The sequence below is a fragment of the Hippopotamus amphibius genome, chromosome 4, assembly GCF_030028045.1.
Source record: "Hippopotamus amphibius kiboko isolate mHipAmp2 chromosome 4, mHipAmp2.hap2, whole genome shotgun sequence".
NCBI lineage: Eukaryota > Metazoa > Chordata > Mammalia > Artiodactyla > Hippopotamidae > Hippopotamus > Hippopotamus amphibius.
In genome coordinates, this window is record NC_080189.1 from 131,854,691 (window position 1) to 132,371,777 (window position 517,087).

The 517,087-nt window shown below is 40.3% G+C and overlaps 3 protein-coding genes and 2 pseudogenes across 9 annotated transcripts; 3 read left to right on the forward strand and 2 right to left on the reverse strand.

The window, feature by feature from the left end:
* Window positions 1-7,297: 7,297 nt before the first annotated feature.
* Window positions 7,298-403,288, forward strand: CACNB2 (calcium voltage-gated channel auxiliary subunit beta 2). Its single transcript, XM_057733785.1, has 14 exons — window positions 7,298-7,417; window positions 17,850-17,942; window positions 262,499-262,618; window positions 350,619-350,741; window positions 353,109-353,245; window positions 355,067-355,143; window positions 360,839-360,972; window positions 364,659-364,739; window positions 365,172-365,230; window positions 373,661-373,770; window positions 398,391-398,542; window positions 399,998-400,093; window positions 401,215-401,400; window positions 402,794-403,288. Exons 1-14 carry the CDS (start codon window positions 7,298-7,300, stop codon window positions 403,286-403,288), a joined length of 1,983 nt encoding a protein of 660 aa, XP_057589768.1.
* LOC130852634 (antizyme inhibitor 1) lies at window positions 273,523-275,776 on the reverse strand. The gene is made up of 2 exons (XM_057733787.1): window positions 274,814-275,776; window positions 273,523-274,661 (listed from the first exon to the last, which is right to left on the reverse strand). The coding sequence occupies exons 1-2, from the start codon at window positions 275,271-275,273 to the stop codon at window positions 273,778-273,780; spliced, it is 1,344 nt and encodes a 447-aa protein (XP_057589770.1). The 5' UTR covers window positions 275,274-275,776; the 3' UTR covers window positions 273,523-273,777.
* Window positions 403,209-482,104, reverse strand: NSUN6 (NOP2/Sun RNA methyltransferase 6). Of its 7 annotated transcripts, XM_057733780.1 has the most exons (14): window positions 481,634-482,104; window positions 479,571-479,726; window positions 474,690-474,769; window positions 464,293-464,402; window positions 463,385-463,538; window positions 451,252-451,333; window positions 447,809-447,928; window positions 442,297-442,441; window positions 424,013-424,161; window positions 410,649-410,774; window positions 407,854-409,003; window positions 407,546-407,609; window positions 406,287-406,599; window positions 403,209-404,493 (listed from the first exon to the last, which is right to left on the reverse strand). In XM_057733780.1, the coding sequence occupies exons 1-11, from the start codon at window positions 481,706-481,708 to the stop codon at window positions 408,791-408,793; spliced, it is 1,410 nt and encodes a 469-aa protein (XP_057589763.1). In that variant the 5' UTR covers window positions 481,709-482,104; the 3' UTR covers window positions 403,209-404,493; window positions 406,287-406,599; window positions 407,546-407,609; window positions 407,854-408,790. The 7 variants fall into 7 exon arrangements, with proteins under 7 accessions (XP_057589763.1, XP_057589765.1, XP_057589760.1 ...); XM_057733782.1 differs by lacking the exon at window positions 406,287-406,599 and having other exon boundaries at window positions 407,854-407,963; XM_057733777.1 differs by lacking the exon at window positions 406,287-406,599.
* LOC130852631 (RAD9, HUS1, RAD1-interacting nuclear orphan protein 1-like) lies at window positions 419,783-420,505 on the forward strand (annotated as a pseudogene).
* Window positions 431,742-432,451, forward strand: LOC130852632 (mortality factor 4-like protein 1; annotated as a pseudogene).
* Window positions 482,105-517,087: the final 34,983 nt, after the last annotated feature.

Genomic DNA, 517,087 nt, shown 5'->3' on the forward strand with positions numbered 1-517,087 from the left:
CTGTGTAACCCATGGGTTAAATAGGAAATCACCCAAGAAGTTAGAAAATATTTTGATTCACATAAAAAGAAAAATACAAGTCAAAATTTGTGGATGCAGATAAACTGGTGCTTAAAAGGAGGTGTATACTACCAAATGATTCAATTAGATCATATCTATCTATCTATCTATCTATCTATCTATATCATATGTAAGAAGAATGATCTAAACATCTACCTTAAGAAATGGGGGGGAGAGGGGAAAGAAGAGAAAAAATAAACCCAAAGCAAGAGAAGGAAGGAAATAATAAATATAAGAGAAGAAATTTTTTAAAAAGTAGAAAACAAAAAATCAATTACACATAAAGCTGGCTTGCTGAAAAGATCAATAAAATTGAAAACCCCCGAGTCAGACTAATCAAAAGAAAAAGAAAGGATGCAGAAGTCATTAATATCAGGAACAAAAAAGAAGTGTCATTATAGAACCCACAAACATTCAAAGGATAATGAGAAAGAGAATATTAATAACATCTTTATGCCAATAAAACTGATAACTAAAGTGAAATGGACAAATTCTTTGAAAAACACCAACTATCAAAGTTTAAGAAGAAATAGAAAACTTGCATAGTCCCATATCAATTAAAGACATTGAATTGATACTTACCCAAGCTTTCCCACAAAGAAAACTCCTCACCCACTAGTGAATTCTTACAAATGTTTATGAAAAAAGTATTAGTAATTCTATAGAAACTCTCCCCAAAAGTAGAACATGAGGAAATAATTCCCAATACCTGCCCTCACTTTATGAAGCCAGCATTCCCCGATCTAAAAATCAAGTTAAAGTGAATTATACCTTAAGAAAGTTAACTTTATTTTTTTAAATTGAAGTATAGTTGATTTATAATGTGTTAGTTTCAGGTGTACTTTGCTGTATATATGTATACATATCTGAATATAGACATATATATCTGAATCACTTCCCTGTGTATATGTATATATGTATATGTATATATGTGTGTATATATATATCCTTTTTCGGATTCTTTTCCCATAGGGGTTATTATAAAATATTAAGTATAGTTCCCTGTACTATACAGTAGGTCCTTGTTGTTTATTTTATCTATAGTAGTGTGTATATGTCAATCCCAAATTCCTAATATATCCCTCCCCACCCCCGCCACCTTTTTACCCTCCCTTTGGTAACCGTGTTTGTTTTTCTATGTCTATGAATCTATTTCTGTTTGTAAATAAGTTCATTTGTATCATTTTTTTTAGATTCCGCATATAAGTGACATGATATTTGTCTTTCTCTTTCTGACTTTACTTCACTTAGTATGATAGTCTCTAGGTCCATCCGTGTTGTTGCAAATGACATTATTTCATTCAAGAAAGTTAATTTAAAAAGAAAAAATTGTTTTGAGTAATGAAATGATTACTAGGTTTGATTAGGTTTTGGTAGGTTTTATCCAAAAAAACCTAAAGTAACAGAAGCTTAAGCAATATAAATGCTTATTTCTGCCTCACTTAAAAGAAGTCTGAAAGTAGGCAATCCAGAGCTGGGGTGCTGGTTTTATGGTACTATCAATGGCCCTGGTGCTGTTTTAATGCTCATCCAACCTCAGCAAGTGGCTTTCGTATGGCCTCCCTGTCTAAAACGTCCACTCATGGTTTAGCCAATACGTCCACAATCCGGTCAACAGGAAAAGGGGGAATCAAAGCACTTCTCTCCTTTTTGGGGGGTACTTCCCAGACGTTCTTCACCCACTTTGCTTACAGTCTACAGAATGCAGCCCCATAGTTGCACGTAGCTGCTAGAGAGACCAGGAAATACTGTATATAGTTTTTTACTCCAGGTGCAAATGTGTCCAGCTAAAAACAGGGATGCCATAAAAAGGCGGCACAGGCAACTAGTAATCTCAGCTGCAAATAAGCTGACTACTGTGAATGTGTAAATTCAGATGCTTTTCTTGATAAAACAGGTCTCATTTTCTGTAGTCCTGTGACACATGAACACACGTGCGTGTGCCTCTTATAAAGAACTGAAGATGGTTTGAAAAGAAAAGGCAGGAGAGGCCAAAGTCTGTGCTTAGAAGTCAGGCATTCTTATCAAAAGAATGGGGCCATAGGAGAGAGTCAAATGGGGCAAAAGAGAGAGTCATTTGGCTATTTTTCATTATCAATTATCTCTGCCTGCTCCCTCACCTCCCAACCCTATCTTCCAGCTGTACTGAATTTCTTCACCTTCCATCTTTGTATTTTCTCTTCTTTTGGCCTGGAACATTTTTCCTTGATCTTTTCAATTTCTTTCCATAGTGTTTTTCACTCGGATTCATCATACTTTATCCGTGTGTTGTCTAGTCTACCGTGTGTTCAATAAGTACTGAAGCTATACCTTGTTCATTGCCAGTATCTCTCTTGCCCTGGATTATAGTGCGCATGCGTGTACACACACACACACACACACACACACACACACACACACACACACACGGGGGGGTGGGGGAGGTGGGGAGAGACATGGATTAGTAACATTTCTGGTATTCACAGCAGGCCTACTTCCAGCAAGTACATGAATGTCCTCATCACAGCATGCAAGCAATAGAAATATGTAAATCTGTTTCTCCAACCAGAAATGCAGTCTTCACCGGGGTGGCAGAGCTCCTTGAAGTCCACCAGAAAGGCAAGTGTATTGCACTGAAAACAGCTCTTGGAGTTGGGGTTTAAGTCCTGCCACTCGTCAGCTGTTCAGGCTTGGGTAAGTCAGTCTTTGCTAGCTCGTCATCAAAATCCACTCTCCTTTTCTTCCTAAGGCACACGACTGGGCTATGGTTCTCAGCTTGGCTGTAGGTTTTTCATGGGATAGAGTTTCAGCAATGAAACATAAGTGGGAGAGATCTATACCACTTCCAAGCTTGGCCAATAAAAATTTTGCAAGCTCCACCGTCTTCCGCCACGTATGTTCCATGGCCACATTTTCAAAACAGTGGATCGTCACTCAAGACTTAGTTCCTAAGTGTCAGCATAAAGCAGAGCTCCTGCTGATGGTGAACCACTACCCAACACCAAAGGAATGCGTTCCTTGTTCCCTAATCCACTAAATACCTAGGGCTTATTGGTTATAGCAATTTGACATATCCTAATACCTACTTCACAGATGAGATGATATATATAAAACCTTAGCACAGAGCCTGGCACCTTGTATGGAAACTAAAGTACCAGTTGTTATAGTTATAACATGATTTGGATGAGAAATAAGTCAAATCATAAATGAATGTGCTTTAGAAACTAAAAAGTGCTATACAGTATTGGGTATTGCAGACCTCTGTCTCCTGGGTAGTTGTAAGAACTCATGAGATCTTATTACTTCTGTGAAGCCTTTACTTTGGAAGTAAAGTTAAGCTTTCCCTGACCACTTTCACATCTCAGTTGTAACCTTTCACTCTCAGCATGTACACACACAACCCGTTTATACGGGTTGTATATGCTTTTAAATAACAATTTGTAATTCAGGACATTCATTGCATAGCATACATTTCCAAAAAGCAAATGTATAACTTAGTGGAATGTATCATACCAAGTTAGGCCAGTGGCTGACACAGGTATATTCTTATGAAAATGCTATTAATAATGGCAGACATCCAGAAATGTAAATGAGGTGAAAAACGATTTACTAAGTAAGATGAGAAATCACACTGGCATATATCTGTCCTAAAGAATTCTTACTCCAAGGTCTTAAACACAATCACAAATCTACAAGCATGAGAGGAGAAGCAAAGTAATTATAATCACTGGTTCTTCTATTTACAGGGGGAAAAAAAACCCAACTCTTTTAAACTTCTGGCTTCCTCGGCTCATGTTTCTCACCAGCCTCTGTTCTCATTTTAGAGCGTTAACAATGCCCCGAATATGCCTGTCCATTACAATGACTAATGAGCGTACCAGAGTCCACTGTACAGCTTGAACGAATTAGTCATCTGCCTTTAAATGCCTCAGCTGATGATTGTACTTCCATTATTACTGGGGTGCATCTGCATACCTTTTAACACTGAAAAGAATTAGGCTTCCACAGCAAATTTTAGCTTTCATCTGTGGCTTTTAAGTACTGCAGGAGCCAAGGTAGGTTACAAACAAAACTGACCATAATAGAAAACATCCACGATCCAGTTTCCGAGCCTTCACTCCTCTGTGTTTATTCTGACATTGTTCCCTTTTTCAGGTAGGGGTGACATTGTGTTCCTTTTTATGTGAAAACTTTTACAAGTCAGACTAGCAGTCTGAATGGGTACATTGTATTGTGTTACTGTTCAATACAGGCTCATTCAATTAGCACAGGTTATAAGGAAAGAACTAATATAATCCTTTCATGGGAGTCGTGATAAGGTACATGTTAAAACTTGCAAGGTTATATGCTATGTTTTAAGGAATGTGAAGACAGGTCAATCATTCATTCACTCATTCGTTTGTGCAGCAAGAGTTTTCAGGCTCCAACGAAGTGCCAGACACCATGCTGGATGTGGGGGATGATAAAATGAGAAAGACCCAATCCGCTGCCCCCAAGGAACTCTGTCTAGCGGCAGAGAGAAAAATAAAAACAAAGCCTTGAGTACCTTAAATTAATGACATGAGTAAAATATACTGTATCACATTTGAATATTTAATTCAAACTTGACTTGCCCTTTGCCTGTAAGTATAAGCATTATGTTAAATGATTTTCAAGGTTGTTTTGCTATTTTGTGGTCTCTTTAAAAACCTGATGAAAGATAAAATTTTACTTCCCAAATGGTCATAATTGAAAGCCAATGCACAGATAATTAAATATACTATAAGAAATCAAACAGATGTCATGGGGGAAACACTGTTTCATCAAACCTGGCATTTTTTAAAAACAGTATTAGAATTCATCCATCGTTCATTCATTTATGAATGTATTAATTGGCTTCTAAGTGCTTACTAACTAGACTTTAAGCTCCAAGATTCCTGGGCTTTGCTGTCTGGAGTCATCCAGTGGCAAGAGGGAACGCTTGATGTACACTTGATTGAATGGATGTTGAAAGAATTTGGGGGGGGGACTGGCCAGATTCTGAGTGTGCCCTGGTGAATAAGCATGGCTCCCACCCACACAGAAATTACACTCTAATCTAGAACTAGATTTAATGTTATCCCTAGTCTTTAATGTTCTTAAGAGAGATTTAAACCCTCTCTTAAGAAAACTGAACAGATTCGTTAAATGAATGGACCTAAAAGAGTGATGCCATCAACAGATCGTGGGACTAAAATAAAATTATAACTCCAAAACTTTAAATACAATGTGTTTTCCACTTTTGTCTGTACATACATGCATATATATACACATACAAAAGCACTGCTGATTGTTATAAATGAAACTTTTTTTTTTTTTAACAAATCTTAGCCAGGGTTTTGGGAAGGCTATTTGCCATGGCTACAAAGCAGAGGGGGACCCCTCCCTCGCTGGCTGGCCACCCACCCACAGCCTAATCAACAGCTTCCTAGCTCCCCTCTCTGTTGCTTTTCAAAATGTGACTTTATTATCATTGCTGTTGTTGTTTACCAATTTTTCACTGCTTCTGTGTAACATTCAATTTTGTCCCTATTTTGGAAATATTGATTTATTTATGTATTTATGTCTTTACTTTTCTTCCAGTTTTATTGAGATTTCATTGAAACACAACACTATAAGTTTAAGGTGTACAGCACGATGATGTGACTTACACACATCATGAAATGATTATCATAATAAGTTTAGTGGACATCCATCATCTCATGTAGATACAAAATTTAAAAAATAGAAAAAAAACATTTTCCTTGTGATGAAAACTCAGGATTTACTCTCAACAGTTTTCATGTGTGACATACAGCAGTGTTAATTACATTCATCATGTCGTACATTGCATCCCTAGCACTTATATATCTTATAACTGGCAGTTTGCATCTTTGACTGCCTTCAGCTACCCTCCCCACCCCCCCATCTCTTATTCTGTGAGTTTGTTTTTGAACACTCAGTAATATTTAAATAAAAATGACAATTTTAACACCTAAGATTAAGGAAATCAATGACATTTTGGATATGCCTAACCAACACCTGTTCTTTAAGCCTGACTCAAACCACTATATGATGAAGGTGGATACGTTTATCTTTGAGAACAAGGACTGTATCCCATAATAATTTAATACACCATGGCAAAACAGAAAAGGCAGCCGAAGCCTATTGTAGTACATTTCCATATGTATATTTCAGTATACAAAACTGTCTACATTCTGTTATTACAAAACCACACTGATGCCGGGGAAAACTTTTCCTACAGCGACTTCCACTGTAGTAAAAGTTGTTGAAATAAGAGCTACCCTATAATACAAAAAATATGTCTTATTAGGAACAGCTGAACGTTATGCTGTAAAGGAAATATTCTTGCTGCGGCCGCTACTCTCTTATCAAGAGTTCAGAATCCTAAGGAAAATGCTTCTTTGTCCAAAACGTGATATCAACACTTCTCAACTCTACAGAAAAGTGAAGAAGCAGTTTGCAAAGATGAAGACAAACCGGAGTCATAAAGGAAGAACTTCTGATTTGGAAGTGGTCGATTTGGACCGCGTAGCCCAGGCCATCCGCAGATTGGGGTGGGACCGCAGTCCTCAGGTCAATCCATCAGCCCCATCTCCTGTCCGGCGCCTCATTACTGCCACCGTCCAGTGCCTCCACCGGCCGATGGGGATGGGAGGTCCTTTGTAGACACTTGCTCCCCGGGGGCCGCCCGAGGCCTTGATAGATTTCAGGCGCGCAGGGGAGGAGCGGAGCCTCCCCGGTCTCCGCAGCGAGCGACCTGTTCCCGCCCGCGGGCTCGTGGGGAGCGGAGGGAGTGGAGCTCGGCAGCCGGAGAAAGGAAGCCCCCGGGCGCGAGGCCTCGCTCTCGCGGCTTTGAAAACTTTCCAGCGCGCGTGCCACGGCGACGCGCGGCGGCTGCGCGGGGGCCCCGGCGGCCCGCGCCTCCCGCGGGGAACTTTTCGGCGTTTCGGTGGCCTGTCACTCTCGCCGGCCGACGCGCCTCCCCCTGGGCTCGCGCGGCCGGAGCGCCCTCCCTCTCGGCGAGGACCTGCCCCGGCGCCGGCGGCTCCCGTGCCCGCTCGGCGCTCGCCCTGCCCGCGCCCCCGCCGCCCGGCTGCCCCGCGCCTCGCTTCCAACCTGGCCCGGCCGCGCCCCGCGCCCTGAGCGCCCCGAGCGGCCCCCGGAGCGGGGGGCGGGGAGCGGAGGAGGGGACCCGCCGCCGGGGGCTGGCTGCTGGCTCCCGGCCGACTTTTCGCCAATGGTCCAGAGCGACATGGCCAAGTCGCCTCCCACAGCGGCGGCGGCGGTGGCGCAGGAGATCCAGATGGAACTGCTGGAGAACGCGGCTCCCGCGGCGGCGCTCGGAGCGGCCGCACAGGTAGCGAGAGCGCCGCGCCTTTCCCTTTCTTTGTGAGCCGCCCCGGCGCCGAGCTCCATCTCTCCCCGGCGCCTCCTCTCCTGGGATCCCTCGCCCGGCCGCTCGCCCCGACCTGGGGCTCCTCCGCCGCCGCCTCCTTCCCTCGCGCTTTGCCACCCACTTCTCCCCTCCGGGCGCCGGCGCCCCTGCCCCTCTCCGCCTTCCCCCGGCTCGTCTCCGGCTTCCATTTTCCTCTGCTTCCCCGAAGCCAGTGGGAAGGGGCGGGGGAGACCTCCGGGTCTTCGGAGGCTGCCCCCCGGGCTGCCGCGGCCAGCCCTCCTCGCCCCTTCCCGGGAGAGGCACATGGAGAGCCATGAACCAGGCGAGCGGACTGGACCTGCTCAAGATCGTGAGTCCGGGGGGGCGGGAGGGGCTCCGCTTCCGCACCTCTGCTCCGACGCCGTAACCCTCTGGACCAGCTCTGAGCCGGGGTGGCAGTAGGGGTGTGTGTGTGATGGGGTGGGGGTGGGCAGGGGGGGCGTGGGAGGGGGCGCTCTGTCCCCGGCTTCTCCGGAGCAGCCGTGATCCCCCCCCCTCCTTGGCACCTGGGCGTTACACCGCCCGGACGGCTCAGATCCCCTCCTGGCACCGGCCAGGGTTTGCCTGGAGCCTTCGCTCCCTGCAGAAGCGAGCGAGTTGGGGACACGAAAGTTGTTATTTTTCCCTTGGCCCTGAAATGTTAGCCATCTCGGGGAGCTCCGGGACCACCTTCCTCTCCAATGAGTATTAGCGGTTTCTGGGGAAATTCCGGTTTGCTGCTCGTCGTGAAATAGGAGATGTCAGTTGTAGGGTTGGGCAGTGATAAGGTAGCTTTTACGTAAGGGTTTGGCAGGTACAGTTTGGATTACAGACACCTCCAGTTCTCAGCGGTAAGGAGTCTCTCAACTTTTATCCTAGCAGGGAAATGACTTAAGACTCCTAACTGTGGGCTGCTTGGCGAGCCGTGGTGAAGAGGTTACGGTTACATGTCAAGCATCACTTTGGAGAAATGTCTCTTCTTTGCTGAGTGACATTGAATTGTTGATTTCAAACCTCCGTCTGCTAGATTGGAAATTGTGGGAAGATTAGTTTTATATTTATGTAAAATGTCTAAATACAAAATTTATGTATTTTATATTTGTATATGCTCAGGAGAGCGTGTCAGTTTTATTTACTGTAGTGATGGGGGCAGGAGTGGGACGCAGTAATAAAATGTTTTGCTGCCTTGTTGTTTTGATAGATGGTGGAAATCGACTGCTTTAGCTATTTTGATACTGTTTATAATGGTGGTTCCAGTGGCATGATCTTGGAGCTTTGTTGAACTTTCTTTTACCACTGGGAATTATAAGTGCAAACTTAAAACACATCACTCATTTTGACTTGAGATGGAGGAAAAATGTAGAAACCAATCATTTTGTATCATCAGAAATCCATGACTTTCATAGAGGAATTCATTTCTTTCCTAGAGGTAAGACTCTAGGTAAGCTAGATTTTAGTCAGCCTTGGGCTGTTTGGCTGCCTGAGCAGGGTCGAGGCATGTAACTAACCACCTACATTTCCATCTAGCCTCTGCCAAGGACCTGAAGTCTAACCAACACCTGTCACGTTCATTCTAGACTCCTGATTTTTATCTAGATAGTCACCAGGTTAGATGAGAGCAAGAAATGGACTCAGGGACCTCTGTTATTCTAGGACGAAGGTCTTGAATACTGATAGAGGAAAGTACTTATAGACCCTCTTTTCTCTTTGATCTTCCTTCAGGCATTTTTTTTTATTCTTATGATAAAAATAGAGTTCCTGAATTCCTGGAGATCAAAGTGAGGGCAGACAGAAAGCATGACTGCATTCAGATAAGAGACAGTAATTTACTTAGTGATTTATGTAGTTCAACGTAAGTTAACAAGTATTTGCAATGCAGCTGCAACATGGAAATGATTCAGGTATGAGAAGACACTTTCTGCCTTCAAAGAACATACATTCCAGAAGCTGCAAGGGTGATGAATGGATGACAGTCGTGTGGCATGGCATAAGAGAAAAACTGAATCTTAGATGGTTGCAAAGGAATCAAGATCGCAAATACTCTATTTGGAATAATCTGTAAGGGCTTCATGGAGGAGGCAGCATTTGAGAACTGATTTGAAGGATGGGTCAGGTTTCAACAGATTTTCAGAGAAATGGTGGGGAGCTCTTCAGGAAGCCAAGTCACAGCAGTTAGAAGTCTGATACACTTGTAATCCCTAGCTTGAAAAGAGCGAGGAGAGGTACAGATTGGACATAATCAAGCAGAAGTCTGGGAAGGCAATTTGAGGCCACATCTTGGAGGCTTTGGAACCTGCAACGTATTGAACAACAAGAACCTTGGAAGGGGTTCAAGGAAAGAGCAGTATAACAGCTCAGCAAGAAGATTCACCTGGGAGCGTTCTGTAAGGGAGTTTGGAGTCTCAGGAATCTAGAGATGGAGCTGCCAGAAGGGAGATTGATGTAACAGTTTGGACAAGAAGTAACAAAGTCTAAACTAAAAAGAGAGAAAAGATAATAGACAGGACAGGACTACAGATGGATACATTCCAGAGACCCAGGCCACAGGAATTGCAAATAATGAAATGAGAGAGGGAGGGAGGAAGGGATGTTAGAAGCAGGTAAGAGGTATCAATATTCAGCTGCATCAGCATTCATCTCCTTGCTCTGTCCACCTTCCAAAAATGAAAGCAGTTTTCCTTGAATCATGTTCATATCACATCCATTATTTGAGGGAAATGCTGCCTTGTTTATTTGAGATCTCGTAAATCATGGCATCACAGGGCGTTGAAAACGGCAAGGCATCTCTCCCTTGCCTCTGGGCAGGCCAGGCCAGTAGTAAAACCACCTGGGAAAAAAGGCTGTCTCTGGACCATCCCTCTGTTTTGTGACGAGTCACAGTAATTCTGAGAAATGGAATTTTCATTTGCAAATGGTATCTCTCAGCAATCATCGGTTTGAAGAATCCTTTCTCTTTCACCTCTGGAGTATATTGCAAGTTCTGTATGAACACAGCAAAAGATGGAGCTTCACAGACTGCCCATTTTTCTTTTTTATGTCAAAAGTCCTGCCTAGGGAGGGGGCACCCTCATGTACTCCAAAACCCCACCCCACGGTCATAAACAAAGTAGATCTATTTCCTGCATAAGAAGTGAGTGACAACCTAACTGCAGATTCTTGAAAGTTCAAATCTAAGCAAATCGCATCCCTTTTTAAGGTAACCTGTTGAACAGTTTCAGTGCAAACTTGGACACAGTCTGCCTCCAAAGTCAAGGTGCTAATTGAGCACTCTCCCTCCAAAGCTCTAAATCTGTACCATCCATCACGGTAGTGACTTCTAAGTGGCTTCTAAGCACTTGAAGTGTGGCTAGTATGAACTGAGATGTGCTATAAATATAAAATACACATTTTAAAATACATAAAAATACAGGTAAAATAAGTACACAGATTACATATCAACTAAAAACGCGGATAAACTAAAAATATAAAATACAGATTTCAGAGACTTCATAGGAAACAAAGAATATTCTGCGTGTCATTAATATTTTTACATCAACTGCATGTCAATGATAATATTTTTGATATACTGTACTAGGTTAAGTCGAATCTATTATTACAATTCATTTGACCTGCTGCCTTTTACCTTTTTAATAGAGCTACTAGAAAATTCCTATTACGTATGTGACTTTATTTCTATTGGACAGCATTACTCTAAAGTACAGCACAGGGAATTCTCCAGGGAGTTGAACAGATATGGATGGAGGCTGGGTGGGTGCAGAATCTGGGTGAAAGGAACTGAGACTAGGATGGCAACAGGAGAGGAAACTGGTGAGAAGGGAGAGCAGTATCTCAGCACTTTAGGCCTCAAAGAGATGGTAAGCACACCTCCAATCACACCTGGAGGTGAACAGACAGTAAGCAAGAGGGCGTGTTTGTTTTGCTCCTGGCAACAGAGCCCGGCTGGCTCCACCCCAGCTGAGTTTGCCAGATGCTTCTCGAGCACGTTGTCGTAATACAGCCTGGTAATGGCAACAGCCTGAATCCTGGAGCAAGGCGCTTTATCTAGAAAGAGCAGCAATGCCCCCAGGTCAGTACCGCTTTCCTGAAACTTTCTTGGTCCGAGGTCTAATTCAGTCTTTGCAGTCCCTCAACAGAATGGACGTGGGTACTGGGCTTTATGTTTTGCTGCAACCTTTGCCCCTGATCCCCATCACTTGCCTCTTCAATGGGATTTTGTCCTAGCATTGCCCAGGAGAAATTTAAAAACCTGCTCATCAGAACTTCTGAGTGTGTTTTAATATGCGAAACATAATATCTGACTGAGTGATTGGAGGTTTAGTTGGTCTTGTAGTTTTGGGGTCTTTTTTAAAAGAATTTTTTGATGTGAGCCATTTTTAAAGGTCTTTATTGAACTTGTTAGCACAGTATCTTTGTTTATGTTTTGGTTTTTTTGGCCGTGAGGCATGTGGGATCTTAGCTCCCCGACCAGGGATTCAACCCCCACCCCCTGCACTGAAAGGTGAAGTCTTAACCACTGGACCACCAGGAAGTCCCTGGTCTTGTAGTTTTATGTTCCTGTTCTTTTTGTGTTTCCTTTTATGTAAAAAATTAGTCTACCTGTTGCTCTGCTTGATTGCATTGAATTATACAATCTGTAGCCTTGGTCCTTTCAAGAGAAGCTGAACAAAATATGTTAACCCTGTGGTGGTGGTGGGGGGGATGGCCCTCTTTGATTTTGTGACCATGAGGACATGTCTCTATCTCACCAAGAGTCTGTGGCACACATGGACTTTCACAATGACAGGGAGTTCAGATTAATTATGATACCTTAAGTGACTGGGTCTGTCTTAGAATTCCTTCCAAAACTGGCTGGAGGTAGACTGTGAAGAAGGCAAGCTTGGCCCTTGGCCGACTGCCACGCTGGCCTTGTCCCTCCTCCCTTCTCCACCTGCTAGACCTTCCCAAAGAGCTCTATTTATGGGGCTTCTTGATTCCTTTCTGCTTTTGTGTAAACTGATCCAGGCAGAGAACGTGCTATATTCCCCCTTTTCTAGGGAGAGAATCTCAGTGACTTCTCTCCTAGGAAAGCAGCTGACAGCCTCCTTCACACTAAACTGTTGGTAGATGAGGACATTTAATGTCTGATTTCTCTCCATTTAGTTTTGACTTCCTTTGCTTCAGACCCTAAAATGAGGAAAGTCTGCAGTTCGAATAGATATATATCAATGAATGCTGATCAAGAGGGATGGAAACTAATTTCAGACATCAGCATTATACTCACAGGGAGCAGTTCGTAGATGGGAGAACTGACCTTATTTCTCAACCACAGAAGCAACATTTTTAGAGCTGCCCCCAGGGGCCGCCATGCCAACTTTGTGTGCGAGGCTGGGTTGAAGTCTCCAGTTAACTGGCAACTTCTGTAATTAACTACTTCCGTCTACTTCGGTCATACAGAAATTAGATTTCAACCACCTGCGGCCGTGTGACCATTTATTTGCTGATTTTAAGATGACAGTCCAATTTTAAATGCTATTTAGTTTCAAGGAAGACAGTCCTTCCCTCGAAGCTGATGTTAACATCATGATGAATGGTGGAGATCTTTTAAGTAAGTCATTGTTGTATTGGGGGCAGTTTCTTAAAAATTGTTTTCTAGTTTCTGAAATCTTACTTAACTTGGCGGATGTTTTAGGAGAAGTGAAGGGATTTAAATGTATGGTTTTCTTTTTTCCTATTTGCTGTGGTGACTTCACTGGCTTTTATGAAGCTGCCTATAACCAGGAGGCAACGAGTGGAAATCAGTGACTTTTCAGACTGTTCCACAAGCACACAGGGGTCCGCAGGTATCATGCAGAGTATTATGGGTTACACTCAGTGCTCTGGACACAGCCCCTGTCTTTTCTTCCTCTTACTTCCTGAAACTCTGGCTCTGATTATTAGTTATTTCATACAGTAGATGTTTATATCCTTAGTGTTGCTAAAAAAATATTAGAAACCCCATTAGTCATAAAAGTAGCTGCATTTGAAGTAGCCAATTAAGAAAACTGTACTTCTTTTCCAAATTCAGGCAACTAAATATTTGAGTACTTTATCTTTCCTGTCTTTTATTATTTGGGTGAGGGTTGGCCTTCACTTTTTTTTTTTAAATAAATAAATAAATAAGTTGCTGCATGCGGGGTTTCTCTAGCTGTGGCAAGTAGGGGCCATGCCTCATTGCGTTGTGCGAGCCCTAGGTGCACGGGCTTCAGTAGTTATGGCAGTTGGGCTCAGTAGTTGTGGTGCACAGGCTCAGTTGGTCCACGGCATGTGGGATCTTCCCAGACCAGGGATCGAACCTATGTCCCCTGCATTGGCAGGTGGATTCTTAACCACTGCGCCACCAGGGAAGTCCCTACTTTAAAAAAAAAAAAAAAAAAAAAAAAAAATTGCTTCATCTGAAACACTCTGGTCCTTATTTTCCAGAATTTTGAATAACTAATACACAAGTCACTTTAGTCAGATGGACTTAATTTTAAATATGCATGGAATTAAAGCAACTTCATTTGGTCACGATGGTATAAATTTTCACTAACCTTTTTGAAAGTACATAAAAATGGACGATTAGCTTTGCAAAAGTTGCTTTAACTTTTCTTCTTCTTGATCCTGGACATTGTTATAAAAAACTAGTCATTGAGGCATCACTCAAGAGTTAAATTTTTTTTTAAAAGGAGATTATAAGAGAGAAATTACTGCTGAAATTAGCAAACAGAATAGAGGTGTAATTAAGCACATCTATTTTGGCCTTTAATAAATATACATAGTGAATAAGAATTTGCTTTAACCCTGTTAAGCAAAAACCCTTTGAATAAATCATCCCTCCTACATTTCAGTGATTGAAGGATAAGATCTTTTGCTCAAAACTATCCCCAGTTGGCATGCAATTCAGGATGCCATCGTTTTTGAAGTGCGTCAACTGTGTCTTAGTACAGTTGAAATCTGTAATAATCCGACTTAGACACATGACATTGGTAGCTAAGTACACCTGAAATAATATTTATGAACAGTGTTCCCAGGGGCCTGGAAAAATTAAAGTGACTTTTTAAATGTGTCTCTTTTTTTTTTTTTTTTGCAGAGAACTGCAGCCTCCCCTGGGACTGGCTGTCTTAAATATTGTGTGGTTCTCACAGTGCCTCCCGGGCAGTGTCAGTAGCCATGAAAAAGGTTACACTGCAAAGCAGCTGAATAGTAAAAACATACGTATTGTTAAAAATTTGAAATAAATGATAATGATGGGATTTCAAAGACGCTTTTTCCGCCCATGTCCAAATGATGCTGGAAGGCCACGGGATATTGGGATGAGAGAATATTCTGTCTTTGTTCTCAAAGATAATTTATGCTCTGAATGAAGATACATAGTGTATTTAACACAGATTTGCCCTTACTTTCCCCCAAGGAAACATGTTAGGCCTTTAAAATGCTTGCAAGGTAATAAGTATTTTTCCATATGGAATAATATAAAACATTTTTTTTTTTTTTAATTTTAAGGAAAATTTCAGACTTTCATGTTGCTAGGCCTTGGAAGACACTTCTGTCCAAACCTTTCCATAAAAATTGGAAAAGGAAGAACATTGTTGAAAGAATGTTATTTTTCAACAGTTTACAGAATAATGTTTACAGAAGTAAGAAGGATATGCTGTTACGTGAAGAGAACCTTGTATTATGAAAGCCCAGCCTAGATTGTCTTTCCTTTTATGAAGCCGAGAGTTAATTAAATGCCATGGAAACACATTTGTATTATATAAATCCCTTCAATACTTGGAAGAGAACAAACATATTTAAGACAAATTTTTGCTTTAAAATTATACCACCCCTCTCACTGATTGCAAATTCATCTAAATTACTCACAACACAAATGTTTGTAAGAGATTTCGGCTTGCCTAAGTGCTACATATATTATGGTTTATAAGATATTTCCATTTTAATGAGAACCATATGAACGTATAAAATATAACAAAAGTAGCATTTTCAAAACCTGGACATGGTGATTTTCAAAAAAAAAAGCAAACTTTGTAAATTCTGATCATCTAATGAAGTTTCTGTGGGCCTAAACCCTCTAAATACATTATACATTTTAGCCCAATTTTTCTCCACCCTTCTCACTCCTATGTGGGTATCACTTTTTAAAATATTATTCTGAGCCCTTACCATGTGCTAGGTCTTATACTAAATGCTATATATACATTCCTTCATTTAATACCTAAAACCACCCTGGGAGGCAAGCCTTAATATCCCCATTTTAAGGATGAGAAGACTGAGGCTTGGAGAAGTTAAGAAATTGCTCAAGGGCTGCTATAGTAGGATTTCCTTTTCCATCTATTTATCTGGAAAGCTTGGTGTTGAGCTGTTTTTTACTTATATTTTAATATGTAATTTTCTCAATAACTTTATCCATGCCTATAATTTACGGTAGATGAATGAATAGTTTAGTCTTAGTGCTCTGAAAGTAAGCTGTAGGTATAGTAGAAAAAGCAAGTTCATTTGTAGATGTTTGTGCTTGGCCCTATCCTATTTTTCTTTTATTTTTATTGGAGTACAGTTGCTTTACAACGCTGTGTTAGTTTCTGCTGTACAGCAAAGTAAATCAGCTATATGTATACATACGTCCCCTCTTTTTTGGATTTCGTTCCCATTTAGGACATCACAGACCACTGAGTAGAGCTGCCTGTGCTATACAGTAGGTTCTCATTAGTTACCTATTTTATACATAGTATCAGTAGTGTATATATGTCAATCCCAATCTCCCAATCTATCCTATTACTGAGACATATTTTCTTACCTTTAATATCCTGTTCTTAAATGCTTTCTTCTTCTTGTTGCCATTACTATTATTTCTATTTCATACAATTTATTTTTCTTGCCTTCTCAGCAAATAAGTGCTTAAAAAGCACGCTTTTTGGATACATGACAAGGTCCTACTGTAGAGCACAGGGAACTGTACTCAGCATCCTCTGATAAACCACAATGGAGAAGAACATGAAAGAATCACTTTGCTGAATCACTTTGCTGTACACCAGAAACCAACACAACATTGTAAATCAACTGTGCTTCAATAAAATTAAAAAAAAACAGACACAAAAAACTGTGCTGAAAACCATGCTTTTGCAGAGCAGTTCCTCAGAGATATTTGAAAGGCTGTCATTCAGCCTATAGTTCTCAGTTTGGCTCAAATAAAACTCTTTTCTGTTCCTATTAATTAAAAAAAAAGCAAGCTTTTCACATCATATTCAAACATGACAACAATGGGCCAGAAAATTGTACAAAATATTTTAATTTTGTATAACCCACTACCACTTCTACTGTTGTTTCATCTCTCAAAGCAATGTCTAGATCCAGACAATAATATAAAGAATTGGCATATTCTTCATCCATATTCCATCTGGGGTGTGTGTGTGTGTGTGTGTGTGTATATACACATATGTGTGTGTGTATATACACGTGTGTGTGTATATACACGTGTGTGTATGTATGTAAAGGTAATCAGAATTAATACTGTAAAATGTTCCTCAACCACCACATGCAAGGACCACCCCAATCTAGGAATACCTATGGGATTACAAATTAAAACACGAAAAGAAGCAAAAAGTGGCAGTTCAGCACCAGTGGAAAACAGTATTTCATTATGCGTGAATCTATCGCATCCATGCTCTCTGAAGGGTTTCCACTCATAGTGGCATTGCCCCAGTCCCTCCTACACATAAATGCTTATTTTTTTAAGGCCTTATCTTTAGTGGCCTTTGCCTCTTGACCACAGATATGCTAACAGAGTGCATAAATTGTTTTAATTCACCAGTTATGAAATGCTTCTTCCAGAAACCTCTCCTCCCTATAAACTCACTGACTGGAAATAAATATTGGTGATTCCACCAATAACTTTGTAAAAATTTTATTTTATTGAAGTATAGTTGACTTACAATGTTGTGTTAATTTCTACTATACAGCAAAGTGATTCAGTTATACTATATATGTACATTCTTTTTCATATTCTGTTCCATTATGGTTTATCTCAGGAGATTGGATGTACTTCCCTGCTCTATACAGGAGGACCTTGTTGTTTATCCATCCTACATATAAGAGTTTGCATCTGCTAATCCCAAACTCCCAATCCATCCCTCCCCCCACCCCCTGCAACCACAAGTCTGTTCTCTGTGAGTTTGTTTGTGTTCTGCAGATAAGTTCCTTGGTGTCATATTTTAGATTCCACATATAAGTGGTATCATCTGGTCACCAATAACTTTTTAATCACGCTCATATGATGACAATTCATTCTTTGTCTTGATCTAGAACTTTTCCAGAACTAGGTCTAGATTCCTGTGTGAGAGCCTAATAATAATCTCATTTGTCTTTGTTTTCTTTTTTGTAGTCATATGGAAAAGGAGCCAGAAGGAAAAACAGATTTAAAGGGTCCGATGGGAGCACTTCTTCTGACACTACCTCAAATAGTTTCGTTCGTCAGGTAAGGGAGCTCTTCAACTCATGGTTTGGAGAAGTCTGTGAAAAGGAATTCAGTTTTGGTTTTTGTAGAGGTGATTTTATAGCATCATCCCTACGATTTATCTAGTATTATTGTACTTACTCTTAGTTGAAGTGAAAGGTGAGCCGTTGAATGTCATAATTAATATATTTAAATTTTAAGTGAGACTGTATATGTCATAATTACACTCTTTCCCGGCAAGTTGGGGGAAAGAGAAATGCAAACTTCATCACAAAGGATTTTTTCACAACAGCATGAGTGAACCCCAGCAGAAATGATTCCAGGTTTGGGGCTTTTGCCGGAGGGCTGGGGGTACGGGTAGGGGAGCAGGCGGTGGGCATCCCTACCGCCAGCCATGAAGTTGAGATACTGGTGTTCCTCTAGCTGCAGTTTTCTTCTTCCCACCTGGGGCTTGGATTGTAAAAGAGAAGATCAGCCCTGCTCCTGAAACGGTCGAGGCCACTGACGTCACATAGAGCACATGGTATCGTGGAGACATAATTGAAACTGCCTTTGGAGACAGAGCCTTTGTCTCCGTTAAGGTGGATTCCTGCCCAGTGGTTTGCAGCTGCCCCCTAAGCGGTGTCAGGATCCCTAACACCGAAACGCTCTTGTCCGTGGTTACAGAAAGGCCTCTCATTCCCAGGGGAAGAGCAGAGGCAGCCAGACCTCTGAGGATGATAGGTCACAGGTGGGGCTAAAGTCTCATCAGGTGTAGGTGCGCAATATCTTCATCTGATGCTTCTCAGTGGAGGGTGATGGGGAAGGAGGGTGCTAGGGAGAACCTGCTTGCCTGGCTGAAGGACCATCCCTTTCTGGCTAGCAGGCTCTTAAATCATCTCTTGTCTGCGAGAGCTCGCTCTTCAAGATGGTGGTTGGCATCAACCATCTTGATGCTCCATTTCTGTTGGAAAGGGAGCCATTTTCCCCACTGCTTTGGGGGTCCTTTCCTCTCGTCTCTCCTCCCCGTTAGTTAGCAGCAGTTCAGCCCAAACGTGTCGACCTGTAGCATCTACAGGGACTTTGTTCTTGGCTAGTGGCTGCCTCCTTCCACTTTGCCGACACTGACAAAGGATGATGCAGCCATCCGTTCCCCCATTGAAACATCAAGGGCACCAACGGTAAGTCTGAGTAACTTACTGGGAAAACTTTGGTTCTGGTCTCTGCTCATTGGGGATCGATTTGGTTGCAGGAAGTTAGAAAAAGTGAGCTTGTTAAGGAGCGGAGTTTTGTTTGGCTAAGAGACATTTAGAAAGAGAAAGGAAGATGAAGCCACGTGAGGGCCCGCCCTGCAACCAGGTTCTGATGGTGACAGAGGAGCTGGGAAGGGTGCGAGGGGATGCCAAAGGTGTGTGTTGGCCTGATGTTGTCCTGGGCGTCAGGGTCCCGGGTCTGAGTGAAGAGCCTTGAAAAATAGTGACTTAGCTTAGGTGAGCCTCTTAAAGGGAAGTCACCCAAAGCCTTTCCCATTTCAAGCCTCCTTATTTGTTCTGGCTCTGGAATTGGGAGATTGACCTGAGGAGTCATTATCTCAGGGCTGAACGCTGGAGGACCTGAAGCAAACAAGAAACAAACAAGCTTTTCAGGACACATAGAGGCTGCAGCGGAGCCACACAAAATGACAGGCAGCTGGTCGAAATTGCACGGCAAGAAAAACTGCCACGTTTCAAGTGCGCAAGATATTGTAATAGAAATAAATTAGGGCTCATTGAGCTCTGTAAAAATGTCTTTTAAAGGCAATTGCCGGGTACCATTTTCCAATTGTCTCGTTGGCTATGGAATTCCCCTGTCGTGGAGTTTTGATAACTTAATCCGGAAGGTTAGGAGGGATTGCTACACTGCGTATGGTAACTGGAATTTGTTTTTCCTTGTGATAATTTCCTTCTGACGTTGTGTTCTTGGTGATATATGAGATTCTGTGCACGAAACACAGTTATAAATGATAAAGAGAGCTACAAAACGGCTTAGTATCAGTTTAGGTATGTATTGCCGAAACATATGTGAGCATGTAAGAACGAAAAAAAATCTATCCTAAAAGTCCATCTCCTTGAAATAAAGGCCCATCTCTTTGAAACAAAGACCCAGCTTCCTTGCATCTCAGTATAGATTAGGGGTTCTGATTACACAAGCCTCAGAACAAGCTGAAGTGCCAGCTTGTTTCTATCACAGAAGGAAAACCAGGGTCTTTGGCAAGAGTGCTGAGTCAAACACTGTATTTTTCCTTTGGTAATTTAATCTCTATTCTGTTAGAACCACATTCATATTTTGCTACCATTTGAAAATAAGCAAAAGCCCCCATGGCATAGCTAAATATTTAGTAGATCATGATTTCATCAGAGGATCTGCGGAAACAGGTAGTAACAATATGTTATAGTAAATCATTTGAAAGCACTCTTTTTGGATGTTTTTTTTTCTTTTTTTTTTTTTATCATCAGTAGTTTTGTTAAACAAGTGGCATGCATCCCTATATATTACTTACTTGTCTGTGGCTAGGGCGTGTGTATAATTAGTATTGGAATGGTGTTTGGTCCATATAACTGGGTTCTATTTAAAAATATAATTAGTTTCAGTCTTGCCCTTGAATTAAAAATACTTTACGTATAATTGTGAAAACCTTAGAGTTACATTTGCACAAACTGTATGTTATTAAGACTTTTTAAACTTGGTACTTTTAGGTGGTCTTAATAATGAGATTTAAGTATTTTAGAGATTGAAAATGTGAACGGTTTGCCTGAATGAATTTATATTTTTTTACTAACCAAGAGGGAGTCAGAGAGTTTGTTATAGACTGAATTGGAAACCCACCCTGAATCCATAGTTTGCAGCCCTAACCCCCAGTGTGACTGTACTTGGAGATGGGGTCTGTCTTTTTTTTTTTTTTTAAGCTTTTTATTGGAATATAATTGCTTTACACTGTTGTGCCAGTTTTTTTCTGTACACCAAAGTGAGTCAGCTGTATTTATACATATATCCCCATATCTCCTCCCTCCCATGACTCCCTCCCACCCTCCCTATCCCCGCCCTCTAAGTCATCACTCATCATCGAGTTGATCTCCCTGTGTTATGCAGCAACTTCACACTAGCTATCTATTTTACATTTGGTAGTGTGTATATGTCAATACTACTCTCTCACTTCGTCCCAGCTTCTCATTCATGCCTGCCCCCCCCCACCCACCCTGTGTCCTCAAGTCCATCTCTATCTTTATTCTTGCCCTGTCACTGGGTTCATCAGAACCATTTTTTTTAGATTCCATATATACGAGTTAGCGTACAGTATTTGTTTTTCTCTTTCTGGCTTACTTCTCTCTGTGTGACAGTCCCTAGGTCCATCCACCTCACTACAAATAACTCCATTTCATTCCTTTTTATGGCTAAGTAATATTCCATTGTATATATGTGCCACATCTTCTTTATCCATTCATCTTCTTTATCCATTCATCTGTTGATGGGCATTTAGGTTGCTTCCACGTCCTTGCTATTGTATATAGTGCTGCAGTGAACATTGTGGTACATATTTCTTTTTGGATTATGGTTTGGAGATGGGGTCCTTTAAGAGGTAGTTAAGGTTACATGAGATCATAAGAGTGGGGCCCTAATCTGATAGAACCAGTGTCCCTATACAGAAGAGACACCAAGAATGTGCGTGCACGAAAAAACAGGCCACTAAGAGGTCGGGGGGAAGAAGATAGCTGTCCCCAAGCCACGGAGAGAGGTCTCATCAGGAACCAACCCTGCCAGCACCGTGGCCTTGGACTTCCAGCCTCCAGACTGTGAGAAAACACATTTCTGTTATTCCATTATGGCAGCCCTAGTAAACTAATACAGATATATACACAGTTGGGCTTGAAAGTAGGCCTGTTTTGATTTTTTTTTTTTTAATTTTTAAAGCAAACATTCTTGGGAATTCCATGGTGGTCCAGTGGTTAGGACGTCACGCTTTCACTGACAAGGGCCAGGGTTCAGTCCCTGGTTGGGAAACGAAGATCCCACAAGCTTTGCGACATGGCATAAAATAAAATAAAATAAAATAAATAAAATAATAAAATAAAATAAATAAAAAAACATTCTTATTGCTATGTAACATATATGCTGAAAAATGCACTAATTATAAAGCCTTCAGTCTGATGAGATTTCACAAAGTAAACACACCTATATAACCAACTGCCAGGTCAAGAAATAGGTATTATCAGCACTCGAGGTGCCCCCCTTGACCCTGGTCAATCATTACTCCCTCCTTCCTCACTGAAGGTAACCAACCACCATCCCTACTTCTGAGACCATAAATTCATTTGGCCTGTTATGCAGATTTTATGCAAATGGAATCACTTGGTGTCTAACTTCTTTCACTCAACCTTTCCATTGTTATGTTCATCTGTGTTGTATGTTTCCATAACTGGTTCACCTTCTTTGTTGACAGCCTTCTATTGTAGGAACATGCCATCACTGATTAATCCCCTCTATTGTTGCTGGACATTGAGTTGTTTCCAGTTGGGGTTACTGAGAGCCGTGCTGCGGTACATATTCTTGTATCTACCTGTGGTCTACATGTGAATGCATTTTTGTTCAGTGAACAGAGTGCAATGCTGTGTCATGTGTTCAAGTCAAGTAAACACTGCAGAACACTTTTCCAAAGTGGGCAACCGGTATGTACTCCCTCAGGCGGTGGAGAACAGTTTTAGTTGTCTCATAGCTTTGCCCCCACTTGGTACTGTCGATGGTTTTACATTTCAGTCGTTCTTATGACAGTATAATCATAGCCCATTGTGGTATTAATATCCATGTCCCTGTGGCTGTATCTAGGGAGCATTGTGTGGTATATATATATAACATATACATTTATAAGTGTATATATAATATATATTACAAAATATATAAATATACATATAAACTTAGAATCTGCACGATCTTATAAGATTATTTTATTACTCTCTATGGTAAATAGCCCATTAGTTATTGTAATTAGGCCTATGGCTAGTTGATGGAAAATTGTATCGTAACTATTGATTGGAATATGTGGAAACATATTGGAATCCATTAGAACATGAGCATGAGTGAAGGCTACAAGTACAAAGGTAAAAGGCATGGTTTTATTTTTTTCCAAACTTTTAGTTGCATATTTCTAGCCATCATGTGTTTGTGTTGCTCTAATTCTTTCAGAAGATTCATCAGCCTTAAGAAAAGATTGCTTATAGATACATTTCTGCTTTAGGTCCTCAAGCAGGGTAACAGCTGCTGTAAAATAACTTTCGTATTCTAGATCAAGGTTCCATTTTGGTAGTTGACCAGTTCACTGTAAGCTAACCAAATAACCCATCTTCTGGTTATATCACATCATCAACCTACTTGAAGTCAGTGATGTTTCAAAGATAGTGGGGAGAGGATCCCTTCCCTGGTGAGCTTGGTTAATTTCCCCCAGGATGTGGTTTCCATGCTGGAGCTCAGGGGAGGGGCTGAGTCCTGATCAGTGAGGGTTGCATCACGGCCATGGTCCTCAGGGATCGTTGGCTGTGTGTGCCAGATATTTGTGGGGCTTCCCACAGGCTGTGGGAAACCAGGTTGCTGTTGGTTCTACTCTATGTAAGGTTGTTGCGAAGTCACAGCCTAGCTCACCTTGTATATCAAATACTTCAAAGACAGAACTTGTTTTTGGAAACTGCAAGGAGGAACATCAGTTAGAAGGAAAGTTAGTTGTGATTTCTCTCTTGCTTTGTAAGTCTCATTCCTTTATGTTGTGCTTAAAACGTTACCTAGGTGCAATATAGGTTCACTATATACCGAATGTAGAATTCCCGTAGTTCTTTTTCATGTAAATTATGATGTTAGGAGATTTATTCCAAAGGTTTTTCTTCAAGAAGCAGGGTAGCGATAAGAACTTGGGCTCTGAAACCAGTCTACCTGAGTCTAGCTTCTGCTCTGCTATTTATTAGTTGGTTCTTGGACCAGCGGCTTGATCTCTCCATACCTCTGTCTTAGCATCATCTGGGAAACAGCGACCACCTCAAATTTGGTCGTAAGGATCACGTGAGTTAAAACTTGTAAATTGCTTAGAATGGTACCTGCTATCTAGTTAATACTATCTAAGAGTTTATTATTCTTACTTATAAATATTATTGCCTATTTAGAACATTAGTTGAAACCTGAATAAGAAGTAGACCATGGCAGAGGAAATAATCATGGTTATTGCCTGTTATGGTTATTTACTGTATCTTCTGTCTGTGGCTCCATTTTACAGATGAGACAAGCCACAGAGCAGTAACTTGTCTGCAGTCACGTGACCAGTAAGGTTGGAGTCAGAATTTGCATCCAGGGGGCTGACTCCAGATCCTTGCTGTCATGAGTTATGCTACATGGGTTAGGCTTGTAACAAATGCCATGAATAAATGAAAATCAGTTTAACATGTTTAGTTCTTTCAGCTAAGGAAGACTTGGAGAGAGATTCCTACCAGTGTTTTTAGGATAAACACATACAAAGTTATTCTTTTAACTTTCTTCCTTGTAGGAAGGTGAGGATATCTCTAGCATTGTCAGTTTTCTCTAGCATAGTGCTTTTAAAAAGAAAACAGTAAGCATCATTTCCTTACTTCTTTCATCAAAAGTTGCTCCGATTCCCAGTTGGTGACACCATGTTAGCAGAGGCTGTCACTCTTATTGGTCCTGAGAAGTAGAGAAGTATAATTGGAGGAGTGTTTATTTTTTCCTTCCTCCCGTGAAAGTCGAAGAAACACACACTTTTGGGAACTGTGAAAGTCCTTTTTTTTTTCTTTTTTCTTTTTTTTAAATATGCTTGGAAGTGAACTTAAGTCTGAATCACCTGCAGCATCACACTGGTTGGTTTTGAGGTTTGACTGAGGCTGATGTTGGCCCATGAGTCACCCTTATTGTGAATCTGGGTAAAGTCAGACACATAGACAGCACCTGGGTTCGACATCGGACCCCTTCAGCAATGGTTTTTTGGTTCGTTAGGGCTTGCGCTTTGTAAATAGGCACTTTATTAAGGGGTGGAAAGTATTAAACATGACTTACAGGCACCATAATTAGAATTAATGAAAATTCTTGTTCAAATTGTTCATGTCCTACAAGGTATTTAATACATCAAGCTGGGGTTATCTTGGATTTATTGTTAAGATAATTAAGATGTCCAGGCTGTAGTATAAATTGTAGTATAAATTGTAGTATAAATTCTTTGTGCTCTTTGTGCTGTGAACAAGTCCATCGATAAAAGAGCTTCATTTCTCATAGTAATAAACCTGGAAAGGCTACAGTTCTTAAAATCCTTTGCATTTCGTGCCCGGCATAAATTTCTAGTTGAAGATAATTAAATTTTCATAGAATTTAGCTCTTTCCTCCCAAGTTCATCCAAAGAAAGGGGGGAAAAGAGTCCCCGGGATCTGTTGTCAGACAGAGAGAGGAAGAGGGAAGAGGCGAACTAGCAATTTATTTTCACACCAATGCCTAAGCAAGTAAATTAATTTACTGGAAGAAAATAGGAGTAGCTAGGAGTAGCAAGGCCTGCCTGGCACTGAAGGGCAGAACATTTGTGCTGTTCTTTTTGGGAGATTGTGCAAGAACTGCTAACTGTATAAATTCTTTGATTCTGCCAAGGTCAGGGGAAACTATGTACATCTGCAAAGAAGTGCTGGTCATGAAAGTTAAAGCAGCTTGTGGGGGGCGGTGAGGTCAGTGTTAGTAACTGCTCATTCAGTCCCATTACTTCTCTCTTCTACCCTCCTCTCTTCTCTCGCTCTTTTTTTTTTATTTCTTCATTTTCTTAAAGACACGTTCTCCTCGGCTATCTTTGTGTACTGGCAGTGTTCCTAAGATGAGCACCAAATGCTAAGCGGATGACTGCCAGTTTGCTTTATTTCAATGATCCCAGAGCCTGGAAGCTTTCATTCAGGGTTCAGGGTACCCCATCATCTGAGCTCTCCTCTGTGCTCTGTCAAGTGTAGCCAGGACTCACCAACTGTTTCCGCTGATAATTTTGATAGGTCACCCGATGGTACCAACTGGAGTCATTTGTGCAGAAAGTTGAGCCTTAGAAATCAAGAGCTCTTCTTGGACTTTGCAAGCATCATTATTTGGGTGGCGGGGAGTGGTGGTGCGGGGTTGGGGGGGGGGGTGTGGGCGAGATTCCAAAGGGAAGAACTTTGCAACTGATCTGGGACTTTGTTCACCAGCCTACGTTGGAGCTGTCAGGAAGTAATCCTGTTGTGTCTAAGGGCTTCCAGCATACAAATCAGGATGACAAAATGGAATGAACCAAATATTTAACAGAAGGTTGCACGACACTTTTCAGAACATGGTATTCTAAACACATTCCATTGCTTTCCAGTACCATGTTCTTGGGGCTGCTTTTTTGGACCTTTTCTTCGTTCAGATTGGCTGTAAATATGAGTGATTAATCACAGAGACACACAGTCTATTTTTTAGTTTTGTTTTGCAAAAGACAGATTAAAGTGCGATAATGATTACAGACTCCAGGCCTGCGTAGACTGATGTTTAAGGTTGGATAAATCTTTCAGCCCTTAAATACTGGCTTGTTGCCGTGTTAGGCTGTATTCATCACAAACACAACTATAAATAATAATGCAGTAGATTTATTGCCACTGTGATTTCCTGTAAATGTCTTTCTATCTTATTAGGCATTCATTTAGACATTGTGAATGGCAGAATCTGTCCTGAGACCTCTTAAGAACTCTTCTTAAATATATCAGTATAAAAATATCAGGCTTTTCAAAAAAGCCCGTTGTTCTTTCCATGGTGTGTGCCTTTATGTTCCTGAGACTGTTTTACTTTTTTGCTTTCAGTTGACATAGGTACTTTAGAAAGTATTTTTTAAAAATTCGATTTTGTACGTCACCGTATCACAAGCTTTAACATGCCTTTTTGAACTCAATTTTTGTAGGAGAACAAGGACATGGTTATTTACCAATCTTCCTCATTTTCAGATTGTTTTCATATATTTGGAACCCCTGCCCTGTAAACTAGGTTCGATTAAGTTTCCTCATTATTAAAATAATTTTGTGGATTGAGGCATTTTTTTTAATCTTTGCATATCTTTTTTTCCACTTGAGAGAAAAATATCACTTTACAATCCAGAATCATTTCTGCAGGTGTTTTTAGCTTTTAGACTCTCAGATATGTTTCAAATTATAATATACTTTCCACTTAGGCCCCACTTTCTTCCATTATTTTTCATCTTCTGCTTGGTCAATCCGTGCAAAATCCTAGCTAAATTAGCCCCACTAAGTTAATTGAAAACTTACGAGTAATTAATATGACTAAGAAAATGCTGTTCCACGAAGCCGTGAATTTCCAATAAGCGTGTGTTTTAGTTGAACCCTACACTTTTTAACGAGTCATGCTGAAGTGAAGGTCAGTTACTTCCCTCCAGGTTAGTGATTCACATGTTCAGGTCTTCACAGGCATCGTACCCAAGAGAGCAGGCTGGGCCAACCAAGGAATAGTTCGCTTTCCTGTTCTGTCTTTCGTAGATGTAAATATCGTCAGCTTCTCTTTGTTCTCTATTAATTTGTTTCTGGAAATCTTCATGTCTGATGATTATCAGATGCTAAAGAAGTCCTTTTTGAGAGTTTGGCTGAGGTCTCAGAAATATTTGCAATAGTTCAATTCAACAAGTAAGTATTCCCATCTCATCATTTTTCCACATTCGTGACCAAGCGTGTGTGTTTATTGAAAAGACCTGAAATGGAGAAAAGGAATTGATTCCCCTATCCCTGCCCCAGATCTTATCATGATGCTTCCTTTCACCCTCTGCTTATTTTATTTTATTTTATTTTAGAGTTTTTGTGAGTTTATTTGTAAAACAGAATAGTGGTTCTCAATTGGGGACAGCTGATGTTCCCCCAAGAGGCTCTGGCAATGACTGGAGAGGTTTTTGGTTGTCACAACTGGAGGAGGGATGCTACTGGCTTTTAGCCAGTGGGCAGAGGCCAGGGATGCTGCTAAATATCCTACAATGTACAGAGTAGCCCTCACAACAAAGGATCATCCAACCTGGAATGTCTGTAGTGATGGGGTTGAGAAACCCTGATTTGAAGCAGTGCCTCGCTCCTGATAAACGTTATATGAGTTAATGTGACTTTGACGTGTTATGTTAAAGAGTCCCTCTCCACTCAGAGTGAAGGTAGACAAGAAAAAAGAGAAAAGGGGGACCAGTATCTCTGTTCTGCATGTACATGAGGGGTATAATGATGAGAACTTTTAGAAGGGTTGCAGGTATTCAAGATGGTGTCTTTGAAACATGTAGCCCAGTGCCTGGCATGTCATAGATGCTTGGCAAAAGAGACTTTAGGACTGTCCCAGCTTTGTTATTGGTCACAGTGTCACTCTCTGCTTATTTTACAGTTTGAGGATAAAGGTGGGAAAAAAAACAGGAAGATGAATGCTGGAGGAGGGGAGATTTTTAAAGAGTCTTGTATTGACTCATTACTGGGAGAAAATATAAAGTTCTTCAGGAAGTCCCTTGCCACCATCTTACCATCTGTGTCATCCCTGTAAAATAGTCCTCGAGTTTTAGAGACTTATCTTGGCTTAGGACTTTATATCTCCCTTCATATTTCCTTATGTCCTTGATACGCTTAGAAAAGTACCAGCTTCCATTCCTTCTTGTACTTGACACCTGGTGGCAGGAGAGCCCAGGGGACAGCTTGACTGTTTGGACTTCCGACAAGGAGACTTGGCCTAGACTCTGCTTTCTCCTCTCCATCCTGAGTGTCTGGGCATTGTGACCTCACCAGTTCTTCTTTCCTGGTAAGTGCTATTTTCTCTGAGCCAGGGGTCCTCTTTTTCATGTAGGTGTAACCTTGAAGTTTACTCTCATTCAGATGTCTCACTGCCATGGAAAGATTTGTTGATTTCTTGTTGGCCCAGGTGCTGTATCTGAAAATTGGAAAATGGCCAACCACTTTTTTAAAGCAACTCCCCTCCTCCTCCATCAACCAAAACAAGCAGGCAAACTTTTCATTTGAAAGAATAATAACATAGATGGTGTATTTGTTTACTAGAGCTGTTGTAACAAAGTACCGCACACTGGGTGGCTTAAACAACAGAAATTTATTGTCTCACAGTTCTGGAGGCTAAAAGTCTGAGATCAAGGTGTTGGCAGGGAAGGGAGGATCTGTTCTAGGCCTCTTTCCTTGGCTGTAGGCAGCTATCTTCATGTTCGCATGGTGTTCTCTCTGTTGTATGTCTGTCTACAATTCCCCTTTTTATAAGGACATCAGTCATTTTGGATTAGGGCCCATCCTAATGACCTCATTTTAATTTAATTACCTCTGTAAAGACCCTATCTCCAAATAAAGTCATATTCTGAGGTACTGGGGGTTAGGACTTCAACAAATGAATTTGGTGGGGACGTAATCCAACCCATAACAGATGGTCACTCTGTTATATTTAGCATCATATATAGTTTGTTACCTTATAGCGTAAGTGTTTAACATGATGATATACTTACACTAAAAAGCACTGACCCCAAAATTGACAGAAAAACATCTTTTGCTAGAGTACTAAAGGAATAAAAAGGTTCATTTCCCTCATATAAATCAAATATCCAAATAGAAATGAAACAACCATATATTTTATAATCAACCTAATAAACTAATATCTAAATTATGAGCCCACTTTAATTTTCTTTATCATATGAACTTTTACTTAGAATATTCAGTTTCTTCATAGTATAAAATCTCTTCCTGAGGCCTTGATCACTTATACCTAGGGACATGTCAGAGATTTGTAAAACGTTTGTAGAAGACTCGAGGCTTTTAAACATTAAACTCATCCGTATAATCCAGAATCTGGTTCTCACTTTAGCATATGGGTAAAATGCTATGAACTGTTGCACATCTACAGTAAATGTTTTCTTTGCACTTAGCTTTATGACAGACACGAGTACGCACACATACAGACATTTATGCATATATATGTGTGTGAGTATGTATTCTGTGGCTTTTAAGTTCTCCTTTTACCCTTTTCCCTTTCTCCTTTTACCCTTTTCCCTTTCATATTTAAAAACAGAGCTATATTTTAAAATGTAATTTTATGCCTAAATCATATTTGTCAAGCTACTATTTTAAAATAATTTTTGTACTTGCATTTCTCACAGTGAATTATTGTCCATTGTGTTCTTGCAGTTATGACTTCAAGCTTATAGATGTTTAATACCAAGAAGAATGAGGAATTAACATCCTCACTTAATCTTTCTTTCTGACAATTACAGGGAGAGCTGTAGCGAGGAGAAAAACCACATGGTGGGTCAGAATGCCCTGCTATGTGTTAGTTACTTGTGGGGGAAAAAAATCAAAGATCATAGGTCGTCTCTTGTGGATTTATTTGAGGATGTTCTTACTGGTTTGCCAAGGTGAGGCTTATACAGAAGAACATTATTCTTTTCAAGGTCTTATTTCGAGTGATGTTCCTTTACGAAGCAGAATGTGTTTAAGGAGTCCAGACTAGAAATCTCTATTAAAGGTCTCACGGTTAAGTGTGTCATTAGGATCAACGGCTTGACGTGTGCATTTTGGAAACAGTTCACAAGGGATTCTAATGCTCACTCATGATTAAGCACTATTACATGAAAGGGATCCAGAGATCAGAATGGATCATAAAGAAAAAAATTAGATAGGTAGTGGCTACTAGGGAAGTAGTAAACCGAGGTGTGACTTAGTGATTTATGAATGACCGACCACTCCTGAACTTGAAGTATGTACTAACAGTAGAAAAACAGAAGAAAGACCTGTGTGAGCCCCAAGGAAGTGACATTTTATTCTGAATAGTAAGGAGAGATAGCATCTGAGCATTTATCCCCCAAATAGTTTTCAATTTAAAATTCCAATTTAAATGTAACAACTTAATTTTATGCAGATGTAGAGAACAGACCTGAGGACACAGGGTTGGGGGGGTGGGCAATGGGGAAGCTGAGACGAAGTGTGAGAGTAGCTTTGACATATATACACCACCAAATGTAAAATAGATAGTTTGTGGGAAGTTCCTGCATATCATAAGGAGACAAACTCAATGATGGGTGATGACTTAGAGGGACAGGCTAGGGAGGGTGGGAGGGAGTCACAGGAGGGTGGGGATATGTGTATAAATACAGCTGATTCACTTTGGTGTACCTCAAAAATTGGCACAGCAGTGTAAAGCAATTATATTCCAATAAAGAGCTTAAATAAAAAATAAATTAATGTAACAACTTAATTTTGAATTGAAAATTGTAATTAATAACTTGAAATTTAAAATGTAAGTGTGCAGTGCGTTTCCGGGATGGTAAGTACCCATGTGTGTGGGACAAGGTGTATGGAGAGTTGGATGGGAGATGAAGTTGGGAACTAAGGAGCGATCTTGGAGGGCCATGGGGTGTGACAACTTGAAGCAAGACCTTGTGTTCTTTGAAGAAAGAATTCAGCAAAGAGAGAGACATGGTGAAGCAGACAGAGCATTTATTAGAAGCAAAGTACACAGGGAAGAACACACGGACGGATTCAGAGTGAGTCGCGCCCAATAGGTGTGGCTTCTACGGGGGCAGTTCCAGGTCCCCTCCGGCCAGTTATCTTGCTTGTGCCCATGTTTGGGCTGACTCTGGGCCCTCCCCGATGTGCACATTCATCTTTCAGCCAAGATGGATTCCAGCATGACAGTTTCTGGGAGGTTGGCGGGACGTATTATGGGCTGGCACCCCCCTCCCTTCTCTGTGCATGTGTGGTCTGGGAGGTCTGTTTGACCACAGGAATGAAAACAATGCGGTCGCCTTATCTTTTACTCAAGCAGGTCTCTGCTCCTGTTGTATCTTTATCTCCAAGTGTCAACAAGAGATAGCCTGGGACCCAGCTGTCTCCTGCCTCAGGAGGGCTCTAGGTCTCAGAGGCCTCTGTGCCATCCTGGGTTACGATGCAATGGCCTGGGGCCGGGAAAGGTTTGCAAGAATGCACTGAGGGGTCCGCTAGTTGGAAAAGCAATCACTGTCAAAGAAACTGCTTGAATAAAGATGATAGTGACCACTCATGTTGATTGAATGCTGACAGTGTGGCAGCCACTCTGATAAGCACTTTATTTCATCATTAGCACCACTCACGGAGGTGGGCGCCATCAGTATCCCCATTTAAGAGATGGTGAGTGGAGGCCTAGATAGATTAATAATTTGCTCAAGTTCGTACACTGAAAAATATTTATTATAATTTTTATTATGTCAGATTGATGTCTGCTTGTGAATGTCTAGATGTTTGTTGGGCAATGAGAAACTTTAAATATTTATTTACTTTTTTTTTTTTTTTTTTTGGCTGCGTGGGGTCTTAGTTGCGGCATGTGGGGTATTTCGTTGTGGCTCTTGGGCTTCTCTCTAGTTGTGTGTGGGCTCAGTAGTTGTGGCACACGGGCTTAGTTGCCCCACGGCATGTAGGGGTCTTAGTTCCCCAACCAGGTATCAAACCCATGTCCCCTGCACTGGAAGGCAGATTCTTTACCACTGGACCACCAGGGAAGTCCCAGCAATGAGAAACTTGAGACAACAGTGACGGTGCTCAAAATCTGGGAGAAAGTGGCCTGGCGGTTCTGGGTCATTGGGCCAAAGGCAGAGACCGTGACTATTGACTAAGGGTGTCAGGCACGGGGTCCAGCCACCCAAGCCAGGACTCTGCCGAGACTGGACATAGTGGTGGGTCCCAAGGGCTGCAGTGGCCTCGGGGTCCAACACCATCAAAGACTCAGGAGGGTCATCTGTTTAGTGTTGAGTATATATGAAGAGAGAGAGGTGTTCACAGTTAGAAAATCTGAGTGGAGGTTATGCAGGTATTATTACTTTTTTTTTTTTTTATTGAAGTATAGTTGATTTACAATGTTGTGTTTAACTTCTGCTGTACAGCAAAGTGATTCAGTTATACATATATGAACATTTTTTATATTCTTTTCCAATATGGTTTATCACAGGATATTGAATATAGTTCCCTGTGCTGTACAGTAGGACCTTGTTGTTTATCCATGCTATTATATAATAGTTTGCATCTGCTAATCCCAAACTCTCAGTCCTTCCCTCTCCCTTACCAACTACAAGTATGTTCTCTATGTCTGTGAGTTTCTGTTTTGTAAATAAATTCATTTGTGTCATATTTTAGATTCCACATATAAGTAATATCACATGGTATCTGTCTTTCTCTGACTTCACTTCGTATGATCATCTCTAGGTCCATGCATGTTGCTGCAGATGGCATTATTTCATTCTTTTTTTTATGGCTGAGTAGTATTCGTTGTATATATGTACCACATCTTCTTTATCCATTCATCTGCTGATGGACATTTAGGTTGTTTCCATGTCTTGGCTATTGTGAATAGTGCTGCTGTGAGCATAGTGGTGCATGTATCTTTCTGAGTTATAGTGTTGTCTGGATATATGCCCAGGAGTGGGATTGCTGGATCATAAGGCACTTCTATTTTTAGTTTTTTGAGGAACTTCCATACTGTTCTCCATAGTGGCTGCACCAATTTACATTCCCACCGACAGCACAGGAGGGTTCCCTTTTCTCCACACCCTCTCCAGCATTTGTTATTTGTAGACTTTTTCATGATGGCCATTCTGACTGATGTAAGATGGTACCTCATTGTTTTGATTTATGCAGGTATCTATACCTGTCTTTTCACTTTTCTATAGGTTTGAGGAATTTGAAAATAGCTCGGGTCAAGAGGAAGACGTAGGATGGCTGGAAGTGGGCAGGTTGTGAGGCAAAATGAAGGGCAGAAGCTCTTGTGAGAAGGAGCAGGACCCCAGGGTCAGGGTCAGGGTCAGAGGGACACAGACACACAGAGAACAAGCAAAGTCACACCCTCAGAGCTACCCTAGCCGTGGCCGGCCTGCCTGCCTGCCTGCCTCTTCGGAGGTTTCTGGGCTGAAAGGCCTGACAGAGCACAGCTGAGAGGCAGAGGCTGATGTTTTCTACTGGCAACCTTATTAGAGTTTTGCATTTTTTAAAAATCTTTTAAGAGTTTTCCAATAGATAAAATGAAACCACATGCCAACACGATATAAATGGGTTTTTCTCATGGTCGTCAATTTAAGACGGTTAGAGGGTTTATAACCCCAAACAGCTGCTTCTCTTAATGTCGTATTGTGGCTTTTTCAGTGAATTTGTGCAAACTCTTTTAAACCAGTGCTGTGACTAACAGCCAGTTCCCCTGGAATAGAAGTAGTTGTCAGTGCGTAAATGTTGAGAATCAGCTATTCTGATGCTGCCTCAGGCCATTTGTTTGTGGGAGGGCAGTCATTTGAGAAAATTAGGTTATTTGGTTACCAGGAGACACTGCCCTTTGCCCTATCTAATTACCCTCTTTTGGAAGAAGAATTGCTTCGTATCTGTTAGACAACTCTGCGTGCTAATGGTCTTTGGTGAGCTGTTTACCATATTCCCATAAAACAGGTCAAAACAGTTTTACTAGCCTTTTCCACAGTTGCTGTCAATTGCAGTTAATGCAGGAAGCACCAGCATCCTGAAGATGTGATATGTCATACGAATATAATAAACCAGATCTTAATGATTTAAAAAAAACATCGCGTGTAGCCTGATTTTTGAACACAATTGTTTCAATACCACACATCAGTGTTTAGTCTTTTTTATTCAAAGCAAATAGCAACCCTGGGTTCAGGATTAGACAGTATCTACACTTCCTTGTGAAATGATGTCTCTGTTCATTTTTTGTTGTTTATGAAAACTACATGGGAAACAGACCAGGTGTATCATACTTCCTGACTCTGCTAGACTTCATTTGTACGAAGTTCTCTTTACAGGTTCATTGACTCAAAGCTGCTTGTTCACTCATTGATTCACTTATTCACCAACATGTGGCATGTCTTTGCCAGGCACTGGGCCAGACAGAATAAAATAACACGGTTCTTTCCAGTTATAAGATAAATAAGTCCTAGGGATGTAATGAAAGCACGGTGACTGTAGTTAACAATACCGTCATGTGTATTTGAAAGTTGCCGAGAGTAAGTCTTCAACATTCTCATCACAAAGAAAACAAAATTGTAACTTTATGTGGTGGTAGATGTTAACCAGGCTTATAGTGGTGATCATTTCACAGTATATGCACACATCAAACCATTATGTTGTACCCCTAAAACAGATCCAGTGTGTCCTGTCTGTTATATCTCAATAAAATAACAAGGTTCCTAGATTAAAATATTAAAGTATGAAATGTATTAGTGCTTTAAAGTCCATTGTTCATGGAAGCAACCTAAATGCCCATCAACAGATGAATGGATAAAGAAGATGTGGCACATGTATACAATGGAATATTACTCAGCCATAAAAAGGAATGAAATGGAGTTATTTGTAGTGAGGTGGATGGACCTAGAGTCTGTCATACAGAGTGAAGTAAGCCAGAAAGAGAAAAACAAATATCATATGCTAACTCATATATATGGAATCTAAAAACATGGTACAGATGAACCCAGTGACAAGGCAAGAATAAAGATGCAGATGTAGAGAATGGACTTGAGAACACGGGGTGGGGGTGGGGGGGGGAGTGAAAGGGGAAGCTGGGAGGAAGTGAGAGAGTAGCACTGACATATATATACTACCAAATGTAAAATAGATAGCTAGTGGGAAGCTGCTGCCTAGCACAGGGAGATCAACTTGATGGGTGATGACTTAGAGGGCTGGGGTAGGGAGGGGATATGGGGATATATGTATAAATACAGTTGATTCACTTTGCTGTACAGCAAAAACTGGCACAACAGTGTAAAGCAATTATATTCCAATAAAGAGCTTAAAAAATAAAGTCCAATGTTAAGAGTTTTGTAATAGAGGTGCTTGCAAAAATGTGTTGGGTACATGGGGAAGGAACTGATGAATTCTGTCATGGGAAATGGAGAAAATGTCACAAAGGACATCTGATTTGAGCTGGATATTGAAAGATGGGGAGAAATATTCTAGGCGGAGAAACTGGGAGGGACACACCGGGCTGAGAAAGCTCTTTCTGTGTCAAGGCAGAAAAAAAGGTAGAAAAATGGTACGTTCCATCTGCAGTGGCTGGCGGGTGGGAGATGCGGCCAAACAAGTCTATTGAGGAACAGCATCCCTGCCCCTGTGCGCCCCCTGGAGTGCACCTGTGGTATCACCTGGCTTTTCCTGCCGGGACCACTTCTGTACCAGAGGGAACGTTTCCGTATCTTTCCAATACCTTATACTCACATCCATTGGTTCTGAATAAACTGTTTCCAACTCAACAAACACCAAATAAGGGTTTTCTCTGATAGCTCTCTTTTTACGTGTGGGGCATTTTAAAGGGCAGGATGGATATTAACAAATGCCATATGCTTTCTTACTTCGCTTCAAACTGATGTTAGGTTGATGGTGGATGTTTACATTTCTGTGGTTTGAAGAGTTGTAGGTTTCTGGGTCAAAAATGTGTTTTGTTTTAGATTTCACATCAGATGTGATCTCTTGAAAAAGTTGTATAACTTAAAAAGCAGGCTCTAAATAGGAGTTGATCTTATATCCATAGTATATGACTATATATGTACATGTATGTGTAAATGTGTACACATATCCTTCGATGTATGACTTTAGGGATAATGTATGTAATGTAACATTATTAAGATCATCAGTACTTCTGTTGTAAGTTAGCAGTGAACACTTAAAAAATCAAGGCAGTTCAAATCTGAATTAATTGATAAGCACATCTCTTTATGAGTTCCTTTATTTTAATCTCCAAACATAACTCTTCCTGGATATGTTTAAGAGATTATATACACTTTCTTACTTCGAGGATAATTATTTGTGCACTGGTTCTTTTGCCTTACAAGGTCTAGTTCCCAGTGGGAAAGAGGAGGGAAAAAGTGTTGAGGGTCCCCAGACCTCTGCAGAGTTGGGGAGAGAAGGAAAGAAATGAATAGAGCTGGGAAATGCTTTGAGTTCTCTCAAACTTCTAGATCCCAGTGGATTCCCATGTTCCTTCCCAATTATTGTGACTAAAACCGGAAAGTTTCTAGAGCCCTGAGGTCAGCTGTCCCCAATCTCCTGTTACCCCACCCCATCCTGTTTTCAAAGGGAAATTGGGAATGGGGGGTGGTGCCGGGGGGGGGGGGGGCATGCCCAGTGTTTTCTTTCTCATCCGCTACTCAACCCTACAGCTCATCTCAGAAACACTTGGGTTGACTGTGGAAAGTGGATTTATTGTCTTTGCGGTTCTGCTACTTTACCTGCGTGACCTGGTAAAGTTACAGGAACTCTCAGGTCCTCTGGGAAGGAGGATACGAATAAAGAACTGGTAGGGGGAGTCATTCAGCTTGGTCACAAACACACCTATACTCTAAGGGAAGACAAAACATTCACTAAGTGATTGCAGCTTTAAGCCAGGTGTCATATCCAAGGACCTGAGTGCAAACTACCTGCTTAACCAAGCAAATGAGGCTTCTCAACAAGTCCCCCACCCCCCACCTCTTCCAAGCAGTGTTTTGCCTCTAAGCCCCTTTGGTGTGGAAATTCTGGGAGAACCACTGGTGATGCTTGCATGTCTAAGAAACAATCATGCAGACATTCCGTATTCTCTGTACCTGGATTTTTTTTTTAATTGCTGTTGCTTGGCTTTTTTACCTCCTTTGCCAAAGACAGCTCAGGAGGCTGGTAATCAGGCAGAAGGCACCACTGCTGAATAACTCAGCTACTAGGAGAATTTTTAATCAACAGATAATGTGATTTTTTTCCCCCTAGAAATTGATTTGGAGCACAGCGTTTTACATCAAAGGGCCTTCATTCAGCAAAAATGTGATTTCTGGATGATATCTTGGTCTAGATTTGAATCCCTCCCTTTTTTTTTTTTCCCCTGAAGCTATATTTAGAATCCGTCAATCACTTTTCCTTGCCATTTTTTTCCTTCTCTGACCTCAGGACTGAAGATCCATTTTGTCCATTCAGTTTTCCACATTTTATGCAAACTTGTAACACAAGCTCCCCGTTCTTTTTATCGACATGCTTTCTTCTTCAGGTGCTGTGTTAGCATGGAAGACTGGCCTGGGTGATTTAGTGGAAAATGAGTTGGAATATAGAAATCCATTTTGGAAAGCAAATGTATTATTTTCCCCAAATGTAAGCACCTGGAGAATGATTTTTAACTGTGCACCTTTACATAGGCCAATGGTGATAATTTGACCAGGGCTGCATTTCCCTGCAAAGACCTTATAAAAACCTGCTTAATCTGAAGCCTTGTTTCTTTCCTACAGTCTATTCACAGCCGAGAGATTTTTAAAAAACAGCTGTTTTCTTCTGTTTAGTTCATTCTGAATCCGCATCTTAAATGTACACAATAAAGGGTGACTGGATACCCAGATTAGCCTAAATAACCTTATTATACCAATAATAACTGCAATAGCATAGAATTTCAAGGAAATTCAGGAGTGATAATAGTGGGTCATTGGTGGTAATTTTTTTTAAAACGGGCTCTTTCTATTCAATAAATGTGACATGTATTAGAAAAAAAAATATGCCCTGATGTACAGGAGGACAGGTACATGTTTACCAGGTGATTTCATTTAAAATGTCTGCTATCATCATTCTTATTTTATGTTTCAAATAAATAATAAAATATGAATGTAAATATAATATTTGTACATTTTTAATACTATAATTATAAATACAATTTATAATTTATATTTATGTATTGTATTAGAAATATAATATAATAAATATAATCTAAATACTTGTAAATTATAGTATTATACTATATATTAAATAAATAATAAAATATAAATATAATAAAGTATTCAGTATTTAAAAAAACCTGATATCTGCTATTATCATTCTTATTTTATGATCAAAGATAGGTAGTTTTTCCTGAATATAAACTTAAGACATGCTCACTTAAAAGTAATTCAGAAAATAAAGATTGCCCGTGATTCCATGACCCAGATCTATTTACATTTTAAAATAACATGTGGAGAATTTGTGGTAAAAGGTATGGTAACAATATTGCCCTCTGAATAAAGTCCTCTGATTGCATTCAATTTGGAGGACTTTGCTCAATTGATTTTGGACTTTTGACCAAATGCTTATGTTTTATAAGGTGGATATTTTATACCAGGTAGTGTAGACTGACTTCTTTATTGGAACATTTTATTTCTTAGGTCATAGTGTTTATTTCCTTACTCCTCATTTTTATTTATGGACCCGTTCTTCACTCTTGTTCACATCTTCCCCACAACTTCCCCATGCTGATCTTCAGAAAGATCCTTCTTTCTGGAAGGGACATAAGTTAGAATCCCCTGTGGCAGGACACCACACACAGGACCCAGACTGGCTTAAGCTAAAAGGAGATTTGGGGGACGAGGGGGCCCATTGAACTTTCAAGCCCAGGCATCAGTGACTAGAGAGGCGCCTGTGTCCTTGGGCATCTGGTCTCTTTCCATCTGTCACCTCTGCTGCTCTCTGCCATGTGTGCCCAGCTCCAGGTGGTGGCAAGATGGTTCCCAATAACATCAGGTGTCTGTCCTTCCAAGTTCATGTTTTGTTGCCCCTCATTGACTCTGATTGAGTGATTTCGCAGCTGTGGACGAAGAGCTCAGGCTGTGGTCTCTGATCCATCAGTGGATCAGACCCAAGCTGTGTGCTCACTGGGGGGTGGAGGGAGGGGAGAGGGGCAGGGGAGGGAGGAAAAAAGTCAGCTCTATATAAATAAGGCACATGGGCTAAGAGGAAGAAAAGTCGTGAGTTCCCAGGGGAAATATCCAAGGGCAGTTACCAGGGTGTAGGATGATGGTGGAAAGAGCTGAGGTCCACTTTAGAGGATGAATGAAGTCTTTAGACCTGTGGGCTCTCAGGTTCCTAGGGGTGTATCAGGAAAACACCATACCCCAGGTGTGGGTGCAAGAAGAAATCATTGGAACCTCTCAAGCCTTCTTCCAACCGTACTATGCTTTTTTCCCATGTAGAAGCAAGTGGATTTCTAGTGGGAATGAATGAATCTAGAAAATATATCTTCCTGGGAATATGTATGTACATTTATCTGTCTAGTAATATGTATTCTTGACCATGTGTGCTGCCCCTAGAGTTTTGAAAGTATCGAATCTTAGTCTTTGTTATAAAACCCCTCCGTGTTGCCATTATAAAATTAGAATGTTTCAGTGTCGTATGCATGTGTTATATATGTGTGTTGAAAAAGCCTTTATGGGAGACCAGAGGACTAGCTAAATATAATGATCATGGTCTTAGTAACATTGGAGTGTTGCTGATGGGCTCGAGGCAGAAGAGACTGGCAGGTTTTAGAAACCAAGAATTTGTGTTCTTATGATTTTTTTTTTAGCTTGAATATAGTATTGTCAGGATTTAGCACAAGACTAGACATCTTAAGGGAATTTAAGAAGATGTTTGAGAATCTTACTAATTGGGGAAATTAACATATTAAAATTGAGACTGTATTTTTTTTTGAGTGATGATAACTTTTGCTTGGAATCTTAATTCAGAGGAAAGGAAGATTTCATTTGCCAGTGTGTGAGGTGTTCAACACTATGTGTGTTACCACTGGCGTTGTCATTAAAAGTACCCACAGCACCCATTTCCAGAGAAAACAGTTGTTCTTGTTTTCAGATGTTTGTAGTACGGATTTTTTGGTTGTGAATGTCAGAATCCCATCTCAAACGCACAAAGCAAAAGGGAAATTGTTGCCACTCGTAACTGCCAAAGGCATGGATATTATTAGAAATAAGATTCTGGTAGGACTGTGTCTCCTGCCTACGTACTGGAGTCTCCCCTACCACAGACCAGATTTCACCGTGTAGGCAGGGACATGGCAGCTGGAAGCTCCGGGCCCCCTTCCTGCCATCTTTGGTAACAGAGAATAAAAGGCTGTTTCTTCCTGTCCACCTTTTCTAATTCCAGTTCAAAGAACCACCCAAAAGGACTGTTAATTAACCTGCTTAGTTCATGCACCACCTTTTGGACCAGTCTCTGTGGACAAGGATGAAGTAATAAGGTGGGCCAATTTGGCTCAAATGTGTGCATCAAGGGTGGGCAGATGGTGTGATTAGAGTGGGGGAAGGGCAGACCAAGGAAGGAGGGTGAGGGGTCTTATCAGAAGAGGTCAAAATAGACTGTGGGGCAAGCCAGTTATCAGTGGAAAGAGTTGGCTTCTGTTACCGATGATGCTCGTGCAGAGGAAAGTAGACATCTCAGAGACGTGGGTCCTTGATCACACCCTCTGTCTTCCCTGTGAAGTAACGGAGCCTCATTTAAGGCACAGATGCAGATGAAGGATCGAGCAAGGTGGAAGGTTCAAAGATCTACTCTCTTGGGGAATTACATAACCAGCATCTTTCAAGGTGTGAAAAGCTAGCCCTTCTGTCCTAGTAGTTGGCTGAAAATGCTTTTCTGTTGTCCTAGATTTTACTCTTTCCCTTAGATTCCATGCACGTTGTGCTATCTAGTTTCCCATGCATGTTTTCATATATCATTTCTTTCCAACTCTCCAGTCTCTTCTGAAGGCATGGAAATAGAATTTCAGAGAAATTCATCCCAAGGTCCCAGAGCTAGGAAAGGGCAAAGACAGGGTTTAACCCCCGTGTCCTGTGCCCGCCGCACCACACCGGGCTGTCTTGGTTGTCAGGGTTCTGTTTTCATCTTATTGTCACGAGCATTCACTGCTAAAAGTCTACACCTGGGCTTCCCTGGTGGCACAGTGGTTAATAATCCGCCTACCACCGCAGGGGACATGGGTTCGATCCCTGGTCCGAGAAGATCCCACATGCCTCAGAGCAGCTAAGTCTGTGCACCACAACTACTGAGCCTGTGCTGTAGAGCCCGCGAGCCACAACTGTTGAGCCCACGTGCCACAACTACTGGAGCCCATGTGCCTAGAGCCAATGCTCCACAAGAAAAGCCACTGCAATGAAGAGTAGCCCCCGCTCTCTGCAACTAGAGAAAGACTGCATGCAGCAATAAAGACCCAACACAGCAAAAATAAATAAATAAATAAATAAATAAATAAATAAATAAATAAATTTATAAAATAAAAGCCTACACCTGTTTTACTTTAACTTCAACAGGTGTCTTAATAGACAAGTGTTAAGACCAGCATATTTGTTAGTCATTTAGTGATAGGATCACCTAACCATGTTGAGCACAGACTCCGGAGTCAGACTGCCTGAATTCAAGTCCAGAGTCTCTAGTTCTCTGACTTTGGGGAAGTTACTTAACCTTTGTGAGTTTCAGTTTTCTTCAAATGGAAAAAATTATATAGACCTATCTTATAAAGCTGTGTCGAGAAATGAAAAAGCTGATGGAGATGAAAGGAAGCTAATTCACCAAATACTCTGGTTTACATCAGCCCCTCCCTGGTACGAGGTAAATGTATAAATACTGGCTCAAAAGGTGCTCAGAAGAGATTCGGGTCAGCGGCTTCCTTTAGGTCAGTGTATGTATCTTTACAGGATACTCACAGGTGAGAGATGTATTTGTGATGGAAAGATTCTGGAACGTGTTAAGAAGGGTTCCTAAGAGCTGTAGGCCATAGAAACTTCAGATTTGACTTTGACTTTGGGGGGTGGCTTTCGGAGTCCTTAAAAAAAATCAAGTTTGTGGTTTAATATTTTCTGCCTTTGAATTTAGAGGCAGATGGTGAATCACTGAGGCTCCTGAGTATGGGGAGAGATGCTTCCAAATGTCGAATATAACATGTTTTCTTAACTTGAAAAGCAAGGACATGGTATGTTTTGTTGATATTCAGATATTTGTATCCCGCAGTTGGGCTGTGTCTTATTACATTCTTGTAGGATTTTAAAATGCTTGGCAATTCACTGAGACTTTCAAATGTTTGGATTTTACATTTCCACAAAGTGCCACAAATATCCTTGCAAATTAGTAAGCTCAGGGTAGTTTTCCAGCAGAAAGTTGAAGCTGCTGGGTCTGAAGTGGCCTCTATTAAATAAGTAAATTTGTACTAAATTTGATGAGTACATATTTAGTAATAAAAACCTATAGAAAGCAAAAAAAAGGCAATTCTATAGTAGCTACTGAATAGAGACCCTGTTCTATATTTGTTGCCTTTTAAATGTTTTGAAAAAGCGCCTTGTCTTTGTTTAATTTGGCCATTATTTGAGAGAATAAAAATTTAGCACCTTTGAAAGGGGGGATTTGAGACACTTTTATTTCTGACTTCAGATTTGTTTTATTGTTTTCCTTGATTCACATACCGCAGTGGAGTATGTGAGCTGTTCTTTCTGACATTCACCCAGATTTAAATCCAATTTAGATTCGTTGAGCACAGGCTTTAGATTTTTTTCCCTTGGACTAATACAAATGTTTAAAAAAACAAATTCATCTTAAAGAACTGAGATTTTTCTCTGGTTTCAAGACTTAAAAAGCAAATTTAGGAAGACGAATCAAAATGGACAGTGCTAGAGCATCAGTGTCATACAATTATTTATAAATAAAATATGAATATATGATGTATAAATAAAATAATCTTTAAACATGTTCTAGTAACCATCTTCATCCAGAGACTGATACATTTGCAGTAAGGTGGATGGACCTAGAGATTATCATACTAGGTGAAGCCAGACAAAAACAAGTATCATATGGTATCACTTATATGTGGCCGCTAAAAAAAAAGATACAAATGAACTTATTTACAAAATAGAAATAGACTCCCTGACATAGAAAACAAACTGTGGTTACCAAAGGGGAAGGGGGGGCAGGGATAAGTTAGGAGACTGGGATTAACATACACGCACTACTATGCATAAAATAGATAACCAACAAGGACCTACTGTAGAGCACAGGGAACTCTACTCAATAGCTTGTAATAACGTATAACGGAGGAGAATGTAAAAAAGAATATATGAATATACATTTATATATATATATGTATGTATAACTGAATCATTTTGCTGTACACCTGAAACTGACGATGTCATTATGCAAGTCAGTGTCAGCCTTCTCCCGGTGCTGCCTGGAACACATATTTAAGAAGTCAGTTGCTGCTGTCAGTATCCACGTTGGTGCCACTTTGGTCGTGAGGGGTCTCCTTCGACTGAAGACCTCAGCAAAGTAGCAGAGACTTGAACAGAAAGATCTACCCCCTGAAACACATCCTTGGTCACCTTACCTCCTACCGGTTGACTTGGTTGCATATTAAATGAATACAGTGGATGCAGGTCAAAGGATTGGGTCAGAGTAAAGCTATTATATATGAAGAAAAAACGAGGATGATTGAAATGTTAAATCCACATTCAGTACCAAATGTTTTTGAAGGAGCGTTCACTTCATTTAAGTTAAGCTTGCTGTTGGCTAAGTCTTTGGAAATCTGTCTCTCCACACACACACACACACACACACACACACATGTCCGTACATATGCAGAGACACTGCCAGTGAACTGGGGGCTCCAGTCTTCTTGTTTTCTTTTCCTTTTTTTTTTTTAAATAAATTTATTTATTTATTGGTTGTATTGGGTCTTTGTTTCTGCGCGCAGGCTTTCTCTAGTTGCGGTGAGCGGGGGCTGCTCTTCATTGCGAGGGCTTCTCATTGCAGTGGCTTCTCTTGTTGTGTCACACAGGCTCAGTAGTTGTGGCGCACAGGCTTAGTTGCTCCACGGCATGTGGGATCATCCCCGACCAGGACTCAAACCTGTGTCCCCTGCATTGGCAGGCAGATTCTTAACCAGTGCGCCACCAGGGAAGCCCCAGCCTTCTTGTTTCATAAATTCAAAACATCTCCCCCCGCACCAGTTCTTGTGTCCAGTAGAAAGCAAGCACACTGTGTGCTTTTCCAGTAGAAACTTAGGGCAGGGAGCGAGTTCTTGCTGGTGTACTTGCAGCAGACACTTTCAGAGCATTGAGACTGGATTGAATTCTGAATTCAGCACATTGGAGATGCGGACACCTTTTATGTCTTCATCAGAGTTATTCCTCGTATGCCAGAGAAAATCACGGACTTCAATTCTTGACCATAAAGTGTTTCCTCGTATTATTATGTGAGTGTCTGCATATTTGGCTTCGTACAAACAGGGTAAGGAAAGGGAAAGCCTCAGTGATTGTGAGGGGGGTTGACAAGGACCTGCCACCCAATACCCAACAGAGGACACTGCTTGGTTGGGTCTCTGATCCCAGGAAGCTTACAGTTTTCCGGAGGAGTTAACATATGCATACCATATGCTTAATAGAAGAGAGTGGAAGTGTCTTAAACAGGGAAATAGAGAAAGTGCTTTAGTGTTGAAAGATTGTGGATTTTTTTTTTTTTTTTTTTGAAGATTGTGTTCTTACTAGGGAATCACAGAGGGAGTGCAGGAGAAATTAGATGTGATCCTCCAACAGTGGGAAGGAAGGGCATTCTAGGAGTAGGAACCAGGGAGACAGATACGGCAGGAGAAGAAGCAGGATTTCTGTAGGAAAACAGTGAGGAGTCTTTTACCTGGCCTTCAGAGAACACTAAGAATTCGTGGCAGGCAGGTGTAGAAAGGTGGGTTGAAGGAAATGGTGCACAGATAGAACTCCAGATGAAGGAATTCAAATTTAGAGGGTGGAAACAGATGGTCTGGAAGTACCTTCTCCATTTGCGGGGGCTGTGGCAGAGGGGGCCCCCTAGGAGAAGCCTTAACTCAGAGGAGGCTGGGCATATTTCAGCTTAACAGGTGAGGGAGGTGGGGAAACCTGTCGATTTCAGCCCAGAGCTTCAGGGGACATGGAGAAAGTGGGGGGGAAATAAGAGAAAATAGGGAGGGGACGAGTGGGGGTTTGGGTTACGAGTAAAGAATTCCAGAACTTGATAGCAATGACAGTGAGAAAGGGGATAGAGGTGGGGGGATGGGGGATGCCCTCCGTTTTAGGCAGTGACTGGGGAAAACCATTGCACTCATACCAGTCTCCCTGTACCTGGGATTTAGTTTGTAAAGAGCGAAGAGAAAAATACAGAAGCAGAAGTACGCTTTAGAGTCCTACAAATCCCCTGTAAGATACAGAATGTATATATAGCATTGAATTCATCTGGTGTACAGAAAGCAGCTGGCTTGTATTTCAGAGGCAGGTTGTGTGTATTTTGAAGCTAAGCTCCCATCTAACAGGGCAAGGTGACCATCCTGGGAGGACAGAAGCTACGAGAGTGACAGCAGGATGTGGTACCTCATCCACCATCTCAGATTCCCAGGGGGGCACCCACGCATTATCATCCTCCCTCTCCTTTGTTTAGTGGTTGCTATTGAGGACGCAGAGTTGAATTTGGATACCGTGGAGAGGATGTGACTTTGCTCTGTTATCTCTTTCAGAAGTAAGTCTGTAGGGACTGAGGGCTTGATCTTTGTCTTAAAGCCAGGGCACACGATCCTTTGTGTGTGTCTGTGATACTTGCTCTCAGTGGTCTTCATAGTGATTTTTAAATCATTTCACGTGGTACTTTAATCATTAAACATACCTTATGAGTCTTTGTTAGAGCTTAAATAGTAATGAAACGTCTCAGGTTCATTCTCCTTCAGGAAACATTCATTCAATATCTTTTTGGTGCTGGCCTGTCGTCATTTACATACACGCCAGACCCTGAAAGTCATAGAGATTCATCAGACAGGGGTCACGTCCTCAAGGATCTGATTGACCAACAGAAGCTCTTCTTTTTCAATTCATGTTATTCTTATTTATTCCATCTGGGTAAGATAAGGTCACAAAAAAAGATAGTGACGGGAGTGGAGGGGTCTTTCCCCCTTTTCTTGTTTCGTTTAGCATGGATGCTAGAAACATCTCTGGCTGAAGGTGAGACTATTGGGGGTGAGGGTGCATGGATCCTTTCGATGGAAGGGCTAGCAGGAATCAAGATGAGAAGTCAGAATCAGCCTTTCTGCTTGTACTGCATTCTGTTACTGAAGTTGGTAAGGACTGGCCTCGGTGTTGCCATGGGGTTGGGGACAAGTCTATTTGAAACTCTGAGAACCTTTGAGCCACAGGGCAGTGGCTCTGGGTGGGGCTGGTAATGGATCTGTGGGGGGCTCCTTGGGTGTTTCAGCTACCAAACCCTGCAGGGAAGGGGCGAGGCAGTAACCAAAATATAGAGCAGCATGGAGCTCTTCACTCTACCTTTTGAAGAGAGAGACAGAGACCTTCTGGCATCCATGTGCTCTAGTAGAGACGTGCACATAAACAAATGATAATTCTCTAGGCTTTACCTTCGAATGGGTTTCTACCAATGGAGTAACTACCAACATTTCCACTGCAGTGTAATTACCAGGAAATAAATGTCAGGGACGTTCATTTTCCCACCTCCTTTTAGCAGAATGTCAGAATACATGATGATCTTATTGTGAGGTCTGGAGTGAGAAAGTTCATAAAGACCCGGGACAGTAGCCCTTGCTCTCTTGTAAATTGTTGAAGATAATGGATATTTACCCGACAACCATTAAGAAGGGTCTTCCACGCCTCTGGTAATCAGATGAGAGCATCCTCAGTGTCACCAGTGTCACCCATCTTTCTGCCCACGGCCCTTTCCCCAGCACCGCACACTCCACCACCACCTCCTTTCCATTTAGTCTCTAACACACCTGTTCGCTCTTATTGAATGAAAGCTTTGATGTTTGGCGTCAGATATGCCTTTGTGCGATCTAGAACGTGCCCCAATCAGCCATGCATATTTATTTCCATTCATTCAATTTTTTGACGTCTTTGAACAAAGCGAAGCTCACATCAGTAGGCTTTTCAAGACAGAACTCAAGAATTTCTTCCGCATACTTGAGTTGAGCCATTTGTGTTTGAATTGGGGGCTTACACGTTTGCCTGATGCCTCCTTGAATACTGGTTATTTTCTTTCACTTATGAGTAAACCTATGCACACATATGTTTCAAAGGTACTTTAACAGGAAAGAAAGACTTTAAAACTCTTTGCATTCAGACGAGTCATCCAAACTGCCTTTCCCCTCCAGGAGTCTCCTTTGGGGATTTTACCTTTCTCTGATTTGCATTAATTTCATAAAAGAAACCCCCTTAACTCATGGTTGGCAGAGGTGATGCTCTCCATGGTACACTCCTTGGGTATAGACAAGGCTCTAAAAAAGACGCGTCCTGAAGATTCCATCCTTATGCTTGTATGTACAAGTTGGCATGACTACGGGGTCCGCTTCCTCTGCTGGCTGGAACCAGAGCTATTTATAGTGTCTTTTCTTGGCTTCTGCGTTAGCGTATCAGCGTGTATTTATGCAAGGGAGAGCTCCGAGGCCATATAAGACTGTAGTTTAGAAACCTAGTAGCCTCATTTGCCTTCTGCGTTCTGGAGGGAGAAGAGTGATGTTATATTTTGCCAACACAGAAATCTAACGGGGATGGAGTGACAAGACATATTACTCCAGCTTTGCTGAAATCACACGTGACGTAAGCAGGGCGTGAGGCAGCGTCTACACAGGGACAGGAGAGTCGTCCCAGATAACAGGGCTGCTCTCAGTGGCACTAGATTAAGTCTTTTGTTCCTTTTGCAGGTGGACAGTACCTCACATTCCCTCTCGTGACCGGAGGCACGGGTGTTTTCATCGCAGCCAGTGATTTCCTATGATGCCAGGGTGCAGGCAGGGTGATGTCATGGAAAGAACACAGGCCAGATAAGACTGGCCTTTCATTTTGGGTCCTGCAGTCACAAATCCGGTGATGTTGTAAAGGTCACCCTCCCTGATCTCCAGTTTTGTCATCTGCAAAATGGGAAAATTACATCCTCCCCTCACAGGGCAGTTACCAGGGGCAGGGGTAATATAAACTGTCGTAAAGTCTGGCACAGAGCAGGTGCTAATCAAATCCTGAAAACTCTGAGAGATGAAAGCAAATGGGGTGTAGGCAGTCTTTTCCTCAAAGAGCCTCATTAAGGATTTTAGCCAAGTTGGAAAAAAAGAGACCAAGTGTACCTTTGGGATCCATTTCCCTTCTGCCTCTGAAACTGGCATCCAAGGGTCATCTTGTCCTTTAAATTCTCCATCTGAATAAGCACCTGGATTGGGATAACCTCACTTCAGGCTCCTCTCATCTCCCATAAAGCCTCCCTCCAGGTAAAAGCAACACTGAGACTTTAAGAGATTCTCACAGTTGGTAAACATAATCTTAATAGCGAGTAGATGTGAGCCCATCGCTTTGGTTCCAACCTCTTTCCCTCTGTGGCACTCGGTAGCTTTGCTGACACTACTAGGCTACGTTTACAGGCTTTAGAGAAAATACCCTATTGGTAGTGCTCTTTGCCATTCTCTTATGCAGCCATGAGTCAGAGTTTCGAAATCTGAGGTTAACTGAAACAGCAGCCAAATGAACCCTGAGAAGACCTCGTGACCGCTGTGGGCACTTTATAGCACGCTGCATGCCTGTGTCGTACAGCCTGATTTTATTTTATTTTTTCCCCCTTTTTTATGGAAGTATAGTTGACTTACAATGTTGTGTTAGTCTCAGGCGTACAGCAAAGTGATTCAAATATCTTCTTTTTCAGATTCCTTTCCATTATAGTTTATTACAAGATATTGAATATAGTTCCCTGTGCTATACATCCTTGTTTAGCTATTTTACATATAGTAATGTGTATCTGTTAATTGCACATTTCCAAATTATCCCTTCCCCTTTGGTAACCATAAGTTAGTTTTCTGTGTCTGTGAGTCTGTTTCTGTTTTGTAGAGAAGTTCATTTGTGTCACAGTTTAGGTTGCATATATAAGTGGTGTTATATATGTATGTGTCTTTCTCTGTCTGACTTGACTTCACTTAGTATGATCATCTCTAGGTCCATCCATGTGGCTGCAAATGGCATTATTTCATTCTTTGTTTATGGCTGAGTAGTATGCCATTGTATACATAAACCACATCTTCTTTATCCATTCATCTGTCGATGAACCCTTCCACATCCTGGCTGTTGTAAATAGTGCTGCTGTGAACATTGGTGGGGGGGGGGGGGGGGGGCGTGTATCTTTTCAAATTAGAGTTTTCACCTTTTCTGGGTATATGCCCAGGAGTGGGATTGCTGGATCATATGGTAGCTCTATTTTTAGTTTTTTAAGGAACCGCCATACTGTTCTCCATAGCGGCTGCACCAATTTACAGGCTGATTTTAGTATCTAAGAGTAGGTTCGTGGGGAGTGGCAGGTGGTAGAAAGCTAGCAGGGGTCCACTGGGTGACTGAGGGTGGGGGGCCACCCCTGGGTAGACCACGGGCTGTCTTCCCTCTGGCTGACGTGTTTGGAGTACTTGTTTACCGTTGTTGAAAGTTAGATAGAAGAGGTAAAAAGATTAAGTCAAGAATCAGCTAAAATTTTATAGAAACATAATGTAAACTTTCCAAGCATTCAGTCACAATTTGCTATATTGCTTTTTTTCTGCACAAATAACAAATCCTCACAACAGAAAATGTGAGAAAAGTCGGAAAAAGTTTCAAGAGAAAAATAAAAATCACTCAGAATTCCCTCCACCTAGAGGTGTAACCATTGCTTATGTCTTGGGATCTTTCTGCTCAGATCCTCTTACCTCTCACTCACATACCTTCACAGATATGTGATTGCTACACGTGTGTAGCAGTTGAGGAAACGGTGTACAGACAGAACTGTAGTATCCTTTTATTTGTTTTTTTCACTAATAAGAGACAGAGAAGCAAGGTGGTTGAGAGTCTGTGCATGTGGACAAACCTGTGTTTGAATCTAGCAAAGTACCATCCGGTGGTGGAAGGACCTCTTGGCTCTCCCCTTTCTCCTCTGTCAATTGTAGATACCAGCATCTCCCCACACACCACGGAGCTGTGAGGGGTTGGTGAGAGGTTCTATTTAGTTGTTACATTGCCTACCTTGTTTTTGATGACTTTGACAGTTCTGAGGAGTACTGCTCGTGTATTTTGGGGAATGTTCCTCAAGTGGGATTTTTAACAATGGAGCTCTCATTCACGTGCCATGAAGAGTCACCCTTTGCAAGTGTACAGACAACTAAGTTTATGATAGTCCTCGGGTAGCTTGATTTTGTGCAGCTTAAACTGTGTTAGCCAAATCAGTTTACTTGAATTGTACACAAAACACTTCCAGGTAGGAAATGTGTTATTTACATTGCATGTATACGGTGAGCTCAGCTGCGTCTGGTGCGCGTTGACTTGTGCAGGGTTATAATGCATTTTGGCAAAAGGGACCCAGAAGGTCATCTTGGGTTTGCGGTTGCCCTGGAAATGTTGAAAGGAATGAATTTGTTCTGGCATCTGGGACTGTTTTGGACACAGTTTCTAGCAGGGTACTTGTTTTTATATACTAACTGAAATAGTACTGATGTCAGAGTAGCTTGCATTTGGAAAACAGAAAGGAAAATGGAAATACATCTTTTACCTTGACGAAAGGCTGGCCACAGATGGGCAGAGGTGATCAGAAAGTAGACATCAGGGTGTGTGAGTGGGACTGCCATTTGTGCATCTTTCCCTGCGTACTCAGCTCATTCATTCTTTCATTCATTCCACAAGTCTTTATTCAGTGACTGCCACATGCCAGACACTGTTCTTGGTGCTTGGGATACAGCAAAGAGCAAAGCAGATAAAACTAGAGTCTCATGGTGCTGAGGTACTGGCGGTGTAGACAGACAGTAAACAGATCAGTGTGTGTCAGGGGTAATAAGTGGTTTGAAAACGCGTAAAATGGGGTCAGGTGATAAAGAATGGTGCGTGAGAGGTGTCCCAGAGAAAGCTCTTTGAGTTGACATCTCAGTGGAGACTCGGATGCCTATTTGACTGCACATGTGTCTACAACATGGAAGTTCTCTTGGGATTAAAGTCCATTCAATCAAAATCAGTTCAAAAAATGAATGGAGTCGTTCCTATACAGCTGTCCCTGTGCTCTGCTCTGGGGACTTAATGGTCAGTAAGATACACCATCCTGGCTTCCAAGGAACTCCCTGCCTTGAGTGGGGACAGGGTGTTAATTAACAATAAGTCCTTTAGCGACAAACTGTGAGAGGGTCTGGGAAGGAAGGGCACAGGTTGCTGTGAGGTGTAAGAAGGGAGGAGAGGAAGCCAGTCTAACTGGGTGGTCAGGGAAGGCTTCCTTGAAGAAGGGGCACAAACTGAGAGGCAACAGAAGAGGTGGAATGGACAGAAGTGAATAGGGCTTAGGAGGAAGGTCAAGGATCCTGGGTACCAGGAACCAGGGAGGATTGTGAGAAAAACCTGCAGTGGCGGCAGCAGCTAGAGCATCAATTACATACGGGTAAAAGGAAGTTCTCCATCACTTGACACCATCATATTCTGGAAAATGGCTATTCTTATGATCATTATAAATACCCAGTAAATGGTAGCACATGAAAGTAAGTTCATCTGAAAAAGGCCATCCAATAGACTTGCTTGGACATTTTTGGAATTTAGAGTGTACATTCAATTTTGCAAAGATAACCAGATATGTCCTATTACATATCAAATTCCTGATTCTTGGTTCAAATAGCCAAAAATTAGAAGAGATAAATCGCATAACAGGATTTTTTTAAATGATCGTGTTAATAAGGAAAAAAAAAAAAAGATTCTTTTTAGGAAGACAATCTATATAACTCAAGGCAGAGAGGGTTCTTTTTTTTTCTCTTTCTTTCCTTTTTTAAAAAAATAGTGTTAAGGAAACTTATAGAGGAGATGTTGGGTTATATTATACAATATGGTTCTTAGAGGCAAAATAGCCCTCAGGGAATGTTTTTAATCTAATCAAATGAATTATCTTTGTTTAAAGCTTTTCCTCTAGTACATTCAGTTACTTAATGCTGTGCATCAACTTTTGAGACTGTTTTGATACAGTTTTCTCAAAGCCCAGTGACTTTGTAAAGACTGAACAGTGCTTTTGCTAAGGATGCAAAAAGGCCTAATCTCTGGCTTTTAAAATGTTTCTGCCTTTTTAGGAAAATCAAGATGTGATTGTGGAGTCCTGTTACATGAAGGGCTCACCCCGGTGGTGGTGGTGGTGAATAATGCCGGCGGGGGGTGGTGTGAGTTTCCAGGACTGTTCAAATCCTGTTTGGATTATGACCCTTTCGTGCAGGTGGACAGCAGAACTTGTCTAGTGACATCGGCAATACTCAGTTTCAGATTTTCATTAGTTAAACCAAGAATCACCCCCCCACACAAAGTTCTAATTGTTATTTAAACTCTTCTTTCCAAAGCTTCAAAATTTTGATCAACTTTGAGACTGAGAACCATTTTCTTCGTATATTTCTAATCATTTTTTTTAAATTAGGAAAGTAATGTGTGCTTATTTTGGAGAATTTGGGGGATACAGGAAAGTAAAAAGAGACTAATAGCAAAAACCATCCCTGATATCTCCCTGTAGCCTATGGAAAGGATGTTTTAAATGAAAATAGTTCTGTTGTTTTTTCTGATTATAAAAATAGTATATAGAAGTTGGGATTAACATATACACACAACTGTATATAAAAATAGATAATCAAAAAGGACCTATGGTGTAGCACAGGGAAAGCTACTCGATATTCTGTGATAACCCATAAGGGCAAAAAATCTGAAAAGGAATCGATATATGGTACGTATAACTGAATCACTTTGCTGTACACCTGAAACTAACACATCATTGTAAATCAACTATACTCCAATGTAAAATAAAAATTAAAAAAATAGCAACATATACTTTAGTACAGAAAAGAAAGGTAATATGTAATGAGATAGTCACTGTTAAAATATGGGGTTATTTCTGCTATGTGTGTGTTTCATATTAAACTTGAACTCAGATCAGTATCAGGATAGACTCTGGGAAGGGTTAAGGAATATACTTTAGAGGATTGTCTAGTCAGGTAAAAAAGACAACTCTTCAAAGTAGCTGCATCTTGAAAAGCTTGGGGGTCTCCCATTTTAATAATCTGACATTTTCAAACTGGCTAATTTCATAGTTGGGGCTTTGAGGGCCTTATTTTGAGAGAGAACTTAATGCTTACAAATAGTCCATTAAAATAGTTACTAAATTATTTAACCAGTAACTCATATTAATTGAAGAGGGATTTGGAAATAAATATAACAAAAAGGAAATAAGCACACATGACACAACTCCTCAGATAATGTATTCTTTTTTTTTAAATTTATTTATTTTATTTATTTATTGGCTTCATTGGGTCTTCATTACTGCACACGGACTTTCTCTAGTTGCTGCGAGCAGGGGTTACCCTTCATTGTGGTGCACGGACTTCTCATTGCGGTGACTTCTCTTGTTGTGGAGCGTGGGCTCTAGGCATGGGCTTCAATAGTTGTGGCACATAGGCTCAATAGTTGTAGCTCATGGGCTCTAGAGCGCAGGCTCAATAGTTGTGGTGCACAGGCTTAGCTGCTCCGCGGCATGTGGGATCTTCCAGGAGCAGGGATCGAACCCACGTCCCCTACATTGGCAGGCGGATTCCTAACCACTGCGCCACCTAGGAAGTCCCTCAGATAACGTACTCTTATATCCTTCCTTACTTTTCAGATGCATATATTTGAGTGTCTATGTGTGCATTTTTACACAAGATTATTTCATGTTTTTTGTGTAATCCTGTTGCTTACTTTCCTCATTAAGTTGATTATTATGTACCTTTTTCCATTTCTCTCAACAAAATTTTCTATTAGGATTTTCAGTGGCTGTAGAGTATTGGATTGTAGAGTAGTACAGTAGTTTAAGCAAGAAAAGTATGTTTGTTGATCTAGTGTCTTGTCCTTGCCTCTTGTAACCCTGTCAACCTGCAAGGAAAGACATCAACTTCTCCCCTTCCACCATACAGATACACCCAAGATCTGGACAATCTTTAGGTCAAAACAATTGAACAGGCTGAAACATTCCCTTTGGTGAAGATGGTATTGGGGCTGGAGAATGGGGTATGATGGTGACCCTTGTGAAAATATTTTTTAATTGATACCATCACCTTTTAAGCATTTCTCTCTTCCTAGGGTTTTTTTTTTCCCCTCCCACTTTGTTCTTCTAAGAATTACATTTTCACGTGTGCGTAATTCTTAGAAGTCGTAGATGACATTTATTTTCCCTATATTTCCCAACACTTCACGTGGCCGTCTCTACCTCTCTGCTTTCCTGTGCCTGGAAAGATGATGATCTTGACCCTGTGCCTGCGAGAGGAGATGGTTGGAGGGGAACGATTCTTCTATGGAAAAGGTTTCAATCTGTGTTCCTTGAATGAAGCTTTCTTTTAATGAAAAATGATTCACATGGGTTTTGAACCTATGACCTTATTCTACTGGATAGCGTTCTTTTTCCAAACAAGCTGACGAGTTGATGAAATGGGACCATAGTCAGTGTCACCGGTTGGGTTTTCTGGGAGGCAGACTCTGAGACAGAAGGTAGTTGCTTTATATTTTTTAGGGCGTGCACTTGGGTTCCACACTGTTGGAAAGGCATGGTGGTGAGAGAGGAAGCAGGCGATGTGGAGATGCAGTTAACATCTGTAATCTTCGGACAAGTTTCCTTGTGTCTTATACAAATGAAGACAGGACAGTTGGCCTTGGGGATGGAGATAATGATTTTTATCTCACTGGTTTAACTCCAGGGATTTGCATTTGTTAAACAGGGGCAGAATACATCCCTACTGTGTATAAACACAAGACAAATAAAAAGAGCTGGAATGGGTTGCAGCTTTAATATTGAGCCCAAGTCTCCATCAACAGGTCTACAAGGGGAGGTGGTTTCTTGTAGGAGTTTATAACACTTTATCCCCTGTTGGTGGGAAGACCGACTCCAGGTCCCTCTTTCCTTCTGACTGTGGGTTGAAAACCTTGAGCACCACACATATCCCTCTTGTGTGGGATTGTAGGTCAGTCGTCACAGATGAAAAAGGTATGTGGAGGGGAGGGATAAATTGGTAGATTGGGATTGACATATACACACTACTATATATAAGATAGATAATCAACAAGGACCTACTGTAGAGCACAGGGAACTCTACTCAATACCCTGTAATGGTCTATATGGGAAAAGAATCTGAAAAAGAGTGGATATATGTATAGGTATAACTGATTCACTTTGCTGTACAGCAGAAACTAACACAACATTGCACATCAACTATACCCCAATAAAATATTTTTTTTTAATTTAAAAAAATAGAACATCCAGCGAGTCTTGTCCACCACATATGGCTGTGCTGGTCATGCCTATTGGCTCCTATACAAGAGGAGGTCCTGCAGGTAGGACTTGAAGTTGACTTGTCCCCCTGGCTGGTCTAAAGGAAGGGGGTTGCTTCTTTCTAATGAGTCTCCCTGGAGGGGATCTACTTTGCTGATTGAAGCAAAGCCACTATACATGTTGGTAATAGACCTGTGCAGAAACCCTTGTTGAAGACCATTTTGTGTGTGTGTGTGTATGTGTAAAGGCTCATATAAAGCTCAGATGAGCAGTGGGGATGTGGTAACTTACAGAGAAGCCCTGGGATGACGTTCTTCCCCCAAGCCCCTTCGTTGTTGGAACAGCGTGAAGCCCCAGCCTGTTTAACTCATGTCTGTATCCTCTGCACTTTTGAGAATAACAGGCTCTCAACAAATACTACTCAGAAAGGGACTCTCACATTGGCTTTGTACCCATGAGCCAGGGGCAAGAAGAGCCATGTAATAATATAGACATATTCACATGGGTTTTCCCAGATGTGGATGGTCCAAGAGTATGATGGTATAGGAGTAGCTTCTAATCCCTCAAGGATATTCCCTCCAGCTACTCTTTAAATAGGAGAAGACACAGGGACTTCCCTGGTGGACCAGTGGTTAAGACTCTGTGCTTCCAATGCAAGGGGCGCGGGTTTGATCCCTGGTTAGGGAACGAAGATCCCACATGCTGTGAGGTGTGAACAAAAATTAAAAAATAAATTTAAAAAAGTAGGAGAAGGCCCAGCCACCCACCTACCATGTTTTCCTCATCCTCTCCTGAGATCTAACCCATCTGAGTGGCTCCTCTGGATTAAGTGGGGGAGGGAGGATATCATGGGACATTTCCTGAAAGAGGCAATGTCTTATTGAAAGCTTATGATAGAATTTAATAGAATGTATCCAGGCAAAGTATTGGAGAAGGTGGCAGTAGTGCGAACGAGGGATATGGGGGTTTGAGGGAGGAGGGGAGATGGGGAAATGCTTTCAGGCAGTGTAATGTGTTCCAGAAACTGAACATTATGTGTGCATGAGAGGCAAGATAAGTTGGGGATGTATCATAAAAGGTTTTAAAGCCAGTTAAGGAGTTTGCCCCAAGGGCAGTGGGAAACTCTTGAAGGGTTGTAAGCAGGTGTGTGGCATCCTTGAATCTGGTTTTGAAAGAACATCTGGTGACAGAGGAGAGAACGCACAGGAAAAATGCACAGTGGAAACAGCAGAGACCTTCCTCAGAAGGTTTAGGTCAACCAGGTGCAGGATGATGATGAGGTCGTGAACAAGGCAGTGAACGTGAAGGTGAAAAAAATAGATGGGTTTGCAAAATACTAAAAGGACGAAGGGACAGGACTGGGTAGCTGGGTATTTGCAAAGTACTTCTATATTCCTCTTCTCATTTGATAGTTGAAATAACTCTGTAGACAAGTAGGATGGGAACTTTTATCTATGTTTCATAAATGAAGAAACAGGTTCAGAGATGTTAAGTGAAGTGTCTGATGACAATGTCAGGGAGCTGGCAAAGGAACTAGAACTTGAGAGCAGCCGCCCTGTCGTATTGCTTCTTTCTCAATCCTGTGCTTCTTGTTTCAGTGACTGAGTGAGAGCTGGGAGAAAATGAAACACCTCCAAATCTGGTTTTCTTAGTCTCCACATGTTAGAAGGATTAATATATTCTCTACAAGATGCACTTGACATAACTAGTCTTGAGGCAGGGATCTAGGAGGTTAAATCCTGAATCCTGCACAACTACCTTCCCCATCCACAGGCTTCTTCCACTGATGCCCGGTGGGCCCAGAGGCAGAGAACAAAGCCAAAGGCCCCCTGCGTTACTCAGCCGGGCTTTGAACCAAAACCCCAGTGGATGTGGTGACTTGAACCTTCAAGGACTTTTTGTCTGTACTGAGTGGCTTCATTTTTAAAATTTTGCCTAGAAAACAACTCATTGAGGTGAAATTCACATAACCTGAACTAACCATTTTGAAGTGAACAATTCAGTGGCATTTAATACATTCACAGTGTTGTGCACGACCATCTCTACCTGGTTCCAGCTTATTTCCATCCCTCCAGAGTAAAACTCCTTCCCTGTTAAGCAGTTTCTGCCCATCCTCCTCTTCCCCCACTCCCCAGCCCCTGGCAACCACCAATCTGCCTTCTGCCTCCATGGATTTATCTATTTTGGATATTTCATATAAAAGCAATCATACAATATATTACCTTTTGTGTCTGGTTTCTATCATTTAGCATAATGTTTTAGAGAGTCATCCACACTGCAGCATGATTGAATACTGTATTCCTTTTTTTTTTGGCACACGGGCTTAGTTGCTCCGTGGCATGTGGGATCTTCCTGGAGCAGGGATCAAACCTGTGTCCCCTGCATTGGCAGGCGGATTCTTAACCACTGCGCCACCTAGGAAGCCCTGTATTCCTTTTTATAGTTGAATAATATTCCATTATGTGAATGTATCACAGTTTTTTTTATCCATTTGTCTGTTGATAGACATTTGGGTTATTTCCACCTTTTGGTCATTGTGACCAGTGCTGCTATGAACATGCCAGTATGTATACTTGTTTAAGTACACATTTTCAATTCTTTTGGATACATACCTAGGAATAAAATTGCAAGATTGTGCAGTAATTCTATGTATAACATTTGAGGAACCACCATACTGTTTTTTATGGTGGACAAACATTGTACAGTGATGTACGAGTGTTCCATTTTCTCCCCATCATGCCAACACTTGTTATTTTCTGGGTTTTTTTTTCAATTATAATAGTCATTATAGTGGGTGGGAATTATAAATGGCTTCTTTGTATTAGGCCATTCCTAGTTTCTACTCAAGGAAAGAGCCCCCTTAAAGCAGCAAGGAAATAAGGCCAACCTTATTTTGCCAGGAGGAAAAGAAATCTTCAAGGGTATTGATTTTAGAGAGCCCCCAAAAGAATTCCTTCTGGAACTCAGACTTCAGTCCCTTGGTCTGGCCTTGTGATCTCCCCACTCTAGCATGGAGGGTAGAGGTTTCACCTGTGAGGGACTCACTCCTGTTCTCTCTCCTTGAAGGTTGGATGAGTTGGCAGACGAGCGAGGAGGGTTTGTAGGAAGGAAGCCAAAGCTTTCTGGAGAAACAGGTCCAGTCTTAGTTTCATTCATTTATGCAGTAAATATTTGTGAATCATCTGTGATGTGCCAGGCATTCTTCTAGTTGCTCGTGATCCATCCGTGACTGAAATAGATACATTCTCTAGCTTTCAGGAGCTTTCATTCTGGGAGGGGAAGATAGACATAGAACAATTAAATGTAATAAGTAAGTTATATAGTTTGTTAGAAGGTGGTGAGTGCTACAGAAAAAAAAGAAAAAGTAGAGCACGGTGAGAAGGTTCTGGAGTGCAGTGGGGGGCAGTTTGAAGTACTAAATAGGATAGCGGGGTAGACACTTTAAAAAGCTGAAAACAGCACAGACTGGAAGAAGCTGGGCATGGAGGGATTCTCTGAATCCAGAGCTTTACCCAGATGGTCCAAGATCCTCCTTGCCACTTTGGTTCCCCTACTAAGTGTCATCGTAGTCCCACTCGTTCAGGTTTTTCATTTTCTTAGTCATCTTTTTTTTTAATTGAAGTATAGTTGATTTATGATATTGTGTTAGTTTCAGGTACACAGCAAAACAATTCAGTTATAGTACATATCTCTCCTTTTCAGATTGTTTCCCATTATAAGTTATTACAAGATATTGAATATAGTTCCCTGGGCTATAGAGTAGGTCCATGTCGTTTATATACATAGTAGTGTTTATCCGTTAATCCCCAATTCCTAATTTACCCCTTCCCTACCTTTCCCCTTTGGTAACCAAAAGTCTGTGTCCTTTGTCTTTGAGTCTGTCTCTGTTTTGTAAATAAGTTTATTTGTATCGTTTTCTTAGATGCCACATATAAGTGATATCATGTGATAATTTGTCTGTCTCTGTCTTACTCCACTTAGTGTGATAATCTCTAGATCCATCCATGTTGCAGATGGCGTTATTTCATTCTTGTTTTTTTGGCTGAGTAATATTCCAGTGTATATAGGTACCGCATCTTCTTTATCCATTCGTCAATGGACTCTGTTATCTTTTCATGCTCATCTGTCTGCCCCACCTTGCTCAGCTCACACATGGGTGTTTCTACTCATGACAGCTAATAAGCGATGACGAAGACTAAGCACCTCAGGGCCTTGAGCAACCCTGGGTCCCTGGGAGGCCGGAAGCCAGGTGTGAGTGAACAAAAGCTACCCAGTTTAATGGAGATGGAGATGCAAAGTTGTAAAGATTTGTAGGCCATCGCTAGATTGGCTAGGGATTTGGGGTTTTGTTTGTTTGTTTGTTTTTTACTCTCTCCTCTGGAAGGAATTTCCAGAAGATTTTGGACATATTTATAGCTCGGAGTTCAGATCTGTGTAATTCTCAGACACCCCCTGCACTTCTGGTGTTGTGCCCTGACGGGCCCCAACAAAGGCTTGAAGATGGTCGGGTTTCTCCTTGCAATTTCCTCCCTACACGGAATTATTCATGTTGAGGCAGGAGACCATAGCGAGGCGTGGGGTATGGCTGAGATGGGTTTGTGATCAAGTTGTCATCAGGAGATTTGCACTTGAAAGAGGACTCTGAGGCTGTATCCAGATTGGACTTCATATTTACAGGCCTTTCGCTGTTCTATACCGAACGTATATTCACAGTGTTCATGTGTCCATTATGCAGTGAACATTCTTATAATTATGCCTTTAGCAGTCCCCATCGCGAGAAGCAGTAAGGCATAGATTTCATGATGTGGCTTCACTTGACAGCGATGGTTGATTTCAAGTCTGTCAGAAGATGGGTCATTTTGGAAATAAAATCTGCTTCCCACTTTAAACTTGTAGCTTGACATTCAGCATTTTGAGAACTGCATTAGTCCGATGATCGGTATGTTTGTAGTCTCTAAATATTATTTTTTTTTGAATTTGAAAATATATGGCTCAGTATAACAAAGACAAGATGTTGCTTTAAATATCATTTCTTTAAATATCCTGCTATTGCAAAGGAAGAGTTCAAGATCTTCTCCGGAATACTTTCCCAAAATGTAATGGGGTTTGCTCTTTTTCACTTCAGTTATTTTAGGCAGTCATTAAACAATTGTTAGCCAGTTTAGTCAGTTTATATAAAAGTGCATATTTGGAGGCTTTAAATGCCACAGGAGAAGTTCCAGTGTAAACAGAGGAGAGCAAAATCGGTGCTTCAAACGGAAGCGCCCAGCACAGTCCCTCATTCCAGGGGAGGAGATGCTTACATGTACAAGGCCACGAACATAAGGGGATCTGGGGTGCTGCATCTCTTCAGGTTTGTGGGAGGAGCCCAGAGGCCAGGTCCTGCTTCTAGGTCCCCGGGAGTCTGCTCGATTCTCTTTGTTCTGCGGTCACAGATGATGTCTCAGACCCTGGTAAATGTCTCATAAAAGCATTCCACTCATCGGGAGAGTGTGGATTATGAGCTGCTGGCTCCCAGCCAGAGGGACGCTCCACAGCCCTCGGGCAGACGTGCCAAGAATGTCCTCTGTTCAAACTGTCCTTGCCTGATGCAGCAGGGCCAGCTCTGGCTGAGAGTGACACCTGCCTTTGGTGGGGACCTTGGGAGCTCCCTCCTGCACATGACCACTGGCTCTGACAATGGTCAGTTTCTCCCAGAGCTGCTGCTGCAAAAGGAACACGGCATAAAAGCTAGTGTTCAGAAAGAGAAAAACAAATATCGTATGTTAATGCATATATGTGGAATCTGGAAAAACGGTACAGATGAACTGGTTTGCAAGGCAGAAATGGAGACACAGATGTAGAGAACAAACGTATGGACACCAAGGAGCGAGAGCAGGGGGAAGCGGAGATGAATTGGGAGATTGGGGTTGACATATATACGCTAATATGTATAAAATAGATAACTAATTAAAAAAAAAACAAGCTGCTATTGCTTCCTGTGTAACATCCGTGAACTTGAAGCGACCACGAGAGTACCCTCCTCTGGGACAAAGCATCCTATTCCTTGCTCGTTAATTAAAGTGCATCGGTGCTCTTTCATATGTGACCTCTGCAATGCCTTTTTCAGATTCCAGGTTTCTAGCTTCTCCTGTTCACAGCACGAAGCGTAGCAAGAGTAACACTAGTAACAGCTGACATTTACTGAGTGCTTCCTACGTTCCAGACTTGATTTTGCAGGTTTTATATATATTAACCCATTTGATCCTCAAAGTAGCCCTGTCCAAAGGACGCTATGATTAGTATGACCATCCTATTTTACCGATGGGGGACACAGAGAGATTATGTTGCTTAAAATCCCACAATTGGGTGTAAAGTTGCACCCACTGTACAAAGCTGTTCAACCACACAGCACAGACGCAGTGACAACAAGAACACATTTTTGAGTGTGTCCTTGGTGTCGACTGCTTGGTAAAGCAAGACTTGCCTTTTTTGATGTCATCTCATCTCAGGGGTGTCTAAAAGAAACACATCTTCCTAACAAAGGGATATCCTATCTCTTCCTTTATGCCACCATGATGAGTGAAATGCCTTCATTTGTGTGGCCCCCTTTGTTCTAAAATTAACCAGGGAGGGTTTGTAACGGTTGTCTTCCAGGCAATAAAGCTTAAATGACCAGTTTCTCTATGTTCCTGATTTTTCCAACATGGAGAGGCTTTCGAGTCTATCCTATTCTGAGTCTTTCTTGCTATTCCTGGATTTAGGATGCTCTACTAGGATTCCCTCCCCTCCCTTCCCCTTTCCTCTCTTTTTTTATTCTGCCTCTTCGCTACCCAGGCATAGGTGTTGCTCTACAATAATGATCATGACATTGGTCAGTACTTTTCAGAGTTCTTTGGTGGCAGGGACTGTGTCTTCATCTTGTTTGTTCATCTAGCACCTAGCATGTGGGCCTGGCACCTAGGGAACGCTCCGTAAATGTTTAGTGAGTGAGCAAATCCCTTCCTTCCCCTTCCTTCTTTTCCTCTGCCAATAACCTATTCCAGACACTCGTTATTATTTCATGCCGAAGGTATATGTTAAAATACTGTTGCCTGCAAGTAACAGCGAATACAACTCCACCTGGCTTAGGCAGTAAGGAATTTTATTGGCTGACAGAACTGGAAGTCCAGAGACAAAGCAGGCCCCGAGATGGACGTCATCCAAATGCTGCAGTGTCTCTTGCTGATTCCCCTGGCCCTGGCCTCCTTCGGCCAGCAGCGCGGTGGTTATAAGAGTTCTGATCCTCAAATCCCACCACAGCGACACCCAACCTACATCTTCAGAGTGCGCTTTTCCTGGAAATGTCTAGGTAATATCACTTTGCATTTCTTTGCTTTGGACTGGGTCACATATCTGTCCACAAACCAGTTCTCGAGGCCAGAGGGTCACCCAGTTCTGATTCATTTACAGCTGGATTTGTGAACCAGATGATGGCACGCAGGAAGGGATTACTTTGCGATAAAAAATACAGCTGGATCAACTTCTCCTGAAGTTGGCCTCTGACGGAGGACAGATAGAAAGCTGAATAAACTTGAAAGTACTGTTGAGAAGGGGGATGGACTTGGGGGGTTGTAGCCATTAATATTCAGTCCACTGGGCTCTGAAAAGCTTCCTAATTGGTGTCCGTGCCCCTAGATCCTCCCTCCTTCTTGTCCTTTCTATATAAAGCCACTAGATTAATCTCTAGGAAACATGACATTTATGATACAACACTGATGAAGACATTAAACAATTCCCCAATGCCTCCTGGAAAATATTCTGATATTTAAGCCTCTGGTTAAGACAGTCCTATTATTTTTGCAGATCCCAGTTCTCTTGCATACTAAAGCTGCTGCTAAGAACTGAATGTTTGTGCCCCCTCAAATTCCTATGTTGAAATCCTAACCCCCAATGTGATGGTATTAGGAGGTGAGGTCCTTGGTAATTAGGTCACGAGGATGGAACCCTCATGAATGGGATTAGTGCCCTTATAGAAGAGGCCCCAGGGAGCTGTCTCATCTCCTTTCTGCTACGTGAGGATGCAATGAGAAAAAGGCCTTCTGCAATTGGAAGAGGGTCCTCACCAGAACTCAACCATGCTGGCATCTAGCCTCAGACTTACAGCCACCAGAACTCTGAGGAATACATTTCTGTTGTTTATAGGTCACCTAGTCTATGGTAATTTGTTATAGCGGCCTAAACTGATAAGACAGCTGGGATTTGGCCAAAGGGGTTTACTAATCATTCTCCGATGATGTTGGTTCATACCATTGCTCTTGAACTTTCATTTTCTCCACTTGGAATAATTGCTTTCCTTCTCTGTGCATATCAAAGTCCTAACCTTGCTTTCAAGATCCACCATAAATTGTTCTCTCTGAAGCATTTTATGACCACTCTACTCGGAATCAATCTTCCTCTAGTCGCAAATCTATAGCATTTATGAAGGTAACATGGCACTCAACATGTATTTCTTTGTAACACTGAGTAATTTTTCATGGGAATATCTTTTTCTAAAAATTACCTTTTTCTGAAGGTAAAATTAAAGGTATATATGCATTCATGATCCTCCTAACATCTAAGTTGCTGTCTTGCAATTGGTCAACGCTTATTGCATACTTTATATGAGGGTGAGTCAAAAATTATCCGCACTCTGGCTGTAGAATTTATTTTCGTTAACTTTTAGAAAAGACAGATACCTCATTTTTCAACATAATCTCCTTGCTTTTCAACACACTTTGTCCTTCTGTCAACAAGCTTTCACAGTCCCTCATTAAAAAATGGTTTAGGCTGAGCTGCGAGGCACGAATGCACTCCTGTCTTCACTTCTTCATCAGAAGTGAATCTTCATCCTTGTAGGGCTGCTTTCAGGGGACCACACAGGTGAAAGTCTGGTGGAGCAAGATCAGGACTATAGGGAGGATGCTTTAACATCTCAAAACGAAGTTTTTGCAGTGTCAACAGTGTGGGCATAAGCGTGCACCAGGTACACCTTCAGACCACAAAAAATGAATCACTGCACGCTGCTCTTCTTTCGTGCAGCTCACAAGCAGGGCATCCATTTTTGCTCGCACTGCAATTACAAATGAACTGATGTAACAGGTTCACACCTGCACTGCAGTGACTGGGGAGACAGTAGCCTTGAATGGCAAGTGCTGATAAGACAGTGCAGCCAACTGAAGTTTTCATATAACCAGAGTGCAGATAATTTTTGACTCACCCTCATATGTGCCCACTGAGAAAAGCGGTAGCAAAGAAGCATGGTGTAGGCATTGGAAATATGAAGTTTCTATCCAGCAACTTGAAAATCAGTAGCACAAATATTAACTGATAACCTACCATGTATCAGGCACTGTTCACGGTTCTGGAACTTACAGCAGTGAATCACCAATGTCCCTTCCTTCAATGAGCTTGCCTTTCTAGTAGAGAGACAAGCCAATTAATATATAGTAAAATGTCAGGCATGCCAACCACATGGAAGAAAAGCAAAGGAGGGTAAGAGAACAGTGGGCTGTTTTGAAGGTGGAGTTAGCAGGGGAGGCTTCTGATCAAAATCCTGAATGGTGCCTCAGGGGATGATGTGAGACAGAGGGAACCCCCAGAGCAGAAGCCTTGAGGAGAAACCTTGCTTGGCATGCTTGAGAGCAAGCCAGAGGCTAGCGTGTTTGGAGTACACTGATGGAGAAGGTGTGATGGGAGGTGGAAATAGCAAGGGAGCTGGACTTTGGATAACGTAGGGCCTTGTAGGCCATACCTGCAGTTCAGTTTTAAGTGACACAGGAGGCCTTTAAAGGACTTTGATCAGGGCAGTGGCCTGGCCTGATTTACCTTTTGAGAGAATCCCTTTGTCTTTTGTATGCAGAAGACACTTTAGGCGAGCCCGATTGGAGGGAAGAAGACCAGAGAGGAGGCTGTTGTAGAAGAACAGGGAAGAATGAGAGCTGCCTGGGGTAGAATGTTGGGGTGAAGTGCAGTTGCGGTGGAGTGGTTGGATTCTGTATGTCCTTGGAGGTAGAAATGACAGGATTTGCTGATGGATTGGATGTGGGGTAGGGGTGTGTGTGTCTGTGATTATAAACAAAGATAAATAAACAAGAGACTCAAAGATGAGTGAGATAATAGTGACTTTTCAAATAGAATACTTTAAAAAAATTTTATTGAGGTATAGTTGATTTACAATGTTGTGTTAATTTCTGCAGTTTTTTCATATTCTTTTCCACTATGGTTTATTACAGGAATTTGAATATAGTTTCCTGTGCTATACAGTAGGACCTTATTGTTTATCCATCCTATATATACTAGTTTGCATCTGCTCATACAAACTCCCAATTCTCACCTCACCCATCCCCCTCCCCCTTGGCAACCACAAATCTGTTCTCTTCAAATAGAATACTTAATTTAGTTTATGTCTTCAAAAAATCGAAAAAACATTTTTAAACAGTGGACATTTTAAGCTATGGTTATGAAAATGTGTCCAAAAGTTCCAAGGTTATTTAAAAATACTAAATGACAAAATGAAATCAAAGCAGACTTAGAGTGATCAATTGCATTTGTGACACTGTTTGCCATTCCTAAACCTCTATAATTTGGACATCTTTTTGTAACATTGCATTAATTATGCTTTAAAAATTTTGCCATGTTGAAAAATCTTCATTGTAGGAGTCATGAATAAATTGAGAGTATTTTGATTTATATAATCCATACATTGTACAGACTTTTAAAATTCATCCTGCTCAGTATAATCTTTGGTACGTTATCAGGCTTGCCTGAAATTTAAGTATGTCTGCTTTCCATTCATAAAAGAAAGTGGAGGGGCTTCCCTGGTGGCACAGTGGTTAAGAATCCGCCTGCCAATGCAGGGGACACAGCTTCCTGGTCCAGGAAGATCCCACATGCTGAGGGGCAACTAAGCCTGTGTGCCACAACTACTGAGCCTGCGCTCTAGAGCCTTGGAGCCACAACTACTGAGCCCACGTGCCACAACTACTGACGCCTGCGTGCCTAGAGCCCGTGCTCTGCAACAAGAGAAGCCACTGCAATGAGAAGCCTGTGCACCACAACAAAACACCCCTCTCTGCAACTAGAGAAAGCCGCGCAGCAATGAAGACCCAACGCAGCCAATGAATAAATAAATAAATAAATAACTTTAAAAAATGAAAGGGGAAATTTGCTTGAATGAGTACACAAGAATGAACATAAATACTTTAAAATATTAAAATCTGAAACCCCTATAAAAATGATCCTTTGTTTTTATAACTTTTAGGTGTGTTTTCTGTAGTATTTGCTTATTCATTTTACCTATTTAAATGCATTGGTTCCTTTTTTTCCCTAAGGTACTGCTTACAAAATGAGACATTTAGTATTCTTATACCAGATTTTTCTAAGAAATGCAGAACTTTATCAAATTCATTAATTTTTACAATAATTTTATAATTTCAAGCGGCAATTGTTTGTTATCCCCGTTTCTTTTTTTTTTTTCCTAAGTCTTTATTAAATTTGTTGCCATATTGCTTCTGTTTAATGTTTTGGGTTTTGGCTGTGAGGCATGTGGGATCTTAGCTCCCCAACCAGGGATCGAACTCACACCCCCTGCACTGAAAGGTGAAGTTCTAACCACTGGACTGCCAGAGAAGTCCCCCTCCCCACCACCATTTCTTAAGTAGGGATGATTTAAGAGCTGGGGAAATGAGTAATTGCTGTTTAGAAATTGTTTCTTCACGCCTCCATGCCTAAAGTAACCTTCATCTAGAACACCTTCCTTCTAGAAACAGCAGATTTTTGCACTGCATATTTTTTGCACTGAGATTCACCTCCGTGACATTCATACAGACTCTATACGATGGGGTAAGAATTTGGTTTTGATGGGATAATCAGGCTGATTTTTCATTGGCCTTGGTTTTATGGCCAAACTCAATCTATTGGATGATAATTTTTTGATGTCCGTTTAAGGGGGTTATTATTTGTTTACTTATTACTTATTAACTTATTTCTTGGAGTGATTTATCTCTTCATTACTATTTTATTCATTCAGTATTGAGCACTGTCTTTTTTCTAGGGACTGTGATTGCCTGTTTATTAGAAATTTCAAAACAGTAGGCCTGTTAGATTTCTCACCTACTGCCTTCCAACAGGCTCAGGTATCATTTTTAAAGTCTTGTATAATCTGAGGACCAGGTGGAACAGAGCAGGTAGAATTTCAAGCCTCTTTGCTCTGTGTCTGTTCATCTGCTCTGACTCTCAATTTTCTTTGACAAGTGTTAAAATCTTTCATTACATCGCGAAATCGAAAATGGTTAAAATACTAATTTGGATTGAAGGACTCTTCCACCAAAATTTCACTGTATCAGTATTCATGGAGGGTTCCCCAGTTTGGTGGTGGTTGGGTTGGAGAAGGGAAAGTACATTCTTCAGTCTCCTGAGATAGAAGGTAAAATTAATTTTGTTGGGTGAAGGAAGTCAATGGAAAAGTTACCCGACAAGACAAAAAAATAAAATAAAATGATAGTGGATGGCTTCACAACATTGCCAGGATGACTTTATTGATTCTTTTATATATATATATATATATATATATATATATATATATTTATTTATTTATTTATTTATTGGCTGTGTTGCATCTTCGTTGCTGTGCGAGGGCTTTCTCTAGTTGCGGTGAGCAGGGGCTACTCTGTTGCAGTGCGAGGGCTTCTCATTGCAGTGACTTCTCTTGTTGTGGAACATGGGCTCTAGGCATGTGGGCTTCAGTAGTTGTGGCTCTTGGGCTCTAGAGCACAGGCTCAGTAGTTGTGGTGCACGGGCTTAGTTGCTCCACAGCATGTGAGATCTTCCCGGACCAGGGCTTGAACCCATGTCCCCTGCATTGGCAAGCAGATTCTGAACCACTGAGCCACCAGGAAGTCCAACTTGATTGATTGTTTTGGGTGGGATGGAACAGGACTATGAAGAAGGTCATCTTGCGTGGTTTGGAAGACAAGTGTTCTCAGGGTGAACAGATATAATTTCTAGTTTCTCCTCTGGTGATGATTGTACTTATAACTGTCTTCCCTGTGCCTCAGTTTCTCCAGCTCTCACATGAGGCATCTGCTATGGTCTGAATGTCTCCCTTCAAAATTCATATGTTGAAACCTTAACTCCCATAGGTAATGTTATTAGTAGGTGGGGCCTTTGGGAGGTGATTAGATCATGAGGGTGCAGCCCTCATGAATGGGATTAGTGCCCTGAAAAAGAGATCCTACAGGGCTCCCTAGCCCCTTCTACCATGTAAGGACACAGTGAAAAGACTGTCTGTGAACCAGGAATAGAGCCTTCACTGGGCCATGCCGGCACCCTGGTTATGGACTTCCCAACCTGCAGAACTGGTAGAAATAAACTACCCAGTCTCTGGTATTTTGTTATAGCAGCCTCTAAATGGACTAAGAGAACACAAAATGATATAAATGGGTTTCTTTTGTTTTTTAAAAAATTATTTATTTATTTATTGGCTATATTGGGTCTTTGTTGCTGCACACAGGCTTTCTCTAGTTGAGGTGAGTGGGGGCTACTCTTCATTGCAGTGTGCAGGCTCCTCATTGCAGTGGCTTCTTTTGTTGCAGAGCATGGGCTCTAAGTGTGCAGGCTTCAGTAGTTGTAGCATGTGAGCTCAATAGTTGTGGCTTGCAGGCTCTAGAGCACAGGCTCAGTAGTTGTGGCACACAGGCTTAGTTGCTCCACAGCATGTGGGATCTTCCCAGAGCAGGGACTGAACCCATGTCTCCTGCATTGGCAGGTGGATTCTTAACCACTGTGCCACCAGGGAAGTCCCTAAAATGATACAAATGTTGAGAGTCTCTTTAGAGTCAGAGAGACCTGGGTCTAAAAATCAGCTCTGCCATTTACTGCAAGTTATTTCTTAAGTCCTGAAAGCCTCCCTTTCCTCCTCTGTAAAGTGAAGATAACTATACATAATCTCCAAGGATTTCCAAAAATAGAAATAATACAGATTATGGATTTAGCATAGTGCCTGGAACAGAATCGCTCCATAAATGGCAGCCAAATAGAATGAACTGAAAGGGTTAGCCCAGAGTCCACAGCTCCAGAATCATGTTCAGGTGCTGTTTGGGGATGCTGATCCATTGTGTGTGATGCCTGGACAGTGATACCTTCATCTGAAATATCGTAGCTCCTAGAAGCAGGAGGTTCTTTGCTGCTGCTGACTTTGTCTCAAGAGGCGTCCACCTTGTAACCCATGATGTTTTCACATTGAAACATTGTCTCAACATATATACTGATGTTGTGATTAGCTCAGTTTCATACTGTCTCTGTTATGAAGTAAGACAAGGTTTCTGTTGATTAGAAAGCTCTGTTAACAGGGTCCCCAACCCTGAACACTGCCTCCATTGATGCTTGAAACTTCCGTCACTCACCCCTTGAAAATATCTGACCTTGCAGCTTGGGAGCAGGCTTTGGCAGTATTCTGCAGTGTCTCATGTGTACACAAGAAGCACCAGGAAGTGTGCACGTGCTCTGGGGCCACAGCATCCAGATCCGATCCTCAGCGAAAACCTGGCTCCTTCTGTATTCTGCTCAACTGCAGGGACGTAGACATAATCAGGCTGACCCTAGGGAGGGAGGAGTTGTGATAGAGTGGGATCACAGAGAAGTCGCCCCGTGGGCAAGCCATGGCCAGAGGCACAGCATCTTTACAAGCCAGCAGATCGGCTTGGATGGTGCTAGACATGAACCTGTGACTGAAAAAGGGGTTTGCACCTTGGCTGGTGATGAGCCTTCTGCTTTTTTATTGAGATGTAAAGTTTAAGGCATACAACAAGCTGATCTGATCCCTGTATTTTGCAATATGATTGCCATTGTGGCCTTATCTGACACCTCTGTCGAGTCCCATAATTATCATTTCTTCTAGTGGTGGAACAATTAAGACTTAGTAGCTTAGCAAGGTTAATGTTTATAATACAGATTTGTTGTCTGTTATCCCTGCACTGTGGATTAGATCTCCAGGATTTATGTAGCTACTGGTTGCACATTTATGCCCTTAAGAAAATGTCTCTCCTATTCCCCCCATTCCACTCCCAGCCCTGGTAGCTACCATTCCACTCTTGTTTTCTCATGCTTGGTTTTTTATTTTTTTATTTATTTTTAAAGTGAAAGTTTATCTAGAGAGAGACACATTCCGTATGCAGAATGACGTTTGTCTTAGAAATCAAAAGCACCAAGTTCAATTTTTTAGATTCCACCTAGAAGAGATATCATGCAGTATGTTTGTCTCTCTCTGTCTGACTTATCTCACTTAGCATAATGTCCTGAAGGTCCATCCATGTGGTTGAACTAGACATTTTTCCTTGTTTGATTGCTTTCTCCTTTCCTTTGGGTAACACACCATGAGTGAGGGCAGGAACGCTTTCATTACAAAGGTAGTGGTTTTATTCGAGATTAAAAGGTTTTGTTATTTTCCATATGACCTCAACTAATTCCTTCCAAAAAAAAAAAAGATGACTTAATGAAGGAGAAAGCATACATCAGTAAATGGAGACTCCCCAACACACACACACACACACACACACACACACACACACACACACATATATGTATATACAAAATCCAGGTATACATGTGTATGTGTATCTAGAGAGAGAGAAATTTAAAAGTAACATGTGAATGATCCTTGATCATTTCAGCAGAGACTAGAAAGTGAGCCGCACAGTTACATATATGGTAATGATTAAGGAACAGTAATTGTGTTGTAATTTCTCTACTCTGCTTTTTTTTTTTTTTTTTTTTTGCGAGTGACAGCTATTATGAAAGCCGGTTGTTGAATTACAAAGCACTAAATAAAGAGCAGTCATTTTATTATAGTATTTTATAGACTCTGTCTTTGGAAATATAAAAAATGTTCACAATTCACTTTTTTCTGCTTCTGCCAATTATCCATTGTGTTTGTGCTTATTCCTTTATGCATGGAAGTTTCAGCAGGAAAATACAGTCATTTTTGAAAAGGTTAGATTTATAAGGCTCAATTAAAAAAAAGCCTCATTCAAACAAAAAAGCAATCAGATTGCAAAACGGCAAATACAGGGGGAGCTTATCCTTATAGGAGAAAAATATTAAATTTTAACCTTATGTTGAAAGAGACAAAGGGACCTACTGTAGATGTTACAAGTGCTCATTTTGCTTCCACTGCTCTGGTTCAGCTTACAGATGGTCCATGCGATAGTTGCTATAGAAACCAAACCTTTTTCATCATCTCTCTCTGTTGCTATGGTGTGTTTGGGGTTGCTGCACGTAAACTTTTGTATTGTGTCATTTATGTTTTTCATGACTGACCTTGTAATGAAGCCTGTCGATTACGCATTAACCAACAGTGTAGCAGGAAATGATGCATGACCATCAAACATCAGTTACTAAGTAGAAAAATAGGTGGGCCTAAAATCATTTGTAGATATCACTGTGCATTTGTTAACCAGGCAATTCCTAGCTTTAATGTGACAAAGAAAACTTGCTTGAATTCATGGAGGTGGAATCTTTTTTTTTCCTTAAAAGTGATAGTTTTTTCTTGTATGATATAAGATCTCCTGAAAGTTAAGTCTGTAATAGGATTCAGAATTCCTGCATTGTAATTTTTGCTCTGACATTTGATGTGTGGCCTTAGGGCAGTCATTAGCCTCTGGATTTAATGAGATAATAAACCTGTGGCATAATATATATATATAGTAATCTCCGTAATAGCAGGTATACGACCTGTTTTGATTATCCTTGTACATTCAGAACCCAGTACAGAGTTTAGAAAAGGAGGCTAGAACATAGTAAATACTCAAAAGTACTTGCTGAGTGAATGAATACACGTCGTGACTTCTGATCACTCGGGCAACTCCTACTTTAGTTTCTATGTTAATTTCAAGAAGCAGTTTCAAGAATAGGCCTTATTTCATTTTAATTCAACAAATATTTGTTGAATTCCTACTAGTGGTAAAATGCTTCCCTTCTGGCTGAAGTCCGTATACCTGACAAAGATTTGGCTTTCATTCTTGGGATTCTGTGATTCTGTATCCCAAATTCTCTAATTTTTACTAATCTGTAGATCTCAAATGATTTTTTTTTTTCATTTTTGGTTTACATGTGAAGGTATGAATATTTGAATATAAGTTTCCTGATCTTTCCTTTCCAGGTACATTATTAAGACAGTTGTCTATCCAAGGATAGAAATGCAGAACTTTGAATCAGACAGACTCAGGTGTAAATATACTACCTCTGCACCATTGAGAAGGCTACTTCCTGTCACTAGCCTCAGTTTTCTCATCTGTATAGTGGGAATAACAATACCTACCTCACATAGTTACTGTGAGAATTACACAAGATTCATAAAGTACTAAGCACAGCGGTGAGCTGAGTGAGAGCTCCCTAGATGGTAGCTGTTATTCTCTACATGTGCAGAAAGGATGTGCTTGCATCTAGTTTGTTGAAAAGTCACAAATCTGTGGATTTTATCATTTCATGTTTCTGTTTAATGTCTCTAAGTGTGTTGTGCCAGCTCTTACTTTTCCACTGATGAGGATCTCTTGATAACCTTTGGCATATTCTATAATGTACCAGTCATTTGGGGCTATTTAAACAAGTCCAGTGCAGTTTAAAATCCCAGATATGCTTCAGTCTGGTCTCCATAATCTCCAGCCCAGACTCCTTAGTCTTGGAATTGAATGGGGCTTGGTCCCTTTCTTCCACTCCAGCTCTTTGGAGTTGGGGGAGGGGTGGTGTTAACTCTTTCCTGTCCCTCATCAAAGCCTGACTCCTGTGGTTTAGATAAGAACTCAAGGCAGCAAAGATGCAATATCATCTTTGAGACATGGGAAGACGTCCTTGGTCTTGCTCTGGTCTGGTCTGGTTCCATCCTTGGAGGCTGGGGACTGTGGGTGGATCCCAGGGAGAGGGTATGCCTGGTTTGCAGCTTCCTGGCCAGATCCCTTCCATTGTTGAGGAGTCTCAAAAAGGGCAGCTTTCTCCTTTTGACTCCTGCAAGCAGTCCTCTCCCCCAGCTTTCTCCCCGAGTGGACCATCCACTTCCTTGGGCTGCTGCTCAGGCATCCTTCCAGCAGTTGCCAACATGCAGCCAGGCAGCTGGGCCCGCCCTGCAGCCCTGCTTCTCCTCTCCCCGGCCCCTCTCCTCTACCATGTTCCCTTTATTCCCTGTTGGCAACACTGCTCCAGCACGCCTTCCTCCTCCTTTAAGACATTTCCAAGGAAATGTAGAAGCAAGACACGGACCGTCTCCATGCACTTGCCCCAGACTCCAGACTCTCCCACGAACCCCCCAACACGCTCTGCCCCTCTCTGAAGGAAATGCATAGGGGGTAGGAGAGAAGGGCGCTTCCTGCTGGCAGTACCACCGGACAGGCAAAGGCTCAGGAGGGAGACGCCATCTCCTTTTCTTATTGGCAGGTCAAGTAAGACATACTTGCATATACATATCAGTAAAATTTTAAAATCCATTCTGCACGGGACTGGCATATTTTAGTTAATAAACATTGTATCCTAGAGCGTTACAATACATAGTTATCCTTTACCAAAAATTAAAGTTTTTAACATATGGAAGCCATATGGCACTTAGAGCTCTAATGCAAGCACCTGCAGTCCTGGAAAGCTCAGAAAATCGTTTGTACACATTACCTCATAGCTCTTCATTCATTGGTCTGTGGTTTCAAATATATTCAACATGTACATTCTAATCCCCACCATGTACTATGTTGCATTTCATACAAAAGGAACTTTAGCTTCCTTTGTTACCAAACAAAAGTTATTGTACCAGCAGGGGATGGGAGCAAATTCTTAATTGCTTTGATGTTAAGTTCAGCATAGCAAGTTGATACATGCATATTTTGTGTGGGCTGCTTTTAAAAAAAAAATCTTAAGTTTCTTTTTAAAGCCCTGAATTTTAAAAAGATACAAATATTAGATGCATTTGGAAGTCCGAAGGACACTAAAGTTAACAGTTGAACACAAATACTAAGACCCAGACATATAAATGTGTAAATAAGCTCTTTTTCTTCACCATTGATGAGGCACTCCAGAAAGGCTATTTTATTAGCAGTTCTTTTTGCTCATCTTCATTTCTTATTTTTTTGATCACCTCGTTTGTGAAATTTTAGCCAGCAAATAGACTGCAGTCTGGCGTCAGGGAGGTCTGAAGGCCTTTTCTACAGCCGTCTTAGCTATTGGAAAGGCAGCTGTCAAGCTTACTATTTTTGAGAGGATCTAAGCTACAGAATGTACCATGTTTAGAGAGAGAAAGCCACTAAACATGGTCAAGTTCTCAGGAAATCTAAGGAATGGGTAAATGGACCTTTGTGTGCTAATCGGGGGTGCTTCTCCTCTACGGGATTCTATGGTATAAGCTACTGTTTTGTTTGATGATGAAATCACTTGATGTCAACTGGAGAATGCCCATATTTAAATAGAAGCTGAACTATGCTATGCAAAACCAACGTTATCTCTTCCAGATCAGCTGCCTTTTCACACGACCTGCACAACTACTTCCTTTGCCTTGTGGCTCATGGGCTTGACTACATGTGAAAAATAATGTGCGTGTTATGCCTTATTCATGTTTCCAGGGAGAGCTGCCTTAACAATGACCTTTCATCACACTCACAAAAATGTGGCTTCATTTTTTTTTTAAAATCATGTGCCTTAGGCAAGAAAGAGTTTAACGGCAAGATCAACTTCATGGAGCCCTAAAAATTTTCTTTAGCGGGTGGATGTTTCTGGAGGGAATTTCTGCTTTAACTGACAAATGGTTATTACATTTTCAAGGAGGGCCTTCTTTTAATGCTCAGGTTTACCTCTTTTTGACTTTCACAGCAGGAAATTGAAGGAAGGATGTGCTTTTCCAGATGTTCCCATCTTTTCATGAACTGAGTGATTTTATAAGCCCATAATTAATTTTGAGCTGTATTACGCTGACAATGAGAGGATCTATGTGCAAATTTGTAAAAACATGGCAATTTTTTCACTTGTTTATGCTGTATCGAGTTGGGGAGAACTGATATTAGCTATTGATTATGTTTATATATGGCATATTCAAACTTGATGTTTTGAACATTAGATTGTTTTAATTAGTACCAACAAATTTGTCTTAAGGGCAGCATGATATAGTTTTTTTTTAACCTTAGAAACTAATATTTCCAAAATCATTAATTTTCTTGAGCAATTTATGTGCTGAAGACATTTTACAGGAAAAATCAAACATGATCTGAAAAAAAAAACTCTTTCAAGGCCATTATTTTTTGTGAAGATAAAAATATTAAATTAGTTTGGATCTGCAAAAGAGAAAACAGTATTTTGTCATTGACACACTATCAAATCTATTTATATATGTCTGGGTATTGAAATGGATAGAGACAAAAAAAAAGGGTGTCTTCTTTTTTAAAACCATCAGGCACTTAAGCTTTGAGAAAGTTAATGAAAAAAATCCCCTCTAGGTTTATAGAAGGAGAGAATGTTCCATCCCTCAGTTTGAAAGTGAACTCTTCTTCCTACTTTGGACGCATTTCTGGTGGCTGAATTTGGGAGCATGGCTCGGGCTTTTAGACTGTATTGAAATATACTCAGGTTTGTGACTGTAGTCGATTTTAAGCCAGTGTAAGCATGTCCTGGGGATGACGCAGCTCTCCATATTTCCATAGAAAGAAATGTAAACACACATATGTATGTATGTGTATGTATACGTGTGTGTGTATATGTGTAACAATTTTATACTAGTTATCAGTAGCATGCTAGATGATTAAGATTAGTTTCTGTACACCACTTTTTTTTCTTAAAGCTCTTTATTGGAATATAATTGCTTTACACTGTTGTGCCAGTTTTTGAGGTACACCAAAGTGAATCAGCTGTATTTATACATATATCCCCATATCCCCTCCCTCCCGCGTCTCCCTCCCACCCTCCCTATCCTGGCCCTCTAAGTCCTCACCCATCATCAAGTTGATCTCCCTGTGTTATGCAGGAACTTCCCACTAGCTGTTTCACATTTGGTAGTGTATCTGTGTCTATGCTACTCTCTCACTTCATCCCAGCTTCCCCTTTGCGCCCCCCCCCCCACCCCGTGTCCTCAAGTCCGTTCTCTACATCTGCATCTTTATTCTTGCCCTGCCACTGGGTTCATCAGTACCATTTTTTTTAGATTCCATATACATGAGTTAGCATACGGTATTTGTTTTTGTCTTTCTGGCTTACTTCGCTCTGTATGACAGACTCTAGGTCCATCCACCTCACTACAAATAACTCAATTTCATTCTTTTTTATGGCTGAGTAATATTCCATTGTGTATGTGCCACATCTTCTTTATCCATTCCTCTGTTGATGGGCATTTAGGTTGCTTCCATGTCCTGGCTATTGTAAATAGCACCACTCTTAATTTAGTCCTCTTTGAACAAAAGTGAAGACTTTTTCTTCCCGTAGATTTTGAGATTTGGTGGAGATCAGGATGGGATGTGAATCTGTCAGAGGCAATAATTAGAGCATCATTGTCATTAAGAACCTGGGCTTTTTCGTTTTACAGAGGACTTGGATTTGAGCATTGGCTCTGCAGCTCATCACCTGTAACTCTGGGTTATACTTACTTACCTTTCCTAAACCTTGGTTTCCTTGTCTAAAAATCAATCATAGGAAAGGACTCTACCTTCAAGATGAGTCTTTGGCATCCCGGGTGCTGTGAATATATTGTCCTTAGGAATCTGAAATTTAAACATCTCTTAAGTTTTCCCCTCAATCTGTCTCATCTTAATTGAATTCAAGGAACTTAAGTGTTTTTTTTTTAAGTCAATAAGAAATATTTAGACTATTTTGCATGCATATTATGGCAAGTGGAAAAACAGAGGTGAGAAGAGTGTGGCTTTAGGACTAAGTATGTGCGTCAAGATCACGTGTCCCCTCTTTCCTATCTGTGTGCCTTTGGACAAGTTTCTTAAGCCTCTAAGTTCCTCCTTCCTCATCTGTCAATGGGCATCATTGTAACCTCTTGTAGAACTGGTGTGAAGAGTAAATGAGATGGGACCCAAAGCACCGAGAATGGGGCATAGCTCATGGGAAGAGCTCCATCAGTATCAGCTATTATAATTGTTGTGGATGTTGTAAAGAGACTGGGAGAAGACGCAGTAAATTGGCTTTCAGGCAAGAGAGGGTAAGAGAAACAGAAGAGTGAAGGAGGAGGAGGATGGAAAAAAGATGGCAGACAGCACAGAAAACAGAAGGCAGGGGACTCAGCTGGTTTTGAAGTGTGACGGTAGATGCCCGTGACTTTCTCCTCAGGCACTGGAATCATCTCAGGAGTGTTAGTCTTTGACATGCATAATTCACCATTCCTTAGGTAAACATTTATTAGGAAATAACTTGACTGATTTCTTTTTAAAAAATGTATCGTGCAATTCTGAAGACATAAAAAAGGCATAAAGAATAACACAGTGAAATATTGTATACCCATCACCATCACCCAGCTTCATAAACTGGATTCATTTTTTGTTGCCAACACAGTTGAGTCTCTTGGTGTAGCCTTCCCTTCCCCCCACTGGCAGAAATCACAATCCTCATTTTCTTAAATCAGTTCCATGAACCTTTCACATTTTTATTATGTTTGCGTCTATCTTTAAGCAGTGTATACTGATGAGTATTCTTATGCGATTTCCTGTAAGATGTATTTGCATGTTTCCGTTTTATATAAATAGTAGAATACTACAGGATGCTTCTAACACTTTTTTTTTTCCTGCTAAACATTCTGGCTGTGATTCATCATAATGTTACACATAGGGTGGTTCACTCATTTCCATGCAGCAGAGTATTCTGTCATGTGAGTTTGGCGTGATTCATTTACTCCTTCTTCTGTAGGTGAGCATTTAGGTAGTTCCCCCACCCCGACTTTTTTTTTTCTTTCGGCTGTGACAGTCAGTGATGCTATGAGTCCTGGTACAGATGTGCAGGAGTTTCTCCAGGGTGATGCTTTTCCAACCTTCTCTGAGTTATGGGATACGTAGAAAATAATAGTTTTGCAGGCTGTTCACAGCTGCAGGAACTGGCCTCCGCTTCCAGGCCTCAGGAGATGGATTGAGAAGGTCTGCTCAAGGTATACCTTGGAGTGGAATGGCTTAGCCGTAGGGTGTGCATATTTTAAACTTTATTAGATGTCATCAAATTGTTCTCCAAAATAGTGGTGCCATTTCTACATCCTGACTAGCAGTATATAAGGGTCCTCATTCCCCTACATCTTTATCAATACTTGGAAATGTTGGACTTTTCACGTTTTTGTCCATCTGATCCACTTTTGCTTGTATACCTCTCCTTTGTATCTTTTGCCACATACGTCATGTTGTTTGCATTTTGTATTGAGTTGTATTGATTTTTTTAAATTGAAGTATAGTTCATTTACAATATTGTGTTAATTTCAGGTGTACAGCATAGTGATTCAGGGTTTTTTTCAGATTACATTCTATTATAGGTTATTTACAAGGTATTGAATATACTTCCCTGTGCTCTACAGTAAGTCCTTGTTGCTTATCTCTCTTATGTACAGTAGTTTGTCTCTGTTAATCCCGTACTCCTAATTTGTCCTTCCCTCCGTCCCTTTCCCCTTTGGTAACCATAAATTTGTTTTCTATGTCTGAGTCTGTTTTGCATAGAGATTCGTATTGAGTTATATATTCCTTATAGTAACCATTTGTCAGTTCTAAGTGTTGCAAATACCTGCTCTCTGTCTATAAGTTGTTTTCTACTTTTTTTGGGATACATATAAATTTTAAATTGTGATGTCAACTGTAACAATTTTTCCTTTACATTTTTTGTTTCTCATCTTATAAGAAATGCTTCCCTAATAATAGAAAGGCACAAAAAATTCTTCCTATGTTTACTTATAATGTTTTTTTCAATTTTTGCTGTGTTTATGAAAGGAGGTAGGAATCTAATTTTATGTTTTCTGTTTGAATAATGAATTGTCCCAGGGCCACTTATCAAATGGTCATCTTCCTTCACCCCCCCACCCCCAGAACAGCAAAGGACAGCTCTGTCAAAATAACAAACACCTGATTCTGGTTTGGAAGTGTGTTCAGCTTTATTGATGTGTTTTCAGTGACACATCAAATTTTGTGAGTTTGTGAGTGATATTGCCGTAGAAAATGGGATGGGAAATTATTCTTTGATTTATAACACCCCCAAAATATCTCTTTTAGGCTACTTTTGAAGAAATATAGTTTAATGGCCAAGAGAACCATTTTGGACTGAGATCAGAGTTTCAGTGGTCACAAACTAGGAGGATGACCCTGTGGAATTAAATTAATTTCTTTAAGCCTTAGTTTATTCTTCTTTCCATGAAATGGAGATAATAAGAGTAATTCATCCACAAGGCTCTGAATTTTTAATAAGATAACACATGTAAAATACTAAGTTGTTTGGTCACATGATAGCTACTTATATTGTTATTGATGTATTTCCATATTCTTGACTTATTTTTTTTATTAAATTAAAAATCATCTAACTCACGCTGAACTCTTTACCCACTGACCATAGACTTTTCCCATTTTATTTGCCAATACTCTGAATTTCTGTAAATAAAGTTAATATTATTGGCTTATAATGCTTACTTGTTCTGGATCAGATTATATCTTTAAAAAGAGATCCCTCTTTTTATTTTTTATAGGTGGTGAAAAATGGACTGGAAAGATCAAAAAGCTTATAAAAATACTTTTATAGTTTTCACCTACTTTTTTTGACAAGCTCTGAAAAAAGTTTGTAAAGAATAAAGGAAATTCATTTTTAAAACTTAAAAGATATAAAGAGAATCCATTTAATAAAAAGTTGATTGTGTAACACTTGTACCATGAAATATGGGCATCATCTTTGTCGATGAATAAGATGTGGTTCCTGGGCTCAAGATCATAAGGAAGTATCACCCTGGTAGGAAAGAGATAATATTCACCTACTTTTGTACATCATATAATCCAAAAATTATTTGGAAGTTCAGATGTCCAAAAGACACATTTTATTTATTTTTTATTTTTTTAAATAAATAAATTTATTTATTTATTTATTTATTTTTTTGGCTGCGTTGGGTCTTTGCTGCTGCATGCGGGCTTTCTCTAGTTGTGGTGCACGGGCTTCTCATTGCGGTGGCTTCTCTTGTTGCAAAGGACAGACTCCAGGCTCTTGGGCTTTAGGAGTTGTAGCACACGGGCTCAGTAGTTTCAGCATGCGTGCTCTAGATTGCAAGCTCAATAGTTGTGGTGCACGGGCTCAGTTGCTCCGCAGCATGTGGGATGTTCCCCGTCTGGGGCTTGAACCCGTGTCTCCTGTATTGGCAAGTGGATTCTTAATCGCTGTGCCACCAGGGAAGTCCCAAGACACATTTTAATATGTGTATGATATAGGAGATTCCATCTTTTACGGATAAAAAAATGTTACAAAATTCTTTATTACTGTTTTTTCCAGCCCTGACTCTTCTTTCCCAGGTCACAGTGTAGACAGGGAAGAATCTTCACAGGCACAGGTAGGGTGAGGGTGCTGGACCAAGTGGGGGTGTCCTTGTGACTGTATAGGAAAAGAAGGTAGTTGTCACTCAATTTATGCAGCCTCAAATAAAACAAAGCAAAAAACTAAGAGTTCAGACCGAAAAAAAAATATGTTACATGAGACTTCTTAATTTTCATTGTACAATAGTGGGATTACTCCTAAGAGGTCAACTCTGCCGCATTTGCTTGTGTCATCTTGGCTGTTAAAATTTCATAGTCTATTCAACATAGTACATTTTTTTACTGTAAACACAGGGAACTTTGTATTAAATTTATCAAGGAAGTGAATATAGGTTTTTTGCCATGAAATTTTCGTTCTATCTTCCATGCAACCATTCTTGTTCTAAGTTCTTTTTTTAACATTACATTTTTATAAGGATTTCTTCCCTAGTAGTATTGACTAAAATACATAAAAGACTGCCTGTGAAATATGTATAAGTAAAAGATGAATTCCTGATAATTTCCTCAGATTATCTGAAATGTTTTTCTCTGAGCAAGAAATTTTCTTTTAAATTTCTATTAATAAAAATCTAATTCCTACAGATGCAGTAGAATGTGCTCATCCATGATTCATTGTCTGATTAGGCGTTAGCCACCTGGAAACACAGAAGCATTAGTTAATGGTGAGGTGGGTTATTTTCCAAACTCCACGTCGAACTTCAAAATATATGTCTTTTCTGAAATAGTCCTAGTACTTTGTATTTTTCCTGTAGTATATTTGTACTTATATTGAAATTCATCCTTTTATCCCCCAAGTATGTAGGGGTAAATTTAAATAAATGGTTCATTTTGTTTTCAGATGAACAAAGTAAAATTGCATGTCTATAAATGTCGTTAAAAATACTTAGCCGCCTAGGTTTCTTCATTTAAAGAACTTTAAATTGGCAAACCAGAGAAATGAATTACTTATAGGACTAAACCAAGATTGAGAGGTTATTCATCTCTCTGCCACTTCTACGCACAAACACACAGGAGATCACCTAAATGGATTTCCAGAATTTTTGCTTCCATTGCTTGTACCTGGTAAGGTTACCATTGCTCTCATTTATACTGGTATTTATACACTTAAACTTTTATTTCACCTATATCTTTTGATTGAATATATCCGAGGAAGCACTCAACCTTCTCCAGAAAGGTACCCACATTTCACTTTCCATGACTTTATCTCAAATTCATTTTTTTAAAAACAAAATTGCAGAGGATCCTGGAATTCACTTGGAAATGAGTGTTTCTTCCTGAATTGGATTAAAAACAGAGAAAGTGAACTTTTGCAGCCATTTTTACCTTGTGCAGAGATATGCTGAAAAATAAAGGGAGGTCGCCCACCACAGCCTTGCAGAGACAGCGGATAACTCAGTTGTTGGATCCAGGGGAACCTGGGGGGCAGTTGATGTGACAGGAGACTGGGGGAGCGGGGGTCTTAGGGTGGTAACTCTTCATGAACCAGTAAGGAACCGTTTCAGCATCGCAGCAGCTGGTCTGGCAGAGCCTGTGGCTCTGGTTCGGTGGCTCTGGTTCAGTGGCCCTGGTTTGGTGGCTCTGGTTCAGTGGCCCTGGTTCGGTGGCTCTGGTTCAGTGGCCCTGGTTCGGTGGCCCCGTGTCACACGCACTTCTGGCTAGTTTGTGCAGATTGTGATGGGGGGAAGGTGGTAATGAATACTGATGATCACAGTGAAAGAAATCCTTATTACCTACATGGCCTGAGTTTTTAAGGAAAATGAATTGGTGACAAATCCTTGGGCCTTCCTGGCTGTGCATTGATAACCCCACAGCACCGAAATCATGACAGTGGGAGTAAAAGGTCTGTTGGAACCTCTCACGTTACCTTCAGGCTCCTGGCATTCCACGGGAGCAATGACATCTAGTGTCTCCTCCCAAAGCAGCAGTGACTCTGAACTAAGGGTGTTTATTTCAGAAGTAGCCTAGATGCAGCTAGAGATGATCATAGTAAGTGAAGAAAGTCTGAAAAGAAAGACAAATACCATGTGATATGTGGAATCTAAAATATGACACAAATGAACCTATATCTACGAAACAGAAACAGAATCACGGACATAGAGAACAGGCTGGTGGTTGCCAAGGATGAGGGGGTGGGGGAGGGATGGAGTGGGAGGTTGGGGTTAGCAGATGTAAACTTTCATGTATATGATGGATAAACAACAAGGTCCTACTGTACAGCACAGGGAACTATATCCAATATCCTGTGATCAGCCATAATGGAAAAGAATATATATATATAATACACAATATATATATAACTGAGTCACTTTGTTGTACAGCAGAAATTAATACAACATTGTAAATCAACTGTACCTCAGTAAAAAAAAAAAGAACCTAGGAGATACTTTATGAGGCAGCTATATGAATAAAAAGTTTATAACTCTGAAAAAAAAGAAATCAGATAGACCTGGATTGAATCATGTTTCTAACACTGAAACTAGAACTTCTCTACTATTCAATTTCCTTATTATGAAATCAAGACATTATTGCGTAACTCACCAGGTGGTTACCAAGATTAAATCAGACAATATATGTCAGCTGTTTAAAGTGGTTTGTTTATAATAGTCTCAATTTAAAAAAAAAAGTGGCCCTGAAAAAAGAAAAAAAAGAAAAAAAAAGAAGTAGCCTACACACTTGCTGACTTCATCCTGGGCCTGAGTTTCACCATTTTTGGAACCCATCCTATTAATCTAAGCCAGGGGCCTGCTCTGTTCCAGATTTTCATGACCGCTGGGGCAGGTTGGCCTGGGAGGCCAGACATTTTCTTGCATTCTGGCCCCGTGCCACACAGTACTCAGCTCAGAGGCTCCCTGGGAATAAAGCACTTTGGGGACCAATCTGAGGATTTGCAAAGCATTTCAACTACTTTTAATAAAAAGGGGGTAGAGGCTTAAGCCCAGCCTTTTCTCCTAATGCATTTTGACAAAGATGGTCGTTTTGAATTAGATGGGATTGGAAAGCTCTTAAGGAACAAAAATGAAAACTCACCAAAATCTTTTATGCTTTTATGTGTTCTGAAGTTTGCTGTTCATTATCAGATTTTTTTTTATGCCTAGGACTTCAGTGAGTTTGAGAGAGAGGAATCTTTTTAAAAATGGTGTTTGCTACAAATCCTGCCCCACTCCTCACTCCTGAACCCCTCCCTGCCCCCAGTCACCCACCTCTGAGGCCATGTTGATGTTTAAGAGTAGCCTGTAAACCTCTGTTTCTGTTTCTGGTTTTAGTCTAACGTTGGTGGCGAAGAGATGTTTTTATTCTTTCTTATTCTGAGCAACTCTTCCTGGGCTGTGTGCAGTTGAGCTTGTGCCAATGTGGACCTTTGAAATTCCCAGGTGCTCTCATTCTGGAATTCTCTTTTTATTGTCATTTAAAATAAGTCTTGGGGGTGGCACTCTCTCTTGCAGAGTCTGTCGGAAGAGCTTTTTCATAGGTCTCTTCAGTCCCTTCAGTTTTAAGCAGGAGTGAAAAATACAGTTATTTCATCCCTAGTGGGCGTGTCTTAGGATTACAACGCTTTGAGCCATTATGAGCACCTGACTTGGTTAGCGATGTCAAAAAGTGAGTGCTAGAATGCCTCTATCTCAGTGGTTTTAAAACATTCAATTGTTGTAGACACATACACACGTGTGTGTGTGTGTGTATATATATTTTTTGAAAGCTTGTACAGAAGAGCATTAGAGCTCATCTTCCGTCAGTTGGGGTTGGGAGAAGCAGGCTGAAGCGCCATCTGCTGGTTCCTTCCCTTTCCTTGCCAAAACCCTTCTTGTGGTTTAAAAAAAAATCCATTATTGAAAATTCAGCCATTTCTCTCCGAATTCCAAAACAAAGGTCTCATGAAAAGCTTCCTAAAAGCTAGCATAAATCCATAAATTGGTTTTCAGGTTTCTGCCTGGGTTTTTGGGCCCGTGACAACATAATCAGGTCAGGATGGAGGTGGATTTCTTTTGCCAGTCCATTTATTTGGACCAAGTTCACCAATTCCTAAAGAAAACCCAGAGACCCTTCCTGGGCTGTAAATAGAGCCTTTATCTTCATTCACTTCTTCATATATTTATTGAACAAATATTTACTTAGCGTGTGCTCTGAGCCAGGCACGTGGGATGCATCAGTGGACAAACATCTCTTGTTACCCTGTATCCACCCCAGGAAATTCCTTGCCCACGCGGGTTTACATTTTAATGGAAAATACAGCAATAAACCATAAACCTAATAAGTCTATTGTTTAGTGTGGCGGGAGCTTAGAAATACTGTAGAAATAAAAAGGAGAGCAGGATAAGGGAGAGGGATTAGTGTGCATTTAAGTCTTTTTCTTTTTAAATATTTCGTAACACAGTTTTACTTTATTTTGCAATTTTTTGGCTGCATCACCACAGCATGTGGGATCTTAGCCCCCCAGTCAGGGATCGAACCTGCAGCCCTTGCATTGGAAGCCAGAATCTTAACCACTGGACCACCAAGGAAGTCCCATATTTCAGTCTTAAGTAGGGAGATCAGGATAGTCCTGGTTAAGAGAGTGTTGTTTGAGCAAAGGCAGAAGTGAGAAAAAAGTCACATACATATCCAGGCAGAGGGAACAGCCACTGCAAAAGCCTGGGGAGCAAGTTTGCCTGGGGGGAGGTCCAAAAACACCTAGAAGACCGTGAGCCTGGGACAGAGAAAGAGTGAGGGAGACAGTGGGTAGGAGTTGAGGTGAGCAAGGGACCAGGCCAGTACATTTGCTAGAACATTTCTCGTTACCCTGTCTCTACCCCAGAAAACGCCTGCCCCTAAATCTCCTTTAATGGACTCTTCTTGCTTGAGATGGTGAGCATGTTTGCGTTTTCAGTAGGAATCTCACATTATTATGAAGAGCATTACAGTATTATTGTATCTTTAGTATCATCCTGTGTCATAGTTGATGTGCCTTTTATCCCCTGGGTTACATTTTCTGGGACCTTCTAAATGTATGGAGGAGGGCTGAATTGTAAGGGACTGTCCCCTCTGGGGCTGGGATGGCAAAAGCCTGGTATTAGCTGTTTGATAGAAATATGTCTTGTTTGACCAACCTGTAACAAATGTAAATTCTTTGTTAGAGCTTCTCTGACTAAACCCCAAAGCTGTTTTCGCCATTAATGGGATGGTAATCTATCATTTTGGCTAATCAATTCAACTAAATTATCTATCAAGTCAAATAGACGGTGCGATTTGTTTTTCCTGCTGTATTGATCCTTATTAAATCTCATTGAGTTCAATTAATTTGAACTCATAAAAGTATAGATTCCAAGGGACATGAAATATTCTTCGTTGCAACTTTTTTATTCCATAGCTCAGAGAGTTTTTTTCTGACGTACAGCACAACCATTCAATCAGCTATGTGTGTGTACGTGTGAAACTGATGTCTTATTGTAAATTCCGCCTCCAGAATTCAGAATGGTATTTTTCCACTCGTGTTCTTACAAGAAGACAAGTGAATTTCAGAGATTTGTTGTGTATAACTTGTTCCTTTCTGCCTCAAATATAAAATGACTCAGCCGTCACTGCTCTTTGGGGGCGGGAATAAGTGATTTGAGCTGGTGATGAAAAACAGAATCAGATGACATGATCATTCAGTTTCCAGGTGCAGTTGACAAAGACATTTGACCTCCTCAGAAAGGTCAGGCTCTAAGGACTGGATATTGTCAACTTTTAAATATAGTTACTGGAAAATGCACTTCCTGATCCTTCGGCCATGTTCCTCTTGATGTAACTAGCCCTGAAACAAACTGTCAGAGACAGAAGTGAACTAGCACAGAGGACATATCAAAGTTCTGTGTGGCTCTGTGTATCACATCTAGATTAAATAGCCAGTTGGGGCATCGTTTGGAATATAAAACCTTGGGATAAATTCAGTATTATATCCTAATCGTTTTTCACATTTGCATTTCCCTGAAGTTCAGTAGCCTCTACTATTCACCTTATCTCTGAGCAATTTTACTTTCCATCTTAGCTTGTCTTAACTGTCTCCTTATTGGATCTCATTTTGTATGTTTATTTCTGTAGTCTAGAGGATCCTAAAGGATGAAGTTTGAATTTTTCCCTTTTATAGGAAAATACAGTCTCGCTTGTGATACAGAGAAATTAACCTGGATGGGGCACAGGGCATCCCTGCCTGGCTGGCTGCTTTGCTCTAGTTAGGAAGGAAGGACTGAATCCCAGGCAACTTGCTGGTCCCTTGCAGAGGCTCCCAGGGTCTTCATCCTTTTTCCTTAAGTCTTTAGAATTTTCAGAACCTGATATCTGTCTCTATTCCAGTGCAAGTATAAAACTCATTCCGAGGACAAGTAACAATAATATTGACTGTGTCATGCAGCAATATGGAAATGAATTTGCTTGTACTCATGGCCTACTGCCACCTGCTAATTCCTGTAACTATTGTTTCCTTCTGTTACAGTTCATTAGATATTTCACAAGTTTCAATGAAGGACACTTTTTGCTTGCAAACATTTGAAAGCACTTTAAAAGCCCTTTGTAAATCCATTAAAAAGAAGTAAAAAGCTTGAAAAGGTTTTCTCTTTTCCCCCAATACAGCTTTCCTTTTCTTCATTGAAGCCAATCCAGAATCTTGGACTGCATCTTGTATCCTGTCTTCATCCAAAACTGCAATGTTTCCTTTCTAAAAGTAGCATGGACCAAATTGCCATTGAGACAGAGTTGCTCTTTAAAGAAGTATTCCAGTTAATAAATGAAGATGGGATCAAAGAATTTGAATCTCATTGTTCTTCAGTCCTGATGATTGATGATTGGGTATAGGCGGGGACACCAATAGTTGTTACCTTTACAAAGAAAGGGAGGACATGGCATGCTCTTCCTTCTGGTGGGAACGCCAAGTATGAAGAGTCCTCACCAAAGTCAAATAGGAATCGGACCAAGACTCTAGATCTCCCTAGCCGTCTACACTGGAACACGTAAAGTGAAAAAGCGGGGATGCCGAATCCAGAATGTGTGAAAGTCTCCAGGACAAATGGCCAGGTTTCTTTATTATCAAATTGTAAGAGAAATGGTGAAGAGAGATAGTGGTGAACCTGCAGGTGAAAGACATGTCAGAGCTAGCAGCCTCTTCCACTGTCTTGACCTCATTTAGATCCTGATGTAAACAAATGGTTAAAAACCAAATGCTATGAGACGTAGGGGAAATGTGAACACAGACTCGATATTTGCTTATGTTAAAGAATCACTGTCAACTTTTATTTTTTTATAAATTTATTTGTTGGCTGTGTTGGGTCTTCATTGCTACGCACAGGCTTTCTCTGGTTGTGGCGGGGGGGGCTACTCTTCGTTGCAGTGCTGGGGCTTCTCAGTGCAGTGGCTTCTCTTGTTGTGGAGCACGGGGGTCTAGGCACTCGGGCTTCAGCAGTTGCAGCATACAGGCTCAGTAGTTGTGGCTTGCAGGCCCTCGAGTGCAGGCTCAGTAGTTGTGGCGCACGGGCTTAGTTGCTCCTCGGCATGTGGGATCTTCCGGGACCAGGGCTCGAACCCGTGTCCCCTGCATTGGGAGACGGATTCTTAACCACTGCGCCACCAGGGAAGTCCACTGTTAGCTTTTCAGTGCATGATAATGGTGCTGTTATTAGGTTCTTTTGAAGTAGTTTCAGTCTTTTAGAGATCCATGCTGAAAGATTCATGAATGAGCTGAAAACGTCGTATTGAAGTCAAAAAGGACATGGAATACAAATTATGGGAAACATCTCAAAATTATGCTTTCCACTATTAATTTGTTCCCTTTGAGTGTCCTGCATGTTACTTATATGATTCTTAAATCCCAGCTGACCCAACTTAAGAATGCTTGATTTTTTTTAATTTTGATGAAGTATAGTTGATTTACAATGTTGTGTTAATTCCTGCTGTACAGCAAAGTGACTCAGTTATACATATATGTATACTTCATATTCTTTTCCATTATGGTTTATCACAGGATATTGAATATAGTTCCCTGTGCTATACAATAGGACCTTGTTGTTTATCCATCCTATATATAATAGTTCGCATCCACTCATCCCAAACTCCCAGTCCTTCCCTCCCCTTTGGCAACCACAGGTCTGGAGAATGCTTGACGTTTTGCTGCCAATCAGATGCATCTGTTACAGGCATCACACACAGACAGATGAAACTATTTAAGTAGGATTCTGAGAATCACTAATTTTGCTTCACAAAGAATTCTTTTATTTTGCTACATTTTCCTGAATCTTCACATACCTGGTCTTCAGCTGTGGATGGTAGTTTGAGCATATACTCAACACTTCTACTTATGTAGTACTGAATAATAATTTATGTAAATTATCACAACTCCACACACCTCTGTAGATCTCATACCCTTAAAAAGACTAGCCAGCAATATGCATACAGCCAGTATTTTTTAACTGAAGAAATGAAATTTCCTTTAGAACTATTTTAAACTTGTTGTGAAAGCCAGAGAATATTCTCCTCTTAAAACAATCCTCTTGTTCAGTAATAACTGATTAGTGTATTTTACAAGATTTTAGAGTCATCATTATAATTGAAAAGTCCTTTTTTTAAAATTTATTTATTTATTTATTATTTTTTTGGGGGGGTACACCAAGTTCAATCATCTGTTTTTATACACATATCCCCGTATTCCCTCCCTCCCTCAACTCATCCCCCTTGAAAAGTACTTTTTAATACTTCTACAGAAAAAGCAGCTAAAACAGAATGTTCCATATTCCTTTTTTTTAACCTTAAGAAACTTTTTCTTTAATAATCATTTTTCTTTAATAAAAGTATTACATAATCACTTGTGAAAAAATCAAAAGTACTGAAGAAGTCTTTATTCTATCACCAGACACAACCACTATTAACATTTTAATTTCTTTTAGCCTTTGTACAAAAAAAAAAAGTTACACTCACATAAGAAACATACCTGTCTTCAATTTTAGAGACAGAATCCCATCGTATGAATGTTTCTTTTTGAAATTTCCTCTTGGTATTGTTTTTTCTTTGATAAAACAGGAACTTTGAAGCTTTTTAGAAAATGGGAATGCCTCTATCCAGTGAAATTTGTACAAAAAACAGACCGTAAGCACAGTCACCACTTTCTGGAAGCATATGACTACAGCCTTGAAAGAAGAGGGCTATTTTTAAATTTTTTAAATTTATTTGTATTTATTTTTTGCCCTGAGAACAGTGGGCCTGTTTTAATTTCTAGTAATAGGTTTAGCTTGTGAAGTCATCCTTTTAGATGGACCTAGAGCTTAGTAATAGGGACAAAATATAACAAGATTTAAAACAGAGTAATAAAATCCTACTCCTTTGTAATGCTTTCCTTCCCTAAACCATGCTCTATTAAAGCTACTGTTGAATTTTGTCCTCTTTGCATTGAGTAGCTACCAAAATCTGGAGCAAGCCATCATATGTCTTTTACTTGAAACACAGCAGAACTTTTGATCTGAGTTCTGTTGGGCGTAACCACTGTGAAGACCCCCCTTCTTTGAGCCTTCCCTCTCTTTCTTCTTTCTTCCAATTTCTTCTTTCTAAGGAAATTTCTAATTGTGTTCTAGTCTCAGAGCTCAACAGGTGAAGAGGAAAAAGGCTCACACAACTAGAGAAGTGAATTTCAAGCAGTGAGTTTTGTACAAAATTAAAGGCATTCCATTCCATGTGATGAGACAGCTTGACTCCTTTGGTCCCTCATTTTGTGGCTGCTTTATACCTTCCAAAGGATTTCTTTGTCTTACACATGAGGGGTTGGAACAGATGTTAGTCTTCTCATTTAGTGAGACTTAGGCAGCGATGCAGTTTGGTTCAGGTTGAAGAGCTTGACCTTGACAGGGCTGGATGAGAATGGGGCCCCGTGACCCCCAGTCACCACATCATGGAGTCGGAGGTTGTGCTTGGGGACAGGAGGCCTGTGTCCCGCAACCATGACCAAGCCAGTGTTTCTTGGAGTTCAGTCTTCCAAGGTAATAACTTTATTAAGGCGCCCATGGTCTGCAGAGCCAAACTGAAGTCAAGCCAAGTCTTGGGGCCACACGGGCAGGATTAGGCTCAGTGGCCCGACCCTCCCACTCCGCCCTGTCCCATCTGCACCCTGACCCACATGTCCATCCACACTGCAGCCCATCACCTTGCACTTCGTCCAGATGAGCTGTGGGAGCACCAAAAATATCTCACTCCTCTACTCTAAAATCTTTGTTCTTTTCTGCAGTTGGCCAAGCTTCTCTGCTGAAGGCCATGGGTAGACAGTCACTTAGCATGGACATTTCATCTCCTTCATTGTACACGCCCTCAGGCTTTGTAGAATAGACTTTTATTTTGTAAGTAATCCGTTGTATGCCTCCGTGTTGGGAGGAGCCAATGGGACCTTTCTAAAAATAATTTTATTATTTTTTTATACAACTTTTAAAGTTTACTTTCCATTTACACCTATTACAAAATATTGGCTATAGTTCTCGTGTTGTGCAATACATCCTTGTAGCGTATTTTATACCTAATAGTTTGTACCTCTTAGTCCCCTACCCCCAGATTGCTCCTCCCTCTCCCTCTCCCCCCCACACTGGTAACCACTAGTTTGTCCTCTGTATGTATAACTGTGAGTCTGCTTTTTCTTTGTTGTATTCACTAGTGTGTTGTAGTTTTTAGACTCCGCATATAAGTGAGATCATACAGAATTTGTCTTTCTCCATGTGATTTATTTCGCTTAGTGTAATACCCTCCAAGTCCAGCCATGTTGCTACAAATGGCAAAATTTCGTTCCTTTTTATGGCTGAATAATATTCCACTGCATATATGTACCGCATCTTCTTTATCAGTTCCTCTTGTTAATGGATATTTAGTTTGTTTCCCTATCTTGGCAATTGTAAATACTGTTGCTATGAACATTGGAGTGCATGTATCTTTTCAAATTAGTATTTGGGGTTTTTTTGGATATATATATACCTGGGAGTGGGGTTGCTGATCATATGGTAGTTCTGTTTTTAGCTTTTAAGAAACCTCCATACTGTTTTCCACAGTGGCTGCATCAATTTACACCGACAGTGTGGGAGGGATCCCTTTTCTCCACATCCTTGGCACCATTTGTTATTTGTCTTTTTGATGATGGCCATTCTGACAGGTGTAAGGTGATACCTCATTGTGGTTTTGATTTGCATTCCAACGAGACCTTTTTAATACTGGATATTACACAATCCTTGGCAGGGTAAGATGAGGGTAGGAGGGTAAAGAAAGTAGAAATACGGCTAAGTAGCTTAAAAACCACCTCCGTTTTATTAAACCCCTACTCAGTACAAGTGTTTTCTATGTCATCTCAACATCTTACAGTAGTCTTTTGTGATAAATATTCTATCCCTCATTTTATAGAACAGGAAACTAGGGTTCTGGGAAGTGTGACCTGAGTAGGAACGGACTCAGGATTTGTGACACCACAGGCAGACTTTCCACTGATCCTCCTCCAAATAAGATTCAAATATTTAACACATTTTCATAGTGGGGAGCAGGCTGGCAATGATGAGGGATGCTCTTCTATCTCCATTCACTGGCACTGGCCATGTCAGCAGGAGTTGGACTCATTTTGTCAGCTTCCTAAGAGTTACCGAGAGATCTGAGATCTTTCCCCAAATTATTTTAGCCCTGTTTTAGCACCCCTTATAGACCAGTCCTCTGCTTCCTGCACCGCAGCTTGCTCTGACCCTTTCTAGCTGGGTAGTGGCAGAGGTGGGGTGTAAAACGCGATCTTCCTGCGTTCTTTGCTTGTATCATCTGCCAGCGTTTCTTAAGATTCAGAAGCGTGTGGTCGGTCAGATGACCACTAGTAAATTAACTCCATAAGCATTGATGGAGTGGCTACTCTGTCTTGTATTTGCATATTGTTCTATGGTTTACGAAGAGTTTTCACAGCTAGAATCTCATTTAAAACTGACCCAGAAACACAGGGATGTCCCAAGCAACCCTCCTTCACATGCAGAACAGACTCCCCAGTAGGGTCAGGACACTCACGTCTTCTGACTCCAAGTTTTATGATACCGTAAAAAGCTCCTGTGTTCCTGGGTTTCTTTCAAATGATGCTACTGTCCAGCCTGGGAATAAGAGGAAAAAAAGAGAGGGAGGGAGAATTACTTAGTTACTTAGTAGCTGCGATTTTGAAACCAGGAGAATGTTTTCAGTGAAACCATTTCTTTACCCAAAGCTCTGAGGATGGCATTAACAGCCACATTAAACACAACATTGTAATTCAACTATGCTTTAATAAAAAATAAATTTTAAAAAGTGGCCACGTTAGAGGCAGAAGAGGAAACCTTCCTCTTGAAAAGACTATGGTGATAACACATGTTTTGAAGGTTTAGTAGGGGTTTTATGTTTCATGATATAATAGGGTCAGTGAGTCTTCACGGAGGTGATGCTGTTGGAACTGGGTCTTAGTGAGAGTCAGGATTTATCCAAGACTCTCCTTCCTGGGAGGGGAATAGGAGACACACTTGGAGGGGTGGTGGAGAAGGAAGGGTTCAGGTGTGCAGGGCAGGAGGAAAAGTGTAGGTGGGGGAGTGGCTGAAGCCCCTGGAAGCTTCTGTGCCAGAGGTTACATGACCAAATGGATGGATGAGAACCAGGATCCAGTTGGGGGGCGGGGGGTCGACTGACAGAGAAGGAAAGCCCAGAAATGGAATGCTAACGTTCTCTCAATTTCGTACTTAATTCTGTCATGATAAACTTGTTTATCAAGAGTGAGAGGAAGTGAGTGGTATCTTCAGGTGCCTTCTACAAAGACGAAATGTCAGCCGTCAATATTTTTACGTTCTTTCAAAAGAGAAGACAACCTTCCCACTGAGTATTGTGGTGTAGACACACACATATCTTACAATCCAAAGTTGGATTATTTGATGACATTTTTAGGCTCAGATGGAAAGCATCCTGTTCACCCTTCAAGACAGCATAGAGTAATAGTGAAGGACATGACCCTGGGAGACAAAATTCCTATATTGGAATCCCAGCTCCGCTGTGTTTTCACAGTGTGACCTTGGGTACATTACACGATGTGGTCACAACACTCAGAAGTGTGCTTGGGGACAAGGGTTAGTCTGTGACTTATAGTTCAGTCCCCTGCCCGTTGTGCTTTAAGTGAAGTGCCTAATTTTCACCCTTTCATGTTTCCTGTCTTCATTTAATGGATTTCTTTGTGGTTTTTTATTATTTATTTATTTAGTGGTTGTGTTGGGTCTTCGTTGCTACGCTCTGACTTTCTCTAGTTGCGGCGAATGGGGGCTACTCTTCAGTGTGGTGCACGGGCTTCTCATTGCGGTGGCTTCTCGTTGCGGAGCACGAGCTCTAGGTGTGCAGGCTTTAGTAGTTGTGGCATGTGGGCTCAATAGTTGTGGCTCACGGGCTCCAGTGCGCAGGCTCAGTAGTTGTGGTGCACAGGCTTAGTTGCTCCGTGGGTTTGCAGTTTTAAGCAGCATTTTTACAGTGGGAAAAATATATATATGTAAGATAAAATGTCCCAGTTGTGTTTCTTATATACTCATGTGAATAATGTTGGTATAATTAGTATGAGACATTAGTTTTATTCATTAGTGTGGGTGATACTGGTATGTCAATGAAGAAAAGAAGACCAAAATGTTGCCAATCTGAAGACTAAATCCACAATTTCAGTTACATGATTTTATTTATTTATTCTTAGAAAACAAGAATGACTATTCCCATATTCAGGGGTTGAGGCAGAAGTTCAAAACTTTAGTTGTATTTCTGCTTGGGAAAATAGCAGAGATCTAAAATTAGTCTTATAAGACCACAGATATGTACCCAGCCAAATTTAATGTGGGATTTTAAAGTTCATGGAGTTAAATAGTTTAAGGCAGCACTGTACAAAGCAAATAGAAAGTGCACTTTTAAACAGTTTTTTAGGGGGTGGTTATTTGATAAGGTATTAAAATCATTTGAGGAATGTGTTTACATTTTTATGATAATGATACTTAAAATATTTGGCATTGTAAAAAATGTATTGAATATGAAAATAACAAAATGAGAGGTTTTTTTTGAAGGAATTTCTTTAGTGGATATGATATTGGCTACATCAAAAGAAAACACTCCTCTTTGTAGTAAAAGTTCCTAATTTTTAGTTATGAATTTCTTCATCTATAATTTAGTTGGTAGTCATGTGTGGCTATGACTAGTGTTAAAGCTGTGATGTTATATCTACGGAACAGAAACAGACGCACAGACACAGAGAACAGACTTGTGGTTGCCAAGGGGTAGGCGGGGAAGGGGAGGAAAGGAGTGGGAGTTTGGGATGAGCAGATGCAAACCAGCATATATAGGGTGGATAAACAACAAGGACCTGCTGTAGAGCACAGGGAACTGTATTCAATATCTTATGTAAACCATAAGGGAAAATAATATGAAAAAAGAATATATATATATGTATAATTGAGTCGCTTTGCTGTACAGCAGAAATTAACACAAGATTGTAAATCACTATACTTCACTAAATTTTTTTTTGAAAAGCTGTGATATTAGAACACTTTTTTTTTAGCTCTTTATTGGGATATAATTGCTTTACATTGTTGTGCCAGTTTTTGAGGTACACCAAAGTGAATCAGCTGTATTTATACATATATCCCCCTATCCCCTCCCTCCCACCCTCCCTCTCCTGGCCCTCTAAGGCATCACCCATCATCAAGTTGATCTCCCTTTGTTATACAGCAACTTCCCACTAGCTATCTATTTTACACTTGGTAGTGTATCTATGTCTATGCTACTCTCTCACTTCGTCCCAGCTTCCCCTTTGCCGCCCCCCCCCACCCCCCGCCCCCAGCCCTGTGTTCTCAAGTCCGTTCTCTACACCTGCATCTTTATTCTTGCCCTGTCACGGGGTTCATCAGTACCATTTTTTTAGATTCCATATACAAGAGTTAGCATACGGTATTTGTTTTTCTCTTTCTAGTTTACTTTGCTTTGTATGACAGTCTCTAGGTCTATCCACCTCATTACAAATAGCTCCATTTCATTCGTTTTTATGGCTGAGTAATATTCCATTGTATATATGTGCCACATCTTCTTTATCCATTTATCTGTTGATGGGCGTTTAGGTTGCTTCCATGTCCTGGCTATTGTAAATAGTGCTGCAATAAACATTATGGTACATGTTTCTTTTTGGATTATGGTTGTCTCTGGGTATATGCCCAGTAGTGGGATTACTGGGTCATATGGTAGTTCCATTTTTAGTTTTTTAAGGAACCTCCAAACTGTTTTCCATAGTGGCTGTACTAACTTACATTCCCACCAACAGTGCAGGCGGGTTCTCTTTTCTCCACACCCTCCCCAACATTTATTGTTTCTAGATTTTTTGATGATGACTATTCTGACTGGTGTGAGGTGATACCTCATTGTGGCTTTGACTTGCATTTCTCTAATGATTAGTGATGTTGAGCATCTTTTCATATGTTTTTTTAGCCATGTGCATATCTTCTTTGGAGAAATGTCTATTTAGGTGTTCCACCCATTTGTGGATTGGGTTATTTGCTTTTTTAGAACACTTTTTGAAGGGATGTTTACAATCAAGCTATTTCTTTTTCTGTCATTAAATAAGTTTGAGTTAAGATTTAATAAAATAAGATGAGGTATAGCTTTAGTCCTACCATTTGGGAGAACTGGATTATGGCATGTGGCTCCTTCAGTATTGAAACTAGGCACCTACTTTCAAAGTAAAAAAAAAAAAAAGGCAAAAGCAAAGGAGAATCTTATGATTTAGTCTCTGTAAGTCAGCCTCCAGTCTTCCTAGGGTGTGTGACTTCAGGTGACAGCAGTTATTTCAACCTGAATCCCTCAAGGACCAATTCTCTGTTCATTGGTCATGTTCCAAGACTAGCCACTCTCAATTCCTAACAGAGGAAATTGCTGGCATCACATTTCATGTGGTAGGTTCAAAAGGGCTAACATTATTGGAGGGAAGATGGGAGAAGGTCACAGCATCCCGAACTCCCTCATTCCCCAACATAAGCAATGCTGTCCCAAATGGAATAGGTAGGGGAAACGTGGTAGAACTTTCAGAAACATCTGAAATCAACAGCATCCATTTCTTCAATAACATACAATCTCCTTGAAATTAGAAAATAAAAACAAAAAAGAATGAGCTCCATCTTGTGGAGAGACCATCCTCTCTCACACTCATCTGTTACCCCAGTCTTTTTTATATAATTCTCAAACACATGAATATAATATGGGGAAAGGTGTATCAACTATGGCATGATTGGAACGACATTCAATGGTATTAGTGTATGCAGTGGTTTCTTGAGATTTAAGAATATGGTATTAGTGTATGCGGTGGTTTCTTGAGATTTAAGAATATTTTCAAGAGATATGGTATTAAATAGTAATAAGGGACAGAGAATAAAATCAGGAGAAAGAGCTAGTTTTCTCTTGGAAAAAAATCTATAAATGATGATTGAAGCAGAATGTGATACTCAAAGAATCATTGACATTTATATCTGGAAGGACTCTTGGACATCATTAAGTCAAACCCCATAATCATACTATGTGAGGAAATATTCTTTATTTCCTTAATTCAAATGATAAATTATGAAGTCCCATGTGAACTGGAACTAAACCAAGGGAAAGAGGTCCAGTGTTGGGGCAATTTCTGCTGTTTTTTTGAAGCTTCTAGTCAACAGATTTGTACATGAAGGGATTAAAATGAGCTGAAAGTTCCTCAAGGAAGAAAGTTAGTTTGGCTGGAGTGAAAGCATACTTCTGAGAACCTCCGTTTTGTTTTTGCTTTGTTTTGTTTTTTATATTCTAACATCAAGTATGGAAATAGGTCTGTCCAGCAATAGTCTAAATGCAACTGAAAAATACTGTCCCTTATCCTAGGTATTTGGTAACGCATGGCTCATGGTGTTGCGGTCAGCTGTTTTGTCTTGTATGTATTTGAATCCTGTCCTCAACTAGACTGTCATCTCTTCTAGGGCCTATGCTGTATATTACAGTCTGTTTCCTATCCATTGCACCTTACCTGGCACCTCAAGTGGCACTTCTTTATTTTTTTATTTTTTATTTTATGTTGGAGTATAGTTGATTAACAGTGTTGTGTTAGTTGCAGTTGTGCAACAAGGTAATTCAGTTATACATATACACGTATCTATTCTTTTTTAAATTCTATTCCCATTTAGATTCTTACAGAATATTGAGCAGAGTTCCCTGTACTATACTAGGTCCTTATTGGTTATCTCTTTTAAATATAGTAGTGTGACTTTTAAAAACTTGATGATTTATTAGTTGTTGATTGATAACTGCACCTTTAAAATGGAAAATTTACGATCCTTAGCCATGTGATTCAAAGGTAAAGAAAACATGGTGAAGACATACATTTCTCTTTTATTTATTTGTTTGTTTGTTTATTTTATTTTTGGCTGTTAGTTTTTTGTTGCTGCTCGCGGGCTTTCTCTAGTTGCGGCGAGCGAGGGCTACTCTTCATTGTGGTGTGCTGGTTTCTCATTGTGATGGCTTCTCTTTTTGCAGAGCAGAGGCTGTAGGCACACAGGCTTCAGTAGTTGCGGCACATGGGCTCAGTAGTTGTGGCACACGGGCTTAGTTGCTCCAAGACATATGGGATCTTCCCAGCCCAGGGATCGAACCCCATGTCCCCTGTATTAACAGGCGGATTCTTAACCACTGCGCCACCAGGGAAATCCAGGACATACCTTTCTAAATAAGATTCTCTCACTGACTCTCTCTGGGAGTTTTGATTCCTTTCTGTGTCTTTTATTCAAGACTTAAACTAGGAGTTACAGCCCTCAGCACTTGCCTAGCATAAAGCTCTTTGTAAGCAAGAAGAAACATTTCTTTTGTAAATGTCTCAGCCACAATAGTGATACTATCTGCAAAAATACATACTTGGAATGGACCAAACCCCCATGTAAAACATACTAATGCCTTATTTTGGAAGTTTTCCTCTACTGGTTTTATTTTATTTTCCTTCCCCAAGCACATAAAAACGACCACAAAGGTATTTCTACAAAACATTTCAAGCTCTCTTTTGAAGATAACGATGGTACGTATTTTATGATTTTGTTTCCTTTGGGGGTTAATAATTGAAGGAATTTTTTTAAAGCTTAGTAAGAAGAATTAACCTGGAGGGAAGACGAGGGACTGATATCAGTAATACCGCCCAGGGCACATTATATGTAGTTACTCACCTAATTCTCACGACCTCCCTACTCAGAAGGTTACTATTGTCGTTCTCCTTTTACAAGAAAAGGAATTTAGAAACAGAAAGAGTCAAGTAACTCATCCACAGTTACTCAGCCAAGATCTGGAGTTCAGGTCTGGCTCCACAGGCCATGTCCTTAACCAGTGTACATACAGCCCTTGAATGTACAAACAGTGTAGGAAAAGAATCGTTGCAATCTCAAATTCATGGTTTGCAGTGTTTGCTTTTGTGAGGATAAAAAGTTTATTGAATTATCTGTGAACCTTTAAAAATACGCTTTTTTGGGGGGGGGAGGTGAGGGGGACAGGGGTGGCCAGTATCACACTAGTCTCGTACTGGAATTGTTGGCTGTTGGCCTCAGAGTAAGTTTGTGTCACCCGGTGGCATAGCTGAGTTCTGTAATGTCATCTTTGCCTATTGCAATCTTTGGAACGTTGACAAAAATAATAATTCTTTAGTGTGTTCATTAAAAAGCTAAGGCCGAGTTTCCCAGTGTCTTTTAAATAGTTTGTAGAGCTTGGGAAAACACAAAGATACGTTCCCCACACGTGTTTTTGACATGAAATTGGCCAGAGTCTCCCACGGTGGCCACGCCCACGCGTCATCCTAGCGCGGACTCCCCTGTTCCGGGGATGGCTGTCATTCCAGAGGACACTGCAGCCACACAGGGCAGCTGCCTGTGCCGTTTACACTGGAGGACGGAGCCTCTCTCAGTTCATTAGCGATGCTGCCACTTTGATGTGTTCAGTGGCCTTCAGTTGTAATTTTTGTGTGTTGCTTTAAAAACTTGTAAGCACTTGAGACTTGGGAGCTAGTCTCTAGTGGAAACATCTGTTTGCTTCTATTACTGTGTCTAGCTAGGTTTCTTTCTGTTAGGTTAAAAAAAGGGATAATGTCCTAAAAAAAGAAAAAGGGATCGGGAGGGGCCCCTGCACTGGGAGTTGAGGATTGGGGTTTGATTTCAGCCTCTGACAACACTGTGAGCCTAAGGAGGAAAGTCAGGTCAGCTCTTTGAGGGTCACTGTTAAAAGAGCCAGGCGAGGGCTTCTGTGGTGGTGCAGTGGTTGAGAATCTGCCTGCCAATGCAGGGGACACGGGTTCAATCCCTTGTCTGGGAAGATCCCACATGCCACGGAGCAACGAAGCCTGTGTGCCACACCTGATAAGCCCACATGCCTAGAGCCTGTGCTCCAAAAGAAGAGAAGTCACCGCAGTGAGAAGCCCTAGCACCGCGATGAAGAGTAGCCCCTGCTCGCCACAGCTAGAGAAAGCCTGCACGCAGCAACGGAGACCCAGTGCAGCCAATAAATTAATTAATTAATTAATTAATTTAAAATAAAATAAAATAGCCGGGTGATTACTGAGCGTAAACTGGCAAGCATTGTGCTATTGATACATTCTTTTTTGTTGTTGTTATTGGAATATAGTTGATTTACAATGTTGTGTTAGTTTCAGGTGTACAGCAAAGTGAATCAGTTATACATATATCCACTCTTTTTTTTTGGTTCTTTTCCCATATAGACCATCACAGAGTATTGAGTGGAGTTCCCTGTGCTATACTGTAGGTCCTTATTTAGTTATCTATTTTATATATAGTAGTGGGTATATGTCAGTCCCAATATCCCAATTTATCCGTCCCCCCGCTTATCCCCTGGTAACCATAAGTTTGTTTTCTACATCTGTGCCTCTGCTTCTGTTTTGTAAATAAGTTCATTTGTACCTTTTTTTTTTTTAGATTCCGCATATAAGTGATATCATATGATATTCATCTTCCTGTGTCTGACTTACTTCACTCAGTATGACAATCTCTAGGTCCATCCATGTTGCTGCAAATGGCATTATTTTGTTCTTTTTTATGGCTGAGAAGTATTTCATTGTATATATGTACCACATCTTCTTTATCCATTCCTCTGTCAGTGGACACTTAGGTTGCTTCCATGTCTTGGCTATTGTAAATACTGCTGCAATGAACATTGGCGTGCATGTATCTTTTCGAATTATGGTTTTCTCCAGATATATGCCTTTTATCAGCGGGCATCTTTTGAGCTTTGAGTATGTGTGAAAAAGTACTACCCTAGATTCTGTGGGGTTCAAAAGAGTATAAAGAGAAGATTCCTTCTCCCAGAGCTTACCCATCAACACATCGGCCACCTATATTACAACAAATCTTATTTGAAAATTCATTTCAGTAGGAACTTGGATATACAATTGTTTTCATGTCCCTTCTTGTGTTTCCACACCTGTAATGAACATGGCCAGCACGTGCCCTGCTGGTGGCGGAGCTCAGGAGAATCAGCCCGTGTCCATGTCCCGGGTAGAGAGGCCTGCTGTCACTGGGTGCCCATTAGACCAGCCCAAATCCCCCAAACCTCCAGTGCGTTCCTGCTCAGATCTTCGGAGTCCCCTGCTACTTGAGCATAGGACTGCAGACCTAAAGGGGAGGAGAGGCATCCCTGTTTGCTGGCACTAAAGACACATCAGAGACCTGAGGCAGGCGGGGCTTGGCTGTGGATCGCAGGCTGTGAAATTAGATCCTGGCCTTAGAGGTTATCTCATCGAATATCTATAACTTATCCAGGTTATCCAGGAGAGACACATGTTCTCCTACCTTGGCCTAAGGTTGTTGGGGAATGTGCTTGGGGTCTTGTTTTCTGATGTGCGTCGTACCCAATGAAGGTGTGTGGATCACTTTTTATCTTCACTGTATCTTACATGGGAAAAAAGAATGAAGCCTTGGTGGGGATGTAAATGGTGCAGCCACTGTGGAAAACAGTATGGTGGTTCCTCAAAAAATTAAATGTAGGATAACCATATGATCCAACAATTCCACCTCTGGGTGTACACACAAAAGAATGAAAGTGGGGGGACTTCCCTAGTGGCCCAGTGGGTAAGACTTCACGCTCCCAATGCAGGGGCCCCAGGTTCAATCCGTGGTTGGTGAACTAGATCCTACATGCATGCTGCAACTAAGAAGCCCAATTGTCACAACTAAGAAGTCGTCGTGCCACAACTGAAAAGATCCCTCGTGCTACAACTAAGACCCAGCACAGCCTGCCTAAATTAATTAATAAATTAATTAATTGGATAAATAAAGAAATAGAATGAAAGTAGGGACTCAAAGAGATCTTGGAATACCCATGTTCATAGCAGCATGATTCTCAATAGCCAAAACCTGAAAAGCATCCCAAGTGTCCATTGATGGATGAGCGAATAAACAAAATGTGGTCCATCCATACAATGGAATATTATTCAGTGTTAAAAAGGAAGGGAACTCTGACATGTGCTACAACATGCATGAATCTGGAAGCCATGACACTCAGTGCAATAAGCCAGTCGCAAAAGGACAAATTCTGTATGACTGTGTTCATATGAGGTACCTACAGCAGTCAGAGTCATAGAGAAAGAACAGAACAGTGGACGTCAGAAAAGAATGCAGCCTCCTTTTCCAGGAGAATGGAGGGGTCTATTTGATTCAGCTGAGAGGACATCACACAAAATGGTTGAGATTGGAGGTTGGTTCAGGCTGGGGGGATGCTGCAGCTCTGTACCTGTCCAGAGCCGAAGGCAAGTCAGCTGGATCACGCTGGCCTTGTGCGATCCTGCCCTGAGCTGCCCCAGACCTCAGGTTGTCTTGCTGTGATTGACTCAGTCAGGAAGAAGGGTGATGTGATGCTGGTTGGTTAGTAATATGCCGGCCAGGGCTTCTGATCCTCTAGCTGCACCCTGATCCGGACTCTAACCCTGGTCTATACCACTGCATCATTCAGTCTGCTTACAAGCCTGGTTGCTACAGCACCACCTAGATCCCTAAAATAGAGGGGATGAGTGTGAGCACAAGGTATAGACATTTCTGCGTGGGTGAGACGTGATGAATCCATGAGGAACGGAAGAGGTGCAGAAAAAGAGAAGAGGGCTCTGCAGGTGCCTTAGAGCCTATCATTTCCCCCCCCAGACCATCCTTCATCTTACCCTTATGTTCAGAACCATCCCAGTAGGTCCCCCCGAGATCAAGGGGCCACCTTCTGCAGAAGGCCAGTGTCCGTATTAAAGTGCATAAAGAGAATGAAATCTACTAGTTTAGGATCAAGCTTTTGCAGAAAAGACATATTCATTTAGGAGACATGTATTTATGTCACACACACACACAAAAACCAGTACCAAATCAACTATACTCCAATATAAAATTTTAAAAAGCCAGTACCCCCAAAATGGTAGACTCTGGTTAGCAGCCTACTCACCCTCCAGCATCCCCTGCTGCTCCCTGAGGCCATCAGCATCCTTGGACATGTTGTCTTCAGTGATCCAGACACCTGTCTCCCCACCCCCACCCTTTCTCACCCAGAACTTTGCAGTCTGAGTCCTGTCCTTCAGGTAAGGTCTCCTTGTGGGGAGGATTTCATTCTGACATTGCAGCTCATCAAATAGGGAACGTGCCAAGGAACTGGACATATTCCAGAGCCCAACTGCAGAGACTTCTGCTCATTCGTGGGCCCAGAATACTACGCATCAGGCACAGCGCCAAGCAAGGCAGACACAAAGATGGAAAACGGGAAAGAGAGAGGCCCTGCTGACCTGGGGATGTCACAGGCTAAAGGGTGCAGGCACCTCCAATATGGTTACAGATGCTGCAGGGATATGAAGAGAGGCCCAGAGCAAAAAAGTAGCAACTAACTATTGAGGAGAGAGATGGGGAAAGACACGATGTGAATTGTGTCCCCCAAAAAGATGTGTCCAAGTCCCAATCTGCAGAATCCAGGCATGTGACCTTATTTGGAAATAGTCTCTGCAGCTGTAATCAAATTAAGATGAGGTCATACTCCATTCCGGTGGCCCCTCATCCAACGTGATCGACATCCTTACAAGCAAAGAGATGGCAGCAGAAATCCACAAGCCAAGGAAAGTCAAGGACCACGGGCAACTCCAGAAGCTAAGAGAAAAGCAAGGAATAGATTCTCCCCTAGGGCCTCCGGAGAGAGTAGTTCTGCAGGCAGAGAAGCAACGACAGGAAAAGCTGGGGCAGAGGAAAAATAAGAGCTGCTCAGAAAGGGGTGCCCCACTGGGGTACTGGAGTCCACTGGTGTACCCTTGGGTACCGAGGGCAGAGTGGAGCCATGGCGGGGAGTGATGGTAGAAGGACAGGCAGGAATTAGCCCAGACAGGATGTGTATGCCACGCAAAGAAGTCTGGACTTGATTCACTGAGGGTTTCGTGGCTGAACGATTGTGAAAAGACACTTGCAGCCTCTCACGCTCCACACGCCGCTCGTTCTGTAGCTTAGAGCATATCCTAGTTTGGACCTGATGTTGCCTTGCCCTCTGGAGTCCTTCCAGATGGAAGGCTGAGCCAGATGTAGGCTGACTTTCGGACTGGAAATAAGGCGACTGTTTTCTGAAACATGCCTGTTCCTCGCATTTGGCATCTGGTTTGATACAGTGACTCCTGCCCACCCCAGACACAACCTTATGATTGGCATAGAGTGTGCTGAGATCCAAACCGTGATTAAAATCTGTTTTGTTGCTCAGATTCTTGGCACTGATTTCATGAATTGCTTCCAATTCTGGTCTGGTCCTCACTTAACAAAACCAAAACGTCTGATAGCTAGTCTTCCAAGATTGCCTTCCCACATGTGTGCTATTCGGCACGGTTGAGAGCCAGGGTTTTGAGGTCTACCTTGGTTTAGTTTTCCAATTCTTTGTTTCTTATCAAAAACCCACTTCCATCTTTTCATTTTCCTCATTATTTGATTAATGATATTTCCAAATCTTTTCGCATATATTTTCCACCTAACATGAACCTGAAAAATATCTGGATTTCATCTAAGGAACTATTTGCTAACAATCTCTGAAAGGACCATTTCTAAGTTGTTTTATTTATTTATTTATTTTTTTAAACAGCTTTTAAAAAAATAATTTTATTTTTGGCTGTGTTGGGTGTTTGTTGCTGCACGCGGGATTTCTCTAGTGGCGAGCAGGAGCTACTCTTCGTTGTGGTGCACAGGCTTCTCATTGGGGTAGCTTCTCTTGTTGTGGAGCATGGGCTCTAGGCACTGGGCTTCAGTACTTGCAGCACGTGGGGCTCAGTAGTTATGGCTCGCAGGCTTAGTTGCTCCGTGGCATGTGGGATCTTCCCAGGCCAGGGCTGGAACCCGTGTCCCCTGCATTGGCAGGCAGATTCTTAACCACTGTGCCACCAGGGAAGTCCCTCTATGTTATAGAGGGAGTAGAGTAGGATGAATGAGTTGACTGCCAGGAGGTAGGGCAGTAGAGTGATTGGAAATTCCTTGGTGATCTCCCCTAAGAATGACGTAATATTTGCCCAGAATAGCTTCATTCAGATAATAGTAACTGTTACGGTGCTATCATTTTTAAAACAGTGTGGAAAAAAGTACTAAAGGGAGATGGCAGAGGCCTGAGTCTGAGTCCCATCGCTGCCTTCAGCTAACGCAACAGCAAACCGTTCAACTATTTTGGCCTCAGTTTTCCAGAAAATGAAAGAGGGTCTGATTAGCTTATTTCTGAAGTCTACAGCTGTGCACTCGAGAGTTTCTTTTTAATTACAAAAGCAATGTGAACTCGGAGGACATATTTTAACATTTGATGGCAGTCATAACCCAAATGCTTTTATGAAGGTTTGAACCTTGTTAAAAAAAAAAAAAAAAACAAAAACAAAAAACCTTTCAATGGTGGCCATATTCTTTGGTAAAGTCTGCCACCTAGTGGCCACGAAGACCAAAACAGTCTTTATACGGTAGAACCCCTTGTTAAGCCTAACTGACCATCAAGTACAATTATTACACTCAGTTTTAAAACCTTGAGTTTATTTTAAAGTAGGAAACTGTTCTAAATGCCAATGAAACTGGATCTTTCCTTTTTCCAGATTCTATTTTGAGTTTCTAGACAACCCCCTCTCCACCCTTCACCGCACCCCCCAAATCTCATAAAGCACTAAATGCTTTTGACTTAGAGAAGGACTTGTGGGGTCTAGGGCCTGAGTCACACGTCAGGGCATGTGTACATCATCTTCGTTTTGTGGATCCCTTTAGAGTCAGACGTAGACAGCTGTGTCATCTCTGCAGCAACCTTACGTGACCCTTGAGTAGCCTCATATTCTAAAAAGTATTTGAAAATCTCAAGCGTGAGGGGTCAAGTATTATCTTCACAAAAGTATTGAATAACTGGAATCACAAGACTAGATCATGCTCTGAATACTCATCACAGAAAGTATGAGTATTCTATTGACATTAGACAGATGCCTAAAATCATGTTCTATTTGACATTTTGCTTGATTCCAGTTGGACTCTCTCTTGGACATTTTGGACATTAGTCCACAGTCCAGAAAAACATGTTGCAAAAGATTTGCAGTGACTCAAGTCGCTAAACATCTTTTCTTGCATTTATAAAACTTAACCAAAAAGATGAGTGAAGTCTTCGCAGAGAGTTGTTTCTTACTGGAAAGGATCGCTGCCCTGCTCTGCATTTTTGTGATTGGCCTGCAGTGAGAGGATGAGAAAGTGGAGGGCCTAACCATGTAGCTCATTGTTCACCTTTTTTTACCCTGGGGACAAACCCAGTGGCTTTCTGGACATCTCCTCTTGATCTTTCTCAAAAATGCCTCAGACTCGGTCATGTTCAAAACTGAACTTGTGATCTTGGCTCATTTCCTGTCTTTCTCCCTTAGAAAATGGAAGTTCTCGCTAACCCGTTATGCAATTACACAAATCAGGAACCTAAGAGTCGTTCTTGATAACCTTGGTTTCTCTTGAAAGCATTTATGTGTTTGTTATCAAAAAGCAAAAAGAAAAAGTGAGCTAAACTGTCATAACAAGCATATAAGGTAAGTGTTATCTCAGCCCCCATTTGGGGGATGACACTGCTGAGGAACAGAGTGGTAAAGAGACTTGTCCAAGGTCACAGAGCTTGTAACTGGTAGACCTAGGATGTGAACCTGGTCGCTGGGATGTAGAATCTATACTCTCACACAAGAAGCACTCTCTTTTTAAAAAAAAAATTAAATTTATTTATTTATTTATAGGCTGCATTGGGTCTTCATTGCTACACATGGGCTTTCTCTTGTTGCTGAGCAGAGGCTCTAGGCGCGTGGGCTTCAGTAGTTGCAGCACGCAGGCTCAGTAGTTGTGGCTTGCGGGCTCTAGAGCACAGGATCAGTGGTTGTGGCACACGGGCTTAGTTGCTGCACTGCACATGGGATCTTCTCAGCCCAGGGCTGGAACCCGTGTCTCCTGCATTGGCAGGCGGATTCTTAACCACTGCACCACCAGGGAAGTCCAGTCCCATGTCTCATCTAATTCACCTTTTCTTTGAACTCCAAATGATCTGGACTCTTCACGTTGTAGCAGGTCTTCATGATGGGTCACTGGCCCGGCTCTGGCCTCCTGGCCCACCACCACCACCTTTCTGTGCGGCTGCCACCACCCGGGTCTCAGCACCACTTGGCAAGAGGCACTCTCTTTGAATCTAGGAAAAACTTAAAGCTACCCCCAAATCATCATTATTTTTAATGCCGATTTTGAAGTTTAGGACAATGCAACAAGACATGAATTACAAATAAAAATGAATATCGGAAAGACACAGATGGTCCTACCATATATAAAACTAAAAAAAAATAACATACGTCAAGTAAAAGGCATTTTAGAATAAAAAATGTTTCAACAGAGATAGATATAAGAAAAAATACATGAGATACTACTATAATGGCGTTTTTAAAATTTATCAAAGACTACATTTAGAATAACAACAGAAAATGTTTACTTTTCTATGTGCGCTCTACTTTGTTCCATTAAGTATACAGGTGATCTATAAAAAGTATTTGGAAGACAGAAATTAAAAATTAATTAACAATAGGCATTAAAATGAGGCAAAGGAAATAGATCTAAAAACTAAGCTGTATTTGAAGTTATCAAGGATAAACTTAAAGAGAGGTGTGTGTGATGTAGTTACACTGGAAGCATCTTCAATGAAGGCCTCCTCTCTAGGGTAGATGAATGTAAGACTTGGAGGGGGATGGGAACATTGGCTGAATGGACCTCATTGGATAATGAAGAGTCAGCTGTCACAGGTGGCTTGCCCTAGAATACACAAAGCTATCTTTTCAGCTACTGTGTGTGTAAAGAAAATGAGTAGATTCCATTGGAGACTAAAATGGCGGATTAAAACTGCATCACAGAGGATCCTTTTCCCAATACCTAGAGAAATAAGCAAAAGTTCATTAAAAAGAAAAAAAAATTATCAACAGCAACCAAATAAGGAAAAGGGCATAACCTAAAGCAGTTATCTTCAAAAATTGGCATCTAAGGACCCAGAAGATTCTAGAGCAGAAGCATGTCATACATCCCAATTCTAATGAGGTAGCAACCCTGAGAATTCCCACACATACCCTCATGTTTTCCATAAAAGTAAGGAGTCGTCGAAAATACTGAGAAATGGGTGAAACAAAGTAAACAGTAGCATTGACACTTTCTGCAGAAATGAAACCTTCAAACCTACACAGTGAATTGAAGATTTCCAAAGAAAGGGGAAGGGGTCAATCCATTGTTTGATAAGTAGCAAAATCTCAGAAGAGAGAACAAAGCCCAGATGTTGATAACAGAGACTTCCTGCTACTTAGCTGACCTATATCCCAACCACACACAAACCCTCACATGCTATCATTTCATAAATAATTGATAGAATATGGTATGCCTACCCCTTGAACCATAACTCAGAGGTAAAAACAAACTGATCTGAAGTATCATAGAGAAAGAGTCAATTTGCTCACCCTATAACAAATAAAATGATTGGGCAGAGCTGCTGCCTAAGCTTGAACCAAAAAAAAAAAAAAGAAGAACCAACCAAATAACATGTCCAAAACCATGTAAAGAAAAACACGGACATACAATGCAAAAGAAAATGAACCCACAACCAAAGAAACATCAAGGTGCAGAAAGAACTTTCTCACAGTTGCCTTGTACGTGGTGTGATTGAGAAGAACATGTATTTAATAAAATAGCCACTTATGGAAAACCTGAAAAAAACAATAGAATTTTTAAAAGGGAAATGGCAGATCTAAGGAAATAATGGATTGAAACACTATCATTTCCAAACTAATGTATCAATCAGATCAGCAAAGAAAAGATGATACACCCTTGAAAACTGAATTACTGACACAGAGGAAAGGCTTGGAATAATCATAGTGACAGCAGATGAAAAAGACTAATATTAAAAGCAATTAGAGAAAAATTAATAGACACAGGAGGCAGACAAAGATGAGCCAACACAAGGATAATTGATGTTGGAGAGGGGACTCAATGAATAGGACACAAGATGTATCATCTGGAATGAAGAAAAATATGGAGATTGCAAGAGTCCATTGTATTCCATAAAAATATTATACAGAATACCTATTGAACTTGAATGGTTAAAAAAATATATAATGCCTCTTAATGCCAGAAAACAATGGAACATTCTCTACAAAGTTCTAAGGGAAAAAGCATGTGATCAAAGTATATTGTTCCCAGTTGATATGTCCATCCAGTATAATGGCAAACGTGAGAAGCCTTGGAGAATATATTATCCATGAGCCTTTTTTGAGAAATCTGTTAGTGAAATCCAGCCATTTCATACTTGCATCAAGAGAGAACTCAAGGGGGAAAAAAGACACTATGGGAAAGGGTCTATAATAAGCACTGAATTCATTTAAATGTAGAACTGATACCAAACAGAAGTATGTTACATAACAACAGAAAGTATGTTATTAAGCATTAGGATATAAAAATAATAGTATAAAGAAATAAGAAGTGAGGAATGGGAAAATAAAAGGAAGTATAAGAGTGCTAATAGCCTCAGGTTATGTGAAAAGATGATGATTTCTGCTCTCCAGAATCAAACACTGTAGTTACAAAAAATGAATGTCTTATTTTTCCCCCTACTTTCCTTCTCAACTGTAGAAGGATCATTTAGGAAATACTATCTATTGTGTGAAGCAATCATTATTTGAAGTTCAACAGTTCATTTATTTTTACTTGTTTCTTTTCTTACTGAAATGAGTGAAATTTAATTTAAAACTTTGTATTAAAAATAGCATTTAAGTTACTTTCTATTTTTGGAAGCTTTTGTTTCTATCCATCTAATTGCAAGGAAAGTTGTCTGAAATGATTACACTAGTCCTTCATGGGTACTGGTGTTTAGAGTGATTTTTTTAAAGCTCTCATCTTTGTACTTTTCTACATTTTAAAATTAGTTTTAATGCATCAATATTGCTTTTATAAAAACTAGAGGGAGAAATCTACTTTCTAAAAAAGTCTGGAAGTAGATATTCCAAGATGTTATCGGATGGTTAACTGGGATGTAGAATTATAGATAATTATTATTTTATTCTTTTTACTTTTAAATTATAAAGATAAAATATTGAAATACAGGTAGACTGGGATAGAGAACTATTACAAGAACCTAGATGAGAATACCAAACAGAAAGATCATATTGTGTGCAAGTAGATTCGTAGATTTAGTTCACCCCTATCAAAATCACAAAGGTAGTGTTCATAAAGCAAAAAAAAAAAAAAAATCTAAAAAGTATTTTAACAATGTGAAAATGTAAAGGTCATGGAACAGGAAGTTACTTGATTATGCCATTTAATTTGTTTAATCAGTGGGCAAAGTTTTCCTTGCTCTGCACTCTAGGTTTATAATCACTGTGATGCATGCAGTGCAGCTTCCTGTGGTGGGTCGGGCAGCAAGAATTTTATAACTTTACACAGCAGGTAAATTGCAGGAATGTTATAAGTATTTGGCAACACAGTATTTGTGTTTCTTTAGCTGAAGTACAAAGGGAAATGTATCCCACTTACTACCTGGTATACTTCTGTGATTCACCAGCTAGATTTTACCATCAACCTGAGCAATTTGCAAGATATTTTAATTTTATTTATATCTACCTTTACTGAGTTTTTAATGTTATAGGTATATTTTACCAAAAAGCCAGAGAAATGACTTTTTAAATGCTTATGCAATAGTAACTGTCAGCTAAAATGAGCTTCTGTATCACGTAATATTTTGAAAGCAAAGAGTGGTAGCAAGCAGATTCACCTTTTTGGTTATTATAATAAATTCAAGCAACAATACACAAAAGAGAGGGCTGCATTCAACAAATAATACACCAACAGGACACTCAAGAAAACGCCCAACTGGCCTTCAATTTATGTAATGTATTAAAAGATATCAATACAGAGTAAAACAAAAGAGTAAGAATATTTAACAAATAATATAAAAACTGTTGGAATAAGAAGTTAGCTATTTTAAAAATTAGATCTACACCTTATGTCAAAAACCAATTTAAGAGTTGAATAGAACAGTCCTTGGGTAAGGAGTTTAATATAAAATGCATAATGATTAGAATAAGAGTGTTGATTTATCAGGACAATGGAAAGATTTAAAAAGCCTTTCTCATTTTGATGTGTTAGAAAAAAATTCACAAAGAATATCACACTGTTATTTTAAAATATTAAGCTACACGAAAAGAAAACAAATAAAATGAAAAGATAGCTCAGAAAAGTGAATCAGAACATTGCATCAGTAGTTTCTATAAACTGGTAAGGCTACAGCAACAGGGAAAGTGAATTCAAAGGCATCTGTGTTATAAATGTAATTAAGTACAAAGAGCTAAATTTTTTTTAAAAATATGGAAAAAGTCTCCGACTCCATATATTGAGATACAGAGTAATTTTCTTTACTTTATACATTATCAGTATTTCATATTTTCCATAAAATTGAAGCAAATTTATCAAACACCCTGGCAGATAGGGAAAGAAATTATTGTAGAACTTGCAGGACTACTAAGATATAAATTCCCTCAACTTCAAGAGCAATCCGGAGTCACTGTCATATTAAAAATGACAAAGAATAAACACAAAGTTCCTAAGACATTTATTTAAGTTAAAAAAAAAGTGGTGATTCCTAAGACTCCTGGATAGCTAGTGAGGTAGGAAATTTTGTGTTTAGTCATAAGGCCAGCCTGTCTCCTTACTGGGACCACACCAGAGATTGTGGCAACAGGAAGATGAATGAGGCCACAACCCAAGACAACCTGGTAGAGCTTAAAGAGTGAGGGTTCTGGTGTCCAAGGGCTTTGAGCTGGAATCCTAGCTCTGGCACTCACCAGCAGTGTGTCCTTGGACTTGTCACTTGGCCCTGGGAATCCTGTTTCCTCAGTTGTGAAACTGACTTAGTACTACCAGCTGTGCTGCGTTGCAGGGGAGAAAAATGATGCGCAGTGGAAGATGCAGGCTTGTGTCGCTGACTGCTGTAACGTCAATGATGAGGAAGAGCCGACTGGCTTCTCCGCAGTACCATGTCCTTGCCGTCTGCTGTGATGGCCTTGGCTGCACGTCTATTACATCATCAAAAGGGATTTTAAGACTTTTAAAAACCCCATCACCAAGGAGTTCATTTAGAACCACAGATATCTGGTGTCTTTGCTGAGATCTGTATAAAATAAGATCGTGGAATTCAGCAATGAATTTCAAACGTCAGAATTTTACTTTTGAACAAAAATCATTTAAAGATTTAGGTTGAAATCATGAAACCATTTCCCAACTTCCCTATGTCGGTGGCAGTGGGGGGTCCTTGCAGGATGTGACTTTTCTTAATGTGTAACATAATCTCTCTTTTTAAAAGTTCCCTCTATATCTGCAGGTGAAACATGATACTGATTCATGCCCAGAGCAGAGACCTCCGTTAAGTGCACCTCAGCAGTTTTATCTGGGCGTTTTGATTTCATTAGTTAAGGTCACATTTCTGAACAGCCTTCCTGATCTTTTTGTCAGCCTCATCTAGGAGGACTTGAGTGTGGTTAGGGTTTGTTAGAGAAGCATCCTTAGAGAAAAAAAGGACTCCCTACCCAGCACACACAAGACCAGTGGCTGACAAAATGTCCCCCCAAAGAGGGCCACATCCAAAGCCCTCAACCGTGAGTATGTTACCTTACGTGGCCAAAGGAACTTTGCAGTTGTGATCTTGTTAAGGATCTCAAGCTGGGAAGATTATCCCGGATTATCCCAGCAGGTCTAATGTAATCACAAGGGTGACAGGAGACTCAGAATCAGAGAAGGAGAAGGAGACAATAGAAGCAGAGGTCAGAGGGATGCGATGGCTGGCTTTGAAGTTGGAAAGGGACCAGGAGCCAAAGAATGCAGCAGCCTCTAAAAGCTGGAGAAGGCAAGGAAACAGATTCTCCCCTCGAGTCTCCAGAAGGGACGCAGCCCTGCCTACACCTTGATTTTTTTCCCAGTGAGACTCATTTTAGACTTCTGACCTCCAGAATGGTTAGAGAATAAATCTGCATGGTTTTAAGCTAATACGTTTGTAGTCATTTGTTACAGCAGCCACAGAAAACTAATACAGGCACACGGTATATAAAACTGCCCACCGTGTGTGTGTGTGTGTGTGTGTGTGTGTGTGTGTGTGTGTGTGTGTGTGTGTGTGTGTGTTTCTAGGTGAACCAGGCTGGAACTGCCAGAAGTAAATTTGCAGTGTTGTTACCTGTGTCCCTTTTTATTTTTGCCAAAACAATGCAGGATGTGTTTAGTCTTTGGAGTTAGCCACGTGATTACCTCTCCTCCACCTAGAAGTGAGAAGGTTGGCTGCTACTAGACATTATCCTCTTCAGCAAGGAATCTTTTAGGGCAGAGCCTAGAGTTTTAATTTAAAAGAGGTTCAGGGACTTCCCTGGTGGTGCAGTGGTTAAGAATCCACCTGCTAATGCAGGGGACACAGGTTCGAGCCCTGGTCCAGGAAGACCCCACATGCCATGGAACAACTAAGCCTGTGCGCCACAACTACAGAGCCTGTGCTCTAGAGCCCGCGAGCCACAGCTACTGAGCCCATGTGCCACAACTACTGAATCCTGTACACCTAGAGCCCATGCTCCGCAACAGGAGAAGCCACCACAACGACAAGTCCACGAACTGCAACGAAGAGTAGCCCCCACTCGCCACAACAAGGGAAAGCCCGCACATAGCCACGAAGACCCAACACAGACAAAAAATTAATTAATTTTTAAAAAGAGGTTCGGGATCCTAGGGAGTTAAAGGTATGGGGTTGGAAGTGTTCCTACATTCCTTAATACAACAAGAACCCGCATTTATTTTTATTTTGACCTTGCTTTCAAATATGCATTGTTCTTATATTAGGACTTGAGAAGCGGCCTGTGGGCATCCCTGGGGAAGTGCTGGTAGAGAAGTGTGGAAAGGAAGAATTCACCGTGACCCTACGAACAAATGTTCAGAAAGGATTCTCTGTTGGCTCTTCCACTCCAAGAGTCCAGAGACCGGCTCTAAGTCAAAACTGCAGTGTCCCTTGAGTCCCAAAGGGAAAACATCTTAGATGAATGGCTGGATGTTTAGTGGTTAAACATCAGCTCTCCATTCAGACTTCGTAGCCCTGAAGCTCTGCTCCACTTGCCCTCGCTGTGTGAGCTTAAGCCAGTTAGGTGACCTCTCTGTGTTCAGTTTTCCTGTGTGGTAAATGGGTACCAAAATATTAGCTTAAACGATTGGTGTGAAAATTACGAGAGAAAAAGGGAAGGTGCTTAGCACATAGTAAGCACTCCACGAATGTTAAACCATTTCTATAATTAGTGACAGCCTTAGGAAACATCAGAATTTTGACAAAGATTAGTATCTACCCATAGAAGAAAAGATAGATAAATGTATTTTTGATCTCAAGATGAACAAGACTTGCCAGGCATGAAAATTGTGGATTTTGAATAAAGTCTTCTTGATCACCAAAAAAAAAAAAAAAGGCAAGAAAAAAAACTGAAAGAGGGAACCAGTAAGCTCCTAGTTTTTTGTTTCTTTAAAAAAAATTTTTTACAGTATTTTCCCTACCTCCTCCGTCACAGAAATGAGCCAAAGGTGACCCCCGTCTATTGACCCCTACCTTGTTTATTTCCTCACTGAGGGCTGAAATCTGTTAGCTCAAAAGCAGGCTGGTGTCAAATGCGGATTTTTATATATCCAATTGTTTTCAACAGAGCCCACACGTGCACATTTTTAGCCTTTTCGAGCCTGCCTGGTTTGCATAATCATGAAATCTCACCCCACATTTGCTGGCCACAGATAAGACAGAGCCTTGCGGTTACAAGGCTCCAGTTGGCTACAGCCCTTCGAGGTCTCTGACCCAGAGACTCCTCGCCACACCTCTGAGAGACATCACCCAGACACTCTGAGCCCCCTTCCCCCTGGCAGTTCCCTTGTCCTCCTCCCCTTCTGAGTGTCAGCCCCCATGTGCCATAAGCTCTGGGCCAGCACCTGCTGGGAGGGACATCTCCCAAATGCAAACCTGTCAGAGTCACCTAAGAAAGCTTGTGTGACCTCGGGGTCATATCTTTTTCTTTGATCAGCCCCCAAATCCCTCATAACCCCTACATCCTCTTCTCCGGCTAATACCAACTCCCAGCCAAAGGACACGCACGTGTATTTTTTGCTTCTCCCTCTCATCATAAGCCAAATAGAACCAGAGGACAGAGAAGTAAGTGCCCAATTTGGGGTATGAAGTGCTGGATAGAGGAAGATTGTCAGGGGTGCCAAACAGCTCAAACGATTACGTTCTTTCCAGCCCACCTTTCCAAAACATCGTACACTAAGTTTGTAGGCATATCTGTTGGTACTTTCCAAAAGAAATCTACCAAATGAGAAAAATGAAATTCAACTATTATAAACTTAAGCTTAGAAAGTCAGTAGACGGGGGGCTTCCCTGGTTGCGTAGTAGTTAAGAATCCACCTTCCCATGTAGAGGATACAGGTTTGATTCCTGGGCTGGGAAGATCCCACATGCTGCAGAGCAACTAAGCCCGTGTGCCACAACTACTGAACCCACGTGCTGCAAATGCTGAAGCCCACGCACCTAGAGCCTGTGCTCCACAACAAGAGAAGCCACCCCAATGAGAAACCCGCATACTGCAACAAAGAGTAGCCCCTGATGGCCGCAGCTAGAGAAAGCCCGTGCACAGCAACAAAGACCCAAGAGCCAAAAATAAAGAAATAAATAATAAAATAAATCTTTAAAAAAGTAAAATAACAGATGAATTGCTTTAAAAAAAAAAAGTCAGTAGACAGGGAATGCTGCTCAATATTCTGTAATAACCTAAATGGGAAAAGATTTTAAAAAAGGATACATGTTTATATATAACTGAATCACTCTGCTGTACACCTGAAACACACAACATTGTCATACAACTATGCCCCAATATAAAATAAAAATTGTTTTTAAAAAGACAGTAGAAAGCTTCACTTCTCCAGAGCCAATTAAATTGATGTTAGGACCCAAATGAACTATTCCTTATGAAAGAGGAAAAATGTTTATATCAGACATAATGAGCTGGTTCTTTCAAAAAAGGAAAATTCATAGTTCAATTATTTCAACTCTGGAAATGTCTGGTTCATAAATGAGAAGAATAAAATACTTCTCTAGTCTGATAGTAAAAAAATATAATTGGGCAAATACATGATTTTTTTTTTTTTTGGAAGTACTTTATCCCTAACCAGATGACTCTCCCCAAGTTCCACTCTTTCTGATCTTAAAATTGAAAGGTCGTTTTTCTGTTCCATCTAGCATTCTTGCAGGGTTCTCAGCTAATTGACTCAGACAGGGAAAGGGAACAAATGAGCTTGTCGCATCCGGTTCTTTGCTCCATGTTGTTCCATTGTTAAGACGGTATTATAAAAAGATGAACTTCTTTTGAAGGCATCTTAGAAAAGAATGTCCGTGATCTCATTTGATATGTCTGAAATTCTTCCTGTTATTTTGTTCTCTCTGCCCCCCCGTGTATATATATATATATATAATATAATATATAAAATATCTATATAATATATAAAAATTATGTATATATATATAATTTTTTTGTCTGTGCCGTGGCTTGTGGGATCTTAGTTCTCCAACCAGGGATGGCAGTGAAAGCTCGGAGTCCTAACCACTGGATTGCCAGGGAATTCCCAGTTCTATAATTTTATATCTTTATAACCAACATCCTTTCATAGTCCATCACCCCGCTCCCCTACTGGCTTCACTTTTATCCTGATTGTGTAGGTGCCATGATCCATGCAAACATTCTCATCTCTCTCTCTCTCTCCTTCTCCCTCCCTCCTTCCCCCCTCCTCTCCTTTGTCTAGTATTCCTGGGAAATCCCAAGCCAGGCTAAATCTGATTCTCATGAACTCTGCCCTTGAACTTGAGCAGATGAACATGGTGGAGGGGAGAACCGCACTATAGGGACTGTTTTCTCTAAGTTCATGGCCACAAATGTCAACCTGGCCTCAGTACTACCCATCGGTCCTGTTTCCCTGGTCCTTCCACTTGACCACTCCTGAGATGCCTCTTTCACATCTTCTCCCTTGTCCTCAATCTCCAACACTTTCTCCCATCTTTTCACTCTGCTGATGACCGTTCTTCTAATTTCATTGAGAAAATAAGAACTCTCCCAAAAGTCCTTCCTACCACTCCTTCCATTAAATCTAGTGGTACCCAAACCCTCTGCCCTCCTTCTTGTTACAGCAGGTGAACTGACCAGGAGGGCATCCTAGCCAACTACATCACTTGTGCACGGGGTCCCATCCCCTCTGGCCCATCAAAGGACTCTGCTTCTACCATAGTCTCTCTTGAAGCATCCATCCCCCCTTCTCTTTCCTGTAATACCTCCCATTCAAGGGAAAAAAATGCCTCATTGCCACACTTTATTGTAGCTGTGTTTTCATTTTTCTCAGCTAAAGAAAATCTCCTTGCAAAAGTTCTCTCTACTCACTGCATCAGGTTTTTTCCCTTGCGCAATTGAGCTTATTTCGATCAGACTTTCGACGGAACCTCTCTATTGGATCCAGTCTCTCATGATCGTCAAGAGCCTCCGCCTGAGCAGACCTGGTGGTCATTTCTCAGTCTGGTCGACATCTAACTTGACCTTGGTTGGTATGAACAAAGCCAATCGCTCCCCTCCTTATGGAACACCACTCTCTCCAGTTTTCTCCCTCCCTCACTGCTCACTCCTTTACTGAGCTGTCCTTTTCTTCTGACCTCTCAGCGGTGCAACACCCCAGGAATCAGTTTCCAGGCTCCTCTGTCCATATTTCTGTAGGGAATTCCACTAAAGGTCATGGTCTTGAAAACCGTCTGTGTGCTGACTTCCAAGTTTATAACTCAACCCAAACCTCTTTCATGAATACTAGATTGCCTCCCTGACATCTCCATATCGGTATCCTATAGATCTCTCAAAATTCATTTCCCCACAAAACTATTTTTTATTTTCTCCTCCAAGCCTGCTCCTCCTTGAATATTCCTCTTCCCAGTAAATAGAGCTACTGCTCACATAGTTGTCAAGCCCTTGTCTTCCCCGCTTCCCAAATTAGGCTTATTCCCGGCTCCTATTTTTTTTTTTTTCCTCTCCAACATGACATTCTGGGTCCATTCTGTCACCTTATCTTTATTTTACTTTTTAACTTTTATTTTATATTGGAGTATAGTTTATTAACAATGTTGTGTTAGTGTCAGGTGTACAGCAGAGTGAGTCAGTTATACATATACAAGTTATCTCTTCTTTTTCAAATTCTTTTCCCATTTAGGTTATTACAGAATATTGAGCAGTTCCCTGGGCTATACAGTAGTCTTGCTGGTTATCTATTTTAAATATAGCCGTGTGTACATGTCAATTCCAAACTCCCAATTTATCCCTCCCCCCCACCTTCCCCTCTTTGGTAACCATAAGTTTATTTTCGAAGTTTGTGAGTCTGTTTCTCTTTTATAAATAAGGTCATTTATATTGTTCTTTAAGAGTCCACATGTAAATGATATCATGTGATATTTGTCTTTCTCTGTCTACTTACTTCACTTAGTGTGATCATCTCCAAGTCCATCCATGTTGCTGCAAGTGGCATTATTTCATCAATTTTTATGGCTGAGGAATATTTCATTGTATATATGTACCACATCCTCTTTATCTGTTCATTTGTCGATGGATGTTTAGGTTGTTTCCATGTCTTGGCTATTGTCACTAGTGCTGCAATGAACATTGGGGTGACTGTATCTTTTTGAACCTATACTGTTGCTGGGAATGTAAACTGGTAGAGTCACTATGGAGTACAGTAAGGAGGTTCCTTAATAAACTAAAAATAGAGCTACCATATGATCTGGCAATCCCACCTCTGGACATATATACGGAGAAAAACATGGTTGTCACCCTACCTTTAAAATATATCCAGAATCTTTGCCATATATACATTACTAACAAGAAAAAAAATATCAAATTGTACACTTTAAGTATATGCAGTTTATTGTATGTTAATTGTATCTCAATAAAAGATCTTAAAGCAAAAAATAAAATGTATCCAGAATCCTAATACTTCTCAATATTTTTCCCCGGTAACACTTTATCGAGCAGACAGAATGCCACTTGTAAGATGTAAATCAAATCATGAGTTCATTTCAAAGCCCTCCAATAGCATCCCTTCACAGTTGGAATCAAATCCAGTCCTTAGATTGACCTGAAGATTCTAAATGATCAAGCCCCCAGCCACTCACTGGCCTCCAATTCCAGGCGGCTTCTCGCTCTTCCTCCCGTGGGCCCAGGACATTCGCTCTCACGGTGTTTGCCCGGATTTTTTTCTCCCGGATGATCACAAGTCTCACTCCATCCCTTTATTCTGCTCAGAGCTCATCTTTCTAAAAGGCTTTCCCTGACCAACTTATATAAAATAGAAACTCACCCCCCACCCCGTTCTTCTTTATCACCCTTCATGCCATGCAGAAAAAAATGCATGTTGACGCTTTTTGATATTTGTTTGCATTTCCATTACCTGCCTGGCTCCATTTTGAGTTGTTCACCAGTGTATCTCCACTGTCTGGAATGGGGCTTCTTGCACAGAAGGTACTTAAGAGATATTTGTTGAGTGAATGGAAAAATCGAACAAATTCTTACTATTTGCTCAGCAAATAATTGGAGGCAGCTTAGGCTGGTAAGCCCAATTAATTTTGTCTCTCCCCAAGGCCTTGTTCTTCAACTTCAGCTTAGCATTTCTTCCCTAATCTCTTCCCAGGTTTTAAATATTTTTCACTTAAGTTAGGAAACTCAGCATTAGACCAATACTAACCAGTTGTCTTAATGGATTTAATTTTCCTGTATTTTTTAAGGACATGTCCAATTTTCTATTTTTAAAAATTTCCCATTATCAGTTCATTTCTGCCTATTCTGTATATTTTAATAAAAACACTTTTTCCTTTCTTTCTTTTCTTTACATTTTTTTTTTCATTTATTTTCTCTAAAGGGATTTTTTCTCTCTAAATTTGTTTTATATATTATTCTTGGTGCCTGGACATTGGCCTGGTGCTTTCAATGTCAAGGAACAATTCAGGGTATTTATTCATTTATTTAACCAAAAAACCAATTATTGAAACCCTATTGTGTATTCACAGCATAATTTGAAAAGGACCCAACAATAGTAAAAATACCCATTTATTTTCAGACCTGAGCTTAGTAGAAAACAGAAAGTTTGGCAATCTGGGAGAATATTTCCATGAAATTCTCAGCAAACTCTTAACAGAGTCTACACAAAATTTGGCTCTAAATGTTATTTTCTTACTTTGTTTCTAAATGGAAAAATTTGGATTTTGTGGAACTTTCTGAAGTCTTCCTTAAGTGAATGTGTGGAAAGTCTTGGCTACCCACTTTGGCCAATTATCACCTCTTCTTGGCTCATGTACACAAGAGGTACACAGGAATCTTGAACTGAATGAGGTCTACCAGAGCAATCCTTCCATCTTCTAAAGTCATTAAATTAATCTGGAAGCACTTAGTTTCAAATTAGGATAGAAAAGAATAATACTATATGCTTTCCTTTGAGGAGAAGATAAACTAAAAAAGCACATTAAAACTGTAAAAAAAAAAATGAATCCAAGGTGATATTAATGCCTAACATAGTAGTCTATTTTTTAGAGCATTTGCTAAGTGATTTCAAGCATTTATTCTAACGTAGACTATTTAGTAATTTTTGATGTAATTCATTTCTCCTAAAATGCATACAGACATACAGACATTTTGCTGTCCCTTTTTTAGCTTCTGCTCCTGTCTAATCCTCCATAAACAGTCTCAAAGAAATGTGAAAATCGGCCAATTTAACATGCCACAAGGCAGTTACTGTTTGACCGTCTTAACACATCTTTTTTAACTAGTCCTTTGGGCCAGTCTGCCCTCGGTTTGATCTCATCGTTTTTGAAGTTGTCCGTTCTAAATGTGGAGAGCCTTAAGCAAGTGATGGCTGCAGTAGAAAGTTTCCTGCTTTTGGACAAACGAAAGATTAAAAATATCCAGATGGCTGTGAGCACCGTACAACTAGACACCGTAGCTGAGTGTACAATGAAAAACAAGGCGAATTGCTTTCGAACTAGACACCATTAATCGTGGGCTTCCTCTGTTTGCATCTGCCCGTCTCTACTCTCTGAGGCCCTCATCCAGAGACCCAACGTCATATTTGGATATCGGGTTCAATGATGGTGTTGGCTTAAGCTCCAGCTCCTCCCAGGTCTGCTTTTATTCCCCAAGTGTCTGTTCCCTGAAGCCACCTGCTCCTCCTCTTCCATTCTATGAAATGTTTCCATGATAATTAGGTGGTTGGAAGAAAAGCTATTTGCTTCAACTACAACTGCAAACCGAGGTGGGGTGGACTTTTCTTAAGCGTTCTCATCTTTCGTTGTACTTCCAGCTTGATTATTGGATCTGTGTTGAACAAGCCACTTAAAATCAGCCTTAAGGTCATCGTTTAATTTTTATCAGAAGCTCGTCAATGAGAAACAGTATTCAGTGGAATTGTTTGAAGGAGACAGAGTCCATCACTGTCTAAATCTCTGGAGGCCAGTGTTCAGGAGCAAGAGCTTTGAAGTTCAATAGATCTGGGTTCAAAGTTTGACTGCTTGCGAGTTGTAGGGCCTAAACTCTTAAGTCTGTTTCCTCCTTTGTAACCCAGGGATAAATAATAACAGTGCCTTCTTCAGAGCGGGTATGAGGGTTAAAGGAATAGCTCTTCCTCGAGTCTGCATCAGTAGATGTTAACCCTTTTGGTTATTGCTGCTGTTAATACTCACAGATCAAGCCACACCTGTACGGGTTTAGGTATCTTGTTGAGTCCAGTCCCCCCCGATTCCCCCGGATTATTTTTTTGAATGTCGCTGTGGTGTGAGACTTAGTTCACTGTGAAGGTCAGTCTGAGAAGCAGCTCTTTACCACCCATGGTGGCATTTCCCCGAAAGGATGCCATCAGGAGTGCTGTTTAACACTTTCTACAACATTCCTTTTTATGGGGACCTCAAGGAGAATTCAGGGTCTGGTGTCAGTGCCAAGCAGAGATGTTCTTCTGAGTACTTGGTTTATTTTAAGCTCATGGACAGTAAATTATGTAACTGACCGAGTTTCCCTTTTTGAGTTGGCTGCTAGAAAGCTTAGAGCCAAATGTATGGCTTGTTTATAGGCAGTGTATCAATTATTATGGAATGCATTTTGTATCCCTGTGTTTATTATTCTGTTTTTTCTTTTAATCCCTCTTCGCTGTCATGCAACTTAAATGTTATTTTAAAATTTATTCCTGTAACTTGCCTAAAATTATTTCTGAAGCAAGATGAGGAATACATAGGTCAAAAAATAGATATAGCTATATAAAGTAAGGCTTTCAATAATTTAACCTATATAAATGGCTTGCAGCTTGTATATCTAAACGACGTTTAATTTTTGTAAGAAGATACTTGCTGTAGAAAATGGTTGTTCCAATGGGTAAAATTTCAGATTTTGCATGAAAGAGAAAGGAATTGGTTCAAGGATAGGAATGTTCTGCTGGAAGATAAGTTTGATTTGGGAAACCAGTAGCGGAACCCCTGAGCTCTTGGTGGAGAAGTGTCTTGTGTGATTGGGTTAGTCAATTAGCTTAATCATCACATACAACCCCAGGGTCAGTTTATAAAAGAATTTTTTAGCCTTTCATAGAGAACCCAGGAAGACCATGGGCTCAGGAGCCAAACTCCTGGATAGAAATCCTAGTTCTGCCCTTTCCTTGTGCCATTTACTTAACTTCATTGTTCCTCTCTTTCTTTGTTTATAAAGTAGAGCTCAGAGCAGAACTTACTTCATAGGGTTCTCAGGGGAATCAAAGGATAATGTATTACGTATCAAGTGTTTAGCATAGTAACTGGCACTTGGTAGGAGTCAAAGCATATTAACGATTCCTCTTTATCTTTTCCACTGGGGGCCATGGATTTTCAAAAAGATGCCACTTGTTGGTTTTGTGAACCTATTGCATAATAGGCTGGTCAGAGGCTGGTGATGGCAATAAAATACGTATGTGGTTTATGTGTATGTCGCAGAATTTCCAAATCTATCATGAGTGGTTCGTGGCAACTTCAGAGAAAACATGTGTTTTTCTTTCTTGATCTTTCCAAACAAACAGGAAAGCAAAATAGCATCTGAGAAATATTTTATCATGTTAACATTGTAGATTTGTTCATGAAATGTGACACCATGAATGGTGTGTCTTGCCTTTTTCCAGCCAAGGGTCAGAGTTTCCTTTCTTTTATAGTGTTTTATTTCCTTAGAGCTATAATGAGTGAAAGGAACCGATCAAATGTATTCTCTGAAAAAAGTGTCGTCTGGAAAAATTTCACACACAAACGTTCTTGCCCATTTTCCTTCCTCAACTCCTCTGCCTCCCAAAATAAAGAGAATGTGTCTGGCCTATTCAGTGTTGAAAGAAAGCAAAAAGCTACAGAAATTAAGCACATCTACCAAATATAAGGCTGGGGCATGTAAGTTGAGGGAGAGAGGATCAGGTAACTCAGGACCTGGGAAGGGAGTTTTTTGATGTTTCTGTTTGTGTCGGAAATTGAAGGCAGGTTCACCAGTGGCTTTAGGGTAGAAGGGCATAGGGGAGGTAGGAAAGGGATTTTTGAGAAATGTTGCTGAGGGTTATAGGATTCTCTCTTATGTTCTCTGAGCCATGCAATGAAAGATTGGCTTTTGATGTTCAATTACTTTTTGTTGTTGGATTGTACTTCTTTCAATATGACTGAGCTATGAGAGACCTGGGATTTATTAGGGTTACATAGTTTTCTCACAGTCTTGAATTGCAGCATGTGTTTTCTAACTCTGTACCACAAAATATGGTTTAAACTTGTCGTTTAAGTTCAGTACGTTTCATGATTATTATTTCAAAAGTATGACTTCATCTCCCCCAATCACACTGCATGTGGTTATCTTATTTACTTTTGCTCCTCTCTGTATGATATGCAGAATAAAGGATGATAGTGTCTTTACTGAGAAGAAATGTGTCATGGTTGGTATGAAAAACAACAACAACAAAAACAAACAGTACCTAAAAAAAGAACCCAGACACCTTGGTGAGAAATAAAGAGAGACAAGATTTTCCATCTGTAGAAACTGGAGTAAAATACAATGGTTCATTTTGGGGGCTAAAGGAGTCGAGTTCAGTGGAAATGCAAAGGACCAGATAGAGATTCTACTCAGGATGCTGAGGAGAGAAATGAGGATTGGCCAAGAAGAGAAGCAAACTGGAACTGATATGAAAATAAAGATGTAGCATGAACTGCGCTGCAGGAAACTGAACTTCACAATGGATGGTACTATCCAGAGTGGAAAGAATTTGGGAACATGTGTATTTTTCCATTGGGTTTCTTTTTCTGTTTTCCATGTGTATCTGTTTTTATTGCCTAAATATCTCATAGATTCTCCACTTGCCTTACCTTCCATCTCCACCACCTTGTATAAGGTCCCATCATCTTTCACTTGCATAATTATAGCAGCTTCCTAGCTGGTCTCCTTGTTTCTTCTCTGGCCATCTTCCCATCTAGTTTTAACTCTGTTACCAGGGTGTGTTTTAACTGATGCAAACTTGACCATGCCTGTAGACTATATCAATGGAGTCCCACTGCTCTTAATGTAAAGATAAAAATCCTCAGCACGGTCCTGCTGATCAGGCAGACATCAGACTTTCTAGCTTCATTTTGTCCCATTCTCCCTCTTACTTTGTCCTCCAGCTGTTTAAATGCAGCAGTCTTCCTTCTGACACAAAGACCTTTGTAAATGATGTTCCTTCCATGGGCAGGGCTGCCCTGTTCCCTCTCCCTGCCTCAGCCCCTCCTCCACTTAGTTAACTCCTTCCCAGCCTTCAGATGTCAGCTCAGTAGCTCTTCTTCAGGGAAGCTTTTCCTGCTGCCTCTGATTCTAGAAGATGCCTGGTTGCTCTACATTTTCATAGTACTCTGTACTTTCAAAGAACTTACCGGTGTGTAACTATATGTTTATGTGATTGTGGATTCAGCCTGTCTTTTCTACCCCCCCCACCCCCATACTCAAGAAGCATGGTTACTTCATTGGTCCTTTTATCACTAAGACCTAGCAGACACATGCACATTGTGAATAGCACTCAAATGAAATTGTTGACCCAGTGGATGAATACAGATGCTTGGTCCTGTTTCTTGTTTTTGTTTTTACTGAAATTAGTGGATAACCTATATAGGAAAAGAATCTGAAAAAGAATATATATACATACATACATATATATACACATATGTATACATATATATACACATACATATATTTGTATATATACACATATAAATATATATCTGAATCACTTTGCTGTACACCTAAAACTAACACAACATTGTAAATCAACTATACTTTAGTAAAAATAAATTTAAAAAAATTTTAACTAAAACTAAACATTTTTAAAGAGGAAAAAAAAGAAATTAGCAGAGAAGTTTTGGTGCACTTAAGAACACTAGGCTCTGAATGGTTGTGCTTGTAACAACATACTCAGAAGGAAGACTTCAGGGAGTACATATGTGGGCTGCAGGGTCTTGAGAGGAGGGCCACTCGTTTCCCGAAACCTGAGCCGCGGGCACTCAGGCAGCATCAGCCAACAAGAAGCCTTCAGATGCTCTAATGAAGGCTTCATTCTTTGTCACCAAAGAGTTTTCTTCTCCAAAAAAGCACTTCATCCTGTTCAACACCCTCTGTGTACTGTATCCCTCGTAACTACTAGTAATGGAGAAAGTGAAGAGTTAATAAACTTGAATCCTCATCCTTTATAAAGACTGCCCTGAAATAAATCTCTTGAGACTTGTAAAATTCCAGACACTGACATCGTAGGCATTTCTCTACAATTACACTGAATGTGTTGCTTGTGTTATTCTACCTCTCATTGTCACTTTTTAATATTTTACTTTTAATATATCTCACGTGTTAACAACCTAGCAAATTTAACAGTTCATTAGGTTTCTGATTTGGCTACATGAACCAAACAGCTAGTTTTATTGACTTGATTTGATTTGATTATTGAGTCGGCAGACCTTTCTTGCAGACAACTACAGAAGTTCAATACCTTCAAATTTCTCCCTAGTAGAGAACGCTTGACTAGTTTTTACAACCAAACAGTATGGAGATTTTTTCTTCCTATTTCTTAAAAAGAAACACACACACACACACGGAAATTTTCACATTTAAAGGCTTCAGTGGTTGTGTGTGTTCGACAAGATAAAGTCTAAACTCTTTGCTGTGATGTTCAAGGCACTTCACGGTCTGGTCGCAGCCTGCACTCCACCCGCTTCTTGTCACTTTTTCCCACTCCCACTCCCCCATCTCCTCCACAAGCTTAGAGTCCATGAATTAAGTATTCATTCCAGAAACTCTTTGAGGTACTTTTAAAGAACAGGTTTAGCTTCTATAACTGGGGCCAAAATCAAAGTGATTTAAACAAAACAGGCAGACCTCATTTTAGTGCGCTTCACAGATACGGATTTTTTACAAATTGAAGTTTTATGGCAACCCTACAAGTCTATTGGTGCCTTTTCTCCAACAGCATTAGCTTTGTGTCTAGGTGTCACATTTTGGTAATTCTCACATTATTTCAGGCTTTTTCATTATTATTCTATCTGTTATGGTGATCTGTGATGAACAGTCTTTGATGTTGCGATGACTCGCTGAAGGCTCAGACGATGGTTAGCATTTTTTAACAATAAAGTATTTTTCATTAAGGTACGTGCATTGCTTTTTAGACATAATGCTATTGCAACCTAATAGACTACAGTATGGTGTAAATATAACTTTTATATGCACTGGGAAACCAACAAACTCCTGGGACACACTTTGCTGCCGTATTCGTTTTGTTGCAGTGATCTGGAAGCGAACCCGCAGTCTCTCTGAGGTCTGCCTGCATAGGAGTTTGTTTCTCTTTTATGTACTATATAGCACAGGGAACTCTACTCAATAGAGTAATAATTATGTAATAACCTATATGGGAAAAGAATCTGAAAAAGAATAGATATATGTATAACTGAGTCACTTTACTATACACCTGAAACTAACACAACATTGTAAATCAACTGTGCTCCAATATAAAATAAAAATATGTACCAAATGAACTATCTGTGAAGCAGAAACAGAATCGCGGATAGAGAACAGACTTGTAGCTGCCAAGGGGAAGGGGCATGAGGGAGGAGTGGAATGAGAAGTTGTGGTTAGCAGATGTAAGCTTTTATATACAAAATGGATAAACAACAAGGTCCTGCTGTATAGCACAGGGAACTATATTCAATACCCTGTGATAAACCATAATGGAAAAGAATATTTAAAAAAAAAAGAATGTATATATATATATATATATATATGCGTGTGTATAACTGAAACACTTCGCTGTACATTAGAAAGTAACAGAACATTGTAAATCAACTATACTTCAATTTAAAATTTTGATAAATAATAAAACAAAAAAACACGAAGGAAGGAAGGAAAAGAAAATAGAGTCCAAATGTAAGGGATACAGAGCTGGTCGGCAAGGGCACTGTCCTAGGGACACAGGCTCTTGCCGTCTTGTTGCTCTTTTCTCCTGAACGTGCAGCATCCTTCAATGTAGACGCCATTCCAGCTGCCAGCAGTCCATCTCCACACAAGCCAGCAAGAAGGGAAAATGAGAAAGGGGAAGGCACATGCCTAAGGTGTTGGCTCGCGTCATTTCTGCTCCTGTCCTGTTGAACACAAGCCGGTCACGTGACTGTACCAAGTTGCAAGTGAGGCTGGAGTATTTCTGTAACTTAGCTCAGCAGCCCCAGGTCCGTTTCTGTTATTCCAGATGAACTAGACAATGGAGGGTGAGTGGACTCCAAATCTTTGTCATTCCTACTATGCCTGTATTAGTGTGCTAAGTGCTGGGGATAGAGAGATGAATAAGGACTGGCTTTGAGGGAGAAACCAGTATAGTTGGAGAGATCTGAGATAAATCCCTGTTGTCTGAATGTATCATAGATATTGAATCTAATACATTATTCTTTACGTTCTATATAAACAGAATTTATTCTGTGAATATTCTGTATGTAATCTTCTGTGCTTTTGCATTTTCTGCCCCCTTGCCTGGATTCTTTCTGCCCCCATTTTCCACTGGATGCAGTTCTACCCCCCTCTGCAAAGAGGAGCCCAAGAGTTCCCACCCTTTGCTAAGCCTTCAGTGATCCTTCCAGGGACAGGGAGGAGTTGTGTCATTGATGTTCCCATAGCCCTCAGATGCTGTGTTCTCTTTCCTCTGTTTTGCTATCAATGCCCGGAGGCAGGTATGAACTGTGTTTTATTCATTTCCTATTTCCAGCACCTAGGACAGTGCCAAGCAAATAGAAGATGCTGGATAAATGTTTGCCAAATCAAATTAGTGCTTGGCCTCCTCTTGTGGATTCTGGAAAGGCAAAATGAGTGGCATCTCTAATGAACTAGGGGATTTCTCTCATATTGTGTATAATAATATAGTTGATAAGAAGTTAAGTGAATTCCAAATCAAATTCATAGATCATGTTTCCAGTGCTTTCATCTTGTTCTAACTTGGAGTTTGTTTTTATTTTTTATTTTCATTCAGTTATTCTAGTAAATGTGTCCTGGTTGAGGGTGGTGAAGGGGGCCTTAAGAAAAAGCTTGACTTTGAATGACACGTTCTCTTATATTACTTCCTCTCTTTCTCCCTAAAGTTGATTTCAGAAACCAAAGTGATACCCTTCCTACTAGAAATCTCTCTTGTATGGTCCAGAAAATGTTGAGTTATTTTCCAGGACTTACTTCAGCGGATAATTTGCCATGTGATTCAAAAATTTTACTTTACTTTCGGTTCCTCATATAATCCCCAAAAGAACCTTCTTATCTATCTATAGCCTACCCATCATTCCCTTTTGGACCTTCAGCTATATGGAGGATTCATCAGTATAGGATCAAACCAAAGAATTTTCACAGACTAGTTCAACTACATACATTACTAGATATTAGTAATACGACTGCTTATGTTACTTATGAACAAAACACTTGACTGTTTGGAGCCTCTGTTCTTTTATTAGTCATATAAGAACATTGAACTAAGGCAGGTTTTTTTCAGCTCAGCCTCTTAGACTACGAATAATAATAACATAGAGTTGTTACTTTAAATTATAGGTTTTCAGGATGGAAGGGTAAAGTGTTGGGACTTAATAGGCTTGCACTTTCCATGGACCTACGGAGCATACTGGTGGGTGATCTCACTCTGTGACATGAAATAGTTAAAACACCTTCTCAAGTGGCAATAGTATGTGGAAGGACGTGGGCATGTGGATCAATAGCTGTGGCTATATAAATCGTTACCTGTTAGAATAGTCGATACCGTATAAATTAATAGTTTTATCCCCAAATGCCTTAATCATTCATCTTTTCAGATGTGACAGGTACAAGCCTTTTAGAAGGAATGCGGCAATCAGCTCCCTCTCTGCAAACGGTCTTTAGAAAAAGGATGTAAATTACAGCTTACAAGGAGTATTCATTTGTGAGATCTCGGGCTTGGAAGGCAGGCTTATTGAGTTTCTTGTGTCTAAATCATAGGTGATATATTAGCTAATTAATTAATGAGGTCTGACTCAGATCAGATTTGCTTGCCAGAGTTATGTTTATTTAATGTGCTTTCACATAGAAAATGAGTATTTGGCAGTGAGCAAAACACACACACACACAAACCTGTGTAGCTGTAGTGGCTGAATGAGTTGGGTCCTGAGTCCAATCCTTCCTACAATTCATGTGAAACACGTACTGCAAGATGAAGCGTCTGACAATTTGGAGGGTGCTTCTGTAGTCCTAGGAATCCGGAGTGAATTAAAGTCTAGACTCTGTAATTTTTCAGAGGAAAGGGAGGAGGGAGAAGTCGCAGATCAGATATGCCCAAAGTGATACGGAGGCACCGCGGAAGCAAGGATGCTGCTGGCAGTCTGTGCGTGGGGAGGAAAGCAGTAGTGGCAGAGCAGCCGCGAGAGCAGCCGCGTTCTCAGAGGCAGTCACATAAACAGCACCAGGAGTAGGCCTCCTCTTGTAAAATGCAGGAGACTGCCGGCTTGTGAAATGCAAAGATTCTCTGCTGTTTGACAAATCTCCCCAGTTGAGAATGGCTACTGTGAAAACGTGGCCAAGAAACTCTCATGATCCGGACAGTCACAGCTGTATATTAGCAATAGTCATTTCAGGAAAATAAATGATACTTTGGGTCGATTTCTGGTCAGTTTCTTCCCTGAAGAAGAAGAGATCGGATTCCCCGAAAAAGAAAGAGGGGGGAAACAAAGTTTGGGCATGCCTGCAGGAACGGTGGTGTCTTTAGAAACTACCTAGGAGGCAGAAGCTAAGTGTTGATTTGCCCATGCCTCTTACCTGGGAGTGGAAGGTGGGAAGACATGGACAGTGGCTGTGATGAGAAGAAGAGGCTCAGTGCAGCTCGGTGAAGCCACACGCTGACTGCGTTCTGCACGGCTCTTCATGCAGTGCTGTGGGCTGGTGCATCGGAGGCGAGCACGGGTGTCCTATGTAAGTTTCTATTGCTGTAAATTGCAGCTAGGGGCTGAAAATACTATTCGTGTCTGTCTGGTGCATGTTGCCTCTTTCCGATGTTTTTAATCCCTGTGCTGGGGATCAGTCAGAGAATCAATCATTTGTACAACGAGTTTTCGAGCCACCTGAGGTATATGTGATTCTGAGTTGTTGGTTTTTTTCTGGAGATTTTTTTTAATGTATCTTTTGTGCCGTGTTACTTTGATAAGGTCGGAAATAACTTGCACTGGGATCGCTTGGGAAGTGCATTGTCTCAGAGGTCTGTTATCAGTTCAAACCAGTTGATATTCTCTTTTACGTAGAGTAGTCCCGTTTTCATCTTTGAATTATGGCATGAGAAAAAAAATCTTTTTTTTTAGGGAGAAATACCATGGAGTTCGTCAAATTAAAGATAGCCACGGAGGCTCCCATTAAATCCTATTTCGAACAGCTTTAGGGAAATAGTAGATGATAATCAGTTGATGGATGACACAGCTGTTGCAGTTACGACAGCATTTACAGCAGCTTTATCATCCTGTGACTCTTTCACTGAAATAGCCCTTATTTCATGGACCTGCTGTGTTTTGCAAAATGGCTGTCTGAGTATTAAATTCTACAAAGCAGGCTTACACAAACACTGAAGTATCACTACTTAAGAAGATTGGATGCTAACTGAAAGATGCAGTGCATTATGCTAGCCGACAAGCTCGGAGGAAACGCTTGTTTTGTTTTCATCCTCCTTTTGCGTGTGGCTACTTGATTTTCAGGGAGTGATGTGAAAGGGAACAAGAGGTTTATACAGGCTGGACAAACTGCAGTGCTGAATTGCTTCACACTGATCTGAGATTCCTGGCTGCAAAACAAATAGAAAATCTACAAAGAGAGCTAATCAATACTTAAGGGTGTACGTGTAGGGAGAACTGTGACCTTGGAAACTTGGCCACTACAAGAGATATATGTGACACTTCCAGGACAAACAAGGTCAAAATCTGATACGATCTACCTAATAAAGTTGGAGACCAGGGTGGGTGGGAAGATGGGAAAGATAATTATATTCCTATCAAATCATAAAGAGGACATTGAATTTTATTAAATAAGTAAGAGCATAAAAAGCCCCTTTAACTTAAAGATTTTTGTAATGGTTATCTGTTAAGGGTTATTTGTCTTGTGAATGCAACAGTTGACACGTGAGGAATAAATGTAATAGTGAGGTAGCCAGCAAAGATTTTTAAAGACGACATCGCAGAAATAGGTATTTTTTTAACAGAAAAATTGCTTTTTAATAGGGTTTGGGAATAAGTATTAGAAAGTTTTTAAAGTCTAAAATTACCCACATAAAGAAAAATCTTAGATTAAAAATAGAAACCACTTGAAATTTAAAATCCATATTTTTATAGATTCATGAAGACTGACAATTTCATAGTTTCGTATATTTCTGTTTCTTCTTGTATAATGAATTGGAAGAAATCTGTGGTTATGTAGCCTACTGGCTAGAGGAATTCTGAAAGAAACAAAGCAGTCATTTTTTTTTTACCCAACTTATTTTTGTCCTTTTCCTGACATTGAACACGTAAATAAATAGAAGAGACAGCATACACTGTATTTTCTGGAGTCTTGACTGAAAGGTTAGAAGATTTGGTTCATCTGCTAATTCTCAAACTTTTTTATCCCATGGTTTGGTGAAGGAACCACAAAACATATAGCACAAATATACCTTCAAAGAAATTCACACACCTTGGTCACTGGAAACAAATGTTCCTTTATTTTAGAACATCTGTCTCTCGGGAACTCTAACCTGTAACCCACCTGCTGCTACTTTAGCCTCTTTTCTCTGACAGTTTAGTATATGGGTTGCAGTTTTCTTTATAGATAGTCGACCCAATACTGTAGCATGTTAAATCTGAAACATATTTCACTTCCTTGGAGGAAAAGAACCTCTAAGTATATATCTGGCAGTAAGAGCTCTCATTTGCCTGCAAAGCAGACAACACATGGAGTCTTGAAGCTTCTCTTTGAATAAACAGGTAGACAACAGGGCAAAGGGCGCCCAAACCCATATGTAGCACAAGGGATGGGGGCCTTGTCCATTAAGTGGACTGTCCTGGTGTCCTTTTTCCAATTTATTATCAGTTTGATGGGAAGATGACTAAGATCAGGCCAGTAGTAAGTTCCAACTAAAGCTTTGGAGTTAAATGTTAAATTTATATATATTTATACCTATAAATATATATATTAGGTATAATATGTAATTCAGTTGGTATGGTGTGTGTGGTATTGTATGTGTATCTCCATCCTTCACTACTTTTTATATCTTTTTTTAGTATGACAGTTTTCTCAAGAATTCCTCTTAGTCTCACATCATCTCTTAGAAAGAATTTGAAAGTTCTGTGGGTTTTGAATAAAGTTATGTACATACGCCATAGTCCTTTGGTTCCTAGGTTCTTACCTTCCGCAGCTGTCACCTTTATTAGGTGCCCTCCCCTAACTTGCGTCATGTTGCCTTCATATTCAGATACTGTCCTGTGAGCGCTCAGGCTGTAGCCCCTCCCATCCTCTGTAAGACGCAATTCATAAGCCTCTCTTTTGGGCATCACTGAGTATTTGAACTCAAGATCTAGTCTTCATTATTTTATTTATACAGAGCAATCATTCTTTTAGAACCCAGCTTCGTGTCTCAGACATAATTCCTACTTTTATCTCAGCTGTCCTGCTATTTTTGTTTTATTAAATGACATGAAAATCTGTCAGCTGAATAAATACTCTTAAACTTAAAAAGTATAGAAGCCTGGTAAGTTCTGTGTGCATCTCTGTGCGTCACTTCTAAAATACGGAGATGTGCATGCTTTGGAGGAGAAGAGATTGATACTAACTCTTTTGGGGTAAACTCTATTGAAGATAGCATGCACGCAGAAAAGTGCAGAAATCTTAAGTGCTGAGTCTGATAAAAGTTCCCAAAGTGAACAAGTGTGTGTAAGCAGCACCAGAATCAAGAAACCAAGCGATGTCAGAACTTGTATCCTACCTTCCACTCACCGATCAGCTCCCCCTCCTCCACCGTCCACCCTAATCTGGCTTCCAGCATCGTGGATTTGTTTTTCCTTTTTCCGAATTTCATACAAATGGTCTCATCCCATATATATTCTTTTTTGTTCAGCTGATGTTGTTCATCATTGTATTTATGAGATTAACCCATGTGGTTTCACAGTTATAGCTGTAGTCTGCTGATTTTCATGGCTGTATAGTATTCCACTGTGTGCCTAAACCATAATTCAGTCCTCCATTCTGCAGCTGGGAGGCATTCAGGTATAGTCCAGTTCGGGGCTATTGTAAATGCTGCTGTTATAAATGTTTGTGATGTGTTATTTTATCGATGCTTATGTCTGCATTTTTTAAATTGGGGTTAGTTTCTGCTGTACAGAGAAGTGAATCAGCTCCATGTATACATATATCCCCTTTTGTTTGGATTTCCTTCCCATTTAGGTCACCACAGAGCATTGAGTAGAGTTCCCTGTGCTCTGTGGAGGTTAATCTAGGAATGAAATTGCCAAGTCATGGGGCATAAACATATATTCAGCTGAAGTCTGTGCTGGGAAAGAGCTTTCCAAACTTACACTCTCTCCAGCAGTGCCTCACCAAAACTTGATGTTGTCTTTTACATTTTAGCCAGTCTGGTAAATGTGTACAACAAGTACCCCATGTATTTCTCTGATGACTATTGAAATCAAGTACCTTCTCATTTATTTGTTGGCCACTTGGATAATCTCTTTTGGGAAGTACCTGTTTGAGTTGCTTGATTCATTTTCTGTTAGGTTCTCTGTCTTTTGAGGCTTCTTTGTTCAAAAAAGAACTGACAAGGAAAAAAAGGAATTGATGCCTAGCATAATAAAATGATTAGACACAAAATGGTATATTCAGACATAATTAGAATGTGGAATCAGGCCGACCTGGGTTTGACTCTTGATGTTATCGTTTATTTACTGTGTGATCATGGGGAGTTTTTTTGTTGCTGTTCTTTCTGAGCCTCAGCTTTCTTATCTCTATAATCTGGAAAATAGGACAAGCTTGACGGTATTTTGGGGGAGTTAACATGAAACAGACAAAAAACAAACAAAACAAAGCAAAACAAAAATAAATAAATACAGGGTTGTAGCACAACACTGTAAATCAACTATGCTTCAATGCAAAACTCTTTTTTAAAAATGTAATGTTTTTTTGTCAGCCCCTAACGTCTTGCCTGCTCCACAATTGTTTTTCAAACTCTGGGAGCCACAGTGAAATGAGATCATGAGATGGAGAAACTGTAGGAAGAGAGCAGGAGGGGATGGTCGGGAGGAACATGGTAGCTAATTGCTCTTTTTAACATTGAAGTATAGTTGATTTACAGTATTATGTTAGTTTCAGGCGTACAACGTAGAGATTCAGTATTTTTACAGATTACATTTCGCGTAAAGTTATTATAAAATATGGTCTGTATTCCCTGTGCTGTAGTATAAATCCTTGCAGCTTTTTTATTTCATGCATAGTAGTTTGTACCCCTTAATCCCCTGCTCTTTCATTTCACCTCCCCTCTTTCCTCTCCCCACTGGTTACCACTTGTTTGTTCTGTTAGTCTCTTTCTGCTTGGTTATAGTCACTTGTTTCTTTCATTTCTTAGATTCTACGTATAAGAGAAGCACGCAGTATTTGCCTTTCTCAGTCTGACTTATTTCACTAAACATAAAACACCCTCCAGGTTCATCCACATTGATGCAAATGGCAAAATTTCATGTCTGAGTAATATTCCATTATATGTAATATATTATATTACATATATCCATTATATATAATATTCCGTTATATAGATATTCCATTATATATATATATATATATATATATATTCCTTTATATATTTGTATATATAGTTAATTTCTCACAGCTTCTTTATCCACTACAAAATACTTCTAGGCCCATCATGTCATTTGACATTAAAACAACCTTTAAGAGTATAAAAAACAAGACAAGTGATGATAACACCATTTTATAGATGAGAAAACTTCAAATGAGAGAAGTAACTGTATCACCACAGGCCACAGAATCTGATAGGGGCCAAGCTGCGATTCAAACTGAGATTTATTTTTATTCCATGTATCATGTTTTGTGCATCTTATTTGGAATGTAGTCCTAAGTTAAAGTAACGGGATTATAATTAAATTTAACGCCAAATTTTTATGGTACTTTTGAGTATAAAACTCAATTATCATTGAGCTTGAGAAGTATTGTACTGAAGGGCCAGTAATACAGATTTCTGCTTAGCAGAATTGTAGGTAATATATTTTATGAATTATAGTTTTTTCTCACAATTCATACGTTTTCCAAATTATCATAATTGTCTGATTAGGGAAAATAAGTTTAAGCTATACACTTATTACATATGTTCTGGAAAATGTGTTTTTACGGCAAAAGCCTTCTTCAAGAGTTTTGAGAGGAATCAATTTTGTTTTCCAACAAATGAAGGAATAAGATTCATATGCATAGTGGTTTTAATATAGGTGTGTATATCTATATACATACATATATATTATATGCATATTTATATATTATATACCTTATATAATGTGGTGCTTTTCCCACTATGTCTTAAGATGTCCTTGAAGGGTATCATTTGGCTTTTAAAACCTGTGTCTTGAAAAGTCAAATTTATACATATTTTGCCTAGCCTACTCTTAAAGTTATTTTCTCAAGATTTGAGACTGCGTGTGTTTTTAATAGTTTTTAATTTTGGCTCTATTAAAATCTTTACTGTGATCCTTCAAATTTGTCATGCCATTAATTCTAAAAAAAGAAAAAAATTTAACTTGTGTGCATCTTTCTAGGATGTGAAAATATCCTTAAAACGGTAGATGCTGACATCAGAGCAGTAGACCTCAGGTTCAGAAATGAGGGCCATGAGTAAAATATTTCACAATAAAAATGCTACTTGACGACTTCATTTTTTTCAGAGCTTTAAATTTTGCTTTAATTATAAGCTTCAGTACATGAGGACATTTTATTAACAGAAAATGAGAAGGATGAGCAGGCCTAGAAGTGTTAAGGAGCACAGAGGGGGAGGATGAAATTAAGTTAGCAGTTTGCAACCTCCGGGCGCGTATTGAAAATAAGCTGGTTGATGACTTTTCAGAGACGTGGGATCCTCTCGTCGCTTTCGAGTCTTCTCAACCCCTCCTGTTATCACTCACTGCTTTTCTTCCCACTGGAGACGCAGGTTTGTTTGTGTCCTTATTTTTAGGAAGATAACATTTAAATTTTTTTCAGTTTTTTTGAGGTAAAAATGACAAAATTATGAGCTATTTAAAGTGTACCTCATGATGATTTGATAAATGTATACATCGTGAAAGGGTTCCTTCCATCTCTGTAATTAACACATCATCCATCACATATTTATCTTTTTTTCTTTTCTTTTTCTTTTTTATTTTTTTTGATGAGAACATTGAAGTTCCATTCTTTTTGGCAAATTTCAATTCTACAATACAGTGGTATCAACTCAAGTCACCATGTAATTCATTAGATCCACAGACCTTATTCATCTTAGAGCTGAAAGCTTGTGCCATTTTACCAACCTCTCCCCATTTCCCCCAGCTCCCAGCCCCTGGCAACCACTTTACTGTTCTCTGTTCCTATGAGTTTGACTTTTTTTTTTTTTTCAACTCCGCATGTAAGTGATACCATGTGGTATTTGTCTTTCGCTTTCTGACTTATTTCACTTAGCATAATGCCCTCAAGTTCCAGCTATGTTGTCACAAATGGCAGGACTTCTTCTTTATGGCTGAATAATATTGTATTGTGTGTATATAGGTACCACATCTTAACTATCCAGTGGGGGGGGGGAGGTGTACATATATATCCCACATTTTTATCCATTCATCCATTGATGGACACATAGGCTGTTTCCTATCTTGCCTATTGTGATTAATGCCTCAATAAACATGGGAGTGGGGAGATGTGGTTTAATATGTGTATGACGTACTGGAGCCAGGGCACAGGGTCTGTACATTGTAGACCTTTGGGCAAGTCACTCCATCACTCTGTGCCTCAAGTTCCCTTTCTGTTAAATGAGAAAAAGCCATAGAATCATTTTTTTTCAATATGTTTTTATTGAAGTATAGTTGATTTACAATGTGTGTTAGTTTCAGGTGTACAGCAAAGTGATATATATACATATATATACACATATATATATCTATATACTTTTTCAGAATATATATATTCTTTTTCAGATTCTTTTCCGATATAGGTTATTACAAAATATTGAGTGTAGTTCCCTGTGCTATACAGTAGTTCCCTACTGTTTTATTATATACATAGTAGTATGTATATGTTACTCCCGAATTCCTAATTAATCCCTCCCCCCCACCTTTCCCCTTTGGTAACCATAAGTTTGTTTTCTTTGTGAGTCCATTTCCGTTTCATAAATAAGTTCATTTGTGTCATAATTTAGATTCCACATATAAGTGGTATCATATGATTTGTCTGACTTCACTTAGTATGATAATCTCTAGGTCCATCCATGTTGCTACAAATGGCATTATTTTCTTTTTAATGGCTGAGTAATACTCCATTGTATGTATGTACCACATCTTCTTTATCCATTCATCTGTCGATGGACACTTAGGTGGCCTCCATGTCTTGGCTATTGTAAATAGTGCTGCAATGAACATTGGGGTGTCTGTATCTTTCCGAATTATGGTTTTTTCTGAATATATGCCCATGAGTAGGATTGCAGGGTCATGTGGTAGCTCTATTTTTGGTTTTTTTAAGGAACCTGCATACAGTTTCCACAGTGGCTGCACCAGTTTACATTCCCACCAACAGTGTAAGAGAGTCCCCTTTTCCCACGCTCTCTCTGGCATTTATTATTTATAGACTTTTTGGTGACAGCCAGTCTGACTGGTGTGAGGTGGTACCTCATTGTAGTTTTGATTTGCATTTCTCTAATAATTAGTGATGTTGAACATCTTTTCATGTGCTGGTTTAACCATAGACCCTTACTCATAGGTTGGCCGTAAACATTACGTGGGTTAAACAAGGAAAACACTTGGCTCCTAGGAAGTACTCGATTATGTGTGAACTGTTTTAATTATTCTTATTCCCGCGCCCTTCTGCATCTGAGCACTACTTCTGAGGTAAGAAAGTTGCTGAGAAAGAGCCATCACTTTCGGAAGGATGAGTTCATTGTTGTAAAGAAAGCTTCTGTAAAGTTTATTTAATTACAAAGAGCTGCGAGAGTCATCATCCTCCCATTCATTCGTGAAGCAGTTAGCGCCTGCTCTTTGCCCAGGGCTATCCCCAAAGTCCAAAATATAGAGAGGACTGCACCCCTAACCCCTACCTTCAGGAAGTCCTAGCCTGATGCTGGAGATGTACGAGCTTAGGGGAACATTACAATGTTTGACCTAAGGAGAATATCCAACAGTAGGAAAAAAACAGATGACACACCACCTGTACCAGAGAATAATACCATACCAGCGTTAAAGAGAAAGGAGGTCGAGACCAACAGAGAAGGAGGTCTACATTCTAAGCATATGTTACATACAAAGTAAGTTGAAGAGCATTGTGTATAGTATAATCGCGTTCTCTCTACGTGTGTGTATGTCTGCGTGGGTATTTGTTTGTGTCTATGTGGTATTTAAGAAGAGGCCTAGAAGGCTATAGCAATGTGTGGGCAGCTCACAGAAGTGGGCTTATCAAGGACCAGGTGGGATTTTACTGTTTATGTCACTTGATTTTTCAGAATAAGTACGTTTTATTTTTGTAATACCTGTTGAATGTGGTAAATGCCTTTAAAGAAATTTATCCCTCACCTTCTTTGAGAAAGGCTTATAAAATATGTTAATGTATATAATGCCTATCCAAGCTCATTAGACAACGCTCAATTTGAAATACATGGATTGAGAATAATCCAGAAATTGGCGAATCTGTTAGTTGAGAACGTTTCCTGTGTACTCCAGGTACTTGGAAACAAGGAGGGTAGATTTTGGCTGGTTTTCTGGGCTGGTTCTTCGGGGGTGTGACGGGTGGATGTGCTCAAATATAGGAGAGGGTTCGAATGCTTTGCTTTGCAGCCTAAGAACTGTTTCACGAAGGATGGTCAAATCCACTTGCACTCCGGCAGGCCTTTATTATTAGCATATTTCCTAAGTAAATGGAGGTCTGAGCAGAGGAGCATAAATCATCTTAGGAGATATTCCCATTAATTTATGCTGGCCTAGTGAGTCCTTTCCCTCCAGCCAAAGTGGACAAGAGGGTCAGATCCACTGGTCACAGCCCCATCCGACTGTCTTGAACCATCTTTTTCTTCGCCTCTGTGACGCCGCCTTTGCCTCTTTCCATATATCTCTTCCGATTCCTTCTCCTATACATACCGTATCTTCGTTTTCTTATTTATATTGATATTCCTTCCATTGGTGGTCAAACCTCTGTACTCAGAGAAGCTCATGAATACTGACATACACCTGAGGAAAGGTTAAAAGAAGGGCAGGCTAAAGAAAAGGAGCCTTAGAAGAAATGGCCAAAATGATTGAAGGAAAAACTGTTCTATGCCTGGGCTGATGGCCCCTGCATCATATGTCCAGCTCAGATCCTTCTTCCAAGTTTCAGACCCATGTAACCAACCCACAGCCTCTCCACGCCTTTATCTGAAAACACCACGGGCACTGCAGGCACAGCCAGTGCAAGGCTGAATTCCGCTGTCTCCGTCCTGGTCCTCCTCATCTCTGCTTCTTCCTTCCACTCGGACACCAAAACCCGCATCCACGTCCACCGTATGGGTCAGATGGGAAGGCATCGTCATCCTCCCGGGTGTCCAAGCCGGAAACGAGGGATTGCTCTTTCTCTTGACTCTCAGATCCAATCAGTCATCGCTTTCAGTCACTTCTCCCTCAAGAGCTCTGGAACCTATTCTCTTCTCTACTCCACCTAGCTTGGCCCTACTCTAGGCTCTAGTTCTTTTCCTCCTAAAGTGCTGCAGCAGCCTCTGGACTGCTCTCCCTGTCCTAGTCTACATTCGTCCACAATCCTTTCTCCACATTGCAGCCGCCACTGTGGTTTTTCTCAAAGGCAATCACGTTATTCCCTCCCTTAAAATCCTCAGTGGATTCCCATTCTCTGAGAGTATCAGGACAGTCCCATCAACGTGTTACACGGCCCTTCTTGATCAAGCCTTTGTTTGCCTCCTGGGCCTTAGCCCTTAGCACTGTCACACTCTGAAGACCCAGTGGCATTGGCTGTCATTCACTTCCCCACAGCTTTTGCCTCTGCTCCTCGTAGAGTCTGTTCCCGAGCCCAGGTGAGGCATCCTTGCTCTTTTCCGACAGCAGCACTTGCTGTACCTGCTCATAATTACTCCTTTACGCGTCTGCCCCCTGCCTTTGAACTCTGTGTTCCCTTAGTTCCCTTTGCATTGTTGTGTCCCTGTTGTTGAGCAAGAATAGCTGACCTTTGGCCAATGTTCAAGACATTTTTGTTGAATAAATGAATAAATCGTGCTGAAGAAATACATCAAGTTGTTACTTTTCCGTGACCACCCTTCTCTTCCCACTAATGATTATAATATGCAATTTTGATTTTATATTTACATAAAGTTCATTATATACATGTGTATATATCTGTGTAAACACACATATACACGCACACACACACACACAGCTTTGTGATGACATAAAGTTAGGTTCCTTGATCTCCTTCATATTTACAAAGCAGAAGCTGAATTTTGTTGCAAGACTTTGAAACTATGTCATCCTTTACTCTCTAGGCTTCTTTTCATTGTTTAGATTAGATTCTGGTTATTTCTTTTAAGGATTTAAAGCAAGAACCAGTTCATTTACCCATGGCAAGGACCTGCTCCAGTACAGGAAAGATCTGAGCTTGATTTCAATGATGAAATTAACCCAAACCAACAAACTAGCTTCATTTAAAACCCCTGGTTACCAGGAATTTCCTGGCGGTCCAGGACTTTGTGCCTCCACCACAGTGGGCACGGGTTCGATCCCAGGTCAGGGAACTAAGATCCCGCAAGCTGTGTGGCCAAAAAAAAAAAAAAAAAAAAAAAAGGAAAAACAAACAAACAAAAAAAACCCCGCTTGTTACAAAATAGGTAAATATGTTTTTAAAATTTTTTTAAATATTTGAAAATCTCTTTAAGCACAGCCATTGAAAAATAAAAACACTGCCCTATTATTTTTTGAAGCCTGAAATTAAAGCCTTCAACAGCTCTAAGTATTAAAAGCTGCCCTAACATCTTTCCCATATATAGCTCTGGGGCACCTATTTTAGGAGATGTCTCATTCCTCCTACTTTCCCCTTTGCAGCTCAGGCAGGTAGCCTTGCTCTGATGCAGCCTTTTGTGTTGTTGGTTTAGAGACCTTCTATTGCCAGGTGACCTTTCTGCTGAATAGATCTGCTCCCCATTGAGCCAGACTCTTCTGTTTGTTCTCTTTCTTGATATTACATTGAGATAACAGCCAATTCTTTTCTGTTTGAATCCTCAGAAGTAGCTTCATTTTTTGTTTACTGGGGTTTTTTTTCCTCTTGCACTTTTGTGATGAGCCGATCACCATTCTCTCTCCATCACCAAAGGAATAAATAATTTATATAATCCACTCTGATTTCCAAACAGCAATGCAGAATAAAGGACTAAGAGGCAAAGCCATTTCCAAGGCTGTGGGTATGTTGAAGTTTCTGTCTGTCTGTCTGTCTGTCTCTCTCTCTTTTTTGTGTGTGTGTGTGTGATGGTCTCAGTGATTCTTTGAAGCTTCCCCAAATGAGTCACTGAGTCCTCTTCGGTAATTTCATTATCGGGAAAATCAGGTTGTTCTTTTGGGTGGATATCAGACTATGAAACAAAGTGATGGTCATTCAAAGGGGGTGGATTGCAACCTTTTTTCCTACAAAGGTTAATAGGACACACTCTCATCAGGAACAGAAGCTTCTTCACGATTTTTCAAGTGTTCTGGTTGAAGGGGGCAGGGCAGGATAGCCGGGAAGGGGGAGTTTTAAAAAGGAATCCACTAGAAAGATCTGGAATCTCTCTTTTCTCCCAAAGTAACACACCTCTATATTAATCATCACTTTCGAAAGCTTTATAAAGAGTGGTTAAGATCATTTGGTGATACACAATAAAAAATCACCTCTTTTTAATTTACACATAGAATTCATTGGCAATTTACACCAGTTTCTTGCTGTGTTCTTTGAGTCACTGGCATGAGAATTCTTGGGGATGTTTGTCCAAAAAATGCAGGTCCGTGGAACCATCCCAGATCCATAGAACCTGCATCTCAGGGATCGATCATGTTCATTTGGTTTTTGGTCACCTCTTAGTGTGATTTCTTTTTTTTTTTTTAATTTATTTATTTATTGGCTGCATTGGATCTTCGTTGCTGGGTGCAGGCTTTCTCTAGTTGCAGAGAGTGGGGGCTACTCTTTCTTGTGGTGCATGGGCTTCTCATTCTGGTGGCTTCTCTTGTTGCGGAGCACGGGCTCTAGGCACGCGGGCTTCGGTAGTTGTGGCACGCAGGCTCAGTAGTTGTGGCTCACGGGCTTAGTTGCTCCACAGCATGTGGGTTCTTCCCAGACCAGGGCTCGAACCCGTGTCCCCTGCATTGGCAGGTGGATTCTTAACCACTGTGCTACCAGAGAAGTCCCTCTCAGTGTGATTTCTGTGCACAGAATTGTTTAAGGAGAGCTCAGAGAATCAAAGAGCATTTGAAAGTGAGGACTGGAGTGTCAGGAATCATGCCTGGGCTCTTCAGAGTCCTTCCTCTGAGATGAGTGTAACTCACCTCAAGTTGACTTGTGTCAAGTCACTCAAGGTTCCCTTCCTGGGAGAGAGGACCCTGGGGGGATCTTCTCAGGCCAGAAGAGGGGAAGACAACTTGACAGACTCTCATCAAGCCAGCATGCAGTGGAGGAAGAGAATTTCCGAAGAAAAATCCACATCTTGTTTCTAGAAAAGAGAATAGATCCTGGATGGCAAAAACCACAGATGGTGTTTACATATACAAAGTACACGATCAGACGATTTTTTAAATGAACCACGCTCTCCTGTGATTAAAGCTTAGAAAGTAAAGCATGACCACCTTCAAGCTTAGCAGTGTTGATGTTTCTCAGTTACATAAACGGGGATTGTGGATGAGGTAGCTCATGGCAATGTGAGTTTGGAGGAAAAATCCAGAATTGCCTTCCCAGAATTAGTGCCTGATAACAGCTTGTCGAGAGTAAAGATGTAATATTTGAATCAATCTGAGTAACTAATAATGACAGTAAAGATTTTATCTAGACATTTTGTAAATTTTGGCAATGTATTGAATTATAATATTCCATTAAATTGAAGTTTATAGAATCAGTTAAGCAACACTGTGAAGAGTCTATCAATAAAAGAACTAACAGAAAATAACATTATCTCCTTCTAAGGTACAACTTTTATTGCTTGATCTGGTACATGCCATTAATTTCTCCTTGTGCAGCACCAACCTTACTGGAACCATGGGTCTGAGCAGGCATAGTTCTGGTAAATGTCTACCAAGACATAATGTGGATTTCGTGTTTCTAGAAAGTTCTCTTTGGGAGTCTTACTAACCTCTAATTGTGAAATCACTATAGATGTCACAGGAAGAAACAGGATAACTATTTTTTATGTGATTGGCTACACTGGGAAAACCTGTGGGCAGCTTTCCTTACAGCAAGGAAATTGCTGAAGTAAATTGACCTGTCCACCTATTTTGATGAAAATAAATATCATTTCTAGAAAAACAGAGAAGGGAGAGAAGGCATCTGAACTGGGAAGGGATAAGAAAGAGAGTTCACAAAATTGCTTCAAGTTATGAGTAACAATTAGTATCTCAGCATCTTTTTTTTTCTGTAAGAGCACTGAAAATGCCTTAGAGTGATTTAATTACATGCAGAAGTTTCCTGAACCAACTCCTAAATGTCTACTCCCCAAATTTGAATAAGACAGCTGTACAGACAGACCCTAGAAGTGGTAATCTTGTATTTGAGGGCTCTCAGCAAAGTCTGCCTGTCAATTTTTGTCTAATTGAAGGTGGGTGTAGATGTCAAATCTTCCTCTTCCTTTGGGGTCACAAACATTCTAAAAGAGAAATCTGTGTATTTTTTTTTAATCTTCTAGGTCAGACCTCCACTTCAGTTAAATTCATCTGGTTTTAAAAAATGTATTCTTTTAAAGAACTCTTGGTCAACCCCTCTTGATGCAACCAATTTCATAAAATTTTCATTTCTCAACCATAATTACAATGTGTTCATCACCATTTAAAAATAATAGAATTCTTATTTCTACTGCCCAAGAAGCACTTAAAATTTTGAAATATTTCTCCACTTCAAAGGGAAAAGTCATCACTCCTGAGGGTATTTCTCTGATTTTTCTTGTCTGATCCCTTATTGCACTATTTTTTCCATTGAACTTGACTCTTGAGCCCTGATTGGCAGTATAATCAGATTAAAGAATGCCCTTAAAAGACACTGATTTGGGTTCTGTTCACCTTGTAGCTTCATGAAAAATGAGATGACAGTCTGGCTTTCTTCTGAGTTGATTGGATATTCCATATTTATTTTACCTTTTTAAGTCCTTGATGAGACTGGCACTTCTCCATGGCACTTTATATACTCATTAAGTCTTGGAGGATTTCTTTGTGACAGCTCTGCTCCATTACCCTCTGGAGAAAATGGCATTCACTTGGAATTGGTACAGTTTCATCTGTGGTTAGATTTCAGGCTGCAGATCTTAGTTAACTGCTGAAGCTTTGAAGGGTCAGATGTAAGTACTGATGTGCTATCTAAATACTAGCTTTCAGAGTTCATTTCCCAGTGTCATCCTGTAGATGCTAGTACTTCTTTTTTTTTTTTTTTTTTAATTTTTTATTTTTTTGGGGGTACACCAGGTTCAATCATCTGTTTCCATACACACATCCCCGTACTCCCTCCCTTCCCCGACCCCCCGCCTCGAGTCCCCCCCACCCTCCCTGCCCCAGTCCTCCAAGGCATCTTCCATCCTCGAGCTGGACTCCCTTTGTTATACAACAACTTCCCACTGACTATTTTACAGTTGGTAGTATATATATGTCTGTGCTACTCTCTCGCTTCATCTCAGTTTCCCCTTCACCCCCCGCCCCCTCCCGATGCTAGTACTTCTTCATGAAGGGGAAAGGTTGGCCTCATGATCAGGGAATAGATACAGGAGATTGCAGACACGTGTTTTTGAAGATCAGCTTCTAGGAGCTGATGGAAGGATATGCACAGAGAAGTATTCTCATGGTAAATGAATTACTGCAGGAAGAAAATAAAGTCTGTTCATTGCCCCCCATGCAAGAGTGGTTGTTCAATTTTATTGATTTTAAATAATGGTTCTGCTTTTCATAAAACCTAGACTAACACAATAACTGTTTTTTATTAATGGCGTCTAAATTACCATGCAGTCCAACTAAGCTCAAGATTTTAAATTGCAGAGTAAAGCTTCCCCATCAGCTTTTATTAGTAGTGATATGAACTGATTTCTCTGGTTTCAAAGTATGTGACTTAATTGTATCCAGAGTATGAGACTTTATTCAGATTAAATCAAGAACTTATGATTCAACTCTTCTTCACCCCTGGCCAATCCTTCATAAATGTCAATAAGTCAAAGCATTAAAATAGATTTTATAGTCATTCCAAGTAATAACTAATCAATAAATACAGGCCTTCAGTGTTCCATGCATTGTTTTCAGGTTCACATCATACAAACGATCAGAAAAGTTGCGCACTTAGGGCAAAAAAACAATGAACTCAGACAAGTTCATAATAACTTAATCTCAGAAGCAAAGAGTGAAACCAATATAAGCTATGTAATGAAGTGAATAGTTGTGTCAACTTATTAGAAATGTCAATCACGGAGCCTTCGACAACGTGAAATTGCTGAACCCATTGTCCCTGCCTAAGGCCAGCCCTCTGTGACCCGCGTGGACTGCACTCTCTCCCCACCCCGCCAGGCAGCCAAAATGTGTTGGATTCAGATAAGAGCTTTGCCTTAGAAATTTGAGCGGGGAACCTACAGCGTCCGTCAGTGTCCAGAGCAAGAGCTGCGAAATTGTCATGGATGAGAGTCACCGTCGTCAGGACTTGTGGCCAAGCCCAGGTTTTGAGTAAACGTGGCGTAAGGAGGCAGGAGCTCTGTGGGAAAGAGTATATACGGGAAAAGGAGAGATTTGTCCTAGTGGCCCAAGGTACGGAAGACAGAGCTTTCTGGAAGTGTGAGATTGAAGATCTGAAACAGTTCCTGGTCTTCCTGAAGTCTGATGGTTCAGCTTTTCTGAGTTCCTTCCAGTGTGCATCCTTTAATTAAGGCCCTGCCACTTGTGGGGCAGGGTAGAGGTTTTAATGATCTCTGTGCTTTTCAGCCAAATAAAACAAGAAAAAAACCTGATTAACTGAGGAGACAAGAGTGAAAGCCAAATGTTAGCATAAACTTAAATGATATGACATGTGAGGCGGGGATGAAACATATATGCAGAGGTTCATAAAACAAGGATGGCAATTAAAGTGTGATATTTCATGCACTGCAAAGTGAAACATTTAATTTTTAGCTTAATGATATTTAGGTTTATTCATTTACCTGGTGCCTGGCACATCTCAGATACTCTGTTATTTGGGCGGGGATATGAAAATGAATTAGTCCCTTTCCTCCAGGAATTTATAGCGTATAACATGGAATAAAACAACATCTCTTTCATTTAAAAAAAAAAAAGGCTTACTGTTTTTGCATCCCCAAACTAAAGCAGATCATCTATGGGAATTTGTCTGGGAACCAGTTTCCTCTAACCAGTTCTGATATAATGTGGCTTTTTATGCATAAGTTTTGGCTCATCTACTGGATTTAAGTGCGTAGCCTGAGTCCTATCCAGAAATAGATATTTTCTGGCTCTTGTAAAGATCTGTGTACCCATATATCTAATTAGAAGGAAATGATTGTTCTTAATATTACTGTCAGTACACAGATTAATTTCAAGCCTAATCATAGAACTGCTACACATACATCACAACCACAGAGATGCAGGATCTGGATTAAGACTTGATGTGAGAAGAAATAAAAAGCTGCCTCATTTGTGATCATAAATCCACACCGATGTGAACAGAGGCATTGAAGGAAGACTCTTCTGGCAGCTCAGACAGGTGGGCAAAGTCAGGAGGACCACACTCTCACATGTTCTCGAGATGATGGGATGAAAAGATAAGAGTCTCAGCGATGGGAGCTGTTGACGGAAGGGAAAAGAATGAAACAAATACAGTGATTCTAATTTTTCTTATTTTTACTCATAAAACATGGTTTATTTAGATACAATTGTATCTGTAATAAAGAAAATGGAAATAGAAAATGGCTAAGGTAGCCAAAGATAGTCAGTCTGCTTTTCACAACATATTTCGGGTTAATTGCCTCTGAAAATAGGTTTGGTTTTTTTTTTTTATTATTTCTAGTAAGTTTGAGTTGAAACACAGGATGCTTGCAAAGCTCATGAATTGTCACTATAGCCATTCCTTCACCTTTTTCTTATCAAGGACGTTTTAATTGAGGTGGTTGGCCAAATTTATAAAATCTGAATGGCTTTGGCTGTCTTTTTGAAAGCTATCCCAGAACTGGTACAAACAAATGGTTCCGTTCTTCCTGGAAGAAGTTCAGACAGCCCCTCCCTCCCTGACCCTCCCCCATTTCCCTCTCTCCCCTCCTCTCCCAATGTTCGGTCAGAGAAAGCCAGAAAATGGCTTTGCGACCATTGTTGAATGACAAGTCATTATTGATGCATCCCTCCAAGGGGACAGGATGCTGTGGTTAGACCCTTGCTTAAGGAATCATGGTTTTATGACATTTGCCATGTCCTTGACCTCTCTGGGTGATGTGACTGCAGTTCCACTGGGATGTGTCTTTGAAGTTCACTTGGCAGACAGTTGGATTATCATTTCAGCCAACTTTTTTGTATATGATATGTCATAGTAGTATATATTAAAATGATGGATCTGGTTCTTGCCCTTGAAGAATGTGTCATCCTCAAAGGGTCAGCATTTACTTGATAAGTCATCACAGGATGACAAATTCTTGTAAGAAGTCTCATGACCCATTGACAGAATTTTAGGCCACTGATTAGTAATATTCAGATTGGAACGGCGTAGCCCATGGCACAAACATGCTTACTACCTGCTGGCTGAACAATAAGTGGGAGAATTTACCATAATTCTGGGTGGATTTTATTTCCTTTCCAAATGACTGTTTTCCAGATATCCAACATATGAATGCAACTGAGATTCTTGTGCAATAGTTGGGTATCTATTTGTAAGTGACAAAACCCCAATTTAAATAAAAAAGTAAACATTGGAAAAAAATACTCAGATTGATCTAAACTAAATACAGAGCTCTTCAAAGTCATTGGTACTAATAGCCTTGACTTGAGCTAAACAAAACAATTCCCTGTCCAAGAGAAAAAAAAAACTCTGACAGCTGTTTCAAATCTCCAGAGCCAAGTTTTTATAACGCGTATGTTTCAGTAGTCCATCAATTTATTCATTACACTACTCATCAATAATTAAGAAAAACAAATGTACACATTGCTAACTGGCCTCAATCAAAAATCATGTGTACACATAGATTGGTTTTGAATAGACGTAAATTTTATGTTGAAAGATTAATTCAAAGTAATTAATTTTGAAGGCCCTTTGTGCAGTGCACAGAATGTACAGCTGTGCATGGCAGCCTCACCCCCATTTCCTCCACTACCCATCATTACTTTTGCAAATCTCAAGTAACTTTCACATGTGTGATTTTGATGTTGGCTACAGCCATATTAGGCAAACATGAAAGTTAATTACCCTTCCCTTACAAAAGAGAAATCTAAGACTCAAACAGGTTTATATGTTGATTACACAGTAAGTACATCATGAAAAGCAAGCAAGAACACATGAGCAGGTAGATCCCAGGTACTGAGCCACAGTTTGCTTTACTATCCAACATGCTTTACATGTGATTTCATAAAAGGCTCATGAAAGCTCTGTGGGGTAGGTATCACTGGAGTCTTTATGTGGATAAGGACACAGGTCCAATAAAGTTAATTACCTTGCCCTAGTTTCCATATTTTGTAAATGGAGGAGTCAGAATTCATCCCTGGTCTGTCTGACTCCAAATCTATGCTCTTTGTGCCATGCTGACTTCATCTCTATTGAGTCTATCTGATTGTTAGACGTGTCCTTACAAAATAACACTCATTAGTGTTGGGTAGCTGGAGTTTAGGAAAAAGCACTGTTTAGTCAGAGAAAATTGCCTATGGAGGGTACGCTGGGGAAGATACTGCTTACATTTCTAATAGATTAGGATGTAAAGAGGTAATACTTTCAAAAGGGAGAACCACTTAGTCAGCCTGTACTAATTGAGCACCTGTTAAATGCCAGGCAGCCATTTGGGTGCAACGTGAGAAATGACTCTGAAAGTCAAAGCACTTATCCTCAAGGGGATCACCATCTAATTAGAGAGATAACTAAAGGGCCTGGATGTGAAAATTACAGCTACTCGGTAATCTGCAAGGACCTCTTTCAGTAGAGGCTCACTTAGTGAATTCACGGAACTCACAGGTTTGGAACATCTACTCCATTCTGTCCACTGAATAGAATGGATGCATCTAATAATAGCAGACCTTGTTTCCCCAAAGCAGAGCCTGAGACAAGGATTCAGTGGAGGCAGTTTATTGGGCTGGTGGTCTCTGGGAGAGAGGGGAGGAGGAAAAAACCAATGTAAAAGATCATTATCAAGGTTGTAGGCAAAGAGGGTTAGATTCCTCCAGGCTCCCTGAGAACTGTACCAAAACCTCCCAGAATTGTCCAATCTCAGGATGATGGCAGTCAGGAGCACATGTTCAGCATCTCCTGTCCCCTGTTCATTGAGAGTTTCCTCTAGGGGCAGTGAGTCCCCCCCACTGCTGGGCTTGCTGGTGCACTGAGTGAATGTTTGCAGGATCTAAGACTGGAGCAGAGAGCGGGAAGTTGCATGGTGGCAGCTGTGGCTGAAATCAGAGGTGAGTTGAAAGAATGGGTTGCAACAGACCTGTCTCAGGTCCCACAGTGGGTGGCAGCACTGGTCAGCTGTTCTTGTTATAATTGAAAGACACACCAACCAAGCGAGCAGACATTGGCATCAGACTGCACAGGTGTTGCCAGTGGTCACTTGCAACTTCCTGTAAAACGAAAAGAGTAACAGTCCCTGTCACATAGGTTATTAAGAAGACTCATTAACTCAACGAGATAATATTTTATAGAATTCTTAGTAAGTTCTGAATCTTTGGGGAAATACAGACCCTGAAAGACCCGTACTGACCAGACCAGGAGTTTATTTTTAAGCATTTTTTTCCCTTTACAACTGAATTTGTTGTTAATTCACTTAATCTGTCTGTTTCTACTTTTTAAAATTCTACTAAAAGGTCAATTAAGAGATTAATCTGCTGAAGTATCCTTCATCAATGGAATATACCTGGTTGGACACAATAAAATGAAAATCCTTTATTGCAAATACATGCCCTGAAAGGAAAATGCTAAACCACTTCAAGGAATAAAAATTCCTCCCATTCTCTCCACAGAAACTAGACCCAGGAAAGTTGGCATGTGAGTTCATATGGGTGGTGAATTCATACTGATAACTTCTGTTTTACACCTCCAATCCACTTCCAGAGCCAAAAGAGCTTTGCACAGCCTAATTTTATGATGATGAAAATTGCTTGATTATTTTGAAGGGACTTCTGGGTACTAGGTAGTATGCTTGGTCTTTGAAATAGAAAGAGTATGAAAGCCAAAAAAAAAAAACCCAATAATGAATCTCTTGTCTACAAGAAAGATCTCTCTTATTGAAGGAATTAAATGAGAATGGTTGAACTTTTAGCGATAATGGAGAACTAGGGAGTACTAAATCACGTATTTGGCCCCATTTTCACCATCCAAGGCCAAAATAAGAAATTCGGTGGGAAAGGAATTCATTTGGCGCTCTTTGAGAAATAATTAGCTAAGCATCAATTAGCTAAGTTGGAGACACAGGTGAGCCTGACTAGCAGAAGTCCCATGCTAATCAGATACAGAATTATGCTCAGTTCTTCACCCAGCTGTGTATGGTGGTTTCTGGATGTGCTATAGCTGGTGTCCACAGATGCCCCTCTGCCCTCACCATGAGCCACACGACCAGTACTCATGCCCTTGTATAGTCCCCTCCCTCTGTATCTGGGCTGGTCCTGTGACTCAGTTTTGATGAGTAAACGATGGTGGAAGTAATGCTGTGTGATTTTCAAGGTTGGGAAAGAATCTTCGCAGCTCCCCCCAGGGTTTTCTGGAATGCTTGCTCTTGGGATACTGTCTCTTGGGACCTAGACGGCATGCTGTGAGACGCTCCAGCCACATGGAGAGGTCATGTTTTGCTGTGGTCACCAGCCGCAGCTGAGGTCCCAGCTGATGGCCAGCGTCAACTGCTAGGCATGTGAGTGAAGCATCTGGGATGTCCCCCCCCCCCCGCCCCGTCAACCCTTCAGATGACTCAGCCCCAGCAACCATCTGACCATAACCACATCCAAGTCCCCAAATGGAAATGGCCCAGCTGAGCCCAGTGACCCCACAGAATCATGACAGATAATAAGTTGTTGTTTAAGCCATTAAGTTTTGGGATATTTGTGACATGTCAGTACTTAACTGGCACAGAATATAAATCAGTTATTTCTTAGATATGAGCAAGATTTTAACTTTGCACATGGTTGTTACAGGACAATTTAAAGAGTCAATTTTCTAAGTCTGTGAGTCTGTTTCTGTTTTGTGAATAAGTTCATTTGTATCATTTTCTCTGTCTGACTTACTTCACTTAGTATTATCATGTCTAGTCCATCCATGTTGCTGCAAATGGCATTGTTTCATTCTTTTTAATGGCTGAATAATAGTCCACTGTATATATGTACCATATCTTCTTTATTCATCTGTTGATGGACATTTAGGTTGCTTCCATGTCTTGACTATGGAGTGCATGTATCCTTTCAAATTATGGTTTTCTCTGGATATATGCCCAGAAGTGGGATTGCTAGATCATATCATAGCTCTATTTGTAGTTTTGATTTACATTTCTCTAATCATTAGTGATGAGGAGCATCTTTTCACGTACCTATTGGCCATACAGATGAAATCCTTAAATTTAGTGTGCCTTGGACCCTTTTGTAGTCTGGTAAATCCCAAGGGAGTATTCCTTGAACCAATATTTTTAAGTGCGTAGTATGAAATTTGTAGAATTACAAAGGAAACTAATCATGATGATATGGCTTTCAAAATATATTGAAAGCCAGATCTTTGATATGGTAATACGTACTTATTGTATTAAATGATAATACTCATGATCTTACAGAGAATACTCTCTAGATTCTCCCATTAACGTTTAATATACTTGTTTTATCACATATGCCTCTAACGAGCCAGCCAGTCAGCCTTTCATCATCAAACCATCCTAATGTTTTTATGCATGTCAATGTAAAGTGCAAAGCAAATTTCAGGTTTCCCCTAAATAATTCAGCATGCATATCAAAAACTAGAAGATGCACATATTTCAAGATATCTGAAACCATTATAACCTAATATGAAAATATCTGTGATTTCTATTGCTGTCCTCATAGGTACTACCAACACTATTATGGTTTTATGCTGACACTCATAATTGAAAGAAGTGCCAAATTTTTGTCTGAAGTTTATTACCGAAAAAAAGATGTCATTTTTTTCCATTCAAGGTCATGAACTTCCTAAATTCTACCCATAGACTCCTTGTGATCTAAGGGCCCTAGGTTAAGGAGATGTACTGTGTGAAATGTGCAGATAGTCTATGAATTAAGTGAAAATTGAAGTCAACTATGTAAAATAATATAGGTATACTTTAAAACTCGAGTTTTAAAAATAAATTCTGCCATTTTCACCTTTAGGACTTTGTAAAGAAATTATTGAAAGAAGCTTGGAATACTCTAAAGGGTCATTGAAAAGAAAAAGAAAGGAAGAATTATTGAATTGACGTCCATATGAGTTTACTAAGCCTTCTATAAGTACCCAAAACTGGATGGTTTAAAACAATAAGAAATATATGGTCTCATAGTTCTAGAAGCTAGAAGTCTGAAATTGACATATATTTGCAGGGCCATGCTCTCTCTGATGACTCTGGAGAAGACTCATATGCCTCATCCAGTTTCTGGTGTTTGCTAGTAGAATTTGGCATTTTTTGGCTTGGAGGTGCATTGCTCTAGCCTCTTGACTGTCTTCTCTCTGTGTATCTACCATCATCTTCCCTCCATGCATGTCTACCTCTATGTTCAAATTTCCCCATTTTGTAAGGACGGCAGTCATTTTGGATTAGGGCCCACCCTAATGACCTCATTTTAACTTGATTACCTCTGTAAAGACCTTATTTCCAAATAAGGTCATATTGTGAAGTTCTGGGGGTTAGAACTTAACCATATCTTTTTATAGGAACATAATGCAGCCCATAACAACATCAGACCATTGATTCAGAAGAACAAAAGTTTAGTTGTAGTTTGAAACCAAATAGTTCTTAGATGGATCTGAAATTAAATACTTCTGGAGTTACATGGTCTGGTCTTACTTTTCTACAACTCCCTTCTCCAACACTCCACTTGTGCTGAATATCCCTTCATGAGTTTTAGGAATTGTTAAATATAAAAACACATATCTAAATAAGGAATCCCCGTCATTCATGTTTTAGTCAAAACATCAGGTTTCAGATTGCTTTATCTGTTTCTCAATAGTGTTATATTGCAAAAAAATTTTAACAGAAAATTATATTCAAAGAATCATTTTAAAATTCATAATGCAACAGCAACTAATTAGTTAACAACAGCTATTGAGCAACCATGAATACTATTTCCCTGAAGAGAAAAAATATAATAGACATGGACCATGTCCTTAAGGAGTTCTAGCATCATAAGGCAGATGAGATTTACACACACACAGACACACACAGGGTACTCACAATAAAGGAAATCTTTCATTTAAAAAATCCTTTTTATGTCCACTTCTGTGTCTATTTTAATTTTTCTTCTGATTTTGAATGGGTGGAACTTTTATTTCATATCTGTAATTTTAATTGTAATATCAGGGTTTTAAAAAATTCAATATTGATACTAACTCTACCAAAATCATCCAAAATTCCCCTCATGAGGTGGTTGTTGTTTTGAGTAAGATAAAAAATTTAAAAGAAAAGGTAACATACTTATCACATTTTCAATAAATGTCAGCAATTAGTATTGACATACCTGTTGAAGGTCTAGCACAAAATCATCAATCAGGCCCTTTGCTTGCAGCGCTGATATTTATATGGTTAACTGTGTAGCCCCACTTGAGCTATTTTATAGTTTACAAAAATTTGATCCAAAATATTTCGTGTGAGGAGCCCTACAACATTATTATTTTCAAAATAAGTAGGAACCATAATTTGAGAGAATTCTTAGACACCTGAGGGCAACATGTGGTCCTGAAAACACACACATGCACACACACACACACAATTTATTTTTGCTTTTGTTTCCATTGAGTTCTCACAAGGAAAAACTTTTTTTTTCTATTTGTTTAATTTCATATCTATGTGAGATGATAGTTGTTCGCTAATGTCATCATGGTAATCATTTCATAGTGTGTGTAAGTCAAATCATTGTGCTATACGCCTTAACCTTACACAGTGCTGTATGCCAATTCCATCTCAATAAAACTGGAAGGAAAAAGAAAATGTTTTAAATTCTAAAATATATATAATAGTAGATTGGAAAAGATGCAAAGAAAAAAAATCCAGATGCCGTTTGATTTCATTGAGAGAGGGATCTAAACAGCATTGCTCTGGCTCAACACATCGTTGCTGAGAGGGATTTAACAAGTCTAAATCTTAATTTCTTCCTCTTTAAAGCGATGTACCTACTTCCAGGATTGTTTGGCCTGAGAATATAAAAATTCCCTCATGCCATTCCTGGCATACAATAGCTGCTCAAAAAAAGTAACTTCCAGTGAAACCCCTTCCATGGTCTCCCGTGACCTCCATCTCTTGGTCAAAGTAGTCACCCTGCCAGGGAAAAAAAATTTGATGAAATGGAAGAATGCTATGCATTTTTTGTTTGTTTCTGTAGTAATTTAACCGTCCATCTGAGAGAACATTAGAATTTGGAAGAAAACCAAAGTACAAAGTGAAATAGCTGGTTTCATCCCTCTCTGTATCCGAGCAGCTTCAGGTGGCCCGGTTTTCTCTTGGGAGCCTATTACCCCCGCAGAACCTTCCAGAATGCTTCAGTCCGGTGACGAGAAGGACAACAGGCTTTCCAGTCGCGTGGTGTGGCTTGCCCGGGGAGAAGGCAGAGGCCCGCCTGTATAATCCGATTTCATCAACTCAAACTAATCACTACTGATAGTAGCAAAATTTAGCCTGGATCTGCGTAGTTAATCTAGATTGACAGGAGGTAGAAGAAACGGGACGCAAGGACACAGAAGCAAGGGGAGGAGACCCGCGCTGATTTCCAGCCTTGCTCTTCCATCTGGGGCTTCTGTTTTTCTTCCCTTGTAAACAAATGTTCCTGGTTGTTAGGAGACCAGCCTTTCGCCGAGCAGCCTCACCAACAACAGGTGCACCGGGAGGCTCAGGGCTGCACAGAGCGATCCCTCCGGCTGAGGCTGCGCAGAAGGTCCCACCAGGTACATGCTGTACCTGAAACTATGTATTATTTATTGAAACTGAGCTCTGCATTCTCTTTATCCTCTGGGCAGCCCTGGAGTCAGGCGCCTCTTAAAATGGATGCCACCAGCAGCTAACCTACAAAGTCTCCCAAATGCTACTTGCTTCCCCTTTTTCTTGCTAAGTAATTGTCAAACATCACTACCAAGCTTTTTATTCACTCTTCGGGAGTCCTTGGGAATTGCAGCTCAGCCGCGGGAGGAAGAATTCCTGTGTGGTTTGGGACGTTTCCACCTGGAATCAAGTTGTGTCTTTTTCAAGAAAGACCCCACTCTGGGTTTTGCGGAGGTAGGGAAGATATCCATGTGGCAGCGTCTGCCTCCCGTAGACTGAGTGATTACCAGCGGCGATCTGTGATGTGTGTGTTTACATGCTTAGTCCTGCGAAGAAACATGGGTTCTCTGAAGGTGATCTTTATTTTTACCTATGATATTTGTGTCTGGCAGACCAGGGAACTTTTTGCGTTTGGGTAACAGAGACCTTTGGAATCTACTTCACTGGATTGTCCATGTTGGTGAAATTGCTCCTGGCCACCTCAGCACTGCATGTTGCCATGCTAAAGATACCGAAGGGTAAAAATGTCTCCTGGGTAAGTAGAGGATGGTTTCCTCTCTCTTCAAAATATATTTTAAGCAGAAACACAGAATTTGAGAACTTAAAGGCATCTAGGGGTTTCATGCTTGGGAGAACTTCAGAAAGTATTTGCCTTAGAAAAAAAAAGCATGTGAAGATCTTTATACGTGTTAGAAATCCTTTGGCAAAACATAATGGTGTGTTTGCTAAAATATAAACTATAGGACATAAACCCTTCACTTGTTTGGCATTTTTAAGTTACTTCATAGCCACATCTACAGACAGAACTTAAAATGTATGAATCCAGAGTCAAGGTTATGATTTTAAGATGTTTTTAACTCCAGAATTCTTTAGGTTCAATAAAGATAGTGTCGATTTCTTTTGGGGGCATTGAGTCAAATTTTAAGGGTAGGATGTGCAGAGTTTACATTATTTGGGGACATCATGGTTACGTTCCTTTTGTCTTAGAAATAAAATAACAATAGATAGTTCTGTTTCACATCTAATTAATTTCTATCAATCCATGATAGACATGTAGAGTGAAAGTTTAACATTCCAGGGATAACAATATGTTAATCCTAATCAAGTCTGACTCTTTAATGTTGCTTCAAGTTCGTTTCCTGCACATTTACTGAGCTTGATACATTAAAATTAACAGACAGTGGATTCCCTTTTACTCTCCAAATAAACTGTGTCTCTTCCACCCATGTTTTGGTTGGCCCTGGCACATACCACCCAACCATACTTGTCACAGAAGATGACATGTATGATTATAATTACAGTTTTCTTAAGATAATTCAGAAAAAGAAATGATTCTTTTTATTTACTTATTTATTTTGGTTTTGCTAGGTCTGAGTTGTGGCACGCGGGATCTTTGTCATGGAATGTGGGATCTTTTTTAGTTGCGGCATGCAGGCTTCTTAGTTGCGACATGTGGGCTTCTTAGTTGTGTCATGCATGCGGGATCTAGTTCCCCGACCAGGGATCGAACCCGAGCCCCCTGCGTTGGGAACGCGAGTCTTCACTGCTGCACCACTAGGGAAGTCCCTAAATAATTCCATCTTTTGGGGTAAAGAAATCATTTTGGCTACCTTAACTTGAAATTCACTATTTAGATTGTTCTTACTTTGTACGATATAGCACAATTTGTCTGAAAACAGTGATTGTGATTTTTTTTTCTGTTGTGGGTAGATATTCGTTAGAGTACTTAACGAAAAGACAGGTGTCTAAGTTTAAAACACAGCTCCCCAAATTATTTCCTGAAACTGGCAAACTTTTCCACGTTATTCATTATTAAAAATTAGTATTTCTTGTCTTAATATTATTGCTCTTGTTGCTTTTTTATCCTCCCCCCCCCCCCAGTATAAACAAGAGGTGGGATGCAGGGACCCTCGGACCAGCCAGTGAGTTTTTATCCCCTCCCTTTACTGTGGCTCCAGCAGCTAATTCTGATGCCCATGGGGTGTCTGCCACTTTCTCCTGGTACCTACATACCAAAGAAAAGAGTAGTTTGAAAAGTATATTCCCTCCTTCATCTGTTTAATCCTCCTAAAAAATTAATTCTCCCAAAGCAGTGCCTGCTTAGTGGAGTATTTCTGCCATGAGGGCAGAACTTGAAACATTTTATAAACTTAGACCACCATCGGGTTTGTTTCCCTCAGACTCAGTTATGCTAATATTTTTTGAAAAGTTCAAGTTGTTGGCTAAAAGCTTAGAAGCTGTTCTTTTAATAGAGTCAGGATACTTGTGTTTTTCTTAGGTTAGAATGTTCCTGATATATTCCATTTGATCACCATGTCTCTGTACCAGAGTTTGTCAGAAGCAAAGTTTATGGATTTAGCGACTGTTGCGTTACAGGGAACACTGTGATCTGGGTGGTGTGCGTTGATTGTGCAGTGAATGAATAGTCAGTGTTCATGAATATTATAAAATGCCCTACTGTGAATATAGAGAGACACTTTCAAATGTTGGCCATCACTTCAGTTTCAATCAGTTGTGGTTGTTTCAGGCATTGACTGACATTTCTGTAAGCTCTTCGACTGTGTGGAATGAAATGTACCCGGTATTCCTGCCTTTATCATTGGCCAGTTTCCATTCGAACATTCATTTAGACTTGGGTTCCAGCGGAGAATTAAGTGATTCACCTGGTCTCACACTACATCATGAACCTCGGGGTGGTGAGAGTAGGTCATATCTCTCTATGCCTGGCTCCTCTAGACTATTCCTTAGATATACTTTGCCTGCAGTGATAAACACAGTTACAGCCGTCACAAACTCGGGGTAAAACACAACTTTTCTTTTCCGGTTGCACACTCTCTGGCAGCGTGGTATCTAATCTGGGCATCTGCTTAAACATGCCTGAGAGGTTTCCTGGCTGTAAGATGAACAAGAGGGCAGTTAACTACCTATTTCTCTGAGATGCAGAGGATTAGCAAGTCATCTCGCTATACGAGTTCAACAATCATTCAACAGACGTTTAGCGATTGCCTCTTTTATGATATTCTTAGCACTGAGCAAACAGCAGTGAGTAAGATACTCGAAAATCCCTGTCCTCAAAGAGCTGACCTTCTAATGAAGGGAGACAGGAATACATGAGTGTGCATAAGATACAATGAAGTCAAGCAGGAGACACGAACTTATCTACAAAACGGACTCATAGACACAGAGAACAGACTTGTGGTTGCCGAGGGGGAGGGGGCGTGGGGCAGGGATGGAGCCGGAGTGTGGGATGAGCAGATGCAAACTAGTATATATAGGAGGCATAAACAACAAGGTCCTATTGTATAGCACAGTATATTCAATATCCTGGGATAAACCATAATGGAAAAGAATATAAAATATTCTAAAATATAGAATATATATATACATGTATAACTGAATCACTTTGCTGTACAGCAGAAATTAACACAACATGGTAAGTCAGCTATACTTCAGTTTAAAAAAAAAAAAAGTCGGGGACTTCCTTGGTGGCTCAGTGGGTAAGAATCTGCCCGCCAGTGCGGGAGACACGGGTTCAATCCCTGGTCTGGGAAGATCCCACGTGCCGTGGAGCAACTAAGCCCGTGCGCCACAACTGCTGAGCCCACGAGCCCCTGTTCCGCAACAAGGGAAGCCACCGCAGTGAGAAGCCCATGCACTGCAACAAAGAGTAGTCCCCACTCACCACACCTAGAGAAAGCCCATGCGCAGCAAGAAAAACCCAAAGCAGCCAAAAATAAATAAAATATAAATAAGAAGTAAATAAATTGCTTAAAAAAAAAGACAGGTTAGAAAGTGCTGGGAATCGGGAGGGGGTGTTGCACATTGGTTGGTCCAGCTATTTAAGCAAACACTGGGAAAAGGTAGCAGAGTCGGCCAAAGGGGAAACGTCGCAATTGAGCATTTCCAGCAAGGATGATTTCAAGGTGCGAGGTTCCGAGGCTGGAGCATGTGAGGAGGAGGAGGAAGGCCAGTGTGGCTGGGCCGTGGTTATGTTCCTGGAATTTTCCTTGAGTCTCTTGTCCCCACTTGCCTATCACTATAATTGTGTCCATGGGGATTCCAAGGCACATGGACATCCCTCCCTTCCAATCCCCAGAGAGTAGGTGTGTAGAGGCCTCACGGGACACCACACCCAGGCACCTGTACAACCAGCAGAGTGACAGACAGCAGGAAGGACAGAGAGAGGATGAATCATCATGACATACTCATGCTTCACATGTGGCCCTTAAGAGCCGAGAAGTTGTTTGTTCATTATTTTTTAATGTTGTTGGGACCATTTCGTGGATAAGCGTGATATTGCTTTGGAATAACAGAAATTAGAATAAATTTTAAAGTAATGTTACGGATAGGATTGAGGAAGAGGATCTGGAGTAAGGATCCAGATTTAGGGAACACAGCTTTTCCAAGAGCAGTGTTTACTTTCTGTGAGGACAAGTACACAATATGAAACTTTATCGTGGAATCTCCGTGTGTTCCTGGACCATAAAAAAAACTCTTCCAAAAGTCGGTTTCGGGGGACACGGTCTTGTGGATGTTTGTTCATGGAAGCTGTAGGGACCCCTTAAGGCTGTAGATCTGACTTTATGCCGGACTGACCTAGTTTGTTGAAAAGTCATTTCACCCTGGAAATACAAAAATAACAGACCCCACTTTGCATCCTATAGCTGTGCAGACTCCTTTGCTGTCCTTTTCGTCCTCAAGATCTGAAATCAATCATACTGGACTTTCTAGTATTCCAAATCTGTGGTCCTATGTATACTAATTACTATCCGTGTATAGTATATGTTATTAGCTGCTTTTCCGTTTTTGGTTATGCACCATAAGAAACTAATAAAATTCATTTAAGGAAACAAAGGGCGGCTCTATAGAACATAAAGGAATTCCAGGCCTATAACCAAGTGCTTGAGGTTAAATAAGAACTGAGAACTCTGGGGTCTGCTTTCTACAGATGCTTCTAGCAAGTGCATTGTCATGTGCGTATTGTTCTCTTATAAAGTAGATGTGACTAGAAAGTGGCTAAAAGACTAATGTGAAAATTCAACACACTCCATGTAGGAAGGGACACTGACTCATTTCTGAAGTGGAAAAGTGTCCTCCAGGGAAGGAATCCATCACCTTTCATGGGTCGTTGACCCCAATGTAGATACTTCATCGTATTTCCATGTAGATGTCTCTTTCAAATTGTCAAGGATCACTGTTTCTCTCATTTTTTAACCTCTCTGATCACTGTAGATAGGTGTCTGTCCTGAATCTAAAGCTGAATGGCATTAAATTATGACTTTGTCAGACATTTACCTCTCGTTGGTTGTGCCTCATTTGATATGTACGTTTCACTGCAGCATCTAGATTCCTGGTTTCAGACAATAACAGTTTCTGAAAATATCCAGCTTTACCTTTTCCTTTTTCTGCTCCGAACAGACACCAGTGTCACCAGAAATGCTCTTTCCCTCTTATTTTCTCTCCTCTCTTTCCTTGTTGGGAGATATTAGAGCAGCAGTCCTCAACCTTTTAGCACCAGGGACAAGTTTTGTGGAAGACAGTTTTTCCACGGATGGGGGGAGGGGATGGTTCAGGCGGTGATGCGAGTGATGGGGAGCAATGGGGGGCGATGGGGAGCGATGGGGAGTGATGGGGAGTGACGGGGAGCGATGGGGAGTGATGGGGAGTGACGGGGAGCGATGGGGAGTGATGGGGAGCCATGGGAAGTGATGGGGGCAATGGGGAGTGATGGGGAGCGATGGGGAGCGATGGGGAGCCATGGGGAGTGTTGGGGCAATGGGGAGCGATGGGGAGTGATGGGGAGTGACGGGGAGCGATGGGGAGCCATGGGGAGTGATGGAGTGCCATGGGGAGCGATGGGGAGCCATGGGGAGTGATGGGGAGTGATGGGGAGCGATGGGGTGTGATGGGGAGTGATGGGGAGCGATGGGGAGTGACGGGGAGCGATGGGGAGCGACGGGGAGTGATAGGGAGCCATGGGGAGCGTTGGGGAGTGATGGGGAGTGATGGGGAGTGATGGGGAGCCATGGGGAGTGATGGGGAGTGATGGGGTGCCATGGGGAGTGATGGGGAGTGACGGGAAGCCGTGGGGAGCGATAGGGAGCCATGGGGAGTGATGGGGAGCCATGGGGAGTGATGGGGAGCCATGGGGAGTGATGGGGAGCCATGGGGAGCGATGGGGAGCGATGGGGAGTGATGGGGAGCCATGGGGAGTGACTCCCTCACCTGCCGCTTACCTCCTGCTGTGCAGCCCAGTTCCTAACAGGCCACGGACGTGTTGGGGGGTTGGGGACCCCTGCATTAGAGGGTTTACTAAACTTATTTCTAATACCTGTGCAAGTTTTAATTTTTTTCACCTTCACTCACAATTGACAGGAAATCAAGTTGTCTAGTGATACAGATAAATTATTTACATTTGCTCACAGCTGCTGAGGTTCTCCAGAAATTCACACACGAGGACAGTTTTCTCTTCTTCCAATGAATATTTTTTCACTCAATAAATGGGCTCTGTATCTTGGCTTGGAAACCTGAGAGATTCCACCAGGTGGTTCTAGTAAACACAGTTGTGTGGTGTTTATATAGTGAGCCATGAAGCATTAAAAAGGGTGTACTTGTTTGAAGCCTGCTATTGTTAACTAGGCTTTGTAATATTAAAATGTGTACCCTTTAAAAATAATCATAGTTCTACCTTAGCGGGTTCTCATCCATTTAAATGGGAGGAAATCATTTGCTGTGTCCAAACTGATCCTTTTCCCCTGCTTTCCTGTTTCGTATTTCTTTCTTTTTTTTTGATTTTATTGAAGTGTAATTGATTTATAATATGTGTTAATTTGTACTGTATAGCAAAATGACTCAGTTATACATATATATATATATTCTTTTCATATTGTTTTCCATTATGGCTTATCACAGGATATTGAATATAGTTCCCTGTGCTTATGCAGTTGGACCTTGTTTATCCATCCTATATACAAGGGTGAGTCAAAAATTTTTCACACTCTGGTTATATTAAAACTTCTGTAAATTCTACAGCCAGAGTGTGGATAATTTTTGACTCACCCTCATATTACAGTTTGCATCTGCTAATCCCAAACTCCCAATCTATCCCTCCCTCTCCCTCTCCCTCCCTCCCTTGGCAACCAAGTCTGTTCTCTATGTCTGTGAGTCTGGTTTTGTTTTGTAGATATGTTCATTTGTGACCTATTTTAGATTCCACCTGTAACTGATATCATATGGTATTTGTCTTTCTCTTTCTGACTTACTTCACTTAGTATGATAATCTCTAGGTCCATGTTGCTGCAAATGGTGTGATTTCATTCTTTTCCATGGCTGAGTAATAGTCTGTTAAATTCTGGTTCTTCCCCTAGCTGTGAGATCTTGAACAAGCTACCACCGAGGGTTAGTTTATTCATCTATAAAATGGGGATAATAAAACTTTTCCCATAGGAGTATTTTAAAAATAATGTGTGTAAAGTGCTAAACATAGTGCCAGTGCTTACAAGTGATGTGTTCAGTTCCAGTTTGTTCCTTTCCTCTGTCCTTTCCTTTCCAACCCCACTGCTATAGCACTAATTCAGGGATTTCTTATCTTATCTCTACTAGACCCTTACCTATAGCAGCCTCCGTATTGAGTGCTAACTTCCAAACTTTCCTCTCTCCAATCCATTCCAAACACTTCTAGTCAATAAGCTCCCTTAAACCTAGATTTTCATCAGTTCTCTAGCAGATCAAGTCCTTTACAGATTCCTCACCATCCATAGATAAAGTTAAACCTTTCTGAGGTCGACTGATTCCTTTCACAAAGAAGACAACAGAGAGGTCTGGAGTCAGGGGCAGGATGGAGCCAAAGGCCCCTCTGCTCGCTCCCCTGGCACCTTTCCAGTGGGTTTGAGCCTTGGGCTTGGATGAGTGGTGTTTCCAGCTGTTGGAATTTCCTTCTCTTCCCGTTTGCTGGGAGCACATCCCCGGTCCTTATGGAGCTAATGTCTGAGAGTGAGGGAGAGGTTCAGCTCCGTTTGGCGTGTACCATCATTGCATGCCGAGGTTCACCCCGGGCTGCAAACATGTTTCCCCCTGGGGCCAGCATCTCTGCCCGGGTGTTCCTGAGTCTAAACATCATGACTGAAGGCCTACAGAATGTGGATCAGGAAGGGTGAGGAAAATTAAATAATTATCCGCAAGTCACTAAGTATTTTTGCTGACATCGTCCCCTTTTTCTACTTGGGTGAAAGTTTAAAAAAACAAAATAGCGTGCTCAAGCAGGTGCATGAAAGATATGATGGGAAATCCAAACTTGAGAGCACTGTATCCAGACTAAACGAGAAGTGTGACATTTCAGGGAGAAGGTGTCGATCTATATCATCGCTCATCATCGTCACCCCCCTCGTGCCTCTGCCCCCACTGTGTAGGCTCCCACACCCCTGAAATTTAATTGCTGCTGCTTCTGAGCCAAGTTCCAAACTAAGTCTTGTTGGCAAAGGCCCCTCACCCCTGTATAAAGTATGTTTGCATTTATATCATTCATACCGGTAGAACATACGATACTAAATTTCAAAATTCTAGCTGTTTATTATGTCATTGATAATGAACATGTTTGAAATGCAGTCAGAACCCGTTCATTTTTATCATCTGCAATGATGCAGTGACTTCTGGGGAAAAAAAGTTAACAGGTTATTCAGAGTACTCTGGGGGAGGAAAGAAAAACGGGATTTCTCCAAGGACGAAGGCTACTCCAAGAAAATGAGACGATAAGTGAGGAAAGAGCACTGTTTCCATTTGCATTCTACCAAAAACATGAAGGTGAGGTGGAGACTCTCAGTGCAGAAGAAGCCCCCACGCCTTTCATGAGAGGAGACTCACGAATTCAAGAGCTCAAATACATCGGTATTCAGCGCACCGTGGAGGTTGAGTATTTTTATCTTGGCATGGCTTGCTCTTTTTTAGCTCTTATGTTTGTGATCCTTATTAACTTTCCAAGTCAAATCAGGAGGATGAAGGGAGCTGACTTAGCTCTGCTCGCGTGAAGGAAAGCGCCCATAGGTGGGTAGCAGGGTTCTTCCATCTATTCCTCCAGTGAAACAAGCTCCACATGGTGGATTTGCTGAGCCTTGGCCTAGTGCCTAGGAAGGATGTGAACATCTCACCTTTCCTGGGGCCCAAGGAAAGAACCCAAGTTATGCCTTCTATTTAAATTAGCGTAGCCTCTGCAAGCAGTGACAGTTTTACTTCTTTTCCAATTTGGAATTCCTTTTATTTCTTTTTCTTCTCTGATCGTCCTGGCCAGGACTTCCAAAACTATGTTGAATAAAAGTGCCGAGAGTGGGCATCCTTGTCTTGTTCCTGATCTTAGAGGGAATGCTTTCAGCTTTTCACCACTGAGTATGATGTTAGCTGCAGGTTTGTTGTATGTGGCCTTTATTATGTTGAGGTAGGTTCCCTCTATGCCCACTTTCTGGAGAGTTTTTATTATGCAGCTATTAAAAAAGAATGAAATAATGCCATTTGCAGCAACATGGGTGAACCTAGAGATTGTCATACTGAGTGAAGTAAGTCAGACAGAGAAAGTGAAATATCGTATGATATCACTTATGTGCAGAATCTAAAAAAAAATAGAAAGTGATACAAATGAACTTATTTACCAAACAGAAACAGACGCACAGACTTAGAGAATGAACTTGTGGTTACCAGCAGGGAAGTGTGGGGAGAAGGGATAGTTAGGAAGTTTGGACTTGACATGTACACACTGCTGTATTTAAAATGGATAACCAACAAGGACCTACTGTGTAGCACAGGGAACTCTGCTCAATATTATGTAACAACCTAAATGGGAAAAGAATTTGAAGAAGAATAGATACATCTATATGTATAACTGAATCACTTTGCTGTACACCTGAAACTAACACAATATTGTAAATCCAATATAAAATAAAAAGTTAAAAATAAATTAGCATAGCCTCAAGAAAGGCTGAAAGTAAAAATGCTCCCAACCTATCAAAGCAGAAGGAAGAAATCATATTGTCATATATTTCTCAAAATCACCAGCATCAGGCATCCCAGCTTGACACAAGAGAAATCAGAATGGAATTAGCACTCTGAGATATTATCTCAGAGATCCCGGGAACCTATGTAACTGTGGTCTCCATAGTTTGCTAGGGCTCTTGTTACCACAGTGGTCTTCTTAGCTGCTTGCAGATGTGACCAGCAGTAACAGCAGCAACGGAAGCACATACTTTTAAAACTTTTTTTAAATTGAAGTATAGTTGATTTACAATGTTGTGTTTAATATATATATATCTTTTTATATTCTTTTCCATTATGGTTTATCTCAGTATATTGAATATAGTTCCCTGTGCTACCCAGTAGGACCTTGTTGTTTATCCATCCTGTATATAATAGTTTGCATCTGTTAATCCCAAACTCCCACTCCTTCCCACTCCTATCCCCTCCCCCTTGGCACCATGAGTCTGTTCTTTATGTCTGTGAGTCTGTTTCTATTTCATAGGTAAGTTCATTTGTGTCACGTTTTAGATTCCACCTTTAAGTGATATCATATGATATTTGATTTTCTGGCTTACTTCACTTAATATGATCATCTCTAGTTCCATCCATGTTGCCGCAAATGTTATTATTTTGTTCTTTTTTATGACTGAGTAATATTCCATTGTGTACATACACCATGTCTTCTTTATCCATTCATGTTTTGATGGACACCTAGATTGTTTCTATGCCATGGCTGTTGTGAATAGTGCTGCTGTGAACATAGGAGTGCATGTATCTTTTTGAATTACAGTTTTGTTTCAGATATATGCCCAGGAGAGAGATTGCTGGATCATCTGGTAATTCTATTTCTTGTGTTTTGAGGAACCTCCATACTGTTTTCCATAGTGGCTGCAGGATGCACTTATTTTTAAATGTGAGTTACAGTCAGGTGTGTGGCATATTTTTCTAGACTGGCAGGTGGATTGCAGCCTCGTGCAGTCTGGGCTCAACAGATGCAGCCTGCTCTCTTCATAAGCTGTCTTACAGGTCCATACCCGTAAACAGGTGTCCTTCAAGCTCTGAAACTTCATGGGGTGTCTCTGACATCCTTGTTCCCATGGCAGACTCACAATGAAGGCAGTCGCATTATCACCTTGTTGGCCACTGCTGTCACCTCTGGAGATACAGGAGTAGAGAGGGGTTATTTTTGTTTTTGTTTTTCCCTAAAGGCTGTGCAGGAGGACAGACAGAAAAAGCAGGGGAATGAGAAATGTTTGAGAGAAGGAGGGAAAAAAATAAAGAAACACATCTCAATGCCACCTGTCTCAGATGACACACTTGCTTCTCTCCGTAAGAGCCAATCCTGAAGCTTCAGAAGCTGTTGACAGTTCACATGAGTGTCTTCATTTTCTGCCACTTTCTCAATAATCTTATAAAAATACTGTGGAAAGCTTGGTCAGAGGACTTGCCTCTTGAGACAGACTAAACATTTGGGTAGACATCCCAGCTCTGCCCTTGACCTTTTGGGGCACTCGTTACTTGTCTTCATGAAGACAGTTTTCTATTCTCATCCACAGCGGGGGGGGTGATCTCTATCCTATTGGCCCCAAACGGTGCCAAATGATTTCTGTGAGTGAGTCTTGACACTATAAAACATTATAAATGTGGTCTTATTTTACAAAAATGAGACTGTAATTCATTCACTTTCGAGAAAAACCACCAGTGTCTTTAAATACAAATTGAAAGTCATGGTGGCAATGACAAGGGTATTTCTTTTTTTGTTGTTTTGTTTTTGGCCCCGCGGCACGTGGGATGCTAGTTCCTCGACCAGGGATCGAACTCGTGCCCCCTGCAGTGGAAGCACAGAGCCTTAGGCACTGGACCCAAGGAAGCCCCCAAGGGTATTTCCTAATAAACAATGGGCAAGTGTATTCCCTCCAATGAGGAGATGAACTCCCCTGGCCATCTCAGAGAATGGAGTGTAACAAAAGATAATAAATGCATTTGTTTCAAGTATTGCGTTGAAAAGATTGCTTGTCTCCCCAAATTTCCAGGTGAAGGATAAGTCTGTGCTCATTTTCACTCCATGTTTTTCAGTGTAACCTAAACCTGTTAATATCTATATTCAGCAAAGCTGCCATGGTTGCCTGGCAACCAGGCTTAGTAGGCTAGCAAGGCACCAAAGGAAGAAATCAAACGCGGCTAACAAAACCCTGATTTATGCTCCCATTGGACAGAAAATTCATTCTCCATGTGTTCTGCATGGATTTATTTTCAAAACATAAGTAAATCTTTCAAGATGTAAGCTCAGTGCTATTAGGAGTTTTAAAATCATGGCATATTAGGTAACATTTTGATGTAGTTGAATAAGTACAAAGGAGAAATCTCTCTCTGCTCTTCCTTAATTAAAACAGGGGTAGTTCTTTGCCTTGAGGTCATGTTGTACTTTTCACTCTCACTTTTTATTTCCTCTGCAGAGAAATATATATGTTATTCTTGGAATAAGATGTAATGGAAATTGAAGTGTCAACATCAGGAAGTAGAGGTTTAGGATTAATTACTGCCAAAGGTTTATTTTTTAATCTGATACAAGGGAGTAAAAAGGAAAATGAATTAAAATGACTTTTCTTATGCAGATTTTTCTACCTTTCCACCTTTATTGACTTTCTTTTCTTCTTTTCTTCCCCATGGAAACTTTATCGCCTCTAAAATTAAGAAGAAGGAAAACCTTTGGTTTACATATCATCTGCTTCATGAACTAAATACACTGTATGACTGGAAAAGAATTTGGAGTTTAAAACTTACACTATCTATCTCACTTGTTTCATAGTTCAGATTTTATTAGGTAAATTCAATATTCTGAGGAAAAGTAAAGGGCTTGGAATCAAATCCTTCTTGAAATAAAATTGGAGAATAAGGTAAAGCAAATAACCACGACGATTGAAGTGAAGATGTAAAAAGTCTGACAAAGATGGGAATAGAACACTGATAGAATGAACTTACAGTTATCAGTGGGACTGAGCTAAACCTCCAGCATCTGCGGTGAGCATACCTTTTGGTTCCCATGTGACGGAGGGAGCAAATTTTTTACTATTACTTAACTGTCAAACAGTCATTTATATCTATTTGACATTAGCGTATATATGTCAATCCCCATCTCCCAGTTCATCCCACCCCCACCTTCTTCCTTTTATCCTTATTTCGTGGTTGGTGTGAATTGTGGTTTGTCAAGACAAGCTGGAACTGCAGATTTCGTGTGAAATCTCCTCATTTGTAATGTTGACATCAGTAAAAACTAACAACCCCAACACATGAAGGCAGCATACGCTCACGTTTGCTATTCATGACCCCGATGTAGGGGGAGAAGAGAAGAGGGTTGGTGGGGGAAACGTAAGGGATTCGCACATGTTAAGAGGCTGCGAATAAAACTGAGGGAGGTAGGACAAGAAACAGGATCCTCTTTGACACCATAGTAACTAAGGATGGAGAGTTTTCAGGAGGAAGAGGACGGGTATCCACTGGGACTAAAGTGGCTTTAGTGAAAGGACGTTGGTGATCACCAGTGACCTTAAGAGGGGCGTTTCAAGGCATTGGTGACAGTCCAGCACAAAAGCAATGAATGGCAAAGCGTGTGTGGGTGATGAAGACTAGAAACAAGCAAAATAGAGCCCATATTTTCCAGAAGGAGGAAGTAGGCCACACTCCCTGGAGGGGAAGTAAGCTGAGGGAAGATGAGGGCGTCTTTGTAGACTGAGAACACATTTCTGGAGCAAATAGAAGATGAGACCCAATAGGGTTGCCCTTTGAAAGAATTAAGACTTTAAGGACGCAGAACACATTGGTGAATGTGTGAAGTTTGTGTGTGTGGTTAACGCCATGAACTTTGACTTGCCATTTGTGTTGACGTTTCACTTGGGGTACAGTAAGTCCCCTACATAACGAATTTTCAAGTTGCGAACTTTCAAAGATGCAAACGTATGTTCGCATGTTCAGTCACGTAAGTTAGTTCACGTGTCTGGCATACATTGGCACGTGAGTGCATCCTCTACAAGTGGTTGTGCTTTTGTGTACTTTACTGTACGATACTGTATAGAGTACAGTATCTTTATTTAAAGTCCAGGATGGCCAGAAGCAAGCGTAAAAACAGTAGTGAGGTAGCTGGTACGACTGTGCTTTTCAAGGTACTGTACTGTAAGATTAAAAATGTTTTCTCTATTTTTTGTGTTTGTTTCTGTATTATGTGTGTGAAAAGTATTATAAACCTATTACAGTACAGTACCATATAGCTGATTGTGTTAGTTGGGTACCTAGGCTAACTTTGTTGGACTTATGAGCAAATTGAACTTATGAATGCACTTTTGGAATGGAACTTGTTCGTATGTAGCGGACTTACTGTAGAAGTGAGATCCTTGGAAAATGAGGAGGAGGGCAAGGTAGGAGGAAGAATAGGAAACAAACATCTGTTATGAAGTCATTGTGGGCATCATAGAGTCATGGGGAAATTGGGTGAGATGATACGTATTGAAAATCTCCAGCAATTTGCAATAACCCTAGAGAAAATGACTGAAATTTTCTTTAGAGTTAATAGGTAGAGGCTGAAGATAGTTAAGGAGTTAGGGCTCCTTGGGGAGCTAAAGATTGTAATTGCTGAAATGTTGGACCTTGGGTAGTCAGGGGGAGAAGTAAGCCGTTCCAAGAAGAGGTTAGGAGACCAAGGATACTGCAGCGATATGAAAGGACTCCGTCGTGGGAAGGGTAAGGGTAAGTTTATAGTAAGAGGAGGAGCAGACAAGGTGAAAGTAAAACAGGTTATGATCAGAAGAAGTTTCAGGGTTTGAGGTCCCTTCATGAAAACAATGTGGGGTAAAATCAAGAAAAGGTATTTGAGGACTTCCTAGGTGGTGCAGTGGTTAAGAATCTGCCTGCCAATGCAGAGGACACGGGTTTGAGCCCTATGCCAGGAAGATACCACATGCCTCAGAGCAGCTAAGCCCGTGCACCACAGCTACTGAGCCTGTGCTCTAGAGCCTGTGAGCCACAACTATTGAACCCATGTGCCACAACCACTGACGCCCGCACACCTAGAGCCCATGCTCTGCAACAAGAGAAGTCACCACAGTGAGGAGCCCACACACCACAATGAAGAGTAGCCCCTGCTCGACTCAGGTAGAGAAAGCCCGTGTGCAGCAATGAAGACCCAACACAGCCAATAGAAAAATAAATCCAGTAAATAAATTAATTTAAAAAAAAGAAGAGGTATTTGCTCAGCCATAAAAAAGAATGAAATTCTACCCTTTGCAGCTACGTGGATGGACCTAGAGACTAAATATTATGCTTAGTGAAATAAGTCAGACAGAGAAAGACGAGCACTGTATGATACCACTTATATGTGGGATCTAAAAAATAAATCAAACTAATGTATATAGCACAATAGAAACAGATCCACAGATATAGAAAACTAGTGGGGAGAGGAGAAGGAAGGGGCAAGATAGGAGATGCAAACTACTGTGTATAAAGTAGATAAGCAACAAGGATGTAGTATATATAGCACAGGGAAATATAGCCATTGTCTTGTGCTAACTTTTAATGGAGTATCATCTGTAAAAATACTGAATCACTATGCTATACACCCAAAACTAATGTAATATTATAAATCAACTGTACTTCAATTTAAAAAAAGAAAAGGAAGAGGTAAGAGTTACACAAAGTGGATTTTGGGTGAGGATGTGGAAGTCTTTTTAGCAGAGTAAAGTCAGGACCCAAGGACAGAATTTTCCAGGTGACCTCCTGGATGATGACAGAGAAAGTAGTGGAGAGGAAAACCGAGCCAGGTAAAACAGTGTTTGAAAAACCCTGGGAAATGCCTCCAAAATTGGTAAATGGACACCACACTTTCACTTCATGACACTTGTCGTAATTTGCAGTCATGTACAAATTGTTTGTTTTTGATATCCCGCTTCTCTAGTAAATAGGAGACAAAGATTATATTTTATCTATTTTGTTCACCACTGAATATAATACTTAGTTCTCAGCACAGCAGTGGCTCCTAGCAAGCATGGCCAACAAGTATATACGTTACACGAATTAAAAGGCAGCCAACAGGGAAAGCAAAAGGAAAGGGAGTCACGTAATTGGATGTTATGGATTTAAAAAGATATGTGGTCACTGACTCTAAGGAGTGGGAAGTGTTATGGAAGTGGCAGGAAAGGACTTGTCTCTTGATAAAAACATAAAAGTTAAAAAGGTCCAAATCAGTTACAGGAAAAGAAATATGAGTAATGTATATACATTTGCTACCCTGCATGTATTTGCCATACACTAACATTTTAGATTTTTACGTTCCTTGGAAGATCATTATAAAATGGGAAATACATTTTAAAACTGTTACTCTGTAGAAGCAGTCACAGGGATTTCTTGGGTGCTTGTTGAGTTTTGCCCCAAGGTCACTTTCAACGGTTCACGGGATCTGGTGGTTGGGGCATGATGACTGTGAGTGGGATGTGTAACAGCCTGCCAAAACCAACCCTAAGTATGCCAAGTATAGGAGCCAGCAAAGTTACGGAAAGCAGACAGTATGCTGGACACCTTTGGCTCTTGGCAAAATGAGTCAAGGGTATGACTTGACAACTTGGTTGGGTGGACAAGTTGTCCCTGCTGTATGAAGTGGCATCAGTTCACGGACATGTATTTGCTGAAGTCAGCCAGAAAATGAAGCACTTTGCAAAATGTCATTTTAATACAAGAGTGATATTTGAACATGAACTTACTCTGATTCTCATTTGCTTTGGAAGCATAGCAGAATTGCCTTTATTTTTTTTTTTTATTAAGTTTAATGCCTTGTGAGTGATAGGATTGTGGTTTTCCCCTCATTGTCAACCACTTTCGCTAAAACTAGCATTTTCAGGATTAAACTGAAACTTTTATTTTTGTTTCTTTTTTAAAAATATATACATATTTATTCAGTGTTTTTAGCATGTGTTTGATAGATACATTTGGTTTAAATCAATAGATTATAGCTGTGGATGATTCTTTACTTCATGTATTTGTGAACATAATTATCTCCTACTTTTTAGTGGTACTAAAATTTTCTTCAGTATAATAGATTTTCTATTCTCAGGTTTTGTTCGTTTTTTTTAATTTTTATTTTTTTAAGCTCTTTATTGGAATATAATTGCTTTACACTCTTGTACCAGCTTTTGAGGTACACCAAAGTGAATCAGCTGTATTTATACATATATCCCCATATCCCCTCCCTCCCATGACCCCCTCCCACCCTCCCTGTCCTGGCCCTCTAAAGCATCACCCATCACCGAGTTGATCTCCCTTTGTTATACAGCAACTTCCTACTAGCTATCTATTTTACAGTTTGTAGTGTATATATGTCTATGCTACTCTCTCACTTCGTCCCAGCTTCCCCTTCGCCCCCCACCCCCCAACCCCGTGTCCTCCAGTCCATTCTCTGCATCTGCATCCTTATTCTTGGCCTGTCACTGGGTTCATCAGTACCTTTTTTTTTTTTTTTTTTTAGATTCTGTATATATGAGTTAGCGTACAGTATTTGTTTTTGTCTTTCTGGCTTACTTCACTCTGCATGACAGACTCTAGGTCTATCCACCTCATTACATATAGCTCCATTTCATTCCTTTTTATGGCTGAGTACTGTTCCATTGTATATATATGCCTCATCTTCTTTATCCATTCATCTGTTGATGGGCATTTAGGTTGCTTCCATGTCCTGGCTACTGTAAATAGTGCTGCAATGAACATTATGGTTCATGTTTCTTTTTGGATTATGGTTTTCTCTGGGTATATGCCCAGTAGTGGGATTACTGGGTCATACGGTAGTTCTATTTTTAGTTTTTTAAGGAACCTCCACACTGTTTTCCATAGTGGCTGTACCAACTTACATTCCCACCAACAGTGCCGGAGGGTTCCCTTCTCTCCACACCCTCTCCAACATTTATTGTTTCTAGATTTTGATGATGGCCATTCTGACCAGAGTGAGGTGCTACTTCATTGTGGCTTTGACTTGCATTTCTCTAATGATTAGTGATGTTGAGCATCTTTTCATGTGTTTGTTAGCCATCTGTATGTCTTCTTTGGAGACATGTCTATTTAGGTCTTCTGCCCATTTGTGGATTGGGTTATTTGCTTTTTTGGTATTAAGCTGCATGAGCTGCTTGTATATTTTGGAGATTAATCCTTTGTCCGTTGCTTCATTGGCAAGTTTTTTCTCCCATTTTGAGGATTGCCTTCTTGTCTTGTTTATAGTTTCTTACGCCATGCAAAAGCTTTTAAGTTTCATGAGGTCCCATTTGTTTATTCTTGATTTTGTTTTCATGATTCTAGGAGGTGGGTCAAAAAGGATCTTGCTTTGATGTATGTCACAGGAAACTTTTATTATTATTATTATTAATTTTTATTGGAGTATGGTTGCTTTACAATGATGTATTAGTTTCTGCTGCACAGCAAAGTGAATCAGCTCTATGTATACCTAACCCCTCTTTTTTGGATTTCCTTCCCATTTAGGTTACCACAGAGCATTGAGTAGAGTTCTCTGTGCTATATAGTAGGTTCTCATTAGTTACCTATTTTATACATGGTATCAATAGTGTATATATATTAATCCCAACCTCCCAATTCATCCCCCTCTCCCTCCTACCCCCTGGTATCCGTACTTCCATTGTCTACATCTGTGTCTCTGTTTCTGCTTTGCAAATTAGTTTATCTATATCATTTTTCTTGATTCCACGTATAAGTGATATTTTTCTCTTTCTGATTTACTTCACTCTGTATGACAGTCCCTAAGTCCATTCACATCTCTGCAAATTGCACAATTTTGTTCCTTTTTATGGCTGAGTACTATTCCATTGTATATATGTACCACATCTTCTTTATCCATTCTTCTGTTCAGTGGACATTTAGGTTGCTACCATGTCCTGGCTATTGTAAATAGTGCTGCAGTGAACGTTGGGGTGCATATATCATTTTGAATTATGGTTTTCTCTGGGTATATGCCCAGGAATGGGATTGCTGGGTCACATGGTAGTTCTATTTTTAGTTTTTTAAGTAACCTCCATACTGTTCTCCATAGTGGCTGTGTCAATTTACATTCCCACCAACAGTGCCAAGAGGGTTCCCTTTTCTCCACACCCTCTTCAGCATTTGTTGTTTGTATATTTTTTGATGATGGCCATTCTGGCCAGGGAGGTGATACCTCATTGTAGTACTGATTTGCATTTCTCTAATAATTTGTGATATTGAGCATCTTTTCATATGTTTGTTGGCCATCTGTATAAAACTGTTGTCTGACACTGTCCCCAAATTTTACAATGTTACAATGGTAACTTTCTAGACTGAATCTTTTATGCTTTATATGCGTATAAGGGAGAAATGAGAGTCCCAGATTTTCTAAAAAGAGGGAAAAGAGAAATATTCAGAAACAGAGAGGAAGCATCCCCAGCTGTTACATTAATAACAGCTGCCAAGAATTTTTACGTTGAGGATAGAACTTGACTAAGATGTCGAGTTTTCCCCCAGAATGGGAAGACAAGAACTTCTGGGTCAGAGCCACATGGGGCTCTCATCCCCCATCCAAGGCCTTGAACATGGTAGACCCTTAAGAAGCCATTGACTGTATTTGATCCAGGAATTTCTGTTTGTTTCAGAATGGATGTCCTGACAGAGTCCACTGAGCATGAGGCAGTCATCTGTTCTGAATTATGCATGTAACAAATGGGTTATTGATTAGACAATTAGGATGGAGCTAGAAAAGTAATCTGAAATTAACATGCGATTTGCAGTTTGAAATAAATAAAACAGAAAGATATCTCTGAGAGCAGTTGTTATATGAAGAAATATTATAAGAATATTTATTTTATCCATCTACCTAATAACCATTGAGTACCTGCTATGGGTCCTGGAGAATCAATGCCAATGTCTTCTGCAGGCCGGGGAAGGCACAAGAGAAACACACAAATATATATGTAGTATGGCAGGTATTAAAGACAGAGCATGCAGGGTAAAGAGATTTAAAATGATGACAAGTGGGGGCTTGGGATGCATTTCTCTAAACGGTATTTTCAGAGGAGGCCTCTCTTGCTAAGGTACCGTTTGACAACACACACGAACGCTTGCTCCAGGAAGCTGGAGTTTGCTTCATGTTTCTGAGAATATTCCAAAAGGATGGCAGTGTGACTCATTCCAAGCCTGTTTGTAGAATGATAAGTTTCTATTATCTGCTTTATTTTCAAACAGTTTATTCTGAACTTTGAGTAGTACAGCTTTTTCTTTTCTTCTGTTGTATTTTCAGAAATGTGTGTTAAAGCTCAGTCTTGGAAATTCCAGAACTAGCCAATTACGGTTGGATTTTATAGTTCTTAAACAACATTTTTTTATTCTCTCTAAAATTAAGCCGACTTGCATGGTAGTGATTAGGCTTACTCTGATTGTAAGCCAAGAAAAACATGCCACAGAAAAAAAGGTTGTTTTTTTTTTTAATTTTTGAGTTAGATATGTAAAATATATGTTATTTATCCAGTAACCCTTTCCTGAAAATTTTTCTCTCTCAACTTTTTCTGTTCTTGCACTATATATTTGCCTATTTTTTAAAATTCTGGCCACAATGCATGCAATGGAAGGAAAATGTCCAAATAGAACAAAAGGATTTGAAATGGAAAGTAAATGTCTCCCTTCACCCTACAATCCCCCCCCTCAATTGTACTCCTCAGGGAAAACCACTGTTAACAGCGCTTATAAATTTTAATTCATATAGTAATTACTAGTATAGATGTAAATATTATCATTTATCCCCCATTTAGTAAGTTACTAACTTCAGACACTTTGAAAGATGAGGAATTTGAAACATACTATCTGCTATTTCTCATAACTTCCAGTTTTTGGTAGTTATTTTTTTCATATCAGTTATACTCTGTTTTGAAACTGGAAGCAGGCCTTTAGCTTCGTTCTGTAGTATGATTTTTTTAATTGCAAACTAATAGACAGCATTTACAAGATCATGATTTTAAGAATATCATTTACATATGGGATCCTTATAGAAAGAAATGTAATCTAATGTCATTAAAAGCTGCTGTCTTCCAGCCAGATTTTCTTTCATTTTCTTTCAAGCTTCCTTTACTTCTTCTTAGTCCCATTCAGCTGATAATGTGGTTGATATCCCACTAGGTCTTTTTTTTTTTTTTTTTTTAAAGATGTCTTTGATGTGGACCACACCAAATTTGTTACAATATTGCTTCTGTGTTATGTTTTGGTTTTTTAGAGATGAGGCATGTGGAATCGTAGCTCCCTGACCAGGAATCGAACCCACACCCCCTACATTAGAAGGCAAAGTCTTAACCACTGGACCACCAGGGAAGTCTGTCCCATTAGGTCTTTATTCTTGGCTTATTTTTTGGTTTGCTGGAAAACCTTTAATAATTTAAAAAAAATTTATATTTGTACATAAATATATGTATCTATACCACACATATTAATTAAATATATATACAGTGTGTATACTTTCAAAATTTTCTTCCTTTTGATCTTATATGTGGTTAATAATTAATCTTGGTATGAAATTCTAATTTCAAAATATATTTTGCCCTCAGAACTTTTTTTCATCTTTCTCCACTGAGGCAGGGTTGCTGATAAGAAACCTGCATCAACCCAATTCTTTTGTTTGTTTCTTTATTTTTTCCTCTCTAGGAGCTTTTCATATTTTACCTTTATTCTTGAATTTCACCTTCTCATCAGGACAAGTCTAGGCATAAGTCTTTTTCTGTCATCCTGTTTAGCACTGAGTAGAGATTTCAAACTAAATACATCTATGTTTCTTACATTTTCTTCATTCACTTAGAAGATAAATGTTGAAACACCAGGAGCTATCCATATTTCTTAACCTCTTTCATATTTTGTATCATTTTTTGTTACGATTTTACATACCTCCACTTTGGTCTTCAAACACATCCATTTTATTAATTATCCTGACCATTGAATTTTTGTGCTGGCAAATCTATTTTAATTTCCAAAGACAGTGTAATTGCCTCACTGACCTTTTTAATAGCTTCTTGTTTTTATAAATGCAATCCTCTCTTGACTCTGAAGATGCTAATGTGGAGTTTTTGTTTTGTTTAAATCTGCTTATGTTCTTTGCTTTATTTTTCCACAAAGGTCGGTTTTCCTATTTATTTTGCATCTTCTCTTTTAGCCTGTTCTTTTTGTTTATATTTCACATGTCTGGTTTTCCTTATTCATTCATTCATTCATATTTGTGAGTGATTCCCTCCACCGGTTCATATAGGCAGGTGGCATGGGTCTTCTGTACAGACCCACTTTTATTGCATTTCACTTTTTTGCGCTTCGCAGATACTGCCTTTTTTACAGGTTGAAGGTTTGTGGCAACCCTGCATCCACCAACTCTATCAGTGCCGTTTTTCCAACACCATTTGTTCGCCTCCTGTCTCTGTGTCACATTTTGGCAGTTTTTGCAGTACTTCCAACTTTTTATTATTATTGTACTTGTCGTGGTGATCTGTGATCAGTGATCTTTGATGTTACTATGGTAACTGATTTTTTGTTCAGTATTTTTTAATTTCGTACATTGATTTTCTTTTTTTAGAGATAATGCTATTGCGCAGTTGATAGACTACAGTAGAGTGTAAACATAACTTTCATATGCACAGGGAAACCAAAAATTTCGTGTGACTTGCTTTATTGCAATATTCGTTTCATTGCAGTGGTCTAAAACCAAACCTGCAGTATCTCCAAGGTCTGCCTGTGAAATGTTTTAGTTTTGTTTCCCCAATAGGCCCATCATCTCTGAATGGAAGGACCAGCTGGGGTTCTGCAAAGATTGGCTAGGACTCTGTGGCAGTTAAGCTTCCCTGTAGGATATGTGATCAGGGAACCACCAGGGAGGAGCCCCACAATTGCCCAAGTTAGGAAGGCTTTAGTTCTTGGGGATGGAGCACTTAGTGTAGTTCACTCCTGGGAAGACTTACTTTTCCTTCCCCAACAATTGAGCCTTTCTTCACTTTTGAGGATGTCAGTATTTACCTTAAACTGCTTCAGTCCAGAACACCTTTTAAAAACACATTTGTATGTAAAATAGATAGCTAGTGGGAGGCTGCTGCATAACACAGGGAGATCAACTCCATGCTGGGTGATGACCTAGAGGGCTGGGATAGGGAAGGTGGGAGGGACTCTCAAGAGGGAGGGGATATGGGGATATATGTGTAAATACAGCTGATTCACTTTGTTATACAGCAGAAACTGGCACAACAGTGTAAAGCAATTATACTCCAATAAAGATCTGAAAAAAAACTAAAAATAAAATGCATTTATATATTTAATACCCCTTGTCTTTTTTAAGTGTGTACATTGTCTGCCACAAACTTTGCAAGAAAATCTTGTGAAATACATTAAAATTATAAATATGGTGAAATTTAAGGTCTCCTAAATATTCAGTATAGTCCATAAACTTAATAAATTTTCAACTCAAAAATCCCAAATCTAAACCAGTTACTCGGTTGTATATTTTAAATTGGAATGAAAAGGCTCATCTGTTTGTACTGAGCCAAATTCTCTTAAACTTTAAAAATATGTACAACATGAAATAGGCCCAGCCATCTTTGCAACAAAATATTAATTATATTTGTTTAGTCAGTGAAGAGATTCTGATTTTAATTCTAAATTTTTCTAGGCTCACCCACCAAGAAAATGATTTGTATCATCCCATCTTGACCAGATAAGATGATATAACAACCAGAAATATTGGCCCAGACTCTAAATGAGTCCTTGTCAACAATTCCAATGAGACATGCTTAGCTTTCTCAAGGTCATTTTATCAATGTCCTTTAAATGTATGTGTTTGCGGGGATGAGGGTGTCGGATAGGACAGGGAAGTGTTTTTACTTTTCTAAATTTTTATTAGAGTATAATTGGTTTGCAAAGTAGTGTTAGTTTCTGCTGTACAGCTAAGTGAATCAGTTATGTGTGTACATATATCCACTCTTTCAGATTCTTTCCCCATATAGGTCATTGCAGAACACTGAGTAGCGTTCCCCATGCTATACAGTAGGTCCTTGTTGTTTGTCAGTTTTACGTATAGTAGTGTGTATATGTCAACGCAAATCTTCCAATTTATCCCCTGCCCGCCTTCCCCGCCCCCCTACCCCCATAACCATACAATTGTTTTCTACATCTGTGACTGTATTTCTGTTTTGTAAAAATGTTCATTTGTACCTTTTTTTTTTTTTTTAGATTCCACATATAAGCGATATCGTATGGTATTTGTCTGTCTCTGTCTGACTCAGGGGACGGACGTGTTCTTAGAACCCACATTATCCAGATCCTTCATCTGCTCCTTGGTGTACCTCCTGTGTGCATGGGGTTGGATTTTTACCTTCCTGTAGCATTTAAGATTTGTGTATGCCTTTCCATCTAACTCTAAATACCTTTGCTAAAACCTTCCTCCTTTTCACGTACTTTTTATTTATTTATTTATTTATTTATTTGTTATTTTCAGACTTTTTAAATTTTTTTAAGCTCTTCATTGGAATATAATTGCTTTACACTCTTGTACAAGCTTTTGAGGTACACCAAAGTGAATCAGCTGTATTTATACATATATCCCCATAAGAATGCTTAAGACCACACGTTTCTTGGAGGGTATTCAAATGCTATCCAGCTGATTTCTAGAGAGCTCTCATAACACTGACTTTTCTGTCACAATGTCCAAGGTCACATGACTGACGATTACTGATAGAAACAGAACAAGTGACTGCTGACCTCTAGGGGATACTTAATGCAATAAATGATATTTTTTTTCTGTCCTGACATCATATGGCTTTAACGAATTTGAGTCAGGATAATGCAAGTCCAGTGCGTAGCATGGTATGTATTCCGTACCGAGGGCTACCAAGTGATAATGACTCATTGTTTGTTTTGGCTGCGTTCGCTAAAATGCTGTCAATAAAAATTATTCATATTTAGATGAGAGAGAAACTTTTAAGTGTCTATTTTTTAAAATATTTATTTATTTATTTTATTTTTGGCTGTGTCAGGTCTTCGTTGCAGCATGCAGGAGCTACATTGTGGCATCCAAGATCTTTCGTTGCAGTGCATGGGCTTCTCTCTAGTTGTGACGCTCTGGTTTTCTCCTCCCTAGTTGTGCACAGGCTACAGGGTGCGTGGGCTCTGTAGGTGTGGCACATGGGCTTAGATACCCCACGGCATATGGGATCTTAGTTCCCCGACCAGGGATTGAACCCTCGTCCCCTGCATTGCAGGATGGATTCTTTACCACTGGACCACCAGGGAAGTCCCTTAAGTGTCTGTTCAGGTGGTTGGTGTTTTATATCTCCCATATCATCTCCTTTGTTTTGAGTAATATTTTCTTTTTTTTTTAATTCTTTATTGGAATATATTTGCTTTACACTCTTGTACCCATCTCTGAGGTACACCAAAGTGAATCAGCTGTATTTGTACACATATCCCCATATCCCCTCCCTCCCGCGACTCCCCCCCACCCTCCCCATCCTGGCCCACCAAGGCATCTCCCATGAAGTTGATCTCCTTTTGTTATAGAGCAACTTCCCACTAGCTATCTATTTTACAGCTGGTAGTGTAAATATGTCTATGCTGGTCTCTCACCTCATCCCAACTTCCCCTTTGCCCCTCACCTCAGCCCCGTATCCTCAAGTCCATTCACTACTTCTGTATCTCCACTCTTGCCTGTCACTGGTTTCATCAGTACCATTTCTTCAGATTCCATATATATGTGTTAGCATACAGTATTTGTTTTTCTGGCTTACTTCACTGTGAATGACAGACTCTAGGTCTATCCACCTCATGACATATAGTTCAATTTCATTCCTTTTTATGGCTGAGTAATATTCCATTGTATATGTGTGCCACATCTTCTTTATCCATTCATCTGTTGATGGGCATCTAGGTTGTTTCCATGTCCTGGCTATTGTAAATAGTGCTGCAATGAACATTATGCTACTTGTTTCTTGTTTTGAGTAATATTTTCTTAACTTAGTATGATTACAATAATAATTTAGCTTTCTAGCAGAGTTTCTCTGCCTTAGCAGTGTTGGCATTGGGGGCTGGATAGTTCTTCGTTGTGGAGGGCTGTCCCTTACCCTGTAGAACGTTCAGCAGCATCCCTGGTCCCTACCCACTGGACATCAGTAACAACCCCTCTCCAGGTGTGACAGGCCAGAATGTCTCCAGACCTTGACACATGTCTTCTGGGAGGGCAAAACCATCCCTGGTTGGGAACCACTGTTTTACAGTGATGCTAATTTGTGTAGTTTGTTTTTTTTTTTTAAGTATTTTCCTTTATGCTTCTCTGAACTTGGTTTCTATTTTTGGAGCGTTCCATCTTTTGCCCTAAAAGCAGCATGGAATATGTCATCACTTCCTTTTTCTCCCAAGCTCAGGGTCTGAAGATGAGAGTGTAATTGAGATTAAGTTCAAAGCTTTATTTAAATTAATAGCCCATCAGGGGACACATCTTCTTATAAGTGTGACTTTGCTTCTTAAGTTTGTTGCTGGTTAAGAGAATTGCGGAGGTATTCCATTGAGGGAAGTCCTAAGTCCCCACACTAATTCAAAACGTTGGATTTTTCCAGTTAATCATTTTCAAAGAGCTATTTCTTGGTTACTACAGAAATAATGGCTTGCAGGTCATCTATTTATGATAAAGTTAATTCCTTCTCATTGAAATATTGCAGGCTTTTGATGAAAGGAATCAATTAACTAGAGGCTTCCGGACAACCAATAAATATTTTAATTTGAAGTGTAAAACATCCTATGATTACACGGTAACCTTAAAGTGCTATTAGCTTTTTTTTTTTTTTTTTTTTTTTGGCACACGGGCTTAGTTGCTCCGCGGCATGTGGGAGCTCCGCGGCATGTGGGATCTTCCTGGAGCTGGAATCGAACCTGTGACCTCTGCATTGGCAGGCGGATCCTTAACCACTGCGCCACCTAGGAAGCCCCTATTAGCTTTTTATAATCAGTAAATATTGAATATGGAGTGAATGGATGAACGAACATAAGTATATGTTGGATTTTATCACATGAAAACTCTGTTATTATCATAAAACAATCCCAATAGTGTAGTTAATTGCATTCTAGAAAAGGGAGTTGTTATAAAAGCATTGTGTACTGCTGTTAAAAGTTGTGATGTGGGAAAAGAAAGAACGACTTAATTGATCAATGTAATTGATTGATTTAATTGATCAATCCATCATAAAATTATCCCAAGGAATATTTCTCTTGCTAGTGAATTTGAATGTTAGCTGAATTGTTCATCATGCTTAAGAAGACTTCAGAGATGTCCTTCAGGAAATTGTTATATCAGTGAAAATCAAGTTTGTGGGTTTTTTTCCTGTTTTTCCTCCTTGTTCAAGTCTGAAAAATTGCTTGCCGAGAGGTGAAAACGTATTTAGACAAATGAAACTCCACAGTTCATATTCCCACACTCATGGGGAAAAAAAAAAAAGTGAGCCACTAAGCATTCGTCCAAAATTACCAAACCAGTCAATTACCTTTGCTCTCAGTTACCTCCAAGTGTAGTCAAATAATTACGAAATTATGTTTTGAGTATTTATTATCTTTGTTTTTATTTATTTTACTTAGTTGTAAGTTTTATCATTGAAAGTTCAGTAATGGCTATATTTGAAATGGGCTTCTTAGAATTGCTGAACCAGCTGGACCAGCTCCGGAAACAGTGCTAAGATTTTTTCAATTATATGTAAGTTTTCTAAAAGGTTAAGAGGTACATGAAACATCTATTTCCCAAGTGTTTTAAAGTAATTTCCTTGCAGTCTTAGTGTATATCTGTTCACTTCCAAAGGTCTAGTGCATAAAACAGGAGCTGGCATGTACTAAGTTCTCAATAAATGTTGGGTAACTGACTGATCTTAAAAATGTGAACAATAGGCCCGGTAAACCAGAAAGTTCAGTTTGCCCCTGCTGAGATGACCTCAAATTATCTCTGAATTAAAAATTCCTGTCAATGTCACTTTGCTGTACACCTGAAACTCACACAACATTGAAAATCAACTATACTTCAATAAAAATTTTTTAAAAAATGTTTTAATCCATGTCAGTGAATAGAGAAGGTCTTAACCTGCGTACGGATCCCATGAGAATCTGTCAGACGTTCCTCCCTAGATTGTCTGCATGTTTCCCTCCCAGCAACCCTCCCAACTTCATTCTCAGGTATTACTTTTGATAATTACCTCCACCAAGGGAGGCCACATGTCTTAGGAGAAATGCTCCTTTCTACTTCTGCCACCTCCTCAACCTAGTAAGAGTTGAAGGAAACATCTTTCCCTCCTCAGTGCTCTTGAACCCACAGCAATGTGCTTTTTGTTCCCAGTCTCTCTCAAAACCCACTTTACCAACACTGTCCTCACAAAGGTCTCCAAGCCCCTTCTCCTTGCTGCATCGAATGACCTCTTTTGGGCTACATCCTACCAGATTTCCTCTTAGCATTTGACCCTAACAAACACCCACTCTTTCTTGACAATTTCCTACTTTGTTTTTAAACTGTATCATTTTATTTTTTAAATTATTTTATTTTGGGCTGTGCTGTGCAGCATGTGGGTTATTAGTTCCCCAACCAGGGACTGAAGCCACATCCCTTGAAGTAGAAGCACAGAGTCTCAACTACCAGACGGCCAGAGAAGTCCAGACAATTTCCTACTTTTCATTGTTCGCTCATTCACCAAATACTTACTGCATTCTCCTCAGAGCCAGACATCGCTCAAGATGTTGGGAAATCAGCCACGAATAAGACACACAAGACTTTGTCTCTTAAAGTTTCTATTTTAACTGAGAAAGCAAATAAATGCAGCAAACAAATCAATAAGTTGTGTAATAAAGTAAAGGCTTCTCTAAGGAGGTCACCTTTGAACTAAGACCTGAAAGACAAGGAAAGGTCACTCACTGATCTAAGGGGGAGAGTGTTTCAGGTAGAGGCGAGTGCAAAGGCTCTGCAGAGGGTTGAGCCTGGTTTAATTCAGGAACAGAAAGGCCAGCATAGCTAGAGTGGAAGGCCAGTGATGGGGATGGTAGAACATGAGGTCAGACAGACATACAGACAGCAGTTGGATTTTTGGTTCTGCTCCTATAGCTCTGCTCTTTAGTCACCTCCAAGGGCTTCTTCCACTAAATGCCATTCCCTTCCGTCAGCCCCTGGTCCTTCTCTTCATGCTTTCCCCCCAAGACTCTGTCAGTTTCTCCATAGAATGTTTACTCATCAGTTAGAATCGGTTTCCTCCTCTTTGGTTCTTACGTAAAACTCTGTTGACCCTTTTATACCCAGACCTTATGTACTCTTCAGTTTTTCAATCATCCTGGAATCTTCTTGAGTACAGGAGTTCATCTTATTCTTCAGCAAGGGCAACAGCTTTCTTGTTGTTCTTCTTTGGGTTTTGGTTCTTTGATATACAAGTACAAAATAAATGTTTTTTCTTTGTCTAATTGAATAAGTGTATTTAATTAAAGAATGTTGTCCTAGCAAAATATGAAAAAAAACTAGTGTTTCAAACATAACTTATAAAATTAAGTCCTTGCACACACACAGACAAAAGGCCATGTTGATGAGAAACAGTAGAATATAATGTTGGAGAGCAAAAGTCTGGACCTAGGCTTCTGTAATAAAATCCCAGCCCTGCTACTTACTGACTGCAACCTTGGGGAAGTTCTTAACCTCCTGCGCCTTTGTTTTCTCATCTGTAAAATGGGAATAGTTGTATGCATCCCATAGGGTTATTTTTTTAGGTTGAATGATTAAATGGATATGAAATACTAGAAAAGAACATAGCTATTGGCTCTTCTTTATTGATAGGCTGAAAAACTTTGCAGGGCACGTTGGTAGTTTATAAATGGAGTGAACTTGATTTTCACTTATGTGTCAAGCGATCTTTGTTTGATTTTTAGCAAGTTTTGGAGTGCCCTCAAAATCATTTCTTTACAAGTAGACTCACCATAGCCAAGAAACTAAGGGTTTGACTAAAAGAATCATCGCCTTACTCCATTTACTTGATTTGTGATTAGAACTACTGTTGACAGTGCTGAAGGGCAACAGAAAGCTGACATTTTTCCTTCTAAGGAGACTGTTAGTAAACTCTTCACTCCGCATACCACACACTGCAGGAATTCCTAGAGAGAAAGCCAGGAGGGAAATGTGTCTTAGAAACAGAGGGAACTGGGAAGGCAAGAATGGTCCTTGTTTTCAAGCTGCAGAACTTGGATGCATCCCTGCAGGTGTTGAGACGTTTTCTCAGATGAGCGAGAAGGTGATCTTGAGCCTCACAGGCTTTCAACCACCACCCCTCCCCCACCATGAACACAACCAATCACATTTGTTATTAGATCAACATGTGATTTAAATGCAGTGATGTAACCAGACTTTGGGAGACTGTCTTAACATGTTTTTTTAGGCTCTTTGCATGCATTCAGAAATGCCATGGCACCTTGAGAATTTAGTTAATTTCTTCCACTAGCTGCCAAGAATGTGCCAAATTAGCGACTGAGAAGGCAATTGTTTTTCCATGTTTCTGTCACTGTAATAGTCCAGATAGGGGCCAGCCACAGGCGCCATGACCTCTTACGAGCTTTAGCTGATTAACAAAGCACCTTTTGCTCTCTGCCTTTCTTTTTAAATTTTTTGTGGAGTTGGGGATTGTCAGTAGTGAGAGACCTTTCTACAACACTAAAGTCCCTTGAGAGTATTAAGCTCTGATTTCCAAGAGAGCAAAGCTAATGGCAGGAATCATTAAAAGCCACTGAATAACACCCAGAAAAAATGTGAGTCATCTTTCGTGGATGAAACCTCATGATTTATAATGAGCGGACAGTGGGCAGATATCTTGTGGTTTGTATTTGTTGATTATTAAGATTCTTTGCTGTTGTTCAGTGACTCAGCCAGTGTTTTGTTTATTTGTAACAATTCCTCTGTCCTGTGAAATATCTTACATTTCTCTAATTTTACCAAATGACCTTGGATGAGATGGAGTAAGCAGATTTGAAACAGTGATTTGAGGGCTATGAACTATCTCTAAGTACCGCATGATTTTATTTCTTCTAAGGAAAATGGAATGGTATTTTATGTTAGTTATATTAACCTCTGATTTCGACAGTGAATCAACGTGAAAGAAATAATGACTATATTTGTGAGCCTACAGCCTAAGTAGATGGCACATTGTCAAAACACGACATTAAAGGAATAAATTCTTTAAATGTCTTATTTTTGCATTAGAGACCACAGCTGGCTAAGTGAATGTTTTTATATGTGCAGCAGTCATAAATTTATTAATTATAACTCCCATGTAACTTCCCCTTTAAAAAGCCTCAAACATAGAACATTTCCCAACAGCCCTCGGAAGCAACCCTCCACCTCCTTATCTTTCCGAATCACTACGAGGTCCCCACTGCCTATAGGTCATCACGATCCTGGCTTTGATGGTGGTAAACGCTTCACTTTTTGTCATATTACCACTTCTGCACACAGCCATCGGCACTATAGAGCTGTTTTGCCCCTTTTTTGTACTTTTTATATAAATGAAATCATACTCTGGGCATATATGCTTTGAAGACTTGCTCCTTTTTTTTTTTTCCCTAAATATTACATTTCCAAGATTGGCCTATGGTGTTTGTTTACAAGATATTCCATTGTAGAATCTACATCACAAAATTTATATATACACTTCTGCTGATGAACATCTGAGCTGTTTCTAGTTGCTGAGCACTAATACAATCGTAATGCAATAATTAATGTCTGTAATTATGAACCTGAGTCATCAAGAAAAGGTTTCCGTATATTTGATGTAAGAATATATGGCTTTGAAGATTATTTATATTACAACGCATCTACACATGATATTTTTGAGCACATAAGGGAATGACTCAATACCATAAAATTCACTTACTTAGAATGTCCTAATGAAAAGGTGTAATTACATTCAGTAACTACACTGTACTGAGGAGCAGAAGGCTAGGAAGCTGCATGTTGCTAATAGATATTCCTGTCCTTTTATTTTTCTACCTGGAAAATCATAGTATTGAGTTTCTGTCAGGTGTGTTTTTAAGGAGTTCCAATACGATTACAGTTCTATGAACACATCCAAGTGAGACAGCATCAATCCAGTCACCTCAATCTTAGAAGCATCTGTAGAAAACGACACATTGCATGCCATCAGTGGCCTGCTGATAGAAAACAGAACATTTTGCACAATGGTACAATGTAGGGAAATATACAAGATGCCATATACAAGGGTAAGAAGAAATACTATTTTAAACATCTGACTGAGCATATGAGTGAAGGTAATGGCAAGGGAGGTGAATGAATCTTGGATAATACTCTAGCTTACAAAGAATTAATAGGCACTTCATTCAATCATTCATCGTGTATTTATTAGGCACCAGCTATGCGTAAGACCACAGCAATACTAATATGTGTAGACAGAGTTTCTCTGCATAATATGCTACTGACTTACAGAGATAACTGTCTGCCTATACAGAGTGATGGGTGCTATGACAGAGGACTGTGCAATAGACAGTGAAGGGACATTCTCTCTCTGAAAAGATCAGAGATCTTCTGAAAGGAAGAGAAGCTTGAATTGAGTCTTAAGATATGGGTTGGCCTCAGTCCAGGGAGCCCGAGGGGAGGTCTGTCCCACAGTATAGCAAAGTTGCCATCACAGATACTGAATGAATGAATGTGATAAAGGAATATTCAAGGAGAAGTAAGTAGGCCTATTGGAGAGAATACAGAGCCACAGAAATCAGGTGTTGTAAATAGTTAATGTTCATTGGGAACTTATGGGTGCCAAACACCATGTTTAGCACTTTACCTATGTTACTGATATATTCCTCAAACCAGCCCCATGAAAGATAGATGGTTAGTGCCTCCAGGTGTGTGACCTGTGCTTATTTAGAAAGCTCCTGGGCTTCCCTGGTAGCACAGTGGTTAAGAATCTGCCTGCCAAGGCAGGGGACATGAGTTTGATCCCTGCTCCAGGAAGATCCCACATGCCATGGAGCAACTGAACCTGTGCGTCACAACGAATGAGCCTGTGCTTTAGAGCCCAGGAGCCACAGCTAATGAGCCCATGCTCTGCAACTACTGAAGCCCGTGTGCATAGAGTCCATGCTGCGCAACCAAAGAAGCCACCATGACGAAAAGCCTGCGCACCTCAATGAAGAGTAGCCCTTGCTCTCCGCTACTAGAGAAAGCCTGTTTGAAATAACGAAGATCCGATGCAGCCAATAAATAAAAATTAATTAATTAATTAAAAAAACGCTCCTACCTTAGGGTTGATACTCCGTTAGCGCCTTTTGGAAATTCTTAATAATTTTGAACAAAGGGCCCCACATTTTCATTTTGCACTGCACCCCACAAATTATGTGGCCACCCCAGAGTGCCTCCACTGTTTAGCTGCAGAAACTGGGTCCTGTCGGGGAAGGTCACACAGCTGTTCTGCAAAAAAGTCAAGACTCCAACCTGGTTCTCTGTGATGCTGATCCCTGCTGTCTACACTCCTGTGTTGGTCTTTTTTGCTTTCAATTTCCAAGATAAATTAACAGTAGAAGATGGAGGACGTTATCATGAATCTGAGCTAGGATGTTGAAATGGAAAGGGGAAAAAAAATCAGTCGAGGAAAAGAAAAAATGAACTGAACGGTCAGTTTAGGAATGACTGAAACATGATTCTCATCAATGCTACCTTGAATTAAATGTGGAAATCCAAAATGCATCGTTAATGTAAAGTTGTTCTTCGAAGTAAAGAGGCTTGAAATCAAAATCACGTTCTAGCATGTCTTTGCTCAGTCTGGGTTATCCAAAGTGCAGTTTGATGTTGACCCAGCTGTGCTCTTTTTTGGTTCTTTATGCAAGAAAAGCCAAGAGCAGAAGATCCATGGTGTTACCGTCCAGGGAAAGGAGTAGATGGGACTCTGTCAGGACTGTTGCACCCTCATTGCATTAGGTTACAGACTGCAAGTAAATCAGATTCCATGTGATGTTTGGTAAGCACAACTCCCTTGAAGGAAGTTCTCCCTTAAGCTATCACCACCTTTCTTTGGAATATGGCAGTTTACAACTATAACCATAGGATACACTTCAATTTTCTCTTTATACATCTTCTTGTTAATTCAGTGAGTAGAAAGTAATGATTTTTAAAAGCAATTTCCTCAGCCACCCTTCCTTGAAGGTGAATGAGTTAAATTTCCATGATGTTGAAAACTGATATTCTAGAACATTCCTGATTTGTTCATTCCATTGGGGATCAGGCCTGGAAATGTGTTCTTATGTTAGTCCAAAGCACCTGTGGATTTCAGAGTCCAAGTCAACTGACCACAAAAGAGCATGCCTGTTATATAAAGAACCTGTTTTTTGTAAGTGTATCCATTACATATTCATAATGAAAACAATATAATTCTCTTTTGATTCATTTCTGCAGTCTCTAGATTGTCAGATGTACTTCAGTGCTATCTTGTGGGAATATGCACATCTGGAAATACTGAATTGCCAGTGTTTTTTAATGACCGCATTTATGCCTATATGCTGCTGAGGGCAGAAGTTTAAGAGAGTATCTGTGGACTTCCCTGGTGGCTCAGTGGTTGAGAATCCACCTGCCAGTGCAGGGGTCACGGGTTCTATCCCTGGGCAGGGAGGATCCCACATGCCGTGGAGCAACTAAGCCTGTGGCCACAGCTACTGAGCCCACGCACCACAACTACTGAAGCCCACATGCCTAGAGCCCATGCTCCACGACAAGAGAAGCCACCACAATGAGAAGTACACGCACTGCAACAAAGAGTAGCCGCCACTCTCCGAAACTAGAGAAAGCCTGCGTGCAGCAATGAAGACCCAAAACAGCCAATAAATAAATAAATAAATAAACAACTTTATTAAGAGAGTATCTAACCAACTTCCTCCTGTGAATCAATGGGGTTCAGCAGGTGGGGGCCTCTGGAACTAGGACAGAGTGGGGACCAGCAGGGTTGGTTTGAGACTTTGGGGCACAGGGAACTTGTATCAAAGCCACGAGGGGAAGTAGAATGGGAGTTGAGGATAGCTAGGGAGTGCCATAGTCTGGAAACAGTTAGTTAGGACTAGGTATGAAAAAGAAGAGCTTCCTGTGGTGGGCTGGTGAGATTCTGTAGCCAGTTCTGAAAGAGACCCTGAAAAGATCCAAGACCCCTGGAGATAGGGTATGTCATGGCGACCACACAACCATCTAAGGATATCAAAAGGCATCAGATGCTACGTTTCATGGTACAAACTCAAGAGTGACAAGAATTCAAGGTTAAGAGACTGAACAATGGGTGATGAGAGCAGCAGAGGAAACAGGAGAATTTACCTGGCCAGTAATTCCTAACTTAACTGCACATTAGAATCACCTGGGGAGCTTTGAGACCACCCCCACCCCACCCACCCCACCCCACCCCCGCCCCCACCTGCCTGAGATGCATCCCAGACCAATTAAGTCAGAATCTCAGGGGCTGGGATGCAGGCACCAGTGATTCCACTTGGTAACCAGGCTGAGAACCACTGGTTTCAGGCAAGTGGGAGTGTTTACCTGGGTCCTTTTGGACATCCACCTATATGTCATATGCATCATAATTCACAGGCTGACACTTACATAGTTGGTCTATGCATACACTTAAGGAGTTCTGCTAACTAAGTCTCAACACACATCATCAAAGACTGGGACTTCTGTGAGAAACAGCTCATCTAACACCCTAATTTAAAAGGAGTATATAGTCTGGAAAAAAAAAAAAACCCTCTAATTTGAAAAGATACATGTACTCCAGTGTTCATTGCAGCCCTATTTATATTAGCCAAGACATGGAAACAACCCAAGTGCCCATAACAAATACATGGCTTAAGAAGAAGTGGCATACACACACACACACAGACATGAATATATGTATACATACATATAAGGGAATATTACTCAGCCATAAAAAGAATGAAATATTGCCATTTGCAGCGACATGGATGACGCTAGAGAATATCTATATACTTAGTGAAGTAAGTCAGACAGAGAAAGACAAACAGTATATGATATCACTTATATGTGGAATCGAAAAAACAATCCAAATGAATCTATATAGGAAACAGAAACAGACTCACAAACAGAAAACAAACTTACAGTTACCAAAGGGAAGGTGGGAAGGGACAAATTAGGAGTATGGGATTAACAGATATAAATTACTATATATAAAATAGATAAGCAACAAGGATTTACTGTATAACACAGGGAATTATATTCAATACCTTGTCATAACCTATAATGGAATATAATCAGAAAAAAATAACTGAATCACTATACTGTATTCCTGAAAATAATATTGACACGCTATTGTAATTTACACAATACTGTAAATCAGCTACACTTCAATACCAAAAAAAATAAAAATAAAAAAGAGGCCAGTGTGGAATACTAAAACATTTATTCTGAAGAGACTCCTCACATTAAAGTAGACCTAGATCTGGGGTTCAATGAAAGGAATCACTGTTTTCTGGGGTTAGGCAAGCTGCAGGGCTCCTGACCTGTTTATTTGTATGGACCAAACCCAGTGTTGGAGATTTGTAGTATATGAGCTCATTTGATATTTAGAATAAGGAAAGAGAACATCCTTCACATCTCCCAAATACTTGTTTTTGCAGTATCTCCAGTTTTTCATGTGATACTCAGAGAATAGTTTTGACTACACAGACCTTCTGAGGTGGTCTCAGGGTCCTCAGACCCCACTTTAAGAACCACTGACCTAGGGAGAATCAAGATGGAGGAGTAGGAGGACGTGTGCTCACTCTCTCTTGCAAGAGCACCGGAATTACAACTAGCTGCTGAACAACCATCAACAGAAAGACACTGGAACTCACCAAAAAAAACCACCGCACATCCAGAGACAAAGGAGAAGCTGCAGTGAGATGGTAGGAGGGGCACAATCGCGTTAAAATCAAATCCCATAAATGCTGGGTTGGTGACTCACAAGCTGGAGAACAGTTATACTGCAGAAGTCCTGAGGGTTCTGAGCCCCATGTCAGGCTTCCTAACCTGGGGGTCCAGCAACGGGATGAGGAATCTCCAGAGAATCAGACCTTGAAAGCCATTGGGATTTGATTGCAGGACCTCCACAGGACTGGGAAAAGTGGAGACTCCACTCCTGGAGGGCACACAAAAAAGTGTGCTCACCAGGACCCAGGGGGAAGGAGCAGTGACCCCATAGGAGACTGAACCTGACCTACCTGCTGGTGTTGGAGGGTTGCCTGCAGAGGTGGGGGGCAGCTGTGGCTCACCGAGGAGACAGGGGCACTGGCAGCAGGGGTTCTGAGAAGTGTTCATTGGCGTGAGCCCTTCCAGAGTCCACCATTAGCTCCACCAAGGAAACTGTAAGCTCCAGTGCTGGGTCGCCTCAGGCCAAATGACCAGCAAGGTGGGAACACAGCCCCACCCACTGGCAGACAAGCAGATTAAAGTGTCACTGAGCTCCACCCACCCAGCCCAACCCACCATCAGTCCCTCCCATCAGGAAGCACCCAGGAGCCTCCTAGACAGCTTCCTCCACAAGAGGGCAGACAGCAGAATCAAGCAGTATCAGCAGTATTTCATCCTGTGGAACTGAAAATCACAGCCACAGAAAGACAGAGAAAATGAAAAGGCAAAAGACTTTGTACCAGATGAAGGGACAAGATAAAACACCAGAAAAACAACTAAATGAAGAGGAGATAGGCACTCTTCCAGAAAAAGAATTCAGAATAATGATGGTGAAGATGATCCAGGACCTCGGAAAAAAGACTGGATGCAAAGATCAAAAAGATGCAAGAAAAGTTTACCAAAGACCTAGAAGAATTAAAGAAGAAACAAACAGAGATATACAACACAATAACTAAAATGAAAAATACACTAGAAGGAACGAATAGCAGATTAACTGAGGCAGAAGGACGAATAAGTGACCTGGAAGACAGAATGGTGAGAATCACTGATGTGGAAAAGATTAAGAAAAAAGAATGAAAAGAACTGAAGACAGCCTAAGAGACCTCTGGGACAATGTTAAATGCACCAACATTCACATTATAGGGGTCCCAGTAGGAGAAGAGAGAGAGAAAGGACCTGAGAAAATACTGGAAGAGATTATATTTGAAAACTTTCCTAACATGGGAAAGGAAATAGCTACCCAAGTCCAGGAAGCGCAGAGTCCCAGGCAGGATAACCTCAAGGAGAAACACACCAAGACATATAGTAATCAAATTGACAAAAATTAAAGACAGAGAAAAGTTATTAAAAGCAACAAGGGAAAAACAACAAATAACATGCAAGGGAACTCCCATAAGGTGAACAGCTGATTTCTCAGCAGAAACTCTACAAGCCAGAAGGGAGTGGCATGATATATTTAAAGTGATGAAAGGGAAGAACCTACAACCAAGAATACTCTACCCCGCAAGGATCTCATTCAGATTCGATGGAGAAATCAAAAGCTTTACAGACAAGCAACAGCTAAGAGAATTCAGCACCACCAAACCAGCCTTACAACAAATGCTAAAGGAACTTCTCTAAGCGGGAAACACAAGAGAAGAAAAGGACCTACAGAAACAAAAACAAAAAAATTAAGAAAATGGTAATAGGAACATACATACTGATAATTACCTTGAATGTAAATGGACTAAATGGACCAACCAAAAGACACAGACTGGCTGAATGGATACAAAAACAAGACCCATATATATGCTGTCTCCAAGAGACCCACTTCAAACCTAGGTACACATACGGACTGAAAGTGAGGGGATGGAAAAAGATATTCCATGCAAATGGAACTCAAAAGAAAGCTGGAGTAGTGATACTCATATCAGATAAAATAGACTTTAAAATAAAAAATGTTACAAGAGACAAGAAAGGACACTACATAAAGATCGAGGGATCCATCCAAGAAGAGGAGATAACAATTATAAATATATATGCACCCAATATAGGAGCACCTCAATACATAAGGCAAATGCTAACAACTATGAAAGAGGAAATCGACAGGAACACAATCATAGTTGGGGACTTTAACACCCCACTTACACCAATGGACAGATCATCCAGACAGAAAATTAATAAGGAAACCCAAATTTTAAATGACACAATAAATCAGCTGGATTTAATAGATATCTATAGGACATTACATCCAAAAACAGAAGATGACACATTCTTCTCAAGTGCACATGGGACATTCTCCAGGAGAGATCACATTTTGGGTCATAAATCAGGCCTTGGTAAATTCAAGAAAACTGAAATCATATCAAGCATCTTTTCTGACCACAATGCTATGAGATTAGAAATCAATTAAAGGAAAAAAACTGTAAAAAACACAAACACATGGAGGCTAAACAATATGCTACTAAATAAGCAAGAGATCACTGAAGAAATCAAAGAGGAAATCCAAAAATACCTAGAGACAAATGACAATGAAAACACAATGATCCAAAACCTATGGGATGCAGCAAAAGCAGTTCTAAGAGGGAAGTTTATAGCATACAATCCTACCTCAAGAAACAAGAAAAATCCCAAATAAACAATCTAACGTTACACCTAAAGAAACTAGAGAAAGAAGAGCAAACAAAACCCAAAGTGAGTAGATGGAGAGAAATCATAAAGATCAGAGCAGAAATAGATGAAATAGAGACAAAGAAAACAATATCAAAAATCAATAAAACTAAAAGGTGGTTCTTTGAGATGAACAAAATTGATAAACCTCTAGAAAGACTCATTAAGAAAAAGAGGGAGAGAACTCAAATCAATAAAATTAGAAATGAAACAGGAGAAGTTACAACGGACACCACAGAAATAAAAAGCACCATAAGAGATTACTACAAGCAACTATATGCCAATAAAATGGACAACCTGGATGAAATGGACAGATTCTTAGAAAGGTATAACCTTCCAAGATTGAATCAGGAAGACATAGAAAATATGAACAGACCAATCACAAGGAATGAAATTGAAACTGTGATTAAAAATCTCCCAACAAACAAAAGTCCAGGACCAGATGGATTCACAGGTGAATTTTATCAAACATTTAGAGAATAGCTAACACCCATCCTTCTCAAACTCTTCCAAAACATTGCAGAGGAAGGAACACTCCCAGACTCATTTTATGAAGCCACCATCACCCTGATACCAAAACCAGACAAAGATACTACAAAAAAAGAAAACTACAGACCAATATCACTGATGGATTTAGATGCAAAAATCCTCAACAAAATACTGGTCAGCAGAATCCAACAACACATTAAAAGGATCATACACCATGATCAAGTGGAGTTTATCCCTGGAATGCAAAGATTCTTCAATATACACAAATCAATCAATGTGATACACCATATTAACAAACTGAAGGATAAAAACCACATGATCATCTCAATAGATGCAGAAAAAGCTTTTGACAAAATTCAACACCCACTTACGATAAAAATTCTCCAGAAGTTGGGCACAGAGGGAACCTACCTCAATATAATAAAGGCCATATATGACAAACCCACAGCAAACATCATTCTCAATGGTGAAAAACTGGAAGCATTCCCTCTAAGATCAGGAACAAGACAAGGCTGTCCACTCTTGCCACTACTATTCAACATAGTTTTGGAAGTCCTTGCCACAGCAATCAGAAAAGAAAAAGAAATCAAAGGAATCCAAATCGGAAAAGAAGAAGTAAAACTGTCACTGTTTGCAGATGACATGATGCTATACATAGAAGATCCTAAAGATGCCACCAGAAAACTATTTGAGCTAATCAATGAATTCAGTAAAGTTGCAGGATACAAAATTAACACACAGAAATCTCTTACATTTCTATACACCAACAATGAAAGATCAGAAAGATAAATTAAGGAAACAATCCCATTCACCACTGCAACAAAAAGAATAAAATACGTAGGAATAAACCTAACCAAGGAGGTAAAAGACCTGTACTCAGAAAGCTATAAGACACTAATGAAAGAAATCAAAGATGATACAAACAGATGGAGGGACGTACCTTGTTCTTGGATTGGAAGAATCAACATTGTGAAAATGACTATACTATCCAAAGCAATTTATAGATTCAATGCAATCCCCATCAAATTACCAATGGCATTTTTCACAGAACTAGAACAAGAAATTTTACGATTTGTATGGAAACGCAAAAGACCCCGAATAGCCAAAGCAATCTTGAGAGGGAAACACAGAGTTGGTGGAATCAGGCTTCCCAACTTCAGGCTATACTACAAGGCTACAGTGATCAAGACAGTATGGTACTGGCACAAAAACAGAAATATAGATCAATGGAACAGGATAGAAAGCCCAGAGATAAACTACGGTCAATGAATCTATGACAAAGGAGGCAAGGATATACAATGGAGAAAAGGCAGCCACTTCAATAAGTGGTGCTGGGAAAACTGGACAGCTACATGTCAAAGAATGAAATTAGAACACTTCCTAACACCATACACAAAAATAAACTCCAAATGGATTAAAGACCTAAATGTAAGGCCAGACACTATAAAACTGCTAGAGAAAAATATAGGAAGAACACTCTTCGATGTAAATAACAGCAAGATCTTTTTTGATCCACCCCCTAAAGTAATGGAAATAAAAACAAAAATAAATAAGTGGGACCTAATGAAACTTCAAAGCTTCTGCACAGCAAAGGAAACGATAAGCAAGACGAATAGACAACCCTCAGAATGGGAGAAAATATTTGCAAATGAATCAACAGACAAAGGATTAATCTCCAAAATATATAAACAGTTTATCCAGCTCAATATCAAGAAAACAAACAACCCAATCAAAAAATGGGCAGAAGACCTAAATAGGCATTTCTCCCAAGAAGACATACAGATGGCCAAGAGGCACATGAAAAGCTGCTCAACATCACTAATTATTAGAGAAATGCAAATCAAAATGACAGTGAGGTTATCACCTCACACCAGTCAGAATGGGCATCATCAGAAAATCTACAAACAGTAAATGCTGGAGAGGGTGTGGGAAAAAAGGAATACTCTTGCATTGCTGGTGGGAATGTAAATTGATACAGCCACTACGGAAAACAGTATGGAGGTCCCTTGCAAAACTAAAAATAGGACTACCATATGACCCACCAATCCCACTGCTGGGCATATACCCAGAGAATACCATCATTCAAAAAGACACATGCACTCCAGTGTTCATTGCAGCACTATTTACAATAGCCAGGACATGGAATCAACCTAAATGTCCATCGATGATGAATGGATAAAGAAGATGTGGTACATACATACAGTGGAATATTACTTAGCTGTAAAAAGCAATGAAACTGGGACATTTTTAGAGACATGGATGGACTTGGAGACATATCATACAGAGTGAAGTGAGTCAGAAAGAGAAAAACAAATATTGTATATTAACACATATGTGTGGACTATAGAAAAATGGTACAAATCAACTGGTTTGCAAGGCAGAAATAGAGACACAGATGTAGCGAACAAACATATGGACACCAGGTGGGGAAAGCGGGGAGGGTTGCGGGGGGGGATGAATTGGAAGCTTGGGATACCAAATTGTACACTCTAAATATATGCAGTTTATTGTAAAAAATAAAAAAATAAAAAGTTAAAAAAAAATTTCAATCCAAAAAAAAAAAAAAAACCCACTGACCTGGGGAACATGCATCTTGAAAGAACTCAGGACCCCAAATCCACACATAGAAACATTTTCCAGTTTTCACTTGTGGTAGAATTATGTGCTCTGTCATTCCCTTGTGAGGATTTTATTTTGATTTTTAATTGCCTCACTAATCCTTTCTTCACTCAGCTGGGGTCCAGGATACATTCAGATAGAATGTAGGTATTCTGGGCCATCTAGAAATAAATGTTATTGATGTGGATACACATCTGTGTTACAAAAAAAGAATGATAAACACTCAGAAAAAAAAATTTGCCCAACTAAAGTCCTAAGCAATTGTTCATCACGTTTTAAAACATGAAGGGTTCTGCTCGTAATACATCCCAAAGTTCCACAAACAAAATAAATAGTCTCAAGTTTTTCTTCTCAAAAAAGCAAATGTTGAATCATGCCTATAGTGTTTTTAAAATGTGGTTGGAATATTTTTTTTTCTTGGAGTTGATACTTGTAAATCATCTCTTACTATAAAAATAGTGGAGTGGGGGAGATATAAACTAAAAATTTATGTGTTTGTAGCTAAAATCTGAGAGTAAACAATTACATTTTTGTGATTTACAAAAATTTACATCTAGAAAGTAGGAGTAGTTTCATTACTTCACTGGAGAGTTAATAAAATGAAATCACACAGTAAGAACTGTTACATTTTAGCTCATGTTTTTATTTTCAGCAGTCCTATATATTCTTTTTTGTAGTACCTTTATCCCAAATTCATTGTTTCCCCCCAGATCTATTTTCTTTGTCTTTTATTTTATTCAATTATATTGAATTCATAAATTCATGCTTTTAAAACTTAGAGGTTCATCAGCGAGTACAATGGTGGCTGCCAGGGGCTGAGGGATGGTGGAAATGGGCAGAGGTTGGTAAAAGGGTGCAAGCTTTCAGCTCTGAGATGAATAAGGTCTAGGGTCTAATGTAAAATGTAGTGACTATAGTTGGTAATGCTGTATTGTATAATTGAAATTTCTTAAATGTCCTCACCCCACCCCCCAAAAAAGTGGTAAATATGAGAGATAAGAAATATATTAAGTAACTTGGTGGAGAGTATGTGTATATCTTGGCTATTGTAAATAGTGCTGCAGTGAACATTGGTGTGTAACCTATGTGTCCATCGATAGGTGACTAGATCAAGAAGATACGGTGTACCCACTACTATATATAAAATAGATAACTAATAAGGGCCTGCTGTGGAGCACAGGGAACTCTACTCAATGCTCTGTAATGACCTATATGGGAAAAGAATCTAAAAAAGAGTGGATCTATGTATATGGAGGACTGATTCTCTTTGCTATAGAGCAGAAACAATACAGCACTGTAAAGCAACTATACCCCAATAAAAATTTTTTTAAATGATGTGGTGTGTATATACACCAGATTGTTACTCAGCCATAAAAAAAATGAAATCTTGCCATATGCAACATGATGGATGGACCTAGAAGGTATTATGCTAAGTGAAATAAGTAGGGCAGAAAAAGACAAATACTGTATGATCGCATTGATATGTGGAATCTAAAAAACAAAACACAACAAAATAAAAACACTCAGATACAGAGAACAAACCGGTGATTGACAGAGGGGTGAGAGTGGGGGCTGAAAGGAAGCAGATGAAGGGAATTAAGAGGGAAACTTCCATTTATAAAATAAAAAAGCCACTAGGATGTAAGATACAGCATAAGGAATATGGCCAATAATATTGTAATACCTTTGTATGGGGACAGATGGTTACTAGACTTATTGTGGTGACCATTGCATAATGTATAAATGTTAAATCCCTATGTAATACACCCAAAACTAACATAACATTGAAGGTTGACTGCATTTCAGTAAAAAAGGGTGTGCATATCAAATCACCAAGATGTACAATTTAAATATCTTACAATTTTCAATTATACATCAGTAAAGCTGGAGTTTTAGAAAAAGTCGAGGTTCTTTTTAATGATAACACAAATAAATTCATGAAAATAACATTCATTATTTAATACTTACAATGTTTGGCAGGCTCTATATGGGTATATATTATATAATCAGATGCATATGAAGCTAGATGTCAGGTATACTCCTTCCAGGACTCACTATGTAAACAGCTTCCGTTTAAATAAGAATTAGGTGAAACTTCAGTTAACCAAGCAAGTACTAGTTATTCTGACCAATTTTTTTTTTTACCTAAATTAATTGTGAATCTCCTAGAGATTATCACTGGCAGTATTGCCTAAAATTTTTTTCATCCAGCTTGTTTAATAGCATAATAGTTTTAGAATTGTTAACGGTGGGACCAAGTGATTAACCTCTAATTTGAGTGACTAGTTGAACGACCTCCCTTTACATTGGAAGATTCTGAGACTTGGGCATATCAAGCCCCTTAACCAGTGAGTCCGTGGCAGCAGAGTGAGAACTAACTCAGTTCTCCTGACTCGGAGTGTAGCGTACTCTCCACTTTCCTGAACGTACTTCCAGGTTTTACTGGACGGTGGACCATATCGTGACTCTAACAGCAACAGGAGAGCGAGTTCATGGTCAGGCCGTTAAAACTGAAGCTAGCATGGTTGACAAGCCGTAAATTCTACCCTCATCCTGAAGTGAAGGCAAACATAGTATATAAATGTCAGTGTATAAGGTGCCCTCAACTATTGCTGTTGCTCTGAAGAAAATCAAATAGGGTAAAGTGATGGAGAGCAGGTCCGCTTCGGTCCTGGAGCTCAGGGCTTCTTTGAGGAAATGAGTTTTGAAGTGAGACCTGAGTGTGTGAAAAGGAGGCAGCCAGGCTCGTGTCAACAGGGAAAGCTTTCCGAGCAGATGAAGAGCAAGTGCAGAGCCCTGACACAGGCACGTGCTCGGTGTGGTCTGTGGACAGAAGGAAGGCGGGTGTGGCCGGCACGGGGCAGAGCTGAGGGAAGATGAGGACAGGGATGTGGCCAGGAGCCAGTTCTCACCAGGCCCTGCACATGATGGTTTTATCAGTTGCAGTGAGAAGCTATTAGGAGATTTTTTTTTTCTTTTGGCTGTGCAGCACAGCATGTGGGATCTTAGTTCCTGGACCAGGGATCAAACCTGTGCCCCCTGCAGTGGAAGCACAGAGTCTTAACCACTGGACCACCAGGGAAGGCCCGTATTAGGAGATTTTAAGCAGCAGTGAGAGAAGTGAATCCATGCTTTAACAAAAAGACCGCTGGCTGCTCTTTGGGGATCAGACAGCAACCCTGCAATAAGTTAGGGGCTCTCACTAAGGAGATCATGAGAGAGGTGACAAAGGTTGGCCGCTAGAGTGGACGGGACTTGCTAATGAGTTTTTGGTCTGAATCACAGGAGGGGGTCAGAGTTTTGTTCACTCTAGCGCGCAGGGCTACCATGTAGGGGGAAGCATCGGTACATTTTTTAATTACATTTTTTATTGGAGTATAATTGATTTAGTGTTGTGTTAGTTTCTGCTGTACAGCAAAGTGAATCAGCCATACACACACACACACACACACACACACACACACACACACACGAGGGTGAGTCAAAAATTATCCACACTCCAGTTATATTAAAACTTCTATAAATTCCACAGCCAGAGTGCAGATAATTTTTGACTCACCCTCATATATATGTACTCTCTTCGAGACTCCATTCTCACATAGGTCATTACAGATCAGCAGTTCTTTTGGAAGCACGTAAGGTTTGAGAAGTCTGCTGGGAAGCCATGGGGAGGGATCTAGTTGGCATCACATCCTTGAGCTTGGAACTCAGAGGCTACAATATTTTGGACCACACCTCACAGAAACCGAGAGAGAGGGATCCAGGAGTAGGAGATAATTATTCCTTCAACACAGCTGAGAAGTGGAAATTTCAGAAGGAAAACCCATAAGATAGCAAGATAAAGAAGGGCTGAGGGAAGAAGATTGGGAAACGGGACCAGAGGGGATAGATATCTCCAAATAGTGGGAGAAAAACCAACGTGTAATGTAACCTTCGTAATCCTCCCCAGCCCACACCTCACCGTGAATAACTCAGTGACAGTGACTAAGCGGAAATATTGAAACATTAAGCATAAAACACTGACTTACATAGATCTGTTCAACTACGATGGAACATAATTAGCTGTTTTTCTTTTTATTTCCTGAATTTTTAAAAATTTTTATACAATTTTTAAAGGTTACTTTCCATTTACAGTTATTACAAAATATAGGCTCTCTCCTTGTGTTCCACAGCACATCCCTGAGCCTGTCTTACACCCAGTAGTTTGTATCTCCCCGTCCCTCACCCCTATACTGCCCCTCCCCCACTCCCCACTGGTAACCACTAGTTTGTTTTCTATATCTCTGTCTGCTTCTTTTTTTTGTTAATGTTCACTAGTTTGTTGTATTTTTTCGATTCCATATGTAAGGAATATCATACACTATGTGTCTTTCACTGTCTCACTTATTTCACTTAGCATCCTGCCCTCCAAGTCCATCCATGTTGCTGCAAATGGCAATATTTCATTCTTTTGTATGGCTGAGTAGTATTCCATTGTATGTATGTACCACATCTTCTTTATCCATTCATCTGTTGATGGACACTTGGGTTGCTTCCATCTCTTGGCTATTGTAAATAGTGCTAGCAGTTTTTCTTTTATCATTAACCATTTAATGGTATGGAGAGAAAGTTTTACTAGGTTCAGTGCAGATTGTAAGTACCAAAAAATTACAGCCTATACTCTGCAGCGTCAAATTTACAATGGAACAGATCCATGGAGGGATAAAGAGGTCAAAGGGCCCCCCCAAACACCTTCTCCTCCTTCCATTATTCCTAGAATTGTTCAAAGTGGCAGCTTTGACTTAAAGTCACGGTAGCACCTCATTAATAACAATACTCAAGTATATTTCAAGTGTAACTTAAATAGTCACAGGGAAGACCGGGAGGGGGGCACTTCAGGGAAGAGTCCCTTTCCATTCTTGTAGTCAGTTGGCTGTAATATGTTTGAAATTAACATGTCTCAAAAAGGAAGTTTTTTAGCCACTGTGAATTCTTAACTAGTGATAAAGCCCATGATATGGAAAACAAACAGCTATTTTATCTAGGCGAAAAGAGGGGCAAAAAGCCAGCTGAGTTCTTCTCATTGCTAAATTTTTTTTTTACCTTTTGGCTGCTTCGGGTCTTTGTTGCTGCGCGCAGGCTTTCTCTAGTTGTGATGAGCGGGGGCTACTCCTCATTGGGGTGCTCAGGCTTCTCAGTGCGGTGGCTTCTCTTGTTGTGGAGCACTGGGCTCTAGGCACGCGGGCTTCAGTAGTTGCAGCACGCAGGCTCAGTAGTTGTGACCCACGGGCTTAGTTGCTCCGTGGCACGTGGGATCTTCCTGGATCGAGGATCAAACCCATGTCCCCTGAGTTGGCAGGTGGATTCTTAACCACTGTGGCACCAGGGACGTCCATCACTGCTAAATTATTTATGAAACATGAAGAGAGGGATTTTATCTGAGTGGCTCTGGTTTAAATGAAGATTTTCCCCTCATCTGCACTTAGGTGAACTGGGAGCAAGGTTGATAATGAGCTACTTAGGAGAATAAAATCTGAAGAAGGAAATTCAATCGTACAACTATTTGGGTTATATAGTGTAGCTTTGGGACAAAATTACTTTTCTCTTGCTTAAATTCTTCTCAATCAATAGCCAATAGCTCAGTTGGAATTGTCCCGTGAAGTAAAAAAAAAAAATTAAATTTATTAGTAACTCAACTATACTCCAATAAAAAATTTTTTTTAAATTATTAATAACAACTTTTTAGGTGGAAAGAATACTCAGTTGTGGATGTGACAATTTTCGTTTTGTTTTGTTTTTCGGTTTGGGGTTTTTTGTTTTGTTTACTATGACATTTGGAATTGTTTCCTATTTTTACTTCTTGAGAAAACCATGTGCTTGGCTGTTATTTACAAAAAACATGTGAGGATTGGAGTATCCACACACATCAGGCTTGGAGTATCCACACATGCTAGAGATTTGTTTTTCTGTTATGATTCACTGTCTGGTTAATGCATGCCATAATTACCCATTTTTGTACGCATATCATGGCCTTTTGTAATCAAAGACGATGCTATTGAAGGCATAAGCTCTAAACTGGGGTGTGATCAAGGGAATTTTCTTTTCACAATCCTTGCCGGTTAGGTAAACAGTCTGGACTTTGAAGTCTGGAGTGGCCATTTGAAATATGTGACCTCCAAAAACTGCATTTTTTTTTTTGGACTCCTGGCAACAAAACATATTTATCCTCATCCAGAAAGGTCTGCTGCTGTTTGAGAGTTTAAAACAACACATGGGAAAGTTGTCTCCAAATGAGGATTTGGTACAACCAAAGCTGTCCTCCCTGCCTTTTCTGTTTACTTAGACAGACAATAACAGTTTGGAATACAAATACAGTAATAAAAAGAACCCTTCTCTTGGAGGATTAGCGAGCATGCCTCTTTAGTTATAAAAATAGCACTTGGGGAGTTCTCTGGTTGTAATGTCATTTTCATTAAGCTTTTTCCACAATTTAGCAAAGACTTGGAGGTCAAGTTAGGGGGTGCGGTGGAAGGGGATTGGAAACAAGCTTAAAGCAAAGTATTAGGGGTGTGGGTTCAGTAGGGACTGTAGAAACCTCCAGTCCTTCCATCAGAAATCTAAGCCGAGCGACTCCAGTGATCTCTGGGGGCTCCTCCCGTGTAGAGAATCATAGGATAACCAGGCACTAGGCTGAGCTTCCAGGGGCTGCTTCTGAGACGTTGCAAGGTCTCAGTGGTCTGCTTCTCCTGTCCCTCCCCTTTGCTTCTTCAGCCCCTTCCCCCACATTCAGGCAACCTGAGATGGGTCTCAATGTGATTGGACTCTCACATCATGTCATCTTGGGTTATAATTTAAAGCCCTTCACATCCATGGTGTAGACGCAAAGGGCACCTTCAAGTTACTCGAACGCCTCACTGTTGCCGTATTAAGCTGGATAATTCTTTGTTGTGGGGGGGTGAGCTGGGCATTGTAGCATCCTTGGCTTCTACCCACTAGATGCCAGTAAGCTTCCCGCCCCTCCCCGTGTGGCAATCAAAAAATGTCCCTAGTCATTACTCAATGTCCCCAGGGAATGAAAGCACTCCCAGTTGAGAACCATTGAGTTATAGCAAGGAAAACTAATATTAATTTGGCATCTCTGATGTGCCAGATGTAGACTAGATGTTTTATGTAATCCTGATCGTGATCTTATTTGGAGTCTTTATCTCCTTTTTACAGATTGGAAACCTGAGGGATGGCAAGGAGAGTGGTGGTGGTGTTTTTTGGTTTTGTTTTATTTTGGGGGTCCGTCTTCATTTTCCAGTACCCAAAGATGAAAACATATTATAACCAGAGAAATTACTCTCAATGACTCCTGTTAATTCATACCTCAATTATCCCCATGCCTGTTTTTCTGTCTCAATTGTCTGTTTGTCATTAATGTCTACACTACTTCCTTCATCTCTCTTTTTCAGCTTTTCTCTTAATCCTCTTTCCAGAGATCACAAGAAAGTATCCCTCAATCCCATTTTGAAAGCAAGAAAAAAATCCTAGTTAATGTGTGAAAAGAATGCTATACCTGTAACAAGACAACACTGTTGTTTTGTATTAGAAAGTTTACAGGTGCTTGGAAAGGCATTGAAATCCCTGTATGGTCCGTTCAGAATTTCCGTCCTCATCCTCCTCTTGTTCAAACCCCAGGTGTTTTTTGCTTGCCTGACATCAATGTTGGTTAGATATTTTCCCATCGTAGTGGCATTTTAGTGGCATTATATACTAATGTGGGGCTCGACTGGGAGAGCTAGCCATCATATATGCCATTGTCAGAAAAGAAACTTGCAAATTGAAACCTGGTGTCCAAGTATAATTTTCCCAAAATTTTAGACCATTCCTCTCAAACAGAGAATGAATATGAGCTAAAGTTTTGTTGTTGTTGTTGTTGTTGTTGTTTTAGTTCATTTAGGGAACCAGCAGGATGGTAAAGCCCATTTAAAAGACTATGGGAGAGACATAAGTACTTAGCTATTGTAGGAATACTGGGCCAAGATTATTAAATTAAATACAAAACTGGTTAATGCTCTGCAGGGCAATAAAATACTAATTTGGGGTGTTTATCTTTTATACAGAAATCATTAGCGTTAGATGAATTCACATCTGCTGGACAAATTCATTTGCATTTCTATCAGTTTTTTACAAGTGAATATCTACCTTCACAGAGATATAAAATATCCTCATCCGTAGTAATTACTGAGCTAAACAAAGGTTTCTGATTTCCCTCAGAAGTTAGATAATCCTTGGTTGCCTGTTAAATACTTCAGAAAACTTTTTTTGCAGTTGGGAAAGTAACATAAGCCTATTGTAGAAAGTTTTAAAATTACTAAGTTTTTTAAAAGGAGAGAAAATAACCATGCTCAAAACCACTACCCAGATGCAACCACTCTAAATTGAATTCATATGTTTCCTTACAACTTTTTTCCTAAATATTTTTAACAGTGGAGTGATTATTGTGAAAAAAAAAATTGGCAGGCAGGCTAAAAATCATATCCTATCATATCTATGATTTTAATGTCTCTATAATGATTTGGCACTTTTTGTATCATGATTCTTTTCATTCTTTTTCTGCATTCGTTTCTTAATTATGAACTTTTTCAAAATACAGAGTAGCGCAGACAGCAGTATGACCCACAGTGTAGATACAACCTAGTTTAAGAAATAACATATCACGCATACTGTTGCCCCCTGCCCCAATTAAATACCTTTCAAATGTACCCCTATCCAAATGGAACCACTCGTCTGGATTTGGCACTTGTTTTCGTGTTTATCTTTATATTTGTAGCACCTACATCAAAGATATGGTATTTTTGCATATTTTCAAACTTTGTACAAATCATAACACAGGTTCTTAAGCTATTAAGGTTCCACAGCTTGCTTTTTTCTATCAACATTATGTTTGTAGAGAGTTATCCCTGTAGTTACTTAGAATTCATTCACTTTTAGTGCTGTATACTGTCTGCAACTGTGTTTATCCATTTTCCTGTTGATACACATTGAGGCTGGTTTCCATTTTTCACTATAACCCCCGTGTTGCTAGGGACATTCCGTACCTACATCTCTGTGTGTGTGATGTGTGAGGGTTTCTCCAGATACGTATTGAGGAATGGGATGCCCATCAATGAGGACTCACATCTACCCGTCTCTACGACATTCTGCCAATTCTCTTACCTGACTGTACCAGTTTATACTCCCACAAGCAATGCATGAAAGTCTCATTGCTCTGAGTCAGGAGTTGGCAAACCTTCTCTGTGAAGGACCGAATAGGAAATCTTTAAGCCTTGTGAGCTACATACATGGTTTTTGTCACAACTACTCAGCTCTGCTGTTTTAACACAAAATCAGCCATGGACAATTACCAAGTGAATGAGCCTGACGATGTTCTAATAAACCTTTATTTAAGGACACGGAAATTTGAACTTCATATCATTTTCATGTGTCCCAAAATACACTTCTTCTTTTGATTTTTTTTCAGTCAGTTAAAAATATGAAACAGTCTTAGCTTGTGGGTTATGCAAAACAGATGGCTAGATAGATTTGTCACCCGGTCATAATTTGCTTGACATCCTCTCCAAGATCTGGAATTTTCAGCAATCTTAAATGTTTCCACTCTACTGGGTATGAAATGGTAAACTGTAAATTTAATTTGTACTCCTGATTAGTAGTGAAGTCAAGCATTTTATTGTGTTTATTGGCCACTAGGATTTTCTCTTCAATGATTTATCTTTTTATGGTTGTTTTTCCCCCATATATTTTTTTTTAGATTGTGGGTCTTTTATTTATTGACTATATATATATATACAGATGTATACACACACACACATATATATTTAAGGTTGCTTTATTTAGCTGCGTTGGGTCTTCATTGCTTAGCGCGGGCTTTCTCTAGTTGTGGTGAGTGGGAGCTACTCTTCTTTGTGGTTCACAGGCTTCTCAGTGCGGTAGCTTCTCTTCTTGCAGAGCACGGGCTCTAGGCGCGTGGGCTTCAGTAGTTGTGGCACATGAGCTCAGTAATTGTGGCTCGCAGGCTCTAGGGAGCAGACTCAGTAGTGTGGTGCACAAGTTTAGTTGCTACGGGGCATGTGGGATCTTCCCGGACCAGGGCTCAAACCCATGTCCCCTGCATTGGCAGGCAGATTCTTAACCACTGCGCCACCAGGGAAGTCCCAGGACTTTTAATGGATTGACTTATAGGAGTTCTTTCTATTTTCTGGCTAGGAATCTTTGTTGTATGGTTTGCAAGTGTTGTATTGTGGTTACCATTTCACTTTTGAAAAGTATCTTTTGATGAAAAGTTTTCAAATTGAAACTAAATGTACCCAAGTGATACTTGACTGTGAAAAAACAATTATCTTTTTCATACACCTTGGGAACATGAAAGGTAACCACGAAAGGAAGATAGCACTTTCTTGGGTGGGAAAGAGGAAATATTTCTTCATTGGACAGAAGTAGAATGTGCCTCACTTTTATTCCAGACTCTTTTTCAGTTCCACTCATTTCCTTGAAGCCTCACAGTTTTGCAGCCTGGAGTTCTGAGGTGCAGGTAGTGTCTTAAGTGCTGTCTGGAACAGGGCTGCCCAAAGGCGTGCATCTGATATTCATGAAACATTACTTGCCTTTCACAAGTTAGCAGGCATCTCAATTCCACGCCAGCTGACGTCATTCAGAGTAGAGAAAGCCCCTCCCACTCGCCTTCGTTAGTTGACTTTGATGGGCTCCTCTGCCTGCCTGAGTGGTTCTGCAACAGAGAGCACTGCTGTAATCCGAAGAACTTTCAAAAGTCACCCTGGCCAAGACTGCACCCTCCCCAAGCCAGCGAGGAGAAAGGAAAGCAGTTGAAATGCTGGTCAGCAAAACAAGACTTGGCTGCCTGGGGCTTTGTTACTAAGTTCTTGTTCCCGTGAAGGCTCCTGGAGAGCTGGGCCCACTTGGAACTGGGCTGCTATGTTTGACAGACGCCTCATGTCTCCTCAAACTAAGTGCCTTCTTCCTGGGGTAAGCTTGTGGGCAGGGAGGCAGGCCAGATGCACGGTGCGGTGGAAGGAAAACAGGGATGTACTGCCTTGTGAAGGAACTCCGGCAAAAACCACGTCGGTGGCTTCACGTTTTCAGAGCTTTTCTTATCTTGCCAGAAATGTCATTTGCAGTGTGAATACGTAAATGCCCCGCAAGCAGAAGCAAGTGGAACTGGAGCTTTGGTTTTAAAGTGTATCTTACTGAGGTCGATTTAGTAGCTGGGGCGAGAGAGGGGGAGGCAGGGAAACTTGGTGGAAATTGAAAATGCTTTTTCCAGCTGTAGGCAGTCACTTGGCGCTTCGCGGACAGCCCAGCCACTGAGCTGTTCGGTTTCGGAGGCTTTTCTGTGTAAATCAGAATGATGTGACTTCCTGTGTTGCTGCAAATTAGGATATGATTGCTGTTTGTCACATTAAAAGCTTTTTTTTTTTTTTAATGAAATACAGACATGAGAGTCTGCTGTTTAGACTACTTAAGCAGAGAGCTTTACCTCACAATGATTGGGTGTTTGGGTCTTTGGTTTAGAACTTTTAAGGAAAAGATCCTATCATTATTGGTACCCTTCCAGGGAAGGCTTTGAAAAAAAAAAGAATTCTAGAGCCCAAAGGTAAATCATAGTCTATAAAACTCAAGGTTACAGATAACTGTGCATAGAGGACATGAAAATATCATTGTAGAATCAATAAAGTACAGCTTGTCTAAAAATTCTTTCCAGGTTGCCACTTTTGTTTCCAGTTATGCCAACCTGCACTACGTTTAGTTTAACAGAGAAAAAAATTGCTTGCGAAAAAATATCTGTAGTTTGCTAATCAATTGTTTGGGATTGGATCATATGAAAATATGGCACTGTCAGTAAGTGGTGAGATGCTTTGCTTAATCTATTGGACTTCGATGATCTTTTATTATATGTCATTTTATTTTTTTTTAATTTATTTTGTTGAAGTATAGCTGATTTACAATGTGTTAATTTCCACTGTACAACAGAGTGAGTCAGTTATACATATATATACATTCTTTTTCATATTTTTTGCATTAAGGTTTATCACAGGATATTGAATATAGTTATCTGTGCTGTATAGAAGGACATTGTTTATCCATTCTGTGTGTGTGTGTGTGTGTGTGTGTGTGTGTCAGTCAGTGTGTATTTCATTTGAAATTTTCCAGAGACAGTTTTCCTTGCTTGTGTTGGCCACCATTAGACCTTGTACACCTCAGTTATGTTTCTTTAGGCTCTGACATATCTGGCAGTGTACACACTGATTATAAAAGATTTCTGGGTGTTAGATGGTTCATGTGTTTCTGAGCTTTTCAAGTGCCACTCACATTTAATTCAGAAATTGTTCAATACCTGTTTGCTTTGAAGGACATCTGGATTCATCATAGTCCATAAACTTGCCCGCTTTCTAAGAATATTATCAGACACTAAGTAGCTGCTATAGTAGTTTCTGCCGAGGAATTCTATTACAAATACGAAAAATGTTTAGTCCATAACCCAAACGGCCAAGTATCCAAACTGCCAAGTATATTCCACCGATCATTTTGAATATTTTCAGCCATGAAATTGGGCACAAAAATGCTCACTGTTTTACAAATTGGAATATCCACCTATGTGATGCTAGAATAATTACTTGAATAATTTATCCTTTACTTAATTTCAGTTTCATCTTGAAGTATTGCGGAGAATCTGCCTAAGAATGTTTACCCTTTTAGGCTACCTCCTCTTTCCCAAGCCTAGGTTTTCATTCCCTAAGGCCTAGTCACTCCTCATTTTAACTAACACTTGTGTTTGAAGAGAGCTGATAAATACCTGGATTTTTGTCTTAATGGTTAAGGTTTAAAATAAATCTTTATGAAAACTTTATTCTAGGGGATTAAGAGGTATTAACTACCAGTTGTAAAATAAGTCACAGGAATGTATTATGCAGCACAGGGAATATGGTCAATATTTTATAACAACACTGTGTGGTATATAATCTATAAAAGTACCTAATCACTATGTGATACACCTGAAGCTAACATGGTGTGTTAAGTCACCTCTGCTGGAATACAGAGACTTTCTTCTGTTCCCTTTTAACACTTTCATCTAGTCATTTGCCAAGTTCCCCAGTGACAGAGACTTTTCTTTCAATTCAGACAATAATATAAATGGGAGGGAATTTTTTTAAAATACATATATGTGTATTTACGTGTGTCCGTATAGGTATTACAGAATAATTTTGGGGATGCTGAATAAACTCTGTGGTCTTTATTTTTGTTCTTATCAAGTATGATTTCCGTTTTTCTATCACTTGTACTTTCTGAAGTCACTGCAAACCCGAAATGCATAAAAAGCACATTTGGAAATTATACATTTAATTCTCATCTTGCATTAAAATAAAATGAATAAACCAATGTGGTTTGGTAGAGGTAATTACTTTTTTGTTGCCGGGGCAAAAAAACAAACAAACAAAAAACCACTGTGAGTAGTGTTAAGTATACTTGTTATCTTTTTATGAATTCTGGTATTATTGCATTGTAAGTTTCTTCAACTTAATATCCTTTATGACTGCAATGTGTGCCATTATTCTTAGACCAAGATGGCCACCCCCTCTCTCTTCTTCCCTTCGGCCAAATAAAAAGGATCTCTCAGATTTGTGCAGGTTTTTCCATTTGGTTAGTACTGTTACCCGTGATTTCAGCTTTTTCTGACTGTGATTAAGAGCAAGTGTTTGAAACTCTGCTCATTACTCTATAATAACCTAAATGGAAGCAGGATTTGAAAAAAGAATAGATACATGTATATGTATAACCTTGCTGTACATCTAAAACTAACACATTGTTAATCAACTCTACTCCAATATAAAATAAAAATTAAAAAATATATAAATAAAGAGTATTTAAAAAAAAAACACTAGCAAGTGTTTGGATACAGTGAGACCTGACTTTGAATACTACACCATCCCCTTAACAACTCTCTGATTTGGAAAGTTTTATCTTCTCTGAGCCTCAGTTTCATTATCTGTAAAATTAGGAATAATAATATCTATGTTTCTAAATCTTTGTGAGAACTTTTAAAAAAATCCCCTTGCATAGAGTCTGCTTGGCATAGTACCTGCAGTTATTCAGGGAATGCACGTACCCACCTACATTTTCTGCAGTGGCTAGTAATAAAAGAACTTAGCTCTGAGATCCCAAACAGTGGTATCTAGGAGAGGCAGCAAGGGGGAGTTGTGAGTTGTTTCTTATTTGCATACTGGAAGAAAGGTAGAAGGATTAAAGCAAATAACAACCCTGTGAAGTGGGACTCCTAATTGAGTATCCGTGGATACAGGATCAGAGGGCTGGGAGAGGAGAAGGCAAGTATAAACCCTCCTAAACTATATGCACCTATTTCAGTCTGTGTGTATATCAACATCTTCTAGCATCAGGAGATTCTCAAAGTGGCCCTCAACTCCCAAATGGTCAAGAACCAGAGCTCCTGAATGGGAATAAGCCCAAGAGAACAAAAAGTAGGATGGAGGTTAAATATTCTAAGTCTAGTAATTTTCAAACTCTTTCTTTCTCTTTACCTTTATCAGTTTAGAGGGAAAAAAGGAAGTTGACATAAACCTGTGTATCCCCATATATTATAAAACAAATAGTGGTCTAAGGCTACAGATTTCTGCCCCATTTTTCAGGTATCTTTGTATTTAAGTGGATGTATAATGTTAGAAAGGCTTGGGGGCTAGTATATAATAAGATTCTTTAAAGGATGAACACAGGAATATGTGGTTTGTCTCCTGGAGATGCCAGAATGTCTGATTTCATCTTGCCCCTGTGACACCATCAACTTGTGGAAATAAAAATTTTCTGCAATCCCAAAGAGGTTTGCCAAGTTATTTTTATTGTTAAAATTGAAAAAACTTAAAAGAGAGCTTTCCATGTCAAAGTAATTAGAAGTTATTAGTATTAAAAATAGAAGAAATATTAAAGGAAATGTGCATAGGAACACTCCAGAATCGCACTGCTTTGGGTCAGATATTTTTCTTTTGGCAATTCACATCCCATGCGTTTTTCCCAAGCATACATACTTTCAGGAATTGTAACTACAGTGCACAGACTGTTAATCACAGAACGACACAACATTGTGTGGATTTACCAAGGCTCTTCCAAAGAGAGTGGTCATTTATTGTTCGACAGTTACTTGATTCCATAAATTTGTTTTTATAGGTAGATAAATCTGTCATAACAATTTTGAGCCTATGGTTTTTAACAAATAACTTCTTTGAGATAAATTCTCAGATGTGGAATTATTTGCGCAGTGAGTGAGTTTGAATGTTCTTATGTCTCTGGCTAAGTCTTTCCATCATTCTTTTCAAAATGATGATATCAGTCGACAGTGCCAACATAATATTATTAATATGCTAATTTGGTCACAGTATACCCCCCATTAGGTGTTAATGATTGCCTTCAAATGTAAATAACTACATAGCATCACTTTAATTTCTATTTAGTAGTGATGCTACCAAAGTAACTAGCAAAGATGTATATGTATCAGAAATTTGTATATTCTTTGTATCGCTGTATGAATTTTATTAGGTTTCCTGTGTTTGGATTACAGTATTAATTTTATTTGTTAGATAGTAAGAGCAGCTCTTTAAAGAACAAACTGTGAGACAGTTTTCCCCTATCCAGTCTCACCCACCTATTTCCTTTCATAAAAACTAACCAGCTGTTTATATTGTGACACCCTGCTCATATCACTAGGCGGTACATTAGCGCGAGATAGTAGAGTATTAGTTTGATTAGAAGTTGACGCTAGACCAGTCAAAGGATTAAGCCTTCAATTGGGAAAGTAGAACACAAAGCTTTGGACTTGATTCATAATCCATGTGTCTAACTTATTTTATGCAGAGAGCTAATAACTATTATATAAATAAGAAAAAGACCACATCTGACTCAGGCTGTAGTTCATATGAGAAGTGTATCCTCTCTCATCTTGAGTGTGATAGATTTTGCATTAAGAACAGCAGGATCCAATAGATTATCAAGTTGTTGATTCTGTTGACTTAAAGAAAAATGCACAACACAAAGAATTGTGAGTTGAAATTTCATTCCCGGGACCTTACTGAGGACTGGAGCCTGGGAGCAGCCTCTCAGCAGTTTTCTTTGGAAACTGCTCCAAAGAGGTAGGGGAGAAGCCAGTTTCTATATGATTTTTGGTTCAGGGATACATGTAGTTAAGCATATATACATCTTGGTAAAAGATTACTGCTAGTCACAAAGAACAGATATCTCCAGTTAATGACTTCAGTGCTTTACTATATATGGGCAGATGCAAAAATCTGGGTTTATTACTATACATCTAACTATCTAAGGGGCCCCGTTTTTCCAAAGCACATGGTGTCTCGTCCTGTTTTTCGTCCTGAATTCTTCTCGGGGTGCATGGTCAGTCGGCAACTGCAGTAGCTAGCAACTTAATCCTCCGAGAACTGGGTGGTGGGCAGTGCTCTTTGTTTTCTTTGTTTACAGATCAGGGCTGTCACAGCTCAGAAGGGATCCTGCACCCTTATAACTTCCTGTGGGGCTCCCCTTTCCAGTGGTCATTCAGGGCCTCTCTCCCCCCGACAGGGTTGGAGAACTGGAATTTTCTATACGCTTTCTTGGTAAGGGAACTGTCATTTTGACCTTAATATAATCTGATGTCCTTTGTGAACCTTACCAACAGTACTTACATGCCTTTATTTTTTTAATTTAGTTTTTAATTGAAGTACAGTTGATTTACAATGTTGTGTTAATTTCTGCCTTACAGCAAAGTGACTCAGTTATACATGTATATACATTCTTTTTTTAATGTTCTTTTCCATTATGATTTATCATAAGATATTGAATATAGTTCCCTGTGCTATACAGTAGAACTGTTACCGAAAGTTCGACCTCTCTGTGCACTGGTGCCAAATCGAATCCCAGAGACAGAGTTTTGGGTGAAGTAGCAAAGGATAGGGGACTTCCCTGATGGCACAGTAGTTAAGAATCTGCCTGCCAGTGCAGGGGACACAGGTTTGATCCCTGGGCTGGGAAGATCCGACATGCTGTGGAGCAGCAAAGCCTTGGAGCCACAACTATTGAGCCCACGTGCCATAGCTACTGAAGCCCACACATGCCTAGAGCCTGTGCTCCACAACAAGAGAAGCCACCACAATGAGAAGCCTACACACCGCAAGGAAGAGTAGCCTCCAATAGCTTCAATTAGAGAAAGCCCACGTGCAGCAATGAAGACCCAGCACAGCCAATTAATTAATTAATTAAATACAAAAGGATAGCTTTATTGCTTTGCCAGGCTAAGGGAGACACAGCAGGCTTCAGCCTCGAGAAGCTGTGTCTCACCCCCAGAGGATGTGAGGAGGGGTTTTATAACAGTGGTTCAAAGGTGGGGTCTCTGACAAGATTAGGGTGTAAGCTGGGCTTGCACTCCCTCAGTCTCATCTCAGGTGGTCTCCTAATCTCATGAGCTTCTCTGGTCCCTCTAATCTTGCCTCAGTGGTTTCTTGGCTGCTCCTCCCTTGATTGGCACCTGTTCAAATGCCCTTTGGAACTCAGGGAAGGTCATGGAGGCTGGAGTCTTGCCTCTAAGAAATGGTGGACAAAAGGAAGCCTCCATGCGCAGGCCTCACTTGGTTTCAGCACCTGGGAGCCCACAGGGCCCCACTCTGTTTCAGGACCTTGTTGTTTATCCATTCTATATGTAAAAGCTTACATCTACTAACCCCAACCTCCCACTCCATTCCTCCTCCCCACCCTTGGCAAGCACAAGTCTGTTCTCTATGAGTCTGTTTCTGTTTTGTAGATAAGTTCATTTGTGTCATATTTTAGATTCCACATATAAGTGATTTCATATGGTATTTGTCTTTCTGATTTACTTCACTTAGTGTGATAATCTCTAGGTGCAGCCATGTTGTGGCAAATGGCATTATTTCATTCTTTTTTATGGCTGAGTAATATTCCATTGTGTGTATGTACCACATCTTATTTATCCATTCATCTGTCAGTGCACATTTAGGTTGCTTCCATGTCTTGGCTATTGTGAGTAGTGCTGCTATGAACATAGGGGTGCATGTATCTTTTTGAATTATAGTTTTGTTCTAGATATATATATGCCCAGGAATGGGATTGCTGGATCATATGGTAGCTCTATTTTTAGGTTTCTCTAACCTGCATATTGTTTTCTGTCGTGGCTGCACCAACTTACATTCCCATCAACAGGGTAGGAGGTTTCCCTCCTCTTCACACCCTCCCCAGCATTTGTTATTTACTTACGTGCCTTATCTTGGTCCAATTATATAGCAGTTTTGTTACCGGTCAGTGGCATTTCAGACATCAGAAAAGAGAAAAATCTCATCCCCGTAATCATATCTAAGATCCTTATCCTGCAACCAGCACAACAGATCTGCCACAGTCCAGAGGGTTCCCCACCCTCTGATGCCAGTGCCCCCTTCACAAAAGTCTGATGCTGTAGCATCCTGGGTCTCCTAATCTTCTTAGTTACTCAAGGACAGAAAATGGCTTTGATTTGATTTTGATGGGAGGGACAGAGCTCACTGCACTGAAGGAGGAACAAGATTGTATTCTTGATTGTAGCTCTGGTTTCTTGGTTTGGGAGCAGTTGATTAACACCTCCAGGCTTCCTTTATCACCTGTAAAATGAAAATAATCATTCTTCTCTCTCATCCGCTCTTTATGGGAGCCTCTGAAGGCCAGTCAGAGGTGATGCAAAATTCTCAAAGCATCTCAGAACAGCTGTTTAGAGTTTTGTCTTTCCTTTGAAGCCCTAGCCATTGCTTGAAGAATGTACTTTCAATATCAGCATGTATTCAGTCAAGTATTTTAACCTCAGGTCTTTTTTTTTTTTTTTCTCCTTTGCATCTTTTTGTTTTTTTTTCCTTTTGGGCCCCTCCTGTCTTGGTACCAACACAGGTGTTTCTGCAGCTTGAAACCTGATGAGCCCAAGATCCTTCCTAATTGGGTCCAGGTTTATGACTATTTTTATGACTTAGTTTAATAAGGTTTAATACTCATGAAAGACACATACACGCTTGAAACTTTTCAAGGCCAAGTTCCACGTGAGTGGGTTCTATACCTGCTTGCAGCTTTGCTTCCAAGGCTTTTACAATGGGTCTCACAGCAGGCTGTGAGTAATTAATGCTAACTTGATGTTTGGGGATTTTTAAAAAGAAGTTCGCACATGTACTCAAATATAGCAGTATGAAAAAGAAGTAATTTCGTGATATTGGCAAAAATATTAATTACCTACACATCATATGTGAGAAATGGAATATTTCCTGCCATATCAGTAAACAAAGGATGTCACAGTCATCAGCACTTGCCACCCCCCAATTAAACGTTGGGGAAATTATTATTGATTCGGATAACATACGATAAAAAATATGTATGCCACTATGCAAATATTGAGGAATAAAGAAACATAAATCTCTAGATTATGGGCAGCACACATGTCTAGAGAATTCTCAGGGTAAAGGATTGGTTGAAAGTTCAGAAGTTATGGAATTCAGTTCAGTTTAACAGCCGTGAAAGAAGAGGTTTGTCAACTGTCTCTTTACTATGATTTAAACTATGTAGAGCTGGAATATGGGGGTCCAAGATGATTACGTGCCTGAATTTGAGCTCAGTAGAGTTTCTATTTTAAAGAGATCTCCAACCTGCTCCCTCTGCTTTGTGTTTCATAGGACGGGCAGGAATTCACAGGCCTCCGTAGAAAGTGTGATAGGATTCATAGTTCCCCTGAGAGCCGTCTCTTGACTGCTTCGGCATAACTTTGGAGAGCTGTGATATCATAGCTGGAACGGCTCATTGGTGGAAACGCTGCAGGGTGTTTGTTTAAAGAGGCCCATAAAGAACAGTTGTCACTGAGCTCCACGTTACTAAGAGATCATAAGAGATCATTTGTGTAAATGATAAAGGTTCCCCATTCCTGATGCAGTGTCTGCTCTTGGGTTGAGAAAAGATGTATTTGTTTAATTTCTACAGCTGCCTGAGAGTACCTACCTTCTCTGGGATGGTTTTGCTTTCTAGCATCCATTTAGCGCTCATAACGCCATTCAAGTCGAAGACATTATGCTACGGAAAATCAGCCGGTCACAAAAGGGCAGATACTGTGATGATTTCATTTATACGAGGAAGCTGGAATAGGCAGACTCAGAGAGACAGTATAAACGGCGGTTGCGGGGAGCTTCGGGGAGTGGGAAATGGGGGGTGTTTAGTGGGGGCAGAGTCTCCGTTTGGAATGATGAAAAACATGCTGCAAACAGATGGTGGCGACGGTTGTGTAACCAGGTGAATGGACTTAATGCCAGTGAACTGTACACTGAGAACTAGCTTAAATGGCAAATTATATGTTGTGTCTATTGTACTACAGTGTTTCAAAATCAATTTAAAGAATTCTTTAGTGCAGGTGTATGTTGCGTGAGGCCAGATGCTTTCTATGTATTATCTTATTTAATCCTCATAGCAACCCATTGAAGGAGACACATTATTATCTCTATCTTATAGTTGAAGAGTCTGGTCTGAGCACAGCCAGGAACATCACAAGTCAAGGTCCACTCAGGGCACCGTGGCGCAGGCTGGCATCGCAGCCCAGCGGTCAGCCTGCCACTCGCACACACACCTGTGTGTGCACGGCTTCCCTTTTTTTCCCCCTGATAGCTGTGCTCTAAGTGTTCGGGCTGATACCCCTGTTGCTGCCTTCCTTCAGGAATAGAGACCAGGGTTGACGGGGCGCCTCCTTGATGTTTGAGCTCTGAGTGCTCTGTAGCAGGTGAGGCAGCACCCCCCCCACCACGTCCCACCCCCACGCCCCGACGGCAACCCTCCAGGAGTCAGCCAAACCTGACAGCAACAAAACCCTGGCTTCGTAGGCAGAATCCATGAAAATCACCCAACAGGCTTGCGCCCCAAGATCGTCTCAAAATTAACTTATGCTTTCAAAATCACTTAACCCTCTCTAAACAGGCCACTTCTAATAAAATGGGTTGTTTTCATCTTCTAGAATGATCCATTAGAAATTTAAAAACGAGCTGTTTTTTCCTTATCATTATGTCCCAGCTACTTTTCAGAAAAGACAAGAGCACAGATTCATTCCCATAAGAGAATATATATATAAAAGCCAAGTAAGGATATTTTCGTAAAGAATGCGTATATACCATTTCTTTCCCTTTTCTTTTTTTCAATTGTTGAAATCTGTGTTTCTAACCAGACTTCACCTAAGGGGTTTTGGGGGGTTCATTTCTGTTTTGATTTTGTTTTGATTTGCTTGTTTTGCAATTACTGGCTTTGGACCAGGTATGCCCTATATCCATCATCCTGTTGGATTACAGGCTAGAAGACAATTCAGTGATACAATGAGTTTTATAAAACAAGGAATAGAGTGCTTAGGGCAATTGGACTGAGTCAGATTTTGCTGATTCTGCTACCTGCAGATTGTTGCCAACTTACATTTTTCTACTTTTTTTTTTTTTGGCTGCACTGCGCGGCATGCGGGACCTCAGTTCCCCAACCAGGAATCAAACCTGTGCCCCCTGCAGTGGAAGCGTGGATTCTTAACCACTGAACTGCCAGGGAAGTCCCATCTACCTATAATTTTTAATTGGAGAAGATGATGAACTTGAAGTCGACATCCAAAAATTCCAGCATCTTTCAAAATCTTGCTGGGAACACATGCTAACTCATTGTTCCCATTGTCTACGTTTATCATCCTACCATGGAAAACCAGATGGTCCCTACCAGCTGAGAGAAATCGTTGCCGACCCAGCATATTTGCATAATTTCCTCTCTGCCCTTAATCTGGAACAAAGGAAACAAAATAATAGGCCAAGATAATGTGTTAAATCAGGTTCTTAATTACAGAATTAGGAACTTTTTACATCATTTCAGATTCCATGCTCATGTTCATTTCAAAGCCGTGGAGCCCCTGGTAAAATGTGATTTCTCGTCCAAGCTTTTTCCTGATGAGTTCATCAGTTCAGCCAGTCAGAATGCTGACAGTTTCCACAAACCTGAGAAAAATAATTATGACATCTGAAATACAAAAATACACGCGTAGAATTTCCAGTCCTCTACCCTCCTGATGCTTTCTCAGGGCCAGTTCAGGTTCTCCTAATAAGGTGTTTGACCTGCTTGCCGGGCTGTGACATGATATTTTTACAGGTCTGTTCTTTCAGCGTATTCAGTGCAAGGCCTGAGCTGAACAGGCTAGATGAGCCTTATTCACCGAAGGAGAATTCAGCCTAAGAGGACATTTTAGCACCCAAGTCAACCTCGTTATACTTCATCCTTACCCTTAGGAAAGATAATGCCTCTTTACTCGGTATGCATGTGTTCTTTCCGACGGCGTGAATTGAGGTGACTTTTATTCATCGTGTCCCGTTACAGGGGTCCTCTGTGAAGCAGGGAAAACAGGGCATCTGGGACTGTTAATTCTTAGCAACACCGGGAGGATGTAATTGCTTTATCACAAGGGACAGTGAAGATAGCACGTCACCACCGTATGAATGCTCTTAGGTTATGGAATTCGTTCAGTGACTAATGTTATCGTGGACGTGTACTGAAATAGCCAACAGTCGGATTGATAAATTGTGAAAGAGAAGCCAGGAACAGTCAGCAAATGATAAGCAAGTCCACGGCTTAAAAGCATTCCTGGAGTTTCATTTATCAGAACTCTTATTTACTTTGTTTTGCTCCCTGTGTGTGGCTTTGGAAGAGTTTCTCTTAATTATACGCGTCGTTTTTGTAAAGCGTGTACTTCATTGTTATATGAAGGGCAAAGGAAAACACGGGCTTAGTCGCAGACCTGTGTTTCAGGTCACACAGAAAGGAACCGTTTCTACATAGCATTTCATAGCTGTGTTTAAGGGAGAGTGTTTACATGTAAGATTTGACACCATTTGAAATGATCAGCTAGTGTTTTGGATTTTCTCATCTTCTGAGCAGACGAAGGAACATGTCCATTTGTATCGATAAAATCAGTGAATGGAATATGGGGGCATATTTTGAATCTATCGAGCATATGACAGCATCTCTAGTAAAGTTGTAAATTATGGTAATATTTTAATAAGGTTATTTTTCTTATTCATGAAATGTTATAAGATGTTCGGTAGCAGGAAACTGTGATCCGGTCAGTAAAAAAAAATTATGAAAGAGAAAAATCTTCTTTTTTTTTAGAGAAATATGATTCGTGAACAATAATATGGCTTACACTTTAATTCTACATGATCCTGTGTTTTAAAACTAGCATTGCACTTTAAAAATTTTGTGATTCTATAGGAAACATCTGCTTTTATGTGCCTAGAAAAGTCTTTGTTAAAGGGCATCGCTCTTCTCAACTGTTTTTTCACTGAGTAATTTTATGATGTGAACTGTGTAAGCCTTCCTTTTCTTGACAGTTGACTGATCTGTGTTGATTCAGTATAAGGTCCACATCAAAGTAAAATGAACCACAGAGAAGTCTAAACCTAATTGAAGGGAAAGGGAAGTAAATGCTTGGTGAGAGAGAATGTAATACTCCAGGGATTATGAACTGCTGGCATTTCTTATTCATAGGAATCTAGATTGAGAGTATGACTTCAGATTTCCAGCCTTGTTCTTAAAAAAAAAAAAATTCCCTTATAGCGTTCTGTGGGAGGTGAGGGCGTTGCATCAGTCGTATTTAGCTTAGAATATCTATGTAGTCTATTAACTCTGACACCCGCCATTATCTTTTTCTTTGACCAAAGGCATGATCGTGAAATATTCCAAGCAAAATTTTATTCCTAAGATAAACAATAGAGCTTTCTAGGCACGGGTCAAACTCTAAGTATTCTGTGAATATTTTGAAAGCTCTTGGTATTTACTCGTACCAGCAGGTGGCTGGTAAGCAGGTGAGTACTTGGTGAAGAATACAATGGAATTTGTGTTTCTTTAAAAAGAAAAAAAAAGGATAGGCCTCAATTAGATGAGTGACGCTGGCCGCATTCCCCAGGATCTGTGACAGTCGGTTGCCTTATCTTTGCAATTGAAGGCATAATGATAGGAGCCTTCTTGACCTCAAGGATCAAATATAATACATGTGAAAATCTCGAAAGTAGTAAAGCGCAAACTTCCTGCCTGGAGATCTGACCTCTCTTGGGAACAGTTCCCTCGATAAAGTCCCATGAGAACTTCCATCGTGCCTGGTCCCAACCCCCAATTCACCCTCCACCCCTTCTGTTCCTCTACCAGTTCTCCCTGCCCTTGAAAAGGCCCAAAAGCTGTTGAAAGAGTCCTAAGGAGAGAAAGATGGCGGCCAGGCCAAGACAGTTGTCATGGGGCCAAAAGGGGGGCTGAATAGGATAACACAGTAGTCGATTGTGTTGGGTGCAACCAAGCCACAGAGGATTAAGGCTGAAAAGAAAGCCAGAGTTGTGTTTATTTGTATTTTGCTGACACTGTTAATGTTTATTCGTTTATTTTGCAATTAGGGCCCCGGGGAAGAGGGGACTGTCTTTAGAACTGTCCCAAGACACGAGAATTAAGGTAGACGCAGAGTAGGAGCTAGCTTCTTTGAATCTGAACATAGGTTGATTATGTGTATATGCTACACATGGATTGGCAGCGTTCAGAGAATGAAAATATAACACAACCATTAGAACCACACGTGCTTGCTTTCTTCAGAAGTCACTTCTGAAAGGAAGGTGTTACAGTGTTTCATGGTGCTTAACCTAATACTTCTAACGCCTCATGGTATTTGAGCTTTCCCGATTTTTGGATTCTCAATAAAGAGCTTACCTTTTGTAAATCTTACTTGTAGCTATTCGTTTCTAGGTATGAATCTACTTTTGAAAAGTGATTATGATAAAAAAAAAAAGTTTTTAAAAACTGGGGTTTTCATATGTCACTCACCATTTGGTGTTAATTTTACATATGATTTGTTCTTGGGATGATAAGTGATATCACACGAATGAGTAGAACACTTAAATAAATGTAGCCTTGATTTTATTTCTTTTTATATTACGTCAGAGCCTCCGCTCAAGCCAAGAGCTCTAGTTACAATCAAAGAAGTATCTGGTGCGAACCCAGCTGCTGAGGCTCCCTGAGTCTGATCTGATTTTTTCTTTCTCTTCTGTGGTATCTGAATTAACTAACTCACAGGTAAATGACAAAAAAGCAAAACAAAACAACCGGCTTTCTAGAAGGTTTTCACAAGGATTCTTCGGGTGCACCAGGACCACAGCGCCCCCTCTAGATCCCAGAAGACTGGGTTCTGCAGGCTGTTCGTGCCTGTGGTGTTGCTTGCATGTCACCCTGACTTTATGGATTGGAGCTCCAGGAACCTATGGGTGCCATCATAGTCTGACCTCTACCCAGCTTGTTTCTGCCACACTGCTGCCTGATTCATCCAAATATCCTCAGCCAATCCGAAATCACCCCTTTGGGTCTTGCTCATTCTGGGTACCACCTGGAGGCCATCACCCGCAGCATCAAGCCCCCTCTGACTAGCTGTATTTTATCATCATTGACTTTTTTCCCAATTCCTCCAACAAGCCAAATTCTAACCAGCCTCCTGGGCTTTTCATGTATCATTCTTTTTCCTGGGATGTTATTCCTGTTCCTTCCTCTGGTCCTTAGGGTCTCAATTAAACTACAATCCTCAGAAAAGTTTTCCCCACCTACCCTCTGTAAAGTGGTTCCTCCATTAGTCTCTATCACAGATTCTGGTTTATTTGCTTCTTGCAAATCTACCTATTTGGATTCTGTATGGTCTAGACTAGTGGCTCATACTTTGTTCGAGCTGACGCCATTTCCATTACAAGTACTTCAGCATGCCTCCTTCCTGATCCTCAGATGAAATTCCTAGTTAATGCAAACAATGGACACAAAATTTGTAAAACCCTCCAAAAGTAATTATTTTTTTTTATTCTGAATAGTATTTTTTTTTCAGTTTGACATTGTGTAGGCATGACCACTCTGGAAGACATGATGAGGTAGTCACCTGCCTGCCGCTATAGGTAGGCAGCGTGGATGGGGCAGTTGTGAATGCACATTAACAGAGGTGTGTGGCATGGGTGTGTGGCTGTGGGAGTCCACAGTTAACAATTCTTGGTAAAGTTTGAAACAAAAGCCAGCCTTCCATTGATTTACACAGTACTTTCATCTGGAGAAAATGCAATATATTTGACAACTGTAGAAAACTTTGTGCCTATATGCAAAATAGTTAGATTCTACTTTTGGGTTGTTTTTTTGAACAGATTTCTCACCTACATGAATTCCAGCGGATGGTCAAAGAGCGTGAAGAGGTGTATATCCATTTTACTATTACATGGGACTGTTGTGTCCAGTGCAGGACATTTATATCCCTGGTCAATGCCCATAAATAGCCTGTAACGTCCCTCAATTTTTGAGACAACCAAAAATGCCACAACAGATTTCTGGGACATTCTTTCTGGAATGACCTGTCTAGTCTATAAGCTCCACTGAGTGCAGGTACCATGTTTGCCTTCTACTACAGAAGCCTTGACATCTAGCAGATTTTGTATATGAGAGCAGTGCATGACAAATATTTCAGGAATGAGTGAAAGAATGGATGGATGGGTGAATGAATGAAAGGGAAACCATGGAAACAGGGAAACGCATTCATCCATTCAACTAATAAATGTTTACTGAGCAACTCTTATATGAGCCAGGTGTTGTTCTAGGACCTAGGGACACAGCAGTTAATGAGACGAGTTCTCTGCTCTAATGAGCTTGCTCTCTCTCCATATATGGAACTGCTTTGTGACTGCAAAACACCTAGGTTTCCTATACGACTGTAATTTTGGTACATCTAGTTTTCTTTAATTCAGAATGCTTACCATGTATAGTTAAGTCAATTGATTATGAGTGAAGAAGGATGGATAGGGGATAAAAAACAGTGAAAAGAAGTCGGTTGGTGACAGAATTGTGAATGATGCTTGAGAAATGAACAATTGAATAAAATGGGAGCCTGAAAATAACTTAGTTATTTATAGTTTCCTTAGGTCTGGATCAAGGACCAAAACATTTAAATCCAAATCGTTTTGTTGATGCTCTTTTATATGTGCAATAATAGAAATGCTTTCAGGGGCCCTTTTCCCCCTTCATGATACCATTTACATAGTCGGTATGTTAGATGCAATGGATGTGCCTCCTTGAAATTAGGGTAAATTGTAAACCTGAGTGTTAAGAGGTCTCCATTTGAGCTTTATTTATTTATTTATTTATTTATTTATTTATTTATTTATTTATTTATTGGCTGTGTTAGGCTTTCTTTAGTTGTGGTGAGTGGAGGCTACTCTTCATTGCGGAGCATGGGCCCTAGATGCTCAGACTTCAGTAGTTGCAGCACATGGGCTCAGTAGTTGTGGTGCACAGGCTTAATTGCTCCGCAGCGTGTGGGGATCTTTCTGGACCAGGGCTGGAACCCATGTCCCCTGTATTGACAGGTGGATTCTTAACCACTGCGCCACCAGCGAAGTCCCATTTGAGCATTTTTTTTTTCACATTTATGTAGTATTTGCTTTGACTCACCCCTATTCTCAGTTGAAGCAGTCAGTTAGCAAGGTAGGGGAAGTTGGCAACAGCTGAATGTGACTGTTAGAAGTCGAATGTTCTTGCTTGCAATTCTGGAAGCTTCAGTGGGAGATGTTAGGTCAGCTTTAATATATGCGCTAAAGGAACTGAAAAAAAATATCATTACAACTGAAAAGAAACATTTTGTGATCTTAATAACCTGTTAAAACTCTGGCTTCCTGTTGACTGAAATTGCCAGAGCCCTTTAAGAAGCCTGCCTCCCCTGTTGAAAAGTAGATGTCAGTTTCAAATGATGTTTGGAATTGACAAGTCATGTTACTCTTAGACTGGTGTGTTTCTTGACCAAGACTCCTGAATGTTAAATGTTATTCTCTGAATTCTTCTGATGCTGAGATTGACTTTTACGCTTTCTGCCACTGTGAGAGGCACTGAAGAGCCCAGGGTTGTAAATCTGAGCCTCCAGCACAAACGGCAAACTAAAGTCTTCTATATTCAAAGTGAGCCATCAGTTCTGGAACAGGATCTCATGCTGGGGCGGGTAACAACATCACAGGAGCGGGAAGTGGTGCAATGTATTGCAGGACAGGCACTCAGGAAAGATTTATTACTCTAATAAATGGATGATGAGTCAAGGTTGGAAGGATAAGGGAATGAAAATTGAAATGTCTTTGACATCAGTTCTCCAAACAACCTCAGAAACAGGTGGTATTTTTTTTTTCCTCATATCAAGAAAGAAACTGAGGCTCAAAGAGTTTGGTTTTTTAAACAAACATTTACTGTGCCCTTATAATTATTCATTTATCCCTTATGAGAGTCATGGGAAATGGCTATTTCCCTTTTACAGATAAGGAAGCTGAGGTGCAGAACTTTAAGTGCCAGCTTTGGTACAGAGCTAAGATATGAAGGGGCAGGGCATGACTCGAGGAAGCAGACTTCAGAGCTTGTGCCCTTGAACTGCTAGACAACAGTGCATCTCAGGTGTCAGGTCAGGGACCTGCTAGATACACAGCTGGCAAGTAACAAGAGCAAAGTTGTCAGATTTCAAAATCCGCGGTGTGTCCACCATCCTCTGCTGCAAACCCAATGAATTCTCTACTGATTGTAGTGAGGAGACGTGAATGTCTTCTAACCATCAAAGCCAAGGCTGTTGTCCCCAGTCCTCACGCCTCTCCGTCTTTCTTTTCAGCCCGCAGCTTAACCTCTTGCATCAGGTTCTGTTTTTACTTGCCTCCCCTCTGAGAATTTCTCCCTCGCTGCTGGCTTCTCCCCCCCGTCCACTAACCTGGAGCGTTCTCCAGCGTTTCATCGTAAACTCTCGCTCTTCTTTTACCTGCTATGGGAACCTGTCTCGTGGAGTTTTCATCTATACCCTGGATTCAACCATCACCTTTACGTAGCCAGCCTTTAATAGAACTTACAAAGAAAAATCCAGTCATATAAGCACAATGGATTGTGACACGTCTCTCTGTCGTTGCTTCCCCCACTGTTAGCATGTTTGAGGTAAACTTCTTAATTGTTCTTTCCCAATAAGCTCCTCTGAGTGCAGGAAGCATGCACTCAGGAATCACCCCAAACTGACTCCGTTTCTAATGTCCGTAGTATTATTACTGCATATTTACCCAAGTCTAGGCCAGTTTCATTAACAGTTCATGATTGACCTGATGATTTAAGCCTGTTTTTAAAGTGTTGTTTCTGTGTTCATCCAGGTATCCTCTTATTTGGGGCCATCTTTTAGATTTGGAAGAACTTAAATATGTGTTAAAAAAAAAAAAAACCCAAAAAACAAGAAACATTTCAACTTAATTTGTGTTTCAGAAAAGTAATGACCAACCGATTTGCAAGGCAGAAATAGACACAGATGTAGAGAACGGACATATGGACACGAAGAGGGGAAAGCAGGGAGCGGGGTTGGGAGGGGTTGAATTGGGAGATTGGGATTGCCATATATATATTAATATGTATAAAATAGATGACTAATAAGAAAAAAAATCAAGCTGTACACTTTAAATATATGCAGTTTATTGTATGTCCGAAAAAAAAAAAGTAATGACCCAATTAGCACTGTGGGTATTTTTGTTTTGAATATCTACCTGAAAGACATTTGTCTGAAGACCTTCTCTTCCAAATGTTTTGTTCGTAGCAATAGATACTTGTAAATTCATAGAACTTTGACTGGTTTTATCTAATTATTCATTTACATTGTGGGATGACTATTTCCTCCTTGTTATTTTTTTTTCCCCCTAAGTAATTACATGAAGGCTTCATTGTAGTCATTTTAGAGACTTAATACAGAAGTAGCCTTAAGGGAACTGATTTAAAATTCTTTTCTTAAATTGAGCTATATTTGACTTACAACCTTACATTAGTTTCAGGTGTACAACATAACGATCCCATATGTGTATATTGTGAAATGACTACCAGGATAAGTCTAGTTAACATCCACCACCACACATAGTAACAATTTTTTTTCCTTGTGATGAGAACTTTTAAGATCTACTCTCTCAATAAATGGGTGAAGGGGGTCAAAAGGTACAAACTTCCAGTTATAAAGTGTCTAAGTTCTGGGGAGGTAATGTACACCATGGTAACAAGAGTTAATAATGCTGTATTGTGTATTTGAAAATTGCCAAGAGAATAGATTTTTAAATTCTTGAAATAAAAAGATAGCAGACATAAAAACCTATGAAGGAATAGATTTTAAAGTCCATAAAAAATAAAGTCTCTAAAAATATTACTATAGCATGGGATTGCTGAATGTTGCTAAAATACAGCTAACGAGATTAGAATCTTCAGCAAACTCTTCATTAAGTGAGTTCATAAAGTAGATGCTGATTGGTTTTGCCAGTGAGGAAACGGCTGCTGGTCTGAGTCGACTGTCCATCCCCTTTCTTGTTCACATTCACGCATTGCTCCTCTCCCCCATCTGGTTTCTGGCACATCTCAGAGTCTCCTCCCTGGCCTTTCTGCTTCATAGGCCATTGTTCCTGGAAACAGCAGCATAGATTTCCTAAGTAAAGATTTTAACATCTCAACCCCCTGCTTTAAAATCGTGGATGGCTCCTTATTTATAGGATAAATTTCAAACCTAGGATGGCACTCCAGGCTCTCACCAGGATGGGTGGCTCAGGCTTTTCAGATGTAATCCCTGTGATTCCTATGCAAACGGTGATTAATTAATTAATTGATTGATTGAATGATTGGCTACTACCCAGCAAGTCTGTTCACTTAAGAACATCTTGTACCAATGATCCTAGCTTTCTTCCTAGGCCTGGCTCAATTTCTCTTCCTTCTCTGGATCTTCTCTGTTCCCCATGGAAGCCCATCCTCAGATGCTAAGTTCTGTTTGTTGTTTGTCTTGCTAGTCATGTGCTAATCTGTTTCCATCTCAGGTTGTCAGAGTGTATATTCTCTGAAGGCTACCTATGAGCCCAAGTACTACTAGTACTAGTCATATTGTGTTTAAGAGCATCCTTTTTTAAAAGATATAACTAGACAGGCAGCATGATTTGGTAGCTCACATATTCGACCTAGAAAGTCTGAATTCACATTCTTGCTGTATGTACTCCTAGTACCTATGCAGCTTTGGCTCTGATACCTAAAACCTCTGAATATCATTTTATTTTATTTTATTTTATTTTATTTTATTTTTGTAGAATAATAAGGATAATAATATCAATGGAATACGTTTGCTTTAAGAACAAGGAACCAGTTTGGGGGAAGTGCATTCTACATCATAAATTGCTATAAAATATTACTACTGGTAGTGTTTTTGTTAATGCTGTTTGAAATAAAGTGACCTTCGGTGGTGTTTATTCTTCTAGTCTCTCTTCTCTTTCTTTCAACATCCTTAGCCTAATCTTTCCTCTTCTGCCTGCTCTACATGCTGTTGCCTGTGACCTGCACCTTTTTTCCCATGTGTATCTGCCTACTTTCCTGTCCCTGCTTTCTCTCTCTTTCTTCTTTCCCAATTTTCCTCCCATTTCCCATGTAGTATTTCTTTCTTCTTCTTTAGCTTCCTTTCTTGTTGTATAACAGGGTTTAAAACTGACAGGAGGTTAAAGAATTCCCATAAAATCCGGAAGTCTATACAATTGGTATTGTTTTTTTATGGTAGCATTTTAGTGCTGTTTTATTGATATGCACAGAATTTTGGAAGGTTAGAGGTAGCAGGTTGGGGGTAAATTCAGATGCAATGTACTTGGTTTAAGGATGAAAGCAAATATCCAGAGAGTTTAGTGACTTGCCCTGGATCTCAAAGTTAATTACTGATTGTGCTGGTAGTTAAGGCTGTTTCGGAGTTCAGCTCAGTCTTGTTTCTTTTCAGTTTTGCTAGCCATTGTATCGTGTTTCTCTTCTTAGAGTTTAGTTAAGGACACTATCTAGGGGGTAGTTTGTTCCCAGCAAGCAATCTAACTGATTGGCTTTGGGGAAGTTATTTAACCTCTCTGGCCTTGAGAGCCTCATTAGAAAATGAGAGGACCAAATACTCTTCAAGGCAACTTTATAATTCTCAAACTTCCTTAATCGTATTTAACAACTTTCTGATGGCCAGTTATTTACTAGTACAAGGTGAGTTGGATTCTTGCATGTGATTTGCCTTCGTGTTTCTTTCCCAATGCCACCCAAGGATGACCTTCTTTTGTGACATCAGTGTATTTCCATCTGGACAACCAATTAAGCTTGTCCACTATTTGGTTACATTATTTCTAATTAAAAGATGACAGCTTCCTTGACGGAAATCCTGTCCTTGTACTACAAGGATGCTTGGCAAGGCTTTTGTTAGCGTTTTTCAGAAGGCTGTAGGAAAATGAAATATTTTGTTGAAATATTTTCTTTGGATCATAATGTTGAAACAGAACAATATGACGTTCGTATTATCCCAGAAGTGGACAAAGGAGTCACGTTCTTCTTCATTTAAGGACCAGTGAAGTATTAATCATTCATGGATTTTGTGTATACCTTCCCTCACAAAATATTCACAATTTGAAGCAAATGCGAATGAAGAAAGAAATATATAGAAGTAAATTTGTGGAGATAAGAACCATAAGAACATGTTAGATAATTTGGCTTGTGCAGGTTGTAAAATCCAGTAAGTTACTAAGTCCTTTAATTTTTCCCAAACTAACACTCAAATTTCCTTTAAATTCCTAGAAAAATCTTTCTACTTCTTTAAATAAATGGGAAGTTAATCTTGCGCAGTCCACTCTTACTATAATGTTTTATAATGATTGTAATGCTGGCTAGCCCTTCCATTGAATACTGGCTCATGTGATCAAGCCACTTAACAGAAATATGAATGAATATCTCCTGGCCAGCACTTTTTGTTGCTCTGTTTGCCTTTAGAAATCAATGAACATATTACATCAAAAACTGATTTTGCTGGCGTGTGGAATTTTCACTCAATGTGACCATCATTTCCTAAAGTGGTTGCAGATCGTCATTTTTTTGTCTTTTGGTGCCTGCGAGCCTGTTTTAAGAGCATCGCCAAGCGTGGGAAACTAATAGCACTGTATTCCAGCTGTGGAAACAGTATCACTGTGATTGTACATCCGAGCTTCCTATAAAAGGGCTTCTTTGTGGCCGCGGTGTGTATGAAACATGTATCGAGCTGGCAGTGAGCATTATGAAGTGGTAAGAAACTCTTTTCCAGCTCATTGACGTCTGGGATTTTTCATCAGTTGTTTTAATCGTTTCAGAGTTTGTTTTTAGAGTTGCCTCCCCAGTGTTTGGCGTCACTAACAGTAATATAAAATAAATAGCCTCGTTCTGAGGGAGGAGCACAAATGTTGAAACAGTTCAGAACAAAGACTGAAAGTAACGAACATACTTTGTAATTTTATCATCTGTTGTATTTGAGACTGTTTTTGTACTTGAACTTGGATTTGAAATACTTATCAGTATCTTATCATGTCTTTTAAAAAGTTTTTTTTAAAAAAAGTCCTTATAAGGCAATTTAGATTCTTTTTAAAAAAAAAATTGATTCCCTGGTGAAATTGTATCTGTTAAACATAATTGAAAGTAATTGAATTGAGAATTTGTGTATGTGGTAAGACTTTCTTTGGATCTTTTTTTTTAATTTTTATTTTATGGTGGAATATAGTTCACTTACAATGCTGTTTCAGGTGTACAGCAAAGTGGGTCAGAGATAAATACAGATTTATTTTTTACAGATTCTTTTCCATTCAAGGTTATTATAGGTATTGAGTAGAGTTCCCTGTGCTATACAGTAGGTCCTTGTTGTTATGTTTTATATATTGTAGTGTGTATATGTTAATCCCAAACTCCTAATTTATCCCTCTCCCCTCCCAGCTTTCCCCTTTGGGAACTCTGAGTTTGTTTTCTATGTCTGTGAGTCTGTTTCTGTTTTAAATAAGTTCGCTTATGTCATTTTTTTAGATTTCTCCGGATCATTTATAAAGGGTAAGCTGTTAGTAAAATCTCACTCTAAGAACTGCTTTTCTTAAACACTAAAAATATATACTCAATTTAAGAATATATATGCCCATATATACGTGAAAGCTCACATTAATCCATACATAGCGACCAGAAGGAACAGTAAATGTTTCTTATATGCAAATAAAAGCTGAAGCTAAATTTTGAGTTATAGACACATTTTTGAAATGGTATTTTAAACCATATATTTTATATTTTATAATAATAATTATAAAATTATTTTTAAAAGGTATTTTAAACCATATATTTCTTTGAAATATTTTTTCATTTGATTCAAATCCAGTAATTACATTTCTGATTCCTTAATACGTTGATGAATTGAGCTGATAATTTGATCTAATTTTAGAAAGATGTATAAGCTCAAAGTTAAGAATGCCACAGTTTTACTGTCAAGAAATAACCCTGTATGAAAGAATCAGTTTTGGCTTTCTGGTCATTGTCCACTGAAAACCGAATTCCCTTTTAGGAGTGTGTAGGAGCACAATAGAGGGAGGGGGTTTCACTTCTTGTCAAATAGCGAGGAAGAAAGAAATTTCCCAAAATGCAACTGAACTCTAAACATAGCAAGTTGAAATCATGCACTTTCCTATTTCGTGTGATTTCCTCATTTCATCCCTCAGAATAGGATTCTTATGATAGATACCATCTCAGAATGAGAGTTGAAGGGTTTTGCTAGAAATTTCAAAATGGTCTTCTCTGATATGGCCATTATTTTTAATAATAAAAATTATGTATAATACATTATAAATTACAATAAAAAAACGATAAATAATAAAAATTATTTTTGTCTCTTGTTCTTTGCTCTCAAGTCACTGTCATAATAAGCATACTTTTTTTTCAAAGACTGGGATATGACTCCATTCAGATGTTCCCGGGTATTTAAAGTGGTCATGAAGTTAAAAGTTTTCAGAATGACGCGTAAAACTCCTACTAAATAAATAATGCAGAACTGCGTCCAGTGTTGAAGTCTTACTTTCTATTGTTATGGTCTCCACTGCATGTGGCTCAGGCAGAATTTTCAAACTATCTAAGAGTTACACACGCAAGCATATGCTGTCAAACAGGAAGAAATATCTTGAGGAATGATGGTAATATTTTAAAGAGCACATTCCTGAAAAGGAGTTCCAGGTTTTCATTATGTGTTTAATAAAGGGTATAAATGAATGCAGAAGTTATTTCCTAGAATACACTCCAAAGAGTATTTTAGGAATATAAATATTCATGAATTACCCCCCATATGTTTAAAATACACACCTGTTGTACGTGATTATGCGCGGAAGCCAGTTTTTTCACGAATAATTTGCATCATTTTTTACATAATTTAAGAAACCATATGCTCTGTAATGAAGAAAAAATATTTAAAGTATGCAATCATGTTAAACAGTTACAGCATGAGTCACTATGTGTTTTTTTAAATGCTGCTCTAAATGTGACAACAGAGACTTAAAGGATGTGATGCTCATTTGAAATAGGCTATTAATTTAAAGTCACTGTAAATTCATTAATTTAGGCCATTTTGGTTATTGAGACCACATTTGGAACATTTCTTGTGTTAAGCATTGAGATGGTTTTAAAAACCTGAAACCTAGATCAGAATATTCTTTGACTACTTAGACTTGAGTGTGTGTGTTCTGTAAGATGGGATCTACATACTTTGTTTCAGAAATTAACCCTGGTAATTTTTCTAGGTTTTATAATTTGCCAGAACTGGTTAATTTTACCGAAGTCATAAAGAACAGATATATGCATTTTTAAAACTAAATTATTTTCCATTTATTTTAGTTCCAAAGTCCTTCTGCTTTTCTCCCTGTGAGTCAAATATTCTGTCTGTGCCACTAATATTTTTTTTTGCAGATGAGTCATTATTATTGAAAGTGTTCTGCACTTTGCTACTGTATGGGTAACACTAGTCTAAATTTGATATTTTTAACGCATCTGTATCAGAATTTTTATTTTTGTGAGAAAGGGATATTGCCATTTTCCTTTAAGATTATTGATTTTTTTCTTAATTTTTGTTTTATATTGGAGTACAGTTGATTTACAATGTTGTGTTTCAGGTGTACAACAAAGTGATTCATTATACATATACATAAATCTATTCTTTGTCAGATTCTTTTCCCATATAGGTTATTACAGAATATTGAGTAGAGTTCCCTGTGCTATACAGTAGGTCCTTGTTGATTATCTATTTTAGGTATAATAGCGTGTATATGTCAATCCCAAACTTGCAAATGTGGTTTTATTTTTAATAAGAACCATACGTTAATAAGAAGTATATTTCAAATGCTACATTTGAGACGACTGCCTCATTTAAGAAGGTGTATTTCCTTGTTGTGTCTTGGTAGAGGTTGGAACTGGGGTCAGTAATGGAAGTTGGAGGAAGGGAGAAGGTTATGTTGCTTTTCCGTTTAGAAAATACTATGTGAACCCACTAAGAAATGTGCCACCAACTTCCCATTTCTAGGAAGTATTATATTCTGCTTTTGTCATGCTCTAGCCAGTGCTGTTCGATAGAATTGTTCCTGATGATGGAAATTCTCTGTATTGATGCTATCCAGTATAGCAGCCACTAGCCATGCACGGCTGTTGAGCACTTGAAATATGGCAACTGAAGAACTGAAATTGTAAGTGAATCTAAATGGCTTCTACTAGACTCCTTTCTACTCAAAATGTGCTCTGTGGACCAACAATTCCAGCATCACCTCAGAGCTTGTTAGACATGCAGAGTCTCAGGCTCTACCCCAGCCCTACTGAAACAGAATCCACATTTTAACAAGATTCCCCAGGCGATTCGTAAGCTCATTCCCACTTAGCAGAGCTGGTCTCAAAGGCATTCTTACACAGACGAGACGGTTAGATGACATGAGCATTCCAGCTCCTTCGAGTCTATAATTCTTTCACTTCAGAGAAGTTAATTGTTGACCTTCAGAGAGAGGTTAAGAGCATAGACTTTGAGGTTAGACAAGAAGTGGAAACCTAGTTATGCCATTTGGTGGCTTTACGTGACTCTGCGTAAATCAACCTGTTGAAGGCTCAGCTCCCCTTCTGGAAGATAGGGATGCTCATGAAATGGTACCTGCTTGGCTGCAGGGAGAGTGAACTGACATAATGTTGGTACAGTGTTTACACACAGAGTAAACCCTCAATGAAGGATGGTTTTAACTCATCTGGTTGTTAATGCATCTTACATAACGTTGTGCCTTTCAAACTAAGACAGGCAGACTAAACTTAGCAGGCTTAGATGACTGGGTGTATCTTTCTTCCAAATCTAAACTGGCTTTGCAAAGTCTCAAATGGTGGTTACCTGTCTTAAAGAAAAGAGCGTCCTCTGGTGTGATGATTTTTTTTTTTTTTTGCATATTATATATTTAGGATTAAAGTGAGAAATAATGACCCAGCCTCTTTGAACCATCAGAGGGTCCTTAAATGAGATCAGAAAGCATATCAGCCGCTTCTTGGTTCCTTTAAAATTCCTCTTTGCCTCCCTGCTTAGGGTGTATGGAGTCTGCCCAAAAAACCGTAAAATGTCGTAAAAATCCTGCCCCCCTCTATCTCATGGTTGGGGCCACAGCAAAGGGAAGTTCTGCCCCCCTGGTTGCAAGATGTGGAGGGATGTGTCTGGCAGGCCTTCTTTGGAATACAGCCAGAATTTCCTTTTCAGCAAATTCTGTTTTAAAAAGAATGAACCCAGGGTGAGCTCAAGCTATTAGTCACCAGTTTTCATCTTTATTAAATGGAGCTTCATCAGGAAGCTAGTCCGAGTGGGGGTGGGAGCAGTCTGCTAGTTAAAAATAAAAGCTCATACCTATTTAAAATTGCCATCATTCTTTTGGCACTAAAAAAGTCATCCATGCTTATAGAATATAATTTTCTGAGTACTATCTCTAATTTTACCATACTCTCGTTGTTGGGCATTTAGATTGCTTTGCACACACACACGTGTATATATATATACACACAGATGTGCGTGTGTGTGTCTGCGTGTGTGTGTATCATCCCATGGTGAACATTCTCATACATAAATATTTTTTCTGCATCTTTATTTCCTTCACTTATTCTGAAAAACAGAATTACCGAATATGTACTCTTAGAAGAGGAATATCTTTCCAAATTGCTTTTCAGAAACGTTGCACTGGTTTAGATGCCCAGCAACAGTGTTTGAGTTCATTTCACTGTAATATTGACTATCATTTTTATTGTTTTTTAAATTATTATTGGAGTGCAGTTGATTTACAATGTTGTGAGTTTCTGCTGTATAGCAAAGTGAATCAGTTGTACATATACATATATCCACTCTTTTTTAGATTCTTTGCTTATATAGGTCATTACAGAGTATCGAGTAGAGTTCCCTGTGCTCTACAGTAGGTCCTTATTAGTTATCTATTTTACATATAGTAGTGTGTGTATGTCAGTCCCAATCTCCCAATTTATCTCTCTCCCCCATTTCCCCCCAGTAACCGTGTTTGTTTTTTTACATCTGTGGCTCTATTTCTGTTTTGTAAATAAGTTCATTTGTACCATTTTTTTAGATTCCACATATAAGCGGTATTATATGATATTTGTCTTTCTCTGTCTGACTTACTTCACTCAGTATGACAATCTCTAGGTCAATCCATGTTGCTGCAAATGGCATTATTTCATTCTCTTTTATGGCTGAGTAATATCCCATTGTATATATGTACCACATCATCTTTATCTGACTATCAGTTTTAAAAAGGTTAATTTGATGCAGTGCAATGTTATTCATACATAAAAAAGGAGGAAATCCTGCCATTGATGGCAACATTGGATGGGCCTTGAGGGCGTTACGCTAAGTGAAATAAGTCAGACAAAGAAAGGCAAATACTGTATGATCTCACTTACATGGGGAGTCTTAAAAAACAAACACACAAACAAAAAAAAAACAGAAGCTGAACTCACAGACGGAGAGAACAGATCAGTAGTTGCCGGAGGCAGGGGTGGGGGATAGGGTGTAAGATGGGGGAAGGTGGTACAAATTTCCAGTTGTAAAATAAGTAATTCCTGCAGATACAGTGTAGAGCATGGAGACTCTAGTTAACAATATTTTATTGTCTATTTGAAATTTGCTAAGAGAGTCGACCTGAGAAGTTCTCATCAGAAGAAAAAAATTATAACAGTGTGTGGTGAGGGATGTTAATTAAACTCACAATAGATACGTATATCAAATCATTATGTTGTACGTTTACAACGAATACAATGTTATATGCCGGTAACTATCAATCTAAAACACAGATCGATATAGACATGGGCGTTGGAGTAGACTCTCGAGCAGGCTGGCCTGAGTTCAGACCCTGGCTCTGTCACTTACTAGCTGTGTGACGCTTCAAGCACACTCACTTGACCTGTAAAACAGGGACAGTAGTAGTACCTCCCTCACGGGTCTTTGTGAGGATCTATATGTAAATCACCTAGGACAGTAATTTTGCACACGGCAAATGGTACATCCTGGCTACTAGGATCATAATTCCCATCATCAGGGGCATGTGTGGTCAAAAGGCCCACCTGACATTTGAGTGTTGCCTTTTTTTTTTTTTTTTTTAATTTACTTATTTTTGGCTGCATTGGGTCTTCGCTGTTGCACACGGGCTTTCTCTAGTTGCAGTGAGCAGGTCTGCTGTTTGTTGTGGTGCACGGGCTTCTCACTGCGGTGTCTTCTCTTGTTGCAGAGCACAGGCTCTAGGTGCACGGGCTTCAATAGTTGCAGCACGCAGGCTCAGTAGTTGTGGTGCGCAGGCTCAGTAGTTGCTCTGAGATCTTCCCGGATTAGGGCTCAAACACGTGTCCCCTGCATTGGCAGGTGGATTTGTAACCACTGAGCCACGAGGGAAGTCCTGCCTTATTTTTTTTTTTTTAATTTTTACTTGATATTGGACTAAAGTTGATTTACAATGGTGTGTCAGGTGTACAGCAAAGTGATTCAGTTACGCATATACACCTATCTATTCTTTTTCAGGTTCTTTTCCCATGTAGGTTATTATAGCGTGTATATTGAGCAGGGTTCCCTGTGCTATACAACAGGTCCTTGTTGGTTATCTATTGTAAATATAGTCGTGTGTATACGTCGATGCCAGTCTCCCAACTTATTCCTTCCCCCCTGAAGTGTTCTCTCTTTTTTTAAATTTTTTATTGAGGTATAGTTGAATTACAATGTTATATTAATTACCACTGTACAGCAAAGTGACTCAGTTATACATATATATATATTCTTTTTCATATTCTTTTCCATGATGGTTTATCACAGGATATTGAATACAGTTCTCTGTGCTGTACAGTAGGACCTTGTTGTTTATCCATCCTGTATACACCAGTTTGCATCTGCTCATCCCAGACTCCCAGGTGCGTTGCCTTTTTGATGCCTGCACACCACCTGGGGTGGGGGGTGGGCGGTCTCCTAATGGACTGAGAACTTTTGCTTTTACCCACCCTATGAGCCCTGAACCAAAAAGGAACTTCGTTAAATGAAAATTTTCCCAGTTCTGATTTGGTGCTGTGCAACTGACTTCAGAAATTCCGAGTCCCGTAGCGCTCCCCCAGACACCATACTTTGTTGTTATAATTCCCAAGGGAAGGAACTCACCAGGGAGACCACCAGCATCCTCTGCTGCAGCCATCTCTTTCTTGGGAGCCACTATGCACCCTCTCAACAGGGCCCCCATCAGTCTAAACTGTGTGCAGCTCTCCCCAGAAGTTTTCCCTGTGGATGGTGCAGGAACCCTTGGAGCCACTGGTTTTGGGGGAAAAAAACCAAAAGAGAACAAAACTTTGTGATAAAGTGCAAAATTGTTGGCAAAAGGAAGATCACGTTTTCCTACAGACCAGGCAACTTCGGCTCCACCTGCACTGTGCGGAGACCACAAAGGACCTTCTTTCCTTCTTGGCGGAGTTTCTCATGATCTGTGATGGAGGTAGAGCAAGCCCTCCACTTTCAGTCACTGCTTCATTCAGCATTTATTGAACCCTTACTGTGAGCCGGCCCTTGGCTTTCTCCTGCCCTGGACTCAAGTTGATTTGTATCTCAAGCCTACTTTTATATTTTGATTCCTATTTCTGTTTCTCCCAAACCAAGCTGGATGGCCTTCCTTAAGTTAGGTCCACAACCTGCTGTGCAAAGCTGAGGAGAGAGCAAGTGGGGGAGGGGAGGAGGTAGAGGAGGAGAATGAAGACAGCAGCTGTTATTTACGGAATATTTATGTGTAAGGCACTAATTTAAGTGATTTACGTATAGTAATTATTCAAACCTTTTTTTTTTTTTTTTTTTACCATCCACAATTTACAGATGAGGAAACTGAGTTTGGAGAGTTTTAAAAAGGTGCCCGAGATCACATAGCTAGTAAGAGGTAGAACCGGAATTCAAGCTTGAGTCAACCCCATGGCAAAATCCATGCCCTACATTGTTCTGTGCTGCTCCTTTCTTGGTTTTTCCAATTGCTTTCTTAAGCCTTAGGGGTTAGCCTATATGTTCCTTCAGGTTTTTCCTTAGAGTTTTTTGTTTTGTTTTTATGTAATGGTAAAGGCATTAGAATTGTTAAGCTAATCAGTCTGTGATTTGCTTTGGGGGAAGTGTTTATCCCATAGATCCCTACAAAGTCCATGTGTCATTGATACACACTCATATTGGTCTTCTCTCTGAGATGATACTGATGTTAAACCCTGAGAGGAGTAGAAGTGACTGTAAAAAATAAATAGCCTCCCTCCTTCCCTACCCTCTGCATCTTAATGCCTGCATTGATTTAGAGAAAAAGTAAATAATTACAGGTACATCAGGGTGAGTTAGTGACTCAGGATAGAGAGAATGACAGAGGAAATGGCAACTATAAAGATACAAAACATAAAGTCACGTGGTGATGGACGTTGAAGGGGCTGCTTAGAGCACCCAGAAAGCCGTACTAAACAGGATGGTTGATGAATGAGAAAAACTTGAGCAGGAGATGTTATCTTGGGTTTTCAGAAGGTGGAGAGGACTTAGAGGAAGGTCAGTGGCTAAGAGGTGCCAGGTAGAACTGGGGGGCAGGGGACAGTTAGCATCACAAGATCACCTTGAGGGGTTAATCCTGAATTAATAAGGAAGGGAGGCGTCTCCTTGATTTGGAGTAAAGGAGAACAGGGTGGCTTGAGAGATAAAGCTGAGGCCATATCAAATTAGTCAAAGCTCATGAATTGCAGAGTCATTTTCAAAGGACATCCCTTGTCACCCAGGTAGGTTTTCTTTATTCTGTGAAGTGCTTAGCGCTCTCAGTGACTTACTTAACCTTTCGTGTTCTGTACAACAAGGACAGAGCAGCCCCACATGGCACTTGTTTCCCGAGCACCTCTGCACCCGCATTGCCCTTTTCAAGTATTATTTAGCATCACAGCAACTCTTTGCCTGGGGTGCTGTCTCCTACCCACTTTCCAGATGAAGACCCTCAGCGTTAAAGATGTTCTATAGCTTGTCCAATGCCACCTAACAAAGAAGTGTCAGATTTAATATTTGCTACACTGTCCTCTAAAGTTCCTTTAAGATGAATAGGTAAAGAAATGGTACATATATACAATGGAATATTACCCAGGCATTAAAAAGAGTGAAATAATGCCATTTGCAACAATGTGGATGGACCTAGAGAATATCATACTAAGTGAAGTAAGTCAGAAAAAAAAAAGGTAACTGTTATACGATATCACTTATAAGTGGAATCTAAAATATGACACAAATAAACTTATCTGCAAAACAGAAACAGACTCACAGACGTAGAGAACAAACTTGTCATTGTCAAGGGGGAGGGGGAGTCAGGGGGGAGGGATGGGGTGGGAGGTTGGGGTCAGCAGATGCAAACTATTATATATAGGATGGATAAAGAACAAAGTCCTCCTGTGTAGCACAGGGAACTATATTCAGTATCCTGTGATAAACCATAATGGAAAAGAGTACGAAAAAGAATATATGTATATATATTCTTTTTATACATATATATGTATGTATGTATAACTGAGTCACTTTGCTGTACAGCAGAAATTAACACAATCTTGTAAATCAACTATGCTTCAATTAAAAAAAAAAAAAGTCCTTTAGTAAAAACAGAAAGGCTGTGTCTCAGAGGTAGCCCTAGGAGCAGTTCCTACTTTCTGTGATATTAGAGATTGAAGATGATAGAGAGGTGAGTGTTTTGATGTGTCCTATTCTCTTTTATTTTGTCCTGTGATTTCACACACAGACACAAACACACACACTGTGTTTCAATGTGTATCAATGTGGGAAAGGAGAAAGGTATGTGTATCTTTATTAAAGTAAAGGTAATCTCAATGTGCTGATGGGGATGAAGTCCATCATTAAATTAATCATTTTCTAAATCCTCTGAGAGATATTATTTACTCTTTGGATTCAGCTTGCAGAGCTGTGCATTGGGAAAATGTCAGGCAATTGAAATTAGAAAAAGCAGCTTTTAATTGATGAAAACCTCAAACAAAAACTTTTTTCCTCAGTGATCTAGTTCCTTGAAACTGGGAAACAGAAGGTAGTATTTGTCTCAAAATACTGCTAGTGAGCAAGTGAAAATTCAGTTTTCCTTGACCCTTATTGGGGATGCGCTGGGGCCCATGCTCTGAGCAATGACCTTGATGTTCAGAGGCCTGGACATAATTATCAGTAGATGTGATTATCAATAGATACAGACAGTGAACGACTGAATGAATGGTGTTTCCTGTGTCTCTGCTTGAAGGATGCTTTAATTTTCCTGGTTTAATTTTCAGTGGTAGTTTCCTGAAAACTACCATAAAGCTGCTTGCACATGCCTTGGACATGGATTTGGAGAAGAAAACTCTTTTCTCATCCATTGAAGTAGTTACTGGTTTGCAAACCAACTGTACTAAGATACTCGTTTAGGTATAGATAATTTCGATTAGGGAATATCTATAAAAGGGAGGAAATTTCTTATGCCACAGAGATGTTCTCCAAAAACAAACCCTGCAGTTGCTCTTATAAAAAGAGAGAATTGGGGTATGGAATAATTTGGTTAATTAAGTATCAGTGCTGTGCAAGCTATATAATTTTAAGCTTGGCATATCACATAATACAGAAGTTGACAAAGTTTCTGTAAAGGCCAGATAGGAAATGTTAATATTTTTGACTTTCAGGCCATACATTCTCTGTCTTAACCACTCAGCTTTGCTTTTGTAGCACAAAAGCAGCCACAGGAAATGTGGAATCAACTACGTGTGATTATGGGCCAGTAAAGTTTTATTTATGGACACGGAAATTGGAATTTCATGTAATTTTCATGTCATGAGATATTGTCCTTTTGATTGTTTTTAACTACTTAAAAACATGAACATTATTCTTATCAGGAGGCATACAAAAAGAAGCCAAGCGGGCTGGCTGCTAGAATCTGTGTGGTTAGAGCCCTGAAGATATTTTTATACCAGGAAACGTGTAATGCTTTCTCCTTGAGCCTGGGATAAAATTTGGGAATGTACTATAGATGTCCCTCTGTAGATAGCTATTTTTTTGAGGTTTCTGAAGATTATATTTGCAAACTCAAACAACCTTTGCTCCTAATTCCAATGTTATATTTAAATTTCTACCCAGATCCAGGAATTGAATGAAAATGATGATTATGAAATTCACAGGGCCCTTGAACTCTTTATTTGGGCTGTTTGAGTGGGTCTTTGTCTTTATGTTAATTAGGATCCAGGGACATGATGCTTCCGCTGCTTGTGGAAGGTGTTTTGGTTAGAGAAATGGTCTAGTCAAGAGCACGTGTGTGTGTGTGTGTGTGTGTGTGTGTGTGTGTGTGTGTGTGTTGCAGAGAAGCAGGGTGGGTGTACATGAGCAGAAACCTGGGAGGAAATTACAGAGACCAGTGCAAAGAAAACCCAGCCAATAGTTATAGTAACCTTCTTTCTAGGCCTGAACACAAATCCTGAAATGTGTCAGTTTTTATATCTGAATTTTTCTCCTCCACTCATGAGAGCATACTTGGTGATATGTCAACATTTTAATTCTGAATGAGTGTTAATTGGGTATATTAGTGCTGAAATTATTTGTTACCTAAAACACTGACACAACCTGAAGGTCTCTGATTTTTATAATTATATAGCACATGCAGAATTTCTTTCTCTAGATGTGATTGCTTTCTACAGAATGTATTTGAGGCACACGCTTTAGATCAATTAATAATTCAGAACTGTAATTATTAGACTCCATGGTGACTTGGTAGTAAGAATCTTCCTGAATCAGCATAGGAACAGTTTGAGGCTGGTTGGAATTTCAAACTTCAACTTAGAAAACAAAAAAATATCTCCCCTTCCTCCATTTTTCTCTGAACCCCCTGGAACAAAAAAGCAGAGATTAGGCCTTGCTTTCCTGGAGCTGACTTCGTTGTTGTTTTTTTTTATTGGAGTATAGTTGCTTGACAATGTTGTGTTAGTTTCTACTCTACAGCAAAGTGAATCAGCTATACACATACACATATCCTCGCTTTTTTTGGATTTCTTTCCCATTTAGGTCATCACAGAGCATTGAGTAGAGTTCCCTGTGCTATACAGTAGGTTCTCATTCGTTATCTATTTTATACATAGTATCAATAGTGTATATATGTCAATCCCAGGAGCTGACTTTGTTATATTTAGCTTTGTTAGCTTAATAGAATTTCTCACTCTCTCTTATTTTTTCTATTTATGTGGTTGGAAGCTTATGTGGGTTTCTCTATCAGAAACCATGTTGGGGATTTTTTTTCAATTTTTTTAATGTGATAAAATATATGTAACAAAATTTTACGTATATACCATTTTAACCATTTTTAACTGTGCAAGTCTGTGGCATCAAGTGCATTCATTACACCCGAATTCCCCCCCTCTTCTTGCCCCCAGCCTTTGATACCCACCATTCTACTTTCTGTCCCTGTGGATGTGACTACTGCTGGTACCTCATGGAAGTAGAACTATACAGTATTTGTCCTTTTGTGATTGGCTTCTTTCACTCAGCATAATATCTTCAAGATTTATTAAAAAACAAACCCCCAAAAACATTTTTAAATTAAAAATTTTAGTTTTAACTCAGTCAGGTTCAAGTTTTTATCTCAAGAACAACAGTATTTCTAATTCCTTTAAAATGTATATATATTTTAATGTTGACTGAATCACCAAGCTACATTTTGGCTTTGCTTTAGCCAAGCAATGAAAGGATTTATTGGTTGAAAACCCTTGAGTATTACTACTAACTATGAAAATCAAAATTCACTCTTTGCCGGGGGTCAAGAACTATTTTGAGGATGTTCCTGCTTTAAATTAGTTTTCAAAGTAAGTGAGGAATGATTCATTAGAAAAACTAATTTTTGCAGGTTATTTTTAGAGGAAGATGCATCAGGCTCTTCTGAATGTCTTAGATCACTAAAGAAAAGATGAATAGGAAAGCAAAGAAATAATACTCCAAGTAGGAGAATCCCACTTTTAAAAAATGTGTAGACTCTTCTCCATGGAATCCAAATTTTACATTAATTAGCACATTTCCCTCTCACGGTGGGCACCTTGCTGGTAAGCACCCCCAGGAGCCAACATGAAGAATGAGAACAGCGGGTTCTCTGAAAGTAGAAAGGAGTGAGATCAACAGAGTTGTTAATCCTCCCTGCTAAGACCACGTCTTCAGACGCAGCGCCCGCTGGGGAAATTACACTGCTGGCTGCTGTCCTTCGGTTGTGTTGTCAGGAATAACAGGTAGGAGCCCCCACCCCTTCTCTCTACTAGAAGGTTGGTTTTCCTGGGATTTAATTGCCTACAGCGGTTGGAACATGGAGGGCTAGAATCATGCTTGTGAGCCTGGCATTCACGAAATGTACATCGTTTCCATGAACAACCACCGTTTGCGTTCCTGGTGTGGCTCCCCCAGCGCTCTGAAATCCTGCCGGCCCTCAGGCACAGAGGACCTGCCCATTCCAGGCATCTCTCTGGACACTGTGTGGAAACGTTCTTAGTGTTTCATGGACATCACGAAAGGATAACTTGTAAAGAATTGAACTTCCTTTGTGGGGTGAGACTTTCATGTATTTTTAGCATATCATCCTCAAAAAAATTATGTACAAGTATAAATAATATACAGTGGGGCTCTGATATTAATTTATGTTTTTCATCTTATTAAAGAAGGCTAAAACTCTTAGGGGGAAGGAGGGAGGGAGGAAGGAAAGGAGGAAGGGAGGGAGGAAAGGAGGAGAGAAAAAAAAGAACAGAAGGGAAAAGGGGAGAAAAGGAAAGGGAAAAGACCATACCAAGCCTCCGTCTGGATCTCCTGTCTTCTAGCATCATCCAGATTCTGCCAGATTTTTCAGGATAATTGTCTCCTCTGATGGACTTTGCACATGCGTATCACCCCAGGAACTGTTTTCCTCTCTGCTTACTGCAATTTTCTCTTTCTCTGTACTGAAGATTCCTTGTTGAGTTTGCTTGGTGTCTTTCCTCTGTGTTTTCTCAGACCATGGGATGGTACAGGTTCTGTTTTACGCATAATTGGATGCCCCATTGGCTAAACAATCCATGGAACACTTACCAGGGTTGCAGAAGTTACGTTTGTACCTGTTTAATACCTAATATCACCCAAAGCTTGATATGATAGACATACACTGTATTCATCTACCCAGAATAACTTATTGAGCACCTGGTATGCACCAGGGTGGATGCCAGGTCATCAGCCAGGAGCAGAAAATCCAAATATTAACAAAGTCCCTGACATTGTGGTAGACCCACCTCTGCTGGGTCTGGGGCAAGAGGACCATTGCAGGACCCGTGGAGTGCATTCCTTTATAATGATTGAGAAGGCCAACCTGAGTTTAGAATTGTCCTTGAAGTTCTCCATGGGAATGTGGCAGTGGGGAGAGAGCTGACACGCAGCCCCCATGTCCCATTGGGCTCTATCAAGGTGCACTGTGTGAGTGGACAGCCAAGCCTATACATTCAAGCATCTGTCCATCACTCCCCGCTCACCAGACAGCTGCCCTTGGCCACCCCTGGGTTTTGGGGTGCACACACACAGGTGGGGAAGTGATCCTGAGGAGGATGAATGTGAGAAGAGGCCCAGGCAGTCCTGAGAAACAGGCTTATGGCCATCTGGCCAGAGAATCCTAGGTTGTCTGGTACCCAGACCATGTAGAGCTACCTTGTATGATATGGTGGTCATAAAATAATTTTTATGTTATCTACCTCTGTCACATCCGTCTCCCTCACTAGAACGTAAAGGCCCCCAATCTTGTTTTCTTCCCAGATGTATATGTTACCGAGCAGGGTTCTTGGCCTCCTTAATCCATAGCAATTGATAAGAGGCCAGACAAGAAATGCAGGCGAGGCTTCACTGGGGCTCCTGCTGCGGAGGGGCGCGTGAGAACAGGTAGCTGGTGCCCTTGCCCCCTTCGCCTTCGGGTTGCGGTGGGGCGGGGGTGGCTAGCGGGTTCCTCACGTGGGGTGAAGGTAGGGGCGGGTCCAGGGGGTGGGCTGGAGGTTTGCCTCAGGTGGTTTGCTCACCCCTTTGGTGGTGCTGAGTGCAGGAGGCACGCGCCCTGCTTTCGCTCCTGACCCCCTGCTTTCGCTCCCAGCTCTTCAGAAATGGCAGTTGGCTTTGTGGTCTTTTTGTATCTTGTTGTCCATAATTTGCCCTACCGGCCCATGCACTCAATTATTTTTAATCCTTTGTAGTTTCTTTGTATTTCGTGGCTCGAGGAGACCTCTGTCCAGGTTCAAGCACGGCAGCAAAGGGTCCCACATCCCAGCCTGTCTCATACACACGGTGCTGAGGATACAGAGGTAAAAAAAAAAAAATCCCTGCCCTCCTCAAGGACATTACATTCTAATGTATGTGTGTGTTGGGGGAGGGGAGATCGTAATATTTAATTGTCCACAGGAGTAAATGACTGTCATTTAAATGAAGTGGGACACATAGTCGGAATAGCTTTGGTTTGGAGGGCCCTAGTTTGGTGTCTGTTTCTACAGCCAGTAGAAGCCTCTGGCTGTAGCATCTAAGAAACAGTGTCACCAGGCCAAAGGGCAGAGGTCAGAGGTGTGGCCAGCAGTCACCAGGTCTAAACTTTACCAAACTGTCTTCCTACCAAACTGTCAAGCCATGTTTTGCCCTGCCTGATGGAAGTTTTTTCATCCCTGAAGTTCATTATACTTTTAAACTTAAAGCAAAGCGTATATTTCCACATGTCCGTTTGGGCTGCTGTCACAAGGTGCCACAGACTGAGGGGCTTATAAACAACAGGAATTTCTCACAGTTCTGGAGGTTGGAAGTCTGAGTCGAGGCACCAGCAGAGTCTAGTTCCTGGTTCGTAGATGGCCATCTTTTTGTCGTGTCCTCACTTGGTAGAGGGGCAGGGGAGCTCTCGGGGGTCTCTTTTACAAGGCTGCTAATCTGACTCATGAGGGCTCCCCCATCATGATCTGTTTACCTCCCCAAAGCCCTACCTCCTAATGCCATCACCTTGGGGATCCAGTTTCAACATATGAACTTGGGGGGGCGGGGGGGGGACACAGGCATTCAGCCAATGGTACCAGGTATTGAATATTTGCAATTAAAGAAGTGCTTTCTTGGGGGTTCCCTGGCGGCCTCATGGTTAGGGTTCCAGGCTTTCCCTGCCGTGGCCCAGGTTCAATCCCTGGTCAGCGAACTGAGATGCCGCAAGCTGCGTGGTGTGGCCAAAAAAAAAAATAGCTTTCTTATTTGTGAGACAGGAAATAGTATATGAATTGCTTTTTCCCTACTGTATATGTCCAGTGTTTTGTGAAATATTCTTAATAGAGTCTGGGTTTTCTAACATTAGTAATATATGAATATAACCAATGGCACGTCTCCAGCTAATCAATCTGAAATTTGCAGCGTATTTCTAAACATAGATTTGTGTGAACCTAATTGTCTCTAGTTCTTAAATCACCTCCTGAAGGTAGATTAGCTGCTTAGAGGATGCGTTAACTATTTTAGGTCAGTAGGGTACTTTGAGGTGCTTTATCACTAAGTGCTCTGTACCACCGTCCCTTTTCCAGCCAACTCCCTGATCGTGTAGCCTATTTTTAATATTAAATTTCTCTGAACCAAAGTCATATCTTTCTGGAAGGTTAGACTTTTAGAGCAGTATATTAATAATGTATAACCAAATGACTGAGTCATTCGGCCTGCCTAAGTATCTAACCTAGTACCAAAAAATCATTTAAGCAGTCAGATGAGAAAAGCCCAGTATTTCATTGGAAATTTCAAATAATCATTTTAATGCATTGTCTACAGAGAAATGTAATACTTTAAAATTTAACATTTCATGCCAAAGTATTTTTCTTCTAATTCTTGTTTCTTACCTGATATAATTCCTGCATCAATATTTACTATTTACTCGATTTTTTTTTCCTGATATGCATTGAGTTTTTCAGAAGATCCTGAGTATGCTTCCCTTCCCAACAGGCAAAAAAACTATCAAGGTTAAATCAACAAATTATGGAAAATATGTTTCTGCAAACCCCCTCTTTGCAACACCAAAAATATTTTCAGAGTGTTTTGTTAGACATTTCAATTGCAACAAGCATGTGCTTTTTACTTCTAGTCACAAAAATGGTAACATTACAGGAAAAAAGTTAAAATGAGCCCCCTGAATTTAAAAAAAAATAATGAATATAGTCCTCTATCTTCTGTTATTTCTGTGTACTCCCAGTATTTTTACATACATGAATGTATATATTTATAAAAATGATTCAGGTTTTCTTTTTATTTCTTTATTATTTTTTTTTTACCAAATACGATCATCATAAACATTTGCCTATAATGCTCTTCAGTCTCTGTAACTATTACTAAGATTGTATAATAATCTAAGTGTATGAGCCATAATTTAAGAATTTTTTTAAAGATAGGTCCCAGAAGTGAAATCGTGAGTCTAGATACATATCTAGATACAAACAAAAAGAACTTGGTTTTCCCAAAGGGTTGTGCTAAAGTAAAACCATCAACAAGATGTTAAAGCATTGGTTGTAATGTATCCTCATAACATTGCAGACTGGTACTTTGCGAAGAGTACTCATTTAAGGAGGAAATGGTATTGTGTCTGATTTAGTGAGGCTGAACACTTTGTCCAGATGCTTGTGGGGAGCTGACTTTTTGGTGAATCTTGTATCCATAACCTTTCTTTATGTCTCTTGTTCTTTTACTGTGTTTTGTATCAGTGAGAATAACTTCTGCACATGCACAGAAAATTTCAGAGGGTAAAATCTTTAAGGACTGAAGGCATATCCCTTTGCACTGCTCTGGGGTTCCCTGGAAGAAACGTGTGCTGACTGTCCTTTAATGTCTGTGGATTTGTTGCAGGAAGGGGGACCCCTTCCAGGGCCCAAGAGTGGGCTCTTGTCTTACACTCAGAAATGAATTGTCCGAGGAGACACATGTGCTGACAAAGCAAGAGACGTTATTGGGAAGGGGCGCCTGGGTGGAGAGCAGGAGGGTGAGGGAGCCTAGGAGGACCACTCTGCCATGTGGCTTGCAGTCTTGGGCTTTATGATGATGGGATCACTTTCCAGGTTGTCTCTGGTCGGTCATTCTGATGCAGGGTTCTTTCCCGTGACGTGTGCATCATCTCTCAGCCAAGATGGATTCTGGAGAGGAGCCTTCTGGGAGGTGGGTAGGACATGTGGACTAGTGGTTCCTCTCTCCTTTTGACCTTTCCTGTATTCTTCCGGTTGGTGGTGGCTTGTTAGTTCCGTGTTCCTTACCAGGCTCTCCTGTTGTAAAATAACTCATGCAAATTGTTACTGTCTTTGCCTGGCCAGGGTGGATGGTTTCAGGCTGTGTTTCCCCTAACAGATTGATGGTTCATTGCCACCTGGGAGAATTCTCCCTGGAGGGCAATATCCAAGATTCATTGAGCCTCAAGAAAAGGTTCGCAGCTGGACATGTCATCTTTTGATGTGACCTTTATTTAGTAGTAGAGAGCCCATTAAGATGTTCTAGAGTTGTCCGGTTAATAGTTGCGTTCCTTTTAAATGTATAATACAAAATTGCTTGAAAAATATCTTCTTCCTATGCTGGCTTGATTTTTTTAAACATTTGGTCTTACTAGAAGTTATATGTATAGTCATGTTTTTTTAGTGCTGTGAATTTAAACCCTGTTCTTATAGGACCGGCCGGGGTAGCGTATGAGAAGTAACAGTCTGTAAACAGTCATAACATATGTCATATTTATAATGTATTTTCAACCATCTGCAAGAAAATTCTCAAGAATTTTCTCTCTAGTGGGTTTAATTTACTGTACTCTTTTTGCAGAGGGGGAAATTAGCCTGAGGAATATTTTCATGACTTGCCTATGGCTGCACAATGAGTTGTTAGTAGTGTTAGGATTGGAAATTTAAGGCCCTGGAATGAAGAAGTGCAGTTAATGGGAAAAGAAGCTTCACAGAAAATAAGCTTTAATCACATTTTCAAAATGTAAAAATCTCTCTTACATTTCTTGGAAGAAGGATGCTATATAAATTTTAAGTATAATGACTTTTTAGTAGCTTGCTTGTTGTGGAACATGTTTATTTAGTTAACTGACAGTTGACATTTACACTAAGTTAATGAACTTGGTATTTATTGAGGTTTATGGTAAAATACCAAGTGTATCTTCAGGCTGACGTTTTTGTTTTATTCTTCTACTCATCATAGCAAATATTTATTGCCATAAACTATGGATAAGATTGCTGTTGGTGTTTTGTTTTTTGTTTGTTTGTTTGTTTTAATGAGGAAGAGACATGAGTATATTTAGGGATGTTTAAAAATATTTAGAAATGTTCAGGAATGCTAAGGAGGACCCTGTACAGCAGAAGAGCTTCAAGATCTAGAATGTGAGGAAGAAAAGGCTCACTCTCTCTGGTAACCCCTGTTTATTCATTCAACACATGTTTATAGAGCATGTATTCTGTGCCAGGCACTATTCTAGGCACTTGGGATAAATGAGTAAATGAAACAGAAAAAAAATCTCTGCCTTCATGGATGTTATGTTCTAGTGGAGGGAGATAGACACTAAACAATAAACATAAGTAAATTATATTGTATGTTAGAAGGTAAACAATATTTTAACTTATTTTTAATACATTTTTATTGGAGTAAAATTGCTTTACCCTAGGGGGTGTGATGGGGAGGGTGGGAGGGAGGCTCAAGAGGGAGGGGATATGGGGATATATGTATACATATAGCTGATTCACTTTGTTATACAACAGAAACGAACACAACATTGTAAAGCAGCCAGTGGGTAAGAGAAAGAACAGGAGAGAGTGGTTTGAGAAAGCAACTTTGAGAAAGTGAATAAAAGGTTGGGGAGTGATATTAAATAACCAGGCTAAATGCTACCCGATAGGTAAAGATGAGCACTGAGAATTAAACATTGGATTTAATTTATCACTGATGACCTTGAGCAGTTTTGGGGGGAGTGGTGGGAGAGAGTAGGCTGACAAGAGACCTCTAGAGAAGAATTGAAGTGAGCATGGGCAACTGCTTTTAGGCTTTCTTTCCCCCTGCAAAGGTGCACAAAGCAATGGGGTGAAAGCTGGCAGAGAAAATGAAGTCCAGGGAGGTTTTCTTAGGCAGAGGGAAATAATAGTATCATGTCATCTGAATATAATGACAGTTTTACCCCTTCCCTTCCAATCTGGATACGTCTTATTTTTTTTTTCTTGTCTGATTGCTGTGGCTAGGATTTCCAATACTATGCTGAGTAGAAGTGGTGAGTAGGCATCCTTGTCTTGTTCCAGATTTTAGTGGGAAGGCTCTCAGTTTTTCATCATTGAGTATTAAATTGGCTATGGGTTTGTCATAAATAGCTTTTATTATGTTGAGATATGTTCCCTCTATATCCACTTTGGTAAGAGTTTTTTTTATCATGAATGGATGTTGAATTTTTATCAAATGCTTTTACTGCATCTGTTGAGATGATCATGTGGTTTTTGTCTTGTCTTTTATTGATGCAGTGTGTCACACTGATTGATTAGGCAGAGGGAAATAATAACATGTGTGTATGCTAAGTGGGATGATTCAGTAGAAAGACTAAAGGTAGTGATATCCACTCAGAATTTCTGGCAGTATCCATACACGTCATGAATTTCTATACCCAAAATTTCCTATGTGTGATTGTCACTCCTTTAATTTTTTTTAAATAAGTTTATTTATTTATTGGCTATGTTGGGTCTGTTGCTGCACACGGGCTTTCTCTAGTTGCAGACAGCAGAGGCTACTCTTCATTGTGGTGCATGGGCTCCTCACTGCAGTGGCTTCTCTTGTTGCAGAGCACAGGCTCTAGGTGCATGAGCTTTTGTAGTTGTAGCACATGGGCTCAGTAGTTGTGGCTCACAGGCTCTAGAGCGTAGGCTCAATAGTTGTGGTGCATGGGCTTAGTTGCTCCGAGGCATGTGGGATCTTTCCGGAGCAGGGATCGAACCCATGTCCCCTGCACTGACAGGTAGATTCTTAACCACTGCGCCAGGAAGTCCCACTCCTTTAATTTTTTTCAGCAATATTTTGAAAAAGTCCAACTCTCCCAAGCCACTAATTTTCTTCTCCTTGCCTATTCATTTCCATTCTCATTCATTTCCACTCTCAAAAATAATTTTTTTAAGAAATTGTGTTAGCATGTTGTCATCCATCACCATCAGTAACTATATATTATAGGCCTAAAAATATTCCCCCAACACACGCAAACACTGTTGCAGTTATGAAGGGAAATTATTTATCCTATGCTTGAAATCCAAACCTCAAAATAATATTAAATTTCCCATCTAATATTAGCTTCTTCAAAACGGTTCTTTTTGATAGTGCCACATTTTGCAAATATTGGACAGAGGCTCGTCTACAAAACATAAATAGCCATCATACCTTTGGCTCAAGGAATAACCTGGGGATGACAGTGTTTTAATATATTACGCTTAAAAATATGTAAGTTAGTCACATCTCTGAGTCTTGGACCTACCATTTCCACCTTTGAATAACTTTAGTTTCAGTCTTGAAAACTAGCAACTGTTCCTATTGAACTGAAAGATTACTCAGAAGATGCTTGAATTCCAGCCAGCTTCAGGCAAGAGTAGCTGCCAAGGAGGCTACTGAAGGCCAGCTCTCCAAAGCTATGTTCCTTTGCAAGGATGAGGGGAAAACTTTTAGCTGCTTTCTTGACTCCCATTGTTTTCGTATTCTGCTTATCTACTTTCCATTGTAGACAAGTAATGAAGAGAATGCTTTACAACTGAGATATTCTGAAGTGAGGAAAATTTCAGGATAGCAGGCCACTTTTCACAAAACTGTTTTACCTTGATGAATGAGAAATTATCTGTTTCATTGCACCTTCATTGTGCCTTTGGGGAAGATAAAACTTGAGAATCTGTAAGGATGTATATGTGTGGGGTGTGTGGAGGGGTGAGAGAGGGAGGGAGAAGGGAGGGGGAGGGAGAGAGGGAGTGGGGGAGGGTGCCAAGTTCAGCAAAGATAAAGCTAAGAATGTGGAAGTCATCATGACATGTTATGACCTTTAGAAAAGTTTATATATGTGCCTGGCAGACAGAAACAGATGTTTTCTATAGCACAGGGAACTGTATTCAATATCTTGTAATACCCTATATTGGAAAAGAATCTGAAAAAGAATATATATATATATATATAGTTGTGTGTGTGTGTATGTGTGTGTATATATATATAACTGAATCACTTTGCTGTACATCTGAAACTAACGCAACATAGTAAACCAACTATACTTCAATTTTTTTTAATTTTTTTAAAGAAAGAAAAATGTTTTTGATTTATAGAACATAAGTTGAATGTAAGGATTTGTTCTGGCTTTTAGTTTTCTGAACTGGAACTTAAATTCAGATTGCTAAAGGTTGACTCTTAGCTCCATCGACTTTTATCTTTGTAACCTCACTCAGGTAACTTCTCTGTGTCTCAGTTTTTTCATCAGTGGAAAATGGAGAAAATTAATGATTAAATTATGTAACATTGGTAAGTCAGCATGGTGCCTAGTACAGTGTAAGCATTCATTAAAAATTAGCAATTATTATCACTTGTCTGCATAGTCTAACCTTAGTAAATTGCTTGCTCAAATTAACATAGAACAATCTCAAAAATATACTGATGTTAGCCTTTATGAGATAGCCCTGGGTTGATTGATTGATTGATTGATTGGCTACATTGGGTCTTTGTTGCTGTGCCTGGGCTTTCTCTAGTTGCAGAAAGCAAGAGCAAGAGCAGGGCTACTCTTCATTGCGGTGCATGGGCTTCTCATTGCGGTGTCTTCTCCTGTTGTAGAACGCGGGCTCTAGGTGCACAGGCTTCAATAGTTGTGGCACTCAGGCTCAGTAGTTGTGGTGCACGGGCTTAGTTGCTCCACGGCATGTGGGATCTTCTTGCACCAGGGCTCGAACCCATGTCTCCTACATTGGCAGGCAGATTCTTAACCACTGAGCCACCAGGGAAGTCCCAGCCCTGGATTTATAAGGAAGAAAATCAGAGAACTCTGTTTAAACCTCAGAAGACACGATTTTCCCAATAATGTGGAATTTACAGACAACTTAAATACCACTTCTAAATAAGAAAGTCAAACACATGTAAGGAGTTTTTCTGTGAGGTGATGCCACATAAATGAAAAGGATTCCCAGAATATGTATTCCAGGTGTGTTACCTGCAGAGAGAAAAAGAGGGGAAAAGGCTTAAATAAAAATACACCTGCAAAATAGCACATTCGCCTCAATTCCTCAAACTGCTGAGCATTCCTTGTCCTCAGGGCCTTAGCATATACTATTCCCCCTTCCTGCATTGCTTTTCTCAGTATATCCGAAGGCTAACTTGTTTTTTCTTTATCTTTTGGGATATCTCAGCTTAACTATCGTCTCAGATGATCATCTCGTCTTCCCATCTAAAGTAGCATCTTCCCACTATCATTCATTCTCTCATCTCAGCCCGTTCACTGTTTTCTCACTGTAATTATTTCTCTGATAATTTTAATTGGTCTTCTTCACTAGAATGTCAAAGTCCATGATGGAAACAAGTCATATTCCCAGCATTTAACTTACAGTTACAGCACCTACGGTTCCCAAATAGTAAGTGCTGAATAGACGCATGTGGTGGGGGTTTGGTTTGGTTTGCTTTGGTTTAGTTTTGGGGCAAATTTTAATCTCTGCACCAGTACTTATGAAACTTACACTGTTTATAAATTTTCCTATGCTCTTGAGAAAACTGAAGCTGATATTTTAGCTTTTGCTTAATCATAGCAGAGATGGACTTGTGTAGATTTATTACCATCAACTCTGTTGATATTTTCAGTTTTAGCCAAATGGCAGTCCAGTCACATCTGAGATTTTCATGATTGAATAGATTTGAATAGTAATTTTGTGACATTGGCAAACCAAGGTATACAGTATTAATGAACACGGGCTTCATCTCAATAGCCTGTGTCATTTTTGAACTTTTTCAGTGAATTCTCATTATCAGTAGACAGTTTATGGTCTTGTTTCTAAAGAAACCAACAAAGCAGAGGCCAGCAATTCATTTTCTTAGAGATATCCAGATGTCTTCACAAGAAAAAAGTTAGTTTTTCTAAACTATGAAAAGATATGACAGTATGAGAAATGAAAGAATGATCTCCCCCAGCCAAGACAAGCAGACTATATACGGCAGAACCCTTTCCTCTTGGTCCTTGGCCTTGGAAGTCTATCCCATTTTGCTATTTTTCCTAAAAGTGTGGGCCTGACCACTATGGCAATGGAGTGTCTGTCTATCCCATGGAAGATCAGGAGGAAACACTTGAAGTCCAGTGTGTCATTGGCTTAGCAAAGTCCTATAGATGAGGAGTCCTATACATGAGACCTATACATTTGAAGTCTTGAGTATTTTGGATGGGTACAGCTTTGCCTAGAATCGAGGCAGCCTTGGGATACTATGAGAAGTTGATTTTGTCCAAGAGCATTGCTTTAGGCTTCATATGAAAATTTCCTGCAGAAATGGATGACCCACTTGGGATCCAAAATGGTAGTCCTTGTTGACTTTAAAAAAAATGCACAATGTGAGAGTTGCGAGTTAAGTTTTATTGGAGGCAAAATGAGGACTGCAGCCTGGGAGACAGCATCCCAGATCGCTCTGAGAAACTGTTCCAGAGAGGCAGAGGGGAAGATCAGTACATATGTGGTTTTTGTGGAAGGGAAAACATGCAATCAAGCACATGTTGTTTACAGAAGGTTTCTGCTAGTCTCGTGCAAGTTGCTGCTGGTCACGAGGAGCAGTCGTCACCATTGAAGGATTTTAGTGTTTTTCTAGATGTGAGGAGATAAAAGAATTGGGCTTATAAAGTTGGTTCCTGAAAATATCTAACTATCGGAAGACCTGTTCTGCCAGTTTTTCACAGAGCACAGAGCACCTCATTTCAGCTCTCCACCCTGAACTCCTTTCAGGGGGACCTTGGCAGTCAGCAGCTGCAGCAGCACATGACTTAATCTTTGCAGAGTTAGATGGCAAATGTGAATGGCGAGTGCCAGTTGTAGTTGACATCCTCAATAGGCTGATGACCGTTCCCCTTTTGACTTTAAAAGAGGAAGTACAAGAACACTCAAGAAAAACGATCCTGGAAATAGACATGATTGAAACAGTAGAATACAGCATGAAAAAAGCAAACTTTATATGTGTTAAAGGAAAAGAGCGATGCTTTGCAGGTAAATATTGGACATAAATTGGAAAACACCAGAAACTGAAGAATAAATAGAAGCATCAGTTAATCCCATTAACTACAGTTTCATATAAGCAAAGTAAACAATTTGGAGTGAGAGTCCCGAGAATAAAAGTAAATGATCCCAGGTGAGCTATTGGTAGACATTAGATGCAAATTGCATTTTGGAACTGTATGAGGAGTGAGAATATTAAGATGTAGAAAAAGAAATCAGTGATGTACTTGCCAGGACAAATACTACAAAAGTTCAGCTAATCGCATTTAAGGAACCTGAGAGATCAGGGGTACATCTTGTGATGAACCTCTTCTGGATTTATGGAAATGACTGTCAGCTCTTCCTGACTGAAGACTACTTGAGGCAGAAAGACCCAGAAAGTCCATATGGCACCAAAGGCAAAAGCTTAATTAGATACATCACTTCTAACTGCATAAATCCACACTCCCGGAAGGAAGCAGATTAATTGTAAGGCACACATTTGGAGGGTGACTTTCAAAAATGCAAGAACTCTGGAAGCTAAACCATGCTACTATTTAATAGTGAGGCTCTTTGAGTGGGAGAATTAAAGGTAAAGGTTATTTGTGTCTCTCATTCTACAATGGATACATGTAACTTCTATAATGAAAAGCATTTTGAAAGTGTGTACTTCACAGATCCAAGGAATGAGAGTCATGTGGACATCCGTTCAAGTCACAGCTCATACTGTAAAGTAGTCAAAGGTTAATACATTGTTGCAGATAATCAAAAGATCATTGCCAAAACTCAGTGGAGTTTTGGAGAGGGTCTTTTAAACTGCTTAATTATTTCAACCTGGAAGCAGGTCTCAAAATGATGGTGTAATTAAAAGCTACGTCTGATTGAGCAAAGGATTTTTAAAATCTTATTTTGCTCAAAAGGGAACGAGATCACATACGCGTGTGTGTGTGTGTGTGTGTGTGTGACCGTCTTCCTCTCATTATGGACTTCTTAATGACAGAAATTGTATCTTTGCTGAGGCGTGACCTGACCCTGTGGCAGGGTGATTGGGTTTAAAATGCCAGCACTTGTGACTTTGGGGCCTGATGTCCTTTATGGGATATACTTGTGCTTCCTGGTTATTTTCTACTGTGCTGTTCCTGCTATCAGAAACCCTCTGGGAAAATTAAGAATCCCCTAGCCTCTGTGTTGGTGTAGAAAAACTCCTATCTCCCTTGGGAATTTTACTGTAATGAAAAAATTGCATTGCACTTTCTATTCCCCATGCGTTTTATGTTCAGTTGATAACATAAGTAATTATTTACTAATTTATGTTATATCACAATGAGAGTGCATTTGATCTACAACGTTTATTCTAAAGCCTCTTTTCTACTGTATTTTCTGGCATTTAAGTCATGAAGAGTGGTCTTAGCCTAGAAATGAAAGGAATGGGGGTGGAGAGGGTTAGGAAGAAAGAGAGAGAGGAAGGGAGGCAGGCAGGGAGGGAGGAAAAGGAAGATTTTCTTAAGAATGCCTTTCTTTTGCATGAGGCTTTACAAAATAATCCCCTATACCACCACACTTAAACAAAAATGTAATTTGGGATGCAGTGATAGAATTTTACGTTTGCTTTAAGAAACCTGAGAGTGTGTGTTTCTTCATAAACTTTCGAAAATGTAATTCCATTAGTACTGGAAATGAGTATCTTTCTTTCCCAAGCCCCAATCACTGTATTTATAAGAGTTTGGACCAGATTGTTCTGTGGAATCTTAACTCGACCTAATAAATCGACCAAGTTTTGAAATTTCTTCGTAATTACGTGATAATTCACACTTATTTATTCCAGTGACTTTATTTGGAAGGGTAGTTTCTCTGCTGCAGAAGCAGTTCAAAGTCATTTTGAGCTGGGTGAAACTCATTGCTTAGCTCTGTGATTTCTTTCAAGTCCTAATTCAATGGGCAGATCTCTCGCTTGCATTTTGTTTAGGAAATAAAGAGCCAGTAAGAGCGGCTTGATATTAGAATGAATGAGCATGATTTGACTTCGGTTGCCCAACAATGTATATCAGATTTATTATCTGAATTGTTCAATGGCACAAGATATACTTTCTGCAGCACATTAATGGAAAGAGATCCTTAAGTGAAAAAAAAAAAGAGGGAGAGATCACACTTTTCATCGTTGAGAGAATGATCTGAAATAGAAACATGCCAAACATCCCAGGTGCCTGTTCCTATAGAACCAAAAAACCCTTTCCAGCTGTTTACACTTAGGATGCAAAATGGCAATTTGACAGAGACTAACCCTGTGATGTGAGCGTCTGCGTAAAAAGGCTACCTACGGAGCATGCCCAGTGCGGTGAGCGCGTCCCCCCGCCCTCCCCCTCCAGATCTCTGAAGATAAGGCTTGAACTTTGCACTTGCAAATGTTACTGCATACGTTTTGCACTAGGTTGGTTTTTTTGTGGGTTTTTTTTTTTTTTTTTTTTGAAGGCTCTCTTACAACTAATGTCTTTTAACAATCCAAGAGCAGGGAATAGAATAGGGTATTACGATTCATGAAGTTTAGGATGAGTTGATGCCTGTCTTTGGACGCACTTGATCTGTTATCTTTAAAGCAATCAAAAGCATTCGAGTGTTTGTTTCCCCTCCGCATTCGAATGGGAAAATAAGAATCTCCTTGGATTGGAGTCCTCCGGGGTAGGAAGTGAAAGCCCCGGAGGCAGAAAGGGACGGAGAAGAGGGGTTTGCCCAGAGCATGGATGGGAACAGAGAAGGGGTTCTGCGGGGCTCAGCGCGCACTGAGGATCGGTGCCCGGGGCTGCAGCTGAGAACGAGAAAGGCGCTGTCTGGCTGATGAAGGCCACCTGGATCAGGCTTCTGAAACGCGCCAAAGGAGGAAGGCTGAAGAATTCGGATATCTGTGTAAGCTCCAGGGCTTTCGTTGAGGGGAGACGTTATTTTGCTTCTGCTGTGAGGGCTGTCTGGGGCTTCTGTGATTAGTAATATGCTGATTGCAAGAGAGGGAGCGGGAGAGAGTCCTCTAATCCTCTGAGCTCCTTTTCCTATGGTGTGATTTATTGCCCTAGGAGCTCTCCCCGGCAGGTGTTTTCCGTAGACAGCTTTGATGAAATATCTATTTAAAGGGATTGAAAAAAATGTGTAGCTTAAAGATTGAGGGAAGCTGGCGGCTGTTGCATTACAGTTTTGTCAGAGGAGGTATCAGGTGAATACACAGGTTACAGAAGGATGCTTAAGATGAAAGTGGGCGACATCTACAGTCGTGACATTTCAGAGAGTTCAAGTTGATAATTCGTTCGACTTTCCTGTATGTTTTATTAGCCTGTTTTCTTTCCAATTGTAAATTCTTGCTGTAGCTGTAGACTGTTCTTGAAGCTCTCCTTGAAACCTGTCTGCACCCTTCACTGCACTGCACCACGGAGCTGGTTTAATGATGAAAGAACTTGTTCTAGCTTCCAGAAAGGCTACTAATTGGCCCATAAGATTTGGGGAGGAATGGTAACTTGGAAGGCGCAACTGTCCCAGTGAGTGGTCTGCAAACCAGAGCGTGATGTGTGTAGCTGGTTTGCCACCAAATGGGTTATTTTCTCCCATTTTCAGGAATTGATAGCACAATCTAGGAAGCTTAACTGCCATGTCAGTGAGACCTGTCCATTGCAAACATCGTAGATGGAATCTCTTTTAAAATGTCCGCTTTCCTCTCCAGGGTTCGGCAGACTCCTACACCAGCCGTCCATCCGATTCAGATGTTTCTTTGGAGGAAGATCGGGAGGCAGTGCGCAGAGAAGCAGAGCGACAGGCCCAGGCCCAGCTGGAAAAAGCAAAGGTAAAACCTCTCCTTCTCTCTGCCAAGCTCTTTGTTGGTTGTGCTGGGTCCGTGATGGGCCACCTGCAGAAGTTCCTCCTGAAATATACATTTGGTCTCTTCACATATTTTGTTGTCTGGCTGAAAAGAGGTATAAGAAATGGAATGTATTTTTTTCCCTCAGTAGAAAAAAGGCAGTGTGATATATGAGTGGTCTTGCCTTTTATGTTGTTTTTTAATCTAAGCAACTTGTTTCCACGGGTGGATGGTATATTTAGACACCCAAAAAGGATTTCTGAATATACAAAGAGGAAAAACTCCTTCTCATATCAAAAGGATTTTACTTCAGGTTTTTTTTTTTTTTTTTCCAGGAAACCATTTCTCTGCTTAGGAAAACAAACTTTCTTCAAGCTAATGTTTATTCTCTTAAACAATCTTGCTTCCAAATTTTACCCCCTAGGTGTTTTATAATGGTATTTTTCTTATATGGATTAAAAAATGGATTGCATTATGCTCTTCAAAAATAAAGCAAGAAAGCATTTTGTTAATTAAAAACGTTCCTTCCTTTGGAGCCCTTTCTTCTCTGGCCCATAACAATACAGTGCATCTGTATGGAAGGAGGGCTGGAAATCAGATGTGGAACAGAGAAGTACAGAATTTAGCTGAGACTGTTTAATTTCACTAATTGTCATGACTTTTTCCCATGCATTCATTCAAATAGCAGCTATTTCTAAAGCATAGACTGTTGTTCAAGTTCAAAGTGCCTTGGTGTGTGTGATACTCAGTAACTTTTACATGAACGTATATTAACACAGTCGTCCGTTTTCTTTTGAAAAAATGACTGCTTTGAAAAAAGAATAAGTTCTGTGTTGATCTTGCTAAAAAAAAAATCAAGGGTAGCATTAGAATACTTCTGCTGGCTGCTTCATCTCTCAGATGAGTAAAATCTCCGGGTGTTGCCATGGAAACCGTGGCTTGGAGATGCTGGTTTGAATGCACAGACTGCCCTTATGTAATATTCATGACCTCTAGCCCAGCTGCCATAGTAGTTTGCAGAGGAGCTGCCAGGAGACCTTGACTTATTTTAAAAAAGCAGTACTTCCGGACATCAAAACAATGTTCTCACCTCAGCAGGCAGGAAAGTCATCTCCAGGTGTGATACCACCTTGACTGCAAGAGGACAGATAAAGGGCAGAAACAGAAAACTGATAGAGCAAGGTGTGGCCCAGTTAATACCAACTAATCAGCTCTGCCCAGGTGAACCATTTAAAACATCATGATGTGACAATATGGATAAAAGTGGAAGACATATGCTAAGTGAAATAAGCCGGTCACAGAGGGACAGACACTGTGATTCCACTGATATGAGGTATCTAAAGTAGTCAGATACCTAAAAGCAAAGAGCAGAATGGTGGTTGCCAGGGGCTGGAGGAAGAGGAGATGGGGAGATGCTATTCCACAGATAGAAAGTTTCAGTTATGTAAGACGAAGACGTCCAAGAGATCTCTTGTACAACATAGTGCCTGGAGTTCACAGTCCTCTATGCTACACTTAAAAATTGTTAGAAGGGCAAATTTCTTGTTAAATGTTCTTAATACAGTAGAAAAATTATGAAGTTGAAATTAAATAATGAATGTATGACCAGAGACGTTAATTGCCCCAAATTTGCAGTGCAGCTAATATATGTTGTAATTTAGGATCTGAATTCTACACTCTATATTTTGCAGAAGGGTGCAAAGAAAAGTCAAGAAAAATAAATAACAGTTTGTATTCCAGAAATAAGAGTGTTCTATTTGCATTCATTTGTTTATTCATGTGATTTTTCACATACCAAAATTAAACAGTTTCTCAGGCTCACATCACATCATCATGCAATCCAATGTCTTGTAGGTTTGCTTTTCGTAAACCCCAAAGTCTTTAGTTATCTGATTGGTGCATCTTCGTTTCTCACTGCTGGAAGTCCTGAGTTCAGTGACACAGCTGCATAGAAGTTTTAAATATCTTTCAACCCAGCGTGTATGGTAATGTTTTTCCTAAATCAAACCAGATTTGTGTTGTCACACAGACTAAAAAGTTTATACTTACAAGTGAAGTATAAGGTGAAAGAAAAGGTAATTTAAAACAAAGGCAAAATAATTGAAGTGCTATGTCCTATATTTCATGAAAATAGTTTTTTGACATCCACTTTTCTTCTTTAAAATTAAGCCAATATCTTAAACTCTGATTATTTTTAAATGAGTTATGCTGAGGTGAGTGAGAATTTGAATATGTTCTGAAAGAAGATACAAAGATTGGGATTTAGGTTTACTTTAGGTTAAAATCATGGTTTGCTAGTTCTGATTTCTTAATTCTGATATCTCTGAAGAAGGTATACAAAAGAAGGGTTGTACGTGAGTCATTCATTAGGCTATTTTAAATCTATTTTTCTCTACCAGTATATCATTGTGCCTTTATGGGACCTATTTCAAAATGAAACTTTAAAGTTCAAGATGTATATGAAATCATTGTTTGCTTTTAAGATAGTTTCAAACACTTCTTCCATCCATTTTGGAAGACTCAAACATTTTCTGCATTTATTTTGTAACTATTATAGCATCCCTCAAACAGAAAGCCCTCCTAAGTGGGTGCTTTCACTCACCATCCCTGCAGATCTTGTGCCGGAAGTGTGTGCAAATGCCTGGAATAAACCTCAGCAGTGCTTTCAGATCCTGGCACTCTGTAAATATGAAATATATTATCCATTAATCGCCTTCAGAATATGCCCATGAAATAAGGTGACTGGCAAGGAGTGAAACTAGACAAAATATCTTTTAAAATTAAGTGACCTACATGAGGTTATATAACCAGGCCCTCTGTGATTCCCATAAAACCCAATACTTTTCACTACCGCTTTGCTGTGACTTCTCTTAAACTAGTAGATTCTACAGTGAACAGGTTAAATATTTATTCTGAGGCAAGAAACTGACATGACCTTGTTTTTTAACTTGGTGTTTTCTGATCCCAGATGCACATTTTGATCTCGTTCAAGTTTGCCGTACTTTACAAAGCCTGCCCTATTTAAGCTGGTGCTCTTTGATGTTGCCTTAAATACAAATAATACAGCAATTTAATTTATTCCCACATTGATCTTTTTATTAGAACAGCTTTATTGAGATACAATGCACTTATTTAAAGTGTACAATTCAGTGGTTTTTAGAGTAGTGTGGTGCAACCATCACTATAATCAACTTTAGAACATTTTCATTGTCTCCCCAAAAAATCGCATGTTCTAAATTAGCGGTCATGTCCCGTTCTCCCCATCCACCTCAGCCCTAGGCAACCACTACTCAGCTTTCCGTCTCTATAGATTTGTCTGTTCTGATTATTGCATATAAATGAAATCATGCAATAGATGAAATCATGCAATAGAAGGGCTGTTGTGATTGGCTACTTTCACCTATGTAACATTTTCAGTGTTCATCCCTGGTACAGCATGTATTAGTACTCCATTCTTTTTCCTTGTCAAGTAATATTCCACTGTGTGTATATATCACATTTGATTTATCCATCTTTCGGTTGGTGAGCATTTGGGTTGTTTCCATCTTCTAGCTGTTGTGAATACTGTTGTTATAAATATTCATGTACAGATTTTTGCATGGGTGTTGCTGGGTTCTAAGGTCGTCTTTTTTGTAATTGAAAGAATTTTTTTTTCTTTTCTCCTTCACTCCCCCCAAAATGATCCTTTGGCACTACATGCAGAGACTCTGCATTGGGAAATCTAGATGTGGAAGGCATTGGAGCAGAGATGAGATCGGTTCAATGGGTATTCTTAGAAGAATGGATTAACATTAAATTTTAAGTCAATTGCTCTCTTATGAGTAAATGTCTACTCTATTGAAGGAAGTGTATCAGTCACAGTTGGTGAGTAGGGGAGGCATTGCAAGGCCAGAACCACAAGAAAAAACAGGCAGGTATTTTGCTGCAGAAAGCTTCTAGTATTTGTTAAGGGAGAAAAGTCGTGGCCTTAAATCACACTAATCAGAAGCAGATGAGGAGGGGAGTAGAGAGGTCTCTGAGTCTCCAGAGGAACAGACTGGCCCCTACTGGCAGGAACACAAAATCCTTCTTGGAGGTGGTGATGGCCTCAAACTCTACCTTCCAGGATGGATGGATGGGTGGAGTGTAGCTTGTAAAGTAGAAAATGGGGAGCAGAGAGGAGGAAAGGCCTGGTAAATGGAGTGAGTAGTGACCAACATTAGGAAAGATCTTGCCAACTCGAAGATGTGTTTCTTCTAGACTCACATCTAATTACTAGTGTGGCTGGGTATAGTATTCATGTATGGAAAGCATTTTTTTCAGAATTTTAAAGGCATTATTTTGTTTTCTGGTGGTGTCCAGCACTGCTGTTGTGATTGCCTGTGTCCTTCTATCTTGGAGTACGATTTCTGTGTAATGTTCTCTAATATTCTGAGAACTGTTCTTCCGTTGGTATTTTGAAATTTCGCCTTGGTGTGAGGCTTACTATTTCTTGCGCCTGGCTTTTCATATGAATGTTCAGTGTGAAGGGCCAGTGTTATTTGTTTACGTGTCAGTTGATTTGTTTTTGATAATTTCTTCCCCTGTTCTTTCCTCGGTTTCTGGTTCTCTAGTTTTTCAGGTGTCCGATTAGAGTTTTATTCTCTACGTATCTTTTTCCTATGATCCCTCTGTCTTTTTGTTCTACTATCTTTTTCTCCACTTTTAGCCTACCTATTGAAATTTTTATTTTTGAAAATTTCTAAGCGCTTTCCTCTCATCTCCCCTTTTATAGCTTCTTGGCCTTATTCCATAGCTATAATACTTTCTCTTATATTTCTTAAGATATGTGTTAAAGATTTTTATGTACTGTCCGTGTTTTTTAAACTTTTTGATTGGCTTCTTATTCTTACAGCTGCAGACTTTCTTGGGTTATCCATTCATAATTAAGAGCACAACATAAAGCTGACCAGAAGCACATTAACTGCTGGTCTTTTATAGGATAGTGGGGAGGGGGGCTCCTATCAGTGTCCCCAAAGGAGTCCCCAGGCTCTTGATACTTTAGTTCTCACTCTTTCTACTCTGTGAATTGCTGCTGCCTATTGTTTTCTGTATTCTATGCCTTTTGTCTACTCCCATCTCAATTTTTGTTCTTTACATCTATGGATGTTTTGTGTCTCAAAACAAAACAAAACAAAAAAACTTTCAGGAGGAAGCATTTGTTCAGTTGACCATGTTTTTATTCTCCGTATACTGTAACAGAAGAAAAAAAAGGTTTCTCATGTTACCTTAGTTTATAAATGCCTTAGATGCTGGGAGAATCCTACCCCGTTGGAAATATTCCCCTACTTGGCCTTTTCAGAAGAAAGAAGAAACAGGAACATGTTTATTCACCTCAACCCAAAGATGAATTTTTTATTTCAGAAAACGCTGGATATGTTTTAAAAATGTACCTTGTTGAGAAAATCGTGTGGGAGGTAGAAGAGAAGTATGTGTATATGCCTACATCACATACTTTCTTAAACCCACAAGGCAGACTATTGGATAAAATCCAAAAAACATGTGGCAGGTATTAAATTAGATGACCACACATAGAAAAGAAAAAAACATTTAACTGGTAAAAAATGAAATCCAGCAGAGAGGTCTCATCACCGAAAGCATAAAGTATGGGAGACATTCTTTGGAAAATATTTTAGGCTCAAATTATTTTCCCATTGTTGATTTTTAATGCTGTCTCTTAATTTTCGCCTTGAAAAAATGTTAGCTCTTTTGCTTATCACAATTACCTTCCAAATAGAGCTAGAAAATTGGCAAAATAGGTCTAATTTCTGACATCGTGAGTTAGTTTATTGTTCAAATACATACTAGCTTAGGTTGCATTTTTTTCTACCTGTAAGAAAGAAGAAGTATGTGAAAGCCCTGTGGACCAGTGTTAGGCTTCTGTGTAACTCATAAATATGACTGAGTAGGTACAGTCATACACGCTGGTGCTGTAATTCCATCCATCTCCAATGTTAACTGACAATAATAGTAATAACACAATAATGACAACACTTATTAAGTGGTTAGTGTTCATTGTAGACAATTTGAAAGATGGAAAAAGCAAAGCTCTGTGTCTCCAGAGCATTTTGAAATCCTCTAGAGCAGTTATGATCATGCAGTACATAGAGCATCAATTCCTGTACTGTCTTGTACATCAGAACGCACTGCTCTCCGTGTGGTGGCTTAGGTCACAATGTTCTTCCACACATCACTGGCTGCCTGGCAGGTGAGCTGGTGACCAGCTGATCTGGGATGGCCTCTTGCCTGTGTCTGTAGGTTGGCAGCTGTCAGCTTGGGCAGCTCCTTCTCCTCTGGGTGGTCTGTCATCCCCTAGCAGGTTGGCTGGCCTCTACTCACGTTGGTCTCAGGGTTACAGGCACATCAAGAGAGAACAGTTCCCCAAGGGCGATATTCAAGTCTCGTGTCCTATGTGCTAATGCCCTTTGGCCAAAGCAAGCCACGTGGCTCAGTCCAGAGTCAGTGTGGGAGGGAATGACCATGGGTGTGGATTCCAGCAGGGTGTTATAGCCATTTTCTGCAAACAATCTGCCACACCCATCGTTTTTCTCCCTTCCCTCTTTGGAAGAAGAAATCTCTCTCTACCTCTGAAATCCACAACCCTGTCTTCCTCCCATCCCGTCTCTCCCTTCCTATTAGTGCCAGCCTGAGTTACACCAACCTTAGCCCCCGCTTCCTTTTCTGTCATTTCTTCCCCATTTCCTTGAAACCGGTTTGCATCTCTGTCTCTTTATTGATGGTCTCTAGTGACATTCTGAGTTCACTGACCTCTTAAGTGTTCCCTGGACTGCTGTGTAAACCTGGCCTTGTCTTTCTTCTCTAGTAAGTCAGTTTTGTCTGGCAGGTCCTGGCTACAACACAAGCCTACTTCTACTACCTGTCTGGTTGTTCCTTTTCAATCTCTTCCACTGTTTCCCTCCACCAAAATGTGGAAGTTCATCCAACCAAATACACCAACCTTGACCTTTTGGTTTTTATCATTTGGAGGCATGCCTTTGGTTTTCAAACTGCTGGATTCTTTGGGAGCTGCTGCAGCTTGTGTTCTGGTGCATTCTTCCTGGATTCAGCTCTCTCCTTTTTTTTTTCTTTTTTTTTTTTAACATATTGAGAACATAAGTTCTCCTTTGAATATAGAGCTTCACATCCATAATGAGTTTTAAACCACTGCCATCTTTCCCTTTACCATCTCATCTTTCTCACTGCTTCATCATCACTTTAAGTCTGCACCTCTGCCTGTGGCTTCTCTCCCTAGTGTTAGTATCTCACATCTTCCTTTTTTGGCATATCTTTCAGTTCTGCCATTTACAAGGGAGCTCCCCATTTTTTCCCTTCAAGCCCCTTCTTCTCTGCATTGTCTTATTTCTGTCAATGTTAATTTCATCCTCCCAAGCTCAAAGCCTTGATCCAGGGGTCAGCAGGTTTTATTCTGTAAAGGGTCAGATAGGAGATATTTAAGGTGCTGCTGGTCATATGGTCTCTGTCACAACTATTCAACTCAGGGATTTGGATTCCATCTCTGCCATAGTCTGGCTGCTCGACTTTTTGATAAGTTGCATGTGACATTCTTGGTTCCCGTGATAATTGCATGAGCTGGTACATGTCCAGTCCAGGGTTCCCAGTCAGGGGACTGGGAGGGGCACAGGCGGCTGGAACATACTGCTCCTGCCTTCAAGTTCAGTGTCTAATGGGGAATCTGTATTAGAAGCAGTAAAACCACTATTTTCATTCCCTTTTTAGTTGTGCAAGGTCACCATACACTGTTATATACAGTTATTACCAAACTCAGGTTTGACTGCTCATTCATTGCTCAAGAATCCAATACTGAGAGACAAGTGTTGGGTAAAAGCAAAGATAGCTTTATTGAGGAGGCTGGCAATGCTGGAGAGAAGGTGGACTCACGTCCCAAAGAACCAACGCCCCATTGCTGATCAGGGGCAGGAGCTTTTCAAGGGGAGTTTCAGGGGTGTGTAGGTCGAGGGAGGGGGCTATGTACAGGATGACATAGTCAGTTCCAACAGTCATCTTGCAGTTGGTCACGGGGTGGTCTGATTATCATCATCTTGATTGTTTTAAGTACAGTTAGTCTTCAGTTCCAGGATTATTTTGTTCCCATTTCTTTGAAATTGCAGCAGCTAATGTCATGGCTATAGTCTGGTCATCATGTAGTTAACTTGTTCCACCTGGTGGAGTTTTCAGTATCTGCAAATCAGCTCAAAGGTTATGGCTCAGAGTATTATCCATAGCTCTCGAAGAGGAATTAAAAGTCCTTGACTTTGTTTAATGACTGAAGTATTCTTATTTTGTTTTGCTTGACTGTTTTCCTTTGTATCTGCATTTTCTCACTTCTCTGATGAAACATATTCTTTTGCTCAAGGTTTTCTATAGACAAGAGACAGCTGGAGGACATAGGGTGGGGGGGGGTCTGTCCTGGGAAGGCCCCATAGGGCCCTGCTCTATTGCGTGGTCACTACTGTATCAGAGTTGTTTCTGACTTGGTGGTGAGTGCTAGGTGGCACAGCTGTACTGTCCAGTGGCTGCTGCCCTGAGTGGCATTTGCACCTTCATGTGATCTTGACAGCAGCTCATCAACCAAGTCCAATCACATCCCCGGGACTGTCGCGGTGTCCTGTCCCCTTGAGAATAAAGGCATGCTCTGTGCTTCTTAATCTTGCAGCTGCAGGTTCCTGCCTCCTTTATCAAGAGCAAGTTAACATGATGCTCTCTTGCTCTTCTCACGGGTTCTTTTCTGGGTAACACTTAAGTATTTTAGGAATAAAATTACATATCGTTCCCTGTTTCTTTATATTTATCTTGGCAGTCTACCCAGGAGTGAGTTTTAAGTTTCATATGGATAAGAGTTACATGTTTTAAGGGGAACTTGAGACTCTAATTCAACACTCTCTTACAGTGGATTTATGGTTTTTATTAATGGAAGTTATAGGGGGCTGAGGTTTGCCCACATTTAAACTGCTCTCTTGTGTAAGAACCCTTATAAGGACTATTAACATAATACAGATTTCTGGCTGTTTCAAAACCATAAATGGATTGGGGAAAGACTCTTATAAACTTTGCTGCTCGAGCCTTCTTTTTTCGTTGAGAGCTGTAACTGAACATCTTTGTGGTATCTTTATAAACACAGCTATAAATACATGATTCTTCCCTCTTTTTCTCTCTACCAGATATGAACGGGAAACCACACAAAGACCTTTAAGCACTTAAAACAGTCAGCCTCTCTCTGCTCTTCAGTTTTTGCCCCACCAGCAACTAAAGGAAAGATGTTGAAAACTATAAGAGAGTAGAATTTGTTCAATTAGCAAACATTTGATGGGTGGCATTGTGCTATTGAGCTAGAAGAAGGGATATCAAATATCTGTTAGATGTGGTTTCTCCCTTAAGAAGCTCATGGTCTAATTAATGATGATGCCAGACTTGTGTGTCCTGACTGAGTGTAAGATGATAAGTGATAGATTAACAACAGTAAGCCAGACACTGTAGGGATAGGGAGCAGGTGGATGGAGATACTGCTGGGGTGGGGAGGGCTGGAAGACCAGGAGCAGGGCAGTGGGGACTATAGATGCCCCCGCTGAGAAGTGGATGTCTTTTTGAAGACAGAGCCGTTCCTAACCAGTGATATGCTTTTTCTAAGGCTATCAAGATGGATTGCTAACTGAGGGGTCCAACAAAAGTGTTATATGGGTTTAATTCTGTCTAAATCTCATTTAATTCCAATTTACCTTAAACTAACCACACTGAAGTGGATTTTTAAAATCCTCTTAACCATTTTGAAGTGTACAGTTCAGTCGTGTTGACTAGGTACACGTTGTTGTGTATCATCTAGAACTGTCTCATCTTGCAAACCTGAAACTCTCTACCTATTGGCCAATATCTCTTTGTTTTCCCCTCCCTGCAGCCTCTGGTAACCACCATTCTAGTTTCTGTTTCCATGATTATGACTACCCAAGGTACCTCATGTAAATAAAATCATATGGTATTGGTCCTTTCGTGACTGGTTTCTTTTACTTAGCATCATGGCCTAAAGGCTCGTCCATGTTGTAGCATGTGACAGAATTTCCTTCTTTTTTAGGGCCAAATAATATTCCATTATGTAATAGACACATTTTCTTTATTCCTTCATCTCTTGAGGGACATTTGGGCTGCTTCCACCTCTTGGCTCCTGTGACTAATGCTGTAAAGAATTTTTTTGTGTATCCTGGACTTTTTTTAATGATGCTGTTAAGCTGTACCATCAGCCAGTAGTAGCTTATGTTTATGTAGTGTCTCAGTGTTGAAATCCCCAGTATTACAAAGTATTACTTTGCTTGGTCCTTGCTTGGAAAGGAGGGCAGGTATGGTTACCCCATTTTATGAATGAGGAAATTGATGGTGGATATTGAAGAGTCTTGTTCAAGCTCATTGAGCTGTTAAGTGGCAGAATTAGGACAAGGACCCAGGCTTCTGTTTGGTAGAATTCTGTTCTTTCTCCTAATCAGTGAGCCCCTCTTAGAAAGATATAAACTGACAGTGCACTAATGCTCCCTCTTTGTTTCATGCTCTGGAGGGATTAAAGGAATAAAACTTTTTTCTTCTTAAATAACAAAAGAAAAAAAACAGCATGGCAACTATTAAAACAAGTTTAAAAATAAAAACACCACCTCTGCTCCTTTTTTGTTGTTGCTGTTGTTATTGCATCTAGATAGTACAGAGTTTACAAGCAAAATACTCACCTTTTATTCTCCCACATTTTAAGTTTAGTTTATGGTACTTACACCACTGATTTGAAATGAGTGCATCTTTACATTTTAATATCCTTTAAACAAAAATTTTGAACTCACACTTCTTGCATCTAATACGTTATTTTTTTTTTTCCATTTTGTTGCATATTTTATTTTAAACGCTTAAGGGGTAGGGCAAACTGATAAATTTAAATCTGGATACATTATCTTAATCTCCCAATTACCCCCAGTGAATTATAGATGAGAGCTGATTTCGTCTGGTCCCAAATAGCTATTACTAGTAGTTTCCAAGAGAATTAATAGAATAGGATTGTTCAAATTTTTTCCACACTGGAATGTAGACCAGACAAGCTTAACCTGCAACTTCAGATCTAAAAAAGCGTTAATGCCTGCTTAAGCTTCAGTGGAAAAGTTGTCTTCTTGGCTCAACTGAATGCAAGAAGGCACAAAGAAGAAGTTCTTCATCATTGTGTCTGAAGTAATTCCAGCATCTTGCATCTCATACCAATCACTGTATGACATCATGTAATAAATAGCTGGCCTCTGAAAATCATTAAAAGCAGATGGTTCATGGAAAGAATCTGCTCCCATGTTATCAAAGATAAGCCAATCTCCCACATTCAGCTCAGGAAGAAGACAGTTTTCTACAATTTGATCAAGCTCATCACAGGATGGACCCCAAAGGCTGCTTGTAAACAGAGGCTCATCTTCCTTGTATTTCTTGTGAACCTCTGGAATGGTATTTAAGTCCTCACACAGTTTACTTGCGAAAGAACCATAAACACCATCGTTCATGTAATACATGAAGGTTGGTTCATCACTTCCGGTTTTTCCTACTCCAGAGGAAAACTTATTTTCAACAACTTTCTTTGCAATGATATTAACTGCAAGTGTAAATGCAGAAGACACATAGTAGCTTCCAGGTTCAGAAATTATCTTAATGCCAGATCCTTCAGGAAAGTAGACATCCAACAAAGGGCTGATCACATGATTAACCTCTTCCAATTGAAATTCAGTTCCTGTGAAGCCTCCACCAATGTCTAGTATGTTCATTGTGAATCCAAATTCTCCAGCCATGTCAAATACACATCGAGCATCAGATAGAGCATGTACATATACTTGAGATTCTTTGCAAGCACTTGAAACATGAAATTTAACCCCAATAATTTGGACATCAAGTTCCTTAGCACATTCCAAAAGATGCCTACAGTTCTTCAGGGTAGTGCCAAACTTCATGTTACCCTCTTCACCTCCAATATTATCTTCTGTTGCAATATGTAGTAAGACCCTAAGAGAAGGGGAAGATGATTGGGGCAGAGTTGGTTAACATCATCATCAGCACATGTGAAGCCTGAAGGTTGTAGGAAGTATGTTGATTATGTTGTCAGCACTCCAAAATCCAGCGTCGGATGAATCAAGTGAACCTAATGAAAAACAATCTTGGCATTTGGGTGATTACGTGCGATTTTCTTCAATTCAACTTCATTGTCACATGTCATGATATTCACTCCGACTTTTGCTGCATACTTTATCTGAGACACTTGCTTGCAAGGACTTATGTAAATGATGTTTTCTGGAGATACACCCAATTCTTGCACTAAAGCCATTTCAGTTTTATTGGAACAAGCAAATCCAGTTCCAAGAGCTGCCAAAATCTCAAGTACAGCTGGAGTGGAGTTGCACTTTACGGTGTAGAATGGCTTTATCTGAGCCACTATGTTCTGCCACTGACTGTGTTTCTTCACAATCTTTCCAAGATCTCCCACAAAAAATGCATTTTTCCCTGTCAGGGTATGTTCATAAACATAGTTATCAATAACATTTCCAAGGTTTGTTCCTTCATCCAACAGGCCAACGGAGTAGTTTGCATCGTCAATAAATCCTTTCATCTCAGCCGTATTCCACAAAGCCGAAAGTCATAAACCAGGAAAAACAAGAGTCGGGCCACCAAGCCTTACGTCTGGGTCCTTAGAATATGCAACAAACTGCTACAAAGGCTTCTACAGTTGATTGTACTTCAGAAGAAACTGATACATCTCTCAAATAATCACAAGATAATTCTGGCAGCAACAGCCCACTTGACACCAAGCTGGATGAATATGAGTCTTGGATTTCTGAAGTGAAGACCTCCATGGACAAGTTAGGAGATGGAACCCCCCTATCATCAGCTAGGTTCCCAAGGTGGCTCAGCGTTGAAGTCAAACTGCTCTCTATACAGCACTTCTCCTAGGCCCTCTGGGTAGTTGTATACTTGGTCAGAAAGTTCGCCGTGAGATAACGGCCCAAAGAGTCGGGTAAAGCCTTCTCTTTTTCGGCGGAATTTTTAAAGAGGGATGTGGTTACCTTGAGCAGAAATACCCAAGGCGGCCTGGGCCATAGGCTGCGGGGACGACGTGGGGGGAGAAGCGCGGCACCGACACCAGCTGTGTAGCAGCGGCAGCGGCGGCCGAAGGAGAGAAATACAACAACGGCGCGGGCAGGAGAAGAAAGGCGAGGGCTGGGTGCGGAGAGGATTCAGCCTCGTCACACTGCAGAGCACAAGAGCGAGAAAGGATGAGAAGAGGCAGAGAAGGCGGAAAGAACGAAACACCGCAGCCTAGCGAAGAGCCAGAGAGTGATCTAATATGTTATTAAAGAAGGAGCTTTCAGGGGACTTCCCTGGCGGTCCAGTGGTTGCCTCCGTGCTTCTACTGCAGGGGGCTTGGGTTCGATCCCTAGTCGGGGAACTAAGATCCCACGTGCCATGCAGTGAGGCCAAAAAAAAAAAAAGAAAAGAAGGAGCTTTTAGGATATATTGTGTACTGTATTCTTGGTTACACAAAAATACAAATGGAATGTGCCTAAAAATGTTTGAATAAGGTCTTCCTGTAGAGAAATGGAAAAATAATCAAATATCTAGGAAACAGATTGGATGAAAAATGCTAAAGAAAGCTAGTTTCAGTGTAAGTAGGGCAAGGGAAAGAGGATTGAAATTACAATGAAACTATTTGAAAAGAGATTTCGTAAGTGTTGTCTTCTCCTAAAGAAAAAAAAAATGGTGAAAGGAATGGTCTAAAAATTATAGCAGCCAAAAATGAAAAGTTAGATGTTATAATTGACTCAAGAGAGATGAGAACGTGTGGTAAAGAAAAACTAGGAAACTACCTTGGTGATGGTTTTAAAGAAACTTCTGTGGCTTGAGAAAGTGTTGGTTTATTTTAACTAAATCCTGTCTTGAGGAAGGAAGATGGATGACCCCATCAGCTGTGAAGGTTATTTTGTGTGTAGTGATTCCCTACTGATAGTTCTTTCTACTGGTGTTTGCAGAATTAACACTCATTGCTTTAAAGGGGGAAAAAAGAGGCAGTTCTTGAAGATTGAGGTTAATGCCATGCTCACCCTACCCTCCTGAGATGGGGCCAGGAAGTTGTTTGGCAGGGAGGAAGGAAAAATGTTGGCAGTCATTCACCAATCAAGTTGTGCAGTCTTTCTGCTTTCTAGATCCACTCCCTGGATTTTAAACACCTTCACTCTTCCTTTTGGCTTCTTAGAGAAACTATGATCATCCTTGAATGAAATATTTAGTGGACCCATTGTAACCTTACGTTTGAGTCAACCTACATTCCCTGCAGATGCAAGTCAAGTTACACGTTGGTTTACAAGGCAACTCGGTATTACACACATTCACCCAGAATTAAAGCAGATCATTGGCAGGAGCTTCCCTGGTGGCACAGTGGCTAAGAATCTGCCTGCCAATGCAGGGAACATGGGTTTGATCCCTGGGCCAGAAAGATCCCGCATGCTGTGGAGCAACTAAGCCCGTGCACCACAACTACTGAGCCTGTGCTCTAGAGCCCACAAGGCACAAGTACTGAAGCCCGTGCACCTAGAGCCCGTGCTCTGCAACAAGAGAAGCCACTGCAATGAGAAGCCTGCACACCGCAGTGAAGCCCCTGCTGGCTGCAACTAGAGAAAGCCTGCATGCAGCAACGAAGACCCAACGGAGCGAATCAATCGATCAATCAATAAAATTTAAAAATAAAAAAATAAAATAAAAGGTAATTTATCGTTTAATAAAAAAGATCATTGGCATATGCTACTAGCTTCATTCTGTGAGTTTTAGTCCGAAACATGTAATAGTCCTATAAGGGATGTACACAATGAAGTATAAAAATCCTTTGAATAGACAAAAATCTCTACATGCTAAATGAATGTATTATCCATTCAACACACATGTATTCGGTCCCCTCCCTTGTGGTATGGGTGATACTAGAGGATATAAAATGATTAACCCTTGGTGCCTAATTATCCAGAGTTCAGTCTAGGAGGACATGTAACTAGTAAGCCCGTGGGAACACACAATACTGTTTGTTCACCTGCTCACTCGAAAATGAAAGAGAAGTTGATCACCCTGGAGCATGGGTCTCGCAGCTGCTCTAGGCTGTGCACTGGGGTTTATGAACTGCCTCGTGTTTTGTGTCCATTTTACCACATGATCTGCCTCTGAGTCGGCATTTCAGAGGTGGCAGTACCTCAGCATCCTCTTACCCAAGCGATCAAAACTCAGCTAAAGGGATGTATCCCAACCTTCAAATTTTGTTTAAGCTTAACACATTAAGAATGTACACTTCACTAATATTTTCCTATAAAACTGAGGCCTGTTCTATGAGCATGTCAGCTACTTGAAGTCTCACCTGTTCCCAGACAACCATCTTCAGTGCTGAATTTAGTTTGATATTGGAGTTGGACCCTAGCCAAAGGAATTTGGAACTGAAAAATGATTTTTAATTTTAAAACATAGTCATGTTTATACCACAAAATGACAAGTTAAAATTCTCCTGAATACCTTAGTTTTACAAAACATGAACCATTTGTTTCCATTCTTATACTTTTGCTAAATGTTTTGGTAAAATGAAAAAGCAGGCATTTGGTAAAATGTAATATCTCTATAAAAAAGGAGTTTAATTTTTTTCCCTAAAAATTTATATGTACCTAAAATGTTTTGATATTAATAAAGGTCAGTTATTAACTGACTCTTGTTAACTCTGGTCCAAGAAAAACTATCCATTTGAGTTAGACAAATAGCTCTTGAAGTAATTTTTTATATTTCCCTGAAATATATACAGTATTTCTTTGGCTGAAAAAAAAATGTTTATTGTAACATCATCAATATGGAACCTTTTTTTAAGGATTTTTAAAAACTATTTCTTCATCTTTTCTGGATCATGAATGCCTTTAAATATATGATGAAATCTTGGAGCATTTTTCCAGAGAAATGAATAGCTTACGTACCATCAGCAAGTGGTAGCTCATGTTTATACAGCGTCTCAGTGTTGAAATCCCCAGTGTATTACTTTGCTTGGTTCCTTGTAACTACTCCATGGGGAAAAGGAGGACAGATATGTTTACCCCATTTTATAAATGAGGAAATTGATGGTGGACTTCATAGACCTCTGAAACAAATCCACGTACCCTAAGGATTTACAAAGTACAGGAACCTTTGCGAAGAATCCCAGTCTTCCTCCAGTTAGAACGACTGATTTCTTAAAAACTGTGGGATGTTGCCCTAAGTCTGGGAAGTGTTTTCCTTTACTCTCAGATACTTGAGGCAATGACCACATACATTCTTCTTGGAATTCTCATTTCGGCTATAGTGTTTAGTCTAGTGTGGAAGCGGAGGTTGGGCAGATATACGATACTCTAAATACTTTCATGTGCTGTATAGCTGTAAAGGATGTTCTCGTTTAAACAGTCGTCAATAATGAGTGATTTCAGTGTCGTGTTTTGTTTTCAGATTCTCCAATGGCCTGTATGAAGGGGCACAGAACGGAAAGATCCTTTCAAGTGTAGCAGATAGTGGGAACGAATCTTTCTATGGTTGATTTATTGGTCTGTGAGTTTCTGATGTGCTTTATCATGTGTGAACTCCCAGAAGACATCATCTACATATTTAATCCTGTTTATTCTTGCTTAGATTATCTGTTGGATTGGGATAACCAGGACACTGACTAGCTGGGTAGTGGACCCTACCTGCAGATTACAGAACATTAAGGCTGTTTGTTGCCTGACAGTTATTTTGCCCTTGATTAGACAGAAATCTCCCGCCATCTTTCTGGCTTTTTGGAAAAATAAATGACATTTTAAATGTTCCCAGGAGCAGAATGTTTTCCTGCCCAAAGATTCAGGATTCCGTTGAGAGGCTCCCTTTTATTCAGAGGCCATGTGCTCCGGTCTGACGTGGTCCCTTGCTCTTGTCCCTCCCTGTGTGCTCACCTGTCACCTCCCACCCCCAAACAACTTCTCCTTCCTTCTTGCAGCACTTATCAGACCATGTTGGGTTATGTGTTTCTCTTCTCCAGCATGTAAACTGGAAGCAGCTTGGACTGAGACTTATCCTGTTGACACTTAGCAAATTGACTCCTTGGTGGAGGTGGAATACGTATTTGTGGACTGAATGAATCAGGTGATCTGCTGAGTGATAGCAAACGTGTGAACGGAACCCTAAGCCTTTGCATGGAATCACATTTTGCCACCTGTGTCGTATAACTTAACTATTCTATGAGGTTGTGTCTTGTCTCTCCGTGTGACCTCAGAGAGGGGAATCAGGATGTATAGTTCATTTCTGTTTCCCTTCATGTAGTATAGTGAGTGATGTGAATAATGACTTTGGGTTACTTTAGGGCATTTTTTATTTAAAAAAAATCACTGAATAGCTTTCGCTAAAGATAACATGAAGAAGGCTTTGCAGAAATTTTTCTGTTTGGTAGAGTTCCCCTCCACCCCCAGTGCTGCTGCACAGGGCATGGGGTGAAAGCAGAAACCACATCTGAGCAGAGGTGGTCTTTGCGGGAAAGAGGGGTCCCTTTCCAAAGCCAGATTCCCAGCTAGCAGTTGCCCAGGCTTTCTGTTCCGTGTCTTGGGAAGGGTCTGTTCCAGCTCCATTTCTGAGGAGCTGTTCTGTTCATCTTGTTCTATAAAGATGAGACTATCGATTGGGGTATCTTTCCTATAAATTGAGGTCTGTGTATAAAATCCACTGTGTGTCTTCCACAAACAGAAGTCTAGAATTCTTGGTCCCTTTGAAGTCTAGTTATTGCCCTTTTGGTTGATGAAAAGTAAAGACAATAATATAAAGGGCTCAAACATAAGACATAAAAATGGCTAAGGACTCCCATGCACAGCCTATTGGATCATTCATTTTGCTTCTGTACCATGGGAATACAGCTGATGAAAAAATTACAAGTAGGTGACTTCGTGGTCACTGGAAAAGTTTGTCCCTTATGTACTGAAAAATATGCTCGAATTGAAGAGTTATATATAACAGTGACATTTTTCTGCAGGTGTTAACTATAAGTATATGATCATAAAATAAACTGCTTAAAACTAGGATGTCAGATTCTCAATTATATTTTTCAATAAATTAAATAATAGTACGTATAGAAGAGTATGTATAACAGTAAGGTAAAAACTTATGTACTTATGGTGTTTCTCATTCTCTTTCTTTTCACTGTATTTTGTCATCACTTATGTTTATATTCCATACAACATACTGCTTCATTTTTATGTTTTTGAACCATTATTTAAATAGCATCATATTAAGGTGATTTTTTTTGGTGACTTGCTTTTTCTTGCTCAAGGTTACCTGCATAAAATTCCTTCTGATTTTTGTCACAGTAATTTTCTTAAAATTTTATTGCAGTATAGTTGATTTACAATGTTATGTTAATTTCTGCTGTACAGCAAAGTGATTCCATTATACATATATATACATTCTTTTCATCTTTTTCCATTGTGGTTTATCACAGGGTATTGAATATAGGTCCTTGTGCTAGAGGACCTTGTTGTTTCGTCACAGTAATTTATTCACTTTTACCAATATGTGGTATCCCAGTATGGGAATTGTCTCAGTTGATCTGTTCTCCTGTCAATGGACGTTTAAGTGACTCAAAATAGTCCTGCTGTGGAAATTTTTGTACTTGTCTCTTGGTCTATGTGTGCAAGAGTTTCTCTAGGATGTGTATAACTAGCAGTGAAACTGTTGGGTTATAAGGTGTGTGTGTTTTTACCTTTCCTGGATAACAGCAGTTCATATTTAAAGAGGTTGTCTTAATTTACATGCCTACCATTGTGGTAGGAGAGTTCCTTTAGTTCCACATTCTCTACAACATTTAATATCATCAGATTTATATATATGTATTTATTTTTTGCCAGTCTAGCAGGTGAAAAATTAAAAGTCTCTGGGTGGTGTTATTTGTATTTACATGATTACTTAGAAGACGGAATACTTTAAATATATGTATTAACCTCTGTTTTCTAATTCTGTGAAATGGCTATGCATAGCTTTGGATTTCCAATCACGTCTTTTTCTGTTAATTTACAGGAGTATTTTATGTGTTTGGTATCTGATTATTTTATTGGCTATTATTTATGGTGCTGAAAGGTTTTGGTTTACAGCTGCTCTTCTCACATTTTTATCGCATTTTTAACTAAAACTGAGTAAGATTTATCCTTCCTTTCTGTCATTGTTTCTGCTTTGGGGATCTTGTTTAAGAAATTCTTCCCTACACTGAGCTCCTAAAGAATTCTTCTAACTTTATTTCTAACAGTTTTAAAATTTTATCTTTTCATATTTAATTCCTTAATCTCTTCTGGAATTAGTTTTTTGTATATGGTACGAGATAGGGATCTGATTTCATTTAAGACATCTATTTGTTCCAGAGCTATTTATTGAATAGCGTATTCTCTCCTTGCTGGTCTAAAATGCCTGCTTGGTCACAAATCAGTTTGCATTATATGAGTAGGTCTGTCTCTGGGCTCTTTTTCCTGTGTCCATGCCATACTACTTAATTACTGTAGCTTTAAAATAAATATTGGGCATGTCAACCCACTAATATTCTTCAGGACAGAGTTGGCTATTCTTGGACCTTTCTCTTCTATGTAAATTTTAGATAACATGTATGAAATTCAACTGGAAAAAAAAAGAAAAAAATACAAGCATACCCAACTGAGATTTGAGATTGCATTTAAGTCTATAGATTAATTTGGGGTAAAATGCCTTTGTTATAATACTGAGTCATCTTATCCATGCATATGAAATATCTCTCCATTAATTCAGTTCTTGAATGTTTGATTATTTTGTCCATAAAGGTCATGCTTATACTTTTTATATTTGTTCCTAGGTTGTTGGTTTTTTTTTTATTACAGTCCCTTTGTTTCACATTTTCCCTTTCTTTCTCTCTCTCTCTCTTAAGCTATAGTTTCTGTTTGCTAATGTGTGGAACTGTAGTTGATTTTGTATGAAAAATCTTTACATTCATCAGCTTTTCTACACACTTAATAAACGCTAAAAAATTTTCTGTAGATTCTTGGGTTTTCTATCACACGTAGTTAGGGCAGTCTTATCATATGAATAATGAAAATTCTGTTTCTTCCTCCCCAATTCTTTTAACTTTTCAATTTGTTCTCATCTTACTACACTGACTAAACCCCCCACTGCAGTGTTGGCTGTACATAGTAATAGTAGGCATCTGGTGTTTGTGAGTTTTTAAAGAGAATGCTTTTATTTTACTATTAGGTAAAACATTTGTTGTGAGTTTTCTATAGATAGACTTTAACAGGAAGTTTTCTTCTGGTCTAGTTTGCTGGGTTAAAAAAAATCACGAATTGATATTGAATTTTATCAAATACCCTTTTTTGCATCTTTTAAGATAATCATATGATTTTTTTCTTTAAATTTCTCATTGTAGTTAATTATATTAATGGATTTTCTATTAAAATGATTTTGCATACTGGGACAAACAGAATTTTCACAATGTTCTACCTGTTTTAATATTTTGCTGGATTTAACTTTCCAAGATATGTGTGTGTGTGTGTGTGTGTGTGTGGTTGCAAGGGAAACACCCGTTTTCCCCAATTTTGTACTGTTACCATGTGGTTTGAGATTGGAGTTTGTTACTCTTGTGAAAATTGTTTGTTTATTGGTTTGTTTCTTAGTTTTTTTTTAAATTTCTCTTCCCTGGAAGCATTTATGTTATGTTCTAATATTTCTTCCTTGAATATTTTCTAGAACTTACTGGGAAAATTCCTGTATATGCTGTGGTTTTTGTTTTTTGATGGGAAGATTTTTTTAACTACTGACTTAAACTCTTTATTATAGAATCTTTCTAATTAAAATACTCTATATTTTGTTAAAAAAGAAAAACTTTTTAATTCTTTTTCCACTTCATCTATGTTTTCAGATTTTTTTAGCCATAAAATTATTTGTAATATTCTCATCTTATTTAATCTCTTTAGCATCCATAGTTACATTTCTTTTTCCCTTTCAATTTTTTACTTGATTAATTTCACTAATATTTATCTATTTGAGTAATATTTTCAAGAATAAAATTTAGTTTCTAATTCTGTTTTCTATTTCATTAATTTCTCCCTATTAAAAATTTTCCTTCTAATTTCTTTTTTCTTTTTCATTCAGGTCAGTCACTTAGCTCATTATTTCTCATCCTCTTCCTCTGTTAGTCATGTATGCTTTTTACATTTCTATTGAGGAACCATATTTTCTGTACTCCACAAATTTTGATATGTAGGATTTCTATTTTTCAGTATTCACTGTTTTCATTTGGATTCCTTATTTGAGCTGTGAGTTATTCAGAAATGTGCAAATTCCCAAATGTGAGCAGGTTTTCTTACTGTTGTCCTTTCTCTGTCCTTTGATTTTAGGTCTTTTTCAAATGTGACATGGCTCAATTTTATTTATTTGGTTCCACATGACAGTTTTGTCTTTTTACAATACAACAGTTCATCTTCTTATTTTGATTGAGATCATACATATTTGTCCTTATTTTGCACCACAGTCTTACTTTGTGCTCTTAGTATGTTTCAGTTTTCTAGTTTATCTCAATATTTTTTTTGTCTCTTTTGAGAGGATTGAATTTCTTTTTTTAAATCTGTTTTTACTCTTCACTGGTTTGAAAGTTATACATTATAGTTCTGATTTTTTAGTGGCTACCTTGGAAAGTTCAGCATGAATGCTTAAGATAATCTAAAGTTAATCAGTAATGTAACCCTCATTTTGAACGATATGACTTCAGAACCTTTAAGCCTGATAACTCCTTCCTGACGTATTTCTGCTAATAATTTTGTTTTATCTGCTTTTTAATCCTACATAATACATAGTTTTATTATTGTTGCTATTTATATTTTAAAAACAATTATATTTGTGTTGATTTATCCATTTCACTACTCTTGCCTTTGTTCATCATGTCCTTCAGGTATTAAGGATTCTTTCTGATACCATTGTTATTCTTGAAGTTGATCATTTGTTAAGTTTCTTCCATGAGAACATTCTTGATTGGGAAGTCTCTTTTCATTTTTTTATTTTTTTCAGAAAAATAAACTCATGAAGATAGTTTTGCTTGGAAACAATTTTAAGTTGATATTTTTTCCTAGCACTTGGATGGTGATATTTTATCATTTTTTGGCTTCTGGCTGTTGAGAAGCCGGTTCTCAGCATGACTGTCAATTCTTTGTATGCACTTTCTTTTTCTCCTAGCTGCTCTGAGGTCCTCTCTCTGTCTTTAGTGTTCTGCAGTGTCACTCCGTTCTGTCAAGATGCAGATTTCCTTTTTTTTTTTTTTTTCCTAATTCTGTTTGAGATTCATTGTGTGTCTTAAATCAGAGGGTATGAGCATTTCACTAATTGAAAATTCTCAACAGTTATCTCTGAAAAATTCAAAAAAATAATAATTATAATTCTAGCATAGTTAGCTATTCTTTGGTGGAATGGTTGCCCAAATGTCAAGTTTGTCTCATTGCCAGATTTGGGAGAAATGCTACATTTGTTGCATTTGAATTTTGGTAAAATCCTCTTTTTTATTTTATAATTACTCGTATTTATCTGCCTAAAGAGAAAATCAAGAATATGTTTAAAAAAGGGTCATAATACCCAAAATAATGGGGAAAAGGAAACTGTTTCTTAAGTAGGCCAGGGCTAACGTGAGCAGAGATCAAACCTGCTATAAAATAAGACGAAGTCAGACTAATCCTTCAACCTGCCTTAGAACTTCGAGTCACACAGAACATTTATATGTAAGGGTTATTTTTTTAGTCGTTGCTGGTCACCTTCTAAAAGTATTTTGTTAGAGTTCTGTGTCTCAACTGGGACTTGGCAGTACGATGTGCTATGACCTGTGATTTGAGTTGCTGAGACATTTTTACACTGAAAAGAAATGACCGAGAAGAGTAGATGGGATTCTGATCTATAAATGAGCTGGGGGAGGTGTGCTGAGTACATATGTATTTGATCCCTGTTTATCCCCTTGAAAAGCGTTTATAAATTTGTATTTCACATGTTAACCAAATGGAGAATTTAAGTAGATAATCTGTCTCTTTTTTGGGGGGCGGTGGAGGGGGCGCTGTGTTGGATCTCCTTTGCTGCACGCAAGCTCTTCTCTAGTTATGGTGAGCAGGGGCTACTCTTCGTTGTGGTGCGTGGGCTTCTCATTGTGGTGACTTTTGTTGTGGAACACATGCTCTAAGGGCGCACGGGCTTCAGTAGTTGCAGCATATGGGCTCAGTAGTTGTGGCTTGCAGGCTCTAGGGCACGCGGGCTTCAGTAGTTGTGGTGCACGGGCTTAGTTGCTCCGTGGCACGTGGGATCTTCCCAGACCAGGGATCAAACCCATGTCCCCTGCATTGGCAGGCAGATTCTCAATCACTGTGCCGCCAGGAAAAGTCCTGATAATCTCTTAATCATTTATATGTGGGTTTGGTCAGGTGCTTGTGTTTTTTAGATGTAGATGTGTCCTTTTCTGAGATTTCATATACTTTTAACAACATGCAGTCAATGTCTTACTTGCCTTCCCCATCCATTTTCATTTGTCTGTTGGCATAGAATGAATCTGCTTCTCTCCTGATACCTGCAGTCGGCCCTGAGCTCTTTTTTTAATCAATTTCCCAACACTGCCTGAAAAACCTATTTGGCCTTTTCCTATGGTTATTGCTTCTATGAGCAAATATATTCTATTTAAACCAGGAATGTACTTCCGTGGAGTTAGTGAAAATGTCAACTTAAACAGGCTTTCCTTCTCATAATCCATGATATGAGAAATAAGGAGCTAACCATGTTTTTTCCCTTGGCTGAAGAGCTTGACATATAAATAGCAATATTTTGCTCCTTGAAAAAGCCAAAAAATCAAGAAAATTAACCGAGACAAAACTACTGTCCATGCATCCGAGAAAAGTCAAGAAACCAAATGGAGAAGCCACAGGGATATTTTTGTTAACCTTGTAACGTCTCCTTTCTATAGACATGTATCTGTCACAAGGCCACTATTTATCTTTTTAAGGAAGAATAGATTCATTTTAGAAACAGCAGTGTGATTCTAAGCCTTGTGGGGAAAAAAAATGAAAACTCTTTTTAATCATCCGAAATGTCAAGCTACTCACTAAGACTTTCCCTTGACTCTGAAACTAGCCACAGATTGACAAAAATACCACATATATTCTATTTGAAGTCAGATTTAAAACTTTAAATATAAAAAGGATCCCATTTGTCACTCACTCCCAAAAGTTTCCTCTTGCTCCTTTTTTATCCTTCCTTCTTGATCCTCCTAATACCTTATGTTTGTTATGTTGATTGCAGTAGTTACATATATTAGTTACAAAAGTTACAGCTTAGCAAATTGTAGTCTGTGTGTGCAATTGTATGCCACTTAGGCCTCAGTACAACTGTTAAAAATATAAAAATACATTTTCAAAAACAACAATTTCAGAAGTCTCTAGGAAGAAGAAATTCATTGGTATTGTTTCAAAAACAACAGGGAATGCAACCAAAATAAGTGTTTTAACACCACTGAGATAAAAGATGAACTGTCAGCCTCTTCTTAATACTACTGTCCAAGCATCTCTTCCCTTTGGGCTACATGATGCTGTTCTTGTTATTTTTTACCTCATTAGAGTGTAACTGTTTAGGTAATATTATTTATTTATTTAAAAATATATATGTATACAAACATACACATATATGTGTATGTGTACGTTTATTTGAGAGTCTATTTGTTACTAGGCAGTGTGCAGTGCTGCAGATAAATACAAAGATGATCAAGATAGTGTATTTCAAGCAAGGGGACCAGCATGCTCCCAAGAGCAGAAGAGAGGAAGACTGGTTTTAGGAACAGCAGTTGTATATAACTGGATGAGAGACCCCCAAGAACCAGTTTCTATTTTGTAAAGTTACCCAACATTTCTTATAACTCAGTTTAAGTGGAAACCATGTGATGAATGAAGCATCAGTGTCTGTGTTGTGTAGATTCCTCTTGGTAGCATTGTTGTGGTGATTAAGACCAAGCACATAAAAAAAAATTGTTTTCACAAGTTTGTTTTTACAAAGCTATTGTTTTTTACAACTCAGCAGCTTTGATTTGGGTTGGTTTACCAGAAAATGGGTCAAGAGTGGTAACAATGTCTAAAACTCTGTATGTGCTGAGGCTGGCTGGTATTGATAAGCCAAGAAAAGCCCTTTCTTGTGCGAATAACAGATGTAATCAGATGATGGGTTGTGAGTGATATTTGTGGTTAAACTTTTAGGCATATATAAATACCCACTGGGAAGAATAAATTTGTTATGGCATATTTGACACTTTCTAGCCTCAGTTTTTTTCCCACAATCAAAACTATTGTTTTTAATCAGATGTTTGTTTTCTTAGTAGCATGAAACAACTTGGAATGTACTATTGTGTTAGAACAAAGCGTGTTACAGTATTCGCATCCATTTCAACAAGAACTCTGGTAGAGTTGCCTGCCTGTAAAGCTTTTCAGTTAATTTTGAGGTTTCTCTGAAAGGCACATATCATGTTTAATATAGAATAACCATTTTAAAATGGAGAACAATGAGAGGTTTGGCCATCAACTTGAAAAGGAAATATTTTGAGGAGAGGTTTCTCTAATTCGTAGTAGGGGTAGAGGTGGAGGTGAGGAAGAGAGTTCCCACATGGTATGATTTTAAAGATTTATTAAAAATAAATTCATAGTATCTTTTATTGAGCATCAATTCAATCCCATCATGGTTTCGTCAAGAAAACAAAAACCACTTTAAATATTTCCTGGAGGGAAGAATTTAATACAGGGAATGAGAAATTTACAAAATGTAAAGGAACTAAAGAAATGAAGGCAGAGAAAGTCCTGAGGTTTGCCTGTAGCTTTGGGGGAATTAAGAAGTTGCTGAAATAGCAGAAAATCACCACTGATAATTGCGGCTGCCTGAGGCAGCTGAAGTGGGTGATTCTCAGGACAAAGCGTAGAATGACATTTCGTAAACTTTTTTGGTCTTACCCTTTTATATTCTTAAAAATTGAACACCTTGAAGAACATTTATGTGTATAGGTTACATCTATTGATATTGATTGCATTAGAAATGAAAAGAAAAATGTAGAAAGGAAGAAAACACAAGTATACATTCCATTCCCGTAGCCATCAGAGGCGAGATGTCATCACAGGTCATGTAGCCTCTGGAAAATTCTGCTACAGACCAGAATTCTTGGCCTTCCGTAATCAATGGAAATTGATCAGAGGCCAGACAGGAAGTTCAGGCAAGGCTTTACTGGGGCTCCTGCTGCAGCAGCAGGGAGGGAGAACAAACAACAGGTTCTCTCACTCCCTGAGTGGGGGTGAGCTGGTTCCTTATATGGGGTGAGGATAGGGGTGTGTCTAGGGGTCAGGCCACAGGGGTGGCTTAGGTGATTTGCCCACCCCCTTGGTGGTGTTGAATGCAGGGGGCACGCACAGTACCCTGCTTTTGCTCCCACCTCTTCAGAAGTGACAGTTGGGTTATTGGTCTTTTTTATCTTGTTGGTAATTTGCCCCAACTGCACATGTACGCAGTTATTTTTAGTCCCTTATAGTTTCTTTGTATTTTGTTGCTGGAGGAGGTACAAGCACTGCAGCAAAGGGTCCCAGGTTCCAGCCTATCTCAATCCCACTGCACAGTCAGAAGTGGATGAAAGTGTAAAAAGGCAAATAATGTCTTAGTGTGGTTATGAAGATACTTTTGACCTGTGGACCCCCTAAGAGGGTCTCAGGCACTTCTAGGGGTCACTGAACTGCGTGTTGAGAATTTTACTGATTCTCTAAAATCAGTAGGCTAAAATAGGCTGCTGGCCTATTTTACTGGAAAACCTCTCAATGGCTGGTGGTAGAGCCATTGTGGCTTCTCTCCTGCTTTCTGTGTCTCACACAAATGCCTTTCAAGGGAGAAATCCAATCAGGATCCTTGCTGGCAGAAATTCTATAAACAAAATTCCCAGGCATCCATGCCCTTTGATATGTGGGAGAGTCTGGGGAAGGGCATAAAGCTGAATTGGCAACAGATAATCCAACACAACATTTCATTTTAAAGCCATGAAAATGCACCTGATTTGACACTCTCTCATCTATGTAAAGGGTCATTTCTAGGAGGGTAGGGTCTTTGCTATTTCATACATTTCCCAAAGCCCTTCCCAGTTATCACCCTTTGCCTCAGTCTTTGATAGAAATAAAGCTATGAAAAAAACGACCTAATAAATCTTTGGCTATTTTCACCAAAATTTTTCAATAGATTTATTTCTCCTGAAATTTTGTTCTGTGTGTGTACATGTGTATGTACTACAGACACACTTCAAGATCCTCGAGATCTACTCAGAGCCCAACAAACTCTGGTCCTATTTGGAAAAGCCATAGAATCAGTAAGCCCAGAACATTAGCCCTTGTCCTGTAGATTAGGCCTTGAGTGTGGAATAACTCTTTAAGCATCATAAAAATCTAAAGTGTTCTTAGATCATTTTTAGAGACTCAGTAAGGTTAATAAAAAGAGTATTTCAGAATGAAAAGGAATATGTCGAAGGTTGAGAGTTCAATCTTACCTTGAAAAATTGTAAGCCAGTTTCAATAAGTGTAAGACACAAATAGTGAATTAATTTACATTTTGTGTTCATTGATGATTCGTCTACTAATAAAAAGAGTTTTCCCCTCTTTGGTAGAGAAATTGAGATAGAAGTATCTGTCTAATTTCTAATTTGAACAAAGTCTTAGAAACCATGTCAAGCATACTTTGCTAAGCCAGCAATTTTGGCAGGAAAGTATCAGTGTGAACCTTCTGGAATAATTTATTCTGGTGAACAAAGCAGAGACTAACTAATAAATAAAAACTAATTACCCAACCGAAATAATGCTGTTTCCTCTCCGTTAATTATTGCCGGTCCTATACCAGTAAAGAAAAATTAGAACAGGATTTGTGGGTAACAATTTGTCCTTGAAGGGGCTACTTAGACTATAAACATGTGTGAATTAATTCTCTCTGACATATTTGGCTTTATAATCAGAAATACTGTTGTTACAAAGCAAATTTGGTATTTTTTAAATACAAAGGTGCCTGACAAAATAATCAGAGATCATTATACATAGAAAATGTTACTAGGTTCCCACTCTATGTAGATGCCAAGACCAAATGAACTTATACAACTGAACGAAAATAAATCATGTTTATTTTTTCCATGTGCACTTAGAGAATTTGCAAAAATGAATGTTCGGAAATATTAATTTGCCAAAGATTACCCCATATGCCCTGGATGTAAGATGTAACTTTTTCCCAGAAAATTGTTTCTCATAAAAGAGAGAGTCCCCTTATATTTGACCCTGCACGAACCCTCCTGGTGCAGGGAGCACATTCTCAATTACTTTCTTTTGAATAACAATGCATGTTTGCTGAAGGTACATTGTCCTGAATCAGCCTTATTTGGGGGTGTTTATGTAAGTCATCTGATCAAGTGGACTTAAAACTTTAAAATAGAAATTTAACATTTATTTCTGGGGATATGACCTCACAATGATAAATATGGGTTACGGTGAACTTAAGCATTCCAAAAAGTATTGTTTCCAACAACTTGGATGGAAGTTTCCTCTGGAAAGGGCTTAGAGGAGTCTGTGTCTCTGCTGATATCCGTGAGACAGGTGTAAAGTTTACAGAAGGTTATTTTGTGAAATCTGAATAAGAGCTTGGAAAGAGGAATATTTCTATATTAGTATATTTATATATAATGTGATATTTAAATAATGTGTAACTAAATTTTAAGTAGACATGTCTATGGGAACAAGTAATGCTATCTGCTCTAACAATTCCTAGGTATCTCATCTAACCCAGTAAAAATTAATTTCTCAAGTATGTCACGATCCAACATCCACTGAGTGGCTCTCCTTCAAGCACTGGTGTGGGGGTGCAGACTATGTTTTGCAATACTGCCATCTTTTTTATTTTGTATTGAAATATAGTTGTTTTACAATGTTGTGTTAATTTCTGCTGTACAGCAAAGTGATTCAGTTATACATATATGTACATTCTTTTTGTATATATTCTTTTCCATTATGGTTTATCATAGGATATTGAATATAGTTCCCTGTACTATACAGTAGAACCTTGTTGTTTATCAATTCTATATATAATAGTCTGCATCTGCTAACCCCAGACTCCCAGTCCATCCCTCCCCCTTGGCAACCACAAGTCTGTTCTCTATGTCTGTGAGTCTGTTTCTGTTTCATAGATAGGTTCATTTGTGTCATAGTTTAGAGTCCACATATAAATGATATCATATGGTATTTGTCTTTCTCTTTCTGATTTACTTCACTTAGTATGATAATCTCTAGTTGCATCCATGTTGCAGCAAATGGCATTTCCTTCCTTTTTTATGGCTGAGTAGTATTCCATTGTATATATGTACCACATCTTCTTTATCCATTCATCTGTTGATGGACATTTACGTTGTTTCCATGTCTTGGCTGTTGTGAGTAGTGCTGCTGTGAACATTAGGGGTGCATGTATCTTTTTGGCTTAGAGTTTAGAATATGCCCAGGAGTGGGAATGCTGGATCATATGCTAATTCTATTTTTGGTTTTCTAAGGAACCTCCATACTGTTCTCCATAGTGGCTACGCCTACTTACATTCCCACCAACAGCGTAGAAGGGTTTCTTTTTCTCCACACCTTCTCCAGCATTTATTATTGTAGACTTTTTAATGATGGCCCTTCTGACCAGTGTGAGGTGGTGTACTTCACTGTAGTTTTGATTTGCATTTCTCTAATAAGTAGCAATGTTGAGCAACTTTTCATGTGCCTATTGGCCATCTGTATTTCTTCTTTGGAGTAATGTCTACTTAAGTCTTCTGCCCATTTTTCATTCGGGTTGTTTGTTTTGTTTTTAAGGTGTATCAGCTGTTTGTATGGTTTGGAAACTAAGCCCTTGTCTGTCACATTGTTGGCAAATATTTTCTCCCATTCTGTAGATTGTCTTTTTGTTTTATTTATGGTTTCCTTTGCTATGCAAAAGCCTGTAGGTCCAATTTGTTTATTTTTGTTTTTATTTCCATTGCCTTAGGAGACTGAGCTAAGAAAACATTGGTAGAATTTAATGTCAGAGAATGTTTTGCCTATGCTTTCTAGAGTTTTATGGTGTCATATCTTGTATTTAAGCTATTTCGAGTTTCTTTTCTGTATATGGTGTGAGGGTGTGTTCTAATAACTTCATGGATTTACATGCAGCTGTCCAACTTTCCCAGCACCACTTGCTGAAGAGACTTTTTCCCATTGTATATTCTTGCCTCCTTTGTCAAATATTAATTGACCTTAGGTATGTGGGTTTATTTCTGGGCTTTCTGTTCTGTTCTATGGATCCATATGACTGGGTTTTTTTTTGTGCCATTATCAGGCTGTTTTGATTCCTGTAGCTCTGTAGTATTGTCTGAAGTCTGGGAGGGTTATACTTCCTGCTTTGTTCTTTCTCTTCAGGATTGCTTTGGCAATACTGGGTCTTTTATGCTTACATATAAATTTCAGGATTATTCTAGTTCTGTGAAAAATGTCATGAGTAATTTGGTAGGGATCACATTAAATCTGTAGATTGCTTTGGGTAGTACAGCCATTTTAACAATATTAATTCTTCCAATTGAAGAACATGGGATATCTTTCCAACAATATTGCTATCTTTAACACATAGCCTCCAGACCTGCCCTAAAAAAAGAGAAACAACTTGTAAGACCCCCTTGAGTCATTTTACTGCCAGGCTGGAAAATGGCAGACATCAATTCCACTCATGCTCCACTGTCTACAACTCAATCACCTGGGCTCCACCTAACTACAAGGAAGGCTAGAAATGGAACTGTTCATGCTCTGAGGATGAAAGTGGGGGTCAGGGAACATCTAGAATCTCTGCTGCAGCATTTGACTATCTTCTGTGATGCTAAGAGTTGGCCAAAAAGAGGTTTAAATTTGTCATTTGTAAAATGTGAGATCACATTTGGAATCTCAGTCTCTGGGCATTCCAGTGTGGATGTGTGTGTGTGTGTGTGTGTGTGTGTGTGTGTGTGTGTGTGTGTGTGTGTTTTCAGCACCATCAAGCAGTTAAATCAGTTCTAGCACTATTTGCGTGGAGATGTCATCAGATCCCACAAATTCAGAGCTCAGTCCTACAAAACTACCCAAGCCCCTTCACATTAGATGCTGGTTGACCAAGTCCAGGTTGTCACCTGTGCTTCTGACCGACAGGCAGTGGAGCAGAAGATTCCATGCTCAGGTCTGATTAGTCTGAAATAGTTTACTTACTAGATGACCAGTTCATTATAAAAACATGTAACTCAGGACCAGCCAGATGGAAGAGATGCATAAAGCAAAGGATGGGGGAGGGACAGGCAGCGTCCATGCTCTCCAGAAGTGCCACCCAGAACCTCCATGTGTTCACCAACCCCAAAACTCTCTGAACCCCAGTATTTGGGGGGTTTATGGAGGCTTTATTACAGAGACATGATCAATTAAATCATTGGCCATTGGTGATCGAATTTGATCTCTAGCCCCTCTCCTCTACCTGGTGGTTAGGAGGGATGGGACTGACTGGTTACCCTTGGCAACCAGTCTCCATCCTTAGATTACCTGGGTCTTTCCAGAAGTCACCTCATTAATCTAACAAAAGCATAGTTACTGCTCTTCACTTAAAAAATTCTAAGGGTTTTAGGAGCACCATGCCAGGAACTGGGATGAAGACCAAATACATATTTCTTATTATAAATCACACACACACACACACACAAAAGCCCCAAATCACAGAAAATCATTTATGACTAGATTTTTAAAAGGGTTTGCGTAATCAAGAGAAATTGACAGAAATAACACGAAATATGTATTATAACTGACTTTTCAATAGAGTTGCTTTAAACTATAATGAGTGAATGTCTAATTATTTTAACTTCTCTTTTCAAAATATGATTATTGAAGTTCCATGTTCTTTCAAACTGTTATTTGGTGAATGACATTTAAGAACAGAATTTCAGAAGTCAGAGGGACCTAGATCAACTTCAGTGGTTTGTAAACTCTTCTTGTTAGTAGAATACTTTCCCCCTCTTCCAAATGAAATCTATCAAACCTCCGATGGTAAACCAGGTAACGTGGCTGTACTGGTAGACTCAGGCGAGGGGACCTGGAGCCTTGTCCAGTTGGATTCCTCTCTCCATCCCCCACTAAAGCATCCTTGAGCCATTGCTTCTGAACCTTGGGCACTGAGGAACTGGGTTTGCCATGATGAAATCAACCTTGCATTGGTGATGAGGGACCTGATGCTCAGACTGGTGGCAGTAGTGGGTGTTAGCTGAGACCCTGCCTTCCCAGACCACCTGCACACTGCTTGTATTTACACTGCCCACCTTCAGTAGTGATCCAGCCAGTTCTCCGTCTGCTGTCCTGCCCCACATCTCTCCAAAAGGTCATCTTTTCTCCTCTTGGCCAGGAGCCGGCATCGTCTGCCAACAGCTCTGTTAGGAAGTTCTGGTTTATGTACAGTGAAGTCTGACTTGCTTTAACATTAACTCTTTGATGCCAGTTCTCTCCCCTGTGGGCCTGTGGAGTATATGATCACCTCCTTCTTTAGACCTTTTCTTTCCCAGCTAAAGATCCCCAAGTCCTCCTGTGACATGGTTTTTTGCCCTTCTGCTGATTCCTCCTATCTGAATGTGCTATAAATATAGCTCTCACAAACTAGAGCGCACATCGAATTAAATGCTTTCCTTGTGATCTGGCCAAGCACTGAATTAAATGGACTAGGAAAGCAGGTGGATTGGTGGTGAAGTGAAGGTTGTTGGGGAGGAAAATCTTTTCCTCTACCCTCTTAGGGTTATATTCTGGGGACCTGCAAATTAAACTAGCAAATGACAAACTAATAGGAGAAAAGGCATCCAGTTTCATTAATTTCACGTGCATGAGAGTTCACAGAAAAGAAGTGAAACTCAAAGAAATGGTCAGACTCAAGAGCTTACACGCCGTTTTCAACAATGGAAAGGGGGTTAGGACTCCCAATAAAATAGGGGGAAGTGACTAGGAAATATATAGGGGGCCCTAATAGAAGATAAAGGCTATTTTAGCCAGGTTTGTTTGCGTAGACTCATCTTGAGGCCACGTCTCCGCATCTGGGGATGAGTTTCTCTCCTTTTCCTGGTTTGGGACAGGGAGACACCTTCACCAGGAAAATTTACTCACTGGGTTTGGACAGATAAGGGGAGAGTGGAGAACTAATTCTTCCCACATCTGCTGATGCTGAATTGCCTTCATCTCAGAATAATCCTTATGCCAACGCAGCATATTTTGGAGCAGCGTATTCTGATCCCCTTCAAGGTATAATCTGATACCCGCTTCCCCCAGCCCCCCAATCCAGTTATCCTGTCCTGCTTTCCTCTGGGGGGGGGGGGGGGGGCATAAGTCCCCGGCCTGTCACTGCCACCTTCAAAATCATGCTCTAAATCTCTCTTCAGATTGTCACATCATGAAATAGGGTCCTCGAGGTTCCCTTGTGTTTACAGTTATAAATGGGCTTGATGATTCAGTGATTCAGCTTCTGTCAGCTTCCCCACAAGAGTAAGAGGTTTCATCTGACACTTGACAGAAATGCAGACTCCTTCGTTCTTCATCAGTTCACTCATTCATTCAGCTTGACGTGAGCCAAGCCCTGTCCCAGTCACCAGGAGTAGCCGGAACTGAAACCAAGTCCCTGCCCTCAGGGGCATTATGGTTTCACTGGGGCAAGCTGGCCACACCCAAACGTATACATATATATCGTGATGTAGTAGGAAGTGCTGAAAACCAAATTAAGAAAAGCAGGAGGATGAGGAGTTTGGGGAATGATCAAAAACAACTTCTCTGAGATGGTGGTATTTGAGCAGAAACCTGGACGGGGTAAGGGTGTCTGGAGGGGCTAGTCTTCCAGGCAGAGGGGACCACAGAGGCAGCGGCTCGGAAGCACATTCTGGGATCCGTGGGAGGCCGGCGCATCTGAGCTTAGGGAGAGGCAGGCGGGTCACAGGCCACACAGGGGCTCGCAGGCCTTGGGGAAGCCGTCGGGCTTTCCTGTGAGTGTTGGAATGTCCAGTGGAAGGTGCTGAGGAAGAAAGGGACATTAGTTGATTTAATTAGTAAATTTGGAGGAAGGGAGGAAGAAAGAAAGCAGGGAGGGAGGAAGAAAGAGAGAGAAACAGAAAGAGAAAGAAAAGAAAGAGGGAGGGAGAGAGAGAGAAAAAAAAAGAAAAAGAGAGGGATGAAGGAAGGAAAAGATAAAAGAAAGGAGGAGAAAAGAGCAAAGCAAAGTACTGGCTGTTCTGTGGGAAAGCCTGTGGGATTAGGAGCAAGTGTGGAAACAGGAAACAGTCAAGCTATGAACTCGTTGTCCAGACAACTATGTTTACCTTGTTCCTTGACCTACCAATTGAGTAACCATTCAAAAACAGAATGACTTGCTTAATGACGCTTGTTGGTCACCAACATTTGCTGACACCTAGCAACTTTGATTTTATTTCCTAAGGATCTTCAAGCTAGTCTCCTCCTAATTCCTTCTAGAACATTTCACAATTGGAAAACTAGTCCTCTGAATGAGGGGGGCAGACGCAGCCAATGTAAGGGAGCAAAGAGAGCCTGCCCTCGGTGGCCCACACTCCTGGTTGAAGGTGGCTCTTCCTTTTAGCTCAGATAGGTAACCTGAGACTCCGTTTTCTTGTGCATACAGTGAAGGTGACAGTATTTCTCTGAGAAATAAATGCAATGAAGAAAATTAAAAAGCTTAAGTGTATTCAGTTCCTGCAACGTTGGGGCTCAACAAATCTGAATTCTTTTTCTACCCATTTTTCTTTTACTGGAGCCTGCCTTTCACGTGGCTGCGAGGCCTCAAAGGGTATGCAGGCAGTTTGTGGGTGTTTGTGTCCCCAGCGGAGTGACTGAGTCGTAACAGGCTAAAAATCGGCGAATCTGTGCAGCCAGTGGCAAGGTCGCCAGCATCCCAATGGAGCAGAAGGAAGAAGGCATTTCTGGGTGAGAGGCACAGCGATGGAGGGCAGAGTAGACCCAGAGTCCCCCGGGCTCTTTGTCAGGTGGACTAGGTGACCCCTGAGGCCTCTGAGATTCGGGGGGTTGACGTGTGGGGCCAGCAGGAGTCTTCCTAGCACGTTGTGTCTCTGCTGGGCTTCTGCTGTTGCCTGTTTGTTGTTTTGTTGTGTTTCCTGAACAGCTGAAGGGGAAGTAGTAGACCCAACGCCCCAGGTAACCTTGAAGGGCATCCACTCATTTGAGTAAATATCGTCCTGGTGAGAACGAACATGCTCTTTATCCTTCCAAGAAAATTCAGTATAGCATCTGAAGGGACTGTTGAACAGAACAGCTGCAGGGAGCGGACGAGGTGATTCTGCTTGTATACGTACTTCATTAGCCCAGACCCTGGGAAGGGTCCCCCTTCATCACTCTGAGGCTCCTTGATGATCCCAGCCCCCTGCCCCGTGGCTCCTCAGACCCGTCGGATGTGCGGACCTGAACAGAGGAGCCGTGGAAACTGGACAAACAGAGGGAGGGGGCCCCCCAAAGAGTTCATTTCTTGTGAAATATTTCATTTTAAAACCCCATGTAAAAAATGATACAAGTGAACTTACAAAACAGACCCACAGACAGAAAAATTTATAGTTACCAAAGGGGAAGGGGTGGGGGGTTAAATGAGGAATTGGGGATTAACAGATACACACTACTGTATATAAAATAGATAAACGACAAGGACCTACAGTATAGCACAGGGGACTATACTCAGTATCTTGTAATAAACTATAAGGGAGACGAATCTGAAAAAGAATAGATATAGATAGATACATAACAATCACTTTGCTGTACCCTTGAAACTAACACAACATTATAAATCAACTATACTTCAATTAAAAAGTAAAATTTAAATGCCATTTGCAGCAACATGGATACAACTAGAGATGATCATACTAAGTGAGGTAAGTCAGAAATAGAAAGACAAATACCATATGATATCACTAACATGTGGAATCTAAAATATAACACCAATGAACTTATCTACGGAACAGAAACAGACTCACAGACATAGAGAACAGACTTGTGGTTGCCAAAGGAGGGGGTTGGGGGTTTGACTGGGAGTTTCGGATGAGCAGATGCAAACTATTGTGTATAGGATGGAAAAACAACAAGGTCCTACTGTATAACACAGGGAACTATATATTCAACATCCTATGATAAACTATAATGGAAAAGAATACAAAAAATGTATATGTAAGGCTGTCACTTTGCTGTACAGTAGAAATTGACACAGCATTGTAAATCAACTGTACTTCAATTTAGAGTTAATTAATTTAAAATGTTAATTAATAAAAATAAATAAATAAATAAATAAAACCCTATGTAAATTTTACCTTTACTCCAAAATGTGATTTAAGAGGAAAATATTTCAGATGCTTAGCAGTTAAGTTACTTAACATTTTGCTCACAAATCTTTCAGTAAAATGAACAGAGATGGGGAAGGACTAGATGTTTCTCTCTTAGAGTCTTCGTGTACCCACAGCCTATGTGATGGACTGAGTGGTATCCCCCTTACCCCGAAATTCCTATGTAGATGCCCTGACCTCAAAATGTATTTCCGAATGTGACCGTGTTTGGAGATGGGACCTTTGAAGAAATTGTGAAGTTAAAAGTAGGCCCTTAGGGTGGGTCCTAAGCCAATATGACTGGTGTCCCTATAAGAAGAAGAGATTAGGACACTGAGGGGCGACCATGTGAGGGGAGGACACAGCGAGAAGGCGGCCGTCTGTGAGCCGAGAAGAGAGGCCTTGGGAGAGAGCTGACCGCTGCCACCTTGATCTTGGACTTCCAGCCTCCAGAAATGTGAGCAAATACATTTCTATTGTTGAAGCCACCCAGTCTATGGTATTTTGTTATGGCAGCGTGAGCAAACTATTACAGTCTGTGACCACAAACTTTGTTGAGAAGCTCAGCCTATTACAGTCACCTCTGAGGACAGGCTCAGAGGTTCTGGGTGTTTCTTGGGCGACCAAACCAAAGGCAGAAACTGGGGGCTCCTGCTGAGGGCTGGAAGGGAGGTTCTGTTCCAGGCCTCTCTCTTTGTCTTGTTGATAGATGACTGTCTTCTCTCTGTTTCTCTTCACCTCATCTTCTCTCTTTGTGGGTCCTGTGTGTTTAAATTTCCCCCTTTCTATAAGGACACCACTCGCATTGAATCAGGGCCCGCACTAATGACCTCATTTTAACTCGACTGTCTCTGTAAAGACTCTGTCTCCAAATTAGGTCACGTTCTGAGGTGCCGTGGGTTTGGGCTGCAACGTGAATTTTGAGAGACAGAATTCAGCTGCTAACGGACAGCTTCTCAGAGGATGGTGACTAGAATCTCATGTGATTTTCCCTCAATTATTTTATAAGCAGCATTTTCCATAGAGGACAACGGAATGAAAAGAGTCAAAAACACCTGGGTTAAAAATCCAGGTTTTCCCACTCACTCAGCTGTGTGTTCTCAACCAAGTAGTGGCAACAATTATATTTTCTATTTAACAAATATTTATATAAAGAACTTAACAATTGCCAAACATCGTTCTAACTACTTCAGAGATATTACCTCATTTAATCCTGGTTGTAACTCCAAGAGATTGGTACCATTAGTATTCTGGTTTTTAAGAGGGGAGTTGTTAAGTGACTTGCTGCAAATCACACAGCTGGTGACTAAGTAAGCGGGATTTCCACACGTCTGCTCCCGGAGTTGGTGCACTTAGCCCCCCTGCTGTGATGGTGTGGATTTCCGGACCCTGCAAAATAATACCTGCTGGACAATAGTCGTGAGAATTCAGAAAATGTTAGTTTCCTTTTCTCCTTATATTTCATCAATTTGTATATAGATAGATATAAATATAGATACATGTATAATATATATGATATGTGCGTATTATATGTGTAAATACATCTATTTATAAATACACATATATTTAGAGAATGCATGTAATATGTAAATATGTAAGTAAATACAGACTTAGAGGATAAAGTGACAGATATTCTGGCTGACGTATTGGTGAAGGATCACAGCATTTGGAAACATAAATGGAGGGAGCAATGCTTAAACAGTAATATCAGGAGAAGCAGACCAAAAAGAGCAGACTTTCTTGGACTTTTGTCTAACCGTTTGACTAAGTTTCCCTGGTTTGACCCTTTGTGTTTTGGAAGGATTCAAAACTCTTGTTGAACTAGTAATTCCAGGTCTGGGGGTTTGTTTTCACTCCAGTATCTGTGGCTCGTGTGTTATATAACATTGACTTCATCCCAGTGACTCCGTATCAGAAGTGTCTCAAAGTGTAGGAATCACTTGTATGCTTTGCCTCTGCCCGTGGTGGTTTTGGTGATAACGAATCTGTTACCATGATTCTGTTCTTTTTCAGTTCAGTATCAAGTTTTATTGGGAAGTTGACCGCATCTGATCCCTCTCGGAGACAGGAGAGGACATTGTCTAGCAGCTGGCGCTCCGAGAACTGGTGCAAATTGCTGTGTCTGATAGCTTATCTTGAACTATGGTGTTTACAGCTAGCAACAGAGCCTCAATTTAACAAAATTGCAGCACTTAGTATTTAAAAGAGGCTTGCACTTGCAGGGAGGACATGGAGAATTTTCTTTTCCATCACACATGTTCTGGTCACGTTTTGGTAAAAGAGTTTCCAGTGTCATTGGTTCAGAATTTAAGAGCATCCCTTTCCTTTTCTATGGACAGATCAGTGTCATCTGATCCTTATTCGGGTTATTTCCAGAGCTCTCTGAGCAAGGCATTACATTAGGTACAGCTGGGGAGATAAATATGTATGAGAGAGAGTTTATGTCCTTACCACATGCCTTATTCTGAAGACAGTAGACCAGGTACAGCAAGTGTGGTGAGCACAGTGCTATGGGATTTCAGAAGAAACAGTGACAATTGATGGCTGGGGCGTCAGGAAACTTCCTAGAAGTGGTGGCGGTGTAACTGAGCTGGGGAAAAGAGGTCATATTTGAGAAACTGTGATGTTTCTGGAGAGCTTCTCACAATACAGCAGGAGAATAGCGTGAACAAGAGCGTGGGTATGCGGAAAGGTGAAGGTTAGGGTCCCTATGAGATGAAACGCAGGGAACCCAAGGATGGAGGGAGAGAAAGGGATGACAAACAGGGGTTATCCTGGGTTAGGAAGGACCTTGAACGTTGCTTTCTGTATGATGACAGTTATTCTTTAGTCTAGAGAAGATGTTGAACCAGGGAGTGAAATGACCTAAGCTGTTCTTGAAGCAAAGTAAGCTGACCTCAAAAGTTAGGCTGCATTAAAAGTTCAAGAGGATGAAAGTGAGATGATGTGTTGCGTTGCTTGGGTGAGAAGTAGCAGGGGCCTGACGTGGGGAGGTGACCACAGGACTGGGAATGAGATCTCTGCAAAGAAAGATCAACCCGCCTGGGCAAATAATCGAATGTACAAGCCAGAGATGAGACAGGAGGTAAAGGTAGCACTCCTGAATGTGTATTGGTAGGTGTTCTCTGTAACATTACTTAGCATCACCAAAGAAATTACGACATTGCCCAAATCAGGTTGCAATTGCCTGTATGTTTTCTTCTCTGGAGCTTCTCTCAGAGCCTCTAATATGCTAACATGCACTGTGAATCTCCTAGAAGAAGATAGTCTTGTCCCATTCCCTAAATTTATTTGTCCATAGAAACATCTTTTTTTTAAATGAATTTCTAAAACATCTTGCATTTTCGGAAACATTATTTGGGGATGTGCTCTACTGCATTTGAAGAATGATGATGTGATTAATAAAAACTGGAAAACTGGAGTGAGAATTTGGTTGGACTAGCGTGATAACTAACATTGACATTGGGAGGTGTTAAATTTGAGGTGCCAGAGACCAGAGAAGTTGGAGGCATCTAGAAGCTTGCATGTTTCCTGGAACTTCAGCTAAGAGGAGAGGTTTGGGGAGGAAGATGAATTTGGAGTTATTGTCTGGAGATGATCATTGAATCCACAAAAGTGAGATGAGTATGGAAGAGAGAACGTTAGAAAGTATCTGTGGGATAGGAGAAGAGAGAGAAGTGGCAACAGAGGCTGAGAAAGGATGGTCAGAAGGAGAAATGGGATCTGGTGCTTTTAGGAAATGAGAATGGGACTTTCAAGACTCAGGCTGTGTTCAACAGTGTCAAATATTGCAGAGAGTTGAGGAAGAAGGAGAGCTTTAAGGCTTGAAAAATAAGTTACTGGCCTTGGAAAGAACAGTTTTAAGAGAACGTGATAGAGATGAAAGCCCTGTTTAAGGAGTCTTGGAGTGACATAAAGAGAAAGCATGAACAGAAAGTACATCATATTCCTTGTGTAGAGAACGTTATCACTGAACTAAATATTGAATGGAAGTTTTAGGAGGAGTAGGACTCAGAGTTTTCTTTAAAGATATAGGAGACCTGAACATGATTAAGTAGAAGAAAAGAAGGAGCGATGGGGAATGGGGAAATACTTGCGTTGCCACTAAATTCGTGGGATCAGTAGTTCTTAAACGTTGGCCTGCATCAGAATCTCTAGACGTCTTGTTAAAAGCACAGAGTGCTCCACCCCCAAACCTCAGAGTTTGGGGTTCAGTAGATCTGGGAGCCCAAGAATTAGCATTTCCAGCAAGTTCCCATATGCTCCTGATGCTGTTGATCTGGGGACCTTTGCTCTAGAGAAGGAAGAAGGGAGAACCCAGGTTGAGGTGGAAGGTGAGCCTTGGGAGAGAGAAGAGGTACGTCTTTGTCAGAAAATGACCAGAAGTGAAGGAAGAAACAGTGGACAAAGACACATAAAAATTTGAAGTAGGGATAGACCAGTGATGGCAGCTTCTGGAATTGAAGAATGTGTAGTAGAATCCAGGAAGTTGTCCCTGTGGATGTTGGCGTTATGACGGTGAAGATGGAAAGGATAGAAGAAAACGCTCTGAGCCTAGTGCTAAAACCGTCAAGGAAGGTGGTGTAGGGAGGGAAATTCCCTTTCCTTCTGCTCTCCTAGGTTCTCCCACTGCGGCCTTGTAAAATTAGGTTGACAAAACACAGATTTACAAGAGAAGAACAGTTTAGTGACATGGGCAGCGCACATCACACAGGAGAAAACTCAATGAAGAGTAACTCCAAGGGATGGTTAGAACTTGGGCTTAAAGAGCATCTTAACAAAAGACCAATGGATTTTCAGAGAAATGACAAGAGAGAGGAAAAGGGTTTGAGTTTCTAGGATGACAAATTGTAGAAAGGTAAATGCGCATGGGAGAGGCTAACAGAGTAAGGTTTGTTTGTGCAGGTCCATTTGGGCACCAACTTTCCATCATTTTCATGGCCACAGAGCTTCCCTGGAAGAGGGGATTTATGGCAGGCCATATTTTTCCAAAGTTTCTACCTTTAGTCACTTAAGGGAAGCTCCAAGAAGGCATCTTTCTGCCTCTGTTGGTTCTCATTTGCCTCCATCTCTAAGGAATCCTTTTGCCAGCGTGGCATATTTGGGGTGGCATATTCTGGTCCCCTACAGTGGACGTGAGTGGCAGGAGTGGGTCTTATATGAGACAGGCCATGATTGTGGGGTCCTGTGGACTAGGAATGGTATCGGGGCAGCAAAGAGCATCTGAGCTTTAGCTAAAAAGAAGAAGAGCGCACACAGCCTTCGTTACAGAAAGTCATGAGGAAATTGATGTGATCAGGCTGAATTACTGTTTCAGCTAAGGCAGAGTCCCAGGCGGGTCTGAGGAGGGTAGCAAGCCCTTCCCCAGCACTTCGCATGCACTAACCCCTTTCATCCTCACAGGGACCCTGTGAGGTTGGTACAGGTAAAGAAATGAGGTCATGAGAAATGAAGTAGTTTGCCAAGTTCACACAATGAGTAAGTTCTGAAGTCAGGAATGGAATCCAAACGTAGGCTCTGGGGAGCCTTACAGACTCTCACCGAGCTGATTTGGCACTTGAGTTTCCATCATCCTTTTGCCAAGTCCCTTCACCAGGAGTCAGGGCCTGGGGAGAACGTCCACCCCATGGGCTGGCTTTGGGGTGCATCCCAGGGGCTCCATCTTACTGGATTGTTCTAGAGCTGCAATTACCTGGACACAACTAGAGGACGTGGGCTGTCAGAGTAGAGAAGGGGCCCCTCGCAGTGTCACACTCCAGTACCAGCGTTTGGGACAGGAGGCAGAAGGGGGCAGAATGACTCACTGTACAGACCCAGAGCCCTCAGAAGAGCCCCTTCTCACCAGAATGGAAGGGCTGGGCAGGCTGCATTAGGCACAAAAGCATTTCATCCACTCCGTGACACCAGGTCTCTTCAGTGTAAAAATGTGTTGTTTTCACTGTTTCCTGGGTGTACATACTTCTCAAGTTAAGAAGTCTGTAAACTCCACAACTGGACTGTTAACACGCCACTCCAACAATCCTAAAGAAAGGTTGGTTTATAACATACCCATGTGCTACATTTCTCTGTATATCTGTCCTTTTAAAAATACAGGGTCTGAACGGAGGAAACACTTCTTCCTACCCCGGGCCAGCAACATGTTCAGTGAGGCTGAGAGCATCCCTTTCACAACCTCCATTCTCTAATTTTCTTGCTGGATTTTTTGATGCATTTTACCTCCTCACCTAAAAAACCAGTGCTTTTAGGAATTTTCCTGCGATGAGGTAGCTTGCCCAGGGTTGCAGCTGAAGGTAGAATGTGAGTGGCGAGGGACTCCCAAGATTTGGGTTCTCCTTCTCACTTCCTGTTATGAAAGCATTTCAGTGTAAGGAGGGAGCAAAATAGTGCAAAGGTGACCCTCATGTGCTCCTGTTTTCTCTTTTTAAATTTTATTTATTTATGTTAAGATTTATTTTATTATTTTTTATTTATTTTTGGCTGTGTTGGGTCTTTGTTGCTGCACACAGGCTTTCTCTAGTTGCAGTGAGCAGGGGCTACCCTTCATTGTGGTGCACGGGTTTCTCATTGCAGTGGCTTCTTTTGTTGTGGAGCTCGGGCTCTAGGCATGCAGGCTTCCATAGTTGTGGCACATGGGCTCAGTAGTTGTGGCTCATGGGCTCTAGAGCACAGGCATGGTTGTGCTGCATGGGCTTAGTTGTTCCTTGGCATGTGGAATCTTCCCGGACCAGGGCTCGAACCCGTGTCTCCTGCATCAGCGGGCGAATTCTTAACCACTGCGCCACCAGGGGAGTTCCTAATTTTCATTTTTATTGAAGTATAGTGATTTACAATGTTGTGTTCATTTCTGTCATACAGCAAAGTGATTCAGTTATACACACACACAGATTCTTTTTCATATTCTTCTCCATTGTGGTTATTCCAGGATATTGAATATAGTTCCCTGTGCTCTACAGTCAGACCTTGTTGTTTATCCATTCTAAATATAATAGTTTGCATCTGCTAACCCCAAACTCCCAATCCATCCCTTTTATGAAAGGCAAAAGAATCACTTTGGTTTTTTTATGAAAGGCAGAAGAATCACTCCCGATACTTCAACCTACTACACGGAATATATTTCAGCAGCTATTGTAGCACATACTCAGGGAATCAATGGCAAATTTTGTCATCTTACTCATGAACGTGATAAAAATCTGTTCAAGTGAAGAGATCGTTTGTGTCCTGGATTAGATTTTGCAGGGGAAGGGGCAGATTCATCATGTAGGGCAGGGATTTGAGGGATGCGTAGGACTTGGGAACATTTGAGCATTTCCTCCATTTTCTTGAAATTCTCCTTGCCTCTCAGCCCACCTGATGTGAGAAAAGCAACCTGCTTAATGGAGGCCTCAAAAATGAAGAAGCAGCCATCTGGGTGGTTTAATATACATATACATTTCCAGTTGCAATTATAAGAAAAGGTTTTCAATCATTCTATCAGGTCTAGTATTACTGAACCAATTAGACTCAAAATTTCCCACCTGTCCCTGGCTTTGTTTCAAGTTTTGTTTGTAGACAGTGTGGCACGGGTAGAATGTTTCTGTCATCAAGATACATCCAGTCTGTCGTGTCGATTTAGCACCGTTTTAAACTGGATTGAGTAGAATTTGTTCCATGTAAAGTTTTCTGGATACGGTATTTATTAAGAAACCAAATGGCTTTCGAACTGTGTTCTTCCGCTGAAACACTGTTTCCCCCTACAGAAAATGTCTCACCATATTCTTCATTACTTTTCTCCCATAGAAGAGGGAAGCTTTGCACAAGTAAGAGCTCTCCATCCCAAAGTCCCCTCCACCCACATGGTCTCCTCTGTCATAGCTCTGTCTGCCAGGGAAACATTTTTTGTTGCTCACAACCACAGATGGCCACCTAGACCATTATTGGCATGACAAATACAGACAGGCTAGTGAAACCTGCATTTTCTTTGCATTTAATTTTGAAGGCGTGTATATATCAAATAGAATGCCAGGTCGTAATGTCACAGTCAGCATCTAGATGGGGCTCAATTTCTTAGACCATTCTGTGTTCTTCATAATCTATTGTGGTTTTTGTTTCAACTTTTTAGCAGCTGTATAAATTTATGTCACCAAGGGTAAAAGGGGGGGTCCAACCTCACATTTGGCTTTAGTGCCCCCCTTCTCCCCAGCACATGAAAACATCTTTTTTCACCAATGCTCCCATTCCAACCCCTGTATCTTAGTCTGTTTGGGCTCCCGTAACAGAATACCATAGACTGGGTAGCTTATAAACAACAGATATTTATTTCTCCCCATTCTAGACACTGGGAGGCTGAGATCTCGGTGCCGGCATGATTGGGTTCTGGTGACCATCCTCTTCTGGGTTGCACGTGGCCATTTTCTTATTGTATGCTCACATGGTAGAGAGAGAGAGAGAGAGAGTGTGTGTGAGGCAGCTCTCCAGGGATTTTTTGTAGACTCTAGTCCCATTCATGAGGGCTTTGTCCTCATGACCTAATCATCCCCAAAGACCCTACCTCCAGATACTGTGACATAGAGGTTTAGGATTTCAACATGTAAAATTGAGGGGGACACAAACATTCAGTCTGTAACACCCTGTAAAAATTTTGATCCTATTGGATTTTCCTATCTCGGTAAATTAAGTTCATCTGGAACAAGCCAGGGTATATATAAGTAAAAATACACAGAATAGTAGCAGCACCTTTAAAAGAAGAAGAACCTAGTCAATGATTACATTGAAAAACTATCTTCCGTTGATCTTTGTAATGATGGAGATTATCAAGATTGGTCTTATGAGTGGAGGTACTTCCTGCCTAGCAAGATTTCTGTATTTCTGTTCACAAAAAGCATTCCCTGTCCCCACTAGCAGCATCCTGGCTGCTTTTCTGGGGTGTAGTCATTCCTCAATGAGTATACGTGATGGAGATGTACCAGTGTATCAACTACCAGTGCCAGTGAATGTTGCCACATCCCTCCCTGACATCAGGCTTGGTGAGGGGACCAAGACAACATGGTCAGAGACTGCCAGATTTATTTTCTCCTCACCTTGGATTACATTCAGGCACTCATATTTGGGGAAAAGTCCATCAGATCCTGTATTGTGAACCAAAGGTAACCTCAAGGAAAATAAGAAACATCCTTTTCTTCTCCATCCCTTTATCATAGACTACTTAAAAAAAAATTTTTTTTTGAAAATTGGAAATTGTGTTTTGCATGTGCACATGAGCCTTTTGGTCAAACAACTCAATAATACCGAATTTTACTTTCCTGGCAATGTTCCCTTTTAGGTCAATTCAAAACAGTGGTTCAGCTGATGTTTATCCTCAACCTAACATTTTCCCCAGTACGGTCGTCCTTAAAGTGTGGCCCCCAGGCCAGTGGCCTCAGCATCACTTGGGAACTTGTTACAAATGTCAGTTCTTGGGCCTGAACCCACGTCTACTGAATCTGGAACTCTGGGGGTGAGGCCCAGCCCTCTGTGTTTTAACAGACCCTCCAGGGGATTTTAATCTACACTAGATTTTAATCTAGTAAAGTGTCTGCCCTGTGTGTCTTCTGTTCCCAGTCACCTTTATTGTGTGCCTTCTTCTCTTCATAAAATTCAATCTTAACTTCACTACCTCAACTAATCGAATTTTCGCATTTCAGAATATTTTTTTTATCACTTGCTTGCCTTTGAGATAGACTCCTGCAAGTTTTGCAAATGATTTATTTCCCTAATTAGTTGGTAAGGAATTTTTATTAGTAGTTGGGGGAGGGGGAAGTTGAGAGTTTTCTGCCAAATATTTAATTACTGCATTTCAGATAACCCCAGCCACTTAATACATACATTTCTACTGATATCATTTAAAAATGCCATGGTTTGTTTTTTTTTTTTTTTTGGTGGGGGGCGGAAGATGAATTGAAAGCTTGGGATTAACATACACACGTTACTATAAATGGAATAGATAACCAACAATGACCTACTGTATAGCACAGGGACCTCTACTCAATATTCTGTAATAACCTATATGGGTAAGAATCTCAGAAAAGAATAGATACATGTATATGTATAACTGAATCACTTTGCTGTACACCTGAAACTAACATAACATTGTAAATCAACTATACTGCAATAAACTTTAAAAAAAAAATGCCATGTTTAACAAAATTTCCTTGTTAGAAAGTCCCTAGTATAAGGACACGGAAGTTTCCCTAGGATAAGAATAACTGTGTAGATGGTCAGGTCGCTATAAGAATAATACTTAGAAGAATCATGGTACCAATCAGGAAAGTTACCATTTACATTTAGAAATCTACTTTCAGATAATTAGAAAATCAAACAGTTTTATCTGTTCTCTTTTAGAATTAAGAATTAGGAAAAGGTAACCTCAGCAGCATACTGACTAAAAAATATAACTTAAGGCATGGTGAGAAATTAAGAATTCATCTAATAAACTCTTTCACTTATGATGGAAGAAAATTTCATCACATTCCATCAGCTTGTATTGATGGTCCAAATATACCTAAGTCCCTGCTTTGGAGGACCTCAGAGTCTGATAGAGAAGCCCAGAACACTTGGGGAGGTGCCCAGACCTACACAGTCTTTGTCTGACTCAGCTCTACCATAAATAAGTCAATTCATTGGTTGGCTTTTAGGAGGAGGGAAGAAAGATCTGCCGTGGCCAGGATGTGGGTTATAGAGTCCTGGGTTGAAATTCTGGCTGTGGCCCTGATTAGCTAGTTGTATGATTTGAGACATATTACTTATTTATAGATTCTCAATTTCCTCATTTTTAAGACAGGAAAAATAATAACTACCCCTAGAATTTGTGACATAATGCTTCATCTGTCAAGAAATTTGTGTTGGATGCTAGCTGCATGTCAGGCAATGTGCTTGGGATGAAACCAAGATAAAAACTCAATATGCTGTAATAATCTAAATGTAAAAAGAATTTGAAAAAGAATAGATACATGTATGGGTATAACTGAATCACTTTGCTGTACACCTGGAACTAACACAACATGGTTAATCAACTATTCTCCATTATAAAATAAAAATGTTTAAAAATTTTTTTTAAAAAACTCATCTCGACAAATGTCAGGACCACCAGCCTGTTGCTCAAGCCCAAAGCATCCTCCGTTCCTCTCTGTCCCTCTCCTCCGGTCAGGCTGGTGGTGTCTATCCACTTTTATGCATGTCCCTGCTGCCACCTGGACCAGAATATTAGACTAGCCTTCCACCCAGCCTCTTTCTTTCACTGGTCCTTCCCCCCGTCTTCTCTCCTCACACCAGCCTGAATGATTTTTCTTAACCCTTCAGTTGGACCTTGTCTCTGTCCTGTCTAAAGCGTACCGTGGCTTTCCACTGCTCCAAGGTAAGTCAGGACTCCTCACCATGGTTTCCAAGGCTTTCACTGGTGTGAAAGTCCAGTGTCCGTTCCCCACATCACCCTCCCCACCAGTGGTCTCCCTTCACGGCCTCCACAGTTTGCTCCCCCAACTCTGTCCCCCAGGCTTGGGGTCTCTTCTCTCCATCACACAGCTGACCCCCTCTCATCTTCCACATCCCAGCTAGTTGTTACCTCCCCAGAGATTTCTTCTCGACTACTGTGTTTCCTCCCACTCTGTTTATTTCCTCCACAGAACTTTAACACAGTAGCTTATCAATCGTGTCCCGTGTGTGTTTCCCTTTCTTGCCTATCTTGGTCCCAAGTAGGATGTGAGTGCCAGGAGGCCAGTGTTCTAATGTGACTCGTTCGTCACTGTTCTTCCAGGGCTGAGTCTGGTCCTTTTCTCACAGTAGACTGTCTTCTTAGTCTCCCTTCTCTTAAAGTAAACAGTGGGTTGAAGGGATAAAGTCCAATGGGTGGTGGTGATATAGCGTGATGGTGGTATGATGGGAGAAGGATTCAGCTTCCTAGGAGATCCTGGAGAAGTAGTACCAAGTACTTAGGAGTAAGGGAGCTTCCGAGAGGAAATGTTGTCTAGAGATTTCAAGGATCCTGAATAAATAACTATATTGGAGGTTACAGTATTACCATTTCATTTCTCATACTATTTACATCAAAGCAGTAGTTTTCAATCTTTTTTCATTATTACCCGCTTAAGGAGGAGGCTTTTCTAGATGATTTTTTCCTCTTCCCATCTCCTCTTCCCAATGAAATTTTATACCACAAATGTACTGTATATCTGTTTATGTATTCTGTGTAGATCTATGCTTTATACATGGAAAGAGTAATTTTTTTCACCAAAAGCAAATTTTTACCCTCTTGGAGGTGAAATTCCTCCCACTGAAAATGCATATATTAAACTATTCAATATAAATTATAGGACCAAATTTTGAAGAAAGTGCAGTTGATACATCTTTGTAGTACTTGCTCTTTACATGTCAAATAAACTGGGAACTGTTTTTCAGAAAAAAAAAAAAGTTTTTTTTTCCCATCACAGGAAAAAGAGATAAAATTGTTTTTTAAAAATGCAATATATGTGCTCAATGAAGTGAAAAGTCACCATTAAAAGCATAATGAGAGTGCACATAATAATATCCACCCAATACATAATGGGGTACCAGCCTCCATCAAGAGCATTAAAGGATGTATCAGACGAACTTGTATTTTTAGGAAAAAATGTGACAGACAAGTGCACAGTAATCATTACACAGTTTGGAAAGGAACATGTGGGGGCTGGTTGATTCTGAGAGTCCTTGGTGATATATTGGGAAGATGACTGAGTAAGACGGTGTTGCCTAAGAGATGATTTAGAAATGGTAATTAAATTATTAGATAAATGAGTTCTGCTCAAGTTACCAGAAAGAATTAGGGGTTGGAGAGCTCAGTGTGGAAGGCTCAGGGAAATAAGTAAACATTTCAGAGAAAGAGCGAGTAATCTGGCTTACACCCTACGATCACTATAGCTGGAGGTGAACTCGGTTTGGAACAATTCTGTTCATGACAACAGGTCAATACCAAGTGGCTGTTCCTGGGAGGGCAAAGAGCGTATAGAATCGGATCGGCAAATGGTGGGGGAGGAGTTTTTAATCGTGGAAGTTAGCCCAAGGGCAAATTATATCTCAGCACTTACCATTAGCTTATCTTTCAGGAATTTCGAGAAGGTTGAAGTATTAAGGTTGGTGAAATGACTTAACTCTGTAGGTTTCATTTGTATTCCGGCTGTTATTTTGGCACTGCCAATAGATTCTGCTTCAATATCATAATAAGAAAGACATAACGCCGGAGAAGTGGTGGGCTTCTAATTCAGTCCTTTTAGCAGAATTTCTTTTCATTAGCCATGTGGAATGGAGCTTTACTGATGTGCAGTGCAATGAGGCATGAGTTAGCCTGATGGTCCATGAAGGATGCTCAGCAAGGGTGACATTTAGTTCCTTTAAAGCTGATGTTCCTGTTTATACCAAGGATAGTTTTTGCAGTCCTGCAAGAGACAGGATATCTCCTGGTTTTACAGACATATACATCCTTTGCTTTTTTTAAATTTATTTTTAATTGAAGTATAGTTGTGTTATTTTTTTATTGAAGTAATGTCTTAATTTCTGCTGTATAGCAAGGTGATTCAGTTATACATATATATACATTCCTTTTTTAAAATTCTTTTCCATTTATAGTTTATCCCAGGATATTGAATATAGTTCCCCATGCTATACAGTAGGACCTTCTTCTTTATCCATTCTATAGCTTGTATCTGCTAATCCCAACCTTCCAGTCCATCCCACTCCACCCCTACCTTGGCAACCGCAAGTCTGTTCCCTATGTCTGTGAGTCTGTTTCTGTCTCATAGATAAGTTCATTTGTGCCATATTTTGGATTCCACGTATAAGTGATATCATACAGTATTCATCTTTCTCTTTCTGACTTACTTCACTTAGTATGATAATCTCTAGTTGCATCCAAGTTGCTGCAAATGGCATTATTTCACTCTTTTTTATGGCTGAGTAGTATTCCATTGTATATCTGTACCACATCTTCTTTATCCATTCATCTGTCGGTGGACACTTAGGTTGTTTCCATGTCTTGGCTACTGTGACTAGTGCTGCTATGAACGTAAAGTTACATGTATCTTTTTGAATTATAGTCTTGTCCAGATATGTGCCCTGGAGCAGGATTGCTGGGTCATACGGTAATTCTATTTTTTGTTTTCTAAGGAACCTCCATACTGTTTTCCACAGTGGCTGCACCAGCTTTCATTCCCACCAACAGTGCAGGAGGGTTCCTACATCCTTTACTTTTATTCCATTTCCCGCTTCATCAGCTTCCTCGTTGCCAGTTCTTCTTCCTCATCCATGTAGTATCATCTTCACTTTCTCGACAGAGTCATGTAAATCATCACTTTGATGATGCATCACCCTTAAGAAACTTCCTGCTAATCCTTATTGCCTGCAGGTTGCTAATCTCATTAAGTGGCTGACCCATGGTACTCTCTAATGAAGGTTTTCTTTCTCATTATTCTTTCCAAACACAAACTCTAAGGTCTGATCTATTTCTTTTCTTTAATGCCTGTTCCCATTATCTGTCCCCCCAAAATCACATGCTTACAGCCTTCCTACTGTTCTTTCTTCTAGTGCCCTGACCTCTGCCTTTTATTACTGGGCATATCCTATATACAGAGCTAGGCTTAAATATATAATGAATCCTTTCATAATACCTTCAAAACAAAGTGAACCCCCTTTACTCTCAGTCCTAGCAGGGCTTGAATATGTGGTTGTCACCCTATTTTAGTCTTCCTTTGATACTGTATTATAAATTAACCTCCTTAGTTCATTTAAGACTTGGCGTGTTTTTACACAACCAGTGTTCCAACCCTTGAGATGGCTTGCTGCTGTGTACATTGACACACTAGGTACGTCATGTTGGCTGTGCTGAATAAATGGATGTTACATGAATCTCATTTGTCATTTGAGCACTTGACTAACAGATGAGAAACAATATTGGATGACAATTGTTTGGATGAACATATAGACACAGAGAGGTTTGTCCCTTAGGAAAAGTTTCCCCTTGATTACCGGTTCACAGATTATTAACATGATGACTCACCTCTAGGAAGTTTTTTGTTTTTCAGTTTTTTTTGGGGGGGGGCTGTGTGGGGAGGATGCAGGATGGGAGGTATTCCTTGGCGGTCCAGTGGTTACGGCTCTGTGCTTCCACTGCAGGGGACATGGGTTCCATCCCTGATTGGGGACTAAGATCCCGCAAGCTGCGTGGCGTGGTTGGGGAAAAAAACTTTTTTTGTTTTTTCATTTTTCTCTAATGTTGAGGGGGTGTAGTTTTTTATTGTGGTAAAATATACGTAACAAAATTTATGTTTTTAACCATTTTGAAGTATACTGTTCGGTGCCATTAACTATATTCTCTTGGTTGCGCAACCATCACCACCATCCCTCTCCAAAACTTGTTCATCTTCTGCAACTAAAACCCTGCACCCATTAAACACTGACGGTCCTTTCCCCTACCACATCCCCCACCCGCCGCATCCTGTCAACCACCGTTCTTTTTTCCGCTTCTATAAATTTGACTGTTCTAGGTGCCTCATGTAAGTGGAATCATACAGTAGTTATTCTTTTGTGACTGGTTTGTTGCACTTAGCATAATGTCCTCCAGGTTCATCCAGGTCATAGGTGTGTCAGAATTCCCTTCCTTTTTTTTTTTTTTTCTTCTTCATTTTTTTAAGCTCTTTATTGGCATATAATTGCTTTACACTGTTGTGCCAGTTTTTGCTGTACAACAAAGTGAATCAGCTGTATTTATACATACATCCCCATATCCCCTCCCTCCCACGACTCCTTCCCACCTTCCCTATCCCAGCCCTCTAAGTCATCACCCGTCACAGAGTTGATCTCCCTGTGTTATGCAGCAGCTTCCCACTAGCTATCTATTTTACATTTGGTAGTGTATGTATGTCAGTGCTACTCTCTCACTTCGTCCCAGCTTCCCCTTTGACCCCCACCCCGTGTCCTCAAGTCTGTTCTCTACATCTGCATCTTTATTCCCTTCTTTTTTAAAGCTGAATAACCTCCCATTGTATGCACACACCACATTTTATTCATCCAGGCATCTGTCAGTGGACACTTGGGTTATTTCTACATTTTGGCTATTGTAAATAATGCTACTGTGAACATGAGTATACAAATATACCTCCATGAGGTATATTTATTATTTTTAAGATTTATTTATTAAGATTTATTATTTAAGATTTTAAGATTTATTTATTATTTATTTATTAAATTTATTATTTATTTTTGGCTGCATTGGGTCCTAGTTGCGGCACATGGGATCCACATTGAGGCACGCGGGATCTTTCATTGCAGTGCACAGGTTTCTCTCTAGTTGTGGCATGTGGGTTTTCTCTTCTCTAGTTGAGGCACGTGAGCTCAGTAGTTGTGGCGAGCGGGCTTAGTTGCACTGTGGCATGTGGAATCTTAGTTCCCTGACCAGGGATCGAACTCACGTCCCCTGCACTGGAAGGTGGATTCCTTACCACTGGACCACCAGGCAAGTCCCTCCAGGTAGTTTTAAAGGAAACTCTAATTATATTCAGAAAACTGAGGCTATTACCTTCAACTATGTGGCATAAATTTAGTTCTCCTACACAATGTAATGCTTCATTTTAAAATGCTGGAAGGTAATAGTATTGAATACTTTTAAATATATACCAGCTTCCCTTGGCAAAATAATGATCTTTTTCAGCAACTTTTTTGTAGAGTGAAAGAAAATTAGGGGAAAATGTTTGGAGAACTAAATATAAAAAGCAACTTATTTTCAGTTGATTATATTGTTCTCAACATGGCCAGTTGTTTTAGTTAATCACCAATCTTGAACTACAAATACATTTCACTAAGTCAGCAAACTAATTTTGAAATATTTTAATGATGCCAAAGGGAACCATTTTACTGATTCTGGAACTTTATTGCTTTTATGGAACATTCCCTTTACGTGTATAAAAGCATTTTAAGCTGTGCAAACATTTAAGTTTAAAAATTTAGAAAGTTCATTAAGATGTTCAGTTGTAGATGAATTTGTATCCTCCCTAGACAGTAGCAATTCAAGATAAAATATTGAGCTCCTATTGGAAAATTTTTGGCAAAACGAGTGTTGTGTAAGTCTAGAAAACATGTGAAAACTTTATCCTAATTCACTTTCATGTTCTGCTATTGATTTGCACGTAGTGAATTTCTACTTGTCAATACAAGTAGATTCTAAGTGGTTGTGTAAACTCCACAAAGAAGGGGATTTTGTCTCTTTTGTTTCTTGCACACAGTAGGTACTAATTAGGTACTAGATACAAACAAAAGAATTATCCTAACAGTGTCATTTGGAAACTCTTCAGTAGACTTCCTTTATTCCTTAAAGTGAAATTAATAAACAGAATTTTAAGAAATGTCCTATATAGGACCAAAAAATTATAAAGGACATGAGTAATAATACTCATAAAATGGAGATTTTTTTCCCCCACTTTTTATTATCACCCTAACTTTGATCACCAGCTAATTCAAGGCCTACTCAAACTAGTATGAAAAAGTTAAGAGGGTGAACTTTTACTAAGCTCTTTAAAAAAATTTTTGCTCTCAATGGTAACTCAGCATTGAAGATCAATTCTCTGTATGAATTTTTATGTAACATTTTTTAAAATTCAGTAGTTTTGGCTTTTGTGAAAAGAGGGCTAATATCTGCCTCAAATTCACACCTGTAGTGGTGGATACTAAAAGCGTCCATATTGATGGCACTAGGAACTTTAGACAAATTGTCATTTGCCTCTCTCGGCCAACTTTGCTAACCCTAACCCCTAACCCTAACCCTAAGCCTAACTGATGGGCTGTTTCTTCTGCAGAAATGTCACTGTCCTCTGGAACAGTTCTAGAGGGAGGAGGTCGCCCAGATCATCCACCTGGACACGTATTTTTCTGGCCTCTGACCATTTTATTTGGTGGGGAAGGGCAGCCCCAGCTGGCAGATCCCCTCTGTGCTGTGGAGTACCAAATCCTCCAGGTTTTGGAGGGCCATGCAGTGATGCTACCAGTTGAGAGACAAAAATTCTTTACCTGGGCGGCGTACCATGGCCTGACCAATGTGAGAACAAAATTCACCAAATGTAGCAAATATTCTTTTCTCCCTTTTGTTATCCATTTATTCCTAATTTAAAATATGCATAATATTCTATACACTGTGCAGGATAAATTGGGCAGTTCTTACTTCCCAGTATTTTGTAAAAGTAGCGTACGAAGATATTCAGGGTTCTTTTAAGAAAATATTTTATTGTGTATGTGTATATGTACAATAAAATATATGTGTACACACATATATACGTACAAACATACATATACACACACACATATATATATACATACACATGTACATATATATGTGTGTGTATATATATGTCTTCACTGTTAGGAGTTTTGTGTTAATTCACTTTTTACTTCCCTGTTTGTGGCTCTCAAAATGTTAACATAAAGCAGGTTAGAAAGAGTTGGAGATGGTCTTCTAGCCTGAGAGGCTGGATTCCGCTTCCACATCTATAGTCTTCATTTCAGTGATGAGTTCTCAGAGGCTGGGTAGAGATTAGTTCTGAGGGCAGGCTTTCCCAGCTTCATTACTGTGCAGGATTTATGCAGTCACAGCTCTGATGTTTAAGTAGGACTGATTTTTTTTTTTAAATATCTGTAGGAATATTTCAAATTATTCTTTTTTTTCTCCTGTGGGAGTTCTGATATATACACGTGTGAGGGTTCAGTTCAGCTGTTGTTCCAGGTAGAATTCTCTTCTCAACAGATGACAATGTGTTTGAAGCCCTCTCCTGAGATTGGACCCCCGTGGTGGTTCTACTTCTCAACCCTGGTGTCCCTTCTCCCAGGACCCTCATTTCTACAGACCACACCCCTCAGGGTGCTGTGGCCGGTCCAGCCGTATCTTCTGACCTTTGTCCAGACGATGTTGTGGCTGTGGACATATTCCTCTCTGGATTGACCTCCTTTGAAAATTTTACTTGCTAAACAAACAAAAAACAAAAAGAAAATTTTACTTGCTTATTTGAGAGCATTCCCCCTATCTGGTTCCCTTAGAATCCAGTGTCCATGTTTTTCCCTTTGATTCTATTTAGATATGTTTAGATCTTCAGACTGTATGTCCTTGGTTTTCAGCATATTGATAAAAATCTCTGTTTGGGGGCCATGATACTTCTACCCACATTTGGAACTCCTCAGACAGAATGGGTGGGAAAAGCCAATGGCCCCAATCTAGCCCATGTCACCCCAGCAGGGAGTTCAGGCGTAGCTGTCTCAGAGTGCTGAAATCTTCCTGGAGCTCTTGACAGAGGGCTCTGGTTTCATTTTTTTTTCCTTCTGGGATATTTACTTATTCCAGAAAGAGATAATTCTCCACCCTCACAGTCAAGAACTCACCCAGTTCTGGGGAATTCATACTCCATCTTGGCCGTTTTCTCTGTACAGAAACCAGCAGCGTGAGATTCCCAAGCAGCCTTGGTAGCACAGGCTTTTTGTAGAACCCTACACAATGTCCAAGGCTCCTGGGACAGAAGGTTCACAATAGAAAACTATGAGAATGTATAAAAATAGAAATAGTTCTACACTGCCCGTAAGACAGCAGATAAGAGCTCTTTATTAATCTAAGCAAGATAATTCACTTTCATATAATTTGAGATGATTTTCCCTTCTCCTCTGTCCTCAAACTTCTTACACTTCTTCAGTTTTAGTTGTTTTTTGGATACTTTTTGCTTATTTAGTTCATCACCCCTCACTGTTCACACTACTGAGAAAACACAAGTTTGCAGATGGTGACACTGTCATCTCACCACCACCACTTCTGCGTCCATGTTTTCCTCCTTCCTTCTTGTGAGAACAGAAAAGGAATCTCTCCTGCTGTCAGAATCCTCTTGTTCTGTTTCTCATCTTCCAAGAACTTCCTGCCTGCAGTGTCTTCTCTTTCGTGCAGCATCCAGTCTTTCCTCTGTACTGGACCATTCCATCCGTATGACATAGTGTGGAGGCGCTCATCCTAAAAGTCAAAAACCTTGCATCCCAGGTCCGCCAGCTACAGCTTCATATCTCCATCCCCCTTCACAGCCAGACTTTCTCAAATCAGCGGTCTGCACGTAACCTCTCCCTGCCTCACCCCTCACCAGTCCAGACTTTGCCCCCACAACTGCAACAACCCCAACAAATTGCTCCAAGTGAGGTCAACAGTCTCTGTGCTGTCAAATAAGTCATAAGCTTTGTCTTCTTTCTCAGGCTGTCAGCAGCATTCAGCATGGTTGATCGCTCTCTAACTTGAAGTATCTACTCTTGGCTTCTGTGACACCATGATTTTTGGGCATCTCTTGCCAGTTTTCTTTTTATTGGGGGGGGGGCAGCCTCCTCCCTCTCTTCTCAGCCTCTCAAAATGGAAATTCTTCAGCAGTCAGAACTTGGCTCTTTCTTTTCTCTCCACTCTGAGTTCCAGTTGATATTTCCAACTTCCTCTATAGCTTCTCCACGTACTTGTTCACACAGACGTCATACTCAGCTTGTCCACATCAGAGCACTTGAGTGCCCACCTCTGCAACCCAACGTGTTGCTCTCTCAAGGTCTCCATCTCAGGAATGGCCTCAGCCACCAACATGTCCTCTTGTTTCTTATTTTTTTTTCATTGGCTGCGTTGGATCCTTGTTGCTGCGCACAGGCTTTCTCTAGTTGCAGGAGCAGGGGCTACTCTTCGTTGCAGTGCATAGGCTTCTCATTGTGGTGGCTTCTCTTGTTGTGGAGCACAGGCTCTAGGCATGTGGGCTTCAGTAGTTGCAGCACACAGGCTCAATAGTTGTGGCGCACGGATTTAGTTGCTCCGGGGCATGTGGGATCTTCCTGGCCCAGGGATTGAACCTGTGTCCCCTGCATTGGTAGGCAGATTCTTAACCACTGCGCCACCAAGGAAGTCCCATCCTCTTATTTCCTTCTCCAAAATGTACCCAGCTTTACCACTGCTGCACGAATCCAAGCCACCAACTGGGTTCTGCTCCTACTCTTGTTCCTTTCCACCTTGTTAAAGAAATAAAATCAGGGAAAATTGGCGGGATCTGTATTTAAGCAGGGACAGTAGGCATGAGGATACACTAAATATATATATATATTTAGCAAGTAGGACAGACAGACATACTGTAGTAAACCAGTGGGATGTGGGAAAGAACTAAGAGAAAGGAGTCCAGGTTAAGGTGCTGTTAAGGAAAATGGGGAAATTATGAAAGTTTTGACCAGATGACTTGACCCTTGGACACATTGAGCTGTGGATCAGCTGATGGATATTCTTGGAGGCAATTGGATATAGACAACTAAAACCAAGCTTTCAGGGCTGAATATACAGACGTAGGAATCATCCGTTGTAGGTTATACCTGAAGCCATGGAAGCGGGTGAATCCCCTGGGGAAAGTGCGTAGATGAGAAAATCACAGTGTCAATCTTGCTTCTGAGCCTCTGGTTGAGTCCCTGTGTCTCCCCTGTTTCTTCTTTCAGACCCAAATCCCCGTGTCTCCTCCCTTCCCATCTGCACACCCCCCTCTGTTTACCCCTGGCTGTGTCCTCCCCAGGATGCATGCGGAATGAAACACGGTGTCCTGTGCACCTTTTCAGCCTGTTATTTACAAAGATAAGCACGTATGTCCCCTTTCTTTTTAAGGGTTCTGTGGCTGATTATTTTGGCACTCAATAATCTTCAATTATCTAGACCTGGCAGGAGAGTGACAACACTTGACAAGCAAATACAGTTACACCTCCCTCCCCTGGGGATGACTTATCTGACATTCTGGTTGTGGTGCACGAAGCCAAGAATCTCGAAGCGGCAAACAAAACCTTTCAGCCGTCAAAGTAATTCTAACATCCAGGCACTAAAACTGGGGTCTCCTTTCATCTCTTTTCCCTATGCTCCCAATGAGGTTCATTTTATGAGTATAACTGCTCATTTTTGAATTGTATGAAAGTCTCATGCGGAAGGTTCTATCCTGGAGTTCTGGCAGAAGGAAGAAAGTCAGATTCCTTTGGAGCCACTTAATTTGATTATCCATCATGGCTATTAGCAATTGTTGAAGGAGTAAGAGACACTCGCTTTAATAGGACTTCACAGTCTTCATCTAAAAAGTCTAGCTGGGCTTCCCTGGTGGCGCAGTGGTTAAGAATCCGCCTGCCAATGCAGGGCACACGGGTTCGATCCCTGGTCCAGGAAGATCCCACATGCCGCAGAACAACTAAGCCTGTGCGCCACAACTATTGAGCCTGTGCTCTAGAGCCTGTGAGCCACAACTGTTGAGCCCATGTGCCACAACTACTGAAGCCTGCACGCCTATACCCCATGCTCTGCAACAAGAAGCGGGAACACCACAACGAAGGGTAGCCCCTGCTCACCACAACTAGAAAAAGTCCACATGCAGCAGAGAAGACCCAACACAGCCAATAAATAAATAAATAAATTACATTTCAAAAAGTTGAATAAATAAATAAATAAGAATATCTTATTTAGTTGACATCTTTGGGAATGAGGTGTTCCACACTGGTTTTATAGGTAACTGGTCCTAGCTGCTGTGAACAAGCCTATAAATATTTTAAATTTTGATGGAAGAGTATGTAAAATGCCCTCCTTGCTTTTTTTTTTAAATAAATTTATTTATTTATTGGCTGTGTTGAGTCTTCATTGCTGTTCACGGGCTTTCTCAGTTGCAGTGAGTGGGGACTACTCGTCGTTGTGATGCACGGGCTTCTTATTGCAGTGGCTTCTCTTATTGCGGAGTACTGGCTCTGGGCATACGGTCTTCAGTAGTTGTGGCACATGGGCTTAGTAGCTGTGGCTCACAGGCTGTAGAGTGTAGGCTCAGTAGCTGTGGCGCACAGGCTCAGTTGCTCTGCGGCACGTGGGATCTTCCCAGACCAGAGCTCGAACCCGTGTTCCCTGCATTGGCAGGTGAGTTCTTAAACCACTGCAGTACCAGGGAAGTTCCCTCCTTCCTTCATAAGTGAAAATTGCCATGCATGGTTTGGTCTTGCTCTTGGGAGTTCAGGGTCAGCACCATGGACATTACCATTGGACGTCTGGTTTCTCTCATTCCTTGCTTCATGTCAATTTATCAGTTAACCTATCTCCTGACATAACTGTTATGTCACTAATATCTCTGCCTCTCTTGCGCCCTCTTACATATTGCTTTTTAAAATTGAGGTATAATCGACATATTATATTAGTTTCAGGTATACAATATAATGATTGGATATTGGTGTATATTGCAAATTATCACCACGACAAATCTAATTACCCTCCATCACCATACAGCATATTGCTTTTAATATGCTCTTGGCTAGGACAACAGATAACCCAACTTGTTAGCAACTATATTTTGGGGGTTTTGTTATGTTTGTTTTGTTTTTTACAGCATTTATTGTTTTAATGCCTTTTAAGTTTTTTTGGTGTATGGTGTGAGGAAATGTTCTTAGCAACTACATATTGAATGAAAATCAAAGTCTTGGATTTGAGGGGCTCTATTAAAGCTGTTTTATGCCCAAGGCTCTTTTGCTTACTTCTGGCCAACTTCCGAAACATACCCAAACCTAGAAATCTGACCCTAAGTTGTAGAGTTCCTTTAGAAGAGATTACACATAGTTTGGTTCTAACCCCTTTATTTTGCATTTAAGCAAACTGAGGCTTAGAGAGGTTTAATGACTTTCCTAAATTACATTGCTGTTAATAAAACAAATTCAATAGACTTCTCATGGTTGGAACCAGCAGTTGCTATAAAATCTTAACTGCATCCACAGAAGGAATATCTGGTGACTTGTAAGAGTCACTTTAATGGTTGGTGCAGTTTCTCTGAATTCCCCTTGTGCTTTATTAAACCTCTTCATCACATGTGCACTTATTTGTGGACGTTTTTCTTTCCACCCTGACAAGTCACAGGTGTCTTGAGGTGGAGAGTCTGGGTTCTGTTGATTGTTGTGTGAGCCCAACAGCTTCAACATAGAATATGCTTAATGTGCTTTGCCTTGTCCTACTATACATCCATTTTGCAGTCACGAATGTATGTGAATTAATAAATGAACATTTAAAGTGTTCAGTTTAGAAACTGCCACCTGGATATAAATGTATGGAATGCATTTTCTTTATTTGAGGAAGCCAGAGGCTTATACCAGGCAAAAGAGCCCAGGCTTTTTCTTTTTTAAGGGTATGCAGGAGAAAAACTTCTGCTAAATTATATATGACTGGCCTTAACATAGATACAAAGTGTAGCATAAAATTGTCCGTGAAAGATAGCATCTTTGGGGGGTAACCTGCCAGTAGTCTATCTCAGAAGCTAAGTAATAGTGTGAATATTTCTCTTATGATTTGTTGTTTGTTTGTTTTTTTCTTGGCCACGCCACGCTGCTTGCAGGATCTTAGTTCCCTGACCAGCGATCAAACCCAGGCCCTTGGCAGTGAAAGTGAGGAGTCCTAACCCCTGGACCGTCAGGGAATTCCCTGTTGGGTTTTTTTAAATGAATGTTCAGTACTTTGTTGCGTGTGTTTAAAACTGCTGTCTCCATTCCTGCACAATTGGTGTCTGTTATTTATCTATGTGTACCTGTGTATGTCTTTCCATCCATTAAGTATAAACTTCTCAAACGTGGCAAAGGCTGGATACAATAGTATAGTTCAGGGTTTTTTCCTCTGGCCTTTTCTTTTTTTTTTTTTTCCCTCCTCTAACCTTTCCTTCTTCTCTGAGCCTCATTCTGTTTGTTCACACCAAAATTATGTGCTTCAGCAGATTCTGTGCCCCTGTGGCTATTCATTTCTTGGACTGATTTTCACAAGCACTTAGCTTGTCTTCAGGGTCTGGCTCACGAGAGTCAGTGTTTGTTGAAATCTTTGCTGAATGCTGGGTGCGGAGGGAGTGGTGGCAGAATGAAAAGATAAAGGAAATGCCACCGGCCCCTAAAGGCACTCAGTCTGGTTGAGGAGGCAGACATGCTAGTTTCCACTTTCTTGGCTCCAGCTAGGAGCTTTCATGGTAGGACAGACACCGCTTCAAGCCCTGCCCATGTCACGTGGCCAACAGTAAGATGTTAGGTGTAAGGATTTTTATTTATTCATTTATTTATTTTAGGCCTCATTGGGTCTTCGTTGCTGCATGCAGGCATTCCTCTAGTTGCAGCGAGCAGGGGCTACTATTCATTGTGGTGCACAGGCTCCTCACTGCGGTGGCTTCTCTTGTTGCAGAGCATGGGCTCTAGGCACACAGGCTTCAGTAGTTGCGGCACATGGGCTCAGTAGTTGTGGCGCACGGGCTTAGTTGCTCTGTGGCATGTGGGATCTTCCCGGCCCAGGGATCGAACCTGTGTCCCCTGCACTGGCAGGCAGATTCTTAACCACTGAGCCACCAGGGAAGCCCAGGTGTAAGGACTGGAAAGTTGATCAAATGAGTATTTCCAGAAGACCTTAAAATTAAGGAATTCTTAGCACATGATAAAAAAAGAACTACCTTTTCCCTTTACAAAATGTTATTAGAATATTTCTCATGATGTCTTAACCATTCACTCTTGTTAGTATCTGCTGCAGGATAGGAAGCCTTTATCTTGCTGCCACTGGTCTTTATTAAACGGCCCTTAGTTTAAGCCTCTGGGTTTTCCACTTCCTCTGGAGCACTAGTTAGCAGAAATTATGGTACAGTGCAGTTGGAATGATGGGTTAGAATCTGATCTCTGCCACATAGAGCCATGCAATTTGAGGCCTGCCCTCTGATTTTCCTCATATGCAAAGTGGAAGTAATGATACGTTTGCCCACTGAAAGCTCTTGACCTTCTGACTCAGAAGGGATCTTGAAATTTGCAATTCACAATCGAGGTACAGAAGAAATGGCTGGGTAGAGAGACGTGTGTAGTAAAGGATGAAATTGTAAAGATGTCTTAGGAGTTGCAATTCCTCTGCAGACATCATGCCCCAGCCATCCAACATCGTAACACACGACACATCTGTTTTCTGCTTCCCTGACTTTGGAGTACTTATACAACTACTATCTATAAAGTAGAAATATGTTCCAGCCCAGGTATGTTAAACCCCAATATCTCACTGTTTAGCTACAGTCTTGTCTCTGTATAGCTCCTTCACACCCATCAGCTGCTACGTCAGCTCTTTTTTTTTTTTGTCCTTTGACCTCATCTTGCCGCAGGCAGAATCTTAGCTCCCAGACCAGGGATCGAACCCTTACCCCCTGCAGTGGAAGCTTGGAGTCCTAACAACCAGGGAAGTCCCTACATCAACTCTTTGATCTCAGATGTACTTTTTTTTTTTTACCTTTTTTTGTAGTTTTTAATTTTTATTTTATATTGTAGTAGAGTTGATTTCCAATGTCGTGTTAGTTTCAGGTGTACAGCAAAGTGATTCAGTTATACATATACATGTATCTGTTCATTTTCAGATGCACTTTAGAAGTATAGGCTTTTCCATTTTCTTTGGTGGAAAAGACCTTCCTGGCTTCACTTCCTTTTCTACTTTCTTAAACCCTGTGATTGACCAGCTGAGCCACTTTTGAATAAGGAGTTTCAGTTTCTTTGACCCTCAAGCCATCCTTCCACTCCACCTGCCGTCCCTGGTTCCATGACGTCAGCCACCTCCCTAACCTCGTGTTAACAGAGAGTGAAGGTGTGAGGAGTTGACAGAAGAGCTTTAGTGACCTTGGTTTCAATTAGGTCTGGTTTCAAATCGTGTCTGACACAGTTACGTCTCCTTAATAACCTTCTTGGTTTACCATCTTCAGTTCAATTTTTAGAAACCATGTGGCTTTTTAGGAAATCTTCCAGAAAGTTTTAGTCCTTCAACCCTGTATGCTTGTGAGCATTCTGTATAGCTTTGTTAAAAATGCAATTTTTTAGGTTTGAGTCAGACTTGCCATTTGTATTTTTACCAAACCCCACCCCCGGCAACTGAATCTGATGCAAAACAAAATTTGAGCATCACTGCCATAGAATATATTCTCTCACGTGGAGAACATGGGGAGATGGTAACATGGTAAAGGAAAATTTGCATTATGTTCTAGGGATCACATATCGAAGATGTGTGAGAGTCAACCATGGTGCTTTGTCATAAAGAGGAAAAGTATCCATAGTTTGGCTCCACCTGCTGGCAATTCTGTGCAGTGCATTTTTCAGGTGGGGCCCAGCACCTTTAGTTTTTAAAAGTATCAGTATCACAGGTGGTTCTCTTTGGCATACTCTGGTATGATACACCTGCAGTGGAAATAAATGCATGCTTGGGGTAGCAGTATTCCAATTTGACTTAAGTTAATATGTTAGTAAATATAAGGGCAATGCTGGAGTTGTAATTTAAAAAATGTATAGATGTAATATCTGATGAAAATCTATAGATTTACTACCAGTTCTGTTTTTTTTAATATTGCTACCACCTAGCCCTGAAAATAGTATTTTATGCTTGTTTCTTCCTTCAATGAAATCACATTTAAATTCAGAATCAGCAGTGCTAGTTTACATTCAGTTCAAGACAGCAAGCCCTAAAATAGCCTTTAATGGCGCATGCAACGCATTTTCCTAGGAACAGACCCTGGGCTTATTAGTGTCTGAAGCCATCAGTCAATACTCATCTGGTGCACTGGTGTGTGAGGAAGTGATGCCAGAAATGTGTGCCGCCTCCTGTCAGTTACACAGCCGCACGGAGAATTAACACAACTTGCTTTAAATAGCCAGGGTGGGGAAGCAGATTGACTTTTCAGTTGTTCTTGCTTCTTCAAAATACTCATCGTTTTCTGACTGTAAAATAGCAGTGGAAGACGACCATGTGAAGGTAAAAATCACCTCCTGAGGTTTCTCCTGTGTTTTCCATGTGTCACAACCAGAGCCAGGGTGTCACTGGACGAGGGGCTCGGAGCCCCAGGTGCAGCTTCCTGCCACATGAGAACCCGTGAGCTTGAGCGAGACCCCAAATTGCCGTGCTTCATCTTTGCATTTTGAAAATGAGAGGCTTGGATTTGCTCACTAAAGGCTCTTTTAGCATTAAATGTCAAGATGATAAAATGTTATGTTTCTAGATATTTCACTGAAATTTCTCACATAGAAAAGGGGCCTTTGAATGAGATTTTGGAGATAAGAAGGAGCTCTCACGGTGGGGGAGGGGAACCTGGAGACCTGGCCGCAGCTCTTGCAGGATCTGCTTGTGTTAGAACTCAGGGGCACCCGCAGACCTGTTACCCCACATTCAAGGACGCAAGGGACAGAAAGGCAGGGTGACTCCAGGTCTGGAGACTCTGCTCTGTCCTTGGTTCCTGGTACCAGGCCAGGTGCTAACTAAGGTGCCATGAGCTAACCAGTGTGAACTGTCAGGCTTACAAAGGTGAGGATGCCAGCTCACCCCGTTTTCCTCCTTCATGCCATCTTACTCGGGGACAGCTCCCTGTCCTGGGACAGAAGACCTGGGGGAATGAGCTTGTAGCTGGGAAGCAGAGGGAAATATGCAACGTGCCCTTTGAAAGATCAAACTCAATGTTGGCTTTGTTAGCCTAGTGGTGCCTAGTAAATGTTGGCGTGTGTGTTTATCCAGGGACCACATTCTATTTTTTTTTTTTTTGGCGGCTCTGCATGGCTTATAGGATTTTAGTTCCCCAACCATCAAACCTGGGCCCTTGGCAGTGAGAGCACGGACTCCTAACCACTGGACCACTGGGGAATTCCCTGGGCCACATTTTAGGAGTAGGCTTGTAATTTTTTTTTTTAATTTTTAAAAATTTTATGTTGTCGTATAGTTAACTTACAGTGTTGTGTTAGTTGCAGGTGTACAGCAAAGTGAGTCAGTTATATATATACAGATATCCTTTTTCAGATTCTTTATAGGTTATTATAGAGTATTGAGTCGAGTTCTGTGTGCTATACAGCAGGTCCTTGTTGATTAATTAGGGCTGTAATTATTGATCTTTGGCTCAAGAAGCACTTGATTGGTATTTCCCCTGCCCCGCCCCCCAACTCCCAAATAAGCCAATCTTACTCTTTAGCTCCTAGCACCAAGCTGGCAGAACCCAACCTGGGTGAGGAAGGGTCCGCTGACATTTCATACTTTGATGATTCCCATTTTTTTTAGTGTGTCCGGTGCCAGGCACGTGCTAAGAGTTCTGCATGTCCCAGCCTGATTCAGATTCCCAAACCCTCTTTAACACGTGGGAACTGAGGTTAGAAATGTTGACTGGCACTGGGTCCCCCAGCCCGTTCACAGCCAAGGTTGGGCAGCCCAGGTCTTCTCTGTAAGATAATGACTATGTGCTGTTTCCCACAGAACCACTGGGCAGCCCTGACTTCTATTGAACCACAGCTCAGTATTCTTGGGAATTTTGTGATTTCAGGGTTCCTTGTAGGTTGGTTTCCAATTGTGATATTCTCTAGAACTTGCTGAAGATATTTTTTTGTTTGTCTTTTGTTTTTTAAGTTTAATTTTTATTTTATATTGCAGTATCATTGATTTACAATGTTGTTAGTTTCAAGTGTACAGCAAAGTGATTCAGTTATACATATACATGTATCCATTCTTTTTCAGATTCTTTTCCTATATAGATTATTACAAAATATTGACTAGAGTTCCCTGTGCTATACGGTAGGTCCTTGTTGGTTACCTATTTTATACATAGTGGTGTGTATATGTTAATCCCAAACTCCTAATTTATTCCTTCTCCCCCACCTTTCCCCCTTGGTAACTATAAGTTTGTTTTCGAAGTCTGTGAGTCTGTTTCTGTTTTATAAATAAGTTTATTTATATCATTTTTTTTAGATCCCACATATAAGTGATATCATATGATGTGTCTCCATCTGGCTTACTTCACTCAGTATGATCATCTCTAGGTCCATCCATGTTGCTGCAAATGGCATTATTTCATTCTTTTTTATGGCTGAGTAGTATTCCATTACATGTATGTACCACATCTTCTTTATCCATTCATCTGTGGATGAACATTTCGGTTGCTTCCATGTCTTGGCTGTTGTGAATAGTGCTGCTATGAATATTGGGGTGCTTGTATCTTTTCACATTATGGTTTTCTTTGGATATATGCCCAGGAGTGAGATTGCTGGATGTTTTAAGGTAACCGTTAAGATATTTTAAATGTTTACAGTGAAAAATATGTGGCATGTTGGCATAGCCACTTGATTTAGAGCATGAAAGGCGTGAGCAGTAAACCTTCTTTACGCTCTTAGAAGAGGAGGCTGTTAGTCAGGAGCCCAGCAGTGGTGGCCTGCGTGTTTTAATCCACGTGTGACCCAGTTGGGAAGCTCCTCGTGCCACAAGACGGGCAGAGTATACATATAATGCTGTCTATTTTTAAGCTTGAGGCAGACCATGGAATATGGGAAGAACGCAGAACAGGAGAAGAGATAAGGACCACACAGTAGAAAAGAAAGACATTCTCTGGTTTCTGAGTAATTGAATCAGGTTTTGTTTTTGTTTCTTAAGAGAGAACCCTAGAAGGAAACACCTGTTTTGCATAAATTTGCAAAAGCGTATATTTATAGCGGACTTAGGACAATTGCAGACAAGCTGCTATTGTATTGAGGGGCCTTGTAGACAGAGAAACGCTGTCATCCTGGGCAGAGGTGTGTTCGCTGAGCCTAGGCTTGTGAGTAAAGAGGCATTATATTGCATCAGGATAGAAGATTTCTGAGCCACCCACCCGTAGAAGGAATAAGTGGCAATTAATGTAAAACCCTGAAATACACCATTTGTAATTTACTTACATATAATCATGCTTATATTGCAACAAAATATGTTGGACTTATTTTTCATTTATTCATAATGGAAGATTCATTTTTCTTAATTCTTTTGTTGTCTCTAGAAAGATCCAGATTGAAAGTTCCCTCCAGGACTATCAGTAGCTATTCTGGAGCTCATAGTGGCCCCACCCACCCATTAAGAAGTGCCATTTGGGGGGTGAGGGGTGGGGGAAAAGAGGAAGAGGTTGGTAAAGGGTACAAAGCTTCAGTTGTAAGATGCATACCGTCTGAGGGTCTCATGTATAGCGTGTTTTTTTTTTTTTTTTTTGGGGGGGGGTACAATGTATAGCGTGTTGACTCTAGCTGACAACACTGTGTTGTAGAAGTGAAACTTGCTAAGAGGGAAGAACTTAAATGTTCTCAAAAAATAAAGTGGAAATATGAGAGGGGATGGATGTGTTAATTAACTCGATGCGAGAGTCCTTTCACAACATGTATGTATATCAAATCATCATGTTGTACACTTTATATATCTTACACGTTTATTTGTCAGTTATACCTCAGTAAAGGTATGTGGAATTTTTCTTTTTAAGTAATGCTGGGTTTTATTTTATTCGATTGTTTATTTATTTGTTTGTTTGTTTATTTTTGGCTGCGTTGGGTCTTTGTTGCTGCGCACGGGCTTCCCCTAGTTGCAGTGAGCGGGGGCTCTTTGTTGTGGTGCTCGGGCTTCTAATTGCGGTGGCTTCTCTTGCTGTGGAGCACAGGCTCTAGGTGCAGGCGTGCGTGTGCACAGGCTTCAGTAGTTGTGGCATATGGGCTCAATGGTTGTGGCTCATGGGCTCTAGGGTGCAGGCTCAGCAGTCGTGGCACACGGGCTTAGTTGTTCCATGGCATGTGGGATCTTCCTGGACCAGGGAATCGAACCCATGTCCCCTGCATTGGCAGGCGGATTCTTAACCGCTGTGCCACCAGGGTAATCCCCTGGAATGTTTTTTAAAAAAGAGATGCTTAGAAAACTCTCTTCAAGGCTGTTTCTTCCATGGGTGCGCTACAAATTACTTATTAGCCTAAACAGTTATGGGAAACCTAGCACACCTGAATTTAAATAAAATGATCAAGATACAGGAAAGGAAAGATGTACATTGTAATTGGTTTCTTCATTACTACTTCTCCCAAATTCTTCTATTACACATGGCAGGGGGGAAAAGTCCTATAAATCTATGACTATTTGGATACTTAAGATTGTGGCTAATATTTAGCATTTCTTTGTAAGAGTAGAAAGATTTAATTTTGTTGGCTGGATAGATAAAGGTATAGATATAGATGTAGACCTCTCTAATATATATATTTCTGAAACCCTGTCCCTGAATTTTTTTTTTTTTTTTTTTTTTTTGGCTAGGGGTAAACACAAATAACCACAGAGTCTATGATCCCCTGTGCTGAGAAATCTCTGCAGGCATACCTGGGATTCTTAATAAAAATTCCAAGAAGACAGCTTATGAGAACCATAAAAAATTGAGAAAACTTCAGGGACCCATGGTAGGGACTGACTTTCTCTCAAAAGGTGTTGACAAATTATAAGGACCGTCCTCTGAGGCAATGCTTGAAGTACACAAGGAAGACAGCTCATTTCTTTTAGAGTCAAGCAGTGTTTTTAATTTAAAAAGTTTATCTCCCAGTTTGACCATGACCTATTAAACTTGGCTTTGAATGGCTCTGGGCTATTCCAGATGAACTAACTTGTCCTCAAAGGAAAATGAGTTATCGGTATTTAGGGCACTCAAAATAGTATACGTTTGATTTTGTCGACACTTTCAAAAATCGAATTTTAAATAATTTCAAACAGTGAAAGGAACCCTGGAATAAATGTACATTTTTTCCCAAGAATACCTTCTTGAAGGCATCACCACTAACTTGGATAAGTTTATATATGCTTGATTAGAAAAAAAATTACTCAGATTATTTGAGGATCACAGTTCATTTTTAATTTGTATTTTAAATATTAGAGCTGTAGGATGATTTTTTTTTTCTCTTTTGGTTACCAATCCGGTTGCTAAAAGGCTGATTCTCCTTGACCCTCTAGAATAAGGTAGATTCTTCTGTTTAAGCCTAACTACGGTACGTACCATCACATGTAATGCAACTCCTTTCTAAAACTTACCACAAGTGTAGTGAATAATGTTATTACTTCATTGTTTCTTTCCTGCTAGGGTATCAGCCTCACAGAGCAAAAACCTTCTCTCTTTTGAGCTTCCCCTAAAGAGGGCCTATTGCACATAGAAGAACTCAGTAAATACATGATCATTTGATTAAATGATCAAAGTTAAAGAGGAAATCATTTGAATAATGAACTAATTCTACCAAGTGTAAGTAGCTCAGGTGCAGATAACAGAATTCAGAATTTTTTATCTCTAGCCTATCATCTTCATTCCTAGAGCTTAGGATCTATATTCAGGGCTAAGAGGAAATAATCCTATTCTCTGTTTATGGGCAAGAGAATTAGCACATTTTTCTGGAGGGAAATTTGGTAAGATGTATCAGATCTTTTTAGATATAAACACCCTTTGATTAAAATTTTATGTAAGGAAATAATTAAGGATGGATGGTTTTAGGTGTGAGCAACGGACTGAATGTTATTGTCCCCCTACCCCGCCAAACTTTATATGTTGAAACCCTAGCCCTGTAGTGTGACATTATTAAGAGGTGTGGCCTTATCATCAAAAAATCTACAAACAATAAATGCTGGAGAGGGTGTGGAGAAAAGGAGCCCTCTTGCACTGTTGGTGGAAATGTAAATTGATACAGCCACTGTGGAGAACAGTATGGAGGTTACTTTAAAAACTAAAAATAGAACTACCGTATGACCCAGCAATCCCACTCCTGGGGATATACCCTGAGAGAACCATAATTCACAAGGACACATGCACCCCAATGTTCACGGCAGCACTATTTACAATAGCCAGGACATGGAAACAACCTAAATGTCCAATGACAGATGAGTGGATAAAGAAGATGTGGTACATATATACAATGGAATACTACTCAGCCTTAAAAAGGAACAAAATTGGGTCATTTGTAGAGATGTGGATGGACCTAGAGTCTGTGATACAGAGTGAATTAAGCCAGAAAGAGAAGAACAAATATCGTATATTAACATATATATGTGGAATCTAGAAAAATGGTACAGATGAACCTATTTGCAGGGCAGAAATAGAGACATAGATGTAGAGAACAGACATGTGGACACAGGGCAGGAAGGGGAGGGTGGGACGAATTGGGAGATTAGGATTGACATATATACGCTATCATGCGTAAAATACATGGCTAGTGGGAACCTGCTGTAAAGCGCAGGAAGCTCAGCTCGGTTCTCTGTGATGACCTAGATGGATGGGATGGGGGGGGGGGGAGGGATGTCCCAGAGGGATGGGACATATGTATACATATAGCTCATTCACACTTGTACAATAGAAACTAACACAACATTGCAAAAGCAATTATACTCCAATTAAAAAATAAGTAGATTGGGCATTTGGGAGGTGATTAGGTCCTAAGGGTGGAGCCCTCATGAATGGGATTAGGGCCTTTGTCAAAGGGACCACAGAGGGCTCTCTCCCCTCTTCTGTGCCACATGAGGAAACAGGATGGCGGTCTGCCGCCGGAAGAGGGCTCTCACGGGAAACCACCCATGCTGGCATCCTAATCTCAGGCTTCACGCTTCCAGTAGAGTGGGAAATAAATTTCTGTTATTGATAAGCCACCCAGTTTATGATGTTTTGTTACAGCAGCAGTCTGAACTAAGATCATATTTTTTTTAAAAAGCAAAAAAAAGAAAAAGTCTCCTAATAGTGTAGGTGCCTCTGCTGCACCCCTGAAGACGCTCCCAGCCTCACCTGCCTCTTGTTCCGTCCATCTCTGTGGCAGTCTCTCTGCATGGGCTCTTCCTGGTGTTCACTTCTGTCCCACTCCAGATTGTCCCCTTGGATGACAGCAAGGTGTCCTAGGGTAGAGCCATCGTCCTCATCATGTCAGGTCCACGAAACCACAAGGGATCACACCCAAGTGGCACACCTTTGACCAGCAGGTGATTGGAACAGTTAAATAGCCCCCCTCCTGCTGACAGACTGTCCCAAGATATGGTAAACGCTGCTTCTTGGAGGATGGTCCAGAAGGATTAAGTGATCTGTCATACCTAGTGGCGGCCAAGTCAATAATGGGTCCTCTTGTTTCGTTCTCTCCTTTGCTTTACTCTCATCCCTCATCTCTGTTCCCTGGAATTGCTCTCCTTTATAAACACTTAACCTCAGATTTCCCTGGTGGCACAGTGGCTAAGAATCTGCCTGCCAATGCAGGGGACACGGGTTCAATCCCTGGTCCAGGAAGATTCCACATGCCGCGGAGCAGCTAAGCCCATGAGCCACAACTACTGAGCCTGTGCTCTCCAGCCCATGAGCCACAACTATTGAGCCCATGTGCGACAACTACCGAAGCTCATGTACCTAGAGCTCCACAACGAGAGAAGCCACTGCGATGAGAAACCTGTGCACCGCAACAAATAGTAGCCCTGGCTCTCTGCAACTAGAAAAAGCCTGCACGCAGCAATGAAGAACCAACGCAGCCAATATAAACAAACAAATAAATAAATAATGTACATTTTAAAAATAAATAAAATGCATTAAATAAAAAATAAATAAATAAAAATAAATAAGCAGCCTCAGCTCTTCCTTTGTGGGGAACTGAGAAGTTATCTAGTGGTTAAATAAGACCTATTATTTATTCAGTGGATTTTTATGGCCATTAAAAACGATGTGGAAAGACATCAACTTTTTAAGTGAAAAAAACTAGTTTACAAAATTGTACGTTTAATATGATAGTGTTTTTGTTTTTTTTAAAAAGCTTGTGTATCATCTCTTAAATGTCAGCTGTGCGATTGAATTATAGATGACATTTACTTTCTTTGTTTTACTGTTTTGCAGTTAAGTTTTTTAAGGGGAAAAATTCAGTTGCATATTTTTTTGGTAAGAATTTCAACTGGGAAATAGAAACAAAGGTAAAAGTTGTAATGAAGGAACACTGAATTGAAATTATTTGAAGAGTTATCACAAATACAAATTAGTAAAACTTTATGAGAAGTTACGAAATAAGTAAACTTTACAGTATTTCTATGGGATACTATGACATATAATAGGAATTCAGGGAAAATTTAAGAATGAGTAGAAATAAATGAAAATGAAGGTGTTACAGAAGAGGCTGTGGTCTGTCTTGGTGACAGTACAGTGACTATAAGAACATGTGCTTTAGGGGACTTCCCTGGTGGCACAGTGGTTAAGAATCCACCTGCCAACGCAGGGGACACGGGTTCGAGCCCTGGTCTGGAAGGATCCCACATGCCATGGAGTAGCTAAGCCCATGCACCACAATTACTGAGCCTGTGCTCTAGAGCCTGTGAGCCACAACTATTGAGCCCATGTGCCGCAACTACTGAAGCCCACATGCCTAGAGCCTGTGCTCCACAACAAGAGAAGCCACCGCAGTGAGAAGCCAGTGCACCGCAGCAAAGAGTAGCCCGCTCTCCGCAACTAGAGAAAGCCCACACACAGCAACGAAGAGCCAACTCAGCCAATAAATAAATGAATAAATTTATTTTTTTAAAAAAGAACATGTGCTTTTGTAGCAAAACGAATACCAAGATTTGAATCCTGGAGCTTCACTTACTAGATGTGTGACTATAGGATTTTCATGGAGACTAAAAAAGAGATCTTTAAGCCCAGTTGTGCCTATGTAGTAAGTACTCAGTGAACTGAGACAGTTATTAATTATTATGGTCTAATAATATTTGAGAAAATAAGTCTGTTTACCGTGCTAAGCCTTATCTTTCTACTGCCACAGATACACTCAAGTAAGTCAAAGCTGATGCTTCTTCATTCTCACCCAATAGCCAGCTGCTTTCTCTGAAACCTTGACTCACAGAAAGCCACAGGGAAGTTGGATATATCCCCCGACTTGATTGAAAATGTCTTGATGGGACTTCCCTGGAGGTCCAGTGGTGAGAACTCCGTGCTCTCCTTAATGCAGGGGGCCCAGGTTCGATCCCTGGTCAGGGAACTAGACCGCACTTGCATGCCGCAACTAAGAGTTCACGTGCCATAACTAAGGAGCCCAGAAACTGTAATGAAAGAGACTGCCAGCCACAACTAAGGAGCACATGTGCCACAGCTAAGGAGCATGCCTGCTGCAACTAAGACCTGGCGCAACCAAATAAATAAAATTTTTTAAAAAAGAAAGAAAATGTCTTGAGCAGATATTTGAGATGCCTTTAGTAAAGACCTTTAGAGTAATTACAAGTGTTAAAGTAATTAAACCAGGAGGCCATTAGACGGGAGTGTCTCTAATACCTTGGTAATCTACGTAAGCACACCAAAATCTAAGCCAGAGCCTAACACCTCTAAGCGCAGGCTCCCCCAGAAAATAAAATTTAAGAACAATCAATCACAACAGCCAACTAGGTTTTGCCAAACAAGGCAACCACTAAAGCTGTAGCCAATCATGTGATTTCCTTGCTTTCCTTCTAAGTCTTCTCTATAAAAGCCTTTCCCCTGGATTCTATTGGTGGAGTGCCCTTAACCCCTTTTGGTGTGGTGCTACCTGATTTCGTTTGATCTTTGCTCAAATAAAACCTTGAAAATTTTGATGTGCTTCAGTTTATCTTGTAACACAGGTTACTGTCAGTGCTTAAATGGTAGGTGTTCAAATGATAACTTTGCATCTAGAAATACAACCCAGTGTTTATCATGATTAGGTTAGAAAAGTTTTCATCCATTAAGCTGATTTCTGCCTTCCTTCAATGTGGACCCCTGAGGACCCTGTTCTGCCCTCTCCAGCATAGTGCTGGAGTCTGTCACAAAGCTTCACTTTGGAGAGTCTTACAGCAGTGAAGTACAAGTAGCAGCAAACATGTTAAATTTCTAGAGAGTGATCAGACAGGGTCTTATATTCAGAGCTTGCCACCCACAGAGCTCTGCACTGATTTACTCCCTGCCAAAACATTTGGTTTTGGTCCTGGAAACACTCTGCTCTGTTTTTTGTTGTTGTTTTTTGTTTGTTTGTTTTGTTTTTCTTTTGAAGAAAAGCAAAACACTCAGTGTGGAATAAACAATAACAAAATCAACACACAGCAGACTTGCGTAACTTTTGATCCCTAGAACTGTGTGGCCTTAGCTAAAAATCACAGCTGTTGGAGTAAAGAAGAAAGTGAAGATTACAGAATTAAAACAAAATATAGCATGTCTCTCCAAGTTTGTCAGCCTGTACTTTGTAAAGGCTTTCCTTGCATTTGTTTAGAATGCTTCTTTGGAAATTCTTTGCAGTGTATAATTTTCTAAATCAGTACAGAATAGACATTTTTATAACAGTTTAAATGCAAAGCAGTAGTTTGGAAGGGAAACCACTATTGGTTCCTCTGAATTCTTTCATTCCTATCCTGGTCGTAAAATATAAGTACTGAGCAGAACCATGATGGTGACACGTAAAACCACTTGGACTCAGAGGTTCTAGATGTTTCTGAGCTGTTGTGGACTGAGGCGCTTCATAGAATGTTGTGTCTGGTCGTTGTTGAGATTGTCCTGCATCACCACGCTTTTTATTTTGCCTTTCAAATTTTTTCCCTTTCAGAAAAATAGTATAAATTAGGGAGAAAACAGCTAAAAAATGGGTGAAACGTGGTGAAATCTAACAGATGAACAAAGAGAAAGAATGGAAATCTGAGGTTGTTATTCAGGGCTTGGAAACAGCAGCTGCGCAAAAGGTGTAGCCAAACAATAGCCAAAAAGAGTAAACAGATATGTTTGAACCCAGCCACTCATTAACTGCCTTAGCTGAAGTTGTTTGGTCTGGTGTAGACACAAGTTTCCTCACTAGCATCTCAATGGAGGAAGGAAACCCTGTATCCTGTAGCATCCTGTCTTTTGAAGTGTGCAGTGGTGGATATTAAACAAAATAGATGCTAAGTAAATGTGTTAGAAAAAAAGGAGTGAATTTTCATTGACTTGACATTTTCCTAATTTTCTCTGAAACATTCATAGGAATTTTGGATAAAGAAATAACTGGTTGCGAATGACTGATATCAAAATAATATAGATTAAACCTGGGTTTTTCATTAGCAATATAGACCTGTCATATTGATTTGGTTAAGGCAACTATTTTAGTCTACTTCAAATGCCATAACAAAATGCCATATTCTGCATGGCTTTAACAGCAGACATCGATATTGTCACATTTCTGATCCCAGTCTGTTTCTGGTGAGGGTCCGTTTCTGGTGAGGCCTCTCTCCTTGACTTATAGGTGGCCGCCTTCTCCCTGTGTCTTCACACGGACTTTCCTCTGTGTGCGCCCAGAGAGAGAGGTCTCTGGTGCCTCCTCTTCCTCTTCTGAGGATACCAATCCCATCGGATTAGGGCCGCACCCTTATGACCTTCTCTAATCAAACATGGAGTACATAACAACGACTGAAGAAAAAAATCTGGGCTTTGGGTTTTTGGGGTTTTTTTTTGGGGGGGGGGAGGGTGTTGCTTGTTTGTTTGGGTTTTTTTTGTTTGGTTTTGGTTTTTGTTTTAAGCAACAGGCCTAGAGTAAAAATTGCCTGCTCCTCAGTGATACCATAAGCTCCTAAATAACTTGAGAACTACTGTTATCCTGTGTGGTAAGACTAATCAGCAGTAAAATTAAATGTAAACAGTTCTGTTCTTCTTAAGAGGCTGACCATTTAAAATGACTTCACCTTTCTTCTAAGGCAAGGAGACAGATATTTCATAACCCAGAATAAATAAAGTCAAGCACTTTCTTGCCATATTGGTTTCTTCCCCAGCAGTGCAGAGGAGTTGCAATGCCTTTTGAAGACTCTCCTCTTGGGAGACACAGCTCCACTGGGGACGTGAAGCCAGTACACTTTATTGAAAGAGAATGCTTTGTTAACACTAAATGATAGCAGACTGCACCAAAATTACAGATATTGTCTCTCCTCTTTGTATAGGATTTCCCCTTTGATAAATTTATCCATGGATACTTGGTTTTCCTGGTGACTGGTAATTAATCCTTTATATACCTTAATTGAAGACCTCAGATCCAAAGTGATGAATTCTCTGATAAACAAATCGAAAGGATGCTATATTTTTCTCTACGTAAATAGAGCTATATGTCATTATTCTGATTGTCACCTTGCATGTTGATTCTGTAACTTTGAGTACTACCTTGATTTCAAGCCTTCATATTGTATTTCAATTCAGCTTTTTAAGGTGAGTATAATATTTTAACAATTACCATTATTCACTCCCCAAAACACTTTTGCAAGAGCTTATCTACTTTTCAATCATCTACTAAAAAAGAAAAAAAAAAACAGATATTCCTTATATTTTTGCTTCATACATAAATTTAACTTATTTGGAGACTGTAAGTCATTTCGGGGGCCTTTAGGGTGATAATATTTCAAATTTGGTTTTAAACATTTGCTTCTTTGCTTGATTCTTAATATAGCTATTTTCAATTAATAAGTATATGCACACTTGCACTTACATATATGCATATTAATCATATAAAATTAAATCCTGATGAGAATAAATTTATTTCCATAATGATTCAACCATTCAATTTTTGTGGGCCCTGGAGCCATAGTAACAGAACTTTGCCTGGAGTAGATGCTGAGAAGCTCCTGATAATTGATTCCTCTAACAGAGAGGAATCGATCCCTTAATTGAGTCCTTTAACAGTTATTAATGTGTACCTAACTGCATGGCAAAGGCTTGGAGGCTGGCATAAAAAATAAATAGGACTATAAGTCATTTACCTGAAAAGGGTTATAACCTAGTTGAGAGATCAATTCAGGAAAGTAGGTTAAAATGCTCCCAAATATAAAGACTCTATTTGTTTAGATAGTGTAATAGACACTACTATGAATTGTTTTAGAAAATTCGAAGCAAGATGGAAAAAGGTAGTTTTAAGGCCATGATCTTTTAAAGCTGAGCGATGCTGGTTTTAACTCTGTTACCTCTGTGATGATGCTCATGGCATGGCTAGCTCCCTGTAAATCCGTGGCCTTGACTCTCAAGCAGGCCTTTAATGCTGCCGGGCAGTCCCACCGAACTTCCCTTGTCCATTTCATCTTCCTCACTCGTGGATGACTGTATCGAGTTCTTTCCTCCCTTCTCAAACCTCTCATACAGTCTTCCTTGTCCTTACTTGTTCCACCAGAAAGTGAAACAATTAGAGGAGGACGTTCCGTCACCTCTGTAACCAGTGTCTGCCTTTGTTCATGCTGCTTCCTTGCCTCTGTTTAGGGCCACGTCCTCTGCTTACACACTGGATTGCTCTGCTTCCCCTGCCTGAGCAGGAACATGGCTCTAGCAGTGCAGTCCACTGGTTCGTAGATTATCGCGTTTTTTGCCTCTCTACTCATTCCCATCAGGTTCGATTTTTGTTATTTCTCCTACTTTTTTTTAAATTTTTTTTTTCTTATTTTCTTTTTGTTTTTGGCTGTGTTGGGTCTTTGCTGCTGTGCGCAGGCTTTCTCTAGTTGCAGCGAGCGGGGGCTACTCTTCATTGTGGTACGTGGGCTTCTCGTTGCAGTGGCTTCTCTTGTTGCAGAGCATGGGCTCTAGACACGTGGGCTTCAGTAGTTGTGGCACATGGGCTCAATAGTTGTGGCTCAAGGTCTCAAGCGCAGGCTCAGTAGCTGTGATGCACGGGCTTAGTTGCTCCACAGCATGTGGGATCTTCCTGGAGCAGGGCTCAAACCCATGTCCCCTGCATTGGCAGACAGATTCTTAACCACTGCACCACCAGGGAAGTCCCTCTCCTACTTTAAATGAAAAAAATCTTGACTCACTTCTCCTACCACCAGTCACCCCACTTCTTTCTTCCATTTGTCGCAAAATTCCTTAAAAGGATGGTCTGTACTTACTGTGTCCAATTCCTCTCCTTTTAATCTCTTTTGACTCCAGTATGGCTTTCATCCCCAGCGAGCAGCTGAATGGGCTCTTGTCTACATCGACCTCTAGGTTGTGAAATCCACGTGTAGGTGTGAGCCCTCATCGTAGTTGACCCATCAGCAGTATCAGACACAGTAGACCACTTCCTGCCCCTTGAGACACTTACTTCCTGGAAATCACAGTCTTAGCAGTCTCTCTCCGCTCTGTTGTAGCTGAGGCTCTTTTGTAGTTGGAATGCCCCCATGTATGTTGATTTCCTTGGCAATATTATCCAGACTCATGCCTTTAAACATCATCAATGTGCCTAAGACTTACTTTATGTGTGTGTGTGTGTATATATATATACATATATATATTTTTTTTCGTTTTTTAATTCTTTGGCCATGCTGAGCAGCATGTGGGATCTTAGTTCCTCGACCTGGGATCGAACCCGCACCCCCTGCAGTGGAAGCATGGAGTCCTAACTGCTGGACCACCAGGGAATTCCCTGCCACCTTATATCTATAGCCTAGATCTTTCCGTCAGACTTTCAGACCTTGAGCCCTGTTCCAAATTCTACTTGGATGTTTCATACGATCTCAAACTTTACATGCTCAAAACATGTAAAATTTTTGTGTAATCTATAAAAATATTGAACCACTGTGTTGTATGCTTGAAACTAGTATATCTTAAGTCGGTCATACTTCACTTTAAAAGAAACATAAAATTTTTTATTTTTGCCTCCTGAGCACTGTAGCCCTCCCCCTTTTTCCCGTATCACTTGATGGGTACATCATCCTTCCAATCACTCAGACTCAGAACATTGGACATCATCATTCGCTCTCTTTCACACCCTTATCAAATCTATCAGCAAATTTGGTTGACTGTACTTTGAAAATGTATCCAGAACTGGACCATTGTTTTTTCCACCTCCATTGCCGCCCTGATTTAACCACCGTCATCTTTCCACGTGGGTGTCTGTGAGCATTTCCAGCTGACTCCCCTGTTTCCACTTCAAAGTCCCCAAAGCCTCTTGTCAGTTCAACAGCCATCATCGCCCTTTTAACATTTCAGACTACATCACTCCTCTGCTGGAAACTCTCCAGTGACTTCTCATCTCACTTAGAATAAAAGCCACAAGTCTTGACTCTGACATGCAAAGCCAGGCATCACCTGAGAGCTCTGACCTCATCTTTTGTTCTTTTCCCTGGTCCCCTCCACTCAGCCATTCTGACCTCCTAGTCCTCTCCCAGCCCGTCTGGCCTGTTCCCACGTTAGGGCCTCTACACTGGCTCTTCCCTCTGCTTAGAGTTCAGGTACCTGCATTTCCTCACCTCTTCATGCTTTGGTCCAAATGTCACCTCCTCAATGCAGACTACCTCCACTCCCATTTAAAAGTGTCCCATGGGACTTCCTAGGTGGCGCAGTGGTTAAGAATCCACGTGCCAATGCAGGGGACACGGGTTTGATCCCTGCTCCAGGAAGATCCCACATGCCGCAGAACAACTGAGCCCGCGCGCCACAACTGTTGAGCCCATGTGCCACAACTACTGAAGCCCACTTGCCTAGAGCCCATGCTCCACAACATGAGGAGCCCATGCACCGCAACGAAGAGTAGCCCCTGCTCGCCACAACTAGAGGAAAGCCCGTGTGCAGCAATGAAGACCCAACTCAACCAATAAATAAATAAAGAAAGAATAAAAGTGTCCCTGCCCTGTTACCTAGCACCCTGGCTTTCCTTACCTTGTTTTTATTTTTCTTTTTCCACAGAATTTGTCACCTTCTAACGTTACATACTTTGTTTATTATGTCTATTATTTATGATCAGTCTCTCCCCTCTAGAATGTAAGCTCTTAGAGGGCAGGAAATCTTAGTTTCTGTTGGTCGTTGTTGTAGCCCAACTGTCCAAAACAGTGCCTGACACATGAATAATGACTAGGTGGGTGGGTGGATGGATGGATGGATGGATGAAGAGGTCATTGAGAAGTCAAAAAAGGGTTTCCCTAAATAACCCCATTTCTCATTGCCACTTCGTCCTCCACTCGTGGTTCCTCTCTGTTCACAAAATTTTGTTTTACTTTATTCATTATTTGAAATTATCAATTATCTTACGTATGATATCTCCTCTACTAGAATATAAATTAAGCTATGTGAGGGTAAGAACTTGAGATAGTAAGCATGTACTTAGTAAATATTCATTAAGTGAATCCATTCTAGACAAAAAATTTGAATTTCTCAAATCAGTTAACTGCATGTGTAAATTCTGCTTTATGACAAATCTGTGATTATTTGCTTATTCAGTCTGATTCAATGTTCAGTTAGCAGGATACTTACTTGGCTGTTATATTCTTTTTCTCACTGTGCTTTGCTCTGGTTTGCTATTAAAGAATTCTTGGACTACCCTCAATACTTTATAATAAATAGAGCAAAGATTTTCAAAAAGGTCAATGACTGGCAAGTATTAGTATGTAATAAATAAAGCGGATAGCTCTGATCTTATTCCTGAAAGTACCTCACCATCTCATTGTCTGAATATTTCCACTGTAAGAATCAATGGCTATAGTCCCACTTGAGTCATTTAAAATCATAGAAAAGTGTAGCAAGTTTTATAGGAAATTATTATGTATAAGAAAATGGATCAAAAACTCATTAGATTTTTAAACGTTCTTTTCTGTAGTCTCTTAAAATAGGAATCTGGATCATTTAAACTCTTTACATTTTTCTTTCAATTTCTTTAAAAAAAATACTGCAAATGGGAGTTGTTAATACTTAAGACAAATCCATTGTAGACATTAAAACAAGCTATGGATTTTCCTTGTGTGTTATTAGCTATTAATGGCCTCTGAATGAAAATGGAAAAAATATACTTTGCTATTTAGCATAATAAAATACATCTGTATTAAGAAATGAAGAAGTCGATGTGTGAAAATTCACGTAACTGTTGATCACAATCAGACTTCTATTTTTATTCTTGAGTGAACTTCATTTTGCTTTTTAGCAGTAGGTGTTCCATCATTAGCACATTTTTAATAAACCAAAGGTACACTTGTCGTATCCATTAAAATGATTGGCTTCACTCTTTAACTCATCAAGTCATTGTTTAGGAAGAAAACTCAAAAGAGTGCCATGAATTTGTGATAATTTTTTTTTTATCCTACTTCATGACCAGAAATTTGGGGGTTTGGTTTAGTTTTGATTTTTGAGATTCCACATATAAGTGAGATCAGACAGTGTTTGTCTTTCTTTTATTTCACTTAGCATAATACTCTCAGAGTCCATCCATGTTGTCACAATGGCAGGATTTCCTTCTTTCTCGTGGCTAAATAATACTGCTCTGTGTGTGTGTGTGTGTGTGTGTGTGTGTATCACATCTTCTTTATGCAGTCATCTGTTGGTAGACATTTACGGTGTTTCCCTGTCTTGACTATTGTAAATGATGCTGCTGTGAACATAGGGGTCTAGATATCTCTTTAACATAGTGGTTTTTGTTTCCTTTGGATACATGCCCAGAAATGGAATTGCTAGATCGAAAGAGATTTTTTAAGTTAATTATCTCCTCCGTATGGTTACTGTTTTCTGACAGTCTTAGTTTAAGTCTAGTGATTCTAGAATATTGTGAGAAAATAAAAATCATTCCTGCTATAAACGTCAACATTATCTCTGACAGGAGTCTATGAGCATCCCTGGGCCAGGCCTCCATGGTGCTGATGGAGCTTCTTTGGATTGTGAGGAAAAGCACGTTGTGTGGCCCCAGAGCTGTCCACAAGCATCCCCCCGAACTTTCCAGATGGGCTCCTATACGTGTCTGTTAATGACTGGCCCAGATGTCCATCTCTAGGCAGAGGAGAGCATATAGCAGCGTGGGGAGGGATAGATGGGGTGGGGGGTGGGGGGTCAGAGGGCATGAGTCAGAGCAGAAACATCTAGAAGGAAAGTTTGGGAGGGTTCAGTGGGCATTGCTGAGCCATCCTCCCGGGCCTTTAGGCCAGACTGGGGTGGTTCTGGAGTCAGAGGGAGGAGGCAGTGGGGAAAGCAGGTGGCTTCCTTGGCAGCCTTCTGTTGTGCCTGTAACTAAGTGCAGTCACCATTCAAACGAAGTCCATCCTGCGAACCATAAACCAAGTAAACGTCCCCAAGCAACCACAATCGAAGCCAGACTCTTTAGTGATGCTGCAAAGAGCTGAGGTAGCAGCAGCAACTCCAGGAGAGGGGCATAGAAAAGGAATCGTCATAAACTGACAAAGCCAACTTGGAACATTCCCGAAATAACTATAAGTCTACTTAAAATCCTTAAAGTTAGCCCATGAAGCATTTCACTGTCAGGAACTTTGAGTGATGTTTTCTTACCCTTAGGACTGTAGTAGCTGGGAGCTTTAATTCTCCCAATGCCACATCCTTGGTGGCACTTTTAGAAACTATGAAACCACGTGTATTTTAATATCTCAGTCCTCTTTGGATGAAAGAGAGCTTTATGTATTGTGAAAAAGAGATGTGCAAAAAGAAGAGTCATATCTAAATGAACAAAAATTATGATTTGACATTGTTAATGATTTATTGGATACCAGATTGATTTAAGGCCAAAGATACAGCAATACATGACCTTTATAATAAACGCCTGGAGCTCTAACATGTGAAACTGCTCATTTAGTGTTTTATAGTTTTTAAAAATGAACTAGGGACTTCCCTGGTGGCACAGTTGTTAAGAATCCACTTGTCAATGCAGGGGACACGGGTTCGATCCCCGGTCCGGGAAGATCCCACATGCCACGAGGCAGCTAAGCCCGTGTGCCACAACTACTGAGCCTGCATGCCACAACTATTGAGCCCACGTGCCACAACTACTGAGCCTGCATGCCTAGAGCCCGTGCTCTGCAACAAGAGAAATCCAGCAATAAGAAGCCTGTGCACCACAACGAAGAGTAGCCCCCGCTTGCCGCAACTAGAGAAAGCCCACGCATAGCAACAGAGACCCCACGCAGCCAATAAATAAATAAATAAATTTTAAAATAAAATAAAAATGGACTAAATTAGGGTACAAGGCAGACTGAAGCCTACATTTTTACCTTTTTTCAGAAACAATTTGTAGCATCTTGTACTTTCCAGTATTCACAGATTTCACACAGACATCTAAATGCTCAAAGATTGCCATCTATTTACTCCTTTGAATGAAAGGCAGGTAAGGACTGCAGAAAGACCTCAGACTTTTGGGTGAGATAGTTGAATATTACCTCGATTGCTTGTGGCCTTGGAGAAGTTTTCCTGAGCTTCAGTTTTCTCATCTGGAGGAATGGTTGTGGCTGGGATGAAATTAAATGCAAAAGTCTGTGCACACCACACCACATGGCACTTCGTGGACATCCAAAGTAGTTGCTTTTTTCATTTTATCGTAAGTTGTACCACGTCCAAGACGAAGAAGGACCTGGAAGAGGAGAGTAAGTGTGTCTTTACACCTGTGTCGCTCACTGATTGCCTTCTTCTGAAATGTTATTTGAAAACAGACTGCAGATCCCAGGGTGAAATGACAGCCTTAGAATTCTTAAAGCACTTTTGCCTTACCCTCCGGATAACGAGATGCTCCTCTTCTACAGGTTGAGGCTTATTGGCCCTTTAGTTTACAAGCTAGAAGGCAGCAAACGTTTCATTCTGTGTCAAAAAGTCGACTACCCAGTTCAGGTGGGTGGTTTACCAACCACCGTGAGGCTGCATAGCATATGCTCGATGGGAAGTACCAGCAACGGCAGAGAACCAATCAGTTCCCTTTTTCGTTGGCCCAGGAGAGGGAGAAGCAAAGGCTGATAGAATTGTGTGCTCCTCTATCACGTGTCTGGCCTCCGTGGCCACTAGACAAGTTAGCCAGGAATCCGTGTAGAAGGAGAGAGCACAATAGACTCAGGCTAGGGCACTGGCCTGAGAATAATGTCCTTAGGATATGAAAGGGGTTGATTTAAAAGAAAGACAATGGAATTAATGGTCATATTGTTTCCTCATACCCTAATGATTCTGTAGAGTCAGATGAATCTAAATCTGAATCTGAATTTGGAGTTAAGTACTATTCACAATAGTCAGTCCTGATGGAACCCTACCTAGGGCTCGGGCCATGTTTATATTTACGTTTTCTGCCTTTTTTCCCCTGCAGCCACGTCCAAGGCTTTCAGACAAACCTGGGAGGCCCTGGAGTTTTAGAGGGTCAACAAAGGACCACTTGAAGGGGGGCCTGTGACCTGGGGCAGAACCCGCTGCTCGGAGCTCACCATTACTTTCGGTCCTGGGGTCTGGACCAGCTTTGCTTCCCTCAGTGCCCAGAACAGCTTCTGAGTCCCAGCATCTCTTAGAGCTCTGATCAGTCATCATGATCCACTCTGCCCTGGTGTTCCTGTGAGGCATCTCTGAGGACCTAGGTTTCCAGGCTTTTATTTGTTCGTGCTTCTCAGGACTTTGCTTTACCTTAAGAAAGGAGCAAAAAAAGAGAATAAATGGCCACTGGCATCAAAAAATAAATGCCCCCAAGCATCAATGAGGGTCACAAATTGCTATGATGGACCACATAAGAGGGAAGTAGTCCCAGGGCCCTGATTAGAGAAATGATGCTGGAAAAACAAAACAGAACAGCACGCTTCCAGACCAAAAGTGAGGGGCAATCGGGGGAGAGCCCTGAATCATGGCAGGAAAATGTCCTGTGAAGACCTGGAGCATCCTGAGTCAGCCAAAACCCAGATGTCAACTCAAGGCAGGATACTTTTGATGAAATGCAGTTTTGTGGGATTAAGAATTCGAAGAATCTGTAAGGGGTGTTCCCTGGAGACTTCAAGTTGGTTTCAAAAAAAAAAGAAGCCTCTGTATCTGAGACCTAGCAGAGAAAATCAGAACGGATGGGTAGGACACTGCAAGTAGAGAGGATCCTATAAGCAAAATGAAAATGGGAAACCTTACCATTTCTCATACCTGAGAGAATGTGGAAGAGTCCACGCTGGAGAGAATTCTTGGCTATACCTTGAATATAACAGGGGTTTAGCATGTGTCCCATGACAGGTATTAACCTGTTTGGTGTGAAGTGATTTATAGAGAAGAGCACAGAGGAAACTGTTGGTGCTGGGCCTTAATAGATGAGTGACTACGGGAGAACATTTGGTATGGTCGTTCTTTTATTCTAGAGCAAATGCTGATGTATGGAGCTTACCCTGTGTACCGAGCACTAGTCCAGCCTTGGAAACATGCCCTGTGAGAATAAGGAATTTGCTCAGGGCACCCTCCCAGTAAATGAATCAACGTTCACATCCGGGTCCATCTAGAAACCTCTGTTCTTGAACCCACGTAAATGGAATTGATGTAGATAATGTCTTCCACATCATGGTTGTGCTGCTTAAGGTAGATTGAGCTGAAGTGAGTTCGGGGAATCAAAAATGATGCTGTCGATGGATCCCCTTTGGGTAGCATCCTGCCTCTTTCTCTCAAGCTGATAAGCCCTCTTGTCTTCCCTCCACTTGACCTACTCTCCATTCTAAGTTTAGAAATCCAGTTCCTGGAGTAAAGATATTGAGGGACCGGGCTCTGCCTTCTTTCCTACCTGTATGCTCTGGAAAGCTAGCGGATTCCTGTATGAAGCTCTCTATCTAAGGGGTGAGGAGGTGGTTACAGGAAGTAAGCCAAGGAGGGAGTCACTCTCTGAACGGAAGTCTTAACCTAAGAACATGAAATCATTACCTGTGGCCCTGGCTATCACAGGCTAACCTTCACCACCCCTTTATTTTTCTTTTCTCAGTGTTTCCTCTTCCTACTACTCCAGTGTCTGAAAAGTTGGTGTTTGGATAATAGACAAGAGATTTTCATGGGATCCTCTGTAGAGTTGTACATTTAAAATTTATGTCTTCCAGTGGTTCAAAAATATATATATATACAGATACATATATATGTGTATGCTACACTTAAACTCTGTATCTTTTAAAAAATTTTTAAAAAGTCCCTGAGAGGCACAAGAGAGATATCATAGAAAAAAATCTTGGATTTATATTTTTGGGATCAGAAACTCTCTTGAATAATGGATTGATACACTCAAGGAAATCCTATTTCTAGTAGTAAAACTGAGTCTGATTAAGACTACATCTTACGGAAAAGGGCACCAGCATACCCTGCTCATTGCAGTTTAAAATGGCGCAGCCCATTTGGACAATAGTTTGGAATAGAATTTTAAAAGGTCTTGATAACGCACGGCTTACTCATGCTACCTCTGGGAATCTGTCCCAGGGAAAGAATTCTAAATAGAATTTCTTTAGAAAGAAATTCTAAATCTTTTTTGCACAAAGATTTTTCAAAGCAGAATATTTATCACAGTGGAAAAAAATTTTAAACCTAAATGTCAAAAAAAAGGGTTGAATGGTTGAGGTAATTGTTTAAATGGTAGATTTTTTAAAAGTATCACCTATTAAAACCAGATACGTGATAGGTGGTAACCTGGTGCTGCCCTCTCTTTGGAATATGCCTTCAGTTATTTTTGTTTAAAATAAAAAATGATGTCCTAAGAAAGTAAATAAATAAAAACTTAAGAATTAAAAAAATAAAAATGAAAATTGTGTATCACATGAAAAACTACTATGTTACTTTAAGAACTGGGTAAAATTAAATATATTATGATTATAGTGATGGGAATCAAATTTGTATTTTTTTTTAATTTCAGGAAAAATGGAAATACTATCACACTATCAAGAATTGCGTTTCAGTGGTAGAACTACCGGCAACTTTTATTTGTTTTTTTAAGTTTGTATTTCCGTATGAGGAGAAGCCCCTCTTATATTATTAAAAATCGTAAGAGATGCCAAGAATTGGATTTCACGTATTTCAATCCACTTCCTGTCTACTGTGCCCATATCTAGCACCTGGTCCTGTTTTCCCACTCTGCATATTGTGGATGGATCTGAGTAACTGCATGGCTCTCATGAGCTCAGTCCTCAACCCAGGCAGTAGTCAGCTAGAACGGATTAACTATGGAAAATTCGGAAGTGAAGATGGGGTCTTTCTTCCAATTCCCCCTTGTCCCTCATGACCAGTCCTGATGAGGAGCTCTTTGAATAGGGAGAAACTGCTCAGAAGAAGTCCACTTGCCCACGATGTGAAAGAAACACAATGCCAGTTAGAGCAATACCACTTTTCACCGTTTCTGAGTTTACCTGTTTTTTCACCTTGTAATTAAACAGGTATTGCCTAGTAGAGGACAAATGTGTATCTGTAAATTTTCAAAGCATCAAATAATGAAGGATAGCTTGATGAATGTTACCACTTTTAGTGGCTGAGGAAACTCAAGGAGGAAAAATAATAGAATAAAAGGTCATTGCTTTCATGGTACCTAGCAGCCATGAATCTAGTTTCTGTAGTCACAAGATATATTCCCTGGTACTTTCTTCATCTAAAACATTGTACCTTTTAGAATTGTGTCATTTATTATTCATTAAAGTAGATGTCTGGGGTGGAGATGGTGATGACTAAGTCTTTTCCATTGAAACACAAGAACTGGGCGTTTCAATCCTGTGTATGTTTCCTGATCTCCACTTGCTACAAGGTATTATGTTGTAACCACATATTTCAGTACTTCATCTTCAGGGTGGTTACTTGTGGTGCTTCCATAGAGCACAATGGCCTTTTTCTAATTCAGAAATGGGTGTATGTAAGCTGAGCGCACGAAGGCTTCTCACGTTGTAAATACTAAAAAGCTGTTTTGTGATAAAGAACCAAAGTGGAAAAAACAACAGCAATGACAACAGTTATTCAGTGTATGTTTGTACTTTGAAGGAAAAAGAGAGGGAACTCGTTTCTTTTTTTTTTAATTTTTTTTTCTCCCTTCCTTTTCCCATCTTAGACAAAGCCCGTTGCCTTTGCGGTTCGGACAAATGTCAGCTACAGTGCAGCCCATGAAGACGATGTCCCGGTGCCAGGCATGGCCATCTCATTCGAAGCAAAAGATTTTCTGCATGTTAAGGAAGTAAGGAGAGTAATTGGAATTTCTAGCTGCATGATTTTTTTACCTTGAGAAATCATTTCTTACTTCTCATTGCTGTGAAATAGCATAGCATGCAGCCATGGTTGGGTAACATACACATGAAATCAGTGCCTCTCAAGCTTTTCTAATATAAGTATAACTTTTTAAAGAAGGAAAAAGTCACAGAGCTCTTGGAATAACCTCAAGGCTCCCCTGGGCTCTGTGACCCAGAAATTGAGAACCACTGGAGTAGAAGATCCTTTTTATACTTAACCTGTACTTTTTCTTTTAACGTTTAACCTTGACCGTGTGTCATTTTCCCCTCATGTCCCAAGTGTAACCGTCTGGGGAGGGTTAAATAATAGGATCTAGAATTCGTGATCTCTCCTCTCTGCTAACAAGGTCTGAACTCAGGCCGCTTTTGCCCTTTCTCCTTCTTTGGTGGTAAATTTCTGCAGGGGAAGAGGAAATGGATGGACTTACAGCCTCCGAGGCAAGAAACAGTATCGGGAACGTCCCTTTTCCACCATGCCAAAAGCCTCCACTTTTTGTAACAGTGACTCAATCTGTGAATTGGAAAATTCACTCTTAATTAAGGTTGATTTTGAGTCAACATTTATCAGATATCTGCTCTGCAGAACACTGTATGAAATGGCCAGAAACTCCCCCTACAGGATGTTCTCCATAACCTTTCAGTGTATGAGGTTTTCTTGAACCTGTAGGAATTTACAGTTGGAATGCTTCCACCTGGGGGACAGTGTGTCCTAGGGAGCATTTGTAAATGTTTTTTTTACAGTTGTTCCAAGGATTTTTTTTTAATTTTTTAATTTAAAATCTTAATTTTAATTTTTTTATTGAAGTAGAGTTGATTTACAATGTTGTGTCAATTTCTTCTGTACAGCAAAGTGATTCAGTTATACACGTATGTAAATTCTTTGTCATATTCTTGGAGGGGAAGTAGGGGAGGGGAGGAATGGGAATTTGGGATTAGCAGAGGCAAACTGTTATATATAGGATGGAAAATGATGTATATCATTTTAACTGCTCAGGCACTAAAGGCTGTGAGCAAGAGATGATGACTGCCGGTGAAAAGAGGCAAGAGAATGTAGAGCCTGCCATTTCTTTAACTTTTCAAAAGAGCCGTTGTTTCTATTTGGCTAGGAAGGCAGATAGAAAAGTTTTCCGAAGTATGGCCTCCTAGAATCTCACTTTACAGCGGGAAGTTAGATGAATCCAGGGTCTCTTCCCCAAGGGCTGGTGCTTAGAGAAGAAGGAAAAGAAACACAGAATGGGTGTTCTTCTTTGAAATGTTCGAGAACAGGCTTGAAAAACACTATTCAGCTGAGGGACATCAAACCAGATCCTAAAGATTTAGGATAAATATTCCAGGCACAAGAGAGAAACTGCCAACATCCACGTAAGTGGAGAAGTCTTTTGTGAACACCAGTTGTGGTGATTATAAACCTGTTTGCACAAAGGTAAATTTTGCTCTGACATCAAATATTTCAGGTTGATGTCAGTATTTATCGCTCACTCTTAATACTTCTAATTAATCTGGTTATGTAAGAGGAAGACCTCTGTAACAATCCCTAGTTCCTACTGGTCTCTTGTTAGAAAGAGCTGTTAATCTTTGAACAAGAAGAGTTTATCCTACTCATGGTACCAGCAGCTGTAATGGAATTCAGGGAAGTTTCAAGGCCAGGAAAGTGAAGACAGAGTCAAGCTGCAGATGGATTGTTGAGCATCTCAATCAAAAGTACTTTGCTTTTAATAGACTCAACAGATGAACCTAAGGTTTCTTGACTTGTGATATTTGAGTTCACTGTAATTGCCATAATATTTCTCTCCACTGAAAATGGTTGACAGGGAAGAAAAAGGATGTGAAGATTTATTTAACTTCTATGCACTGATTTTTCCTTTACGTCTTTATTGGATTATAATTGCTTTACAATGTTGTGTTAGTTTCTGCTGTACAACAAAGTGAATCAGCTGTATGTATACATATATCCCCTCCCTCTTGAGCCTCCCTCCCATCTTCCCCATCCCATCCCTCTAGGTTGTCACAAAGCACCAAGCTTATCTTCCTGTGCTATGCAGCAGCTTCCCACTAGCTACGTGTTTTACATTTGGTACTGTATATATGTCAGTGCTACTCTCTCACTGCATCCCAGCCTCCCCTTCCCCCACTGTGTCCACAAGTCTGTTCTCTACATCTCTGTTTCTCTACCTGCCATGCCACTAGGTTCATCAGGACTATTTTTTCTAGATTCCATATATATGTGTTAATATACGGTATTTATTTTTCTCTTTCTGACTTACTTCACTCTGTATACTATGCACTAATTTTAACAATTTTGATTTTCTGTTTAGAAATTTAACAATGACTGGTGGATAGGACGATTGGTTAAAGAAGGCTGTGAAATCGGATTCATTCCAAGCCCAGTCAAGCTAGAAAACATGAGGCTACAGCATGAACAGAGAGCCAAGCAAGGGAAATTCTACTCCAGGTAGGAGAAAAATATCAAGTGTTTGTGTCAGAGTTCAGACTGTACTCTCATTCATGTACTGTCGGTTGCTGTATTTTCTTTATGATGTATTAAAAAGCAGACTGGTGAAAGCCTTGCAAATCTTGCATTTAAAAAACTTCATCCAGCCTCTCATTTTCATCTTCTTCGGGAGAGTGTCAAATTCAGTATTATGAATGAAAAGAGGTAAAGTCGTAGAGTATTAAATTCAGGCTTCTGTGCAGAGGAAATTCTGAAATCTTAATCTTTTACTGAAAATACTCTGGCATCAAACAATCCTGGTGACTAATCCCAGGGTCCATAGCTGCCTGGCATGGCAGGAAGACATTTTAGAAATGACCATCTCAGATTTCAGCAAAGAGCAGCCCTTGTGGTCTTTTCATTTTCACTTAAGAAACTCAATTTTCACTGCTCAACACTGAAAGGGAAACTCAGTAAGTAAGAAAGCAGTTAAAATTGTCCTTGCAGGTAGCAATTAGATGAGTTATGTAATAGGCTGGGGCCAAATGATGTTTTCCTAGGAGTCTAGAGGCTGTTCACCCCTCACTAGAATCATAAGAAGGGCTCCGCAAATACGGAGTAAATTTTAAATTGAGCTCTCTGCAGACAAGTCCAAGAATATGGTTTGCTTCTCCCTGTGAAAAGATGTGTTATGGGCAAGTCTTTTCTTTAACGTGAATAGCTAGGCTTCTGTTTTCTGAAGCTTACATTTTATTTGTTTCTATAATGATGCAAAATCCTTTGTCAGTGACCGCATATCAGTGTCAGCAAGAATTTTTTTCAAGTGCCCACAATGAAGTCAAATCGAAGATGCTTTGTGGTTTGGACCATCCATCTTCATTCACTAGTATTTTATAACTCGAGCTCCTTTAGTTCATGTGGATTCTTCCCTTTTTCAAGACCTCTAGCCCACATTTGACTTTTATTAATCCCTGGGCTTTTGGGACCCCTCAGATTATGAGTGCATTTAGTCATAGAAAAGTAGATGCATGTAGATAAACAAAGCTTGGGCATTTTTCTTGTCGGATGCTGACAGTCTGATACCATTCATTCCATTTCTAATGTTGTATTGGTTTTATTGTATCTTTTTCTATTCTCTGTGTTGATAATGGTATCTTAATACTAGTTAATAAAATCTTTTCTCTGCTTCTTCATATACAAACTGAGAAAGGAAAACTACTTCTCAAGGAGCAGGAAGGGAGACATTTTTGCCACAGTTGTTAAGGCAGGGGACTTCCCTGGCAGTCCAGTGGTTAAGACTACCAGCTTCCACTGCAGGGGCCACAGGTTCGATTCCTGGTCAGGGAGCTAAGATCCCACATGCCACCCGGTGCAGCCATAAACAAATAAATAAATATTTTTAAAATAAATAAATACCCCCCCCCCAAAAAAAGACAAAGGAGCAGGTACCCAACAAGAACGAAACAAGAAGTTTGGGTGTTAGCCTGCAGGTTCTATGCATTGCTTCCAAGAGTCTTGAAAATAAGAAGCAAAGGAAATCTTTGCTCTTATCTGTCTGTGATCCTGGCAGAGAATTTGAGGGCTGCAGCAGGTACCCTAGTTTTCTTCCATTCTCTCAGGGCCTTTGCAAATTAAACCTTGAATTTGCGACAGAGACCTTGACATGGCTGGGTCGAGCACTCCAGGAATCTCCGCTGGGAAATTACCCTTTGCCTCCTTGGAGGCAAGACACATTTAAAGTTCAATAAAAACATAATGAGTAATCACAGTTATTGAGCGATACAAATGTTTTAATCTCTGAAATAAGTGTCAGTTGTAATATAAATTTTTGCTTTACTCCAGTAAATCAGGAGGAAACTCATCATCCAGTTTGGGTGACATAGTACCTAGTTCCAGAAAATCTACACCTCCATCATCTGGTAAGTAGGTAGTAAGTGCTGAAGAGTACATACTGCATTTCACGCTTTCCACCGTCTTAACTATTTGTGTCAGTTTCCCTAGCCGGGATCACTAGGTTCACCCTCAGGATGTTCAAAGAGATCAGAAATAAGAATGGCCAACCTGGAGTTAGGAGCAATATGGGCAAATTTTTTTCTGGCTTTGAAAAAAGGAAACAGTGTCAGTGTGTTCACTGCTTAGATGATCAAAGTGATGGATGGATTTCCCTTTCTGGTCCTGTCCTCCACTGTGGTCCCCAGCCCAGAGCGTGCACCATCAACCACAGTGTGTTGGCCTCAACGTTAAATTAAAAGAGAAGGATAGGGACTTCCCTGGTGGCGCAGTGGTTTAGAACCCGCCTGTCAGTGCAGGGAACACAGGTTTGATCCCTGGTCTGGGAGGATCCCACATGCCGCGAAGCAACTAATAAGCCCATGTGCCACAGCTATTGAGCCTCTGTGCCGCGACTACTGAAGCCCGCACACCTAGAGCCCATGCTCCACAACAAGAGAAGCCACCACAATGAGGAGCCCATGCACCACCATGAAGAGTAGGCCCTGCTCTCCACAACTAGAGAAAGCCCGTGTGCAGCAACGAAGACCCAACACCACTAATTAATTAATTACTTTTTTAAAAAATAGATGGATAAAAAGTTTAGAAAGGTGAAGAAAGGAGGATGAAGTGATGGTGGATTGATTGGTCTGACATGATCTCTACCCAAGAGACTCCATGGAACATGTAGAAGATGTGCAGAAGTACTGAACAAAAGATGGAAATGCTTATAGGAAGAGTAGCTAGTGTTTTCTTTCCAAAGCACTGAAGAAGGACACCAACGTATATGTGAATTTCAGATGAACAATGAATAATGTTTTTTAGTATAAGTCAATATGGTACGAGACATACTTGAAAAGCTATTCGTTGTCTATCGGAAATTCTTTAACTGAATTTGTATTTGCTCAACCCGGTAACTACCATTCTGTGTCAAACTTAAAGTTTTATACACACAGGAGATGAATTGGTCAAATTGGATGAAAACCCATGATAAGAGCCTTAGTCTGCTAATAGGTGCAGTTGAGAGTCCTAGTAAAGTGATGAGGATTGGCCCGTGGAGCATTTGTGTATTTCCAGGAAGCTGGACGTGGGAAGAGGTCAAAGACAGAGAAGGACCATCTGTGGAGAAATCAAGGAACAGTGTAGTTGCCCAATGACTGCTAAGTCTTAAGAGCAGTATCCCCCTTGTTACTGACAATCATGCCTTGTTTGCAAATGTTGGCAGCTTTTAGGGACCAATCCCAGGCTTCTTAGTAAAAACTAGAGGACTTGTTAAGTGAGCAAAATCTGAACACAATAAGAAATAGTTTTAGAACACACATTGATTTCCAAAACCATGGACTTACAACTAACAATAATTTCTAAGTTGCCCAAAATTAAGTGAAATAGTATGTTTAAAATGAAACATCGAAGCCCTTTAGGTATGATGTGAGGTTAATATCGTCTCTTGATGGTTAGTGACTAGATATTCCCTTAATGCCCAGGTGAAAGGAGGCTTATCTCTCTCTCCTTCTCAAATGGGTGGAGTTGCAGGGATTATGATACAAACCTTATACTCTTCCTCTGTGTCTTTAAGACTGTCTCAGGGACTCCTAAGGACTGTCACCAGGCTTCAGAAATGAGAAAATGCCAGTTCACGTTGTGATAAAGCAGCAGTGCCCCCCCCCCCATTTGTCAACCCCACTTCTGTCACCCAGGAAGAGTTTTCCATTCCCTTTAACTGAAATGTGGCCTTCTCATCATTTCGGCAATAAAACAAGAGCTGGTATGTGCATCTTGAAGAAAAAGTTAATTGTGTTTGGAAAATAACATTTCATTTTTGTAGCCAGATGTTAGTCATGCCTAAACATCGTGTCCAAATAAGAGTTTATACAACATAGATGATTTTTTATTTAATATCCTGAGATCAATCATAATGGAAAGAATATAAAAAAGAATAAAAATGTATGATGGAATCATTCTGCTGTACAGCAGAAATGAATGCAGCGTGGTAAATCAACTATACTTTAATTAATAAAAAAAAAAGAAAACAGCTTCAAAGTATATTCTTTAAAACATGGATAATTTCTGTTTTTGGAAAACAATCCCTCCATTATCTTTGCCTTATAATGTGGAAGTGTTGACATTTTTATTTGATTAAAAAAAAAAAAAACGCACAATTGAAAGAGAAAAAAAAAAGACTTTAAACTTCACCCCCGAGTTTTAAACGGAGACAGGACTTTGGAATCACTTTTCTGAATACCAAGAGTAGAAACACACGGTGACTAAATGAACTGGAAATATTAGCCAACTGCAAAATGTATAATAGGTACATCAGGCTCCTGCGATGATTTTCATAGCAATACTACAGCTTGCTTAACTGAAGACGTCAGAAAATTCTACAGAGGGGTTCCAGCACCCTGTCTGCGGGGAAGCCTGCTTAATCTATCAAATGGGGATTGGCCTGCAATTACAGTTGTCATCTTTGCTTCTCGAGGCCCTATCGACAAGTCACCTCACCTATTGCGAGACCAAAGCATAGAAGCATTTGCCCGAAGTATATATAATCGGAGCTTCTCCAGGATTTGGAAAAGGAAGACTTTCCACCTCAGCCCTGGGCCACGAGGTAGTAGCTGGTTGCACAGGACATACCCCATACCTACACGTGTGTGTCCACACACGCTGCCCCAGCCCACCACTCAACGCAACCCAGCTGTCTGAGATTGTATTTAAATTTAGAGTTCAAAAAATGTTCCTAAGGCTCGCTGCCAAAAAAATAAGTCAATAAGTGATTTTTAAAACTAAAGCATGCTAGTGAAGAAAAGAAACTCTTTTTTAAAGGAAGCAGTTTTTCCCAAGTAAATACTAACGTTTGCCAGGGTGCGCCAATGCAGGTATGATGTTGAAAGGGGGAACAGCTCACATCTCTCAGTATAAGAAGACCATCTGAGCCTGATAAAGTATATAGAAGTATGAAAAGAGTTGAACGTGCTTCGTAACGCTTAGTAAATTTCTTTAGCGTGTTTTGAAAGTCACCAAATGTCTTAGAATTCTGTGTCTCAGGACAAACGCAGATGCTTTTAGGTTTCAGTTAACCAAAGTCAGGACTAGTAAACTGCAGAGTCCTCAGTTTGGGATTTTGAGCCCTTGTGTCCAAATATAGGTAAATTTCAAATGTGACTCAGGCCATGTGGGTAGCCAAACATCTGGGCAGTGGCACAGCTCAGCTTTTTATGCAGTTTCCACTCTTCCTTTAAATGAAAAACCCAGTGGACAGAGCATAAAATTCGATGCATGAACTTTGCCATCCCAGGGTCCTGTCAATGCTGACAAGCCATTAGGTATCCTCAATTTCAGAGAGGCTCTCAAGGCCTTTATAAGCCCAATAAAAGACTAGAAAGGTAGAAGCATATGGGAATTGACCACCAAAAGGGAAAGTTATTTGATTTGGGTTAAGACATACTATAGGAATAATGAAAAACTAACCCAGATCATCTCCATCCTATCCAGGAAGACACAAATAACATGGTCCCTAAACTGGAATTCAAGGAAGAGCATCATCGGGTGGTATACAAGTCAGCATCTATTCAGACCTCTAGGCGCATTTCATAATGTTTCCATTGGACAACATGTGCTGAACCTCTTAGCTTATCCAAAGGCATAGATGGGGCAAAGAGAAAGACATCTTTCCTAGATATGTCTAACTACACTACCTGGAATTAACTCAGCCCGTTATGACTTTCACTGGAGAAAGAACATCCTTACCTCATCTTCATGCAAGCAAGAACTGACATTTGCAAAACTGTGCTAACAATGCCAGGTGTTCACTCCATCCCAGCATTTTAACCTAATCAAATGAAGAGGAACGATTTGACAAAAGAGCCTAGTTTTCGAAAGACTAAGTGAATCACCTAATATCCGTAATAACTTCAGCACTGAAAAATAACGTGACGCCTGTCAAATGGTCTCCAGGCATTTGGAAAGGTTCGAGGCTGTTGTCGTGAGCACCAGGGCAGCTTATGTTTCACAGGGAATGGAAGCTAAGGTTTTGCAATACCGAGCGGTCTGTCCTTTCACAATAGTAATGTGGTCCCTAAATCTGAATGTACTATGGTTTTTGTTAAGAGGACTACATGTGTAATATGATGCTTTCCTGGGGCAAGTAGATTTCTTCTTCTCTTCTTCTACTTGACCCCATGTAAAGGACAAAACAATTTTCTAGTGAGCTCAGCTCTGTAATGTCTTCCTGAATCCTGACACTGAGGACACGACCCCACGTGGGAAGCCTAGGTAACTGGATGAGGACACCGGGATTGTGGCAGGACCTCGGCCCGAGAGGCAGCCTGATGGAGGCTTGGGATACAGCATCACGGAGGCTCAAGAGCTAGCTTCTGAGTTTTTACCAAAATCAAGTCCCTTCAACTCGGAGAACTTATCTTTTCAGTCTTGAAAAGTAAGAGAGTTGCAGCTGGTTTTTCAGATGCTTTCCAGCTCTGATTCTACTGTGGGTCAAATTCGCTAGTGATCGCATGTGGTGGCTGCATTGTGTAAACTTCACAATGAGATGATGGATCTTTTTCCATCGAAGACTTAATTTTTCAGGGCTCTGTTTCCAGGGCCAAAGAGTTTAAACGCCGAAAGCATGCTGAACCACAAACCTAAACCCCTCATTCTGCAAATGAGTAGAACGGTGGCATATCCTCTCGGGTCTGCCTGCCCCTCCGCGCTGCCTCTCATGTAAATCCAGTGAGTTTATATACAGTCATCGGGAGGCTCCTTAGGTCGCTGTGTAAGATTCATGTCATCGAGAGGTCATCAGATCCAGTGGTTTCTAATTAGTCTTCAATCAGGCCTGCCTCTGGGGTGCCCACATCATCATGAAATCATTTTAATCCGGTCCATCCTGGTCCCTCCAGAATCATTTGCCTCGTGTATAACTTCTTTGCGTTGCTGGATTTAGGATTTTCTATTCTCTGTGTCCCTTACGTTGTAATTTCAGTGAACCTTTTCACATTGCCCTTATTTTCACACAAAACCAAGCACAATAAGAAATTGGAGGCATAACGTGATAAAGGTTTTCCATGCTGATTATCTGAAAGCTGGTTTAAGCTTGGGAAGAAGTGAAGGTGTTCTATCCTGTTACTCATAATAGTTGATTTGGAGAATATCAGTATTATGCCCTTATTTTCACACAAAACCAAGCACAGTAAGAAATCAGAGGCACAATGTGATAAAGATTTCCCATGCAGTCACTTGATTATCTGAAAGCTAGTTTAAGCCAGGAAGAAATGAAGCCAGGTGTTCTGTCCTGTTCCTCTTAGACAGTTGTTTTGGAAAATATCAGTATGATATTTGAAACTAAACTACAAATTAAAAATTTGTTTCTCTAAAAAATCTTATTCGAGAGATGGAGCGTGAAACTGATGTGTCCAAGCACACAAGCTCACATGAGAGGATCTTCCTGTTCGATTTGATTACATTCTTCACATGCTTTACCTTGAAATTTTACTTTGTTTACTGTGCTGAGCACTCGTGATAGATCTTTGACTGTGGTTAGTTTTGTTTGCCTTCTGTTTTATCTTTTTGATAACCGATTTTTCCTCTCCTGTCTACCTGATGATTTTTGAATTGTTTGTCTGTATATAGCTATAGACATAGATGCTACTGGCTTAGATGCAGAAGACAATGATATTCCAGCAAACCACCGCTCCCCTAAACCCAGTGCAAACAGTGTAACGTCACCCCACTCCAAAGAGAAAAGAATGCCCTTCTTTAAGAAGGTAACATGAACTTCCAAGCTTGCGTCTGTCCAACGCGCTCACCCGCACTGCGTCACATTTCTAGTCCTGTGGACTGTCTGCGTCCTTGATAAAGCCAATAACATGCATGCTTTGTTATTCTTTGTTTCTTTTCCATGCTGCTGTAGCTAAGCAGAAGCAGAAATCGGTAAGTTCACATTGACATGAGCTGTGTTTATCCTGCCCCTGGCATCATTAGCATTCAGTCCCACAGTTTTATTCAATACAATCATTTCTGTCCTAAGAAAAGAACCTATCAAGCCACTGACTGAGTCCAAGCGTTTCGAACCAACTAAATTCAGTGAGTGGCCCGTGAAAACACCATTACAGTACTTAGCCTTTTTGATGGAATAACATATGCCACCAAGGGCATCCGTTCCAACATTTAAGGAACGTCGAACACTGACAACTCCATGTAATGCACCTCTCTTGTGCATGCTTCTATCTGTCTCTGTCTCTTTCTCTTCTCCGGAAGTTTAGCTGATAATCAAGCCTATTAAAACCATTCTTAGATTCTGATTGATGATATCCAGATATGTAGCTTGTGCTAAAACATTTTTTTTTTCAATTCTTCAATTTTTAATTTAGTCAGTATTTAAACTTCTAATCCACTAGGTGCAAAATCTGCAGATGAACAAGACCAGTGGAAAACTGCAGGCTTGTTTTGGCGGTTTACTGTGAGTTTTTCCTATTGTCATATATAAATCCTCTCCCGATGTTCTTGCCTCCTCTCCATCACTCAGATCTCAGCATCCCACCTGTCGGATGACAGCGTGGTGGCTGTGCGTAGAGCCTTTGCCACTGGCCGACCAAGATGCTACCCAGTGATGTTCTTTGTCCCCTGACTGGAAACTAGGGTATTGCTGAGCTTTCTTGATTCTAAAGTCTGTTTCCTCCCAGCACATTTTGTTAGCTCCAAAGTATTACTTTTTAAGGATACCACCCCTATAATCCCCATCGCTTCCCTTCTTTTACACACCACTGTCTACCGCCTGCTGTGCTGTGCTGTCTTTTAGAGCCGTTCTTTCTAATATCAGCAAGTCCAGCACAACCTCTCATGACATGTAGGTGTGGAGTCAAATCTACTCCGCCTCCAGCTCTCCACACCCTGCGCTCTTCTCCTCCGTGCACAAGGATTCTGCCCTGTGGAGGAGCTCTGAGTCATTGATGAGGTGTCAGATGCTGAGCTGTGTTTTAGGTTTTTTGTTTTTTTTGTTTTTTAAATAAATTATGGTTGCTTTCATCATGGAAGAAACCTAGCCACTCCAGACAAAAATGGAAACACCTGGATTTTTGTATGACCCCTGAAAGCCCCAGATCGATGTCCATGCACGGCAGTGGGGTCTTCTCTGGTCCTGTCTTCTTGTCACAGCTAAAACTCGCAGCCAGGTGACTAATGGCATTCAGAGCAGCAGAAGCCTAGAAATTCAGCATTGCTCAGCTGCTCTGGGCTTTACAGAACAGGAAAACAGCAGTGAAAACCATATTCATCGATAGGTTTTTGGTGTTTTCTGACTCTTAAATTCCAAAATTTGAAAAATGTTTATCATAATTCTTCCACTAAAGAATTCGAAAAAATGACACTTATCAGGAAATGATCGATAAAAAGGATGGTGTCGTGAGCCACAGGGCACAAAGTACCAATATTCCATCAAATAAGGTCTTTTCTATAGCTCCTACCGATGAAGAGGCTGATTGACTTACCAGCATGGGTAACCCTTTGCTAGTTGGCAGTCACAAATCGAAGGAGCCCAAGACCTGTCCAATACTGGGCCACTGAATATTTAAAGACTTGAAATAAAAGTTCTTGGGAGCTGTTCCTAAAATGCATGCAACTTATATTCCTAATTATAACAATGGAAAAGGTATTCTGAGCCTGCATAGTTCTAAGCACTTGGCTTCTAAACACTTTCAACATGATCCCAGGTGGTATAAATGCCATAATTTCATGAATGAATTTCATGAATTAATGTCATTTCATGAATATGCTTATGATGCCTTCGGCACTGGTATTCATTTTCCTTCTGTTATTGATGATGTGGTCAGCTTCAATGTAGAGTTCAAAAACCAAAAAAAAAAAAAAAAAAAAAAACCAACCTGAGATGCAATGATAAGATTGTTTTCCATGTTTTAGGTTGCTTTTAGAATGGTGCTCGTGTGGCATTTGTGCTGTCACTGTATTGTTTGTCTCGGTTTTTTTCTTTTTCTGTTTAAAAAATGTATTCCACCTTGATTGTGTCTATTAAAATTCATTTTGAACACTAAAGTTTTCAGCAGTAAAATCTGGCAGCACTGTCACAGTAATATTTTCTCTGCTCGGATTAGGTTGTCTATGACTATTGGCAAAAGCTCAGATGGAAGCTTTTGAAATTGAATGCTTTTTCATCGCAAGCGAGTTAAATTCCATCAAAGTCAGAAAGTTGGTAAAGGACCATTTTAAGCAACAGTGACATGTTGTTGAGTGACAGCCTGATGCAGTGACATTCACATTTGCAATAAGTTTACCAACTTCTTCAAATAGTTTGGAGAAGATTTTTCTTTTGGTCTGTGTGATTCTTAAAATATATATTTTTTTCAGACACTCCTCAATGCAGGAAGATTCCTGTCACCATGATTTGTTTATCCTAGTGTCTCAGACCATTGCTCTCTCTTCTACATTTAAAAAAAAAAATGTCATTTTTGGGGGGTCACTTTAACATTTTCTGCTGTTAAAATAGCCAATTTTAAGGTCATCAAACAAGTGAGTTATCTATTTTTTGAAAAATCTTTATTTTCATTATTTTATTGGAAGCAGGAGAGCTGAAAATTGTTGCAAGTTTTAGAAGTGGCTACAAAACTAGGTCCTCCCCCTGCTCTTCTAAAAAAGAAATAAATTATTGTGGGAGGGTATGAATTAGTTATGTAACAGAAACACCTCCTAAACAGTTCTTGAGAAGCATATGAGATATGCAAGATGGCAGGGAACCTTTTGAGGCCATGGAGGCCTGCTTGGCTATATTATTATACACACATGAACCACCTTCCCTCCAAGACACATAAACCTTACACTGTAAGTGTTTAAGTTCCAAGGGATAGAAACCAAAAATCTAAAAATATGAATCCCTCAGTGTGAATAGAGATTGTGATTCCGTTTCCTGGAACAAGCATGCAGGCTCATCTCAACTGTCACAGCAAAATAGAAACTGTCAATCAAGTATTTGGTAATGTTTTCAAATTAGGTTTTATCCAGGTAAGACCAACATCTAAGATCCAGAGGTCACAAGACCTTTCTTTTCTTTGTAATTAACCACGTGAGGTCTGATCACTCAACTCTTGAGAAAACTTAAATGCATCTGAAAAGCAATATTAACCTCCAGTCAAGCCTGAAAGCACTTTTCCTGCATGAGGCATGTTTCTGTCTGTTCTACCAACTAGCTTCTGTTCAAAAGCAGCCCCTCCTGCTTTAGGAGCTTTTCTTAAGGAGAGCCAGAAAACTGTAGACAGCTCAGTCACTTCGAATGCAGTCTTGGATTGGGTTTATTTAGAAAAAGAGGCAAGTGGAAAAAAAAATGGAAATGTCTGGAAAGTTAGTGCCTCGTATTGCACCGTTGAGACAGAACAGTTTGTACATAAAAGATTTGAATTCCCTCTGCCTTTTAACCATCTGAAGGCATCTCCTCTCTCTGCAGACAGAGCACACCCCTCCTTATGACGTGGTCCCTTCTATGCGACCCGTGGTCCTGGTGGGCCCCTCTCTGAAGGGGTACGAGGTAGGTAGCTGCCCCCTGGAGCACCCTTGACTTTACATGCTGAACTGCTTTGCAACTCCACCTTCCTCTCCTGACTCTTGAACTTAGCAAAGAGCTAGGACAGCAAAGCATGTTGTTTTCAAGCCACAGTATACATTGCTACCTGTTCTGTTTTGTTTTCTTGGCTCTTGCCTTGGGGATGTCTGCGAGCTGCAGTTGACTCAGTCTGGGGCAAGAGTATCAAGTGGAGAGTGACTAAAACCCCTTGCAGTGTCATTAATTGTTACTCTGAGAGTGAGTTTGGGAACTTTGTCTTTTTCATTGTTACTGTATCAGAGCTCAGTGACAGAAAAAGGGGGTGACCTTAGGTTTTCACACATTCTTAAGAAGAGTAAAACTGTTTTATCATGATTAGTAATATTTTATCATCTCTTATTGCTTACTCAATTGCAGGTAACAGATATGATGCAGAAAGCGCTGTTCGATTTTTTAAAACACAGATTCGAAGGGCGGTGAGTATTTCAGGATTCTGGGTTTTGTGGATTTTTGTCTGGAAGATGATGAAACCCGGGTGGGAGAGGCATGTGATCCCAAGAGGAGACTTACTTCTGAAGTCTCTGTGGTGACAGGAAGAGAGTTCCGCTCAGTTCGACCTGATTCAGTAAATATTTGCCGTACTTGCTCAGCACATCCGCAGCTCTCTGTTCTTACACCTGCATCCGTGAGCTGAACTCAGCCAAACCTCTGCTGACGAGTCTCACCTTAAATTCATGATCAGCTGGCCCTCAGTGCTGCCCAGAAATCATACTCTATTTGCCTCTTCCATCCAGTTTTCTACTCTTCTAAAAGGCTTTCACACCATTTCCTCTCTCATCAAACCCTTCTCCTCTTGAGCCCCCCCAGGAACTTGCTTCCTGTTTCATTGAGAAAACAGAGGCAAACGTCCTAGTGATCCCACCACCTCATCCATCCCCACTTGCCTACTTGCCTGAGTCCTCTGCCTTTTCTCCTGTTCCTGTGAGCAATGGCCAACCCCCTACCAGGGCACTGGATCCCATTCCCCATCCCCACCCCAGCACAGCTATCACAGCCCTTCCCTCTCTCCTAATGGAAACACCATCAGTATATAAAAATGGAGTTATTTCCCCGTTTGGCAAAACTTGACATCATATTCCCCTCTAGCTGTCCCGTTTTTCTTCTTTTCTTTACAGCAGCTCTCCTTGAACAAGCTGTGTGTACTTGCTCTCTCCTGAGCCTCTTGAACCTACGCCGATTACCTCCCCATCACTTAACCTAAACTAGTCACATCAGATCGCCAGTGACCTTCACACTGATAAGTCCAGGAGGGGCTCCTCAGCCCTGCTCTTCACTGACATGGCGGAGACATGGTGGACTACTCCATCCTCTTTTAAATACTTCATTTGCTTGGTTTCTAGAACCACACTCTTCTGGTTTTCTTCTGTCTGACTAGCAGCTCCGTTGTCTCCTTGACTGGTTCTTCATCATCAGCTTGAGATCTTGGAGAACCCAGTCCTTTGTCATCTCTCTTCTATCCACACTCCATCCTTTGGTGATTCCATTTGATGTCGGACTCCTACTTTATTTTATTTATTTATTTATTTATTTATTTATTTATTTAATTTATGGCTGTGTCAGGTCTCAGTTACAGCATGCGGGCTTCTCTCTAGTTGGGGCGTGTGGGTTTTCTCTTCTCTAGTTGTGGCATGCAGGTTCCAGAGCACATGGGCTCTGTAGTTTGCAGCACACAGGCTCCCTAGTTGAGGCATGGAGACTTAGTTGCCCCGCAGCATGTGAGATCATAGTTCCCCACCCAGGGATCGAACCCTCATCCCCTGCATTGGAAGGCGGATTCTTTACCCCTGGACCACCAGGGAAGTCACATTGATGTTGGACTTTTAAATAGCATTTCTTTGCTGGTCTCTCCTCTGAATTCCAGACCCTACTGTCTATGCAGCATCATCACTAAGGTGTCTCATGGACTTCTCAAATTTGACCTGCCAACCTCCCCACCCCCTACCCCAGACCTGCTCTTCTCCGTCTTCCATATCTCTATCCATAGCTCTTCATCTTTCAGTCCCAAGACCCTTCAGTCCTGGAACATTGACTCATCCTTGACTTTTCTTCTTCCTTTACATTCCACACCCAAATGCTGTTGTCTGTCTCTGCAAAATATATCAAGGATCTCCCCACTTCTCATGCATCCTCTGCTATCTGTTTGGTCTGAGACACCATCATCTCCTCCCTGGATTAATGCAATAAATAGCCTCCTAACTCGTATCCTTGCTTTTAGCCTCGCTCCCTTCAAGTCTGTGCTCAGTTCACGACCCTGTTAAACTGTGAGCTGGATCTCATCACTCCTTTGTTCAGATCCATCCGATGGCTTCTCTTTCCCTCAGAGTGAAAATCAAAGTCCTGCTAATGGCCTACAAGCCCCTGTGTGGTCTGACCATCCACATCCCCATCCCTCCTTATCTTTGTTTCTCTTTGTATCTGTACCTCTCTTTTTTTTGACATTTTATTTTATATTGGAGTATAGTTGATTAACAATGTTGTGTTAGTTTCAGGTGTACAGCAAAGTGATTCAGCTATACACATGCGTGTATCTATTCGTTTTCAAATTCTTTTCCCATTTAGGTTGTTACATAATATTGAATAGAGTTCCCTGTGCTATACAGTAGGTCCTTGTTAATTATCCATTTTAAATACAGCAGCGTGTACACGTCCATGGCAAACTCACTCACTAGCCTATACTTGTTGTATATTTGTATCTCTTACTCCACTTCCCTTTGCTCATTCTGTCCCTCCTCTTACTTCCTTGTTGATCTGTGAGTGTTCCAGACAGCAGATGCATACCCACCTCGAGGACTGGCGTCTACAATGGGAACTTCCAAATATCAGCTAAGAATAGATTATCAGGGACCTGAGAGCACACAGAGCTTGGGTATATTTCTGTATTTTTAGCAAGTTGAATTGGGTGCCTCTTTTCTCCACGTTCCTTTCCTTCTCCAACCTGACAATACAAGTATGGTAGACGGAATCTGTAGGTTTCACTGTTCTTTTAGGTTTCTCAGTTGACTACTTTCTTCCTTGACCACACCAGCTTCTACAACTGTTCTGATTTATACTGATCTCTGGTCATGAGGTAGGAGATAGATGGGCCTCAGGCTGAGCTGCTGCAGCTGGTTTCCTGCTGCCTTGTGACAGACCAGAGATGGGCACAAGTGAGACGACTGGCCAGAGAGAGCCTGGAAAACTGCCCCCATGTAAGCAACCTAAGCCACCCCTGTTGCACGCAGCTCACTCTGAGTTCCCCTGTGTGCTCTTCCGCGTGTGCTTTGCTTCTAATAAACGGCGTCTCTTTGTTGAATTCTTTCTTCGAAGAAGGCAAGGACCAAGGTCCTTCTTCCAGCCATTCCACAGCTGGAGTCAGTAGGGGAGACAGGGCAAGGAGGGAAACTTTTATTGCAGGATAAATATTGTTGGTTAGTCCTCAAGCAAAGGACTAAAAGAGACAGAAAATGAAAAATAGAATCTATGTTTCAAAAAAGATTTTAGAATCAAAGTCTACCTAACCACATGCACCTAATTAGATATTTTTGTTTTTCATAACTTTATGAAATAGATTTTATTTCGTGCCAGGAAACACAGCTTGGTCCAGGGTTATCAAGCTCTGGTCATGAATAAAAGGTGTACCTCTAATCGGGCCCATGTAGCTTTCACGTCTTTCTTTTTTACTTTGTCATTCATCACAATTTGGAATTGTCTACACAAGTGTGCTTACCCAGAAAATTCTACTAGACTAGGCACTTTGTCTTCCGTGACTGCGTTAACCCCACTGCCCTTTTCTAAATGCCAAAGATGGGGGAATGAGATGGGGTTTCCTGACTCACCACTTCTATTTCAACCTAAGTTTTGAACTTGGAAGATAGATTCCAGCCATATGGTGTATCTTGGACCCATGTTTTAAAGTACCAGCCATCCAGATTGACTTAAGAAACAAAGAGGGACTTCCCTGGTGGCACAGTGGTTAAGAATCCACTTGCCAATGCAAGGGACGTGGGTTTGATCCTCAGTCCAGGAAGATCCCACATGTCACAGAGCAACTAAGCCTGTGCGCCACAACTCCTGAGCCCACATGCCACAACCACTGAAGCCCTTGCTCCACAACAAGAGAAGCCACTGCAATGAGAAGCCTGTGCACTGCAATGAAGAGTAGCCCTCGCTTTTTGCAGCTAGAGAAAGCCCGTGCACAGCAATGAAGACCCAACACAGCCAAAAAAAAGAAAAGAAAAAAGCAAAGACAATATCTCAATGTTGTATCAGTCTTTTTCTTCTGGCCGGAAGTAATTTCCATATGGCTTTATGAATGGACCTGCCCTGGTTCATCTGAACTCATAAAACTGGAGTTCAGCACTCAAGGCCTGTGATCACCAATTAACGATCCTCACAGGAAGTAATGGCGTCCATAAGCCAGAATTTCGAAAAGCTGTGCAAAAATTTAACTTTTTTACTCAAGGCACGACATCCAGAGTGACTGAATCATTCAGTGTCTGCGTTTCATCAGCCAGACAGCAATAGAGGGTGGAAATTCATCACAAATATCAGGTGTGTCTAATTCTAAATAGACACGTAATTCTAAAAGGGAAAAATGAATGACTCCTGAATTATCTAATAAACAAAATGTATTCTTAAAAGAATGTAAAGCCCAAGAGGGAGAAAATAGGAAAGGGTTGGGGATGAAAAGATTCTTGATAGAAATTCTTTTCTGTTCCGAAACCCGGTTAGGTTCATTTGCGGAAGCCCTGGGGAGTTGTCAGAACCACGATGCTCGTTGTTAAAATAACATTAAGTGTGTCAGGTCAGAGAAGAGATGATGAATCATTACCCTGCCTGTTATGTGCAACAGAGGAGCCCATTCCAATCGGATCCACCCTAAACCACTGTGTCACCCCGTGAACAAAGCAATCTTCCTGTTCACCTAGTAGCACGATGACAGGTAAATTAACAAGGAAATTGGGGACAAGAAGGAAAGCCACCATCAGTGATGAATTCAGTTGTCCTTTCCAGTGGTTTTGAAAATGTCAGCTCTTGGCACAGAAGCGTTCAGAATGCGTACTGAATGCTGTAGTGGTGGGTCCATGTTGAACCTTGTGTGATGGCATCTTCCTTGAGATCAGTCATCCTGGGAAACATTATGTCACTTGTCGTGTGGGAAAGGTACTTAGATGTGAGACAGCTTCTTCTAAACCAGTGGTTAGCTCCCCTAGCTGCACAGTAGAATCACCAGCAGAGGTTTAAGAAAACAACAAAAAAACCACCAAGGACTTACATCCCACCTGTGACTCAGTGAAACCCAGTCTCTAGGATGGACTTCACGTAACTGTAAAATCTTCTCTGGCAATTTGGATATACTGTGAAGATTGAGGACAGCTCCTCTACACTGAATTGTCCCCCCAGAATTTTGCCCTTAGGATTTTCATGGTCTGTTTTTTCACGAAACCTCTAGTAATGACATAAGGAGTTGCAATAGGACCGTGGCTCTCCTTCCACAGCCTACAGAGTGAACCACGCAAGCAGTCTGGCTTCACTTGTTGAATGCCTTGGGAAGTCGTCATGAAACAAACTATGTTTAAGCTGGTGGGTTTAGTATCTCTTTTCCGGGTATCACTTTTTCCATGTTAAGTAAAACTCATCAAAGTACAAAAAGCTTCATCAAATAGACTTAGTTTTTGTAAATAGGAGTCCCACTCCATGATAAGAAGGAGTCAGCCAGTGATACACGCAACATTGTGGATGAATCTCAGATCCATTATGCAAAGTGAAAGAAGCTCAGCTCAAGAGGCTACAGTGATGCCCTGGAAGAGGCCAGACCACAGAGATGGAAAACAGCTCTGTGGTTGACACAGGTGGGGTGGAGGAGGCAGTGGAACTGTCCTGAGTCATGAATGCTATAGTGGTTACAGGACTTTCTGAATTGGTCCAAATTCAGGGAACTGTACACAGTAAAGGATAGATTTTACAGTATGTATGTGTATATCTATATATATGGATCAATAGACTTTTTTTTTTTTTGCAAAAGCCAGTAATTCCCTTTCCACACTTTACTGAATGTCCTGCTCTCGGAGGGCAGCTAGTTTTAACTCTTTTAGCTGTATATTTGATGTTTACTCTTTGCCTCTAAATCATGTGCTTCATTGGCTGCTTGAGTCTTCAGTGCTAGTATTCTCTCTGGGCTTCCTACTGTGAAGACTGTTTAGGTCTCTCATGCATATTCCTCCTCACTCTCACATACACACAACCTGCATCCATCTCATCCTCCAGTCATCCAACAGGTAAATCGTAATTTTGTCTGGTTCCATATATGGGCTGCATTATGACGATGTAAATAAGATTTCAGTGAGCCATGTCATATACTCACATTACTTTTTCTTATGTGTTTTTCTTTGTGGTTTCTATGAGATTAGTCACTTTTCTTTTTACACATGCTTAACTTTCTGTGCAGTTGGTGCACTGCGGCCTCACATTCTCCCCTGGTTGACTCAAGTTCCTCACAATATATTCACATACTTCCTGTAGTCCCTCAGCTGTGCCCCCTTGAACCTCTCTCCAGGAATGTTCTGTGCCGCTTGGGTCTGGGTGGTGTGTCTCTGTGCTGAGTGCACATTTGTCTCTCTGAGACATCCCTCCTCATTATCCTGGGATGCCTTTCTACTGTCTTTTGGGGTGGGAACCCCTTTTTCCTAGATCACTTGGTCTCTTTCAAGGTTTACTCCCATCATTTCTGTCAACAGCATCCTCCAATAGTTTCCTTAGAAAGAGGACATTAAAACTTTTTGAGACTTTGAAGTCTTAAAATACCTTTAATCAACCCTCCCATCTAATTGGTAGTTAAATTGGTTATGGAATTCTGATTGAAAAAATTTCCCCTCAGAATTTTCAAGGATTTTTGCTTCATTGCCTTCTGTCTTCCATTGTTGCTGTGTTTTTTGTTTGTCTGTTTGTTTTCAGTTTTAATATTTGTTTTCATTGTTGTTGACTTACAGTGTTGTGTTAATTATTCTTGCCATTGAGAAGTACAAGCATGTCCATTCCTGATCCTTTGTATGGGACCTGCCTTTTCCTCTGGAAGCTTTTAGGTTTTTCTTTGTCCCCAGTGTCATGAAATTTATAAGAATATGTCTTGATGTGGAAGTTTCAACCTTTCTGCTGGACCCCCGCCCCCCACTTTCCATTCAGAAAATCAGACTCAATTCTAGAATTTTTTTTTTTTTTTTTTTTTTTTTTTTACTTTCCTTGTGTGTTCCTTATTCTCTTTCTTCTGGAGCTCATTATTTGGAAGTTGAACCTCCTGGGTAATTCTCTTGTTTTTCTGCCTTTTTTCTCCTATTTTCCATCTCTTTGTCTTTTCTGTTTTACTCTTTAGAAGATTTTCTTAACTTGGTCTCCTAGCCCCTCTTTTGAATTTTCATTTCTACCGTTATATTTTTAGTTTTCTAAAAACTCTTTCTCAGTCTGAGTCTTTAAATAGAAGTTTGTTCTAGTTTTGTAGGTATAATCAACTCTTAGCTTTCAACTTTGGGTGTTAGTCATGGTTGATTTTTTTTTCTGTTTGCTTTGGTCTCTCATGTTAGAACTTTCCCTAAGATGCTCAGGGAACACTTCTGTGCCCAAATTTAAGAACAGGGCATCAAAGAATCAACTGGAAATTCTGTGCTCATAAGTACAGCTTGTCCCCTTTGGGTTTCCCTGTAAGAGAGCCTCACTGGACAGTCTTCATAGGAAACCACGAAAGTCCTTATCTTTGAGTCTTTTCTATTTGGTGGTCAGATTCCCCAGAGAAGCATCTTCCATTCTCGACAGCTGGAGTACATAACCTTGGCTACTGAAATTCTAGGATGAAGAAGAGGACTGGGGGCTCATCATTCAGAATCCTTTCTTCTCTCTGTCCCCACTCTGCATAGCATCTGCTGGTCAGCTGCCTTCTGTTTTACTGCCTGGAGAGACTAAACCAGTGGTCTCACACCACACAGGAAAAGGATGGCCACCTCGTGGCTTAATGTAGTAAAGGCAAGGTGGAAGGATCTAACTATGAAACAGACTTTTAACCAAATCTCTTGTTTTCAGTTCCCCCTTCACCCTCTTCCTTAGAGGTTTTGTGAGTCTTCTCTTTTGCTCCACACTTTCCCTACTGCTGGCTTATTTACTCAGCCAAGTCTCCAGTCTAAGTCATTTATTTTTTCCAGCTTCCAAATTTTGCTGTTCTCATTTCTAGCCTATCTAAAATGACCCCCCCCCCACCAACTTATGACTGTCTGTCACAACACCCTCTGTGTCATCTTCAGAACAGTCATCTTAATCTGTAATCACTTTATTAATTTCTTATTGAGGACCCATCTCTGCTGCTAGACTCTCGGGGCTCTGAGGGAAGACCTTGCTGGTCTGGTCCTTATTTATTCCTCGTGGCTATCACAGCACCATACTGTGGGAGGGATTATAGCACAGGGACTAAGAATATGGGCTCTCAGGAGTTCTGGGTTCAAATCCCAGCTTCACCACTTTTAGTAAATGGATAGCCTTGGATAAACCATCTACCCATGACTCATTGTTTTTCATCAGCAAAAGTGGGAGACTATCCTCTCCCCTAAAGTTTTTGAAATGATTTAATGAGATAATCTGGGTAAGGAAATAATGCTGAGTGCATGACTGGCACTTGATAAGCAACCAATAAATGGTAAGTTGGGGTAGGAGCAGGATTTAAAAAATGAGTAAGTGCCCCAACGTTTTTTTGGGTTGAAAATATTGTGTGTGTGTGTGTGTATATATATGTATATATCATATTTGGATGAGTGTGGGGCATGCATTTCTATCCCCTTTTATTCAGTAAATAACCTCAGGGTCCTCTGTTGCTTTTTCACCAACAGGATTTCCATCACAAGGGTCACCGCTGACATCTCGCTGGCTAAACGCTCTGTTTTGAACAATCCCAGTAAGCACGCAATAATAGAAAGATCGAACACGAGGTCAAGTTTAGGTAAGTGTGTGCATCACCGATGAGCTGAAGCCATTCAAACCCTTGTCTCCTAAGGCTGCCGGTGAGCAGATCTAACTAGATGATAATTCCATGTGTCATAGCGTGGAGACAAAACAGACACGTGTAGCCAGTAGCCACTGCTACTGTCTTAGTGATTTCATGGTATGGAAGGATTTGTTTTGAAGGTTTTGAGTTAAAAATTCCACAGACTGTCAGCATGAATGTTTTGGTTGTGGTTTGTTTTTACAAACGTCAGCTCTGGTATCTACAGACACTAAAAACTCCGGGCTTTGCATAAGTGTTACCACAAGCAAGGTTATCAACCTCTTTAAGGCCCAGTTTCTGTTACTGAACCGAAATTGGGTCCACTCACCCATGTGCAGTAAAGCCAATCTACTGACACCAGGTTGTGGTGAAGGAAGGTACAGTGTTTATTTCAGAGCACCAAACAAGGAGAACGGGCAGCTCATGCTTAAAAGACTGGAACTCCCTGGTGGCTTTTGGGGAAGGGGTTTTAAGGGCAGTGTAAGGGAGGGGGCTGCAGGGTGTGTGATCAGCTCATGCACAGTTCTTGGATTGGTTGGCAGCAAGGTGAAGTTTCAAGTAGTCTAGGGTCTGTGTTCTCACAGTCAGCAGTTTTCATCTGGTGGGGTCTGCTTCCTGTAAAAACAACTTAGGAAAAAAAAAAACAACTTAGGAGTGTGTATCAGGCCATTATATCTTTCAGGGAACTGAGAGTAGGGTGATTGTGCTATGTGGTGATATATAGTCTAAATTGTTACCAGTTTCCCAGCCCTACAGCTATTCTTTGTTTCTACATCTTCACATTCCTAATGATTAACTCTTGAGTCAGCCTTTAGAGACTCAAGGGAAACCTGAGAGACTAAAGCAAAAGACTTTTGCATCCAAGGACAGGGACACATGGGCTCGTATACAGTTTCATTAAACAAACAAAAAAAAATTAAGAGAGAGAGAATAGTAACTACCTTGTAGTAACTACCTTAGTGGAAGGATTAAACATACTATGACTTCCATAAATGATGGCTATGATCACATATCCCTTAATACTTGAATTATATCAAGAATTATATCAACATCAATATTTTTGTTTCATTTATAAAAACAGTTTGAAGATTTTAGTGAGCATGTCTACAGGGTTATGTTTGAACCCTGTTTATTGTCATGTACTAATCTGATCAAGTGAAAGAGCTTTGGCAACTATTTCATCTGTTTGGCACCTGCTTAAAGTTTTAGGTTAATTGCTATTACACATGTAACTTCCTCAGTATTAGGTTTGTGTTCATATAAATTTTTTCATGGTTGTGTGAGATCTATAATCTTTGAGAGATTTTTTTTTTTTAATTTATTTATTTATTGGGTGCGTTGGGTCTTCGTTGCTGCACATAGGCTTTCCCTAGTTGAGGCGAGTGGGGTCTACTCTTTGTTGTGGTGCATGAGCTTCTCATTGTGGTGTCTTCTCTTGTTGTGAAGCACAGGCTGTAGGCTCGTGGGCTTCAGTAGTTGCTACACGTGGGCTCAGTAGTTGTGGTGCACAGGCTTAGTTGCTCCATGGCATGTGGGATCTTCCTGGAGCAGGGATCAAACCTGTGTCCCCTGCATTGGCAGGTGGATTCTTAACCACTGTGCCACCAGGGAAGTCCAAGAGATTGGCTTTTAAGATTGAACTTTTTAGTTAACTCAAGTATATTCTATAAATAATAGAGGAACTATTGAAAACAATAAAATTTATCTATGCTGAGTGCTTTATAGAACCCAGTTTTGTTCCCCAGCAACCTCTCAGTGACTCAACTTCAGTCATAGAGCTTTAGAAATGTATTGGGGGGGGATCATACATTTTGTTTATAGTGATTTCATATCCTTATTGTCTGTGACCCTTAAAACTCTTTCTGTACATCTTATTTATTTATTTATTTATTGGCTGCAATGGTTCTTCGACACTACACATTGGCTTTCTGTACATTTTTTATGCTCTCAGTAATTGTTACAGAATCCTCATTGCATTGTTTCAACTGATGAACGAAGTCAAGTAATTTGTTTAGACTCATCAGTTGAATCAATGACATCACAGATTTGTGTAGATTTCCAAGGCTTTGGGGGAACTACTAATTACGTATTATTGTTCAATGACTGTTATACTCCATAGTAGTGAGCATACACTAGACACTGAATATCATGCTGAAGTCTGGGAACAAAAAGATGAAGGAGCTTAGTGTAGCAATAAGGCAGTAAGTTATCAGCTCATTGAAATGGAGGGTGATGGGAAAGGTGTTCGTGCATTAAACTGGTTGCCGAAGACCTAATGCTGCAGGAGGGTGTGGCCACCAGGAACAGCTTCCCCAAGGAGCGAAGCCAGAGCTGAGATCTAAAACATGATAGGGTTTAGCCAAGGAAAAGGGGGGAAAGAGTGAAGGGTGTGATAGGGATTTCAAGAGCCACAGAGGCTTCTGGAAAACATAGGTGCTTTACTTTGACTGAGAGTATGGTTGAAAAACAAGAGAGGTGGGAGATGACACCAGAGAGATAAGTGGGGAGGTGGGGGGAGATATTAAGGAATTTGGGGCTTATCCTTAAGGCGTGACAGCACCATGTCTAGATTTTAGGCACTTATTCATCCACTGACAAACACCCAAGAAGCAGCCACATGCTAGGCAACATTGTAAGTGCTGGGAACACAGCCGTAAAAGACCGCACGTCCTTATGCTCACACGGCTCTCGTTTCACAGGGAAGGTACGGACAGAGCTGATAGATGTGGCTATGGTAGACAGATACAGTTAGAGATGGTCGGTCAGTGGTTGGTGAGTCCCAGTAGAAGAAGCAGATAGACAGTAAGCTGAGGAGGAGGGTGTGGTTTTATATGGGGAAGTCAGGGGAGACCTCTCTAAGTAGGTGACATTTTAGCAGAATCACTTGTGTTGTGAATTCTTTAGCCTTTAGCCTGAGAAAAGAGAGAAGTTCTGGGCAGAGGGGGTGGTAGGTGCAAAGGCCCTGAGGTAGGAGTGTGTCTGATGGGTGTGACTGGAGTGGAATGATGGAGGTGGGGGGCGCGTGGTGGTGAGGTCAGAGAGATGGTGGAGGGCCTGATAAGGTAGCACTTTTACGCCTTTTATTATGGTTGTAATAGGAAGATGCAGGGAAGCAGAGAGGTGACACGAAGTGACTTACATTCTAGAAGGATCACTGACAGCACTGTGGAGAAGGGAAGAGAGCAGGGCCGGAGTGAGGTGAGGGGAAATTAGGATTCTGTTGAAGCAGCTTCAGAGAGAAATAATGCACTCTGCAGACACATAGGTGCATAATAAAACTGGAACCTTTACAGGCTCACAGATAAAGAGGACAAACCATGGTTACCAGTGGGGAGAGGGAATCGGGCAGGGGATTAAGAGGTACAAACTATGAGGTATAAAATAAGCTAAAAGGATGTATTGTACAATATGGGGAATAGAGCCAATATTTTATAATAACTATGAATGGGGTATAACCGTTCAAAATTGTGACTCAACCTATTGTACACCTGTAACTTATATACTATTGTACAGCAACTATGCTTCAATTTTTTAAAGTGATGCCTTCAGAAGAATCCCTACAGCAAGGTGTGGGTGGGGCAACGACCTGGACAGGGAGGTCACCTAGGAGACTTGTCATTTAAGTTAGAGAATAAGAGGGGCCGTAAATAAGACAGTGGCAGAGGGAAGGAGGAGGGTAGGGGTCTGGGCAGGGGGATAAGGAAGATGACGGCTCCACTTGTACACAGGTTTGATTTGCAATATCATGGACCATCCAGGTAGCCAGCATTGTACACACAGAGCTGGAACTCCACGGAGGGGACAGGGCTTAACACGCAGCGGGTTCTGGGTATTCGTGGGGGTTATGGTCTATGAAGTCGCCGCAAACACTGAATTCATGAATCCTGAGCCACTGCTTCCAGAGGAAATTCAGAGTTAGGTTCCTGCCAGCCTCTGGTCCCCACATTTTCATCCACTGACCCATACATCACCTAGTTGGATGCATGTTTCTGTTTAAAGATGCCTTAATTGATAGATATTGTTGATCCCTTAACATGGAACTCACAGCTACCAGCTCTATAAATCAGGCCTGAATAAAGCCCAGCAAAGCATTTTCTCTGTAAGGCATGTTTTAGCCTTCTTGCCTTCAGGGACACTAGACGGTACTTCAGCCCTACATGCGGAGGCTGTTTTAAAGCAGTGAAATTTTAAAAAGGCACAGAAATGAGAAGAACATGGCACTACATAGACCACAAGAAGAACACGTGTTTACAGCACGAGAGCTGAAACCCAAGGGCACAGCGTCAGCTTGTCTGACCTCAGCTGAGAATGTGTGCACTGGGGGACCCCGGGGTTCTGCTGCCGTGTACATGCGTGTCCTGAATGACTGCAGAAGTCTTGAGAACAAGAAGAGCTGCCAGAGCAGGACAGGGAAACCCACGGAAGAGATGGATCACACTGAGGAGAGAGAAGGCTTAGTGTTCCAGATGCTACAGAAAGATCAGAGAAGACAACGACTGGCCAAATGCATTGACTTTGCTGATGGGGAATTTCCATCCTTGACTTAGAGCCCTGCTCAAACAAAGCAGGGGGTTCAGAGGGCAGAGTCCTTAGACCATGTGGAAGGTGGCCTGGGGCCAGAGCCCAGAGGATGGATCAGGGATCCACCCAGCACACGTCATCTGGTCTCCTAGGAAACACAGTGTGCACATGCACTTTCTAGTAGTTTCTAAAGAAGGGGAATGTGTTGTGTGTGTTATATAGTAACTAATTCTTTGTAAGTATCAGGATTTTTAGTTTTTCCTAGCCTAGTGCAAGGAATAGATGACTTTGCGAAGAGAAAATATAGCAGTGGGAGAATGGTCAGAGGATTCCCCTCTCCTTTGCCAGTAAAGCATGTTAAATAACATGTTATGGGTGTTATGTGGACCATATAGGAAACATGTTCTAACTTTGTACAAAACTGATACTTTAGTACTCCAGGTATGTAAGTATATGTGCCTATGCTCTTTGTTCAGATTGTGCATAGTTCTAAACACTACCATTTTCCTGTTTTCTGTTTTGTAAATTTTGCTATCTTTATTTTATTCTTCTTGCTTTTCTTAGATATTTTCCTGTTCTTCTTATTGACTTTAAACTAGCAATTATTTAGTCTTTGAGTCCATTTCCCATCTCTAAAATGGTGATACTATCAAGATACCTCTTAGGATTATTGTGAGAAGCACATGATATAGTTTGTGGTATATAGTAGTAGATTAGTTAAAGGCGGCTGCTATTATTAGTAGTTTTAGTTCTGATTTTTCAAACACAGTGCATAGTTTATATAATTTTTATTTTTATAATAATAGTTTTTATAATAATAGTTTATATAATCTTATTTTTATTCATTAAGATATATAAGATATTAATTTAGATCTGACAGAAAGAAGAAACATATCTTAGAACTTAAAATTTTAATAACTAGTAAGTAAATAAATAAATTAAAAAACAAACCTCAGTAGAAGAATGGAGATGACAGAGGAAAGAGTCAGTGAACTTTGAAAACAGATCAATTGAAATTATCCAGTCTGAACAACAGAGAGAAAAAGATTGAAAAACAATAACAAACAGAGCCTCAGGAACTTGTGGGACAATTCCAAAAAAAAATTTAGCATCCATGTCATTGAAGTACCAGAAGGAGAGGAGAAGGAGTGTGGGGCTAAAAAATACACTTGAAGAAATAATGGCTACAGACTTCACAAGCTTGGCAGAAGATCATCAAAATACTTGAAAGAAACGTTAATGGAACTGAGGGGATAAATCCACAATCATAGGTGGAGATTTCAACATTCCTTTCTCAGTAATCTATAGCACTAGTAGACTGAAAAATGAGCAAGGATATAGAAGAATTGAGCAGCATCATTGACCAACTGTATTTAACTGATATTTTTAGAGCATTCAACAAAAGTAAAATGCATATTCTTTTTAGGTTCACATGGAACATTCGCTAAGATAGACCATATCCTGGGACATGAAACAAACCTTAACAAATTTAAAGAATTAAAATCTTGTAAAGTATGTTCTCTGACCATAATAGAATTAAACTAGAAAGCAATAACAGAAAGATAATAGGAAAATCTAGAAATGCTTAGGAATCAAGCAGTATACTTCTAAATAACCCACAAATCAAAGAAGATATTCCAAGAGAATTTATAAAATATGTCGAGGTAAACAAAAATGAAAATAACAATACAGTAAAACCTTGGTTTGCGAGCATAATTGGTTCTGGAAACATGCTTGTAATCCAAAGCACTTGTATATCAAAGCGAATTTTCCCATAAGAAATGATGGAAACTCAGATGATTTGTTCCACAACCCAAAAATATTCATATAAAAATGATTACAATGCAGTAATATAATACAAAATAATAAAGAAAATACAAAATATAAAGAAAAATATACAAATTAACATGCACTTACCTTTTTAAACCTTCGTGGCTGGTGTGAGGGAGACGAGAGAGGAGGGTTATTGTGTAGGGTGACATTCACTATCACTAACGGAATCACTGCTATCTGTTGGCTCAGTGGAATCTTTTTCTTTTCATGCAGCTTTGATAGGGAACGTATCCAATGACACTTGCTTTTGCCTCCTTTTGAGGATTTCACAGAAATGTGACATTGCATTGTTGTTAAAACAGATTCATCTCTCACACTGCTACAGCCTCATTTGGGTGGTGCTTTTCTACAAAATTTTGCACAGTTTCCCACATTTTACACATTTCCCTAATCTCATTTGAAGGGAGGGATTCCTCCGCCTTTCCGCCTTTTTCTCCTCCTCCTCTGCAGATGAGATCTCCTCCATAACCTCTTTTTTTTAATAAATTTATTTATTTATTGTTTTATTGTCTGTGTTGGGTCTTTTTTTTTGCTGTGCGCGGGCTTTCTTTTTAGTTGCGGTGAGTGTGGGCTACTCTTCATTGCGGTGCACGGGCTCCTCGTTGCCGTGGCTTCTCTTGTTGCAGAGCTCGGGCTCTAGGCACATGGGCTTCAGTAGTTGCAGCACATGGGCTCAATAGTTGTGGCTTACGGACCCTAAAGCGCAGGCTCAATAGTTGTGGCGCACGGGCTTAGTTGCTCCGCAGCATGTGGAATCTTCCTGGAGCAGGGATCGAGCCCATGTCCCCTGCATTGGCAGGCGGATTCTCAACCACTGCACCACCTAGGAAGCCCCTCCTCCATAACCTTTTGCTGTTGCTCACCATGCAGATCCATCAGTTCGTCAGTGGTCAGCTCCATTGGCTCAGTTGTGATCATGTGACATTAGGCATCATGTACTACTTGTATTGCAAGACACCACTCATTTATCAAATTAAAATTTATTAGAAATGGTTGCTTGTCTCATAGAACACTCACAGAACAAGTTACAATCCAAGGTTTTACTGTATATCATTTTGTGTGAGACAGCTAAAGCAGTATCTAGAGGGATGTTTATAGCATTAAATGTTTATATTAGAAAAGAAGAAAGATTCTATGTCAATAATAAAATCTCAAGAAACTAAAAGAGCACAATAAACCTAAACCACAAAGAATTAAATAATTTGTTGCTGTTGTTGCAGCATGTGGGCTCTTCTTTTGTTGTAGCACATGTGGGCTTCTCTCTAGTTATGGCAGGTGGCTCTTCTCTTCTCTAGTTGTGGCGTGGGGGCTCCAGAGCATGTGGGCTCTGTAGCTTGTGGCACTCAGGCTCTCTAGTTGAAGCTCCTGGGCTCAGTAGTTGTGGCACATGAGCTTAGCTTCCTCATGGCATGTGGGATCTTAGTTCCCTGAGCAGGGATCAAATCCATGTCCCCTGCGTTGGAAGGTGGATTCTTTACCACTGAACCACCAGGGAAGTCCCTGAAATATTTTTTAAATGAACAGAAATCAGTGAAACTGAAAACAAAAAAATGAATGAAACTAAATGCAGGTTTCTCTGAAAAGATAAATAAAATTGATGAACCTCTAGCTAGACTGAAAAAGAAAAAAGAGAAAAGACACAAATTATCACATCATGAATGAGAAAACAACACTATATGCTTCCCCACAGCAATGAAAAGTATACAACTCTGCTAACATAAAATTGACAATGTAGATGAGATGGACCATTCCTCGAAAGCTGCAAATGACCAATCCTCACTCTAGATGGAACAGATAACCTGAATAGTGCTGTAACTATTTTTTAAAGTGTTTGCAGCTAAGAATTTTCTAGAAAAAGAAATTTCCAGGCCCAGATGGTTTCACTATGAATTCTACCAAACATTTAAAAAAGAAATAATTCCATTTCTACCCAACATCTTTCAGAAAAGGGGAGAAAAACACTTCCCAACTAATTTTATGAGGCCACTATTACCGTGATACCAAAATTGAACAAAGATGGTATGAAAAAAAAAAGAAAATATACTTTGTGATAGTGAGGATGAGGGTACAGAGCATCTGGAACTCTCACACATTGTTGTTGGGAAGGCAAAATAGTACAGTCACTCTGGAAAGTCTGTCAGCATCTTAAAATTTTTTTTGTTTATTGGTTGCATTGGGTCTTCATTGCTGTACACGGGCTTTCTATAGTTGTGATCAGGGACTATTCTTCATTGTGGTATACAGGCTCCTCATTTTGGTGGCTTCTCCTGTTGCAGAGCATGGGCTCTAGGTGCGAGGGCTTCAGTAGTTGTGGCACACAGGCTCAGTAGCTGTGCACAGGCTTAGTTGCTCTGTGGCATGTGGGATCTTCCCAGACCAGGGATCTAACCTGAGTCCCCTGCCTTGGCAGGCTGATTCTTAACCACTGTGCCACCTAGGACATCCCTAAAATGTTAAACATACACCCACCTTATGATCCACTCACCCCACTAATAAGTATTTACCCAAGAGAAAAAAAACAAAGCGTATTGGACATCAAGATGTGAGCACAAATGCTCATGGCAGTTTTATTGGTAGTAATCAAAAACTGGAAACGACCCAAAAGTCCACCAACAGGTGGATGGATAAACAAATCGTGGTATATCCAGAGAATGGAAAACCACTGTACTATTGATATACACATCGATGAATCTCATAATAACCATGAGTGGAAGAAGTCAACTAAAAAGAGTACGTACTGTGTGATCCCATGTATGTAAAACTCTAAGAAAAGCAAACTAATCTATAGCCACAGAAAGCTGATCTGTGGATGCCTGGACTTGGGGAGGTGCACCAGAAAAGGGTAGGAAGGAGAGATTACCAAGGAGTGTAGGGAAATTTGGGAGAGTGAGAGATATTTCACTATCTTCATTGTGTCGATGGTTTTGTGGGTATATACAGATGTCAAAATTTACATGATTGTACATTTCAAATATGTGCACTTTCATGTTTCATAAAGCTGGGGGGGTTTTTTAAGCTCTTTTTTGGAGTATAATCGCTTTACGCTGTTGTGCCAGTTTCTCCTGTACGACAGAGTAAATCAGCTGTATGTGTACATATATCCCCATATCCCCTTCCTCCCGTGACTGCTTCCCACCCTCTCTGTCTCACCCCTCTAAGTCATTACCAGTCATCGAGTTGATCTCCCAGTGCTATGCAGCAGCTTCCCACTAGCTATCCATTTTACATTTGGTGGTGTATATATGTCAGTGCTGCTCTCTCACTTCGTCCCAGCTTCCTTTTCGCCCCACCCCCACCCCTGCCCTGTGCCCTCAGGTCCCTTCTCTACATCCGTGTCTTTATTCTTCCCCTGTCACTGGGTTCATCAGTACCACTTTTTTAGATTCCATATATATGCGTTAGCATACGGTATTTGTCTTTCTCTTTCTGGCTTACTTCATTCTGTATGACAGACTCTAGGTCCATCCACCTCACTACAAATAATTTCATTGTTTTTAAAAGTATACCTTCCATGCAATCCAGAAATCATAGTCCTAGGTGTTTACCCCCAGAGAAATCACATAAATTCTTGCACGCAAATGATTATAGAAGCTCTATTCATAGTAGCTAAAGCCTGGAAACAACCCACATGGCTTTCAGTGGGTGAATGTATGAACTGTGGTATATCTATACAATAAAATACTATTCAGTACTACCCAGCAATAACACAGAACACCTGTTGACTCAATCAACAGCTTGGATGAATTTCAGGGGTCTTATGCTGAGTTAAAGACACCAGTCTGGAAAGGTCAAATACTGTATGATTCCACTTATATCATGTTCTTGAAAAGCCAAAACTCTAGTGACAAACATCTGTGATTACCTGCAGGCGGGGGGAGCCCAAAGGGATAGCAGTTCGGGGAGCAGTGGAACCATTCTGTATCCGCACTGTGGTGGTGGTTACACAAGTGTGTACTTGTGCAAAAACCCTTAGAGCTGGACACCCCCTCAAAAAGTCAGTTTCACTGCACATTAATCTCTCTCAGTCGTGCCACGTGACTTGGGGGATCTTAGTTCCCCTTCAGTGGCCTCAACCTCTCTCTCTCTCTCCCCCCCCCACCCCCCACCACAGCCAAAATTTTTTAAGTTTTTTATAGTTAGTGTCCCCATTTCACTCACTTTTATTCACTCCAGCTGGCTCCAAACTTGTTTCTAAAGAAGTTATCAGTAACCTCCCAGTCACTAAGTCCAGTGGACGTATTTCTGTTTTACTTGACGTTGCAGTGACATTGGAGGACATTGTCCCCTCTCTCCTTGAAGCACCCCCTTCCCTTGGATTCCTCAACAGCACTGATTCTGACCTTCCTGCCTTTCCTTTTTTGTAGGTTTATGCTATGTGGCTTTTGAATGTTTTTTTTTTTTTAATTTTATTGAAGTATAGTTGATTTACAATGTTGGGTTAATTTCCGCTGTACAGCAAAGTGATTCAGTTATACATATATGAACATTTTTTATATTCTTTTCCAATATGGTTTGTCTCAGGATACTGAGTATAGTTCCCTGTGCTCTACAGTAGGACCTTGTTGTTTATCCATCCTGTATATGATAGTTGGCATCTGCTAACCCCAAACTCCCAATCCTTCCCTCTCCCTTGGCAACCACAAGTCTGTTTTCTATGTCTTTGAGTCTGTTTCTGTTTCATAGATAAGTTCATTTGTGTCATACTTTAGATTCTTGGTATAAGCGATATCATATGATATTTGTCTTTCTTACTTCACTTAGTGTGATAATCTCTAGGTCCATCCATGTTGCTGCAAATGACATTATTTCATTCTTTTTAATGGCTAGTATTCCATTGTGTATATGTGTATACACACCCCCCACACACACACACACCCCTCCCCACACACACACCCCCCACATCTTCTTTAGACTGTGAGGAGTTCTTAACTGTTCATCTTGGGTCCTCTCTCTGGTCCCTCTCCCAGCATAACTATTCATACCTGTAGCTTTAATTACCTCCTATATTCAGAGAGCTCACAATTTGTATCCCAGGCTAGACAGCTCCTTTCAGCTCCAGTTACACATCCTACTTGACGGTGTTGCCTTGTATATTGTTGAAACTTAGCCCGTGCTACCGAGAATTTATCATCTTTCCTGTATTCTGATAATTTCCCAGTGTTTCTTATCTGAGTAATACAAGTCAGGATGCTCACCTCTGTTTTGAGAACCAGGAGACTCTGGAGCCCCCTTGATTCTTGAGCTCCTGCACTTGCTTCCCTGACGTCTCCAGGTCTCGTCAGTTTTGCCTCCTGAATCTCTGTCCCATCTGTCTCATCACATACAGTGTTTAAACCACCACTCCGGTCCAGGAGTCCCTAAGCCCTCTAAGTGCCTCACACCTATTTTGACCTGCACCCCTTAGTTCTTCATGCTGCAGCCAAAGAAATCTTTTCAAAGAGCAGATCTGTTCCTGACACATCCCTGCTTCAAATTGTAAATGTCTCTGCGTTCATTCTTGGAGTAGAACAGAACTCCTGACCTGGACCTGGACCTGGACCTCGTGTGTCCACACCTCTTAGCCTCACATCACACTGCTCCTCCTCTCTCCTTCCACTTCACCCACGCCGCCTGCATTTGCCTTCCACAACTGCCACAACAAAATCATACAGACCAGGAGGTGGAAACAAATGTATTTCTCACATTTCTGGAGGCTGCAAGTTCAAGATCAAGGTCTCTTTGTCTTGAGGCCTGTCTCCTTGGCTTGCAGACGGCCTCCTTCTCGCTGTGTCCTCACATGACCTCTTCTGTGTCTGCACCTCCCTGGTGTCTCTCTCTCTCTCTCTCATCTTATGAGGACACCAGTCATACTGATTTAGCCCCCACACCCCATTGGCCTCATTTTAGCTTAATCACCTCCTTGAAGGCCCTGTCTCCAAATCCAGTCTTGTGGATGGGAGCCCACCCACAGGACCACATTTAATTTTACCTCTTGAAAGGCTCTATCTCCAAAGAGCATTCCATTCTGAGATACTGGGGGCTGGGACTTAAACATATGATTTTTTTTTTTTGCGGGGGGGTGGGAACAGTTCAGTCTATAACATTGCCTTTCACTCAGTCCCTTGTCTGCCATGGAGACTTTGCAGCTGCTGTTCCCTCCACCTTGCCTTCCGTGTGACTCCCATTTGAATCACCAGAGGGCTGTCATGGTACCTTCACTGCATGAGTGCATTATTGATGTCTGTCTCCCCCACTGGGTGGTAAGCCCTGTGAGCTCAGAGATGGGATCTCTTTTGGCTCATTATTGATTCCCTGGTACATCCCACAGTGATTGGCACAAAGTAGGTGCTTAGTTAAAAAAAAATATATATATATATATATATGGGATAAATGGGTAGTCACACCTTGACACTGCCTCTCCCCCCTGCCACGCCTTGATTTTGTGTCCTCTGTGTTTATGCAGACTTGGAAAATGGCTTTGCATAAAGTGTTGTACATCACAAATCTGTATTTTCTCCAGGTCAAACAAGTTATTTTCTACTGCAGCATTCTTTTAAGCTGTAGTGGGGGGGTGGGGGTTGGTTTTTGGTTTTGTATTTTCTGTTTTGTTTTTGTCTTGTGTTTTTTTGTTTTTGTTTTTTCGGCTGCGTTGGGTCTTCGTTGCTGCACATGGGCTTTCTCTCGTTGTGGAGAGCAGGGGCTACTCTTCATTGTGATGCACAGGCTTCTCAGTGTGGTGGCTTCTCTTTTTGTGGGGCATGGGCTCTAGGCTCACAGGCTTCAGTAGTTGCGGCACGTGAGCTCAGTAGTTGTGGCTTGAGGGCTCTAGAGTGCAGGCTCAGTAGTTGTGGCACACAGGCTTAGTTGCTCCACGGCATGTGGAATCTTCCTGGACCAGGGCTCGAACCCGTGTGCCCTGCATTGGCAGGCAGATTCTTAACCACTGCACCACCAGGGAAGTCCTTAAGCTGTAGTTTTGCTGACATGAAGGATATGTTAAAGTTTGGGGGAAGAGAATTATTGCTGCTGTATTGACCCATAAGAGGATAAAAATGTCTTTATTAAAGTATCAACACTATAATCTTTGCTTTTATTGAAGTCAGTTTTTCTTACCCTTTAAACCAATTTCTATGTAGCATATTTTTCTCAGTCTGCACAATAGGTTCTCTGTAATGTTGCTTTATTTTTAAAGAGTATTAACATTTCAAAGATCTAAATCAAATTAAATCAGTGCTTATGATCCAGTATTTGTGAACAGCTGGAGAGCGTATGTTGCAGGAAAGGTAAACCAGAGACTGAGTTTGAGGACAGAGACAACTGCTGACAACTTCTTTCGAGCATTATTTATTATCCTGGAAGTTCTTTGAACTCAAGGGCAGGTAGGGGTGAATTGAGGGCGTTTCCTTTCAAAGCATTGTTTCCTTGAACACATTCCTTGAACACATTTAATAAAAAGTTGAATTTGAGAAAACTGACCTCAAATTTAATAGATGAGATCAATTGCAACAATTACTTCTTTTATGAAAGGATGAAAGATCCAGTACACTGAAGATATAATTTGATAGGTAAAAATTTGCTTTATACAAGAGGTTTTTAGAAAACTTTCATTGCATAAACAAAAATATACTACATTGCATTTGGAGCTTATTATGCTAATGTACTACTGTATAATATGAAGGAAAAAACTGAAAAATTTGTAGCGTTAATTATATCCTTACATTTTTTGGGTGGTACAGGACTTCTTTGCATGTATGGATGGCTTTATATGGGCTCATAAAAGTTCTCACCTTTTTTCTCAGTTGTAATATTGGTCAAGCATCATAATTTAAAAGTGACATTGGCTATGCACATAAATAACATTATACTCTTAGAAGTAAAAATATTATTTGAATTAAAAGAGTAAAGGGTCTGGTAATACAGTTATTTGCCAATTCCAAATCCAAACATTTAAAACTAATAAACTTAGATAATTAATTATTGCTGTATAAAATAATTCACCTTAGAGTTTCTTTAACCTGCCTAACTTTATACAAGGGTGAGTCAAAAATTATCCACACTCCATTATATTAAAACTTCTGTTGGCTGCACTGCCTTATCAGCACTTCCTGTTCAAGGCTACCGTCTCCCCAGTCACTGATGTGTGGGTGTGAGTGTGTTACATCAGTTCATCTGTAACTTCGGTGTGAGCAAAAACGGATGCCCCACTTGTGATTTGCACGAAAGAAAAGCAGCATGCAATGATTCGTTTTTTGTGGTCTGAGGGTGTGCACATCTGCACACTTCTGCCCACACTGTCGACACTCTGCAAAAACTTCATTTTGAGGTGTTAAAGTATCCTCCCTATAGTCCTGATCTTGCTCTATCAGACTTTCACCTGTTTGGTCCCCTGAAAGCAGCCCTACGAGGATGAAGATTCACTTCTGATGAAGACGTGAAGACAGCAGTGCATTTGTGGCTCAGCTCAGCCTTAAACATTTTTTAATGAGAGAATATGAAAGCTTGTTGACAGATGGACAAAATGTTTTGAAGAGCAAGGAGATTATGTTGGAAAATGATGTATTTGTCTTTTCTAAGAGTTAATTAATTCTACAGCCAGAGTGTAGAAAATTTTTGCCTCACCCTCGTGCTATCTGCAAATTATCATTTGGTTTTATTCCAAGCAGTTTTCCAGGGACAAATGAATTTAGGAAACTATGCTACATTTTTGCACACATTTGTATACAACCGTGCAGTTGTGGGATCTATTTGTGTCACAGGATAGCAAAAACTATGTACTGAAAGTAGGAAAATATGGAGCAAATAAAAGAGTAAAGGAAGTGAAGCTAGATTTAGCAGTGCACATGGCAACAGTTGTAACTGACAGAAAACACAGGGAGAGGAGGAAGGCATGTACTTTGTTTCTTAGTAACTAGGTGGTCAAATAATAATGCTTACAATTTGGTAACTATTTTAACACAGTTGAAGAGCCAGCTTAGATAACTTGTTAAAAGTTTGTCTCTTTCTCCTTGTCCTGATAGTACCCTTCTGTCTCTGGACTGTGGTGATGGATACAGGCACCTACACATATGATAAAACTGCATAGAGCTCAGTACACACACACACACACACACACACACACAGATGAGTACATAAAACTGGGGAAAACTGAATAAGATGGATGGATTGTGTTGACATTTATCCTGGTTGCGATACCACACTATAGTTTGCAAGATGTTCCCACATTGAGTAAAACTGGGGAGAGGGCACAGGGATCTCTGTTATTTCTTACAACTGCTTGTGAACCTGCAGTTCAATAGAAGTGTCAATTAAAGAAAAGTTCATCATTTATGTTGGTAGCACCAGGGACTGTGGAACTGGGATGACACACCTGAGAGAGCATCTCATTCCTTGGTTCTCAGGTGTGCTCTCCAAATCAACAGCACCAGCATCACGGGAGCATTAGTTAGGAGTGAACATTCTCAGGCTCCACCTGGACCTATAAAATCAGAAACTCTGGCCCTACAATCTCTGGTTTAACAAGCCTGGCCTGGTGATTCTACCATATGCCAGAGTTTGAGAACTACCGATCTTGTTCAAGCCCATCACTGTTCAGTGAAGGATCTAAGAACATAGGATCTGTGTGGTGTGGTTATGTAAGGCACCTACGAAGGAATCAAAGCTGAGGCTAGACCCTGGGTGTCCTGACTACCAGTCCAGGATATTGCCCATTGAGCAGTGCCATGATGCTGATTACATTTACTGGAGCATCTGTCTTCTCTTAGGGAGAAAAAATAATAATTTATGGAGAATGAAGGGCTGATGAGAGGCTCTAAAACTAGCCTTGTGAATCAATGTGGAATTTACGGGACTACTGATCTTTTTAATCTCATTTCTTCCCTCCCTTTGACCTACCCATTACTGGTGTAGCTTTGTCTGTCTTAAGAAATGAGCACACTTATGGGAGTTCCCTGGAAGTCCAGTAGTTAGGATTCCATGCTTCCACTGCAGGGGTCACAGGTTTGATCCCTCATCGGGAACTAAGATCCCATATGCCACGAGGCACCGTCAAAACCGAAAAAAGAAAAGAGAAATTAGCACACATTTTATTCCACAACATTGCTCTTTTGGCCCAGCTATAGCAATATCTCTACCCAAAGGAGTACTTCATCTAGATATACTGTGGCAGTCAAATTCATTATTCATCTTTTTGAAGATTTATTTACTGAATTTTTTCTACAACAGCAGCTTCTGCCTTATAGTCAATTAAAAAGGCAAAATATGTTGCATTATATATGTAATGATTATATTTTTTTCTTTGCCCTTTTAACCAACTCATTCTTTCAACACGATTTTTGAGTGCCAAGTACGTACCAAGCACTGTACTGAGGGAAGGAATGGAGGTAATTATGTATTGTCGCCAGTTTCCTATCTGTTGCCAGTTTCCTACTAGTTCACAGCCTGTTGGAAAAGTTTTCATTCATATTATCAAAATGCAGTGCGATCGGTGTTAACAGAGGTAGGCACAAAGCTTGACATTTATTAAGTATTTACTGTGAGTCAGGCATCGCAGTAAATGCTCTGCATGTTGATTCACTTAGTCCTCATTTCCGTTTTCCAGAAAAGCACACTTAGGGTCCCCGAGAAATGAAGCCTGTTGCCCAAGGATCACACACCTCTATCAAGTGAGGAAGCCACTTTGGTGCCTGGGAGCGGGCGCCCAGGGGCAGACCTCCCCAAGCCTGGGGAAAGGAAAAGGGGCTCAGTGAGGGCTTTACAGATTTCCTTTTTAAAGGATAAGTAAGGAACTTGTCAAAACTGGAATTCTGTGCTTAGTGATTATGAAATGGCACTGGAATTACCGTCACATCACTGATACCAGAGCCATCGCAAGTCTTTTTAATTCTCAGCTGACCACTTAGATATCATCTAACGCTAGCTGCAAAGTGTAACAGCTGCCTCTGTTTGCATGGTATTGTTCAATTACAGAATCTTCTTTCCAAACGAATGAACTTCTCTTCTTTCTGGTCTTGCAGAAAACACGATGATTGTTCCTAAGCACTGCTGTTGGATATCAGAGTTATAATGCAGGGACAGAAACAGTATTCATTTTATCAGCACCAGGTTTTTTTTAATTGAAATAGTTGATTTACAGTGTTGTATTAATTTCTGCTCTACAGCAAAGTGATTCAGTTATACACATACATAGTTTTTTATATTCTTTTCCATTATGGTTTATCACAGGATATTGAATATAGTTCCCTGTGCTCTACAGTAGGACCTTGTTGTTTATCCATCCTATGATAGTTTGCATCTGCTAATTCCAAACTCCCAGTCCTTCCCTCCCCCAACTCCTCCCCACTTGGAGACCACAAGTCTGTTCTCTATGTCTGAGTCCACTTCTGTTATGTAGATAAGTTCATTTGTGTTATATTTTAGATTCCACATATAAGTAATATCATATGGTATTTGTCTCTTTCTGACTTACTTCACTTACTATGACCATCTCTAGTTGCATCCATGTTGCTGCAAATGGCATTATTTCATTCTTTTTTATGGCTGAGTAGTATTCGTTGTATATATGTACCACATCTTCTTTGTCCATTCATCTGTCAATGGATATTTAGGTTGCCTCCATGTCTTGGCTATTGTGAATAGTGCTGCTATGAACATAGGGGTGCATGTATCTTTTTAAAATTAGTTTTGGCTGGATATGTGCCCAGGTGTGGGAGTGCTGGGTCATATGGTAGCTCTATTTTCAGCTTTTTGAGGAGCCCCCATATTGTTTTCCATAGTGTCAGCACCAGTTTTAATTCAGTGGATATAAGAGATTGGGATTCAAACAGATGATGAAGGCTTTTCAGTTTCAGAAATGAACATCAGCAGTCTTCAACATTTCTTTTTTGAAACAGATTCTAAGCATGATGTACTCTGTGGAAGAAAAACCACTAGTATGGATACATTTCTTCTTGAAGCATCACTTTTACTTGAAAGTTAAAGTATTTTCTTCAGAATTTATTGGTCATCTTTTTTTAAGGTTTATTTACTAATATGATGCATTGGGATTCTGAAAATCTCCTTTAAATTTTTAAAAGAATATCTCATTTTCTCCCTTAATTTAAAAAATATATGTCTGTATGTAAAAATACCAGAAGATATAAATATTATGTGTAAAGATATACATATATACATGATATATATATTAAGATATTGACATATGTCAAGAGAAGTATTTTGGATACGTAGTAAGATCATGAATCATTTTGTTTATCTGTTACTCAGATTTTATACAATGAACAAGTATTACATTTGTAATCATTTTTTTAATAGTGCTCAAACCTCTAAAAAACACAAAGTTATTTTTAAGGTGTGGGACTCTGACTGTGTGAATAGCTATTATTAACTGAGTACACAGATGAAAATCTTTGTGATCAAATTTCTTCTTATTGAGACATAACTGACATATACCATTAGATTACTTTCAGGTATACAACACGATTAGACACACATATATATTGTGTAATGACACAATAAGCCTAGTTACAGGTTTACATACAGTACGAATTTTTTTCTTGCGAGATCTTTTAAGATCTACTCTCTTAGAAACTTACAAATATACAGTATTATTAACTACAGTCACCATGCTGTGCATCACATCTGAGGGACTTACTTGTACTTTTGACCACCTTCACTCACCCACTTCCCACCTCTGGCTACCACCAGTCTGTTCTCTGCATCTATGAATTTGTTGTCTTTTTTGTTTTTTTTCAATTCCACATTTCAGTGAGATTATATGGTATTTGTCTTTCTTTTATTTCACATAGCATAAAGCCAGTAAGGTCCATTAGTCTTTTTGCAAATGGCAGGATTTTCTTCTTTGTGTGTGTGTGTATGTGTGTCACCTTTTTTTAAATCCATTCATCCACTGGTGGACACTTGGGTTGTTTCTGTGTCTTGGCTGTTGTAAATAGTGCTGTAATGAACATGGAAGTGCAGGTATTTTTTTGAGTTAGTGTTTTAATTTCCTTCAGATAAACCCAGGAGTGGGATTGCTGGATCACATGGTAGTTCTATTTTTAATTTTTGGAGGAACCTCCATATCATTTTCCCTAGTGGCTGCACCAATTTGCATTCCCACCAACAGTGCATGAGGCTTTCCTTTTCTCCACATCCACAACACCTGTTACTGTCTTTTTTATAATAGCCATTCCAACAGGTGTGAGGTGGTATCTCGTGGTTCTGAGTGCATTTCCCTGATGGTTAGTGACGTTGAGCACCTTTTCATGTACCTACTAGCAATCTTTTTTTTTTTTTTTTGGCTATGCCAGTGGCACAAAGGCTCTTCATTGTGGCATGTGGACTCTTACTTGCAGCATGTGGGCTTCTTAGCTGCAGCACGTAAACTCTTAATTGTGGCATGCATGTGGGACCTAATTCCCCAACCAGAGATAGAACCAAGGCCCCCTGCATTGGGAGCACAGTCTTACCCACTGGACCACTGTTAGCCATCTTTATGTCTTCTTTGGGAAAATGTCTATTCAGATCCTCTTCCCATTTGTTAATTGGACTATTTGGGTTTTTTGCTATTGAGTTGTCAGAAATCTTTATATATTTTGGAAATTTGCCGGGATCAACTCGGCGACTCGAGGTGAGTGACGGGTGCCGCAAGCTTGAAGAAGACACAGACACAGACTGAAGAGAAAGATGGGACCGGGGGACTCAAGACCTCTAGGATCAAGAGCCTCGCTGATTGATCCCACGTTGCTTTTATTGAGTTCTCGGCATAGCCTAAGGGTCTAACACTCCCAGGTTAATCCCATAAACAATCAAAGGCCTCACATGACTGGGGGCAATGATCTTTGTTTGCCTCCTGGGTCCTGATTTGAGCTGGGCGTGGAGAGCAAAGCAGCCCTGGGGGTAGGAGACCTCTCTCAAAAGGATTAAGGGTCTGTGCCCCACCCGTGTTGGCCCCTCTGCGACTGTGCCTGTCTTAGGTTGTTCCTCCCTTGAGGAATCTTACCCGTCTCTGGCTAACCAGTCATCCTCCAGGGCCAAACACGGTGATATAAGGAAGGCTCTATGCACCACCCCTGTTGGCCCCTCTGCGGCTGTGCCTGTCTTAGGTTGTTCCTCCTCTGAGGAATCTTACCCGTCTTTGGCTAACCAGCCATTCCTCAGGACCAGACAGGGTGATATTAGTCTCCACGCCCCGCACCCTCAGCTCCTCCACTGCTCAAGCAGGACATTCTGAATCCCATCGCTCCGCCCACATACTTCAACATTTTCAATGTTTCAAAAAGGTTCCAGGATGTCTTCCCACAGAAATTAACTCCGTATTGTATACAGTCACAGCTGGTTTTATTGCACTTCACTTTATTGCACTTTGCAGATGTGTTTTTCACAGATTGAAGGTTTGTGGCAACCCTGCGTTGAGCAAGTCTATTGGCATCGTTTTTCCAACAGCATTTGCCCATATCCTGTCTTTGCGTTCGTTACATCTTGGTTATTCTCGCGATGTTTCAGAATTTTTCATTATATTCGTCACAGTGATCTGTGATCAGTGAGCTCTGTTACTACTGTGACTCTCTGAAGGGTCAGATGACGGTCAGCATTTTTTAGCAATCAAGTATTTTTTAATTGAGGTATGTGCATTGATTTTTTAAAGACATACTGGTATTGAACACTTAAAAGACTACAATTTAGTGTAAACGTAACTTTTGTATGCACTAGGAAACCAAAAAATTCACGTGACTTGCTTTCTTGTGTTATTTGCTCTATTGTGGTGGTCTAGCACCAAACCCACAAGATCTCTGGAGTCTGCCTGTATGTGATTTGCAAATATTTTCTCCCATTTGGTAGGTTGCCTTTTCATTTTGTTGATGGTTTCCGCTGCTGTGCAGAAGCTTTTCAGTTTGACGTAGTCTCGCTTGTTTACTTTGGGTTTTCTTGTGTTTGCTTTTGGTGTCAAATCCAAAAAAGCATCACCAAGACAAATGTCAAGGAGCTTACCACCTATGTTTTTTTCTAGGAGTTTTATGGTCTCAGGCTATACATTTAAGCCTTTAATCCATTTTGAGCTGATCTTTGTGTATGGTGTAAGATAGTGGTCCAATTTCACTCTTTTGCACATGGCTGTCATTTTTACTCAGCATGATTTATTGAAGAGGCTACCCTTTTCCTCAGGCTCCTTTGTCATAAATTAATCAACCATATAACACATGGGTTTATTTCTGGGCTCCTCTAGTCTGCTCCACTGATCTATGTATCTTTTTATGCCTGTACCATACTATTTTATTATAGTTTGGTGATGTAGTTTAAAGTCAGGAAGCCTAATTTCTCCAGCTTTGTTCTTCTTTCTCAAGATTGCTTTGGCTATTTGGGGTCTTGTGATTCCATACAAATTTTAGGATTGTTTGTTCTATGTCAGTTAAAAGTGCCATTAGATTTTTGATAGGGATTGCATTAAATCTGTAGATCACTTGGAGTATGGACACTTTAATAATATTAATTCTTCCAATCCATGAGCATGGACTCTCTTGCCATTTATTTGTGTCTTCTTCAATTTCTTTCATCAATGTCTTATAGTTTTCAGTGTACAGGTCTTTCACCTCCTTGGTTTTATTTATTCATGGGTATTCTTTTTGATGCAACTGTAAATGGGATTGCTATCTTTCTGATAGTTCCTTATTAATGTATAGAAGTACAACAGATTTTTGTGTATTTTCTCCATTGTATAGTCTTGCCTCCTTTGTCATAAGTTAGTTGACCATAGGTGTGTGGGTTTATCTCTGGGCTTTCTATCCTGTTGCACTGATCTGTATTGTATACGAATGATCTGTATTGTATACGAATTTTGTATCCTGCAGCTTAACTGAATTTGTTTATTAGTTCTAACCATCTTCTGGTGGAGTCTTTAGAGTTTTATATATATATACACACACTATCGTGTCATCTACAAACAGTGAGAGTTTTACTCCCTTTCCAATTTGTACACATTATATTTGTTTCTTGCCCAATTGCTCTAGCTAGGACTTTCAATACTATGTTGAAAGAAGAGGCGAGAGTGGGCATCCTTGTGTTGATCCTTAGAGGAAAAGCTTTTAGCATTTCCACTGAGTATGGTGTTAGCTGTGGACTAATCAAATTTCGTAATGCTCACAACAGCTATTAACTTAGATTGGAACTTGATTGTTGGGGATCAGTGGCCATGAAAACCACTGACAGGGTGCAAAGAAGCAGGGTTATAATTGGAATAAAGATTTAAAGAGCAAGAGAAAAGAGCCAATAACAGTGTTAGTAATGTTTTAGAAGATTATTGTGAAAGAAATGATCAAAAAAACACTTTTATTTCTAAAACTGTTATCTAAGGAAATTCAAATATATATGAAGTTAAAGAATGTTATAAGAAACCTCAGGTACTCATCACCTAGTTTCAACTATCATCTATTCATGGCCAATCTTGTTTCATTTTCGGTCTCCCCCCACTCCTTCCTCTCCTGTCTCTGAATTATTCTGAAGCTAATCCCAGCTATTTTTCATATACTATCTGTAAATATTTCAATTCTAAACATGGAAGACTCTTTTTATTTAAACCGTAACGCCATTTTCATACCTTAACAATACATCCCTGATATCATCAGGTTGCCACTCAGCCGTGTGTCATTTCCCAGCTGTCATGTATTATACATATACACACACATTTTATATATATATATATAAGCATTATATATATAAAGATTTTATTCACTTATGCATTATAAATATATAAATTACTATTTGTTTGAATCAGGATCCAAATAAAGTCCATACATTGTGATTGGGTCCTAGGTCCTTAAATCTCTTCATCTAGTTTTCTATATTTTTTTTTCTTATAATTTGTTGCAGAAACTGGGTCACTTATATCCCACAGGGTTTTCAGAGACTGAGTTTTGCTAACTGAATTACACTGGTGTAGTTTATATAATTATCTGTTCCCTGTATTTCTTATAAACTGGTAGATCCAGAAGCTTAATAGGTTTTCTTTTTTTTTTTCTTTTAGCAAAATTGTGTCATGGGTGGTAATGTGACCAAATATGGCTTTAAAGCTTGTGTCTCAAGTGGTTTGATTTTAAAGACATCCAGGTAAATGAAAGGACTCTAGTCCTAACATTTTGTGACACAGATGATAGTGACTTGCCTTTTCTGGAAGAAAATACTAGTTTAAATTACCTCAAAGAATCTTCTGTATGGATGTAAATGCATAAGAGGAATTAAATGGTATTCTGTAGGTCCAGGAATCTCACAGAATTAGCCCTTCATGACTGCAGCGGGTACTGCAAGCTCCATATTATGCTGTATAGACCTGTGATGTCTGGGAGAGTAGCTTCTGGCTATTCAAATTAAACTTCAAAAATTTAGTTATTCATTCACATGCACTACATTTCAGGTGCTGCATAGCCATATGTGGGTAGCGGCTATCGTACTGGACAGCAGTGATACAGAATATTTCCATCCTCATAGAAAATTCTCTTGGATCGTCCTTTTCTAGACTCTAGAGAGGTCATGGAGGAGGAGATGAACTGCATGAAATTTTTTTTGGCATTCAAGTAGACTTTTGGATGTTTCAGTTTTGTATAAATCTCATAGTCTGTATTTCTGTAGTGCTGCCTCTAATATATAACTGCCCTCTGAAAGCATGAATGTTACAGGACTATTCTTTTGTTGGTGGAAAATATGAGAAGTGTGTTTTTAGATAAGTGTGTGGCAGACACTCTCAAAATCTCTCCTGTTTTCTGTTGTAGTTCAGCTTGCTAATAAGCATCTCCAGACTCTGTCATCTCCAGAAAGCATACCAACAGGTGGCATGTAAACACAGATAAGCCCGTGCAGTGACGGGAAGGCTGGTGATGGTTGCTAGGCTAGAGTGGACAGGAACAAACACAGGGAAGATCTCCAAGTTTCTACTTTACAACATTTTAATGAAATGACTTCATGGGGTGAGATTTTATAGCACCAAAAACAAGTCAGCACAGAGAGCCAAAAATTTTGACTCTCAAAGACTTTGTATTAGACTAGAAATAAACATTATAGCTGCTTGAGAGAGGAATTCCCTAAATTCTATAGGTGTTGTGAAGGAATGGCTCTTTCCAAAGGATACCCGTTACCAGCTCTCTTACCTGTAGACATCAACCTAACAGCTCACCTACCTGAGTACCATTTTACTTTATCTCAATCTGGTCTAAAAATGCTGTAGTGTAAGTAATCAAACTCTGCTTAACCTTTTATAGCGGAAGTTCAGAGTGAAATCGAAAGGATTTTTGAACTTGCAAGAACACTGCAACTGGTGGTCCTTGATGCAGATACAATTAATCATCCAGCCCAACTTAGTAAAACCTCTCTGGCCCCTATTATAGTGTATGTCAAGATTTCTTCTCCTAAGGTAAGTAGGGTTGTTACTGTTAGCTCTGTAATGGAACTTTACTAACATGTGTTTATAGTCTGCTTTCCACTTGTAAACTGGCTGTGTCTTTGTCCATCACAAGGGGTTTGAAGAGAGACGTGGCAGCCCAAGAATTGTTAGGATTCACATAAGCAGAACACGATGATTAGTTTCCTGGCTTAGAACATAAGTGATGCCCAAACTATGGTCCATGGATTCCAGGCAGGGTGGTCTGAGACACTCTGAGAGGGTCCATGAGGTCAAAAACCATTTCCATGATTATTATCTAACTATTGCCTAATACTCAGACATTCTCCTCCTTTTTCACTGGTCTGACCTTTGCACTGATGGTGCAGAAGCAGTGGTGGGTAATGTCTAAGCAGGAACCAAGACCACCACAGCACTAGCAGCTGTTGCGTTCTTCCTCAGCATGCACTCAGAAACAAAAACACAACTCAGTGTCACTTAAGAATGCCCTGAAGTAGTAAAAATGATTCCTTTTATTAAATTTTGACTCTTCAGTACAAGCCTTTTTAATATTCTATGTAATGAAATTGGAAGTACACTTCAAGTTCTTCAGCTGCATACTCAAAGTCAGTTATCCCTTAAGGACAAGTACTGGTGTGATTATTCGAGTCATAAACTGAACTAGCCACCTTCATCCTCGAACATCATTTTTATCAGAAAAAACAACTGACTTGCCATTCAAATTTCAGGACAGATCGATGGAATTTAATGTAACAGAGTAAGAGAAGTTCATTGATAGGGTTTCAGGTTTCACAGGGCAGCTAATCTTTAAAAAGCTACCACTTGTTTACTGTAGTATCAAAGAAGAATATCCACAGTTATCTGAAAAGGCTCCTAAAATATTCCTCCTTTTCTGAATTACATATCTGTAGGAGGCTGGATTTTCTTCACGTTTCAAACAAAACAATATGCTGTGGCAGATTAAATGTAGAAGCAGGAAACTTCAGCTGTCTTCTGTGAAGCTAGGCATTAGAGAAATTTGCAAATAGCTATTTTTATCAAAATAGGTGAGATATATTTTAATATGTAAGAGGTTTAATGGTCATTCTTAAGTGAATTAATATTTTTTAATTTCTCAGTTTTGATTTCTAACATGTAAATATTAGATATTGTTCACATAAACAAAAAGCTCTTTGGAGCTCTCAACAGTTTTTTAAAACATAGGTCATGAGACAGAAAGTTTGAGATCTGCTAGCCTTGAAAGAATAAAAGATTCAGAATAACTTCATGCTGGTGATCTTTTTTGAAGCTTGTGGCTGAGATTTATGTTATAATTTCACTGAGCATCTTAAGTATTAGACATTCTAGCTCAATCTATTGTAAACCATGCATGCTGTATGCAAAAGGCCCCAGAGACAGGCATGAATAATGAACTCTGTTGTTTACCTGAGTGCAGATACTCCTATTTAAAAATCTCATCTTTCACAGGTTTTACAAAGGTTAATAAAATCTAGAGGGAAATCTCAAGCTAAACACCTCAATGTCCAGATGGTAGCAGCAGATAAGCTGGCCCAGTGTCCTCCGGTAAGTCTCTCTATTCAGTATAATCCACTTGATGGCTTCAGATCTGCATTCTATTAACAAAAAAAAAAAACCAAAAGACCACACAGAGAGGTAAACACCTGACAGGGAGAGAACCCTCTCCATTAGCAGTGGGCTTCCTCCCAAAGAAGGGAAGCATCTACCTCTTGCTGTGAGCACTTGTGTAGGTCATGGTCGTGGCTTATGAACGGCTCTGGTGCGTTCCGTGGTGACCTCGCTTTATTAACATCTAACACCTCAATAGTATCTTAAATGAAATACGGTCGCCGTTTCAAAACTTTGGTTTGAAAGATGGATCTATTGGGGGTTGGTTTATTATTCACTTCTAATCAGGGAGCAAGTTGCTGGCTCTTCATCACCGTCTAAGAAACTGATCTGAGACAATTTCTAAACCGAGCAGTAACCAAATTCTGACACCTGAGCACTTTCCTACCTCAAATCCCTGCTCTGTACACCACCCTTTGGGACTCTGTGCTTCTGGGTTTTGTTTCGGCTTTTTTTTTTAAAAAAGAAGGTATATCAGAAGCTTTAAGAACTATGATTAGATCCATTTATAATTACTGGCAGTGTGTTAAAATTTAAAGAACTCTGAACTATTTTGAAGTCTGGACCACGTCAAATCATTAGTGGTTTCGGCTTCCTCATGTCCTCACCTTGCCTCACTCATTTCCAAGATTCAGCTTTTCATAATCTCTATGTCAAAAATAGGCTTCTGCCTGTACTGTTACGCTTGTATTCTCATTTTCTTTTTTACAACATCTCTCTTCTAATGTAGGCTCAATCCCTTTTTTCACTATTGGCAACTTTTCTATTACGCCCTTAACAACTAGTATTACACCTGTTCACTTCCTGGTGAAGCATCTATTCTCAACAATGATCTGCGGCCAGACGCTTACAATCTGACTGTAGCGACCAGGCAACCAGTTTGAGGAGGAGGAAAGAGGAGCAAGACAGCAAGGGCAGAGCCCAAGTGTGCAGCGCCCAAGTGTGCAGCTCTCGGCTCCTTCCTTCCTCCTCTCACGTGGGGGGAGATGTGGGGGAGCGAGTGGGTGAAACTCCTGGTCTGGACCGGGCTGGTGTAAATGTGCCGTCTGCCCCCACAGGAGTTGTTTGATGTGATCCTGGATGAGAACCAGCTCGAGGACGCCTGTGAGCACCTTGCCGACTACCTGGAGGCCTACTGGAAGGCCACCCACCCTCCCAGCAGCAGTCTCCCCAACCCTCTCCTCAGCCGCACCTTAGCCACCTCCACCCTGCCCGTCAGCCCCACCCTCGCCTCCAACTCCCAGGTGAGGGGCTCTCTCTCCTACACTCGCATTGCTGGGACCCAGAGGGCCAGGGCAGTGCTTGTTCCAATCAGGCAGCTCTGTCCAGAATGAGACGAACACCAACTCCCTTAAATAGCTCCAGAGCGAGTTCTGTGTGCCTATAAGAAAAGGAGTGTAAACAGCATCTGTGAATGTACAGTAAATCCCCTACATACGAACGAGTTTCGTTCCAAGAGCACGTTCGCAAGTCTGATTTGTAAGTCCAACGAAGTTAGCCTAGGCACCCAACTAACACAATTGGCTATATAGTACTGTACTGTAATAGGTTTATAATACTTTTCACACAAATAATATATAAAAAACAAACACAAAAAACAAACACTTTTAATCTTACAGTATAGTACCTTGAAAAGTACAGTGGTACCAACTACGTCACTGCTGCTTTTACACTTGCTTCCAGACATCCTGGGCTTGAAATAAAGATATTGCACTACTGTACTCTATACAGTGCTGTAAAGTACACAGAAGCACAACCACTTGTAGAGGATGTACACACGTGACAACGTACGCCAGACACATGAACTAATGTATGTGACTGGACATGCGAACACACATTTGCATCTTTGAAAGTTCACAACTTGAAGGTTCTTATGTAGGGGACCTACTGTGTATAAACCGTAAAATCCCCTCTCCCCATAAGCTCTTAAGGCTGGGATGGAGGAACTTTCTGCGTGGCCAGCAGCACGGACTGTGGACTCGGACAGCCTGGTTCAGTTCCCCCTCCACCCCTTCCAGGCGTCTAACCTTGGGTAAATTCCTTACCTGCCGTGCGCCTCAAAACACTAACGACCCTACCTCGTGGGGCTGTTGTAACTAACGGCCCCATCTCATGACTCTTCTTATCAGACTGGCTTACAGGGTTGTTGTATTAATGAGTTAGCGTATGTGACTGTCTTACAACAGTGCTGGGCTCATATATGAGCCAGTTAAGCATTTGACATGTTAGCATTCTTTTCCTTTGAAGCCAACATCCTAAGAATTTGTCATCTTCCCCCCTGTATTCGAGCAGAGGTGGTTAGGTGTACACCATGTGTAGACAGATCTCAGGGACCTGTACCTGTATTTGAACCACAAGAGAACATATAAGAGAATGCCCTCCCTCCTTCATTTCATTCGTTTAAAAAAATAAAGAAGTTACTCTGTGCACTGTTCTAGGCACTTACAAATTAACATAAAGTCCAATATAATATAAATGCGACTGGACGTTAGGAAACGAATTAAACAACCGAGCTAGGTTAGATTTCATTTCAGCGTTTTAGACACTTCAAAAAAGGGGCTAGACTTGGATGAACTTGCCTTTAGGATAGTTTCCCCCGACCGTGGTTGAGGCCTGTGTTTGCTCCTTGGCCTCCAGGGCTCTCAAGGGGATCAGAGGACGGATCGCACGGCTCCTGCCCGCTCTGCTTCCCAAGCTGAAGGAGAGCCCTGCCTGGAACCTGCCAAGAAACCCCAGCACCGTTCCTCCTCCGCCGCGCAGTACCACAACCATCGCAGCGGGACCAGCCGAGGCCTCTCCAGGCAGGAGACCTTGGACTCGGAAACGCAGGAGAGTCGCGATTCCGCGTACGTGGAGCCCAAGGAAGATTATACCCACGAACACGCGGACCACTACGCCCCCCACCGTGACCACAACCACAGAGAGGAGCCCCACGGGGGCGGAGAGCACAGACACAGGGAGTCTCGGCACCGCTCCAGGGACCCGGATCGAGAGCAGGACCACAACGAGTGCAACAGACAGCGGAGCCGCCACAAATCCAAGGATCGCTACTGTGACAAGGAGGGGGAAGGGGTGTCCAGGAGACGGAATGAGGCTGGGGACTGGAACAGGGATGTTTACATCCGCCAATGACTTATGCCCTTTTGTGTCGTTGGTTTTTTTATTTCTAGGTCTTGTATACCACCACCTTCCAACTCAGTCTTGGGGGGGGGGGGTCTACATTGCAATCACATGTGATCTGTCTTGTATATTTCGTACGGCTGTTGCTTGACTAGCAATAGCATGAAATAGAGTATTAATATACTTTTTTTTTTTCCTTTTGTAAGTGCTACATAAATTCGCCTGGAAAGGCTGCAGTCCTCTGGTTGTCTCCTGGACTTTGAAAACTGTCTGGGATATCTGCCACTGGAACAAGATCGGTTGCCACCCACGTGGCGTTAGTCTTTTCAGAGGCATAGATGATGTTTTCAAAAATGTGGTTGTTGTATCCAGCCGGCCAGAATCGGCCCCGATAAAAAGTGGAATTTCTTGATTCTCCCGATTTTTAATATGTAGGCACCTGATTTGCATATTCATCCATGGACCACTTTCCTGCTTGTACCTCTGGCTGACTAAATTTGGGGACAGATTCAGTCTTGCCTTACACAAAGGGGATCATAAAGTCAGAATCTATTTTCTATGTACTAGTATTGTGTACTGTATAGACAGTTTGTAAATGTTATTTCTGCCAACACCTTCTTATAATTATATAATATATATATATATCAGTTTGATCACACTATTTTAGAGTCTTAATGCCAAGTCAGCAGATTTGCTTTATGAATTACAGGGACTAGAAATGCCCACCTTCAGGAAATTTGTAATTACATCGTCTAGACACCTACCCCCATTCTAGTAGAAAGTCTGTACATACTGTAAATACGTGTGGCTGCTTGACTTGAAAAGGTTTGATTTCTGAATGTTTCACCATCCCTGTAAGTTTATCATGTTGACCATAAATTATGGGATATATAACCAAACTCCAAGGGTTGTTCTACTCCATGCAGTTCACACTTGTGATGACCACGTTCTGCGTAGCTAGTGTCTTAGGTCACAGCACTGGAGTCTAGGAGCTGGAACCCCTGTGTGTGTGTGGGTCTGGGGTGAGCGTGTGTGCGAGCGAGTGGCGTGAATGCTGAAGACGCGCGAAGCGGCCAGCCTGGGCCCGCGGCGTCCACCCACGTGGCTCTGCGCTGCGCTGCCCGGGTCCGCCGAGCCCTCAGGGCCCGGGGGGAAGCTCGCTCCCGAAGGGGACTCACTAGGAGAGCTTCCAACCTGCTGACTCCTCGGCTCTGCTCCTGGAGAGGAACAATACGGGCCACTTTTAACTGTGAGTGTTTCACTGGAAACGTACGATCTCTTGTGTGTTCGAGTATGTTTTAGGGAGAAACGTTTACACAGCTTGTAGAACTATTTCGGGGGGAAACAGATGTTCCCGACTCCTCCCACTTCCTCTTCCGACCTCTCCTGCTGCTCCCGCTGTGTCTCCCCCACACCGACCCCCACCATCTGCCTCCCGTTCCATCCCCCCCGCCACCCGCTCCGACACTTTCACTGTCCGTCAAAACCTAGAAGTGCTTCTTATAACCAAAGTTTCTGCTCTTCAGAAGAAATCAGGGCAAAATGAGGTGACTTGAACAAAATGTTGAGGATGTTTTCCTGCCTTGGACACCTGCTCTGGAGGGGAAGCCAGAAGATGCTATGGCCCTGCGTCAGGAACACCGCCGTCCGCCGCCCACGGGGTGGCTGTAACGCTGAGGCTGAAACCTTCTCTGTCTCTCTCTGAAGTGTCCGTCTGTCCAGTTATGACTGGACAGGTAAGACAGTATTAGCTGTGCAAGCACCTGGCACTTGAAGTCTGTCCCTGGAAAACGCCTATTTTGATTGCCTACCTTCAGACCTGGACATTAAAAATTATTTTGTTAAATAAGCTATTTTTTGTTTCACTTCTTTGATTATTTCAGGTTCTTGCCAAATATTCTTGGACCTTTAAAAGTAAAACTTTCACATTTAACTCCTTATTCCTCTCCCCCAAAGAAAACTCAGAGTTGTAAAAATGAGTTAGTTACGTGTATAGTGTTTTATCAGCTAATATAGGAACCATTTCCTCAATCTTTTTAAGTAGCTCTGTGCTGCTGCCACACCTTTATTTATTGACTATAAAAACAATCATAATATATAAATTTTTTTATGTAAAATATTCACATCATTGGGAAACCGTATTCCAATTAAAGTTACTTTTATAAAATACTTCCAATCAACTTTCCATCGCAGTAACAGATCAATGATCGTAGCCCCAACCTTTCCTATACAAAGTTTCATCCCAGTTAATGACTCTGGAATATTGAAATTCTTGAGGTATAACTGGTATCTTTTTTGCTGCTACCATTAATCCCTTTCAAATAATCATGCTAACAGATTCCACTTTTTAAATTTTGTACCTGGACTCATCGTTTCTCACTTTACTGTGAAACACATTAGTCCAAAGCAGAGTATTCCTCAAAAAACTCTACTGCAGGATTTGACATAAGAGCATCTAATCCATATGGAAAACTGTACAGTGGGCATATGCGTAAACGGTGTGTACGCAACATGGAAATGAAGAAATGATCCCAAGGACAATGGGATATTTACTGACTTGTGGAATGTAAAATTCTAGTCTTTTCACACAGCAAAGGTTTAATCTTAACCGACTCAGTGGTAGAATCATGATTTTTGTAGTTAACCTAGAAAATGCTGGAAATGTTCTGAATAATTCTATGTTTTGGGGTTTTTTTTTTTTGTTAAACCCATTTTGGTTTTTCCTCTGCTCTTTCTCTACTGCTCATTTAAGTTACTGTTACAAAAAGGTGCTGCTACATGTAGGATGTCTTAGTTATTCTGTACTTTGGGATAATGCCACATTTTAACATGGTCTGCTCTGCATTCATGTTAAACCTTCACTGTCAGCTACACTGAACTGTTCAGCAAGCCTGGTTTAGTCATTCATATCAAACAAATAAAGAGCTGGCTTCTGCACTGTTTACTATTAGTGATATTAATTGCCATTTTAGGAATGATTCTTACAGTTGAAAGTATGTTAAATATTCACCTGCACTTCGACTTCGGGGGGGGGGGGGGCGGGCATGCTGCCCATCCCTGACGGGCTGCAGTCATCTCCCCACGATGGCTGATAAGTGACAGCTTCGGGCAGGTCAAAGGCCTCTGAAAGTCTGAGCACAGCAAAGTCCACGTCCCCCCACCCTCATCCTACATGTTTGGCGATTCTTGCCTCTGATTTTGAATTGTGTTTTTCGTTTTTAAAGTGAAGATCTATTCTGATGACAAATTTAATTCCTTGCCCTTTGCTCAGTGACGCAATGCTGCTAGTCCCGGATAATCTTATTAATACATCAAGAGTCGTGCTGTTGGAGAAAACAGGTAATTAGATGGCTCTGGGTCAGTTGCTGAATTGTGTTATATTTTTAACTATTTGTACTTTACTATTTAAAATGTGACACACGGTTTTTGAAGTAAAATATACTCACTGTTGAATTAAACTGCTTCTGTTTAATGGACATAACTATGGTAATGTTAAATATGTTAAAAAAATAATATATTCATTGTACTCCGCATCTTCTTGATTTTTGTTCTTTTATCATAGTTTTTCTTAAATGTCTATGTTCCTGAAGATTGAATGTGTTTTATTTTCCAATTTGTTTTTTTTTTAAAGAAAGCTACTGAAAAGTGTGTGTTAAAGGAACAAATTTTAACAATATTTTTTATTTGTCCTGAGTGTTTTCAATATGCAAATATTTTTCCTCTGTCTTGCCGGCACTGCTTGTATTCTGATATCTGCTGGTATTAATCAAAACTTCACACACTTGCTGCCAGCCTCCTTCCCTACCGTTTCCATCCCAGCCTAGCATCTAAGGCTCTGCAGAGAGCATGAAAAGGGATGGAGTTTGTGTTTTTCAAAAATATATTGAAAGTTGGGGGACCTATGCCGAGCCCTAGAAACAGCAGTTTCTCTTTAGACAAATGACATCTACTGGACATCGGGCAGAACGAGGGATGGAAAGCAGTCAGTCACGTGTTTGAACCTTAGGGCGCCTGACGTGTCTTTTCCCTTATTCAATACGGTATAACGGTGATCTGCTCTGAACCTGTATGGAAAGCGCAGGGTTCCTGCCTCCCGGATGTTCCCAAGCCTGGGGGCAGCAGCCAGGGGCCAGCCCCGCACACTAGAGGGATGTCAAGTGCCGTGCCAGGAGGAGACAGAGGTACGAGGGGTGTAGAGAGAGACATGCCTGACCCAGCCTCAGCGAAAGGTGTGCAAGAAAGGAGAGCAGAGGCTTCTGAAGATCTCACCTGATCCGGAGAGACCTTGCGTGCTGCATGGATACAAGAGTTTCGAGAAATTCCTAACGGACACCTATGAGGAAGAAAAAAAAAAAAAAACTATTAGGCAATTGTTTGCAGTTATCCACTTTATATGCCCAAGGCTCAGGAATTTTGGGGTGATCTGAATTAACAAAACAGACGTATTTAACACGACATGAGACCGCTTTTAAACCATGGCTGGGTATTGAGTATGTTGATATATCTTATCTTAAAGCAGGTGGGATGAAGCAGGCCTGCAGTACAATTCATTTTAAAAAGGCAGTCAGTCCACTTACATTGGCTGCTACGGGTGATGTTTGGTCACTTCTGCGGTTTGGGTGATTTCAGGTTTGATGGTGAAGTGGTCTTGTTTTGTCTAGATCTATCCTAGTCACAGTTGCTTGGTCTGGAAAGGGTGTTGTGTGTTGTTGTTTCAGTTCAGTGGGAGAACAGCAAGGAGAGCTGGCCACTTCCCAACTCTCACAAGATGCCTTTCTCACCAATCACATCTCTAAGAACTTATATGTATTCCATTAGAGAACAAAAGGTACCCAAACTGTGCAATAATCTCAATTTTAATCTACAGAGTTTTAAAAAATTCATTTTAGTTTTTAGTTTAAAATATAAAGAAGAAAAAAAAAGTCGACATAGTGAAGGGAGGCTGTCATTTGGGAGCAGTCCAGAATTCACTTGAAAGAGGGTTGATTTACCAAATAGTAAACAGAAAAAGTCAGGTAAAATCCCCACCTCACTTCCCGGCACGTGATAAATTAAGTTACAGTTCCCACACCCTGAATTCTGAAGGAACTCGTACTTAGGAACTAATAATGGAAAAATGTGTTTTATAACCAAATTAAATACTGCTAATTTTATTCCTTTGTTAAATCCACTGATTTTAACACTAAAAATGACTTGCATTATTTACAAATTAAAACAAAGACCCCAAATTAAAATATATTCCAGGCATCTCCTTTTCTTTATACTCTAAATCCATAAAGGAAAAAGTATTTTATAAACACAAGATATAATCTCAAACTGCTCCCCTCCCCACCCCCCAGCTACTTCCTCTGTGAAGTAGAGTCTCTTGATTCCTGGTGGAACAGCCTTTTCTGTTTCCTCTGCAACCACAGCTTCAATCACGTGGTCTAACAACAGTTTTGGGTTTAAAAACAACAAACCAAAAAAAACACACATTGCAAACTTTTGGAATTTTCACTTCTAAGGATCCTTCTCCTACGTGCTTCTGCATTTTATAAATTTTGCAATGAAAAAGCCTATACAATCCTTATTCGCAAGCCAAATCATGTCTTCTGTCCTGCAGTCTCTGAGAGAACCAATGTCTCTGTCCTGTGACTGCACCACAGAGGGATCAAATCGCTGCAGCTGTTTCAGCTGTTCAGGTGACAGGCCAGCTCCCAGCATCCCTTCTCCTCCAACCTGTGGGTCCTGGTCGGGGAGATGAATAAACACAGACGAGCATCCTCGTGTCAGTAAGTGTACTTATGTACCATTCATGTTAAAAGACCTACCACCAATTCCAGAATCAGAGGAATGAGTAAATACCTCTTATTTTTGTAACATGGACATGCTACTTTTCCAGGTAGTAAAGTGGGAGGGTGGCAACATGCAGTCACTTGATGACTGAGTCCCTAGGCTGGCCCTTATGCTTATCTAGGCCCGCGACAGGCCTGGGCTCCGCAGTTACAAACACGTGGATTCACATCGCAGCTCTGCCACATCTTAGCTGTGGGACTTTAGGAAAAGCAACTTACCTTACCTGCTTCGTCATCTACAAAACAGATAAAATGCTCAGTTCTGAGGCTTAAGTAAATAAGGGGCTATTGTGCCTGGCATAGAGTGGGCACTCAGTAAATGGAATATTATTATCAGTAACACAGGAGATGAAAATTCAGCTTTACTTGTCAGACTCCTCAGAACTGACAGGCGTTCCTTGGGCATCTGAAGATGCCTCTCTCTGGCCCATACCAACTGGATGATAAAAGTTCTCTTTTTTGTTGTTTTTAAATGTACTAAAATATTAAAAGAGACAAGAAAACTAAGGCTACATCCATTAGTTGAGAGGAACACAGAATCATAAGGAATGGAGTGACCTGTGCAGACCACTACTACACAAGATGCGCAAGCCTAACAAGTCACCATCTCACGGACAAACGTTTGTGTTACTGAAGATATATTTTCTTAGGTTTATGTCTGAAAATCTGTTGTTTATTAACCCATGGTGGGGGGGGGGGGTTTCCATCTCTTTTAGGTATATATTGAGTGTATATGTACATACACACACATAAAATTCAAGAGAATGCTCAAGTCTTCTTTTCATCTACAATGTACTTAATTTCTGAGTCTAGAAACCATCTCCGGATTGCTTTCTATTTATCTATTCCAATTACTTACTAGAATTTTGTACTGGAAAAACTGAAGTTAGATGTTCAGGTGTATCTGAATGAATGTGAGCATTACTACAGATTTAAACCTAAAACATCATGGGCTAAAAAAACCTAGTCATAGCTATAGTCTTATTAAAAACCAGAAGAGAAAGACTGTGCTAGGTAAAAGACAGTACAAGGAAGCTCTTAAATGCCCCATATCTTATATAAGAATCCAGAAGGAAGCAATAACCCTGAACCATCCCCCCTGCCTTGGCCAGTCTTTTGACATCCCAGTTCCTAAAGCCTCTTTGGGCTTTGATGTGACATGAGAAAAAAATACCCAACATTTCCCCCATCAGAAAAATATAGGATTCGGGGGTTGTGGGGAGGATTTTAGAAACAAAACTATGAGCAACATGAACAAGAGCCACTGGTCAAATAAACATGTAACAAAAACCCATCTGAGCACTGTGGCATTTTAACACAACTGTAAACAGTGAAAGCCTGGAAAAACTGGGTCAGGATGTGAAAATCCTCTAGAGGCCATCTGGGATGGCTCTCATGAGAGAAACCTCCTTGTGTACTGCAAGATTTGCTTCAGAAGTTTTACCTGACATATCTCTTCATATAACTCTCTGTGTTTATCACCATGCTTAAGTTTCCATGACATTGGATTACCCAGAGACAAGTGCAGTGATCCTTACCTGGTGCTGAAGCCGAAGGCAAGGGAATGTCTTGAGGGCCCAGGCAACCTGTTCTTCATTTTCTGCCAGGGTGACAGTGCAGGTGCTATAAACCAGCACGCCCCCTGGCTTCAGCAGCTCAACTGCCTAAAGACAAGTGTGATCAGGTGATGAGTATCACAAGAGCAAATGAACACTTCAACATAACATGTAAATAAATATATATATGAAATTTATCTGTAAGTGGAACAATTTGCACAAAACATCTATTAAATGCTGGCAGGAGACCTCAGACTTTTGAGAAGGCAAGAAAACCTCCATGTAACTGGGAAGGACAAGAAAAAAGAAAAAAAGAGACAGAAAGGAATCAGGACTGGACCTGTGTCCCAGGAAGGAGCTGTGAAGATGGAAAGGGTCCTGCACGCTGGGAGGTCCCCTCACCAACAGGAAGGTCAGCCTGGATGGAGGGGGAGCTTTGGAGCCCTGGAGGAGGACACAGCAACTCGTCTATGGAAGGCAAAACGGACAGTGACCTGCACAGATGGTTGGTACTGCTGCCCTGTGTTCCCCAGCTTGAGACACTCCACTGCCGGTACAGGTAGGGGCTGGGTGCTGAAACTCAAGCTTCAGAGGCAGTCCCAGGGAGAAGACCAGGCTTGGCTGCATGGAGACAGCCTGAAAAGGTGGGAGAGTGACAAGCCTGGGCCCGTGAGAGAGGCAAGGCACCACTGCTGGCACACAAGCAGAGGGGCGGGAAAACCAAAGGAAATTCTTTCCCTACGAGCACTCCCAGGCAACGGGACACGACTTACACAAGCTCTGGGGGTGGGCGTGAGCCACCACCACCCCTGTGGCTCCAGAGGCAGGCACAGGCCATGACCACCACTAAGAGACCTGCGAGAGGGCTCTGGTCGTGGCCCCCGCTGTCCCAGGAGCTCACACGGGCTGCAAGCAGGGTGCCAATCGCTGCCCCCACTGTCCCCGGGGTGCGAGGGCCACTGTCACCACTGGCAGACCCACGGGTGGGTGCCAATCACTGCCCCTGCTGTACTGGGAGCACTCACTGGCCACCACACCTGCACACCCCATATCAAGGGGCTAATGGCCAGCACACACTGAGGAAAGAGGCAGCAACATCCAAACGAAAAGCAGCCCCTTGATTCTGGACAAGATGGTGGAGTAGAGGGACTTGACCTCACCTCCTCTCACAAAAACACCAAAATCACAATTCAGTGCTAAACAATCATCAACAAAAAGACCTGAACCTACCAAAACAGATATTTTATTGCAATATATCCAAAGATGAAGAAGCCACGAGACAGTAGGAGAGGCACTTTTGTGATACAATCAAATCCCATACCCACTAGGTGGGCAACCCACAAACTGGAAAATAATTACATTGCAGAGGTTCTCCCACAGGAGTTAAAGTTCTGTGCCCCACGTCAGGTTCCCCAGTCTGAGGGTCTTGCATTGGGAGGAGGAACCCCCAGAGAATTTGCCTTTGAAGACCAGCCGGGCTTGAGTGCAGGATGAAGGGTAACAGAGACTCAAGTTTTGGAAGGTGCACACAAGGTTTCACGTGCACTGGGCCCAGCACAAAGCTGTGACTCCACAGGAGCCTGGGCTGGACCTACCTGTGGGTTTTGGAGGGTCTCCTGGGGCGGTGGGGTTTGGCTGTGGCTCACTGTGGCAGCAAGGTCACTGGTGGCAGAGGCCCCAGGGAATATCAACTGGCTTGAGCTCTCCAGGAGGTCACCATCTCAGCACCAAGACCTGGCCGTACCCAACAGCCTACAGGCTCCAGTGCTGGAGCACCTCACCAGAAAGACAGGAACACAGCCCCACCCATCAGCAGACAGGCTGCCTAAAGCCATACTGAGCCCACAGTCACCTCTAAACACACCACTTGACACGAACCTGAGGGGCAACCCAGCTCCACCCAGAGGGACGACCAGCTCCACCCAGCAGTGAGCAGGCACCTCCCACCAGGAAGCCTGCACAAGCCCCAGGACCAACCTCACCCACCAGGGGGCAGGCACCATAAACCAGAAGAGCTACAATCCTGCAGCCTGAAAAATGGAGACCACAAACACATAAAACTAGACAAAATGAGACAGCAGAGAAATATGATCCAGAAGAAGGAACAAGATAAAAACCAAAAACAACTAAGTAAAGTGGAGATAGGCAATCTACCTGAAAAATAATTTTGAGTAGTGATAGTAGAGATGATCCAAGATCTTGGGAAAAGAATGGAGAGCAAACAGAGACTGAGAAGACAAGAAATGTTTCACAAAGAGCTAGAAAATTTAAAGAACAGAGATGAACAATACAATAACTGAAATGAAAAATACACTAGAAGGAGTCAATAACAGAATAAATAAGGTAGAAGAACAAGTCAGCTGGAAGACAGTGGTGGAAATCACTGCCACAGAACAAAGAATGAAAAGAAATGAGCACAATTTCAGAGACCTCTGGGACAACATTAAATGAACCAACATTCTCATTATAGGGGTCCAAGAAGGAGAAGAGAGAGAAAAAAGGTATGAGAAAATATTGGAAGAGATTATAACCAAAAACTTTCCTAACATGAGAAACACTCATTCAAGTCCAGGAAGCACAGAGTCCCATACAAGATAAACCCAAGGAGGAACATGTCAAGACACACATTAATCAAACTGACAAAAATTAAAGACAAAGAAAAAATATTAAAAGAAACAACATAAAAGGGAATCCTCATAAGGTTATGAGTGGATTTTTCAGCAGAAACTCTGCAAGCCAAAAGGGTGTGGCATGATATATTTAAAGTGATGAAAGAGAAAAACCTACTATAAGAATACTCTACCCAACAACACCCTCGTTCAGATTTGACATTCCGATTTGATGGAGAAATCAAAAGCTTTACAAACAAGCAAAAGCGAAGAGAATTCAGCACCACCAGACTAGCTTTACAACAAATGCTAAAGGATTTTCTTTAGACAGAAAAGAAAAAGCCACAAGTAGAAACAAGAAAATTACAAATGGAAATTGGTAAAGGCAAACATAAAGGTAGGAAATCATCCATACATAAATATGATATCAAAAGCAGCAATCATGAGAAGAGGAGAATACAAATGAAGGACACTGGAAATATAATGGAAATTAAGAGACCAGCAACTTTAAACAATCTTGTATATACAAAGACTGCTATATCAGAACCTCATGGGAACTGCAAACCAAAAAGCTACAATAGACACACACAAAAAAGAAAAAGGAATCCAAACACAAAACTAAAGATAGCCATCAAATGACAAAAGAGAAAGGGAAGAAAAAAGAAACTCAAAACATATCCAAAACAATTAACAAAATGGCAATAAGAACACACGTCGATAATTACCTTAAATGTGAATGGATTAAATGCTCCAACCAAAAGACACAGACTGGATGAATGGATACAAAAACAAGACCCATATATATGCTGTCTACAAGAGACCCACCTCAGACCTAGGGACACATACAGACTGAAAGTGAGGGTGATGGGCAAAGGTATTCCATGCAAATGGAAATCAAAAGAAAGCTGCAGTAGCAATACTCATATCAGACAAAATAGACTTTAAAATAAAGACTGTTACAAGAGACCAAGAAGGACACTAGTGATCAAGTGATCAATCCAAGAAGGTGATATAACAACTGTAAATATATATGCACCCAACATAGGATCACCTCAATACACAAGGCAAATGCTAACAGCCATGAAAGGAGAAATCAACAGTAAGGCAATAATAAGTGGGGGACTTTAACACCCCACATTGATCAACAGACAGATCATCCAGAAAGAAAATCAAGAAGGAAACACAGGCCTTAAATGACACATTAGACCAGATGAACTTAACTAATATATATATATAGAAATTCCATCTAAAAGCAACAGAACACACATTCTTCTCAAGTGCACATGGAACATTCTCCAAGACAGATCACATCCTGGGCCACAAATCAAGCCCATTGGTGAATTTAAGAAAACTGAAATCATATCAAGCATCTTTTCCAACCACAATGGTATGAGATTAGAAATCAATTACAGGGCTTCCTAGGTGGCGCAGTGGTCAAGAATCTGCCTGCCAATGCAGGGGACACGGGTTCAATCCCTCCTCCAGGGAGATCCCACATGCCACGGAGCAACTAAGCCTGTGCACCACAACTATTGAGCCTACGCTCTAGAGCCCATGAGCCACAGCTATTGTGCCCATGTGCTGCAACTACTGAAGCCCATGCTCCTGGAGCCCGTGCTCCACAACAAGAGAAGCCACAGCAATGAGGAGCCTGCACACCACAACGAAGAGTAGCCCCCACTCACCACAACTAAAAGAAAGCCCGCGCACAGCAAAAAAGACCCGACACAGCCAATAAAATTAATTAATTAATTAATTAAAAAAAAAGAAATCAACTACAGGAAAAAAAAACTGTAAGAAACAACCACATGGAGGCTAAACAATATGTTATTAAACAATCAATGGGTAACAGAAGAAATCAAAGAGGACATCAAAAGCTACCTAGAGACAAATGACAATGAAAACAACAATCCAAAACCAATGGGACACAGCAAAAGCAGTTTTAAGAAGGAATTTTACAGTAATACAATCTTACCTCAGGAAACAAAAACGTCAAATAACCTAACTTTATACCTAAAGCAACTAGAGAAAGAAAAACAAAATCCAAAGTTAGCAGAAGAAAAGAAACCATAAAGATCAGAGCAGAAATAAGGGAAACAGAGACAAAGAAAACAACAGAAAAGATCAATGAAACTAAAAGCTGGTTCTTTGAAAAGATAAACAAAATTAATAAATCTTTAGCCAGACTCATCAAGAAAAAGAGGAAGAGGGCTCAAATTGATAAAATGAAAAATGAAAAAGAAGCTACAACTGACACCACAGAAATACAAAGAATCCTAAGAGACTAATATAAACATCTATATGCCAACAAAATGGACAACCTAGAAGAAATGGACGAATTCTTAGAAAGGTACAATCTCCCAAGACTGAACCAGGAAGAAACAGAAAATATGAAACAGACCAATCACAAGGACTGAAATTAAAACTGTGATTAAAATACTTTCAACAAAAGTCCAGGACCAGATGGCTTCACTGGAGAATCTTACAAACATTTAGAGGAGAGTTAACATCTATCCTTCTGAAACTCTTCCAAAAACCTGCAGAGGAAGAAAAACTCCCAAACTCATTCTATGAGGCTACCACCATGCTGATACCAAAAATTTGTATGGAGACACAAATGACCCTGACTAGCCAAAGCAATCTTGAGAAAGAAAAACGGAGCTGGAGGAATCAGACACCCAGACTTCAGAATATACTACAAAGCCACAGTCATCAAAACAGTATGGTACTGGCACAAAAACAGACTCATAGTTCAGTGGTAGAGGACAGAAAGCCCAGAAATAAACTCACACATCTATGGAAAATTATGAGAAAGGAGGCAAGAATATACAATGGAGAAAAGACAGTCTCTTCAATAAGTGGTGCTGGGAAAACAGAACAGCTACATGTAAAAGAACGAAATTAGAACATTCTCTAACACCATACAAGAAAAAAAAAATCACAATGTATCAAAAACCTAAATGTAAGGCCAGACACTATAAAACTCTTAGAGGAAAATATAGGCAGAACACTCTTTGATACAAATCACAGCAATATCTTTGTTGACCCACCTCCTACAGTAATGAAAATAAAAACAAAAATAAACAAATGGGACCTAATTAAACTTGAAAGCTTTTGCACAGCAAAGGAAACCATCAACAAATCTCAAAGACAACCCACAGAGTGGGAGCAAATATGTGCAAACAAAGTGACCAACAAGGGATTAATCTCCAAAATATATAAACAGTTCATGCAGTTCTATGTCAAAAAAATAAAAACCCAATTTAAAAAATGGGCAAATCTAAATAGACATTTCTCCAAAGAAGACATACAGATGGCCAAAAAGAACATGAAAAGATGCTCAACATCAGTACAAAGAAATACAAATGAAAACTACAATGAGGTATCACCTCACACCAGGCAGAATGGCCATCATCATAAATGCTGGAGAGGATGTGGAGAAAAGGGAATCCTCCTACAACTGTTGGTGGGAATGTAAATTGGTACAACTACTAATGGTGGACAGTATAGTTTCCTTAAAAAACTAAAAATAGAATTGCCATATGATCCAGCAATCCCACTCCTGGGCATATATCTGGAGAAAATTCTAATTTGAAAAGATACATGCACCCCAGTGTTCATAACAGCACTACTCACAATAGCTAAGACATGCATGGAAGCAACCTAAATGTCTATCAACAGATTAATCGATAAAGAAGATGTGGTGTGTGTACACACACACAAATATACATACACTGGAATACTACGAAGCCATAAAAAAGAATGAAATAATGTCATCTGCAGCAACATGGACAGCCCTAGAGACTGTCATACTAAGTGAAATAAGCCAAAGACAAATATATGCTATCATTTCTATGTGGAATCTAAAAAATGATACAAACGAACTTATTTACAAAACAGAAACAGACTCACTGACATAGAAAACAAACTTATGGTTACCAAAGGGGAAAGGTGGCAGGGAGGGATAAACCAGGAGCTTGGAAATAACATATACACACTACTACATATATAAATAGATAATCAACAAGGGCCTACTGTATAGCACAGAGAACTCTACTCAATATTCTGTAATAACCTACATGGGAAAAGAATCTGAAAAAGAACATATATATGCATATGCATAATTGGATCACTTTGCTATATACCTGAAACTAACACAACATTGTAAATCAACTACACTCCAATAAAATTTATTAAATAAAAAAAAAGATTCATTGGTAGTAAAAGGAGAAAAGGACTATGATTTCTTTATATTATTAATGGCTTATGTTTTAAATTGGAAGAGTAAGTCAGGCTTGTTGTAACACATAACATTTATAAACATGTACAAAATAAAGATGTATAGAGAAAAACATATACATATATGATACCTTTTTCAAGTGTCTGGGATAAATAAGTGATGGTCTGTATGAGCAGGACTCTAATTAGACTGTTCCAGATCAGACGCATTTCATTCTCTTGGGGGTGTTTTAGTTCATATGGACCAAGACCTCCCCAAATATGATCAGTTTCAAGGCTTAAGATACCATTTTTATGCTGAAAACTCACCAATTTACATTTTTAGATGAGACTCCTTTTTGAATTCTGTAACCATATATTCAACTGCCTTCTCAATACTTTTACTCTCAGATGTGACACATCCCAAACTGAACTCCCACCTTCCTCTGAAACCCCCTGGACCAGGAATCCCATCCTTCCGGGGATGCAGGCCCCAACCTTTATGCCTCTTGCTCTCACGTTCCCCATCCATCAAGGAAATCCCAGTGGCTCTACCTTCAAAATACATCCAGGAGTTAGCTACTTCTCACCAACTTCCACTGCTATCAGTCTGCTCCAAGCTTCTTGATCTTTCACCTGAATTATTCCAACAGTTTCCTACCTGCTTCATTCTCTGCCCTCCCACCATCTATTCTCAACACAGCAGCAGATCGGTGCTTTTAAAACTGTCTCTTCTCAGCTCAAAACCCTTCCATGGGGAGTTCCCTGGTGGCCTAATGGGTAGGATTCCAGGCTTTCACTGCCGTAGTCCAGGTTCAATCCCTGGTCAGGAAACTGAGATCCCACAAGCTGCACGATGTGGCCGAAAACAAAACAAAATGAAACAAATAACCTTCCAATGTTCTCCGTCATCACTTGGAGTCAAAACCCAGGTCCTCGGAGTGGCCCTCGAGGCCCTGCACACAGCCAGCCCCTCACGGCCTTCCCTCCTCATGTGCCTGGCCTGCCCCGCTTGAGCACCACCAGCCTCTGCTGCTATGGAACGTGGGTGGCACATGCCCACCTCAGGGCCTCGGCGCCAGCCCGGAAAGCTCTGCCCCTGCCCTGCAGTGCTCACTCCCTGCCCCCCCATCCTCTTTGCTTCTCTTTTGGCTTCTCCTCCATGCCCTCCCTGACCACCCCGTGGACAAGTTCAACTGTTCCCAGCAGGTGCGCCCATCCCCCTTCCTCTCTTCAGTTTGCTTGGTAGGGTCACTGCCTTGGAAAACACCAAACTGCTTAGTCATCTATTTGTTTATTTTCCTCTCCGGTTAGAACAGACACCCCATGCAAAAGGGCAGGGGTTGACTACCATGTCGTCAGCACCTAGAGTTGTGTATTACATACAGGAGGTGCCCAATGAGTATTCGTCCAGGAAATAGGGTGTAATAGGAAAATGAACTTGTCCCAAATAAAGTTTCTCCTTTCAAATCCCCAGATTTTTGAAAAATGTTAATGAAAAATCTTAAAAAAAAAAAAAAAAAAAGCATATACTATGCTTTCTTAACCATAGTACATTGATGGAAATTTAAACTTTGTTACTGGGTGCCAGCTGCACACTACAGGGCTTTTCTCAACAGATCTTATAATCGCCATGAGGAACGGTTACCGCCTCCAGTGAGGCAGCCCCATCAGGTGGAGTTCTCCTCCCATTTCTCAGACATGGAAACCCAGGTACCTACAGTAACTTATGCGGAGGCACTGTGTCCACCATCTCCACTCCTACCCTCGCCCGATGGCACACCCGCTAGATTCCACACTCTCTCTTGCACACGGTCAGCTGCTCCTTGTCACTGAGACCAACCCATCTCCTCCCAAGTAGCCTCTTAAAATGTCTTTTTGCTGTGAGCTAAAAAGAACCAAAAGCCAAGCCTCTCAAAACAGGGTCTTAATTTTACCCTCACGTCAAAGTAGGCTGCAGCTATAAGCAAACCTTCTTTTTTGCTGCTTTCAATTTTAACTGCCAGAATATGTTCTCTGAAGACCATATACAAGAAAAAGTTTAAACAATCCACTCCCAGTGCCACTTCTGTGTAGGAAAGGACACACCAGGAGCGCTGAAAAGAAATGGAATCAAAGACAACTTCAGGGCGGGCGCGGCGGCAGGCCGGGCGGGCTGGCCCCCCCTGGCGGCTGAGGCGGGCCGAGCGGCGGCGGAAAGGGCAGGCGTGGGTTGGAAGTGGAGTCTCTCCCCGGGCCTGAGGATAACCAGCATCATGCAGTTACTAACTGCTCTTCACTCACCTATTGATGCCTCCCAGGAAAAAATGCCGCCAAATGTCCCAGAAACCCCAGCTGCTTTTCTACCAGCAACCACTGGAGGGCCCCAAACACCACTGTGGATCTCCCCAGCCTCCTATCACCCACACTAGACAGGTGCCCAGCAAGCCCAATGACCACAACACCATCACTTCCTGGGTATCACCTCAGTTTGATACAACAGCAGAAAGCTGGCTCCCAGCCAACTGGAAACGTCATCACCGAGACCAGGCAAGGCGATCAAGTCGAAAATCTACCAGCTCCAAGTTTCCACATCTAATGTTTGAGAGTCCACGGTCTTCTGCCAGTTCAGCCACACCTGGGATCCCCCTAATCAGGGACTTCCCCAGTCAACCAGAAGAGGACATTTCCGGAAGGGCCTTGGTTCCCATGCTCAGCCCCCAAAGCTGCGGGGAGCTGTCAGCACATGCACTTCAAAACTTCCCTTATGTGTTCATTCCACCGGATATCTAGACCCCAGAGTCGTCTGGACAAGGAGGGCCCATTCCCTCAGAGCTGAGGGAAAATAGCCTTCCCAACTGCTACCTTCACACGAGCATGCCCAAGAGCCCTGAGCCAGGGCCTGTTCTAGTTAAAAACACCCCCAAGGAGAAGTATGGGATAAAGGTCACATGGCGGAGGCGAGGACACCTGCTCGCTTATCTCAGGGAGAGGGGGAAGCTGAGCAGAAGCCATTTCCATGTGAAAAACTGACTGGGTTTCTCGGACATCCCTGGTCCCAAGAAACTGATTGCTGGAGTCGTAAGGGAATTAAATTCCCAGATTTGATTTTTAAAATATCTTGTGTCATAAACAGTTTTTAGTGTCATAAACAGTTCACTTCATATTTTTTCTTGTATTAACTGTTGAAAATTTTTAAATATGTTACAAATTGGAAAAGAAGTAAAATTGTCACTCTTTGCAGATGACATGATATTATACATAGAAAACCCTAAAGACTCTACCAGAAAACTGCTAGCACTAATTGATGAGTTTAGTAAAGTAGCAGGATACAAAATTAATGCACAGAAATCTCTTGCATTCCTATACACTAACAACGGAAGAGCAGAAAGAGAAATTAAGGAAACTCTCCCATTCACCATTGCAACAAAAAGAATCAAATACCTAGGAATAAACCTGCCTAAGGAGGCAAAAGATCTGTATGCAGAAAACTTTAAGACAGTCATGAAAGAAATCAAAGATGACACAAACAGATGGAGGGACATACCATGTTCCTGGACTGGAAGAATCAACATCATGAAAATGACTGTACTACCCAAAGCAATTTACAGATTCAATGCAATCCCGATCAAATTACCAATGGCATTTTTCACAGAACTAGAGCAAGAAATCTTACGATTTGTATGGAAATGCAAAAGACCCTGAATAGCCAAAGCAATCTTGAGAAGGAAAAATGGAGTTGGTGGAATCAGGTTTCCTGACTTCAAACTATACTACAAGGCCATAGTGATCAAGACAGTATGGTACTGGCACAAAAATAGAAAGGAAGATCAATGGAATAGAACAGAGAACTCAGAGGTAAGCCCAAACACATATGGGCACCTTATCTTTGACAAAGGAGGCACGAGTATACAATGGAAAAAAGATAGCCTCTTCAATAAGTGATGCTGGGAAAATTGGACAGCAACATGGAAAAGAATGACATTAGAACACTTCCTAACACCATACACAAAAATAAACTCCAAGTGGATTAAAGACCTACATGTAAGGCCAGACACTAGAAAACTCCTAGAGGAAAACACAGGCAGAACACTCTATGACATACATCAAAGCAACATCCTTTTTGACCCACCTCCTAGAATAATGGAAAGAAAATCAAGAATCAACAAATGGGACCTCATGAAACTGAAAAGCTTTTGCACAGCAAAAGAAACCATAAACAAGACTAGAAGGCAACCCTCAGAATGGGAAAAAATAGTTGCCTATGAAACAACGGACAAAGGATTAACCTCCAAAATATACAAGCAGCTCATGAAGCTTCATACCAAAAAAGCAAATAACCCAATCCACAAATGGGCGGAAGACCTAAATAGACATTTCTCCAAAGAAGACATACAGATGGCCAACAAACACATGAAAAGATGCTCAACATCACTCATCATCAAAGAAATGCAAGTCAAAGCCACAATGAGGTATCACCTCACACCAATCAGAAAGGCCATCATCACAGAATCTGGAAACAACAAATGTTGGAGAGGGTGTGGAGAAAAGGGAACTCTCCTGCACTGTTGGTGGGAATGTAAGTTGGTACAGCCACTATGGAAAACAATTTGGAGGTTCCTTAAAAAACTACAAATAGAACTACCATATGATCCAGTAATCCCACTACTGGGCATATACCCAAAGAAAACTGTAATCCCAAAAGAAACATGTACCATAATGTTTATTGCAGCACTATTTACAATAGCCAGGACATGGAAGCAACCGAAATGCCCATCAACATAAGAATGGATAAAGAAGATGTGGCATATATATACAATGGAATATTACTCAGCTATAAAAAGGGATGAGATGGAGCTATATGTAATGAGGTAGATAGAACTACAGTCTGTCATACAGAGTGAAGTAAGTCAAAAAGAGACAAATATTGTATGCTAACTCATATATGGAATCTAAAAATGGTACTGATGAACTCAGTGACAAGAACAAGGACGCAGATGCAGAGAATGGACTGGAGAACTCAAGGTTGGGGAGGGGGCGGGGGGTGAAGGGGAAGCTGAGACAAAGCAAGAGAGTAGCACAGACATATATATACTACCAACTGTAAAACAGCCAGTGGGAAGTTGTTGTATAACAAAGAGAGTTCAACTCGAGGATGGAAGATGCCTTAGAGGACTGGGACGGGGAGGGAGGGGGGGACTCGAGGGAGGGTGGGGGGGAGTCGAGGGAGGGAGGGAATACGGGGATATGTATATAAAAACAGATGATTGAACTTGGTGTACCCCCCAAAAAATAATAAATAAATAAATTAAATTTTTAAAAAAATCCTCAAATCTCAAAAACAAAAAAAACAAAAAAAAACAAAGACAACTTCAGAGATGGACTCATGAGAAGCATATCTACTGCTCCTGTAGCCTGTGTATTTATAATTAGAGAGCTGAGAGGAAATGGTGGGATCATCTTTGATCAAACTCTGTCTACATCCTGTGAAACCCAGGAAATCATGTTTGCAAGACTGAGAGACATTCTCACATGTCCTATCTGGGCTTCTTCTGAAACATACTGTAGACCAGTTAGATTTGCTCAGTTTTTATGGTCCTTCTACATCCGACACTGGATGCTGTCACTTTCCAATTTTATCGATGTGTTTGCCTCTACTGGATTTCCCACTTTTAATTCACTAAGATGATCCAAGAACCCTATAAAAAAGTAATTTATTTTACACCTAAATGTTTTATGTCAATTAGTAACTTTATTTTTTTTTTGGCTGCGTGGCGTGGCATACGGGATCTTAGTTCCCCAACCCTGGATCAAACCTGAGCCCCCTGCAGCGGAAGCTCAGAGTCTTAAGCACTGGACCAGCAGGGAAGCCCCAACAACCTTCTATTTTTAAGATAGAGCAGAATGTTTGGAATTCATTGAATGTCTCAAAGAAGAAATTCTACTATTGCCTGTGATGAAAGAGTGAGTCAACATAAAGGAAAGCTAGGTCTCCAGTGTTCTGTGTGTGTGGTAGAGTATATATAAAATTTACCACTTTAACCATTTTTAAGTGTACAATTCAAAGGCATTAAATACATTCACACTGTTGTACAACCATCACCATTATCCATCTCCCGAACTTTTTCATCATGCCAAACTGAAACTCTGGACCCATGAAACAGTAACTCCCCATTCGTTCTCCTGTCCCTCCAGCTTCTGGTAATCTCTATTCTACCTTCTGTCTCTATAATTTGCCTATTCTAGATACTCATATAAATGGAATCACACGCCATTTGGTTCTTTTGTGTCTGGCTTATATAACAGCATAATGTGTCCAAAATTCATCCATGTTGCAGCATGTATCAGAATTTCATTCCTTTTCAAGGCTGAGTAATATTCCATTGCATGTACATACCACATTTTACTTATCCATCCATCAATGGATACCTGGTTTTTTTCCACATTTTCTGGGTTACTGCTATGAACTATGCTCTCAGTCTTTAAAATATCAAACTAGTAAAGGTCACCTTTCTTCCAGAGCAAAGTATCATCACATACCACAGCGAAGAGTTTTCGCTGTAATGGTTGATATGATGTCACTTCTTTCAAAGTCCAAATACAAGCCATGTTTGGTCTCTGTCCCATTCCACTGCAGGGTGCATCCAGAAGAATTCGGTCAAAAGATGCTGGTGAGAATGGAGGTTCTCCTATAAAGAGAATTATAAACATATTTGCCCTCTGCACTATCAGGACAGAAAACTCCTGAAATAGACACAATTATCAGGAATTTAACATCATAATCTAGAATAGAAAGTAATGAATAACAATGCCTCCATTCCATCAAGTAGCTGGTTAAGCTGACTTACATGTAAAAGAAGTTAAAGATGGGTCATTATTATAGGGTTAACTGATACAGTGCAAGCCAAGGCCTAATCAAACAAGACCTGGTACCCACAACGTCAAAAGCCACACTTCATCAGAGCTAGGACCTGAAATTAACTCTAGTCATTCTAAGAGCTGATATTTTTCTTAGGAAATCCTACTGCAGACAGCCTCAGAAAAAGAGACCACCTTTTAGGTTCTAGACAAACATACCAGTTCTATGGTTCCTTGGCCTCTTGTTTCTGTGGACATCAGCAAGACTGTGCTCTAGAATGAGTCTATGTTCTCCCCCCGCCCCCCTGAATCCAATCTTCCACAGCTTTTCCTTTGCTTTCGCTTGCATATCTTTCTCCACTCCAACTTCTCATCTATTTAGTGTTACTGGAGAAAATTATGAAGCCAAGTGGCTCTGCTCATATATTTATGGTACCTAACTGTAGGCAAGGTATTACTGCAGACTGCTTTCATACAAAGCTAGCTGATTTCCCACAGCGTCCACAGCAATGCTCTGAGTCTCACCCCAAGATGACATGCTTTTCTAACTGCAAAACTGTTAGACATGAGCTCTTATCCACTTACCTCATCTCCATCCACGACCATCCTTGCTTTCTTATCGACTGCCTCCAAAGAAATATCTTTTCAAAGTAAGCAATTACTTTTAAGGTTTTGACTGCATACTGATAAAATCCTCTATAAAGACTATGCAATTTACACTTCCAGTGCCATGAGTGTATTTTCCCCAAAATCCTCACCAAAGTTGATAATTTTGTTATTGACCATTTGTACTTTTTTTCTTCATATGGTCCCATTGTCTTTGCTGGTTTTCTACTGAGATTTGTCTTTTTCTCATTGATTAGAAGAGCTCTTTGTACATCAAGGATATTAATTTCGCCTTTCTTAAATATTTTATAAATATTTCCCACAATTTGCCATCTGCCAGGGTTTTTTTTACATATATAAATGTTGAGTATTAAATTTACGTTTTTCCTTGGTGAGTTGCTTTCATGCTTTAAAAATCTTCCCAATTATGAAGTCAAATAAATGTTATATACCTGCTTCTAGTTATTTTCCACTTAATTCCAGACAGTAAACTTTAATCCAATCTTAAACTTACTTTTGTGTATAAACCTTTCCCCCTACCCTCCAAAAAAAAAATCATCTTAGCGCTATTTATTGACTAATTTACTTTTCCCTTTACATCTGAAATGCTAATTTTATCATATACTAAATTCTTGTATACATTTGAACCTATTTCAAGGGCTATCTGTCCTGCTCCAAATATACTAGTTATTAAGCTATATTCTTCTGAGCTCCAAGTTTACCCATCTCTGCTCTGCTGTGTGATGCTGCTGGGGGAACTCTGTGAACTATAATTCTCCTTCGCCTTTTGGCTTCAAGATTCACGAACAGGAGGCAGAGAAGCGATGTGGGTGGGAAAAGGATGAAAGACAAGGCGGTAGAGAACAGGACTTGATCCTTCCTGATGGCTTGTTCTTTCTATCAAAACAATCCCTTTGCCATGGCAGCTACAGTTTCCAGCTTTTTCCCTTAAGGATCAGTATGAAGTGGACAAAGCCCCCTCTCTCAAGCTGTAAGTCCCAGCTCACTGAGGTCACATGCTCTGAATCCTGAGTACCATAGCAGCTAAGGAACACCCCCTGCCTCAGAGTCTTGAATTCCAGCTCCAGGGAGCCTCCCCTCTAAACTTCTGGAGAGTCTAGAAATAAATCTGCACACTTATAGTCAATTAATCTATGACAAAGGAAGCAAAACTATACAATGGGGGAAAAGCCAGTCTTCAAGTGATTTGGGGAAAAGTGGACAACTATATGCAAAAGAAGTTAGAACATTTTCCCACACCGTATATAAAAATAAACTCAAGATGGACAAAAGTCCTAAATATAAGCTCAGAAACCATACAACTCCTAGAAGAAAACATAGGCACTACACTCTTTAACAGAAGTCTCAGCAATTGTGCTTCACCTGAGGCAAGGAAAACAGAAGCCAAAATAAACAAATGGGACCTAATCTAACCTAAAAGCTTTTGCACCATGAAAGAAATCACCAACAAAACAAAAAAATCTCTAGAATGGGAGCAAATGATCTGTCTGATAAAGGTTAATATCCAAAGTATATAATGAACTCAAAAAACTCAGTATCAAAACAACAAAACCGGGACTTCCCTGGTGGCACGATGGTTAAGAATCCGCCTGCCAATGCAGGGAACATGGGTTCAAACCCTGGTCCAGGAAGATCCCACATGCCTCAGAACAACTAAGCCTGTGCACCACAACTACTGAGCCTGCACTCTAGAGCTCACGATCCACAACTACTGAGCTTGTATGCCACAACTACTGAAGCCCATTCCTAGAACCTGCGCTCCGCAACAAGAGAAGCCACCACAATGAGAAGTCCTCTCACCGCAATGAAGAGCAGCCCCCTCTCGCCACAAGTAGAGAAAGCCTACACGCAGCAACAAAGACCCAATGCAGCCAAAAGTAAATAAATAAAATTAATTTAAGAAACAAAAAACAAAACACCTGATTAAAAACTGGGCAGAGAACCCAAACAGGCATTCTTCTAAAGGAGACATACAGATGGCCAACAGGCACACGAAAAGCTGCTGAACATCACCAATCACCACGGAAATGCAAATCAAAACCACGAGACCACCTCACCCCCGTTAGAATGGCTATTGCCAAAAAGTCAACAAATGACAAGCGTTGGAGAGGATGTGGACAAAAGGGAACCCTCGTGCACTGTTGGTGGGAATATAAACTGGTGCAACCACTATGGAAAACAGCATGGAAGGTCCTCAAAAAATTAAAAGCAGAACTACTACTAATGAAAAGAACAAAGAGACAGAAGACTAACAAAGAAACAGAACACTTCAACATTATACACCAACCAGACCTAACAGATATCTAATAGAAAATTCTATGTAACAGCAGAATGCATATTCCTCTCCAGTGCACATGGATCATTTCCTAGGACAAATCACATGCAAGGCCATAAGACAAAGCTGAGTAAATTTTTAAAAGGTCAAACTCCCACCAAAATGGAGTGAAAACAGAAGTTAGTAATAGAAGGAAATCTGGGAAATTCCAAGTATGTGGAAATTTTAAAACATGCTCCTAAATAACCGTGGGTCAAAGAAATCACAGGTAAATCATAAAATGCTGTGACATGAATGAAAACAAAACACAATGTACTAAATCTTATGGGAAGTAGTGAAATAGTGCTTAGAGGGACATTTATAGCTGTAGGTACCTACATTAAAAAGAAAAGTCTCAGAGTAACAACCTAGCCTCCCATTCTTCAGACACTGAAAAAAGATAAGCAAACTAAAAATGAAGCATAAAGAAGAAAACAATAAAAATGAGAGCAGAGAGGTGCCCCTGACCCCAGGGCTGCAGTTGCTTCAGCTGGGCCTGTGACTCTCAGCGTAAAAGGGGCTCCAGAGGTGCATCTCCAAATCCCAGTGCTGCTCACCCCACACTGTTGGGGGGAAGAGTGAAGAAGGGTGCATTTTCCATCTCACCTCAGACCTCGGCTAGGGAAACCATGTGGCCCTGACCAGTGGGCTCAAGGCTCTACTGGAAACTGGTTCCCAGCTTGAGAGATGAGGAAACGAGAACCAGTAACAAGCACATTTTTTTCAACTTTTGAGGGGTGTTGAGACAAGATGGTGGGGTAGATGTTTAGCCATACTCATCAAGAAAAAAGAGAGGGCTCAGACCAATATAATTAGAAATGAAAAATAAGTTAAAACAAACACCACAGAAATACAAAGAATCATAAGAGACTACTACAAGCAATTATATGCCAATAAGACAGACAACCCAGAAGAAATGGACAAATTCTTAGAAAGACACAATCTCCCAAGACTGAACCATGAAGAAATAGAAAGTATGAACAGACCAATCAAAAGTACTGAAATTGAAACTCTGAAACCTCCCAACAAACAAAAGTCCAGGGGCAGATGGCTTCACAGGCAAGTTCTATCAAACATTTAGAGAAGAGTTAACACCTATCCTTCTGAAACTATTGCAAAAAACTTTAGAGGAAGGAACACTCCCAAGCTCACTCTATGAGGCCACCATCACCCTGATACCAAAACCAGACAAAGATACCAAAAGAAAAAAAAAATATTACAGACCAATATCACTGATGAACATAGATACAAAAGTCCCCAACAAAATACTAGCAAACCAAATCCAACAACACATTAAAAGGATCATGCACCATGATAAAGTGGGATTTATTTCAGGGATGCAGGGATTCCTCAATAATCTAAGTCAATCAGTGTGCTATATCACATTAACAAATTGAAGAGGGATTTCCTAGGTGGCACAGTGGTTAAGAATCCACCTGCCAACGCAGGGGTCATGGGTTCAATCCCTGCTCCAGGAAGATCCCACATGCTGTGGAGCAACTAAGCCCATGTGCCACAACTACTGAGCCTGTGCTCTGGAGCCTGCAAGCCACAACTATTGAGCTCATGTGCCGCAACTACTAAAGCCCGCACGCCTAGAGCTGGTGCTCTGCAACAAGAGAAGCCACTGCAATGAGGAGCCCATGCACCACAATGAAGAGTAGCCCCCACTCACCGCAACTGGAGAAAACCCACGCACAGCAAAAAAAGACCCAACACAGCCAATAAATTTTAAAAAAAAAATTGAAGAATAAAAACCATATGATCATCTCAACAGATGTAGAAAAAGCTTATGATAAAATTCAACACCCATTTATGATGAAAACCACCCATAAAGTAGGCATAAAGGGAAGTTACTTCAAACATAATAAAGGCCATATGTGACAAACCCACAGCAAACATCACACTCAATGGTGAAAAGCTGAAAGCATTTCCTCTAAGATCAGGAACAACACAAGGATGTTCACTCTTGCCACTTTTATTCAACATAGTTTTGGAAGTCCTAGCCACAGTAATCAGAGAATAAAAAGAAATAAAAGGAATCCAAATAGGAAAAGAAGAAATAAAACTGTCACTGTTTGCAGATGACATGATACTATACATAGAAAATCCTAAAGATGCCACCAGAAAACTACTAGAGCTCATTAATGAATTTGGTAAAGTTGCAGGATACAAAACTAATACACAGAATCTGTTGCATTTCTATGTACTAACAATGAAAGAACAGAAAAAGAAATTAAAGAAACAATCTCATTTGCCATTGCATCAAAAAGAATAAAATACCTACAGATAAACCTACCGAAGGAGGCAAAGACCTGTACTCTGAAAACTATGAAAAACTGATGAACGAAATCAAAGATGACACAAGCAGATGGAAAGGTACACCATACTCTTGAGTTGGAAGAATCAATACTGTCAAAATGACTACACAACCCAAGGCAATCTACAAATTCAATGCAATCCCTATCAAATTACCAATAGCATTTTTCTTACAAGTAAAACAAAAAAATTTTTTATTTGTATAGAAACACAAAAAACTCTGAATAGCCAAAGCAATCTTGAGAAAGAAAAATGAAGCTGGAAGTATCAGGCTCCCTGACTTCAGATTATGCTACAAAGTTACAGTAATCAAGACAGTATAGGATGGGCACAAAAACAGAAATATAGATCAATGGAACAGGATAGAACGTCCAGAAATAAATCCATGCACCTATGGTCAGTTAATCTATGACAAAGGAGGCAAGACTATACAATAGAGGAAAGACAGTCTATTCAATAAATGGTGCTGGGAAAACTAGATAGCTACACATAAAAGAGGAAATTAGAACATTTTCTAACACCATGCATAAAAAGGAACTCAATATGAGTTAAAAACCTAAATGTAAGAGCAGATACTATAAAACTCTAGGAGGAACACAAAGGCAGAAAATTCTTTGACATAAATTGAAGCAGTATCTTTCTCAATCTGTCTCCTAGACTAATGGAAATAAAAACAAAAATAAACAAATGGGACCTAATAAAACTCAAAAGCTTTTGCACAGCAAAGGAAACCATCAACAAAACAAAGACAACCCACAGAATGGGAGAAAATATTTGCAAATGATGAGACCAACAGGGATTAATCTCCAAAATATATAAACAGCTCATACAGTTCAATATAAAAGAAAACAAACAACCCAATCAAAAAGTGAGCAGATGACCTAAACAGACATTTCTCCAAAGACATATAGATGGCCAAAAAGCACATGAAAAGATGTTCAACATCACTAATTATTAGAGAAATGCAAATCAAAACTACAATGAGGTATCACCTCACACAGGTCAGAATGGCCATCAACAAAAAAAATCTATCATCAAACAATAAATGCTGGAGAGGGTGTGGAGAAATGGAAACCCTCCTACACTTTTGGTGGGAATGTAAACTGGTGCAGCCACTATGGAGAACAGTATAGAGGTTTCTTACAAAACTAAAAACAGAACTACAGTATGATCCAGCACTCCCACTCCTGGGCACGCAGCCAGAGGAAAACATGGTTCAAAAGGATACATGCACCCCAATGTTCACTGCAGTGCTGTTTATAGTAGCCAAGACATGGAAGCAACCTAAGTGTTCAATGACAGAAGAATGGATAAAGAAGGTATGGTAGGGCCCAGGATGTAGAGCTGGCAGTGCCTGATGGCGCATCTCACACAGAGTTGGGTGGGGTAGAGAGTAGGGGGCAGCAGTCGGGGGTGGCAGGAGGAGGAGGAGCAGGCAGCAGCAAATCACTTATAAATGGTGCCGTGAATCACTTATAAATGGTGCCGAAGCAGAACCCAAAGCCTAAATTCCAGGAGGGTAAGAGAGTGCTGTGCTTTCATGGGCCTCTTCTTTACGAAACAAAGTGTGTAAAGGTTGCCATAAAAGATAAACAAGTAAAATACTTTATACATTGGAATAAAAATTGGAATAAATTTTGGTTGGAAAAGAAATTGAGATGAATGGGTTCCAGAAAGCAGAGTACTCAAATACAAGGACACCAATCTACAGAAACAAGGAGAACTTCAAAAACCCAATCAGGGACTTCCCTGGTGGCACAGTGGTTAAGAATCCACCTGCCAATACAGGGGACACAGGTTCAAGCCCTGGTCCAGGAAGATCCCACACGCTGTGGAGCAACTAAGCCCATGCCACAACTACTGAGTCTGCACTCTAGAGCCCGAGAGCCATAACTACTGAGACCATGTGCCACAACTACTGAATACTGCACACCTAGGGCCCATGCTCTGCAACAAGGTAAGCCACTGCAACGAGAAGCCTGCACACCGCAACAAAGGATAGCCCCCACTTACCACAGCTAGAGAAACCCCACTTGCAGCAACAAAGACCCAATGCAGCCAAAAGTAAATAAATAAATTTTTAAAAATAAAATAAAATTACATATTATAAAAAAAATTTTTTTAATTAAAAAAGAAAAGCCAATCAGGAGCAGTAATGCAGAGGGGTAGATGAGAAGGGCTGCCCCTGGAAAGAAGACTTTCAGTGTGCAACAGAAAAATCCTAAAGTGAAAACAAAAAGAACAAACAGGAAACATCTAGAAATGGAGATGGTGGCAGTACTGGTGAGACACCTCAGCTTCCCTGAAAGAAAAGGGCCCGAGCAGATCCTACTGTTGAAAATGAGGCAACATTCATGAACAGAGTTGAAGTTAAAGTAAAGATTCCTGAAGAACTAAAACCATGGCTTGCTGATGGCTGGGACTTAATTACCCAGCAAAAACAGCTCTTTTATCTTCCTGCCAAGGAGAATGTGGATTCCATTCTAGACGATTATGCAAATTACAAGGAACATGGAGGAAACGGAGATAATAAGGAGTATGCTGTTAATGAAGTTGTTGCAGGGATAAAGGAATACATCAATGTGATGCTGGGCACTCAGCTGCTCTACAACCTTGAGAGACCACAGCATGCTAAAACCCTCGGAGATCCCCCTGATGGCGCCCACGTCCCAGGCGCATGGAGCGCCGCATCTACCTAGATTATTTGTACAAATTGGCCTATACGCCTCTGGATGAGACGAGCCTTGCTTTATTACTGAATTATCTTCAGGATTTCCTTTTAGGAAAAGAACTCTGCAACTCTGTTTAGTGCCAGTGACTAATGAGTGGCTCCTCCTGAGTACCAATGGAAAGCTGTGTGAGGTGCTTGTACACACTTACGTTTGGATCTCTGTAAACACATTTTCGTTTCTTTGTCCTTCTCTTGTACAAATGATGTACTTTGGAAATGTTAGTGTATAACAGAATTGATGTTTGTTTTCTCTTTAACTTTAAATAGAGAAAATAAAAGGCGTTAACAGCTCCTTTTATTTTTTTTTATTTTTTTCTCCTTTCGAAGTTGCTACTAGTGTATTCAGTGATGGACAACAGAAAGACATACTGTACAGTGTCTTATTGCTTAGCTGACAAAGCTGCTTTTGAATGCTGTTGGTTCTATTCCTTTGCCACTATGCACTTTTAAAATGTGTTAATGCTATATGACAAAATGCTCTGATTCCTAGTGCCAAAGGTTCAATTCAGTGTATGTAACTGAACACACTCATCCATTTGTGCTCCCCTTTTTACAGGGCTTAAAGAGCCCATCCTTTGCAAGTCATCCATATTGTTCCTTAGGCATTTTATTTTTGCTCAGATTGTTTAACAATGGTGGCTTGTTTCATGGTTTTTGTATTTGTGTCTAATGCACATTTTAACATGATATAGATACAATGCATTGTGTAGCTACAGTTTTCTGGAAAAGTCATTCTTTTAGAAATTGTTTTTCAGATCTTCGATAAATTTAAAAAAAAGATGTGGTACATATACACAATGGAATATTACTCAGCAATTAAAAAGAATGAAATAATGCCATCTGCAGCAACATGGATGAACCTGAATATTATTATAATACTAAGTGAAGTACATCAGAAAGAAAAAGACAAATATATGATATCCCTTACATGCGGAATCTAAAAAAATAATGATACAAATGAAATTGTTTACAAAACAAAAACAGACTCAAAGACTTCGAAAAAAAACTTATGATTACCAAAAGGGAAAGGTGGGAGGACAGATAAATTGGGAGTTTGGGACTGACATATACACACTACTGTATTTAAAATAGATAACCAACAAGGTTCTACTGTATAGCACTGGGAACGCTGCTCAATATTTTGTAATAATCTAAAATGAGAATAGAACTTGAAAAAAATAGATACATGTCTATGCATAACTGAATCACTTTGCTGTACATCTGCTAATAACATGACACTATAAATCAACTATAGTGCAATAGGAAATAAAAAATTTTAAATAAAAATAAAACAAAAAAATTAGAGCAGAAATTAATGAAACACAGTAAAGAAAAACAAGAGAGAATCAACGAAACTGAAAATTGGTTCTTTGAAAAAAAATCAACAATATTGACAAAACTTTAGCTAGACTGACCGAGAAGACTCAAAACGCTAGAATCAGTAATTAAAGGGGAATATTGCTACTGATCTTACAGAAATAAAAGTGATTATAAAGGAATACTATAAATTGTATAGATAAATGAAATAGACAAATTACTAGAAAGATACAAACTATCAAAATTGATACAAGAAAGAAAAATCTGAACAAACCTATACTAAGTAAAGAGGCTGAATTAGTAATTTTTTTTAATCCCACTAAGAAAAACCCAGGCCCAGCTGACTTCACTGATGAATCCACCAAACTTAAATAGTACTAAGTCTTTACAAATTCTTCCAAAAACATAAGAGAAAAGAATAACTTCCAACTCATTCTACGAGACCAGTCTTACTTTGAAACCAAAATCTGACAAGGCTCTCACAAGAATGAAAACCACAGTCCAGTATCTGTTACAAATATGGAACAAATATTCTCAATACAAGCAAAACTAATCCAACAATATATGAAAAAGATTATACACTGTGACCAAGTGGGATTTATCTCAGGAATGCAAGGTTGATTAAAAACCTGAAAATTAAATGAATAAAGGTCAAAAGCCACATGATCATCTGAATAAGACAGATAAAGCATTTGACAAAATCCAACACCATTTCACGATTTAAAATACCTAACAAACTAGAAATAGTAACTTCTCAACCTGATAAAGGCTATCTATGAGAAACCTACAGCCACTTGAAAAAAGACTGATCAGGAACATCACACATTGATGTTCTCTGTTAACACTTCTATTCAACACTGTACGAAGGTTCTAGCAAGGGCAATCAGGCACCAAATGAAACAAAAGGCATTCAGATCAGCAAAGAAGAAACTGACCTATCTCTATTTGCAGATGAAAATTTACTACAAAGCTATAGTAATTATGACAGTGTTATCAGCTTAAGGACAGAAATATCAATCAATGCAAGAGAACAGAGAGTCCAGAAATGAACCCTTACATTTACGGTCAACTGATTTTCAACAAGTGTACCAAGACAATTCAATAGAGAAAAACAGTCTTTTTCTACAAATCATGCTGGGGCAACTGGATACCTACATGAGAAAGAATAAAGTCAGATTCTTTTCTCACACCACATAAAAAATTAATTCAAAACAAATTCTAGGGACTTCCCTGGGTACAGTGGTTAAGAATCCGCCTGCCAATGCAGGAGTCATGGGTTTGATCCCTGTTCCAGGGAAGTCCCACATACCACAGAGCAACTAAGCCCGTGCACCACAACTACTGAGCCTGCACTCTAGAGCACACAAGACACAACTACTGAGCCCACACGCTGCAACTACTGAAGCCCATGCACCTAGAGCCCATACTCCACAACAAGAGAAGCCACCACAATGAGAAGCCCATGCACTGCAATGAAAAATAGCCCCTGCTCGCCACAACTAAAGTCCGTGTGCAGCAATGAAGACCCAATGCAGCCAATAAATAAATAAATTTAAAACTTAAAAAAAACAAAAATTCTACATCTATATGTAAGAGCTCACACTACAAAATTTTTAGAATCGAACACCAAAAGTACAAGCAATAAAAGATAAAATAGATAAAATGAACATCCTTGAAAACTTTTGTGCTTCAAGTGACATCCTCAAGAAAGTAAATGGACAACTGACAAAATGGTAGAAAATATCTGTAAATTACATATCTAATAAGGGACTTATAGGTAGAATATATAAAGAACTCTTACAACCTGATAATAAAAACACAACCCAAGTAAAATGTGGGCAAAGGATCTCAATGGACAAGTAGATATAATGTGTTCAATAAATAAATGAAAAGATGCTTAACATAATTAGCCATCAGGGAAATCTGCTTCTAGGAAATAAAAATGAAAACCATAATGAGATCCCACTTCACACCTACCAAAACGGCAATAATCAAAAAGACAGATAGTAAGTGCTAGTGAGGATGTGGAGAAATCTGAACCCTCAGACATTGTTGGTGGGAATGCAAAGTGCTGCAAACTGCTCTGTAAAATGGTCTGGCAATTCTGTTAAAGGTTAAACATAGGGTTACCATATGATCCAGCAATCCCAATTCTAGGTATCTATTCAGAGAGATGAAACACACAAAAACTTATACACAAATGTTCGTAGCAATGTTATTCTTAAAGACAAAAAAGGGAAAGAACCCAAATGTCCAACAACTGATAAATGAATAAATAAAATGCATTATCCATACACTAGAAGATTACTCATCCTTGAATATGAAGAAAAAGTTATTTTTTCTCCCATTTAACAAATGATATAGGATGACATTAATTTAAAGTTACAAAAGGAGTAATTTTTCAAAAATTTTAAATATGACATATGCTTATTTCAGTATGAAAATTAAAAACTGCTTTCAAGGACTGATGTTTGGGAGATTGGTTCAAGCTGGCAGAGTAGGAGGACGTGCGCTCACTCCCTCCTGTGAGAGCACTGTAATCATAACTAACTGCTGAACAATCATCAAAAGGAAGACACTGGAACTCCACATCCAAAGACAAAGACACCTCGCATCCAAAGACAAAGGAGAAGCAACAGTGAGATGGCAGGAGTGGTGCAACAGCAATAAAATAAAATCCCATAACTGCTGAGTGGGCTACTCACAAACTGGAGAACAGTTACACCACAGAAGTCCACCCACTCGAGTGAGGGTTCTGAGCCCCACGTCAGGCTTCCCAACCTGGGGGTCTGGCAACAGGAGAAGGAATCCCCAGAGAATCAGACTTTGAAGGCCAGCAGGATTTGACTGCAGGACCTCCACAGGACTCGGGGAGACAGAGACTCTACTCTTGGAAGGAACACGAAAAGCAGTGTGCACACCAGGACCCAGGGGAAGGAGCCCTGACCCCATGGGAAACTGAACCAGACCTACCTGCTAGTGTTGGAGGGTCTCCTGCAGAGGCAGGGGGCTGCTGTAGTTCACTGCGGGACAAGGACACTGGCAGCACAAGTTCTGGGAAGTACTCACTGGCGTACCTGCCTGGATTCTGCCATTAGCCCCGCCAAAGAACCTGTAAGCTTCAGTGCTGGGTTGCCTCAGGCCAAACAATCAACAGGGAGGGAACTCAGCCCCACCCATCAGCAAACAAGTGGATAAAAATTTTACTGAGCTCTGCCCACCAGAGAAACATCCAGCTCTACCCACCACCAGTCCCTCCCATTAGGAAGCATGCACAAGCCTCTTCCACCAGGGGGCAGAGAGCAGTAGCAAGAAGGACTATAATCCTGCAGCCTGCAGAGTGAAAACAACAATCACAGAAAGACAGGTAAAATGAAAAGGCAGAGGGTTTTATACCAGATGAAGGAACAAGATAAAACCCCAGAAAAACAACTAAATGAAGTAGAGATAGGAAACCTTCCAGAAAAAGAATTCAGAATAATAATGGTGAAGATGATCCAGGACCTCGGAAAAAAGACTGGATGCAAAGATCAAAAAGATGCAAGAAATGTTTAACAGAGACCTAGAAGAATTAAAGAACAAACAAGCAGAGATGAACAATACAATAACTGAAATGAAAAATACACTAAAAGGAATCAATAGCAGGACAGCCGAGGCAGAAGAACAGATATGTGACCTGGAAGACAGAATGGTGGAAATCATTGCCATGGGACAGAATAAAGAAAAAAGAATGAAAAGAAATGAAGACAGCCTAAGAGACCTCTGGGACAACACTAAACACACCAACATTCACATTATAGGGGTCCCAGAAGAAAAAGAGAGAGAGAAAGGACCCAAGAAAATATCTGAAGAGACTATAGTCAAAAACTTCCCTACCATGGGAAAGGAAATAGCTAACCACATCCAGGACGCACAGTGTCCCAGGCAGGATAAACCCAAGGAGAAACATGCCAAGACATAGTAATCAAGTTGACAAAAAAGACAAAGAAAAGTTATTAAAAGCAACAAGGGGAAAATGACAAATAACATACCAGGGAACTCCCATAAGGTGAACAGCTGATTTCTCGGCAGAAACTCTGCAAGCCAGAAGGGAGTGGCACGATATATTTAAAGTGATGAAAGGGAAGAACCTACGACCAAGAATACTCTACCCAGCAAGGATCTCATTCAGATTGGACAGAGAAATCAAAAATTTTACAGACAAGCAAAAGCTAAGAGAATTCAGCACCACCAAACTAGTCCTACAACAAATGCTAAAGGAACTTCTCTAAGTGGGAAACACAAGAGAAGAAAAGGACCTACAGAAACAAACCCACAACAATTAAGAAAATGGTAATAGGAACATACATATCGATAATTACCTTGAATGTAAATGGACTAAATGCTCCAACCAAAAGACACATACTGGCTGAATGGATACAGAAACAAGACCCATATATATGCTGTCTACAAGAGACCCACTTCAGACCAAGGAACACATACAGACTGAAAATGAGGGGATGGAAAAAGACATTCCATGCAAATGGAAATCAAAAGAAAGCTGGAGTAGAATACTCATAGCAGATAAAATAGACTTTAAAATAAAGAATGTTACAAGAGACAAGGAAGGACACTACATAATGATCAAGGGATCAACCCAAGAAGAAGATATAAAAATTATAAATATATATGCACCGAATATAGAAGCACCTCAATACAAAGGGCAAATGCTAACTATAAAAGAGGAAATCGACAGTAACACAAAAATAGTGGGGGACTTTAACACCCCACTTACACCAATGGACAGATCATCCACACAGAAAATTAATAAGAAAACACAAGCTTTAAATGACACAACAGACCAGATAGATTTAATTGATATTTATAGGACTTTACATCCAAAAACAGCAAATTACACTTTCTTCTCAAGTGCACACAGAACATTCTCCCGGATAGACCACATTTTGGGTCATAAATCAAGCCTTGGTAAATTTAAGAAAATTGAAATCATATCAAGCATCTTTTCCAACCACAATGTTGTGAGATTAGAAATAAATTACAGGGGAAAAAAACGTAAAAAACATAAAGACATGAGGTTAAACAATACACTACTAAATAACCAAGAGATCACTGAGGAAATCAAAGAGGAAATCAAAAAATACCTAGAAACAAATGACAATGAAAACACAACAATCCAAAACCTATGGGACACAGCAAAAGCAGTTCTAAGAGGGAAGTTTACAGCAACACAATCCTACCTCAGGAAACAAGAAAAATCCCAAATAAACAATCCAACCTCACACCTAAAGAAACTAGAGAAAGAAGAGCAAATAAAACCCAAAGATGGCAGAAGGAAAGAAATCATAAAGATCACAGCAGAAATAAATGAAATAGAAACAAAGAAAACTATAGCAAAAATCAATAAAACTAAAAGCTGGTTCTTTGAGAAGATTAAAATTGATAAACCTTTAGCCAGACTCATCAAGGAAGAGAGGGAGAGGACGCAAATCAATAAAGTTAGAAATGAAACAGGAGAAGTTACAACGGACACCACAGAAACAAAAAGCATCCTAAGAGACTACTATAAGCAACTATATGCCAACAAAATGGCTAACCTGGAAGAAATGAACAAATTCTTAGAAAGGTATAACCTTCCAAGACTGAATCAGGAAGACATAGAAAATATGAACAGTCCAATCATAAGTAAGGAAATTCAAACTGTGATTAAACATGTTCCAAAAAACAAAAGTCCAGGACCAGATGGCATCACAGGTGAATTCTATCAAATATTTAGAAAAGAGCTAATACCCATTCCTCTTGAACTCTTCCAAAAAACTACAGAGGAGGGAACAATCCCAAACTCATTCTAAAAGGCCACCATCACCCTGACACCAAAACCAGACAAAGATAGTACAAAAAACAAAATTACAGACCAATATCACTGATGAATATAGATGCAAAAATCCTCAACAAAATACTAGCAAACAGAAGCCAACAACACATTAGAAGGATCATACACCATGATCAAGTGGGATTTATCCCAGGCATGCAAGGATTCTTCAATATATGCAAAATCAATGTGATACACCATATTAACAAACTGAAGAATAAAAACCATATGATCATCTCAATAGATGCAGGAAAAGCTTTTGACAAAACTCACACCAATTTATGATAAAAACTCTCCAGAAAGTGGGCATAGAGGGAACCTACCTCAATGTAATAAAGGCCATATACAACAAACCCACAACAAATATCATTTTCAATGGGGAAAAACTGAAAGGATTCCCACTATGATCAAGGATGTCCACTCTCGCCATTACAATTCAACAGTTTTGGAAGTCCTTGCCACAGCAATCAGAGAAGAAAAAGAAATAAAAGGAAACCAAATTGGAAATGAAGAAGTAAAACTGTCACTGTCTGCAGATGACATGATACTATACATAGAAACTCCTAAAGATGCCACCAGAAAACTACTAGAGATAATCAATGAATTTGGTAAAGCTGCAGGATACAAAATTAATACACAGAATTCTTTTGCATTCCTATACACTAACAATGAAAGATCAGAAAGACAAATTAAGGAAACAATCCCATTCATCACTGCAACAAAAAGAATAAAATACCTAGGAATAAACCTACCTAAGGAGGTAAAAGACCTGTACTCAGAAAACTATAAGACACTTTTGAAATAGGTCAAAGATGACACAGAGAGATATACCATGTTCTTGAATTGGAGGAATCAATATTGTGAAAATGACTATACTACCCAAAGCAATCTACAGATTCAATGCAATCCCTATCAAATTATCAATGGCATTTTTTACAGAACTAGAACAAAAAATCCTAAAATTTGTATGGAGACACAAAAGACCCCAAATAACCAAAGCACTCTTGAGGAAAAAAAAAATGGAGCTGGAGGAATCAGACTCCCTGACTTCAGACTATACTACAAAGCTACAGTAATCAAGACAATATGGTACTGGCACAAAAACAGAAATATAGATCAATGGAAAAGGATAGAGAGCCCAGAGATAAACCCACGCACTTATAGTCAACTAATCTATGACAAAGGAGGCAAGAATATACAATGGAGAAAAGAAAGTCTCTTCAATAAGTGGTGCTGGGAAAACTAGACAGCTACACGTAAAAGAATGAAATTAGAACACTCCCTAACACCATACACAAAAATAAACTCAAAACAGATTCAAAGGCCTAAATGTAAAGCCAGACATTATAAAACTCTTAGAGGAAAACATAGAACACTCCTTGACATAAATCACAGCAAGATCTTTTTTGACCCACCCCCTAGAGTAATGGAAATAAAAAAATAAACAAGTGGGACCTAAAGAAACTTAAAAGCTTCTGCATAGCAAAGGTACCTATAAGCAAGATGAAAAGACAATCCTCAGAATGGGAGAAAATATTTGCAAATGAATCAACATAGGATTAATCTCCAAAATATATAAACAGTTCATCCATCTCAATATCAAAAAAACAAACAACCCAATCAAAAAATGGGCAGAACACCTATATAGGTGTTTCTCCAAAGAAGACATACGGGTGGCCAAGAGGCACATGAAAAGCTGCTCAACATCACTAATTATTAGAGACATGCAAATCAAAACTACAATGAGGTATCACCTCACATCAGTTGGAATGGGCATCATCAGAAAATCTACAAAGAGTAAATGCTGGAGAGGGTGTGGAGAAAAGGGAACCCTCTTGCACTGTTGGTGGGAATGTAAATTGATACAGCCACTATGGAGAACAGTATGGAGGTTCCTTGAAAAACTGAAAATAGAACTACCATATGACCCAGCAATCCCACTACGGGGCATATACCCAGAGAACACCATATTTCAAAAAGACACATGCACTCCAATGTTCACTGCAGCATTATTTACAATAGCCAGGACATGGAAGCAACCTAAATGTCCATCAACAGATGAATGGATAAAGAAGATGTGGTACATATATACAATGGAATATTATTCAGCCATAAAAAAGAATGAAAAATAATGCCATTTGCAGCAATGTGGATGGACCTAGAGATTATCATACTAAGTAAGCCAGAAAGAGAAAGACAAATACCATATGCTATCACTTATATGTGGAATCTAAAATATGACACAAATGAACCTATCTAGGAAACAGACTCACAGACATAGAGAAGAGACTTGTGGTTGCCAGGGGGAGGGGGCTGGGGGAGGGATGGAGTGGGAGATTGGGGTTAGCAGATGTAAGCTCTTATATGTAGAATGGATAAACAATAAGGTCCTACTGTATTGCACAGAGAACTATATTCAGTATCCTGTGATAAACCATAATGGAAAAGAATATCAAAAAAATTATATATACATATGTATAACTGAATCACTTTGCTGTCCAGCATAAATTAACACATTGTAAATCAACTATACTTCAATAATAAAATAAAATAAAACAAATAGGTTAAGCACAAACAGTTTGACCAAGTCTTGACGGTTTGATTCTGCACTAAAAACTTGATATTCAAAGATGAGATGACAAGCAAAAAGACATCTATTATGGCAAAATATCTTAGATCCATACCAAGGCCCTATGGATATTTAGGGGTTAGAACCTATGTAGCAAAATCTGACAATTTGTTGGTAAATGCCAATTATAAAAGCCTTTAAAAGATAAAATTTAACTCACCATCTGTGTCCTTAACCATATCAAGTTTGAGGGCCTTTGTTCCATCAAAGCAAAATGCCCTGATGGAATTCAGCCCCAACAATAATGCATTCTGCTTTATTTTTTCTACTTTCTTGGATATTTTATCCAGTGCTATCACTTCTCCCTAAAAAAACAAAATGAACACATAAAAAAGTGTAAATCCAAAGAAATCGTGAAAGTTATTAATAATGAGAAAAAATGATGAACAATCATCGTCTTCCCCACTTTCCTCCTACCCCCCAGTTTTAAAGTTGAGTTCATCATCCTAATATCAAATTTACATCCAATATTTATTAAGTCTTACCTTTTAAAGAACAAAATCTTGCCAGATAATTTTCTTATAATGCCCATCTAGTTTTAATTCACAAAACTCAAAGGCAAAAGTCGTGTTTTCAGTCTTCTAAAGAAACTTTAAAATACCCATCTGAGATAAATATTTAAAAATCGCCCATTTGCGGTGCCTTGCTCACCACTGGGAAGAGCGTGAACTAACGTTCTGAGACGTTTGCCTTCTAGTCCTCTGAGATACAGATGAAAATTGCTTGTAAAATCAAGCCTCGTCCCAATACCTCCTGAGATATATACACATAACAAAATTCACGTGAATTCTGACAGCTAAAGACAGAAAAATAGAAGCCTGTGTAACACAGCAAAATTTTCTGGACTGGTATAAAGAGTAGCTCAAAAATAACTTTACACGGGAACACTTCAATTAAGTCAAAGTCAATAAAGACAAGAAAGAGGCTACAGTTTTCTGAGTTGTGATATTCATATTAAAACACACTGTGAAATGGTACTGCAGAGATGGTGACATAAACGCTTCAGTGTATTTTGCTTTGCTTCTGTTCCTCCTTGTGTGACATACGCATTGACTGCATAGAATGAGATACTGCAGATCTGCAGATTATGTTCCTGAATGTGACACCAGGTTTAGCGGTCAGAGTAGTTCCAGTTAATACCTTGATGGACCGCAAAACCATTTCAAGTGAGTTGAACTGGGAAAATAGGCAAAAACCACTAGAATAAGGTTCCAATGTAACTGCAGTGAAGGAGAAACTGCACTGGCTGAAGGCTGCTTTTACAAAAGTACAAGACTGGAGGCTACAAGCATCTATACAAAAGCTGCTTAACCACTAAAAAAAAATTCAACAACGACAAATCTAAAGTAACAAAATTTGGGATCCAATTCTGGCTCAAGTATTTCTGTTCAGGTTCCTGGGTTGTTGCCCCGCTGGGAGACTGCCTAAATGGCCCCAATTCTTCAAGTCTCCCTGTATCCCCACCGTCTGCCACTGACCTTGCAGCCCCATTGGCCGGGTGGTTTGCATCGGCCAATGGGATGACAGCAAGTGTGATGCAAGCAGAGATGCAAAAATGGCCTTGGTCTGCCTTTGTTTTGTCTTCCGCTACTGCCGACCCTCAGCTACTGCCCTCTGCTGGCCTAGTGCCCTGGCCCCAAAGGAGAGTAAGAGACGCAGGGATGCAAGACACTCCAGTGGCCTCAGCTGAGTCAACACCAGCCTAACCCAAGTGAGTGAGGCCACCCAAGGTCCTCAGAACCTCTGGCCAACCCACAGCTGACCATGTACTGAGCCAGGCTGGCGGGGGGCCAACAGAACCCCACAGACTCCAGAGCTGAGCTGACTCAACGGTCAACCGTGTGCCACCAAGGCTGTGTGGTTGCTTTTACACACCGTGATGAAACCAACAGAAGATGCACAAACCTCTAATATCCACACTCTCTCTGGAAAGACTTCTTACTAGAGAGAATAAAATACCGCTGAATGAATATACTTTTAAGCAAACACAATAAATATCATATCATAAGTTAGGAGGAAAATTATCACTTCCTCAAAGCATATAATCTTTTTTTTGTTTTGTTTTGTTTTATTTTTTTGGGGGTACACCAGATTCAATCATCTGTTTTTATACACATATCCCCGTATTCCCTCCCTTCCTTGACTCCCCCACCTCGAGTCCCCCCCACCCTCCCCGCCCCAGTCCTCTAAGGCATCTTCCATCCTCGAGTTGGACTCCCTTTGTTATACAACAACTTCCCACTGACGCATATAATCTTTACATTTGAGCTTTCAGGAAAACTGAAAAATGATTCTCATTAAACATTGCAACTCCGTAAGATGAGTCCTTCTGTTTTGTGTTCTTCATTTTACACGCTGGTGGTATTTAACGTATTTTTTCCCTAAAGAGTTTTTACTGTTAACACCTTAAATTCTTTTTCAACAAATAAGAGTAGTGAAAACAAAACAAACAAAAAAACAAAAATAAAAAAGAAGAGTAGTGTAGGTAAACAGGCAAGTTTATTTCTCTAATGAACCACAGGTATCAATTCCACAATATTTAAACAACAAATGTTTTCTATTGGAGATCTTTCTTAGATTTAAGGTGTTCATTGAGGTTATACTAGTGCTACTGCAAGTGTATGTGTGTGTAAGTGTCTGTGTCTATGTGAAGAGCATACAGACAGTGTGTGGATTTTATACATGTATATATACACACACACATTTATAGTGCAGAGATGACAGGTTCAGGCCTTCGGTGTATTTACTGAAAATATAAAGTTTTATATTTATATATTGTTATCCCCATTTTGTGACATTGTGAATGTTTCAGAAATTCTAATAGTGTTAAATACTAATGTGTAAGTAATAACAATTTTCATCAGAAGTCTTTGGACAATTAAAGTGATCTGAACTAATGAAAGAGAAAAGTTACAATTTCATCCTTGACACAGCACAAGTTTCAGCTCTTTTCTGTGCAAGACTGCTCGTAAATCCCTTGACAGTCCTAAGCGTCATCAAATATAGATCAAAAATGTATCACCTGATAAAGTCCAACATCTGGCACTTGTGAGAGTGGGAAATAGTATATCTTTTATCAGATAAATTAGCTGGAGCACAAGGGCTTTTGCTAAATCAGCCTCAGGGAGGTGTATTTCCATGCCAGAAAGTCTTAGCTCAAGTAGGTAATTTTTTCCTGTTTATAAATTAGTACCAGGGACAAAGCCACTGAGCTCCCTCAGCACATAAGCATTTTTACTGCTGTATAAATCTGAGCTAAGTTAGAAAAGTGACGGTGGGTCCACAGCCCTCACTCTTCTCGTGTCCTTGCTCGGCTCTTCACCTGGCACTTTACATACACTCCCTAATATAGAGCATCACCTCACGTACATCTGTTTCTTGCACATCCATGTGACAAAAGCATAGCTGTGATTAAACCTAGGTCTTCATGATTAAACTTCCTGTCTATCCCCAAGCAGCCAAAAAGCACATCACTAACCCAACTCATCTCACTCTAAATCCATGACTGCTGTATTCATGGGCCCTTTGGTGCAAAATTGAATTCTTACAACACGTCCATAGGCCATTCTCACTTCTTATTCTATATCGATACTTCCTACCTTCTCAAACACCTGACCCCTGCCTCCCCCATCCCCATTTCCCTCTGAAGACATGCTCCTCCCATAGTCCTCCCAATCCAGCAGCTCTATCTTTCCAGGTCCTCTGGCCAAAAACCTAAGCAGTCACCCTGGGTTAGTCTCTCATTGTCACAATCCACGTCCAATCTACCAACAACTCCAGCTTAAAGACATATCCAGAATCTGACCAACTTCTTACCTCCTCCACGATGTTCCCCTGAATTACTGTCCCCTAAGCCATCTCTCTGCTCCCGCCCCTGCCCTCTTACAGCTTGTCTGCAATGCCATGGCCAACGTAAGGAGTAAGTAGGCTTATGTCACTCTTCTGTCCCAAACCTCTAGTGACGTCCCATCGCTGGAGCAGACGCAAAGTCCCATCAGACCCTGCCAAACTGCTCTGCCCAAGGGCCCTGGCCCCACCTCTCTCGTTTCTTTCCCTCCCACCTCCTCCTCAGTCTACGAGGCAAAACTACAGCAGTTTCCCCAATGAGTCAGGGAGCCTCCAGCCTCAGAGCATTCACACTCAGTTTCCTCTCACTGGAATATTCTTCCCACCTGGGAGTCTTTCCTAAATACCAGTTTCCCAGTGGGGATCTCCCTCACCACTCTCTTAAAACTGCAAACTCACTCTCCCTTCCCACAGTATTCCCAATCCCCATATCCTCCCTTCTTTTCACCACAGCCCTTACCACAACGATACATGCCTTTTCTTTTATTCATTTATTTGTTTCTTATCTCTGTCCTTTTACTGGAATGTAAGCTCCGTGGAGAAGGAAACTGGTCACTGTGGTTTATTGCTGTACTGCAGTACTTGACACACAGTAAGAATAAATATTTTTTAAATCAGTTCATCAATTAAAATCTGACACAGATCAAGAAAGCTATTGTAGGTAATGCTACTAGCATGTGCAAGTATTTTAGGAACCATTTGGTTTTATAGAATCTGAAACAAACTGGAAAGATAGCATCAAGTGGCTGTATCCTTCTCAAGCTGAAGAATCTCAGTTGACGCACAAGGCCACACAGCTTTGAACACAGATAAAACGAGCCCATGATGCAAGAAAACACATCAGCAAATATGCATACATAGGAAAAAGCAGTAAAATTTGAGCTAAAGTTATCCAACAACAGACTTTTCTTTTGTGACAATGAAGCAGGCTTTATTAATTAAGCCAAATCATAAGGTTTTATGAACCCCAAGGCAAGAAGAACACAGACACATATATATGTTCGACATGTGTGTAACGTATTGGGTTGGCCAAAAGCATCTTACGGAAAAACCCAAATGAACGTTTTGGCCAACCTAATACATTATCATTTTTATATCTGCATATATATCAACAATATATATTTGGACACTTTAGTAATGTACTGTCAAATTAATTTTCAGTGGTAGAATTTATTTGAATAGTTTAAAAAGTGTCAAGCCCTATAATTAAGAACATGAAAAGATCTCTTAAATGTTTCATTTAGACTTAATTATCTGACGGAAAAATTCTATTCCATAAATGTATTACCAAATCTGGGATTCAAGAAGGTCTTAAGGACTTCCCTGGTGGCGCAGTGGTTGAGAATCCGCCTGCCAATGTAGGGGACACAGGTTCGAGCCCTGATCCAGGAACATCCCACATGCCATGGAGCAACTAAGCCCGTGCGCCACAACTACTGAGCCCACGTGCCGCAACTACTGAAGCCCACGCACCTAGAGCCCGTGCTCCACAAGAGAAGCCACCACAATAAGAAGCCTGCGCACTGCAATGAACAGTAGCCCCCGCTCTCCACAACTACAGAAAGCCTGCGCGCAGCAATGAAGACCCAACGCAACCAATAAATAAATTAATTTTAAAAAAAAAAAGGTATTGAGATAGTCTTCACAAATGACAATGATTTACTTAACTTAATATGTGATGAATGCTGTCACTGAATGGCCTTCACTTTGGCTGAATGTGAAATCAACGAATGTGTGCATAATGGGCCGTAAGTCACACATACTTGCACCTCCGTCACTGAGACATGTAATACATCGAGAGTAGTTCTGCGTGAAGACGGCCTCACCTGATCATGCATTAGTGCTGCAATGTGTGTTGTTTTGCCTCCGGGTGCTGCACACAAATCTAGAATCTTCTCTCCAGGCTGGGGATCCAGAACATGACTTACTACCGCAGATGGCAAATTCTATAAGGAAAAAAAATAATTCGTTATCAGTGACTCTAGATTGTTTAAAATTTCAGAATCAGAGGATGTAAAGAAATCTTTGGAGGTAACCCAGTACAGCACCCTCGGCCAAGGGTATGTTTTCTGTAAATATACCAGTGTCAGGAAATTCGCAGTCTCCCAGGGTATCCTGTGATCTCACAGGACAGCCACACACACAGCCACACACATGCATGATGCATCTCCCCAGTCAAGCCACCAAACAATGCATATTGTCCTTTCTCAATTCAGTGGTTCTCAACATTTTGGAGGGCAGAGACCTCTCAGAAGTATGAGAAAGCTTTGGATCTCTCCCAGAAAATGTATAAAATTTTGCATTATCAAGTGCTTCACCATCTAACTCCCACCTAAGAATCCTAGTTTATGCTCCTTATGCCTCTAAACGCATCTCTGGGTCCCTATCTCCCCACCAGGACCACACTTCAGTAGCAGAAAGTGAAAAAAATTTAGCTACTTCTGGTTGGCACCCAGAATACATTATGAGATTACACAAGCCAAATATACCTCCATCTATAGCAGTAAGTTTTTATTAAATCATTAATTCATTATTAATATTCATTATATAAAGACTGCAGGATGACAGCCTTCAATAAGATAGAATAACATTACAAAGTAATTTATTTTTAAAAATTGCTTGGCAAGAAAAAAATAGAGGCTAACAAGCATAGGGCTATTTATTTTTTAAGTTCAAAGGTTTCGATTCAATCTCACACTCAAACATTTACATCCATTCGTATGTTCTCAAGAACTGTGAGAAGGTTACAACGCTGTCAAGTGAATCCACGACCACCTCTTCAGATCACCCCTTCAGAACAGAAAGCCAACAGTGAGGAAGGAGACAAACGCACAAGCTCCCCCCTTTCTGTGCACAGATGTACATACACGGAGCATGAAACCAACGCAAATGACTCAGGCACCTGAAGGGCAGTTCCTCCAACTATACACGCAAAACAGCTTAACCTGTTACAGACACTTTCTCTCAACGGTCTAATCTAATCCCAAAATACTTAAAAACTGAACTCATATAAAAACACTAAAACACGTATGTGGCCGCTGGAGATTCAGTGATTCTCTATCTGGAGTCCATAGTGATGTTTCACTCCTAACACAGATAACATTAATGTAATGGCCAAAGATGACAGAAACTTCCTATCCAACGTGATAAGCTAAGAACCTTCCGGGTATGCAGTAAACTGAAAGCATGAAATGTCCCAGTGAAGATATTCAAATATTTAAATGACGACAAAGTTTTCTTAAAACAATTTCATCTACTACCTTTCTCTACAGCAGTTCTCAATTCTGGCCACACAACAGAATCACCTGGTGAGTTTTGGTTTTTTTTGTTGTTTTTTCAATGTGCAGTCATCTAGAATAGTTAAATCAGAATTTCTGGCAATAGGGGCAGGCATCTGTGTTTTTCAGATCTCCCCAGGTGCTTCTAATGTGCAGCTTACCTGTGCACCATGGCTACACAACAGCCATTCCCACCCTCAGCTGCAGACCAGAACCATCCAGGAGAGCTCGTCACCATCCTGACCCAGGCCCCACCCCAGCCAGACCAAATAAAGCCCACTCGGCAATAGAGGCCAGGCAGCAGTACGTATTTAAAGCTCTCAGGTTATCCAACCTCATCCGGCTTTTGAATCAATTACTTCCAAGAAACCAGGCAATGAAAAGATTACGTTTCAAGCACGATTTTGGATTCCAGATAACCCAGGATATATCTGAAAGCAGCTGTTCTAAATATTAAAGTGTTAAACCTTTAACTGTCAATCATTTCAATCGTGAAAGACATCAAAGACTATTTTCATAATTCTGTGGACTGTGTTTATTAGGCAATTCAAGAGCTTCTTTTTTAATTTTGGAAAACCAAATAATACTGCATATTCGTAATTTTAATGACTGTATGCAACACTCCCATTAACTTTACAAAGTACATCCTTGTGTAACTTCAAGTGCTAACATGAGAAGTAATCAATTATCACTAGTCCTTTACAACCTCCTCTCCTCACAAAGAATTCACAATGTGAAGCTTTTGCGTTAGCTGTTCGAAACAGCTACAGATTTGGGGTTGGAAACACTACAAATACAAATACAGTTTCCAACTGCAAATACAGATTTGTAGCTGGAAACACTACTGATTTGGGGATAATGGTTTCCAGAGAGGAAAGGCAAGAGGCATCAAAAAAACAAACAAACAAACAAACACTCATACCCACAAATTTCACCAGGGATTTTCCCAACAAAAGGTATATAATTCTACCTATCTGTAAAGTACCTTCAATAATCACACAGAATGGACAAAGACTACTAGTTGCCTAACCCTGAGACTTACAAGGTAGTCGCCCTCTGAACTACCTCATCTTCACAAGTTAACCAGTTACTGAACATCATTCAGGAAATGGTCCCAGTGTTCTTCAGTTATAGCTGGTGCAGGCTTGTGGTAATATATTCAAAAAGCCCAGCACTGCACGAGATTTAAAAAAAAGGCTGGCGAAGACTACTGAAGAAGATTCTAGACAATCATGTATGATTTTATATTAGGTTATATATCCTAATGGTTTACATCATCACTAATGTGGAATTGGATGAAAACATAAATCTGCTTTTCTATTTCTTCACCACAGAGTTAACCTCTGGGTTTATAAAATTACTTTTGGTTACATACTAAGCAGAGTAGAAAGCAAATGTCATCTACGCTTAGGTTAGAGTTCAGATGCTACTAGCTACCAAATGTACAACCTTATTCAAGAATCCGACCAGACCTGGTCTTCAGTATCTTCATCTTACATTGGTAATAATAATACCACCGCCTAACCAGCAGACTATAACAAATCACAAGTTAATGTACATGAAAGTACATCATGAACTGGACAAGGCCAAACAAGTTACCTGTTATATCGCAACAAATGAGAACCATTTGACCAAAATCTGTTAGCAGTAAACCGTTTGCATCTCACTCAGAGTCACACGTGGAACACTTACATGTGTAGCAAATGCATGCATTACTTAGGGATTAATATGCTGAGACAGAAAGCAATCAGTACAATACACTATTAAAGCACCACTGGACAAAGGAAGGGAGAAAAAGCAGTTAACCATTTGAGAGAAAGAAAAAGTGCTTATAAAGCTTTTTCTTATTACTTAACCAAAGGTGGATCAGAAAATATATACACTACAAAAAAAAAAGTTAATAGAAGTGAAAAAACAAACCCTTAGATTTCAAATAACTCAACGAAGTATGTTTTGATGTCAATAAATATTTTGCTTTTACAAATACTTACCTGTAGAAACAAGTAGCTGGGCAGTACATTGTCAAAGGAGGGGCTAAGATATACTGGTTCCATCATTCTTACTCCTAAACCTCTGAAAAACAGGAAATCTAACATTAGTCAGTATAAATTATACAATCTATACAAACTCCATTACTAGGAATATACTCAAGTAGCATGTCACATATAAGCTGTTCCACCTTTTTAAAACCTTTTTTACTCAATACCAAAATACTTATGAGTATTCCTGTGAATTGTTTCTGAATTTTTAGGCACTGTAGCATAGGCCACTGGGAGCACTGAAAAGGATAAAGTTACATAAAATTTTCATTTAGGCACCACTGCATTTCTTTAGAGATCTGCACAGACTAAAAAGCGAGGACCCTCTGAGTCTTTACTCACTGATGCATCCTCACCTTTCTGGTAACAGGTTTATGGCCAGCGTGATTAGCCTTTCAATTCAACACACATTTTTGTGACATCTTCAGTTTGCTGGCCCTATGCCTGGTACTCGTATGAAAAATAAAAATATATGTAAGAATCACGCTGGGGATAAGTCATGGCAAACGTGCCACACTGCTTCCCTCTCATCTCTCCAGAGTAACTGCCCGGTACCAACACAACCCACGGGATGACCTCTGCTACCTCTGTCCCCTATTGTGAGTGGCAGTGGACCTGCTTGGAGCAGAATGGGCCAGGGCCCAGGATGGCCTGGTGGACAGTGGTCCACTAAGACAAGGGGAGAGAAGGTACACAAGCCCTGTTATAAAAAGCCAAGCATGGCCAGTTGCACAGGCCACACCAGAGAAAGCAAAAAAAAAGGGGAAATCAGTGCTGTTCTGGGGACTGGAGAGGCACAGAAAGAAGTGTGGTCTGGTCATAAAGGCAAAGGAAAGAATCAGGATGTAAATGAGTTACAAGGGTGCAAGCAAAGAACAGAGTCCAGGCAGGGAGAACAAGAAGGGAGCCCGCAGACCCGGCACATAGATAAGCTCAGAGCTTATGAACTGACCTTGGCAGAGAAGCACCTGCATACACGGTCTGTACCCCATGTGATGCAGGTGGGCTAATTTTACTCACAACACTTCCGACACCAAATGTGTGGGGTTCTCTCTTACACCCACCAACTCTCCGCCTCTCTGGACACCAAGCAGGTGTCCTGCAATTCAATTAACTTCTGACACTGCTGGGGTCATCGTCCCAATCCACAGGTTCACTCCAATGAGACTGGCCCGTCCCGGGAGCCAGCTGCACCTCCCAGGCTGCCACCTGGCCTTAGGAACTTGGAGGCTCCCACGACTCCCTCCTAAGCTGCTACAGTTCACTAGCATGACTCACAGAACTCGGGAAAACACTTCACTTATGGTCACCAGTTTATTCTGAAGGATACAACTGGGGAAGAGCCAAGCAGAAGAGATGCATATGGCAAGGCATGGGAGGGGGCTGGGATGCACCACCCTCCCCGCACCTAGGTGTGTTCGCCAACCTGGAAGCCATCCAAGCCCCTTGGTTAGTGGTTTTTAGGGTGGTTTCATGACACAGGCACGACTGACGACATCATGGGCCACTGGCGATCAGCTCAATCTCCAGTCCCTCTCTCTTCCCTGGGGGTGGGACTGCAAGCGCCAACCTTCTAATCCCGTGCTTGGCTGCTCTGGCCAACAGCTCCCATCCTGAAGCTGTCTGGGGGATACGAAAGCACTCTTATCATTCCTGAGGTTCCAAGGGCTTTAGGAGCCGTATGCCAGCAACCTGTGACGAAGATCAATTTATGTATTTCTTATGACGCCACAGCAGACTAAGTTTACGCTGACCTTCAAGAGTGAAATAATTTCTGCAGATATTTGTGGACTGTCACTACAGTGGGTCTGACTACACATGTTAACTCCTCCTCTTCTTCCCATGCCTTGTACTCTCACTGATTTAACACATGGTATCTCCAAATCTGCACCTTTAATCAGTGTTAAGACTCTCACCCTTGCTCCAGTCAGGATCAAATCAAACCACTTCCTAGTTAAACAGTTCCTTCCCTTGAGCAGAAAATACACAAAAGAAACTTTTGAAATGTCACTGCCTCACATTCAAGAGTCAGTCCTTTGTTGAGACAACTGGGGCACTTACCTTGATCAACACCTTGTCCCCACCCCCAGTACTGAATGCTCTGAATGATCACTCCTCCATAATTTAAGTGACGCTGACCTGCAGAACTCCAGTCCTCTGCAAAATACTGAAACTAAACACTTACAAACCTGTCATCCTAATCCAGTTCCCACCAGTGCTTCAAGTTCTGGTTCCCCTTGGACTATCTCCCTCCGCACTAGAATGTCCATCTGTACCGTATTTAATTTAAAATAACATGACGAGGGACTTCCCTGGTGGCACAGTGGTTAAGAATCCGCCTGCCAATGCAGGGGACACAGGTTTGATCCCTGGTCCAGGAAAATGCCACATGCCACAGAGCAGCTAAGCCCATGAGCCACAACTACTTGAGCCTGCACTCTACAGCCCATGAGCCACAACTACTAAAGCCCTCGTGCCACAATTACTGAAGCCTGCATGCCTAAAGCCCATGCTCCGCAACAAGAGAAGCCACCACAATGAGATACCCGGTCACTGCAACTAAGAGTAGCCCCTGCTAGCAGCAACTAGAGGAAGCAACAAAGACCCAACACAGCCAAAAATAAGTAAATTTAAAAAAATAAAATAAATAAAATAACATGACAAAGAATAATTTAAGCCAGTTATTGTCCAGGTATGGGCTTACGTGTTTCCTTGAAAACTATTTCTGTAGCATGTATCTCCATGGAATAATGCTAAATATAAAACCTCAAGAGGGACTCCCCTTGGTGGCGCAGTGGTAAAGAATCTGCCTGCCAATGCAGGGGACACAGGTTCGAGCCCTGCCCTGGGAGGATTCCACATGCCACAGAGCAACTAAGCCCATGCGCCACAACTATTGAGCCTGTGCTCTAGAGCCCGTGAGCCACAACTACTGAGCCCATGTGCCACAACTATTGAAGCCCACATGCCTAGGGCCTGTGTTCCACAAGAGAAGCCACTACAATGAGGAGCCTGCGCACCACAACAAAGAGTAACCCCCGCTCGCAGTAACTAGAGAAAGCCCATGTGCAGCAATGAAGACCCAACACAGCCAATAAATAAATAAATAAATTTATTTAAAAAACCTCACGGGATAAACCATCTGTTGGTAAACTCATCTATCTCTGAGTCTGCTAATGATTCAACTCAGCTGGCACTCAAGAAACCAAAGGGCACAAATTCACTAACTGCAACAAACATACTGCTAGTAGAGTTGGTCCTAAAGTTTTAAAAGAATATAAATAATAAGTAGTATATAAATGTAGCATTTCTTCATTGTGCAAGCATGCTTTTTCTCACACAGGCAGAGAAAGAAATCATAACGGCCTACCTGAATGCTGAGTTTAAATAACAACAGTTTCTTAGTTTCCTGACAAGACGGTGAAGTAGAAGGACCTGAGCTCACCTCCTCTCATGAAAACACCAAAATCAAAACCAACTGCTGAACAACCATTGACAAAAAAGGACCAGAACCTACCAATAAAGATATTTTGTTTCCAAAGACAAATAAGAAGCCACAACAACACAGCAGATGGGGCACATTCATGATACAATCAAATCCCATATCCGCCCCCTGGGTGGGGAACCCAGAAACTGGAAACTAATTAAACCACAGAAGTTCCACGAGAGTGAGAGTTCTGACCCCTCATCAGACTCCCTAGTCTGGGGGGGTCTAGCATCAAGAGGAGGAGACAACAGAGCATTTGGCTTTAAAGGCCAGTGGGGCTTGAGCACAGGAACTCCACAGGACTGAGGGAAACACAAATGCCACTCTTGGAGGGCACACACAAGGTCTCATGCACACCAGGACACAGGGGAAAAGCCTTGACTTCATAGGACCCTGGGCCAGACCTACCTGCTGGTCTTAGAGGGTCTCCTGGGGAGACAGAGGCACCTGTGGCTCACTGTGGGGACAAGGACACTGGTGACAGAGGTACTGGGGAGTACTCATGGGCATGAGCTCTCCTGGAGTCTGCCATTTTGATGCCAAGACCTGACCCCACCCAACAGCCCTTAGGACACAGTGCTGGGATGCCTCAGGCCAAAACACCAAGAGGGCAAGAATACAGCCCCACCCATCAGCAGAGAGACTACTAAAGGCTTCCTGAGTCCATAGCCACCTCTAAACACAACACCTGACATGTCCTACCTACCAGAGGAATAAGACCGAGCTCCACCCACCAGTGGGCAGGCACTAGTCCCTCCTACCAGGAAGCCTGCACAAGCCTCTCAGACCAGCTGCACCAACCAGGGGGCAGACACCAGAAACAAGAGGAGCTACAACCCTGCAGCCTGTGGGATTGCAAACAGAGACAGTCAGACAAAGTGAGACAATAGACGAAAACGCTCCAAACGAAGGAAAGAGATAAAACACCAGAATAACAACTAAGTGAAGCAGAGATAGAAAAAGAATTCATAGTAATGACAGTGAAGATGATACAAGATTTCGGAAAAAGAATGGAGGCACAGACCAAGGAGATACAAGAAACGTTTAAGAAAGAGCAAATAAATTTAAACAACAGAGTTGAACAATACAATTGAAATGAAAAATACACTAGAAGGAATCAACAGAAGAATAAATGAGGAAGGAAAATGGATAGGTGAGCTGGAAGACAGAACGGTATAAAGCACTGCCATGGAACAGAATAAAGAAGAAAGAATGAAAAGAAATGAGAACAGTTTAAGAGACCTCTGGGACATTAAAAACACCAACATTCACATTCTAGGGGTTGCAGAAGAAGAGAGAAAGAAAGGACCTGAAAAAAAATTTGAAGAGATGACAGCTGAAAATTTCCCTAACATGAGAAAGGAAACAGTCACCCAAGTCTAGGAAGTGCAGAGTCTCAGACAGAATAAACCCAAGAAGGAGCACTCCAAGAAACATATTAATCAAATTGCCAAAAATTAAAGACAAAGAGAAAATATTAAAAGCAGCAAGGGAAAAACAACAAACAAAATACAAGGGAATCCCCATAAGGTTATCAGCTGATTTTTTAGCAGAAACTCTGCAGGCCAGAGAGAGTGGCATGATATATTTAAAGCAATGAAAGAGAAAAACCTAAAATGAAGAATACTCTACTCAGCAAGACTCTTGTTCAGATTTCATGGAGAAATCAAAATCTAAAAGAATTCAGCACCACCAAAAGAGCTTTACAAACAATGTGAAAGGAACTTCTCTAGATGGAAAAGAAAAGGCCACAACTAGAAACAAGAAAATTACAAATAGAAAAGCTCACCAGTAAAGGCAAACATAAAGTAAAGGTAGGAAATCATCCACACACAAATATGATATCAAAACTAGAAACTGTGAGAAGAGGAGAGTACAAATGAAGGAGATAGGAAATGCACTGAAAATTAAGAGACCAGCAACTTAAAACAATCTTGTATATATATAGACTGCTGTATCAGAACCTCATGGGAACCACAAACCAAAAATCTACAATAGACACACACACAAAAGAAAAAGCAATCCAAACACTACATTAAAGATGGTCATCAAATCACAAGAGAAAAGCACAAAAGAAGAAGGGAAGAAAAAAGACCTACAGAAACAAATCCAAAACAGGTAACAAAACGGCAATAAGAACATACAGATAACTACTACCTTAAATGTAAATGGATTAAATGCTCCAACCAAAAGACAAAGACTGGCTGAATGGACACAGAAACAAGATTCATATATGTGCTGTCTGTAAGAGACCCATGCAGATCTAGGGGCACACACAGACTGAAAGTGAGGGGATGGAAAAAGACATTCCATGCAAATGTAAATCAAAAGAAAGCTGGAGTAGAATACTCACACCAGACAAAATTGACTTTAAAATAAAGACAAACAGATTTGTGGTTGCCAAGGGGAAGAAAGGGTGGGGGAGGGATGGACTGTGAGTTTGGGAATTAGCAGATGAAAACTATTATACAGAGAATGAATAAACAACAAGATCCTACTGTATAGTACAGGAACTATATTCAATATCCTGTGATAAACCATAATGGAAAAGAACATGGAAAAGAATATATATACATACACACACATATATATACACATATACACACACACATATATATACATCCCAATCACTGTTATACAGTAAAAATTAACACAACATTGTAAATCAACTATACTTAAATTTAAAACATAAAATAAATAATAAAATAAAGACTGTTACAAGAGATAAAGGACACTACATAATGATCAAGGGATCAATCCAAGAAGATATAACAATCGTAAATATATATGCCAACACTGGAGCACCACAATATATAAGGTAAATGCTAACAGCCATAAAAGGAGAAATTGACAATAACACAATAATACTGGGGGACTTTAACACCCCACTTTCATCAACAGACAGAAAATCAATAAGGAAAAACAGGCCTTAAATGACACATTAAACCAGATGGACTTGATTGATATTTATAAAGCATTCCACCCAAAAGCAGCAGAATACACATTCTGTTCAAGTGCACATGGAACACTCTGCAGGACAGATCACATGCTGGGCCATAAAGCAAGCCTCAGGAAATTTAAGAAAACTGAAACCAAATCAAGCATCTTTTCCAACCACAGCACTATGAGATTAGAAGTCAATTACAAGAAAAAAACTGTAAAAACACAAATATGTGGAGACTAAACAATATGTTACTAAACAACCAATGGATCACTGTAGAAATCAAAGGAAATCAAAAAATATCTAGAGACAAATGAAAACAAAAGCACGAAGATCTATGGGACACATAAAAAGCAGTTCTAAGAGGGAAGTTTATAGCAATACAATCTCACCTCAGGAAACAAGAAAAATCTCAAATAAACAACCTAACCTTACACCTAAAGCAACTAGAGAAATAAGAACAAAACGCAAAGTTAAAAGAAGGAAAGAAATCATAAAGATCAGAGCAGAAATAAATGAAACAGAGACGAAGAAAACAATAGAAAAGATCAATGAAACTAAAAGCTGGTTCCTTGAAAAGATAAACAAAACTGATAAACCTTTGCCAAACTCATCAAGAAAAAGAGGGAGAGTGGTCAGATCAATAAAATTAGAAATGAAAAAGGAGAAGCTACAATGGATACCACAGAAATGCAAAGGATCATAAGAGACTACTACAAGCAATTACATGCCAATAAAATAGAAAACCTAGAAGAAATGGACAAATTCCTATAAAGGTACAATCTCTCAGGGCTGAACCAGGAAGAAACAGAAAATATGAACACATCAGTCACAAGTACTGAAATTGAAAGTGTGATTAAATAACTCCCAACAAACAAAAGTCCAGGAGCAGATGGCATCACAGGTAAATTCTACCAAACATTTAGTTAACACCTAACCTTCTGAAACTCTTCCAAAAAACTGCAGAGGAAAGAACACTCCCAGGCTCACTCTACAAGGCCACCATCACCCTGATACTAAAACCAGACAGAAATACCACCAAAAAAGGAAGAAAATTACAGGCCAATATCACTGGTGAACAAACACTCAAAAATCCTGAACAAAATACTAGCAAACCAAATCCAACAATACATTAAAAGGAACAGGGACTTCCCTGGTGCTGCAGTGGTTAAGAATTCGCCTGCCAATACAGGGGACACAGGTTCAATCCTTCCTCCAGGAAGATCCCACATGCTGTGGAGCAACTAAGCCCATGTGCCATAACTACTGAGCCTGTGCTCTAGAGCCTGTGAGCCACAACTATTGAGCCTGCATGCCACAACTTCTGAAGCCTGCACACCTAGATCCTGTGCTCTGCAACAAGAAAGCCACCACAATGAGAAGCCCATGCACCACAACAAAGAGTAGCCCCCACTAGCCACAACTAAAGAAAGCCCGCATGCAGCAACAAAGACCCAATGCAGTCAATAAATAAATAAATTTATTTTAAAAAATAAATGAATAGAAAATAAAAGGATCATACCATGATCAAGTGGGACTTATCATGGTGTGGCAAGATTTTTCAACATCTGCAAATCAATCAGTGTGATACACCACATTAACAAATTGAAGAATAAAAATCATATGATCGGGCTTCCTAGGTGGCACAGTGGTTAAGACTCCGCCTGCCAATGCAGGGGACACAGGTTCGAACCCTGCTCCAGGAAGATACCACATGCCGTGGAGCAACTAAGCCTGTGTGCCACAACTACTGAGCTTACGCTTTAGAGCCTGTGAGCCACAACTATTGAGCTCATGTGCTGCAACTACTGAAGCCCACACGCCTAGAGCCTGTGCTCCGCAACAAGAGAAGCCACAGCAATGAGGAGCCCGCGCACCACAATGAAGAGTAGCCCCCACTCACCACAACTAAAGAAAGCCCATGCACAGCAAAAAAAGACCCAACACAGCCAATAAAATAAATTTATAAAAATATATTAAAAAATCATATGATCATCTCAATAGATACAGGAAAGGCTTTGACAAAATTCAACACCCATTTATGATAAAAACTCTCCAGAAAGTGGGCACAGAGGAAACATACTTCAACATAATAAAGGCCACATATGACAAACCCACAGCTAACATCATTCTCAACAGTGAAAAGCTGAAGGCATTTTCTCTAAGATCAGTAACAAGATAAGGATATCCACTCTCACAACTTTTATTCAACATAGTTTTGGAAGTCCTAGCCATTGCAATCAAAGAAGAAAAATAAATAAATAAAAGGAATCCAAATTGGAAAAGAAGAAGTAAAACTGCCCCTGTTTGCAGGTGACATGATACTATTCATAGAAAATCCTAAAGATGCTACCAGTAAACTACTAGAGCTCATCAATGAATTCGGTAAAGTTGTAGGATACAAAATTAATACACCAAAATCTCTTGCATTCCTATACACTAACAACAAAAGATCAGAAAGAGAAATTAAGGAAACAATCCCATTTATCATTGCAACAAAAACAGTAACACACCTAGAAATAAACCTACCCAAGGAGGCAAAAGACCTGTACTCTAAAAACTACACAACACTGATGAAAGAAATCAAAGATGACACAACTCATGCTCTTGGGTTGGAAGAATCAATACTGTGAAAATGACTATACTACCCAAGGCAATCTACAGATTCAGTGCAATCCCTATCAAATTACCAATGGCATTTTTTACAGAACCATAACAGTAAACTTTAAAATTTGTATGGAAACACAGAAAACCCCAAATAGCCAAACCAATTCTGAGAAAGAAAAACAAAGCTGGAGGAATCAGACACTTTAACTTCAGACTATACTACAAAGCTACAGTCATCAAAACAGCATGGTACTGGTACAAAGACAGACTTATACATCAAGGGAACAGGAAAGAAAGCCCAGAAATAAACCCAAGCACCTATGGTCAATTAACCTATGACAAAGGAGGCAAGACAGTACAATGGAGAAAATGCAGTCTCTTCACTAATGGTGCTGGGAATACTGGAGAGCTACATGTAAAAGAATGAAATTAGAACATTTTCTAACACCATATACAAAAATAAACTCAAAATGGGTCAAAGACTTAAATATAAGACCAGATACCATAAAACTCTTAGAGGAAAACACAGGAAGAACACGCTTTGACATAAATCACAGCAATATCTTTGTGGATTCACCACCTAATGAAAATAAAAACAAAAATAAACAAATGGGACCTAATAAAACTCAAAAGCTTCTGCGCAGCAAAGGAAACCACAAACAAAATGAAAAGCCATCCCACAGAAAGGGAGAAAATATCTGCAAATGATGCAACCGACATGGGATTAATCTCCAAAATATACAGCTCATACAGCTCTATATCAAAAAACAAACAATCCATTCAAAAAATAGGAAAACTTACAGACATTCCTCCAAAGAAGGCATACCAATGGCCATGAAAAGATGCTCAACATCACTAATTACTAGAGAAATGCAAATCAAAAGTACAGTGAGGCATCACCTCACACCAGTCAGAATGGCCATCAACAAAAGGTCTACAAATGACAAATGCTGGAGAGGATGTGGAGAAAAGGGAACCCTCCTACACTGCTGGTGGGACTACAAATTGGTACAACCACTATGGAGAACAGTATGGAGGTTCCTTAAAAACTAAAAACAGAACTATCATATGATCCCACAATCCCACTCCTGGGCATATATCCAGAAAAGACAAGAACTCTAATATGAAAAGATACATGCACCCTAATACTCATAGCAGCACTATTTACAACAGCCAAGACATGGAAGCAACCTAAATGTCCACTGACAGAGGAATGGATAAAGAAGATGTGGTACATATATACAATGGAATATTACTCAGCCATAAAAAGAATGAAATACTGCCATTTGCAGCAACATGGATGGACATACAGATTATCATACTAAGTGAAGTCAGACAGAGAAAGACATATATGATATCACTTATATGTGGATATCTAAAAAAATGATACAAATGAACTTATTTACAAAACAGAAACAGACTCACAGACTTAGAGAACTTATGCTTACCAGAGGGGAAGGGTGTGGGGGAGGACAGACTGGGAGATCGGATTTAACACATACACACTACTATATATAAAATAATCAACAAGGACCTACTGCACAGCACAAGGCAACTCTACTCAATACTCTCTAATAATCTATATGGGAAAAGAATCTGAAAAAGAATAGATATGTGAATGTGTATAATTAAATCACTTTGCTCTACACCTGAAACTAACACAACATTGTAAATCAACTATATTCCAATAAAAACTAAAAAGTTTTTTAAAAATCAACAGTTTCTTGAAAGATGGCTGCGTCCTACTCCCACCAACAAAGAAAACAGTACTCAAAAGTCTGTGGACCCAGTTACTGGAACCACCATGTCAAATAAGAGGATGAAGCATGTACCAATGATAATGAACTGAAGGAAACAGTCAAACTATCAACTCCCTAGTACAGACCCAAAAGTTAACACATGAGATGTATGCATAATCTTCAGAAGGCCTTCCCAGGAGAAGAAAATATTTGTTCTTGGCCATTTGGAAAGTACTGCTAGCTCTAGGTGGAGGGAATAGCCTATTTCTTTAGAAGAATTAATTTCAACTATAAATCCAAATTGCTTTATTATACAAAACTGTCCCAGGAATCAGGGATGTAGCTCTGTCCTAGATGGATAAATTCACAGCTTTCAGTGTGTTTCCACCAACTGTCAACTTTGGAATAACTGAGCTGTCCACAGAATTCCTAAAGCATCCTGAAAACACTAAGCAAAATAAGACACAAATGAACCGATCTACAAAACAGAAACAGACTCACAGACATAGAGAAGAGACCTGTGGTTGCCAAGGGGGATGGGGTTGGGGAAGGAGTGGATTGGGAGTTTGGGATTAGCAGATGTAAGCTATTACATATAGGATGGATAAACAACAAGGTCCTTCTGTATAGCACAGGGAACTATATCCAATATCCTGTGATAAATCATAATGGAAAAGAATATGAAAAAGAATATATATACATATATGTATAACTGAGTCACTTTGCCATAGAGCAGAAGTTAACACAACATTGTAAATCATCAATTTAAAAGAATTATAAGAAACTGGATTGTCCACAGATTTAATTTACTCAGTACCTGTAGCAACCAGAGATGACTTTAAACTACCTTGGATTTTAATTTGGTGTGAGTAAATCCAAACATTAATTTTTGACCACAAGTATTCATGTCAGTACTGGCTTTATGGTAAATTTTTTAGTTAAATTTTTTTTCTTTTTAATATTAAAACCATAAGCTTTTCTTTTCACACAGACTGTTAAAAAAGATCTGGAGAGGTCATCTAATTCATCCTTTATCAAGATAAGTAATGTTTTCCAAAGATGCAAAACTTTTCAAATTAATATACAATAGGCTCTTCCATCTGAGCATTTACTCTTTTACCTAAAAGCATATTCTCTCCCCCCACCCTCCGCCAAATAGCAATATGGGCTAAACAAGTATTTTCCAGTTGAACTTATACCAAAAAAAATAATTCATTTAATGCAACTAGACAAATTTTTTACATTGTTTTTCATTTTCTTTGAACCAAAAAAAGGATGCTTATTTCCCCCAAACAGCATGTGCTGACATACTTCAGTTCACACAGCCTGCTGAAGATCTCTCTGCGGCTCAGTTCAGAAATCCCATTTCCAAGAAATATTTTTGTTCCATCAAATTCTTTGGCTCCTTTCTTACATGTGCCTTTAATATCAGAGTACACGGAAACAACATCTCCACGTTTCATAACTAGAGAGAGAAGAAAATCATATCACACTGATCTATCTGCAGAATAGTGAAAGTTCTTTAAGCTTTAAGTCTTTAAGCTTTAAGACTGGGGACATGTGGGAGCATCAGTAGTGGGCGTAAAGCAGTCTAACTCCCCTCACTGTCTCACTCTAACCCCTGATAGAAAATGTAACTTTTTACTTTCAAATGTTTGCCAACAATAAATCTTATTGATGATTTTTATTTCTAGGAAAATAAAGATACAGAATAGTCTTCAAAACATCTGACCTCAACTGGAAGTCTTTAGCTGAGCAGAAAAGGAAGGATATCTTCTATCAAAATTATTTTCCCCAAACCTAACATTCCATAAAAGAGAAATTGAGAATACTGAGTTTCATCCCAGTATTAAGATTCCAGGCTCTGAATGTTCCCTCACAAATAACAGGACAAGCAACCTGAGGTTTTAGGGCAACAGAATAAAGAATACAAAATAAAATTTCACTGACATCTTACGCTGTATTCATCAGTCATGAGCCTCTAAACATCACCACACAAGTCCTCAAATGGAATAAAAGAAATGGGCAGAAAACCCACATGCCTAACTTGTTAGTCCTTATCAGATTCACCCCTAAACTGGCTACACTAAATGCAAAACTTGGAAAATGTCTTTATTAAAGTAAATCTGAAATTCATCTGAGTGATGATTTAATGAATTTTCCATTTCCACACAAATTTTAGCGGCTTTTTTACAGAGAAACCTAAACACTATACGCACATGTTGAGGCTGACACAATTCCTGGAACATAGACGTGGCCTCCCCGTAGCACCGCACTGCCACACTGGGCTCCAACGAGGACTTCACAGGGCTGTTGTTTTATATTCTTCCTACGGACGCAAGATGGGAGCAAGTGAACAGAGTGATACACTCCAGCACCTACCAACCTTCTCAGTGTTTCCATCTGAACCCTAAGTAAACAACCTCTTCTGTCTTGATTGTCCCAAGGGAATGCCACTAATGAATGAGAAAAAGAAAGCTGAAAAAAGGAAGATAAATACAGAAGAAATAGTTTTTTAAAAAATTACAAAGATGGGCACTTAAGAAAAAGAAAATAGAAAGAGGATCCCAGTGCAAGTTAGTGAGTAGCACCAAAAACTGCTTCATCAAATACAACAAACTAGTGAATGTAACAAAAAAGAAGCAGGCCCACAGATATAGAGACCAAACTAGTGGTTACCAGTGATGAGAGGGAAGTGGGGAGGGGCAAGACAGGAGCAGGGGATTAAGAGGTACAAACTATTATGTATAAAATCAGCTTCAAGGATCTATTATACAATACAGGGAATAGAGCCAATATTTTTTTCTCTATTGAAGTATAATTGATTTATAATGTTGAGTTAGTTTCAGGTGTACAGCAAAGTGATTCAGTTTTTTATATATATATATATAAATATATATTTATATGTGTAATATTTACATATATAATTATATTTATATATAAATGTATATATTTATATAACAAATATAATTTATATAAATATTATATAAATATAAATATTATATAAATATATATAATATAATCTTTTTCAGATTCTTTTCCCACATAGGTTATTATAAGATACTGAATAGAGTTCCCTGTGCTATACAGTAGGGCCTTGCTGTTTATCTATTTTATATATAGTAGTGTCTATCTGTTCATCCCATAGTCCTAATTTATCCCTTCCCCCCCACCTTTCCCCTTTGGCAACCATAAATTTGTTTTCTATGTCTAAGTCTATTTCCATTTTATAAAGTTCATTTGTATCATTTTTTTTAGATTCCACATATAAGTGATATCATATGGCATTTGTCTTTCTCTTTCTCACTTCACTTAGTATGATAATCTCTAGGTCCATCAATGTTGCTGCAAATGGCATTATTTCAGCAAAACAGCCAACAGTATAGCCAATATTTTATAACTATAAATGGAGCATAACCTTTAAAATTGTGAATCACTATATTGCACACCTCTGACTTGTACATCAACTATATCTCAATTTTTTAAAAAAATTAGACAGGAGTGAGGTCACAGGAAATGACACACAGGGTAGAACAGAAAGTCACACCTAGGGGCCCAGGCTGGTGTCTGCCATCACCAGGTCTGATGTGTTTTGTGTTAGAAAGGACATGATCAAGTGTTTATATTCTAATCACCCAATGAAGCTTTATGTGGATTAGAGTCACAACCCCCAAAGGGGAGAAAAAAACTGCTTCATCATTTAACAAGCATTACTGTTTCATAATAGCATTAGGAGAGAAGAGAAATAAAGCCCCTGCCTTCAAAGACTAAAACCGACAACGTAAGAGGAATTCAAAAACATTTCTAAAGTGGTAGATTGCTGCACAGGACAAAGATAAGTCTTTTTTTTCTTCCTTTGCTATCTGACTTTGAGTTTTCTCTAATTTCTCACCTCCTGGCCATTTTTAAATCACTGAAGCCTGGGTATCATTTCTAACACTCAAAGCAGACTTTTTCATAGGTAGGGGGTGCATATTTGATTACCCCAAATGTTTTTAATCATTTCAGGGAAACTGATTTTATTGTCTCTACCAGTTAGCTCTATTTGCTACAGTTCTGGGGGAAATCTAATCCCTTCTGTTTGTTGTACACACTGGTCCTCACTCGTAGTGGTCTGATTCCTAGTGCAGTTTTTAAACTATGAGAAAGATGCGTGGCCTGGACTGACAGGTGCCGCTCCAGAGTGGTTTTGCCCAGCACCTCAGGAACCAGCTTAGGATCCAATTTTTATGTTAGTTTCCCAAACCACAGGTTTCGAGACCACTTTTGGGTGACATGAATTTGAATTCCAAACCCTTATAGGTATGGAACCACAGTTCATCTCAGAGATTTTTTTTCTCCTCCCGCCCAGAGTCCAAGGCAAGACCCAACTCCTAATCACTGCCTAGCACTGACTGTTAGATGTTTCTCACCTCCTATCCCTAACAGCCTATTGTTAAAACCAGTGCCCCTAAATTAGGGAACTGAGCACCTTTTCCCCCAAATTCCCCAACCCTTACTCTCAGCTCACATGCTTACTGCTCTGTTTTCAGTTACTCTTCATTCTAACCCCTGACTGCTTCACTTACATTCTTTATCACCCTGCTGCACACTTTATGACCTATTTTTTACCCAGTATTCCTAGGGCTATGTAGCAGAAACATTCTCAAGTTATCTAGATCACCATATTGCTGGAAATAAAAGACTGAAATAGCTTCCTAACTCAGCTCCAGTCTTGCAATTCATCTTCTTTTGAAAAAAGTGTTTTCAGGAACTTCCCTGGTGGCACAGTGGTTAAGAATCTGCCTGCCAATGCAGGGGACATGGGTTCAACCCCTGGTCCGGGAGGATCCCACATGCTACGGAGCAACTAAGCCTGTGCGCCACAACTACTGAGCCAAACTGCCACAACTACTGAAGCCTGAGCACACAGAGCCCGTGCTCCGCAACAAGAGTAGCGCCCACTCGCCACAACTAGAGAAAGCCCGCACACAGCAATGAAGACCCAACGCAGTCAAAAAACAAAAAAACAAAAACAAAAAACTGCTAAGGGCAGCTCACTGTGCCTACATTGTACAAATAATATGGTTTATGGTGGACACTGACTTTCCTTTTGAGAGGCTGGAATATGGGTACACACCAGGCAGGAGGTGTCCACTTAACCAGCCCTGAATGAAAATCCTGGATGTCATGTCTCTAATGAGCTTCCATGGCTGGTGACATCGCACATGTGTGCTGTCATCCCTGCCGCTGGGGGAGTTAAGTGCACCCTGTATGACTCCACTGGAAAAAGACTCTGCAGCTTACAAATGGTTTTCCCTAGACCTCATCCCATGCACCTTTTATTCTGTTGATTTTGCTTCAGGTGCTTTCACTCTAATGAATCAGAGTCATGAGTATGAAGCTATGCACAATCCTCTGAGTCCTCCTAGAGAATCACTGAGCCAGGGAGTAGACTTCGGGATCCCTCCATGCAAGAACTAATTGTATAAAAACTTAAGACAGTATGTGCAAGTGTCAGAGTGTAAGTCAGTGTTGAAGTTTTAGCCAGGAAATGCAAAAGCTGAAGTAGGGCCATAAAAAATACTAAAGGCTTGATTTTTATTGAAACGTTTCTGAATAAAGGAGTGAAGCAACAACATTAAAAAAAAAATGGGACTTCCTAGGTGGTGCAGTGGTTGAGAATCTGCCTGCAGGGAACACAGGTTCAAGTCCTGCTCTGGGAAGATTCCACATGCCACGGAGCAACCAAGCCCGTGTGCCACAACTATTGAGTCTGTGCTCTGCAACAAGAGAAGCCACTACAATGAGAAGCCCGAGCATGACAATGAAGAGTAGCCCTCGCTTGCTGCAACAGAGAAAGCCTGTGCGCAGCAACAAAAACCCAACACAGCCAATAAATTAATTAATTAATTAAAAAATAAAATGCTATTGTAAATCAACTATACGTCAATAAAAAATCTTTAAAAAAAAGATTTTCCAATACTACAGTAATAAAGACTGGAGGAAAAATAGTATGAAGGTACTTAGAATAAGAGAAAACTAATTAAAACAGCTAAAACTGAGATGCATACGAATAAAGACCGAGATTGGAGAATGACCCACTAAAGAATATACCAAAATACAGACTCATCTACTTGGCACATATTTAGCTGCATATATTAGCAACCCTACCCCAAAAGGAAGGCAGTGAACATAACTTTGAGATCTCACACTGCGCGGCTGCATGTCAACCAAATGTTTCCTTTCAGCAGGATTGCCATCTGTGTTTAACCAGCGCTTTGTGCAATTCCGTGAATATTCTGTTGCATTCACCCTATTATTTCATTTATACAAACAGTAATTGAAAACCTAAAGTGCTGATACTAGCGACAAGGCAACTATGAAAGGCAAAAATCAAGCAGGCTGGAAGAGAAAGGCAAACCCAGTCTCACCTGGATCTGATTTATGCTATTGAATTATGCACTCAACAGTAGGGAAGGTTAATTTTCTGACTTGTAGAAATATTGAGATTTTTATCAAAAAGGGAAGAACACCAATAGACAAAAAACAGAGACCTCTAAAATTACAAATTGAATATTGGCCTAAAAACTTCTACTGATCTAAATGCAGTCTTTAGAAAATGCTGGTTAGGGGACTTCCCTGGTGGCACAGTGGTTAAGAATCCGCCTGCCGATGCAGGGGACATGGGTTTGAGCCCTGGTCCGGGAAGATCCCAGAGGCCACAGAGCATCTAAGTCTGTGCACCACAACTACTGAGTCTGCAGTCTAGAACCCTCGAGCCACAACTACTAAGCCCAACTGCCACAACTACTGAAGCCCACAACAAGAGAAGCCACCACAATGAGAAGCCTGTGCACTGCAACAAAGAACAGCCCCCCATTGCCACCACTAGAGAAAGCCTGTGTGTAGCAACGAAGACCCAACGCAGTCAATAAATAAATACATTTTTAAAAATAAAATTTAAAAAAAATTTAGTTTTTAAAAAAAGGAAATGCTGGTTGGGTTATGTTGTTAAAAATACTCCTGTATCAATTTAGAAAACAAACTTATGGTCATGGCAGGGTGCAGAAGGGGTAAACTGGGAGATTGGGCTTGACATATACTTACTGCCATATGTAAGAGGATAACTAAGAAGGGCCTGCTGTATACACAGGGAACTCTACTCAATACTCTGTAATGACCTATATGGGAAAAGAATCTAAAAAAGGGTGGATATATGTATAACTGATTCACTTTGCTGTAGAGCAGAAACATTGTAAATCAACTATACTCCAATAAAAAATTTTTTTAAAAATACTCTTGTATTGGGAGTGGGGGGAATGAATTAGGAGTTTGGGATTAACACATACACACTACTACGTATAAAATAGATAACCAACAAGGACCTATTGTATAGCACAGGGAATTATACTCAATATTTTGTAACAGCCTATAAGGAAAACTAATCTGAAAAGGAATATTTAACTGAATCACTTTGCTGTACACCTGAAACTAACACCACACTGTAAATCAACTATACTTTGATTTAAAAAAAAGATTTAAAAAATTTAATAAATAAAAATAAAAAAATAAAAAAATACTCTTGTATCAAGGGAAGCCTGGCATTCAATTTTCTCTAAGTTTTTCAATAAAGTTGACATTGATGCCATCAAACTCAGCATTACAACCTTATGTTAAATCTAATTACCAGTGATAAAACCTTCCTAACATTAAAATATATTTGATCATAAATTAAAGATGTTAAATAAAATGAGGGAACCTGAATTTTATGGTGAGAAATTACTTTTTGAATTGTTTACTGTCTATAAATAGCTTCATCTATGTTTTGATATCTTAAATAATTGGGTGAGGGGCTTCCTAGGTGGTGCAGTGGCTGAGAATCCGCCTGCCAATGCAGAGGACACGGGTTCGATCCCTGCTCCAGGAAGATCCCACATGCCACGGAGCAACTAAGCCCGTGCACCACAACTATTGAGCCTGCGCTTTAGAGCCCGTGAGCCACAACTATTGAGCCCATGTGCTGCAACTACTGAAGCCCACGCGCCTAGAGCCCATGCTGCGCAACAAGAGAAGCCACGGCAATGAGCCCGCACACCGCAATGAAGAGTAGCCCCCACTCACCGCAACCAAGAAGAAAGCCCGCGCACAGTAAAAAAAAGACCCAACACAGCCAATAAAATAATAAATAAATAAATAAATAAATTTAAATAATTGGGTGATGTTGAGCTTCTGGTAAAAGACTAGTCAAAGAGTAAAAGTATAAATATTTCCCTTTCTCTAAAGCCTACAGAAATGGGGAAAGAAATATCTGAAAGAAAATTCCATTTGCAAGAAAATTAAGAAACAGCTATTACCCAAATGACTAAGAATAATTAGCTGGCACAGTAAAATTTGAATCAAATCTAGTTCCTCAACAGAGTACGAATGCTTTTGAAAAGGAAGGGGCCTGGGCGCCGAAACAAATATTTATTACTTGGAACCAGGACCAGAGGGTCAGGTATAAAAAAGGAGAATCTGGGAATGTCTTGTCAGTGTCCTGTTCCCTGCAGATGAAGATGTATAGCTGAAAGACGATCTGGACTGGCAGAACTGGCACAAGCAGCCAATGTGTTTTCTCTAACAAAACTGGATAAACCACCTAGAATAGCTAAGGGAAGAGAAGGGAAAGTGCAACCACCTCTGTCCCTCCTCCCGAGTTCTCTAACCATAACCCAAAATTAAAGCCCCCAACCAAAAAAAGCTATGAGCTGGACCCCCCCACAGAGAGCCTAAGTCTTCATCAGCTCGGCTCACCAGGACTAGCGTTGTGTCACTAGGAAAGACCTGGTAAAAGTATTTCTGAAAAACACATCTGATGAGTTGTCAGGGTACACACTTGACCCAAAGTGCAAAGCAGGTGAATCTATGTGAATGTTTTCATTCAAGGGTTCATTCAACATGGGAACTAGGCGTAGATACACATGGTCCCCTCAGGTTCTGCATCCATGGATTCAACCAACCACAGACGAAAAATATTTTTAAAAAAAATTCCAGAAAGTCCCAAAAAGCAAAACTTGAATTTGCTGCACACGGGCAACAGTACATAGTATTAGGTATTGTAAGTAATCTAGAAATGATTTAAAGCATACTGGAGGAGGTGCGTGGGTTATATGCAAATACTATACCATTTTATATGAGACTTGAGCATCTGTGATTATTGGTATATTGGGGTGGAAGGGCGTGTCCTGAAACCAATCTCCCATGGATACTGAGGGACATGTGTGGTACTGAACAAAGCTGTAATAAACAAAGGGCAGTACAAAACGTAGACTAAAAAAGTGCAAAATTTCAAATAACCCCCTCTATAATTTCAGAGAAACTACAAAGAAGAACCTAAAAAAGGGGATAAAAGAACAACAAGATAAAAAAAACAAAGAAGAAAAGTGAACTAGCCAAGCTCAACAAGTAAAGGATAGTAAATCCTCTGAAATTAAAGCACTGACACAACAGGCTTGTGATAGATCCTTAGCCTGCTTGGAAGGTGGGCCCTTGGCCGGCATCTGGAAACCTGACCGGCAAACAGTTCCCAACATTGATACAAAATCACCTCCTAAAAGAGTGAATTCCTGTTCCTAAACTGTTTCTACAAGCAGTGTGGTTATTCTGAACACTTGCTTTCCTTGTGGGAGCCTGGAATTTCAGTATATGCCAGGCAGAGGGTGACCACATGACCAGCACCCAACTAAAACCTTGGGTGCTGGGTCTCTAATGGGCTCCCCTCACAGACAAGATTTTACACACGTCTTTGATTGCTGGAGGAATGAAGTCCGTCCTGTTAACTCCATGCGGAGAGACTCCTGGAAGCTTGTGCCTGGTTTCCTCCAGACTTCACCCCATTTGCCTTCTCCCTCTGCTGATTCTGCCTTTGTACCCCTTTCATGTAATAAATCCTCACCATGAGCCTGACTAGATGCTGAGTCCTGGGAGTCCTTCCAGCCTGTCACAAGACCCTAGGTTGTCTGCGGGTATCCCTACACAGGGAGTATCCACACTGGAAACCCAACATATAGAGTACCAGTGTCCTTCCAACAGAGAAGGCAGAAACATGTAACAGAAAAATATTCAAAGAACTACCAGAAGGCTTGTAATTTAAAAATTACACTGTGTTTCAATGAAAACTAAGAGAATAACCAAAGTCAAAGTATATCCCAACCAAGTTTCTAAAGTCCAATGCCTGAGAATCCCATGGATCTCCAAGTGAAAAATCAAGATTCTGTTGCAAGAGAGAAAATACTTTTTTGGCCTCAGATTTCTACACAGCAACGTGTGAGACCATAAAATTGTAGAAGCAGTGTCTACAAAAGGCTAAGGGAAGTAACATGCGACCTGAAATGACTGTAATCAGCCTGTAAGTGTTGTTTAAATATAAAGGCAACAATTCTCAAGCAAGAGAGTAAACAAAGGGTACAAAAGCCGTACCTGGGAGAAGGGAAGCAGGCACTGGAGACCTGCTAAATGATGATATTCAATCAACCAAGAGATCACGCAAGATAAAGAACTCAGATATAAACTGCCACTAGGGCTACAAGCAAGCACTGCATTCATCGGAACTGTGCTTCTAGAGTAACAATGTTACAAAGCTCTTTACAGTGTTAAAAAACTAACAGTACACAAATCGGCTAGTGGAGGTTTTAGGGCAAATTTAAGCGTGAGAACTTGTTCATGTTTCATAGTGCAAAGTCAAAAGCTACCTGATGAACGTGATGATGTGTTTAAAATTGAAAAAAAGCCGACTCGCTCCTTTTGGAAATGAAAGGTGGGTGTATGAATCCACAATCCTAAAAGATTTCTTAGTGCTCCCCTGTAGTAACTCACCGTTTGTGTTTTATAGTTCACTAATGTTTTAATGAGTAGTTTAACTTATCACAAACAGGATGAAAGGATTATTACATAGTAAAAAAGAATGAAATAGGGCTATACATAATTATAGAAAACTATGGACATCATGAAGTGATGTCCACAGTATATTCTGAAATGAATCACAGGTCTCAAAAGACCTGTGACTGTGATCAACTACAGAAACAAAGTGGTTTAAAACTGAACAGGAGAGACTTCCCTGGTGGCGCAGTGGTTAAGAATCCGCCTGCCAATGCAGGGGACATGGGTTCGAGCCCTGGTCCGGGAAGATCCCATATGCCTCGGAGCAATTAAGCCCATGTGCCACAACTACTGAGGCTGCACGTCACAACTACTGAAGCCTACACACCTAGAGCCTGTGCTTTGCAACAAGAGAAGCCACCACAATGAGAAGCCTCCACACAGCAACAAAGAGTAGCCCCCCACTCGCCACAATTAGAGAAAAGCCCACACGCAGCAACAAGGACCCAATGCAGTCAAAAAAATAATAAAGTTCTTTAAAAAAAACTACATAGTAGATGAGGGAAATCAGAACAGTGGTTTCCTTGTGGCAGGGGGCAGAATGCTAAGAATTTTCTGGGTGATGGAAACTGTACATCTTGAGGGAGGTGAGTTGTATGAATTTAGCAAAAACTCAGCAAATGGTACACTTAGTTAAGATCTCTGCATTTCACTGATGCAAATTTCCCCTTAACAAAAAAGTAGAATAAGGAGTTTACAAAATCAATTTTTTTAATTGCAAAAGTAATACGTGCTTATACTAAAAAATAAGACAGAAATGTTACAAGCAACAATCTTCTCTTACCCAGTTTCTCCCAATTCAGTCTCCTTAGAGTTAACCACTCAGAGTCAATCCCTGTTAACAGCTGGCTGTGTTAAACCCTCCAGACTTTTTTCTGTATATAAATACATATATATATAAATCTGTAATAGTGTGTATTTTTTAATTGCAAAAGAAATGGGATCTCTTACATTCCTACAGAAAGCAACATGCTTTTGGTATTTAATCGTAAAAATCATTTTTTATTTGTACATATAATTCTCCCACATTGAAGGCTATATAATATTCCACTGTGTGGACAGACCAAAAAACCACTGCTCTACTGTTGACCACTAAGTTACTCTAAAACTTTTTAAAAAATGAGCATTTTTATGTTCATTATAACTCTTAGGGGCATTAAAAACTTTTATCACAATTAGGGATTTTAAAATGATCTTTGGGGATAGAATTCCCACTATAATATGAAAGCCTATTTTTTCAATTTTTAAACACATCCCTTCCAAACACATAGTATCTGTTCTATTCAGAGAACAAACACAGTAATTTAACATAATTGTGAATTAATAAAATTTTGCAAACATATCAATTATGAAAATAGGAAACTGTTGTATTTTTGCTGTAGCTCTAAAAAAGTTTTAATTTAGCAGTGAAATTTCTTAAGATGCACAAGTAAACAAATGTAAAAGTAACTTTCTTACAGAATGGAAAAAAATCATTCACTGCACTAAATGGAACTAATATGCATTACTCTCAAGGTACCTGGGCCCATTCCTAGCGTTCTTTTGTAATATTTTCCATGATAGACTATGTAGTCAGCATTTATCAAATTTGTGGATTCCTATCTAAATAAAGTTGCTAATAATGGAGAAACGTAGGACTATCACCAAACAGTAAAAAAGAACCTGTGACAAATTTTTATTTAGAAGAATACAATTTGAAAATAAAATATTTACAAACCTAGGTCCAACAACAGGAATAAGTAAGACATCCTGAAGGTCTGGATGTTGAAGAATAGGAAAACTTAATCCATTAAATTGCTGTTAAAAATAAATCCATTAAATTGCTGTTAAAATAAACACAAAGGATTACAAAGCAATCAATATATTGGTTAAGTTTCAAATTACAGAGCTTTTCAGTGTCATTACCTAGCAGAGCATTAAGCTTGATTTAGCATATTTTCAGTTTATTCCATGGGATACTATAAAAAAAAATCAAAGATTTCAAAACAACGTTTTCTCTATAATCTGATTCTCAAGTATCTTGATTTCTTTACACATAAAAGGTTCAATTTTGCTTACTGTTTGACTTTGTATACAAATCATGTTGACCTTAAGTGACATATGTTGAAAACACATATCCAGTACAGAATTGCATCAACAGGACATTAAAAGATTGAGATTATTAAATGCTATTTATTATATATCATCAACAACGGATGCCATGTCAGTTTTGATGATGCTTTCTGGCAAAGGCTCAGGATTTTCAGTATCCTCTACCATGCTTGGCCCTCAGACTGGAAACAGGTGCAGGGCCAGTGGCATACGTGCTGGGGCCAACTCCCAGTCTCATGGGAGCCAACTGTGTGCAACTCTTCCCAACTCCATGGTCCTGCTGGTAGCTTGAAATCGACCAGAGTGGGAGTATTTATACCACGATAATCAGCAAACACCACAAACGAGCATTATTTTTCCCAGAAAGTGTGTGGTTCGGTATGTACCTGCAGACCATGGTTGCAGGCAGAAGACAACTGGGCACTCCACATGGAAGAGTACACTGGACAGCAAGGACTGTGTACCCTACTGGAGAGCAACACGCAAATACTGGAGAACAATCTGGGCCATGTAGGGATTATCCACATGTTCATTTTCACATCCTACACCAAAGAGCAGTGACAACAATAGATATCTGCATTGCCTTGTAGTATCCATACACTACCTAGAGAAAACTTCCGAAATCAACCTATTTCTAAGTTGATAAAGAAAGAGGAAAAAAAAAAAAGTCTTCAGATTTTAGAAAGCTAACTATATTTCTACCAAGTCAACAGCTCTTTGACTTCTGCTTCTTCCGGGCAGAGGATATTTCCAACTAACCCTATCCAACAGAACAGGAAAAAATCTTAAGGGCAAACTCCTCACTCAAACAAACCTCTCTCCCTTTTTTTTTCCCCCTCTCCCTCACGTTCTCTCACTGTTTGATGCCTTACAGTATCCAGACTATGGATCCTTCTAAGGAGAAAACAATGAATTTTTCCATTTGTTTTTATTTTGCTTTGGAAGTTCTATTTCTTTACACTACACAAATATTCTACATAGAGATCAATCCTCTTCAGGCCATGGTATCCCTTCTCTCCCTTTTTATCAGATATTAAAATGCTACAGAGGAGCTTCCTAGGTGGCGCAGTGGATAAGAATCTGCCTGCCAATGCAGGGGACATGGGTTCGAGCCCTGCTCCAGGAAGATCCCACATGCCGCGGAGCAACTAAGCCCGTGCGCCACAAGTATTGAGCCTGCGCTTTAGAGCCCATGAGCCACAACTACTGAGCCCGTGTGCTGCAACTACTGAAGCCCACACGACTAGAGCCCATGCTCCTCAACGAGAGAAGCCACTGCAATGAGGAGCCCACAATGAAGAGTAGCCCCCGCTCACCACAACTAGAAAAAGCCTGTGTGCTGCAACGAAGACCCAACACAGCCAATAAATTAATAATTTTATTTTAAAAAAATGCTACAGAAATAAAACTTTTATAAAACCACACGTTCATAACTTCCATAAAACATCACGAACTTTTTTTTAAACCAAACATATCGCCAGCTTGTTTTTGTTTCTACCCCATGCCCTTTTTAAAACAGTCTTATTGAGGTTTAATTTACATAAATTACATTTATGTAAACTGTGCATTTACATTTTAAATGCACAATTCAATGATTTTGAGTACATTTACAGAACTGTGTGACCATCACTAGAATCCAGGTTTAGACCCTGATCATTAACACAAAGATTCCTCATGCCTATTTGCAGCCAATCCCTGTTCCCAGCTCTAACCCCAGGCAATCACTAACCTACTTTCCTTTTCTAGAAGTCTGCCATTTCTAGACATCTCATATAAACAGGAACACACAATGCAGAGCGCCTCGCATCTGGCTTCTTTCACTCACTACAGTGTTTCTGAGGTTCATTCAAGTGGTAGCAAGTATCAGTCCATCACTTTTATTGCTGAGTACTGTTCACTGAGTGAACAAACCACGTCCAGTCAATGGACATTCGGATAGTTCCTCCCTTTTGGTTATTATTAACAATGCTGCTGTTAATATTCATGCCCAAGCCTTTGCGTGGACGTATGTTTTCATTTCTCTTGGGTAGACACCTAGAAGCAGAATTGCTGGGTTGTAAGTTTATGTTTAACTTTTTAAGAGACCACCAAACTGTTTTCCAAAGAAGTCAAATCACTTGACTTTCCCACCTGCAACATATAAAGGTTCCAGTTTCTCCACATCCCTCACCAGTCAAAGGAAATTTTAAATGATGAAATTTCAGTATGTGACCCAGAGGAATTTGGAGACAAAGCACCCACTCACATACTGTTCATGGCATGGCTTTAGGACACACAAGAGCTTTGGGACATGGAAAAAGAAAGAACATTTGCAATCTAAAACCTCCTCCCAATCCCCTTTTCTGCTAGAAATAGGCACTGCTCAAAAGAGACTCAAAGCCCAAGGTGATTTCATCTGCCTGATCTTAGATATAACCTCTGAGATCTTCTACTCCCATCAGACTGGGATCCTACAGTATCTCAATTCTAGGAATAATTTGCTACCAAAAAAAAAAACCATCTGGGTCTGCCTGGGTTATGGACATCTTACGGGCCTTAGAACAGTTCCCTTTATACTGAAAACCTAAATGCATGACTATATAAAAGTAATAATCTCAGCTGCTTAAAGGAACTGCTTTAATTTTATGCCTAATGTCATTATTCTCAATAAAATTACCACTCTTATTAAGAATCAGATTAACCTTTCTCCAAGTCTTATTTACAATTATTATACTAAGCTCTGCTCTCATACAGCCAGAAACCATAGCTGGTTCTTCTTATAACCTGGTCATCTCCTCACAGCTTGAAATTTATAGAATTGTTCTTAAAGAGAGTATGATAAACATTCCATAAATGTAATGAGATTAAAGACAAAAAATAAATGAATCAAACAAAAAAGTCCTACTTGTATAGCACAGGGAACTATATTCAATACCCTGTGATAAACAATAATGGAAAAGAATATGAAAAAGAATATTTATTTATATGTATAACTGAGTCACTTTGCTGTACAGCAGAAATTTACACAACGTTGTAAAACAACTATTCTTCAATTAAAAACAAAAATCAAAACCAGTGAAAATGCTCTGAAAATTTCTGAAAGTTATATCCAGAGTAAACTCATAACACAGCCAGTGATATACAAATGGAAGTATTTTAATCATCTTTACCTCTTCCTTTTCATTTAGGCAGTAATTAGGTAGAAATAGGTCTGCTGACACCTATCATGGTAATTTGTTAGAAGAGATTTAATAACTACGAAATGAACTTGAAGCACCCCCTTCAGGCATCTGTTTTCCTCCATCCGACATTTCTTTGGAGGCAAGTTTCAGTGCACAGCATGTAAAGCACAAAATGCACAGCTTTGGGGTTTTCTTTCTGGTTTTGTTTTGTTTTGTTAATTTTTTTAAATACAATTTTTGAAGATTACTTTTCATTTACAATTACTACAAAATATTGGCTATATTCCCCGTGCTGTACAATACATTCTTGAACCTGTCTTATATCCAATACTTTGTACATCCCCCTCCCCCACCCTGTCTTGCCCTGGCCCCTCCCCTCTCCACAAAGTAATCAATACTTTGTTCTCTATATCTGTGAGTCTGCTTCTTTTTTGTTGTATTCACTAGTTTGTGGTATTTTTTAGATTCCACGTATAAGTGATATCATGCAGTACGTGTCTTTCACTATCTGACTTACGTCACTTATAAAATGTACAGCTTTTCAAGCAAAGAAGACAATATAAACAAGAAAATTCAAATATTTTTCTGCTTGGAACTTTAAAAATGCCATTTTTTTCTGACATACAATAAACTGCATATATTTAAAGTGTACAATTTGATATTTTTTTTTTCTTGTTAGTAATGTATATATAGCAATCCCAATCTCCAAATTCATCCCACCCCAACCCCCACTCTGCTTTCCCCTCTTGGTGTCCATATGTTTGTTCTCTACATCTGTGTCTCTAAAAAATGCCATTTTATAATACTGTTTTCACTTACAGAAAATGAGTATTATGCCAAAACTATTTTATTGGCTGAACAAAAAACTTTGTGTTGTTTTATCTTTAAAAAACATTCTTTACATTAATTTCCTGCTTTTATTATATTTAATGAAATTATATTAAAACTAAAAATATAATCCTACAGGTAATCAGCAGGTACCTCCTCACCTCCAGGCTCGCTTCGGCTACATGGTCTGCCCTCATGGTCATTACACGCTGCTCACCACACCGCAGGCTCTTTGGGTTGGAACGGACCTCTTATGTATTTTAAGGATGAAGCAAAGGAGGCCCAGAGGGACTGAGTGACCTACCCAGTCATGAAATTAATTCACAATCAGAAGGAAGTACTAGGTTCAAGTTCTAGCATGAGCACTCACTATGTAACCCTGAACAACCCTCGTGATCCTCAATGTCCTTATTTGTAAACTTGTAATAGTATATCGTTCACATGATTTTAGTGAGGAGTGACATGACACAGGCTGTAGAAATCTACTTCTGAACATAATGACAGAAATTTGCACGAACCTTCTGAAGCTCATCAAATAACAGATTTTTCACATGTTGTACTGAGGCTAGGTGCGTATTTACTCTGACAGTTGTGAATGATGGAGGGTGGGACAAGTTATGTAGCAGAGTTTCAAACCTCCTTTCTGCTTCTTGTTTACCAAAAGCGGATACAACCTGAAAAGGAGAACTCTAGTTAATGTTTCAATTTCATTATACAAAATAAAAATATTAAACAGGATATATGCCTATACATTTGTACCAACTAATGAAACATCATTCAGCAATTGTTCAGTTCCATTTCACTTTTCTGAATTCTTTATGTGTTAATAATACTAAGGGAAATGTGATATTTCACAGGGTTATGCTAATAAACACCTAATAAAACACCAGGCAAAAAGGGCTTAGAAAACCACCACAACTTCAAAGCATTATATCCTAGAGCAACTTGGTTAATAACGTTTTAAAACACCAATATTTGAAGAATAACTAACACTGATGCTGTCACCCAAAGAGCCCTCACAAAATCAGCTTTTTAATATGATATTATTAAAGGTAACAAATGCTGTCCAAAAAAAGACAGGTAGCAAGATACCTGTCAAAAACAAAGTTATAAAGACCCAAGCATGGACTTCCCTGGTGGTGCAGCGGTTGCGAGTCCGTCTGCCAATGCAGGGAACACGGGTTCGAGCCCTGGTCCAGGAGGATCCCACACGCCATGGAGCAACTAAGGCTGCGCGTCACAACTACTGAGCTTGCGCTCTAAAGCCCGAGAGCCACAATTACTGAAGCGCGCGGGGCCTGGAGCCCGTGCTCTGAAACAAGAGAAGCCACTGCAATGAGAAGCCCGCACACCACAACGAAGAACAGTCCCCACTCTCGGCAACTAGAGAAAGCCTGTGTGCAGCAACAAACACCCAATGCAGCCAATAAAAAAATAAATTAAAAAAAAACACATTCCTTAAAGTTCTCTGAAATCAAAAAGATATTTTCTGTTTCCATACTGTCTTGCCCTTTAACATAATCTTTGTAAATAAAATGCAGAAATCAAACCTAGAAGTCATGGCTTCACCAACACCTTCGAAAACGAGTAACATTTACCCAGCTTTACTTCGAATGGAAAACCAAAGATCTGGAAAACACAAAGTTGCCTACAGGTAGGATGGTAAGGTGGAGAGAGCACAGCTTGCCAATCGAAAACAATCAACATTCACGAGGACTTCTGTGCTGGCACTGCCAGCAGCACACAGAAGGAACCTTTGTTGAGGATCTATTATTTGCCAAAACGATGCCAGGTGCTTGCACTTACAATTAATACCTTAAAACAACCTTGAAAATTCGGTACTGCTAACCGTCCTCAAATTTCACAGAAAAGGAAAGCAAAGTTAAGGGATGTGAAGTAACCTACTCAAAGCGCTAGGACCCAAACCAGGGGTTTGGGGTTCCAAACCCATTCCTTTTCCCATTGTACCTGAGCTCTTTACCTTCAGATTTCAACGCTGTTACATGACAGCGGTGTCTACTCGATTCAGTAGTAGCTCTTGTGGACCCTCAGTTCTCTCACCTTCAAAAAAAAAATGGGGAGGAAATCTCTACCAAAAAAAAAAAAAGGCTTCTAAGATTAAGAAGTAAAGGTCTGCAATTCATCCAGCACAACTGATGGCATTTAAGAAGCACTCACTAAATGATAGTATCCCTTCCACCTGAGTACAGAGCAGGCGCTGTAAGAGCACAGGTGTTTCTTCCCTACAGGATTTAAATTCTCGGGGACGGGGATCTTTTCTTTCTCATCCTTGTAATCCTTCCAGTGCACTCCTGCCGCCAGACACACAACGGCTTTTTTCCCCTCCCTTCTTTCCCATTCCAAATAGTAAAACATACACCCCATACACCTCCTAGCTCGGAAAGCATTCATTAAATACCTGCAGCAAGATATTAGCATACTTTACATTCGGAAAGACGAGTAGTAAGACACAATGGCCGTAAACATTTGATTGCCTTTTAGACTTTTTTCTTCTATTTCTCTACAGTGTGCAAATATTTGAATTTTTGCAAACAGCATTTAACGTGTTTATCTGACCTACCTCTTTATTCATAAAGCCCGCTTTAAGATAGTTTTCAACCTCAAGTCTCAAAGATATTTTAGGGAAAACAGACATTTTCCTATAGCTTAGTTCTCCTCCTCCACGACAAATGCCGGGAAACGGTGGTTTTTCTCTCTCCGAATTACAGTGAGCGTCTGGGCAATGAATACCACCCACGACGTGCCGGGACCACCGATGCCCGGGAAAAGCGCGGTGCTCACGCCGAGTTAAAACGGGAAACGCGGAGCAGCTTCCCCGCCTTCTGGAGCTTGGCCAGTTTGGAGTGGCTTCCTCGCCTCCACCGAAGCGGTCCCAGGTCCTTCTTTAGCGACGCCCACGGAAATCACTGCGAGGCAATGCCACGCACGTTGCAGAGAAAAAAAAAAAAATTCTGAGGAATGAATCCGCTGTGAACTGCGCAGAAACGTGAACACCAGGCTGTCATCAACTCGGCCTATGTTCCAATCCCGCGGCCCCAGTTTCCAAGCAGAAAGGCGCTTCCGGATTGCGTCACTTCCGGCGACGCGGCCCACCCCCTACTTCCCTCGCTGACCAATCCGCAGCCGCTGATTGCCGCGGAGTCTTGTCTGCGGAGTTTCCCAGCTCCGCCCGCGGCGCACCCACGTGAAGCCGGCCTGGGCAGGCGCTTTAAAGGGATGGAGGAGGAGCTGACCCGGGACGAGCAAACAGTTCGAGCGCTCAGGTGCACCTGGGCGGGGAGAGCTGGTTGCCAAATGGGGAGGGTTGAGTCGCGCTGGACTGAATAAGGTGAGGGATCAGTTACCTGCTAGGTGACCTCCAAAGAAAGAATGAAACCAGAATTTATTTGGACCTATCGGCCGCACTTTGTACAAAATCACCTTCCCTCTCTAAGGCTTGCTGGTCTGACTTCAGCTGTGAATAAACAACATTATTCAAATTTTTCAAAGCTGGGTTAATGGTGTTTTAATATCCATACGTGCTCAGGTAAAACTTTAAAGTGCACAGGCAGTTTTTACAATTAGTTGAATAAGGCTAACTCATATCAGAGTTGATTTCTACTTTAAAGCTCGGAAGACTTTGACTTAATCTTTGTGTTACAGGTGAGGAAAGATTCAAAGGAAGAAGGGACCTAACGAAAGTCGCATAGTTTCCTGTGATTGACTAGGAAACTAGAACTAATTATCCTGTCTCCGAAACAGTGTTTTTTGAAACATACCGTGGTCATTAACACAGAACTGTAGGAAAAGTTTTTTCTTAAGTCTTTTTTCTTTAAATCTCACGTGGTGGTTTTAAAAGTATAAAACACTCTCTCACAATGAGTGAGAACGTCAAGATAAAGACCACAGCCACCTGGCTTCTAAAGCCAATACCTACTCTTTCTACCATGGCATGTTTCTTCAGTAAATTTATGGAATTCTTCTGTGGCTAAATCATCTGAAAGTGATCAGGAAAATGTCTAGACCAGGCATTTTCAAAGGAATTTTTGCAACCTCAAGATTGTGACCACAGCACCAATAACGTTTTGAATCGGAATCTAGGAGATAAGGGAGAGGAAGGAACAAGTTGAACTAGACTGTAAACTCTGAGAAGGCAGAGGCTTTGCCTCACTGCTGCAGACCCAGTGCCTACCCCGTAAGAAGCACTCAAATATGGAAGGAGTAGATGAATAAGTGGATGGACAGCTCTGTAAATGAGAGAAAGGAAGTGCTGATAAAGCATGTATTTGCTGGGCATTAGTTCACTAGTTCAGCATGTGTGAACAGTGCTGAGGGCATTTAGATGATCCCTGGCCAGACATTATTGAAGTGACAGTTATGTTGATGAAGAGGTCTCCTGGTGCTCTAAAGTTGGTCCACGTTACAAATCTGAAGTTGGCATAGTAAATACATATTGTCTAAGCAAAGGAGACCCCTATAGGAATACACCCATATAAGGGTCATTTATTTGGGCTTTGTGTTGTCTGTGGGGTGATATGGCCCCCCAGTGTGGGGAGAGCAAAAAAAAAAAAAACCTAGATATAATCATATAATCTTAATCTCAGTTTGTGATGTTCCAAAGCTTGCCTTTACCCCTGCCCCCCAAAAATAAACAAACAACAACAAGAAAGCCCTATTTCTCAATATTTAATTTAATGAAGAAGGCATGAGAGGATTAAGAAAAAATGTCTAGGAAATGCTGGAAATCTATCAATCTCATCTGGAGACTAACCTCCATAAATACACATGAACTCAGAATGGATCCTAGACCTCCCTAAATGTAAAATCTGAATCTATAAAGCTTCTAGGACACAGCATAGGAGTAGCCAGAGTTACTTTACAGGCAACAAGGTCAGAGGAGAAGTCAGGAGAGCTTGACCCCCAGGGACAGGATTATGAGGAGGCAAGAGAGGCCCCTAGAGTGCACGCCTTAAGGAGGCCCTCACTCTCAGGTGTGAGCCCTAAAAGCACCCCCTTAAATTTGTGATTGTCCCCCTGGGCTTGCCATCATCTCCACACTGCGTCTTTTGCCATCACTGACAGGTCCAAAGCCAGAAAGCATGACAGACTGTACTGCCCAAGCAGCAATACAGTTTACATCATAGCCTGAACCTGCAATGCAGACCCCTTTTCTGCCCCAGGCCCAAGTCAAATGTGGCAGCCTTCCACGTCACATGCTTGATGTGCAGGGTCAGTACTCGGAGGTGTGGAGTGTGTTGCTACCAGAAGCCAAAGAGACAAGTCAGATACTGTACTTCCTTCTTTGTAGCAGGGCGTGCATTATTACTGGGTGGTGATGTTATCCTATGGGGAGCAAAACCCGGTTCTAAGGGGGTGAAAAATGTATACATTACAATGGTTTGTGGTCCTCCAAAGGCCACAGTAACCTCAGCAAATATGCAGTATACCTATGCTGGTAATATTCCATTATGGGGAAGTCCTTAGAGAAAAAATATCTTTAAAAGTTTCCTTAGCAGGGCATTAATAACAATAAGGTTGAGAATCAATGTAGTAAGGGAAGATGGCAAAAAGAAATGACATCCTTTGAAGAGTATTTACTGAAGTGGTGGGTCCCAGAATCTTTGAAGAATTTATCTCCTCCTCCTCCTCTACAATGGAAGTGTCAAAAAATACCCATTACACGGAGGGCAACTACTGTGCTCAGCTCTCCCAGATCCAGGCTCAGATCAGAGCCTGGAGGAGCAGCTGCATCAGATCAGAACTGAGACCGAGGGCCAGAAACTGAAGTATGAACAGCTCCTCGACATCAGGGTCCACCTGGAAGAGAAAACTGAGACCTACTGTCTCTTCATCAATGGAGATGATGGAACTTGCAAGTCGGGAGGTTACAAGTCTAAAGATTATGGACCCGGAAATGTGGGAAACCAAATCAAAGATCTGGCCAAAGCCTTGATGGTTAAGAAAGTTCTTGAGGAGGTAGACCAATGCAGCAAGATATTTACCACTAGGCTCCACTCCCTGGAAGAGAAATCTCAAAGCTATTAATTTGATACACAAGAGAGAGCAAATGCCAGATACTCTCTGAAAAAGACAAGGCATTGAATATCTGTCTGGAAGAATGAGCAAGTCTAAGAAAAAGGTCTGTCCTCTTGTCTTGCTGTTACTCAAGTATAATCTCTATCTGGGCAGCCAATAACATTATCAGTAGTAACTTCCCATTCATCTGGAAGAATGTCATGTACAAATATGATGACCCATCTGATAACCCTACAGAAAATGTTGTCAATTCTTTGTTGTCAATAAACTTTCCTTGGGTTGGGATAGGGAGGGTGGGAAGGAGTTGTGGGAGAGAGCGGACATGGAGATATATGTATAAATACAGCTGATTCACTTTGTTGTACAGCAGAAACTGGCACAACAGTGTAAAGAAATTATACTCCAATAAAAAGCTTAAATAAATAAATAAACCCTCCTTTATCAAGTTAAAAAAAATGCCCATTACAAACTAGGTTCTGTTAGATCCACCAAGTCATGCACATGCATGAACGCAGCAGCAGTCCATCATGAGATGGAAAAGGTGCCTCTGGGATTAAGCACGAACAAGAGTAATCTACATAAGGAGGAAACCTGTACCTCCATGTCACCCACCACAGTTGCACCAGTGCTTCTCCCTCAGCTCACATCTATGGCTCTGTGGGGGTTCTCTGCTAGCAGCTGAATGAGAAGAAAAATTTAGAGGTTGGTTTTCAGATCGGTTGTCTAGGTATGTGGGTAGAAGACAAAAATAGACAGTGGCTGGACTACAGTCATAGTTAGGGGTGACCTTGATTGACAGTGTCAAGGGAAATTTTTCCTAATGAGAGAATCACTAGGAAAATTTCCTAATGAGGAAAATTTTCCTAGTGAGCAGTGCATCTGCTTATCCACTTTGCATGGAGGAAGTGGCTCAAGATGAGAATATATATTGACTCCTGGGTGGCAGCTTATTGCTTGGCCTGCTCATTAAGGGCATGGGAGAAAATGGACTGAAAGGTCAGAGACAAGATTTCAGGTAGAGGCATGCGAGTGGACGTATGAAATGTTTCACACCACGTGTAATTGCCTACCAGAAGGCATCTACCACCTAGGAAGCACTGAATAACTTAGTGGACAGAATGATTCAGCCTGTTGATGTTAGCCGACCTTTGTCTTCAGCTACCCCAGGCCTGGCAACGGGCACATGAAAGAAGTGGTCACAGTAGCAGAGATGGAGGCACTTAAATAACTATGCAATGGGACTTCCCTGGTGGCACAGTAGCTAAGAATCTGCCTGCCAATGCAGGGGACACGGGGTCAAGCTCTGGTCCAGGAAGATCCCACATGCTGCGGAGCAACTAAGCCCATGTGCCACCCACAACTGCTGAGCCTGCGGTCTAGAGCCCACGAGCCACAACTGTTGAGCCAGTGTGCCACATCTACTGAAGCCTGCGCACCTAGAGTCTGTGCTCCACAACAAGAGAAGCCACCGCAATGAGAAGCCCACACATCGCAAAGAAGAATAGCCCCACTCACCGCAGCTAGAGAAAGCCCGGGTGCAGCAACGAAGACCCAACACAGCCAAAAAAAAAAAAGAAAAAAGAAAAAGAAAAATCAGGTTATGATGAAAACTAACATTAAGTTCCACGTCACTCTTAGGTACCTTTGCAGCCCCAGCCTGAGGGCAGTACCTGGCACATGTTAGGCACTCGGTACACATTGATAGGTAAATAATTGAATGAATAAGCATAGTTTATAATTCACATCCAGCAAATATTTATTAAGAGTCAGTAACAACAAGCATTGATTGGGTACTTACAAGTAGCAGCCAGAGAAAACACAGTCAACCACCCTCGGAGAGTTCACAGTCCATTTTGGAAACAGAGAAAATTAATAAGCTGTTTAAAATATGATGAATGTTAAAACTAGGGAAATATGGGGTACAAGGAAGAGATAATGGCAAGAAAATCTAACTTAACCTAATCTAGAACTGAATCAGAGAGCACAAAAACCTCACAGAAAGGAGAAGTGGCCTCCCAGAAGAGCTGATTACATTAAAACCAGAAAGCTAACTGGAGTTAACCAGGCAGGAGGAGTGGGGGACACGGGGGAAGGAGAGGAAAAAGGACCAAAATGAGAATGTTCCAGGTAGAAGGAATTGTCATGTGCAAAGTTGGTACATAGTATGTGAGGGGTTGAGTGGCAAGAGTATAGCATGGAGAGAGAGAGAGCGCGCCCAGGCCCTATTTTTGAAGTTTCCTGTTAGCCGTGGTAAGCGGAGAAGAGCTTTATCCTAAGGTCAATGGCAAGTCATTCAAGAGTTTCAAAGCAGAAGAATAACAGGCTTGGATTCATATCACATTTTTAAAAGACCGTGTCAGATGATTGTGGACAAAGGACTCCAATTGGTACAAGAATGGAGGCAGAAAAACCTACCAGAATGCAGTGCAGTTCCAGTAATCAGGCAGTGGGATCAGAGAGAGCTGGGTGGATTTGAAAGATATTTAACACGTGGAATTCGATGGGACCTGGTGTCGTAGGTGGATGCGTGAGGACGGGGAAGAAAGAAACAAGAAGAAATTCCAACCTTATATGGACCCACCAGCATTTGCACCCATATTTCTGCCTTCCTACCTATTAACTTACATAAATCATAGAGATGATTTGGTTTTTTGTTTTTTTGCATTGGGTCTCTTGCTGCGTGTGGGCTTTCTCTATTTGTGACGAGTGGGGGCTACTCTTTGTGGTGGTGCTCGGGCTTCTCATTGCAGTGGCTTCTCTTGTTGCAGAGCACGGGCTCTGCACGCGCCGGCTTCAGTATTTGCAGCACACAGGCTCAGTAGTTGTGGCGCACAGGCTTAGTTGCTCCTCGGCATGTAGAATCTTCCCGGACCAGGGATTGGTCTGTGTCCCCTGCCTTGGCAGGTGGATTCTTAACCACTGCGCCACCAGGGAAGTCCCTATCATTTACTTTCAACTCCTTATAATCTAGTTTCCACCTCACCATTCCACTACAACTCTCACCAACGTCGCCAATAACCTCCAGTTCACAAAACCCAATGGACATTTTTTCATTCATCATACTTGAATTATCTGAACCATACTTAAACCACTCCTTCCCTCCTAAAGCTTTCTCTCTCCTCAGTTATTAAAACATGCTTTCCTCTTCCTCCTACTTCCTCTGAGACTGCTTCATTTATTTATTGTGTTTCTTTTTTTATCTGTCCCACTTCCTCATCCCACTATTTAAATACCAATGAAACATCTAGTATTTTCTTCTACCTTCTTCTCACTCAACTCATTTCCTTAGAGTTATCTCGCTCTCACATTTCCTACAGCATTGTGTAGACTCTAATAGTCACAAATTTATACCTATATCTTAGCCAGGTACCATGAATTACAAACCTATAAATACAATTGCCTATTGGACATCTTCATCTAGAGGCCCTACTTCCAGTTTAGCAGTTCTAAATCTAAATTTAATCTAAATCTGCTCTTCCTTCTATTTAATCCTTCTAGGCATTCAAGACAAAGCCCAGGAATGGTTCTTGAATCTTCCCATTTCCTCATAGTCTACATCTAATCTTTACCAAGATTCTTTTTTTTTTTAGTCTACCTTTTAATCCCTCTTCTTCAACCCCACTGGGATTTCTTTAGCTCAGACTAGCACCTGTCTGACACCTGTTAGCTTAAAAATATTTCTAACTGGTTTTAATAATCTATATTTTACCCCTTCTACACACACACATACACACACACACACACACACAAATGCACACACTCTCCATGCATCCTAAATACTTACTTCCTCCAGGGCGCTTATTCTAAAATGCAAATCAAATCACATTACTTCCCCTGTTTAAAAATATTCTCACCTAAGTTGGCCCCACAGCTAGTGCTAGCTGACCAGTGGGCAGATCCAGGTTCTGGGGTGTGTAATTGTGGGACCAGGGTTCCCAAATCTAGCTGCTGACATGGCCGACTGCAGGTTCTGGGGTGTCCCAAAGCTGGTGCTGGCCCGCTGGTGAGTGGGGCTGGATCCTGGGGTGGCTGGCTGAGGGGTCCACGATGTCACATTGCAGGTATTGGCCTGCTGATGGGCTGGGCCCAGCAGGTCCAGGGGATACTGCCTGCTCACTGGTGGGAAGAGCCCAGCAATATTTACTAAACTTATTGTGATAGTCATTTCATATTATATGCTGTATACCTTAAACTTACACAGTGTTGTATGTCAATTATATCCCAATAAAACTGGAAGGAAAGAAAAAAGCACAAAAAAATAAAAACATGTAGGGAATTCCTTGGCAGTCCAGTAGTTAAGACTCAGCACTTTCACTGCCATGGGCCCAGGTTCGACCCCCGATCAGGGAACTAAGAGCCCACAAGTCACATGGTGTGATCAAAAACTAATAATAATAAATAAAATAAAATAAAATAAAATAAAAACATATGGATCTCAAAAACAAACAAAAATTCTAATTGGAAAACTCTAGTTCTGTGTTCCTTAATTCTCCTTGATTAAATATTTTGAAATAATGCTTTCAGCATGTCTGCCTAGAAAAGAAGTTATATCAGTTAATACCTTTCACATTTATTTATATATAGACACTCAGATATGAGTATGTTCCAATGTGTTTGTTGCACGATAACTTTTTATACAGTATAAGTGAATCTACAAATGGGAAAATGGAAATGTGGTATCTATATACCTACAGCAATGTCTTTCTTGAGGTGATACTGTGTATAATAAATTCAGAACTTGCCTTCCATGTTAAAAGGTAAAAATATCTATAAGGCCATTTCAAAACAGTAAAGAGTCAAATTATGGAGAAGCAGGTTAAGCCATAGACATTGCGACTGTTTAAGAATGTTACTCTAAAATGGCACACTTTCCATACAACTAAGAGCCTTAGTCTGGGGAAAGACAAATAAAAACTTAAAAATAAATAAAAAGTAAACATTTTTCATCTTCCTGTTACAGGGGTGCAGACACTTATTAATGTGTCTGCATCCTCTTGTAGCATGTGATTTATTCAAGGAGAAGGGACCATGCTTGAATTCCCAGATCCTGGCACCATGTCTGGAACAAGGGAGGGCCAGAGGCCAGTGCATCTGGCCAAAGAAGATTACTCTTGAGCCTTAAGGTTTTTTTGGACTTGTTTGGGATCTAGTACCCCTTTCTTCTTTCCGACTCTTTTTAAATGGGAATGTCTAAGCTATGTCTGTCCCACCACTGTATTTTGGAAGCACAGGACATGTTTGACGTCACAGGTTTACAGCTGAAGGGAAATTTGCCTCTGGAGAAATTGTGCCCATATCTAATTTAGATGATATTTAAGCGAGACTTTGGATTTAGATTTTTAAGTTGATACTGGAAAAAGTTAAGATCTTAGGGGCTATTCGGATGGAATTAATGTATTCTGTGTGTGAGCAGAGAGGGACATGAACTGAGGGATGGGGAACAGGATCAGGAATTCTATGGTCTGAATGTTTGTCTCTCCCTAAAATTCCTATGTTGAAACCTACCCCCCAAGGTGATGGTATTAGGAGGTAGGGCCCTTGGAAGATGATTAGGTCTAGAGGGAAGAACCTCATGAATGAGATTACTGTCCTCATCAAAGAGACCTGACAGAGCTCTCTCAGCTTTTTCCAGCCATGTGAGAACTCAGAGAAAAGAGTCTGTGAGGAAGTGGGTCCTCAGATGCCAAATCTACTGGTGCCTTGGACTTCTCAGTCTATAGAACTGTGAGAAATAAATGTTTATTGTTTAAAAATCACCACACTGGGCTTCCCTGGTGGCACAGTGGTTAAGAATCCACCTGCCAAGGCAGGGGAAATGGGCTTGATCCCTGGTCTGGGAAGATCCCATGTGCCGCGGAGCAACTAAGCCCGTGTGCCACAACTACTGAGCCTGTGCTCTAGAGCCCGTGAGCCACAATTATTGAGCCCATGTGCCACAACCACTGAAGCCCTCATGCCTAGAGCCCGAGCTCCACAACAAGAGAAGCCACTGCAATGAAAAGCCCACACACCATGACAAAGAGTAGCCCCTGCTTGCTGCAACTAGAGAAAGCCCGCAGCACTGAAGACCCAACATAGCCAAAAGAAAATAAATAAATTAAATAAATAAATAATTAAAAAAAAAAAATCACCAAGCCTATGGTATTCTGTTAGAGTACTCTGAATGGACTAAAACATGGACCCACACAGGTCCCTGGTGATTTTCAACAAAGTTGCAAAAGTAACTCTGTGAATAAAGGGTAGTCTTTTCAACAAATCATGCTAAAAGATTGGATATTCATATGCAAAAAAAACTTTGATCCATATACCACCATCATATAAAAATAAAGTGGGTCATAGAGCTAAAAGTAACTTAAAACTATAAAATTTCTAGAATAAAATGTGGAAGAAAAACCAGAGTTCATCAAAATTTAGACCTTCTACTCTTGGAAAAATATTGTCAAGAAAAATGAAAAGATAAGCTACAGACAAAGAAAAAATATTTGCAAATTACATACCTGATAAAGAACTTGTATCCAGAATATATAAAAACTCTCACAACTCAATAATAAAAGCAGACAACCCCCAAACCATGAGCAAAAGATTTGAACAGACACTTTGCCAAGGATACATGGATGGCAGCTAAGCACTTGACATCCTCAGTTATTAAGAAAATGCAAATCATGACCACTATATTTTAAATATCTAAAACTAAAAAGACTGCCTATACCAAATGTGGGTATGAGTACAGAATAACTGGGACAGTCATACAATGCCAGTAGGGAAGCAGATCCAGTTTCTGACAGTTTCTTAAAAAGTTAAACATATGTACCATATAATCCAGCCACTCTACTCCTCAGTATACACTTAAGAGAAATGAAAGCTTGTACATGAATATTCATAGTAACTTTTTTTTGGGGGGGGGGAGGGGTATATTTGCTTTATAATGTTGTGCTAGTTTCTGCTGTACAGTGAAGTGAATCAGCTGTATGTACACATATATCCCCTCACTCTTGGGCCTCCTTCCTACCCTCCTCCCCATCCCATCCATCTAGGTCACCACAGAGGACCAAGCTGAACTCTCTGTGCTACACAGCAGGTTGCCATTAGCTATCTATTTTACACATGGTAGTGTATATATGTCAATCCTAATCTCCCAATTCATCCCATCCCTTCTTCCCCTACTGTGTCCATATATCCATTTTCTCTGTCTGCATCTCTATTCCTGCACTGCAAATTGGTTCATCTGTACCATTTTTCTAGATTCCACATATATGAGTTAATATACAATATTTGTTTTTCTCTTTCTTACTTGCTTCACTCTATGACAGACTCTAGGTCCATCCACTTCACTACAAATGACCCAGTTTCTTTCCCTTTTATGGCTGTTCATAGTAACATTACTTCTGAATGCTATGCGAAACAAGCCAGACTAAAAATGGCACACACTGTGTGATTTCACTTTTATAAAATTCTAGAAAATGCAAACTCTGCAGCTTAGAAAACAGATAAGTAGTTCCCTGGGATAGGGTAGAAGGCAGGGAGGAGAGGGAAGGGCTAGTCCAAAGAGGCACAGACAGGGCAAGAACAAAGATGCAGATGCAGAGAATGGACTTGAGGACAGAGGGTGGGGGGCGAAGGGGAAGCTGGGATGAAGTGAGAAAGTAGCATTGACATATATACACCACCAAATGTAAAATAGATCGCTAGTGGGAAGCTGCTGCATAACACAGGGAGATCAACTCGATGAGGGGTGATGATTTAGAGGGGTGGGATAGGGAGGGCAGGAAGGAGTCGTGGGAGGGAGGGGATATGGGGATATATGTATAAATACAGCTGATTCACTTTGGTGTACAGCAGAAACTGACACACAGCATAAAAGAATTATATTCCAGTAAAGATCTTAAAAAAATTAATACAACCTGCAGTAAAGACAAAGAAAACAAAACAAAAACAAAGAGGCACAGAAAACTTTGAGTGATGGTTATATTCCTTGTCTTAATTGTGGTGATGGTTTCAAGGACATATAATTGATATGTGTGGAAATACATATGTGTATGAAAACATTAAAGTATTTACTTTATCACAGCTTATATTTCAATTATATTTCAATAAAGATGTTTAAAAAACAAGTAGAAAATAAATTTCTAGTCCCCAATCATAATTAGAAATCCAAATTAAAAACAATTGTTAACAAAAGATTTATGGAATTAGGTGTCCACTGTAGCCTTAGCAGTGTGCCAGTTGCTTTTGAGGAACAGAAAAAAAGTAGTAGAGGGACTTCCCTGGTGGTCCAATGGGTAAGACTACACTCCTAATGCAGGGGGCCAGGGTTCAATCCCTGGGCGGGGAACTAGATCCCACATGCATGCCACAAGTAAGATGTCTGCATGTGGCAACTAAAGATCCCACCTGAATTTAGAAAAACAGTACAGATGAACCTATTTCCAGGGTAGGGATAGAGATGCAGATGTAGAGAACAGACATGTGGATGGGGGGACGGGGATGAATTCGGAGATATGAATTGACATATATACACTACCATGTGTAAAACAGACAGCTAGTGGGAACCTGCCGTACAGCACAGGGAGCTCAGCTCGGTGCTCAGTGGGATGGGGAGGATGGGAGGGAGGTCCAAGAGGGAGGGGATAGATGTATACATATAGGTGATTCACTTTGTTGTGTAGCGGAAACTAATACCACATTGTAAAGCAATTATACTCCAGTTAAATATATATATAACTCTAAAAAAAAAGAGAGAAAAGTAGTAGAGTCCTTTCACTTAATCATGTATCACAACCAAAATATTTACAAGGCAGCATATCTCAAGAATATTAAACACAAGTACTACTAATTTTCATTATAATTAACTTTAAGATATATATACATATAAACATCTATATTTAAGATATGTATACCTATACATTCCTATGCGACAGAGAAATTAAAAGGGTGATTATTTCCATTATAGAGTAATATAACTTAGAGTTCTTTTAAGCACAGATCTTGACTGTGCATTAAAATACTGCATCTATAAAGAAAATAATTTGCAAGCATTTCAGAAATCATTCTCATATAATTATAATGCACCTCATTGTAAATAGATTACTACAGACAACAGTGCCTTTTAATCAGGGAAAGATCCCTGAGGTAGGTGAGTTATAGATGAATTTAAAGGACATGAAACCTATGGAATGGTAGAGAGGGACTTGGGTAAATTATTCTGGATGAGGAAAATATCTTTTCTGGCAAGCCTAAAAGAAAACAAAAAGCGGGGCTATGGTAGAGGGGCAGGGTTGAAGGTCATTAATTTTAAAAAGTTTTTAAAAATAAACTAACTTTTAAAACTGGGAAACTTAGGAAAGCTGTGATGAGGCATAATGTTGGCCCCATTCTCCACAGCCAGATCACCCTTTCCACCCCAAATTCAAAATGGATTAAAGACTTAAATGTAAGGCCTGAAACCACAAAACTCCTAGAAGAAAACATGGGAGTAAGCTCCCTGACATCTGTTTTGGCGATGATTTTTGGATGTGACACCAAAAGCAAAGGCAACAAAAACAAAAATAAAGAAGTGGGACTACAGCAAACAAAAAAGCTTCTGCACAGCGAAGGAAACTATCAACAAAATGAAAATGTAGAAAAGGAGAAAATATTTGCAAATCATATCTCTGATAAGGGGTTAATATCCAAGTATATATATATAAGGAATTCACACAACTCTGTAACACACATAAAGAACAATCTGATTAAAAACCTAATAGATTTTTTTTCCAACGATGATATACAAATGGCCAACAAGTACATGAAAAAAATGCTCCACATCACTAGTAATCAGGAAAACAAAAATCAAAACCATAACGAGATATGGCCTCACAGCTGTTAGAACGGCTGTCATCAAAAAGACAAGAGATAACAAGTGTTGGTGAGGATGTGGAGAAAAAGGAAGCCTGTGTGCTGTTGGTGGGAATGTAAATTGGTGCCGCAACTATGAAAAACAGCATGTAGGTTCCTGAAAAAGTTAAAAATAGAACTGCCATATAATCCAGCAATCCCACTTCTGGCTATATGTCTGAAGGAAACAAAACCACTATCTCAAAGAGATACGTGCACCCCATGTTCACTGCAGCATGACTCACAATAGCCAAGGCATGGAAACGACCTAAGTGTCCATCAACAGATGAATGAATAAACAAAATGTTTATATATATATATATAAATATATACATATTTTTTTTTCCTCAGCCATAAAAAAAGAAGAAAGTCCTGCCATTTGTGACAACATGAATGAACCTTAAGGGCATGTGGCTAAGTGAAATAAGTCAGACAATCTCACTTATGTGTAGAATCTTAAAAAACCCAACTCATAGAAACAGATGACAGGTTGGTGGTTTGAGGCATGAGGTGGGGGTGGGGAGTAGGTGAAGGTGGTCAAAAGGTACAAACTTCCAGTTATATGGAAGTTATATGCCCAGCATGGTGACTATAGTTAACAATACTGTTTTATATTGGAAAGTTGCTAAGACAGTAAATCTCAAAAGTTCTCATCCTAAGGGGGGGAAAATTGTGATTATGTGAGGTGATGGATGTTAACGAAATTTGTTGTGGTAATCATTTCACTATATATACATATTTCAAATCATTATGTCCAAACCCTAAATCAATATAGTGTTATATGTCAACTATGTTGCAATAAAACTCGGGGGAGGGGGCAACACTGACCCTATTTGGGGCATTCTCCACGGCTGGGTCAGCCTCCCTGCACACCCCACCTCTGTTTCCTCATGAAGCAGAGAGAGAAGAGAAATTGTTCCAACAGCTACAAAGAGTGAGTAACTGTTGCTCTAGGTCGACTCTGAGACAGTGTTTCCTACTAACCACCGAGACTGCCTTGTGCCTGTTTCCCAGGGGCGGGCTCTGGGGAAGTCAGCAGTGCATCTGCATTCAGCGAAGGTCTTGGAAGAGACCCAAATCGCCACACTCGGAAGAGTTCCAGGAACTCTGGGAAACTGAACTTTCCAAACAGGGAGAAAGAACGTGCAAAGCCAGGCTTGAAGTGGAGCCTGGGAAGAAATCTAGTCACTGGAAGCATGAGTGTGGAAAATGAGCGTTCTAAATTAAAATTGCTCAGGGATTCCAGAATCAATGGAAGGTCTACATAGTTAATGTTTGAAATATGCTTTTCTCCAGCATTCCTTTTTGTTCATTAAACTTCTTAAAACAATTCTGAACAAGAGTGCTGACAAAGAAGAGGCTGTGGCAGAGAACGCTGGCTGATTCGGGGTAATAAATATCCCCATGTGGACATTTACCAGACAAGGCGGGATATTCATAAGGAGTTGTTAGTGACTAGAGGAAGCTTTCTAAGAACATATTATACTTTCTGCAGTTTCACCCTAATGCATGATTAGGGGCACTTTCAACACATGGAGAAATGTAATATTAAATGACATATAGGAATTTTGGCAAGTATATCTTAGAAAATTCATTTTTAAAGGGAAGTCCACCAATCTCTGGCAGTCAGTCTATTGGTAAGACCCTGCTCTTCCAATGCAGGGGTTGCAGGTTCGATCCCTGGTTGGGGACCTAAGATCCCACGTGCCGCACGGCACAGTCAAAAATTTTAAATTAAAAAGAGGAAAGTCCACCACAGGAAATTCTGACATATGCTACGACATGGATGAACCTTGAGGACATTATGCTAAGTGGAATATGCCGTCACAAAAAGACTAACACTCTGTGTTTCCACTTATCTAAGGTATCTAGAATAGTCAAATTTATAGAAACAGAAAGTAGAATGCAAATATTATATGACATCGCTTCTGTGTGTACTCTAAAAAAAAATACAAATGAACTTATTTACAAAACAGAAATAGACTCCCAGATATAGAAAACAAACTCATGGTTACCAACGGGTAAAGGGAGGGGGTAGGGATAAATTAGGAGTTTGAGATTAACAGATACACACTACTATATATGAAATAGATAAACAACAAGGACCTACTGTATAGTGCAGGGAACTCTACTCAATATTTTGTAATAAACTATAAGGGAAAAGAATCTGAAAAAGAATCTGAAAATGTATATGTGTATATACACACACACACACACATATATATATTCAGTTATATGTATAACTGAATCTCTATTCTCTACACCTGAAATTAACACAACACTGTAAATCAACTATAGTTCAATTAAAAAAAAAAAACCTCTAATGGGGGGGGTGGGGAGTAGAGTCCTGCCTGCCAGCAGCTGGGGAAGAGGGATATGGGAGATTGTTATTTAATTGGTATAGAGTTTCAAATTTGGAAGATGAAAAAGTTCTGGAGGTTGGTTGTACCACAATGTGAATATACAATACTGAACACATACACTTTAACATGTTTATGAGGGTAAATGTTATGTATATTTTTCCACAATTAAAAAAATTTAAAACAGGGAGGACAGGGGCTTCCCTGGTGGCACAGCGGTTAAGAATCCACCTGCCAGTGCAGGGGACATGGGTCCAAGCCCTGGTCTGGGTAGATCCCACATGCCGCAGAGCAGCCAAGCCCATGCACCACAACTACTGAGCCTGTGCTCTAAAGCCCGCACGCCACAACTATTGAGCCCACGTACCACAACTACTGAAGCCCACATGCCTACAGCCCATGATCCACAACAAGAGAAGCCACCACAATGAGAATCCTGTGCACCACAAAGAAGAGTAGCCCCCACTCACTGCCTCTAGAGAAAGCCTGCGGGCAGCAATGAAAACCCAATGCAGCCATAAATAAATAAATAAATAAATAAATAAATAAATAAATAAATAAATAAATAAATATTCTTTTTTAATTTAAAAATAAAGTAATGGGGGGATGAAAGGAAGTAGTCCAAGTACCCAGACTTTCTGAAAAGTGGTTGCAGAAGGACTGAATAAATTTTGAAAGTACATGAAATGCATTATTTTAAAGTATGCAGTTGGAAGAAAGAATAAATGGGCATTTGTTGGGTCCCCATACAGGCGCATCACTTCTATGTATGTTGTATTAAATGCTCACAATAAACCTGAAAGTAGATATTCTAGTCCTGATTTTGACATGCTACTCCTGAAAAAATTGGGGTATAGAAAGGACAAATATGTTGCCTAAGGTTTCACAGCTGATCGGCAGCCTAGGAGAATAGGGTTGCCTATTACCGGGAGAAAAAAAAAAGAGGGCCATTACAATGAAAGTTCAGAGAATTAAGAGAAGAACTATTCTTCTACCTCCCCAACTCTATTTTCACTTCTCTTTCTCATTTACTGGATCCTGAGAAGAAATTTAAAAGCTAAGTTAGTCTAGAGTTGATGGAGGAAATTACAGGGAAAAGCTATGAGAGTTTCTTAACTTAATTAGCATAAAATTTTGGCGCCGGAAGTAACATCAAGATGCCTAACAGAAAAGAGTGCCATAAGAGGGGTCTCACATGCCTGATCAAGTACAAAATGAGTCTCCAGGGGAAAACAGAATAAGGCTGGGAGCCGTGCACATTTTCCACATAGGTGGGCTTCAGTTTTCTTTCTGATATAAAGTGTGTCAGTCAGAACATCAGATCAAATTGATCTTCTGCCACTGAAATACTTTTTATAAAATTTAACCAAGGAGTTTGTACTGTCAGGGTCACAGCAGAAAACAGATGGTACACTCAAACTGAGCACTTTGCAGGAAGTTTAAGAAGGGGCTATTTGTGGAGGTGAGGGCAGGGTATAAGGAAACCACAAGCAACAGTGTGGTACCTTTGGGCTAGTGGCCAGGATTTAACTACCCCAAGGCCCACGTGGACAAAGGAAGTGAGCTATGACTGAAACACAGACAGAGAGGGCTGCCCGGCTGAGGCTATGTTCTTTGATGCAGCCAGTTTGCAGCGACCCAGCAAGGAGAACATTCAGGAATTAAATATTCTCACTCCCTACTCTGTGTTCCTCCTTCTGCTCTTCTGTCAGTGCTCCCATTGGCCAAACCTGACCTTAAACCTCTTAAAGCACACAGCCTGGTGGGAAAGAATGGAGAGTGCATTTGGAGGGGTAAACAGATAGTATCCAGCGTGGAAACTGACTAATATTTCATAGGTTGTGTGTGAAAATAAGTTTAAGGAAGAACTAACACCTGGAACAAATCCTCTGTTTTGTTTTTTCTTTTAATGAAAATAGAAAAGATACTACTAAGTTTGGGGCAATGTATTTGTCAGCTTTTGCTGTGATAATGCTGCATCGCAAACAGCCCCCAAGTCTCAGTGGCTTCCAATAATGAACACTCACTTTTCACTCTCAGGTCCACAGGTCAGTTCTAGTTCAGATACATTTGCCTAAGTTATCTGCACATGGCTCCAGGCTGAAGGTTGGGATCAGATACAAGTCTGCCTCCTGTACCTTCTCATTCTAGAACTCAGGCTAAATGGCCAATGACTACCTAGAGTGTGGCAGATGGTAGGAGCCCACGGGAAAAAATAGTAACCACAACATCTCTTAACTTGTACTTGGAACTGGCAGGCTATCACTTTCACTCTATTGAATCAACCAGTGGAAGACTTTTAACCAAGTCCAATGTCAATGGAGTGAGGAAGACAATGGATGGAGAGTGAACATGGGTAGAGTGAATATTTTCTGAATAATAATTAATATATTGCACTTAGTAAAACTGCCTCTGAAAATATGCTTTACGTAGAAGCATCCAGGCATTGTGACTGCAAATAGATTTTACTCCATTAACTGTTTCTATGTATATACTATTTTTCTTGTTAAAAGTATCCTCTGGTAGAGTTTATACTTTCCCTGTCAATCACATTTACCTTCTACATTACTAAAAGTGACTATAAAGGTAAACACTATTAACAGAAATACCAGCCTAAAGGCATATTATATGTTCCTTCTTGCATAGGTACAGGCCTCTGCCTAAAGCATCTAGGGAAGATGAAAGCAGTGAAAGTTCACACATCACAGCCTAGTAACTTAGTATTTCAAAGCTACCACACAGCCTTTTCTAAATCATCAGCAGCATAGATCAATTTTTAAAACATATTAACGATGATTTGTGAAGATTTTTATGTTCAATGTTTCCTTGCTGCACAACTATAGTTACAATGTTTTTTCCCAGCTTTACTGAGATATAAATGACATATAACATTGTGTAACTTTAAGGTACATAATCTATTGAATTGATACATTTACACACTCTACCATAACTACCACCATAGCCTCAGCTAACACCTCCATCATGTCACATAATTACCATTTCTTTTTTGTGGTGAAAACATTTAAGATTACTCTCTTAGAAACCTTCAAGTATATAATACAGTCTTCTTAACTATGAACACAGTACTGTGCATTAGATTCCCAGAACTTACTCATCTTTCAACTGGAACTTTGTGCTCATTGCCCAACATCTACTCATTTGCCCCATCCCCCACCCTCTGGTAACCACCGTTCTACTGTTTGTTACGATGAGGTTTTTGTTTTTTTTAAGATTACACATATAAGTGAAATCATACAGTATTTGTCTTTGAGATGTATTAATTTTTATGTCTCTATCACACAATTTTTTTTCAGAGCAGTAAGATTTGCAGTTTTGAAAGGCAAAGAATACAGAGGTTACAAGCACAGACTCTAGACTGCCCCAGTTTGAATTCCAACTCAACATCCTACTTGACCTTGGAAAAGTTATTCAATGGCCTGGTTTCTACATCTTCAATATAAGCATGATAAGAATCAGTAACTCATGTGGTTAAAGCAAGGATTAAATAGCTAATGCCTGTAAATCACTTAGGACAGTACCTAGCACTGGATAATAGCAGCTAATAATATTAGTTAACTATTTTAATTACGTAAGTATTTTTTCTCTCTCTCTCTCTCTTAATATTCAGTTTAAAATCCTCTTGGTCAGACTGAACCTCTTGGTAAACATCCTTTTCAACCTTAGTAAGAATCACAGGGTTACTTGCCAGAAATACATTGCTTTGAAACTATAGCGATGGTTTAGGTAATCAAAATCTGATCTCTGAGGCCATCTTTGTAGCTATCTGACCACAAAACACAGCCGGGTAGGTCAGACTGGAAAAGGTTGGCAGCTGGAGCTCAACCACCAACAAAGTGGGACAGGCGGGGGGAAGAACAGACCCCCCCGCCCCCTTAGGTACTATAAAATTTGGTCAAAATTGAATTTACTGAATATCTATCATAATATCTTAGCACAGGTATTGTGCTGAGCCTAAAAACAGAGCAGTAAACAAGACAGTCATTGCTTTCATAGAGTTCAAGGCAAAGACCAACATTAAATAATCGAAGGTGTGGGAAGTGCCCTAAGAGGTTCAGGTTTCCATGGGAGCTCACGGTCACAGTCAACAGAACTGTGGAATCCTAGGAGGATTCAGCCTAGGCTGTCAAGTTGGGTGGTGGCCCTTGGCAATAAGGAATACAGAGCGAGTATTACTCAAAAATACACTGAGTCACTCAGGGACACTTTATTCTGTGTCCTGGCCACCAGGCAGGTTCAGGGAGAGAATTTTAGATACTGAGAAGGGTAACACAGCATGCCACCTTCTGAAGGAGGCAACAAAGATATACCATGTTCTAGAAGTGCTAGTCATTCGGGCCAGCTGCAGCCTAGTATGGCGAGAGTGAAGCTGGGGTGGTAAACAAGGACAAGAGCTTGCACACATTTGCACACCAGATGGTAGACCCCTGCCTGACAATGTGCAGCCGCCTAGCGCTAAGGCACTACCAGCTCACAGGGCATACTTCTCTTGCCCTTTCCACCAACTCAAAGCCCCAAACTGAGCTTCCACTTTGGGGGAGAGAGGAGGCTTCTTCCAGCTACTGCATTAACCCTAGTGGTCCAAACCCCACTCAGGAGGACTTGTGACTGATATGGCCTGTATGTTTGTACCTCAGGGCACAAACGAGAAATAAGGAGTCCCTCTCCTCTTTCTCTCTTTCTCTCATTCTCGCTCCTGCTTTTTTAGCTCAAAGTCCTTTTTAATAAATAAATAGCTCGATGCTTATTTTGCCTTCTCCCTCATGTGTCTAAAGAACATGACAATATAGCCCTTCATTTTTCTTGTTATGAATGATGTTTGGTGGAAATGGGATGCTAGTATTAGTGGAGGGCTGCATAGAAGGAATCTCTGCTAGGACCTTTCAGTTCAAAGAGGAGAAATACCCTCATTTCTCCCGAAAAAGTAAAATATGCCCCTTTATCTCATCCAGGAGTTGTTTTTCTGCAACTGTGTTTCTTGCAATCCTGCCAATATCCACTTTGTTGTTTTTTTAAAAACCGTACAATTTTGGAACTCTGTGTTAGAAACACTATTTGCTTACAGTGCATAGATGACTTTTTTTTTTACAATAAACTGCATATATTTAAAGTGTACAATTTGATATTTTTTTCTTATCAGTAATGTATTTATGGCAATCCCAATCTCCCAATTCATTTCCCCCCCAAACCCCCCCCAACCCCTGCTTTCCCCACTTGGTGTCCATATGTTTGTTCTCTATATCTGATAGTTGACTTTTTTGAAATAATTTCAGATTTATAGAAAATGTGACACAATATGTAAGGAAAAGCTTTCCCTTCTCCCTACATATTTATCTATTTATCCCTATGGACATGCAGATTCCTATTTTATTTAATGTGTTATAATCTGTTACTACCACTACTTAATTTCTTGCTTAAAATGATCCAGATGTGGCCAATGGGGATCCCTTCAAGCTGGCTTCTCAGTTCTTTGACAAGTGTCCTTGATTCCTTGAGCGTTTTCTTACTTTCTTGAGCAACAGGTAACCCACAGTCATCTTGTACTTCTTCTGCCTCAACCCTGGAGCCAACCACTTCCAACAAGTCCTGGTTCCTTTTAGTGGATATTGATCTTTGGACACCAAGATCGAAGCACTCAGAGGCTTATTTCTATTGGGCTGTCATTGTTTGTAAACCTCTCAGAGACTCAAGCTAGGAAATACATGCATGTATACATACAAGCATACAGACTCCACAGACAGTGATATTTCTCTGCCTCTCAGTGTATCTATTTTTTAAACTCATTAGTTTGCACACTAACACTTTCAATTCCAAGCCAGCACCTCAGGGTTCTCTTTAGCCTCTCTCCTTCCATATATGTAAATCCCTTCTCCAACAGTGAGAAACTGTGTGTATTTCTTTGTTCAATATCCCTGTGTGTAATTGATCAGTCTAGAAGAAAGCATAGCTGTTACTTGTGGGGGAGTAACTGAAAGAGGGTATAATGGGGATTTCCAGAGTTCTAATAGTATCTTATTTCTTGATCCGTGTCTTGTTCATTTTTTAAAATTTCACCAAGCTATACTCTTAAATTTGTATATTCTGTAGCATGCATGTTAAATTCAGTAAAATAAGCATGACTCAAAAGACTTCTTGAGTGAAAACCCTTGATCTTTAAGGGTATCCACAAGTTTCCAGGGACAAAAGACCATTCATAGGTCACTTGACAATATATCTAGGAAAAGTCAGCATTCTTTATGTCCCCCGGCTATGGCAGTGGTTTTCTCATCTGTGCCAATGGCAGCTCACTCCAACAAGCCTTAGCTTTATATATTTGAATCAGGTACCTCTAATACCAAGCAGGTACCATTCTGTGACTAGAGAACTTTTGGAGGTGAGGAACCTCCATGCTTATACCTATATTTTTGAGAAAAATGAGTCAAGTCACTAACACGTGATTGAGAGGCTACTCGATATCAAGGCTGCTCATCGTGAGGAGGTGTGACATCCAATCATTGCAGGTGGACACGTCCAGAAGGCAGGGAGAGTCAGCTCCTTCTTTAAAATGTTGAACTTTAGATTAAATTCAGTCATCCTGAGATCCTGAGCTCGTATCCCATCTTTTAGTCTTAAGTAGAAGATATTTTTGACAGCCCCCCCCCATTCCCCCAAAAATTCTTTGCCCCTTCAAAATGATGTGATCCCATGACCACAGTTATAGCTATGGGACTTAAACTGATGGGGGAAATTTGGATTTTTGTCACTTTGGAGAAGAGGAAAAAGAGAAATGAGATTTATTTCTTTATCTCTTCCTTTGCTGCAGGATTCAAAAATGTTAATCACAGAAAAGCTTTTGAACTCTCATTCGGCTTTCTAGGAAGCAATTTAATCTTAAGGTAATGTATAGGTAACTGTTCCCTAGATCCCCACTTAAAGGAGGTATGTGACTGCTGAAATATTCACAGCAGCACTACTCTGTAATAAAGTGCTCAAGGTGGACGGCTTTTTCTGATCATTATTGTCGTCACGCTTATTCACAACCAGGGTTTTGTTTGTTTGTTTTTTGGGGTTTTTTTGGCCTCGCAGCATATGGAATCTTAATTACCCAACCAGGGATCAAACCTGGGCCCCCTGCACTGGAAGCGCAGAGTCTTAACCACTGGACTGCCACGGAAGTCCCCACGCCCAGATCTCATTCAACTGATTTAAAAGAGACTTTCTAACATTTTTTCATTGCTACTGTGTCATCTTTGCAGCTTTTTTCCTTTTATAAATATTTGTAAATATTCCTTGTTCTCAACCCAATTCAGAGAATTGCTATGATATCTAACTAGCGATTTTCATTTTTTCTCCATACATTTCTTCCAAAATAAATCATAAGTTGCCTCTTCCATGGCAAGTTATCCAAGGTTTAACCAAGTTACATTCTTTCATTCTTGGCAGCCGAATCATTGAAGGAATGTGTCTGACGCTCATCCCCAATGGCATTTTCATCAGGGCTCTCATAAAACAATCCCTATATTTGGGCAATAGATGATTTATTTGAATGTTTCTTGAGTAACAAATTATATTTAGAATGGTACCATGACCTGCATACATTTCCTAAGAGATTTCTAGGCCTTTCTTTGCTCACCCAGTGATCAATAACATCCACAAGTTTAGCTACCACCTGAGTAACTCATGTAGTACATAATAAGCCTATAAAAAAAGCAAAGAGGGCCTTTCCTGGCATCCCAGTGGTTAGGGCTCCACGCTTCCACTGCAAGGGGCGTGGGTTCAATCCCTAGTGGGGGAACTAAGATCCCACAAGCCACATAGCATGGCAAAAAGAAAAAAGAAAAACGGAAAAACAGTAAAGAAACCCTTCAGGATGTGTGTATATTTCCAAAATCAATAGATAAATGTGGAATGATGGTCAGAAGCAGATTTTTGCTTAGGAATGAGGACTTGTCATTTTTACCACTGAGAGCATTTATTGTCCTCTTTTCTTCCACTTTTAATTTCTCCACTGCTGTGATTTCTCTCCTCATTTGAACAGCTTCTAAGACTTTGTTCTAAACTAACACTGTATTTGCTTTTCTTTACCATCTTACTGCTCAGAATGTGCAAGTAGGGTTCACCCAGCTCGGTACCCTCTGGACTCGGCTCTGTGTCGGCTGCTGATCCTCCCTTGTGGTTTCAAACCTCTGTTGGCCCCTTCCTTCCATAGCTCTACAGTCTCCGGTTACTTCTTGCAACTGGCAAAAGGAACTCTCTCTGCTTTTCCTCACAGATAATGGCCTATGATGAAAAAAGGTAAATGATTTTGTAGCTTTTTCAAATGGGGAAAGCAATGGCACAGAAAGTTAAAGTGTTTGCATACTGTTCAATAGTTTATGTAGTAGTTTATGTGATGGTTAGAAATAAACATCAGGCCTTCTAATTCCCAATCCCTGTATCTGCAAAGAATTTACTAGTACTGTCTTATTGTCATCATATTTACTTTTAAGATGATCTTCTATTATAGTAAGTGAAACTGTTCTCCCATTAGTGGTGGCAACATAAATTCTCCCTTTAAAATAATATATTTAAGTAGAACTGTCTTTAAAGCACATTCCCTGTTGGCACAGTCATTAAGAATCTGCCTGCCGTGGGATGAATTGGGAGATTGGGATTGCCATACATATATTACTAATAAGACAAAAAGTATCAAATTGTACACTTTAAAAAACATATGCAGTTTATCATATGTCAATTAGATCTCAATAAGTCCTCAACAAAAAAAAAAGAAGACTGCCTGCAGGGAACATGAGTTCGGGCCCTGATCTGGGAAGATCCCTCATGCCGAGGAGCAACTAAGCTCATGCACCACAACTGAGCCCGTGTGCTGCAACTACTGAGCCTGCGCTCTAGAGCCTGTGAGCCACAACTACCGAGCCCACGTGCCACAACTACTGAAGCCCGAGCACCTAGAGCCCATGTTCTGCAACAAGAGAAGCCACGACAGTGAAAGGCCTGTGCACCACAAGGAAGGGTAGCCCCCACTCACTGCAACTACAGAAAGCCCACGTGCAGCAACGAAGACCCAGTGCAGCCAATAAATAAAATAAAATAAATAATAATAATAATAAAGAATATTGAAATAAATAATAGAAAGATGACATGAGGATACAGCAAAAATCATGATAATCAGGGACTTCCCCGTTGGTCTGGTGGTAAAGACTCCACGCTCCCAGTGTAGGGGCCTGGGTTCAATCCCTGGTCAGGGAACTAGATCCCACATGCCACAACTAAGACCCGGCACAGCCAAATAAATAAATAATTTTTTTTAATTGTAATAATCAAATGACTGAAGTCTGTGAAATCTCACTTTTTGGGAAATGCTATAAAGACTGGTGTACCATTATGGCTGGGATATTGAGATTCTACTGTCATTTACCCTATTCTCTGGATGATACCTAATGATACTTCCTGTGCCTCCTTGTGATTGAGATCTAGGTCACAATGGCAAGAGCCAATCCTACACTTTCTGTTCTGCCTTAATCCAGCCAACAGCTGACTTCACTGCCCTCCTTGCTGGCTGGCGATTAGAGAAACGATCCTCTCACAGGTTTGGAACTGCCAGGGAATACACTGACAGGGGCCAATCTGGGTGACAATCTTCAAGTCCTGTAAAAGCCAGAAAATTAACCCAAATAAACAGGCAAATTGGCCAGGATTAGGGAGCACAGATTTGCGTGCCACCTCACCCTTGGAACACCAGTCTCTGAGTTTCCTTTTTTTTCCCAGCTCTTTCTAGAAGGCGTCCTGGGCAAGTGTCCAACAGTGACAGAAGGAGCAGTGCTGGGGGAAACCCTGAAAGTCCCCTCAGGATCCTGTAAGTTGGGGACCATCTTTGTTGAATAGTTGTGCTACTGCTGTCATAGTAAGTATTATTCTAACTAAAAAATCATAAATAGCTTATTTAAGTGGCAGAGAGTTGGAATGGTAATTTTGTTCTTGGCAAAGCCATAAGAGGAAAAGCCACGTGGTGGGGTGGCAGGGGCGGGGCAGGGGTGTGGGGGGTAGCGGAAGGGGTGGGGAGATGGATACAAAGATCTGGCTGTAGAAGAGGAAGTGCATGTTTTTGTTTAAATTGTTAAGAATTTACAGAACCAGAAATTAGAACAACATTTATTAACATTGGGAACGTCTTAAAATGTTTATAAGCTTCAGTATCTTCATCTGAAAATAAAGACAGCAGTGACTGAGCTACCTCATACCAGCTAATGTGTGGATTGCAGAAGATTATGCATTAAAGCACTAGGACATACTAGATGCTAAATAAATGTAACTTCCCCACGAAGCCAAAAGAGCTCAGGTCAAGATCTGAATCTTACTAGTTATGCGACCGTGGGTCAGTTTGTTTATGGCTCTAAGTTTCCCAAAATGTATATGAGGCAGATTATAAGATTTCCAAGTAATAAAACTATGCATAAATTTTCAGAATCAGAGAAGATACAAACTAGAATAGAAAATCAAGACCAGGAGAGAAAATCTAACATAGCTGTCCAGACCAATAAGTACTATACCAGTACCAATGTGTACCAACTACAAAATTAGTTCTGGGCCTCCTAGCAACCCAAAAGAAAATGGGAAAAATGTTTAGTTACAAAATATTCCTTCATTCTCCATGAGGGAAAAACAAATATCAGATGCTCATGGCAAACATGTTTTTCAGGGCACATCACTTCGACTGTCCAAGCTTTAGTCTAGTCTCCTCATCTTTATAACAAAAACAACAAAAATATCATCCAGCTTCCAGGGTAGATGTTGAAGGCTAAGTAGAATGATGTATTTGAAAGAGGCTTTTTACAAACATGATGTGCGATGTAAATGTTACTTATTATTTTATATACCTTAATTTATCCAATAGAGAAGCCTTCTCACACTGTTGGATCTTCACTTACTTCTGAGCTAAATTTTTTAAAAATTTATTTTATTGAAGTATAGTTGATATACAAAGTTGTCTTAATTTCTGCAGTACAGCCAAGTGACTCAGAAAGATATATATAGATATATATAGCTATTCTTTAATATATATATTCTTTTAATATATATAAGAATATACATATTCTTTTTCATATTCTTTTCCATTATAGTTTATCACAGGATATTGACTACAGTTCCCTGTACTATACTGTAAGACCTTGTTGTTTATCCATCCTATATGTAATAGTTTGCATCTGCTAACCCCAAACTCCCAATCCTTCCCTCCCCCAGGGCCCTCCCCCTTGGCGACCACAAGTCTGTTCTCTATATTTGTGATTCTGTTTCTGTCTTGTAGATAAGTTCATTTGTGTCATATTTGAGATTCCACATATAAGTGACATCATATGGCATTGGTCTTTCTCTTTCTGAGTTACTTCACTTAGTATGATAATGAGCTACATTATTTTTACCATAGGAACACCTAGCAGGCCCAGCACTATACTAATAATTTACATATGCTGTATGCAGTTAATCCTCAAAATAATGGTAGGTGCTATCATTATCCCCGTTCAGATGAAGAGGCTGAGGGTTCCCAAGGTTACTCACAGCTAGGACGGACATCCAGAAATTCGGCCCCGAGTTCATGCTCTTTAACCGTCCTGGTCTTCACATGCAACTAGATATAAATGCCTACTTATAGAGCTTATGTGACTATAGAAAACACAAATCTATAAAGTGAATATACACCAAGCAATAAAACCAGAAAGTTTTAAGTTAAAAGTTTAATTTCACGTGACAGATGATACTGTTTTTCTCATCACCAGTGGTGGCATGAATTATTGTCAGGTGACGACCAGGCACTGTGGGATGGTAATTCCCCACGACTTTTTTTTTTTTAATAAATAAATAAATAAATAAATGTATTTATTTATTGGGTGTGTTGGGTCTTCATTGCTGCGCGCCGGCTTTCTGTAGTTGTGGCGAGCAGGGGCTACTCTTCGTTGTGGAGCTCTGGCTTCTCATGGCGATGGCTTCTCTTGTTGCGAAGCATGAGCTCTAGGCGCGCAGGCTTCAGTGGTTGCAGCACTTGGGCTCAGTTGCTCCGTGGCATGTGGGATCTTCCCGGACCAGGGCTCGAACCCGTGTCCCCTGCATTGTCAGGTGGATTCTTAACCACTGCACCACCAGGGAAGTCCCCCCCATCACGTCTTTTTTCCCACTCAAATCACAGTAAACCATTTGTTCCTCCAGCCTGTTGTGATATTGCGTGGCCTTCACTTGGCATGAGTGCATCATGTGCATGTGAAGTCCGCTTCAGTTCCTTCCCATTAGCTCCCTGATTAAAATAGAACTGCTCAGTGCTAACTCAATAACAAACACAAACCCAAGACTGAACTTGCAGGGTAGCACTTGGTTATAGGGAAATCCTTTAGATGATCCAGAACACACTTATATTATCTTTTTAAGTTATTATTTAAATGAAAATGCAAAATTTAAAAATTCTCACAGAGAGCTTACAGACACCAGAATATCTAGTTTGAGAAATCCCACCACAGAATATTCTCGAAAAGGCAGGTGAGCAGATGACGTCTCTGTAATCTTGTGGTCAAGCCTATCCCTTCTGTTGCCAGACAGGAAACATTGGAGCATCTCCAGCTAGTAAGAGTGGAAAGTCTCCCTTGGGAGATTGGGATTGCCATATATGTATTAATATGTATAAAATAAATGACTAACAAGAAAAAATATCAAATTGTACACTTTAAATATATGCAGTTTATTGTATGTCAATTATATCTCAATAAAATTCTTTTTGAAAGGAATTAAAAAAAAGAAAGAAAGAATGTCTCCCAAGTACCATCTGTACTCCTTCAAGGTTCCAGCCCTTTCTCTCATGTACTCTTAGGGGCATCCCAAGATGGGGAGGTCCAGCTAAAGTGAGCCCTATTTTGATACAGACCACTGGGGAAGAAGAGGAACAGTAGGAAGAGATATGGCTACAATACGTCTCTTCTGATGGTACCAATTGCCACATGCTGGCCCAGGGGGTTCGGGGTGACCAAGGGCTCTTTGGGGATCTTTTGTCAACAGCTAATTCCCAGCATCACACCCCACTCAGAGTCCCAAGTCTAACGGGTGGCAGCTCTCAATGAGAAATCCCACCACAGAGTATTCCTAAAAAAAAGAGGTAACCTGAGGGGACCGCTCTGTAATGACTGCAACCCTATCCCTGGTAGTTCAGCCCCTATCCCTCAACTTCCCAGGGTGAAAGCTGGTCCAGAAGCACTGCTTCAGGATTGGCTCAAAATAGAGAAGAATTTAGTCTTGTTTCCAATTGTATGTATCCCTCAAATTATGGTTTGCAAACTGAGGTTTGATGTATTGGTTTCCAACTACGCACAACAGACCCAGCAAACTGGTTTGAAAATACAAACATCTTAAGATACGTTAGTGGACATTACATTTTAAGACTTGTACGACAACACTGAAGGTACGGCAGCAGTCACCACAGAGAGGCCAAGACAGAGTCCATCATGCCAGCTCCTGGCTCAAAATTACCATAAAATAAAGAGCCAATAGCACAGATCTTTACTAGTGGTTCTGAGAGTGAAGTCTGGACCCTAAAATAGAGTGATTCTAATTCACTCACTCTCATGACAACTGAAACCTGATCTTGGCCTCATCAACCTTTTACACTAACTCCTAGATAAACAATCTCTTTAAAGAACCCTCAGGGAGGACCCATAGGACCCACCTGTCATTTCCTTTTGTTTGTGAAAACAGATAAGAGGAAAATGATGGGGGTCAAGACTTAAGGATGCTAGTATCAAACCTGTCATATATGTGGTAAAAGTAGCAAACGGTAAGCTGCCCCCAGGGCTGTTTGTTTTTAAGTTTACATAGAATGACCATATTTCCTGACTTACCCTGTATAATCCAGCCTATGGTCCCAGTGCAATCAACAGCAGTGCCACTGTCACTCTTGAAAATGTTCTGGGTTTTACTCTAAGTTATCTGGTCACCCTACCTGGTGTCCCAGCTCCCTCTCCTGACACCTCTTCTCCTTCATCCCTGAGGACTCCCCTATCTTCATTTTTGCCCATTGGCTATCTTTCCCTATTTTCCAAGTGTTTCATGCCCCAAAGTTATCCCTCTATTCAATATTCATTCCCATGTAACCCCATTCATTTCAACTCAGATGGTCTTGGTAAACAATTAGGAAGCGAAAAAAGCAAACTGATTACTTCCTTTAGTTTGTATTTGTGATTTTACAGATGATTTAGAACTATAGAAGGGATGGTTTTCCAAGCCTTCTTACAAAATCTCTGCCCTTTATGAAGGTAGGGTGCTGTTGTGTTAATTATGTAATCATTTCCGTGAGTTATTTTTGTGACTGCTATTATATATACTTGTTCGGTTATATAATAGAGATCTCTGACTTGGCACCCTTTATTCTGAAAGTTTCCCAACATGAAAAGAAGTACAAGGAAAGACATTGGAAAGAGATCCAAAGAAGCAGGACTGCAAGTGGCTAGTATGGTTTTCATTACACATTTCCATCTTTTCCCAATGGCTGGTAATGAGTTTAGATTATTTTTATTATCTGGGAAGGAAGATAAATATAATAGAAGAGAATGATGTGCAAGAAAAGACGAAAGGTCACTTAATTACTTATTTTGATCAACGAGAAAATCTGAAAGCTAGATTTGACATTGGATAATAGTCTGTTGAGTATAAATATACACAGTTATTTATTTATCTCACATGTGTCAAATAATGATTATTTCAGTGGTCAAAAGATTGAAGTGAATTATCATATTAGCAATCCGACTTCCCGAGAACTGTCTCTCTTTTACTAGTGACACTTAATTAGTAAAGTCAAGGTCTCTGCTTCCCAGCATAAAGCCCCGCAAGGTGTCAACCCAGCCAGTCAGGAAGAAGCCTTGTGAAAGCACATTTTCTGCAAGAGGTGCTGCTTCCCTTCACCACCTACCCTGAGCACCAGAATTTTGATTGCAATTGTCAGTCGAGAGCATTTCAGTCCCCAGATCTAACTTATAACAGTGCCTATCGTGTTCTTTTAATGCAATACAATATAGACAGTAGGATCCATTAAGAATATCTGACTAAATATTAAAATACAATAGACCATCTGTATAGATTCTGTCATTCTGTCATCCCCACTCCCTCCGCTCTAAGGAGTTATAAGAATTCTTAGCTAGATACAGCTAGGGAAATAATTTACAATTTGATCCTATTAAATTCCTCTTCCTTTGTCATGCTAGGCCTGAATTATTTTCTGACTCTCTTTTTATTCCAATAATGATTCATGTTCCGTAACAGTGAATGGTCTTTCTTGTATGGAAGCTTTAATGATCCCTTACAGAAAATTCTTGTCTCTCTTTCTATGATGGTTCAGCTTCATACTCTAATCGAGAGTCTTTACCAACTGTGCTTCTATTGCTATAGCTGTTCCAGTTCCTTTTGACCTCATAAATCCATGCAGTGCTGAAATATTTTTAGTAAGACTCATTTTTTTAAAGTATAGTTGATTTACAATATTATATTCGTTTCAGGTGTACAACATGGTAATTCAACATTTTTATAGATTATACTCAATTTAAAGTTATTACAAAATAATGGCTATATTTCCCTGTGCTGTACAATATAGCCCTGTTGCTTATTTATGTTACACATAGTAGTTTGTGTCTTTTAATCCCTTACCTTTATCTTGCCCCTCCCCTGCTCCACAATAACCACAAGTTTGTTCTCTGCATCTGTGAGTACGTTTCTGTTTTGTTATATTCATTCATTAAAAACTTTTTTTTATATTCCACATATCAGTGATATCATACAGTATTTGTCTTTTCTATCTGACCTATTTCACTGAGCCTAATACCCTCTAGGTCCATCCACATTGCTGCAAATGACAGAATTTCATTTTTTTATGGCTGAATAATATTCTGTTGTGCATATATCACATCCTCTTTATCCGTTCATCTATTGATGGACACTTAGCTTGCTTCCATATGTTGGCTATTGTAAATAGTGTTGCTATGAACATTGGGGTGTATGTATATTTTCGATAGCATTTTCATTTTCTTTGGATATATACCCAGGAATGGAATTGCTCGATCATATGGTAGTTCTATTTTTAAGTTTTTGAAAAACCTCCATACTGTTCTCCATAGTGGCTACACCAATTTACATTCCCACCAACAGTGTAGGAGGGTTCTCTTTTCTTCACATCCTCGCCAACAGTTGTTATTTGTAGTCTTTTTGATGATCACTATTCTGACAGTTATCATTCTGACAGTGAGGTCATATCTCATTGTGGTTTTGATTTGCATTTCTCTGATGATAAACAATGCTGAAATTTTAAGCAGGGATTTCCCTAGCGGCACAGTGGTTGAGAATCCACCTGTCAATGCAGGGGACACAGGTTCGAGCCCTGGTGCAGGAGGATCCCACATGCCACAGAGCAACTAAGCCCATGCGCCACAACTACTGAGCCTGTGCTCTTGAGCCCACGAGCCACAACTACTGAGCCTGTGTGCCACAACTACTGAAGCCTGTGCGCCTAGAGCCCGTGCTCAGCAACAAGAGAAGCCACAGCAAAGGGAAGCCCACACACCATAACGAAGAATAGCCCCCGACTGCTGCAACTAGAGAAAGCCCGTGCACAGCAACGAGGACACAACACAGCCAATAAATAAATAATTAATTTTTAAAAAAGAAATTTTAAGCAGTATGGTCTCTGTCAATGGATGATTTTTTTTTTCTCATCACTACCCTGCAGTCCAGGGTGGGGTGAGGTGGTCAGAGAAGGTAAAGAGTTCTATACAGTCCAGTTTTTTAACAGCAAAACAAATAACTTTCATATTGAATACTAGCTGAAAAATTTCTTTGTTGTGTTTATACTCTGATACTTCCAATATCATACTACAAAAAAACTCCAACCCAGGGTTTTGCTGTTTAACCATTTCACTAGGTCCACAATAAGTCAGGGCCTAGAATTCTGATGAGCCATATAGGAGTAAGAAACTTGAGTGACCCAAGACTTAGGGTTCATAAAATGAGATGGCTGCTGCTGATAGAGGCATGCATGTTGCTTTCAAACAAGAATATCAGAAAAAGAATATTCAGAGAGTGAATATGATGGAATATGTGGTCTTAGAACACTGTGTCTGCAGCATGATTACAGGGAAACGTAGAAATGTAAGAAAACCATGTTTATTTATTTATTTGTTTGCTTTTATTTTTTTTTTGACTGTGTCGGGTCTTAGTTGCGGCACGTGGGATCTACGTTGTGGTGCATGGGCTCTGTAGTTTGCAGTACACAGGCTCCCTAGCTGAGGTGCACAGGCTCAGTAGTTGTGGCACATGGGCTTAGTTGCCCTACAGCATGTAGGATCTTAGTTCCCCCGACCAGGCATTGAACCCGCATCCCCCGAATTGGAAGGCGGATTCTTAACCACTGGACTACCAGGGAAGTTCCAAGAGAACCATTTTCAAATGAGAGAAATGGGTAGTTGTCTTAGGTACTTACATCAGAGATTGTTGAATATTTTTTAAAAGAATTATATCCGTCCAGCTCTTTTACAGTGTCTATGTTCAGATTATCAGATCCCACTGAGACAGGAGGGAAGGGGGCAGGACACAACCCTTACAGAATGACAGAGCGATTGAGAAAACCTGGATATGACAAAAACTGGTTAAAACCAATCAGGCCGAAGATGGCAGAAGGTTTGATGTCCAGTGGACCTGAAGCCTCATTATAGACTCATTGTAATACATCAGCATCTAAATGACACACCTACAGGTGCCATGACAGTTCTGAGGCCCGCTTCCAAGGCCAAAAAGTGGTCAGTGGCCCAGCTCCTGGAAATCCTCCTACTCTTCAGCCTATGGAATTATGCAGCCCATAGAAACCAACCATCCCATATTTCGGGGCAGTGCTCATCTTCTGAGACGGACCGCACTCTGTGTGTGGAGTGTGTATCTCTCTCAATAAACCTGCTTCACTTTGCTGTGACTCACCCTTGAACTCTTCTCCTGCAGGAAGCCAAGGGCCCTCACTTGGCAGCCCATCCCAGGGACTCGCCCGAGACCTGGGACATGACCAGCCTCTCACGTCCCATTATCCTGCAAACTCTTTACAAAAGGTACTAATAAATCTGCTTCTTACCTATCACTTTGCCTCTCGCTGAATTCCTTCTTCACCCAGACCTAAAGAACCTGAGCTTCAATAAGGCCTGAGAAGAATCGTGCAGCTTCAATTGGGAGATTGTGGGTTCGAGTCCCATCTGCGATGTGGTTTTGAGGCAGCAGGGAAGGGGGCAGGACTCAACCTTTAAAAGAATGATGTAGCCATTGAGGATATGACATAACTGGTTAGAACCCATTAGGCCCAAGGTGGCAGAAGGTTCGACTCCCGTAGACCTTGGGCCTCATTATACGCTCATTGTAATATAACACACCCACAGGCACCACGACAGTATGAGGCGGACCATAAAAGGCCAAAAAGTGGGCGGTGGCCCAACTCCTGGAAATCCCCGCCCCTTCCCCAAAATAGATGGAATAATCCTCCGACTAGCTGGCCTATGAAATTACCCAGCCCATACAAACTAAACACCCCGTGTTTCAGGGCCTCTTGCTTTCTGAGACGGCCCACCCTCTGTCTGCAGAGTGCGTGGCTCCCTAAATCACCCTGCTTTCCCGCTTAGTTCTGGGGGCAGAGCCCCTCACCTGCCGCTTGTATCCCTCCCAGGCATCCTGTATTAATAAATCTACTTCTTGCCTATCACTGTGCCTCTCACTGAATTCCTTCTGCGCTGAGACATAACGAACCTGAGCTTCAGTAAGTCCTGACACCAGGTGAGCGATTTTACTTAAAAGAGAGTGGGGACTTCCTAGGTGGCGCAGTGGTAAAGAATCCACCTGCCAATGCAGGGGACACGGGTTCGAGCCCTGCCCTGGGAGGATTCCACATGCCGCGGAGCAACGAAGCCCGTGCGCCACAACTATTGAGCCTGTGCTTTAGAGCCCGTGAGCCACAACTACTGAGCCCATGTGCCACAACTACGGAAGCCCACGCACCTAGGGCCTGTGCTCCACAACAAGAGAAGCCCCTACAATGAGGAGCCTGTGCACCACAATGAAGAATAGCCCCCGCTTGCCACAACTAGAGAAAGCCTGTGTGCAGCAATGAAGACCCAACGCAGCGAATAAATAAAACAATAAAAAATAAATAAATAAATAAACTTATAAAAAAAAAAAGAGAGAGAGAATGGGATCAAGTCCCAGCCCATGGGTTCAAGTCCCAATCTGAGTTCTGTCTGGGTTCAAATTCCACCTGAGGTGTTCAGTTTCAGTTTCACCATCACTCTGTAATACATTAAAATAGCTTTCTTTAATTAAGAGATAGATCCCACATGCCATGGAGCAACTAAGCCCGGCTGCCACAACTGCTGAGCCTGTACTCTAGAGCCCACGAACCACAACTACTGAAGCCTGCACGCCTAGAGCCCATGCTCCACAACAAGAGAAGCCACAGAGCTGAAAAGCCTGCACACTGCAATGAAGAGTAGCCCCTGCTCGTGCAATTTAAAGAAAGCCTGTGCACAGCAATGAAGACCCAACGCAGCCAATTAAAAAAAAGAAAAAGAAAAAAAAATTTAAGGGATAGCATGCATACAATAAAACACATTCAGTGCACAAACCAATGTACAGCTCAATCATTTGTATGTATATATGTGTACATATATGACATGTACATGGGCATAGATAAATTCATATCTCATATCTATGTAATCACAACC

Coding starts and splice junctions, on each gene's coding strand:
- NSUN6 (XM_057733777.1), bottom strand. CDS start 481,708: ATGTCTGTTTTCCCTAAAATATCTTTGAGACTTGAGGTTGAAAACTAT. Junction 479,727..481,633: donor CGGGCTTTATGAATAAAGAG/GTAGGTCAGATA, acceptor TCTCCTTTTCAG/GTTGTATCCGCTTTTGGTAA. Junction 409,004..410,648: donor GCCTTCGGCTTCAGCACCAG/GTAAGGATCACT, acceptor CTCCCCGACCAG/GACCCACAGGTTGGAGGAGA.
- LOC130852634 (XM_057733787.1), bottom strand. CDS start 275,273: ATGAAAGGATTTATTGACGATGCAAACTACTCCGTTGGCCTGTTGGAT. Junction 274,662..274,813: donor AAATGCCAAGATTGTTTTTC/ATTAGGTTCACT, acceptor GGGTCTTACTAC/ATATTGCAACAGAAGATAAT.
- CACNB2 (XM_057733785.1), top strand. CDS start 7,298: ATGGTCCAGAGCGACATGGCCAAGTCGCCTCCCACAGCGGCGGCGGCG. Junction 353,246..355,066: donor CAAGGGAAATTCTACTCCAG/GTAGGAGAAAAA, acceptor GCTTTACTCCAG/TAAATCAGGAGGAAACTCAT. Junction 400,094..401,214: donor AGCTGGCCCAGTGTCCTCCG/GTAAGTCTCTCT, acceptor CTGCCCCCACAG/GAGTTGTTTGATGTGATCCT.